Source organism: Patella vulgata, chromosome 2 (assembly GCF_932274485.2).
Source record: "Patella vulgata chromosome 2, xgPatVulg1.2, whole genome shotgun sequence".
NCBI classification, from domain to species: domain Eukaryota; kingdom Metazoa; phylum Mollusca; class Gastropoda; family Patellidae; genus Patella; species Patella vulgata.
The window spans coordinates 84,407,395-84,858,301 of NC_065880.2; the positions used below are offsets into that span (position 1 = coordinate 84,407,395).

At 35.5% G+C, this 450,907-nt stretch overlaps 11 protein-coding genes across 32 annotated transcripts; 4 read left to right on the forward strand and 7 right to left on the reverse strand.

Annotated features, from left to right (window-relative positions):
- Positions 1-362: 362 nt before the first annotated feature.
- LOC126812099 (rab11 family-interacting protein 4A) lies at positions 363-82,724 on the reverse strand. Of its 13 annotated transcripts, none has more exons than XM_050538336.2 (18): positions 82,500-82,724; positions 24,759-24,864; positions 22,190-22,293; positions 15,130-15,314; positions 14,819-14,902; positions 14,572-14,637; positions 13,446-13,475; positions 12,838-12,873; positions 12,429-12,546; positions 12,058-12,161; positions 11,388-11,478; positions 11,012-11,061; positions 10,538-10,607; positions 9,966-10,103; positions 9,408-9,545; positions 8,207-8,239; positions 6,961-7,101; positions 363-6,519 (listed from the first exon to the last, which is right to left on the reverse strand). In XM_050538336.2, the coding sequence occupies exons 1-18, from the start codon at positions 82,629-82,631 to the stop codon at positions 6,403-6,405; spliced, it is 1,743 nt and encodes a 580-aa protein (XP_050394293.1). In that variant the 5' UTR covers positions 82,632-82,724; the 3' UTR covers positions 363-6,402. The 13 variants fall into 13 exon arrangements, 12 of the variants coding, with proteins under 12 accessions (XP_050394293.1, XP_050394292.1, XP_050394296.1 ...); XM_050538335.2 differs by having other exon boundaries at positions 14,569-14,637; XR_008785938.1 differs by lacking the exons at positions 13,446-13,475; positions 82,500-82,724 and adding an exon at positions 49,185-49,203 and having other exon boundaries at positions 14,569-14,637.
- A 5,685-nt stretch (positions 82,725-88,409) lies between these two features.
- On the reverse strand, positions 88,410-100,661 carry LOC126812104 (coilin). The gene is made up of 9 exons (XM_050538350.2): positions 100,519-100,661; positions 98,617-98,751; positions 96,321-96,504; positions 94,567-95,461; positions 93,548-93,679; positions 91,108-91,155; positions 90,119-90,185; positions 89,618-89,700; positions 88,410-88,802 (listed from the first exon to the last, which is right to left on the reverse strand). The coding sequence occupies exons 2-9, from the start codon at positions 98,732-98,734 to the stop codon at positions 88,755-88,757; spliced, it is 1,575 nt and encodes a 524-aa protein (XP_050394307.1). The 5' UTR covers positions 98,735-98,751; positions 100,519-100,661; the 3' UTR covers positions 88,410-88,754.
- A 420-nt stretch (positions 100,662-101,081) lies between these two features.
- On the forward strand, positions 101,082-116,408 carry LOC126812101 (RNA polymerase I-specific transcription initiation factor RRN3). Its single transcript, XM_050538346.1, has 16 exons — positions 101,082-101,210; positions 101,682-101,733; positions 102,549-102,605; positions 103,463-103,552; positions 104,628-104,757; positions 105,577-105,700; positions 106,394-106,562; positions 107,112-107,180; positions 107,766-107,892; positions 108,598-108,728; positions 109,582-109,712; positions 110,472-110,644; positions 111,715-111,823; positions 112,917-113,066; positions 115,088-115,160; positions 115,947-116,408. Exons 2-16 carry the CDS (start codon positions 101,683-101,685, stop codon positions 116,082-116,084), a joined length of 1,722 nt encoding a protein of 573 aa, XP_050394303.1. The 5' UTR covers positions 101,082-101,210; position 101,682; the 3' UTR covers positions 116,085-116,408.
- Positions 116,409-121,291: 4,883 nt separating this feature from the next.
- Positions 121,292-136,561, reverse strand: LOC126812139 (protein N-terminal asparagine amidohydrolase). Of its 3 annotated transcripts, none has more exons than XM_050538397.2 (11): positions 136,350-136,561; positions 130,389-130,523; positions 129,293-129,395; positions 128,909-128,974; positions 127,759-127,867; positions 127,024-127,097; positions 125,588-125,641; positions 124,801-124,854; positions 123,667-123,767; positions 122,013-122,126; positions 121,292-121,478 (listed from the first exon to the last, which is right to left on the reverse strand). In XM_050538397.2, the coding sequence occupies exons 2-11, from the start codon at positions 130,470-130,472 to the stop codon at positions 121,311-121,313; spliced, it is 927 nt and encodes a 308-aa protein (XP_050394354.1). In that variant the 5' UTR covers positions 130,473-130,523; positions 136,350-136,561; the 3' UTR covers positions 121,292-121,310. The 3 variants fall into 3 exon arrangements, with proteins under 3 accessions (XP_050394354.1, XP_050394355.1, XP_050394356.1); XM_050538398.2 differs by lacking the exon at positions 136,350-136,561 and adding an exon at positions 136,075-136,150; XM_050538399.2 differs by lacking the exon at positions 136,350-136,561 and adding an exon at positions 135,925-135,944.
- Positions 136,378-141,714, forward strand: LOC126812136 (40S ribosomal protein SA). The gene is made up of 6 exons (XM_050538393.1): positions 136,378-136,476; positions 138,480-138,645; positions 139,281-139,486; positions 139,837-139,995; positions 140,566-140,694; positions 141,305-141,714. Exons 2-6 carry the CDS (start codon positions 138,513-138,515, stop codon positions 141,632-141,634), a joined length of 957 nt encoding a protein of 318 aa, XP_050394350.1. The 5' UTR covers positions 136,378-136,476; positions 138,480-138,512; the 3' UTR covers positions 141,635-141,714.
- Positions 141,715-150,529: 8,815 nt separating this feature from the next.
- Positions 150,530-272,254, reverse strand: LOC126812086 (CCR4-NOT transcription complex subunit 6-like). 6 transcript variants are annotated; one of them, XR_008786005.1, is made up of 10 exons: positions 177,802-177,920; positions 176,661-176,924; positions 174,107-176,126; positions 162,916-162,984; positions 161,782-162,094; positions 159,843-159,994; positions 159,220-159,453; positions 158,287-158,470; positions 151,727-157,253; positions 150,530-151,627 (listed from the first exon to the last, which is right to left on the reverse strand). XR_008786005.1 is itself a non-coding variant. In XM_056098686.1 (10 exons), the coding sequence occupies exons 2-10, from the start codon at positions 265,692-265,694 to the stop codon at positions 157,028-157,030; spliced, it is 1,656 nt and encodes a 551-aa protein (XP_055954661.1). In that variant the 5' UTR covers positions 265,695-265,708; positions 272,118-272,254; the 3' UTR covers positions 150,530-157,027. The 6 variants fall into 6 exon arrangements, 5 of the variants coding, with proteins under 5 accessions (XP_055954661.1, XP_055954659.1, XP_050394231.1 ...); XM_056098686.1 differs by lacking the exons at positions 174,107-176,126; positions 176,661-176,924; positions 177,802-177,920 and adding exons at positions 261,050-261,148; positions 264,189-264,452; positions 265,580-265,708; positions 272,118-272,254 and having other exon boundaries at positions 150,530-157,253; XM_056098684.1 differs by lacking the exon at positions 177,802-177,920 and adding an exon at positions 178,706-179,497 and having other exon boundaries at positions 150,530-157,253.
- Positions 272,255-272,353: 99 nt separating this feature from the next.
- Positions 272,354-285,302, forward strand: LOC126812131 (39S ribosomal protein L1, mitochondrial). Its single transcript, XM_050538389.2, has 9 exons — positions 272,354-272,492; positions 276,576-276,723; positions 278,103-278,316; positions 279,041-279,130; positions 280,332-280,403; positions 281,509-281,629; positions 282,554-282,666; positions 283,695-283,776; positions 284,135-285,302. Exons 1-9 carry the CDS (start codon positions 272,468-272,470, stop codon positions 284,281-284,283), a joined length of 1,014 nt encoding a protein of 337 aa, XP_050394346.1. The 5' UTR covers positions 272,354-272,467; the 3' UTR covers positions 284,284-285,302.
- A 2,046-nt stretch (positions 285,303-287,348) lies between these two features.
- Positions 287,349-308,264, reverse strand: LOC126812102 (glutamate dehydrogenase, mitochondrial). The gene is made up of 11 exons (XM_050538347.2): positions 307,729-308,264; positions 300,462-300,662; positions 299,611-299,697; positions 298,863-298,951; positions 297,785-297,883; positions 296,663-296,800; positions 294,861-294,998; positions 293,012-293,092; positions 292,164-292,287; positions 291,547-291,701; positions 287,349-291,148 (listed from the first exon to the last, which is right to left on the reverse strand). Exons 1-11 carry the CDS (start codon positions 308,117-308,119, stop codon positions 291,029-291,031), a joined length of 1,623 nt encoding a protein of 540 aa, XP_050394304.1. The 5' UTR covers positions 308,120-308,264; the 3' UTR covers positions 287,349-291,028.
- A 10,900-nt stretch (positions 308,265-319,164) lies between these two features.
- On the reverse strand, positions 319,165-330,964 carry LOC126812159 (uncharacterized). The gene is made up of 6 exons (XM_050538430.1): positions 330,794-330,964; positions 327,807-327,867; positions 327,158-327,226; positions 325,853-325,986; positions 324,706-324,808; positions 319,165-323,830 (listed from the first exon to the last, which is right to left on the reverse strand). Exons 1-6 carry the CDS (start codon positions 330,876-330,878, stop codon positions 323,725-323,727), a joined length of 558 nt encoding a protein of 185 aa, XP_050394387.1. The 5' UTR covers positions 330,879-330,964; the 3' UTR covers positions 319,165-323,724.
- A 482-nt stretch (positions 330,965-331,446) lies between these two features.
- Positions 331,447-410,561, forward strand: LOC126812469 (protein FAM149B1). 3 transcript variants are annotated; one of them, XM_056098964.1, is made up of 17 exons: positions 331,447-331,530; positions 335,786-335,960; positions 387,135-387,206; positions 390,696-390,834; positions 392,093-392,274; positions 394,480-394,644; positions 395,797-395,961; positions 396,540-396,672; positions 397,569-397,623; positions 398,520-398,614; positions 399,325-399,428; positions 399,867-400,020; positions 400,995-401,132; positions 401,849-401,977; positions 402,678-402,750; positions 403,549-403,674; positions 407,113-410,561. In XM_056098964.1, the coding sequence occupies exons 2-17, from the start codon at positions 335,902-335,904 to the stop codon at positions 407,181-407,183; spliced, it is 1,860 nt and encodes a 619-aa protein (XP_055954939.1). In that variant the 5' UTR covers positions 331,447-331,530; positions 335,786-335,901; the 3' UTR covers positions 407,184-410,561. The 3 variants fall into 3 exon arrangements, with proteins under 3 accessions (XP_055954939.1, XP_055954938.1, XP_050394834.2); XM_056098963.1 differs by having other exon boundaries at positions 331,480-331,736; XM_050538877.2 differs by lacking the exons at positions 331,447-331,530; positions 335,786-335,960 and adding an exon at positions 348,043-348,112.
- A 2,293-nt stretch (positions 410,562-412,854) lies between these two features.
- Positions 412,855-445,057, reverse strand: LOC126812091 (uncharacterized). The gene is made up of 22 exons (XM_056098631.1): positions 444,981-445,057; positions 444,831-444,883; positions 442,008-442,101; positions 441,234-441,311; positions 439,916-439,981; positions 438,350-438,454; positions 436,854-437,106; positions 435,594-435,770; positions 433,324-433,423; positions 431,632-431,743; positions 430,686-430,850; positions 430,202-430,284; positions 429,325-429,400; positions 428,566-428,667; positions 427,464-427,655; positions 426,921-427,041; positions 426,172-426,325; positions 424,633-424,768; positions 423,478-423,588; positions 421,846-421,958; positions 421,176-421,281; positions 412,855-420,652 (listed from the first exon to the last, which is right to left on the reverse strand). The coding sequence occupies exons 1-22, from the start codon at positions 445,017-445,019 to the stop codon at positions 420,467-420,469; spliced, it is 2,622 nt and encodes an 873-aa protein (XP_055954606.1). The 5' UTR covers positions 445,020-445,057; the 3' UTR covers positions 412,855-420,466.
- Positions 445,058-450,907: the final 5,850 nt, after the last annotated feature.

Here is a 450,907-nt window from a genome sequence, read left to right on the forward strand (position 1 = left end):
TATGATGATGAACAATAACAATAGTAGACTTGAGCCCTGGAAAAACTTAATATGCCTGTACATCTTATCAAGGCCTTCACATAATATCCTCGGTCGACGCAAATACCAAGTCTCGCACTTTGAAGCTAAAATATCTACCTGTGATAATCGAGTTGCAAAGTTCAAGGTTCGTGCAATGTCAAGGTTTCCGTGGAGGTCGTGAATATCACAACCTCTGATTGGGTGCTACTGTTCACGTGTCTGTAGATAACATAGCTATAAGTTCGGGAATTGTGAAGTAAACAAGCAACGTCCAGATGGTGTGAAACTCACAGTCGTTGCTTCAGGAACATGGGGCAGTAGAAACAAGTAAACAATAAAACTAGTATATAAATAGGTTTTTTATTTCCTACTACATATATATATATAATGTATATATGTAACGTGTTGTTTAACAAGATAATTTGTACACAATTCAGGACAAGTTTATCATTAATTGAGATTTAAACAATATCTAATTCACTCCATTCAAACTTTTTTTTTACTCAATGCATAAATAATGCTAACATTTGTCAAGATTAAATTCAACACAAGAGTTCTATTGTGCTTGAAAACGACAAGAGATTATCATAGAAATGTAGCTCCGATTGAAAATAAAAATACAGTAAAAGTTTTACATAGAATTGTTGTGTTTATATTAATGTGTTACGTTTAAATGGTATATTTGTCAGGGGCAGATGCAAAATTTTTAGAAAGGGGGGGGGGGGGCGTCCTGCCCCAACTTAGGAATGCGAAGCCCAGCCCTCGGTGAGCGGACCGACGGGCAATCAACCAAGTCACCAGTTACCAACCGTTTCGGAGCAAAATAACGATTTCCAACCTAATCAGACTTAATTCGTTTAGCAACATGAGTTTGGGGAAAAAAATTGTTCCCCAATGTACAACTGGATCCGCCCCAGTTTATTTTTAATTCTAATTTTAAATTAAAATATTTCCCCATATTTTATTAAATTACTGTAAGCACACAGTTTTACCATGTTCACAAAGCAATGGTTATAAAGATTATCAGCTGATAATGCTTATTAACCATTGCTTCAGGAATATACTAGGTTACTTGTGTGCTGATATAACAACTGACAATGGAAAAGATAAGAACGGAAAAAAATATTTCCAGACTAATGATTAAAGTTGCAATTTCATATTTTTAAGTTATATTTTTAAAATTTATTAAAATAAAGCCTTAAAATAGACGGTATCTATAAACAGTCCTACCTTGTTAAAGAATAATCCTATTAAACCTATAATTCACTATTGCCAGTTGAGAAATTGGCAAAAATATCATTTTCATCTTCAAATTCCAACGTTTGAAGATAGCTACTCCATGGTGGAGAATAGAAAACAAGGGAGGTAATTGTGTTATTATTTCCGGTGTAAATGAGTTTTAAGTGTGAGAATGACACCTATGATCGTATAATAGTGAGTTGACAACCTATTGAGTAAAAGCCATAGAAATAATTATGTTTTGACTTTTTTAGAAAATATGAAATTGTAACTTTAATACGGCTTTAAATTGATCCATAATATAATCTCTCCCCACCCTCCTCCCAACCACACTCTCTACTGTTCAAATATTATGTGGTCAAATATTTCTGAGATAAACTAAACAAACACACCAATATTAAAATAATCTAAAATAAGAATTATTTGTACAAAAAATTTCATTTTAAAAATTATTATTTTAACACTTTATAAAAATCTTTTCTGTACAGTATTTTTTTTAAATAATAATGTTTAGCGGACGGTGAAATCTTTTACATAGGCACAAAGTTTCTTTTAACAAATCTTCACAACATATAATCATCTTCATTCATCAGTAAAACTGACTTACATAATTCACTGATTTGTGATGATGATCAAAGAAAAGATAACTCCTTATAGTTTATAAAGATGCATAAAAATGATGGAATGTTCAAATGTTATGGACTTTCGTCAAATCTGGAATGGAGTTCTCATGGAATATTTTAGGACAAAATTAAGAAATTCATTCCAATTTTGAGCATATATTATTCATTTTTTTAATTTCTTGGAAACACAAAAGACTTTTCAACAAACATACGATATTTTCATAAAAATAATTTGTCCTTTTTTACTGAGATTTTTTTTCAATTTTATTCTTGAAAAATAAAATCTCAAATATTTTAAAACATTGCATCAATAATTTAAATTGAAAAAAAATCACTATTTTACAAAAAAAAACATAAAAAAATACAACATCGAAAGCAGATAAATATTATATATTCTACAACAATATACAAATAATTTACAAAAGATATTCACTTTCAGAAAGAGAGAGAGAGAAATGGGGTTTAACGTCCACTCAACACAAACTAGGTCATTTTGGGACAAACATGGTTTAATTTTATTTCAATAATTCTCTTGCGCGTAGGAGTCTTTAGCAGTGGGAGGAAACAGGAGGACCCGAAAAAACCCATGAGGTTGGACAGGCGACCCTACTCCTTGTCACGTACAACCAGGGACTCGAAACCACCCCAGTTGACTCAATGACAAGCCTTATGATACAGCGTGCACGTGCTAACCATACGGCCATCCAACCCCCCTATTCATTTTCAATAACCTGCTCAATCCAGAAAAGTTAGACCTTAAACCCCATTTCATCTCATTTCAATAGCCTGTTCATTCAAAAAAAACAATCCGTGAAGAAAAGTAGGACGTTAAACAGTTTAAACCCAATTTCATTTCATTCAAAATAAAACAAAAAAAAACACAATGACAAATTAAATGGAATAAAATTGAATTACTCATTTGTTATAGATATTGTTTGAAAACAAAAATGGAATTCATGTTTAAATGTCCCACCATATATATATAACAATCAGTAATTTTATTCCATATAAATGGTCGTATTTTAATATGCTCTTTTGCTACCCAGGTACAACCTGATTAAAAAAACAGATCCTATTTCGTTTCGTTTTTTATAGTTCAAAATTTTGTTTTATTTATCTGTACAACACTAGGGTCTGGAAGAGTTGTTATATTACCGGCATTCTGGACAGCATGAGGAATTAGTCAATGAAACCATCTGTTACAGCGACTTCTTGTTACAGTAACAATATTGTAACAAGAGCCCAAGGTTAGCGTATTATAGAGAACATTCCACCCATATAAAATAGAGCATCATAAATCTCTGTCTAAAACCTTTAAAGTGGTTGACGAAAAGAAAAACAAAGAAGCAATCAACATACTAAACTCAAAAACATTTCGTTAGTGGAGTGTCACAAAAGTGTATCTAAGAATTTCTAAAGATTAAGAAATAGAACCTTTTGCATTTCAAAATTTCCACAAATCAAGATACAACATTTGGACACATGATATCCATAACAGTTCTAATTGGCGCAGAGATACACAGCTTAGACAGAAATGTGCATATTAATTGCAAAAAAGTGTATTTGACTAATTTCCCGTGATACACCATTTTGACACTTCACCCACGATAATATGGAACACATTACTATTCAAATTAAAGTGACACTTCGTTGAAGTTCTCTCAACGTTGTATATAAAACTTCTGTATATTATATTCATCATCATTTGCCTGATAATGTCGAGAGAAACCTCAATGAAATGTCGCTTTAATTAATATGTTCCATATAGGCCTAATGTTTTTGTGTGTCAAATGACGCTCATACATGTAGAATCACAAGTTCCTATTCTAATTAAAGCGATACTTTGTTGTAGTTCTCTCAACGTTGTATATTATATCCAGCATCGTTTGCCTGAATACCTCAAGAGAACCCTCAAACAACATCGATTTAATTAAAATAGTAATTGTGTTTCATATTATGTTTTTGTGTGTCAAATGCCGCACATACATGTAGAATCACAAGTTCCTATCGTGGCTTTCCCCAAAATCAAAATAACTCATTCATGTCAAGTGAATAAATATAATATTTGCTGAATGTAGGCCTATTCACAAGTCAGGTTTCAATATCATACAAAATTACTTGACAACTAATCTTCAATATCAGATCCAAAACAATTTAAAAATCACCTCAGTATAATATCAACAAGGTATATTGATTTTAAGACTATGTTGATATCAAAATTAAAACACTTGTATAGATATACTACTTCTGAATTTTAATGACGTGCTACGTTTCAATACACATACAGATATCGTTATCAAGCAAATATTACTAAAATTCAGAAGTAGTATATCCATATAAGTGTTTTAATATCAACATAGCTATATAATAATAATATAGGTGAAATAATTATACTTAGTTGATATTTGTTTTAATTTCAGTGATATCCATTTATATATGTTGATATTAATTATCTTAGAGTCAAATATACCTTTTGAAATACAGTATTATTATTTTAAAGATATTTCTGATTTGCCATTGATATTCGAAAAGGATTTCTGATTTGTCTACTTCTAACACATCTTAGTCAATTCTTAGACACTTCAGGGAATTGCTTCATTAAGTGTGGTTTAATGTTCGAGAGCGAGACATTTAGTAATATATTACATGAGTGACGTCAGTCCTGTGTTGTTGTTTCAACATATTACACAATGTCTTAAGCTCGAGATCATTAAACAACTTAAAATACAGACACTTGCACGAGCTTAGCAATGAAATATACGTCACACGGATCCAATATTTCAACTAGTATAAATAATGATATGCTTGGCACATTAATATATTGAAACAACATGATTTTTAAGCATCCAACATTCTCAACACTCCATAAAATGGTTACTCTGGCAGTGACGTAGCAACTCACTGAAATACTAAATCTTTGCCGTCACACTAGCAGGTACCCAGGTGATGGGTCTCCAAGAATGGAATTGCCACAGCAGTCAGGGCGACTTTCGGTTGCACGGATTGTCGCACTATAGTTCAACCTGTGCTCGTGACCAGCCATACCATAAGAACACGGTCGGAATAGTTCAGACTGTAGTCCCAACCAGTCTACATCCGAAGGTCGCCCAAGTAGCCTACTGAAGGGGAGATAACTCCCAAAAAAGGCTCAGATATCATTCTAACCCACATATTATTTTGCTGTTCATTCTAGATCAAAAATGAGATCACATCAAAAATGTACAAATTCTTAAAATCCTTTTTTTCTCTGATTAAAATCAAACAAAACATTTTACATTATTGTTTTTTGAATATTTTATTTAATATTTACAAATAAATTATCACAGAGCCCTTACAAATGTACATAAATTTAGATCGGAGACAGGGTAATATCATGCATGACACCAATTCAACATTCTTGTACCCATTTTTCTCTAGTGTTTTTTGGAAATTATCAGAGGTTGGAACAAGTCAGAGGATCTGGAGTCCAAGTCACTGACTTTGGTACCCAGTCAGAGGATCTAGAATCCAAGTTAAATCCCAAATCACTGACTTCAGTACCAAGTCAGAGGATCTGGCATCCTAGTCACTGACTTCAGTACCAAGTCAGAGGATCTAGAATCCTAGTCACTGACTTAAGTACCAAGTCCTGTTCAAATTGCCAGTCTCCAATTCATGGCGAATAATTAACCAAGTGTTTACGAGAACGTAGGAATACAAGAACGACCTTTCATTAGTAGAAAGTTGATTGACATGGTGCTGATTAAATAGACATTTTGAGTATTTTTGTTTCTTAGAAATTCATATATTTTCATGATACATTTTTAATAAAGGACAACATTTATAGCACTAGTTACAAAGCTAGTTATATACTACTTTTATATCAAGGGTAGAAATAAGAGACAATAACCCATTGCACAGTGAACTCTTCCTAAATTCAAAATTTAAACCAATATAAAGTATTCATGAATATTTTGAATGAGTTCATTTTACAATAAAGGGGGGGTGTTAAAAAATGTTCCATATCACTTATTTCTACATCTTCATATAAAACACATAAATGATAATATATATATATATTTGTTATCATAATCAAACTCACATGCACATGCAATGCACACACACACACACACACAGTCATACACAACCTTAATATCACATATCCATTATAGTACAGTAAATCCGATTGGTTGATATTTATAATGTTGCAATGTTTTTTTTTATTCAAGATATGTGAATTACTTCTTTGTTGCGTGTCGGTTTCGATCATGGACGGTGCAGAATTACTTTGGTCTTCTGTATGTACCAGCATCCCATTTCCAAGATGGCGACACAGAAGTGGCAACACAATATTGAAATCAAAATCTAGATTGGAATGTCATTGTGCTATTTAGTCTTGATTCAAAGTAGACACACTCATCCAGTAAAATCACATTTTTTTCAGTAATTAATCAGTACATGTAATCACTTGATAAACTTCAACACACAATTATCCAGCACTCTTGATTTGTAATAATAAATATTAAGCGTCTATGATAAATTAATGCGCCACTTCGAGTAAGGACGGGTTTTTCTCCATTATCGTGAGGAGAATTCTGTCAACGTAAGATTTTAGACGAATGTTATCATTCTGTTCTTCTCGTAAAGCTGCCAATAACTGGAAAGATTTAAGAAAACAAGATTAAATCATTTGTCCTAGGTTAAGATGAAGATAGCATTAAATACAAATGATTTGCAATGTTCTCTTTCGAAACTGGATGGGGAAAAAGCTAAACTCAAGACCTAAACAAAAACGTAAGAAAAAACGAAACCACTTTTCCCAAGTTTATTAAGCTACTAATCAAGGGATGGGAAGCTAGATCGAAATATTTTCTAATGAAACTGCATATAGGCCACATTTGGACTAAGCCCCCCCTCCCCCCTCAAAAAGCCCCTGTTGTGCAACCATGTGTATGAGGAAATAGCGAAACTCAAGGTCTAGACACATTTACATGGTGGTACCAATGATGTATTGAGTAAATACAACCGAAGGAATGAAATATTGTGAGCTCTTTCGTCCAATCTGAAACCCATGACAACAACAAGGGAGATAACTAACCTCATCTTTTGACAAGTCTTCTAATTCTTCTGCAATACTGACACCTTCCCTCTCTTTTAACAACGATCGACCTTCTTCCATACATTGGTTTAATAACTGAGCGTTCATTTCTTCATTATTATCTTTTAAATTACGGTTTTCCTGAAATCAAAAATGTTCAAAATAAAGATTCCACACATTTATCAGGATAATGTGCAATAAGTATGATCAAGGGTTGTAATTTTTTTTTTAGGTTTTTAAGGCAAATTAAATTAATATTTATCAATTAATATTTTTAGTTATAAGATGTTAGTTGTGAAATAATGAGAATATAATTCCCCATGAAAACAAAGACTGCCCATCAGCAGCAGTGGCAAAATTCTCACAATATCCTTTGACGCAAAACTTATTCATTGATAGATTCATAGACTAATAACTTGGAATGTGAAGATGAGAGTCCGCAATTATAAATGTTTGTATTGTAACACAACATCAAGAAAAGCCAAATTAAAATATTTTAGGAATACAGGCTTTTCATTAGCCAAAAGCTAAAATTTGTACTTTTATTTTTGTGCTCAGGCAATGAACAATCAGTTTTCTCTGATTTTATGAATGAAGAGCTGGAACACTTTAGTAAATAATGCGCTATATAAGTGATTTATAATAATAGTAATAATAATAATATTCCCTATATCCTGTGAATAAAGGAGTGATATTAATATACAAGTGTTAAAGATACCGTCCCGGGAACAAACTGGGTGATTTGATGATACATTTGGACTAAAAACAGATTCAAACATATATTTGACGTCACTCGAGCAGACATCGGGTTGCCGGTTAGGGAAACCCTTAGATTTTTATCTAGTAAGATTGGATGTTTCTACTTTCCATATATACCAAAATTACCACTCCAAAATGCTTTTGTGTTTTTGTGGGAAAGTAACTTTAACATGTTAGTAAAGATCATGCAAAAAAAAAAAAAGAAAGTAGGAAAAAAATAAAATTGTTAATATTTGGATGTGAAACTGCTTAGCCAACCATGGGATATCGAAACATGTTAAAGGTCACTTTTTTTCTACAAGGAGGGAGCATTTCAAGCACATACCATGAGACAGGACTAACATATACAAGTAAAATAATAATGAACACATCAAGACAATATCTAGGTAGTTATTTCCATGACAACAAAAAAAAAAGGAAAAAAAAAAAGGAAGATAAAACAACAACCAAAAATATATGTCGATACAGATTGACGATAGATATCTACCTTTAACATGTCCTTCCACTCATCCCATAGTGACTAACAAAATGGACAGAATAATAATTACACATTTTATATATAGTGTCATGGGAGCCTACTCTAGTTAGGTTATGGACCTAAACCATAACAGCCAAACATTTTGGTCATAATGTTAGGCCGTTATGACCAAAATTGGGGCCGTTTTGACCAAACCATTCTTGGTCGTTAAGGCCGAGGGCTGTTATGACGACATCTCCTCTAGTCTACCATAGCTTAAAATGCAGATTTAAAGTATATTTCACAGTTTCCTTAAATTTATGTAAATCTTTGAAATGACATTTAGCAATTGAACACAATATAACACAACACAGTTCTATGGATAACAATCACTATATCATATACTGGTCGTACAATCACTATATTATATACACACGATGTTTCGACAAGATTTTACTGGTCGTACAATCACTATACATACACACGACAAGAATCCACTGGTCGTTATCAACTATACAAATGAAGAAATAATGCCAAGGTGTAATATATAGGTACAATTAACAACACATATCTATATAATATAGAATGTGTTATCCATAGATCTGTATTGTGTTATACTATGTAAATCTTGATTAAACCCAATTACCAGTGTTAGACAATTAGATTGAACAGAACAGTGCAGAGTTTTTTATATGTATAAAAATTAACTGGGAATATAAAAAGGGAGTAAAAATAATATATATTTGATTTCAACACATGGATAAACTATTTCTCTGTTATTTAATCATGACGTTTCGTAAAACATACAGGTTAAACTTGAAAACGTGGCCTGTATATTGTTATTAAATAACAGAAAAGTTGTTAACCATATTGTGTTTTTGTTGGTGAATTGTTAATCATACATTTCTATATATTAAATCCACTCCCTTATTCATATCCTGGAGAGAGCTGCAGCGACTTGGTGAGTAAGATGTTGGCTCGTTAACCTAGGGGATTTTCCAGTGTGGTACCCCTTTGTCAGTGACAACAGAGGACAATATGTAGTTCCCCATACATGTAACAGAACCCTTGATAGTGGAAATTCGAAGTTCACAGTGCTGCTGTCCTGGCAAAATTTCTCACATATGCTTATCTTCATTACCCCAGTTGGTGCAGAAAAGTAAATCTCATTTCAGTGGCTGAGAATTCTGAATATTTCAAGGGTTTGAAGACAAATAACTGTGATCCCTACCTCTTTTAAATGTTTAACTTCTGCTTGTAATTCTTGATATCTGGCTGGTAATTCCGACATATTATTACCCTGCGTTAATTCAGCCTCAATTTTAAATCGTCGTAATTCTTCTAATTCTTTGCCTAATTCATCTAACAACTAAAAAAATAAACAAGAGTTCAATTTAAAAAAAATATCTTCAAAGATATAAGGAACAATAAGCCTGAAACTACTGCCGTATTATTCAGTGTTGGATTCAACAAGGAATTGTGTTAAAATTTTGTATGTGCAGGACTAAAAACCTCTATGACCAGTCTGCGATCGTCTATGGTGCCGAACACACAAAAGTGAAAGCAGTTTTCGAAACTGTTGTGGGAGGTCAAAGTGCAGAAGGGTCATTAACCGGACAGCAAAGTTAACAAATAAAAAACCCAAATAAATAAAAATAACTATACATCAATATATATTTGTTCTTTTAAAGAAGGGGATAGGTGTCAACTTTTTCTCATTCTGAGAGTTGTTCCCAATTTATTTACTGTATTCAGAATTTAATATTTTAGAACATTCTATATTACTTACTTGTCCAGTTGAGTGTCGTTCCTTTTTAAATGACTCTTCCTGATTTTGTAATTCAATTCTTAATTTATCGTTGTCATCTTGAATCATCGTACATAATTCTTGTTTTTCAATATATTTCTCTTGTAATAACATCTTCTCCTACAAAAGCAAATAGTGCGTAAGAATAATCAAATTAATATGGATAAAGGAATTATTTTTTATCAGCAATATTAGATCTAATATTTCATGCAATAGAGAAAGGTTATTTCAATGGGAATCTTGTTTTCACTAGAATTCGATATGTTATTTGATGAAAAAGATAAAGATTTTGCCACAGGGAAATTTAAACTGACATGGGATCATTCGACACATGGAGTCGAATGCAGTTTGTAATCTGGTTTGGTAAATGAAGTAAAGAAATTATATAGAAATAATCTGGTGAACCCAGCATGGGATCTGATATTTGATGAAATAGATAAAGATTGTCCATGGAAAAGGCATGTTTTTACTGACACTGGACCTATCGATATTATAATCTGGTGGTTTAGTCGATGAAGTTAAGAAATGATATAGAAATGACCTGATGGACTTACCTCTTTAACTTTAGCTAATAATGACTTTAATCTTGTTATTTCATCTGTTAATGTTTCATATTCTTTTAATCTGAAAAAAGAATCATAAATATTTTATTGAGTATTTAAAATAATTTTTTGTGGAGTTTCCTGAATCAGAAATTCTATCAGGTTAGAGACCCAGACAGCCATAATAGTCTGGAGGTTAGAGAGAGAGAAAAGGGGTTTAACTAGGTCATTTCAGGATTAACATATGGCTGGATTTTATTTCAATATTTCTCTTGCGTGTCCGGCTCTTTAGCAAAATGGAGGAAACCAGAGGACCCAGCGAAAACCCACAAGGTTGGACAGGCAACCTTACTCCTTGCCGCATACAAGCTTGGAATCCAAACCACACCATTTGACTCAATGACAACCCTTATGATCAGCCACCCAACTCCTGTTAAATATCACTTATGTATGCCAATGCCTAAAATAACAATATCATTTACTTACTTTTGGGCAATTAAATCATCTTCAGCTGTTTTTTCTCTTTCATGTTTTGTCTAAAAAAAATAAAAAATAAAATAATTTATATTTTGTTTAGAGAGAGAGATGGCGTCCATGACACAAACCCAGAGTAAACCCACGTGGTTGGATAGGCGATCCTACTCCTTGTCATGTACAACCGGGGATTTGAAACCATGCCAATTGACTCAGTGACAGACCTAATGATACAGCGCGCATATTTTGTTTAGAATATCTAATCATCAAAAATAGTATTTTATTGGGTGTATTGCATATTAATGGATTGTGAATATACCACAGGGCACTCCCCACCCAACCCTAACTACATTGGGTCATGTCAAAGTGAACTGAAATATTATCGTACCACATATTCTTGGTGTTTGGTTCGCTCCTCCCTTAATCTTTGTTCTGCTACCGTCTCCATTTCGTGGATATGTTCTTCTAAACTGTGGACCCTGAAATATATTTTTTATTAGTAAAATCAGAAAAAGGGAAATTAAAATGAAAATGGGGTTTAACATCCAACAGTTCTGCTCCAACTAGGCTAATGAAGACGGATATACAACATGCCACAAAGGAAATCTTACAGCCTACAAATTTCAAATGCAAAGGATTCTTTTATGTGCCTGCCAATGTGTACAAGCGATCTTGTTTTCTGGTCCCATCTATATGACTATACGTTTTGCAGTATGAATATCATAGAACTCCAATCTCATTACTCTACATGTATGACTGGTGTAAAAATAATACCAAATATCTGTGTATGAGTTTTTTTTCTATCTGAATGTTTTTCTAGTTTTATAGACATGTTTATTTAGTTATCTCCATCTTATCAAATAAATAAACAGATAAGATATTTTCTTGTAAGATATAATATATTACACAATATTTATCATCAACTACAATAACTCCCCTGGCCGATTATATACATTTTTTCATCCCATTTGCAAGGTCCTGCATCCTACACCACGGAGAAATAGGGCCAGAAAATCCAAATGTACATTCCAGACCAAAAATAAATTTAAAGAACTTACTTCTGTATAAGTATTGTATTTTCATCTTTTAATCTGATATGTTTTGTATCTGTTTGATTCTGGTTATCACGTAATGATGTTATCTCTCTTTCCATAAACTTAACCTGTTAATATAAAAAACAATCTTTATATTAATCTTTATAAACATATAAATAAATTTTATAACATTACACAGATTGTCATAACCCTTGAGCAGCTTTTATAAAAACACATTTCATATGGAAAATAATCACTGGTGTTTATTATTGGTATCTTAATGAAGATTATATTTATCTTTCTCAATAATCTAAAAACAAAACAAGTAATATTCTGGTCAAAATTATATATATATATATACCGTCAATAATTCATACAGATCTAGAAACACTTACCCTATCATTAAGTTCCTGAAAGTTGCCATCAATATTCTCGATAATAACTTTATCTGCCGAACCAAAACTATTACTTCTGGTACTGCTGGGGGATCCAACCGCACTTCTCTGTAATTGGCTGAAGAAAGAACAAGAAATATTTCAAACACAAGTTGACAAGACATTTCAATCATCAAAGGCTTTACAATAAGTGATGATATCGTTATTTTACGAGGTCAGATAGGCCACGCCTGTTCCTTAATTTTTGAATAAAATATTGTTTAATTAAAAAAAAAAAATTCTTTATCTTGTTCATAAAAATACAGAACAGTTAAAAATTTCTCAAGGCTTAAAATAAAAAATTATTGATGGAAATAAAATTGCAGAGTTATTTTCCCAGGACCAAAGCTAAATAAAATCACTTAATTACCTGGCATAAGCGGCCGACGTAAGACGTCTGTTAGGACTGTAAGTAAGCAGAAAGAAGAGAGATTAGCAGAAATAGACAGAAAAGACACCATTAATAGAACACCACTGTGCCTTAAATTATTCCACAAAAAAAACAGAACACTTATTGATTTTATATTGCACCAGTTAATCCTTTTTTCATGCATAAATTTATATTATTTATAAAATTCCTAAGATTTTCAGTAACTGGTTTCATACAATTAGAATACACATGTCAATTTCATGCTCTAAATAATATCACAACATTAAACTAAAATAAAAATGGGGGAAAATATTTATATTCTTTCATAATTCTTTAGGTAATTCCCTGAACCAGTTAACAAAATGTTAAACTTAAATTAAGGAATATTTAAACTAAAATGTTGCAATATTGGATGAGATAATTTGTGAATCTTGCCTACACCATGGTTTTATATTCTAACTAAAATGGTGTAATATTGGATCAAATAATTTGTGATTTTTGCCTACACCATGGTTTTTATATTCTAACTAAAATGGTGTAATATTGGATCAAATAATTTGTGATTCATCCCTACACCATGGGTTTTATTCAAAAAAACCATTGCTTACAGATCCAATGATAAACGACGATGCTGAAGGCTAAATATTAAAAATAAATTCTGGATTAATTATTAGAATAGTTTATTAAAAATAATAATACACGTTTTTTAATTATTATGTTATCTACAGGCTTAATTAAAAAAGTTTTTTAAAAGTTATAACTCACTTTTTTTTTTAATTGTATTAGTTTTTTGTGTGTTTTTTTAAGAAATCTATTTCAAATTTTTTTTAGTAAATTTTTTATCAGTTTATAATTAAATATTAGATAGTAAATTACTAATAATGAAAAATATGATATGACTGGATAATGAATCCCCAAACCTATGGATGACACACACATGCAAATTGTATGATGGAAAATGTTCACCAATGAGTCCTGATGGTATGTAATGATGGTATGAATAATAATAATAAAAATAGTGTCATTTATAAAGCTATTTCATACAAAGAGTATGTTCAAAACCCTATAGTGATTCAATTTAGGCACCACTAAATATAACATCTTAAAAATGTCTTCAATGAGGATTTGAATGTCGATAAAAAGGTGTATTTTTTCAGGTGGATTGGAAGATTGTTCCATATCTCAATAAATAATTGTTTCAGATAATATGAAATTTTAAAAAGCAGATAAAGAAGGCACATTTACATCGAAAGTAAGAAACATCAAAGCTGAGCATAAGAACAGATAGAAAACTAAAAACTAACATCTATATTCAGAGAGACAAAGCTAAGCATATCTATACTACGAAAGAAAAGAACTACGAAAGCAAATACTGGTTCAAAACAAGATGAATGACTAGTTATAGTTGTTTAGCTAGAAAGCATCACTTCACAGCAGATTTTTAACATTCATAAAACCCTTTCAAAAATACAGATAGTTTCAGATTGTAAAATCTTAAGATTCGAAAATGTGTAATTAATAATTTCCAATATTAATATAGTGGTTTTCAGTTCCAGTTCAAAAATATAGTTAGTTTCACATTTCAAAATCTTTAGATTCGAAAATGTGTAATCTATAATTTCCAATATTGATAGTGGTTTTCAGTTTCAGTTTCAAAGGGATTTATAAACGCTGATATTCCACACTAGAGTCTATATATAGTAACATGCTTTATGATATATTATTAACTACCACGTTCTCTTATGTTGACGGAAATCTCCTTTACGATGATTTATATGTTTACGAGCTGTTGCTGGGGTACTGAAAGGGAGGTAACTCCACATTATATATACTATAAAAAAATCTATTTTTACTTTTATCATTTGCTTAAAATTGTCGGAATTGTAATTGTAATCATGCTAGGAGCTTGTTTAATTCATTTTGTAAATTGATTTAATTTTTTTTATATACTAAGGGAAATAACTCAATTTTAAATACTTACAGGTGACCTTGATCGGAGACATCTGCTTCAGATTCGATTTCACCAAAATCTTCAAAATTCTCTTCATCAGTTATCTCATGCCGACTGAAAATGAAGATAAAAAAATTATAAAATAAATTTGTAACAGTTGTCTATACACATGTGCAGCCTAACTATTTTAAAGTTGTTAACAATAGATGGCTTGCGAAAAAAAAACCCAAAACACCTAGTCATTCAGATGGGACCAAAAAAGAACCCCATAAAGTGTGATCCCATCTACATCAGCTAGGTTGGTTCAGAAAAGATAATTTCATTTTCAGTAAAAATCCTACCTGTTTTCATTTAATTCTGATGATTTATAACTTAATGCACTGTCTGCTTCATCATCGGAGTGGGGTGGAAAGAGTTGTCTACCTTTCCAACTATTATCACCATTGGTATATTCACTACTGTTTAAGGGTAAATCTGTGATGTCATATTCTGCGTAAGTAGAATTGCTACTATCTTGTTTGTATGACTGAAAAGAGAAATATAAATATACATTTCTAGTTTTTTTAATATTATTGACACCACAAATGGAATATATCTCCATTCAGTGTAAGGCAAGTGTGCAGGACCTAGAGTCAAGATCCAAGCCATCCCAAGTTGCAAACTATAGTACATAGTCCCAAGTCTTCAAACCCCAATTCCCCAGTTCATCAACTGACTCTGCAATTCATTATGCAAGACAAGTGAAGCCATGCTCCCTCACCATGACTCGAGTCCGTAGTTCTTTCAAGTTGTGCACCTTTCATATAGGATGTATTATATTGTTAGTTGAACAAATCATAGTTCCATAAAAATTCCTAGTTCCATACAAATCCTACCATAAAATAATTCATAACAGCATCAGTATCATCCCAAATTGAATCCGTATTTTCCATAATTTCGATTTATCCAATATTTTGTATTTCTCCACTGTTTGAGTGTGTGTGTTACCACTTACAATACCCACATCAAGACTGGCTACCTTAGTTATATACATGACTACCTTGTCAGGTAAATACAATAGTCTATTGTACATATACCACACCTATTATATAACAATATATAATATTACCTGCTGTTAATTAACATTAGGCCAAGCTCATTAATTAATAGGTTTATCAATACAATGGGTGGCATTATAGAGCATTAATCCAAGGAGCTTGACAAATTATCTTTCTTTTTTTTTTTCTTCCTAAAAATGAATTCTTCTCTATTTTCACCCCAAGTATTTTTTAATTTTTGAAATTGTTTTAAGCTTACAATTCTTCCTTTTTTTCCCCATGTATTTTACTTCAATTGAAAATTAATGTGTTTTGGCCTAACCCTTTTAAAAAGGTGTCACAAGTACAGTTTTTAAAGTGTTTTTATTGCTAATTCGGTCTAGGATTAAACTGATTTTTATCTAATTGTCTTAATTCTAATTAACAGTTATTTCTCTAATCAGATTATAAAATTAAGGTTTTCGTTATAGATGTATTCACAATTCTTTCTTTGGACTTAGAAAAAAACATTCACACTAAATCTATTAAATATCACAGTAAGAATTCTACAGGATAGTCTCCCAACAGACAAATGGCAATATATCTTTAGAGCACACCTCGCAATTTTTTCTTCAGGCCCCCCAAAAACACCCATATTAAATATCACAGATAGAATTCTCACAGTAAGAAATCTTCGAACTAGCATTATTACCCTCGAACACCAACCAAACACCAGTGAAAATTCTCAATTCATCATATTACAGCACTACATAATATTCTGGGTGTGGTCGTACATATATATACATACCAGTATTAATTAATGATCTATTTTTGATACAAAATGTCTGTATCCTTCATTTTTATGATTATTGATGACCAGTGATTAGATTCGTAATGTTCTAAATCAAATTATTATCATTCATTTTTATTTCCACAAGAGTGCTTAAAGAATTACAATAAAATAAATATTTATTTTTAAATTAACAAATTAGCAACAGTTTCTTTTTATAGCGCGAGAGAGAGAGGGAGAAATGGGGTTTAACATCAACAAACTAGGTCATTTTGGGACTAACATATGGTTCAATTTTATTTCAATAGGGGTGGAAGGAAACCGGGGGAATCAGAGAAAACCCACAAATATGGACAGATGACCCCACTCATTGTCACGTAGAACCAGGGAATCTAAACCCCCCCTTTCTTTCATTACAGGGCCAAATACTAAATACTATCTTTGGGGTATTTTTAGTTGTAATTACGATGAATGTCGATGATACATCACATACATGTCATAATAACATAACCATGGGGCTAAAGGTTTCATACATTTTATTTTTATTACAAGAGACGGATCTCCAAAGGTAAATTAGTCATCATCATTTTTATTACAGTTTTATATATTAACTTTTTAATATTTTATTTCCTGCTAGAGGCAAAGTTTTTTATGAAATTTATTGAGGTTACAGAATATTTGCATATTTTATATTTAATTCAATGTAGATGTATCTGTTTTAAACATCTAAGCAATGTATTATATATCAAAACTGATAAATAATGCAAACAGTTTTATTTTTATGTTATGCAAACTGCTTCATTTAGTGAACCCTACCCGCTTCCTAAACCGTTTTTGAGTTTTAATTTTTGCAATCATTTAATGTGCCTTGCCTAATATTTCCAGAAAAGAAGTCAATAAAATTTAGGTTTAACCTCTAGATTAGCAGGCCAACATCCTACTCACTGAACCACTGTAGCTCCTATAGAAATTTAAACTTTCTAGCCTACACGATTTATGTACAGGTAATTTAATCTGACTTGTCAAAAATATGGTCCCGTTTTGTAGATCATACAATACTTTCATTTACATAGAGATGTGACCTACTAACTTTCTACCAACAATAAAAATTTCTGAATATTTGAAATATTTGAAATTTGTGCAAATAACCCCTTTTATGATAACCATGCAATATTCATATCATCCAAAAATATAATATTCAGGACCAATCAGTTCATGCTTACTGAAATTGGTTCTTGTTTTTTGATGGTACAGTCAAAATTACGAACGGAAATGGTATGTTTTTATGGTGACTTTATTTTCTAATGTTTTAGACAAGATGTTTTGAACAGCCCCAACAATACATTTGCATGAACATTGCCTGAAGACGGCAAAAAATCCAATTTCAGTAGTACCAGTCGCTTTTAACATGAAAACTAATCTTTTTTTAAACATAAGTGACCCGAATACACAGTCATGTATTGACACAACATGGTGGAGGGTACATGTAGTTTGTACAATTTAACTTTTTCCAAGATGAAGTCTTTTATCTCTTTGTTCTATTGACTAATTCTCAATATTTCCCTAGTGACTTGGTCAAAACAGAAAACTAAGAAGCAAAGTGAGGAGATGGGAAAAAAAGTTGTCACAACTTTTATCAGAAATATTGAATATTCAAAAAATTACAAATTTATGCAAACAACCCTGTTATGATAGAACATAATCAAATATTGTCGGAATTGTTGAAATGCCTCAAGAAACGTAATTTAAAATAAAGCAAAAAAATACCAACCATTTTCATACTTGTTTGTTAAATAATACATCCTATATTTAACGCCTACCATCGACCTAATACCGACTAAATTATTTATATAAATCGACAACATCCACATTCCAATCACCGTAACTATAGTAACAACATAGAGTTAAAAAACAAAACAATCAATAAGAAAAATACTAACTTCCCAATCATCCATATTGCTTCAACTGTATTGAACAAATGAGATCGTCAACAAGTAATATGGCTGACTGTTTACGTCTGCTGCTGCTTGACGCAGTTGTCGAGTTGACCTCTCGAGGGCACAACCACAAAATAACTCAGGTGTGAAGCCTGCTACCTTTACATACATAAAATCAGCTATGGAGAGCCATTGGGAGAACAATTAAAAACCTTTGAATAAAGTTCAGCAGGGTTTCATCTGTTATTTTATAGATTTATTTTACAACCAGGCTTTATATACGACACATCAATAATCAATATTACATGTATACTCTTTGATAATAGAGAAATAATGCCAGGTAGGACTTTGTTGTTTATCATAAATTAATTAGTCTCTCAGGTGTTATATTTAAAATTAAAAATCACAATCAACTTTCCATTGCATTTAAACAATAAGTATTTGATTATATTAGGATAAAAAATTAAGTAAGTGATTTTATTTGGATCCCAATTTTATTAAATGATTTTATTTGGATCAAAATTTTATTAAAAGATTTTATTAGGATCAAAATTTAAGTAAAAGATTTTATTACGCTCAATATTTAAGTAAATGATTTTGCTTAAGTAAATGATTTTATTAGGATCATTTAAAGACCGGGAGCAGATATATTTGTATCCTGAAGCCACCATACTTGGTTCATGAACATGCCTATGAATAAATTATGTCATTACGGCCTGACAATATGCAAGATCAGACACAATACAGTTTCTAATTTTTAATATGTTTATCTGTAAATCGAAATGTATATCACTGAGATAATCCACTACTATGGTTTAATCTTATAAAGCTACCCTAAATATCAGATCCACAATATTTAGATCAAACTTGTTATCTATGCTTAGTATCTAATCCTTTCATCTAATATATCAAGGTCCACAAGGAAATCTGGATTAAAACTATGTCTATTCGAGATAATGATAATTTTATAAGACCTACTAATAATTTGGTATCAATTTTTATGTCAATTGAAACTAATAATGAAATTAAAGTACACTAAAAGAAATTAAATAGCAAATGGAAATATTGAATTATAGTTTATAAAAATCTAAAAATGCTCCAATAATGATTTACAAATCAACCCTAATTAATTAATGACTATTGTTGATGCAATACAATGACCTTCATTAAAATTTGACTACATTCATAAAACTCCAGTTACCCTTGGTTACCCACCAATCTAATGATTCCAGGTTATGAATATGTAATCAGGAATAAATAGGAACTGTGTATCAGTTTTAGATAAATTATGTAAGTGTATCTAATATTATGTAACTATGGACCCCTACTGTAGACTATTGGGTGAAGGTTCTCACAGTGGGGAGAAGCAACAGACCTGACACTTAGCCATGAATAAACAATTTGTTTTATGTAAGACGGATATTTGTTACTAAATGAGCTATGACTCTAATTAAAATAGCTCTCCTATAGTGACCCTACTTGAAAATCCCTACTCACTGATAATACAAATAATTAATGATAACCATGTTTAAACCACCCTAGTCTCTTCTTTTTAATTTTTTAATGCAACTTTTCTTAGATTTGCAATTAGAAACACAAAATCTAAATCTATAAAATGAGATTTCAACTCGAAAGTGTTGCAAAAAAGAAACTAACCTCAGACTGATTTTTCTAAATGCAACTTTCCCAGACTTTTTAATAGTAACATTTTAATATTTACTGACATGATTGTATATATACTTATTTCAAAAATCGTCACATTTTCTGCTTTTTTCCAAATCTATAAAATCAAATTCCCAAATGCAACTTTTCAAATATTTACTAGTCACATTTTAATATTTACTGGCCCGATTTTATATATACCTATTTCATAAAAGTTAATATAACGTCGAAAGAAAATCTTACCTCTTGATCCAGTAAGTATCTCATAATTAGAAAATATCCTGTGGGTTTGGAATCCAGTGAAATTATGTGTATCAATTATTCTATCTACCCACATTAAGTGACAAGTTTCTATATATTATGATATATTATGACTAATCATTAAATAGTCCCCCAATCTCCGTCATCTGGTGTATTAATACCTAACTAACTATATCAGAATATATTGACTGCTTATATAACGTTTATGACGTTAACATTTGTTTTTATGTCTCCATGGTTCGCAGATAATAAAAACGTACTTGCACTAAGTTACATCAAATAATTATCTATTTATAAATGCCAATAATTATGTAGTTCTGCATAGTAGTTTCGTCACAAGGTTATTTGCATTGATCACTAGATTTTAAAAATTTGAATAAAGATCGACATGTATATGTATGCCATTTCTTATAAAAACAGATTTTATGTTTAGCCTTTTGTAAACTTAGTTGTTTACATTTGAAAAATTTATTACTTTACTTTTAATTATTTCTTCAAAAAAGTCAATACCAAATATAATTCAATTATATTCGCTTTAATTTACGAAAGCATGTAAAATAAGATTTTCGTTCTTAACTGTTCATAGCAGAACAGTAGGACGTTATTAAACCCCATTTCATTTCATATCTGGTCAATCTAACTTTTATAAAAATCAATAAATACCAAGCATGTTTGTAGAACTATATTTTAATGGCGGAGATTTTATTAGCAAAGTTGTAAACAGGTTTGTAACAGCTGTGACGTGATTCATATTTCGTCAATAATTTTATCAATATTTAAGAAAATATTTACAATTAGTAACACATGCTTAACCCTTTTAACTGGTAGGGAGTTATGATTATGCTTTTGTTTTGAAAAATTAAGGATACGGCAAATCAAAATCAGTTATTTCATGTCTCTGTGTGTATGTACATGTAAAGACATTCAATCTAAAGAGAAGCCTTGACGTCACCTCACAAAGTAAATGAACAAATAAAAACTACTGAAAATGGGTGTGTTCGTGGCCCAACCAAAGGGGTCTAGTCGTTTTAAAAAAGGCTATCAAGACCCAAGTTACATAGACAAACTCGTAGCATGAGAATACAATAAATTTAATTCACCTTTCTTGACCTCATTGGATAAATTGCTCTTGACGTGGGATAAATTATTTATAAATGAATCATTTATTTAAGTTGTCAGTTTAAATGATTGATTGAATTATTAAATATTAATGCTTAAGACCGAATGATTAGCATGCGCATTGTATCATAAGGTCTGTCATTGAGTCAACTTACGTGGTTGATTCCCCGGTCGCCTGTCCAACCTTGTGTTTTTTTTACTTAGTTTGTGTCGACGGGATGTTAAACCCCATTTCTCCTTTTTTGGTACATGTATTGAAGAATGAACCAACACCCACAGTGCCAGTTTTAAAGAGAGAGAGGACCTAGACTTTTCCATATGAGGCCCCTCCCAATCTCCGCCCCTCACGACTACAGAAAGATGAAGGTGTGTTTTAAACACAATTTAACAAAGCTGAGGATGATGACGGATGTTTAAGACTACAGTGTGTGTAAAGGCAGTTTATGATAGCGTCAGAAATATTATAGACCACTAAGCTTCAACTATAATTGAACACCAATATAACTTTTCCCAAGACTGAATTGTGGAGCAATTATAAACCAGACAGTCAGTGTATGTATGTAGGTTGTATCCTATTTTTTCTGAGCGTATTGATTCAGTAAGTAAAAAGGTTTACCTCCACTATTGGTGAAATATGTGCTATACAGTCTGCTGGAACCAGAGTGTCTTCACTACAACCCCTTCTTAAAGAACCACTACCACCATTAAACGACGATTGTACTGCAATAAAAACAACATATTATTGAATATTTCATTCAAGATTTAAATTTGTTAACATCTCATTTACCTCCCTTGAATATTAATTTTGACTGACGTAAATTCAAGCTTTAATTTGTTTACATCTTATTTGCCTCCCTTGAATATGAATTCTGATGTATATGGAAAAATCAAATTATGTCAAATGACATGATTCAAGCTTACAGAGTAGAACTAAGAGTTCAGTTTAAAATATATCATGTTTTAGCTCTGATGTACAGCACACATCTTTAGATAATGTGTGTAAACAATGATTTTCATTTAACATTTTCACAACACAACAGCCTGTGAATGTTAAGCTGACAAGTTGTTAAGAACATGGTTATCTCCCTTTACTCATCTCATTCAACTGTTGCACTGATAGTAAATATTGACTGACAGCAGTGGTAAAATAAACACTGAACACAATTTTACTGTTAAGTCATCTATAGTTAAAAAACAATATTTCCTATTAATTCAACAGACAAATAGTGATCTACACAATATACAAGTTTATTGTCATGGTCAATTAAGTTCTCACTCAAATATTCAGAATATTCCACCGGTAAAATCAGCATTTGATGCGACCACTGCTCAGTGCTATTATCCAAAGATCAAACAATGGGATCAGAAACTATATACATGTAGATTAACTGAAATCCACACAAGAATCATCCATAAATAATTATTACCTTGAAGGATGTCATATACACTAATAATAGTAAATTTCTCAACATTTTTCCCATCTTTCAAAAACCGCAGAAACACTCTCAAAATCTTCTTGAAGAAGCGCATAACCTGACAAGCTGAACACCGACACATTTTGACATTTGGAATACTTTGGATGAACACATGGGTCTGGTATATATGACATTCAGTAGGGTGCCAGCCTCCTCCTCCATTCATTCAAAACACAGTGAGGGGCACCTGTTACTCAACTCATTAACCAATGAGAACACAACTCACTGATTATACAGACCAATGGTAGAAGAGTTTACATAACACCAGTTGTTAATTGTAATCACCTCTGTATACCAGTTGATTGTGTAAAGCTGATAGACTGTTAAGTAAAGGCTTGAGACCTCATTGTTTCTAACATGATGGCTTTTACTCTATCCTCAAAGTCTTAATCCCTGCTCTATTTTTTAATTCCCTGATTACAGGTCAATACCTGCTCGGCTTATTACAAGACAAACAATAAATTACTAAACTCAAACTTGCTCAAACTTTATGAGATTAACAGTAAATGGGGTTAAATTTTCTCCAAAATCAATTTTATTTCACAGATGTGCAGTTAAGTGCTATAATCATTCAATCCTTCTTGCCTTTGATCTTCAGTATTTTAATTTTTACGACCATTTAAAGTGTTTAAATCTCTCATAATGAAATTACAAGTTTTTATCATTGTCGAGTAAAATTTATATTAAATGTTAAAATCACTAAAGTCAATAAAAAGAAAATTCAATTTGAAAGTCTGGCCATAAGTGTAAAATTTAAAACTTCTTGTTTTTGATGATTAAACAGGCCTACACACTGTACAGACTGATTTATAACAATATTTCTGTCTTTCAAATAGTTAAAAAAAACAACACAACTGTTGAATAATAATTGATGATAGATATTGTATACAGATTATTGACTATGGAAATGTAGATAAATACTATAATATTAAATTGTATATTGCATTGTATATATTTTTTTATCCATTAATGATTGTAGCTATATTTTTGGTAAATAAAGGTTGTTGTTTAAAAAAAAAAGGCCTACAGACTGATTTAAAACAATAATTCTTTCTTTCAAATAAAAAAAAACACAATTGTTGAATAATAATTGATGTTAGTTGTATTTTAAAACCCATTAAGTTTAGAGAATAACATTGGGAAATAACATTCTATAATTATGTACATGTGGAAGCAAAAATTAAACTTTCCCACTTCTAAATAGACAATGTTTATTGCTGCTTATCCAATGTCAAACTTCGAATACATCATTATTATAAGAGCTCTTAACCAAGATAGGATTAAAAAATTAAGTGAGACTAAAAGTTGGCAAAAAGTAAATGTTTCTATTAGAAATAACAAGTTCTTTCTGCAGGTTATTTCTTGTGATGTTTACAGATGTGCACAAAAGAAACAGAACAGCTGAGAGTTGTCCCCCTTTAGTCTTCAAGATTTGAGATGTGAAGAGAAAAAAAATACATGCACAATACATGCACATGTATAATAAAGAAATGTTGTTTTTGGGGTGTCAAATGAATATCATTTGGAATGAGTTTACTTTAAAGTAATAGTGGCGAAAGAACAATCCAAGAATTATTAACCTCTATATAAGCCAAAGGCCTTTTTTGGTATCCCTAAAATAAAATATGGTTTAATAAAAAAAGGCTAAAAATGAATGAAGAAACTCCCAAGAAATTGATATATGTCATTGTATCCATAATATATTCTTACCTTGGCTTTGTAAATCTTGTATTTGTTGTACACCTTCACAAAAATCATCAAAATTTATCACACCTTTAGCATCGGGGTCGAGAAAATTTATTATACCAGTTACAGCCTGAAAAATAAATGAAACAAAATAAATTCAATGAAATCATCACTGTTAAGAAGAATCTCTCCTTTGAGCGGCATTTAGCAATTAATGCATGGAATAAACACAAAAACATAATATGGAACTTAAGAAGAATTGGTTTAAATAACATTTTATTTCTTTTATATCATGATTATTTACAATACTGATACTGTGGATCTGAAAACAAGCCATAGCTTTTATAAATTCATCTCCATGTAAATTGTACATTTCAATAACATTACTAAAATGTACAAATTTCAAAGGTATTATATCTTGCATATGCTGTTAATATACAAAAATGGTGTATCTATAATTATAAGTTTATTCTATTAGAAGAAATCAATGAATTGGGTTTCTTGAGACAACGATCTTGTCGTTAAAACATGAAAAAATATTGTTTTAATTGGAAGATAGGAAGTGTGACACAAGACTATCCTTCCAAATAATGAAGCTTTGTCTTCAATATCACCATCAGATGACAGAACACTAATGCCACAAAAAATATTTGAATTGGAATTAAATATTATTCCATGGTTAAAACTTTCAATAGGATGAAGGCTCCATCACTTACTAAAAGGATTAAAAAGGGATTATATCGTCTGAGGGATCCATAACGAATATTATTTTAGGGAGTTGGGTACATACGTCAATGTTATTTTGATGTATTTAGGATTATCTGTTAAAAGATATTATTCTAGAGATTTGAGTGTATTGTCTTGATATCACCCAAGGTGGAAGTTGATGTAAAACCATACAAGAGAACGAAAACCATACAAGAGAACGAACGAAGAATGGAGTGTATGTGTCAATATTATTTTAAATAGTGAAGATTGTAAATTGCATCATTTTTATTATATTTTTTTTTTTTTTTTGAAACAATATTTTATTTACGGGAAGGGATACCAAAACAAGCCAATCTTATCATATATGTACTTTAATACTCCATATACATGTATATTGATAATTATAATATATGTTTATATCATTTATGTATCTTGCTTTTGGGAAGTCTTTGGCTTGTTTCGGTACCCTGTGAATAAAAATATTGTTTAAATATATAAAAAAAGTGCGATTTAACCAAGGCGGTGACAACCATGTTAAGTGTGATTTAACCAAGGCGGTGACGACCAACATAAGTGTGATTTAACCAAGATGTAATCATAGACAAAGCTTAGTTTAGAGGATTATAAGTGTGTGTCACACTTTTTAACCTCAAATTATAATAATATTATTTCATCTTTTCACAACTAGCCCTTTGATCATACCAAAATATTTTTAATTAGTAATGTGTGATGATATTTTTAGTGTGAAAGACAAAGTGGGAAGAATAGTGTAGAAAGTATCTTTTAACCCTTTAGCAGACTTTCTAAAGACGATATATCACGCCCTTTTCAGACGTTTGCCACACGTTATACCTGTTTTAATCAATGCACTGTAATAATATTGTCTAGAGAACACTACATGTATTTCTACAGAATGTTTTTCTACTAAAATAAAATACCTTTAAAGGAATTAATAAGGAATAGTTTTTTGGGGTTTTTTTTCTAACAATATTTATTCAATATTTTACATATTATAAAGATACAATTTTCAATTATGGGATCTGAAAACAAACCAGAGCTTATATAAATCCACTAAGGAATAGTTCATTTCTAAAAATAAGCTTTTGATTTATTTAAAAATAAATTTCATTATCATTACATTTTACGGTAAAACAGCAGTTGATATTACATTTTTATACATGTTCTCTGTAAAGAATAAATGTCTGAAGGTACAAAATCAATCAGAAAGTTTGGTTGATGCAGGTGAAAGTATTGAAACGCAAAAACATGTGATATGAGTGTAGTCATCCGCAAATTTAATATCAGAAACTATTAATCAGCTAATATTCTCAAAATGCCAATGTCACTATATTAATTGGAGTGAAGTCATTGACTCAGTAATACTTTATCTCCTAAAAATTTAGAATATACAAAATGATTCTATATTGCATATCTATTTCTTTATTTTTTAATTAGTTTTCTTTTTTCACAAATAGACAAATAAAATTAACTGCCATTAACTGATAAATCTATATTATTCCAAAATAAGATAATTTAGCATTATTCCAAGGAAATTTGATTTTAAAGAGTGTACAAAATGGACATTAAACAAATTGTAATGAATATCCAATCTTATAAAAAAACAATAAAGAATCTATTGCCCGTACATGTAAAATATGGAGACATATTGGTGAAACAACAATATGAACATCACTGATTGAAGTATATTGACTATATGTCTATTCGACACATTGCTAATATGACCCGGGCACCATACAGTTGTAAAATATACAATAATAAAATCATTTGGTAACATATGACCAACATTGATTGAAGTATATTGACTATAGTCTATTTGACACATTGCTAAATATACAATAACAAAATCATTTGGTGAAACAGCAATATGACCATCACTGATTAAAGTATATTGAATATAGTCTATTCGACACATTGCTAATATGACCCCGGCACCAATTACCATACTGATGTACAATATACAACAATAAAATCATTGGGTGACATATGGCACTATCAGACAGACTAATCATTAAAATCACAATGTCAACAGACATATTCTTTCATACTAAACAAATCTATAGCAAATGGAACTGTTGCAAAATCATATTCAAAAAGAGAGGAGAAAATTTCAACTTCTTCTAGATCTTGTCTCAAGATATCACTACTGTGGAAGTAGATGTTTAACAACCAAAGATGACACATTTCATGGACAAGATACAGACATACTAAAGGCAATGTATAGACAAGGATGTGAATTGAAGTACCCAACATTAGGATTTTTTTTTAAATTTGATACTCAGTTGATGAGCTTAAGGTTTAATAGTCTGTAAAAATAAGAAACAAGGTTCCTTAAATTTCCCAGGCCCTTGCAACCCCCTCCCGACTCAATTCACAACTAAGTTTGAGTTTAATCTTATCTTCGAGCACCTACATGTATCATATAAACCAACACCCGAAGTGTATATTGTTTTAACACACCAATACTAATATGACTCTGTATGACATTGTTTAACATAAACTACATGATAACCATGTGGATTTCATATGACAATCAGTGGTTTATACACATATAGCACAACATTTCAACAAGTATTCTCTTATGCCACTCAAGGATTACATACATGTATAAAGATATGGATTAAATATGTATAAACCAATCAACAGATGACACATGGCACTAACAGGGATTATAGGTTTACATATACACATGGCACTAACAGGTATTATAGGGTTAAATATACTAAATAGGGTTTAACGTTCTACTGTTCAGCATCGACTGGACTAATGAAGATGGTAACCAGTAAACAATATAAGTTATACAATGTCCTGTACTATAGGTTTCAATATACAAATGGGGTTTAACATCCTACTGTTCTGCACCGACTGGGCTAATGAAATAAACAATAAATAATGTATATCTAGTTGTATTTTTATTACTTATATGTAATATACAATGTATATGGTTCTACTTTCAATTTATGACATCCTAATTACACCTTTAATTATCTGGCTATACATATGGGGTTTAACATCCTATTGTTCTGCACCGACTGGGCTAATGAAATATACAATAAATAATGTATATCTGGTTGTATTGTTATAACTTATATGGATCTACTTTCAATTTATGATATAATAATGACATCATTAATTATCTAGCTATATACATATACAAAATATTTAATCCAATCTGTAGATGAAATGGGGATTAATGTCAATTTCAAATTGACAAATGGCAGTAAATGTTTCTTAATGTTATTTGTTAATGGATTAAAGATTTAGTATAGTATGTATTGTCAGGTCCAGATTAAGCTTGATGGGGTACCTGTCTAATATGTCACTGGGTGGGGCTCTTGTGTCAACAGTGAAAAGGGAGGGGAGGTATATTCTGGCCATTGCCAGTCACACTAACACCAATACAATCCATCTGTTAATATGGTAGATAAATAAATTACATATGTATTTATGGTACAAATGTTTTTAAAAACTAATTTGGGGGCTCCTGATGGGATGGGATTCTATATTGATTATATTGTGTACATGTAACTATGCATATGTACATGTATGTAAAGGTAAGTACATTGTAAATACAAAAAATTTTAAGGATTTGAAGAAGGTGTAAATTAAAATGTCTAGAATTTGCAATCAGAAGACAATACACAAGATAATTTATAAGGCTATAGTTCTAATTGCAGTAATTACCTGTGTAAACAAGATATAATGACAATCAATTTACCTGAAATCTACAGGTGTTACATTATAATTACACCTGTCACATTTACCAGGTTCATTTTATCATTCATAAAAAATGTCCATTGTCAAACACAAACTTTGGTGGAAGGCAAACACACATGCTGCCCAACCTGGGGAAAAGCTAAGAGCCAGGCAAAGCGACAAGATTTACCCTTCAATCCAATGAGAAAAAGTTTAGTGGTCTGTATCCTAATCTTACACAGAGTTATGCTCCTTTAGTCTTCAAAAGATCTAGTTTTGAAATTTTTGAGTAAAGATTTGTCAACTAAACCAATATCCCCTTTTAAGTCTTTAAAAATATTTATCAAAATTTAAAAGCTCAACAATATTAACAATCTCTTTTATACTTGTACATAAGCATTCAAAATGGAATCCAACACCATGGCACAGGTTTTCTATTTAAAACATTGTTAATGACAATATCCTTCACCTTCAGTCAGTCTTTAATCTTGATATTCTGAGAGAGAGAAAAAGAGAGAGAGAGGGTTTAAAGTTCATTGGACACTAACTAGGTCATTTCGGAAGGTACAAGCAGGGAATAGAAACCACACCATTTGACACAATGCGAACCTTTTGATGAAATGCATACAAGTTCACCATTCAGCCACCAAAGCCCCCTCTTAAAGGACAAGAAAAAACCCTTTGAGTTCTATCCATATAAAGTGTTGAATGAGGTTGATATGCTGACATTTTTTTAGATTAGTGATGGGATAAGCACAAACTCCTACGAAATTGACAATTCTTTTATTGATCCATATCAAGACGGTCTAACAACTTAAAATCAAACACTTAAAGCAGTTAAATGTACATCTCATATTGTTAAGACTATAAAATCATTAATTAAAAGCAAGCACCTGTGATATTTTAATTAGCCAGCTCACTAATTAAAATAATTAATTGATATACAGGTGCTGGTTTCTCAGAAATTCTAACTATTATGATACACTATAAAATTTGCATGGTTTAAAAGGGCAAAGGTGGAAAAATTGCACAATGCTAAAATATGCACAAATTTCAATTAATTTACATTTAATACATCTTTAAGTTCAAACTATTTGATTTGAAAAGTTTGGAGACTAAACTATCTTTGATTGTGCATGTAAGTAAATTTAATAGTTTGTGTCACTTTCAATGCATTACCATTTCATAATAATATGCTTGCCTTGTATGATGTAGGCCACAGTGCCGCTGTCCGGGCAAAATTTCCCTCATTGGACACTGCATGGAGTATGCCCGTGTTCATTAGCCCAGTTGGAGCAGAACAGTAAGACATTAAACCCCATTTTATTTCATTTCATTTTTAGATAAATGTATAAATTCACGGACTTTATGCGTGTGTGTGTGTGTGTGTTAAATAGCTTTATTTAATGTCCGCTTTCACCGAAGTAGTATCGCAGACAAGTTTTATAAACCTCTATATTTAGCCTTCATTCTGGAATGTTGGAGATTTAATTTTAATGAAGTAGAAATCTAAAAATATTAAGTGAACAAAGCAGTTGAGAAAATACAATGAGCCGACACCCTAATTAGTAGGTAGAGAGTTAATAAGGGTCGTTATTGATATAAATCTTTTCTTAAGTTTTGAAACGAAATGAAATGGGATTTAACGTCCTACTGTTCTGTTCCAACTGGGCTAATGAAGACAGAAGTTTAGAAACAATGAAATCTTCTGGTAAATGATGCATTTAAAGTTGATTCAAACTTTTTAAGTTATTAAAGTAGTGGTGAATTTTATTTTAGCCCCCCTCCCACCCATCCCCTCCCCTAATTAGGTCAAAAGTTAATTACTTGGGTCTTTAATACCATAAATACAGGTAAGTTAAATTCTATTTACTATGTCTAGAGACAATTAAATAAAACCTGTTGACTGACTGAATATGACATCATAACAGTTGATTGAAACAGATTCAAAAGCTTTTAAGTGATAAGTAGTTGTGAATTTTTTTAATTAGCCCACCCTCTAATCAGAAGTTTAATGGTTAATTAGGGTGATTAACCCAGTCAGGTAGATGTTAATTGACGTATTAAAATAAATCCTTTATTTATCTTCATAAAAAAAAACTACTAACGTGAAGTGATGCACACAGCTTCCACTACCACCAATAATTGGATTTAAGGTCACCTCGGTGGAAGCGGACGTAAAATACAACTAACTAACAAATGTTTTCATCCAAATCAAATGTGAGATACACAAAGAGAGAGAGAGAAATGGGGTTTAGCTTCCACTCGACACAGACTAGGTCATTTCGGGACTAACATATGGTTTTAATTTTTTTTCAATATTTCACTTGCGAGTAGGGGTCTTTAGCAGTGGGAGGAAACCGGAGAACCCAGAGAAAACCCATGAGGTTGGACAGGCAACCCTACTCTTTGTCACGTACAACTGGGGATTCAAAACCACGCCAGTTGACTCAATGACAGGCTTATGATACAGCGCGCTAACCATTCAGCCATCCATGCCCCATCCTGAGATACACAAAGAGTGTAAAATTGTTTATATCTTTACAATTACATATTCCTAACATCAATTCTTTAAATGACATCTAGAAACACAATCAAGTATTCATAACAAAACACAACATAAGGTATACACATGTATATGGACAAACTACTTTTCTATTATTTAATATCAACATTTCGTAACACATACAGATTAACTTGAAAACGTGACGTGTATGTGTTACGAAATCTTGTTAATATATAACAGAGAAGTAGTTATAACCATATATTGTACCTTGTGTTGTGTTTTGTTATAAATATTCCTAACCTTTCCGAAACAATTTGAATTTAATTAAAGAAAATTGTGGATTTTATCTCAAATTTTCTTTTTTCTGGAAAATATAAACTATATTGTAGTTGCATATATACATTCAGTGTCTACATTAAAGACTAAACAATTCTTAAAGCAATCTTTACAAAAGCTTAAAGCTGGTACATTCAATTATTTATGAATTTCAGTGACTTACTGAAGATCACTTCGTTTTTTTATTCCTTTTAATTTCTCGAATTCAAAGACAACTACTTCACATAATACACTTTATAATTATTAAAGAAACTTAAAAACTTTATTATACAGAAAACGAATAACTTTCTTTGTGCAATTTAAAGGCTTTTACAGAAGAGTAAAGGGTTATAAACTCATCAACTTTTAAATCTTTTCTTAAAACTCATTTATATTTACAATCTTTTGCGTAAACAATCTGTGTTTTATAGTTTTAGTTTTATAAACAAGAATTTATATTTTAGAATAATGATATCCATTATAGTTTTTATTTATGTATTATTTTATTTGATACGATTTGACATTATTATCGTTATGTGTGTTTAATCCCTGCTACACGTATTAATATAAAATAATACTGTATCAGTTACAATTCATACCTCAACAAATTTTCTCATTCTAGAGAGAGAGATGGGGTTTAACATCCATTCAACACAAACCAGGTCATTTCGGGACTATCATATGGTTCAATTTTATTTCAATAATTTGCTTGTCACGTACAACCGGGGAATCAAAACCACGCCAGCTGACTCAATGACAGACCTTATGATACAACGCGCACACGCTAACCATTCGGCCATCCAACCCCGGCTTTAGCATTCAAATGAAAGACAATAATAGAAAATAATCTGCCTCTATTTAAAATAGGTAAAACGTAGATGACGTAAACAGAATACGCTGAAAATTTAAGTCAAATTGCTCCACTCTAAACTGAGCTATTAGCTTTTGAATTTTAGGCTAGCCTTGATCATCATTACTAAAGTCAGTACAATAAAAAAACAAGTCTCGATTATCCATTTTTACGTTTTATTATTTTTCAAAAAAATGTATTCCAATCTGCTAAATATCGCAGGCTAGCGATGGCATCGAGAGTTGGTTATGATTTAGCTCTTGCATAATGTATGTTTAACACTCCAGAAATGTTCCCTTCCATGCTTCTGTTTAGTAATGTGGTCCTAATCCGGTTCACATCTGTTATGCATAAAAAGACTAATAATTAAACCTTTTCAATTTTTTTAAAAGAAAGCAGAATATATACTTCTCAACTTTAACAAAATATGCATAGTGTTTTTGAATAAAATTGTCGATTTAGGACATAAAATGTCAGTCAACTAGCTTAGTGTTTGTTCTCAAGCGGAGCTAACTGTAGACAGGCAGCATAAGTTTAGTATGACTACATCTTTCTCAGACTTTCCAACCTCTAGGTTTTCTCCGGGTCCTCCCACTGCTAAAGACCCCTACGCACAAGTGTATTATTGAAATAAAATTGAACCATGTGTTAATCCCGAAATGACCTAGTTTGTGTCGAGTGGACGTTAAACCCCATTTCTCTCTCTTTTCTCAGACTATAGTCTAAATAATTAACTGTTATAAAATATGTTCATACTCTCTGTAATTCTGGAAATAAAATTATGTGAATTTTCTTGATTTAATGCAGAAATTAATGGCAAATTGGAAGTTCACGTCTGTGTGATCAAAAAGCGGTCAACTAATTTCCATGCTTTATGGCTCAGAGTGTAAGCCATGAGACTTTACTGTAATAAAATGTTTTAATTGTTTCTATAACTCCTGAAATAAATTTGTGAGAATTTTATCTAATTTATGCAGAATTAAATGATGGATCAAAGCAAGGAGGTGACAGGAAACAAATAAATCTTTCTTTTTAAAACATTCAATAAAATGCTCAACTTTTTTCATCACTCAAAAACAAAATTAAAAGGGCGTCCATTAAACTAGGGAGGTGAGAAGAGCAAGTGGACCCATTAACACATTAGATAATTACCCAAAACCCCCTAGAGTTAATCCCCCTTGCCCCTCTGTGACCCTTCAGGCAGAACTAAAATCCCTTAGTGTTAGTTAACTAGAGGGTTCCTCACTAGATAAACCAATAACATAAAGACTTTATTTTAAACAAAAGAAAACTTTTTAGTTTTTCACACGTTATTTCCCAATGATGAACTAAAATAATCAGTGATGCATCTCGAAGGGTGATGATTTCAACCCAGGTATCTTTTGGGCATTGTCATTTTTATTCTAAAACAATGAAAAAGTTCATTGTTTAATTTCACAGTGGAAAATTACATGTACAGGTGCAAATTTCAAACACTGACTCGTAGGCATTTTAGGCCTTAAACAACAAGTAATTTTCTACTAATGAACTGAATGAAATCAATGACATGTCTCAGGTGGATACTATCAAACAATAACATGTAGACACAATAAGCTTTTAATTGAAATTCTCATCATTTTTAACAAGTTATTTTCATTAATTAAATCAATTGATCATCTCTAGAGAATACTTTATTATTATTATGCATTTATATAGCACTACTTATATGTATATGCAAAATTAAACATTTATTAACTTCATTTATAATAACACAACTTTATGGATTTACTACTTCTTAGTTTATTACATGCAACGTTTCAATACTCTTACAGGTATCTTTATCAAGCAATGATCAATAATGAATAACAACCTTACATTTATAGTACATCCATGAGTAAAAACAATATAACAATCAAAACATAACATTAATTAAGATTTATAACAACAACTATTTCCCTTTGAATATGACTTCACTATCTCTATTAAATATACAGATTAAATAGGGGACATTTATTAACTTGTAAAAATTCTAAAACTAAAAGATAATTCCTTGTTTTCAACTGATAAACTCAATTGGATACGTTAGGGTGAGAATTTGAAACAATAAATTGTCAGCATTTTATTTTTTTTTTAAAAAACAAAAGATAATTTCATCATTTTTCTCAATAAGACATTTATAAACTAACCTGCAATAATGCATCATCAAGTTAAATAACAATTTTTCTTTTATCAATGATCCTTTGAACGAATTCCAGGCTTTTTTTTAATATTCTCTATTTGTCACAAATTACAATAAAGCTAACATGTATAAATATATATATCAAGCACAACAATTGAAATATAATGTGTTAATTTCTTTTCAAACTTTCAAAAAAAATCGGACTTAATTAAAATTAAACTGAGATCAGATCTTGCATGCACTGTACAGAGATTCTTCCACCCATTGACAGTACTTTCAGTAAGGAGTTAATTCATCACAGTCTTGGATTTTATTTAAAATTAAACTCATCATGAACCATGCAATATCAGTACTAAAGATTACGATCTAAATATGAAAGTGAAAGAGAGAGAAATGGGGTTTAACGTCCACTCCACACAAACTAGGTCATTTTGGGACTAACATATGGTTAAATTTTATTTCAATAATTCGTTTGCGAGTAGGGGTCTTTAGCGGTATGAGGAAACCATATCACTTGGAGAAAACCACGAGGTTGGACAGGCCACCCTACTCCTTGTCACATACAAGCTGGGAATCGAAACCACGCCAGTTGATTCAATGACCGACCTTATGATACAACGTGCATGTGCTAACCATTCGGGTACCCAACCCCTGATAAAATATGAAAATTACAAAGCTGATGGGTACATTCTATAAATAATTTGTTTCTGCGATGCTTCGTTTTTGAGTGAAATTGACTTCTTAACTAAAGGTTGCAAAATAGTTTGTGGTCTGATCCCAGAGAGAAGTTAGAATTGCTCCCCTTTAGTCTCCAGTCAGAAACAAACTATTAACATGTGCAAAATCAATATCAGATTATTTTTTTTTAACATTATTAGAATAATCAATTAATGAATTACAGTTTATGTATTACTAGAAAATTAGTAATTTTTAAGTAATAAATTGCTTTGTATAATAAATGAATTTATTTTTAAATAGAGTAGTCTCCCCTTAATCTCCCAGAGGTACATCTTCTGTCTTCAAGGGGTTTAACATCCATCTACTGGACCCAATCTAAGTCATATCAGGACTAAGACATGGTTCAATTTTATTTAAATATTTCACTTGCATTGGGAGGAAACTGGAAGCCCTGGAGAAAACCTGAGAGGTTGGACAGGCAGCCCTACTCCTTGTCACATACATGTACAAGCAGGGTATAACCATGCCACTTGACTCAATGACAGACCTTATGATCTAATGTGCATGAATTAAACCATTCAGCCACCCAAACCTCCTTGTCTTCAAGGTACATTCAATGAAATGTGTAAAATATCCAGGCAATATTTCACTCATGGCACACTGTATGATATATGGCAGTCTTCATTATCCCAGTTGTTGCAGAAGAGTAGGACGTTAAACCCCATTTTATTACATTTTATATGACATAACGAATGTCCCTGTTACAAAACGTGACTTATTATTATACATGTATTATATTTTGATTATAAATGGATCTGTATGTATTATGAAATGAGCCTTTAGTCATAAAATACATGTATGCATTAAAGATACATTATGTAAGATTTTGATTAAGATTCGAAAATAGATAATATAAAATGAATAATTTGAAAATTTCATTCAAATCACTATTGCAAGCGAAGATATTAGCCTTTGAAGGTTTGACAAGACGTCTAATTAATAATTTAGAAAACATATCAGGTCTATAGAAAGTCCTGCAATAGGCAGATTTAGCTCTTGCATAATGTATGTTTAATAGATTAATACACTGGTTGTATACATTGTAGATGACATAATAATAATTATAATAACTTGTATATGTATTACACTTATAATCTATTGATATGTAATAATAGATATATACCGGTTGTATACATTTTAGATGACAACTCATATATGTATATTACACTTATAATCTATTGAAATGTATAATAGTCCACTGTTTAAACTAAAACCTTACGCACTAAATGATACCAAACTTCCTACAATCTTTGTTACATTGATATTAAAATTTATAAATGCACATTATACTACATTTGTATTCAATAATAATCCATTACGGTAGGTCTTGTGTTGACTGTTCAACAAAAGGGCAGAGTAACCACTCGAGACAAACTAAGTCATTTTGGAACTAAGATATCATACAATTTTATTTCAATAAATGGCTTTTGCGTAGGGGTCTTTAGCAGTGGGAGGAAAACGGAGAACCTGGAGAAAACTCACGAGGTTGGACAGGCAACCCTACTCCTTGTCAGGTACAACCTGGGAATCGAAACCACGCCAGTTGACTCAATGCCAGATCTTATGATACAACACGCACGCGTTAACCATTCGGCCATCAGGATTTCCGACATGGTTTCCCCTTGTCAATAGTGCAGTATGGAGGACCTGACAAGGTCAGCTGTCTAGAGTAGACTGTAGCACCGCTGTCCAGGCAAAGTTTCCCACATAGCACACTGTATGGCGTATGTCCATCTTCATTAGCCGTGTTGGAGCAGAACAGTAGGACGTTAAACCACATTTCATTTCATTTCTTAGTCTTAGGATATTTCTTCAATATGAGTGAGGGGCGTTGGATGGCCGAATGGTTGACACGTGCGCACTGTATCATAAGGCTTGTCATTGAGTCAACTGGCGTGGTTTCAAATCCCCGGTTGTATGTGACAAAGAGTAGGGTCGCCGGTCTAACCTCGTGGGTTTTCTCCGGGTCCTATGGTTTCCTCCCACTGCTAAAGACCCCTACGCGCAAGCGTATTATTGAAAAAAAATTAAACCATATGGTAGTCCCGAAATGACCTAGTTTGTGTCGAGTGGACATTAAACCCCATCTCTCTCTCTCTTTCTCTCTCTCTATCAATATGAGAGAAAATTGAAGTGTAATGTACTGGAATGAAGAGACTATCTGAATAAACCAAAGATTGTCCAGGAATGTATATTGTAAATAGTTTTATTTGTAGAATTGATATTTGTGAGTATAAAGAGAAGATGTTTGTTTGTTTATTTGTCGAGCATCAAGCGTTTTATCGAGTATTTCTGTTGCCTGCAAGATGTTGATCCAACAGAAATATATTAATAGGTTGTGAAGAGTCAACTTAGAAATGTTATTTAGAAAGAGACAGTGACATAGCTTCCCTCCTAACAGAGATTTGGGGTTAAATACCCACAAACAAATATTTTGGGGTCAAATACTCATGAACAGATATCTTCATATTAAATACCCACAAACAGATATTTTAGGGTGAAATACCTACAAAACAGATATTTTGGGGTGAAATACCCACTAACAGATATTTTGGAGTGAAATACCAACTAACAGATATTTTGGGGTGAAATACCTACAAGAAAGATATTTTAGGGTGAAATACCCACAAACAGATATTTTAGGGTGAAATACCTACAAAACAGATATTTTGGGGTGAAATACCCACAAAAAGATATTTTGGGGTGACATACCCACAAACACATATTTTTGGGGTGAAATACCCACAAGGCAGATATTTTGATTGATTAGAGAAGAAATCTGAGATATATTTCAATGAAAACATTATCTCAGTCCTATTACCTATTTGCAACTGTTTAAGTGTCTGGATAGCCATGCCTATACTTACCAAAGTTATAGTGGCATGTGATTGTTCTGATTATCTAGTCTCTCATGCAAATCAACAATGAAATTCCTTAAGCAAGTTACATAACTCATTTATGAATGGCTCAGTTGATAGGTAAGTTATACAGGCTATATCCAGGCCTGGAAATAACAATTTTAATATCCTGACATGTATTAATAATGTCAATAAAAAAGACAAATCAGTGCCGGACAAAATGACAGGCACTAGAGGTTTAGTACCTGACAAAGCCTGAATCTGTGCCTGACATTGTCTGTGACAGGTGCCTTATTTCCAGGCTTGGCTATATCGTCATGTTTTGGCATTTGGTTTACATTCTTAAAGATACATTATGAAAGTGCTAAATCTGTCTATTGCAGGCCTTTAATTCAATGGCTTCAAATGTTATAAACTATTATTTAGACATTTATTACAGGTTACATGACAGGCCTATAATCAAGTCTCTAGACCATCAGATGGCAGAGATTTAAATGGATTAGAATGCCTGCAAGATTTTAAAATTTAACGATACAACATCTTCCAAACTCATTACTTCGCTCAGAATAATGTAATTTGAATGAAATTTTTAATGTATTCATTTTTCATTATCTATTTTTGAATTATTATAGCAGGAACGGTCAGCTCTTTAAACCCACTCATATTTACTGTGTTCTAGGTGTGTGGGGGTCATGGTGGTTAAGTGGGTAAGATGCTGGCTCGCTAGCCTGGAGGTCGGGTGTTCGATCCTTGCATTGGCCCGAGAAAATTCATCCAGATTTTCATGCGTAGTTCCACCTTGCCAGTGATGCAGGATGGGACAAAAAAAACAAGGTCCCGTGTACACATTGGCGTGCACGTAAAAGATCCCTTGACAGTTGGAATTCAGTATAAGAGTAGGCTGTAGTTCTGTTGTCTGGGCAAAATTTCCCTCATAACACACTGTATGGCGTATGCCCGTCTTCATTAGCCCAGTTCGGAGCAGAAGAGTAGGACGTTAAACCCCATTTCATTTCATTTCATTTCACTGTGTCCTGTGGCATCTATATGTACCCCTTTAAGTCAGTTGGTTCTGGCCCAGTTATCACCAACAGAATAAACTCAGATCTTCTCCAGAGAAATACATGACAAGGACATGTAACCCTAATCTTAATGTAAATATAATCACCGGATCAAATGCTTTCAGGTTTATTGTTTTGTGTTTGCGATTGATTTTAAAGAGTTTCAAAAATCTATAACTTAGATGATATTTTTTTTAAAAATTAACAAAAGTAAATACAAAATATTTAATACAAAAAAATAATATTTATTTAATACGAAATGCAGGTCATTATAAATACACTCTGACCTCACCGTAGCTTGCTTCACAATATAGCAATGTGTCTCATAGTTATAGCGTGAAGCCCTTTTATTGATCATGAAATGAACTCCTACATATACTTCACTGCCCCCAAATTGTCATATTCCTGAAGCAATGGCCCGAGAAATCCCTCTCTGGCCATTGCTGGATTAGCTTCCGGTACTTGAGCTTTTGAGGGAGTGTGTCTATTCTTCCCGTTCAATTAAATCTATCTGAAGTACAGCAACATGACAGCCCTTCGTTTAATCTGGGGTCTTCCCTAAAAGTTTGGACAGTGATTTAAGGTATTAAAACGGTGAAAGTGTTGTTCGTCTCTGTGTTGATAGCCTCAGTGGTCACACAATTAGTTTTTCTGCAATATTCTGCTATTCACTGGTTAATTGGGCATAATAAAATTGTGAGTCATGACGTAACATTATGTAAACATATTTGGTCCAATTTGGAGCTTTGTTTAAAGCATAACAATATTGTTATGCAGTTGGCTATTGGTTGTTAATAGGACTATTGACCAGTCATAACAGTCATAATTTGGAACAAGAATTTGCTTTCTTTACAGCAGTGAGTAGTGGGATTAGCTCTAATCAAACGAAACACTGCGAGGAGTATGCCAAATTGTCAAAAAATAAAAATTGATATTACCTGGAACTGCATGAAACTAAGAAAACTTTACACCAAGAGAAAAATATCAAGATTATCATTTTATTTAAATGCCTCAAAATTGTCAGAAAAAAAAAAAATTAATATTAACTGGAACTGCATGAAACTCTTGTTGTTTTACTTTCTCCAAAAACTGATGAATATTTTTATTAGGATGAAATACAGCTTAAAGGCACTAAATCACTAATATTTGGCACCTAGAAATTGACACAAATGGATCACAACACATATAATAATGTAATATGAATTTATATAAACTGATTTACATTCAATCGTTTCTGTTTTTATTATTATTTCATATCATACGCCAAAAGTCTCAATCGAATGGCAATCTCTAGAATCTGGTTATTCCAGTCTACACCGATAGTATTTATTATGCATGCTCTCCAGATAAGAATATGGCATCACCGCTTGACTTGACTAGTGGAATATGTCTAGCCTCCTTTTTTGAGTCCCTTGGTACAAATGGCACTGAAACGCATTATGGTACAAAATGTTTATTTGGTCTTAAATATTGGATATCAGGGGCCTGTTTCACGAAATTTGAACTAAGATAAAATCCAAATTTTAGTAATTTGATTGGATAATATTAGTGCTTAGCCAATCAAAATTGAATTATCTACTAAAATTAGATTTTATCTTTAGTTAAGATTTCAAGAAACAGGTCCCAGTAGCCCATCTTTTCCTGGTAAGATCACAACATCAATGTTGATTTAAATTGACAAATAATTTGTGTTTTCCATGTCAAAGACTTTAGATGATATTGAGTTAGAGACTTACCAGCTTTAAACCATATTTCAGGTGACATATAAAGAATCAATTTATTGAACTGTCAAAAATCAGTCATTCACCTTGATGGCTGACATTTGAACAGAATTCTGAATGTTTTATCCGAATTGTTAACTATGTCAACTGTCCAAAGAATTTTTCATTCATGTCCAACATTTCTATACAATCTGACAGCATTCTTTACAATTCTGTGGGGTGAAAAATCTGATGCTCAAACACGGAGCTGTCCTAAACAGCGATGAAGAATAACAATTCCAGCAGGCAGATCGAAAATCTGATCAAATTGTTTGGCTGTTTGTCACTTAATGTTTGTTGGGGATACAAAAAAAATGATATTTACTATAACAATTAAACTCAGTTGATAAAACTTTAAATACAGTTGAAACTGTTTATTGTAAATATTGGGTTGCAATTACAACAGTGTTTCAACATTGTCTATATTTTTTTATAAACAAAATCTATAGCTAAGGCTACATTCATACTGGTGATCAATCAAAATTTGCATTCCCAGTGACAGGATTTGAATCCATTGGGCATGGAGAAGACAGAGAAACTACACTTAGGCCTAGCATATTCTACATTTTGATACAGGCTCAGAGAATAATTATAGAAATAAAGACATTTTGGCCTCACTCCTCTGTAATCCTATACATGTATGTACCTAAACGATCAGTCCTATTGTCTCAAAGCTTCTGATTTTATCAAATTCCCGAGCAGTTCGCCCCGACCTAACACCAAACTTGATATTGTGTCCATCTAGGACCTCGTCGCTGTTCAAATTCATAGACATGCCCATTATCAATAATTATTGTTTAGAGAGAGAGAGAGAGAGAGGGAATGAATCACAAGTATTCTTTTTATTACATCTTCATATGTAAATAATATTAATTAAATCAACCTGTCTATAATATCATGTATAACGTATTGGATGTTAAATTTGTAATAAACAACAGGAACAACAACAAGTATCCTCTTTTCGTTATCAAGCAGTAGAGAGAGATAGAGAGAGGGAGACAGAGAGAGAGAGATGGGATTTAATGTCCATTCGACACAAACTAGGTCATTTCAGGGCTAACATACATGTATAGTTAAATTTTATTTCAATAATTCGCTAACCCTGGTTAGTGAGCCAGCATCTTACTCACTGAGCCACCGCGACTACCACATAGTTAATAAAACTTTTGTAGTAGAGTTACATAGAGAAACAGAAACTTGTATTTGGATTAAGGAAGCACGACCACATTAAGATCTTTACCCAAACTTTTGGATCAAGATGCTTTTTCCACTCCAAAACAAATTAGTTGAACTATCTGTGTTCAAATACACTCAAAGTATTGGTATTCGAAGTCAACTTCAGGAGCCGAATTCCCACATCTCCATAGATTTGATGTGGAAATGGACAAATCATTGTGTCAGCATCTGTGTATGAATTACATGTACATGTAGTTTATTCAGGAAACACTGATTGTGTAGGAAGTCTGTCTGTCAAAATCTAATTTGTTTTAATTAAATGATGACTTATCGTCAGTGGTATGGTTGGTCAGTCCACGTTTTGATTGTGTGTGATCATCTAGCTTGTACATTGTACCTGACATATTTATACCGTGATGATTGAGACCTGGCCCAAGTATACAAAGCATTCTCAGACTTAAGTTAAGAATTTACTCAACATTCAATCACTGTCTATTAGAAATATCTTTGATCCAGAAACACAGAGCAGCATTTCTGACATTTTTTTTTGTAATTAGAAAGCGATGATGGTGGAAAAAGGAATCACAGCATCACCAAATCAGTTACCAGTAAATATGTTCTGTTTTGGTTTTGTTTTTGATATCTGACCCCAGTTTCACAAAGCATTCTTAGACTTAAGTTAAGAATTTACTCAACTTTCAATCAGTTTATGAGAAATATCTTTGATCCACAAACACAAAACTGTTCACATAGTTTCTTATTGTCGTATTTTATACATTAAAACAACAAAAGTTTTATAAAGGGCTATATTTTAGTTAAAATAGGGCGAACAATTTTGAGTAAATTCTTAAATTAAGTCTGAGAATGCTTTGTAAACTCGGGTCCTGGTTTCAGTAGGTGGGGTGTTCAAAGCAGGGCTCTTGAGATGAAAAAATGTGCTGGGGCGGGACTTTTTTTTACGCCTCCACCCCCCAATACCTCCTTTCCAACACTAGTCATATCTAGATGATTCACTAGCAGATTATGGTAACGCGAAAACTTTTGTACATACAGTACTTATATAAGCTTCAAAGGAACAATACAGAATTCATGCATTGAGTCATCTGGCGTGGTTTTGATTCCCCGGTTGTACTTGAAAAGGAGTTGCCTGTTCAACCTCGTGAGTTTTCTCTGGTTTCCTCCCATTGCTAAAGACCCATACTTGCATGCGAATTAATGAAATAAAATTGAACCATATGTTAGTCCTGAAATGACCTAGTTTATATCGAGTGGAATTTATACCCCATTTCTCTCTCTCTCTCTCTATGTCAATAATATTCCTCAATAATTATGTGTCTTTTTTTATTTTTGATAGAAATTGAAAGCAAAATGTTACTGCTACAATTAGTTCATGACTAATCCTAATTTACCCTCTGTATAAAAAGATATTTTAAAAATTACATCCATAGCTTTATCACTCGTCAATAGGCATAGCCAACTTCCATGTATTATTAGGTCTTGTTGTTTCAGGTGTAACAAATTGCTTAAATTTACATCAAGAAAACATTAAATTAAAATGTCTGTCATTCCTGCGATGATTCACCTGTAAAATTTTAACAGGTGTGAATATGGTCATCATGTCCTCGTTGGGTATTTTAAATGTAAGCATGGCTAAATCTATTTGTTAAGGCCAGCTAAAATTTTGTCAAGGTCGCTGAGATGTACATATGGTTAGGGATGTGATTGTTGATAAGATTTCAAATCCAGATATAAAAAACAAAACAGACAGAGAGTACATTTCCCTTGTAACACGTTTCAGTGATGCCAACATTCTTTTTTCCACCATCATCGCTTTTCTAATTACACAAAAAAAATGTCAGAAATGCTGCTCTAGAATGAAAGTACATTGTGCTACGTGTACGTTTTTTTATCCGTGTACACAGGCCAATTAAATATACAAATCAGACTTATGTCGAGTTTTTAATACGATTGGACAGGTAAATGTCATCCAGTTAATTACAGGTAAGTTGAACCTGTTACAGGTGTAAAAAAAGGTATAACTAATTAATACAAACATCACGTTACTGACCAGGTCATTTTGTCAACTCCTGTTATATCAACATTTAATTTGTCCGTTATTAAATAAACAAAATAAAACCATCTCACCTCACACCTCGTGTCAATATTTATACACTTCATTCTTCCCTACTCTTTGTTCAGCAATTCAATTGAGAATGCAACAGAATTGGGATTTTAAAATGAAATGCAATGATGTTTAATGTTCTACTTTTATGCACTCAATGAAGACGTTTAAAATGACTATCCGAGAATGACAGAGAGAGAGAGAGATTGGGTTTAACATCAACTCAACACAAACTAGGTTATTTCGGGACTAATATATGGTTCAATTTTTTATTTCTATAATTTGCTTGCAAGTAGGGGTCTTTAGCAGTGGGAGGAAACCGGGGGGCCGGGAGAACACCCACGAGGTTGGAAGGCGACCCTACTCCTTGGCACGTACATGTACATGTACAAGCAGAGAATCAAAACCAAGCCACTTGACTCAATGACAGACCTTATGGTTTTATGCGCACGTGTTAAACCAGTAGACCAGTAGACCCCCCCACACACACACACACACACACACACACACACACACAAATGACTATACCTCAATGAAAACATACCACAAAAGTTCAGATAGTAATTGCTTCCAAAAACATCCACGCAGAAGTAACCATTTTATTCACTTAAATATATCTGGCATTTCCCCATTAAACTAATTGTCACTTGACATCAACTGTGTTTTGTTTAAAGTTGAGTTTTAGTTACTGGTCATTTACATAATCACGCTGGTTGGTATAGTCTAGATCACCAAGTCATCTAATAGATGTCAATATCTAATTATTTACATAATCACACTGGTTTGTATAGTCTAGATCACAAGGACATCTAATAGGTGTCAAAAGTGAAAGTAACCTATAATCAAACGTAGAGTATGAAGATGGTGTAGATTATTGGTATCGATTGCTAACCTGGAGATCTGTGTTTGATCCAGATGTTAGCGCACTAAAAATACATCCCCCTTGTCAGTGGTGCTGGATGGAGAGCCTGGCAAAGGACAACAAACATGTATAATCATTTGGATTGGACAAAAACCAAAGTCCTGTGTAGACTACACATTGACGTGCACGTAAAAGAACTCTTGAAATTGGAAATCTTAAAGTGCGGGTGGAAGTGCCACTGTCCACGCAAATTTTCCATCATATCAGACTGTAACTGTAAGACGTATGTCGGTCCACAGCAGTTGGCCATTACCCCATTTCATTTCGATAGTTATTATCTCTTTTCAGTCATCAGTTTCCCTGACTACATGCATAGTCTAGATTGCTAAGTTTCAGTCTGCAGCAAACTGAATTAGTGTTCACTACTATAAGGTGTCTTATTGATCCAGACTATGTCAATCAACCAGTAAATGTGATGATACTTGTCATTGCACGTAGGTATACACATTGTTTATATATATATATATATATCAATATTTATTCAGACTTATAACACTGATCGACTTACTTTATTGACAGTTTATATGGTAGGAAATGAAATGAAATGGGGTTTAACATCCTACTGTTCTTCTCCTATACTGGGCTGATGAAGACGGACATACGCCATACAGTGTGCTATGAGGGAAATTTTGCCCGGGCAGTGACACTATCGCATACTCTTATATCGAATTCCAACTGCCAAGGGATCTTTTATGTGCATTCCAATGTATACATGGGACCTCGATTTTTCATCTCATCCGAAGGCTTAGACAGCTGTCCTTGTCAGGTCCTCTGTTCTGCACCACTGACAAGGGGGAACCACGTTGGAAAATCCAGATGAACTTTTTCGGCTCATATGGTAGCTCTACTAATCTACAACCAATGATGGCTATAACACATGTTTCAATTTTTGTTTTTTCGGAAGGGAGCCACAGTGGCTAAGTGGGTAAGACACTGGCTCGCTAGCCTGGAGGTCGCATGTTCGATCCCTGCATTGGCCAAGAAAGTTTATCAGGATGTGGTTTCCCCTTGTTAGTAGTGCAAGACAGAGGGTCTGATAAGTACAGCTGTCTAGTCGTTCCGATGGGACAAAAAACCAAGGTCCCGTGTATACACTGGCATGCACGTAAAAGATCCCTTGGCAGTTGGAAGTTAATATAAAAGTCGGCCATAGTGCCTCATAGCACACTGTATAACTATGCCCGTCTTCATTTCCCTAGTTGGAGCAGAACAGTAGGACGTTAAATCCCATTATATTTTCCATAAAATTCAAAAATTAAAATTAGAATTCTATATAGATCCATTCCAATCAATATTGATGTTGTTTGTATCGTGAAACTATAGGATACTAATATCCAATCTTTAAGACATAATGAACATTTTATAATCAGTACTCAACATTGTTTACTCTATGGAAATATTGGTTTCAAAATGAACAAAGAACTTACATCCCAGAAAATTATGCGGAAATAAGTAATTAAAAACAGCTGGAAAACGAACATACTTGATTAGGAATTACAATAATTATTCATAAAGTGAATTTTTATTTTAAGGTTGCAAAGAACCAATCTAATTAAAACACAGATCCTATTTCGTTTCGTTTTTATTGTTCAAAATTTCGTTTTACTTGTCTTTACTACACTAGGATCTGGAAGAGGTGTTATATTACCGGCGTTTTGGTTGAAGTGAGGGATAAGCCAATGAAATGGTCTGTTACGACGACTTCTTGGCATGCCATGCACGGAACAGTGGTAAACCACTAGAAACGTCAACGCTGATTGATTAATCAATGCCTGATGTCATAGGGTCAAAAGCCGCTAGTACAACCCCTGACATGACCTTCGAGTACAACTTGTCAGATCTTCATGTAGTGTAGGCCATTGAAATACCTGTATTTTAATCAGACTTGCAAAGAACATACACCCTTTAATTTATAAAGTGAATTTCTATTTTAAGGTTGCGAAGAACATACGCCCTTTAATGTTGATTTTAGGTCAAGATGTTTAGATTATGATTAATTCAGCCTGAAGCAAGATGTCAACTACTGGTTTTACTTGTAGGACACCTGAACATCTTAATATCTGACCTCATGACCAGATCAGGTCAAAAGTCATTCATTAACTCTGATATAACTGTTTAATGACACAAAAATATACTCAGTCGATACATCAAATATGGAGAATTATACCTGTAAAATCAGGTAAAATGAACCCAAGAAACAGTCATGAGATCATGATTTTGCTTAAAACAAACTTCTGCCGTAAAGAATACTACCTCAGTGGAAAACTGCCTCTAGCTACAGTGACACTACTGCTCTTATACATTAATAATCGAAACATCCCACATTTGTCAGAGAGAGAGAGAGAGAAATGGGGTTTAACATCCATTTGACACAAACTACATCATTTTCGGACTAACATATGGTTTAATTTTATTTCAATAATTCACTAGTGCATAGGACCTGGAGAAAAATCAGGCAATATGCGACCCTACTCCTTCGTACAACTGGGGAATCAAAACCACGCCACTTGACTCAATGACAGACCTTATGATACAACGCACACGCGCTAACCATTCGCCCATCCAACACACACCCCCCCCCCCCCCCCGCACCGCAGGAACTATCAATTCCAAGGTTAAGGGCCTACATGTAAATATTTTACCTTACCACTTCCAGACATTTCTATTTCCACGTGCGCTTATCAATTAAATAAAACTCAGTTGATTTTGTTTAATAAAATTAAAGATACATTATGGAAGATTAGTCTTGATTATCCATTTTTGGATTAAATCATCAATGAGCACTGAGCAGCAAATACAATTTAAATCCAGTAAAAAATTGACACATACTGTATGTAAGATGACATTGAGAGTTGATCATGGTCTTTTCATGTTAATAAATGTCTAATCAATAATTTAGATAACATTTCAGGTCTAAAAAAAGACCAGCAATAGGCAGATTTAGCTCTTGCGTAATGTATGTTTAAGGAGATATTTTATTTGATCACCAGAAAGCTTCATATCAATATATTCACAGATCCCATAAAAATCTATCCTATAGTTTGTACTAATTACGTAGACTGTAATTGTTTATATATCCATATCAATTCACAACCTTTATATACCATAGCAACACACTCAAATTTACTACTTCTCAAACCTCAAACCTTGAGATATACTTCAACTGATCCCATAGTATCAATTAAAGGTTTTATACTTACAAATGTACGTAGCCTGAAAGTGTTTATCTATCCATGTTATTCAATTCACAACCTTTCTCGTTCTCTATTAAACATTCAGAACATAGCAAAACACTCAAATTTAATACTTTTCAAATCTCAAACCTTGAGATATACTTCAACTGATCCCATACATGTAGCATCAATTAAAGGTTTGTACTTACACAGACCGAAAGTGTTTATCAATCCATATTATTCAATTCACAACCTTTCTCGTTCTCTAATAAACATTTAGAACATATCAAAACACTCAAATCTACAACATGTACTTCTCAAACCTCAAACCTTGAGATATACATCAACTGATCCCATACATGTAGCATCAATTAAAGGTTTGTACTTACATATCCAGAAAGTGTTTATCAATCCATTTTATTCAATTCACAACCTTTCTTGTTCTCTAATAAACATTTAGAACTATGAAAACACTCAAATCTACTACATGTACTTCTCAAACCTCAAACCTCGAGATATACATCAACTGAAGTAACTATTTATAGTCTGCTAATATCATTAATTTTTCTCTATAATGTACGATGTATATATCCACAGGAAACGGAGTTTCTTCTTACAATACTTACATTTTGTCATTCAACTTTATAATATTCTATCTCCATCAAACAGCCTATCCATTTACAAACAAGACAAAAAAGTCACAGACACAATTTTATGATGTTTACATAAATGGGTGTCAATATAAAATGAATTAACTAATTTTTTTTTCGTCTTTTATATAAATATGTGTCGTTCATTTCCCAAACAAGGAGACTATCCCATAACAAATCTATTATTTATGTGACTTTAACAAGACGACTAACCTCCCCGAAAACATTCCAGTCTTTCAAACAATTTGTTAGCTGCTCAGTAAGTGTTTGCCCTGTTGACGACAATCTGTTATAGAATAAGAGATTTCAACAAACTTCATTGGTGTTTACGCAAAAGGGTGTCAATTTAAATTCTTCTTTGTCTGTGTATGGATCAAAAGAGAGAGAGAGAGAGAAATGGGGTTTAACGTCCACTCGACACGAACTAGGTCATTTCAGGACTAACACATGGTGTTTACGCAAAAGGGTGTCAATTTAAATTCTTCTTTTGTCTAGTGTATGGATCAAAAGAGAGAGAGTGAGAGAAATGTGGTTTAATGTCCACTAGACATCAGCTAGGTCATTTCGGGACTAACACATGGTGCAATTCTATTTCAATAATTCGCTTGCGCATAGGGTTCTTCGGCAAGGAGAAAAACTGGAGGTCAATCAATTGACATATTTAGACAAAGACTCAAAACTTATTTGTTCCAATTCCAATTGATGGATCTCTTAATCAAAGAGAGAGAGAGAGATAGAGAGAGAGAGAGAGAGAGAGAGAGAGAGATGGTGTTTAACATTCACTTGACACAAACTAGGTCATTTCAGGACTAACACATGGTTCAATTTTATTTTGATAATTCGCTTGCGTGTAGTGTTTTTTTTAGCAGTGGGAGGAAACCGGAGGACCTGGAGAAAACCCACAAGGGGCAGGCAACCCTACTCCCTGTCACGTACAACCAGGGACTCAAAACCACTCCCGTTGACTCAATGACACTCCAACCCCTCCATGAATCAAGAGAGAAATAATTTAAGCCTTTTCAATTTATGTAAATTTTCTTTTCAAAGTTTGAACAACACCCACCTACAACAACACTTGGATCAATTCATAGGTCAAATGGTCATATAATAATATTGTATTGAATGTGTCATAGAAATATTCCAATAAATTAAATGAATAACTATTGAGACTGACTTGTAAGTCATTAACATTAAACATTAACATTAAAGTATTTATATAGCAACTAAACAACAAATGAATAGTTTCAAAGGCGCATGTATGATTAACAGAGTGGGGTTTGGATGGCCGAATGGTTAGCATGTGCGCGATGTATCATAACGTCTGTCATTGAGTCAACTGGTGTGGTTTCGAATCCCCAGTTGTACGTGGCAAGGAGTAGGGTTGCCTGTCCAACCTCATGGGTTTTCTTCAGGTCGTCTGAGTTCCTCCCACTGCTAGAGACACCAACATGCAAGCGAATTATAGAAATAAAACTGAACTATGTGTTAGTCCCAAAATGACCTAGTTTGTGTTGAGTGGATGTTAAACCCTCCCCCTCTCTCTCAATCTCTCTCTCTTTTCTTTTGAAACTATTTGTGAATCTTTTTTGTTGTCTACAAACAATTTTTGTCTGTGTTGAATATAGGCAAAAAAAATATGAGTGTGTCCGACGGTAATTGTTTACGCATAAGTGTGCTCCAAAAGGTGAACTTTTACAACTTTAAAGTACATGGAAGAATGTACCTAATCTTTAAGTGCATATATACTCTTCAAACAAAAGTAGGGGATATTCAGAAACAATTCAAACCTGTGGAAATGCACTGCTGTTTTTATTAGAGGTAACCAGTGTATGTTAATAACAGACCAATTGCCTACACAGTTCATATAGGCGGCTAATCTGACGGCCCTATTTCACTTGCAAAGAGATACACTGTCAAAAGTGAAAATGGAGGTTTTTGATTTTTGTCTTAATAATGAGTAATTGCTCCACCAATCCTCAGACATTCAGTAATTCGTCGTGGCATGCTCCTAATCAACCGTCCAATCACGATTTTTGGCAATCTGACCCACTCCTCTTGCAGTGCCATGGCCAATTCTTGAAGAGTATATATAACGATTGAGAAACGCAACAATAACATATTACAATTTTTCTGGGAATGAATCACTGAATTTATTACACAAGCACAAGTATTCTCTTTATTACATCTTCATATGTAAATAATATTAATTAAATCAACCTGTCTATAATATCATGTATAAGGTATTGGATGTTAAATTTGTAATAAACAACGGGAACAACAACATGTATCCTCTTTTCGTTATCAAGCACACTGTGGATAAGAGGATACTTGCTGAAACGTTGTGCATACTTGTACATAATACAACCAGCCTTGAAGCACAAACGTGCTTAGAAATAAAACATCTGTGCTTCAAAAATAAAGAAAAAGCATGCTCTCAAAAATTAGTGCCCTGGAAAAGTGTAAGGTATATGTAGCGATGCCTCCTGACCCCGAATGAGTGTTCATCTTGTGGTGGTCAGTTGCACAGATCAGATCAGATCAGCTGGCGCTCCGCATCAGCTCACTAGTCATGTTTTTCAGTACGCTTGATATCCAATCCGCTGCATCCTTGACTGTCATTTCAGTGCATATTCGTATCAACATGCCCCAATTGTCTGAATTTGATGTTCAGCCAGCAGCCCATGACTGTATGAAGAAAGCAGAACGGAGAGACAACCAAGCACCCAAGACAATCAGATTTTATTTTGTACCCTTGTCACTGATATAATTTGGTATGTCATCTTCTTAGTGCTGAGTTTTCATGCGAAAAAAGCTGTGTATAGCTAAATAAACTCCTGTGTAAACTGTGCCAGAATAGTGCCATTTTTCAGCTCTGAATTTTCAAAATTTTATGGGGGAGGCCCCCCAGGACCCCCACCGGCAAACTTCACACCTCCAACGATCACTGGCAGTCAACTTCGGGGACTCAGGATCCGTGCTACAAAAATTTAACCTTATTTTAAGCCCTGACAACCAATGATTGATTCCCATCAAATTTGTGTTCTGTTAAGCATGGAGCCTTTTATAAAAACATAATTTAAAAATATTTATTATTATAAATACAACAAACTATTTATCAAATACAAAATCGTCTGCATCTTAATTTTTTTTTACTAAGAAAAAAGAATTTGCCCGATGGCAGAAATAAATCAATCTTATTGTGATCTAAGTATATTAACAGGTTCACGTTTATGTAGAGTCATCAGATGAACCTCACAATCTTATTGATTACGTACCAGTGTAATTCTTTAGACCCTGGGTTCCCATCCTCGGATGGCTGAATGGTTAGCGTGCGCGCGCTGTATCATAAAGTCTGTCATTGAGTCAACTGGCATGGTTTTGATTCCACGGTTGTACGTGACAAGGAGTAGGGTCACCTGTCCAACCTCGCGGGTTTTCTTTGGGTCCTCCGGTTTCCTCCCACTGCTAAAGACCCCTACGCGCAAGCGATTTATTGAAATAAAATTGAACCGTGCGTTAGTCCCGAAATGACCTAGTTTGTGTCGAGTGGACGTTACCCCCCCTCTCTCTCTCTCTTATTGATTACGTACTAGTGTAATTCTTTAGACCCTGGGTTCCCAACCTCGGGGTCACAAAGCACTTTTTATGGGGTTGTAGCAGACAAATCTGAAACTTTTGATAATATGCTATGTTTTCATGAAAAGCACATAAATCTTGGATCTACATTGTACACACCTCTTGCCACATTGCCAATCATCTTTAATTTCCTCTCTCACGCTCTCGATTTGTTTCCTCAGTCTTTGACTTTGTTCTTCAAGGGTTCGCAATCAGATGATGGTTTCTTGAATGGGGTCGAATGGAACTAACAAATGGTTTGGAACCATTGCTTTCGACATTTTCAGAGGTGTGTCCAGGGAGTTGGGTGGTTCCCTGCTCGCTTTGAACATATTCTTTTTCCTACATCCATCAAAATAGTGTCAAACAAAATGTGTAAAATTCGCAGGTAAACCATCAGAACTCACGCCAAATTTGACGTTGTCTCCACCTGCTGCTCAAATACTGTGCTGTAATGATGCAGGCTTCTTTCAAAACGAAAAAATAATATTTACAAGACAGATATCTACTGTCAAATGTAGTGTTTGAATTTACCACATGGCTGACAGTCACAAAGGTAAACGGTATCTGTATGACTATTAAAGATTAGCTGACATGTTTATCGATGTTTAATAATAATAATTAGCTCACTATAACCATACTGAAAATAGACTGATTTATGATAGCAAGTCAATAATCTACCTATTCACAATAAAATATGTACACCAATAAAATTAGTTAACAGACATTTTGACACTTTTGAGGGGGTTGGGACACTCGGCAAACCTCGGCAAATTCTGTTACTTTACATCTAGTATCGGTTATATGACGGTAAGTGATATGTACCTACGCCAATACAATTGCGATGCGGCACCGGTTTACATATTAGGAAAACTTGCCGCTTTTAAAAAGAAGTTATCAAAATTGTGTCGTTCGAAGCATGTGTAGTATTTTCAGTACAAAGTTGTCCTTGTTTGAAGAAAATCGGATAAACTTGAAAGAAAAACAGCTTCAGACTTTGACATATTTGTATGATAAAAACATTCTTCAAAGGCATCGTCAAGAGCAACGCCGTTGGTAATCATTGATCCAGGAACTTGAAAGTAGTTCCAATGGCGGACTTCTTCATACAGCCGAGGCTAGATGTAGGGTACTGGAATCTGCTGAGGTTTGCCGAGTGGGGGATGGGATGGCCTAGTGGTCTAGAGTGTCATGCTTCACGCTTTCCCCTTGTCAGTGATGCAGGACGGAGGGCCTGACAAGGACAGCTGTCTAGTCCTTCGGATGAGACGAAAAACCGAGGTCCCGTGTAAATATTGGAATGCACGTAAAAGATCCCTTGGCAGTTGGAATTCGATATAAGAGTAGGCGATAGTGCCGCTGCCCGGTCAAAATTTCCCTCGTAGCACACTGTATGGTGTATGCCCGTCTTCATTAGCCCAGTATAGGAGCAGAACAGTAGGACGTTAAACCCCATTTCATTTCATTTCATTTCTATTGCTGGCCGGTCAACTCTGGCTTGTGGTGAGGATTACAAAAGTTTTCTAATATCTCTGTAAAAGATGACTACCTTTAACACGTGACGTCTCAACACGCGGCGTCAATCATTGGCTCAATGGTGCGTGCATTGTTTACATAAAACGTTACTAGTTCGGGCGGAATGTAGTCTTTTACTCATATTAATACCCATTTACACTAAATAGGAAATAATTTTTACCTACAAATATGTCAAACGCCATTATTTATTTTTCTAATAATAAAATTTTTTTTTTAGAATTTAATTTGTCGGAGGACAAAAAGTTAATATTTGTGGCTCATTAAGTCACATTGATGTCATGCTTATCAGTGATTGTCGCGGCCTAGGGAATATATTCACTGCTGATCAGTGTGGGAACATAGATACAATCTTTCAGAAACACCTTACATGTATACCACTTCTTAGTTATTTGGTCAGATCATACAGCTCACAACTTCTGTCCTGCTTTCGTATTTTAATGTCCAATGTGCAGCTGTTCATTGTATATTTACGGAGCCACAGTGCCTAAGTCAGTAAGACGCTGGCTCTATAGTCTGGAAGTTGCATGTTCAATCCCTGTATTGGCCGAGAAAGTTCAGCAGGATTTTCCAACGTGGTTTCCCCTTGTCAGTGGTGCAGAGCAGAGGGCCTGACAGAGGGCCTGATGGAACAAAAAAAACATAGGTCCCGTGTATACATGGGTGTGCACGTAAAAGATCCCTTGGCAGTTGGAATTTGATATTGACAGTTGGACAAAATAGCACACTGTATGGCATATGTCCGTCTTCATTAGCCCAGTTGGAGCACAGTAGTATTAAATTAAACCCCATTTCATTTCATTTCATTTCATTTTTGTATATTCATGAAACGTAAATAATCTACAAATATAACTAGTTGATGGATATGACCATCCCCTAAAATCAATACATCAAGTCATTATTCTACTATTCCTTTACAATCTCTGGACTCGTTTAACTTGTTTCAGCACGCAACATTACAACCAAATAACTTAATATTCTTCTATTACATTCAGATTAACTCAATAAAAAACCTGTCTTCATTAGCCTAGTCATTGCAGAACAGTAGGACGTTAAACCCCATTTCATTTCATTGCTCAGTAGTAAAATATATGTGGTGACCTACGTGTAATTTGTAATAAAATGTTTAATTAATTGGTCTACCTGGTTTTAACTCTATTCATGTTGACCTGTATCTGTAATATGACTCAATACTCAACTATTTTATTCAACAGATATTTGTCACCGATACCTGGTCTGACTATATACAGTTATACTGTGTCTCTACTAGATTCCAGCTCTAGTTAAAATAGCCAAGTCTCTATTCAATATCATCCACAGTCTTCCACATTACAAACACGACTTATTGGTCAATTTAAACCAACATTGATGTGAAAAGATTGGTTTCTGATATCCAAAAATTAAGACAAAATGAACATTTCAGAATGCTATCAAGTGCCATTTGTAAATGAAGCAACTTGATGAACGAGGCTAAACACATCTATACTACCAGCGTAGACTGGAATAACAAGACACCAAAGACTGTCATTCAAGTTGGACTCTTCGCATATTAGAAATTACAGTATAAAAACAGAAACGATTGAAAGTAAATCAGTTTATATACATTCATATTACATTATTATATGTGTTGCAACCCATTTGTGTCCATTTCTATGTGCCAAGTGGGGTTGGATGGACAAATGGTTAACACAGTGTGTTACTCCCACTGCTAAAGACCCCTATGCACAAGCGAATTATTGAAATAAAATTGAATCTTTTCTTAGTCCTGAAATGACCTAGTTTGTGTCACATGGACGTTAAACCCCATATCTTTTTCTTTCATATTGTTACATAACTGTTATACATGTAAGCCTCTTCTATCCAGTGATTAGTTTTAGATCTTATTGTAGATATTGTAAATGTGTAGTAAGCACCTGATGATGTAAGTGATATATATTTATATATGGCTAGCGCATTGTATCATAAGGTCTGTCACTGAGTCAACTGGCATGGTTTCGATTCCCCTGTTGTAGGTGACAAGGAGTAGGGTCGCCTGTCCAACCTTATGGGTTTTCTCCGGGTCATCTGGTTTCCTCCCACTGCTAAAGACCCTTAGTGTTAGTCTCTCTCTCTCTCTCTCTCTCTCTGTCTCTCTCTCTCTGTGTGAACTGTGTTGAGTTTCACCAGAAAGCCTTGACATATAAGAAGCTTATTTTACTAAACAACATTAAGTAGCATTTATTGATATTAATGTTGATAAGTGCTCATGATAATAATAGCCTGGACGATCAAACAATCTGTCAGTGATAAGATATCTAATCTATCAGGATATCTATCAGGAGATTAATGTCCTACTGTTCTACAATATAAATACAATCAGGATAATAGATATACAATCTCAAATCAGATTTCACTTCTACATATCATACAATCAGATTTCACTTTCACCAATCATACAATCACACTTCACTTTCACCAATCATACAGTCATACCTGACTTTAACAAATCATACAATCATATCTGACTTCACAATCGCACTTCACTTTTATAAATAATACAATCATACCTGACTTTTATAAATCATACAATGCTTTTCAAAATATCATAGTGAATGAATCTGTTAGCCACTTGACCCCACCCAAAGGTGAAATGGGGTTTAACGTGATGTTTTTTTGTTACCAGCCAGGATAATAAAGATGGGCATACACAGTATGCTATTAGGGTAATTATGGGTACAGGAAGAATAGCCCTAGGGGACGAATAGTCCTAGGGGATGAATTGTCCCAGGTGAATTGTCTAGGGACGAGTTGTTAGGCGATGAATTGACCTCAGAGACGAATTGTACCGGATTAAATTGAACTCCGAGACGAGTTGTCCCAGGAAAAATTGTCCTCGGGGACCAATTGTCTGGGGATGAATTGTCCCAGCATGGAAATTTTGTCTGGACAACAGTGTTTTAGCCTACTCATCCTTGAATTCGAACTGTCAACATGTAAACAGGACATTGTTCTTTTTGTCCCAAACGGAGTAGGCACATTTTTTCCCATTTAACCCTTGTCCTGCACCACTGACAATGGGAAACCACCCTAAAAAATCGAGAGGAACTTGCCTGATCAATTTGGAACATGATCTTTATTTATTCCTACTGTTCTGCATCGACTGGGATAATGAAGATGGGGATCACGTGGCTAAGTGGGTAAGATGCTGGCTCGCTAGCCTGGAGGTCGGTTGTTCGATCCCTGCATTGGCCGAGAAAGTTCATTCAGATTTCCCGGCGTGGTTCCCCTTGTCAGTGATGCAGGATGGAGGGCCTGACAAGAACAGCTTTCTAGTCGTTCGGATGGGACGAAAAACCGTGGTCCCATGTACACATTGGCGCGCACGTAAAAGATCCCTTCGCAGTTGGAATTCGATGTAAGAGTAGGCCGTAGCGCCACTGCCCGGGCAAAATTTCCCTCATAGCAAACTGTATGGCGTATGCCCGTCTTCATTAGCCCAGGTTAGGAGCAGAACAGTAGGACGTTAAACCCCATTTCATTTCATTTCATTTCAAAATGAAATACAGTGTGCTATGGGAGGACTTTTTCCCGGACAGCGGCACTACAGCCTACTGTCAATTCGAATTTCAACTATCAAGGGTTCCTTTACATGCACACCAGTGAGTTCACAGGACCTTTGTTTTCCATCCTGTCCGAACATCTATACATTGTCCTTTACCAGGTCCTGTGTCCTTACACCACTGATGAGGGGGAACCACCCCAAAAAATCCCGATGAACTTTCTCGGCCAACACTGGGATCGAACACTGAACATCCAGGTATAGCGAACCAACATCTTACTTACCGAGCAATCATGGCTTCCTATAGAAGACAGAGTTTTATTACACCTCAAATGATGAAGCTGTTGGTGGGCGTATGTTACTTTCCCTGGAAAGCTATGCTTTAAATTTTAAAAAAACCCAAGATAATTCTAAACTCCTTTCAGTGTTTCGTTTGATTAGACCTTCTCCCACTCGACACTGCCGTAATGAAAGCAAATTTCTGTTCAAAATTATGACTGGTCACTAGTCCGATTAACAACCAATACCTAACTGCATAACAACATCATTTGGGTTTAAACAGAGCTCCAAATTTGTTTACATGACATTACGTCATGACTCACGAAATTTATTACCCCCAATTAACCAGTGCATAGCAGAATATTGCAGAAAAACTAATTGCGTGACAAACAAGGCTATCAAAAACGGCTACAATGTAAACAAAACTTTCACCCTTTTTAATACCTTAAATCACTGTCCAAAGTTTTAGGGAAGACCCCAGCTTAAATTAAGGGCTGTCATGTTGCTCTACATGTACTTAGGAGAGGGATTTCTCAGGCCATTGCGTCAGGAATATGGATAATTCTCCACATAACTCAGCTTGTTTTAGTTTAGCACAAAACTAACACCAATCTGTACAATCTTCCATGTTTGAAATTCCTTGAAGTTTTTGTCTTAAAATGTAAAAACTTTGAGATCTATTTGCAAACATTAGTTAAATATTGTAAATACTGTGTCTGACTTCATGGACATCGCTTAAACATACATTATGCAAGAGCAAAATCTGCCTATTTCAGGTCTTTTTTTAGCCCTGAAATGTTATCTAAATTATTACTTAGACATTCATTAACATGAAAAGACCTTAATCAACTCTCGATATTTACTGGATTAGGATCCGATTTGCTGCTCAACTCTCATTCATGATTGAATTAAGAAATGGATAATCGAGACTATGTATTTTATTGTACCGACTTTAGTAATGATGATTGAGGCTAGGCCCAAAATTTAATCGCTAAATTCTTGGTTCAGAGTGGATCAATTTGATTGAAATTTTCACCTAATTCCCTTTATATTATCTAGTTTTTAACTATTATAGTGAGAACTGCCAGCTCTTTATCTAATCTCCTATAATGTATCCTTAATCATTAACTGGCTTATTTTAATTATAGACGCCAAAACTTTCTAAATCTCAATATGATTGATTCAAATCTTTTTAAATAATTACTAACGCTAAATTTTTCTTAAATACCGAGATACCACCCAGAGCTATGTAAATTCTTGTGTTAAATAAAACTGCATCTAACTGTCAAAATGGAGATGGAGTGGAAGAAGTGGAAGGAAATTGACTCTAAATACTGTCAGATACAAACCACCCCAGCCTCATCAATAAAATCCTTTACCACTTGTTACATGTAAATATTGATTACTCCAGAACCTTGAAGAAAATTAGAGAAAAGTGATATATTAATACCCGTATGTCCCTGGATATAATGAAACTGCAGATTCTTAGATTCAAACCACTCAAAATATATGAATAGCTTTCAGTATTACAGAGAGAGAGAGAGAGAGAGAGAGAAAGAGAGGGCGGGTAACCTGGACTCTACACCAACTATGTCATTCGGCATTAACATATGGTTCAATTTCATTTCAATAATTCGCTTTTGCGTAGTGGTCTTTAGCAGTGGGAGGAAACCGGAGGACCTGGAGAAAACCCACGAGGTTGGACAGGCGACCACACACCTTGTCATGTACATGTACAACCGGGGAATCGAAACCACGCCAGTTGACTCAATGACAGATCTTATGATACAATGCGTACATGCTAACCATTCAGCCATCCAACCCCCTAGTATTATAGAAAGATTTGGCGTGCGTCACAGCTGCGCACATGATCGAGTGGTTTTGTGTGGTCTAAGAAGTCCTGGTCAGGGCGGTTTCAAGCGGTCTCAGTACTAAAGGGTTAACTGAAACCAATCGATTTTTGGAACAGAAACTGGGCCCTTATGCACGAAAACTTAAACTAAGTTACAACCGAAATTTTAAGAAATACTGCAACTTCATTGGATATATGCAAATTGATTTTACTGGTCAGCCAATCGAATTGCAGTATTTCTTAAAATTTTGATTGTATCTTAGTTCAAGTTTTCGTGAATAAGGGCCCAGGTCAGGGCGGTTTCAAGCGGTCTCAGTACTAAAGGGTTAACTGAAAGCAACCGATTTTGGAACAGAAACTGAGCCCCAACTGCTACTTATCTTTTGGGGCGACGCTCTGCGAAAAAAAACAACCTACGATCGACATGAAAACTGGTATGTTCCCTAGACAATTGTGCATCGATTAACAGACTTTGATTTTTGAAATAATGTCAAAATTCCTTGGCGGGTTGCTGGTCCATAGTACATTTGTGTTAACGTTTCTATTAGAGAATGTGCAAAATTTCAAAGGTCCACAAAACCTCTAAATTCATAACACAATGCAGATCTTTGCTTCCCCTTCACTTAACCCCTGCCAGACACACATACACTACATGTAACTTTCAAATTTTGTGGTAATTGTTTTGTAAATCCTGGGTCTATCTTTTGTTTTAAAATATTCCTAATACATAACACAACACAATTACCACAAGTTACTTTAAAAGTTTATTTCTGGCGACAGTTTCAACAAGGGCTCTCTTGTCTTTATCATGCAAAGAATGACAACCATAGTACAATGAACATACATGTATATATACACAACATGGAACAACGAGGGATAATCTTAATACATGTCTATATACACGAAATGGAACAATGGAAACATTAATATACAACAAGGGATAATCTTAATGCACGTCGCATCATTCCAATCTGGAACAACATGACCCAGGGACTCAGATTTTCAATCTGAATAAACACACATTAAGCAAGAGCTAAATCTGCCGATTTAGGCCTGAAATGTTATGTCAACTAATAATTAGAACTTATTCAACTCTCGATGGCATCGGATACTCAAGATTTTAACTAGATTAGAATGGTTTGCCAATTTTGCACAATTTGAATAAATAGTTTAAACATATATTATTCAAGAGCTAAATCTGCCTATTGCAGGTCTTTCTTTAGGCCTGAAATGTAATGTAAACTATTAATTAGACATTTATTAATAAGAAAAGACCTTAATCAACTCTCGATGTCATCTTATGTGTCGGATTTTCAACGCTCATTGATGATTTAATCCAAAAATGGATAATCAAGACTACGTTTTTTTTTTATCGTACCGACTTTAGTAATGATGATCTCGGCTAGGCCTAAAATTCGAACGCTAATACATGTATCTCGGTTTAGTGTGGAGCAATTTGACTGATATTTTCAGCATATATTATCTAGTTTTTAACTATTATAGTGAGAACTGCCAGTTTTTTATCTAATCTTCCATAATGCCCTTTTAAAATACAGATCTATATTTTGTTTCGATTTTTTATACTTTTAATGGCCTATGCTACATGAAGATCTGACCAGTTGTAGTGGAAGGTCGCATCAGAAGTCATGAGAGTGGCTTTTGACCCTACGATGTCAGACTCAGACACTTGATTAACCAATCAGCATTGTTGTTTCTAGTGGGTTACCCACAGTTCCATGCACCTCATGCCAAAAACTCGCCATAACAGACTGTTTCATTGGCTAATCCCTCACATTATCCAGAACGTGGGTTGTATATAACTCTTCTAGATCCTACAGTAGTGTAGTAAAGACAAGTAAAACAAAATTTGAACAACAAAAAACAAAACGAAATAGGATTTGTGTTTTAATAAAACGAAATTTTGAACAATAAGAAATGAAACGAATTAGGATCTGTGTTTTAATCAGATTGACTGCATGGTGTATGGTTGTCTTTGTTAAAGTTTTTACGTTTGCTAACATAGTTATAGTAATAACTTACAATATATTAGTAATGTTATTATCGGCATCTATCTCGGGGGTCATAAATGCCCGAATGGTTACCACTTGCGCGCTGTATCATAAGGTCTGTCATTGGGTCAACTGGCGTGGTTTCGATTCTCCAGTTGTACGTGACAAGGAGGTAGGGTCACCTGTCCAACCTCATGGGTTTTCTCTGGGTCTTCCGGTTTCCTCCCACTGCTAAAGACCCTACATGTACGTGCAAGCGAATTATTGAAATAAAATTGAATAATATGTTAGTCCCAAAATGACCTAGTTTGTGTCGAGTGGACATTAAACCCCATTTCTCTCTCTCTGTTCTTCATTAGTCCGAGTCTGTGCAAAACAGTAGGACATTAAACCCTATTTTATGTAGTGATTCTCAAACCAATATTGGAAATCAATAGATGTAGATATACTAATGACCTACTTCTGGATATAGATATACGCTACTATATTTACAGCCTATCTAATTATATAATACTACTATAAATCAGTCAATACGCGTAGGTAATTTATAACATACAGGTATATGGTATATGTAATAGTATAAACCATACTTAAAGGGGCATTATGGAAGATTAGCTAAAAATCTAGCAGTTTGCACTATAATACTGTAGTTTAAAACTGGATAATGTAAAGGAAATATGCTGAAAATTTCAGTCAAATTACCCCACTGTTTGAATTTTAGGCCTAGCCTCAATCATCATTAAATCATCAATGAGCATTGAGCAGCAGATCGGATTCCATCCAGTGAAAATCGAAAATGTAAGATGGCATCGAGTGTTGATTAGGATCTTTTCATGTTAATAAATGATCAATTAATAGTTTATTTAACATTTCAGGCCCAAAGAAAGACCTGCAATAGGCAGATTTAATTCTTGCAGAAGGAGTTCGGTCATCTGCATAAACTCTCAAGTTTTTTCTGAGCTACTCATTTTCACCCCCCACTGCTAAATACTCTGGATGAGCTGCTGCATGACTATATTTGAAATATGTAAAAGTCTGCTAATGGCTTATTTTTGTGCTGAATTGACGTAATACTGTGGCGCTCTCTATCTTGCTTCCTATTGAGAAAATTCTTGAAAATCACTTTCATTGTCATAAAACCCTGTGTGACATTCTAAGCTGATTCGACTAAGTATGTAAAGGATTATATATTTAATCTAAATAGACCAATCAGGGATAAGGAGAGAAAATGGTTAGGGCTTAGCGGGACTTAATATTGATGACAATAGAATTAGAATGAATACAGACTATTAAACTTGTAAAGCAGTCAAAAAATTGTTGAGAGAAAGTCGAAACAAGTGGTCATATCGTTTAAAGAAATATTTTCTTTGATCGTAATCCCGTTAAATGGTCTGTCAATATAACAATAACTATCCTAGAAAATCAACAAACAGACTGATATATCTCCGTCCTGAGTCATGTTATTATATTTCTGAGATAGATGCCGGAGAGGGAAATGGAGTTTAATAGACCTTATACAACGTGCATACGCTAACCATTCGGAAATTCACCTCCCCCCCCCCCCCAAATGAAGATGGGCAGTGTACTATGAGTATTGAGGGAAACCTCATGGGCTCATCCCTTAAAATCAAATTGTGTCCTCAAGTTTTTGTTGTAGTTTTGTGTTCTGTGTGTAGTACGGTCCTCCTGCAGTTACTATTAGAAAGCTAAAATAATTCATCATCATCAATCAGTCTTTCATCATACTAAATTTTGAATTTGAATTTGAATATTAATTTAGAAATTCTAACAGTTTAAGTGCTGGTACTTGCAATATTCTTAAATAACATTGATACTACATCTTGAATTTACAGTGAATAAACTTATTTTCCTTGGCAACTAATTTGAGAAATGTGGAGGTTTGTAAGATATAAAGAAATTTGCACATGACCATAATAGTATATTTTAACTCTGGACGTGGATGGGTTTTTTTTTAGAAATAAACAAAAAGATTGCTACTTTAAAATCGATATTAAAGTAACTTATGCCCCCATCTACCCCCCAAAGCCTTCCATAAGTCCTTTATCTTCCAGAGATCTATGCTATAAAGGGTATTGGGTTGTCTCCAGATATCTATGCTATAAGGGGGATTGGGTGGTCTAGTGGTTTAACGCATGCACTTGAAATCACAAGGACTGTCATTGAGTCAAGTGGCGTTGTTTTGATTAGCTGGTTGTACGTGACAAGGTGTAGGATCACTTGTCCATCCTCATTTGTTTTCTCTGGGTCGCCTGGCTTTCTCCCACTGCTAAAGACCCCAATGTGCAAAAATATAAAATTAAAACATATGTTAGGCCCAAAATGACCTAGTTTGTGTGGACATTAAACTCTCTCTCTCTTTCTCTCTCTCGGACATCTTTATACTAATATAAATTATGTTACCTAGAGACCTATACATCAATCAAACACATGACAGATGTCAATCATTTCATCATCTACTGTCATTTTTATTAACAATTTCAACATCTTGCAATGGATATCAATGACAGTAACCTGGACCCCAATATCATAAAATTGTAATTTTACTCAGACTTCAATAAGGCCCGTAGCTACATATAAGGGGGCCTGAGATATATTTTACAGTCCTATAAGCCCCTCCTCCTCCTCCCCAACTTCTAGTGTTTTTTCCATGCCCCCGCAACTTGCTTGTTTATTCCCCGCTCCCCTCCCCTCCAGCCACCCCTATATGTACATATAGGTTCGGAATTCAATAGCTTGCAGCCATTTCACACAATTCATGTATGTTTATAAAAAAAAATATTTAATTCAGCTTTTTCCTTCCTATTGCCATTGGCATACGTGCATTATGTCAACCCAGATAAAATTCTGTATTGATGAAATTCTATTTTAAGCATAACAAGCATCTGTTAAAAAAATAGACATGTTTACCTATAGAATAATGTTGATTATCATGAAGGTATTCAATCAATTTAATGGAATGTAACAATATATTTGTTGAATCTTTACAACTTTTACAACTTCTTTATTTTATACATTTTGTTCAAGAAGCTTTATTCTATCAAACAGTAAAACATTTATATATATTTTTGTCACTAGGGTCTGTTTTGTATTTTTACCTCCAGGGTCAGTTTTGTATTTCTGCTGCTAGAGTCAGTTTTGTATTTTTGTCACTAGAGTCAGTTTTGTATTTTTGCAACTAGAGTCTGGAGTCAGTTTTTTAAAAATCACCTAGAGTGTGTTGTGTATTATCTTATTAACACTATCATATAAACAATAAGCATATTATATAACAATGATTCCATGTCCAATGTTTGGACGTAACCACCGCTTCACTGTGTATGAATACGAGAGTTTGAGAATATAACACGTGTGACGTAAACTCTATCATTGTCTTGTCGTTCTTTTATGTTTGTTATGTTGTCAATACATAACATATTGGCGACGAGGATGGTGGTTAGTCAGTAAGTACAGCCTAAATACACCCACCGATGTTGTAATTACAACAAGTCCTGAATTTTCGACAAATTACCCGTTCTTTGTGTGTGTGCAGTCAGCAATAGTTTCGACCGCATCACCGCCATTTTGAAGCCTGTGGTATTCTGTGATTTTCAAAAAAAAAAAAAAAAAAGAATGGCTGGACAAATAGGAAATATAGAGAACTTTAATGAGAATTTAGAAACATGGGAATCGTATTCCGAGAGGTTGGAACAATATTTAGTAGTAAACCGGGTACCAGACGAACGAAAAGTATCGGCACTCATTTCTTCGGTAGGTCCGACAACATACTCGCTACTGAGAGATTTGACATGTCCAGAAAAGCCAAGTACTAAAACTTACAATGAACTAGTAAGACTTCTTAGAAATCATCATTCACCTCCCCCAAATCTTATAACAGAAAGATGTCGTTTTCACTCAAGATTTCAAGAGGAGGGAGAGAGTGTATTAGAGTTTGTTGCTGCCTTGAGAAAGTTATCGGAACATTGTAATTTTGGAGAAACCTTAAGTGAGACCATAAGGGATAGACTTGTATGTGGCCTACGTAATACACACATTCAAAAAAGATTATTGTCACACAGTGATCCAGATTTAACTTTAAATCGAACAATTGAAATTAGTGTTGCCATGGAAACTGCCGGTAAAGACACTCTTGAGTTGCAAGCTAGATATGGAAGACCAGTTAAACAACCAGAGGAGTCTAATCAAGTAAATCGGTTTAATCAATCCGATACTAGACGGAGGCATAATAATCGCTCTACTACTAGTCAGAGTTTGCAGAGCAGACGTCAATCAGATGGTCAAAGAGAAACTCAGAAGCCCTGTTCTAGATGTCTAGGTATTAACCACAGTCAGGAAAATTGTCCTTACCTGGATACTAAATGTCTAAAGTGTCATAAGAAGGGTCACTTAGCCCGGGCTTGTCGAACAGGAAAATCGTCCAAGTACAGATTTAAAAATCACAGAAGAATGAACAATTTAGGGGAAGATAATTCTGACAGCGACTATATATCAAAGTTTGAAATATATACAGTGAAGAAAACTGTTGATGATATAATATGGATGAAGCCTAAAGTAAATGATATTCAGTTACCAATGGAACTAGATACAGGCTCAGCTGTTTCGGTCATGCCTAAGAGACAATTTGAAGAAACATTTCCTTCTGTGAAATTGGAAAACGTCGACATCAGTTTTAAAACTTATTCCGGTGAGAAAATTATTCCACTTGGAGTGGCGAAGGTTACCGTCAACTATGATGATCAGTGTTTTGACAATATGAATTTGTATGTCGTACCAAAAGGTAGCTCCCCATTGTTAGGACGCGAATGGTTAAGAAAACTTACCGTAGATTGGTCAAAACTTAGTTTACCTCTTAAAAAAATCCATACTGTGGAAACTGATAAAAAGAAGGTATCAGAAGAAATTAAAGCTATGACAGAAAAATACAAAGATATTTTTGATGACAGAACTGGAACAGTTAAAGGTATTAAAGCCAAGTTAACACTGAAGGAAGGATCGACACCAGTGTTTTGTAAAGCTAGGACTGTTGCCTTTGCCTTAAAACCAAAAGTTGATGCTGAATTAGATAGACTTGAAGCGGAGGGTACAATTACTAAAGTTTCACATAGTAATTGGGCTACACCCATAGTCCCTGTATTGAAGAAATCGGGTCAGGTTCGAATTTGTGGAGATTTTCGTATTACCGTTAATCCATGCTTGCAGATAGATGAATATCCTCTCCCAAACATCGATCACATATTTGCGAATCTAGGTGAGGGACAACACTTTTCAAAAATTGACCTCCGACAGGCATATCTACACTTAGAAGTTGACGAGGACTCTAAAGAGTACATAACCATCAACACACAAAAAGGACTGTATCGATACAACAAGTTAGCGTTTGGTATCGCGTCAGCACCTGCGATATGGCAGAGAACCATAGAGCAGGTTTTACTAGGCTTACCAGGAGTTCAATGTTTGCTAGACGACATGATTATTACAGGTAAAACAGATCAAGAACATTTAGCAAATTTAGAAGGTGTTTTAAAGAGACTAAGTGAATATGGGTTAAAAATCAATTTAAAGAAATGTGATTTTTTTAAAGATAGTATCACATTTTGTGGACATATTGTTGATAAACATGGACTTCATAAACAACCAGATAAAATCGAGGCCATGATAAATGCTCCAAGACCAAAGGATGTTCCGCAATTAAGAGCATTTTTAGGACTAGTAAATTACTATCGCAAGTTTTTGCCTGATTTAGCTACAATTTTGTCCCCACTTTTCCAGTTACTCAAGAAGGACAATTATTTTAAATGGACTAAATCTTGCCAAGTCTCATTTAATAGAATTAAGGAACTTGTAAGTTCAGAATGTGTTTTGACTCATTATGATCCTAAAAAGGAAATCAAGTTAGCCTGCGATGCTAGTTCCTATGGATTAGGAGCTGTAATATCTCATGTGATGTCTGACGGAAAAGAGCGACCCATCGCTTTCGCTTCAAGAACTCTAACAAAGGCAGAGACAAATTATTCTCATATTGATAAAGAAGCTTTGGGAATTATTTGGGGTATAAAGAAATTTCATTCGTACCTCTATGGTAGATCGTTCACCTTAGTGACTGATAACCAACCTCTATCATATATTTTCAATCCCAAAAAGGGAATCTCAGTAACTGCATCAGCACGTCTGCAGAGATATGCGATTATTCTTGCTGGTTACGATTACAAAATTGAATTTAGAAAGACGTCTAAACACGCCAATGCTGATTCATTATCACGTCTTCCATTAAAGGTAGAAGAGGAGACAGTTAGTACTGATATGGGTATAAATGCTTTAAATACAGCTCAAGTTGATTCGTTACCAGTTACTACATCTTCAGTACAACAGGAAACCAGAAGAGATCCTGTGATATCAACTGTTGTCCAGTACACCAATTATGGATGGCCGACCGAGAAATTTAATCAAGAACTAAATGCGTTCTATACAAGGAGACATGAGTTAACGGTTCATCAGGAATGTCTAATGTGGGGTCTCAGAGTAGTAATTCCCGCGAAATTACGTCAAGATGTTCTCGATCAAGTTCATGAAGGACACGTAGGTGTTGTGAAAATGAAGATGTTAGCCAGAAGTTATATTTGGTGGCCTGGTATTGATGGTGATATAGAAACATTAGCAAAACAATGTACTGGATGCCAGCAATCTCAACACATGCCAAAGTCAGCGCCTATTCACCCATGGGAATGGCCTTCCAAACCTTGGGAGAGGATTCATATCGATTTTGCAGGACCGTTTTTAGGATACATGTTTTTGATTATCGTCGACTCTCACTCAAAATGGCCTGAGGTAATCAAAATGACTACTGGGAATACATCTGCATCAAGCACTGTGGAAGTTTTAAGAACTGTGTTTGCAAGAAATGGATTGCCTTCCAGAATTGTCAGTGACAATGGGCCTCAATTCATTGCATCTGAGTTTGAACTATTTTGTAAATCAAATGGAATTAAGCACATCCGTTGTTCTCCGTATCACCCAGCCAGTAATGGATTGGCTGAGCGTTTTGTTCAATCATTCAAGCAAGCCATGTATTCTAGCAGACCAGAAAAAGGAACTATCCAGAAAAAGTTATCCAAGTTTCTATTGGCTTATAGGAACACACCACATTGTACAACCAACACTTCACCAGCTAAATTGTTTATGGGACGAGAGCTCAGAACAAAATTACAACTGATTAAACCGGACTTGTCTGCCTATGTCAAGTCTAAACAAGAAGATATGTGTAGATATCGTAAAAATCCACATCGTAGTTTTGAAAACGGTCAACATGTAGCAGTACGTGACTACAGAGGTTCCAACAAATGGGTACCCGGTGTAATTCGTAATCGCACTGGTCCGGTATCTTATCAAGTTGAAACAAATGAAAATGTTATCTGGAGACGTCATACAGATCAAATTCGAGATGCTAAGTTCAATGTTCCTCCTGATGAAAACATTCCATTAGATCCAGATTATATTCCAGATCCACCAGCGCATATTGCACCCCCAAATCAACTTGCAACATCTCCAGGAACATCGCGACAGACCACACCGATAAAACCCAAAAGTCCGCCCGCTCATCGTTATCCTGCAAGAACACGTTACAAACCAGCTAAATTTGATGATTATATCTGTGACTCTAAATAAACTGTGTTCTAAATTAAGGAGGGAGAAAGTGTTGTGTATTATCTTATTAACACTATCATATAAACAATAAGCATATTATATAACAATGATTCCATGTCCAATGTTTGGACGTAACCACCGCTTCACTGTGTATGAATACGAGAGTTTGAGAATATAACACGTGTGACGTAATTTCTATCATTGTCTTGTCGTTCTTTTATGTTTGTTATGTTGTCAATACATAACAGAGTGGGTTAAACTTTGCACCAAAACAGGCCTACTGATAAATTTTAGCGGACAACAAAATGGCGAAGGAAATGAAATGAAATGGGGTTTAACGTCCTACTGTTTTGCTCCGAACTGGGCTAATGAAGACGGGCATACGCCATACAGTGTGCTATGAGGGAAATTTTGCCCGGACAGCGGCACTACGGCCTACTCTTATATCGAATTCCAACTGTCAAGGGATCTTTTACGTGCACGCCAATGAGTACACAGGACCTTGGTTTTTCGTCCCATCCGAACGACTACACAGCTGTCCTTGTCAGCCCCTCCGTCCTGCATCACTGACAAGGGAGAACCACGCCGGAAAATCGGTATGAACTTTCTCGGCCAATGCAGGGATAAATGGCGAAGGGGTTTATTACATAGTGAAGATGTACATGTAGTAATCGATGAAATTTACATTTCACATATATGTACATGTATCTTTGTAGATACTGATTGCATTTCACATATATGTACATGTATCTTTGTAGATACTGATTGCAATTTAACCATTTTTGGTATGATATTCTTGCTATAATAGTTCCAAAATACATGATTCAAAATTAATATATTGAAAATTTAATTGAAATTACTTTATTCTGAGCAAAGTTATAACTGTTTGAAGTTTTGACAAGATGTGGCATAGATTACTTGTTAAACGAGACTCAGCCTCATGTTTCCATTTTTTAATTTAATCATTAAATGGCGATCCTATATCAATCCGATTAATTCTCTACCATCCCATGGTCTAGAGAATTGATTATAGGCTTGTCATGTGAATATATATCTAAACAATAAAGACCTGCAATAGGCAGATTTAGATCTTACATGATGAATCGTTAATATATTTATTATAGAGAATAAAATATGTATTCATAGCCTCAAGGTAAATATTAATAAGAAGTGACTAAGTACATCTTCCAATGGTCCCATTAAGAATAAAAGATCAATACTCTCAAGTCACCCCGAACTAAACTAACCCAAGGTTTTACTCACATTTCAACTTCAAAATTTGCAATTTAGATCACACCAATTTCAACTTACATGCATGTTCTCCGGGAAGATCAATTAATTTGTTGGAGAAAAATAATGTCAATAAAACGGCACTTGTTTGTTCTTCTCAAAAGCTTTTACATTCACATTTATAAGGTTTTTTTTTCATTAGACTCCAGTGTCTATTTATCAAGACTCTGATAAATAAATTTGATTTGATCTTATTTTAAATCTATTATCAATATATCTCTTCTGATATGTTATAATAATAATATGTCCATTTATATAAAGTGTGTGTTAGCTCACAAGGTCTGTCATTGACTTACCTGGTGTGACAAAAATGAGAGAGAGAGAGAGAGAGAGAGAGAGAGAGAGATGGGGTTTAACCTCCACTTGACACAAACTAGGTCATTTTGGGACAAACACATGGTTCAATCCTATTTTATTAATTCGCTTGCGGGTAGGGGGTCTTTAGCAGTGGGAGGAAACCGGAGGACCCGGAGAAAACCAACAGGTACAAGCGGGGAATCGAAACCACACCACTTGACTCAATGAAGTACATGTACATGTACCTTGTGATCTGTCATTCGGCCACTCATCCCCCCTCTTTATAGAGAGAGACTTTATTTTGATTAATATGTAACACTCCATCAAGTGAACATGTATTATATATAATAATGTAGACCTATAAATTACATATAGGTCTATACTGTTGACTAACTAGATCATTTATTTCATTTAAAACAAATAAAATGGGTTTCTATAGCCTCAAGGTACATTTTTACGACAAGCAATCTAGTACATTATAATAAATACGCAATCTTTTATAATAAAATAATCATACATATATAAATTACATTTACTCATACATTTATTGTCAATACAAGTGGAAGCCACGGTGGCTAAGTTGGTAAGACGCTGGCTCGCTAGCCTGGAGGTCGCGCGTTCGATCCCTGCATTGGCCGAGAATGTTCATCAGGGTTTTCCGGCGTGGTTTCCCCTTGTCAGTGGTGGTCTGTCATTCAGTCAACTGACGTGGTTTTGATTCCTTGGTTGTATGTGACAAGGAGTAGGGTTGCCTGTCCAACCCCTCGATCTTCTCCTTTCTACCTGTTACCTCCCACTGCTAAAGACCCCTACAGAGTATGTGCAAGCGAATTATTGAAAACCATATGTTAGTCCCAAAATGACCTACTTGTGTCGAGTGGATGTTAAACACCATTACTCTCTCTCAATAAAAGTGGTTTTCATATCCACAAATTTAAAGGAGCTAAATCCCTAACATTTGGGACCTAGAAATTGACGCAAGTGGGTCGCAACTCATATAAGACTGTAATATGAATGTATTTTTCTAATCGGTGGACATAGGAATGACCAAAAACAAGAACTTTGAGGACCATGATGATCAGTAAATCAGCATAAAAATATACACAAAATTAGAAAATTCTACTCACTGAATGAAGATCTAAATAATTTTTAAACAATTTTAAACAATGGATTTGCAATTAATAAAGATGTTTGACCATAAATAGTTACTGTGAAAAATTCCTTCCTTGTTCAGTGCGATAGAAAACCAAAAGACCTGTTTATAACTGAGCGGTAGTGAACTAGTTAAAAAAAAACGTTGATTGGATAAGTGGATAAGTACAAACCAATCATAATCACCCATTTGGGGAAACCATGCACCTAACACATGCTTTTTGACCTGAGTGTACTGAAGCCAGCTGTCTTTCTCAAGCTGGAACATTGTATCCCCATAAGCTAATAGTTACAATAATGTAGTATGTACTTTATTTAAAGTGAATGGTTAAAGAGATAGACTGGCCTATTGATAAAGTTTTCTCATCCTGCATCATAAACTATTTTATTTACATTAAAATATGTTATACATTCAATGGTTTCCGTTTTTACTCTAATTTCAAATCAGTTATGTTCCGCGAAATAAGCCAGCAGTCTCAATGGAATGCAAATTTCTAGCGCCTGGTTATTCCAGTCTACATATGCCGTTTGGTTTGGTGCAATATGTCTAGCCTCGTTCCTCGAGTCTCTTGTTAGAACTGGGGCTGAAACGCATTATGGTACACGATTCGTGTACCAATGGTAAAATGTTTATTTTGTCTTAAATATTGGATATCAGAAGCCCATCTTTTTCCGGTAAGATCACAGCATCAATTTTGATTTAAATTGACAAATAATTTGTGTTTTCAATGTTGAAGATTTTGGATGATATTGAGTTAGAGACTTAGCTACTTTAAGCTATAATATGTGGACAATACTTATCTTTAAACTACACAATAGTAGAAATCCAATGGTTTTCTATGATTCTCAACAGATTTGAACAGTTTTCCAACAATGGTTTGAAACTAAACATTAAATACAGAAACTACTGCTAAAACAGCACAACTAAATGATACCCAAGTGTTTTGAGTCTGTAGATTTAGGCCATCATAACATAATACTAAAATATAGATCTATAAATTACATATTGGTCTACATGTAGGTAAAGTATATCATAAAATATATTAATATAAGTACCAACTGTCAAGTCATTGATTTCTATGTATTTATAATCCTCAAGGAGTTTTACGCTTCAACTAGTGAAATAATAATATAGATATTTGATGTCAAGGTGGCCATTATATATTTTACACATACATAGGTTTTTGTTTGTAAATGTACAATTATAAATTCTGAAAGAAAAACTTTAAAAGTTTGTTTCTGGTTCATTTGACAGGTAAATCTGTCTGAGTGCCATACAATATCTTTAAATATCAAACAAAATTGCTCATATCAAATATCATACAAGTACATGTACCTATTAGAAACACCCTATATATATTTTTCAAAAAAAGAAACGCATAGCCCATTTTTTTTTATCATTAATGGCATAGTTGTTTCCATAAATCTTACTTGTTTTTAATGTCATTATGAAGTTTGTTTCTGGTTCATTTGACAGGTAAATCTGTCTGAGTGCCATACAATATCATTACATATCAAACAAAATTGCTCATATCAAATATCATACAAGTACATGTACCTATTAGAAACACTCTATATATATTCTTCAAAAAAAGAAACGCATAGCCCATTTTTTTTATCATTAATGGGATCGTTGTTTCCATAAATCTTACATGTACTTGTTTTTAATGTCATTATGTAAGGTTAAAAGAAATTTATGATTGGTTTTAAACGTAGGGACTCTAATTGTGTCAGCCTACGGTAAACCGGATTACAAGCCAGTTGTCCCGTTAGGTCGAAACAGTCAAATCCGACTTCAGTGGGTTCAGAAACACAAGAGTATGGCCACAGCAACACTGGAGAACAAAATTACCTCATTTGAGTTGTATGGACATTAAGCTCCATATCTCTTAATTTCTAGAAAGTCATACATAGTGCATATAGCCACTAATTATTAGATACAAAATATATAATACTTTCGTTCCCAAGGAACACATGTACTATGTAGAGTTGGCTAAAAATCCTTATGCTCAAGCCAATTATTGAAATAAAACTTTACCATGTGTTAGTCCCAAAATTACCTTATTTGTGTCATGTGGACATTAAGCTCCATTCCTCTTATACATGTAGTATACTTGTTCACATACATGTAGCCATTTATTATTAGACGCAAAATATATAATATTTTTTACACAAATCCTTGAACTACAGATAATCTATGACGTACACGTACGTAAACTTATGATAAATAATTTCACTGCCATGTGAAACAGTTAAACCGGTAATACTGACATTTTCAAACAAATTTGAGATCATAGTCAATGACTAAACCCATGTTTAAACAACACAAACTTTAAAGTTCAATTCAAAGGGGAAATGACTCATACATTTTCTTTTAAATAAAATGTACCATGGTCTGCAAATCTCTATCATCTCGATGGGTGTCCAACTTCGTGGGTTCTCTCTGGGTCCTCTGGTTCCTCCCACTGCTAAAGACCCCTATGCGCAAGCAAATTATTGAAATAAAATTGAACCATATGTTAGTCACGAAATGACCTAGTTTGTGTTGAGTGGACGTTAAACCCCATTTCTCTCTCTCTCTAATCATAGTATGAAAGATTAACATGACAGTCTCTCACTTGTAAATAATTGGGATCACTCACACATATAGCTTTATTTTCACACTTGGAATAAAAACTGCCATGTGCTTCATCCCATATGTGTGAAATAACTTTATTATAATAATGTCCATTTCAGTCATCAACTTAATTGTTTTATTACCCAGTGGGGTGTTAAGTATTTCACACCTTTACCTGGTGATGATATATCAACAATATACCACAGTCATTACTCCAATCAGGAAGCTACATGTAGGTATAACTAATTAACTAATGACAATGAGGAAGCAGACATTTGACAAATCTTATTATATTTAATCTTCTCTACTTTCACTTCCATGATTGTCTGTGATATCACCTCGGTGGAAGCGGACGTAAAATACAACTAACTAACTAACTAACACTTCCATGATGGGCAGGGCTGGGGTAATGGTAATGCCCTGATGATGGGTGGGGCTGGGGTAATGGTAATGGTCCTGATGATGGGCGGGGCTGGGGTAATGGTCCTGATGATGGGTGGGGCTGGGGTAATAGTAATGGTCCTGATGATGGGCAGGGCTGGGGTAATGGTCCTGGTGATGGATGGGGCTGGGGTAATGGTCCTGATAATGGACGTGGCAGGGGTAATGGTAATGACCCTAATGATGGATGGGGCTGGAGTAATGGTAATGGCCCTGATGATGGGCGGGGCTTCGGTAATGGTAATGGCTTAGATGATGGGTAGACAAATGAAAGGGTTAGGGGGATACCTGTATTTATGTATAATACCTTTCCTCTTTTTTAATGTACATGTATAATAATAAAAGGGTTAGGGGGATACCTATACTTACATGATTAATACATGTACCTTTCCTTTTTTTTAATGGATAATAATACATGTACATGTAAGTTATTTATATAACGCTGCTCTGAGGTACTGTCCATAAATACAATTGTAAAAAATGCCATTTTAACAATGATAAAACATTAATACACCGAGCACATAAAAACATAGCCACTCCTATGACGCTTATATATACATGTACACTGTACACATATTTGTGTTCCCCATACATGTATATATAATGTACTGTAGTGTTCCCAAACAGTAACCTTCTCACAGATACATGTATTGCACCAATAAAGAATGAAATGCACCTTAAAGAAGCTAAATCACTAATATTTGGGACCTGGAAATTGACACAAATGGGTCGCAATGCATATATTAATATAATTATTATAAATGTTTATAAACTGATTTACGTTCAATCGTTTCTCATTTTACTGTAATTTCTAATCAGTTATGTTCAGCAAAATACGCCAGAAGTCTCAATCGAATGGCAATCTCTAGCACCTGGTTATTCCAGTCTACACCGATAGTACATGTATTTATTGCACATGCTTTCAAGATAAGAATATGGCGTCACTGTTTGTTTCATATGACTTGTGGAGTATGTCTAGCCTCGTTCTTCAAGTCCCTTGTTACAAATGGCGATGATTTTGTCTTAAATATTGGATATCAGAAGCCTATCTTTTGCCGGTAAGATCGAAACATCAATGTTGATTTAAATTGACAAATAATTTGTGTTTTCAATGTTGTAGACTTTGGATGATATTGACTTAGCGACTTAGCTACTTTAAATTCCATTCCACCCTAACCAAGGTCACTTTAAGACTAACATATAGTATATTTCTTATTTCAATAATTCTAGTCGTACGGATGGAACAAAAAAACGAGGTCCCGTGTACACATTGGCATGCACATAAAAGATCCCTTGACATTTGGAATTCAATATAAGAGTAGGTCGTAGTGCCGCTGTCTGGGCAAAATTTCCCTCATAGCACACTGTATGGCGTATGTCTGTCTTCATTAGCCCAGTGCGGAGCAGAATAGTAGGACGTTAAACTCCATTTCATTTCATTTCTTTTAGAAGACACAAGAGGAAACCCCTGAGTTCACAGCAGGAAAACCTACGAGGTCAGGCATGTAACTCCACTCCTTGTTATATAAACCCATTATATTGAACCCATGACTTGCATAGATAACAGGCCCTGGTTTCACAAAACATTCTTTGTGTTTCTGGATCAAAGATATTTCTCATTATAAACAGTGATTGAATGTTGAGTAAATTCTTCACTGAAGCCTGAGAATGCTTTGTGAAGCCGTGGTCAAAGCTTATGATCAACAATGCACAAAATAGACAACACAGCCATAGATAACAGAACCGCTCACACAAATTAAAATAAACCATCATGCAAATCCCAAATGAAACAAGTGAATGTGGATACAATTTGTGATAGATAAAAATTATATGATTTGTGGTTTACTAGTAAAGTTGTAAAGAACTATCCAAAATGTCATTTAAATAGCCCTTTGTACACCACCTCACATATTTCAATCAATTTGTACACCACCTCACATATTTCAATCAATTTGTAAAAGAGAATGAGAAAAGGGGTTTAACTTCCACTCAACACAAACTAGGTCATTTCAGGACTAACATATATGGGTTTACGGGGCAGGACGATTTACCCAATACTGATCACATGTCTACCAAATGTACATGTATGTACTATTACATACATTTTGTATTACCTAATTTTTGAGAAAAACTAATATAATACTTCAATTTCATAGAAAAAAATTGAGTTAGACTTTTCCAGTTTATTGTAAAAATTTGGCCAATATCAAGGACTAATTCAATTTTTGTGGGGTATACAAATGTAGATGTAATTCAACCTCTGTGTTAGTTTTTAATAATAATGAGGTAGTATTGGTATTTGGTAGTATTTAGTTAGTATTGGGTAATTGGGGCCTGTTTCACGAAATTTTAACTAAGATAAAAATCCAAATTTTAGTAAGTGGATTGGATAATATTAGACTGATTGTAGTGCTTAGCCAATCAAACGTGAAGTATCTACTAAAATTTGGATTTTATCTTTAGTTAAAATTTTGTGAAACAGGACCCTGGTCCTGTCGAATCTGATTGTATCTACGTAAGCCTGTGGGCCTTAATGGGTGTGTGGCTCTTTTTTTTTTAACCTTGAAATAGACAAAAATGGTTCTAAAAGCACATATTAATCTGAATGTATGTAAAGTGATTTATGTTCTTTTTTTGAAAATAATATTGTAATTTCTAATCAATTATATTCGGTGAAATATATGTATGTGAACAGTTCAAAGTGAACGGCAGTCGTTTGTTTACGCCTGCTTAGTGCATTCTATACGTTTTTTCAATTATAAATTTTTTTGTTTGTGAATCAGCCTTTACTAATTATGTACTTCCACATTGTGAGTGAGAGAGAGATAGAGAGAGAGTGAGAGAGAGAGAGAGAGAGAGAGGGAGAGAGAGAGAGAGAGGGTTTAACGTCCACTCAACACAAAATAGATCATTTCGGGAAACCGGAGGACCCGGAACACAGCAAGACAACAACATCAGTATTGATTGAAATTGATCAATATTGATTTCCTTTAATTGTGTGTTATCTGTTTATTTGTATTAATATTCACAGGGTGACATGACACAACACTCTATTTTCTATTTTAATTTCACTGTGTCATACATGTATACATAGTATTACTAAATATACACCATGTAGATCAAGTAGCAAGACATGTCAACCATGACAAATTGTAAATAAATAAATAGCGTGTGAAAGAGACTTTATTTCATTGGCAACTCCTTCACGGATGTACACAGAATGTTACCGAATGAACACCCTGTTGTTATTGTGTGAATGATATCAACCTTAATTATACATTTCACCATATTTAAAACTGTAAACGAAACGTTTTGTATATATATATATATATTTAGCAGTGTAAATTCTAATGTATTTGAGAGAGAGAGAGAGAGAGAGAGAGAGAGAGTTTAACCTCCTGGTGACACAAACTTGGTTATTTTGGGGCTAACATATGGTTCAATTTTATTTCAATAATTCACTTGCGTACTGGTCTTTAGCAGTTGGAGGAAGAGGAAACCGGAGGACCCAGAGAAAACCCACAAGGTTGTCATGTACAACCGGGGAATCGAAACCACACCAGTGGCAGTTGGCTCAATGACAGACCTTATGATACAGCACACACGCTAACCATTCAGCCCATCCAACCCCCGCTATATATTTAGAAACATAAATTGTAATGTATTTGAATGATAGATGAAAACATATGCCACTAAAAAAATAACATTTTTTGCACACATCAAAAGATGTTTAATAATGAAATATATTACAATCAATCCTAAATACCACATGTACATTACGTATGGTTTTATGGTCGAGAGCCAGACATTAAGTAATATATTGATACTGCATGTGGCGTTACAGGGGCGGATCCAGAGGGTGGGTTCTGGGTATCGAAACCTCCCCCTGCTCTGAGTGCTCAGCTACATAAATTTTTTTGTAAATGAACACTTTTTATCAGAAAGGTTTCTCGGCCGTGTGCTTTATCCGTTATCGTCAGATGTGGGACAGGATGGGCACTCAAAGCATGAGATAGTGATATAGACATTATGTGATATCACAATTAATGCTTTGCATCAATAAAATTGAATCACAATGTCATCGTATTAATTCATTATAAAAATTGACGTCAAACGAGGTGTTGAATTTCTCTGTTTAAAAAGCTCAATGTGTATGTATATACACCAAAATGGTGATAGAGACCATGCAGGAGGGGGGGGGAGAGATACATTGTCTCAGGAACCTGGCAAACCCCCTCCTGCAAAAATTCCTGGATCCGCCCCTGCGTTAGCTCGAGTGTTGCTTCAATATATTACGCAATGTCTTTAGCTCGAGACCATTAAACAACTTAAAATACAGACACTATCCTGCACATGCTTTTCAATGAAATACGTCACACAAGTCCAATATTTCATCTAGTATAGATAATGTGTGATTGGCACATTGCCCTTATATTATTGGAAATAATGGTACGCCAACATCAAAGGATGAAGTCACATCTGTATTTTAATCTCATATCCCCTTAACACAACTATGTTACACAGTATGTTACATGGTATGTTCTATAAGTAATAACCAATTGTCCCTGTCTCTGTTCTCTGGTTTTTTTTATAGAAAACTAGAACAGTTTGTTTTAAAATAAACCATAGGAGACATTTGATAACCTTATCAATAGAAATGATATAAAGTCATATGCTGTAAAATAAAATATAAAAATTGGGTTTTTTTTAAAAGAAAACTAGGACACTTTGTTTTCAAATAAACCACAAAGGATATTTGATAACCTTATTAATGGAAATGATATAATAAAGGCATACAGAGTATGTTGTAAAATAAATTATAAAGATTGTTTTTTGTGTGAAAAATGCAGAAAAGTGTTCATTTGTCTACGATTTATCTGTGAATGCTAACAACTACACAATTGTCTTCGGATCACACCGTAACAAAGGAATAGTTAAATTGTTTGAATATGACACAGAAAGAAGCACATCTTTAAGTTAAAAATAGATGACAAAGATGTTTGAAAATCAGAAGGACATGGAGAGTGTGTAACACTGACAGTCAGGTCACACTCATCGCATGTGGCTAATACACTTCCTTAAGATAATTTCATTAAACAGTATTGTAAACAATGAATTGATTTTGAGATTACATGACATTTTACTACATAATATACACAAATTTTCAAAAATGGTTTATCTATTCAGGGGGGTTGGATGGTCGATTGGTTAGCACCTGCGCGCTGCATGTATCATAAGGTCTGTCAATGAGTCAACTGTGTTTTCTCTGGGTCCTCCGGTTTCCTGAAACTGCTATATGTTTCAATTTTATTTCAATAATTCACTTGCACGTATAGGGGTCTTTCGCAGTGGGAGGAAACTGGCTGGCCTGGAGAAAACACCAAGATTGGACATGCGACCCTACTCCTTGTCACGTAAGACCGGGGAAGCGTAACCACGCCAGCTGACTCAATGACAGGCCTAACGATTTCCGGGAATAAAATGATATCTACTGTCCTCATATTGTTAAAATGAAAGTGTTTCAAAACACAATTTAACTGAAATACTTTAAAGAAATTTGGAAGAAGAGAACTAAATGGAACATTTTGAGAAGATTGGTTTGCGTGTTTTTGAATCTGTTTAAAACACAGATCCTATTTTGTTTTGTTTTTTATAGTTCAAAATGTTGTTTTAATTGTCTGTACTACATACGTTGTAAGGATCTGGAAGAGTTGTTATATAACCTGTGTTCCGAATGATGTGAGGGATTGGCCAATGAAATGGTCTGTTACAGTGAGGTGCACGCAACTCTGGGTAACCCACTAGATACATCAATGCTGATTGGTTAAATAAATGTCTGACGCCATCGAAAGTATATAAAAAAACGAAAAGAAATATAGATCTGTATTATAATCAGATTGTCATCCATTTAAATACTGAAATATTAATTTTGGTTCGGCCGATTAATGGCCGCATTAACTCAGCGGTTAAATGTACAAGAAGACAGAAATAGTTCAACTGAAAACTAGGAGGCAGGCAACAGGACTGACAGACGATGGCCTTCAGTCAAGTTTTAAAATCCCTTCCGAGACTTATCCTTTTGCCATCCATGCCAATATTATAAGAACAATATATAATATTCATTGGCAAGGATATGACAACTTTTGAGCCTTTAAATCCTCATTGAAAAGTTTCCCAATCCTAGGCTAATGCATATTTTTATTTACCCAATAATGTTGTCCTGCAGTACTGAGTTTAATTAAAATATGTCTATATAAAAACATATGTAAATATGAAGACTGTTATAATAGAATTATTGATTAATAATAACACTAAGACCTTATAAGGCCAATGGTTTCGTTAAAAAAGGTCAATAAACGTCTTTATTATGCTGATTATAAACGCAATGTGAATTAATTCCTTTCAGTTAGTGACTTATTAATTAATTTGAGAGTAATATTCCATAGTTCACGTGAAATATTTCGATCACGTTCGGAGATGCCGACAACGCGGTCGCAATAACGGTTGATTGCGTGTCTTTAGTAACAGAAACGGTGGTTTACTCTTTTCAAGAACGTGGTATATTGCAAGTAATGCACGATTGTTGTCGCACCATTTATCATGAACTTTATTAAAGAGTCCATGATTACATATCAACATACGAACTGACTACTGTAGAGTAATTAGTAATCCGTGATTAGCAATCAAGACTTGTCAATACCTGACAACATATTGATTAGCCCTTCCAATCACCAACATACAGTTTTCATAAAGTATTGAACACATATCTTACCTCTATGCCAGAAGCACCAAAATGTTCCACCGCTAACTTCTCAAAATGGTCCACGGCAATTAATCCATCATCATCCTCGTCACAGACATTGAAAACAGTTTTTAATTTATCCAAGAATTCTTGATCATCCATAGCAAGGAAACACCCCGATATGTACAATAATTCCCCTGTCCGTTCCACCCACCGTACTCACGACTTGTCAGCCATAATACCGTTATCAACCTGATTGCTCATAGGTAAAACAGGACGCTGGACAAGACCGCGACCCAGAAAGTAGATCTAAAAAGAATCTAAGTTAAATATTTACACGGTTTCCGTTTCATGAGTGTTTATTTCCCGTAAAAGTAACACTTTTTATTATTTGTATCGTTTTACAGGTTTATTGGGTTATTAAGAACTATTAATAAACGCGCACCTTTGTCAATTACGCTGTACCTGGCGTAGTGATATCTGTCTTACGTGTGACAGTGGGACATGTGAAAAGTGCAAGTTTGAGTTTACTGTTAAACGGGTAGGTGTCTTCACTATCATCACACGGGATTAAAAAATAGAAAAGTAAACATTGTCACAGTTTTGAACGTTTCTTAGAAAAAACTAGCTTATATTGACTCAAGTAAAATAAATAATTCACGGATACATGTATTATTAAATTTGAGTAAAGCCGAAAGTATGTTTTGTTTTGATAAAAAAAAAGAAATTTTTTTTTGTGAAAATTTAAATTCAGACAAAATTAACATAGATGATAAACGATATAGGGTTTTATAATTCAAGTTTTACTTAAGGATATCTTAAATTTGCTCTCTTACAAAGATTGCCATTAGATGATTTTTTATTTTTATTATTATTTTTTTCAATAGTTTTTCCTAAAAAAAAATATCCTTAAATTTTTTTTATCATGACAGAGAGAGAGAGATGGGGTTTAGCATCGACTGACACAAACTAGGTCATTTTGGAACTAACATATGGTTCAATTTTATTTCAATAATTCTCTTGCGTGTAGGGGTCTTTAGCAGTGGGAGGAAACAGGAGGACCCAGAGAAAACCCACGAGGTTGGACAGGGGCCACCCTACTCCTTGTCACGTACAAGCAGGGAATCGAAACCACGCCACTTGACTCAATGACAGACTTTATGATACAGCGCACACACGCTAATCATTCAGTCATCCAACTCCCCAGAATTGAGAGAGAAATGTGGTTTAAAATCCACTCTTTACTATAAATAGGTCATTTCAGAACTAACATATGTTACAGTACGGTATTTATGGTACAGTGTAGGGGTCTTTAGTAGTGGAAGAGAGAGAGAGAGAGAGAGAGATATGGGTTTTTATGTACACTTGACACATACTACTTCATTTCGGGACTAACATATGGTTCAAATCTATTTCAATAATTCCGTAGCGCCTAGGGGTCTTTAGCAGTCGAGGAAATGAAGGGCCTGAAGAAAACCCACCAAGTCGGGTAGACGACCCTATTCCTTGTCACATACAAGTTTGTGATCAAAATCACGCCACTTGACTCAGTAAAAGAGACACACAAACTAGGTCATTTCGGGACTAACATATGGTTCAATTTTATTTCATTAATTCACTTGCATGTAGGGGTCTTTAGCAGTAGTAGGAAACTGGAGGACCTGGATTAAACCCTTAAGGTTATACAGGCCACCCTACTCCTTCGTCATGTACAAGCAGGAAATCGAAACCAAGCCACTTGACTCAATGACAGACCTAATGATGCATTGCACACACGTTAACCATTTGGCCACCCCCCACTCAATAAGACCTTATGATCTACGGCCTAGGTCTATTTCTTAAGGCCACCTCCAGATTTCATCAAGGTCGCCAAGATGTAAATAAGGCTAGGGCACGTGATTGTTGGGGAGATTGTGGATGACCCTGACGAAATCTTGAGTTGGCCTTAAGAATTAGATCTAGCCAAATGTGGACCTGTTATTTTACTTGCAAAAATCTCATGGTCAAAGTCATTTTTTTAAAACTAGTCTCAGTTCTAAATAGTGAAAGAATTTAATGCCAAAATATGATATAATCATCCAACACCAAAATGTGAAGGAACAGCCCAATTATTGTAATTTTCAAATCATTATATTGAGCCATTTGCAAAGGATGGCTTGATTTGCTCAAAATGAAATGGGGTTTAACGTCCTACTGTTGTGCTCCGAACTGGGCTAATAAAGACGGGCATACGCCATACAGTGTGCTATGAGGGAAATTTTGTCCGGACAGCTGATTTGCTCAATAGGGTTACCCATCTCATCTTCATTTGTACGAGATCTCCATAGCTAAATATGATCAAATACAGAATCAACACCCAAAATACCTGGGGGGTTTTGCTTAATTGAAAGAAAAATATTTAATATTTATAACAGCTGACTTTTAATACAGTGTTTTGTTGGTATTAAAAATCTCAACAGGGCTTCTCAATATCCATTATTGAGTTATTTCCCCTTAGTCTCCATAATCACATCCCCAATTTTCCACATGGATTAAAAATGGCATAATAAATTAGCATATTAGCTTATAAAATGCACTGATTCCATCACAAAATTTGTTCATCTAATAACCATTGGCTAAAATGGGAGATAGCAGAAACCAGTGAGACGTCAGTTCAGGACTTACATACCGTTCAATTTTATTTCAATAATTCACTTGCGCATAGGGAGGAAACCGGAGGACCTGGAAAAAACACACGAGTATGGGAAGTGACACTACACCATGCCACCATTTGACTCAATAGCAGACCTTAGGATCTAAAATGCCCCCCCCCCCAACTCACAACAGCAAACACATCATGAATTGGCAATGCACTCAAATAAAAAAATTAAAATAAAAAGCTTGATCATAATATGCAAAATTTTATTACATACAAAACAGTTTCTTAAACCACAATAACATGAACAAAACAAACAAAATAAAACAATTTAAACTTCAAATTGTTTATCTGAAATTTTTACTTCCATTTATGGAAAATCATGAATTTGTATCATAAATCTTTGGATAAATTTTCAACCCACTTTTTAAAAATAAAATCCATATTTTTACAACATGGTATAGAAATCTATGAAACAAGCCAACAATGAGGTCAATGTCTCCTACCAAAATTCCAAAATAAATAGATAACATTAATTAACTGCGCATTTATCTTTTCAAAAGCACTGAGCAATCAAACTGATTATCTATACTTAGTCTAAGTATAAAATGACCACGATCAAACTCAGTCAAAGTTTTATGTACCTGGTAGTGAAACTAACACTTAAAATTCATCACTCTCCATCAGTCAGAATCAAAGTTATATTGTCCCAAAGCATCGACCAATGAAAATGCTTAGCTCTGCTTAGCTTTAGTGAAAATTGTTAATCATTGAACTCAGTCAAGACATTCACCTAATGAACATCTACATCAAGTTTAAACATTTATATCAATTAAAAGCAGAGTTGTTATGTTTTAAAGTCTTAACCAATCAAATAGCTTATCATTTAAGCCGAAAATTCTTATCATGGTACTTATGTATTGATACATGTATAATGAATCTATACTATACGTTTCATCACTATCACCAAATTAGAAATGAAATGGGGTTTGACGTCCTACTTTTCTGCTTTGACTGGGCTAATGAAGACGGCACCAAATTAGAACCAAAGTTATTGTGTTCCAAAGTCTCAATCACATTGCTTATCTCTGCTTAGCCTTAGTAGAAAGAGAGAAAAATGGGGTTTAACGTCCACTCGACACAAACTAGGTCATTTTGGGACTAACATATGGTTTAATTTTATTTACATAATTCGCTTGCGTGTAGGGGTCTTTAGCAGTGGGAGGAAACCGGAGGACCCAGAGAAAACCCACGAGGTTGGACAGGCGACCCTACTCCTTGTCACGTACAACTGGGGATTCGATAGCCATAGTGGAAAGTGTGCATGATCGAACAATGTCAAGGCATTCGGCCACTAAACACCTACACCAAGTTTTAACATTCTGCCTCAGTTATTGTGTTCCAGAGTCTCGACCAATCAGATTGAAGTCTCAACCAATCAGATTGAGGTCTCTACCAAGCTAAGCAGAAATTGCTTATCATTAGTCAAGGTATTGATGTAATGAAACTATAAGCAAAGTTCCATCATTCTCCTCAATTAAAATCAATGTTATCAAGCCTCTAAATCTTAACCAATCAAATTGCTTTACCCCCCCCCCCCCCCCGAGTAGAAAATGCTTATTATCGAACTTTATCAAGGTATTGACATAATGAAACTATACACCAAGTTTCATCACTCTCACTAAATAGAACCAAAGTTATTGTGTCCCAAAGCATCAAGGAGTTATTGAGCCCCAAAAAGTATGACAGAGTGACGGAAGTGTGACAGACACATTTTAACAGTCCCCTGATTTCTTCGAAAGGCAACGGGGACAATAATTCTACAAATTGTAGAATACATTGGTTGGATAATTTTACATATACATCATTGCGAAATATCTCAACACTGTTTCATATACATACACGCCCCCCAGGACTCAATTCTATGGAATACAATTTTTGTATATTACTGAGCAATATTTTCCACCAGTCTTCATTAAGTATTATTCCATAACAAACAGGGAGCGGTTTCACGAAATTTTAAGATAAAATCCAAATTTTAGTAATTTGATTGTATAATATTAGATTAATTATAGTGCTTAGCCAATCAAAATTGAAATATCTACTAAAATTTGGGTTTTGAGAAACAGGTCCCAGACTCAGAGTTCACAAAGTATTTTCAGACTTAAAAGAGTTTACTCAAAATTGTTTGCCTTACATCAATGAGAAAATAGGTGCAAAGTTCTGTGTTATTGGATCAAAGATATTTCTCATAAACAGTGATTGAAAGTTGAGTAAATTCTCTTGTCTTTACCAGGTATTATTCTGTAATTAACAGTAAATGTATCCCATACAATTATATAATATAGTGTATTATTCTTTAAGTGGCATTTAGTCACTGGGAAGATAAATCAACTATAAACATACAGTGGACTCTGTCACATCCGATGTCTGATCACTCCGGATTGCTGTGACATCCGACATGATTTTCATGTCCCGATTTATTTCCTTTTACTTCAGCCAAAAAAATCGCTGGTAAATCGGGATTCTGTATGTTCGGGATTCCGACATCAATCAGCCGTCCCGTCACATAATTTCCACTGAATCGACACCGTATAATCCGTACTTCAAACGGTGGGTGTGAAGCATCCAATTATCGGTGAGATTGAAACTCAATGGGTGTGAAGCCAGAAAAGATTAACAAGCAATCACCAATCAATTATCGGTGAGATTAAAACTCGCAAGCGCCGGTCTGTGTTGATTACTTTGATAATGTTATATATTCTTTGTTGATTATAATCTCTTGTAAGAGTGCGCTGGGTATTTTATTTTAGTTACTCATGTCAAATACCGCGACATTATATAAAAATTGCCGCGATTGAAGAATCATTATACATTATTGTATTCAAAATGTCTGAACGTCCTGCAAAGCGTGCCAATGCTTTGTTATTGTTAATTATTTAATGTAATAAAATTTTGAAAGTACAGAAAGGTTTCATTTTTAAAGGGAATAGCATTCTCGTGATTCGAAGCTACAAGGTTTATCATTTTTAAAGGGAATAGCATTCTGGTGATTCGAAGCTACAATATAAAAATACTTCCGGTTTTCGAAGTTACAGTATTTCCGGTTTTGGAGAAAGCTCAGTATTCCGACACGCTGTGTGATCCGAAATATTGTAACGATCCCGTACGATGTCGGATGTGACAGAGTCCACTGTACTTATGGAAAACAATTACCAATTTATTTAGGCGACGTTTCGCAGAGTATTCTCTCAACGTTTTTTCAAGCTAATGTATTGAGAGAATACTCTGCGAAACGTCGCCTAAATAAATCAGTATTTGTTTTCCAAAAGTATGTTTATAGTTTATTTATATACAGTGTATTTCCAACTAACAATACAATAGTTTGCTTCTGAGTGAAAGGTTTTGCAGGGGACAATACTCTTAAGCCTGGTCACCAGAATGTTAAATCATTCAACCACCTTTCAATACCTTACAATCCAAACTGACACGAGTTATCCACAATATATTTCTTTTCATTTCACTGATTTTTTTTTTTAGAAAAGATCGATGTTTATAACCCACATAATCATAGCTCTGGATTCACACGTTCCAATATCCACACAAGATAGTTGTATATAAAATGATATTTCTTTCTCCAGTTGTTCTTGTCAGTTCATCAATTTGGGTTCAATAAGTTCATTCCAATTTAACTCAATCTGAAAACACATGAAACAAGAAGACTATAGTCATCAAAATCACACATACTTATGGAAAAGCAGTTAATTATTTATTTGCGCAACATTTCGAACAGTATACTCTCAAAGTTATCAAGCTAATACAGAATATATATAGCTGTTCTAGTTTATTGCTCTATCCAGTTACTAAATGCCTCTAAAAGATCAACACTGTAGTCATCACAATCCCACACCCCTTTATACCAAAAACTATGCTAAATCATCAGTTATTTTATAATCTCAAACATAGTCGCAAATTAATATTTTAATATTTTCCACATTACAGACACCTGTATGTAAAATTTGCTTCCGTGCAACCCAGATTATTAAACCATAGAAAATTATATTTTATTCTTTGAGAGTGCAGTTTGGCTCCAGGCCCGAAAATACGGAGAAACTTTCTTGGTCAAAACCGGGAGTGAACCCGGGATCTACAGAGAGAGAGAGAGAAATGGGGTTTAATGTCCACTCGACACGAACTAGGTCATTTCAGGACTAACATATGGTTTAATTTTATTTCAATAATTCAGTTGCGCATAGGGGTCTTTAGCAGTGGGAGGAAACCGGAGGACCCAGAGAAAACCCACGAGGTTGGACAGGCGACCCTACTCCTTGTCACGTACAACCGGGGATTCGAAACCACGCCAGTCGACTCAATGACAAACTTTATGATACAGCGCACGCACGCTAACCATTCGGCCTTCCACCTCCCCCCCCCCCCCCAGGATCTACAGGTTAGTGAGCTAATGTCTTACTCACTGAATCACTGTGGCTTCCCTAACATTACATTTACTTACATTATACTCTTGAAGTTTAGATTCTGAATCTGTCTGTTCAGTTTCATCAGGAATATCAAATTTACCAGGTTCTGTTTTAGTTTCTGTTAAAAAAAACAAAAAATAGGTTCGAGATTTTGTCAAGATTTTAAAAGTGAAAGTAATAAATTTAATTTCAAACGGATGATAATTTTGGTCTCTACAGCATCCACAAGAATTTTCAAGTGGATCAAGGGCCACATTTCAATGTAGGCATATAAAAATGATAGAAACCGTAATACCAACATTACCTGCGATATCACCTTGTTTGAAAAAGGACATAAAGCTGTTTACACATATTATAATACCAACTGTATAGAGAGAGGGTTTAACTTCTACTGACACAAACTAGGTCATTTCAACAACCAGGGAATCGAAACCATGCCAGCTGACTCAACGACAGACCATATGATACAACGTGCACACGCTAAACATTTGACCATCCAACCCCCCAACTGTATAAAAATAAAAATATTTTCTTACTGATCTGACCAATCAAATGAAGGTTTATCATCTTTGTAGCATTATCATATGATACAACACCAGCTTCCTAAAATAAAATAGATGGAGAATTGAGATTAAACACTAATAACTTGTTAGGGATTACATGGGATTAATCCTTTTTTGTAAGTTTGTTTCCTTTTGTTCCCTTGCAAATCCAACGACTTTGTATAATGTGCAACTATCCCCAGATCCCTTCAGCGGCTTACAGAGCTATTTTGTCTTGTCTTCTAGGTCGCTGGTTCATCATTTCGTATGATGTGAACATCATGCACTTATTATTAGGTTCAATATATTTCGGGGAACTTGCTGAAAACCGACATGTCTAGGTAAACAATTCTATAATATATATGTTCTATAGTGTCCAAATCGGAGATTTCCAAACTACAGAATGACCATTCTGAACCTACTGGGCTAATGCCATACAGTGTGCTATGATGAGGGAACTTTTGTCCTGGACAGCTGCACTACGGCCTACCTTATTTAGAATTACAACTATCAAGGGTTTTTTTTTTACATACACATGCCAATGTTTACACAAGGCCTATTTTTCTTCCCATCCGAATAACTATAGAAAAGGTTTGGTTCTGGTTAAAAAAAAATAATTGAAACGAAACGGGTTTAATGTCCTCGACTGGGCTAAAGATAGGCATATGCCATGCAGTGTGCTATAAGAGATATTTTGCTCGGATAGGGGCACTACAGCCTACTCTTATATTGAATTCCAACTGCCAGGGTATCTTTTACGTGCACGCCAATGTGTACACTGGACCTTGATTTTTCATCCTATCCAGGCCTTCAGTACCACTAACAGGGATGGAACTATGCCGGAAAATCCTGATGAACTTCCTCAGCCAATGCAGGGATCAAACACAGGAACTTCAGGTTACTCACAATGCCCCCCCCCCCCCAATATATTGTTTTTATTAAAATACAGAAATGTTATTAATTTCGAGTAGTTTGTACATTACCTTGTAAGCTGATACTTCTGGAGAATAGGTTTCAGACAATTCTAAAATCTGAAATTAAATGATAAACTTAAACATACCTTATGCAAGAGCTAAATCTGATTATTGCAAGTCTTTATTTAGGCTTCAGATGTCATAGAAATTATAAATTAGATCTTTATTTACACAACAAGCACAAAATCAACTCTGTAGACCCACGGATGGCTTGGATTCGGCTTGGATTTAAACAGGATTTCGTTGATTGATTAAATTTTTAAATGGCGTCGTAAGCGGAGATTAACCGTTACGTTGACGTGATACTCCCGGAAATAATTTTAGATCGAGGCTAAATGATAGATTGTACGAAGCGAGGCCGCTGTTGAGCGAGGCCGCGTGTCAGTCAATTTGATTGAAAGTTTGATATACATGTATACGGCCTTGATATTATGTTTAGTTGTGGTTAAAATGAGAGTTTGGATGTCGGTATTATAGGCTACGCTCTTTTGTCACTTGCGTTTACAGAAAAATTATAGAAATTGATAAACATCGCAGCTAACATCACCCCAGTTGAATTGCAGCTACATTGGATCACTGTTCGGGAGTTACGCAGGCCTACCAGTTACAGTACAAGAGTACACGCAGGCTAACAAGAAGTCGGCTATACTTATGCCTCATTGATTTGGTCCCTTCCTTTCAAACTTTCCTTTCTTATCTATATATTAAAAGTCTTATTTTTAATTTGTAGTAAAAATAAATGTGATACGAATTGAAATGCAACCTCGTCTCAAACCACAGCTATTAAAAAAAGGTTACTTGATAATCGAGATTATGTAGGAGTTGACTCCCATTTCTAGTCAAAAATTACATTAGTGATAACTTGTTCAGAATAACGTAATTTGACTGAAATTTTCAATATATTCTTCTTTCATCATCTATTTTTGAACTGTTATAGCAAGAATGGCCAAATCTCTATAAAAATCTCCTATAATGTATCTTTAACTATATTACTGGACCTGGTTTCACAAAGCATTCTCAGACTAATGAATTTACTCAACTTTCAATACTTTTTGAGAAATATCTTTGTTCCAGAAACACACAAATTTGCACTTAGTTTCTTATTGATGTATTTGATACAAAAGTTTAAGGATCATATTTTGGTTAAAATATGGTGAACAATTTTGAGAAAATTCTTTGCTATTAATCCTATAATATCCTTATTTACCTGTATTTGGATACATACGTTTATGTCAATTCCCATTTCCGTATTGAAGCTTATCTATTATTAAGCATTGAACCAAAATTTGTTAAATTAATTTATACTGTAGTTTATGTTGATTAATTTTTAAAGTTACAATTTCATATTTTTAAGTTATATTTTTAAAATGTATTAAAATAAAGCCCTAAAATAGATGGTATCTATAAACAGTCCTACCTTGTTAAAGAATAATCCTACTAATCCTATAATTCACTATTGCCAGTTGAGAAATTGGCAAAAATATCATTTTCAACTTTAAATTCAAACGTTTGAAGATAGCTATTCCATGGGGGGGGGGGGGGGAAATAGAAAAACAAGGGAGGTAATTGTGTTATTATTTCTGGGGTCAAGGGATTTTTAAGAGGGAGAATAATACCTATAATCGTATAATAGTGAGTTGACAACCTATTGATTAAAAGACATAGAAATAATCATGTTTTGACTTTCTTAGAAAATATGAAATTATCGCTTTAACTAAAGTCTGAGAATGCTTTGAGAACTCAGGGCCTGATTTATTCTACTTGCTGAAAATACAGTAAATGGTGATGGTGAAGATCACCTGGTTAGTGAGAGAGAGAGAGAGAGAGAGAGAGAGAGAGAGGGTTTAACGTCCACTCGACTAGGGCATTTCGGGACTAACATATGGTTTAATTTTATTTCAATAATTCCCTTGCGCATAGGGGACTTTAGCAATGGGAGGAAACCGGAGGACCCGGAGAAAACCCACGAGGTTGGACAGACGACCCTACTCCTTGTCACGTACAACCGGGGATTTGAAACCACGCCAGTCGACACAATGACAGACTATATGATACAGCGCGCGCACGCTAACCATTCAGCCATCCAACCCCCCACCTGGTTAGTGAACTAGTGTCTTACGCACTGAGATTTAATGTTGAATCTACACAAACTAGGTCATTTCGTGACTAACACATGATTCAACTTTATTTCTTGCATGTAGGGGACTTGAGTGTAAGGGACTTTAGCAGTGGGAGGAAACCGGAGGACCTGGAGAAAACCCACGAGGTTGGATAGGCAACCCTACTCCTTCCCATGTACAACTGCGGAATCGAAACCACTCCAGTTGACTCAATGACAGACCTTATGATACGTGCACAAGCTATCTATTAGGCCACCCAAACCCCCTCCTCCCTGAAGAGGATCGAATACAGATACTTCTAATTGAAAATCATTTTAAAATGTACAAACCTTATAAGCTATTTTATCACCAGCTCTTGGTGGATCATGTAACACTGGGAATGTATTATAATCTTTAAATGGTATAGCCTCAAAATATTCACTATCTAGAGAATTCTCTCCCTTGTCAGAACAACCTGATGCCTGTATAAAAAAGTTTAAATGACAATATAAATAACATCATTTCTGGTGAACTAATTCTATTCATGACCCCTCGTCCAACCTAAAGTATGAAATGAAATGGGGTTTAACGTCCTATTGTTCTGCTCTGAACTGGGCTAATAAAGACGGGCATACACCACACAGTGAGCTATGAGGGAAATTTTGCCCGGACAGTGGCACTACGGCCTACTCTCATATCGACATATCAAATTTCAACTGTCAAGGGATCTTTTATGTGCACACCAATGTGTACACGGCATCTTTGGTTTTTTTTGTCTCACCCACGAACTAGACAGCTGTCCATGGCAGGCCCTCCGTCCTGTATCACTGACAAGGGGGGAACCACACAGGAAAATCCGGATGGATTTTCTCGGCCAATGCAGAGATCGAACACCAGAGCTAGCGAGCCAGCATCTTATCCACTTAGCCACCGTAATCCCCCCTGGGGCAATGAAGACAGGCATACGCCATGCAGAGTGCTATGAAGGAAAATTTGCCTACTCTTATGTTTCTTACTTGACCAACACCAGGATCGAACACCGGACCTCTCAGTTAACAGACCATCTTACTGAGCCACCACTACTCCCTCTTTCTTCCAGGTAAGTTGAGAACTAAAGGAAGGGAAGTGAAATGGGGTTTAACGTCCACCAAACAAATAAGGTCATTTCGGGACTAACATATGGTTCAATTTTATTTCAATAATTCGCTTGTGCGTAGGGGTCTTTAGCAATGGGAGGACCCGGAGAAAACCAGGGAATCGAAACCATAACAGTTGACTCAATGACAGACCTTATGATACTGCTAACCATTCAGCCATCCTCCCAAGTGAGAACTAAGTTAAAAAACTACTGGAATACAAAAACACAAACCTCAACAGGTATTTCTTCCACTGATTGTTTCGAATTCTCAGGTTTTTGACTCGTACTAGAATCTTTGCCCGGTTTCATTGAAACAATTCTTGAAGAGTTTGAATCATCTTTAGTTACTGTTAAACTTAAATCTTCCTCGTTTCCATTCGTTGTAGTTTGTAATCGAATCTCTTTCAGGACCTCTGTGACTTGCAGACCTCTCATTTTACGCATGCTTTTATTGCTTGCTCGGGGATACGAATTGGGGGTTTGGGAACGAGGCTTTAGAATAGAAGGCATGCGAGCACTAGATATTTCTGGGGTAATAACTCTAAATGAAGTTGACGGAACAGGGGGGGTAAGTGCACCCTCCACATTTTCATTATCAGAGTCTGATTCAAATTTGATTTTAACATTGTTAGGACGTTGATCACTCGGCAAGTTCATTTTAATATCTTTAGTCGGTTGAAGAGGTGGAGTGGGTGTTTTGGGAACAGGTGTCAAACTTTTTCTCTTTCGATTTCTTTTACGTTTCTTTTTGGTCTTTTCCGCAATTAAAATGGTTGGCATTTCACGACTTATTTCCATAACTTCTGGCTCATTGTTTGCAGACACGACATTTAAATCTGGGCTTACAGTTTTATTTCTTTTCAGTTTTTTTTTTGCTCCGATTCCACCGTTTTCTACGACACCGTCATCACTTTGCAACAAGTGAACAGTTTCTGATATATTGAAATTTACTTCCGCATGGTTGTCACCTATATTTTGGTATTCTGAAGCATCCACTGCCTTTGTTTTTACTGATTTGTCTTTTTTCCGTTTCTTTTTACGCTGATGATTCTCCAGATCGGTTTCCTCTGTATCATTAGCTGAGGCTGATGGTATTTCAGCATCGGAAGGTTTCATCCCATCAATCCTGAAAAATACATGTGGGAAAAAATCAAGAGAGAAATGGGATTCAACGTCCACTCGACACAAACTAGGTCATTTCGGGACTAACATATGGTTTAATTTTTTTATTTCAATAATTCGCTTGCGCTTAGGAGTCTTTAGCAGTGGGAGGAAACCAAAGGACCCAGAGAAAACCCATGAGGTTGGACAGGCGACAATACTCCTTGTCACGTACAACCGTGGAATCGAAACCCCGCCAGTTGACTCAATGACAGACCGCATGATACAGCACGCGCGTGCTAACCATTTGGCCATCCACACCCCCCGCCACCCCCCGGGGAAAAATCAAGCCTTGACTCTAAGATGATGGGAATAAGATATATAAAATGTTGAAATGAAGGGAAGACAGATGATGTGAGACTTTGGGCTGCTGGCTTACCAATGCTGCAAAGGACAAATATTTAGCTATGTGAACTCGTCAAATATCGAGGAGCCACGGTGACTAAGTGAGTAAGACACTGGCTCGCTAGTCTGGAGGTCGCAGGTTCGATTCCGAGAAAGTTCATCAGGATAATCTGGTGTGGTTTCCCCTTGTCAGTGGTGCAAGACTGAGGGCCTAACAAGGGACAGCGGTCTGGTCATTCGGATGGGACGAAAAACCAAGGTCCCGTGTAGACAATGGCATTGGTAGTTGGCATTCCGGCTAAATGTCCCTCATAGCACACTGTATGGCGTATGCCCGTCATCATTACCCAAGTCGGGGTAGAACAGTAGGACGTTAAACTCCATTTTATTTCTATCTAGAACATAATACACTTCATTTTCCTCCAACAAGGAGTTAGAGCAAGTAGAAGTGGAATTAAGGGGCTTTAAGAAATGCTAACCCTAGATTTGTCTGCATGACAGCGATTTTGCTGTTTATCTTTGACACTTTCTTAGAGACATTCTCGACTGTTGATTGAATTGCATTCTGGTTCATTTGTAATGAGACCATCGTACTCTGTAAAGTCATCAGTTGACATTGTAAACTATTAAACATGGACAGTATCTGCTGGTTCTTTATCGCTCCTGAAAACAAATGAAAAATGAAATGAAATGAAATGAAATGAAATGGGACTTAACATCCTACTGTTCTAACTGGGCTAATGAAGACGGACATACGCCATATAGTGTGTGCTATGAGGGAATTTTTGCCCGGACAGCGGCGCTACGGCCTACTCTTATATCAAATTCTAACTGCCAAGGGATCTTTTACATGCACGCGGGTAGCGGGACCTCGTTTTTTTGTTCCATCCGAACAACTAGACAGCTGTCCTTGTCAGGCCCTTCGTCCTGCATCACTGTGAAGACAAATGAAATGGTATGTTTACTTAGCATTTTATTGTGATTTGAATAGAGTATTAACAAATTACAAGTTAGTCATCTCTCCTGGAATTAGCAAATGATCACAATTTTCAAGGTTTTATGAATTTGAGTGCGCAAAAAAAAAAATAGCACTCACGAAAATCCCGAATTCTTTTTGTCAAATTTTTAAAGGCCAAAATCTTGTCATATAAGCTTACACTCCTAATCCACAACAATACCTGATGTGATGGCTAAATCTATTTGTTAAGGCCAGCTCAATTTTTGTCAAGGCCACTGAGATGTAAATATGGTTAGGGCAAGTGATTGTTGGCGAGATTGAAGGGTAAGCTTTGGGGCTAGGTCGACGGTTAGGGTTAGGGTTGGGATTAACGCTAGTCCTGTTTACATCTCGTGACCTTTGATGAAAAATCGAGCTGGCCTTATTATTTAGCACTAACCCTACAAGAACGTGGGTAACAAATGAAACCAAATAGAGAGGGAGGGAGAGGGAGAAAAGGGGTTTAATGTCAACTCGACACAAACTAGGTCATTTCGGGACTAACAAATGGTTCAATTTTATTTGAATAATTCGCTTGCGCTTAGCGGTCTTTAGCAGTAGGAGGAAACTGGAGGACCCGGAGAAAACCGACGAGGTTGGACAGGCGACCCTACTCCTTGTCACTTCCACACGGGATTCGAAACCACGCTAGTTGACTCAATGCAATCCAAACACCCCTCTATAATATCAATGGAAAATATACATATTTCCTTGGATTGAAAAAAGGTTTTCAAAAACCCAGACTATCTAGAAGGAATAGTGGAATATTTTTTATTTAATGAAAATTTATTTATTTTGAAGAATTTCTAGGTCAAAACAATTTGCGAGGCTTATAAGTTTTTAATTTGTTGAAACAACATATGTGATTTTCAGATCAGTGAGGTCAGTCCTCTCGACACACCCATATTGGAGTGTTTTTTAAAGTTATGCTTATTATTATGGCTCAAAACAATAATTGTTCAATTGCATAGACTTGAGAACTGGAATGTCGATCAAGTTATTGGGTTTAGAGAATTGATAGCAATTAACTTCTGCATGTGCTGCAGAATAGAGAGAGAGAGAAATGGAGTTTAACATCCACTGAACACAAACTATGTCATTTTGGGACTAACATATGGTTCAATTTTATTTCAATAATTCGCTTTGCGTATAAGTTTTTAGAAGTGGGAGGAAACTGCAGGACCTGGAGAAAACCCACGAGGTTGGACAGGCGACTACTCCTTATCACGTACAACCAGGGATTCAAAACCACGCCAGTTGACTCAATGAGACCTTATGATACAGTGTGCACGAGCTAACCATTTGGCCATAAAAACCCCCATGTACTGCAGAATAAAATGACAGCTCTCGCAAAGTTAATACCCGGTACCATAAGTGTTCTTGTTCATTTTTGCATCAATCCGATTAAAACACAGATCCTATTTCGTTTCGTTTTTTATAGTTCAAAATTTCGTTCTACTTGTCTTTACTACACTAGGATCTGGAAGACTTGTTATATAACAGGCGTTCTACTTGATGTGAGGAATTAGTCAATGAAACTGTCAGTTACGGCAAGTTCTTGGCCTTTTTATGCATGGAACTGTGGGTAAACCACTAGAAACGACAACACTGATTGATTAATTAATGTCAGAAGTCATGGGGTCAAAAGCCACTCGTTTGACCCCTGACGTGAACTCCCACTATAACTTGACAGATTTTCATGTAGTGTAGGCCATCGAAAGTATAAAAAACTGTATTTTCATTTTTGCATGAGAAGTTGTATGTTCACTATACCATACCTGAACTATGTGAATTTTTATCACTAGAGGAGTCCATCATGGGAATAGGAATAAGATTCATCTTATTAGATGACAAACCAATCGCATCAAGATCTATCATATGTCTACCATTCATCATGTCAGATTATTCACCATCTAAAATATCAATAAATTTATTAATTAAATGAAATGGGGTTATTTTGGTACCAACACATGGTTCAATTTTTATTTCAATCATTTGCTTGCGCGTAGGGGTCTTTAGCAGTGGGGGAAACCGGAGGACCCCGAGAAAGCCCACGAGGTTGGATTATTAAACATACATTATGGGAGATAAGATAATGAGATGGCAGTTCTCGCTATAATAGTTAAAAACTAGATAGTGTAAAGGTAATTTGCTGAAAATTTCAGTCAAATTGATCCACTATGAGCCGAGAACGAAGCGGGTGAAATTTTCGTATAGTCTCGGTCATCATTACTAAAATCATTAATATAAACAGCATAGTCTCGGTTATCCACTGTTTTGATTTAATTATCAATGAGCGTTAGCAGCATATAGGATTCTAATCCAGTCGATATCGAAGACTAGCCTTGACATCGAGAGTTTATTATGGTCTGGATAAGTTAATTAATGTCTAATTGATAATTTAGATAACATTTCAGGCCTAAAGAAAGACTTGTAATAAGCAGATATTGCTCTTGCATAATGCATGTTTAAACATAATTATTTGTTAGTCTGAAAGAAAGTGCTCAAACTCAAGATTGTTACGAGTTTGAGTCAATAATTTAAAATTGTGCGGAAGACATAGCGGCTCAATAACCATGCAGGAAGCCCTGGGATCGATTTCACTGTTGGTTCGGGGGTGTCAGTGAGGTGGCATGCAAGGAAAAGTGTCCCGTAACTGGATGGGACGAAAAATGATATGATCGAGTAGAATTAGGTGGCAGGTCGTTCACCTTACCCGTTGGTGCTTTAGTCATTTCAATGCTTAAACATGCATTATGCAAGAGCTAAATCTGCCCAATGCAAGTCTTTCTTTAGGCTTCAGGGGCCGGTTTCACGAAATTTTAACTAAGATAAAATCAAAGATTTTAGAAATTTGATTGGATAATATTAGATTGATTTTAGTGCTTAGCCAATCAAACTTGAAGTATCTACTAAAATTTGGATTTTATCTTTAGTTAACATTTCGAGAAACAGGGCCCAGATCTTTATTATCATCTATTTTTGAATTATTATATATATAATATAGCAAGGATGACCAAATATTAAACTCTTAACTAATGTATCTTTAAAGTGAGAATTTCATATTTTCTAAGAAAGTCAAAACATAATCATTTCTATGTCTTTTGCTCAGTAGGTTGTCAACTCACTACTGTACGATCATAGGTATCATTCCCACACTTAAAACTCATTCGCCCCAGAAATAATAACACAATGATCTCCCTTGTTTTTCTATTCCTCCCATAGAATAGCTTTCTTCAAACATTTAAATTTGAAGTTGAAAATTATATTTTTGCCAATTTCTCAACTGGTAATAGTGAATTATAGGATTATTCTTTACTAAGGTAGGACTGTTTGTAGATACCATCTATTTTAAGGCTTTTTTTTAATACATTTTAAAAACATAACTTAAAAATATGAAATTATCGCTTTAAAAGACGAATATTCTGTATACACCATCCCTAATTACGGAATTGTTTCTTTTGTCATGCATTTCTGACATCTCAACAACTGACATTCTCTGCCAAGCACAGATATTTACTCTGGAGGGGAAGTGAGAAAGGGAATTGATTTTATGTCTATGACTATCATGAGTATGACCTGAAATTTCTGCAAACATTTTTCAAGATTCAGACAAATATCTCAGAAACAAAAATTGCAATCTATTTCATTTCAATGATATCTGACAAATATGAAAATACCATGTATGGCAAAGTATTGGAAATATTAGTGGCTAATTCTCGGTCAGCTATAACAAGAAGTTTCTTCTTCTATCTCATTTTGCACGTGTTGCTGTTGTTGTCAGACCGAAAAACTAAACCAACCTTGACCTTTCTCCCGATAAAATTTAGTCACGTGACATCACATTTAAATTATTTTTATCTGAACTTTATGAATTTATAACAGTTCTCTTATGGAGGATAATTATTTTAAGCCAGCACCAATGATTCATTGATTGTCAAATTCTATATTCAAAGAGTATCACTCCATAATTTAAAAAAGACGTTTCGAGACATTAGGCTTAGTCTGTAGTCATTTTGTCCTACATTTCCGAGACTGTTAAACCAAAGGAAGTATGAATAATGTGATTTGAAAAGTTTAATTTGCTGCATTATGTCTTTTATTTGGTGGCTTGTTTATTGTGTTAATTTGCCGTTTAGTTGTCAAATAAAGCAATAATTGTCCAATTTAGAGACTGACTGGGGCGAAACGTCTTCAATGGCTGTCAGTACTGTCACTTTGTTACGAACTTGTTTTTTGAAAATGGAGTTAAACTGCACGTGGAGCGATGTTTACCATTATTATCTTACGTTTTCTTGATTGATCTGTGTGATCTAGTGATTGTTCCCGACAGAAATTAGTTTATTGAATCTATTACTTTAAATATTTCAAAGTATGTTTTTATTTTATCTCTGATTTGATAAGAAAAAAATGAGTTCAGAATGACAATTAATTGTATGTAAACAAACTTTACTCAACTGGGTGAATTACTTATTCAAATTATATTGGCATATGTTCAAACGTTATGCTATTTTATTATTAGAAATTGAAATCAATCAGTTTGTTATATGACAGGGCCAATATTCATTATGTCAGCTTATTCAATTTTTACTCTTCAATTTAAAGAAATTATTATTGTAGATTCCTGTCACTACTAGTCACACAGTGAGTAGGCCGACGCTACGCCTACGGTAACAGAATACTGAGATTATCATATTATGTGATTCCTAATCTTAACCTAATCTGTCCATGCTCTGCAGAGTAAAAGTATAAGATGCATTTTAATTTATGTTACCTGTTTGACCTTAAATGGTCAATTAATTGTCCAAATCTTAATTAACTGGTAAAAAAATGTTCATTTCAGGATGGCTTCACCAGGTGATTTAATTCGTCGAATTCTTCTTGATCTTCAAAAGGTAAGAAATGTCTGATGCCCGGGGAGATTTACAAGAAATAAATAAAATTTATTATTGAAGCTTGTTAACATTGTTCTTAATGTATTTGACTGTTACTGGACTTGTCAAATGCAGTAATTAATGGTACTTGATTGTCAGGTTACTACCAGGGTTTGACATGCAAAGTGTGTCTAGCTGTGAGAATGAAAGGAAAACATAGGTACTGACTCTTGTGTTATTGTGTGTAAAAGTATACATTTGGGCAAAATATATGTTATCAAACTCTAATTAAAATACACCCACCAACAGCAATTTCATCCGACTGGCTAATTGGTTTTTGATTTATCTATATAATGCATCTCTCATCTTGTTTATCTACTAAAAGGTTTCTAATTATTTGCTTGATAACGATACCTGTACATGTGGCTATTAAACAAAGTTAATATCCTTCCACCAATTGTACAGCACTGTAATGTTGGGTCCACAATGAAATGAAAACAAAAGCTCTTGACTCATCTTTGAAATTATCAGAAATGAAATGAAATGGGGTTTAAAGTCCTATTGGTCTGCTCTGGCTAGTGAAGATGGCATTCTCAACATAGTGTGCTATGAGGAAAATTCTGCCCTGACAGCGGCACTATGGCCTACTCTTATATCGAATTCCAACTGCCAAGGGATCTTTTATGTGTACACAGGGCCTTTTTGGTCCCATCCAAACAACTATGAAATTGTCAGTGTGCCTAAAAGATCCTCTTCTGCACTGTAATACAGAAAAGAAATAGATATACAGGTACAAGTATTTGCATTATAATCAGCTCGGTTTATTTTATTTTCAGGGGAAAAGTGAAGAATTTGATTTATTTGTTAACAGTTTGGTTGATCCTAAAACTTCGGTAATGAATGATTTTATTTCACTATGTGTGTATCTATGCAAGCCTGAAAATAAGGCACCAGTCACAGACATTGTCTGGCACAAATTCAGGCTTCGTCAGGCACAGTGTCTCTGATATGTTTAACTTTTCTTTATGTTTTCATTTTTATCATTAAAAAGTCAATCTCAAATACATTTTGGAGAATAAAACTGCTTAATTTTGTGTTAAAAATCCTTAAAACTAACTCACTCACTCAATATACATGATATGCTTTCAAACAACTTAAACTTGTCAGTCTTCATCTGGAAATGGAGACCGGTGTCCCAAACTGTATTATACGTTGTCTGGATAAAACCTGACTTTTATTTTATAAAAATGACAAGAAGGTAAATTTACGGAACAGCAATAGATTATCAGGTCACCCAACGAAAAAATTGACCTGAAATCTAAGAGTTGCGTGTTCCGTTGAGCGGTCCTGATGTTCACGTCCAAACGACTCAATATACCATTCCTCTATATTTTGGCGCTATAATTTGATACGTACACAGACTTTTAAAGGAATGGTCCCTTTATTATGTTAACTTTGGGGGGGATGGGTGGTTCTCGAAACAATCCTTCTCAAAAAATTGATGCGGGAGGGCGTTTTTTTGTTTTTATTTTGTCAAAATCTAGCTATTTTTTAATTTTTAAGAAGCACACAAAATTATTATGAATAAAAAGAACAAAAAATAAATATTTTGAAATAATGGCTGAACAATTCTGTGATTTCATCCAGATTAACTCCTGGGAAAATGTTTTCGAATTGTAAGCAAAATCGAAATGATGATCATTTACTGTAAGTATTTTCTAAACTGATGTACATATTTTTTCCATTTTAGTCAGGAACAGTGAAGAATTATTTAAAAGGATTAAAAGATTGTGTAACTTTATTTAATAAAACAAACGAATCATTATTAATAGCCATAATGGTGAGTACAATAGATTCAGAATTAAACATACATTATGCAAGAGCTAAATCTGCCTATTGCAGATCTTTCTTCATACTCCTCGCAGTGTTTCGTTTGATTAGAGCTAATCCCACTACTCACTGCTGTATAGAAGACAAATTCTTGTTCTAAATTATGACTGGTCAATAGTCCGATTAACAACCAATAGCTTACTGCGTAACAATACCAAACAGCGCTTCAAATTGGACCAAATATGTTTACATAACGTTACGTCATGACTTATGAGTTTATTTTTCCCAATTAACCAGTGCATAGCAGAATATTGCAGAAAAACTAATTGTGTGACAAACAAGGCTTTCAACTGTCAACACGATTTTTACTCTATGGATATAATGTAAACAAAATTGTTTTGAGACGAACAAAACTTTCACCGTTTTTAAAACCTTAAATCACTGTCCAAAGTTTTAGGGAAGACCCCTGATTAAACGAAGGGCTGTCATGTTGCTGTGCTTTTGGATAAATTTGATTGAACGGGAAGTATAGACACACTCCCTCAAAAGCACAAGTATCAGAAGCTAATCCAGCAATGGCCAGAGAGGGATTTCTCGGGCCATTGCTTCAGGAATATTGTCTTTCTTTAGGCCTGAAATGTTATATAAACTATTAATTAGACATTTATTAACAAAACAAGAACATAATCGACTCTCGATGGCATCGGATACTTGAGATTTTAACTACATTAGAACAGTTCACCATTTAAAAATATAATTTAAAAGTGGGAAAGGGAGACTATACCAGTGCCTGGACAAGACAGTGTCTAGACTTTCAGATGGTGCAAAAAAATCAAGGTCCTGTGTACACATTGGCGTGCTTGTAAAAGAACTCTTGAAAGTTGGAATTCGATATAAAAGCAGGCTGTCGTGCAGCTGTTTGAGAAAAATTTCCCACATAGAGAACTGTATGGCGTTAGCCCAGTCGGAGCAGAATAGTAGAACGTTAATCCCCATTTAGTAGGACGTTAAACCCCATTTTCATTTCATTTTGAGATTTCGAAACAAAGGATTTTAAACTTTCTGAACTTACTTTTTTTCTCCAGAAAATGAAGTGGTTGAATCAGAGTGAAGGTGTAATTAAAGCTTATCATGATTTACTGATTAATTTGATGTCAGCCAATACACATTATGTTAATGTCAGTTTAAACATGTTAGTTAGATATTTCTTACCAGGTAGGTGACTGATTACATATTTTAATGACATTCAAATTCAATGAATGTTTTAACGGCATTTAATGAATGTTTTACAACATTTAATGAATGTTTTATCAGCATTCAATGAATATTCTAACAACATTTAATAAATGTTTTATCAGCAATCAATGAATGTTTTAACGGTATTCAATGAATTCCAATGACATTCACAGTTAATGAATATTTTAACGACATTTAATGAATATTCTAACTACATTTAATGAATATTCTAACAGCATTCAATGAATGTTTAACAGCATTTAATAAATGTTTTATCAGCATTCAGTGAATGTTTTATCAGTATTCAGTGAATGTTTTATCAGCATTCAATGAATGTTTTAACGAAATTCAATGAATATTCTAACAACATTTAATGAATATTCTAACGGTATTCAATAAATATGAATGTTTTAACAGTATTTAAAGAATGTTTCAACAACATTCAATGAATATTCTAACAAAATTTAATGAATGTTTTAACGACATTCAATGAATGTTTTAACGATATTCAATGAATATTCTAACAACATTTAATGAATATTTCTAACCATATTATTGTGTTGATGAGCCTTTACATTCAAATCTTTTCATTTGTATATATGGCTCGGGACAGGGGGCCCGGCAAGGAAGATGTATAGTCGTTCAGATTGGGCGGAAAACCAATGTCCTGTGTGCGCATTGGCGTGCATATAAAAGATCCCGAGCAAAATTTCCCTCATTGTGTATGCCCGTCTTCATTAGACCAGTCAGAGCAGAACCGTAGGATATTTAACGCCATTTCATTTATATATATTATAGATATGAGCGAAGTAGAATTACGAAATGGTAGTTATAATGTGGATGATGAAACCCAGAAAAAACATGAAGACATGTTTAAACATATACATACAGTTTTAGAGGAAACAAGTAAAATAGTTCCATTGTAAGTAGCATTTCTCTAGATTAGTACACTGTAACCCTGGTATCATTTAATCTTGTGTATTTAGCAAATAAACAACCCAATAGATTATTGATGTATAATGATTAATTTTTGAACAGTGGTCAGGAAATTAAATACTTGTAAATTGGACACTCATTAACAAAATTTCTCTGTCTTTTTCACTCTCATTAGGTCATTTTGGTTTGATCTGTGTAAGGGATTCGATGGCGGAATGGTTAGTACATGCACGCTACACCATACGATCTGTCATTAAGTCAACTGGCATGGTTTCGAATCCTTGGTTGTACGTGACAAAGAGTAGGGTCGCCTGTCCAACCTTGTGGGTTTTCTCCGGGTCCTCTGGTTTCCTCCCAATGCTAAAGACCCCTACGCGTAAGCGAATTATTGAAATAAAATTAAACCATATGTTAGTCCCGAAATGACCTAGTTTGTGTTGAGTGTATGTTAAACCCCATTTCTCTCTCTCTCTGTCTCTCTCTCTGTCTATCTGTCTTTCTGTCTGTCAAGCCTTAAACAGACATTATACAAGAGCTAAAAACTGCCTATTTCAGGTCCTTTTTTAGGCATGAAATGTTATCTAAACTATTAATTAGACATTAATTAATATGGAAAGACCATAATCAGATTGTTATCCATGCTTATTGTTTTATTATTAACCATTTATTTATTTTTCAGGACACCGGTGCTATTAATGCCAATATTAGAGAGATGTTATCCATATCATCTGATAGATGTTTACATACAGAGTTGTTACGTAACAAACTTATTACAAATAACACGATATATACCTACAATAAGACAACAGATTCTTGACCTTATTGTTAATAAAATTATGAAATTAGATGTAAGTATTAAAGATGGGTTCAAGGTCGGCTGTATATGCCGGTCATGATTGTTTGATAAAAAAAAATGACCGAAAAATCTCCTGGGACCCATGGCTATAATCAACCTCCGCCAGAATACTGCAGATACTCGACGGTATTGTTTGATGTGTGCGTGTTAGATCATATGGTCTGTTATTGAGTCAAGTGGCGTGTTTTTAATTCCACTCTTGTACATGACAGGGAGTGGGGTCACCTGTCCAACCGTGTGCTCGTTTGATCATATGGTCTGTCATCGAGTCAAGTGGCGTGTTTTTAATTCCACTCTTGTACGTGACAGGGTGTTGGGTCGCCTGTCCAACCGTGTGCATGTTAGATCGTATGGTCTGTCATCGAGTCAAGTGGCGTGATTTTAATTCCACTCTTGTACGTGACAGGGAGTGGGGTCGCCTTTTTCCTCCGGTCCTTTGGTTTCATCCCCCATGTAAACCCCCTACTCACATACAAATTATTGAAATAAGATTAAACCATATGTTAGTCCCGAAATGACCTACTTTGCTTATGTTTTCCAGGTTTTATCACCAAGAGAGAAATTAGGTGAACTAGAAGAAAGCGATGAAGAGGAAGAATTGTTTGAAATGGTAAAATTATTTACAACTTTTATGTTACATTTTGAGTGTGTATGGGTGTATGATAATGCTAGGAGCCACGGTGGCTAAGTCAGTGATTCAGGACGGAGGGCCTGACAAGGACAGCTGTCTAGTCGTCCAGATGGGATGGAAAAACGGATATAAGAGTAGGCCATAGTGCCGCTGTTCAGACAAAATTGCCTTCATAGCACACTCTATGGCGTATACCCGTTTTCATTAGCCTAGTCGGGGCAGAACAGTAGGATGTTAAACCCCATTTCATTTCATTTCATGATAGTGCTAAAGTTTGTGTCATTATATCTTGGTGAACTTTTTTTTATAAATTATATTTATTTGACTACTAGATGAATGAGATTGGGGAGTAGGCAAAGCCTTCTCTCTGGGGTTGCCTATGCACAAGTGAATTAATGAAATAAAATTGAACCATATGTTAGTCCCGAAATGACCTAGTTTGTGTCGGTTGGTTAAACTCTCTCTCTCTCTATCTCTCTCTCTGGAGTTGAGAATTTTTTTAGTCAAGATATTTAGTTTACATAGAAATTAGGTTTCTATAAATTTGTTTTTATGTTTACACAGGATGAGGGAGGAATGAATAGTAAAGAAGAAACGAAAGAAGGAAGAATAAAATATAAAGAAGCTGATTGTTTGGATGTTATGATGAAACTATTATTTAAATATATTTATTCTGTTTGTCATCCCAATGGTAAGTTGTCTGTCTTGTCGAGCCTTATCAATAGGAATACCTTCAAATTTTCAGTGTTGAAAAGTAGGAGTTTAAACCACATTTCATTTGAAGAGCCCCTGGGAAGAATGATCTAAATCACTTTTTCAAGGAACCCCAGTTAATGGCGCAATCTGGTAGCAAATTGTATAAGCTTTCTGTGGAACAATAAATTTCAGGTAAATACGATCGGGGTCACATTGAACCAAGGCCCTTTTGAAATGGTCTCCCGGACAAATACAAGTCCATCGTATATATTTGACCTTAATTTGGCTGAAAACTGGAAGTCAGTTGTTGTACTGGTAATTATGATTCGTATTAAACATCATTTTGAATTAAACCCACTCGTTGTTCTGTTCGCGTCAAGCATTCTCGTCCAAAAGTCTGTTTTGCCTTTTAGGCGAAAAGACAAAAATGTGACTTAGATCGTTCTTCCCCTGGACTCTTCAATTCATTTACCTTCAAATTAGTAATTGAACATTAGCACAATAACAGTTAGTCCGCTGGCTGAAGAGGGGGGGGGGAATCGCCACCCGAGCTGTGAATTTATCAGACCAAGTTTTTCTATACAAGTATTCTGCATAGATACTGAATCTGGGTGGTGATCAGGCATTTGATGGGGCTTGACTGTCAAAGTTGCTTGCTATAGGTTAAATAGAATGTTTTAATAATGTGTTTTTATTACAGGTGAATTTGATTTAGAACCAAGTAAGAAGTTTTATTGGGAATTAGTTTCATTATTTGAGAAGATTATTCTACCTACACATGAATCATGTCATGTTCAATTTATCATGTTTTATCTCGCCAGTTTTAAACCGGTGAGTTTCATATCTTTTACTTCAGTCCTTTTATGTAGGGTTGCCTATCCAACCTCATGTTTTTTCTCCGGTTTCCTCCCCACTGCTAAAGATCCCTACGCCGAGACGTAAAATCCTGTTGAAACGTCTCTGTATAATAAGCCATAGTAATTGTTATTCCATTAAAAGTGTGTTATTTGATTGTAATAGACCGGCAGCCACAAGTTCTTCCAATCTGATTAAAATTCAAATCTATATTTCGTTTCGTTTTTTTATACTTTCGATGGTCTTTATTACATGAAGATCTGACCGGTCGTACTGGAATATTGGGTCAGAGGTCATACGAGTAGCCTTTTACCCTATGATGTCAGACATTTGATAAAGCAATCGGTGTTTATGTTTCTAGTGGGTTACCCACAGTTTCCTGCACCTCTCGCTAAAAACTTGCCATAACAGACAGTTTCATTGTCTAATCCCTCACATCAACCAGAACCCCAGTAATATAACAACTCTTCCAGATTCTAGTGTAGTAAAGACAAGTAAAACAAAATTGTGAACTATAAAAACGAAACGAAATAGGATCTGTCTTTTAATCAGATTGTTGAATTTGTTACAGAACCTGCTTGCGAAATAAAATATTGTGCAAACTGAGTTTCTAATAGGATTATCAGTCTCAACATACAAAATGTCGTAATTCGGAATATTCAGAATACAGATTACTCAAAACTTTTATGGTTGAAGTAATAAGAAAATAAATCGGGACATGAAAATGATGACGGATTTTACAGAATGCCGTAGTATTCTGATGTCGGAAGTGACAGAGTCCACTGTATATATATATATATAACCATGGTATATGTTGTTTATATTGTAGATACTAGCGGATGGGTTATTAGATTATTTATGGAAGTTTGTACGGAATCCCAATTCACCAATAATATTTCGACAAGCATCAGTTAGTTATATGGCTAGTTTATTAGCTAGAGCTACCTTTATACCTATACAGTAAGTTATATAACATTCCATCTCTCGATGTCACAATTTTTATCCGATTTGGATGAAAATTTAAATTTATGTTTATAACCCAAAGTTCTTGGTTCCTTTCGATATTTGCACATATCGGACCATAAATTCCTGGATTATGACCCATGATTGTACAAAAAATCACATTATTATTTTAGTTCATTCTCTGTCCATCTCTTGCAAAATGTGGGCCTATCTTGCATGGCAACAGCTTGTTTCACCATTCCATTTCAATACAGCAAGTTATCCAAAGATGACGTCTGTTTTCAATTCACCCAAAATCTCATAGTTTTGATTTTTGCCTCATGTAAAGAACTTCATTTTGATAATAAAAAGCATACCATTTATTGGGAGCCACGGGGGCTAAGTGGGTGAGGCATTGGCTCGCTAACCTGGAGGTTCCTTATTCGATCCCTGCATTGGACCGAGAAAGTTCATCCAGATTTTCCGGCGTGGTTTCCCCTTGTCAGTGGTACAGAACCGAGGACCTGACAAGGGACATTGTATAGTCGTTCAGATGGGACGATAAACTGAGGTCACGTGCACACATTAACGTGCACGTAAAAGATCCCTTGGCATTTGGAATTCAGTATAAGAGTAGGCTGTAGTGCCGCTGTCCGGGCAAAATTCCCCTTATAACACACTGTATGACGCCCGACTTCATTAGCCTGGTCAGGAGCAGAACAATTTCATTTCATACCATTTATTGACTAATTTCTATTTAAATTTTTTCTGCTTCAGCACTGTTAAGATATCTTTAGATTTGATGGTTGCTTGGTTACATGATTACCTTGACAACCTATCAGATGGTAAACAACCAGATCATTTATTACATGGAACATTCTACGCTGTCAGTCAAGCCGTATTCTATGTCTTCTGTTTTAGAAATACAGAAATATTTGAAACCTCAAAAGGTGAGCAAAAATACAAGGGCAGATTATTTATCAAAAAAACGGCGCAAGAAATATAAACTATTCTTTTCTATTTCTCCCTGCTTTAGAACAATAAACCCTAATTGTGTAGATTTTTGCGAAGCAGTGGTATTGAGCATTTTCAGTTCATTAAACACTTCCAGATTGGTCATTTGGTCCACTGGTAGTCTAATCAAAATAATTGATACAGCCTCTGTATTCGTCACCCAAATGCAGACTTATTAACCAAGGTGTCTCATGTTTGCTTCTGGTCATGTTGGAGAAAGTTCCCTGGGATTTTTGCAGCCAGGTTTTCCCTTGCCAGTGAAGAAAGATGGAGGAGCTTGGCTAGGTAAAGTGTCTAGTTGTTCTAATGATATGGAAAAATGAGGTCCCTTGACATTGAAAAAAAGAGTAGGGTTTATGCTTGTCTGGGCAAAATTTCCCTCATAGCATATCTACTGTGCTGGGGCAAGACTTTTTTGCCCGCCCCCCTTCTTTCAAACACTTAGTCATATCAAGATGATTCATTTGCACTATATATGTTCTGAGGAATCAGATATCTTTCAAGGGTTAGTGACATGGTATTAGAAAGCGATGGCACCAAAGATTCTTATGGGCCCTGGGGCAGCGCACCGGCTGCATCCCCCTCTCATGAGGCCTGCTGCATAGTATATGCCTGTCTTCATTATCATGACTAGCCTAGGAGGTCACGTGTTTGATCCCTGCATTAGCCGAGAAAGTTCATCACAATTTTCCGACCTGGTTTCCCCAAGGACAGCTGTCTAGTCATTTGGATGAGACGAAAAACCAAGGTCCCATGTATACATTGGTGTGCACATAAAAGATCCCTTGGCAATTGGAATTCGATATTAGAGTAGGCCATAGTGCAGCTGCCTGAGCAAAGTTTCCCTCATAGCACACTGTATAGTGTATGTCTGTCTTCATTAGCCAAGTCGGAGCAGTACAGTAGGACGTTAAAACCCATTTCATTTCATTATTATTAGCCCGGTTGTTGCTGAATATATGTAGTTTTACAATGATTGTGCTGATAAACTGGAGGTTTTTTTTAGGTTATAAATGGGCAGAGGCTTTAAATTTCCAGAGAATTGTAACAAGTCGATTAAATCCATTACGTTATTGTTTATCTATAGTTGTTACAACTTTCTCATCATATACTAGGTAAGTATTCTCATAGTACCTCGGGGGGAGGGGTGGGGCTTTTTAATCATATACCAGAGAGAGAGGAGAGAGAAATGGGGTTTAATGTCCGCTCGACACAAACTAGGTCATTTTGGGACTAACATATGGTTCAATTTTACTTGCATAATTCGCTTGGGCGTAGGGGCCTTTAGTAGTGGGAGGAAACAGAAGGGCCCAGAGAAAACCCACGAGGTTGGACAGGCGACCCTACTCCTTGTCACTTACAACCGGGGAATTGAAACCATGCCAGTTGACTCAATGTCAGACTTTGATGCAGCGCGCACATGCTAACCATTCAGTCATCCAACATCCAACTCCCCTAATCATATACAAGGTAAGTATTCCAAAGTACTTTGGGGGGAGGGGGGGCTTTTAATCTTACACAAGGTAGGTATTCTCATAGTACCTCGGGGGGAGGGAGGGGCACTTTAGATTGTAAGGTCTGTCATTGTGTCAAGATGTTGATGTTAGTCCCAAAATAACAAGATTATTTTATGCAAAGCAACCAAGATAACTGAAACTGGGGAATGATCCAATCTGATTGAAACACAGATCCTATTTCGTTTTGCTTTTTATGGTTCAAAATTTCGTTTTTTACTGCACTTGGATCTGAAAGAGTTGTAACATAACAGGCTTTCTGGTCGATGTGACGGATAAGTCAATGAAGCGGTCTGTTACACGGCGAGTTCTTGGGGTGCTATGCACACAACTGTGGGCAAACCACTAGAAATGTCAATGCTGATTGATTAATCAATGTCTGACATCATAGGGTGAAATGCCACTCATATGACCCCTGACACGACCTCCCACTAAAACTGGTCAGATCTTCATGTAGAAGAGGCCATCAAAACTATAAAAAAAAACAACTAAATATAGATATGTATTTTAATCAGATTGGGAATGATCATACACATACTAAAATTTAAGTCCAGCAAAATTTATCCAATTTGCTGGACCTGTGTAGGATTTAATAAAAATTTTATGGGTTCTGTTCTTTTTGGGTCACCCTGTATTATGTTCAATTGCTAAATGCCATTCAATGATTATGATAAAGAACATATTTTATTTATAGACGTTATCAGTTAGCTTTCTGTGATACAGTTATAGAGAGGAATAATCGCAGTATTATACCTGTTGTTAATAGTACAACCGGTCAAACAGAAGATGACTTCTCACTTAAATTAGCATCATTCTTTCCATTTGATCCGTACTTATTATCCAGGTAAGATAGTATACTGTTGTTTGACAGTGGGCCTGACAAGGACAGCTGTCTAGTCATTCGGATGGGACAAAAAAAGCGAGGTCCCATGTACACATCGGCGGGCACGTACAAGATCCCTTGACAGTTGGAATTCGATATAAGAGTAGGCCGTAGTGTATGGCGTATGCCCGTCTTCATTAGCCCAGTTCGGAGCAGTTCTGTTGTTTGAACGATGTTTATTTGTAGAGTTTTTATTAACAATTACACGATGTATGATAAATATGACGAATTTAATGATTCAGTTAGAAGTATAAATTTCTCCCAAATGGCATCTTTTTCTACACATCACGTAACAGCTAGAGTTAAGTCCCTTTAAACATACGGTCCACTGTGATTACGAACACACTGTTTCAAACATCTGTACAGCTTATTCCCTTTACATTATCTAGTTTTTAATTATTATAGTGAGAACTGTCAGCTCTTTATGTAATCTCCCTTAATGGGCATATCCTGCCTGGCAGCCATTGGTTTACTACAGTGCACTCTGTCACAACCGACCTCTGATCAATCCGGCACTATGTTACATCCGACACCATTTTCATGTCTCGATTTATTTCCTTATTACTTCAGCCAAAAAATCTCTGAGTAATTCGACCTCTGTACGTTCCGGATTACGACATCAATTAGCCGTCCCGTCATACGATTTCCATTGAATCGACACCGTATAATCCGGTCTTCAATCGGTGGGTGTGAAGCAAACAATTATCCGTGAGATTATAAAACTGGATAGGTTTGAAGCCACAAAAGATTAACAAGCAATCACCAATCAATTGTCTGTGAGATTAAAACTCGCTACCGTGGGTCTTTGTTGATTACTTTGATAATTTTAATCTCTTGTACGACAGTTGTGACAAATACTCAAGAATATCCACAAATTTTCCCCCGAATTCACAGTCGTAAAAATATTCCTAGCACCTGTTGGAAACATTCGTTACGCATGCCGATTGAACCTGAATAACCTATAAGTTTGGTCACCCTACGGATCTCTTCGAACCGTGTCATGACGACCTGGGGATGCTCGATTCACAGTCCGGAACGTCCCGAATTGATAGAATTGACGGAATTCAGTCCTGTTACAGTTTTGTCAGTCCCGACGACGGAGGTGGCGTATTTATATATCCAGTTGACGCATGCGTTGTGGCCCGAAGTACCCATTTTCACTCGATTGTCATTATTTTTAGGATTGAGAGAATTCAATTCCGGAACGTTCAATCGAGTACGCCCATTATCAATGAACACGTGTTAGCAAAGACAAGAGTGCGATCAACTGAAGACGGCGAAGAAGATAAATTAACGACAGACTTGACCTATTCAAAATGCCTACGCATGTTAAATGAAATAAAAATTAATGTAATAAAATTTTGAATGTACAGAAAGGTTTATCATTTTTAAAGGGAATAACATTCTGGTGATTCCAAGTTCTATGTTCGAAGCTACATTATAATAATACTTCCGGTTTTCGAAGTTACAATATTTCCGGTTTTGAGAAAACTGGGTATTCCGACACTCTGCGTAATCCGACATATTGTAACGATCGCGTACGATGTCAGATGTGTCAGAGTGCACTGTATTATAGTAAGAACTGCCAGCTCTTTATCTCATCTTCCATAATCCATATTTAAATATTGGTTGACTGTTGATCTTTGTCCGATATACAGTTTTATGCAGATTTAGATTATATCTAATGTCATGAGTATTTTTAGATGATTTATAGAGAGTATCACAGCACTTATATTATTTGATGTTTTTAGATGATTAATAGAGAGTATCACAGTATTAATATTATTTGATGTTTTTAGATGATTTATAGAGAGTATCACAGCACTAATATTATTTGATGTTTTTAGATGATTTATAGAGAGTAATACAGATTATTTTTTAAATGATTTATAGAAAGTAACACAGCATTAATATTATTTGATGTTTTTAGATGATTTATAGAGAGTAACACACCACTAATATTATTTGATGTTTTTTTTTAGATCTAGTAAATATATATGTGATATATATAGAGTATATCAAGGAGAATTACAGGAAGTTGATAATGATACTGAGGTAGGATTTATTTTAATAAATTTAAAGTAGTTCCATATTTTTAGGCTCACATTAGCAAGTAGTATTATTGTCGTCGGCCTGTCTGAAACCCACAGTTGCTGATAGATGTTCTAGAGGCAAAATTTGTACACAGTGTTTATGTTCAGGAGACGAAGAACTTACTTGATAATCAATGATTTCCAATAATTAAGAATATATTGATCCTTGATCAATTTGAAAAAAACTTGGGACGTTATAGAGGCAAAATTTGTGCACAATGTTTATGTTCACTTGATAATCAAAGATTTCCAATATTTTAGGATATATTGGCCCTTGCACAATTTGAAAAATACTTTGGACACCCTATAGGCCAATGTTATTGTCTGATTGATTTTCAGTTTTTACATCTTGTTTATGTTAATGAAACGAAGAAGCTTATTGATTATTACTGTGAGAATAATGGCGTTGACAGGCACAGGGTAATCATAATCACCTGTGGTAGTTGGTTGAGTAGGGTCACCTGTAAGAGTTGATTGAGTAGGGCCACCTGGGAAGAGTTGGTTGAGTAGGGTCACCTGTGATGGTTGAGTAGGGTCATCTGTGATAGTTGAGTAATGTCACCAGTGATAGCTGAGTAGGGTCACCTGTGAATTTTCTTCAGGTTTCCTGGCACTGGTAATTAAAGAGCTTCGCACGATAGAAATAAGGGTAGCTATATGTTAGTCCCAAAATAACCTATTTGAGTTGATGTTAAATTCCATTTCCCCTGTAAATCCCCAAAAATATATTTTTTCTGTTAATTTGCAGGATGAAGATGATTTTTTACCGGATGATCAACAACCAGTCGATATGGTGATTACCCCGTCAAGTTTCACACTCAGCAAACATATGTTATCAGAAGATTTGATGAAATATGCAACATCACCTGGTTTTAAAACAAACTGAAAAAAAAACACCTGAGATATATATATATATATATATATATACCTTGTGTGACAAGGAGTAAGGTCACCTGTCCAACCTTGTGGGTTTTCTCCGGGTGCTCCGGTTTGCTCCCACTGCTAAAGACCCGTACTCAGTAAACATATGTTGTCATAAGATTTGAAGAAATACGCAACGTCACCTGGTTTTAAAACAAACTGAATAAAACACCTGATAAATATAGTGTCACCTGTCTAACCTCATGGGTTTTCTCCGGGTCCTCCGGTTTTCTCCCACTGCTAAAGACCCCTACTCAGTAAACATATGTTATCAGAAGATCTGATGAAATACGCAAACTGAAAAAAACCACCTGATATATATATATACCTGTGTGATAAATGTATATACCTGTTGATATTTGAATCAGGGAGGGTTTCTCTCTCTCTCTCTCTCTATTTGAATCAGGGACCTCCCCTGTAGAAGGGGCATACACTATTAAATTAACCAGAAGAGTCATCTACTTACTCATACTAAACTTACGCTGTCTGTCTACAGTTAGCTTGGCTTGAGAAAAGACACTAAGCTAGTTGGCCGACATGTTAATTTCTAAATCAATGATTTAGTGGAAAACACTAAGTATATTTGAGAAATATTTATTCTTCTCACATTTAATAAAATTGAAAAGATTTAATTAGTCTTTATGAGTATGAAAGACAGTAGAACCGTATTGCAAAATAATATACTAATTTTTTGAAAATGGCAGTAGATAGTTCTCTGAGTGCAGAATGCTACTTACTAATTGCTAGTAGGTTTATAGAACATAACCCAGCTTCCAACACTCACAGACAATATAATATATTTATAAAATACTTATACAACTTGATACAGTGATAGTCCCGAAATGACCTAGTTTGTGTCGAGTGGAGGTTAAACCACATTTCTCTCTCTGAAACAGTGACTTCTTCATTTTATAGTAAGTGCAGGGAGATCACACCACACACAATTATACATGACAAACCTACGGACAGGACACAATATACCACAAACACCTCAAATAACAATTGAACATATCAGATGAAGTGAATGGAGCATAGAGGTTTTTTGAGAGATTTTTTTTTTTCGAATTGGCTGTGATTGTTAATAATCAGAAAGAAATTTAGAGTTACTGGCCCTGTCATCAAAATATTGTAAATGCTCTACAGGTCCTCTCTCCTCTCACATATAGTATTCTCTCTCTCTCTTTCACACACATATTGTCTCTCTCTCTCTCTCTCTCTCTTTCTCACACTCTCTCTCACAGACACATATAGTATTCAATAATCTGCATTTTAGGCAGGATAAAACTTTCCTATTGTTTATCACAGACCTCATTTACAGACAAACTGGTCCAAAAGTCAATATTTATATATGAATATCATTTCCAAATTAAAGATGCATTATATAAGATTTAGATAAAGAGATAGCCGTTCTTATTATAATAGTTTAAAAAATCTTCTCATTATAATACTTTAAAAATAGATAATAAAAAATGAATATATTGAAAATTTTAATCAAATTACTGGTACTTCATTCTGAGCAAAGTTATGACAATGATAATATACAGTCTCCATTATCAATATTTAAATTAAATGGTGACTGTATTTCAATCCGTTGAAAATCAGAGCCATCCGACGGTCCAGAAAGTTGATTATGGACTGGCTTTTCATGTGAATAAATGTAGCGTTGCCTGTCCAACCTCGTGGGTTTTCTCCGGGTCCTCTGGTTTCCTCACACTGCTAAAGACCCCTACGCACAAGTGAACTATTGAAATAAAATTAAACCATATGTTAGTCCCAAAATGACCTAGTCTGTGTCGAGTGGATGTTAAACCCCATTTCTCTCTCTAGATATTATGGATAAAGATATTTTCTATGGGACCAGTTTAATAGTTATAATACAATAAATGTTTATATTATAATGAATTATAGATTGTTTATTATGTTATTTTATATATGTGAGCATGTCAACCGGATTAAAATACACATCTATATTTCATTTCGTTTCTTTATACTTTCTCCCCGGGTGTACGTGGCAAGGAGTAGGGTCGCCTGTCCAACCTCGTGGGTTTTCTCCGGTTTCCTCCCACTGCTAAAGACCCCTACGCGCAAGCGAATTATGTAAATAAAATTAAACCATATGTTAGTCCCGAAATGACCTAGTTTGTGTCGAGTAGACGTTAAACCCCATTTCTCTCTCTCTCTCTTTATACTTTCAAGCGGGGGCGAATGGTCATTGATTCAACTGGCGTGGTTTCGAATCCCCTGTAGTACGTGACAAGGAGTAGGGTCGCCTGTCCAACCTTGTAGGTTTTCTCAGGGTCCTCCTGTTTCCTCCCACTGCTATGGGCAAGCAAATTATTGAAATAAAAAATTAAATCCATATGTTAGTCCTGAAATGACCTAGTTTGTGTCGAGTGGATGTTAAACCCCATTTCTCTCTCTCTCTTTTTATACTTTTGTTGGTCTACACTACAAAAAAAAATCTGACCAGTAGTACTGGAAGGACGCGTCAGGGGCCGTACGAGCGGCTTTTTGCCCTAGTGTAGTAAAGGCATTTAAAACAAAATTTTAAAAAATAAAACGAAATAAGATCTGTGTTTTAATCAGATTGTGATTATGAATTTAGTAATGTCAGTCAGTGGTGATATATATTATTTTTATAAGGAAAATAAATTCTGTGTTCATGATGGTTTGTAAAGTTTACGATGGTTATGCAGCTCAGTTGAAGTGATAAAAAAAATAAAAAAATTGTAAAATGAATGTATTTAAAAAATTTCTATTGTAATGTATATAACTATTATATGTTGTTTTTTTTGTGAATATTGTAATTAGCCAAAATTTGAAGTGAACATAAAATAACATTTTTTGTTAACTCCAGGTGTTATCTTTTGAAACCACAATTTGTCACATAATTCCCATTTTACTTCTCTAAAACTCTGATCTGATTAAAACACAGATCCTATTTCGTTTCGTTTTTTATTATTCAAAATTTTGTTTTACTTGTGTTTACTACACTAGGATCTGGAAGAGTTGTTATATAAAATGCGTTCTTGTTAATGTGAGGGATTAGCCAATGAAGCGGTCTGTTGCAGCGAGTTTTGGGCGTGTGATGCACGGAACTGTGGGTATCCTACTAGAAACATCAACGCAGATTGGTTAATCAAATGTCTGAAATCATAGGGTCAAAAGCCGCTCGTATGACCCCCCTGAAACAACCTACCACTACAACTGGTCAGATCTTCATGCCGTAGATGCAATCAAACGTATAAAAAAAAAAAAATGAAACGAAATATAGATCTGGGCCCTGTTTCTCGAAATCTTAACTAAAGCTAAAATCCAAATTTTAGTAGATACTTCAATTTTAATTGGCTAAGCACTAAAATCAATCTAATATTATCCAATCAAATTACTAAAATTTGGATTTTATCGTGAAACAGGTCCCAGTATTTTAATGAGATTGTTAAACCCCTGATTGTCAAGTTGCTTATTTTGTTGATTATAAGATTTAATTGTTATTTTATTTATGTACAGTAACTCAGTATGTCTATATTTGTATCGTTAATATCTTAAAGGGGGAAGATCAACGATTACAAGAGGATTTCCATAGATTTTAAATATGTATATTTAGAAATAATCACCCCTAAAACACAAACAAAAAGTTTCTGTAAGCTATAAAAATACTTTTGGTCAAAAGACGACACAATGACAATGGTGAGCCAATTACATCACTTCCGGTTTGGATTGAAATTAAATTTTAACCGACAAAAACTTTTTTGTTCGTGTTACAGGGGTGGTTATTTCTAAATATATATAAAATTTATGGAAACCATGTTGAAAATTGTTGGTCTTCCCTGTTGAACTAATGTCATTTAAATATGGTAATAAATTAACAGGTGTAAATAATTGAACTGTTTCACTTATCTTTAAAAAAAAAAAAACAACAACACACAATTTATATGGAAAAACAATCACTGGTTTGTACACATATAGCATGATAACGACAAGAGAACAATTGTCGAAACGTCGTGCTATATGTGTATAAACCAGTGATTGTATTCCATATAAATTGTGTTGTGTTTTTAATGTGCTCAATCACTAAATGACACTCAAATTGATGTAGGTTAATGACACTAAGTTGTGCTGGTTTCAGTAGCGGATCTAGAAGTTGAGATCCAACCTCGTGGGTTTTTTCCAGTTTCCTCCACTGCTAAAGACCCCTACACGCAAGCGATTTGTTGAAATAAAATTGATCATGAGTTAGTCCCAAAATGACCTAGTTTTTGTCAAGTGGATTTTAAACTCTCTCTCTCTCTCAGTTGAGAATAGAGTTGGGGGCGGTTAGAAATCTAGGGTTCCATCCACAATCTCGCCCCACAATAAATGTCAATAAAAGACTGGCTATAATATGAGAAAATGTTGAAAAATTGAGTCAATAACCTGGCATTTGAGGTCATTGCTGGGAGCAAATTTTTGTGGGGGGTGGGGGTCCAGAAATTTGAGTCAATGGGTCAGAATCTCGAGATCAGCATGTCAATTCCACCTGTTTTATAAGAGTTGACACTTGAATTCGTGAAAACCCTGTGAATGGACCATGGGGTTAGTGGTATAGAATTGAACAATACGACTAAGGGATGCCAAGGATGGTTTGTGTCGTCAAAGACATTCCGATTTAAAGGAGCTAAGTCGCTAATATTTGGGATCTAGAAATTCACACAAATGGGTTGCAACGCATACAATAATGTAATATGAATGTATATAAATTGATTTACATTCAATCGTTTCTGTTTTTACTGCTATTTCTAATCAGTTAGGTTCGGCGACATACACCAGTATTCTCAATTGAATTTCAATCTCTAGCTTCTGGTTATTCCAGTCTACGCTGAAAGTATTTATTGGGCATGCTCTCCAGAAAAGAATATAGCGTCACCGTTGATTATGCATAGCCTCGTTTTTCAAGTCCCTTATTACAAATAGCGCTAAAATGCATTAAGGTACACGATTCGTGTACCAATTGTAAAATGTTTATTTTGTCTTAAATATTGGATATCAGAAGCCCATCTTTTCTCGGTAAGATCACAGCATCAATGTTGATTTAAACCGACAAATAAATCGTGTTTTCAATGTCGAAGATTTTGGATGATATTGAGTTAGAGACTTAGCTACTTTAAAGTCAATCAAATTTAAAAACAAAAATTATGATAAAACTGTTCCTTTAATTAATAAGAGTCCAATCTCCATTTCTTTCCTTTTTATAACGTCGAGGACCCTTGTGGGCAAAATGTGATTTCATTGGATCAGGATAATCTCGGAGATGTAAGAAAGCTGCACGAACAGTATCTTCAAATCCTGCAGGTTCTTGTTCAGGAGATGTCGAAAGATGCTGAAATATAAACAATATTTTATTTTGCAGTTGTGCGTATAACTCTTCATAAAGTTTATCAACATGTACACCAAGTGCTCAATCTCCGCGTGCAACCTTCGACGTCACGCATGCAGACACTCCTAATTGTTGGGCTCTCGATAAGGAAAACTCTTACATTCTTGTCCTGTATGCGCTCCATGAGTGTTTTTCAGGGAATCCAGTATTTTCAAGTAAGATTAGATATTACTACTTTCCATATATACCAAAATTTCCATACTTTTATTGGAAATAACCACCCAATAAATACTTTTTTGGGGGGAATGTATCTTTAAGTCAATGTTAAAAAAAAAACCTACTGAAGCATACAAGTAACCATGTAGCACAAATACTGTTTCTATCTAAGACTAATCTTTGGTTTTCTTTTGGTCAGGAACATCCTGAGTATCAACAATGTTCATTCATCATATCCTGAGATCTGGAGATTTATTTGACAAACTTTGATGTGACATTAAATGTATGGTTTTTGAGATTTACAGTAAAGACATTGGTTACCTTTCGAATGACGTGATTGGGTAGTTGGGCATATTGGTTAGCTCGTGGATGTGGATCATAAGAGAATGGTCCGATTGTCAAGTTTCTGTTCACATGATCATAAATATTTAACATCTGGAAAGAAAAGCATACAGAATATTAAATGAATGTTTCCTGAATCTCTTTTTTATATAAATATAGGCATGAAAAGCATGGAATTATCCCCATGCAGCAGCTAAACCTTGAACTTTGCAACTTGATTATCACAGGTAGACATTGTAGCTGGAAAGCGTGAGACTTGGTATTCGCCATGATCGAGGAATCTGATAGGCTTACAAGCTGGGCTTGTACCCAATCGAAATTAGTGCCAAAATATGCAGGGTATTACGGGATAAGATGTATGTAGTTAAAGCGAGATCAAGCCTTCAATTGAAGATGTTTGACCACCCTACCCCACACACAAGATGAGAACCTAGACTACCACAGTAGCAACTCTATTGTGTCATGACTTCTAGACTACCACAGTAGCAACTCTACAGTGTCATGACTTCTAGACTACCACAGTAGCAACTCTATTGTGTCATGACTTCTAGACTACCAAAGTAGCAACTCTATAATGTCATGACTTCTAGACTACCACAGTAGCAACTCTACAGTGTCATGACTTCTAGACTACCACAGTAGCAACTCTATAATATCATGACTTCTAGACTACCACAGTAGCAACTCTATTGTGTCATGACTTCTAGACTACCAAAGTAGCGATTCTATAATGTCATGACTTCTAGACTACCACAGTAGCAACTCTTTTGTGTCATGACTTCTAGACTACCAAAGTAGCAACTCTATAATGTCATGACTTCTAGACTACCACAGTAGCAACTCTATAAATGTCATGACTTCTAGACTACCACAGTAGCAACTCTATAGTGTCATGACTTCTGGACTACCACATAATCTACATTATTGCACAGCAACTAAATAAATGGAATGGGGTTTAACATCCTACTTTTCTGCACCTACTGGGCTAATAAGAAAGAAATGGGGTTTAGCATCCGCTTGCGTCAGGGTCTTTAGATGTGTTAGGATACAGGAGGACCCGGAGAGGACCCACAAGATTGGACAGGTGACCCTACTCCCTTTCACATACAAGCGGGGAATCGAACCATGCCAATGACAGATCTTGTGATTTTATGCACAAATGTTAAACCATTCGGCCATCCAACTCTCCTACTGGGGTAATGAAGTCCTGAAAACCCTCCTACTGGGGTAATGAAGTCCTGAAAACCCTCCTACTGGGGTAATGAAGTCCTGAAAACCCTCCTACTGGGGTAATGAAGTCCTGAAAACCCTCCTACTGGGGTTGACAAAGAATTAAGTCAGTCAATCAAGGCAGATTAAGTTAAGTAGTTAATCAAGGTAGGTGTATAGATGGTATAACATGATAAATACATGTACATTGATCACTTAATTACCTAATCAATTCAGCCTATTATCAACGATAATCGGGTTGAGTGGTAGTTATACACTCAGTACACTATATTAATTTTGGAATTTTGAATATTATTCACCATGTCTGATTGGGCATATTCCTGGTGGGACAATTAAGGGTGTTTGGAAAATAGTGTCTGACATGTCCGGAATATACAGGCGAAATTACATCACTGATATATACCTGTTCTCCCCCAGTAAAATGTCGAGCTGATCTGAGTGGTTGATCTGGTCCTTTATCTGTGAATTTAGCTTTAAATATTTCACCAGTTTTAATGTTTATAGCTGTGAAGAAAACAAACATCAGTGAAAATTTCACCAGTTCATAGCTGAAGAAATAAACTGAGATAATAAGTAGCCAAAAGAATAAAAGGGGGTCCTCGATTGTCATGATTGATTAAGATATTTTTTTATGAAATGAAATGAAATGAAATGAAATGGGGTTTAACGTCCTACTGTTCTGCTCCTATACTGGGCTAATGAAGATGGGCATACGCCATACAGTGTGCTATGAGGGAAAGTTTGCCCGGGCAGCGGCACTATCGCCTACTCTTATATCGAATTCCAACTGCCAGGGGATCTTTTACGTGCATTCCAATATACACACGGGACCTCGGTTTTTCGTTTCATCCGAAGGACTAGACAGCTGTCATTGTCTGGCCCTCTGTCCTGCATCACTGACAAGGGGGAACCACGCCGGAAAATCTGGATGAACTTTCTCTGCCAATGCAGGGATCGAACACCCGACCTCCAGGCTAGCGAGCCAGCGTCTTACCCACTTAGCCACCGGGATCCCCTATTTTTTTATGCCGTCGGAACAGGCGTTGTACTCCGAAAATCTCCATTTCACTCCATTGACACTATTTTTGGAATTGAGAGAATTTAATTCCGGAACGTTCAATCGAGTATCCCCAATATGTATCAAGAAAAAAAAATAACATTGTAAACCTTTTGTACCTGGATGGACCAAAACCATCCCAAATCAAACACTGACTAACTGATCTTTCAACATAAAGATAAAGATATATTACACCTAGTCTTACCTATACCGGAAGGGAGGGGGGGGGGGATCTAATGGTTTAATGCGTTCACATGAAACCATAAGGTTTGTCAGTGTCTTTGAGTAAAGTGGCGTGGTTTTGACTCCCATTTACATGTGTCAAGGACTAGGGTAGCCTGTTCAATCTTATGAATTTTCTCTGGGTCCTTCTGTTGCTTCCCACTGCTAAAGACCACTTTGCGAAATAAAAAACTGAATCATATGTTAGTCTTGAAAAGACCTAGTTTGTGTCTCCATTTCTCTCTCTCTCTATCTTACCTATGCCATATATAATAGGAAAAGGAACACCATTCTTCATTGTTGTATTTAAATCTAAAAATAAACAAGAGGCTCATGGGCCTTAATTACATATCAGGGTATATTTATGGGCATGTAACTATATTTAGAAAATGAATGCCAACACATTAAAATCTTTGAATCAGTTAAAGAGTATTATGGGCTGTATAAAACACCGCCCTTACCAAGGGCTTAATCTATTTGTTAAGGCCAGTTCAATTTTTGTCAAGGTCGCCTAGATGTAAATAAGGTTAGGGCATGTGATTGTTGGCGAGATTGTAGATTAGGGTTAAGGTAAGCATTGGGGCTAGGTCCAGGGTTAGGATTAGCACTAGCCCTGTTTACATCTCATGACCTATGACGAAAAATTGAGCTGGCCTTATCATTTAGCACTAACTCTTACCAAGGGCAAAATCATTCAATAAATACAAGTTATTAAAGATACATTATGTAAGATTTAGATAAGGAGCTGGTAGTTCTTGTTATAATACTATGTAGTTCAAAAATAGATAATGAAAAATGAATATATTGAAAATTTCATTCAAATTACTTTATTCTCTAATTTATTATCTGTTTAATCATTAAACTCTTAAGTGGCTGTGGTGTTCTAATCTACTCATAATTGGAACCATCCGATGGCCCAGAGAGTTGAGTATGGGCTGGTCATGTTAATATATGGTTAAATAATAATTTATATAACATTTGAAGCAGGTGACTGTTCTGAACAGGTGGCCTGTACAGCAGGTTTAACTGTATTGTTATGACTTACCTGTTATACATGCTGTCATGAGGTGAATATCTTCTGGTATAATACGTAAACAATCTGCAAATACGAATAATATAGTCCAATATTCATCTTTTTCTAGTCAGTTTTCAGGAAAACAATTTCACATTTTATCTTTAGCTAGCAATTTGGTCACACGACCTAGTTTATCCACCAATTACTGAATATTTAAAATAAAATGAAATGAAATGGGATTTAACGTCCTACTATTCTGCTCCGACTGGGCATACGTCATACAGTGTACTATGAGGGAAATTTTGTCCCGACAAAGGTGTACAACCTACTTTTATATCGAATATCAACTGCCAAGGGAACACAGGACTTCGGTTTTTCGTCCCATCCGAATGACTAGAGGGATGTCCTTTCAGGGCCCACCATAAAAGTTTAAAGATGGATGTATTGTCTGGTTATTGGTATAATATCTATATTTAAAATACAGATGTGATGTCATCCTTTAATGTTGGTGTAAAGGTAATGTGCCAGACGTACATTATTGAAATACTGGACTCGTGTGACGATTTCAATGAAATGCACATGCGGGATAACGTCTGTATTTTAAGTTGTTTAATGGTCTTGAGCAAAACATTATATAATATATTGAAATACGGAATCCATATATTACTTAATGTACAATGTACAATCATGTGGTAATATAAAATCATGTACAATCATGTGGTAATATACAGAAGAACAAATATTTTTAATCGGTTAAGCCAGCGGACAGCATCTGGTAGAAATTGGTAAGGGCCCAGTGGGAATATCAATAAAGCACTGCCTAGGGAATATACAAGAGTAGTGAGTTGTCACAACAGCCAAGTCCAATTCCAGTCTCCATGATCGTAAGTCAGTTCTTGGATTGGAGATGCAGGACTTGTGTTCGCATCTATTATATTTTGCATATACTTAATATTTCAAAAAGATAAAACTAGGGGATATGTTATCCCTATTTTTGTATATAACATATTGTAGCTACTTAATATTTGTAAAGATAAAACTAGGGGATATGTTATCCCTATTATTGTATATAGCATATTGTAGCTACTTAATATTTCAAAAAGATAAAACTAGAAGATATGTTATCCCTATTTTTGTATATAACATATTGTAGCTACTTAATATTTCTAAAGATAAAACTAGGGGATATGTTATCCCTATTATTGTATATAACATATTGTAGTTACTTAATATTTCTAAAGATAAAACTAGGGGATATGTTATCACTATTATTGTATATAACATATTGTAGTTACTTAATATTTCTAAAGATAAAACTAGGGGATATGTTATTCCTATTTTTGTATAAAACTAGGGGATATGTTATTCCTATTTTTGTATAAAACTAGAAGATATGTTATCCCTATTTTGGTATAAAACTAGGGGATATATTATCACTATTTTTGTATATAACACATTGTACCTACTCAATATTTCTAAAGATAACGCTGCTGACAATTTACGATCATCTTTAAAACCACCAGCTAGATGAATTTCTAATCTGAAACAATTTTACAAACATAGGTTGCCAGGCAATAAAACATGCACCCACCACTCGACAACTAGGTCATTATTTCAATAATTTGATTGCACGTAGGGGTATTTAGCAGTGGGAGGAAACCAGAGGACCTGGGGAAAAACTCACAAAATGGACAGGCGATCCTACTCCTTGTCACATACAAGCGGAAATTGAAAACACGTCATTTGACTTAATGACAGACCTTATGATGCAATGTGCATGTGTTAACCATTCGGCCACCCAGCCTCCTCAAATGGCAAGAGTTTATATATGTGCACACTAACATGTACACATGACCTTGATTTTTCGACTAGACACTGTTCCTTGTAAGACCCTTTGTGTCCTGACAAGGGGGAAACCATGCACAAAAATCTAGGGGAGCTTCCTTGGTCAACACCGGGATCAATTTTATAGTTACATTTTGGAAGTTGATTATCGCCATGTTTGAAAATGGGGTTTTGAACATGTGTTGTTAGTTTAACAGCGAGTAAATTGACTGGTGAGACATTTCGGTCAATTGTTTTTACCAATGGGTCTTGACCAGCATATACGGCCAACCTTAAACCCATGGTCTAAGGTGCAGTGAAGTAAACGACTTTAAATTAAAACAGAACAATATACATGTACATGTTTATAGCTCTACCTTCCTTGTGAAGTGCCATGTGATAAATTCTGTACAAGATGGATCATATCTTTTAAACCCTGTGATGTACCACAACCATCAAAATGTCCAACACATGCACCTCCTGAACCTGATGAAGTAAAAATGGACACATATCAACTTAATAGTTGACAGACAAATTAGGCACTGAAACATTGCTTTACTCATGAATTTAGGGATATTTTGGATATGATTTTGTTCAAAATGAATTACATTTATTTTCTTGGTGATAGTGGTAATGCCTCTTTAAGCTTCTCTCTTGTGAGGATCCCAGACAAATGAAATGGGGTTTAACATCCTACTGTTCTGCTCCAACTGGGCTAATGAATACGGGCATATGGCATACAATGTGCTATGAGGGAAATTTTACCCGGACAGCGGCACTATGACATACTCTTATATCGAATTCCAACTGTCAAGGGATCTTTTATGTGCATGCCAATGTATACATGGGACCTCGGTTTTTCGTTCCATCCGAACGAATAGACAGCTGTCCTTGTCAGGCCCTTCGTCCTGCACCACTGACAAGGGGAATCTTCCTTGTGAGGATCCCAGACAAATGAAATGAAATGGGGTTTAACGTCCTACTGTTCTTCTCCAGTTGGGCTAAAAAAGACGGACATACACTATGAGGGAAATTTTGCACGGGCAGCGTGGGAGTGTTAATGTCTCTTTATTTAAGTTTCTTCCCTGTGAGGATCCCAGACAATCTCAACAGCTTTGACAATAACGTCAGTGGTATGTGAAGTGTGAAATTAAATGGGGTTTAACAACGTACTGTTCTTCTGCATCGACTAGGCTAATAAAGACGGCTGTGGACTGCACTATGGGGACAATTTTGCCCTGACAGCAGCACTACAGCCTACTCTTATTTCTAATTCCAACTGTCAAGGGTTCTTTTACATGCATGACAATGTATACACATGACCTTTGTTTTTTGTCTTATCCGAAAAACTATATTTTGTCCCTTGTCATACCCTCTGTCCTGCACCAATAGACAATAACCGATCATGCCAGAAAATCATGATGAACTTTATCGGCCACTACTGGGATCGAACACGGGACCTCCATGTTAGCGAGCCAATGTCTTACTCACTGAGCCACTGCGTCTCCGTGTGAAGTAGAATATTACCTGTATGTTTTATTATAACCAGGTGACAGGTTGTAGCATCTTCAGAACCTATAACTTGTATAACATCTGAAAATAGAACCAATTCTTCAATTCTTGTAATATATAGAGTCAAATTTTTGTAGTTTTTCTGGTATTAAAATTTACTGACAAATCAGTTTATCCAAAGTGCACCATCCCATTTTATACTTATACAAAGGGGAAACAGTTCAGAAAGAAGTCCATAAAAACTTTAGGCCTTAAACTAAAGTAAAATATACTTAAAGGATTATTTTAACAGATCAGATAGAAGTCCAAATTAAATCGTGGGATTAAAACTTTAGGCCTTAAACTGCAGTAAAATATACTTAATGGTTTATTTATTATCAATATCATTTTATTTAATACCATCGCTGGACGTTGTTCCTCCGAATTCTCTCTGACCAACATACAACAAGCCTTCAGGACCAACAACTCTTGTATCACCATTACATAAAACTTTAGCCGATTCCTAAAATAAAACATTGATGCTGAATATAATATGGTCCGTTGAATTGTTTGTATCGGTATATCTGGGAAGGCATAGATTAATCTGTCAATGATAGAGAGAGAGAGAGAGAGAGAGAGAGAGAGAGAGAGAGGGGGGTAACCTACACTTGACACAAACTAGGTCATTTCGGGACTAACATATGGTTTGATTTTATTTCAATAATTCGCTTGCCATGCCAGTTGACTCAATGACAGACTTTATGATACAGCGTGCACGCGTCAATCATTCGGCCATCCAACACTCCCTCAAGTGATAAGGTGATGTATTACTAAAGTCAGTATGATTAAAATATAGTCTTGGTTTTCCACTTTTGGATGAAATCATCAATGAGTGTTGAGCAGCAAATCGGATTCAAATCCAATGAAAATCCGACACATAAGATGACATCAAGTGTTGATTAAGGTCTTTTTGTGTTAATAAATGTCTAATTAATAATTTAGATAACATTTCAGGCTAAAAGAAAGACCTGCAATAGGCAGATTTAGCTCTTGCTTGCATAATGTATGTTTAATTAATCAGGTTAAAGTTGCAATTTCATATTTTTAAGTTATATTTTTAAAATTTATTAAAATAAAGCCTTAAAATAGATGGTATCTATAAACAGTACTACCTTGTTAAAGAATAATCCTATTAATCCTATAATTCACTATTGCAAGTTGAGAAATTGGCAAAAATATCATTTCAACTTCAAATTCAAACGTTTGAAGATAGCTATTCCATGGTGGGGAATAGGAAAAGAAGGGAGGTAATTGTGTTATTATTTCCGCTGTAAATTAGTTTTAAGTGTGAGAATGACACCTATGATCGTATAATAGTGAGTTGACAACCTATTGAGCAAAAGACATAGAAATAATTATGTTTTGACTTTCTTAGAAAATATGAAATTGTAACTTTAAGTAATTAGGTATCAAGACACAAAACCGGTACTATAAAATATCTCAAAATTAAACTCACCTCAAAATGTGACTGCTGTGATAAGAATTTAGAAATTGAGCTTGGAATCTTCTCTACCTTGACATCATTGATAAACAATGGCATGATGTATTTTCTTCACTTTATAGGTTTGTGAAATATTGTCAGTGAGTGACACTAGAATATAAATCCAACAAATTTCTTGTATAAAGCATGAATTATCGCAGATATAAAACAGTGGTATTATTAAACTTTTGATCCTCACAGTCTCTTAGTTGATTTGTCTATATATATCTTTCATGCTCAGACTTACTAAGTATTTACTCAAAATTGTTTGCCTTCTTTTAACTAAAATACAGCCATTTATGAAACGTTTGTTTTAATGTATCAAGTACCGTACATCAAAGTTTGGTGATTCTGGATCAAAGATATTTCTCAGAAAAAGTGATTGAAAGTTCAGTTAATTCTTAACTTAAGTCTGGGAATGCTTTGTGAACATGGGGCCATTTGAATATTTTGTTGACACGTGATATTTAATTGTGGTCGGAAACCGCCTGCTTAAATGAACACGACCCCCCAGCGATCGCCTCTTGGACGCTCCCTATACCGCCGGTTAATCTAGATCTACTACAGAAAACCGACAAGAAAAACAACCCCACTGCAGCAGTGCTTTCTCTCTAGAACACCTGGAAGACAACTGGCCGTCTGATGACTGGGACCATGTGTACACGGATGGCTCACGCAATCCTGAAAGGGGCACCAGCTCGTTTGGAATATATCTGCCAAACGGGGAACAGGGAATAAGCAGGAAACTGCCCAATAACTGTTCGGTGTACACTGCAGAACTTGTGGCCATTCGTGACGCTATATCATGGATTTCCCATCAAAAGACTAGTAAGTTCGTCATTCCAAGCGACTCTCTGAGCAGTCTGATTTCAATCCAAAATGACAACTCGGACTCAAGACCAGAAGTCATTTTGGAAATCAGGCAGCTGTACCAGAGGGTTTTAGAGAAGGTAAGCAAATTAGAACTTGTGTGGATTCCATCACATGTCAACATTAGAGGAAACGAGGAGGCAGATCGACTAGCCAATGAAGGTCTCAAGGACACAGCACCACTCCGCACCATAGACTACAGCACCACGGAAATCTACAGTATGGTCAAAAGACAGGTCAATTCAATCTGGGAATTAAATCTCGTTGAACTTGACACATACAGATTCCGGCTGGATGACAAGATATATACAAAGACAACACTCAATCACCCTAGAAGAGATATATGTAGACTTATATCGAAGCTAAGGGTGAAAGAGCGGCTGCGAGACTACAAACACCAAGTCATCATCTGTGAGTGCGGAGAAGAATGTACCACCAACCATGTCCTGGTAGACTGCGAGGTATACAAGGAGGAGAGAAGGGAACTAGTGAGAACAATGGAGACTAACAACATACCATTCAACACTAAGAATCTACTCTTCCCGAGACCAGTTCTGAAACTGCAAATCTTCGAACAAATCCACGCCCTAATGGACACAGTTGGACTAAGTAGAATAGTGAAGTAAGAGGGGGTCAAGGTTAGACGGGCCGGCATCTAAACACTAAACTACATAGGGGATTTATACCAAACTGGCAGGATAGTGGAGTAAGGGGGAGTCACGACCAGACGGACTCGGCATCTAAACACTATTCAGCCAAAAACAGACACCAAACCTACAGAGTGGGATAGTGGAGTAAGGGGAGGTCACAATAAGACGGGCTTGGCACCTAAACACAAACCCCACAAAGATGACATCTACCAAACTAGCAGGATAGTGGAGTAAGGGGGAGTTACGATCAGACGAACTCGGCACCTAAACACTATTCTGCAAATAAAACTGATACCAAGCCCAAAGAGTGGGATAGTGGAGTAAGGGGAGGCCACGATAAGACGGGCCTGGCACCTAAACACTAACCCCAAACGATGACATCTACCAATCCAGAAGCAGACGAAATCATCTACCAAGCGATATGTTTTATATTAAATAAAAGGAAGAACTTCCCACTAAACCAAATCCTTGGCCTATTGCCAAATGGAAAGATTGCAAAATCATATTCTAAAAAACAGGAATCAGCTTCGGCTCTCCTATGACTTGTCTGCGATATCACTTATGTGGAAGCAGATGTTAAACACCAAGAACTACTACTACTACCGCCTGCTTAAATAATAAGAGTTATGCCCCTTTATTTTCGGTAAAAATGTCTGACAAGAAAATTTTTGAAATCCCATCACTGGGGCCAGATATTTTAATAGTGTGTCATATTGTTGAACTGATAAGAGTACCAAGTCTTAAACTGGGTTAAAATAAACGATTATATAATATATACATGTAAATAAATGAAAGTAAATTGGTTTATTTAACATCATCAGGGTTAATGATGACTGTGTTATGATTAGTGCTGTGTATTACTACTGCAGTCACGATAATGTATTGCGATTCCTAACCCAGTCAATATTTACCAAGAAAACAAGAGGATATGTGAATAATTGATATTTTTAGTCCTGCCGATGTTTTATATCACGATATTGATGTGGATCAAAATAAGGATCAAAACAATTTAAGAGTGTTTGTATACCTATAGATAATGTGTGACATGGATAATAAGAGTGACCGGTTACCTATTGAAGCAACAAAAAAAAATCACAAAAAAAAATTGTGATACATGGATTCAGCTTCTCGCGATTCAATATGTAAATCATGAGAAGGTAAATCGCGATACACCGATTCAACGATATATCATGATAATATTGCCTGGAGAGCAACGTTTCCACCTACTGGTACTCTTTATTTAAGGGTTATTTTACATGCATTCAAAAGGAGAGAGAGAGAAATGGGGTTTAACATCCACTTGACACAAACTAGGTCATTTCGGGACTAACATATGGTTTTAACTTTATTTCAATAATTCGCTTGCGCGTAGGGGTCTTTAGCAGTGGGAGGAAACCGGAGGACCCAAAGAAAACCCACGAGGTTGGACAGGCGACCCTACTCCTTGTCACGTACAACCGGGGATTCGAAACCCCGCCAGTCAACTCAATGACAGACTTTATGATACAGTGCGCGCACGCTAACCATTTAGCCATCCAACTCCCCACATGCATTCAACGTGTATATATAGTACCTTGGTTTTGGTCCCATCCGAATGACTAGACGCTGTTCCTTGCCAGGTCATGCAGCTCCATCCTGCACAACTCATAAGGGGAAACCACTTGCTGGTCAACATTGGGACTGGACCTGGGACCTAACTATATGTATATAAAGCCTATATATACCACAATACCAGTCAGATTTGATATTTTTAGAACCAAATCATACATAGCTAACATTTGGCACCAATGATATTACTTATGAGCCAATTCTTAGCCCACATTATGTAAAACATTTGTTCCGGATTTTATGCATGTTTGGTGTTGTTAAAATGGCAAAATGTAAGAAAGGCCCCAGGCCTAATTTTCTACCCTTTTGAAATAAAGTGATTATTATTATTATTACATCACCATTATTCAAGGCAGTCAAAAAGGGACGTGGCTCATTTTTCCAGTCAGATTTTGCATCTTAATATCCAGATACTGCATGACAACATTTCAGAAATAGTTCTAAGGCAAATATTGTCCCCATTTGTGGGCATGGCAAATTGGGCAAAGTTTAAGTAGGTAGTCAGATTGGGGATTTGCCCCCATTGAAACCGGTCAGATTTGGTATTTTTTTTAACCTACTCATAAATAATTATCATTTGACACCAATTTCAATCATATTACTTATGAGGCAAATTTTGGCCTCTGTTGGCACTTTTTGGGGTAGTCAGAAACCGGTATGCGGGCTCACTTTTTCCGGTCAGATTTTTAAATTTTATACTCAGGTGTCAGTTGACACTATTTTAAAAGAAATCTGATCATGTTACTTATATGGTAAATTCTGTTCCTTTTGATCTGCCCCTCTCTGCCAAATGCCCCACCCAAACCTTGTAATTTTAAGACTGTGGTGTTTTCAAGTTGCCCTAACAATAACTGCCAATGAACATGGTAAAACTTTCTATTACTTATGACTATGTATGAGGAAGTGTTTTCGTCATTGGATCTTCTATTAGCACCAGTTACCAATAGCATCTGGCCGAAGGGAGCCACGGTGGCTAAATGGGTAAGACGCTGGCTCGTTAGGCTGGAGGCCGCGTGTTCGATTCTTGCATTGGCCGAGAAAGTTCATTTGGATTTTCCGGCATGGTTTCCCCTTGTCTGTGGAGCAGGACGGAGGGCCTGACAAGGACAGCTGTCTAGACGTTCGGATGGGACGAAAAAATGAGGTCCCGTGTATACATTGGCGTGCACGTAACAGATTCCCATGGCGGTTGGAATTTGATATAAGAGTAGGTCAGTGTATGGCGTATGCCCGTCTTCATTAGCCAAGTCAGAGTTGAAATGTAGGACGTTAAACCTCATTTCATTTCATCTGTCCGAAACCGCAGTCTCCAAATTTATTTTTAAAAATCCTTCCCGGTTGTACATATGACACATTCTGAACATCTGAGACACGCTACCTGCTGAGAAGTATCTCAGACACAGTCAATAGCCATGATATCCATATCACGTGATCTACTACTACGCATCACAGGTCATGACATTGACGTCAATGGGTCATGAGGTCAACAACTCATTACATTGTAAACAATAGGTTTATCTTCAGCATTGTGTCCTTTGCACCCATAAAGACTATATAATTCATACAGTCCCAACATGTTCTCTCTTCTTCCAATGATTTTTTACAAAAATAACATCTACAACTCATAGAATTGACGTTGTCTTCAATGACAGCGTCTGCGGATGGTTGTTCATAGAGGCTGCCATCTTGGCACTATTTTGTGCGTCAGTCGTGTCTATTTCAGATATACACAATCAATTCTGTTGATGTTTTTAGCGTTGGGATTGACTTAATAGTTAATTTATTTCAGTTCTAAAACAAATATTTTAAAGTAGCTAAGTCTCTAACTCAATATCATCCAAAATCTTCAACATTGAAAACACGATTTATTTGTCAAATTAAATCAACATTCATGTTGTGATCTTACTGGAAAAAGGGAGGCTTTTGATATCCAATATTTAAGACAAAATAAACATTTTACCAATGGTACACGAATCGTGTACCATAATGCGCTTCATCCCCAGTTGTATCAAGAGACTCGAAGCACGAGGCTAGACACATTGCACCAAATCAAACGGCATATGTAGACTGGAATAACCAGACGCTAGAAATTTGCACTCGCTTGAGACTGCTGGCTTATTTCGCCGAACATAACTGATTTGAAATTGGAGTAAAAACGGAAACCATTGAATGTAAATCAGTTTATATACATTCATATTACAGTATTATATGCGTTGCGACCCACTTTTGTCAATTTCTAGGTCCCAAATGTTAGCGATTTAGCTCCTTTAAACTTTAGAAAATAGCCAAATTCTGGCTGGGATTACTTAGCAAAATCGCCATTCACTGTATACATGCGAAAAAAAAGATAGCCACCAATTAATTTTCGTAGGTTAGTTACATACGCATATGACATTGACAAGGAGTAGTAGGGTCCCCTGTAACAACCTTGTGGGTTTTCTCTGGGTCCTCCGATTTCCTCCCACTGCTAAAGACCCCTACGTGTAAGCAAATTATTGAAATAAAATTAAACCATACGTTAGTCCCGAAATGACCTTGTTTGTGTCGAGTGGGCGTTAAACCCCATTTTTCTCTCTTTTAAAAATCTACTTTCACTTTCTGATAGACAAAGTTCTACTTTCACTTTCTTTTCTTTTCCAAAGGCTATATAATATGGTAAAAATACTTCCAAAGGCATTGTGAAACAGATCACAAACAATTTAAACAATCGGGCTTTGCCTTACAGAGCCTTGTAGCGAAAACATATTTTGAAATTAACACGAAAGACCGAAAAGACAGAAAAAAATAAAAAGTAATTATCTTTATTTACCCTCACAACAGCTTCCTTTACATGCGCATTGAAACGAAAACGCCTTGGCCAGGAAGTTGATATCCCCGATATTTGCACGTTCCACTTCCTCTTTTCTCGTTCGACTTCCATTTGGCTTCAACAAGAAGTAAGGAGCTCCCAAAATTTTCAAAGTATTTTACCATATTAGGCGAAACGATTAATAAAAATAAACTTGTAAAATCCACCGATTGTTTTCTTTCATATATGGCATTTACAATCAATAGAAATGTCCCCGTTTTGGGAAAAATACGACGATCAAAGACGAGTTGGCGGCGTGTTGACAAATTTTCCGCCATGTTGAAACACGTGTTGACAGAAAGAACAAATTATGGCTATGTTCCAATCGAGATCGAGCACCGGATCTCATGGTTAGGCAGTTCGCGGCTTACTAATCACCGTGGCATTTAAACTCAATATTTTACTCCTTATTGTAAAGCTTCTAAAAAAATAAAATATTTTATATAATCATCATGATTCGTGTTGAAATCATTTCTGTACGTTTAACTTTAGTTCAATAACCTCAACCAAATTGTTCATTTTACCGAAGTTGGTTTGGGTTTATATTAAATGGGGCACTGAAAGTGTCTGAAAATTTATTGAGCAAGGGGCACAGACGTTTCTTGATTAGTTGTGACAAATGAAATTTAAATTTAAGCAACTTTCATTGCAAAATGCATTAAAACTGCAAAATTTTCTCTAGCTCTGGGTCCTCGATAAATATGACATTTGCCCCTATACGACACCCCTACTAACAGGCGACCCCCCCCCCAATAACTGTCTGTGCTGTAATCCAATAAGGTGTGGTATATGTCACAAACTGTTGAACATGCTCACAAATTGACAGGGCTGTAATCCTATGGGATGAGTAATGTGACAAACTATTGAACACACCCACCAAACCACATTATTTACTGAGAGCCACTGTGGCTCGGTGAGTAAGATATTAGTTTGCTAACCTGGAGGTCCTGTGTTTGATCTCGAGTATTTACCCCTCGTCAGTTGTGCAGGTAGCAACTCCTATATGTGTTCACGTTGGTGTGCACAAAAAGAAATCCTGACACTTGGAATTCCAAATAGGAGTAGGCTGTAGCATTGCTGTCTGCGCAAAATTTCCTTCAAAGCATACTGCATTCCCGTCTTCATTACCCAAGGGGGTGTTGGGTGACCAAATGGTTTAACGTGTTCGCTTTAAATCATCTGTCATTGAGTCGGAAGCCATGATGTCTGCTGACAAGGAAAGTTGTCTAGTCGTTCGGATGGGACGAAAAACCGAGGTCCCGTGTACACATTGGCGTGTACGTAAAAGATCCCTTGGCAGTTGGAATTCGATATAAGAGTAGGCCGTAGTGCCGCTGTCCGGGCAAAATTTCCCTCATAGCACACTGTATGGCGTATGCCCGTCTTCATTAGCCCAGGTTAGGAGCAGAACAGTAGGACGTTGAACTCCATTTCATTTCATTTCAGTTCATTTCATTTCCATGATGTCTGAGTAAGACACTGGAGGTTACAACTTACAGTGTTGAACGAGAAAGTTCGTGATTTTCCCGCGTGGTTTCCCCATGCCCCAGTGGTGCGGAACGGAGTGCCTGACAAGAACAGCTGTCTAGTTTTTTGAATGGGACAAAAAAATGAGGTCCCGTGCACACATGGACATGCACATAAAAGATCCCTTGGCAGTTGGAATTTGATGTAAGAGTATGGCATATGCCTGTCTTCATTAGCCCAGTCGGAACAGAACAGTAGGATGTTGAATCACATTTCATTTCTGCCATTGAGTCAAGTGACGTTTTGATTATCCGTTTGTACGTGACAAAGAGTATGGTCGCCTGACTAATCTTATGGGTTTTCTCCAGCTGCTAAAGACACCCACTCGCAAGCGATTTAATGAAATAAAATTGAACCGTGTGTTGGTCCAAAAATTACCAAGTTTAGGTCGAGTGGACGTTAAACCCCATCCTTCTATCTCTTCTGATTAGCCCAGTCAGTGTAGGTGGATGTTAAAACCCCTTTTCCATTCCATTTTGTACATTTACATTAACCAAAAGGTCTCTTAAAAATTTGTCAAGTTGTTTATCTTTATGTATATTTTTGACATTTTTTTTTTTTCAGGTTGGTCGCCGTAACTCTTAGATCGACTCTACGATGTCCGGAGGTTTAGACGTATTAGCCCTCAAGGAGGAGGATGTATCCAAATTCCTTGTCTGCGGAACCCATTTAGGGGCTACAAATTGTAACCATCAAATGAAACAATATGTTTTCAAACGAAAACCAGATGGTAAGTTGACGAGGAGCAATAAAAAATACGAGATCCTGTGTTGAATTTTTCTTTTTAAATTATGAAATGTTTATTTAGTAGATCTGATTAAAATATAATGTAGAACTCTGAACTGACTTAAAACTTAATAACACGCGACACAATTATATCGAATACAAGTTACTTAAAGGGTTTATTTAGTAAATATGATTAGAATGTAATATAGAACTCTGAATTGACTTAAAACTTGAATGCAAGAATGTCTCATGTACACATAATTCATTATGCAAGAGCTAAATCTGCCTATTGCCGCCCTTGAAATCGACCTGAAATGTTATCTAGATTATTAATTAGACATTAATTAACTTAATGTATTGGAGTCAAATACATTTTGTGCTGGATGCGGTTACTGTAAAAATAGATAATCAAAACATTGTTTATTATTGTAACAACAGTATTGATGTCAATTAAGGCTAGTCTATAATTGTATCGCCTATTCCTTGGCTTAGAGAAGTAATTTGACTGAAATTTTCAAAATATTCTCTTTTCATCATCTATTTTTTAATTATTATAGGAAGAATTGTCAGCCCTTTATCTAATCTTACCTAATGCTGCTTTGATTTAAAGGTGTTAACTCCGTCCATGTTGTTTTTCAGGTGTACATATCATCAATTTAAAGAAGACATGGGATAAATTATTATTGGCTGCTCGTATTATCGCAGCTGTAGAGAATCCAGCTGATATCTCAGTACTCTCAGCTCGACCTTATGGTCAGAGAGCTATCCTGAAATTCGCCACCTACATTGGCGCTACTCCCATTGCTGGTCGATTTGTGCCTGGTACTTTCACCAATCAGATTCAGGTACGTTTTTTTATAAATATAATTTTTTGAGGCACTCATCTATTTTCTAGCCTACGGTGGTTTTGAAATGCGAATTTTGCTAGGTTTTTGTCAGCCCTCAAAGAAAGCTGGCGACTATTACAATGGGTTCGTTTGTAAAACATTTCGGTTGTAACTTAGTTTAAGTTTTCGTGAATAAGTGCCCAGAGCTATATAATCAAACAGTGGGAAACTGAAGATATAAGTGTTGACTCGCCTCAGTCCTAAAATGCACATTTATCATTTAATAATGATAAAACTGTTTTATTACTCTGCATAAACTGTTAAAGTACTGGACCATATAATATTTTATTCTTATTTCTATTTTTCAGGCTGCCTACCGAGAACCCAGATTAATTGTTGCTACTGATCCACGAACTGATCATCAACCAATCACAGAGGCTTCTTACATCAATGCCCCAATTATCTCCCTTTGTAACACAGATTCCCCTCTTCGCCATATTGATATAGCTATTCCATGTAACAATAAGGTAGGCTCATGTTATGTAACTTTACAGGGGTTAAAGGAAAAAGTTCTTGTTCTTTCATTTGCAAGCAATTTTGTTTTAGTGATTTTCCACATATTGAATGCTTAAAAACTTGTTCCAATATTCGTGATTTGCCAGTGACGAATGTTTCATTGCTAGAAGCCCCCCCCCCCCTTTAAACTACAGGGGGACATAACTCTGCATGATAGTTGAGTATCGGAATAAAACAGGCGGTTAAAAAAATCAGTACCGTGTTGACCAAACTGTGGTACGGAATTTAAAGTACCTTGCACCGAAGCGTGGCATATGTAGTCTCACTGTATATCATGGCAGCACTAGTGTTTATGTTAAGTTTTCTGATCAAAAAGGGCGAAGAAACTAGAGGGCCCAGAGAAAACTCACGAGGTAGGACAGGCAACGAGCGGGGAAACGAAACCACACCACTTGACACAATGACAGACCTTATGATCTAACGTGCGTGGATTAAACCATTTGGCCAATGGTTTTCTGTTCAATTAGAATTTGTTTATGTGCATTAGTACAGAAGAATCTTATAAAATGTTGTTTTTTCAGGGTGTTCACTCTATTGGTTTAGTCTGGTGGCTGTTGACTCGGGAAGTTCTACGTCTTCGTGGAACCATCAGCCGAGAACATCCCTGGGATATTATGGTGGATCTGTTCTTCTACAGAGATCCTGAAGAGGTATGTCATACTTAGATATCTTTGGAACCAGCGTGATTTCTGGCATGAACAAATAGTAGTAGTAGGCCGTCAGTAAAGAGGGGTGAGGGGACACACGTGATATCTGGCATGAACGACAAGCAGCAATGTATTGGGCCATCAGTACACAGGGTGATGGACCCTGTGTGAAATCTGGCATGAAGGAGACCCAGCAGTAATTGTAGACCATCAGTCCACAGGGCGATGGAACGAGCGCTATTTCTTGCATGATCGTGAAGAAGCAGTCGTCGGTACACAGGGGCGATGGAACGAGTGTGATTTCTTGAATGAACGACTGGGCCAATGAAGACAGAATTTTTAATCCAGATTCACATAATTGAATGAAAAACCAATGTCCAGAGTGCAGAGTTGTCATTGACTGTGCAGTTTAAAGTTGCTTCATGTGAGCATTATATTGTAGGTTGTTGTTCATTATCTAGACAAGTTCCCATTGTATAAATAACATGTTAGTCTTGAAGTCTCCAAATAGATTGATTACAAGAGAGGTAAGGGGGTACTCCTAATCAGCATTGGACAACGAAAAAGATTAATAACTTTCCAAACACTAATTTTGTCCAATCATTATTTTCAGATTGAGAAGGAAGAAAGAGAAGCTCTAGAGAAGGCCCAGGCTGCTAAAGATAGTGCTGAAGATCCATGGCCTGAATCAGGAACCGCTCCTCCAGCTATTGCTGCCTCTACTGAAGTTACCGATTGGGCCAGTGAAGCTATCCCTGTCACTACCAATCCTATCCAAAGCTATGCCGGCAACACCCAGGACTGGTCTGGTGCTGGTGGAGAGAAGGATTGGTCTGGTGTTACAGGAACTGGAGCCGCAGCTGCTCCAGAAAGTAAAGAATGGGCTTCTCAGGCACCTGCTGGAAAGAGTGAATGGGGTGGCGGCAGCACTGAGCAATGGTAGATAACTCTAACCAGTCTTCTAGCTCAATGACCAATAAAAGAATTGTCAAATTCAAAAGAAATAAAAGAAAAATCATCTTACATTTTGATTTGTTTTCAATTTTACTTTTGATGCAGGAAATGTTATGAAAAGACTTTGAATTATTTGTGATTTTTAGGGAGGGAATATATGTTAACACAAAAGCAGGAATAATTCTTCGGCACAATTTAAATGAAGATAAAAACGGGTGGGATATTTGCAAATTCTATTTCTACCAGTACTTTCTGTGTTAACTCCTAGAATTAAAAGAAAATCTGATTTTGCTGCTTATTCAAGTAATTTGGTATGATACAGATGCTTCACAATCAACATTTGTCAAGCTACGTAATCAAAATAATGAAAGATGAATCTCTTAATAAGGAACATCATTCCAATTTGGCAACCTCTTCAGATGATATAAACTGGTGTTACACCACCTGTAATCTGTTGTTGGATCTCTTGAGTTAACACATGCACGGTGTATCATAAGGTCTGTCATTGAGTCAACTGCAGTGGTTTCGATTCCCTGGTTGTACGTGATGAGGAGTAGGGCCGGCTGTTCAACCTTGTGGGTTTTCTCTGGGTTCTCCGGTTTCTTCCCATTGCTAAAGACCCCAACAAGCAAGCAAATTATTGAAATAAAATTGAACTATGTTAGGCCCGAAATGACCTAGTGTGTATCGAGTGGATGCTAAACTCTCCCTCCCTCCACAAGGGCAACCAGACTGTGGTTCGTGGTCAGTGTTGATCCTGCCCCTGGTCAATTCAGCAGGTTTGAACTATACAAAGCTGCATTGTCATCTAATGTATGTGTCATGTCATCATGAATTTGCTTTCGTGAAGATACGGTTAGTGCTAAAATTTAAGGCCAGCTCAATTTTTCGTCATAGGTCACAAGATGTAAACAGGGCTAGTGCTAATCCCAACCCTAGCCCCAATGCTTACCCTAACCTAGAATCTCGCCAACAATCACGTGCCCTAACCTTATTTACATCTTGGCGACCGTGACAAAAACTGAGCTGGCCATAAATAGATTTAGCCATGAAGATACTAAACCATGGCTCTGCATTTGGTTTTCCCCATTTTGAGAATGCATGAGAGGGTCCTGTTGTTTGCCAACTGTGTATAAGAAATTATACATGTAGTATGTGGAATTCATATTTTGCTTGTCCAGCACATACTGAGATACTTTTATAGCAACATGAGTAGATTGGTTGGGACACCCGTCGTACCATGTTCCTGAAGCAACGACTGCGAGTTTTACAACATCTAGACGTTGCTTGTTTACTTCAAAATTCCCGAACTTATAGCTATGTTATCTACAGTAGCGTCTAATCAGAGGTTGTGACATCGCGACCTCCATGGAAACCTTGACATTGAATGAACCTTGAACTTTGCAACTCGATTATCACAGGTAGACATTTAGTTTGAAAGCACGAGACTTGGTATTCACGACGATCGAGAAATCTGATAAGCTCACAAGTTGGGCTTGTACCCAATCGAAATTAGTGCCCCAATATGCAAGGTATTACGTGAAGGCCTTGATAAGATGTATGTAGTTAAAGCGAGATCAAGCCTTCTATTGAAGATGCCCTCGTACATGACTTGTCTACAATATCACCTTAATGGAAGCGTGGTTAAATAAAACTATTTTGTTAAATCCATTTATATAAAAAAAACTGGAGTATAAAAATGAAAATATTTTTTTTAAGTTTTTCTTTTTTTGATAATTGGTTCTGTTGGTTCACTGTCATTATTATTAGCATCAAGTTTTTCTTGAAAGTCTGGAATCAGTTTGTTACCAAGGTAATATGTCCATAAAGTTATCTCCACTTTATGTCCTGTCCAATTAAATCCCATATCTGAAAAAGAAAAACGAAAAAAAAAAATAAGAATAATTTATTCTCCATGGGCCAGTACTTTTCCACATGTGGTATTGCCAAAATTAAAATATATTGTTATTTTAACCACAGAACAGCTTCAGAGAAATGAATTAAAATGGGATTTATTTTTCTGCACCGACTGGGCTAAGATACGCCATGCAGTGTGATACACAGCTTCTTCTTATTTCGAATTCCTATTGTCAAATGTGCTTTTACAAGCATGCCATTGAAGACAGGCATACACATACAGTGTGCTATGAGGGAAATTTTGCCTAGATAGCGGCACTAAGGCCTATTTTGAATTCCAACTGTTAATAGTTCCTTTACGTGCACGCCACTGTGTACACGGAACATCGGTTTTTCATTCCATCCGAATGGCTAGATATTGTCCTTGTCAGTCCTTTCGTCCTGCACCACCAGCGTCTTACTGAACCCCTGTGGCTCCCGAGTGAAAAATAGATTTCTGGAAAAAGACAGTACCAATTAAGAGATATAGCTGAATGTGTGATCCCCTGCCGAAAGTTTACTGGCACAATTCAGGTGGTTCAGAGTTCACATATAATTCAAAAGTCAAATATATGTACTGAAATGAAATAGGGTTTAACGTCCTACTGTTGTGCTCCGACTGGGCTAATGAAGACAGGCATATGCCATACAGTGTGCTATGAAGGAAAATTTGCCTGGACAGCGGCACTACAGCCTACTCTTATATCGAATTCCAACCCCCAAGGTCTCTTTAATGTGCACTACAATGTGTGCGTGGGATCTCGGTTTTCTGTCTCGTCCAAACAACTAAAATAAAGGGTGTGTTTGTACAAAAAAAGATAGCACAAAATTATTATTATTACAGTGGACTCTGTCAATTCCGACATCATACTGGATCAATACAATATGCCGGATTACACAGCATGTTGATATACCCAATTGTCTCAATACAGGAAATATTATTGTACCTTGTACAAAAACAGATAGCACAATTATTATTACTATTTGTTTAAGAGGGATAAAGATGACTGTGAAATCCATAGCAACTGATGTAAACATGAAATGGGCATAAAATATCAATTAAAAAGCTCAATATAGAAACACACCCACACTGTCACACCATGGTGTTAATAATGAGTCAAAAAATGACAGAGAGAGAAATGGGATTTAACACCCACTCAACACAAACTATGTCATTTCGGGACTAACATGGTTTAATTTTTTATTACAGTAATTCGCGTGCGCGTAGGGGTCTTTAGTAGTGGGAAGAAACCGGAGAAAACCAATGGGGTTGGACAGGCGACCCTACTCCTTGTCATGTTCAACCGGCAAATGGAAACCACGCCAGTTGTGTCAAGAAATGATATACTGATATTACAGACATTGATTACATAACAGGAGTCTGAATTTCTATCTATACATACACCATATTGTTTATTGTCTAGCAGGGTATGGTGTATGTACAGATAGAAATTCAGACTCCTTTGATGTCGAGAGGGAAGGGAAATGGGGTTTAACGTCCACTCGACACAAACTAGGTCATTTCGGGACTAAAATGGTTTAATATTATTTCAATAATTCGCTTGCGCGTAGGGGTCATTAGCAGTGGGAGGAAACTGGAGGACCCGGAGAAAACTCACGAGGTTGGACAGACGACCCTACTCCTTGTCACGTACAACCGGGGACTCAAAACCACGGCAGTTGACCCAATGACAGATCTTATGATACAGCGCGCACATGCTAACCATTGCGCCATCCAACCTCCCATTCTGTGATGTAATCAATAAATAAATATTTCTCACATGACTGAAATGAGTTTCTTTTGATTTGCTCCACTTCATAGAAAAGTGAATCAATGAGTTACAACATAAAATAAGATTTACCTTGTTTTTGTAATTTCCTGGTAATTTTTCTGATTTTCTCGTTATATTCAAGGTAAGTCTTCAGGTTATAGTCAATGGTAGTAAACCCAGGTAGAGCTAAAACACTTTCATCTGCCATAAATGGAACGTCTTGACAACCAGCAGCCAATACAGCTGTAACACATAGTAACACATAACACATGGTAACTTCATTTAAATATTCCTGTAATTCCAGTATTTGGTGCATTTTGAAAGGTCAGGGACGGATCCAGGGGGGGGGGGGGGGGTTGAAAGCCCCCCTTGCTCATCTACATAAATTTTTTTGTAAATCAACACTTTTTATGAGAAAATTTTCTCGGCCATGTGCTTTATCCTTTATCGTCAGTTGTGGGACAGGATGGGCACTCAAAGCACGAAATAATGATATAGACATTATGTGATATCACAATTAATGCTTTGCATCCATGAAATTGAATCACAATGTCATTGTATTAATTCATAATAAAAATTGACGTCAAACGAGGTGTTGAATTTCTCTGTTTAAAAAGCCCAATGTGTACGTATATACGCCAAAATGACGATAGAGACCATGCGGGAGGAGGAGGGGGGGGGCGATATATTGTCTCAGGAACCTGGTAAACCCCCCTCCTGCAAAAATTCCTGGATCCGCCCCTGAAGGTGAAATCTTTGATAATCTGATTAAAATACAGATTTTTATTTCATTTCGTCTTTTTTAAACTTTTGATGGCCTAAACTACATGAAGATTTGACTGGCTGTAGTGGAAGGTTGTGTCAGATGTCATACGAGCGGTTTTTGACCCTATGATGTCGGCCATTTGGTTAACCAATCAGCATTGATACTTATAGTGGGTTACCCACAGTTCCGTGCATCTCACAATTAAAACTTGCCGTAGCAGACCGTTTCATTGGCTAATCCCTCAAAATAATCCAGAATGTGGTTTATATAACAACTCTTCCAGATCCTAGTGTAGTAAAGACAAGTAAAACTAAATTTTGAACTATAAAAAAACAAACGAAATAGGATCTGTGTTTTAACCAGATTGTAACTTTGAATTGTTTGACACCCGAATCTCTGATGTGAACATATTATCATTGCTCTCACATTATCTTGTATAAAATATCATATCTTTACACAAATTTTCAACAATGTTTTATTTAAAGAGCAATATATACAGGACCTCGTTTTTTTTTATCCCATCCGAAGAACTAGACAGCTGTCCTTGTCAGGCCTCCTTCCTGCACCACTGACAAGGGGAAACCATGTCGGAAAAATTTGAGCTTTGATGTGGTAGCACAATTTACCCAAATCTACCATTATTTCAACTCGTATCACAATATCACCCCATTTCTCTCTCTCTCTCTCTCTCTCTCTATATATATATTTATATATATATATAGAGAGAGAGAGAGAGAGAAATGGGGTTTAACCTCCACTCGACACAAACTAGGTCATTTTGGGTCTAACATATGGTTCAATTTTATTTAAATAATTCACTTGCACGTAGGGGTCTTTCGCAGTTGCCGGAACCCGGAGAAAACCCACAGAGTTGGAAACAAGTCTGGAAATAAGGCACCGGTAACAGAACAATGTTAGACACAAACTGAGGCTCTGTCTGGCACAATTAGGACAGCCAATGGAATTTTTATGTACCAAACCAAAAAGAACAAAATAAAAAAATAGATAAGTCTTCTTCAGTGACGATTTAAAAACTAGGTTAAACATTACCTGATGCTGTAGCTGGACCGATGGCTTTTAATACAGTCAATGCTTGTATAGCGGCTGATATATTGGGTAGTAATTTAAACGCTTTTAGACTGGCTGCCTTGACATCATCTTCACTATTACTGGATACCATCTGCTGTAGTCTTGGTCGAAACTTTCCTCTCTGTAGTACATTGGATTTAAATATGTTCTATTCATTTATTCACAAAAGCAATAAGAGAGAAGGAAATAATTCGCTTTCGTGTAGGGGTCTTAAGCAGGGGGAGGTAACCGGAGGACCAAGAGAAAACCCACGTACAAACATGGAATCGAAACCACACCTGTTGACTTAATAACAGACCTAATGATACAATGCGCACACGCTAACCATTCAACCATCCAACCGCAACCCAGCACCAGGTCAAAGACGGAAACTAAGTGCAGGAGTACAAGAGAAGGCATGCTCCCCTAATATAACGGATAAAAAGTATTTGTATCGATATTTGATAATATAGCGTTTTCAATGCCATATTGTCATATCTAATTTAAAATCGTTGTGTTTTTAAGTCAAATTGCCCCTCAAAATCTGATTTCCGAGCAAGTTTAGAAGCCATAACCAACAAAGGACATAACTCATCATGTAATAGACAAATCTATCATTATTTCAACATCACATTTGGACAAAAAACCGCTACGATTTGAAATTAAACATTACAATTTAGCATAAAGAACGGTCAGGTATAAAAGATCGTTATAATTTATTGTGATATGAGTTGAATAAATGGTAGATTTGGGTAAATTGTGCTACCACATCAAAGCTCACATTTTTCCGACATGGTTTCCCCTTGTCAATGGTGCAGGAAGGAGGCCTGACAAGGACAGCTGTCTAGTTCTTCGGATGGGATAAAAAAAACGAGGTCCTGTGTATACATTGGCATGCATGTAAAAGATCCCTTGCACACTGTGTGGCGTATGCCCGTCTTCATTAGCCCAGTCGGAGCAGAACAGTAGGACGTTAATTTAATTTCATTTCATTAGACCGACTTTTCATAGTTCACACACTAAGTATTAATTGATTGTTTCAACGTACCGTTAGTTTCCAGGTCATCAACCGACAGATTTCTGAATGACTAATATATTTCTCATCTCTTCCTGATATTAAATCTGGTAATTCATTCTGATACCTATAAATATATATAGTTTAGTGAAAACATTTATAGTTGAAACATAGTTCAGTAGGCCTAATAAGCAATAAGTGTAATTGTATTCCATAGAATTGTAATTTATGGGATGAAACGACCCATGTAAATTTGGGATGAAACAGCCCGGATGAAACATCCCAAGTGAAGTGGTCGTGGGATGAACTGACCTGCTCCCGTAATTAAACATACATTATGCAAGAGCTAAATCTGCCTATTTCAGGTCTTTCTTTAGGCCTGAAATGTTATCTAAATTATTAATTAGACTTTAATTAACCTATCCAGGCCACAATCAACTCTAGATGGCAGCACTTGCCTGCGATCTTTAGTGGATTGTAAGCCGATTTACTGCATAACTTTCCTTCTCGATTAAACAATTAAATGGATAATCGAGACTATGCTGTTTATCGTACTGACTTTAGTAAGGATGACCGAGCGAGGCTTATGGGAATTTCAGTCGCTTAGTTCTCAGTTCATACTGGATCAATTTGAATGAAATTTTCACCAAATTGCCTTTATTATCTAGTTTTTAACTATTATAGTGAGAACTGCCAACTCGTTACTGAATCTCCCATAATGTATCTTTAATAAGCAAAGTATATCATACATCATGCCTTTACTTAAGGACTCAATAGCCTTAGAACAGAGGTGGGGTAAACTATACAGTTAAGTACAGATATATTTTAATAATATTTTCATATTCATATTATTGCAACAACAATATGCATGTTCATACCATTTGTCAAGATCCAGAAGTTCTTTCTTTTTTGCCTCTTTCATTTTATCAGCTTTTGCTTGGAGAACATTTGCATACTCTCTGTAAACATTTTGCCATCCTGAATTTTCGATATTCTTGGTAAATTCCGACATATTTCAGCTATGTTTTATAACCTCTTAAAGTCCCGCCATCTATTTTGTTTACAACATGGTCACTTTCTCAACTTTTATTCAGAAGAGCAATAATAGTCTCGGTTGTCCCATTTAAAACAATTATAGTACTTGATAATCGAGGATAAATCATTATTGGATTTGTCTCCCTTTTACCGCTGTCGGAATTAACTATAACAAAAATAATACAACAATGACAAATAAGACCGTCACTTCGGTTTTTTTTATCATGTAATGGTCTTTTAGTGTAATTTTTTTTTTAACTGTAAGATTTTGAAATATGAAACAATTTGCTGATTTTTTTTTATTTCAAAACGAAAAACTGAAACGGAACTCAGAAGTACGAAATATCTTGTATTTCCCCTTCACTTGGAGAGCAAATTGGGTTTAACGTCCACTTTATTATTTCTGAACGGACCCCCAAATTAGTTCTTTAAATTTGTACAATAAATATATCAAATGTTCCAGTGTGAGTAATGGATTTACCTATATCTAAATAGATGTTTGACCAATGAGAGAGAGAGAGAGAGAAATGGGGTTTATGGTCCACTGGACACAAACTAGGTCATTTCGGGACTAACATATATGGTTCAATTTTATTTCAATAATTTGATTGAATTAGCAGTGGGAGGAAACCAGAGGACCCAGAGAAAACTCACGAGGTTGGACAGGCGACCTTAATCTTGGTCACATTTAACCAGGGAATCAAAACCACGCCAGCTGACTCAAAAGACAGACCTTATTATACAACGCACACGCACCAACCATTCGGCCATCCACCCCCCTTTAGCATGGTTGCTGAAACTGTAGGACCCAGAAGAAACCCACAAGGTTATACAGGCATTCAAGCAGTTACAAATTATAGCTCGACCAGCACCCTGGTGATCACGTGGGTAAGACGCTGGCTCGCTAGCCTGGAGGTCGGGTGTTCGATCCCTGCATTGGCCGAGAAAGTTCATCCAGATTTTCCGGCGTGGTTCCCCCTTGTCAGTGATGCAGGACGGAGGGCCTGACAAGGACAGCTGTCTAGTCCTTCGGATGACACGAAAAACCGAGGTCCCCGTGTATAAATTGGAATGCACGTAAAAGATCCCTTGGCAGTTGGAATTCGATATAAGAGTAGGTGATAGTGCTGCTGCCCGGGCAAAATTTCCTTCATAGCATACTGTATGGTGTATGCCCGTCTTCATTAGCCCAGTTCGGAGCAAAACAGTAGGACGTTAAACCCCATTTCATTTCATTTCATTTCGACCAGCACCCAGGTTCCAACTCCTTCAAGCTTAATTAGCCGAGTGTGTTAATCTGTTTAATTAAAACAACATGAAAACTGTAAAAACTATTTTTACATATCTTCCAAAGTTTATTTCTTAAATTGAAACAGACTTTATCTTGTCAAAAAATGGCATATGACACACAAAAAACAACTCTGGATGATCTAAATGTATCTCACATTCAAATAAAATGACAAACAAAACATAAAATAAATCGTCAACTGGTAGTTCAAGTCTAATATTCAATTTAGTGTCTAAAATATTTATGGAATACCCTCTTGCTATATGTTACATATTTATTTACTTGCACTGACCCAAATTATTCCGATACTGAAAATATCAATATTATCAAATTATTCCGATACTGAAAATATTATCAATATTACCAAATTATTCCGATACTGAAAATATTATCAATATTACCAAATTATTCCTATACTGAAAATATTATCAATATTACCAAATTATTCCGATACTGAAAATATTATCAATATTACCAAATTATTCTGATACTGAAAATATTTTCAATTTTACCAAACTATTCTGATACTGAAAATATTATCAGTATTATCAAATTATTCCGATACTGTAAATATCAATATTACCAAATTATTCTGATATTGAAAATATTATCAATATTACCACATGAATTTAGGCCATACCAATTTGAAAGTTAAGTTCTTTGGGAAAACCTGAAAATTTTGCTTAATATTTCTTGGTGAACAAAAGATATAAAAACAGAAAAACTTTGCTGCTCTTCTCACCAAATTTGTTAAAATTCAATGAGGCTCCTTATCAAGATCTAGAATAACTGAAACTCAAATTGGTTTGGCCTTAAATTTTGTTTGGAAAAGAAAATGTATCACAGACCTTCAAGTTAACAGTTTTATTCTACAAATTATTCAAGTTAAAATAGCCAGGAATGTCAATTTGAGTTTATTAAAATGCAGTAATCTTAAAGTTCTGAGTTTCAAAAACATGCAATAATCTTATAAAGTAAAGTTTTGAGTTTAAAAACATGCAGTAATCTTAACAGTAAGGATCTGAGTTAAAAAAACCTTACAGAATAAGGATCTTAGTTTAATCTTATACTTATAGAAAAAGGATTTGAGTTCAAAAACATGCCATAATCTTAAAGTTCTGAGTTTAAAAACATGCAGTAACCTTAAAGTTATGAGTTTAAAAACATGCAGTAACCTTAAAGTTCCGAGTTTAAAAACATGCAGTAACCTTAAAGTTCCGAGTTTAAAAGCATGCAGTAACCTTAAAGTTCCGAGTTTAAAAACATGCAGTAACCTTAAAGTTCCAAGTTTAAAAACATGCAGTAACCTTAAAGTTCCGAGTTTAAAAGCATGCAGAAATCTGAAGTTAGAATAGGGATTCAAGTTTAATCCCTTAGTGTAAGGATCCAAGTGTAACCTATTAGAATAAGGATCGGAGTTTAAAAACATGCAATAATCTTATAGAATAAGTATAGCTGAGTTTAATCCCTTAGTGTAAGGATCCAAGTGTAATCTATTAGAATAAAGAGAGAGAGAGAGAGAAATGGGGTTTAACGTCCACTCGACACAAACTAGGTCATTTCGGGACTAACATATGGTTTTTAATTTTATTTCAATAATTCGCTTGCACGTAGGGGTCATTAGCAGTGGGAGGAAACCAGAGGACCCGGAGAAAACCCACGGGGTTGGACAGGCGACCCTCTATTAGAATAAGGATCCGAGTGTAATCTATTAGAATAAGGATCCGAGTGTAATCTATTAGAGTAAGGATTTAAGTTTAATTTAAACTCTAATTTGAAATGAAAGTAATTGTGGAGGACGGGTTAACAAACAGAGGGGACAACATTATACAACCACAATTTAATGTAGGTGATTAAACCCTTTTTAGGCTATCTTGAACTGAAGAAGAATGTTAATATCACATTAAAAATGATTTAATGTTTTTTGGGGGTTTTTTTTCCTCAATATTCCATTATTGTTTATTTCGCACGATCTCATTAAAATCAGATTACAATTTTTTTTTATTCTTTACTTATACACGTCATTTTAATGATCTACCTCTTTGAGAAATAAAAGAGAACAGACATCTGATTTTAATCCGAGTATATTTTTGTATACATTTTAATCCACGTCTTGTATAATTTAATAACTTTCCGCGCCTACGCGGTAATAAAATATTTTTTGTTTCCAGTTCCTTGATTAAAATATTTTTTTGTTTCCAATTCCTTGATTAAAATATTTTTTTGACCATTTTTTGTAGTAACATGAAACCTTGAGATAAGATATATTTCGTTTTTTAACATCCCCAGCAAAAAGAGAAAAATACTGAGAAGAGTAAATTAGCGTTAAAACGGAATCACAGAAGACGTTACATAGCACATGTTAAAATAATGTTAATGCAGTTATATTTTAACTTGAGAGAGAGAGAAAAATGGGGTTTAACATCCACTCGAACACAAACTAGGTTATTTCGGGACTAATGCATGGTTCAATTTTATTTCTATATTTTTATTGCACGTAGGGATATTTAGCCATGGGAGGAAACCAGACGACCCAAAGAAAACCCACGAGGTTGGACAGGCAACCCTCCTCCTTGACACGTACAACTGGGGAATCGAAACCATGCCAGTTGACTCAATGAGAGCTTATCATATAACGTGCACATGCTAACCATTCGGCTATCCAACCTCCCCACTCAATGTACAATCTGATTAAAATACAGATCTATATTTCATTTCGTTTTTTTTTATACTTTCGATAGCCTACACTTCATGAAGATCTGACCAATTTTAGTGGAGGGTGGCCTCAAGCCAAACACTAACCGTAACAGACTCACATCCAGAACGTTGGTTATATAACAACTCTTCCAGATCCTAGTGTAGTAAAGACAGAGAGAGAGAGAGAGAGAAATGAGGTTTAATGTCCACTCGACACAACTAGGACATTTCGGGACTAACATATGGTTTAATTTTATTTCAATAATTCGCTTGCGCGTAGGAGGTCTTTAGCAGTGGGAGGAAACCGGAGGATCCGGAGAAAACCCACGAGGTTGGACAGACGACCCTACTCCTTGCCACGTACAACCGGGGATTCAAAACCACACCAGTTGACTCAATGACAGGCTTTATGATACAGCACGCTCGTGCTAACCATTCGGCCACCCAACCCCCCTGTAGTAAAGACAAATAAATCTACATTTTGAACTTTAAAAAACGAAACGAAATAGTATCTGTGTTTTAACCAAATTGCTCAACGTATCAACTAGGTCTTTCAAACAGAATCTTTTGCATTCAGACCTCTTTAGATACAGTGGTGAGTTAAAACTGACGCTTGTATATAAATTACAGATCTATCCCTCAAATCCTTTTCCGTAAATAAAATACCGTTTATATATATATATAAAAAAAAATTGTTATCATCTGTAGCTTATTCCAATCAAAACATCTGCATTATTAAAAGTCAAAGTTTAACACTCCTAGATGTTGTTAAAAATATGAATTAAACAAATATGCTGCTCATCGAGACATGATAACTTGGGATGACGATGTTGCTGCCGTAAATTAAGTGTACATATATATGGCCGTAATTTCATCAATCTAAAAATATTTAATTTTGATCTACCCCATCAATTGTTCTTTTTTTTTTTTTCTTTTTTTTTTCTGATTTAAATTTTTGTACAAATCAAAAGCTATTTTTAATTTAAATATCAAAGGTTAAATATTATATAGCACTTATTGATAAGGAAATAACAAGGGGTTTCCATGGTTACCAATTTTAGAAGAAAAAAAACAACATATCTACAATAATAAGAAAATGTTACAAACCAAATAATTTTACATTTTATTTTATTTCATCATTAATTTTATTTACATATTTTTGTATTCAATGTATATTTATTTATTCACTTAAAAACAAATAATTTATATCATTTTTTACAAGAATTCACAAAAAAAACAAACAATTTTGTTATTCATAATCTAAAAACTGGTGTCTTTCAAAGTAATCAAAACTTTCAAACATTTCATTTTCCTCATGCAAGTTGTTCAAAATAGAATATATGAAATAACTGCAATCGGAGGCTGTTCATTAAAACACTTTTCTTAATCCACTTAATTGATTCCTACGTGATCATATTAAACTACATTCCTATATCAGGGTTTATACAGATCTTTACACACAAATATCAACAAGTATGCAAAATATTTCAAATAATAAAATTCTAACTTCACACAAAAAATTAGTATCAATTAATTTAATTTTAGTTAAGTGAAAATTTATTAGAACTGTAACATGATTTATACATGCCATTTTCTGTATAAACATAAATAAGACTTTTCATTTACAAATGGCACATTTTTTAAAATTTTGAAGAAATTCTGTAGAAACCCTGAAGATTCTAAATCTACATCATATATCATTTCATGTATATCAACAAACCATTCCTACTATCAACTCCTGATACAAGACACTAACACACTCATATTTATCACCCGTGTAAAAAAAACGTACTCTCAAATTTTTTTTTTTTTATTAATCCGAAGGACTAAAGTCAAATTACCCTTTTTTCCACCGTGCGTTATTGGGGATCAAGCCCTTATCAGGACTAAGATAATATTTTCACTGGCCAAATTTAACTATATAAATAGTATAAGTGAAGTAAGGTGTTCACAATGGGGTTTAACGTCCACTCGACAAAAACTAGGTCATTTCGGGACTAACACATGGTTCAATTTTATTTTAATAATTCGCATGCGAGTAGGGGTCTTTAGCAGTGGGAGGAAACCGGAACACCAGGAGAAAACCCACGAGGTTGGACAGGCGACCCTACTCCTTGTCATATACAACCGGGGAATCAAAACCACGCCAGTTGACTCAATGACAGACCTTATGATGCAGCGCGTACGCGCTAACGATTCGGCCATCCAACCCCCCTGAATGATAGAGACTACATTGCTACTGAATATCAGTACCAGAAGTCAAAATATTCATAAAATATTCATAAAATATATTCGCCAGAGTACGTCCGTTTCACGGAATAAATATCGATGTGCCAGAGCATTGATCAACACTACCCTAAGACTTTAATAAACTAAATTCTTCCATTTAAAATCATATCGATTAAAAACAATTATTACTACAAAATTACCAAGTGAAAGATGAAATTTAAAAATGCTTCTTCCTTTTATAGTTTTGTTTAGGATGATTTTTAACATGTAGAATGAAATTTTGAAATTTACGATTTGTGACGTTGTTGAGATCAAAGTTAACAATGGTTAGCTTGAAAAATAATATGTTATATCTTCACATTAGTCTTGTGATAAAATTGTTCGGACGAATTCACCATTAACTGCCATAGACCTATCTGTCCAACAATGAACTATGTCACGGGATATAGGGGTTAACGTCCACTCGACACAAACCAGCTCATTTTGGGACTAACATATGGTTTAGTTTTATTTCAATAATTCGCTTACGCGTAGGGGTCTTTAGCAGTGGGAGGAAACCGGAGAACCCGACAAAAACCCACGAGTTTGGACACTGATAAAGAATAAAAATATTTGAATTCAAACAAGATAAAGATGTAATAATTTCAAGGCCCTTCATAATTTCATGTCTAGGCCTATCACGGTCAAGGGTAAAAACATCATAACAAAATGAACACTTGACAACATAAAGATGAGTATGTGAATGAGTTGTCAACATCTTGGTCAAAACCAAAATAAACAAAGATGGCTACTTATAATCACTATCGACATCCAAAATGTTTCAAGTTTTTCAACAAATTTTTATAAGCTTTCATAATTTGGAATTGAACTGTTTATCAAGATCAAAACAAGATTTTACCAAAAAAATACTGGCATATTTTTGACATAGAATATGATAAAGTCAACAGAATGATATTTTGTATTTAAGCCAATCAAATGCATTATCTCATGAATTCTAAGAATAAAAAAACAAAGAGGAAATTCCACAATAATGTCTTGGATAATGGAAATAATCGACATTTGATTGCTTACAATACTGATTTCCTTAAGTTTATTCACTGATTCAACAATCTAACAATAAAAATATCTTTCTTAATGCCATTATTATCAGTATAATTTTTCAAAGAAATAAAATGGCCACCAATTTAACGGCAGTGCGGCGCCATGTTTCAGCCCCTCCCCCTTCCCGACAAAAAATATTTATGATGTCATTATTTACACAATGGTTATTCCCCTTTATGACAAGACAATAAAAACGTGACAACAATCTGACTGTACAATGTGTCCATGTCAATAATGACTTCCTCTTTTAGTCACACGAGAGTTATCTTCCCATTGATGACATAACATCCACCATTATTCAAGTTACTATTGTGTTGCCCACGACAACGCTGCAGTAGTCGATGTTATTTATGTGAAAAATAATTCAAAATCTGTTGTCAAGAACCATAACTCCGTGCAACATTCAAGAAGGAAATATTGATATGTTTGGTTAAAAACAATGGGAGGTTATAGATCTTCAAAATGACGAGTTGTTTCATGAGACGTTGAATGGAGTATGGGGAGATAATCCCCGACTATCTTTTACTTTGTGCGATTGCACGAGTTGAGTTCGTCGTTCGAGGTAATGGCATCTCGAATTCTACGAAGAGTGAGAAATGATCTGATGGTATGTGTGGATGGGGACAGCCAATGATCTTGTTTTGTTTAAACCACTCGTCGTCAATAGCTCCCAGCATGCCAAGTAAATTCATGTGATCCTTTGAGTAGAAGATGTAATCTATAATACCTTTAAAATCATACCTGAAAAATAAATGATAAAAAAAAATATAGAGAGAGACAAACTAGGTCATTTCGGGACTAACATATGGTTCAATTTTGTTTCAATAGTGGGAGGAAACGGAGGACTCAGAGAAAACCCACAAGGTTGGACAGGCAACCCTACCCCTTGTCACGTACAACTGGGGAATGGAAACCACGCTACTAGACCCAATGACAGACCTAATGATACATTCGGTCATCCAACACCCCTACTTGGTATGGTAACTATATTGTACAATGTATGATCTACGTGTATGTATTAGGCCAAAAGCTGCGGTGTTGGCGGAGAAAGTTCATCGGGATCCCCCTTGTCAGCAACGCAGGACGAAGGGTCTGGCAAGGGACAATGTATTGGCGTTTGGATGGGACGTAAAACTGAGGTCGAGTGTACACAATTGCGTGCACTTAAAAAACTCTACAGTTAGTATTCAAAAGAGTAGGCGATAGTGCTGCTGTCCTGGCAAAATGTCCCTCATAGCACGCTGTAAGATGTATGCTTCCCTCCATTAGCCCAGTCGGTGCAGAACAGCAGGACGTTAAACCACAGAAATAAGAGGCAAAATTTTAAATAAGTACGACCAAATAACATTCAAATTGGTGAGGTTCTGTGATTTTTTTGCAAAGAACATTCAAATTGTTGAGGCTCTATGTGATTTTTTCTTTTTTTGCAAAGGGCCTCAGGAAGTTTTGAAATTTTAATAGTCCAGTCAATCTATGGTAAATTTAGGGCAACCTAGGGCAAATTGTAACAGTTTCGATTTTGTTTGTTGGATCATCCTCTACAACATATCCAAAGGGCCTAATTTACATAATGGTACATGCATATTGTAACAGTTTCCATGGTACCATTTTGTTCGTTCGATCATCCTCTACAATATATCCAAAGTTCTCTGATTTTGGGCTGGGGAAAGGGACAAATTAGCATAACATAACCAAAGTTCTCTGATTTTGGGCCCAAGAAACGGCCAAATTAGCATAAAGGGCCTAATTAGCATAAAGGCACATGCATACTTACGTGTAATTAGTATTGGGCATTATCTCGCTGTTATTATAGGCACGACCAAGACGGAAAGAATGAGATAGAGATTCTTTATCACGGATATTAGGGTTCAGTTTCTTCAAACAATTTTCATATCCCAATTCTTTAAAATCTATATGGTTAGCTGCCACTTTAGAATGAGTTAAATATTCAACGACACCTGAAAACAGTCATAAATAAATATATAAACATTGGTTCCACGTTAGAATAGAGCAAAAAATATACTAACATATGGTTTAATTATATTTCAATAATTCGCTTGCACGTAGGGGTCTTTAGCAGTGGGAGAAAACCGGAGGACACAGAGAAAACACACGAGGTTGGACAGGCGACCCTACTCCTTGTCACGTACAAAGGGATTCGAAACCACGCCAGTTGACTCAATGACAGGCCTTATGATACAGCGCACACATGCTAACCATTCGGCCATCCAACTCCCCGTTAGATAAAGAGCTGTGTGATCTTGATATAATAGTTCAAAAATAGATAAATAAAGTAGCTAATCAGAGAGCGAGAGAGAGATGGGGTTCAACATCCACTCCCTAAAACTAGGTCATTTTGTGATTCTATTACTCAATATTCTGCTTGCGTGTAGGAGTCTTTAGCTGTGGGAGGAAACTGGAGGACCCGGAGAAAATCCATGTGATCTGTCAGGTGACCCTACTACTCCTGGTCACGTACAACCGGGGAATCAAAACCACGCCACTTGACTCAATGACAGACCCTGTGATGCAGTCTACGATATCACTTTAGTGGAAGCAGATGTTAAACCACCAGGTAGTAGTAGCCTGTGATGAACCCAGCAGATGCTAACCATTCCGTCTTCCAACCCAACACCCTCATATGTGTGTATAAACCAATGATTGTTTTCCATATAAATTATATCGTGAACTCTAGTAGTAACCTTACCTGAGTCTGGTAGAGAGTTTAAATCACCACACAATAATAAAGGCATGGCGTTAATATCTCTCGCTGTAGCTGTGTTCGGTCGGAATTGTTGTAGTGTGTCTTCGATAATATTACGTAACTCCCACATCAACATCATTGTCTGTATTAATTTCACGTCACAATATTCAGGATCCCAATGGATGTGAGCTGTAGCGACCATGATTTGCTGACGTATTTGATTCTCTGGTGGTTTACCTGAAGAAATGAAATGAAGTTAACAACCTACTGTTTGGCTGCGACAGGGCTAATGAAGACGGGAATGCGCCATACAGCAGCATCACAGCCTACTCTCTTATCAAATTCCAAATGATTGCCTGGGGATCTTTTACGTGCACACCGATGAGTACACAGGACCTGGGTTTTTCATCCGATCGAACGACCATACATTGTGCCTTGCAAGGCCCTCTGTCCTGTACTATTGAAAACAGGGAACCACGTCGGAAAATCGTGGTTTAACTCCTATTGACACAAACTAGGTCATTTCGGGACCAACATATTTTCAATTATACCCATGGGCAAACAGGTTTTTAGTAGTGGGAGAAAACCGGAGGAACCAGCTCGAGTTGAGATTTAAATAAACCTACCATGTTCCCAGATAACTTCTTTTGTTTCTAATAAAGCTGTCAAACCAATATTATCTTTTGTCATAACACGATTCAACATGTCTGCCGAACCTTCTGCGTTCGCCATGGCAATCTGATTAAATTCAATTAACTGTTCTTTGATGAGGGTAAACCTGAAATAGACATTTATATCATGTTAACATTTATCCAGAGTTACCTTTCATTATTCAATAAAACTCAACTGAAGATATCACAGATTTTATTTCACCGAGTTAACTCTGAGAAGTTTAAGGCAGGTGTGAAAAATATGATTCAAACATTTATCTAGAGTTACCTCCCCTTATTCAATGACACATGAAAAGGACATATCTATTTATTAAGGCCAGCTCAATTTTTGTCGAGGTCGTCGAGATGTAAATAAGGTTAGAGCACATTAAGGATGGAATAGGTCAATAAAATACTGTTTATTTAGGGTTTGGTTCTTTGTTAATAGGGATGGGGGGCTGAATGGTTAACGCATGCACGTTGAATCAGACAGAAGGTATGTCATTCATTGAGTCGAGTGGAATGGGTTTCATTCCCCACTTGTACGTGACAAGGAATAGAATTGCCTGTCCAACTTCATGAGTTTCCTCCCGGTCCTCCGATTTCCTCCAACTGCTAAAGACCCCTAGGTGCAAGCGAATTATTGAAATAAAATTGAATCATATATTAGTCTCGAAATAGCCTAGTTTGTGTCAAGTGGATCTTAAACCCTATTTCTCTTTTATTGTTTTGGTGAATATATGAACAGAGCATATTTAAATTCAATGTACTACAGAGAGGAAAGTTTCGACCAAGACTACAGCAGATGGTATCCAGTAATAGTGACGATGATGTCAAAGCGTTTAAATTACTACCCAATATATGTTAGTCCCGAAATAACCTAGTTTGAGTCACGTGGAAGGCAAACCCCATTTATCTCTCTTCAATGTTATCAACCAGTTGTATGAAACTAGACTAGAGGCAATATGAATTTATTAGTTAACAGTTTTGTCGGTTAATCAGGCCTATGTATGTATACAAAATAAAAGATAAAAAATTTTATGACTATTTCAATCTTGTTTGAACAATTAAACGAGTCTATATGGAGAATAAGAGTAAATTTTTATTTTATCACTATATGGTGACAGATCCGGAAATAAAAACAGATCACTGACAGCAGTTACAACACCAGATGGACGCATTTACGACCCATGAAGTACATGTAATTACAATAATATAAACTTGTTAGGTTTTTAGTCCGTACATGAACGTAACATGTACTGTTAATCAGAAAATGTAAGCTGTTCGATGATCTTTTAGAGGCATTTAGTAACTGGATAGAGCAATACACAAGAAACCACCCAAAATTATTAGGCTTCTTCCTCTCATGTATAAATACACATCAATGGGATCATAATTTCAACTGCCAGGGCATCCATAAGATTTTGTTCCAAGAAATGAAATGGGGTTTAACGTCTTACTGTTCTGCTCCGACTGGGCTAACGAAGACGGGCATATGCCATAGTGTGCTATGAGCTAAATTGTGCCTGGGCAGCAGCACTTTGGCCTACTCTTCTATTGAATTTTCAACTGCCAAGGGATCTTTAACATGAAGCAAATTTATATAAGCTTTTAGCTTGTTTTTGTATCATATCTTTAAAACTGTAATGTATTATATATTTTATGAATAAATATTGTTTAAACCAATGTATACACAGGATTTTGTTCAAAGATCAAGGGCAATAACCTAGGAGAAATTAAATCAATGATAACATATACTTATGACTTCCTTTTAGTGTATATTATAAATAACTAGGAATTTACCTATTTTTTTATCACATGCTTGCTAAAGACGAGAGGATCATCGTCGAAACGTCGCATGTTAATAAACCAGTAATGGCTATTCCATAAATATTTTTAGTGTGGGAGTACATACTTGTTTGTTTTATAAAATATGGCACAGCCATCAACGTGTTTCTTTTCCTGCTCTGTCATTGTCTTCGCTCGTGACTTTGGCTCAAATATTCCGTCGTAACCATCCCGCTTTAACTCTGGCAGGAAGAAATTGTGGAACTGTTCCGTTTCGACTTCCTGTAAGCTGATAATATCAGCTGAATAAATTCTGATCTCTTCGATAATACCCTTTTTTCTGTATTCCCAGTTTAAAGCCCAGGAGGGACAGTACCCATACTGTTGTCTTGTACAATATTTATCACATAATACGTTATAACACATCACGGTAAATAGAGCTGAAATAAAAAATACACACAGCATTAAACATACATAATACAAGAACTAAATCTGCCTATTACAGCTCTTTCTTTAAGCCTGAAATCAGTCCTTCATGTTTATAAAATTGTGCGGGAGCCATAAAAAGCTTCCGATATCTTGAATATATGCAGTTTAAAAGTAAACAAAAACTGAAAGTAGTTTATTAATCTCAATATTTAGGAAAGCGAATAAGCTAATTTGCATAAAGACTCCTTCGAAGGAAAGCCGACGTGCGTCGAGAGGCGCAGGAGGGAAAGCTTCCCTTAAACGTGAAGGACTGCTGAAATGTTATCTAAATTATTAATTAGACATTTATTAATATGAAAAGAACATAATCAATTCTCGATGTCATCTCATGTGTCAGATTTTCACTGGATTTGAATCCGGTTCAGAGTGAAGCAAATTGACTGAAATTTTCAGCATATTCTCTTTACATTATCTAGTTTTTAACTATTATTGTGAGCACTGCCAGCTCTTTATCTAAACTTCCAATGTATCTTTCATTATATTTCTCCAGAATACACATTTATATGGTCCATGAAATGGAATGGCGTTTAATGACTTACTGTTTTGCTCGGACTGTGCTAATGAAAACAGGCATATGCCATACAGTGTGTGCTATGAGGGAAATTTTGCCCCATCAACACCATTAAGACCTATTTCAAACTGTCAATTTTTTTATATCCCATCCGAATGACTATGTTGTCCTGCACCACTGACAAAGGGAGACCATGCCGGAAAATACTGATGAACTGTCACTGGCAACTGATCAAGGGAAGATAACTGATGTATATTTTACCTGTGGGACGAGACCGGTCTGGTTCAGCTATAGCCATCCATTGTCTAGTTGGAGGTGCTGTGGCATTAACTGTAAAACACAAAATAATAAAGTCATAAATTTTTATTATCAAAAGATTTACTTTGTATGTATTGGGCAAGGTGGATTGAGGTGGGTGGGTTTAAAATGGGATGGAATGGAGTGGGGTGGAATGGGTAAGGTGGGTTGGAAATGGGATGGCATGGGACGAGGTGGGGCAGGGCAGGGTGCAATGAGTAGGGTGGGTTGGAAATGGAATGGAGTGGGGTGAGGCAGGACGGGGTGGAATGAGTAGGGTGGTTTGGAAATGTTATAATTTTTTAAAAAGTATCTCAAAACCAAACTTTTTAATCAAATATACAACTGATTCAATATGGTTCTAGCTGTGTTTGTGTCTACTGTGATTATAAATTACTTATTATTATTACCTATTTGTTTTGCATTATGTATGTTAAAATGTATTTTTTCTCCGATATCAGTTAAAACTACATGATATATAATCACCATACACAAATAAATATAAGTTCTTTGTTTTGTTTTGTATGGAATTGAAATGAAATAAAATGAAATGGAGTTTAACGTCCTACTGTTCTGCTCCTAACCTGGGCTTTTGAAGACGGGCATACACCATACAGTGTGCTATGAGGGAAATTTTGCCCGGGCAGCAGCGTTATGGCCTACTCCAATGAGTACACAGGACCTCAGTTTCTCGTCCCATCCGAACGACTAGACAGCTATTTTGTATGGAATTGTGTTGCACTGGTAATATGGATGATGTTAAATAAATGATGGATTTGTCTTGTCAATCTATTGCTGGCTACTGGTAGTGAATCTTGATGTAATCTGGGATTGTTAAAATTTTCAACAAATTCAAATTAAAGGAAATTTTGTTTATTTCTAAAGAGTAGTCAGAATTTGTTGAAAAATATCCAGACTTTTTTACCGAAAAATATAAATGACGAGGCAAAAGAGAAAGATTGCAGTCATTTTTACATCAAACTATCATCAAATGTATGAATAGCTAATATTTAATACATAATAACAATATTTTCACAATCTGTTACACATATTCCTGATATATTTGCTTTGATCTTTTAAAATCTTTTTTTTTGTTCATGAATATTTGTTGGTATCTGTATTAAGAGCGATATATTTCCTCATCTTTTTATTGTTATGAATATGTTGTTGGTATTATGTATGAGTATTAGCTGTTTCCCGGACAGCTGCAATACCGCCTACTCCTATATTTAATTCTAGATGTCAATGGTACTTTTACGTGCACACCAATGTGTCCACAGGACTTCACTATATCGTCCCATCCAAACGACTAGACAGCTGTCTTTGCCAGGCCTTCCCTCCTGCACAACTGACATTAGGGAAAACTAGAGGTAGTACAACACGACCAGTTCACTGTCGCTCCCAGCTTTTTCACGACTAGACCCTCCTTCCTGCACCACTGACAAGAGGGAACACTAGAGGTAGTATAACTCTGATATCTGAAGTGGTAGTGGAACACGACCAGTTCATTGTCCCTCCTAGCTCGAGCTGCCCGCAGGTGAAATTTCAGACTTGGTGCAGACGCCAACCGAGAACAAACTAACAAACGCCAGTCAAAGAAACAAAAAAAAAATGGGGTTTAACGTCCACTCGACACAAACTAGGTTATTTCAATAATTCGCTTGCACGTAGGGGTCTTTAGCAGTATGAGAAAACCGGAGGACCTGGAGAAAACCCACTGGTTGAACAGGCGACCCTACTCCTTGTCACGTACAACCGGAGATTTGAAACCACGCCAGTTGACTCAATGACAGGCCTGATGATAAAGCACGCGCATGCTAACCATTCGGCCATCCAACCCTCCTAAATGACAGTCACAAACATAGATATTGTTTATATATGTTATGAAGGTGTAACATGTTGAAGCATGTTATAATTTTATTGCGTTCTGATTTTCTCAAGGCAACCATCTCTGCGTAGGCATTGTATCCTTTATGTTCCCTTCCCATAATACGACAATACCACCTATAATCCCCTTTTATATTTAATCTTTTATCTATCTATATTCACCTTCCAATGTCCTTTATGTACTAAATATGTTTTAATATACATGTAATATGATATAATTCATTATATACATTAACATATTACAAGCCATAAATAATTGTCCTGATTTTTTTTTAAAATATCTAACGGTTGAATGAACACACAAATAGCACAACTAAACTACTGGACCGAATCAGTTCCCATATTCTAGATGAGATAAAGATGGAGAGAAACTGGGTTTAAAGGGTCAATACCACTCTTGTAACTGAATAATATGTCCCAATCTTTATTCTGGTCAACAAATTGTTGTATTTTACAATATTCCAGTTAATTGATAATACAAATTGTACTATTTTACAATATTCCAATTAATTGATGATACAAACACACCTAATTTAAAAATTTTGAAAAATTCAACATAACGGTTTGAAACGTCTAACGTAAACCTTTTCAAATGAAACTTTGATTTAAAAATATTTCCGAACCCTCTGGACAAGTAAAATAGGATGTAATGGATAATTTACACAACAGGTAGGACACTTAAACATCTAGTACTTAGATAGAGATATTATTTATTTTCTGGAGCTTTCAAGCCAGCAAGAGTGTTATTGTCCCAATAATATGAGAGAGAGAGAGAGAGAGAGAGAGGGAGAGAGAGAGAGAGGAGTCCACTCACACAAACTAGGTCACTTCGGGACTAACACACATGGTTTAATTTTATTGTAATAATTCGCTTGCAATAAGAAAACCCAGCCTACTCCTTGTCATGTACAACCGGGGAATTGAAACCACGCCAGTTGAATCAATGACAGACTTTATGATACAACACGCACACGTTAACCATTCGGCCATCAAATCCCCCCATGGCAATTAAAACAGAATCTTGAAAGCTAATTAAAGTTGGGAATCCTTGAAACTGGTTTCATATTCAGTCAGACTTTGCACCAATACGAGCACGATCGACGTCACAATTTAAAGATGGTTGTCGTTTTTGTTCTTAACAGAGTTAAACGTTCTTTGAATAAGGTCAAAACGTGGTTTAGTTAGGTTGTTCCGATTTATCATGTGGGAAGCTCCGTACAACTTTCTTTTTTTTTTTTGTTAAAAGTCGATCAAAAGTCAGCTTGTTTACAATTTTCGTATATATTTTATTTCTAACATCAGCTCTGTCAACTACACAATAAGTTTTATTACAATCAATCACAATATTTCCGCTATATATTGATCTTAATTTCAGAACTTAGACAGATTGTCATCCACAAAACAAATTAACTCATAAAATGCAATAAAATTGAAAATGCTCTAATTGTATCAGCAGCAAATGAATGTTGGATGCAAACACAAGAGAGAGAGAGAGAGAGAGAGAGAGATTAAGCACCACTGACATAAACTAGGTAATTTCGGGACTAACACATGGTTCAATTTTATTGCAATGATTCGCTTGCCTGTAGGGGTTTGTGTTGAGTGGACATTAAAACACATCTCTCTCTCTCTCATATGATTTGGTCCGCTTTTCTTTGCGCAAGGTTCTGAAAGAAAATGGGTTTAAGTTCTACTATTCTGCTGGGCTAATGAAGACGGGACAAGGTTGTTCTATGCAAGTTTTAAGCATAAATTATTGTTTTCTATAACAGTTCTCTACCATATAAAAAAAAAAAGATTCTTGAAATAGCCAGATACACACAGAAGATATTCTGACAAACAAAGTAATATCTAATCTTATAATCATTAACCCTTCAAAAAAGAGAGAGAGAGAAATGGGGTTTAACGTCCACTCGACACAAACTAGGTCATTTCGGGACTAACATATGGTTTAATTTTATTTCAATAATTCGCTTGCGCATAGGGGTCTTTAGCAGTGGGAGGAAACCGGAGGACTCAGAGAAAACCCACGAGATTGGACAGGCCACCCTACTCCTTGCCACGTACAACCGGGGATTCGACCCTTCAAAAAACGTCAGTTTCATCTTGAAATCGATCTGCCAGGTTTCTTACTATTTTTATATTTGGTTTTAAATAGGGAGCATGCATGTAAAAGTGTCCCTGACAGTTGGAATACGATGCATTAGAATAGGCTGTAATGCCGCTCTCTGGCTAAAATTTCCCTCATAGCAGGGAAAACGTCTTTATTAGTCCAGTTTGTGCAGAATAGTAGGACGCGATAAACCCACTTCATTTTGTTTGTAAATGAAATGGGGTTTAATGTCCTACTGTTCTGCTCCTATACTGGGCTAATGATGACAGGCATACGCCATACAGTGTGCTATGAGGGAAATTTTGCCCGGGCAGCGGCACTATCGCCTTCTCTTATATCCCATTCCAACTGCCAGGTGGTCTTTTATGTGCATTCCAATATATACACCGGACCTCAGTTTACCGTATCATCCGAAGGACTAGACAGCTGTCCTTGTCAGGCCCTCCACATTTTGTTTGTAAGTAGAACATAAAAAAAAAAAAAATTATTTTCTCACACGTATATAATATATTCACCACCCTTGTTTCATATTTTTAGTCATTTGGACAAAAAAATTGGTCATGCATGAACACAACAACTCTACATAGATACACTGGGTTGGTCAACCATAAAACATCTGATCAACATTCCTTCCACGTCTTGTTGTACAAATAATAATTTGATGTTTTCTCGACAAAGTTATCATATCAGAAAAATATTTCAAATATTTTCATGTGAAATAAATCCAACGTCAGCCAATTGCATTTTTCGGGCAATATGTAAGAGCTATTAATGTTGTAAAAATTATTTAGACATTTATTAACCTGACTAGACCATAATCAATTCTTTATACCATCAGAATGGCCGAGATTTAAATGGATTAAAAAGCGGTTGAAATTTAGCCAAGTCTCAAAATACAGAGAGAGAGAAATGGGGTTTAACATCCACTCGACACAAACTAGGTCATTTTGGGACTAACACATGGTTCAATTTTATATCTATAATTCTCTTACGCGTAGGAGTCTTTAGCAGTGGAAGGAAACCGGGGGACCCGGAGAAAACCCACAAAGTTGGATTTCGAATAACAAACACCGTAATAAACAATGTATGCCCCATCTTGTCAAAACTTCAAATAGTGATAATTTCACTCAGAATAAAGTAATTTGAATAAAATTTTCAATATATTCATTTTGCATTATCTATTTTTTTAACTATAACAAGAACGGTCAGCTTTTTATCTAAATCTTACATAATTTATCTTTAATCAAACAGCTTACTCTTATACTTTGATTACCAACTCAGGGGATCTTTAACGTGTACACTGAAATAAGTTTTTGATCCATTCTGTATGACTAGACACTATACCTTGTCAAATACACAGGAATACAAAAGCAATAAAACCATATCTTTTAAACTGAACAATACTGGCACCAGGTGGATTGTGCCTGACAAAGTGTGAATTAGTGCCTGACAAAGTGTGAATTAGTGCCTGACAATGCAACAGGTGCTTTTAATTCAAGGCCTGCTTTTGTATTCCTGTGTATTTGACAAGGTATAGTGTCTAGTCATACAGAATGGATCAAAAACTTATTTCAGTGTACACGTTAAAGATCCCCTGACACATGCTAACCATTCTACCATCCAACCTTCCCTATAGCGTAATATAAATTTTAATATTATTCTAAACTACTGATAAGTCATCATTGAGCATGATTTCAAAAATATGTCAAGTCAATTATGGTAGTATTTCTAACCACAAAGATAAGTCTGATTAACCCATTTTATTGGATAAATTCTGTAACTGGGTATCCGTGTATTAATGTGTGAAACTTCTATTGACCAATCGTTTCCATTAGAACAGCTATCTATAATTGATCTATCTATATATATAGCTACCACACAATAAAATTGTCAACTTTTGTCCTTTAACCTATTTACAATATATATATATTTACTATATTGTAAACTAAATTATTCGTTTAAAAAAAAAAACAAAACATTGTTGGCCTACAAAAAATGTGTTGTAGAGTCGCAATATTTATTACTTTGAATTACATCATCTTTTCTGATAAGCGAGTTATGTCAAAAGGAGGAATGCAGGTTAAAAAAAGGAAATGAAATCACAAAATGTCACCTTAACTTGTTAAACATACATTATGCAAGAGTTAAATCTGTCTATTGCAGGTCTTTCTTTAGGCCTGAAATGTTATCTAAATTATTAATTTGACATTAATTAACCTGTTCAGACCATAATCAACTCTAGATGGCATCGCTAGCCTGCGATCTTTAGTGGATTATGAGCCGATTTACTGCATAACTTTCCTTCACGATTTAACGATTAAATGGTTAATCGAGACTATGGTGTTTATCGTACTGACTTTAGTAATGATGATCAAGGCTAGACGGAAATTTCAATCGCTTTGTTCTCGGTTCATAGTAGATCAATTTGAATGAAATTTTCAGCAAATTGCCTTTACATTATCTAGTTTTTAACTATCATAGTGAGAACTGCCAACTCGTTATCGAATCTCCCATAATGTATCTTTAAAAAAAAAAAAAAAAAAAAAAAAATGAAATCACAAAATGTCAGCTTAACATGTGAACAGTATCCTGTAAACAATTTCTTTTATGCAATGTAATCAACTCCAATACTGTAACTTCTTGCTTTTCTCTATCAAATAAATGAAATGAAATGGGATTTAACGTCCTACTGTTCTGCTTTGACTGGGCTAATGAAGACGGGCATACGCCATACAGTGTGCTATGAGGGAAATTTTGAGTGGACAGCGGCACTACGGCCTACTCTTATATCAAATTCCAGCTGTAAAGGGATGAATGACTAGGAAACCGCAGGACCTGGATAAAACCCATGAGGTTGAACAGGCGACCCTACTCCTTATCACGTATAACCAGGGAATCGAAACTAGCCAGTTGACTCAATGATAAACCTTATGATACAACATGCACGCGCTATACCATTCGGCGATCCAATTTATACCAGTGGGGTCCCTAAAGAACCTAGTTTAATGACCAACAACCATCAGAAGAAAGGACCTTTAATAATAATACAGCGCACTTGGACCTTTAATAATAATACAGAGGACTTGGACCTTTAATAATAATACAGAGGACTTGAACCTACAGAGCAGTTGGACCTTTAATAATAATATAAAGCACTTGGACCTTTAATATTAATAGAGAGCAGCTGCTCACTACGCAGCAATTTTTAAGTATAAGGAAGTTGTGATTTACATGATGCAAGAAACTAAGAGGAATAAAAATTGAGGAAATAAGTGTTGATGATTTTAAATCATTCAACTTCCTTAATATATGATACATGAGGAACAAGATAATAACCAAATTATATCATCAATTACGCTTTATTGACCGAATTATAGACCGAATTATAAACGTTGAACCTGTACCCCTTCCATTAATAAAATCAGTTTTTACACATGAACTTCAGTCATTTAAATACCATTCGTTTTAACTTAAAGGTAAGGCATATACATGGAAACCAGTTTATCAACATTACACTCCCCTCTTTTTATGCTATTATTAAAGTCACACACCCCTCTTTTTATGCTATTATTAAAGTCACACACCTCACAACCATATATTAAATATAAGTATATGAAAAGCCAATTACATAATACACAATTGGCATGTCTGTAGTTTTGAGTGCAATGGAATGGAAGGGCGGGGGGCCAGAGTGGGTCTACCCGACAACCTAAGACTTTCTTTTAAACTACAAATTTTATCTAATCCATTTTTACAAGGGAAAAAAACTCTCGGCAGGTGGATGGCTACTCAGTAACTAATCTCTTATAAACAAAATCAAAAGAAAATAAATGGAGTTTAACCGCCCACCATTTTGCACTGGCTGGGTTAATGAAAACAGCTGTAATAAACAAAATCAAATGAAAAGAAATGGGGTTTAACAGTCCACCTTTCTGTACCTAATGAAGACAGCTTTTAACAATTCTTTAATTGTCAAAAGAATTTAACACTAAATGTATATTAAGGAATTGATAAAACAAGGATGTGTGTTAGGCCTTTACTAGCAAAAAACACTCCCTTTAACCCTATCAAGTCAAGCAAAGATGTGGTAGGCCTTTACCCCTAAACCCTATCAAGTCGAGCAAAGATGTGGTAGGCCTTTACCCCTAAACCCTATCAAACCAAGCAAAGATGTGCGGTAGGCCTTTACCCCTTAACCCTATCAACAAATCAGATATGTGGTAGGCCTTTACCCCTTAACCCTATCAACAAACCAGAGATATGAGGTAGGCCTTTATCCCTATCAATGACCAGGATAAAACAAATTAGTTGTACAAATGACTGAACAAAATCTTTGTAACGTAATTTTCTAATTTCTTTCGACATTTTAGTTTTGAATCTTTTGAATATTAAAATGTCTCCATTGTGACAGTTGTATGAATCGTGAACATGAAATCTATTACAACAATATCACGAACAATCGTATCATGTTATACAACCTATTATCATGTCTAAAAATACACACTAAAAACATAGAATGACATGAAAGTTCTAGTCCAAAAAAAAAAGAAAAAAAAAGTTGATTAATTCACAATTACTTTTTTTTTATTTAAAATATGCTTTCGACAGACCGAGTGAAATAGGTTTGTTTTCTCTCACAGATATGGAAAACAAGCAAGGTTACAAATGGGGACGTTATATGCAGTTATCTATAATCTAGAGATATTGTTTTCATCCAAAGCATTTACATTATTCTTTGAAGATGTATCTTTTTAATGTATTACTTGTATTCAGTGTAATGTATTATTAGATTTAAAGGTATAGGATTACTTTTAAATGTACATGCTGTCCTTAAAGGAGCTAAATCCCTTATATTTGGGACCAAGAAATTGACAAAAGTCTCAATCGAATAGCAATCTGTAGTGTCTGGTTATTCCAGTCTACACCGATGGTATTTATTGCACATGACTTGTGGAATATTTCTAGCCTCATTCTTCCAGTCCCTCATTACAAATGGCGTTGAAAAGCGTTATGGTACACAATAAATGGTAAGATTACAACATCAGTGTTGATTTAAATTGACAAATAATTTGTGTTTTCAATGTCAAAGACTTTGGATGAAAATGAGTTAGAGACTTGGCTACTTTAATTGATGTCTTTAAGCAATAAACTTATATGCGAGACAGTCAAAATATCAAGTCTAAAAGTAAAAAATAGCTTAGAATTTCCAAATATCGACCCAGAAAGGCTTGTGTTTTGAGGGGGAAAAAAAAGGTGAAACCTAAAATTTTACCACTGCTTAGAATTTTTGTATATCAATCCAGAAAGGCTCGTGTTTTGAGGGGGAAAAAAAGTAAAACCTAAAAGTTTGCCACAGCTTAGAATTTCCGAATATAAATCCAGAAAGGCTCATGTGAAGTAAAAAGACAAATTAACCGTAGTATAACAGTGTAAAATCATTAAATTTTTTTTTTTTGTTAACTTTTGATCATATTTATAATGTCATAGTTACATATTTTTAGCAGATATCTAGACATTTAGAATCACGATATAACCAGCTTATTGCGTGGCAGCTTATATCAATATGAGAGTTACTGCTACAGAAATATTTCATTTTACATTTAGATCATAGCTATATAGGACAACTGTACGAAGAGAATATAGTCTACATCGCAGGACAGACAAACAGGAATGGAAATTATGACCTTGATTTAATGATACCTGTCATCATGGACTGGCCTCCAGCTCTTGTAACTCGATGCAGTTAGCGCAATTAGGTCTTTGACAGATATTTCTACATCTCAAATACATGATTTGTCGATTCAAGCCAGTGTAACGAGACTATTTTCCCTGGAAACGATTTGCAATAGATATTTCTACATCTAGAATACATGACTTGTCGATTCGAGCCAGTGTAATGGGACTATTTTCCCTGGAAACGATTTGCAGATATTCACCTGCTATCATTAAACACAAAATCAAGGATCGGTAAACTTTGCAGCAAATCTGTATTGTTAAATCATATTACTGCACACGCAACAGAAACATTGGTGCAATAAATAATTTCAAAATGCCACATAAACATAAAAACAATCCAGTGTTCTATAAAGCAAGGAATGTAACCAATGTTTATACTATTTACATGCACAAGACATCACTGTCAATGCCATGACTTAAACATACATTATGCAAGAGCTAAATCTGCCTATTGCAAGTCTTTCTTTAGGCATGGAATGTTATCTCAATTATTAATAAGATATTGATTAACTTATCTAGACCATAATCAACTGTCGATGCCATCGCGAGCCTGCGATGTTTAGCGGATTGAAATACATATTGTGAAGTATGATTAAACGAAAAAATGGATAACCGAGACTTGTTTTTTATCCTAACGACTTTAGTAATGATCGAGGCTAGCCTAAAATTCAATCGCTAATATCTTGGTTCAGAGTTGAGCAATTTGAAATTTTCAGCATATTCTATTTACATTATCTATATGTTTTTAACTATAATAGCAAGAACTGTCGATTCTTTATCTAATCTCCCATAATGCCCTTCTAATAAATGATAAGGCCAGCTCAATTTTTCGTCATGGGTCACGAGATGTAAACAGGACTAGCACTAATCCCAACCCTAACCCTGTACCTATAGCCCCAATGCTTACCCTAACCCACAATCTTGCCAACAATCATGTATCCTAACCTTTTTTTACATCTCAGCGACCTTGACAAAAAATTGAGCTGGCCTTAACTAATAGATTTAGTCCACCTAAAATGGAAACTGAAAGGCACCAGAGAAATTGTACCTGACAAAGCCTGAATTAGTGTCTGACACTATTCGCGACAGATGGCATATAAAAGCACAGTTGGTACAGATTTTCAATTGATATTAAATTACTTCGTACATATTGTATTGTATGTGCTTTGTATTTATTATTTTTATTATTCAAATATAGAGAAGAGAATGGGGCTTAAAGTCCACTTGACACAAACTAGGTAATTTCGGGGCTAATATATGGTTAAATTTTATTCAATAATTTATAGGTTTTAATCTTAAATACCTGACCCTAACCCTAAAATGTAAAAGTGGGGGAAAGTAAAAGTGATGGAATATCATGATCGCAGACATAATTTGACACAGAACATATGAACACGGAGATAAAGTTACTATACTTACAGGTTTTAAGTTCATGAGGTGGAACCATAACTGTTTTTGGCAATGACATGTCACTAAGAGATGATATTTGAGACGTCAGTCCGTATGATGGCGGCATATAATACGATGGCCAGTAATATGCTGAATTCCAATGAGGGGGGACGTAAAGTGAACCATAATTTGCATAGCTATCCACACTGATGGTTGATGATGGTGTGAGATTCTGCTCGTAATAAACTGTAACCGTCACATCCATTCCCGTCAGATCCATGTACACGCTATCCGGAAAAGGATTATCGTCATAACGATTTCTTCGATGCGAGATTCCAATATCCCATAATTGTTTGACTGGTGCTTCCGTCAACTCGTCTGCCTTCTGTACACTTATAGCCACGCGATGTGGCGTCGTCTTTGGTCGTTTGGCGTTGACTTGTCTTGTTTCTTCCGACTGCTCATAGTCGGGCGTTATAGTGATATTTGTTATTTCATCTTCTTCAGATTCGTCGAGACTTTCCTCTTGGGATGTCGAAACCTCTACGTCAATTGTGGAATGGATATCGAAACTATCGGGATGTGATTGACTGGGTTTTGGATCGGAAAACAGATTATGACCAGGATAGTTATAGTACTGGTAGTTCGTCCACGCGTTCATACATTCGGAACATTGGGACGGAGCGCAATCATAACGAAACAGGGGAAATCCTGTCGTATAATTGGCCAGTCTCTCGAGCTCTTCTGGCAGGAACTGGAAAGTTGCGGAATTGTCAACGATTGGAATAATGTCTCCCGAATCGGATAAATTCTCCACACTGGAGGTTATTGAAGAATACTCACTTTCGGAATCGTCTATGGTCCCACTATCGGATTTTTCACTACTGTTGTATAAATCATTACAAATAAGGTCTATATTATCTCTATTAATAATACTACGGGAAACTGTACCATCGCTGGTTTCATTTGAGCAATTCACATTATTGAGTGGATCTGAGTTTTTCTGATACGGAGTTGCCTCCCTTGATAAGTTATAGTCTATACTGCTATTATGCTTCAAATGAGCTTTCTCTATATTGGAAATTAAGGCATTAAGATTTTTATTGTCCTTTTGCTTGGCTTTCTCTGAAAGTTTGTGAGCATTTTTAAATTCTTTGAACATAGTTTTGGCAGAATAATGATAGTATGGAGGAATGTAGCTACCATAATATTGGTCGTCATGAGCAACATGATCAATGGGAGAAGATGGCTCCGAGTCAATTTCCACACTACTCTGTCGATGTTTGATGGACGATTTTAACGTGTCCTTAAGACGAATAACTATTGGAGATTTAGTCTTGACCGGTGGCCGCTTCCATTTGCCTTTACGATTATGTTTTTGTTTTTTAGAGTTATGTCCCCTGAAATTGGTTCTTTCTTTTTCACAATTAAGACAAGCACTCATTCCTTCCAATCTTCGATTAAAACTCTCCTGGGTCACAACTTCCAAATTGGCACTAACCACATCCCGTTTGATGTGTTTGGAATCGCGTACTTTGGAATCTATCATATTTAGTTTCCCCATTTTGTAAAACACTGTTATTTAATTTAACCCAAACAAAATTAAACACACACCAGCTAGTCTGCTTTGTTTAGCAGACCACTGAATAAAATGGCTCCAAAATCCTAATAATGTGTTCCTCTCACATCTGCACCTCCTAACAAAAAGCCCGTTAAATTTAATCTAATCACCTGGTATTGTGTCTGCACCCCCTAAAAAGGCCTGCAGGCAAGTACAGATAGCAATATCCGCGCGGTAAAACTACAACTAGTTTACACACACTAGCAGAACAATGTCTTTGTTAACTCTAACGAGAGTGTGACTAGTCTGTGCACGTGTTGATGTGTGAGCGAGCCGTTAGTTGGCAGTAGTATTATAATTATTGATCTCGGGTCTTGTACGTTTTAACAATGAACTCTTCATCCACTCTACACTTGTATTGAACTAGGCCTCACTCAGATATATATATATATTACTATTGGTATATATATAATGTTGATGGAATAGTTACTAGAATATAAATATCAAGAGAAGATATTAGATACAGGGAGTCTGGTAGTAATATTACACAGTTAACCATCTTAATATCAATATAATAACATGTGTAGGTAATATTACTACATACTTTTATAGATAATATGTATACTATGTTGTGAACATCTGCAGGTGCCCTTATATTTCATTCTAACTTATCCTATACACACACTCATACATAACATAACCTTATATACCATACTTATACACAACATACTCTTATAATCCCAAGTAAAATATTTTTTGTACAATGTATAGAAGATGAACTTGCATACTATGTTGTGAACATCTGCAGGTGCCCTTATATTTTATACTTATACTATATACACACTCATACATAACCTTTATATACCATACTTATACACAACATACAATAAACATACTCATATAATCCCAAGTAAAATATTTTTTGTACAATGTATAGAAAATGAACTTGTGGCCCTGAAATCTCATCTCACCTCACCACCTGACTTTAAACTCTTATAAAATATATAGTGATTAACAACTCACCTAAATCACTCTCTATAAATACACATGCATGTGCATTCTATACAAGTCCATCCATGAGTTGTATTTTTGTTAGAGAAACACAGCGAGTTGTTTTCACCCCCAACTCACTTCTGTTTCTCCTCAAGTCACTGCCACTATTTAACCCTAACACACTGTAAAGTAGCACACCTTAATTTGGTGAATAATTTAAACACTTTACTAAAACACTAGTCATTTAAATATCACACTTCAGTTCATTTGTTATTCATACTCTTGATTTCAAATCTAGAAAGAAAGAACCATTTCACTTGTTAAAATTACGATGTACATGTATTGCATGTAGTTGAGGATAAACTATTATTATTATTATTATTATTATTATTGACTGGCTCATGTCACATTAGTCCTATACTCACAAAATCTTAAATCAAATCATAAATTCATTGAGCTTGATAACAATAATAGAATATTTGTCGGATTGTCATGCTTTTTAGAATAAAACTTGTGATTGTATCCCAGAAAAACAGTGTTCTGTTAAAAATTCTGGTTTTTACTTTTAATATTAAGTTTATGTATCCTAATATATACTCTTTTATGTCTATATTTCTTTCACTCAAGAATTCAGCAAATCTTAAGTAATTCATTTTTAACAGAAAAGTAAATTTTCACTCCAGAAGTTTTCATATATTAAATAAATATTTATATCATTAAATTTATTCCAACTTTCAGTAATTTGTTTTTACCAGAAAAGTAAATTTTCACTCCAGACGTTTTCATATATTAAATAAATATTTATATCAATAAACTTATTCCAACTTTCAGTCAATTTTTTAATCACACAAGAATAGTTTAGATAATAATTTTCCTTAAATTAACTTTCACTTAATAGGTTTTCAAATCATATTCATATAGAAATATAGAAGTTACCAACACACTCATCCAATATCCAATCAAAGTTTTTGAGAGACACGTGAATTTTAGATACATTTCTTATTCCAAACTTGAAATATATATTAAGTTTGAGTTGATTTAAAATCAGAAATATAACAACAATGTATTATTTCCACAACATAAAGTTATATTTTATAAGTAGATCCATGTTGAAGCACGATTTAACTTGTTCTTATGCAGACGTGAAAGTTAAAAACATTAATATACCTACTTGTGATCTACATCATAAAGTACTCAGCCATCAGCTATCCCTGACACTTACTACCTCTCATTGACTGAACCTAACTTATCTATAGTATATAACAAGGTGAACTCCACAAGCGAGCGTACAGTCACATCTACCAGTAAGCACACTACTACACAACACTCCCTAACAAAGGTTTACACTACATGTAGTAATCCTATTGGATAGTTTATAACCGGGATCATCAACAGCCCAGCAACAATGTAACGCAGTAATATGCCTTAATCTCTCTTACAAAATAACAAAACAAAGTTAATATAGTCTAGTAGTATTGTCCTGTGGCTATTGTTCATATCAGATAATATTAATAAGATCTATTTCTCACATTAACGATTTGGTGTTATGAAAACTTTCTTATTTCAGTAGTTAATCTATCTATTAATTCCTCTTTTTATGTTTAACTTTTTATTTTTCAGGCCTTAGGTTAATCCCTTTTTTTTTTTACATTAACCAATTAATTGATCAGCTTAAGGGGATTAACCATTTAACATAATCACTTGTGTAATTAATTGTCAAGTTCTCAACTAATGGAATTGAAATAATGTTCTGTTATTCTAATCCTGTTTTCTGAACATTAATCCGTTGGGGGTTGGGTTGTTTTTTTTTTAAAATAATCAATTTTAAGGATTATTTTGTATTTTTATTAAATCCTATTTTTAAAAAGTAATCAAATTTAAGGATTATTTTGAAGATTAAAAATACCAGGTGTTGAATTCATTTTTTTTTTATTTACAAACAGTCTTATTAAATATTAATCCCTTTTAGAAATAAATCTTTTACGTACATACTTATTTATGCTTGAGGATTAGGGATTATCCACTTATATATACATGTATATACATACATAATCCATTTTCCTTTTACTACATACCTGAAAAACATGTCATGAATTCAACCGGTCATTTAAGTCCAAACTTCAAACGGTCCAAGTGCAATTACTAAGTTTCCAAGCAACAGCACGTCAATCCATCCAAAGTTAGAATAATTTCTTTCCCAAGAGTCATCTCATTTTATTTCCAAAAATTTATCACAACACACAAAACGTGTGAACTTGTTGTCAATTAACTGGATGCGTGGTTTTCTTTTTCCATTGGTTAATATCACCATGTATTGATCTTCGAAGAACGGACGTGATTGTTGGATTTGAGAGAATTAGTCCATTCAGTTCATTGACTTCTATCAATTTGTTGGTTAACGGAAAAATTAATTGAGGTAGAACAACTACTAACACCTTCATCCGAGTCGCATGTTTTAAGTGTCTGTTCACTGATTGTATAGTAATATCGTAAAACGACCACGTGCAGATTAAATGTAGTGAACTATAGTGTTCTAATTCTGGAGATAAGCTTCTTAACTTTTCAACTGATTCATATACTGGGCATGTCACTCACGAAGCAGATATCCACGCTTTTCTTTATATATATATATATATATACACACATTGTAAAATATGTCTGACTTGTCCTTGTTTAAATGGGCTGGCTTGACAAACTACACTTTACAACCCCCAACCCAATTAATTCACAAATATACTGGTACATACATGCTTCTCTGACTTCATGGATACTAGATCATTCAACCTCCCACATACACAGTAAATTCAGAATACTACGAACAAGGCAACATTATGTATGACTAATATCTTTAAAAAAAAGTATGTTTTACTCGGTTATTTTGCCTCACTCATCAATTTGGAAAGTAGATACACTGTGAAGGCTTGTCAATGAGTCTTGAAGAAAACTATATTAATATATCTATATATTATATACGCACTCACACCTCATATTTTAATTATCCATAAATTACGTCTTTACATCAACAGGATATACTTTACGTGGGTTCAATCAGCTGCTTGTTCCGTTCATATATTCACGGTAATCACTACAATCAGATCTCATAAATCCTGACCACTTCAGAATTTAACGTATGGATGACAGAAAACTTTCTAAGAATTTCTTCAATTACATTCACTTCTTCAGTACAAGGTCACTATTGTTCTCAAAAATATTCCTTAATGAGTTATTCGGGTTAAACAGACTAAAGCAAATTCACAACGAAAACATCAGCTGTTTCTCAAATATATGAAAATTAATTAAAACTTCAATATTTATCGAAATAATCTTCTCAGACGACAAAAGTCTTAAGACGACAAATTAACGAACGGGTCACCAATGAGTTAATTGAACATCACGTTAACATTTAATTAATAATCTGATGAGACTATTCCATTGATGTTTAATGAATTACATACTCTTTATATTATACTATTATTTCAAATGAAGAGTCTATATTGATTGCAGTAGGCCAATTTAAGTAAATGAGACTGAATAAGCCAATCTTGTCCACTGACAAAGACAATGAAGGCTTGATTAGCAAGAACGTTAAACAACTTTGATCACACTTGTCAATCAATTAAAGCATCATCCACTTCAGAGTAACATTTGAGGACTTATAATTTAATTCAGAGAAATAAGTGTTCCTAAATAGAAACGGTCTTTAGTTTTGTTGAGTGTACTGTATATGTTTTTAACACTACCGTTCATATAAATTTTTAAGACTGGATACACAAGATAAAATAAATTATACTGTTTCTATAAGTTTTTAAGACTGGATACACAAGAGTTGGTTGAAAAGTTGTACTACAATGTTGACAATTTTCTATATATAAGTAATTCTCCACCATTAATAGCAGTACTATTCACTATTCGTTACTAAATACACATGCTAATGTTAGACTAGCTAATGGTTCTATATTGAAACAGACTATTACACTGTTTGCATACTGTTTATCAACGTAAATGGTCTTTTGTGAAACGGACTATAACACTGTTTACAAATTGTGTACTTTATTATATTTCATTGAACAAAAATTTCACACTATAAATGCAATTTTCTAAAAGTTACCTAGATCCCGAGAAAAGTAAACTTCAGCAATTCAAGTCCAAAATCAATTAAATAAGTTTTCTTGAGGAGTCGCAAAGGTTAATAAAGTCTCTTTGATGGCCCACAACACTAAACACACCCAGAAAGACACTATCTCTGTGTCCAGTAAAACAGAGGTTATTTGACATCCGACTTTTCTATGCCCTTTAAAAACAATGTTTTACTCGAATACACAAAACAGAGCTTTTAAACGTTACCTAACGCTTGAGAAAAACAAACGGAATTTAACGCCCTGCGAACAAAACATCCAATCTTCAAGTTCTTTTTATTCACTGACAAATATTTTCGTAAGATTTCAGTTTGTTAATTTATGTAATTTCTGTGTATACTGCGTCTCGGAGAGTCAACAGTCTTTAAACCAGATTGTGATAACTTAGCGATGATTAGATTTATCTAGCCGTCAATTTCTTCTCAAGTAATAAGCTTACGTTCAGATGCTTTAAACCTTGATTTTAAGAATATTTCGTCTAACACTCGTGGTTTATTTTCGTTCCTGCCATCTTCAAAAGATAAAATTTCTATGTCGACGTATAATCTGAATATTAACTGAACCTCACAAATTAAGTCGAACAACTATATTATTTTTAAATCTGTATTCTGATGGCAGTTTTTAATAGCCAGTGATATAAAGCTGATTAAATTTCGCTACGACCCTCAAATTTTATGAAGTAAACAATTACGAATTCATCAACCTACATAGTCCACAAGTTACTTTCAAAAGGTGACTTGTAACAGGATCTTTAATAAAGCTCAACAGGTATCATATCTCAGGTATATTAGGGTTACCTATCAAGGTGAGATGAACAATGATATATATATAACAATAGTTCACTAAGCCTGTAATAATAACCTCCTGTTATAAAAAATGGTCTCGGTATGAAGCATGTATCTATTGTGATGTTGACATGCTTTTTGATTAATATTTCAGATTCTCGGCTTTTATCATTCCCGGGGTACACCTGTAGGCCATACAATAACAACTGTTGAATAAATTACAAAAAACACTTGTACAAATCTATTTAACTGAATAATTAAGACTTGGTACACCTGGAAGGTTTGTTGTGTAAAGAATACAAGGCACAGGTTTGATTCTGATCTATCCGATTCGACTAAAAGGACACGTTTCAAGAACTGGGTAGCAATAAATAAAATGTCTAAACGAAACAGAGATAAAGATGGAACAAGTTTTAATTTCAATTCCTTAAATTCAACACTAGGCCCGTATATTATTGAAATCCATTAACTTTATATATGGGTAGTCTACATAAACACTTTGTTTTAGACCATTAGGGTCAGATGACGCCACTTTTCCACACTGGATATTAAAATCGTTCATTTGTTCCTGGAGACTCAACATCCGCTTCCACCTTGAGTGATATCGCAGATATTAAAATCGCGTTATTACACTATATATATAAATAGCCTACATAAACATTTCCGAAGCCTTGATTTAGAACATTAGTTTCGTATGATGCCACTCATCTATGCTGGGTATTAAAATCGTGTTATATATATAGCCTAGATAAAAATTTCTGGAAGCGTTGTTTTAGAACATTAGTTTCGTATGATTCCACTTATATGTGCAGGATATGAAAATCGTTAATAACTTGACAACCACTTTTATAATATGACAAGCATGTGTATCAAACAATATTTTTTTTATAAGTAAGAAAGACATCCAACCGTGTTCGTTATAAATGATGTACTTTTAGAAGTGATGTTTCCTGTGGTTAATTATGAGCTGACATCTCATCCAGCTGTGTATAAATATATTGATGTCTTTTCTCAATAGCTTTGATTAAAGGTGCGATTGAACTCGTTAGTACAGGTGTGCTGATACCTGAAGTACAGGTAAAAATCCACAAGAAACATTCACCACTGGTAAAAGTAGAAACACTATAATCCCTTTTATTTTATGATAAAAACAACCACCTAATGTCCACAGGAATATTTTTACGATGTCAGGTTGTTTTGGTTTTTTTTTTTACACAAGGTGATTACCAATCCTTAAAGTCACAGGTTACAAAAATAAAATGTTGAATGTTTTTTTGATTGTAATATGTCTTTAATTACAAATTGTTTGATATTAAACAATTGCTGTTTAAAAGTTATTATTAATAACACTACACAACTCTAGTTCCCTTAAAATCATAGGTTTCCAAAGAATTACCGGTACACTTAATCCAAACAGTTCGTTGTTGCAGGTATATTGTTCACTGATTTCTCGATGTACAAAGATTTTAAACAGGTAAAACAGTCTACACTGGAAGGTGTGAACTACTGTATTCCTTCTATCATGGTCTTCAGTGAAAGAATTAAATCTATACTGCCATTTCTACCTATATACCGTCACTTGTCATCTGAGCGACATGTCATCATGTCATCAGTAGTTGATTAAGTCACTTTCTCAATTAACACATAATCATCAAAACAAGTTTCTAGTTACATCCATTGACTAGAAGATAGATCAGGGTGTATATATTATGTGGACCTGGATCATGTCATAGTTCAAAATAAATCTATTTATAAATAATTTACATGTAATACTGGTAGTACTAGGAGATAGGTATCTACCTTTAGGCTGCAAATTAAAATCAAACATAAACCATTGATACTTTTGGCCTTTTGGTGTAAACTCTGACCCCTTAAACCCTTGTTTAATCTCCTCTTCTATCAATCTTAACACATGTCATTTATACAATTATCTAATAACTTTCATTTATCCCCTCCTCCGTACACATGTATTATTTTAATGACAAGACTGTATTTTCTTCCCTGGTTTCTTCAAGGTTAGACAGGTGCAAACTATATTTTCATTTTAATTAAACGCACAATTTACGCCTATCTTTACTCGATTTCTTTTTTTTTAAAATAACCGTCAATCTTACGAAACAGTGACGTCACACACAAATCACATTAAAAGTCCTTGATATTGTGTTAAAATTTTAAAAATCAACAATTCTTTGTCCTTTGTCATTAGTTCGATATGTTGTTGAAATTGGAAAAATCCACACCTTTTTGCACCTAACGACGCAACTTTTTGCACTTAACGAATGAATAAAGGCATAACCGAAAAACAAACAGATTTCAATGTTTAATGGTAGAAAAAAGTTGGTCTAATGAGATGGAAATAGCTGATAACTTCACATGAAAACACTTTTTTTTTAGATTTTTTATTTGCTGGTAACGGATCAACAACTACGTGTGTTGTTAATATTCTGTAGGTACACAGAAGTAAAAATCAATTTAAAATAGCTGCTAACTTCACATGAAAACACTTTTTTTTAATATTATTTGATAATGCTGGTAATGGTTGAACAAGCTATTGGTTCCAATCGATCGTTTGTTGTCGTATTGTTTAAATTCTGTAGGTATGCAGAAGTAAAAATCAGTTTAAAATAGCTGATAACTTCACATGAAAACACGTTCTGTTTTCTTTTTTTTTAAATTTTATTTGATTATGCTGGTAATGGTTGAACAACTATTGGTTCTAATCAACCGTATGTCCTTATATTGTAGGCAGAAGTTTAAAATAGTTTAAAATTGCCGATATCTTCACATGAAAACACGTTCTTTTTTTTAAAAATTTTATTTGATTATGCTGGCAATGGTTGAACAACTATTGGTTCAAATCAACCGTATGTCCTTATATTGTACGCAGAAGCAAAAATCAGTTTAAAATAGCTGATAACATCGGTGAGATTAATATGTGGCCTTGAAAGTTTTTTTTTTTTTCTAGCTGTATTATGTGGGTAATACTTGACTAACCATAGGTTAGAAGATTAAAACTACACAAATACACGTAATGTAACGGTTTAACGATGACCTTTTTTTTTTCTATCTTTTTTTTCCCCTATTCTGTTGTCTCTGTATCTTACATGTTTAACATCACACTCAAAATAAAATATTTCCAATTCTTTTCATCCTCTGCATTGATATTTTTATCAAATCTTTTCCTGCTCAGTTTTCGACAAAATCCTACACAAACCGACACTGTTATTTATAGAAAGAGTTCTAATAATACAATACCCAACAACCTTATCTCAACACTCGTCAATAATCATTCCACGAGCACCTGCAATATATATTGATCCACAATCCACTCCAGAAGAAAAGGAAAACGACCTCAACACACCCCGTTCCAATTTCCTCCCGTTTGTTACAAGAAACTAGGTAAGAAACGGAAGGAGGCCATTTCTATAAGATATGTATTATGACCTAATGTTTATTATAATTTGTGGTCATGTGATTCAGGGTTAGAGATCATCTTGTGGTCCATCTTAACATAAATTATTCGTTCTTGTGTTTGCCATGTTAACAGATGATAGCATTCAACATGCCTTTAACACCCACAATTTGTGACTAACATATATCGTGAAGATTTTTGAAAAATAATAATAATAATAATAATGAATATTGAGAGAGAGAGAGAAATGGGGTTTAACGTCCACTCGACACAAACTAGGTCATTTCGGGACTAACATATGGTTTAATTCTATTTCAATAATTCGCTTGTGCGTAGGGGTCTTTAGCAGTGGGAGAAAACCGGAGGACCCGGAGAAAACCCACGAGGTTGGACAGGCGACCCTACTCCTTGACACGTACAACCGGGGATTCGAAACCACGCCAGTTGACTCAATGACAGACTTAATGATACAACGCGTGCACGCTAACCATTCAGCCATCCAACCCCCCAATGAATATTGATATTGCACATATTCCATCCAAAAAGTAAGTTCATGGCACAGGTTTATTTAATTCAATCAGATGAGATTTTAGTTTTAATTTTAAAGTTTCGAAACATTGCTATGTTTTGAGATTCACAGGTAAACAATTCCACAGTCTTGTGGGTTTTGTCTGGGTCCTACAGTTTCCTCTCACTGCTAAAGACCCTTACGCACAAGCGAATTACTGAAATAAAATTAAATACCTGACCACTGTTCAAAAATTAATCATTATACATCAATAATCAATTAGGTTGTTTATTTTTTTAACAGTGATCAAGAAATTAGATGCTTGTAAAATGGACACTCATTATCAAAATTGAATGGTCAGCTTTAAACTAAACACAAATGTAAATTAGATGATTTTTTGGTGATTTTAAACTATTTTTAAACAAAGATTTGAAATTGAATGAATGTGAAAGAATTTAGTGCTAAATACACCAGGTTAAATGATACTCGGATTACAGTGCCACAGATCTGTGCACCTCACACCTAAAACTCGCCATAACAGAGAGTTTCATTGGATAATCCCTCACATTAACCAGAACATGGCTTATATAACAAATCATCCAGATCCTAGTGTTGTGAACACAAGTAAAACAAAATTCTGAACCGATTTACTGCATAACTTTCCTTCACGATTTAACGATTAAATGGATAATCAAGACTATGATCTTTATCGTACTGACTTTAGTAATGATGATCAAAGCTAGGCGGAAATTCGATCGCTTAGTTCTCGGTTCATAGTGGATCAATTTGAATGAAATTTTCAGCAAATTGCCTTTACATAATCAAGTTTTTAACTATTATAGTGAGGACTGCCAACTCATTATGGAATCTCCCATAATGTATCTTTAAGCTGTAAATTGGCAAACAATAAGTTTTGATGTTTGGCCAAATGTGTTAAATCTTCTAGAATATTTGACAAAGAAACCTGCTGGAGCTTATTGTTAAACCAATTACTGACGAAATAAACATCATTCCAGTCCATTATATTTTATGTTTTATTATATTACAGTTGAATATAGCTCGGAAATAAACCAGCAAATAAATCAACATATTTACAATAATATACAGGTCGTTAAATATAGGTTACGATATTTCAAGCATGAACTTCAATAATAACCACTATTCAACTAAGTCACCTTTGTAAATTGACAGTTAATAATCAGCATGCATTAAATTTAATTCACCTTTTGTAATGCAATGGAATTGTCAATCAGCATGCATTTAATTTAATTCACCTTTTGTAATGCATGGAATTGTCACCACGGTCTGTCAAGTCCTTATAATTATCTGTCTATGGTTTAAAGGAGCTAAATCGCTAATTATCTGTCTATGGTTTAAAGGAGCTAAATTGCTAACATTTGGGACGTAGAAATTGACACAAGTGAGTTGCAACTCATATAATACTGTAATATGAATGTATATAAACTGATTTACATTCAATGGTTTCCGTTTTTACTCCAATTTCAAATCAGTCATGTTCCGTGAAATAAGCCAGCAGTCTCAATCGAATGCAAATTCCTAGCGTCTGGTTATTCCAGTCTACATACACCATTTGGTTTGGTGCAATATGTCTAGCCTCGTTCCTCTTGCTAGAACTGGGGCTGAAACGCATTATGGTACATGATTCGTGTACCAATGGTAAAATATTTATTTTGACTTAAATATTGGATATCAGAAGCCCATCTTTTTCCTGTAAGATCACAGCATCAATGTTGTTTTACATTGACAAATAATTCGTGTTTTCAATGTTGAAGATTTTGGATGATATTGAGTATTAGAGACTTGGCTACTTTAATTATGGGTTACCCTAACATTGATATGAAATCTTAGAGCCTAGTCCTCTTAACTAGTAATCTAATGAGAATAAGACTGTATTGGAATAATGTGTTAATATATTATTACATGTATATATTTAAACATACATTATGCAAGAGCAAAATCTGCTTATTACAAGTCGTTCTTTAGGCCTGAAATGTTATCTAAATTATCAATTAGACATTAAGTAACTTATCCAGACCATAATAAACTCTCGATGTCAAGGCTAGCCTTCGATGTTGGCTGGATTAGATTCCTATATGCCGCTAACGGCCGTTGATAATTAAATCAGAAAAAGTGGATAATCGCGACTATGCTGTTTATATTAATGATTTTAGTAATGATGACCGAGACTATGCAAAAATTTCGCCCGCTTCTTTCTCGGCTCATAGTGGATCAATTTGACTGAAATTTTCAGCAAATTACCTTTACACTATCTAGTTTTTAAGTATTATAGGAGAACTGCCATCTCTTTATTATTATTGTTCGATTTATATAGCGCTTCATTACACATGAAGTGTTTCTAAGCACATATCACAAACATTTACTTCAAACACACAGAAACAATCAAAATCAGGAGAACATAATTAAACACAATTAAACACAATTAAACACAGCTGCCTGTTAGGCGCTATTATTCAAAGGTTTATATCCAATAAATCAACCGGCTAATCTCTATATTGAACTCAGTCGAGGTATTACCTGATGAACACCTACACCAAGTCTTTATCTTATCTCCCATAATGTATCTTTAATATATTATTACATGTATATAGTTAATATTGTAAGTCTATTTTCTATGTCTATAATCTTCTTTGTATTCGTTTAATATTTTAATCTATGTGTAAATTGTTGTGTTTATGTTAATTGTAATGTAGGTATTTAGGGGTTACACCTTCAAGAATATATATATGAAGGTGGACCCATAGAGGAAACAAGTTAGGTGGGCGGTACAGATAACAAGCTACACTTATAGTTATACCATCTCTGCAGTTATTATATACCGCTCTGGATACTATCTGTTATGATTGTTATTTACTGTATCTACATAACGATCTATAATTAGCTGAATCAAGTGTTTATAATTTATGGATAAGAGAGATAGAGAGAAATGGGGTTTAACATCCACTCGACACAAACTTGGTCATTTCGGGACTAACATATGGTTTAATTTTATTTCAATAATTTGCTTGCGCGTAGGGGGTCTTTATCAGTGGAAGGAAACCGGAGGGCCCGGAGAGAAAACCCACGAGGTGGGACAGGCGACCATACTCCTTGTCATGTACAACCGGGGATTCGAAACCACGCCAGTTCACTCAATGACAGGCCTTACGATACAGCGCGCATGTGCTAACCATTCGGCCATCCAACCCCCCCTTATGGATAAGAAGATTAGTATGATGAACTGTCAACAGTAATAAGAACCCAAGCCGGTTACAGAACAATGCTGCTCAATGGCGCAATTGTACAAGGGACCTTGGTTTTCATACCATCCGAACAACTATATGCAGTTCTTTGCCAGGCAATCTTGGGCCCGGACAGGATCTTGTCCCTCATGCCCCGACAACCCCGAATGCTGAATACCATGGGTTTTTGTGCCCCCTCTCCTCTGTGATATCGGAGCCACGGTGGCTAGGTGGTAAAGGCGCTGGCTCGCTAGCCTGGAGGTTGGGTGTTCGATCCCTGCATTTGCCGAGAACGTTTATCGGGATTTTCCGATCTGGTCTCCCCTTGTCAGTGGTGCAGAACGGAGGGCCTGACAAGGGCAGCTGTCTAGTCCTTTGGATGATATGAAAAATCGAGGTTCCGTGTATACATTGGAGTGCATGTAAAAGATCCCTTGGCAGTTGGAATTCGATATTAGAGTAGGCGATAGTGTTGCTGCCCGGGCAAACTTTCCCTCATAGCACACTGTATGGCGTATGCCCGTCTTCATTAGCCCAGTATAGGAGCAGAACATTAGGAATTTAAACCCCATTTCATTTCATTTCTCTGTGATACCATGTCTCATACAAAATTCAGTGTGTTTTATTATATGTGCTTTGATCAAAGATACTGTGTTGGCAGAAAAAGTCCTTTGTTTTGTTGGTTTGAAATTTTATAATATGCAAGGAATGTAATGTTTACATAATATGACAAAACTATTAAATTTCAAATTATTTCTAAACAACATTCCATTACAATGTTTTAAATTAACTTTCTGCGTATTCTGTAAATACGGTAAATAACAGAAGTCTTGATCATTCCAGCCCAAATTGATTCCACCTTAACACTACAATAGATATCAATCTGGACAGTATTTATTGCGGACAAAGCAGAGATCATTTGGGTTGGTACGATCCAGACTAGATACTTAACTAATAACAGGAAATAGGTAACATTTAGAATTCCAAGCTCTATTTGTAAGGTAAAGTCCTTCTAGCAGTGTTTTCAATTCAGTCATACTGGAAGTAAAATTTACTGGTTAAACATGCGAGAGCATGTTATATAAACTATGTTATATAAACTATTCGACATCAATTAACCTATCCAGACCATAATCAACTCTTGATGCCATTGTTAGCCTGCGTTATTTAGTGGATTTGAATACATTTTGTGATAGATAATTTAACGTAAAAATGGATAATCAAGACTTTGTTTATTATCGTACCAACATTAGTAATAACGATCGAGGCTAGCCTAAAATTGAATCGCTAATATCAGCATATTCTGTTTTTAAACTATTATAGTTTGTCATGTACAACCAGGTATTCGAAACCATGCCAGTTGACTCAATGACAGACCTTATGATACAGGTAACCATTCGGCCATCCACTCCCCCAGTTTGTTTTTGTGTAAATATTGTTATATATTTTGTTATATCAATTGTTTTATGATAGGGGTTTCAGGTCACATGACTTTAGCGTGAAATATAGCCCACTTCAATCTACGATTCTGAATTACTATTTTATGTAAATGCATTACTAGCAATTGTATTGCAATAGTTTAATATCAATCTCAATATCTGCAAAGATTCAGGCTAAAAAATTAACGAAATGTAAGCGAAATTACGTTTGTTTACATGATACGCTCACAGGAAAATACCGCTCTGACGTCACGCGGCCTGAGATTTTCCATTGCTACGACTCACTTCATTGGTGAATCCGCACCTTAGTTACCGGGGGATTTTGATATAGAACCAATCAAACGATAGATAACATTTTTGTGGTTATTATGGTTGTTGATACCACGTGATCGGACAAGTAGACCCGTAGAAAATGGGATTTATCTGTTATGATGACTGAAAATTGCCAAATTTCGACTAAATATAAAAAAAACTTTCTTGAGGTATCATCCAGATTTTTAAAAAAAAAATTTCTGTCATTTGAAACTTTGACCTGAAACCCCTATTTATGAGGTCCATAATAAACAGTTTCTCGCCAGGCTACTAGTTTTATTTCCTTCATGTCATCCCAAAAAATAAGAACGAGGTCATGAGGTGTCAGGCTACATCTTAATCTTTAAAGAAGCTTAAATCTTATGTCTTAGTCCAGGGAATATCAAATTTAGAACTTATTTCCGTTGACTAAGAAAATTTATATTTCAATCCAAGCATGCTCATAAAATTTGAAATTCTTTGACCAAAGCGAAAATAAAACGAGAGAGAGAGAGAGAGGGAGGAATGGGGTTTAACCTCCACTCAACACAAACTAGGTCGTTTCCGGACTAACATATGGTTCAATTTTATTTCAATAATTTGCTTGCACGTAGGGTTTTTTAGCATTGGGAGGGATCCGGAGGACCCAGAGAAAATCCACAAGGTTGGAAATAAAATAAGAGTAAAATACATTTCCAAATATAGACCGTAGCCTATTAAAGCCACTGAACGTCGTTTTCAATTTTGACAATATTTTAGTTTGCAAAAGATTTAAATCTTCAGTGGCTTTAATAAATGAAATGAAATGGGTTTTTAACGTGTTATGAGGGACATTTTGCACGGACAGCGGTGGTAAAGTCTAGTCTTATATCGAATTCCATCTGCCAAGGCATCTTATGCATGAACACCAATGTGTACATGCCCATCCAATCGACCAGACAGCTGTCCTTGTCAGGCCCTCCATCCTGCACCACACACGAGGTGGAAAGCACACCGTAAAATCCTAATGAACTTTCTCTGCCAACACCGGGAACGAACCCGCGACCTCCAGGCCAGCGAGCCAGCATTTTACTCACTGAACCACGGTGGCATCAGCTTTAATGATAATAAAATAACTTGGTCCCGAGTTCACGAAGCATTCTCAGACTTACGAATTTACTCAAAATTATTTGCCTTATTTTAACTAAAATATAGCCCTTTTGTTTTAATGTATCAAATACATCAAATAAGAAACTTTATCACCCAATAATACATTCTACAGTAGATATCGCTTGTGTGATATATTTTATAATCTACTGCGATATCTCCTTAGGAGATATCACTTTACATGAATTTGATTGGTCAGTTGAAAAGGAACAGTTCATTTCTTATTAAAAGTAACTTTTTTTTTTTTATTAAAAATGAACTATTGTTATTCAATTGACCTTGATGGAAACACTGGGTCAATATAAAGGACTTTGCAATGGTTGAATTGCTGTCAAAAAATGATGTATCACTACGCCGTAATGTTCAGTAAAAGTGAAATCTACAGCAAAGAATTATATTTATCTATTTGTGCATGCAAGAAGGGATTGGGTGATAAATAAAATCTCCTACTTGTCTTTTGATATCAAAAAAGACGTGTAGGAGATTCTCTATATGTACAAATTTTTGTGTTTCTGGATCAAAGATATTTCTCATAAACAGTGATTAAAAGTTCAGTAAATTCTTAACTTGAACAGAGTCTTAAAAATAAAAGTCTGAGTACCTATGAAATTTAAGCGCCAAAATATAGAGGAATGGTGTTTTTACCTTGTCTCAAAATTTCAGCTCAAAATATTGAGTTGTTTGGACGTGAACGTCAAAATTCCTTATCCGGACAGGTAACCCTTTTAAGATTTTGGGTCAATTTTTTCTTTGGGTGACCTGATAATCGACCCCTGTTCCTTTAGAGGTCTCTACAATGAATGACCCATGTGCTGTACTTGATAACAAAAGGTAAAGTTCATCTACACATTATTTTTATAAAATAAAAGTCTGGTTTTATCCAGACACCGCATAATACAGCTTGGTACACCTGTCTCCATTTCCAGATAAAGACTGACAAGTTTAAGTTGTTTGAAAACGTATCACAGATGTTGTGTTAGTTGCTCGGCCCTAAGGTAGAGAATATTTTAAGGGATTTTAACACAAAATTAAGCAGTTTAATTCTCCAAAATAGTCTGAAAATGATTTGTGAACTCGGGGCTTGATTTTTCTATATTAGATAAATCACTTGACATTACCAAACATTGTTCAATCTTTATCTGTCTGATACTTCAGAGTACATTGTACTTTTAAAGTGCTATATTTATCTATCTATATAAGGCTGTTGTTTTTTATATCAATATCATATATTTCTTTAAACATACATTATGCAAGAGCTAAATCTGCCTATTGCAGGTCTTTCTTTAGGCTTGAAATGTTATATAAACTATTAATTAGACATTAATTAACCTATCCAGGCCTTAATCAACTCTTGATGGCATCAGATTTCTCCAATATTAAATAGATTAGAATGGTTCAGCGATACTTTCATTTAATCAAATATGGAGGACCGAGACTTAGCTTCGATCAACCAGTACGGTGGTTGAAATTATTGCACACGTCTGTCAAACCTTCAAAGGCTAACATCTTCGCTTGCAATAGAGTAATTATTCCTTTTACATCATCTACTTTCGAACTATTATAGCAAGAATGGCTAGTTCTTTATCTAAATCTTACATAATGTATCTTTAAGTGTTATCATCTAACCCATACTACAGGCATGATTTTATGTCTTCCCAAAAAATAATTGTCGCTTAAAGATACATTCCTGCGTACAAACTGGGTGATTTGATGATATATTTCGACTAAAAACATATTCAAACTAATTAATTTATCATAATTTTGCTTCAAATCCTTCTCAAAACATTGTAATTGACAAGGAATACCCCTAGTAACGGGTGCGAAGTCAGAGGAGAATTCATTGTATACACAAGACGATGTTGTCTTTCCTTGCTGACTATTTATTAAAAATATCGAATCCTAATTAAATGCTTGGAATATCCACTGCCCGCGTCTTTTTCCGTGATTTTTATCTCAGAAAGTGTTGTACGTCTAACTCTTCATTAAGTTTATCAACATGTACATCAAGTGCTCAATCTCCACGTGCAACCTTTGACATCACATGTGCAGATATTCCTAATTGCCGGGCTGTCGATTAGGGGCACCCTTACACTTTTGTCCCGTATACGCTCCATAAGTGTTTTTCAGGGAATCCAGTATTTTTCTAGTAAGATTGGATTTTTCTACTTTCCATATATACCAAAATTGCCATACTTTTATTGGAAATAACCACCCGATAAATACTTTTCTGGGAAGGTATCTTTAACCACACCAATTTTTTATTGAAAATTCAGACGAATCACGAGAACAACGCATGAATGATTGTAATAGCAGAAATCCGCTAGGAAATGGGAAAAAAATCATGCCCGATAGAAATAAATCTGAAGGAAAAAAAAAAAGAAAAGAATTTCAACACCCTTTATAACTACATTGTGTTTACATTGTGTCTGCTCATGAATAGAACTTTATTTAACATATAACACTGAGAAACTTCATTTGAAATTCAAATACTATTTTTTAATTTGACAACATTCTTTCTCTTCAAAATTATTATGTTTAATACAGTCTATGTCAACATACTTCAATGTTCGCGATTTTTATTTCCAGCTTTATTTTCTTTCCGTTAATCTTTGTATTTGCCTGTATAAAAGTACCAGAAGCCATCTTGTTTATTTACAACTCCTGCATTCTCAACCAATGTGTTAATTCATCATTTTTGTCACTACCTTTTAACTTGTAAGATAAGAAAAACATGACAATATGAATGATACCTCATAGAAACTATTTGTTTAAGAAACATTTGTTATTTCTTTTTTTGAAATTCTATTTTTGTTACAGAGTTACTACCCTTTTATAAATTAATGAAATAACAAAATGTAGTGTATTCATGTTAACATGATTAGAGTACAAGATGACAATTAGAGTTGCCATTGTTTTTTTTTGTTTTTTAAACGTGCAGTTGATGTAGACTTAATAACCTCTTCATTTACCATCTTTGTCTTACAGCCTAGTTCAGACGCTTAAGTTGAACTGGTTTAAAAACCCTGGGGATCATTGAACCTGTTTAACTTTGTCGTCTGAATGCAAATGTGGGGCAAATAAACTAGTTTAAAAACCCCAGATCGCAACCTGTTTTCGGAAAGGCTTTTTATTTTAAACTGGTTCATCTTGGCCGTCTGAACGGGTTGGTTTAAAATCCTGGCTCCAGCGTCGAATTCCAACTGCTAAGGGATCTTTTACGTGCACGCCAATGTATACACAGACATTTTTTTTCATCCCATTTAAACGACTAGACAGCTGTCCTTGTCAGGCCCTCCGTCCTGCACCAGTGACAAGGGGGAAACCACGTCGGAAAATCCTGATGAACTTACTTGTCCAATGCAGGGATTGAACCCGCGACCTGCAGGCTAGTGTGACAGCGTCTTACCCACTTAGCCACAGTGGCTCCCCAGTCTTTCAAAGGAGTTTTAGCGACATATGCCAAGGGACGCATCAGGAATTTAACAATCAAATAAGATTCACTCTGGGGACCAGTTTGGCAAAGATTACACCAGAAGTAAATCTAATCCGACATCCAATTTTAATCCAAAAAATTTAATCAACCCAGATTTGGTAGCCATTCTGTTTTTCTAAATTAATAATAATAAAAAAAACAGGAAATGTCTATAAAAAAGACAAAGTAGGTTTTATCGGAGTCCGTTTAATTAGATTAGATTTACACCTTCCTGTCTGCAGACTCCTTTGACAGGTTTTTCATTTACTTGAAAATCAAATGAAATGAAATGACAACATTCATCTTGAAAGAATTTGATTTTATGCCTAGAGAAAAACACAAAAAACAAAGAAAAAGTGGGTTTTTTTTTTTATATAGTCTTTGCTTAAAGAAAGCGTTGCTTTCATACAATGTGAACTTTTACCACTAAGTTAACAATTGTGATCTAATATTTACGATTTGTGCTGTAAATCCAAATTAAATGTTGTTTTAATGACAGAATATTCATTAAAAGCAGGTTTGTTATTTTCTCTTACCGTCCAGGTCAAAGAAAGTTTAAAAAATAAAAAAAATTAAAAAATGAAAAGAATTAAAAATGAAGGGAGCGGACGTTTTCTGTCTTCAAAGAACTGAGAATCAAAGGGAATGAACACTCCATTTGGGTTCCCCATCCCAATAAAATTATTTACATACTAGGGTTTTCCATTTTATAATTCATCTTTTATCTACGATTTTAACATCGTCATTTATCTTCATTTACTAAATTACATGTCACTTTTCAATGGCAGAATGGGGTTTAATGCCTTGTCATTTTGAGACAAATAAGTTGTATCGGTTTCCATGGTTGCATGTGCAATATGAGACAGGTGTATGCTACCTGTGTTTACTAATACTGAACTCGGGGCATGTGTACGCTATCGGTGTAAACTTTTACTGAACTCGGGCCACGTGTACACTACTGGTGTTTACTTCTATTGAACTCGGGCCAGATGGGTGTAAACTTCTACTGAACTCGGGCCACGTGTACACTACTGGTGTTTACTTCTACTTAACTCGGGGCAGATGGGTGTAAACTTCTACTGAAGTCGGGGCAGGTATACGCTACTGATGTTTAGTTCTACTGAACTCAGGCTAGGTGTACGCTACTGGGTTATACTTCTACTAAATTGGGGCAGGTGTACACTATCGGTGTATACCTTCTACTGAACTCGAAGCGCATGTACGCTACTGGTGTTTTCTACTGAATTGGTGCAGGTGTACACTAACAGAGTTTAATTCTACTGAACTCAGGGGCAGGTGTACGCTATCAGTATACTTCTACTGAATTGGTGCAGGTGTACACTAACAGAGTTTAATTCTACAGAACTCGGGGGCAGGTGTACACTGCAAGTGTTTTCTACTGAATTGGGGCAGGTGTAAACTAACAGTGTTTAATTCTACTGAACTTGGCGTAGATGTATGCTACCAATGTTTTCTACTGAATTGGGGGTAGGTGAACACTAACAGTGTTTAATTCTACTGAACTTGGCGTAGATGTATGCTACCAATGTTTTCTACTGAATTGGGGCAGGTGAACACTAACAGTGTTTAATTCTACAGAACTTGGGGTAGATGTACGCTACCAATGTTTTCTTCTGAACTAATAACAGGTGTAAACTACTGGATGTTTATTATTTACCTATAAAAGTTTGTTTATTTGTGTAGAAATAAACAACTTAATAAGATTGATGAGGGGATATATATTAACATGTTTGTGTTGTTTTTTGTTTTTTTGACATTGAACTCAACATTGACTCCATGTAACAACATGATTCAATTAAAACCCGGTTGCGTTCAAAGTCCAGCAGAAAACATTATTATTATAGGTCTTGAGTATTTACATAGCATATAACTTTCACATAATAAATATGCCCATATATTTCTTACAGGGCAATATCTATTTGTTAAGACCAGCTCAATTTTCGTCAAGGTCGCGGAGATGTAAATAAGGTTAGGGCACGTGATTGTTGCCGAGATTGTGCGTTAGGGTTCTGGTAAGCATTAGGGGTAGGTCCAGGTTAGGGTTGGGATTAGCGCTAGCCCTGTTTACATCCCGTGACCTTTGACCAATGTTCTCCGCCCCCTGGTCTTGGGAGAATGGAGATGTTTATTCCATATTAGGGAAGGAAATTAACGCCAAGGTTAGTCTATAATGTACAGAAATAAGAGGGTTATAAAAGAGGGTGTTGAGCGAAATTGATCTGAGCTCACCCAAATATTCCGAGCAGCTATCATCTATGCTTTATTGAGAACGAAGAACATCAAGCCAACCAGTTTAAGACTAAAGTTGTACAAACCAACTAACCTGTGATTTTATTTACGATCACAAAAGAGAGAGAGAGAAATTGGGTTTAACGTCCACTTGACTCATACTAGGTCATTTCGGGACTAACATGGTTTAATTTTATTTCAATAGTTCACTTGTGCGTAGGGGTCTTTAGCAGTGGGAGGAAACAGGAGGACCCGGAGAAAACCCACGAGGTTGGACAGGCGACCCTACTCCTTGTCACGTACAACCGGGGATTCGAAACCACCCCAGTTGACTCAATGACAGGCCACATGATACAGCACACACGTGCTAACCATTCGGCCACCCAAAGGAAACACAACAAGGAAGTCCGATATTAATACCTTTTATCATCCGAAATCGAGTTCAAAATGCTTGTTTTGTTTATAACAGATAACAACTAATTTACAGGAATAAATGGAAATAGCCTGGTTTTCACTAATTATAATTTGATTTTAAACTATAATGAAACATCCTAAGCAACTGATAATACCTATTATATCATTTCTCTAAAAATAATTTTTATGGATAAAAATAAAATGGAAATAGTTCCTAATCATAACTAATTACAACTGATCATATCTATATCATCCTGGTAAAAATAAAATTTCATGGATAAAACTAACAAAGTGGCTATTGTTACGATGAGTCTGAGCAATGTTTAGAACGAATTCCAAAATGGCTGCCAATATCCCCAACACCTGCTTTGAAAAAGAAGCAGTATTTTCAACGTTTTCAGAACTAAAGGCAGCAATTAAGAGATGGGAAGGGTTAGGACTTTTTTTTACGACTATTCAGTTTTTAACTTCGCCGATGGAGGGCTGTGACAGCATCGTCGTAACAATAGCCTGAGGACTATTTTTACGACTCGTCGTAACAATAGCCACTGCCTAAAAATAAAATGGATATAGTTCAATGGGAGTGGAGTCATTATTAAAGAAATTAAATGGGATTTGACATCCTACTTTTTTGCAGCAATTTAGTAATGACAACCTTATTAAACATACATTATGCAAGAGCTAAATCTGCCTATTGCAGGTCTTTCTTTAGGCCTCAAATGTTATATAAACTTAAAATTAGAAATTAATTAACTTATCCAGACCATAATCAACTCTCAATGGCATCGCTAGGCTGCGATGTTTATTGGATTAGGTTCCGATTTGCTGTTGGAACTTCCATTCATAATTAAATCATGAAATGGATAATCGAGACTATGTTTTTTATACTACCAACTTAAGTAATGATGATCGAGGCTAGGTCGAAAACTTCAATCAATAAAATCTTGGTTCATATTGGATCAATTTGACTGAAATTTTCAGCTAATTCCCTTTACAGTACCTAGTTTTTAACTATTTTAGTGAGAACTGTCAGCTCTTTATCTAATATCTTTAAAGATCTGTGTTAAATTCCCTATATAAGAATTCCTATGCCAATTATGTTTGTTTGCATTCACCTTTGACAGATATGATACACAGATACAATAAATGTTCAACTTGTCAGATAAAATTTGATGGATGACTAAATGCAGTTTTTTGTTTGTTCAAGAGGTGAATAAACTCTCCACAGAAAACAGGACTTCAAAAACAAAGTTTGTTGACTTCAATCATGTGTTTAGCAGTTTACATACTGTTAATTAATGGAAATTCACAATAACACTAACAGTTTTTATTCTAATATTATTACAAGAACATTAAATTCCATTCAGAGTTCACTGTTGTTGGTCAATGTCTTATAGGGTCATTTAAAATCTACCTGACTGGCAACTTGCTAAGGCCTTGAAATAAATACAGTCGTCTTTGATTTTAATGGAAAATAGAATTGTCTATTGGATTTTGTAGGATTTGTTTTCAGGGGTAGTGATTTGTCTTGCCCGTATTTCAAGCTTTTAGATGAAGTCACGGTTGAGATATTATTGATTGTGTTCAGATGTCAACTGACACCAGTATAGCTATTAAAATCTGAACTAAAATCTGTAAACAAGCCGACTTTGGCTAAATCTTCCTAACAAATATAATAGAGAGAGAGAGAGAGAGAGAGAGAGAGAGAGAGAGAGAGAAGAGAGGGGGCTTAACATCAATTTGACACAAACTAGGTCATTTCAGGACTAACACATGGTTCAATTTTATTTCTATAATTCGCTTGCGCGTAGGTGTTTTTAGCAGTGGGAGGAAACCGGAGGACATGGAGAAAACCCACGAGGTTGGATAGTCAAGTACAACCAGGGAATCGAAACCATCCCAGTTGACTCAATGACAGACCTTATGATACAGTGTGAACATGCTAACCCTTCGACCATCCAACCCCCCGTACTAGGTTATTATTTCCTCCGTATAAACTATATTTCTGTCAAACTCACAGGTGTTATGTAAGGTATGCATCCTCCTCCGTGTTTACATGACTGGCATATTATGTTGTACTTTCGTACCTCTCAATGACTCAGCATTTTTTTATGTTTGATAAAAATGGATTTGGGTTTAAGGTCTAAACAACACAATAATTTACATTTTCTAGAACCCCCGATTCTTCCTTAAGGAGTTTACATCATTACATGACCGGCAGATTTTTGTACTGGGTTGAAAGTCTCAAATATATGGTTATCTTCATAGATATGGTTAGGAGAATTTTCCAAGAATTTCTTTATATTCAATTTGACAGGCCAGTACCCTAAAACGTAACTACAATGCCAGTCTGAGCAGAGCAGGACATTCAACCCCCATTTCATTTCATAACAATGACAACTTCTTCTTTGATAATCCTCAACCTGAAACTCGTACTAAACTGAGGCTGTCTACAATCAGCTCGATCCACTTGAGAACCGACACTAAGCTAGTTGACCGACATTTTAATTCCTAAATCCACAATATTAGTCGAAAAGACCAAGTCTACTTCGAGAATTTTTGCAAAGTATTTATTCTGCTTCCATTTAATAAAATTGAAATAGTTTATTTAGTCTTTGTGTGTATGGCAGATGTGAAATGGAGTAGAACCACATTACAAAACAGTATACCCGGTAAAAATTTTAGGATATGGCAGCCATTCAAGACAGAGATCTATTCTCGAAGTATGGAGTAGAGGGAACTCTGTGTGCAGAATGACTGAAACTGTAAAATCACTGACCACATCATACCTTACTAATCTACAGTGGACAGCTACCACATGTTTATTTTAAAATAAAAAAAAGAAAGAAAAAAACTTTACTTTTGTTGTCTATAATCACATCAATCTATTCAACGGACCCAATCAAGATATCAAATTAAATTCTCTGATCAAAGTATTAAATCCAATTCTTTAATCAAAATATTAAATTAAATTCTATGATCAAAATATCAAATTAAATCCTCTAATCAAAATATTAAATTCTATGATCAATATATCAAATTCAATCCTCTAATCAAAATATCAAATTAAATTTTCTAATCAAAATATTAAATTCAATCTTCTAATCAAAATATCAAATTCAATCCTCTAATCAAAATATCAAATTAAATTCTCTAATCAAAATATCAAATTCAATCATCTAATCAAAATATTAAATTAAATCCATATATGAAAAAAAAATTATCAACAAATTTTAATTTTTACAATAAAAAATCTAATCCCCAAAATATATCTATAACTATAATTCAAATATGATTGGATGTATCATGCTGATAAAACTCTTGACCCTTATTATACAGAAAGAGTTAAAAGTTTAGATTAAAAGTTTTCTAATTACGCTGGGGGGTTGTTAACTTTCTGGTCATGTCTGAGCATTTTAATATCTGTACACGACCAATCTTTATCTTTCTGACATGACATGTGACAGTGTTGTCGATAAATAGATAAACACCCAAAGGTCTATAGTCCTGAGGGTGAAAAAAAGAAGATTAAAATATCTGTAAATTTGATTAAACTTTACAACTCTCTATAATAAGAGTGGTGATAAGGCCAATCTTAGGTCAATTATTATCGAAAATAAATTTTAGTGGTCACAAACATGGCAGATTTTGAAAAATTTGTAGAGTTTGGTTTTCTACGCAATTCGACACCATCCCATTTATTTAATCCATGAATCTACCCTAAGTCCCCTTTTCCCAACAAACTTTAGTGCTTCCGGCATAAAAAAGGCAAAAGAATCATTGTAGAAACATATATATATATTGTGGATTTAGGACTTAAAATGTCGGTCAACTAGCTTAGTGTCTGTTTTCAAGTGGATCGAGCTGATTGTAGACAGACAGCCTCAGTTTAGTACGAGTTTCAGGTTGAGGATTATCAAAGAAGAAGTTGTCATTGTTATGAAATGAAATGAGGGTTGAATGTCCTGCTCTGCTCAGACTGGCATTGTAGTTACGTTTTAGGGTACTGGCCTGTCAAATTGAATATAAAGAAATTCTTGGAAAATTCTGCTAACCATATCTATGAAGATAACCATATATTTGAGACTTTCAACCCAGTACAAAAATCTGCCGGTCATGTAAAGATGTAAACTCCTTGAAAGTGAAGGAAGAATTATTAAAGGAAATGAAATAAAATGGCGTTTAAAATCCTGATGTTATTCCTAACTGGGCTAATGAAGATGGGCATAGACCATCCTAACTGGGCTAATGAAGATGGGCATAGACCATCCTAACTGGGCTAATGAAGATGGGCATAGACCATCCTAACTGGGCTAATGAAGATGGGCATAGACCATCCTTACTGGGCTAATGAAGATGGGCATAGACCATCCTAACTGGGCTAATGAAGATGGGCATAGACCATGCAATGTGCTATCAGGGAAATTTTACCCAGACAGCGACACTACGGCCTACTCTTATATCAAAGTCCAACTGTGAAGGGATCTTTAACATGCATGGCAATGTGTACACAGGTCCTCAGTTTTTTTTTTATCCCATTCGAATGACAGTTGTCCTTGTCAGGCCCTGCATCTTGCATAAATGACAAGGGGAGAACTACGCAAGAAAATCACAATGCACTTTCACGGCCAACACTGGAAGCGAACCCACGACCTCTTGGCTAGCATCTTACTCCCCAAGCTATTGTGGCTCCCGGGAGATAGAGAGAGAGAGAAATGGGGTTTAACGTCCACTCGACACAAACTAGGTCATTTCGGGACTAACATATGGTTTAATTTTATTTACATAATTCGCTTGCGCGTAGGGGTCTTTAGCAGTGGGAGGAAACCGGAGGACCCGGAGAAAACCTGTGAGGTTGGACAGACGACCCTTCTCCTTGTCATGTACAACCGGGAATTCGAAACCACGCCAGTCGACTCAATGACAGACTTTATGATACAGCGCGCGCACGCTAACCATTCAGCCATCCAACCCCACCCCCCCCACCCCCGGGAGAAAGAGAGCAATGGGGCTTAACATCTACGTATAAGGTCATTTCAGGACGAACATTTTGATATATTCTGTTTTAACAATCTGCTTGTGCACAGGTGTCTTACGCACTGAGCCATTGTGGCTCCTGGGAGAAAGGGACCAATAAGGCTCAACATTTACGTATAAGGCCATTTCAGGACGAACATTTCAATATATTCTGTTTCAACAATCGGCTTGCGCACTGGTGACTTTTAGCAGTGGAAGATAGCAACAAAAATTTACCTTTCCAATGTGAAGATCAAAATTGCAGGGTAACTATTTTGTTAATCTGATCTAGTACACGTGGGTGTAAGGTAACGGTTGAAAGCCTATCTGTAAATATTTCTGTATCTGGTAACAATTGTCTAATTTTAGTAACATAGATCTCTATTAAAGGGTGTGTATATATCTCTATTTAAACACTACATTCTATATCTATTATATGGTGAATACTATACATTGTATATTAAGGGGAAAGTCCCTGATATATTTACAAATCTATTATCCTAGTCAAATGTAACTTTACCCTATTTTTTTTTTTTTATTATTATTTTTTTTAGTAACTTTTTAGTGTAGTTACATTATACTTTGTACATGTGTTAGGATGACCCGTGCACTTTACAGAAAGTTGGTCTCGACACGGCTAAATGTGCACGCTTCAGTTGCATGTCTCGAACTGATTTCTGACTACCCCGCACTCGCTTTGAGTCGATAAATAGCCATGGCACGTGCAATTCTCTACAAATATATCAACTATTACAGCCGTAAAAAATCTATTGTTGACGATTTTGAATAGCAGTAAAATTTAGCTTCTTGGTTATTACAGCAGCTTTAGTAATTACGTTTGTTTTATTTTTTAAATTGCTTTATCATTAACTGTACCGTTAAGAGCGGCATCTTTTGGTTTAGTACAAATACTATCTCTGAATCACTTTCTTTAGCAGGAACATGATACTAGCAGTAGTTTCATTTTACTTTTACAAGTTTCTTAAAACAATTGTTGAGTTGTCTAAAGTGCTTATTTCTAAATTCAATTTCTTGTTCTAGCTTTCTGTTATGTTTCGTAAAAAAGTAGTCTTGATTATCCCGACCTGTCAATCAGACGTAGAATGGTCGATAGACTGGTTAAGCGAGACTAATTTCAAAACAAGGGCACGTAACCTATCTTTTACTCAAAAGTGTCTGGATGTTATGGACGCAACTTGGAACCAGTTTTCAGTCTATTATCTATAGATGATTAATGGTCATAGCTTATTAAGTACAACATGATAGTTTATTTAGTGACTATAATTGTGTGAAACTGATTTGAGGCTTGGCATATATATAAATATTGTGGCGTAATTGTCGAGATATTTGGAGATATTTATTTATGGTGGGTCACCCTACATGTGTGATCTTTTTACTTAATGCACTCATGTTTTTTTTAGTTTTTTTTAACCATTAGTATACAGACATTGTCAGTGACAGGTGCCTTATTTCCAGGCTTGATTGTAAAGCGCCTTTGAACACTTTTTCTCGAAATGGCACTTTAAAGATTTTTAATAATAATAATTTGTGGCTCAGAAGTACTTTATCGAAGAAATACATGCACAAACTTTCAATTTTCATAAACTCCACGCAGTCTAATATCAAGACACTCATACAAATGGAGAATGAAATTACTTACATATCTTACATAACCCCAATAAGAAGTCTAATATCAAGTCAGGCCAGGGTTAAAAATATTTCAGTTTGCCCAAACCCGACTCATGATGATTAGGTATGGGTAGGTAGGTAGGCAAATTCTTTTTTTTTTTGGGAGGACCAGACTTTGAGAATTAAGTGCAAAAACAAAAAAATATTTAAACTCTAACTTTTTTATTAGGCCTAACCAGAACAGTTGAAACAGTCACAACCATTTTGTCCGTTGTCTTCGTGTCTATTTCATCAACATTGACATCATCAAAGACGTCCCTCCATCCATGTCTTACTGTTGTTAAATCGCTGCAACTTGGTTACTTTATTTTCGGTGTGTGTAATTGTCTGCCATGACACATACCGTTCCTTAACAACAACTATCGCGATAAATAACGAGATTTTACAAAATCATGTGTCGAGTTTGGTGTTACTATGTATAGACATGACAGTGGCTGTTCAATCTCCCGACCGATTATTTCGCGTTTGGGTGTCATTGTCAAGCGTGAAAATAATACTGTTAAAAAAAAAAAAATCTTCAAAAACGGCAATAAAAGAATTTGATTCGGCAGCTTTTTTTTGGGGTCGGTCGCGTTTGGGCAAACAGACAATCTTTTAATTTTGGCCTCACTCATCCAAATAGAGAATGAAATTACTTACATAACTTACATAACCCCAATAAGCAAACGTAGTGATCATTTCTGAAGTTTTGAAGTAAAATTTCCAGATGATATTGTCAGAATTTTGGCTTTTGAATTAGCACTTTAAATCAACCTGTGCAATCTGGAACTTTCCCTTTAAAGGGGCATCATGAAAGACAAAATAAAGGGAATATGCTGAAAATTTCAGTCAAATTGCTCCAATCTGAATCAAGATATTAGCGATTGAATTTTAGACCTAGCCTCAATCATCATTACTAAAGTTTGTGCGATAAAAATTGAACACATAAGATGGCATTGAGAGTTGATTATTCAAATCCAGTAAATATTGCTGACTAGCGATGGCATCAAGGTTCGATTATGGTCTGGATATGTTAATTAATATCTAATCAATAATTTAGATAACATTTCAGGCCTAATGAAAGACCTGCAATAGGCAGATTTAGCTCTTGCATGCATGTTTATAATATAAGTGAAAAGAGTAGATATAGTTTCATCTCCATTCAGTGGGATGGCTGGCTGACAATGTGGGTTATTTTACTCGAATTTCAATTTATTATAACCAGAACAGTAATACAGTACAATTCACAATGTTATCCCTGTTATCTTTTAACATATTGAACTTCAGGCGTTTTATTTGGATTTAGTCTGCCTTTTTTTCCTCCCATAAACATTTAACTATAAGTATTGAGGGATCTAGTTGCATGGGGAGGGCAATTTCTTACCAAACTGATAAACAAACCTTATAAAAATAGATAGGACTTAAGTGATTAACCTTTTCCTTCTGTTTTTTTTTTTAAACCAGTGATTTTTGCCCAGGTGTCCATTCAGTTGTTACTCTATGTCATTTAGAGAGAGAGAGAGAGGGGGAAAGAGAGAGAAAGAAAGAGAGAGAGAGAGAGAGGGTTAAAGTCCACTCAACACAAACTAGGTCATTTTGGGACCAACATATAGTTAAATTTTATTTCAATAATTCGCTTGCGTGTACTGGTCTTTAGCAGTGGAAGGAAACCGGAGAAACTGTAGAAAATTCAATTGGATGGACAGACGACCCCACTCCTTGTCAAGTACATACCAGTTGACTCAATGACAGACCTTATGATACAATGCGCATGCGCTAACCATCGGCAATCCTCCACCACCCCCGCATATATACATATTAACAGACTATAGGGAGTCGCAGTGATTCAGCACAGGCTCGCTAGCATGGTCTCAAAATCAAAGTTCCTTGGATTTTCAGGTGCGGGACGAAAATAGTCATTTGGATGGGATGAAAAACCGATGTCATGTCCCCTGTGTACACATTGGCGTTTCACGTAAAAGAAACCGAGACAGTTTGAATTCGATATAAGAGTAGGCCAAGGTACCACTGTCCTGGCAAAATTCTCTCTTAGCACACTGTATGGTGTATGCTCGTCTTCATTTTATCCCAGTGATTGCAAAACAGTAGGATGATAAACCTCATTGCAATTGCATTGTATTAGATAACATACATGAACGGTTGTTAGAGAGTGAGTGAGAGAGAGAGAGAGAGGACAACCATGTGTGGGTGTGTTGATAGTACTTCCTTTCTCAAGTTACTATACAGTTTAACATACATCCTCTCCAGTCATTCAACAAATACTCCCCCGCAATAACTAATTCTTCCTATCCTCTTCACCAATAACTTAACAGATCAAAGTATAAGCGTTGATCCTCATTTCCTAATAAACAAATCATCAAAGCACTCCTTCTGGTCTAATTTCTTATCTTGGGTAAGAGAAGAATCACACCAGGAACACTCCCATTTCTAATCTTTCTACCATACTGCATTTCCCTTCCCCACCCAATTATCTTCACCCCACATCATATGTAGTTGTGGCTATTGATAATTAGAAATTTTCCCAGATTTATCATTTATGTGTTTCTATGGAAACAATTTGGATTTAATTTTTGGTAATATTTTATCAAGGAGAGAGAGAGAGAGAGAGAGAGAGATTGGGTTTAACATCCACTCGTCACAAACCAGGTCATTTCGGGATAAACATGGTTTTATTTTATTTCAATAATTCGCATGCGCGTAAGTGTATTCAGCAGTGGGAGGAAACAGGAGAAAACCCATGAGGATGGACTGGCGACTCTACTCCTTGCCACCTACAATTCGGGTATCCACACCCTCCCCCCCTGACAAGTTTGGAGATAAAATAATTATAATCAATTGTCTTAGTCTGTTAACCTTCTGTAACATATTGGGGGAGGGTCGGTCTGTCAATGAATTCAACTGGCGTGGTTTCGATTCACCGGTTGTACGTGACAAGGAGAAAGGTCACCTGTCCAACCTCGTGGGTTTTCTCCGGGTCCTCCGGTTGTCTCCCACAGCTTAAGACCCCTACGCGCTAGCGAAATACTGAAATAAAATTGAACCATGTGTTAGTCCCAACCTGACCTAGTTTGTGTCGAGTGAACATTAAACCCCATTTCTCCCCCTCCCTCTTTGTAACATGTTAGATTGTATCCGTGCAAAAATGTAAAAAATAATCAGGTTACAAAAAAAGAAAAAAAAAAGAAGAAAATAGCCTTGTTTTATAGAAAGGACCAGGAAGTTTGAAAACCACTGTAAAATGACACTGCTCATTGATGTCATTGGCTTCTTCTTTATTAATTTTTTAAAATTCCTCCTCAATGATCCGAGTTTCCTGTTACATCATTACAAAAGACCACATGAAATTGATTTCAAATCATACTTTTTTTTTAGAACCAACTAAGCTAATGCAGTGTACTATGGAAATGAAATGAAATGGGGTTTAACGTCCTACTGGTCTGCTCCGACTCAGCTAATGAAGACAGGCATACGGCATACAGTGTGCTATGAGGGAAATTTTGCCCAGACAGTGGCACTATGGTCTACTGCCAAGTGATCTTTTACGTGCATGCCAGTGTGTACACGGGACCTCGGTTTTTCGCCCATCCAAACGACTAGACAGCTGTCCATGTCAGGCCCTCTTTCCTGAACCACGTTGGAAAATCCTGATGAACTTTTTTGGCCAATTCAGGGATCGAACACCCGACCTCCTGGCAAAATTTCCCTCATAGCACACTGTATGGCATATGCCTGTCTTCTTTATCCCAGTCAGAGCAGAACAGCATGTACATGGGAACGACAGAAAGCTGTTCCTTGCCAGGCCGCCAATCATACCTTTCTTTCGGTCTACTATTAAGCCACGATGAAGCCACGATGGAGCCACGATGAAGCCACGATGAAGTCACGATGGAGCCACGATGGCTTATTGACCACAAAGATTATATCTAGTACTAATGACAACCTGTTTTTCTCTTTCATAACCACCGAGTCCTGAATTAATCAGCCAGTCAATAATGTAAACTTGATGATATCAAAAATCACACATGAATATTTTATTATTCAACAGCTTGGACACTCACAATAAGTTAACAAGCAAGATCTATTAACATTAAGTCCAAGCTAAAAATTATTTTAAAAAATATTTAGTATAAAGAGAGAGAGAGAGAAATGGGGTTTAACGTCCACTCGACACAAACTAGGTCATTTCGGGACTAACATATGGTTTAATTTTATTTCAATAATTCGCTTGCGCGTAGGGGTCTTTAGCAGTGGGAGGAAACCATAGGTTGGACAGGCGACCCTACTCCTTGTCACGTACAACCAGGGTTTCGAAACCACGCCAGTTGACTCAATGACAGGCTTTATGATACAGCGAGCACGTGCTAACTATTCGGCCATCCAACACCCCTTTAGTATAAAGAGAAATGGTCCCAAAACTGAGCCTGGGGGTATACACATAATGTGAAATTCATTTTCATTATCTAACAGATTGAAATGTCAACAATAAACATACTAAAATCATGCCAAAAGAAATAAAATAGGGTTTAACATCCTACTGTTTTGCGCTAACTAAAGAAAGCAAATGAAGACTGGCAACTGTTAACATGTCCATAATCTTGAACATGTTATATGAAAGGGGCACACTATAAATATGCTGTAATAATAATAATAATCCGCCGCGCAGTGTAACTTCAGGTTCTTTTAATTGCAAACCAATTAGTAAAGGACCTGATTTCATTGCTAGGCCCTATATCCTAAACTGCTAAAAAGGGGAAACTAGACCAGAAAATTACAAAACCCTCTTGATCCACCACCCGATCAAATCTGGGATATCCTGGGTGGTGAGTCACCGTTGCTTCCACGTCTGAAGAACAATTCTTGAAGTTACTTTTGGAGGGGTTGGATGGTCGAATGGTATAAAGCGTGTACTTTTGATCTCAAGGTCTGTCATCGAGACAAGTTGTGTGGTTTTGATATCCCCCATGTTTCCTCCCACAGCTATAGACCCCTACGCATAAGTGAATTATTGAAATATTTTGTGTTGAGTGAATGTTAAACCCCCATTTCTCTCTCTCGAAAGCCACGGAATAAACTGATATTTTGCCATATGGTGTATTAATGATAAGACAATATGCACAGTTTGATTAGTTTGATAAAATGTTTAACACTTGAATTTTCTCTTTATAAAGCTCTGTAACCATTTGAACTTATTTAAATTAACTAAAATAGAAACATTTATCCATGAATAAATTATTAGCTTTTAATGGGTTGAACAACTACTGATCGAGAAATAACAACTAGTTGGAATTAAAAACATCACATGTCAATGATATATATCAGCACAACCGTAAAGCTATATACACTACTTTGTTTCACAGTGAAATGGGGGTTTACCGTCCTACTCTTCTGCTCCGAACTGGGCTAATGAAATGAAATGGAGTTTAACGTCCTACTGTTCTGCTCCGAACTGGGTTAATGAAGACGGACAAAGGTATGACAACACAGACCGATTTCAACACTGGTTTAATAACATTTTTAACAGTACTTTTCGCTCATCTGGGCAGCTTTTCAAAAATTATACATATCCAAAAATATTAGCTCAATCGTAAAGCTGCACTGGATTCTTATTACATATAGATCCCAATCGCGGTCAATCCCCAACAATAATAATGTGAACATTTGTAATAGCGTTATTCCACACTGACTGTGTGCTCATAGTGCATGCAAAGAGCTCAATCAGATCCTATTTCGTTTCGTTTTTTTAGTTCAAAATTTCGTTTTACTTGCCTATACTACACTAGGATCTGGAAGAGTTGTTATATAACCCGCATTCTGGTTGATGTGAGGGATTAGTCGATAAAATGGTCTGTTACGGCGAGTTTTTATCGTAAGGTGCACAGAACTGTGGGTAACCCACTAGAAACATCCACGCTGATTGGTTAATCAAATGTCTGATGTCATAGAGTCAAAAGTCGCTCGTACGACCCCTGACACAACCTTCCTCTATAACCGGCCAGATCTTCAAGTAGTGTAGGCCATCGAAATTATAACAAAAACGAAACAGAATATAGATCTGTACTTTAAACATACGTTATGCAAGAGGTAAATCTGCCTATTGCAGGTCTTTCTTTAGGCCTGATCGAAAAGTTTTCTAAATTATTAATTAGACATTAATTAACTTATCCAGGCCATAATCAACTCTCGATGGCATCAGATTTCTCCGATATTAAATAGATTAGAACAGTTCAGCCATATTTTGATTTAAGCTAAAAATGGAGAAGCGAAAGTGCTTCGAACAACTAGTACGGTGGTTGAAATTATTGCACACGTCTTGTCAAACCTTCAAAGCCCAATATCTTCACTCGCAATAGGGTAATTTGTATGAAATTTTCAAATTATTCATTTTACATTATATATTTTTGAACTATTATAGTAAGAATGGCTAGCTCTTTATCTAAATCTTACATAATGCATCTTTAATCAGATTGGCAAAGAATTCAGTTTTCTACAATTCAAGTAATTTACAACAGTCTGGAACAGAGAAGTCTTCAGAGATGATTTTTAGAATTGATAGGGTTGGGTACTATTTCAAATAATCAATGAAAAACGATCAAGATTCAAAGAAATGCCCATATATCAACCTCCTGTATCAATTATAATGTTGTAATATGTCAAGAGTTCAAATTTATCTCCAAAAAAAGTTCAAACTGACCAGATAAAATTACTTAATGGGGAATAAAAAGTTATGAACTTAGGGCAAGACATGAATTCACCTTTCAATGACCAGTGATCTAATCAATAATTACAATTGACAAGTGGTCAAGAGGTATTAATACAGATAATCCAACAACAGTTACAACATCATCTCGCCAGAAGGGGGAATCAGACATGAGACTGAATTTTAATACACCATATAAGATAACATATCAGATGATATTTGAAACAGGAGACGTATGAAGGAGGATTAGAGCAGTGATGCATGGAATTAAGACTTCGATACAGCGATGAATGGAAATGGGATTAGACTTCGATACACAGTGAATGGAAATCAGACTAGCATTTAAAATAGCGATTAACGAAAATCAGATTAGAATTCCATGGACGCCTTTTCAAATTTTTCATTACCAATTAGTATTTTAAATTGTAATAATTGCTCTTCTGATCTATTTTAATCTATATATTATTTTACCCTGAGAGAGAGATATATGCGGTTTAACTCCATTCCTTTAGCAGTGGGAGGAAACCTGAGGGGAAAACCCATGGGGTTGGACAAACGACCTTACTAATTGTCAAGTAGAACCGGGGAATCGAAACCACACCAGTTGACTCAGTAGAAGACTTTATGATACACCGCACACGCGCTAACCATTTGGCCATCCACACCCCACCAATACATGAGAAAACTTAGTAGTTATTCAGAGAGGACAAAAAAACAAGTTTCCGTGTACGCATTGGCATGTATGTAAAAGAGCTCTTGACAGTTGCAAAAATAGCCTTTAGCGCCACTGTCTGAAGAAAAAAAATTCACTCACAGCACACAGCATGGCATATAACTGAGTAGCTGTTTTTCCATAAGTATGTGTTATAGTTTATTGCTCTATCCAGTTACTAAATGTCTCTAAAAGATTATACTCTAATTGGCCGTAATGTTTAATCCTGTGGAGTGAAGCGTTCACAGCGGAGGTTGGGATGGCCGAGTGGACTAGAGGAGAAAAGTAGGATGTTGAACCCCCCCTCATTTCATTTAGGTGAGAACAATCCGACTTATGTCGTTTTATTATCAGATAAATGACATGCTATCAATTAGATTATACTAGTAAACATCTTATTCTGATTAAATTATCATAAAAATTAGTCCTCAGCAAGTAGATAGAAGTAATAATACGAGCAATAACCCACTTCAGGGCGATTCACCTCACAGATTTGACAGGTTAAAGGTTAAATGAAGTTCTACTTCTACTTTATTGATAATTGGATCAGACTGACACTAAGACTACATGTGCAATGAATTAATATTAGGTATTCTCAAAGCTCTAATTGGCCAATAAGCTATAACACATACTTATTGAAGAACATTTACTGATTTATTTAGGCAATGTTTTGAAGGGTATTCTCTCAATGTTTTGGGCCTCAAATGAGAGAGAGAGAGATAGAGATGGGGTTTAACGTCCACTCGACACACAAACTAAGTCATTTCAGGACTAACACATGGTTCAATTTTATTTCAATAATTTGCTTGCGCGTAGGGATCTTTAGCAGTGGGAGGAAACCGGAGGACCCAGAGAAAACCCACGAGGTTGGACAGGCAACCCTACTCCTTGTCACATACAACCTGGGATTCGAAACCACGCCAGTTGACTCAATGACAGGCCTTATGATACAGTGCCCACATGCTAACCATTCGGCCATCCAACCACCCGGTTAGTATTAAACTCAGTAATTGTGTATCCATTCAATTGTACCATGTGTTAATATGTTCATGTAATTTTAGTTAGTAATATGATTAAGCAAATGCACCAAAAGTGATGCTTAGGCAGACATGTCATATTTTTGGTCCTCCAGAAAATCACATCTAACCCTTTCCTAACATAAACACCAATTAAAAGTTGGGTGTAAAAATCATGGCCAGCATATTTCAAACATGAATCGACACGAAGTGTAGATGAATCATTTCTAATTAAACATTCTTCATCATCAATGACTGCAGAATTCTCTTTAATTCTGACATTTTAATTCATTCCACAAATATTTTAAAGTGTTTACTTAAACATGCATTATGCAAGAGCTAAATATGCTATTGCAGGTCTTTCTTTAGGCCTGAAATGTTTTCTAAAGTATTAATTAAAAATTTATTAACTGATCCAGGCTTTAATTAACTCTCGATGGCATCAGATTTCTCCGATATTAAATAGATTAGAATGGTTCAGCGATACTTTGATTTAATCAAATATGGAGGACCGAGACATAGCTTCGATCAACCAGTACGGTGGTTGAAATTATTGCACACGTCTGTCAAACCTTCAAAGGCTAATATCTTCGCTTGCAATAGAGTAATTTGAATGAAATTTTCAAATTATTCATTTTACATCATCTACTTTCGAACTATTATAGCAAGATTGGCTAATTCTTTATCTAAATCTTACATAATGTAATCTTTAAACATGCATTATGCAAGAGCTAAATATGCTTATTGCAGGTCTTTTTTTTTGGCCTGAAATGTTATATAAACTATTATTTAGACATTTATTAACCAGTCAAGACCATAATCAACTCTCGGTGCCATCTTATCTGTCCAATTTTCAATGAATTTGAATCCGATCTGTTGTTCAACATCTGTTGATGATTAATCGCAAAATTGGATAATCAAGACTTTGTTCATTGGACTTTGAGGTTGGACAGGTGACCCTACTCCTTGTCACGTACAACCGAGGAATTGAAACCTTATGACAGACCTTATGATACAATGTGCATGCGTTAACCATTTGGCCATCCAATCCCCCATTACACTAACAAGCAAGACAATAAAAATGACTTATAGTTATGAAAGAATTTCAGGAGTCACTTCTCATAGCGGGTTTTCAATAATTTAGTTCACTTGGTGCTAAAAGTTGAATCTCGTTTTTGTTTTTATCTATAGAACTTTCTGGACTCATTACTTTAATTCGACGAACTTGCATTATTTCACAGAAAAAATTTCCATCTTATAACTGAATTTTAAATTACTGAAAAGAAAATTGCAGGCACATGCTTTTTGTATCATCAGAAATCAATTACCTTTTTAAAAAACTTAAATTCTAATTTCTTTCAACTCAGAAAACCACAAAAATTTCAAATTAAAAATTGGAAAAATTATAAAACAATTAAAAAGATGTGATAGAATCTTTATTTCATCCCTAGGGACTAGGGAAATTATTTCTTGTCATTTAAGTCAAGTGATGTGATGCTGATTCATGACTTGAACACAACAAGGGGGGTTGGATGGCCGAATGGTAAGCTGTGTGTGCGCTGTGTCATTGAGTCAACTGGCGTGGTTTTGGTTCCCCAGTTGTACGTGACAAGGAGTAGGATGGCCTGTCCAACCTCATGGGTTTTCTTCGGGGTTTCCTCCCACTGCTAAAGACTCTACGTGCAAGCAAATTATTGAAATAAAAGTGAACTGTATGTTGGCCCCGAAATGACTTAGTTTGTGTCGTCTCTCTTTCTCTGTGAACACAACCAGGAGTAAGGTCGCATGTCTTCCGGTTTCCTCCCACTGCCAAACACCCCTATTATAGTGCAAGCGAATTATCTAAATAAAATCGAAACTATGTTAGAACCGAAATGACTTGATTTGTGTCAAGTGGAACTGTTTTTCTCTCTCTCCTCTCCTCTATTATTTCCATTTTATTTATGTTCATTTTCGACTTTATTAGAATGATTCATTAGCAAAACATTTCAAACCCTATATTACCCAGAATAGAAAATTGTGATTTGAAACATGTAATTGAATGAATGCAGAAGGAAGAAGAACAACCCAGTCATCATATAACAATCCAGTCAATCAAACATGTTGTTACATCATCCGTAATTAATGGCTATTTATCAAGAATATGACAGAAGGTCACATTAAACAATGATTCATTAATTAATAATATAGATAATAATAAGAGTTTAGTCTGACAGTGTATCTACCATCATTATATATATACTCCCAGTTCATATTACTACATTGTATTTAATTTAATATGAGCCAGAGAGAGAGAGAGAGCGCCCTTATATAATTTCTGACTCCTTCCACCGATCTGCTCAAATTCTCCTCAAATTCTCGGGATGTTTTGAAAGATCCTATCTCTTCTTTAAAATTTGAGGGGGTTGGGGAGGGTGGGGTGGGGGTAACCTCCACTTGACACAAACTAGGTTCAATTTTATTTCAATAATTCGCTTGCACATAGGGGTCTTTAGCACTGGGAGGAAACAGAGGTACCCAGAGAAAACCCACGAGGTTGGACAGGTTACCCTACTCTTTGTCAAGTACAAGCAGGGAATCGAAATCACACCATCTGATGGCCTACTCTTATACCGAATTCCAACTGCCAAGGGATCTTTTACATGCACACAGGACCTCCAAACAACTATACATTGCCCCTTGTTAGTCCCTCTGTCCTGCGTCACTGACAATAAGGAACCACGCCGGAAAATCCTGATGAATTTTCTCACCCGACCTCCCAGTTAGCGAGCCAGCATCTTACTCACTAAGCCACTGTGGCTCTTCGCTATCTGTTATTACTGGAATCAGATCCTTGTGTTGTCAGAAGTATATTGTTATATAATAGATGAGACACAAGCTCTGATTGGCATTGGGTCTCTCCTTCAATCTATTTTTGAGTTTTAATTTCATTAGAAAACGCAAGTCATAATCACGGACCTCATTTCATAATTAATTACATTATATTTCAATTTTGTATTTTTTTTTCTAGTGTATTGATTGTATAATGTAGATCAATGTCTTAGAATAATTAATGGAGAGAGAGAGAGAGAGAGAGTTTAACCTCCACTCAACACAACTAGGTCATTTGGGGACTAACCTATGGTACAACTGTATTTTATTAATTTGCATGAGCGTAGGGATCTTTAGCAGTGGGAGGAAACCGGGGGGACCCGGAGAAACCCATGAGGTTGAACAGGTGCTAACTATTCGGCCACTCCCCCCTCTTCCAAACAATTAATGGATGAAACAGTTCGGGTTTTTTCCCCCACAGTTAAATGCAATGCTAGTAAGGACAAGAGTGTGCAAATATGAACAAATTAAGTAACTTTTACACTATTTGCGTACAATCAGGGGCCATAATTCATGCAGTTGCGGTTTAATACATGCCAATATCAAAAGGAACCCAGATCTTTGGTATATAAACCTATCTTTTAGGTTTCGTCAAAATCAGATAAAAACTGTGACCTGTAGAGTGTCGACAAACGTTATGTGAGCATTTAGACGGACAGGGACAACGACAATACGTACACATGGGCGTATAAAAAATAGAAAACACTGACTTTTTGAATTAGAAATTGAAAAAATTGAATATTGGAATCAGAAATCGAAAAATTTGAATATTTTGATACTAAAATTCAAAAACATTGAACATTTTTTTTTTAGAAAATCATAGCCCCGAATGGACAATTTAACTAGAAATTAAAAACATCAGACATTTTCAATAGAAGCAGGAGAAACAATACCCTGTTATATTATCACTTCATGTGGGTGGATTTCAGCACCATCTTATAATGAAAAACAGAGAATTAAACACAAATAATGGCTAAAACTTCCAGCATTCCACATATTGAGCTACTCTTTAAATGTCACAACTGCCAGGAATTGCAAATCTCCTGGATTTCGTAAGATTCTCATAATTATGTCTGATCGTTTTTCTTACAATGGATGACTCATTTTTCCTGTAATTGCCTAATGTTTGTTATCCTTTTCTAATGGCCATTTTTCATTTCTACCAGGTTTTCTTAAAAAAATGTATTTTGTTGAAAAATAAAAGTGTCTTAACAGGATGTTATCTCTTTGATATTTGGGTAAAAAATAAGTGTTGATTTAATTAAATTTGATATGCTGTTAGTCCAATGATCTACAGATAGAACAGATTCTGTATTCACTTATAACCTTCTGAACAAAATCTGAACACTTTGGGTAAAGTTGGATTCTGGGCAATGAAACATACGCCCATAACAGTAGCCTAACTAGTAGTCTAAGGTAGCCAAAAGACAGAGAGAGAAAAAAATGGCTGAATGGATAGTGCGTGTGTGTTGTTGTATGTTGTATCATAAGGTCTGTCATTGAGGCAACTGGCATGGTTTCGATTCCCCAGTTGTACGTGACAAGAAGTAGGGTCACCTGTCCAGCCTCATGGATTTTCTCTGGGTCCTCCCCTATGCGCAAGCAAATTATTGAAATAAAATTGAACGATATGTTAGTCCTGAAATGACCTAGTTTCTGTTGAGAGGATGTTAAATCATATTGGGAAATTTTGGGCAAATATGAATTTTTGAGATAATCTTTTTTTTAGTTTTCCATGCAAAAACCTGATAAGCCACATATTCATAAAAACATATTGAAGATTTGTAAGCTTTAATCATTTAAAATACACCATTAATCATCTGAAACAAATTATTGAGTTATCATAAGGTCCACTTGACACAGAGTATGTCATTTCGGGACAAACTTACGGTACAATTTTATTTCAATCATGCACATGTGTGTAGGGGTCTTTACAGTGGAAGGAAACAGGATGACCAGGAGAAAATCAACAAGGTTGGGTAGGCTAACCTACTCCTTGTCACGTTCAAGCTTGGGATCGAAAACCACGCCACTTGACTCAAAGGCAGACCTTATAATCTAACACGCACACATATGGGTGAAAAAATGAATCAGGTATTGAAAAAAAAAAAACGATCATAATAAATAATCTAGAAACTGCTAAAACCATTTTGCCCAACCACAATATTTTTTCAGACTTGCTACAAAAATTAAATTTTTTTAAACAAAAACATATCGATATCACTGCCAAAACCAGAACTAGCAATTTAAAACAGTTTTTAAGCTTGGGGTGAACCTAGAATTTTTCTGCAAGCTGAATAAAATTGTGATCATCATTATCTATCCTTTGTTATAAAAGAGAAAACAGATGGACGATTTCTTTAAAATTGTCCGTCCACCGGATTATCTCTAACATCGTATTGACCATATGACTGTCCGTCCACCCAATTATCTCCAACATCTCATTGACCATATGGCTGAGTTATCCACCTATTGAAAGCTGACCGCCAATTACAGGTATATCTCATCTCGTTAAAGATAAAACGAAGCTCATTAATAATTCAATCATAATATTTATGTCCAATTTATGTCCAGTTGGCAGTTTTGGATCATCAATGACCATTTTGTCCATGACATGAAAACATCAAAAGATATTAATAATAAATGTATGAATTTATAATTTGCTTTGTTTCGGTTGAGCTAAACTTTTGTGATGACTACACAATTAATCAACATAAAGGCCATGTTCCTGAAGCAACCACCGCTTATTGAAGATGCATAAAGGCTAGTTTATCATTAATTTAGCATATGTATATACAACAAAACAGAGGGAGAGAGAGAGGTCTACTCGACACAAACTAGGTAATTTCGGGACTAACATATGGTTCAATTTTATTTTAATAATTCACTTGTGCGTTGGGGTCTTTAGTAACGCAGGAAACCGGAGGACCCAGAGAAAACCCACGAGGTTGGACAGGCGACCCTACTCCTTGTCACGTACAACAGGGGAATCGAAACCCCGCCAGTAGACTCAATGACAGACCTGATGATACAGCGCGCACGTGCTAATCATTCGGCCATCCAACCCTCCAACAATCATGACCATTGAACTGGGTTGGTTATTTCTCTTATGTCATTCGGACACTTATGTTAAGCTGGTAGATCGTAAAGCTCCAGTTTGTCGTTCGAACTCAAAGGTGGTATAAATAAAACAGTTTAAAAAGCTCTGGCTTAATTAGAGTGTCTGAGCTTGTCGACATCAAATTGACACCTTTCGGGCACCTGCATTTCATTACTTTTTGTGGAAATCTGTTTTAAGTCGGACATAACATGTGTGAAATCAGGGGTCTTCTCGCTTTGCGAGGTAACCAGAGGATCTAGAGAAAACCCACAAGGTAGGAATGTCGACCCTACCCTACTCTCTCTTACAAAACCAATCCATTATAAACACCTTTTAAAATAGAACACTCAGTTCCAACACAATGTAATTTAAAAAAAAACAAAAACCACCCACCAAAATTTGATCATTTTTTCTTGTATACACATGTAGCCTTTCTAGATTGATGTTTGGAAATTCCAAGCTATGTGTGGGTGTGCCCGACCACCGAGCCAACCATCCCTAAATAGCCCCTCATCCCCTCACCAAATTTGACCATTTTACCTTTATGGATTGAGAGAGAAACGGGGTTTAACGTCCACTCGACACAAACAAGGTCATTTCGGGACTCACCTATGGTTTAATTTTATTTCAATAATTCGTTTGAGCGTAGAGTCTTTAGCAGAGAGAGGAAACCGGAGGACCCGGAGAAAACCCACGAGGTTGGACAGGCGACCCCATTCCTTGTCACGTACAACCGGAGATTCAACCTTTATGGATTAATGCTTGTAAATTTCAAGCTATGTGTTAGTGTTTGATAAAATGAGTGTATCACCGAGTAAAACTCATTCCAAACATTATTTTTTCTGACATTTTGAAATGCACTGACAGAAAACCTACACCTACATCCTAGTTTTGTTTTTTTTTCTTTGGCAAAAAAGACGAATGAGGAACCAGGAAAGAATCTTTCCGATGACAATTCTATTGCTAAACAAGAGAGAGAGAGAGAGAGCTTTCTATTGGAGACCACGACTAAATAAGGTCAATAAACGATGTCAGGTGATTAAGTATGACCGAGAAACGTGTGAAAGTATTGATCCGGAATCAGACCTCTCGTTAACAACTACAATCGTGTTTTAGGATATAATATCATCATTGTGATTCCGCGTGCAGATTTAAAGACAAGATGTACTGCTGTTACATTTACAAAAGATCACATGCAGGTCTTCATCCGTTCCGATAAAAATAGCTGACATCGAGACGGATGACAGACTGCTGGCAGCAAAATCCTACCCAATTAGGTCACTAATAGATCATATTCAATGGATATAGGTCAATGGTCATGTTCAAACACAAAAACTGTGTATAATTTCTGTCCACTTTGTACTATTGATGAGATTAAATAGAAATTCGGAAAGATTTATTATTCAGGGAATTTGGAGAGAGAGGGAGAGAGAGGGTTTAACGTCCACTGGACACAAACTAGGTCATTTTGGGATTTTTATTTCAATAATTTGCTTGCGCGTAGGGGTTTTTAGCAGTGGGAGGAAACCAGAGGACCCGGAGAAAACCCACGAGGTTGGACTGGTGACCCCATAAATCCTGTAAAATACGGCACATCAAATTAGAGACGCCTACAGTCCTTGATCTCAGTTGTCCAAAAAATATATATGCACAACAAGAACCTTTTTGAAATGAAGAAACCATCATATTACTACGACTTCATAATTATGAAGGAATAAACAATGCCTTGAGATAAAGGCGTTTCAAATTTATGTCAGACGTTAAATTAAAAAGAAAAGACAGATAAATGACAAATTTGTTCAAGATAAAAAAAAAACAAGAACCAGAGAAATTGTTGCTGACAAAGTGTTAATTTGTGTCTGACATATTTTCTATAACATCTAAAACAACTGTCAAGTATTTTCTATAAAATCTAAAACGACTGTCAAGTATTTTCTATAAAATCTAAAACAACTGTCAAGTATTTTGGAATTTCAAAAACAATTGTCAAGTATTCTCTATAAAATCTAAAACAACTGTCAACTATTTTCTATAAAATCTAAAACAACTGTCAAGTATTTTCAATAACATCTAAAACAACTGTCAAGTATTTTCTATAAAATCTAAAACGACTGTCAAATATTATCTATAAAATCTAAACCAACTGTCAAGTATTTTGGAATTTCAAAAACAATTGTCAAGTATTCTCTATAAAATCTAAAACAACTGTCAAGTATTTTCTATAAAATCTAAAAAAACTGACAAGTATTTTCTATTAAATCTAAAACGACTGTCAAGTATATTTTCTATAAAATCTAAAACCACTGTCAAGTATTCTGGAATTTCAAATTTCTAACTGTACTTTAGTTTTAAAGGAGGCAAGTCATTAACTCAATATCATCCACAGTCTTCACATGCCACAGGAGAATAATACCAGTGTAGACTGGAGTAACCAGATGTCAAAGACTTTGGACTGATTCGAAATTAAAGTAAAAACAGAAACAATTGAATGTAAATCAGTTTATATACATTCATATTAAATTATCATATGCGAACCATTTGTGTCGTTTTCCGATGTGGTTTCCTTTTGTCAGTGGTATCAGTAGGACGTTAAACCCCATTTCATTTCATTTTATGCTCGCTTCATTAGCCCAGTCTGAGCAGAACAGTAGGACGTTAAACCCCATTTCATTTCATTTCATGCTTGTCTTCATTTGCCCGTCGGAGCAGAACAGTAGGACGTTAAAACCCATTTCATTTCATTTCATTTCATGCTCGTCTTCATTTGCCCGTCGTAGCATAACAGTAGGACGTTAAACCCCATTTCATTTCATTTCATGCTCGTCTTCATTTGCCCGTCGTAGCATAACAGTAGGATTTTCAAACCCATTTCATTTCATTTCCCATTTTGTGTCCATTTCTAGCTGCCAAGAAGAATAGAGATTTAACTCCTTTAATGTCTCTGTTCGTCACTTGATGGACTTCTAAGTTCTTCCAAACTACAATATATGTGACAGAAGAAATTCAATAAACACAAATTCTTCAAATATAAACCAATATTTAATTTGTAGCCTCAAGTATTTATCGTCTGAAATCTTATCTCCAGTAGGGCAGTAGGCAGGGGGGGAAAAAAAATAAATGGTATTATCAAATTAAAAAACAAGTCCATCAGATTAAGACAAGATATGGGTTACTAACGAAAAGAGCTGAAGAAACTATTGACAAAAAAATCTTTATTTGCCAGATACTTCAAAGACATCAAAAGATGAAGCACCTGTGAGAATATGATTATCTACAACATTAAAATCTCTTTATGGCCATCAATAAATGTAACATAATTAATAAAACATTTTACAAATCTCCAATCCATGCCAATCAACTTATAGCAAATACACGAACAAGCAAATGAAATGAAATTGGCTAAACATCCTACTTTTCTGCATGAAGACAGGACAAACCTTTTGAGTCATTTTTGGAACCAGAAATTTTCAATAACAGACTCAGCGAGGCATTGCTTTACTCTGAACCAAGATATTAGCAAATAAATTTTAGGTTAGAGCCTTGATTGTCATTACTACCGTTGTTACGATAATAAACCAAGTCTCGATTATCCAGTTTTAATTTTATTTCATCCATCACAAAACGTATTTAAATCCACTAAATATCGCAGGATAACGATGGCATCAATAGCTGATTATGTTTTTGATAAGTTAATTAATGCCTAATTAATAATTCAAAGCCTAAAGAAAGACCCCTTATATGTAGATTTGGCTCTTGAATTATGCATGTTTAACTTAATTTGGGTAAATAAAGAGTTTTTTCTGTGGAATTTGCCCCTGCCATTTTATATCGATGTAAATTCACTGGACATCGTTTATTTGAGTCAGGAGGGGTGGATGGCTGAATGGTTAGCATGTGCCGCACGCGCAGTATCATAAAGTCTGTCATTGAGTCAACTGGCGTGGTTTCGATTCCCCGGTTGTACGTGACTGATTCGAGTCAAAAATGTATTTTTTTCTTTATGATTTCCTTGAATTGTTTTATTTTGTTGGACTATAAAGCGTCTTAGTTGAAAATTTAAGTCCGTTGATAAAGCAATAAGCTTCTTCACATGGTATGGGGATAAAAAAATAATATCAATATCTGTTGATGGATATATAAATATTGGAAGCAGACAACAAACTGATCTTTTTCAATCTCTAAAAAACATGGTATTGGAATATTAAAGTTCATTATCCAAAGTAGTATGATGTTTATCAGTTCTGACAAAGACGTCAATAACATCTGAAGATAGATCAGATATAAATACATGAATGACAAATGTCACGTGCACTCTTTCACCTGCAGCATAGGGGGGGTGGATGGCCGAATGGTTAGCACGTGCGCACTGTATCATTGAGTTAACTGGCGTGGTTTCGAATCCCCAGTTGTACGTGACAAGGAGTAGGGTTGCCTGTCCAACTCGTGGGTTTTCTCTGGGTCCTCTGATTTCCTCCCACTGCTAAAGACCCCTACGCGCAAGCGAATTAATGAAATAAAATTAAACCATATGTTAGTCTCGAAATGACCTAGTCTGGTTCGAGTGGATGTTAAACCCCATTTCTCTCTCTCTCCCGGCAGCATAACATTATTCAACGTCTGCTATCACAAACCAAAGTTCACATATGCTAGGCTCCCACTACCACGAATCACGCTACGACTGAAATCGTGGTTTTAATTATGGAGTAATCGTGGTGATCCTATCAGGTCTTATCATATATTTGAGGCCAGTCATAGCAATTGTGTTAATCTTATTGAAACGTATCTGCACGTACCAGATCATGGACTCAATAGGGACAATCCTATAGAAACGCATCGGGAGTCTAGCATAAACTATTTTATTATTTCAAGAGAGAGAGAGAAAGAAATAGGGTTTAACGTCCACTCCACACAAACTAGATTATTTCGCGACTAACATATGGTTTAATTTTATTTCAATAATTCGCTTACGCGTAGGGGTCTTTAGCAGTGGAAGGAAACCGGAGGACCCGGCGAAAACCCACGAGGTTGGACAGGCGACCCTACTCCTTGTCACGTACAACCGGGGATTTGAAACCACGCCAGTTGACTCAATGACAGGCCTCATGATACAGTGCGCATGTGCTAACCATTCGGCCATCCAACCCCCCTTATTATTTCAAACAAAATCAATCGCAGCTAACAGAGCTGAACATTACAATACAAACACTCTACTAAATGTAGGGCTGATTTTAGATTTGTTTTAAAACATACGATTTCACATTGCATAAGAAGAACGAAAAATGACGAGTGAAATATCATGTGGAAAAACACGACGAGATAATGAGAGGATAATGAGACTAAGAGGATTGAGACATATATAGTTTAAAAACAAAGACAATTGATGGAGAATGAACAGCAGGAATCAATAATCTGTCAAACATGTTCTCTGTCAACAAACTCAACTATCACGTTACATATAATCTGAGTCTTCCTGGAACTGGCTATTAGTGTTTCCAAGTCAGCAACCACTAGGTCACATCTTTGTCTTTTTATACTAAAGTCAACGACCACTAGGTAGTCTTTCACTTCACATCTTTTAGCCCATTCAGATGCTTAAGTTAAACTGATTTTAAAACTTTGTGGTCTGAACGCACATGTGAGGCGAATAAACCAGTTTAAAAACCCCAGGTCGCGACCTGCCTTCGAGAAGGCTTTTTATTTTAAACTGGTTCATCTTGGCCGTCTGAACGGGTTGGCTTAAAAACCCTTGCTTTGAGCATGCGCAGTATACAGTAAGTTAAATTCCTGCGAAAATATCGGGGTCAGACATTGCCATTCTTATTGAAAGCGTGCGAGAATCGAATAAAGAATATGAAGCTACCCATGCACAGTTAACTTTAACCTCCGACCGAGGTTATAGTCATGTGACCGCAACAAGATGCTGTCTTAAAAACCCCGGCGATTTTGAACTGGTTTAAAAATAAGCGTCTGAACGGTATATTTGTCTTTTTGTTCTCAAAGCATATTTAGATCTTTGTACCTCAAAGTTCTGAGTTTTCACCAACTCTTCTTTGAAGTCCTACTGCACGCCAATTTTTTCTGTCCTATTAGAAAGACTAGACACTTTTCCTTGCCAGGCTCCCTGTCCTGCACAAGAGGAAACAAAGCTGAAGAATCCCAAACCACTGCAGTTCCAAAGATATACTGAACTGGGCATTGGCACATCCAACAGATACTCACTCTTTCCCTCCACAACGGCTTCTTGCATGAAATGAAATAGGAGGCAGAGAGAAATGGGGTTTAACGTCCACTCGACACAAAATAGGTCATTTCGGGACTAACATACGGTTTAATTTTATTTCAATAATTCGCTTGCGCGTAGGGATCTTTACCAGTGGGTGGAAAACCAGAGGATCCGGAAAAAACCCACGAGGTTGGACAGGCGAACCTACTCCTTGTCACGTACAATCAGGGAATCGAAACCACACCAGTTAACTCAATGACACACCTTATGATACAGCCCGCACGTGCTAACCATTTGGCCATCCAACCCCCTTTTGCATGATTCATACTCTGAGCAGGTAATTACGTTGTTGTACTTATCTATCATATATAAGTATATATAAAGATGGTATTATTCTATACATCATATTGACAATAAATTATAATAAGAAGGCTAATTAATGATAATAGCATTACTTGTATAATAAATTCAAATACACGAACATGTTGCCTAGCGAACATATCACTAAATCGAAAAGGCTAGCACAATTAGAAACTAAATCATAATGTAATTATATTTCAACAATTCGCTTGCACGCAGACATTTTTTGAAGTGGAATAAAACTGAAGAGTGAAATTTTGCCAGAAAAGCTGCTTTTCCACCAAATCTTCATGGGTTTTGTAACATGCACGCCAAAGTTTATACAAATGGACACTTGTTTCCCCCTCCCCCTCCCCCTCCCCAAATGACAAATAAACCTTTGCCAGGCCCTTCAACTGAAAAAACCTTGAGGAATGTTTTTCTTCAACATCTCATCAAGAAACAGAGAAAAATGGGGTTTAACGTCCACTTGACACAAACTAGGTCATTTTGGGACTAATGTGGTTCAATTTTATTTCAATAATTATCAGTGCGAGGAAACCAGAGGACCCGGAGAAAACCAACGAGGTTGGACAGGCGACCCTACTCCTTGTCACGTACAACCGGGGAATTGAAACCCCACCAGTTGACTCAATGACAAACCTCGTGATACAAATCATTTGGCCATCCAACCCCGCACACCTCATCAAACTCTGGACCTTTTGATTACCGAGCCAGTTCCATACTTACCGTGCCACAGTGGTGACAGTTATATTTAAGAAAAACTACAATCAGTTGTTTCATTACGGCGCATTAGTCTATAATTTGCTTGAATAAAAACATGATGATTTGTGACCAAAACCACGGCACATGTATTACCCAGCTGCCTTGTCATGATGTGAGCAGCTGCTATGTCACGATACAACAATTGAAATAAAAAATTCATCATGTGCTCAATGAATTTTAAATCCTCTTAAAATTAATACCAGTCGTCGTAAATCCTCTTTTTGTCTGGCAAAACGAAGTAGCAAAGAAAATCATTGACGACTTTTAATCAGTAAACAAACTGTATCACGAACTGATTAAATTCAAATTGATAAACATTTCATGGTATACAACCAGGTCTCACAAATGAACAAAGTAGCAAAGAAAATCATTGATGATTTTTAATGAGTAAACGAACTGTATCACGAACTGATTAAGTTCAAATTGATAAGAAGTTCCTGGTATACAACCACAGATAAAACCACAAAATACACAATAACACCACATTAGATAATCTCAGGGTACAATATTAAAATTACTGTAATTGAGGCCCGGAATTTATAACTGAAATGAAATGGGGTTTAACGTCCTACTGTTTTGCTCCGAATCAAGCTAATGAAGACGGGCATACGCCATATAGTGTGCTATGAGGGAAATTTTGTCCAGACACCGGCACTACAGCTTGGTGCACACTACGCGACGACATTGGCGATTTCGGTCGCCGACGATGAAAAATCAAAAACTCGCCTAGTGTGCGCACTCGGTCGGTAGCGATTTTTCATCGCCAGCGACCATCGCCAATATCAGACATGTTTGATATGATCGCCTAAGTCGTCGCTTCGTCAGCAACAAATCGTGTAATGTGGTCACCTCGGCGACAAGTTAAGCGACAACCAGGGAAATAAATCCACCTATTAAACCAATCATTTTTTGTTATTCTTCTCATGTGACATAACCACACACGAGGTTCTCCGATTTTTTTTCTGTTGCATGCATAAGTGGCTCGGGTAATCTAATTAAGGCCTAACTAATTGAAATTAAATGACACTTATTAAATGTGTGAGCTGTCATATACATGGTAGGCCCAGTGGATTGTTCCGTTTGTATAGCAATATACTTAATATAGTCCCAGGATTTAAAGATGGTAATTAGGGTGACAGTCAATCGCTGTCCTGGGCTTATTGATTGTCGCATCTTGGTTGTTTGTTTGGTAATGAGAGGATTAATTATATTTAGGATACTCTAGCATATTTCTGGACTCAATTTGAGCTCGTTACATGGAATACTATAAACGTACTGCACTTGACCGGCGTTGTACTAAGACGGCGACGTCGCCGCTTGATCACCATTTACAAAACAATATTAATTGAAGTATTCAACGCGATGACGACTAAAATGCATTTAGAGGTGTCACATGACGAAGCATGTGACAGGGTTTTTCTTTTGTGATCGTCAAAGTCGTCGTGTAGTGTGCTCACTCCACTTCTGTTGCGGCGATATTTGTCGCCAAACTCGTCGCTTAAGTTGTCGCATAGTGTGCGTCAGGCTTACGGCCTACTTGTATATCGAATTCCAACTGTCAAGGGATCTTTTACATGCATGCCAATGTGTACACGGGACCTTGGTTTTTCGTCCAAACCGAACGACTAGACAGCTGTTCTTGTCAGGCACTCCGTCCTGCATCACTGACAAGGGGGAACTACGCCTGAAAATCTGGATGAACTCTCTCGGCCAATGGGAATTTAAAACTACAATCAAAACAGAACAACCCGTACTGTTGCTAAAAAGGACAACTTTTAAACCTTACTTTTGATGAAACCAAACAAAACAACTTAAACCTTAAAAGTTGGATGGAAACCAAATGGACAATTTATAAAACCTTATTGTTGATGACAAAAAGGACAAACTTAAAGTTGCAATTGCAAATTTTCAAGTTATATTTTTAAAATGTATTAAAATAAAGCCTTAAAATAGATGGTATCCATAAACAGTCCTACCTTGTTAAAGAATAATCCTATTAATCCTATAATTCGCTATTGCCAGCTGAGAAATTGGCAAAAATATCATTTTTAACTTCAAATTCCAACGTTAGAAAATGGCTGCCCCATGTTGTCAATAGCAAAACAGGGGAGGTAATTGTGTTGTTATTTCCTGTGTCATAGATTTTTAAGGGTGGGAAATAATGCCCATGATCGTATAATAGTGATTTGATAACCTATTGAGCAAAAGACATAGAAATAATTATGTTTTGACTTTCTTTGAAAATTTGAAATTCTCGCTTTAAATCTTAATGAAATGAAAAGGAGTTTAATGTCCAACTGTTGTGTACCAACTGGGCTAAATAAGTGGGGTAAACTTTAAAGAGCCATGAGCACGTTTTGTGGATATAGCGCTTTATAAATGGACCTATTATTATCATTATTATCAAAAAGTTGGTAAACTTAAACCTTAAGTTGACAAACAGGACAATTTAAACCTCACAGTTCATAACTTAAATCTTACTGATGATGAAAAACAGCACTTAAATCTTACAGTTCATGAAAAACAAAACAAATTTTGAAATGAAAGCTCTGGTCTAAACACTGACAGTGAAATCTTAAGCCTTCACATGTATATGTCAACATATTATACATCTTTCAATTTCAAATCAAATTTTGTTTTAATCCCTCAAGATATATCTTTGAACAACATTTATCAGAACAGTCCAGGTTGCTCACATTACAGGAAATGTTATCAACCAGGTTAATTAGTTAGATAGATAGAGAGAGAGAGAGAGAGAGAGAGAGAGAGAGAGAGATGGGTTTAAGTCCACTCAACACAAGCTAGGTCATTTCTGAACTAACACATGGGTCAATTTTATTTCAATAGTTCGCTTGGCACTTAGGGGTCTTTAGCAGTGGGAGGAAACCGGAGGACCCGAAGAACACCCACGAGGTTGGACAGGCGACCCTACTCCTTGTCATGTACATCCGGGGAAATCGAAACCACGCCAGTTGACTCAATGACAGATCTTATGATACAGCCCGCACATGCTAACCATTCGACTATCTATGACCAGGTAGAATTAGAGCATAGTTAAATTGAGGCCCAAGCCATTATAGATTAGCCAGAATCCTAATTAAAATAAATTTTAAACTCTGTAATTATATTAGAGAGACATTGTTTCATAAATTATTATCTATTGTAAAGTTAAGCCAGTAAGGTATTAAGGATTATATAAAGTTAGGGTAACTAAAAAACAAAGCTAAGGTATAAAAGTCCTGAAAATTGTATATTAAAGAAAAGGGCAGTTAACCACAGGCCGGCAGCAGGACATACTGAAGGACAGGTCTCTGACAAGTTATTTCTTAGATGCTGTTCCTTATTAAGTTACCTAGCCTGTGGGTCAGTATTATATGTATATATTATCATGGTTAAATATTGTTACAGAATATAAGATTATATCAAAAAAAAAAAAAAAAAATCAATTTAATATGAAGTACAATCTTCTCTCAACATGATTAATTAGATAAGAAACAGAATAATTTTTTTCAGTATTTTATAATAAGTCTTATGTGAGTTCAATGTTTATATATGAGTAGGTATCATAGCAAGGGGCATACCAGAATTAGATGAATTAGATGTACATGTATTGCCAAGTAGATGTTATTTAGTGTACAGTGATTTACATTGTTCCTTGAGTGATCTATAATGGCTGGGGCCTCAATTTAACTATGCTCTAATTCTACCTGGTCATACATCCACCCCCCCGGTTAATGAAGATATGATTCCAGGAAGTATCGTTTTTAATTCAATTTTGTCAAATCTATTATTTGATCTTGATATAAAGAAGAAAAGAGAAATTTCTTATCAAAAGATCAAATATAATCTATATAATTTTAAACGAGGAAACCAAACATAAAAATGATCACGTTTCAGATTATTTACCTTAATAAATTGAAATAAAAAGTTTAAAGTAAAGAAAAATTGTTTCAAGAAAAAATCCCTTTTCAAGTTTGTTGAGTCTTTGTTTTATAAATTTAATTAAAAAATCTCAAGACAAAAAAAAAAAAAAAAAAAAAAAATGAATCACGAAAAAAAAAAAAAAAAAAAATCCTTTGTAAGTATACTACCTGCTGATTTGAAAGATATGGTGGTATAAGGAAAACAGAAAATATTTATTAGTAACAAATAATTTATTATACAGTCAAGGAAACCATAAAAATTCAGTACTAACAATTTAAAAAATTGAAGGGAAAAAAAAAAACCCCAAACAATTGTTGTGGATGCTTTCCTGATGAAGCCATAAACAGTATATGTTTAAAGGTTGTTGTTGGTTTTTTTCTTTGTTTTGTCCTTGGGGCAACAGAAACAAAACAAACAAGTAAGAGGCTGATGTCCCCTGCCTATGAGAGAGAGAGAGAGAGACAGAGAGATTGTGTTTAACATCCACGCGACACAAACTAGGTCATTTTGGGACGAGCACATGGTTGAAGTTTATTTTAATAACATGCTTGCGCGTAGGGGTCTTTAGCAATGGAAAGAAACCGGAGGACCCGGAGAAAACCCACAAGGTTGGACAGACGACCCTACTCCTTGTCGACCCTACTCCTTGTCACATACAACCGGTGAATCGAAATCCTGCCAGTTGACTCAATGACAGATCTTATAATACAGCACGCACGTGCTAACCATCCGGCCATCAACCCCCCTGCCTAACAGGTGACAAAAATCTACTCGTACATATGGATTAAGTACACAATAACAACAGAGACAGAGAATCAATTTAAAATCAATATAATCCAACACCTATTTTATCTAACCCCTAATATAACAAAAGATGAGATATTTACATAGAAGGAAGTTCATTTATCGATAAAAGCTCAGTGAATGAACGGTCATAGATCTCTCTTTCTGGCATTAAGCCTTGGGTCGTTTTTATTGGAGAAAGTTCTAATCCCTTGCAAACTTAGATCTGAAACATCATATATAATTAAACTACGGCTATATTCAACAAAGTCTTTTTATTCAAACAATCTCTTTACAATTCATGTTAATAATTCTACTTATAAATTAATATCAACATAGCAGAAATCAGACCGCTATTAAATATTCACATAGAGATGGAAATTCATTTATCAATAAAAGCTGAGTGAATGAACGGCCGTATACCCCCGGTCTCTGGCTTTATCAATAGTTTGATGAAAGAAAATATTATGTTTAGATTTGCTGTCTATTTTAAGCGGAAATTACAATTTAAAGGAGCTAACCCTCTAAAACGTACGTCAAAATAAATGAAATTTAACGTCCTACTGTTCTGCTCCTACTGGGCTAATGAAGACGGGCATACGCCATACAGTGTACTATGAGGGAAATTTTGCCCGGGCAGCGGCAATATCGAATTCCAACTGCCAAGGGATCTTTTACGTGCATGCCAATGTATATGCGGGTCCTTGGTGTTTCGTACCATCCGAACGACTAGACAGCTGTTCTTGTCAGGCCCTCCGTTCTGCACCACTGACAAGGGGAAACCATGCCGAAAAATCCCAATGAACTTTCTCGGCAAATGCAGGGATCGAACACACGACCTCTAAGCTAGCGAGCCAGCATCTTACCCACTGTGGCTCCCAGGTCAAAATAAAGTATGGAATGAAGTTAATCTGATGTCATATAGACAACTTTTATACCATTAAATATTAATCTGAAAGATTAGAGTCCATTCATTTTTTTTCCACCTATATTAAAGATACATTATCTAAGATTTAGATAAAGAGATGGTCCGTATTGCTATACTAGTTCAAAAATAGATCATACAAAATGAATATTTTGAAAATTTCTTTCAAATCCCCGGTTGTACGTGACAAGGAGTAGAGTCGCCTGTCCAACCTCGTGGGTTTTCTCCGGGTCCTCCCACTGCTAAAGACCCCTACGTGCAAGCGAATTATTGAAATAAAATTAAACCATATGTTGGTCCCGAAATGACCTGGTTTGTGACGAGTGGACGTTAAACCCCATTCCTCTCTCTCTTGAAAGTAAAGTTTTGTCTATGGTTAAACTGTTAACAAAATCATTTATATTTTAACATTGACTGTGCAGCTTTAATTTTAAATTTAAATCTACACCAATCAATGCCTATTACTATAAAATATTCTGATAAATATGTCATGAGAAACTATTATAAATTGCAGAGATCTCTTAAGATATAACTTGGTACATGTCATTAAAATGTCAGTCGACTAACAAGATAGGCTATAAATATTCCATTTAGAAACTTATATTTAAGATATTTTTAAAAAATGCTATTGTTTTTAAACCGAAAAAGAGTAGCATTGACATGATCTAATTAAATAAGATAGGATGATAACTTTTGGGGTTAAAGCGTCCACAAGGTTAAACAAAGTAAAACAAGGGCTATAACTCTAGAAGTAATAAACGGAAATTGTTGAAATTCAATAGGCTTCTTCATTTCCCTAATTTAAATATTGCATATAAATTTCACAAAGATCGGATGTTAACTTTTGTCATTAAAGCGTTCACAAAGGTTCAACAAAGTGAAACAAGGGCCATAAATCTAGAAGTAATAAACGAAAATTGTTGAAATTCAATAGGCTTCTTCGTTTCCCTAATTCAAATATTGCATATAAATTCACAAAGATCGGATGTTAACTTTTGGCATTAGAGCGTTCAAAAGGTTCAACAAAGTGAAACAAGGGCCATAACTCTAGACTATATAAAAAGAAATTATTGAAATTAAATAGGCTTCTTCATCTTACTAATGTAAACAACATATATCAATTTTGAAACAATTGGATGATAACTTTTGGCGTTAGAGCGTTCACAAGAAATTGTGGACGATGGACGAACCGGCGGGCGTACGGACGGGGGCGACGACAATATATGTCCACATTTCTATGTGGGCGTATAAAAATGGGGTTTAACACCCTATTGTTCTGCTCCGGCTGGGCTAATGAAATTTTGCCCTGACAGTGGCTCTACAGCCTACTCTTATATCGAATTCCATCTGCCAAAAGATCTTTTACGTGCACTCCAATATGTACATGGTACCTCACTTTTTTTTTTCTCATCCAAATGACTAGACAACTATCCTTGTCAGGCCCTCCCTCCTGCACCAACGACAATGGGAAAGCACACCGGAAAATATCGAAATTTGTCGTCCAACACTGGGAGTGATTCTGCAACCTCCAGGCTAGCAAGCCAGCGTCTTATCCTCTTTAGCTACCGTGGCTCCACAAGCCAGTTTAACTATTTTGACCAGGAGTGTTGGAGTTTACTGTGGCACATACCATCATTCTTTAAGGACAATAACTTGCGGTGTTTGCCCAAAGCCAGCTTTATTAAGCTAACCCGTTTAGACAACCAAAGATAAGTCCACTTAATAAAACTTTCAAGGACAGCTCGAGATGTGGGGTTTGTAATATGATTTATTTGCTCCACCTTTGCATTCAGCTGATAAAGTTTTTATGACCAGCTGGCAAATTTTTTGAAATAAAAGACCTGGGTCAAAGTTCACAAAGCATTCTCCGACTTATGTCGATAATTTCCTCAACTTTTTATCACTGTTTATGAGAAATATCTTTGATCCATAAACACAAAACTTTGCACATAGTTTCTTATTGATGTATTTAATACATTAAAACAACAAAAGTTTTATAAAGGGCCGTATTCCAGTTAAAATAAGGCGAACATTTTTTAGTAAATTTGTAACTTAAGTCTGAGAATGTTTTGTGAGCTTGGGGACAGGTTATAAGGGGCAAGAATTAAACTGAATCGAACAGATGTTGCCAAATAAGAATGGACCGTCTGCTATCTAGTGGTCTCCCTTTAACAATTCAAATTATCCTCATTTAATTAATTCTTTAGAAAACCCAAACAAAATACTTTCAAATTTAAAGAAACTTGTTTACTTTCAAATCATACAAAGGGGATAGTCACATGTTTAACATACAAGGTAAACAAACCATTACAGGCTTATTAAACCAACAGGGGTTCCACTTCCTTACGCAGTTTTACACAACAAATGACCTTAAAACTGCAGGGATCAAAGGGTCACATGTCATAAATTATAAGGACAACTGACCAATGTAAACAAACAAGTTGTCATCTTGGTAAGAAAAACAAAACAATAAAAGCTTTATGATCTCCTAGTGAGAGGTCAGTCAATTTATTTATGTGGATGTCATGATCTGTTTGAGATGTGTCTGTTATCATTTTAAATCTGACTGGTCCATCTTCGAGTTTTAATCAACCAATGCTTCTTTTTCATCCTACTTTCACTTTGTTGCTTTAGATTAACACATTGATTAAAAAAAAAAATACAACAGAATACAACACAACAATGGTAAAACAAATATTACACAAACTGAAAAAAACTTTTTTTTCAGCAGTGGCAATACAAGACAGAAAAATGAGGTTTAATGTCCACTCAATGTAAACTAGGTATAGGTCATTTTGCGACTAACAAATGGTTCTATTTTATTTTTAAATAATTTGTTTGCATGTAGGTTTTTTTTTAGCAGTGGAAGCAAACTGGAGTACCCGGATAAAACCCACAAGGTTGGTCAGGCAACACTACAAGTGGAGGATCAAAATCACACCACTTGACTCAATAACAGTCTGTTTCTTCAGGCCCTCCAGTTTCCTCCCACAGCTAAAGACACTTACATTAGAACCATATGTTAGTCCCAAATTGACCTAGTGCGTAGAAAGTCTCTCTCTCTCTCCTCTCTCTCTCTCCTCTCTCCCTTTTCTCTCCTCTCTCTCTCTGTCATCATTTGAGAAATTCCTAAATCCCTTGCAAACTAAGATATGAAACATTATGTATAATTAAACTACAGCTATATTCACATAAGTCTGTTTATTCAAACAATCTCTTCATAATTTATTTTAATAATTCTATTTATAAATTAATATCAACATAGCAGAAACCAAGACCACTATTAAATTTTGCAATGTCTATAAATGTCTCAAGTACCATTATTTATAGAGATGTCTGTCCCAAGATTGAACCTGTATATAAGGATGAAGATCAAAGTGAACAGACCCAACTAAGCGTAATTAAAACTTCCCCTCAGGCTCTTTAATATAACTACACTTGTGACATAATTAATAAACTATCCTAGTCCCCCATCACATTCACAGACACATTATTCACAAGGTGTAATCAGGTCATCTGGGGTCACGAGAGGTCACAAAAGGTCAAAAATAAGACCTAATAAGGTAAGCGTGTTTGTTAATCAATAAATATTGGCTGTGAGGGAAATGGAGAATGATTTCTGTCCATGTTCTAGTTTAGTATGTCGAGTTCGTTTGATGGAAATCGGCTAATAATCTGTTTACTGCTATTACTAGCACGTGCCAGTCGTGTTACCTACATTTACTTTTACAATAAACTTATAAATCACTGCTGTAATTTAAATGGAATTAACAAGTCGAAATAAATTGAGTTCAATATAAGGACATTCACGAACCAATTTAATCCTACATGTAAAAATAATTACCCTGGTTTAATAGGTCATCAACTTGTGATACAGATCATTCCCAAAACATTTCTGATTATCAATTATTATGCCACTCACATATTTTAACAACATTTGTCAATATTTCGATTGAAAGTAACACTTAGTTTTAGATTGCCACTTCGTTGTGTTTTTGTTTACAGCACTGGGAATTGAGAGCCTGAATCTCGATCCAGGAGGGAGAGAGAGAGAGAGAAAGAGAGAGAGAGAGAGAGAGAGGGAGGGTAAATTCCATTCAACACAAACTAGGTCATTTCGGGACTTTTAATTTTATTTCAATAATTTGCTTGCATGTAGGGGTCTTTAGCAGTGGGAGAAAACCCACGAGGTTGGACAGGCCACCCTACTCGTTGTCACATAAAACCGGGAAATCGAATCCACGTCAGTTGACTCAATGACAGACCTTATGATACAGTGCACACGTGCTAACCATTCGACCATCCAACCCTGCATCCCTAGTAGGAATATCAGTTAAAAAAAAAATGGTACAATTCCATTCAATAAGTTGAACTGAAATTTCATCGATCTGAGCTGCTCGCCACGTAAAAAGCTCGCTGCCATTTTGTTGTACGCAAATAATTATTGATGGGCTTATTTTAAACCCAGGCTATCTAGCATTGGCATTTTGTTTATTGGTAGCGGAGAGACCTAGTGGACCTAGTTTGAATCCAAGCCGGGATATAATCAAGCGTTGATATTTTGATTTTATTTCATAATTTAATGTTAAATAATCAATCTGAGTACATATAAACATTGATTAAGCCATGAGAAATTTGATATTTTAGCGAAAAAAGCCAATGGCGCATTGCTACTTTAATGCTATTTTTCCAGTCCTTTGCAGACAGTGTGGTATTTAGGAGCATGGTGTTCATTTACATAGCTCTTTTAGACATAAACACTGAAACAAGTTTTCTTTCCAGCTTAAAGGAGCTAAATTGCTAATATATGGGAACTAGAAACTGACTGTATATAAACTGATTTACATTTAATTGTTTCCGTTTTGACTCTAATTTCAAATCAGTTATGTCCAGAGAAATACGGTAAGAGTCTTGACCAAATTACAATTTCTAGCATCTGGTTATTCTAGTCTATTGTGCATGCTCTCCAGATAAGATATGTTGTCACCGTTTGACATGAATTGATTTCTTTGTCGTGTAAAATTAAAAAAATATTTTTTAATTTTAATATTTAATGATATATAATTAAACGTTACCGATAAGAATGTAGAAACAAGAATCATTAGTTTAGAATGTTGCGGTCGTGTCTAAAATGTTCAAACTGGAATGTAGAAACAAGAATCATGAATATTGTCCCATTTGGTCTTCCATAATTGGATGGTCAGATATAGGAAAATATATATCACAAACTCTGTGTTTTTGTGCAGACATTATGAGGGACTGGTATATTCTGTCTATTATCATTTCAATTTTATTTGTTTGATAAGCCCCATGTAGGTTATTGTAGTCTCTGACATCTTTGTTGTATTTACTATATATTGTTTGTATTGTTAATGGACTGGTATATCCTGTCTATTCTTCATTTATAGTATTGTTCATTTATAGTATTGTTCAACATCCATTCGTCTTCATAGTATTATTGTCATTTCATAAAATGCTGGCCGTGAAGCCAGGACTAAAGTAGAGATTTAAGTATAATGTATGAATATGAAAATGGCTTGTAAAAAACAGAAACACACAACAGGAAAAATTAAAGCCATTAGAATTAATCATCAATGTACATATTGATAGAAAGACCCTTTAGAATTAGTTTTATATTGACATAAAGATTGTTTGAAGGATAGCATTGCTCCCAGTTATTTCCATATTGATAAAAAATTCATAAATAATTATAATCAAAGTACAGCTGTCACTAACAACTTTGTGTTTAGTGATAAAATAAAAACCAGGTAGCCGTAGGTGTTGGCTTGTTAACCTGGAGGCCCCTTGTTCGATCCAGGTGTTTGTCGAGACAGTTCCTTGTGATTTTTCGGCATGGTTCCTCTAACCTGGATGGAGGTCCTTTGTTTGATCCAGGTTATTTGCCTACAAAGTTTCTTGTGGTTCCTCCTTAGAAGTGGAGCAGGACAGAGGACCTGGCAAGGGACCATGTACAGTCGTTCAGATGGGACAAATTTTACCTGATAGCACACTGCATGCCGTCTGCCTGTCTTCATTATCCCAGTTGGTGCAGAAAAGGACTAACCTATGGTTCAAATTTATTTCAATAAATCGGTTGCGCATAGGGATCTTTAGAAGTGGGAGGAAACCGGAGGACCAGAAGAAAACCCACGAGGTTGGACAGGCGACCCTACTCCTTGTCACGTACCACCGGTTAATGACAGACACAAAGATACAACATGCACACGCTAACCACTCGACCATCCAACCCCCACAAAAAAAAGACATTAAAGCCCATTTCATTCCATTCGGGTCCTAACGACTTGACAAGCCACGACAGGCCCCCACACTGACTGACTCATGACAGTCATAAAAATACAACACACACACACGCTAACCATTCCGCCATCCAACCCCAACAAAAAAAATTTCTTGCAACTGCATTCTATTTTATTTTGTGTGTAATTATAGTGTTCTTCCTATATTCTACTTGTATAATGTATATGTTTTGTAGTTTGGGAGTGACTTATCAAACTTCCCACTTTAAAATGCTATTGCATTTCTAATGATTTTAAATTTATCCTGATATTACATGTATATATGTCTTTGTAGTTTAGGAGGGACCTATGGAAGATTAGTTTGTTTTTTTTGCAAACTAAATACGTTGCCTCATTAAATAAAGTTTTTATTATTATTATTATTCGATTCGTGTCCTAACCACTTGACAAGCCACGACAGGCCCCCACACTGATTAACAATGGATACAATAGAAAAACAGTCAACAAAACAAAATAAGAAAAACATATCTTTAATTTATAAACTTATAAATTGACAAGACACATGGTGTATTGTTTGTGGTATGACCACCGCAAAGAGGATCAGAGAACACAAAGAAAACATGAATAATGGATAAGAGTCATGAAATGAACAACAATAGGTTAAACATGTTGTTCTAGGTCTGGGGGGATTAAATGGGATTCCACACTTGTTATGGCCCATATCCCAGGAGACATTTTATAAATTCAAGTGTCTATATTATTTTTTTGCTTCATGACAGAACAAGTTTATACGCAGGGGGATCACGGTGGCTAAGTGGGTAAGGCGCTGGCTCGCTAGCCTGGAGGTCGGGTGTTCGATCCCTGCATTGGCCGAGAAAGTTCATCCAGATTTTCCGGCGTGGTTCTCCCTTGTCAGTGATGCAGGATGGAGGGGCTGACAAGGACAGCTGTCTAGTCGTTCGGATGGGACGAAAAACCGAGGTCCCGCATATACATTGGCATGCACGTAAAAGATCCCTTGGCACTTGGAATTCGATATAAGAGCAGGCCGTAGTGCCGCTGTCCAGGCAAAATTTCCCTCATAGCACACTGTATGGCGTATGCCCGTCTTCATTAGCCCAGTTTGGAGCAAAACAGTAGGACGTTAAACCCATTTCATTTCATTTCATTTATACGCAGTACACAATTTACACACTGATGATTCGCAGTGAATATTCGCTAGGCCGCGACAATCACTGATAAGGATGACATCGATGCGACTTAATGAGCCACAAATATTAACTTTTTTCCTCCAACAAATTATTTTTTTATGGATTAGAAAAATAAATAAAGACGTTTGAAGTATTTGTAGGTAAAAATTATTTCCTATTTTTTTATAGTGTAAATGGGTATTAAAATGAGTAAAAGGCGCCATTCTGCTCGAACCTGTAACGTCTTATGTAATCAATGCACGCGCCATGGAGCCAATGATTGACGCCGTGTGATATGACTTCATGTGTTGAAGGCAGTCATCTTTTACAGAGATATTAGAAGACTTTTGTAATACTCTGTAAAACAGATTGCACAATTTAATGGAAAACAATTTCTGTTTATAACTAGACGATGTTTCAACTAGGACCCACAACATGAGAGGTCTGGCCCCGGTTTCACAAAGAATTCTCAGACTTAAAACACAAGAATTTACTCAACTTTGGATCACTGTTTATGAGAAATATCTTTGATCCAGAAAAACAAAAATTTGATACTATAAAACAAACAAAAGTTTTATAAAGAAATGAAATGAAATGGGATTTAACATCCTACTGTTCTGCTCCGAACTGGACTAATGAAGACGGGCATACACCATACAGTGTGATATGAGGGAAATTTTGCGCGGACAGCGGCACTACGCCCTACTCTTATATCGAAATCCAACTGTCAAGGGATCTTTTACGTGCACGCCAATGTGTACACGGGACCTCGGTTTTTCGTCCCATTTTTATAAAGGGCTATATTATAGTCAAAATAAAAATGATGACCTGACGCGACCCCATTGGAAATAAGCGACGGATGTTATATACATCCAGCTTTATGGGCTATCCTAAGGTCTACATGTATCATACTTGTCTATTCTCGTCTAAGCACTTAGTTCTTATTTCATATTCATAGTTGTCACCTTCCCAATCATACCATGCAGCACATAGTTCTTATGTCATCTTGTAACCTTAACTTAAGAATAGATAAATAATAAATAAATAATTTTGAGTAAATTCTTAACTGAAGTCTGAGAATGTTTTGTGAAACTGGAGTCAGTTCCCCATTCTTGATGATAACTTGTTTATGTCCAGATGTCAGATGTCTTTGTCCCAAGAATCCAGTAATCAGGAACCTGGTAGATGATTTTTGGTGATTTTAAAGAATTTTTAGGATCTTTTAAACAAAGATTTGATATTGAATGATTTAATGTTAAAGAAATTAATGCTAAATACACAAGATTAAATGATACCTGGGTTGTAGTGTGAGAGAGAGAGAGAAATGGGGTTTAACGTCCACTAGACACAAACTAGGTCATTTTGGGACTAACACATGGTTTAATTTTATTTCAATCATTCGTTTGCGCGTAGGGGTCTTTAGCAGTGGGAGGAATCAGGAGGAGCCAGAGAAAACCCACGAGGTTGGACAGGCGACCCTACTCATTGTCACGTACAACCGGGGAATCGAAACCCCGCCAGTTGACTCGATTATACAGTGCGCGTGTGCTAACCATTCGGCCATCCAACCCCCCTGGGTTATAGTGGGAGGATGGTTTAACAAATGCGAATTAGATCATAACATCATAAGTAGCGTGGTTTCGATTTCTCGTTTATACGTGTCTAGCCTCATGGGTTTTTTCTGGGTCCTCTGGTTTACTCCCACAGCTATAGACCCCAACACGCAACCAAATTATTGAAAAGAAATTGAACCATGTTAGTCCCAAAATGATTTAGTTTGTGTTGAGTGGTCGTTAAACCCCCCCTCTCTCCTATTTAGTAATGCTGTTATCAATCTTTGATGCAACAGTTGGTGATGTCATTATTGATCTACTTGCTATACATCAATGCACATCAAACAAAAGAAGAAAAAAACAAGTAAAAATTTCACAAATTTTTTATTCAAATAGCAAATTTTGCAGACAGCAAATTATCCGCTACATTGATGTATAAAATTTTATCTGATATGAGCCCTACTTATTAGAGTGATGCGATTCTCAAATAAAAGTTGCTTGGTGGAGGGTTAGGGTAGTTGGATGGCCGAATGGTTAGCACATGCGCGCTGTATCATAAGGTCTGTCATTGAGTCAACTGGTGTGGTTTCGATTCCCCGGTTGTACGTGACAAGTAGTAGGGTCGCCTGTCCAACCTCGTGGGTTTTCTCTGGCTCCTCCTGATTCCTCCCACTGCTAAAGACCCCTACGCGCAAGCGAATGATTGAAATAAAATTAAACCATGTGTTAGTCCCAAAATGACCTAGTTTGTGTCTAGTGGACGTTAAACCCCATTTCTCTCTCTCTGGTAGAGGGTTATCTCAGAACAATGATGGAGTAAGTAAAGATAATATTAAAAAAAAATTAATCTTAGAAACTTGACAGAATGATTGCACCATTTTGTTTATTGGCAATCCGTTGGGAAATTAAAGTATTGATAATGCAGAAAATAAATGCTATTGTTCTGTTTTTTCTTGATCTTTCGGGAGAAATAATCGAGGAGAAGTTTTCTGCATTGTCTCAATCGGACAAGACACTCAATAACGTGAAGCTTTTAGAAGTTGTTTGATTAGTAGTTTTGTCGATATGTTTCTCCCTAGATGAAAACAAACTAACGCAAACATCATCTATTCATTAGTATGAATATAACCAAACAAATGCTTCATGTCAAAAACAAGTCTGTGTTTTCTCTTTCGATTATTTTCTGTTGTAATGGCCAGAAATTATACATATTGATTATACCGTATACAATAAACATGTTTTATATTTTACATACCGGTATATACATGTAAGTATAGTAGGCTATACCAATCAATTTGTTTTATCGCAAACACAATTACAAGCCGAGTCATTAACCCTCTTTACATTACAAATGTTAAGTGCGCAAGATTTTTTTGAAGTGTAAATGGGTCAATCACAAATATGGGCCGTAATGTAAACGCTATTGGTTTCATAAAGGTTCTCAGTACGGATTACTGCGTATGATGTTAGCACTGAGTTTGACCCTTTTCTCCCCCTGGTGACGGAAATCAACTTTACTATGAAGAGTTCCATATTTAACTTGCCAGACATGGTATCGAGAACGGTTATTGTATAGCAATGTAAACGGTGCAATTTCTTTAAATTTATTGCGGTCTAGAGCAGTTCCGAGTATAGTACACTTATCTCGGCCACCATTAAATTTCACTATTTGGTTAGGTTACCCACAAATGTAGTTCCTTCAAATACTAGATTTTCTCCATTTTCTCCCCTTTTGCACGGCCAATTTTGGCAAGGTTTTGAGGTGGAAGGATAACAGAGAGATAGAGAGAGAGAGAAATGGGGTTTAACGTCCACTCGACACAAACTAGTTCATTTTGGGACTAACGTATGGTTTAATTTTATTTCAATAATTCGCTTGCGTGTAGGGGATTTTAGCAGTGGGAGGAAACCAGAAGGCCCTGAGAAAACCCACGAGGTTGGACAGACGACCCGTCTCCTAATCACATACAACCGGGGATTCGAAACCACGCCAGTTGACTCAATGACATGCCTTATGATACAGCGTGCACATGCTAACCATTCGGCCATCCAACCCCCCGGAAGGATAACATAGTTAAGAGGTTGGTTACAGTGATATGTACGGTAGTGCAGGCACGATATATGGTTAAATTGATGTATCGCGATTCACCTTCTCACAAGACACAGAATCGATGTATCACAACTTTTTTTTTTTAAAAATTTTCGTCGCTTCAGTAAGTAACCATAGTTACACAAACACCATTAAATGTTTTGGTCGTTATTTTAATCCACATCAATATCATGATATATAAAAGTTTTATTCCTTAGACATCGACAGGACTCAAAATATCAATTATTCATTTATCCTCTGTTTTCTTGGTAAATATTGACCTGGTTATGAATCGTGATACAAACCGTATCCTAGCACCTGAATCGCAATACCTATTGTATCGTGACTGCACTGGCAATACCCAGCACTAATGTACTGCGGATAGTTAAATGTTTATAGTCTGCTACATGATCAGAAATGAAATGGGGTTTAACGTCCTACTGTTCTGCTCCTAAACTGGGCTATTGAAGATGGGCATATGCAATACAGTGTGCTATGAGGGAAATTTTGCCCGGGCAGCGGCACTACGGTCTACTCTTATAACGAATTCCAACTGCAAAGGGATCTTTTACGTGCACACCAATATGTACCAGGACCTCGGTTTTTCCGTCCCATCCGAATGACTAGACAGCTGTCCATGTCAGGCCCTTCATCCTGCATCACTGACAAGGGAGAAATCACGCCGGAAAATCTGGATGAACTTTCTCGGCCAATGCAGGGATCGAACACCTGACCTCTAGGCTAGCGAGCCAGCGTCTTATACACTTTAGCCGCGTGATCCCTGCTACATGATCAGGTTTTGTGCATCTCAAAATTTCTGTAGTCAACCTCATACAAGTTTTGGAGCAAAGCCCCTTCAATATTTTTTTTATCAAATTAGAGGGAGAGAGAGAAATGGGGTTTAACATCCACTCGATACAAACTAGTTCATTTCGGGACTAACACAAGTTCTGGAGCAAAGTCCCTTCAATATTTTTATCAAATTAGTGGGAGAGAGAAATGGGGTTTAACTAGCATCCACGCGACACAAACTTGTTCATTTCAGGACTAACACGCTGGCTCACTAGCCTGGAGGTCGCTTGTTTGATCCCTGCATTGGCCGAGAAAGTTAATCGGGATCATCCGACGTGTTTCCCCTTGTCAGTGGTGCAGGATCAAGGAAAGCATGACAACCAGAGTACAGTGAAGGTATATATATACAAAATATGGAACAATAAAAACATTAATACACGAGAGATAATCGATTTGAAACCATCAAAGGGGTTGAGAAGCTCTTAAAGTTGCAATTTCATATTTTTAAAATTTATTAAAATAAAGCCTTAAAATAGGTAATTGTGTTATTATTTCCGGTGTAAATGAGTTTTAAGTGTAAGAATGACACCTATGATCATATAATAGTGAGTTGACAACCTATTGAGCAAAAAGACATAGAAATAATTATGTTTTGACTTTCTTAGAAAATTTGAAATTTTAACTTTAAAGATGTACATTGTATATATATATCTGAGAATATTTGTTGCCAGGGCTCATACTGGCTTTCAATTTTTTTCTGCCAAAATGGATGATAATTTTTATATAAAATTTTTTTCCACCAACTGGAATAGTTTACCTTCCAAAAATGTGTGATAAAAAGGGACAACATGAAACATTTTTATATCCCAGGTAGGCCTATTATAAAACAATTACCCATAATATGATGACGCTCAAGAATCGTTGCTATTCAACTCGTTCTTACGTTTCCAGCAAGTGGCGATAAAAAAATTTGAAATAATAATATCTGATTGGCATGTTTGTATATTTTGTATGCCGTATGAAGCCACAGTAAACGGAATTCAACTATCAAAATATTTAATTCTCTTCAAATGGATCTGTCAGCCATTTTGATTACATGTATTACCATTTTTTTTAAAGACGAAACGAAACATCAAATAATCACCGCTTAGATTAATCACTAGGAGTAAATAATAACTTGAGATAGGCTTTATATATATATATATATATATATATATATATATATATATATATATATATATTATTGGCATTGACACGATGCGGATTATCAGCCAGTTGATTAATTTATAGTATGTCGCTACGTGATTGAGACACAATGTAAATGGTTAATCCAGAATAAATACGATTAGAATTTTAAGATTTATTCACGCCAGTACCGCAAAAAGTTAAAGCCATAATCACCACTTTCATATTTTTATCACTAATTATACGACTTTGGCGACCGACAGCACATGGTTCAATTTTATTTCAATATTTTGCTTGCACGTAGGGGGGAGAGAGAGAGAGAGAGAGAGAGAGAGAGATGGGGTTTAACGTCCACTTGACACAAACTAGGTCATTTCGGGACTAACACATGGTTCAATTATATTTCAATAATTCGCCTGGGTGTAGGGGTCTTTAGCAGTGGGAGGAAACCAGAGGACCCAGAGAAAACCCACTATGTTGGACAGGTACTCCTTGTCACATACAACCCCGCCAGTTGACTCAATGACAGACCGTATGATACAGCGCGCGCGTGCTAACCATTCGGCCATCCAACCCCCCTGCACGTAGGAGTCTCTTGCTGTGGGAAACCACAGGAGCCAGAGCAAACACATGAGGTTGGACCCTACTCCTCGTCACGTACAAGCAGGGAATTAAAATCACGCCACTCGACTCAATGATAGAGCTTATGATCTAACATGATAATGCAAAATGAAGATTGAAAATTTCATTCAAATTACTTTATTCTGAGCCAAGTTATCACTGTTTGTAGTTTTGACAAGATGTGTGCATTGATTGTTTATTATCTTCACTAGGTTCGCTCCTTGTGTTTGCCGAGGAAGTCCATCAGGATTTTCCGGCATGGGACGAAAAATCAAGGCCCTGTGTACACATTGGCATGCACGTAAAAAGTTCCATGGACAGTTGGAATTCGATATAAGAATAGGCTGTAGTACCACTGTCCGGGCAAAATTTTCCTCATAGCCACTCTTCATTATCCCAGCATAACAGTAGGACGTTAAACCCCATTTCATTTCATTAATTCGGTGGGGTGGGGGGGTCAGAATTCAACTCGATACTTTCCATGTCAACTTTGCAGGTGTTTGACAAGGTGACATTAAAAACCCTAAAGGTTAGATCAACATTGAATTTGCATGATGGATTAGGTTTTATTTTCCCTCCTCCCATCAGAAGACAACTCACCTCAACCATACAGGTGTTATTGCTCACAGGTGTTATTGCTCACAAGGTTAAAACAACAGTCCACATGTACTGCAGTTTTAAATCAGGCTTATATTATATCGAATAACAATTGTTTGATTTTGGTAATGAGAAACGAAATGAAATGTGGTTTAAAGCCTGTTTTCCACTAGGCGAATTTTTTCGCGAGAAGCGAATTTTTTCGAGTTCAGGCATGAGCAGTATAATTTCAGGCGGCGCCACACTTTTCGCTGGCTCTTTTCTCTGCGAAAAAGTGAGTTCGACCAGTTTGTACTTTCCAGTCGCGAAAAAAGGAGCAAGCCAATCAGAATTCTGTAAACTCTCACGTGGTAATACAACTCACGAGGCCAAGGCCACCCCATTCTCATTTCTCCCCGCAAACAAAATGGCTGAACTGAACATTTTTCTCCTAAACCAAATGATGAAGAATGGAAATTTTTTCTGTACTTCTGCAGTTAATCAATCTTACCTTTAACAAGAGTAAATATCTCAGATTAAAAGCAGCAGCCATTGTGGAAGTTAAGGAAGGAAACCTTTCGCGCCAATTCTGCTATGAAACAAAGAATGATTGAAACAATCGCTTGTGTCGTGGAAAATACAAGCGAGATTGCTCGAAATCTTTCGTGGCGAAAAAATTCACTTTACGCGAAAAAATTCGCCTAGTGGAAAACAGGCTTTATGTCCTACTATTCTGCTCCGACTGGGGAGAGAGAGAAGAGAGAGAAATGGGGTTTAACGTCCACTCGACACAAACTAGGTCTTTTCGGGACTAACACATGGCTCAATTATATTTCAATGATTCCCTTGCACGTAGGGGTCTTTAGCAGTGGGAGGAAACCAGACAACCTGGAGAAAACCCACAAGGTCATGTACAACTGGGGAATCGAAACCACACCAGTTGGTTCAATGACAGACCTTATGATACAGCGCGCCTGTGCTAACCATTCGGCCATCCATCCCCCCGTTTGGGTGTAGAAAATATAGTATATCGAATACAGTATAACTACTAGTATATTTGTCAACGAGGCTTTGTGATGTAATTTCAGAGCCGATATTATAAATCAAGCGACGTTGATAGTCTAGATTCTTAAATGAAAGTTGCTTGGTAGAGGGTTATCTCGGAATAATGATTGAGTAAGTAAAGATTTTAGGAATGCCACAGTACAGAATATTACATCACGCTAACCATTCGGCCATCCACCAACCCTGCTTTGACCAGGATTTTAGGAATGCCACAGTGAGTAGAGAATATTAAATTGTAATATTTATTCTTAACTAATTTCATTTGTCTTCGTCATATGTTGTTTGTGACAGTGACAACTGTCAATCACAGAAAGCAAACAAATACAAAAAACACTAGGTGAGAATCCGTAGATTTTTTTTATATATTTTTAAACCAAATAGCATTTTTTTTATTTTATTTGTAGACATCAAAGATTGATATATTGTAAGCATCTATCAGAAAATAAGACGTTTAATTGATAGGTTGTCATTTCAATATATCTACAATAATTCTAAATCTTTCTCTCAGAACATAATAAATATGTTTATTGTTCTGTTGAATATATCTAGAGTGAGAGGTGAGGTTTTAGTCTACTCAAATGATAGTGGGTAACTTACACTAGGGGATGAATTGTCCTAGAGTATGAGTTGTCGGGGGGGGGGGGGGGACGAATTGTCTGGTACCCACTTACACTATATGTATGAGATAGTCAGTGAAGACAGTGGATGAGGGAGAGGGATGGGGTGGGGGGGAGAGAGAGAACAGAGAAGGGAGAAAGAAAGAAGAAAGTAGAAATGTAAGGAGAAAGAGGTTTAATGTCAGTCTTATAGCAAATTCATTTGTCTATGTGTATGAGATAGTGAAGACAGTGGATGAGGGAGAGGGATGGGGGGGATGGAGGAGAGAGGACAGAGAAGGGAGAAAGACAGAAGAAGGTAAGTAGAAAGAGGTTTCATGTCACTCTTATAGCAAATTCATTTGTCTATATGTATGAGATAGTCAGTGAAGACGGTGGATGAGGGAGAGGGAAGAGGGATGAGGGAGAGGGAAGAGGGATGGGGGGGGAGGGGTATAGACAGAAAAACGGAGAAAGAAAAAAGAAAGAGGAAAGTAGAAATGTACGGAGAAAGAGGTTTAATGCCATTCTTAAAATAAAATTCATTTGTCTATATGTATGAGATAGTAAGGAGGAAGAGTGGATCAGGGGGAGAGGGATGAGGGGGGGGGGAGACAGAAAAACGGAGAAAGAAAAACAAAAGAGGAAAGTTGAAATGTACCTGAGATAGAGGTTTAATGTCACTCTCATAGCAAATTCATTTGTCCATGAGATAGTGAGGAAAAGAGAGGGACATAATGACAGAATTTAAAATTTAAAGCGAAGAAACAGTGCACCTGTTAAATAGTTTTAACTTTTATTTCCTTGACAGAACATAAAAATCAATTGTAACAAAACTTGTATATATTAACATATTCTTGTGTAATATGATTTTTATGAAAATGTATTACGGCCCAGTTCCAGACATATATTTCAGTTTTGACTGACAGGCTGTGAAATTGACACACAAAAGGTATTTAAAAGAAATTTATCTTTATAACACCAAAATGAAATGAAATAGGGTTCCACGCACTACTGGGCTAATGAAGACGTGCATACAGACAGAGTGCTATGAGGGAAATTTTGCCAGGACAGCAGCGCTATAGCCAAATTTCCAGGTTATATTCCTGCATATTAGCTGTTATTGATTTAAACATGCATTATGCAAGAGCAAAATCTGCTTATTACAAGTCTGTCTTTAGGCCTGAAATGTTATCTAAATTATTAATAAGACATTAATTAACTTATCCAGACCATAATAAACTCTCGATGTCAAGGCTAGCCTTCGATGTTGGCTGGATTAGATTCCTATATGCCGCTAATGGCCATTGATAATTAAATCAAAAAAAGTGGATAATCGAAACTATGCTGTTTATATTAATGATTTTAGTAATGATGACCGAGACTATCCAAAAATTTCACCCGCTTCTTTCTCGGCTCATAGTGGATCAATTTGACTGAAATTTTCAGCAAATTACCTTTACACTATCTAGTTTTTAACTATTATAGTGAGAACTGCCAACTCTTTATCTTATCTCCCATAATGTATCTTTAAATAATCTGTATGTGAAAATAACAAGAGAATTTCATGAGGAAATTTCCAGGCTTATATTCCTGCATATTCTGTTATTGATTTAAATAATCTGTATGTTAAAATAACAGACAGAGAATTTTTTATCTGGAAGAATTACATGTATTTTCCCCTTTATTCTCTGGGAACAAATCACATGTAATAATCAGGCTTGTCCTTTCTACTGACCTTTGTCAATCTATATTGACCTACTTAGAGAATGTAGGTCAGCCATAATAATTCAGTGAGTGAGTTCTATGAAGTCTGTTATTGTATAGTAAGATATAAAGAAATATAGTATTGTCTTTCAGATGGATCGAGAAAGAGAGAAGGAGGGAGAGAGAGAGAGAGAGAGAGAGAGAGAGAGAGAGGGTTTAAAGACCACTAAACACAGTCATTTTGGGACTAACATATGATTCAATTTTATTTTAATAATTTGCCTGCTCGTATGGGTTTTTAGCAGTGGGAACCGGGAAAAGACCAACGAGGTTGGACAGGCGACCCTACTCCTTGTCATGTACTAGCGGGGAATCAAAACCACGCCAGTTGACTCAACAACAGAACGTATGATCTGGCCCAGGGAGATTAATCAGGCCAGAAGGGGAATAGATCAAGCTAGTTGGTAAGCCTTTCCATACCGAAATTACATAGAATCTCAAATTAGCTAATATGTCACTATCTATTTAGCCCCTGACCCTAAAACATGTCAGCATCTTTTTAACCTCGGAGTCCAACACGTCAGCAATTATTTAACCTCTGGGAGGAATCTCTCTATACCATTCAAAAACACAAGTTTGAGGTTTCTCCAAGCACCAGTTTAACCTCTGGTGCAGGAACTCTTTGTAGACCTTTCAAACGCAAGATCTAGGTTTTGCCAAGTCCAAGTGAACTGTGGGCGTAAAACCCTAAAAAATTGGAATAAGAAAAAAAAAAGAAAAAAAAACCCACTAAAATTAAAAAAAAAAAAAAAGACCATTCAAACTCAATTCAATGCAAGTACAGTAATTACTTTCAACATGCACATTTACATTCACAGACTTTTGTTACAAATTTATTTTCAAATCAGGAGAAATCAGACAAAAGCTTGGCCAAATTTAGGAATTTTTTGATCTGTGAAGCAATTGTCACCGATCTCACTAAAAGCATTGTCATGTTCCCAACTATAAACAGACAAAGTTAATTAATTTCCTCTGATGTTGTTCCACCACATAATTTCTCCAAATAAAGATATCTTGTGACGAGAAAAAAAAAAACAACAAAAAAAAAAGAAACCCTCTCAAACACATTAAGAAATGAAACAAAAAGTATTTATATGTTTGACCTTATCAAATCTTGATTCGGATCAATTTGGAACTGGAGTTTATTTCGTCATGGAATATGACAGACAATGGAACCCACTTGAAGAAATCAAAATGTGTTATCAATTCTGTATTTGGAGAATAATCTAACATGCCAACCCTTTTTTTTTCCATGGAAAACAAGACAAAGAAACCTACTTGTAGAAATGAAACCAATTCGTCAACAATTTATTTCTTGGTTTATTTTTTCTTCACATTTATATCGTTCAACACAAATTACGCAAATCAAATTATAACTTTACTTGCAGATCTTTCTGTAACCAGTTCACTTTGAATTAACATTTTGATCAACATTTTGCATGACCACTGACATGCAAAATATAATTTTAAACGGCTTCTGATTTTTAAACATACATTATGCAAGAGCTAAATCTTAAATAGCACACAGAATTAGAAGCGGATATAATTTTAAATAGGTTATGACTTTGACTGTACAGCATGTTCACAAAATTTAAAACCAGTACGTCTCCCAATCCACTCGTGAGCCACGGTGGCTAAGTGGGTAGGACACTGGTTCGCTAGCCTGGAGGTTGCATGTTCGATCCCTGCATAGGCTATGAAAGTTAATCAGGGTTTTCCGACAGGGTTTCCCCTTGCCAGTGGTGCAGGACGGAGGGCCTGACAAGGACAGCTGTCTAGTCGTTTGGATGGGACGAAAAACTGAGGCCCCATATACATATTCGCTTGCACAAAAAAGATCCCTTGGCAGTTGAAATTCGCTATAATTTCCATTTTAGCACAATACATGGCATATGCCAATCTTCATTAGCCCAGTTGGAGCAGAACAGTAGTGCGTAAGCCCATTTCATTTCCCAATCCACTGCTGAGGCAAGGTCAAATTTACAAATTTTGAAAAAATAATAATACAGCAACATTTTGTGCAACGGACATTGATCTTAATATGTGTATAATTGGACTCTTGATGGGCATGTTAAAACCCTAACCATTTTATTCCATTGCAAAACCTTCGATACATCAAATAAAGTTTGTATTTACACTCATCTTTAACCAATTTTTCAGAATCATTATTCAAATAATGAAGGATATAAATGTTTTACAAATACAGCCTGTAGAAATTATAACCCGGGATGTCAACAACAATAGCCTGTAGAAATAGAAACCAAATGATATCTTACACCATCTGAGAATACATCAAGAACAGGGCAAATTTGACGGAGGTCGATTATGATCTCCGTCAAGATAGAGCACAAATTAATCCTACCTATAAAATCGAAGTTAAAGAAGCCATCCTAGATATTTTGATGAATAAAGAGAGAGAGAGAGACAGAGAGAGAGAGAGAGAGAGAGAGAGAGAGAGAGAAATGGGGTTTAACGTCCACTCGACACACACTAGGCCATTTCGGGGACTAACATATGGTTTAATCTTATTTCAAGAATTCGCTTGCAGTGGGAACAAACCGGTGGACCCGGAGAAAACCCTACTCCTTGTCACGTATAACCGGGGAATCGAAACCACGGCAGTTGACTCAATGACAGACCTTATGATACAGTGCACGCGTGCTAACCATTCGGCCATCCAACCCCCCCTTGATGAATAAAACTGGTTTATTGTATGTGAATGAGGTATTGTATGCTTGTTACATCTGTTGCACCAAGTGTCACTTTTTATTCAAGGAGCTTATAAACTGTATAGAATATGCAATACTATAAATGTTGGCTTGTGGGTGAAAGACTCAAATTAGAAGTGAAAATGAAATGAAAAGAAATGGGTTTAACATTTTACTGTTCCGACTGGGCTAATGAAGACATACGCCATACTGTGTGCTAAGAGGGACATTTTTCCTGGGCAGCAGCGCTATAGTCTACTCTTACATTGAATTACGACTGCTAAGGGATCTTTTACGTGCACACCAATGTATACACAGGACAATATATACATATGCCTCAACAATATATACATTCCCAATGAAAATACATTACAAATCATTGTACACATCTTATAGTCTCTATGATGGCCTAAATAAAATAACAAACTTTTGTAAACACTTTAATTTAGTCATGTGAGGCTATCCCAACATTTAAAAGGGGTTTACAGAATAGATGGAGAGATGTCAAACCACAAAACATCGTGGTATCTCAAAAGAACAACTGACAAATGTTTACTCGATAACAGATTCCCTCAAGCAATGTAAACATTAATATAATTTGCAACAATATTGACTTTTACACTTTCCATCTTGGAACCTGAACATGGTCATATTTTCTGAAATCTGCTATACTGAAGTAGGAATTATAACTTTCTTGGCCAACGCAGGGATCGAACATAGGACCTCCACTGAGCCAGAAATATACAATTTCAACAAATGAAATGAAATTTCTTACTTTTCTGCAAAATGAAATGAAATGAAATGGGGTTTAACGTCCTACTGTTCTGCTCCTATAATGGGGTAATGAGGGAAATTTTGACTGGGCAGCGGCACTATCGCCTACTCTTATATCGAATTCCAACTACCAAGGGATCTTTTACGTGCATTCCAATGTATACACGGGACCTCGGTTTTTCGACTCATCCGAAGGACTAGACAGCTGTCCTTGTCAGGCCCTCCGTCCTGCACCATTTGACAAGGGGGAACCACGCCGGAAAATCTGGATGAACTTTCTCGGCCAATGCAGGGATCGAATTACTTTTCTACAACACCCAGGCTAAAGATGACAAAAGTTGCCATTCTGCACACAAATTATCATCTACTTCATGCATACTTTGAGAATAGATCTCTGCCCTAAATGGCCGCCATATCCAAAAATTAGTATACTGTTTAGTAATATGGGTCTAATCCATTGTAATCGAGAGAGAAATGGGTGTTTATTGTCAACTCAACACAAACTAGGTCATTTCCGGACTAACGTATGGTTCAATTTTATTTCAATAATTCGCTTGTGCGTAGAGGTCTTTATCAATGGGAGGAAACCAGAGCACCCGGAGAAAACCCACGAGGTTGGACAGGCGACCCTACTCCTCATCACGTACAACCGGGGAATCGAAACCATGCCATCCAACCCCCCACAAATAAAACTGTTACAACACTTACATAGAAAGAGAGAGAGAGAAATGGGGTTTAACATCCACTCGACACAAACTAGGTCATTTCGGACACATGGTTCAATTTTATTTCTATAATTTGCATGCGTGTAGGGGTCTTTAGCTGTGGTAGGGAACCGGAGGACCCGGAGAAAACCCACAAGGTTGGACAGGCGGCCCTACCCCTTGTCACGTACAACCAGGGAATCGAAACATAGAAGGTAGGCTACATGTAGGCGTTAGATCACAACAATGCATAATAAATATCAGAAAACACTATAACAGGATTGTAATCTAATTTCAATTAAAAACATTATGTCAGAAAGGTTATGTATATCTAAATCATATTTTATACCAAAAAAAAAAAAATTTAATCAAAAAATGTCAATTCATATTCATGCTATCAATTTTTATATGTATTTTTAGGAAGCACTACAATATGTGCAACATATTGCAGATCATATGACACATTAGACAAAAAAAAATCTACAATGTGTCTAGAGAGTTTTTATGTTATGAACAGAATGAGTCATACACTGGGACAGAATATATATCAATATGCACTAGTTCAATTTCATCTATTGTCTGTATGAAATGAAATTGAATGAAATGGGGTTCAACGTCCTCCTGTTCTGCTCCGAACTGGGCTAATGAAGACAGGCATACGTCATACAGTGTGCTATGAGGGAAATTTTGCCCGGACAGCGGCAAACCCATCAACCCATTAAGGGATCTATCATGTGCACATGGGACCTCGGTTTTTCGTTCCTTTCTAACGACTAGACAGCTGTCCTTGTTAGGCCCTCCGTCCTGCATCACTGACAAGAGGAAACCACACCGGAAAATCTGGATGTATTTTCTCGGCCAATGCAGGGATCAAACACACGACCTCCAGGCTAGCAAGCCAGCGTCTCACCCACTTAGCCACCGTGACCCCCTATTGTCTTTATGACTCAGCAAAATAAAGCACTAGATCAATAAAATGGAAGGTCACAGATTCGATCTTGGTTTTGGGTGAGAAAGTTCCTCTGGATTTTTCAGCGTGGTTTCCCCTTGTCAGAGACACACGACAGAGGACCAGACCAGCAACAGTGTCTAATCGTTCGGAAGGATAAAATGTTATCTAATTAATTAGACATTTATTAACTTATCCAAACCGTAATCAACTCTCAATGCCATCATCAGCCTGCAATATCTAGCAAATTGGAATACATTTTTGAAAAATAATTAAATGTAAAAATAGATAATCGAGACTTTGTTTTTTATCGTACCGACAAGAAGTATAATAGATTAATTATGATCGTAGTAAAAGTACTTGACAACAGAGACTAAATCCCGATTCCCCATTTTTAAATTAATTTGTTAAAATGGTGATCGAGTTACAATCCATTTAAATCTCAGCCATCTGATGATCTAGAAAGTTTATTATAGGCTTGTCATGTGAATAAATGTCTAAAAAGGCCACTAAAAGACCCAGCAAAGGGCAGACTTCGCTATCATATAATGCATCTTTAAATATATATATATATATATATATATATATATATATATATCCTCTGGTTTTACGATCCTCCTTACATAAACATCGATTGGAAAAAATATATAAGCTATCATGAGAGAAAAATTGTTACCACAAACAAATCTTTCAAAATACCTCAAGGGAACTTCATATTTTTACAACCTATAAAATAAAATAAAATTAGATCTCTGAAGGAGTACTGACGTGTTTCGGTAGATCAGGCCACACCTTGTCACGTCAACAATCAAGTTACACTATGAATTATTGACTATAGTAAGATCCAATACCTATTAAAGTGGAAAAACATGTTATTTCAAACTTTTTGATATAAAAGATACATTATGGGAGATTAGATAAAGAACTGGCAGTTCTCACCAGGGATCTTAATCGGCTGTTTTTTGTCGGCTTTAGCCAATTGATCTTTAATCTAGCCGATTGGTAAAACAATGAACCGGCCACTAAGGTATCACAAATCAATCTACTTTCGGCCGATTTACAAAGAATTAATTATCAGGCCGATTGTTAAAACAATGAACCGGCCACTAATGGTATCATAAATCAATCGACTTTCGGCCGATTACAAAGAGTTAATTATTACTCGTCGATTAAGAAACCCATCAAAGAGTCAATCATTACAATGAATACCTTCGACTTATTTCATAAATAAACAACTTAATTGAGGTAATCATGCCAAGTACTTGAACACCTCGCAGAATGACACCAGTAAACGTAAACGAGATTTAACTGAAGATAGTGATGGTGGCGTTGACCTTGAACTTCAAGCATGCACGTCGTCAATGGAAGTTCCAAAAGCCCGAGATCCTCCCATGTGCAATATAGGTCAACCAAATTATCGGCAATAAAAGACCATATTAATCTGACGATCATACCTGCACAGCAAAGAAAGACGATGACAGAACAAAGAGTTTAATTCCCAAATCTATAGAATTAGAAATTGTTTCAAGTAGGAATATGCAATGCAATTTGCTGAAATAATATGACTATAAATGTGGATATTATAGCGATGTATGAATGCAAGTATGCAATTACTAAGGTCTTGTTTATACGGAGTTTCGGCTATTATTATCCCAAATACATTATGCAATTAGTGAATTATGCAATTACTGACGTGAATAGAGTATGCATAAACTAACATGTTTGTTGTTGAAAAGCCGACTATCCGTTAGGCCTAACCGTGGCCGGTTCATTTCAAAATGGATTAAGAACCCTGGTTCTCACTATAATAGATAAAAACTAGATAATGTAAAGGCAATTTGCTGAATGGAAGTCGAACAACTAATCGGAACCTAATACAATAAACATAGCGATGACATCGTGAGTTGAACATGTTCTGGATAAATTAATTAATGTCCAATTAATAACTTAGATCACATTTCAGGCCCAAAGGGAGAGAAAGAGAGAAATGGGGATTAACGTCCACTCGACACAAACTAGGTCATTTCGGGACTAACATATGGTTTAATTTTATTCCAATAATTCGCTTGCGCATAGGGGTCTTTAGCAGTGGGAGGAAACCGGAGGACCAGGAGAAAACCCACGAGGTTGGACAGGCGACCCTACTCCTTGTCACGTACAACCGGGGATTCGAAACCACGCCAGTCGACTCAATGACAGACTTTATGATACAGCGCGCGCACGCTAACCATTCAGTCATCCAACCCCCCAGGCCCAAAGAAAGACTTGTTTAAGCTCTTGTATAATGTATGTTTAAAGTGAACTTTTACAAATCAGATGTGGTGATACAGGTGTACTTTATATGACACATGACAAAAGTTTATTTCTGGCGACGCTCCGACGAAGGTTTTCTCGTCTTTATCAAGCAATATCTACATAATATATACATGAATTCACAAGCTGACAAGACTGCAATAAAATATACTATATGTGATATAATATTTAGATGTCAACTGATGTACATGTAATATTCAACGAATCACTCATCACTAAATGCCAAAAACCTGTCTAATAAACTTGAGGTATGTGTGACTCAAAAAAAACTACAAATTTCAGCTTTGATTCGTTTCTGTCGACAAAACACATCAATCAAGTTGAGCAATAGTTAATTAAATTTGTGAATACATACATCAAAACATATATGTCATATGTCTATTTGTCACAAGCAATTAGAATTCCTAAGGGTAAACGAGGTCAAGTGTCTCAAAGATAATGAAAGTTACTTCCCCTTAACAATAGTATTTAATGCGCATGCTCTCAAGATAAGAATATGGCGTCACCGTTTGACATGACTTGTGGAATATGTCTAGCCTCGTTCTTCAAGTCCACTGTTACAAATGGCACTGAAACACATTATGGAACAAGATTCATGTACCAATGGTACACGAATTGTAAAATGTGTATTTTGTCTTAAATATTGGATATTAGAAGCCCATCTTTTCCCAGTAAGATCACAACATCAATGCTGATTTAAATTGACAAATAATTTGTGTTTTCAATTTTGAAGACTTTGGATGATCTTGTGTTAGAGACTGATCTACTTTAACCAAATATACGATAGTCTTTTTGAGACTAAAATATTGTAAAATCTTACACACTGAGCCACCGCGGCTCCCTGATTGAAGCTTTGTCAGGCACATAATCTTTGGTGCCTGTCATTTTGTCCGGCACTGATTTGTCTTTATTATTGATATTATTAATACATGTCCGGCACTAAGTTGAAAATGTCAGGTACTATTTCATTAGTGCCTGACATTTTGTCAGCTACATCTAAAACCGTTATTTCCAGGCCTGCTCTAAAGTCTAATAATATTCGTAAACATAGAATTTCAGAACCACATTTTCCAAAGTATAAAAATAAACAACAACTCTGTAGTTGTATATACCAGTAGATATTTCCAGATTGATTAGTATTTTTTTAAAGGCTCAATACCACTCTTGTTGCAACTGAATAATATGTCCCAATCTTTATTCTAGTCAACAAATTGTACTATTTTAGAATATTTCAATTAATTGATGATACAAATTTCATCTTAACACACCTTATTTAAAACTTTTGAAAAATTCAACATAATGGTTTGAAACGTGTAACGTAAACCTTTTCAAATGAAACTTCGATTTAAAAATATTTTCGAACCATCTGGACAAGTTAATTAAGATGTAATGGATAATTTAAACAACAGGTAGGACACTTAAACATCTAGTACTTAGAGATATTATTTATTTTCTGGAGCTTTCAAGCCAGCAAGAGTGTTATTGTCCCTTTAAAACATCCAAAAATATCCAACAATTGCTAAACAATTTTTTTTTCTGATAAATGAGTACGAGAAGGCATAATGAGTAAACAGCACCAATTCTCTCTGGACCAGGTTTTGTTTACAAAGCAAACGTTATCAACGTTGTCCGATGTGACGTCACGCATAGACCTATACTGGCCTATGACCTTAGAAGTCAGTCATATTGTACAATTAAAAGAAGGCTTTCACATTAATGCACTGAAACAGATTGACAGAACCATAGAACAGTATGTCAATGTGTACAACAGTTATAAGGGAGATAACTCTACTTATTATGAAACATTTTTTTTGTTTGATTTATTATAATCAGCAAACATATCAAGTTAAACTGTAGTGAATGTCATATGTTATGGGTGAAATCTAATGAGATTCTGAATTAAAAAAAAAATATATAACTATATACCATATACAGTACCTACCTCTCAAGAACCTCACTGTTATATCACTAAGGGCAGGTAATAAAGTACAGGTACTACGAGAAAGTCCTCAGTTTTTATTTTAATTATGATTTCCCAATGGATTTTTTTTATCTCAAAATTATAAGTGAAATTGATTTATGTCAAAAATAGTCCTGCAGCTACTATACAGTTTTTATTTTAATTGTGGTTTCCCAATGGATTATTTTTATCTTATAATATTATAAGTGAAATTGATTTATGTCAAAAATAGTCCTGCAGCTACCATACAGTTTTTATTCTAATTGTGGTTATAATAGATTTTTTTTTATCTTATAAATATAAGTGAAATTGATGTACGATAAATATTAAACTGTCAAAAATAGTCCCGCAGAACTGGATTCTTTTTCTTACATGTATGTATAGAGGACAATTTTTTTTAGATTTCATCTTCCGTTGGTAAAAGATTAATGGTTGTCAGAAGAACTGAACATTGGACGTACAGAATTTGAATGTGTTACCGTTACAACTCCGCACAGAAATGTTTGAACAAATTGCACTATAATTTATCTGTCAGCTGCCTTTCTAAATGATATGATTGGATAAATATTACAATACTTCAACTTTCATCTATAATCTTCTTTTATACCATCACTATAGTTACAGGATGTAGCTGATTTTCGATGTGTTGCATGTATATATTGTTTTCTAGTTTTGCAAGTTTGAATGTATAAACCATATCCATCAGATGATTTTTCATATTTACAGCTGGGACAGGGCTATATTGGGATTTGGGTCTAGGACAGGGCTATAGTAGGGATTTGGGTCTAGGACAGGGATATAAGGCAATTTGGGTCTAGGACAGGACTGTAAGGGGATTTCCGTCTCGGAAAGGACAACAATTCATAATTTACTAACAATTAAACTTATCAAATTGACTGTAACTTAAAATCAGTTGCCATAAGTTGTGATGGGTATCTTTCATAAGACAGAGTATGCTGCATATTTCTATAACATCTGATACCACTTCTCAATTGTGAAGTTCACATTTCTAACAAACATTTGTTGACTACTTGTTAGAATTTGAAGAAAGTGATTTTAAGTTACAATCAATTCTATGAGAATTAAAGAGGCATTATCACTCTCAGTCATAAAAAAAGAATTTGAAATAAACATTGTCTCATCTGATCATGAAATATCCAAGCATTAATTAACCTTCTTAGAGTAAAGAAAGAGGCACCACTACATAGATTTCTAGTTCTAATTAAGAGTAGAAAATTACTAAAAATTTGTAAATTGAAAGCTCAAATGCGAGTACCTCAGAGATAGCTTTCAAAATTTGTTTTTAAATTTTTAAATACAATCTAATTTGAACATACCCAATGTAATTGTATAGTCAAATGACATCGAACCAAAAATTATGTTTTACAAACCCGCCAAAACGCTCGAAGTGATAACTCTCTTTAACTTTCATACTAGGACAAAATATGTCAATCTTGTGTGCGTGTTTATATATTTAATGTTAACTATGTCAATCTTGTGTGCATGTTTGTATATTCATGAAAATATGTCAATCTTGTGTGCATGTTTGTATATTTATGTAAAATATGTCAATCTTGTGTGCATGTTTGCATATTCATGTAAAATATGTAAATCTTGTGTGCATGTTTGTATATTTATGTAAAATACGTAAATCTTGTGTGCATGTTTGTATCTTTAATGTTAACTATGTAAATCGTATGTGCATGTTTGTATATTTATGTTAACTATGTAAATCTTGTGTGCATGTTTGTATATTCATGTAAATATGTAAATTTTGTGTGCATGTTTGTATATTCATGTAAAATACGTAAATCTTGTGTGCATGTTTGCATATTCATGTAAAATATGTAAATCTTGTGTGCATGTTTGTATATTTATGTAAAATACGTAAATCTTGTGTGCAGGTTTGTATATTTATGTGAAAGATGTCAATCTTGTGTGCATGTTTGTATATTTATGTAAATCTTATGTGCATGTTTGTATATTATGTAAATCTTGTGTGCATGTTTGTATATTCATGTAAAATATGTAAATCTTGTGTGCATGTTTGTATATTTATGTTAACTATGTAAATCATGTGTGCATGTTTGTATGTTGATGTTAAAATGAAAGTAGAATAAACTTACCTGGTAAGTGATCCAACATAAAACTAATCAGACGATTCGTACCATTACACTCATTGTACATATTATTGAGGTCCGGATTCAGGGGGTTTCCTTGTAGGCCTAAAAATACAAATATCATCATAAAATTGTTCTTTTTAAATGCAAAGAAGAAATACACTCACATATTCATAGCAGCCATGTCCCTCAGCAGCAGCTTATTCGAAAGGGTAGCTGAGTGGGTAAGAAGCTGGCTCGCTAGTCTGGAGGTCGCTTGTTCGATCCCTGCATTGGCCAAGAAAGTTCATTCTGATTTTCTGGCATGGTTTCCCCCTTGTCAGTGGCACAGAACTGAGGACCTGACAAAGACAGCTGTCTAGCCCTTCGGATAGGCTGAAGAATCAAATGCTTCACACCGATTCCACTAAAAAAGAGAGAGAGAGAGAGAGAGAGAGAGAGAGAGAGAAATGGGGTTTAACCTCCACTCGACACAAAATATGTAATTTCAGGACTAACATATAATTTCAATAATTTGCTTGTACCGCAGGGCTCTTAAGCAGTGGGAGGAAAAAGGAGGACCCAGAGAAAACCGGAGGAACCTGAGAAAACCCATGAGGTTGGACAGGTGACCCTACTCCTTGCCACATACAACCAGCGAATCGAAACCACGCCAGTTGACTCAATGACGGACCTTATGATACAACACGCATGCACTAACCATTCGGCCATCCATCACCCCCCCCCACACACACACACACACACCTTGAAGAAATAAGTGCTAAATATGCAAGATTAAAGATACCCAGGTTAGAGTGTTTGTTTCTATCAATCTAAATTGACTCCCCATTGACTAAATTGGATTCACCAAGCATATAATTGGAGTTATTTCCCCTTAATCACAAAATTTCAAGAAAGAGAGCAATTGTTTTATGTGAGAATTATTTATCTTGGCACTGACTGACAAGTACAAGCACTATAGCTCAGTGTAAATGTTGCATGAAAATTGTGTAAGAAAAATAAGAGTTGTGCCACTTTTTGGGGTAAGCTTACAGCCACCCACGACCATCTAATTATATTTTCATATTTAGAATCTTCCAAAAACAAAATGTACTGAAATTTGTTTCAAGAAAAACATGCACTGAATTTTTTTTCAAGAAAAACATGCACTGAATTTTTTTCCAAGAAAAACATGCACTGAAATTTTTTTCAAGACAACTAGACCCAGAAATCCAGTCTAGATATCTTTGAAGTGAAATATCCTGAATTAACAGACCAGCTCTCTAAGATCGACAAAAGATATTAAATTTAGATGAATCAATTAATAATGTTAACGATGCATTATGTAAGAACTAAATCTGTCTTTTGCAGGTCTTTTTCTGTCTTTAAATCTTACATAAATTATTATTTAGACATTTATTCACATGATAAGCCTATAATTAACTCTCTAGACCATCGGATGGCCATGGAGTTGAACACACGCGAGATTCAACATTTTAACGATAAATGGATAAACGAGACTTGGTTGACAAGTACCATTGCTTCGATAATAAATGAAATGAAATAAAATGGGGTTTAACGTCCTACTCCAAAATATCTGGGCTAATGAAGACGGGAATACGCCATACAGTGTGCTATGAGGGAAATTTTGCCCGGGCAGCAGCACTATCGCCTACTCTTATATCGAATTCCAACTGCCAAGGGATCTTTTACGTGCATTCCAATGTATACACGGGACCTCGGTTTTTCGTCTCATCCGAAGGACTAGACAGCTGTCCTTGTCAGGCCCTCTGTCCTGCATCACTGACAAGGGGGAACCACGCCGGAAAATCTGGATGAACTTTCTCGGCCAATGCAGGGATCGAACAACCGACCTCCAGACTAGTGAGCCAGCGTCTTACCCACTTAGCCACGTGATCCCTGCTACGATAATAAACAATCTACGATACATTATTAACTTTATTCAGAATAAAGTAATTTGAATGAAATTTTCAGTATATTAATTTTTCATGATCTTTTTTGGGACGTTTACAGCAAGAACGATCAGCTCTTGATCTACCTAAAATGCATCATTAAAAAAAAAATAGATAGATTGCAAGACAATGAAACATACGCCCACAGCAACCAAGTCGTCCAAGCAGTCAACAAGAGTTGTCGCATATTTTTTCTATTGTCGGTAATGAAACATTTATAATACACTAAAATCGGATTAAGAGTAACAACTCATTAGAGATACATTATGCAAGAGCTAAATCTGTCCATTGCAGGTCTTTCTTTAGGCCTGAAATGTTATATAAATTATTAATCAGACATTAATTAACTTATCCAGACAATAATCAACTCTCGGTGGCATAACTAGGCTGCGATGTTAATTGGATTAGGTTCCGATTTGTTGTTCAACTTCCATTCATAATTAAATCAAAAAATGGATAATCGAGTCTATGTTTTTTTATCTGAACGACTTTAGTAATGATGATCGAAGCTAGCCCCAATATTCAATCGCAAATTGCATTTACATTATCTAGTTTTTAACTATTATAGTGAGAACTGCCAGCTAATCTGCCATAATGTATCTTTAAGTAATTATCAGAAAATCATTAGAATTTGTTTGGCTTTTAGTTTTGCCCCATGTTAATGTTTAATATACATGTATGAAACATTTAATATCATGGATTTAGATGTTCCAGTTATCAAAATTCATTGAAAATCAATGCACTTGTTCGTCTCAAGACCTTAAACTCTGTGTATCAAGCTAAAGTCAATCGGATGATAACTTTGGTCTCTAGAGCATCCACACGATTTTTCAAAGTGATCAAGGGTCATAACTCTGGTAGTAATTATCTGAAATTATTGAAAATCACTGGGCTTCTTCGTCCCACAACCTTAAACACTGTGTATAAATTTTAAAGTCAATCGGGTATTAACTGTAGCCTCTAGAGTGACCACAAGATTTTTCAAAGTAATCAAGGGTCATGACTCTGGCAGTAATTATCTGCTGAAAATCATAACCTTAAACACTGTGTATAAATTTAAAGTCAATCAGATATTAACTTAATCCTCAGAGCATCCACGAACAATTGTGGACGCCGGCCGGCCGGCCGGGGGCGACGGCAATATACAACCACATTTCAATGTGGGGTTAAAAAAACAAAAAACACAAACTCACCTAAGCTTTGTAACTGGAATAATTTACCCAATTCATACGGCAGAACGCGAAGACTATTATAGTTTAATAATAACTCTCGCAGCTGTATCAAATCACCGATCTCGGCAGGTAAACTACGTAATTTATTATTGGATAAATCTAGGATGGTGAGATGGTATAATTTACAAATCTCCGGTGGTAGATGAGTGAGGAAGTTGTCATTCAGGTATAGAGAGCTTAAAAACTGTAATCCCCATAACTCAGGACATAAGTTCTTTACACTACCTGTAAATATACAATCAATAATATTAGATAATTATCACTACTTTCGCTTTATATCCGGACTGGAAACAATTATTTTAGTTATACCTGACAAACTGTGAACAATTTATGTAAATGGATTTAAAATAAATAACAAATAATTAATTGGTATGGGTGTTTTGACCCAGTATTTGGTATAAGGTGGGGGTTTCCCATGTTGAGCAGATCTGCAAGACAAAGCTAAAATTTAACATTTTTATTAAGAAAAAAAAATCCAAATATCAAGAGTATATTTATATAAACTGCTGGCTTGGAGAGAGAGAGAGAGAAATGGAGTTTCCACTCGACACAAACTAGGTCATTTTGGGACTAACACATGGTTCAATTTTATTTCAATAATTCACTTGTACGTAGGGGGTCTATAGCAGTGGGAGGAAACCAGAGGACCCGAAAAAACCCCACAAGGTTAGATAGGCGACTCTACTCCTTGTCACGTACAACTGGGGAATCGAAACCACGCAATGACAGACCTTATGATAAAGCGTGCACACGCATACCATTCGGCCATCCTACCAACCCCCCCCCCGTCCCACCACGGATTTAGTAGCCCATCAAAAGATTTCCACTGAAACTATAGGTGATATTGGCTTGTTTGACCATATCCTATTGTCTACAGTGCATGTAGATTCCAAATGTTGACAAATTTTCAATTCGTCACATTGTAAATACTTAGAGGGACTGACTCTGTATACAATCATTAACATGTCCATAATCTTGTTGTTTATCTATGATTACATTGTCACTTTGGAAAGTGCCCCTGAACATGTTACATGGCAGGGCACACTATAAATATGCTGTAGTAGTAGTAGTAGTAGTAGCAATAATAATAATCATTTATGGACTGATATTCGATTTGCACAATGTCAATTTCTTGGCCAACGCCGGTACTGAACCGGCAATAGGAACATGCAGTAAGATAATAACATCCATGTTGATTGAAATTGACCAATAAAGTTGTGTTTGCAATGTCGAAGACTGTGGACTTGCCTCTTTAAATTAAACTATTTTAAGGAATTAAAATCCTAGTACAATTTTCAGCCAGCATTCTTAAAAAAAAAAAATTTCAGTTTTTGTGAATAAGTGGTACTAACCTGAGATTTCGAGAGCGTACCATGATGATTTTTTACCAGCGGCTATGTCATCTGAAGACATGATAGTGTATTGACGACGATTGTGAACATTTTCGATTGTTTTTTCTTTCGGCATGATGATAAAATCTCCTGAAAAATACAAACAATAAGACATGAACATTTATAAATATTTTCTAAACAAGCGGTTGTCTTGCAAAACACCACTACATTTTGAAAAAGATGGGCGGAGTAATTTTTCGTACAATCAGGGGCCATAATCCAGGAAGTTATGGTCCGATATGCACAGGTATCGAAAGGAACACAGAACTTTGGGATTTTAACATATATTTTAAGTTTTATCAAAATTGTACGAGGCGCGGCCATTTTGTTCATAAGTTTTGGTTCGATTTACACAAAATTCGAACCCAACCATCATTAGGGTGTAACTATAATACATATGAAAGTATTTTATTTAAAATTGAATAATAATTATGACATCTAGAGGGACCACAAGCTAAAAACACAATTTTTCGTACAATCAAGGGCTATAATCCATTAAGTTACAATTTCAATATGCGCAAATATCGGAAGGAAACAAGATCTTTTACACTATTTGGGTATGAGGAGCTGCCATTTTATCAGGCAGTTTTGGTCTGATTTTTACGGAATACGAAAGGAACCAAGATGTTTGGGTTATAAACATGCATTTTAATTTCCAGCAAAATTGGATAAAAATTTGGACTGCTAGAGGGACCACAAGCTAAAAGCGTGATTTTTCATACAATCAGGGGCCATAATCCAGAAAGTTAAGGTTAAGACATACACGAATATCCAAAGGAACCAAGATCTTTGGGTTGTAAACATACATTTAAATTTTATCAAAATCGGATAAAAATTGTGAACTTTGTTTACAAGCTAAAAATGTGATCAGGATCCATAATCCATGAAGTTACGGTTCAATACATCCCAATATCGAAAGGAACTAACAAAGGAGACAACAATATACATGTACGTCCACATGAAAATGTGGTCATAAAAATTTCCCTTATAGCACACTGTATTGCATATGCTTATCTTCATTATTAGCCCAGTCGGAGCAAAACAGTAAAACCTTAAAGGGGCTAAATCGCTAATATTCTGGACCTAGAAATTGGCACAAATGGGTCGCAACACATATAATAATGTAATATGAATTTATATAAACTGTTTTACATTCAATCGTGTCCGTTTTACTGTGAATTGTCATCAGTTATGTTCGGCGAAATACGCCCGAAGTCTCAACCGCAAGTCAGTTTCTAGCGTCTGGGTATTCCAGTCAACGCCGATATTATTTATTGCGCATGCTCTCCAAATAAGAATATATCACCGTTTGACATGACTTGTGGAATAACGTCTAGCCTCATTCTTTCAGCACCTTGTTACAAATGGCGCTGAAACGCATTATGGTACACGATTCGTGTAACAATGGTAAAATGTTTATTTTATCTTAAATATTGGATATCAGAAGCCCATCTTTTCCAGGTAACATCACAACACCAATGCTGATTTAAATTGCAAAAAAATTGGTGTTTTCAATGTCGAAGATTTATGATGATATTGAGTTACGGATAAGGCTGGGAATCGATATGAAATTTCAATATCGATTATCGGCAAGAATTTGTCAGCGATTATCGATAATAATCGATTATCTTTTTTCGGAAAAATCCGAACTTTACCGACCTGTTATTTGTGTTGATCGAGTTACAGTAGTGTTATTATCCTAGTCTAATACTGTGCCGATGTACGTAAAAAAATCAATTAATGTAAAATAATTAGTTGCTAAATGTAGGATTAACTTGAGTATTATTCTAAGTTCTGTTCTTGATTCATTTGAACCTTTTTTTATCTCCGATAAATACAAAGACAATACATGGTTTCTCTTTGCAAGTGACTGGCGATCACACAGTGTTACTACTAATAGAATAAAATAAAATAGAAGGCGTCTATTGATTGGACAATAAAAAAATAATTACGGGCTTTCAAAGTAGAATTTTTATGATTGGTTAATTTAGATGAAAACCAAAGTAGATATTTTCCCTGGAAGTCAAAAACGTGTTTTGTATGGGCTGTATCTGACATGATTTAGTAATAAAAGCGGAGTTGATCATTAATAATACAATTAGTTTTATTTTGAAAGCAGACGATTTCTCTACAAATCAACCAAGAACAAAGAAGGGAGATAATTCTAATTTTACTATATATCACGTGCCATTGTGATTGTTCACAAAGTGCGTGACCTATTTTAGTTTCAACTAGTAATAACAACAAAAACAACGAAAATATTAAAATAATGTATTTAATCTTAAAGTTTAGTTTTTTACAATAATATATATTTAAAATGTGGCAGTTTGTAAGCAGAGGAGGAAAATAGTTGTGTTGACGTTGTGTATTCATTCATTCGTCTGCTAATGCCAGACTACGGCAAGTTCAGTCATGTGAAAGTGACCGTAACTTGCCGTCAGAAGGTAAATATACCGATAATCGATATTTGAATTTCAATATCGATTATCGTATCGCTAAATAACTTCTACCGATTATCGATTATATCGATATTTTTGCACAGCCTTAGTTACGGATTTAGCTACTTTAAACTCCATTTCATTTCATCCCTTTATAATCATCAATCAGATGGCAAGAGAAGAAAAAGATAAGACCATGGTTGTGTTCGTCTTTAATACATGTTTAGTCACTCTGACCGTTGTTCATGAAATGTTGATCCGATTCTATGATTAACCGTTTAACATTACAGCTCTCTATCGAAAGACCAGAGAAAATGTCAATGGACATCCTCTTATGGTATTAGACAAATTTATCTTGCCTAAAGGTGACTGAGGAAAGCAAAAATAAAATCATACACCATTTCTGATAGCAGTCCTGATAAATTACTAAATAATTAAATATTCATTTTGTGAACTAGCCAAACTTTTGACTCTTTGGATTTAAATAATGTACCATGCACATACATTTTTGGGTAAAAAAAAATAAAAGAAAAAGCTTTTATGGCAAGTTTGTGTTAAGATTACAAAACATCCCAATATACACATACATGATACTACAGTAGTAGTCACACATGTACTACTGGTTTGTTTAATGAGGGGAGGTTGGATGGCCTACTCTAATATCGAATTCCAACTGCCGAGGGATCTTTTACGTGCAATCCAATGTACATGTATACACGGGACCTCCGAACCACTGGACAGCTGTCCTTGTCAGACGCTCCGTCATGCACCACTCACAAAGGGAAACCACGTTGGAAAATCCCAATGAACTTTCTCAGCCAATGCTACCTCCAGGCAAGCGAGCCAGCGTCTTATCCACTTAGCCACCATGGCTCCGAATATAAAAACAGGCGGATATGATCTGCCCGATTGGTATTTAAATTTATTACAGACCTATAGACCCTACCCTATTTTTCCTTTGCTACAAGAAACAGAGCCCATTCTTTGCCCTATGTACATTTGGGTACTTTAATTATTTTTCAGTCACTTTACAAGTTTCAGTTCCTAATATTTGGGCATTTTAGTTCTTAACCTTTAGGTTTGGGTGTTTTGACTACTAACGTTAAAGTTTGGGTTGTTTGATTCCTAAACATTAGATTTGGGTGTTTTGGTTCTAAAACTTTGGACTTGTGTGTTTTGGTTCCTAATTGTTAGGTTTGGGTGTTTTGTGTTCTAATCTTTAGGTATGGCGGTTTTGATTTCTTATCTGTAGGTTTGGGTACTTTAGTTCCTTTATCTTCAGGTTTTAGTATTTTAGTTCCTAATATTTTGGTTTGGGAGTTACATTTCCTAAGTTTGTAAAGAGTTGATATGTTAGGTTTCCTTAAGGCTTAGGTGTTTTGGTTACGAATATAAAATCTTGGTAGGTCTGATTCCTAATATTTTGGTTTGGGAGTTACCTTTCCTTAGTTTTTAAAGAGTTGATATGTTAGGTTTCCTTAAGGCTTAGGTGTTTTGGTTACGAATATAAAATCTTGGTAGGTCTGATTCCTAATATTTTGGTTTGGGAGTTACCTTTCCTTAGTTTTTAAAGAGTTGATATGTTAGGTTTCCTTAAGGCTTAGGTGTTTTGGTTACGAATATAAAATCTTGGTAGGTCTGATTCCTAATATTTTGGTTTGGGAGTTACATTTCCTAAGTTTGTAAAGAGTTGATATGTTAGGTTTTCGTGTCCTTAAGGCTTAGGTGTTTTGGTTACGAATATAAAATCTTGGTAGGTCTGATTCCTAATATTTAGTTTTAGGGGTTTTTTGTTTTCTAATCTTTAGAAATAACGAACATGTATATACGTGCATTAGCATCTAAATAAAAATAGGGAGAGAGAGGGAAATGGGGTTCAACGTCCACTCGACAAAAAATAGGTCATTTCGGGACTAACATATGGTTTAATTTTATTTCAATAATTAGCTTGTACGTAGGGGTCTTTAGCAATGGGAGGAAACCGGAGGACCCGGAGAAAACCTAGGAGGTTGGACAGGCGACCCTACTCCTTGTCATGTACAACCAGGGAACTGAAAACATGCCAGTTGACTCAATGACAGACCTTATGATACAGCGCACACGTGCTAATCATCCGGCCATCCTACTCCCCCAAATAAAAATAACTATTACATACATGACATGTATCTATGTCAATTGTGGGTGTACATAAATTTTGTATTGTAGAGTTAACCTATTTTACAACACCTGGGCGGTAGATCAATCATTTTCTTTCTTAACTAAAGGTGTGTACATGTATATTAACATAATTGTCAATTCAGCACTTCAGTACAGTTAGATTTTTTAAATATACAGCCCCAACAGCTGAATGATAGAACATACATGCAAGTCAAATAAACACAGTTACGACACTTAAAGATACATTATGGGAGATTAGATAATGAGTTGGCAGTTCGCATGATAATAGTTAAAAAACTAGATGATGTAAAGGCAATTTGCTGAAAATTTCAGTCAAATTGATCCACTATGAACCGAGAATTAAGCGATTGAAATTTCCACCTAGCCTCGATCATCATTACTAAAGTCGTTACGATAAAAAGCAGAGTCTTGATTTTCCATGTTTAATAATTAAATTGTGATGGAAAGTTATGCAGTAAATCTGAACATAATCCACTAAAGATCACAGGCTAGCGATGCCATCGAGGGTTGATTATGGTCTGGATCAGTTAATTAATGTCTAATTAATAATTTAGATAACATTTCAGGCATAAAGAAAGATCTGCAATCGGCAGATTTAGCTCTTGCATAATGTATGTTTAAAGTAGCTAAGTCTCCAACTCAATATCATTCAAAGTCTTTGATATATAAAACACAAATTATTTGTTAATTTAAAGTTACAATTTCATATTTTTAAGTTATATTTTTAAAATTTTATTAAAATAAATCCTTAAAATAGATGTTATCTATAAACAGCCCTACCTTGTTAAAGAATAATCCTATTAATCCTATAATTCATCATTTTCAACTTCAAATTCAAACGTTTGAAGATAGCTATTCCATGGGGGGGGGGGGGGAATTAGGAAAACAAGGGAGGTAATTGTGTTATTATTTCCCGTGTCAATGATATTTAAGTATGGGAATTAATGCCTATGATCGTATAATAGTGATTTGATAACCTATTGAGCAAAATACATAGAAATAATTATGTTTTGACTTTCTTAGAAAATATGAAATTCTCGCTTTAAATCAACATTGATGTTGTGATGGTTTTGCAAAATACTAATAACTACTAATACACTAATAACTCTTTTATCATCAATGACGTCAAAATATGTTTGCTCAAGTTTCATTTTATTAGTTTAGAGTTCATACAAATAGAGGCTATACAAACTAGGATAACTTCAACCGATAAAAAACATTTGAAGTGTTGTCATGTAACGGAAACTGATGTATAATAGACAAGGAAAGTAAATTTTGTATGTCAGATTAATCTGATCCAATACTCAGGTCAATTAGCAGAATTTATAAATAGGTCATACTTGTTTACTTCACATATTACCATCATAATACTCCTCAAGGTTGTTATATGCAGTTATCAAAACCAGAGCAATTAATCCACCTAGATAATTTCACAGCGAATGTGAGTCTTCTAGAAAATCACAGGCAAAATGATATTAAGGTCATGTCTAGGAAATTAAAATTTTAGGATACAGTTAATTAATTTGTTTAAGACAACAGTCAAATTTGATTACTTAACCTCATTTTATTTTTGTTGTCATTCATTTCTGAAGACTGATATATTCTTAATAAATCCAATTGTTTTATATTTTGAAATTGGATAAACACTATTGAACATATAATCTAAAAATAAAATTTGAAAACGTGAGCATATTGTCACTAACAGATGCATTTTGCAGCATATGCAAGTTCAATTCTGAAGAATAAAAATAAGTTCATGTAAAGAATATTCCATAGGTTTTCACTTCTTCTGGGGTAGCTTTCTCGAGTTTGACAACGTTTCAGAACCTAAAACGATATAAAACAATCAAATAAAGGGAAAAATTGAAATAATTTATCATTACCTTCATCGATAACCCTTTCAAAGAAATAAATTTGGCAATATTTTCTGGCTCAGCTGTGAATGTACTTTCTGGTTCGTGAAAATGGCTGATCTAATGTGAAGGCTTGTAACAAAATACTTCGGGAAAATGCACGAGCGAAATCTATCGAATGCGTTGATTGGTTGACTTGTTTATACAAAGCTAGTTTATTTAGGCCAGTGCTATGAAAATAATCGGAAATGAGAAACTATTTTAAACAAACAATCTTCATAACAGTGTAAATGACTAATGAGTATTACTATGCTAACGGCTAATGAGTAATCAACGGAATATGGTTTACGAAAATAAAATATAAATCCGAAATTTCCAAAATGGCTGCCCTTATGCTGCAGAAGGGTTTGTGTTTTATTTCTGTTTTTCTTCGAAGAAAAGTAACATACGGACATTACAATGATCTTATTGCAGAGATCGATCTTTAGAAACGATCAATTATTTCACCTTACAAAAACCAATTCATTGTCACGCATCATTTCGTATCGAATGAATCATGAAAATATCTGTCAAGCAACTCATATCGGGCCGGCTCCTCTCTGGAATGTAGGCCTATACAAACAACAAATTGATTAGTGAAATGTCCCACTGTGTCATGGCAAAATCACACCCCAGCCACACTCACCAATCCACTAACATTGCAGTGTAACCTAAGAAATGAATATTAAAGGAGCTAAATCGCTAATATTTGGGACCTACAAATTGACACAAATGGGTCGCAACGTATATAATAATAATGTGATATGAATGTAAATAAACTGATTTACATACAATCATTTCCGTTTTTACTCTAATTTCAAAGCAGTTATGTTCGACAAAATACGCCAGAAGTGTCAGTCTCTAGCGTCTGGTTATTCCAGTCTACACCGATAGTATTTATTGCGCATGCTCTCCAGATAAGAATATGGGGTCACCGTTTGACAGGACTTGTGGAATGTGTAGAACATTGTTCTTCAAGTCGCTTGATGTTGTGAGTTTCCAATTGGTACACGAAACGTGTACCATAATTAGGGTGACCCGTGCACTCTACAGAAAGTTGGTCTCGACACGGCTAAATGTGCACGCTACAGTTGCGTGTCTCGAACTGATTTCTGAATACCCTGCACTCTCTTTGAGTCGATTAATAGCCATGGCACGTGCAATTCTCTACAAATATATCAACTATTACAGCCGTAAAAAATCTATTGTTGACGATTTTGAATAGCAGTAAAATTTAGCTTCTTGGTTATTACAGCAGCTTTAGAAATTACGTTTGTTTTAATTTTTAAATTGCTTTATCATTAACTGTACCGTTAAGAGCGGCATCTTTTGGTTTAGTACAAATATTATCTCTGAATCACTTTTTTTAGCAGGAACATGATACTAACAGTAGTTTCATTTTACTTTTACAAGTTTCTTAAAACAATTGTTGAGTTGGCTAAAGTGCTTATTTCTAAATTCAATTTCTTGTTCTAGCTTTCTGTTATGTTTCGTAAAAAAGTAGTCTTTATTATCCCGACCTGTCAATCAGACGTAGAATGGTCGATAGACTGGTTAATCGAGACTAATTTCAAAACAAGGGCATGTAACCTATCTTTTACTCAAAAGTGTCTGGATGTTATGGACGACACTTGGAACCAGTTTTCAGTCTATTATTTATAGATGATTAATGGTCATAGCTTATTAAGTACATGATCGTTTATTTAGTGACTATAATTGTGTGAAACTGATTTGAGGCTTGGCATATATATAAATATTGTGGCGTAATTGTCGAGATATTTGGAGATATTTATTTAGGGTGGGTCACCCTACCATAATGCATTTCAGCTCAATTTGTAACAAGGGAGGGGGTGGGGTTGGCCGAATGGTTAGCATGTGCGTGTTGTATCATAAAGTCTGTCATTGAGTCAAGTGGGCCATGGTTTCGATTCCCTGGTCGTACGTGACAAGGAGTAGGGTGGCCTGTCTAACCTCGTGGGTTTTCTCCAGGTCCCCCGGTTTCCTCCCACTGCTAAAGACCCTGTACGCCCAAGCGAATTATTGGAATAAAATTGAATCATATGCTAGTCCCGAAATGACCTGGTTTGTGCCGAGTGGACGTTAAACCATTTCTCTCTCTCTCTCTCTCTTTCTCTCTCTCTCTCTCTTTCTCTCTCTCTCTCAAATATTAGCGATTTAGCTCCTTTAACATTAGTCTGAAAATGACATACATAAATCAGACTTTTTGATTTACTCCCAAACTGAGCAATAAATGATTCTATAACTCTTTAGGCCTGAAATGTTTTCTAAATTAATAATTAGACATTAATTAACAGATCCAAGCCATAATCAACTCTCGATGGATTTCTGCGATATTAAATAGATTAGAACAGTTCACCCATATTTTGATTTAAGCTAAAAATAGAGGAGCGAGACTTAGCTTTGAACAACCAGTACCTTATTTGAAATTATTGCACACATCTTGTCAAATATCCAAAGGCTAATATCTTCGCTTGCAATAGAGTAATGTGATTGAAATTTTCAAATTATTCATTATACATTATCTATTTTTATGCGCCCACATGGAAATGTGGTCGTATATTGCCGTCACCCCCGTCCGTCCATCCGTCCATCGTCCACAATTTCTTGTGAACACTCTACAGGCTACATTTATCATCTGATTGTTTTGAAATTGATATATGTTGTTTGCATTAGTGAGATGAAGAAGCCTATTTTATTTCAATAACTTCCGTTAATTTCTTCTGGAGTTATGGCCCTTGTTTCACTTTGTTGCACCTTGTGAATGCTCTAACGACAAAAGTTATCAACCGATCTGTATGAAATTTATATGCATCATTTAAATTAGTAAAACGAAGAAGCCTATTGAATTTCAGCAATTTTCGTTAAATACATCTAGAGTTATGGCCCTTGTTTCACTTTGTTGAACCTTGTGAACGTTCTAATGACAACAGTTATCATCCGATCTGTTTGAAATTGATATGCATCATTTAAATTAGTGAAATGATGAAGCCCATTGAATTTCAGCAATTTCCATTTATTACGCTGTGAGTTATGGCCCTTGTTTCACTTTGTTGTACCTTGTGAATGCTCTAACGACAAAAGTCATTATCCGATCTGTGTGAAATTTATATGCATCATTTAAATTAGTAAAACGAAGAAGTCTATTTAATTTCAATAATTTCCTTTAATTACGTCTAGAGTTATGGCCCTTGTTTCACTTTGTTGAATCTTGTGAACGCTCTAATGACAACAGTTATCATCCGATCTGTTTGAAATTAATATGCATCATTTAAATTAGTGAAATGAAGAATCCTATTGAATTTCAGCAATTTCCGTTAATTACGCAGTCAGTTATGGCCCTTGTTTCACTTTGTTGTACCTTGTGAATGCTCTAACGACAAAAGTTATTATCCGATCTGTATGAAATTTATATGCATCATTTAAATTAGTAAAACAAAGAAGCCTATTGAATTTCAGCAATTTCCGTTAATTACATCTAGAGTTATGGCCCTTGTTTCACTTTGTTGAATCTTGTAAACGCTCTAATGACAACAGTTATCATCCGATCTGTTTGAAATGGATATCTGGCATTTAAATTAGTACAATGAAGAAGCCTATCAAATTTCTGCAATTTCCGTTGATTACGCTGTGAGTTATGGCCCTTGTTTCACTTTGTTGTACCTTGTGAATGCTCTAACGACAAAAATTATTATCCGATCTGTATGAAATTTATATGTATTGTTTAAATTAGTAAAAGTTTCAGCAAATTTCTGTTAATTACATCTAGAATTATGGCCCTTGTTTAACTTTGTTGAATCTTGAGAACGCTTGAACAACAAAAGTTATCACCTAATCTGTATGAAATTCATATGCATCATTTGAATTAGTAAAATGAAAAAGCCTATTGAATGTCAGCAATTTCCGTCAATTACTTTTAGAGTTATGGCCCTTGTTTTACTTTGTTGCACCTTGTGAACGTTCGAACGACAAAAGTTATCATCCGATCTGTATGAAATTTATATGCATTATTTGAATTAGTAAAACGAAAAAGCCTGTTGAATTTCGACAATTTCTGTAGAGTACTTCCAGAGTTACATCCCTTGTTTTTGTTTTTAGAACCTTGTGAACCCTCAAACGACGAAAATTATAATGTTATCTGTATGATATTGTCTATTAAATTCCCCTAATCACCTACAAAAGAATAATTATGTGACAACCCTTGTCAACTGCTCGGACGATTTAGCTGCTGTGGGCGTATGTTTTGTTGCCTGGCAACCTATCTTTGAACTATTAAAGCAAGAATGGTTAGTTCTTTATCTAAATCTTATATAATGTATCTTTAAGCATGAATGTAAACAAACCAGTAATGTAATGGATTGAATCAATAGTCCGGTCCATCTCAAAGATAAAAGTTTTAACTATTAAAAAATGATTTCATGTATTTTTCAGCCATTCGACAGTGCATGAGAGTCAGATCGTTAGAATTGATTTCTCCGGTTACTTGTCAACAAATTCGATTCAAATCTGGGAAACAAAGACTCAAGGCTCCAAGTCATGCTCAGAGTAAAGATAAATATGTTCGAAGGCAGAAAAAAGGGTAGGTAACTCTGAAAAGTATCAATACAAGTACATGTATTTATATACATTTAATTTAATGCATACCATGTTCCCCAAGCTATCCAAACATACAAATAGAGGGGTTGGATAGCCGAATGGTTAGTACTTGCGCGCTGTATCATAAGGTCTGTCAATGAGACAACTGGCGTGGTTTCGATTCCCGGTTTATATGTGACAAGGAGTAGGGGGCGCCTGTCTAACCTTGTGGGTTTTCTCTTGGTCGTCTGGTTTCCTCCCTCAGCTAAAGACCCCTCCGCGCAAGCAAATTATTGAAATAAAATTGGACCATATGTTAGTCCCGAAACGTTAAACCCCATTTCTCTCTCTCAAACATACAAATAAGTTACACCTCCTTAAATTCTTTGTGATCCCTTTTATCCAGAATGTGGTTAAACGGGTTTGCTGTTTTCTAATTATTGCCAAAAATGGATAAATAATTTATTTAGAAAATATTGCTGTTATCTAGGATTAATGATCATTTTGTATCCAAGGCATGCTTTCTATGTGTGGCCAAAACAGCTGATATCCCTAACCAGTAATACCATATGGGAGAAACTATTATCAACGAAAACATTATAAATCCTGTTGAGACAGGTGGGATACTTTAGGGGTATTCTCAGGTCATGATAAATAGTTTCTGATATAACTGGACAGTGACATGGGGAGTGTTTAGAATAGATTGTACGAAAAATTTGAGACATGAATGTTTTCATTATCAATTTGGGCGTTGTAGAATATTGTATTCGCCCACATAATAATGTTATTGTATATTGCTGCTGTCTGTATCCGCTGGTCCATTTGAGAAATGAAATGAAATGAAATGGGGTTTAATGTCCTACTGTTCTGCTCCGAACTGGGTTTTTGAAGACAGGCATATAAAATAAAACTAAGTACGAACAATCCAAACCATAATACAAAATTCGAAGTCCTAAAAAAACGGTATAGGCAAAACAGTGTAATCAGCGAATGGACTGTTCACCGTGTACAAAATACACGACAGTGTGCTATGAGGGAAATTTTGCCTGGACAGCGGCACTATGGCCTACTCTTATATCAAATTCCAACTGTCAAGGGATCTTTTACGTGCACGCCAATGTGTATACGGGACCTCGGTTTTTCATCCCATCCAAACGACTAGACAGCTGTCTGTGCCAGGCCCTCCGTCCTGCATCACTGACAAGGGGAAACCACGCCGGAAAATCTGAATGAACTTTCTCAGCCAATGCTGGGATCGAACACTTGACCTCCAGGCTAGCGAGCCAGCATCTTACCCACCTAGCCACCGTGATCCCCAGGTCCGTTTGAGAACTTTGCTTTGTGAACAATCTATTTTCAATATTCAACCATTTTTTCTTTCAGTTTCCTAGAAAAAAAAGTAGAGAAAGTGGATAAAGACTTTTTAAAAAAAGTTCCTGTTGACGATGTTTGGATAAGAAAGTATTATCCTGAACGACGCTACAGTATGGCTGATGCTATTCACAAACATCGTGAATTAGCACAACCTGAAATGTTAAACAATATGGATGGTCTTATTTACGCAGAAATGACTCTTGACATGATAACCACTAAAAAGGTTCGAATTTCTTTTGTGAATGATACTTCTTTCCTTGTAGCAATCTGTTTATTGGGTTCAAATTGATATCCTCTTCGTCTTCGAAGGAATTTATAAAAGAGCTGAAAGTCGCCACTGTACCTAGAGCAATACATTATAATACATACATACTAATTTATTTGGCTGACATTTCGAAGAGTATTCTCTCAAAGTTATGAAATGAAATGAAATGAAATGGGGTTTAACGTCCTACTGTTCTGCTCCTATACTGGGCTAATGAAGACGGACATATGCCATACTGTGTGCTATGAGGAAAATTTTGCCCGGGCAGCGGGGCTACGGCCCACTCTTATATCGAATTCCAACTGCCAAGGGATCTTTTACGTGCACGCCAATATGTACACGGGACCTCGTTTTTTCGTTCCATCCGAACGACTAGACAGCTGTCCTTGTCAGGCCCTCCGTCCTGCATCACTGACAAGGGGAAACCACGCCGGAAAATCTGGATGAACTTTCTTGGCCAATGCAGGGATCGAACACCTGACCTCCAGGCTAGCGAGCCAGCTTCTTACCCACTTAGCGATGTGATCCCTCCCAAAGTTATCAAGCTAATACAGTTTTACAATTTCCGGTGTGGTTTCCCCCTTGTCAATTTTGCAGGACGGAGGGCCTGACTTTACACTTATAAATATGATTCACAACATGTTCAAAATAGAGAATATCACTTGTTTTTCTTTGATTTCAGGCCAAATTTATTAAAGGTTTCCGAGAAACTGTGTTATTACCCCATCAATTTGACGACCAAACACAGCAAAAGGTGGCTGTATTTTGTGAAGTAAGTACACACAGCCTACTTCAAATATTCCAATGAGATGAAACTACAGAAATCAAAACACTTTTTTTTAATTTAATTTTTATAGAAATTTGGTGGTATATTGTCGTCACCTCTGTCCGTCCGCCGTTCAAAATTTCTTGTGAACACTCTACAGACTGCATTTATCATCCAATCTTTTTGAAATGTATATATGTTGTTTACATCAGTGTGACAAAGAAGTCTGTTTAATTTCAACAATTTCCATTAATTACTTCTAGAGTTATTGTCCTTGTTTCACGTTTTAGAGCCTTTGGAAAGCTATAACAACTTAATCATCTGATCTGTATTGAATTTATAAGCATTATTTAAATTAGTAAACAAAGAAGCCTATTGAATTTCCTCAATTTATGTTGAAGACTAAAAACTAAATTTATCATCCAATTTATCATCTGATCTGTATGAAATTGATAGCAGTGTCTTGTAACTGCTCCTATCAGCTACAAAATATTAAATATGCGACAACACTAGCATTGTCGAGGGTTGGACGATCTAGCTGTTGTGGGCATATGTTTTGTTGCCTGGCAAACTATCTTTTTTCATAATGAAACAAATATGTTCGAAAGTACAAAAGTAACAAAACATCTGCATTGCCAGTTACTCTAGATGGACTTCTATTACTGGACATCTTTAATTTTTTTTTTTTTTTTTTTTCTTTTTTTTTTTGGCCTGTGATATTGAGCTTCATCTGCTGATGTGACAAGTTAAATATATGGGTTTGTAAATATGTTGTCTGTGAGAGAGTGAAGCTAGTTATTATGGGAGATTAAATAAAGAGCTGGCAGCCTTCACTATAATAGTTTAAACTTGATAATGTAAAGGGAATTTGCTGAAAATTTCAGTCAAATTGATACTCTGAACTGAGAATTTAGAGATTGAATTTTTGGCCTAGCCTCGACCATCATTACTAAAGCCGGATGATAAAAAACATGGTCTTGATTATCCATTTCATGATTAAATCATGAATGAAAGTTGAGCAGCAAATCGGATCCTAATCCAGTAAATATCGCAGGCTAGCTATGACATGGAGAGTTGATTAAGGTCTTTTCATTTTAATAAACATCTTATTTATAGTTTATATAACATTTCAGGCTTAAATAAAGACCTGAAATAGGCAGATTTAACTCTTTCATAATGTATGTTTAATTGTTTTAAATTTCTTTAGACAGATTCAGATATAGCTTTAGCTAAAGAAATGGGAGCAACTTATGTTGGAGGCAGGGAATTAGTCAAAGAGGTAAACATTTCTTATTTTCTATTCAAAAGTGAGGCTAAGTCAACAGATATAGGCAAGGTTGAGATATAATTAATTTTTGTATTCGGCAGTCATTAGGTGCAGTTTAATATAAAAAAGAAAAACATTAAGACTTCAGATTTATTATTTTGACCATCATTTATATAGCCATTATTTACATACATGTAACGATCATTTAAAAACAATATCCAAACTACAAGAATAATATATTTCTTCTAGAACAAAGAAGGGGGGTGGGGGATTGCCTAATGGTTAGCTCAGGCGTGTTGTATCGTAAGGTCTGTCATTAAGTCAACTGATGGGGTTTCGATTCTCGAGTTGTACGTGACAAAGAGTAGGGTCGCCTGTGCAACCTCGAGGGTTTTCTCTGGGTCCTCCGGTTTCCTCCCACTGTTAAAGAGGCCATAGGCACAAGCGAATTATTGAAATAAAACTGAACCATATGCTAGTCTCGAAATGACCTGGTTTGTCTCGAGTGGACGTTAAAGCCCATTTCTCTCTCTCTCTAGAACAAAGTAAATAAATTTGGTTGCCCAAGTTTAGATTTTGTCGTGTGAGAGAGAGAAATGGGGTTTAACGTCCACACAAACTAGGTCATCTGAGGACTAACACATGGTTCAATTTTATTTCAACAATTCACTTGTACATAGGGGTCTTTAGCAGTGGGAGGAAACTGGAGGACGCGGAGAAAACCCACGAGGCTGGACAGGCGACCCTACTCCTTGTCGCGTACAACCAGGCAATCGAAACCACGCCAGTTGACTCAATGACAGACCTTATGATACAGCGCGTACGTGCTAACCATTCGGCTATCCAACAACTCTATTTGTACGTTTGGATAGCTTGGGGAACATGGTATGCATTAAATTAAATGTATATATACATGTAAAGAGTGAGAGAAATGGGGTTTAACGTCCACTCGACATAAACTAGGTAATTTCCAGACTAACATATGGTTCAATTTTATTTCCATAATTTGCTTGCGCATAGGGGTCTTTAGCATTGGGAGGAAACTGAAGGACCCAGAGAAAACCCTCTTCACATCTTCACATCAATGAAATAAAATGCCTATTTTGTTTGTTTGTAGATTGTAACAGGTGCGATAAACAAGGATGATATAGACCATTATTTATGTGTACCTGATATGTTAAATACTGTTATACCTATACGACCTGTAGTTAGAGAAAAGTTTCCTTTAAAAGTAAAAGGTAAGTCTATTTATATAATTTTGCTATTAAAATTATACCAACATTTTACTTTTCTCTGATATAAAGAGGGGTTGGATGGCTGAATGGTTAGCGTGTGCACCATATGTTAGTCCCGAAATGACCTAGTTTATGTTGGGTGGACTTAAACTCTCTCTCTCTCTCTCTCTCTCTCTCTCTCTTTCTTTCTCTCTCTCTTTTAGGGGTTCAAAATATGAATACATATGCACAATTATTTTGGGAGGTTTTTCTGTAGTTAAATACATTTCCCTATATGGCACTCATCCTCAATGCCCATATTGTGATTGGTCAATTTCAGATCAACCCACCAATCGAAAGCTATGAAGCAGAACATCTTTTGGTAGGCTTTGACTGACTGTCTATTCAAAATTAACATTTTATACTGTGATAGTTCCAGAACAAATTCATCTACCCACTTTGGGTGTATATTGTCGTCTACGGTTTTCGACAGATTCTTTTCCGATAGTGTGTATTGATTTTCAGTGTTCTGAGACCATTCATACCAGAGTGAACCTTATGAACGCAATAGAGGATGTACTTTTTCTCAGATGTTTTTCAAATTTGGTGGGAATCATTGGGGTGATTACTCATTAGAGGATGAACCCTATTAATTTTCAGCGCATGAGCTGCGCCTTTCTTCCCGACCCGTCTTGGAATCGGGATTTTTTTTTACAAGCAGTGCCATTATGTGTATGGGATCCTGGTTTCCTATCTGAAATGCTACATGTGTAAACATTTTGTTAAAATTCACAAACTTTGCTTTAATTTAATAAATTTGATATTTTGTAGGTAACTTTGCTTTAATTTCATAAATTTGATATTTTGTAGGTAACTTTGCTTTAATTTCATAAATTTGATATTTTGTAGGTAACTTTGCTTTAATTTCATAAATTTGATATTTTGTAGGTAATTTAAATGAAGATGTTAAAGCAATGTTAGAATTATTTTTAAAAGGTATAACCTTTAATTGTGTTAAAGAAACTGATTATATTGGTAAAATACAGGCACCCATTGGAACAGTAAGTAGATCCTTTATTTATTGTGCTTTCGATTCCCCGGTTGTACGTGACAAGGAGTAAGATCGCCTGTCCAACCTCGTGGGTTTTCTCACGGTCTTTCAATTTCCTCCCACTGCTAAAGACCCCTACGCGCAAGTGATTTATTGAAATAAAATTGAACCATATATTAGTCCCGAAATGACCTGGTGTGTGTTGAGTGGACGTTAAACCCTCTCTCTCTCTCTCCCTCTCTATCTCTCTCTCTCTCCCTCTCTCTCCCCCTCTCTCCCTCTCTCTCTCTCTCTCCCTCTCTCTCTCCCTCCCTCCCTCCCTCTCTCTCTCTCTCCCTCCCTCTCTCTCTCTCTCTCTCTCTCTCTCTCCTGTATTTATTATTTTTATAGTTCATGAAATTTATGTGAATTTTTTACATTAGTAAAGTGAGGAAAGCCTATGTAATATCAACAATTTCCATTAATTATTTCTAGAGTTGTGGCCCTTGGTTCACATTAAAGAATGTTGTTAATGCCAGAGTGACGAAAGTTATAATCCAATCCAGTTGAAATTGATATCAGTGTCTTGTAAATGCTCCTATTGCCTATGTTGCCTGGCAACCTATCTTTGGGTCAAAGAATTCAAAAGGATACTATCTCTTTTATGGGGTTAAAATATGTACATGTTTTTTTTTTTTTCTGTAGGCGGGTGCATGGCCAAATGGTTAGCGCGTGCGTGCTGTATCATAAGGTCTGTCATCGAGTCAAATGACGTGGTTTCGATTCCACGGTTGTACGTGACAAGGAGTACGGTCACCTGTCCAACCGCGTGGGTTTTCTCCAGGTCCTCCTGTTTCCTCCCACTGCTGATCAGTGCTAAAGACCCCTACGCACAAGCGAATTATTGTAATAAAATTGAACCATATGTTAGTCCCATTATGACCTAGCCTGTGTCGAGTGGACTTACCCCCCCCCCCTCTCTCTCTCTCTCTCTCTCTTTTAGGGTGTTAAAATATGAATACATGTGTACATTTTGTTTGGGGGTTTTTTTTTCTGTAGTTAAATATGAAAGATGAAGAAATAGAAGCAAATTATAAAGCGTTAATACCAGTTATATGGAAATACAAACCACAAAAAACAGGTTGGTATTAAATTTATATCACAAATTGTAGTAGAAACAGGGGGCCACGCGGGCTCAGGGAGTAAGACATCTGTCTAGTCGTTCGGAAGGGACGGAACCCAAGGTCCTATGTATACATAAGTGTGCATGTACAAGAACCGTTGATAGTTGGAAATTGATATAAGATTAGACCATTGCATCGCTGTCCAAGCAAAATTTCCCCCATATCACACTGTATGACATATTCCCGTCTTCATTAGCCCAGTTGGTGCAGAAAAGAAGGCCGTTAAACTCCATTTTATTTCATTTCATTTTATAGTAATGTCTTGCATCAGAGATAGCTTCTCTTTCAATACTTTATGATGATTTTATATTTCAGTTCACTTTGTAACGGAGTTATCTATTATCGCGCCACCTTCTGATGAACGATTTCTTCTCCAATTGGAAGATTACGTTCCTGGTCATGAGAAACAGGAAGATGAACAAGAACTGGATGATGAGGAAGACAAAATGGCTGCTACAAATTAAGGACTAAGAAGAAATGTCAGATTGTGTGTGACTGTTATATTAATGATAACACTATGGACAGGGAAGACAAATAAGATTGTTTGGACATGATCATGTAGTGATTTTAATGGATCACCAAATCACTAGTGATAAAATATCAGGTGTGTTTTCTGTGGAGTAAGTGTGGATAAGGTGATAAACACATTGCGTTGCATTTCCGGACCTCTTGAAAATTCATTTTTACCAGTACAGAAGCATTCTGCACAGTTCACACAGAGGACTATCTACTTTGAGAAAAGATCTCTGTATTGAATGGCCGCCATATTTAAAAATTTGTTTTTACCAGTACAGAACCATTCAGCACAGTTCACACCACAGAGGACTATCTACTTTGAGAAAAGATCTCTGTATTGAATGGCCGCCATATTTAAAAATTCATTTTTACCAGTAAAATTCATTTGCACAGTTCACACTACAGAGGACTATCTACTTTGAGAAAACATCTCTGCCCTGAATGGTCGCCATATTCAAAAATGGGTATATTATTTTGATATGTGGCTCTAATCCGTTTTGAATCTTTCATACAAACAATGATAAAATAAACATTTTCTATTTTATTAAATGAAAGCAAAATAAATATTTCTCCAAATTCTCGAAGTATACTTAATATATTCGACTGAAATCGTTGAGCTTCACTAGTGACATTTAATTGCTTTTCAGTGCAATAACTTTTCAAGGTTGTTCAAGCTACAATCTTTCAAGGTTGTAGAAACCTCTGAAAGTAGAAACTACACAATATGAATGTGCTTAATGGTGTAAATCAAATGGTATAAAAGGAAAATGAAATGGGGTTTAACATCCTACTGTTGCTTAGCGATATAGATCATGAACTGTAATATTAATGAAATGATAAATGTGTAGAGATGTGATATTTTTGTATATGTTACAGTCATTAAAGGAACCATTCAAATTTGAGTAAATTCTTATTTAAAAAAAAAATAATAAAGGTTTGACAGAAATGTCAGTCGATATAAAATGTATTTTTAGTCCCTTGTCAAACTATGCTTGATAAAATGTGATGCAAAGATTTAAATCAATGGAGGCAGACCACCATTAAATTTTACCCTCTCGGTACCCACAAATTGTAGTTCGTCTGTTTATCGCAATTCCCCCTCTCTCTCTTATTCCTCCCCTTTTGAATGCCCATTTTTGTTGATTTTTTGGGTCTAGAATGGACGAACGTGGTTTGAATTAACATTTCTGCCAGGTTTTGGTAAATATTCATGATTTAGAGGCAGTAGGATAACAAAGTTAACAGATTGGTTATGGTGATATGTACAGCGGATAGTTACATGTTTTTAGTATGCTACTTCAATGCTGTGTATCTTAAAATTTTGGTGCAAAGATATGACCATTTGTTTCTCTGTCTGTAGTGAAAAGCATTCAGCCCAACGAAAATTTGGGGAAAAGTTGGAGCCGGGCAAAAAGACCAGAATTAACATTGAAGTCAATGGGAAAATTAATAGTGGTCTGCCTCCCAATGTGTACATACACAGGACGTCGTTTTTACATCCCATCCAAATTACTAGACAGTACGTTGATCCCCCACAGGTACAATATTTAAGTAGAATTCACTTGTAATGACTAGAAAAAAGAGAAGCGATCTCAACTGACTCACATCCTTATGGAAAATGATATCATATTCCAATTTGTCACAGGATTTTTGTCTCATCTGAACCATTAGACAGCTGTCGGGGCCCTCCGTCCTACACTGCTGACAAGGGGATACTGTCAAATACTCAACTACTAACCCAACTTATTCATATTAAGGAATAGTGGTCTGCAGCCTTCTTGAGTTCTTTGTGTTGAGTTACTTCCCTTCATTAATAAAACGCTTTGATCCTAGATGGAATTCTGGGATGGAGTGAAATGTAAGATGGCTGATTTTAATTAGCCCCTCTGATTGTCATAAACAGTCATCAACAATCTTGGTCATCTTGTGGCCTCTACAACCCCATACCACATGGTGGAGAATCTAGAGGAACTTTCTCAGACCACACTGGGAGCAACTCCTAGATCTCCTTGCTAGCATGCCAGCGTCTTACTGAGCCACAGTGACTCCCTTGTATTCCAATTTCCAACTATCACACGCATGTACCATCTAAATGACTATGCATGAAATATCCTGAAGATTCTTCTTGGCCAACGTCTTTCAATTTCAAATTATTCTAACTGAGATGAGAGTATACTGCCCAGACGACAAGCACCCTTAAAAAGTCTTTTGAAAAATATAACATAAGACAGAGATAGAGAAACAGAAATATGGTTCAATGATTCGCTTACGTGTTGGGGTCTTTACAGGCGACCCCTACTCCTTGTCACCTACAACTGGGAATGGAAACCATGCCACTTGACTTAATGACACAGAGAGAGAAATGGGGTTTAACATCCACTCGACACAAACTAGATCATTTGGGGACTAACATATGGTTCAATTTTATTTCAATAATTCGCTTGAGCATAGTATATGGGTCTTTAGCAGTGGGATTAACCGGAAGATCTGGAGATAACCCATGATGTTGGACAGGCAACCCTACTCCTGGTAACGTACAACCGGGGAATCGAAACCACCCCATTTGACTCTATGACACGCGTACTCTCACCAATTATTCAGCCCCAACTTAATGACAGACCTTATGATACAACGCTCACCATTTATTTGGACCCCAACTCAATGACAGACCTTATGAACTAAAGCGTCGGCTTTAGACCATTCAGCCACCCTACGCCCCCCTTGTGTAAAAAAAAATAACATAAGAATGACAGACCTTATGATACAACGCGCGCACGCTCACCATTTATGCAGCCCCAAACTCAATGACAGCCCTTACATACTAAAGCCCCCTACCCCCTTGTGTAAAAAAAATAACATAAGAATGACAGACCTTATGATACAACGTGCGCACTCACCATTCGGCCCCAAACTCAATGACAGACCTTATGAAATAAAGCGTGTGCTTAAGTTCATTCAGCCCCCTACCCCACCCACCTACCCCCCTTGTGTAAAAAAATAAAATAAGAATGAATTATAAAGTATAATTATGATCTATTTTATTAATTTCTAATATATATCTTCACAGTATAATATGACGTTTCATCAGGAGGAGATATTACAGATTCTATACACGACTAAAAAGGACTGAGAAATTCACACACAACAAATCACAGGAATCAGGCCATGATAGATCAAGGAATAGAAGAGATCAAATAAAATGAAAAGGGGAGTCTCTGGCCTGCTTCTCAAAAACATGAAACTAAAATATTTTAAGGATTCTGTCTATTCATTGGCTGAGTTTATATTCTAAACCAATGAAAAGGCTGTATTATAAAATATTTAAGTTTAAGTATGAAGGCCCCGCTCTTCAAATTTTACAATATTTTCTCCGCCACATGGATTACATTACATAATTTTGTTTATATTTATAAACTTTAAACAAGAAATCCTCCATCAAATTACCCTGGGTCTTAAATTTTCACTAAGGTATGGCTGTTGTTGTAGCCGACAAGCAAGTTGATTGACCACTAAATTAACAAGTAATAATCAACCCGTTGCAATTTAGCCGAAAGTAGATTGATTTATGATACCATAGTGACCAGTTCATTGTTTTACCAATCGGCTTGAATGAACTTCAAGCGGCTAAAGCCGACAAAAAACAGCCAATTAAGATCCCTGGTCTTAATGTATTATAGTGTACTATACATCAGGAATTGTGCCATGTGGTGTGGTGAAATACTTAGATTTCTCCGCCGACGTTCCTTGCATTAATCTGGGTTTGCATGAAATCGAAATAATTTGATATGTTTCCAGTTTATGAAATTTGTTGAAGCTTTGTACAACCAAACCCAAATTAACGATAATTACTTTAATGAGCATTTTCAATAAATAAATAAAATAAATTCATAATTTATCGGATAATTTTAGTAAATAATTCTGGACGTCAATCCGAAAGAAAGCTAAGCAATTAGATACTCTATGTTTTAACAAGCGCTCAGCGAAATTAATTTGAGTAGCCTTAAAAGATGAAAGTTTTGAAGATATAAATCCTGGAATTCGAGCAGATCTTCTAAGCTAAAAGAATGTAGAATAACAATATGTAAAAATTAAGATAATCAAGATATATTAATTTCATTATTTTCAGTATATAAATTATAGAACAAGAATTCATTTATAAACAATCTGAATTATGTAATTAATTCTTTATGAGTGATATAGTTTTATTTTTCGATCTTGTTCTTGTTTTTTCGGGGCGACGCACTTCAAAACAAGTCTAAAGCTCTGCAAATTCATGAACGATCGACATAAACCTAGGTAAGCTTGTTCCAGGGTCCATTTCACATCGATTAACAGATTTTGAATATTGTTACAATTCTAAGATGGCTGCAATACTTGGTTCCTTGTCTGTTGAAGAAACTCCGGGGAATAACAAAAGCTGTTACACAAGCAACCTGATCCTTCGTCGTATACAGATATGAGATCGACCTCTGGACACCGGTATCGTTGACAAACATTACGATGTACAGATTATATGTTAAATCGCTAGGCCCCCCCCCAAACCCCCAACCCTTAAAGGGGTGCTCTCAAATATCCTCTTGCTATGCACACATCGCCTAACTAAACAGGAAACCACCTTGGCAACTGCCTTGAATAAAATTACACATTTAATTTTTAATAGTGATACACAAATGAAGTTTAAAAAAAATGAAGAAAACACAGGAGGGAAAAATAAAAAATAGCACTATAGAATGACGTTAAATATTTGTAAATAATTCAGATCCATCAAATTCTTATTGAACTAAAGATCTCTATCAACCAAGCATGACGACAATATCTTCAGGGTGTTAGAATTGTCAAACTTTATGCTTTCACAGTTTCCAGCAAGGCTTGGTACATTAATATCATTATTCAATATGAAATTACAACTGTCTGTACAAATGTCCACATGGACAACTATAACTACAGCCTGGGATCAGGGTCAGATTAAAGGGGGCCGACTTGGCTTCAATCCGGGACACCAAATTAGTTCTAAAAATAAATTTGTACCAATGTACCATACTGACATACAAATTGTATTTGTGTGAGTGTGATGGACAATGACCAGAATAATCCCCCATTTTTACTGTTGATACAAGCGAAGGGCCCCTTGCTGCGATGGTTGCTGTCATGCTTGGTGGACATAGACTTCAACTGTAACAGATGTACGATATACAGCTATATTACTTAATGTCAACTAGATCAAAAAGTAGAAAATAATTTGAAAACCAAAACATGGCCAAAGTGTCAATTAGTACATTCTGAGACATTCAAAATATCAAGCACCTGACTTGTCGAGCCCTGCAGGAACAAGAAGATATGATCTAAACCGGTGCCAGTATTTTTTCACCCAAATGTTTCTTGGTCTGGGCCCTGTTTCTCGAAATCTAACTAAAGATAAAATCCAAATTTTAGTAGATACTTCAATTTTGACTGGCTTAGTACTAAAATCAATCTAATATTATCCAATCAAATTACTAAAATTTGGATTTTATCTTAGTTAAAATTTCGTGAAACAGGCCCCAGGTACATAATTGATCAATAAAATTAATAAAGTAGTTGATAAGTAGATGATATTACTTGTTTCATAAGTTATCGTATGTGCCCGGAAAATATACACTTTCAATCAAAATTAACTATTTTTAAAAACGAAATAAACTTCAAAATGACAAAAGCCAGATAATTTTTCAGGCAAACCGTACAATTAACAAGCAAGTTAGAAGTAGAAAGTCGTTGAAGACTGATGATGTAGATTCAACATACTTTTTAAACCAAAATCAACCTGACAGAAGCCAGCTATTTTTCCAGTAAAAGGTACGATTATCAGGCAATTCACAAGTAGAAAGTCGTCGGCGACTGGTGACATACTTTTAAAACGAAATCAACATTCAGTGAAATGTACGATTAACAAGCAATTTATAGGTAGAAAGTCGTTGGAGATTGGTGACGTAGATTAGATCTAGTTACATTATAACATTAAGTAATATGGCAATAAAAGTTTCAACTGGATCTAAGCACATATCCATCATAATCTCCCATTATGTAAATACAGTCAAATATATATAAACTTCCAGCATTAAACGTAGGTTTAATTTTTACTACTTTAACTCGTACTCAATAATAAATGTTCAAGACTACTTTACAGTTAACCTCTATTTAACACTAATCAACGTTTTAATTTACTGGGGAATATTGATCAACGTTAATACCCGTAGATATTGACTCATACATATATAACTTCCATCATGTCCAAATCTATTGGATTTGAAAAATATATAAACTCTAGTTGTTTTTTAACATCAACTTTCATACAACAAATATATTATCATAAATCAAATGTTTTCCATTGGTGCAATATAAGTTAATGAGGTATTGGCTTGTGCCTATGCTTTTTAGAACATCTGATACCACTTATTATGAAATTTTCCTTTCCTCACAAGGTTTATTGCAAACTCTAAATGCTTTGTGAAGGGCTATTACGAGCTTAAGTGATGACTTATCAGGATGTTTCCTGAGGTATTGGCTTGTGTCTACATTTTCTAGAACACCCAATTCCATTTCTCATCAGGTTTCCTGAGGCCGGGGTATTGCATAGATAAAAGTGAAAGTAGTAAAAAATAAACCCAGTTCGCGAGTATCCTTCCATATTATTAAATGACATATCATTATGGCAGTTTATGTAAATGTTAAACCGGCTTCTTGATAGACACCAAAGATTTTCTCGATGGCGGTGATGTAAGCAGCCGTACGAAGATCTAAACCTAGATTATATTTCATACATGTCTTCATTATATTCTGAAATAAAAAAACAAAATAAACTTTTTCATTTATGATTGGTTTTTTTTTTGGTTTTTTTACAGAGACAGAATTGGGTTAAATATCAAGAAACACTAACTAGGTCATTTTGGGTCTTAACACGATATATTTTCATATCAACCATTCGCTTGCTCACAGGGATCTTTAGCAGTGGGAAGATACTATATAACTTTTGGAGAAAGTCCACTTTGTTATCAAACACATGGTTCAATTTTATTTCAATAATTCGCTTGCGCGTAGGGGTCTTATGCAGTGGGAGGAAACCGTATGACCTGGAGAAAACCCACGAGGTTGGACATTGAACACGGGACCTCCATGCTAGCTGGCCATTACTTTACCCGTGGCTCCCTGGATAATAAGCAAAGTCATTAACCTACCCTAGCTGATCTTTCCATGGTATATTCTAAACCAGAATGTACGATATCTTTTTCAGAGGCACCAGCAATTCTCTTCTCGAAATCTTCACTGGGTATAATAGGTATATGGGATCCATCTCGAGCAAATTTTCTTTCTAATGATTTCTGTACACTTTCTGAAATTAGAACAAACAGACTCGATCATCAACAACCTGTGTCCATTAAAACACAAAAGTCATTAAAGTTATTTCGACTCGAATCAGTCATTTTACATTGATATAAAATCCAATGAAATTAAAAAATTTATTTTTGACTTGAATAAAAGATGTCCATTCATTTTACATCGATATAAAATGGCAGGGGCAACACCAGCAAAAAAACATTCTTTATACATCCAAACTGACTTAAATATGTATTATGCAAGAGCTATATCTTACTATTGCAGATCTTTCCTTTGTCCTCAAATGTTATATAAATCATTAATTAGGCATTAAGTTATAGACCATAATCAACTCTAGACCATCGCATGATTGTGATTTTGAACGAATGGAAAGACAATAGCCGTTTAATAATTCAATTTATTATTGTAACGATGGTAGCAATGAAAATCTCTCATATTTAATATATAATAAACTTACGAAGTAAATGGTAATTAGAATCTTTCTCATATTTAAATGTGAGACGTCCGTAACTGACATGATTTAAATTCTTCAACCATTCAAAATATGATACTGTCACACCACCAGCATTTATATACAGATCCTGTTCAAATATACAAACAATTTATTATACAAATCATAAAATATACAATTTATCATATAAAATATACAAGCAATTTATCATATAAATTATAAAATATACAAACAATTTTTTATACAAATTATAAAATACACACGCAATTTATCATATAAATTATAAAATATACAAGCAATTTATTATACAAGGAAGGGCATACATCAGGTGTTTTATTTTACACAAAACTTGTTATCAGTATTAGAAGAGATTACACAGGCAACTCAGGGAGCCACATTTATTTGTACGGAAAATCATGTTTAAGCTTGTAGACCCTCTAAGGAACACAATTTCTATCCGATTTTGACAAAACTTAAAATATATGTTTACATGTATGTCCCAAAGATCCCAGTCCTTTTGATATTGGCATGTATCAAACCCTAACTTCATGGATTATGGCCCCAGATTGTACGAAAGATCATGTTTTAGCTTGTGGGCCCCCTTAGAGGTCAAAATTTCTATCTGATTTTGATGAAACTTAAAATTTATGTTTATATCCCAAAGATCTTGGTTTCTTTTGATATTGGCATGTATCGAACAGTAACTTCATAGATCTTTGCCCGATTGTACGAAAAATTACAATTTTAGCTTGTTCAACAATGAGAGGATGAGTCCTATTGATTTTGTTCTTCATCCATCTTTTGAAAAATGTGGGCGTATCTTGCTGAGTTTTATAATAAAGAGTTAAACTTACTGGTATAACTAAAACATTGTTTTGTATAAATATCTGATCAGCTTCTAATGTTGTTGGTCCATTTGCACCTTCAGCTATAATCTATAATATATAAATTAAACACAAGATACAGGACTAGCACTTAACTATCACCATCTATTGAAAAAACTATGTTATAGCCATTCCCTTATATATTACTAATTGACGTTGAATACGGCTAATTTATTCGATTTTTTTGACAATGACAATCTGTTTTTTTAACAGGCCTTCGGGGTAAATACATTTTATGAGGGAAAAAAATAAAAATTTAGAAAAAATGCATTCAAATATCAAATAATAATTCACTGAGAAAGTGAAAAACAACAAAATCTAAAAACCCTAATTTTGGAGAATTTTTTATGTTTTTCGCCTACAGGTCCCCCTTAAAGATACATTATGGAAGATTAGATAAAGAGCTGGCAGTTCTCACTATAATAAACAAACAAAACACAAGATACAGGACTAGCACAATGAAAGATTAGATAAAGACTTAAAAGAGCTGGCAGTTCTCACTAGATAATGTAAAGGGAATATACACTAAGCCAAGAAAACCTTATTCTAAAATCAGACTAGCACTTAAAGATACATTATGGAAGATTAGATAAACAGCTGGCAGTGTTCTCACTAGTTAATGTAAAGGGAATATGCTCTAATTTTCAGTCAAATTGCTTCACACTAAGCCGAGAAAACCTTATTCTAAAATCAGGACTAGCACTTAAAGATACATTATGGAAGATTAGATAAAGAGCTGGCAGTTCTCAATAGATAATGTAAAGGGAATATGCTCAAAATTTCAGTCAAACTGCTTCACTCTAAGCCGAGAAAACCCTATTCTAAAATCACTGTAGCCTCGATTATCATTGTTACAGCTACCACGATAATTAACAAAGTCTTGATTATCCATTTTTGAGGTTAATTATCAATGGGCATTGAAAAGCAGATCGGATCCAAATACAATGTAAATCGGACAAATAAGATTGCATCGCGAGTTGATTATGGTCTTTTCATGTTAATAAATGTCTAATTAATAATCTATATAACATTTCAGGCATAAAGAAAGACCTGCAATAGGCAGATTTAGCTCTTGCATAATGTATGTTTAAATATTACCATCTACTGATATAAACTATGTTACAGCCATACCCTTCTATATTAAATGGGGGGTGGGGCCGAATGATTAGATCATAAGGTCTGTAATTGTGTCACGCTAAGTGGTTTCGATCCACAGCTTGAATGTGACAAGGAGTAGGTCCACCTGTCAAAATCTTGTGGGTTTCCTCTAAGCTAAAGACCCATGCACACAAAGAGAATTATTGAAATAAAATTGAACCATATGTTAGTCCTAAAAATACCAAGTTTGCATCGAGTTGATGTTAAACCCCATTTCAGTGTTTCACTAAAACACTGTTGTTCACTGATATAACCCAGCCGGTTTTCCATATATTATACGCCTTTCAGGTATTTATTTTATAAAGAACATTACCACGACCCCAGACATTATGGCCCACTAAACAGCATGTTAAAGATCCTTTACAGTTGGAAATCACAATAAGAATAGGCAGTAGCATAGCAAACAAGCCACAATTTATCTCCTAGCACAATTGTGGTTAGTGCTAAATGATAAGGCCAGCTCAATTTTTCATCGTAAGTCACGAGAAGTAAACAGGGCTAGCGCTAATCCTAACCCTGGACCTAGCTCCAATAAGAATAGGCAGTAGTATAACAGTCAAGCCACAATTCATCTCCTGACACAATTGGATGCCGTGTTTAAGTCTTTATTTACCTGGTTGATGCAGTAAAGTAACGTTTACCCTGGAGAAAATTCTCTTACCCTAGCTTGAACTTTGCCTGCATTTTCTGCGGTTAGTTGATGTTCACTGGCAGCTGGCACAAGAATATCACATTTAGCAATCAGTAAATCATCTTCGTACGCCTGAGCTCCGGGGAATCCGACAATCGTACCATTTTCCTATAAAAATACATCACATTTTAATAACAAATCAAGGAAAATATCGGAAAGAGTAAAAATATCCATGGACAATCCTATGCACAGACCAGATCATGGCAAAATCCAACCAGATAAGCAATCATTTAGTAACTGAACTTTTTATGGAATAACAATTACTGGTTTATTAACAAGCAACGTTTCAACGATGATACTCTCATCTTTATCAAGCAAATAATAACATATATGTAAAAAAAACTTAAGCATTTGATACAAATTCCCGCCACTTTTGTTGCCAAGAAATGAAACAAAGTCTGATTATGATAATTGTCTACAATAACACATCTTCTTATAATGACTTAATATAAGTGCAGGAGAACCACACTACACACAAAACCCATAAGACAAACTACACGGACATTGCAAGAAATAAACAACAAATATCAAATCAAGTCAATGGACCAAGGGAAAAGATGCATGAGTAACTTTTCCAGCTTTTGTTTAGGGCTGTTGATACCTGATTGTTCTTCAGACAATGTGAATATCCTATACGAGGTTTCAAATTGTTGTCAAATGTCGTTGTCCGAAGGAATATACTACCAGCCATATCAAGATAATCTAATCTAAGTAAATCCTGCATTTTTGAGATGTGTTTGAAAATTAATCTCTGCTGCGATCAACGTCTAAGCTTGTCTAAATGGAAATACTAGTTTTCTCATGAATATGATCAGGTTTTGTCTTTTTCAGTCATTTTCCATAATGATTGGGATGTCAAATGCATGACTTATGGGAGTGACCTGCAACATACTAATGACAATGTATAAACGCAATGCCCTCCCCCATCTTCCCAGTAGTTTTAACAATATTAAGGACTTTTTGTCTTGAACACGAGCCATCAATTGTTTTCTCTATATGCTCCACAGAATCTCTCATGGAGCTCCAAAGAAGCCCTAACAGAGCTCTCCATAGAATCTCTCACATAGCTCTCCATAGAATCTCTCACATAGCTCTCCATAGAATCTCTCACAGAGCTCCACAGAAAGTCTCACAGAGTTCCACAGAATTTCTCACGGAGCTCCACAGAATCACTCATGGAGCTCCACAGAATCTCTCACGAAGCTCCACAGAATCTCTCATGGAGCTCCACAGAATCTCTCATGGAGCTCTTCAGAATTTCTCACGGAGCTCCACAGAATCTCTCACAGAGAACTACAGAATCTCTCACGGAGCTCCACAGAATCTCTCACGGAGCTCCACAGAATCTCTCACGGAGCTCCACAGAATCTCTCACAGAAAACTACAGAATCTCTCACGGAGCTCCACAGAATCTCTCACAGAGCTACACAGAATTTCTCATGGAGCTGGACAGAATTTCTCACAGAGCTCCGCAGAATCTCTCATGAGCTTCACAGAATCTCTCACAGAGCTCCACAGAATCTCTCACAGAGAACTACAGAATCTCTCACAGAGCTCCACAGAATCACTCACGGGGCTCCACAGACTCTTTCACAGAGCTCCACAGAATTTGTCACGGAGCTCCACAGAATCTCTCACGGAGCTCCACAGAATCTCTCACAGAGCTCCACAGAATTTCTCACGGAGCTCAACAGAATCTCTCACAGAGCTCTCCACAGAATCTCTCACAGCTCATGTATGTAATTTTGTAAAATGAGGAAAGCTGTACTCACGATTTTATAATCTTCTAATTCTCTTGGGTCGATACCCTCTGGGTTGTAGATACTGCCGGTTAATTCCTTTATACCGATACATTTAGCTCCGGCACGATGTAAATATCTCATTGAATGAAGACCTACATTACCTAATCCCTAAAAGGTAAAAAAAATTAAGGAAATGAATGAAATGTGGTTTAAAGTCTAATGAAGACCGGGGGAAAATGAAAAAAAAAAAATTAAGGATATAAAGGTTACTGAATCAGCTAATCAGTTGTTAAAAACTGAACTACAACCAGTAAATCGAACTATCCGCATTTCATAACTATGATGAAACATATTAGTTTTACCGACTTTTCATTCATACTCATTTATTCATTCTTTATCTTGTGCACTTATAGGTCAAGTAGACCACTTTCATTGAAGTTTCACCCCCCCAATAAATGTTCACCTATTATACTATAAGATAAGACAAATGTTTTATGATCTTTAACGAGAGAAAACACTGTCATAACCGCAAGTTTTTAGTTTGATATCAAGAAGAATAACAAAAAAAATTTTGTAACCAGTCAAAGAGATAGGGAAATGGGGTTTAACGTCCACTCGACACAAACTAGGTCATTTCGGGATTAACATATGGTTTAATTTTATTTCAATAATTCGCTTGCGCGTAGGGGTCTTTAGCAGTGGGAGGAAACCGGAGGACCCAGAGAAAACCCACGAGGTTGGACAGGCGACCCTACTCCTTGCCACGCCAGTCGACTCAATGACAGACTTTATGATACAGCTCGCGCACGCTAACCATTCAGTCATCCAACCCCCTGGAAATTTGGTATTTTAGCACAAATGCCAATGGCGCATTGTTACTTTAAGAACCTTAGAAATATCACTTTTTTTTATTTATATCAGATAACATATTGATTAGCAGTATCAGTGTTTTCTACCCATTTTCAATGGGATAATTTAAATGTGCCGCGGAGAGTCAGATATTTAGTAATTGCAGTGTGCGTGTTTACCACCAACTCATCTTCATCTCATCAACGTAGAAATGTGATTCATAGTGCTATGCGCATCCCAAAATAAAATGCCCGAAGAAAAGATTAACAGTTTCCGCAGGTAGAGATATAATAATCCTCTCACCTGAACAATAAATGTTTTATCACCGAAACCTGGTGTTAATCCAACCATACTCATATAGCTGGCTTCATTTACAAAATTCTGAATACCATGGAATACACCCTACAATACAAAAACATTTCAATAAATAATATTTTACATATGTAAAACAAAGAATTCCTGTACAAAGAAATCAATACATGCTAAAGAGAGAAAGAGAGAGAAATGGGGTTAAACGTCCACTCGACACAAACTAGGTCATTTTGGGACTACCACATGGTTCTGCGCATAGAGGTCTTTACCAGTGGGAGGAAACCCGGGGACCCGGAGAAAACCCACAAGGTTTGACAGGCGAGCCCACTCCTTGTCATGTACAACCGGGCAATCAAAACCATGTCAGTCGACTGAATGATAGACCTTATGATACAGAGCGTACGTGCTAATCATTCGGCCAACCAACACCCCACAAGTTAAAGACGGTCAACATAAAGGAGCTGTCACTTATTTCATAGGTTGATAAAGAAATGAAATGAAATAGGGTTTAAGGTCCTAGTTTTCTGCATCAAATGGGCTAATGAAGACGAGCTTACACCATGCTGTGTATTAGGAGAGAAATTTTGCACGGACACCAGCGCTATGGCCTACTCTTATTTCGAATTCCAACTGCCGGATAACATGATTTATCTCCCTTGTTACTTCCGGTTTATTGTTTTTGATATTGAGACATTGTTTCGTATCTATATGTATTATACCAGCGGCAAGGGGCCGCATGTTTTGTGTTGAATGAAAGTATGAAGAACCGACATGTGTCATAGTTATATTTGCATAAGAACTGGCATGTGCCAACCCAGTTATTACTGCCAATAGTGTGCCTTTACATACAGGACCTTGGTTTTTTGTCCCGTCCAAACTACAAGGCACTGTCATTGCCAGACACTTTGTCCTGCAACACATGCCAGCAAAAATCTGTTTATCAGAGAAAATTTGGGATTTTTCAGACATGTAGTAAGCTGTAAATAGCTATAATATGTTCCGTTTTTTACACATGACTTAAAATGCTATTCATATACTGAGACAAATGTCTGTAAATATTTATACTTACACGACCAGTAGCTGAAACACGACCATGTATACCACCTTGAGCTATAGGTTTACCCGTTACACAAGCTCTAGCATTAATATCATAATGACCTACAAATAATACACATATATTATACATCTACACCTATAGTACAAAATCTACGTAAGTCTATAGTACAATGATCTAAAATCCATCAAAAGAATCGACATATGTTAAATTTCATTTACATTCAATAAATGATTGTGAATGCATCTCTGGAAAGGTAAATAATTATGCTTTAGGGCAACACAAATATAGATTGTTGAAAACCTTTAACACGTCAATAGGCTACGTGTAATAACCAAAATCATTTTAATTTGCTCAAGCTACTTTTGACAGAAGGAGAGAAATGAAGGTTTAACATCTTCGGAAATAACCCTCGACGTTGGACAGGCGACCCGACTCCTTGTCACATACAAGCGAGAATCGAAACCACGTCACTTCGACTCAATGACAGACCTTACGATCTAAGTTGAATATCCAAAAGGAACATCAGTCCAAAAATGGCTCAGCTCTGTTCAGTATATATAACTTTATAAAGAATTGAAAATTTCCTCAACCATAAGCATACTCTGCAATTGATTTAAACATGACCCCCACCCCACCCTATTTTATTGCACATGTCTGCAGGGTTTCCATCAGTTAGATGGAAATGGTCCCATTACATTTGCATTAGACTGACTTTTTCGCCGGAGAACAGGTCTTAGTGTAGAAATAAAATGCCATTTACCTAAAGTTTGTGAAAAAGTGTCAGCAATCCAGCTCATTTCACGTTCTCCAGTACCCATGTCTGGAGCAGGAACATCAATACCAGCACCTAGAATTACACAAAATATATAACTAATTCAATATCAAAATATATTACTAATTCAACATCAAAATATATTACTGATTCAACATCAAAATATATTACTGATTCAACATCAAAATATATTACTAATTCAACATCAAAATATATAACTAATTCAACATCAAAATATATTACTGATTCAACATCAAAATATATTACTAATTCAACATCAAAATATATTACTGATTCAACATCAAAATATATTACTGATTCAACATCAAAATATATTACTAATTCAACAAATAATATTGGGCTTGCTTTTGTGGTGAATTATAGGAAGGTATATTTAGAAAGACAGTGGTTGTTTAGGAACGTAATTATGTTGTCTTTGATTGGCTGATGTTATATAGGGAGAGAGAGAAATGGGGTTTAACATCCACTCGACACAAACTAGGTCTTTTCGGGACTAACATATGGTTCAATTTTTTTTCAATAATTCACTGGTGCCTAGGGATCTTTAGCAGTTGGGGGAAACCGGAGGAGAAAACCCATGAAGTTGAACAGACAGCCCTATTCCTTGTCACATACAACCTGGAAATCAAAACCACACCAGTTGACTCAAAGACAGACCTTATGATACAACGCACACACACTAACCATACGGCCATCAAACCCCCTAATTTGGATTAAAATGGGTTAACCTGCAATAATACTGACAGCATATCTAAATTTTTAAAGCAGATCTACCCAATTCAATAAAAGCATTTGAAGTAACTACTGGTTTTTCATACCAATAAACCCTTTCTTGGCCAACTCTATGGCTAATCTTCGAGTAATTTTCTCCAGTTCATTTTCCGAGTAATTTCTGGGGTCAATTTTCACACCAGCTTTCGCTCCACCAAATGGTGTGTCAACTACAGCACATTTATACGTCATCAACGCAGCCAAGGCTTTTACTTCATCTACATTAACCAGGGGGCTGTATCTTATACCTGAAATAATAGTAAATAAAAAACATCTACATTAACCAGGGGCCTATATCTTATACTTGAATTGATAGTAAATAAATATATGTTAAACATGCATTATGCAAGAGCTAAATCTGCCTATTGCAGGTCTTTCTTTAGGCCTGAAATGTTTTCTAAAGTATTAATTAGACATTAATTAACTGATCCAGGCCTTAATCAACTCTTGATGGCCTCAGATTTCTCTGATATTAAATAGATTAGAATGGTTCAGCGATACTTTGATTTAATCAAATATGGAGGAGCAAGACTTAGCTTCGATCAACCAGTACGGTGGTTGAAATTATTGCACACGTCTGTCAAACCTTCAAAGGCTAATATCTTCGCTTGCAATAGAGTAATTTGAATGAAATTTTCAAATTATTCATTTTACATCATTTACTTTTGAACTATTGTAGCAAGAATGGCTAGTTCTTTATCTAAATCTTACATAATGTATCTTTAATTGTTGTACATGTGTAACTCATCAAGGGCAAAGACTGACCTTGACCTCATATAGGTGTTTACTTCTTTAACAAAACTCAAATGCTGTAACTGTATCAATGTTAGCCTAGTGGACCAGCCCTGTTAATTTCAATACAATCAATAGTAAAGTGTCCCCCAAAAAGGTTACTGTAAATTTTTGATTTGTTTAACTAGAGTTTTATAATATGGGTTTTTAAAAAAACACCAGATCTAATAAATTATTATTTCTATGCACAATGTAAATGAAATAGGGTCTAACGTCCTACTGTTCTGCTCCTACTGGGCTAATGAAGAAGGGCATACGCCATGCAGTGTGATATGAGGTAAATTTTGCCAGGACAGCAGCACTCCAGCCTACTCTTATATCGATTTCCAACTGTCAAGAGTTCTTTTAAATGCACAGTGCCTACCAATGTGTACACGGTACCTCGGTTTTCATACCATCCGAATTTGCAACATATAATTGATTACAGACTTTGCGTTCAATAATTTGATTGGTTAGTAAACAATGCATATAAATGTTATAACAAAATTAGCTTGAAACATTCCCTTGAACTTTCTATACGTGTAGATGATGCCTTGAGTTCACAAACCATTCTCAGACTTAGGTGAAGAATTTACTTAAAATTGTTCGCCTTATTTTAACTAAAATATAGCTCTTTATAAAACTTTTGTTGTTTTAATGTATCAAATACATCAACAAGAAACTGTGTGCAAATTTTCGCATTTCTGGATCAAAGATTTTTCTCATAAACTGTGATTAGAACTTGAGTTAATTCTTAATGTAAGTCTAAGAATGCTTTGTGAACTCGGTGGGCCATATATAATAAAACCCTGGTTGTGTATTGTATTGTAGGGTATTATAATCTAGTGAGTGAGTAAAAGGTTTTACTACGACCTATTCAAAATGAAAAGTAAATAATCAATTCAGATCTTTCTCACTTAATAATACGTGTACATGGTTATTGATTCTAGTGTATCGTGTTGACCTCATTTATACCCATAACATTAAAAGTCACATTTTATGGAAAGGGTGAGCACCCAATAATATATGTACATGTATAAGGTTATTGACTCTAACTAATGTATCTTACTTACACATGTATTAATCTCACTTATACCCACAACATTTAAAGTCATATTTTATGGGGAGACTGAGCACTCAATAATACATGTATAAGGTTATTGATTCTAGTGTAACTTGTTAACCTCATTTATACCCATAACATTAAAAGTCACATTTTATGGAAAGGGTGAACACTCAATAATACATGTATAAGGTTATTGATTCTAGTGTATCTGGTTGACCTGATTTACACCCATAACATTAAAAGTCACGTTTTATGGGGAGCGTTAGCACCCAATAATACAATGACATGTACATGTACAAGGTTACAGATTCAAGTGTATCTTGTTTACCTCATTTACACTCATAACATTAAAAGTCAAATTTTATGGAAAGACTGAGCACCCAATAATAAATGTATATGGTTATAGATTCTAGTGTATATTGTTGACCTCCTTTTCACCCATAACATATTAAAAGTAGCCACATTTTTGGGGAGACTGACATATGTTCCCCTCCGTTCACTTTATCAATAGGAAGTGACACCATGTAATAACACCATTTAAAGAGAGAGAGAAATTGGGTTCAATGTCAAGAGAGAAGAGAACAATGGGGTTTAATGTCCACTCGACACAAACCAGGTCATTTTGGGACTAACTTATGGTTCAATTTTTACTTCAATAATTCGCTTGATCGTAGGGGTCTTTAGCAGTGGGAGGAGACCGGTAACACCTTTTAAGCAATTCTTACAAATACAACTGAACTTAAATGGACGAACAGTATAAACTGCAATAAAAAGCGGTCAAACCTTCGAGACATTTTAAGATTCCTTGCCACACGTTTACTGGTCATTTCGGGACTAACTTATGGTTCAATTTTTACTTCAATAATTTGCTTACGAGTAATGGTCTTTAGCAGTGTTAGGAGACTGGTAACACCATTTAAGCAATTCTTACAAATACAACTGAACTTAAATGGACGAACAGTATAAACTGCAATAAAAAGCGGTCAAACCTTCGAGACATTTTAAGATTCCTTGCCACACGTTTACTGGTCATTTCGGGACTAACTTATGGTTCAATTTTTACTTCAATAATTTGCTAACGCGTAATGGTCTTTAGCAGTGTTAGGAGACTGGTAACACCATTTAAGCAATTCTTACAAATACAACTGAACTTAAATAGACAAACAGTATAAACTGCAATAAAAAGTGGTCAAACCTTGGAGACATTTTAAGATTCCTTGCCACATGTTTACTGTTTATGACAGGGCATAGGGATTCCAATCAGATTAAAATACAGATCTATATTTCGTTTTGTTTTTTATACTTTCGATGGCCTACACTACATGAAGCTCTGACAAGTTGTACTAGAATGTCCTGTCAGGGGTCGTACAAGGGCTTTTGACCCTATGACGTCAGACATTGATTAATCAATCAGCGTTGATGTTTCTATTGGTTTTCCCACAGTTCAGTGCTTGGAAGGCCAAGAAAGCATCGTAACAGACCGTTTCATTGGCTTATCCCTCACTTCAACCAAAATGCTGGTAATATAACAACTCTTCTAGATCCTAGTGTAGTAAAAACAAATAAAATGAAATTTTGAACTATAAAAAAAAATGAAATGAAATAGGTTCTGTGTTTTAATAAGATTGTAGGGATTCAAATTAAAGTACATGTATATTCAAACACTGAGCAAAATACCACACACAAAAAACCCTGAACATGGTTTGTTTCGGTACTTACATGTATTCCATAATGATACATTTAAAATTTATGAATACCCTTTGTTTAAACAGAAATTAAATACTTTCCTGTGTAGGCCTATGCCAAGTACATCTACATTGCTTATACTTAAATATACATGTACATGTATTCACTCCATAATTATACATTTAAAACTTATGAATACCCTTTGTTTAAAAAGAAACTGAATATTTTCCTGTGAATGCCAATTACATGTAAATTAAAATATCTTTATATACATGTAGTATAATTTGAGTTTTCCGGTGCATTTGCATGTAACTTTATTCAAAATCAATGACTTGTGTGTACCCTGATAACTCACAATCTCAGATCATAGCAATAGAAATTTAATTACAATTATGTTATTTCTAGTTATGAATGGATGATTGAACTGATAATTGCTTAATTGACAAGGTTATCAGTATCATACATGTAGTGAACTAGATTAGAGACATCATATAATTACTGTAGCTTTTGCTTCTTATTCATGTTCCAATACATGTATTGTTATGTTCATTGAATTAGGGATCCTTTGTATGTTTTGTTGGGTTTCTGTACAGTTTTTTTGACAGTGCCTGGATGCATTTAACATCTCATTCTGTAAGTTAAGTTTCGGTACACTTTTTTATGCAGACTAAACGATTTTTTGTGCGCTTTTGTACTAACTGATACATGTACATGGACTGGTTGCCTTTCTATAAAAGTCTTAATATACATGTCTTTTAAAGTGGGGGTCTATTTTCATGTCTGAAAATCAAGGTGGCATAAATTTGCTGATAAACTATGGACACTGAACAGTGAAAACAAAAAAGTTTCACAAATCACAAGACGTGTTTGAGTGTAGTGTTGGATTGAGTTGATTGAAGTACAATGTACATGTACTATCAAATTACATTTTTCATTGTAAGGACTTTAGGGGTGAGTTGATCTGTTTACTAATTTTAGCTTCGTAGTAAACAAATATGTCCACAAAATCCGTTATACACGACATGTATCTCAGTATTATTGGCTTTATCTACATACAGTAAAAAGGTCTTCATAGTCTCTTCATATGTACATGCACATCTATTGTGAATAAAATTAATGAGGAATAGAGTTCCCTTTTTTAATTAATCAAATTATCAATTTCATATTTTACCAGAATCCAACTGGGGTTGCATTATAAAACTGTTCAAATATGGGCACACATAAATATTTAAATTCAAATAATTTTATATGACTATTTTAGTAAGCTTATTCTTTATTCAATTTGAGTTAAAAGTTAAAACTAATGGAATTTAATCAGTTTTTGATCTCCAGTTAGACAGAAGAACATACCAAATCTAGTATATTCATTCAATGAAATCATGAAAGCAATTAATATTGGAAAAGAATAAACAGATATGTTGACCTGAAAAATTCTCAATTTCGAGAAATTTGAAAATGCACCAAAAAGAATCCAAAAAATCAATCATGTATATATATGTAATCTCAAGAGAGAGTCCACTGGACACAAACTAGGTCATTTCAGGACTAATATACGGTTCAATTTACTTCAATAATTCGCTTGAAAACCCACGAGGTTGGACAGGCTGGGGAATCGAAACCAAGCCAGTTGACTCCTTGACAGACCTGATGATACAATGAACATGAACACGCTAACAATTCAGCCATCCAACCCCCCCCCCAATTCCAGAACTAGGATTGGCATAAATATAGATCCATTGATAACCACCTACTGGGTTACATATCAATCAAGGAGACGCTACAAGTTGTGGCCTACAACACAAATGTGTAATTCTCATAATACAGTAGGCTACTAGCACTTGCGTCAATCATATGTCAGCCTATATTGTATCATAAATTAATCTAATAATATCACCCCATGTGGTCTAACCAATTTCAAATTATTTATCATATTTTCTCAGTTTTTGCACCAAGTTTACACAGAGAGTCTAAAAACAAGATCTATATGTATGCAGTAGGCTAATAGTTTGACCTCTAGCTCTCTTATAGTTTATATTGGTTATGTTACATGTACGTACTACTAGAGAACTACATGTATACTAGAGTAAGCATATACATATGTATATATATAGCCAGTACTGACTAGACAAGTAGAATATGGATGTTGTGCCTCCTAAATAAAGATCACCATTCACCATAGTTCCTTTAAGAACAGTCTCTAATCGGATCTTGTCCGTTAACCGTTCCTATCCATCCCTATATTGCTGCAATAGAAAAATACTGCTCTTCCCCAAGTATATTTTGGAATCCTTAACTTGGCGAACAAAGAAACATCACAGAGAAAAATAGAAGGTAAGGATTCCAAAATAGTCTTTGAACAGAGTGGCATTTTCATATTGCAGTGCAGCTATAAAGGAACAGTCAGAGAACAGGATCCTAAGGGAACTACATTCACAAGTACCATACTGTAGTGCAGGCAGGCTAAATACGTTTGATTATCATGTAGCATACATGTATCTACTAATCGATAAGCTTACTCTACAAACGTCTGATTGTTCATGAAATGAAATGGGGTATAACATCCTACTGTTCTGCTCCAACTGGGCTAATGAAGAGGAGCATACGCCACAGTGTGCCATGAGAGATATTTTGTCCAGGCAGCGGTACTACAGCCTACTCTCATATCAAATTCCAATTTCCATGAGATCTTTAACGTGCATGCTAACGCCAAAGACTAGACAGCTGTCCTTGTCAGCCCTCCGCCCAGCACCACTGACAAGGGGAAACCATGTCGCAAAATTCTGATGAACATTTTTTTGGTTAACACCGGGATCAAACCCGCGATCCCCCAGCCAGCGAGTCAGCATCTTACTCACTTAGCCTTTCATTTTCATATTAGTGGAGATGTCTTAAACAGATTTCAATAGTACATGTACCGATGAGTTGAACCGTCTTAATCACATACATCTGCTCTTGATAGTTATAGATTATAAGTGCTGAAACTTTGACAGATTACTAGCAAGATATCATTTAGAGAGTAATCAAAGCAAATTACCAAAACATCAACATCAAAAGATCAACTTAGCGGAAAATAAATAAATCCTGGTAGACAGATGTAAGTTGTTTTCGAAACAACATCATATGATATAGCCTAAAAATTTTACAATGATGTACCTCTAAACCTCATTTTTAGTACAGTCCTTTGACAGTATCATAAAGCATTCAGCATTAAGGTACTGTAGACTAGTAAGGGTTTCATTTATTTTATTAATTACCAATTTGAGGTTGGCTTATTTTATTTTTTTGAGCAATAAACAACAATAAAAAAATCTCCTTGCCTACATTTTGATTTGAAAATGGGTGACTTATGGTATTCATGTAATTTAAAATACAAAGTTCATGCCAAGAACTTTTTAAAATTATTATCACTGATCTGCCATCCACCGTTTACTCCAGTTCCGATGCCAATTCACTTAAGTCGCGTGAAAGACCTGACTGGCGACTTTACTTGAAACATCTATCAAGACTTTGCAAATTTGTTGAGTCGGCCCTACTAGACCTAGCTCCGTGAACAATGTCAAATGTATTTTGGACCAATGTCAAATGTGTGCTGGACCAATTGCAAATGTGCGCTGGGCCAATGTCAACACTCAAATGCGCGCTGGACAAATGTCACTCACAGTCAACGATTATGAATCTGATATTAGCATTATTGGCACTGTCACGACTACAGTATCGGTATAAACTTTGACATGTGACATTCACAGAAAATCTGATGGGTTATGATTTTAGTTTTTCTTTGATTACATTACCTCCTTTACAGGGAGTTCTATGTTGACTGTGTTGAGCTCTGTAAGCTTCAATCATTTCATATTCACCATTATCTCGTTGAATTGGAAAATTTATGGCAAGAATGTGATTATTTGGTTTAATAATTCTTAAAATTCCTTGCACTTTCTTCTTTTTTTCTTCCAATGTGCCTTTTCCCTTTATCTCTTGGAGTAATCGGTCTTCGATATGGGCTGCTGCTTTGTCGAAAAACAGTTCCACCATTTGGAAAAATCCCTTGCCTTCTTTTCCTTCCGAACCCGATGAAAGTTGTCTGGTTGACGGTTCAGTACATACCACAGCCGCAGCAGCGTTATTCAAAAGCGCCTGGTTTCCCACCTTTTGGGCCAGGTCCCTTGTAGCTGCACGAAGCATATTTGCTAGGTGTTAAATTTCAGCTACTCTCAATGTTAGACAATTCCAATGGTACTGACTGAAAGTCAAAAATCTGACATACAGGTAACCCTAACACCAGTAGCAATTCCAATGACGAGAAGCCTATGACGAATAAAACGGATGTGGCCGATTCCAGCTCTCTGATTAGTTCATTTTTGTCCTTGACCTAACCTTCTGGAAAGAGGTGTGTCAAGCACGTGGTTGGGATTATCCAATCATAACGATTGTAAATAGTTGTGGCACAAAGCCATAACATCGGCCGACAAAAACACATGTTTTTACGAACAAGTGCAGATATTTTCACAAAAGAGTAACCGCTATTTCAGACAATATCCCCATATTACATTAACCAAGTTATAATTGAATACCAAGTAATATCTAACCTAATTTTAAATTGTTGATATATTATATATTATTGTTATCGGAAATATTCTCAATCTGTAAAAATCTGAATGATAATATTGATAATGCCATAATGGCATCATTTATATGATCCAGTAATTGGACACATTAAAATAAACACATTTCTATCGAAATAATAACTGTATTTTAATTGGAGCCACTTGCTTGAAAAAGACCAATCGAGGGTAGTTGTAGTTCGAAACGGTAGAGCTCCGATTAAAATCCAGTTGTTTTCCATAAAACTGTGTTAGATATACTGTTTAGAGGTCACAGCTCACCTGGTAACAAAATACGCGTACGATAACCGTGTCATTACAACGGGAATATCAACAAGGAGATGAAATAATATAAACCTTTGGTTTGTTTTGAACTCTCACACCGTTGACAGTGTTTAAAATGCACGTACGCTCGGCTAAAATGAATCTTATTTGAACAAAGTATTATTGTTTAAATCCACCAGGAAATTTAATCATATATACTTATAAGATAAGATTTTTATTGTATCTTAACACCCATTCCAGACCGCATACAATTCATATAATTAAAATGACAAATAAGAATACGAAACATGAACTACAGGTTCGTGTTAAAAGTGAGAATAAATATATCAGAGACATTATTTCAAAATGTATAGATGTTAAAAAAATAAAAATAAAACGTGAATTTTGCCTTGTATAATACCTTGTTAGGGCGAGGCTTGATTTCTATGTTGAAATACTTTATATACATAATGGCATGCACTCATAAGATAAGATAAGATGTTTATTGCATCAAAACGTCCATTATGGACAGCATGCACGTATACAATGAAACGTCCTGATGGGACCCACGATCCTTTGTGGAATATTAAATTAAAATATGTCGCGAATACAACTATTCTTAAGCTTTCTTTTACCGGGAAAGATTTTTTATCCCAAAACTACTAATTTTAAATAATGAAATGAAATGGGGTTTAACGTCCTGTGTACTTCTCTGCACCGAATCAGCGGATCACGTGGCTAAGTGGGTAAGACGCTGGCTCGCTAGCCTGGAGGTCGGGTGTTCGATCCCTGCATTGGCCGAGAAAGTTCATCCAGATTTTCCGACGTGGTCCCCCCCTTGTCAGTGATGCAGAACGGAGGGACTGACAAGGACAGTTATCTAGTCCTTCGGATGAGACGAAAAACCGAGGTCCCGTGTATACATTGGAATGCACGTTAAAGATCCCTTGGCAGTTGGAATTCGATATAAGAGTAGGCGATAGTGCCGCTGCCCGGGCAAAATTTCCCTCATAGCACACTGTATGGCGTATGCCCGTCTTCATTAGCCCAGCATAGGAGCAGAACAGTAGGACGTTAAACCCCATTTCATTTCATTTCACTGCACCGAATCACCTAATGAAGACGGAAAAATTGGCATAAATTTTTGGCACAAATTTTTTCAGGGGAGGGGCTATGCTTGTTCTTTTAAATTATGTATAGAGTACGTACTGTTTCTTGAAAAGATTATGACATCGTGTTTCTCTGCCGAAAACAACCGATTGTTCTAGATCTGCTTACCGGTACTATCAGTTCAGAGAATCGAAATTTTAATATTCGGCTGATCGACCTTCAAGTTTTTTTTTTGTTTTTTTTTTCTTGTACGTGTTTGTCGACGTTATTTATTTTGAAATGACAGCAGGATAGAATAGATATTGCGATATAAGAGGTTACTGGGAGCATAATCTATTATAATGACACTTGTCAGCAATTTTATGTGCAGATTGTTTGATTTTTATGCGATATATCTTTATGTCAACATGATCCCTTGATAACCGAATTAAATAGTAAAGTCAATTTAAAAATAAAACAAAAAAAAACACTTTATTCTACGATGCTGTGTCCAGAGAAGGACTACATATTCAGTTTTGGAAGACCATTAGGCCTATATATAATACAGACTATAAACAATATTCCAATATGTCTGAATGGTAATTTACAATAAATGCAAGTCAGAAAAATATGGAGTTTTGTTATCGATCTTTATGTATAAGTCTACATAAAGTGCTAGAAATTCGCCATTACCGCTTTGGCGACCTTTACTGCTCGATAAAAAAAAATCAATTTGAATGTAATATATGCGGTTAGATCGGGAGTGTTCAAATTAGATTTTATGTAAAATGTGAAAATATTAGCCGAGATATAGATTTCTTGGGATTCATTATGAATCACACACATAATAATTAATAGCCTATGTTATGTATTTATCTATATATATAGGATATCTATGAATAACCTGATTATTAAATTATGCTTCATCACTTCAACGGACCGAGTTTCAAAATAGATCAAAATGACATCATACATGTTATTCTTTTAAATTCTCGTACTCGTCAGGCAAATGGGTTGAACTAGACCACACCCGACCCGTTTTCTGACTTTTTACGGCTATGTGAACAGTTTCCGGACATTTGAAATTTTTGCGATCATCGAGTATTACCTTCTTAGCCAAATATATCTGACAGTCCGGCCAAGGATTTAAAAGTAAATTAGTCAATTATATTATTGTCATACTTGATAACACTATTATTATTTGTTATAATCCGGTTATCTTATCATTACATGTATTATAACATCTAATCCAGAATGTTCTTACATATAGGCCAGAAATTTATATAAATCTAGGCCCGTAGTTAGCCGGAGGGGCGGGAAGGGGGGAGGGAGGCAATATCGCAAATTCAGCCTCATTTTCATAGTTCATATAGTGCAAACTCTATTTTCCCAAATTTTCTGGGGGAGAGCACCCTAAACCCATCTCCGAAGGGAGACGCGTCCACGGTGTAGGTACATCGGCGCCCCAGATGCCCCATCAGCGCCCCCAGAAGCCCTTGCCCCCCCCCTCCCGCCATGGGCTACGGGCCTGATATTCATATATGTGACAGTCAATGTCTACAATCAGGCAATGTGTACAATGCCTGAAATATACCAGTCAATGTGTACATTGCCGGGTTAGGGTTAGGGTTAGGTTTAGGGTTAGGGTTGGGGTGGGGGTAGCGTTAGGGTTACAAAGGCATTGTAAACATTGCCTGATTGTAGACATTGACTGTAACATATATATTCTACATATAGCATGATAAACCGTAGTAGAATTTTATATCTCTATAGTTTGCTGGCAATATGTTGACAGATTGAAATTCATTATCTGAGAAATAAGCGAACGTAGTGATCTTCACGGACTATGATTATGATTATTACGAGAATAAATTATTCACTAATACACCTGTTGGGTTGGGTGGCTGAATGGTTTAACGCGTGCTCTTTAGATCATAAGGTCTGTCATTGAGTCGAGTGTCGTGGTTTCGTTTCCCCGCTTGTAAGTCTTTATTCATATTCCATGTCTATATTTATATTCCATTTCTTTATTCCATGTCTTTATTTTTATTTCATGTCTATATGACATGTCTACTGTTTATATCCATGTCCATATATATATTCCATGTCTATTCCATTTGTACATTTATATTTATATTTCATATATTTATATTATATTCCATGTATATTATATGGATGTTCTTGTTATTAATGTATGTATAGTATGTGTTTATATTGGATGCTGTCTTTAATGAGCGTTTTGGTACAGTAAATCTGGTCTGTGGGGTCGATTTGGATGTTGAAAAGAAACGACATGTACTCGTTCAACTATATATATAAAGGATATAATGACCGAGAAGTTATGATGACGATATTCATCCTATTGATGATGAAATCAAGTGTACCATATAACATGACTGAGAACTAGGTCACACCATACAGTGTAGATCGTTCATTGATGATGAAATGCTATATGTTGAGGGTTGCATCATTATTGTTGATAGTAAAACGAATGTAATTGCTCTACATTTATTTTGGTGTGGTGATTGTACTAAGGTATATTGGTCGACATTATAAACGAGAGAGAGAGATAGGGTTTAACGTCCCCTCGATATAATTAACTAGGTCATTTCGGGACTAACAAATGGTTTTAATTTTATTTCAATAATTCGCTTACGCGTAGGGGTCTTAATTAGCAGTGGGAGGACCCAAAGAAAACCCACGAGGTTGGACAGGTGACCTTGTCACGTACAACCCGGGATTCGAAACCACGCCAGTTGACTCAATGACAGCGCGTACGTGCTAACCATTCGCCCCCCCCCACCCCTACCCCTTATAAAAGACAAGTGTCGACAAAACACGGAGATAGATTTCTTGATATTATCTCGTCAAAGCGATACCAAGAAATCTATCTGTCTCCGTGTAATGTGGTTTACTATAAGGAAGCGGATACACGTATATCAAACGCACCCACCTACTTATGTACATACGATAAATTTCAAATGATTTTCTTTTTTGCGTTTTTTAAAGATATTTTCTTCTATGAATTCAACCCAAAGAAGAATATGGATATTAAAAGTTTCGTGACAATGAGTAAGGGTCGCCTGTCCAACCTCGTGGTTTTCTCCGGGTCCTCCGGTTTCCCCCACTGCTAAAGACCCCTACGCGCAATCGAATTATTGAAATAAAATTGAACCACGTGTTAGTCCCGAAATGACCTAGTATGTGTCGAGTGGACGTTACCCCCCCCCTCTCTCTCTCTCTCTCTCTCTAAACGTGTATGCAGCAATGTCAACTAAATTTACTTTATTGACGAGTGTTGATATTTTTTGATATCAAAAAAGACGAGTAGGAGATTTTATTTATCACCAAATCCTTTCTTACATGCACAAAATAATAAATATAAATCTTTGCTATAGATTTCACTCTTACTGAACCTGATTACGCTGTATCATAAAGTCTGTCATTGAGTCAACTGGCGTAGTTTCGATTCCCCGGTTGTACGTGACAAGGAGTAGGGTCGCCTGTCCAACGTCGTGGGTTTTCTCCGGGTCCTCCGGTTTCCTCCCACTGCTAAAGACCCATACGCGCAAGCGAATTATTGAAATACAATTAAACCATATGTTACTCCCGAAATGACCTAGTTTGTGTCGAGTGGACGTTAAACCCCATTTCTCTCTCTCTCTCTCTCTGAACCTGATTACGTTACGGCGGATAGTGACACATTGTTTTTTGATAGCAATTGCAAAGTCCTTTATATTGACCCAGTGTTTCCTTCAAGGTGAATTAAATAAAAATAGTTCATTTTTAATAAAAAAAAAAGAAAAAAGAAGTCACTTTTAATAAAAAAAAAAATGAACTGTTCTTTGAAAATGAAATGAACTATTCCTTTTTTTTTAACTGACCAATCAAATTCTTGTAAACCGATATCTCCTAAGTAGATTATGACATTTATAACACAAACGATATCTACTGTAGAATGTATTATTGGGTAATAAAATTATATTCTAAGTAGCAAAAGAAACGTCAGGTTGGTATGTTACTCTGAATAGACGCATTGCATAAAACTTGCCAAATGTTTTTATTGTATATTTGTGACCACATCTCCATCTTTACCTGAGCTATAAGGCTCCTTCCCAAACACAGAATTGAACCCAGGAAAAGTTCTCAAAAACCCAACCTGACTTCTGAGATGGTATGTGTTCTCCGTGATTTTCATGTAACTCATGCTACACGTGCTGTTCACCAGCTCTATACAATGCAAACTCCATACCTGGTTTAATCATTCACACTACGTCAGCAGCATGCCATGACTCACGACAGCCCAGAGGAACCAGGCGCTTGGAAGACTCGACGCTAGCCACACTGCCCAAGCCGTTGTCAATCACTTCTAGGTCAATGTTCGGACCATTTACAGGCTTCAGCGACGCTTTTGGGCCACCAACACCACCGATGATCGCCCCCGAAGTGGTAGACCAAGGGTTACCACAAGGCGACAAGACCGCCATGTTGTGCGACAGCACGTGCAGAATCCCTTCACACAAATATCTGAGACAACACGTCAGACAGTGGTAACACACGAAGACCCATCAGTATCGATACAGTGCATCGACGTCTCACCAGAGAGAACATCCATTGCCGTAGACATTACCGTGGACCGATCCTCACCCCTCGCCATCGACGTGAACGTCTACAGTTTGCCCGACAACACCAGAACTGACGACACAGGCAATGGGGAACTGTTCTGTTCAAAGATGTGAGTCGGTATTGCGTATCAACTGCAGATGGCAGGACCAAAATATGCCGTCGACGTGGCCAGCGTTATTCTACCTATGTGTCACGGAACGAGACGCGTGGGGAGGTCCAAGCATAATGGTTTGGGGTGGAATCGGCCTGAACCATGCAGAGAGTAGGTCCTGTGGTGTTCCTAAATATTGGTCCAGGGAAAGGAGGCGGCATCACAGCAGTGCGCTACATCGATCAAGCTCTCGGATCCCACGTCATATCACATTTCGCATGCCATCGTAACAACATTTTCCAGCAAGACACCTCCCGTGCCCACACCGCCAGAGTTACTCGGGACTTTCTACAACGTTATGCACTGGCCAGCCCTTAGTCCGGACTTAAACCCGATTGAACATCTTTGGGATGAAATTCAGAGGAGACGTAATAACCTCGTACCGAGAGCAAACACAGCCGATGGATTGCGCCAGGCTTTTCTGAGAGTATGGTTCCAGGTGCCAATGGCGTTCATCAATCGTCTGGTCCACTTCATGTACAGACGCTGTGCTGCTGTTATTGACACTCGCGGAGGGCACACCAGATACTAATGTATAGACTGTGTACAGAATCTAAACCTTCTCGTAATGTCTTGGAATTATGATGAATTAATCACTACTGTGTCAACATACTATTCACAAAAAATTGCTTTGATCCATTTAGTAATTCGTTTTCTAGAATGATTTAATTAAAATGCCTCTCTGATTTTGAAATCGTACTGACGTTTTGGGGTTTTTTTTGCCGTTTAGTATATAATATAATGATAATATTAATAAAATGTACATTTATACCGCGCACAGTTCCCAGCATGCATGCCCAGGGCGCTACGAAGTCTAGGTGTAATATTATGTCGAAAAATTAGTTTTTAATTAGATTTTGACAGTTGTAGACTGGTCGCTAGTTGAATGCCCAAGGGGAAGTCCAGTGAAAAAGCACAGTGTGAACAAACATGTGCATCCCAGGGGCTAAGTGAGAGGGACGCAATGACGCGCTTTGCTTCACGGGTTTGAGTTTTTGCGCCCGCTTTTGTTTTTGCGCCCCATCGCAAACTGGCCCGTAACTAAAAAATTGTCGACCATAAAAAATAGATTTACATTATCCGTCAATTTTACAGCATCCCTGAGAAAACTACCCCCACCCCACCCCGGTTGCTCTGAGCTAGTTACGGCCCTGCTCGCAAAAAAATCACGCGGTTTCAATGCGGTTTTCAACATTATAATCATAATCATAACGCTTAACCAGTGTCAAACATATAGCGTGTACCGTGGGTCAGATGTGCTACAAAACAACTCGAGCATGTACCACACAGCCCAATATTACTCGGCGGCACTGGGAGTGACCCTCCCCCTTCCCCGCACACACATATAAATATTATTGTTTGTGGGGCCGGGCGGGATCTCTTTCCTCATGGAAAATCATGGGTCACATGCTCCTGATGTATCCAAATAATTTGAGTTTATATTTTGGAACTAGAAGATGGTATTCTTGAAGAGAACGGATTACATATACACATTTAGGAGAATATGGTGATAAAAGATCTGCTAGGCAAGGAGGTTCTGTACCATTTAATTCTTGATTCAATGGTTATATAAGTCAATGTTGTATGTACCACTAGAGCTCCTGATGAGTCGATCTGCAGTATTTTGAACATTCGGGAGTTTTGAAGGTTTCGGTTTATGCCAGATAAAAGGCTATTGCAATAGTCTAGTCTTGACAGAACGAGAGACCAGACAAGATTATGAGCTGCGTCTTTATATAATGAGGTGACGGGAATTTCTTATAGACTGAAGGTGGAAGAAGTCGGTTTTACAGATTTGATACTCCATAGACAGTTCCGGGTCGAGATTTTTAACTTTGTTGACTGGTTTAATTTCAGAGTCGGCTAATTTCAAAGTTGATATATCAGATTTGGATAGTAAATGCTTTATTCCATTCATGATTGCTTCAGTTTTGCCATCATTTAGTTTCAACATATTTGTGGACATCCAGGACTTAATCTGGTTGCATTTTGATGTACGTTGAAGAGCTTGGCCAAAGTCAGATGGATAAAAACTGTCGATAATTTGAGTGTCGTCTGTATGAGAATGATATAGTATTCTCTGTTGGCTTATAACATGTGATATACTAGTTGTGTAGTGAATAAACAGAACGGGTCCTAGTATCGAGCCTTGGGGGAACTCCCCACTGTAGTTCAGCTGTATCTCCGATGACAATTAATTGATTTCGGTTATTTAGGTATGAGGCGAGATATTTTAAACAAGGGCCTTGAATACCATGAGACTATTAAAAAAAATGGCCATGGCTAATGGTTTTAAATGCCACGGATAAATTCTGTAACACCAGAGGCCACCTTTCCGCAATCGACAACCCATCCATCGTAAGTCACTAACCACCCCAAGTAATGCTGTAAACTTTCAGCGCCGATAGTAGTGGTATTGTCTAAGGTGACATTAGAAATGTGTAATTCAGTTCAAATCATTTCGAAATTGTAAACGAATAATTTGTTAAACGGGTTAGCAATGTCTTGAGCATTTTCAATTCCTGGTAACTTACTGTTGCATTTCTTACAAATCAATGAGTGTATAAATCCATGAAGTTTCTAGGATCGTTTCTGCATTCTTCATGTTTCAGCAAGCAATAATCACGTTTTGCTTGATTCTTTTATTCCTGGCATCGCAAAATATCTAACGATGAACTGTCTCACTGGACATCGACAAAATACCACGGAGCATTTAATCTAACAGTTACAGCAGATTTTTAGGTGTAGGAGCATGCCGCTTAGAGCCGGATTAAAGGGCGAGGGTTGACTGGCCTGCAGTTAGGGGCCCCCAAATTAATTCTGTTATGTCGTATATTATTATGTATGTGTCAAATAAATCTATAAATTTACCATACTGACATACAAATTACATTTGTTTGAGCGTGACGGACAATGACCAGAGTATCCCCCTTTTTTCTTTGTTGTTACGGCGGCCCCATGCAAGCTTAACCCGCCCCTGCGTGCCGTTTAAGAAGATAAGAAAGGGTATCATTATTTAACTGCGTAAGATCGTTTACCCAGGAGATCTGCTCAAAACCCAATTTAGATATAATTCAAATCTGAACGAAATAACTCGACATCAATCCCCATCAATTTTCTACAAAAGCTATGTCTGGTAATTTTTTATCTGTAACAAATATGTCATTAATTAGAGTGAAATCTTCGTGTCTTTCAACCCCGTCAAGAATATTATCAGATTTATGTGTAGATCTCAATGGCAGCATTGGTATCAGTCGAATGATATCTCACACGATCAACATACATTTCGTTTGATGACGGGCCAATAATAATGTGTGATTGTCGGGATTTAAAGATATTATAGTTAGATGGGTACATAGAATGGTTCAAACGACCGACATTTAGTTCTGGATTATATCCGAACACCAGGATCATATTGAATTGAGGTTGATGATGGTCTAGCGAGATTCACACTATGTTTAATGAAGAACGGACTATATTCTGATCAAAACGATTCCGAGGTATTCATATGATCTGGTGATTGATGTGGGTGGGAAATGGGTTTAAAGAATAATTAAATTAGTAGAGGTCCACAATGGAAAGTGACAAAGTATAAATGTATGTAGACTTTACATCGGCACCAATCTCCCAAACAGAGTTGTCTTCCCTTGTAAGTTCATCAGGATTTCCCCTTGTCAGTGGTTCAGGACGGAGGGCTAGCAAGGGACAACAAATATTTTATTCTGGTATTTCTGAACAGGGATGGAGGACAAATACTAGTCTTATGTTTCAATTCCCCGCTTGTACGTGACAAGGAGTGTGATGCCTGTCTAATCTTGTGGGGTTTTTTTTTTGGGATCCTCGATTTACTACCACAGCTAAAGATTCTTACAGCATGTGAATTATTTAAATAAAAAAAATTGAACCATGTTAGTCCCAAATTACCTAGTTTGTGTCGAGTGAACATTAACCCCGAAATTGATACCCTAGACTTTTTATTGTTCTTGCAGACCATACAAAAAACCCCCCAAAGAAATTATCTTCACTGTATAAATATATTCATTTATTCAAACTGTTTTATAACACATGAGAAATCACAACTTAACAATTTTAATTTTTAAATAATAAAATAGAATATATGGTGAATAGATATCATGCTTATATTAATACATGCTTTGTAACCATGGTAACCATGTCTTATGTAACAATGACTGGTGTAATCCAATCTGACTAAAACACAGATCCTGTTTCGTTTCGTTTTTTTATAGTTCATAACACTATGATCTGGAAAACTTGTTATACCACCCGCATTCTGGTTGATTTGAGGGATTAGCCCATAAAACGGTCTGTTACGTCAAGTTTGTGGCGTGTGATGCACGGAACACCGATTGATTAATCAATGTCTGACATCATAAGGTCAAAAGTCGCTCATATGACCCCCGATACGACCTTCAACTACAACTGGTCAGATTTTCATGTAGTGTAGGCCATCGAAAGTATAAAAAAACGAAACGAAATATAGATCTGTATTTTAATCAGATTGGGAGAAATCATGGCTTATGTAACAATATTCGGAACAATCCTGACTAGTGTAACAACTAGTGTAACCATAGCTACAGCTAACATGATTACTTTAATATTGACTGAAGCAATCACAACCACGATGTTTTAATATAGAAATTATACTCTTCTCACATATGAAGAAATTCATGAACATTTCAAGGCAGTGGTTCAATTTGAGGCTTATTCAAGTTGGAAGCTAAAATTTGGGTACTTATCAAGGATGCACAAACCCAGTAAATCAAAGTGTCAGGGCAAAATGATTAGTATTTTCAATTCAATTAAGGCTTATTCAAGTTGGAAGCTAAAATTCAGGTACTTTTCAAGGATGCAAAAACCCAGTAAATCAAAGTGTCAGGGCAAAATGATTAGTATTTTCATTGTTTAGGTTTAATAATAAAAAAAGACCCCCCCCCCTTCATGATATTGTAATATTGAAGAAAAAAGGCTCAGTCATGCTATAAATATAAATAAACATACATTAAGAGTGGGAAATACTGGTACCTACAATGTTTTCATTATCAAGGATTTGACAGAACAGTAGGACGTTAAAACCCCTTTCATTTACTTCTGTGGTTATTTCGTGTTTGACATGTTTTATGAATGATGACTGATTGGAATAATATAAAATCACAACAGAATATAATTGATGAGTCAACACAATAGCAATAATATGAATATTAGTAATGCCATGTGTATTGAATACAAATAATGCCATATGTATTAACTACAAATAATGGCATAATGCATACATAATATACATTTCAAATAATGCCTTGTGAATTAAATACAAACAATACTATTGTGTATCAAATAAGGCCATTAGGTATCAATACAAACAATGCCATTATGTATTAAATGCAAAAAATGTCATTACGTATTAAATGTAAAAAAAAGTCATTACGTATCAAATACAAAAAATTGTCATTATGTATTAAATACAGACAATGTCATTATTTATTAATACAAATATGCGATTATGTATCAATACAATGCCATTATGTATTAAATACAAACAATGCCATTTTGTATTAAGTAATACCATGTGTATATTAATACAAATAATGCCATTATGTATCAAATACAAACAATGTCATTATGTATTAAATATAAACAATGCCATTCAAACAATGTCATTATGTATTAAATATAAACAATGCCATTATGTATTAAATACAAACAATACCATTATGTATTAAATACAAATGCAGCTGATATTGTTAAAGAAATGTTGTATATTGTAGTATTCAGAATATAATACAAGGGATATGACTGACAAGTCATCTGTTTGAGATTCCCTATACAATTGAGACATGTTACTGAGAAAATTGAGGCTTTTACCAAATTAAAGATGCATTATATAAGAGCTAAATCTGCTTATTGCAGTTCCTTATTTTGGCTTCAAATATTATATAAATTATTATGTAGACATCTAAAATTAACATGACAAGTTTATAATCAACTCTCTAGACCATCGGATGGTGGAGATTTAAATGGATTAAAACATAATCGCAATTTAATTTAAATAAACAATCTATGCCAAATCTTGTCAAAACTTCAAACTGTGATAACATCGCTCAGAATAAAATAATTTGAATAAAATTTTCAATATATTCATTTTGCATTATCTATTTTTGAACTAATACAGCAAGAACAACCACGCCCCGAGTTCACAAAGCATTTTAACTAAAATATAGCCCTTTATAATGCTTTTGTTGTTTTAATGTATCAAATACATCAATAAGAAACTATGTGCAAAGTTTTGTATTTCTGAATCAAATACATTTCTTATAAATGGTGATTGAAAAAGTTGAGTAAAGTCTGAGAAGGCTTCGTCAACTCGGGGCCTGCTCTTTATCTAATTCTTACATAATGCGTCTTTAAAACAAATTACCGACATGACATCTCGGTGAGATCGACTACTTAGGTAAGGTTTTCGTTGTTCACCCGAGTCACTCGAGTCGACACCAGACCGTTCGCGTTTTGAATCGAGTTGGTCACATGACTGACTCGAGTCGCATCACGTGACTAACCTGTTTACTCCCCGTTGAGCGGAGAGTAAAAGGGTTTGTCACGTGACAAAATGGCGTCCTATACGCAAAAAAGCCTGTCTCTCGATTACATACTGACGTCGTAGCTGTTTTGATGTCATGTGACTACTCAGACCGTTCGGGATGTTTCACCCTGGTAAACTCGGCAATGGAGTCGACTCGAGTGACGCGAGTAAACGACGAAAACCTTACCAAAGAAACTATTGTCTAAGTGGCATTTGTTAACTGGATGAGAATAACACATTACACAATTCTTTGCTTGATAAAGACGGGAGAACCCTCGTAGAAACGTCGCTGAAATAGAGTCTTCAAGTAACTTGTATTCCATATAATTGTGTCATGTGTTACTTAGAAACTTGTGATATTTCACAGAGATTGAAATTTAAAGATTTTTCACATGGATGTATCCTACAAAATATGATATGCCACCTGGATATTTGAGATATCTCACCTAGGCTTTTGAGATATGTTACCTAGAAACTTGTGATATTTCACAGAGATCAAAATTTAAAGGTTTTTCACATGGATGTATCTTACAAATCTGATATGCCACCTGGATATTTGAGATATTTCACCTACGCTTTTGATATGCCACCTAGAAACTAGTGATATTTCACCCAGAGCTTGAAATTTTAAGATTTTATATTTCACTTAGGTTTTTGAGATAATTCACTTAGGTTTTTGAGATAATTCTCCTAGGCTTTTGAGATAATTTGCCTAGGCCTTTGAGATATGTCACCTAGAAATATGAGATATGCCACCTCAAAATACATATATACACACCATTAATTATAATTTTATATATACACTGGTATATAAGTAATAAAATATTAAAATTCATTCATTTATTTGAAATGGGAGCTATTAACTTTACAGAATAATTTCAAGGGTCATTTCATTTGTTCTACAGTGTAAACAATAATTTCAAGGGTCATTCCATTTGTCGTACAGTGTAAACAATAATTTCAAGGTTCATTCCATTTGTTCTACAGTGTAAACAATAAGTTATGATAACTAAAGAAAAGACCAATATGAAAATAAAACCTCTTGGATGCTGTTTGTGGGGAAATAAACATAAATTAAGATTTTATAAAGTAGAAAATAACAGATCTTTAAACAAATATAATAATAATCTCACAACAATGTTTGAAGCACTTTAACAACTTCTCAAAAATATATAAATAAATATAATTCACACATATTTTATCTCTCAACAAAACTTCAATTTTTTAAAAATCTTTTGCATTTTGCAGTAAGTTTTTTTTTTATGGTTACTGATATCAAGTTACAATTAACTTCTAGGTCATCTGTCGTTACCCCAATAATTTATTTTTACCTGACAATATGGTTCTTTTCTAATTCGATTTGTTTCTAAACTATATATATATCAATTTGATCATCTCTGGTAATTCCAATGCCTCTTTTTTTTTTTTTTTACATGACAATACGCTTTTTTTCCAAATTTGTATCATTTTTAAAATATATATATGTATATTAATTGGGTCATCTCTGGCAAACCCAATGCCTTATTTTTACACGACAATATGGTTCTTTTCGAACTCTTAAATATATATAAATATTATCATTAAATCATCTATGGGGATCCCAATACTTTATATTCATTTGGCAATATGGTTCTTTACTATAAATCTAATATACAACTCAGCAAAAAAAAATCAGGGAAAATTGTTCTAAGGAATTTATAATAATTGAATTTTGGCTATTGTATACGGATATGTTTTGGATTATTTCAAATTTGGGTAATTTCCATGACTCCGCAATTTAAATTTTCATAAAAATGTAATTTTGGATTTTTCGGAGTGGCTTTGTATTGGTTATTTGATAAATTATTAACATTAGCACAGAATTCAATAGTCTTTAGCACACTTTAGCTTGTCATCCTAATATGAACAAAGGGGCACAACTCCAAATAACATTTATTCAGATATATAGAATCAATGAAGATTCTTAATTGGCCTGCATTAAGTGGTACAGTCCAACAGATTATTGGTAATAAGAACATGAGCGGTTGGTGAAAAATAACTGTCTTATTAAACTAAAGGCACAACACATTCACTTCAAGGAAGAATAACTCCTAGCTATGATTTCAGGCTTATTTACATAATAGTATTAATACTATTTTAAAGCACAGATATAGCAATTTGTATATTTACAAAGTGGAGAGAGTAGTATCCTTCAAGTGGTTGCTGCGATGAGGTTGCTGGAATTATGACGCTGCTCACATGTTTTTCAAATAATAAAAGACACAGCTCTAAAGAGTTGAGGGAGACAACTCTAAGGCACTACAAGATAGGTTTTGAATGCTTACAAAGATCTTTCTGTCATCACACATTCAAGTTAAAACAAGTTGGGATAAAACCCACGCCTCGGGCAATTCCAATTAATTGTGCAGATCTTAGAGTAAAGGTCATAAAAAGCTTCAAATAATACAAGGGCAGACAACTCTCAGACCTCTAGAATTTCGGGTTGTTCGTCTATGCATAATGGCATGTTTAATGAGGCTGTCGGATTTACAATACTGTCTTCAAGATCGTCATGTATTTCTTCAAATCTAGAAAACAAATAATAGGGAGAATAAAACCCAAAAGTAAGGGAAATTTTAAATTAGATCTAGTTGAAAATTAGGTAACAGACGAACAACTATGCAACACTTTCTTTCTCAGCCAATGTCAGGCAATGCTAGTTTTACAACTGACAAATGGGATTATCTGCCCTTGCTGGTTTTAACCCTGCTGGTTATATCACTGACAATTGGGAATGTATCACTGACAAATGGGAATATCAGCCTCTGCTAGTTCTACCACTGACAAATGTGATTGTCAGTCACTACTAGTTCTACCACTGACAAATGGGTTTCTCAACCAGTGTTGGTTTTACCACTGTCATGTGGAAACGTCAGCTGAGGCTGTTTTTTTCTCTTCTGACAAATGGGAATATCAGCCCCTTGCTGGTTTTATCACTAAGAAAGTGGGATTGTCAGCCACTGCTGGTTTTACCACAATTAAATGGGAATGTACACTGCCAAGTGGGAATGTCAGCCACTGCTGATTTTACCACTGTCAAATGGGAATTTACCACTACCAAGTAGGAATGTCAGTCACTTCTGATTTTACCACTGTCAAATGGGAATTTACCACTGCCAAGTAGGAATGTCAGTCACTGCTGGTTTTACCACTGTCAAATGGGAATTTATCACTACCAAGTAGGAATGTCAGCCACTTCTGGTTTTAACACTGTCAAATGGGAATTTACCATTACCAAGTGGGAATGTCAGCCACTTCTGATTTTACCACTGTTAAGTGGGAATGTCAGTCACTGCTGGCTTTAACACTGACAAATGGGAATATAGGCCAATCCTGGTTTTACCACTGAAAAATGTCGACAAATATTGAAAAATCTATGATTCCTATATTTTTTAGAACATACCTGTCATAAGTGGCTTTATTTTCTAGTTGTTTTATTCTTTCCTCTCTTCTAGTTTTAAAAGTTTTAAACATATAAAATATACCACAAATAGCTACCATTATACCTGTAAATAACAAAATATAATAAAACAGGTGTAGGATTACACCAATCTGATTAAAATCCGGGGTCCGGTTTCACGTAATTTTAACTAAAGATAAAATCCAAATTTTAGTAGATACTTCAATTTTGATTGGCTAAGCGCTAAAATCAATCTAATATTATCCAATCAAATTACTAAAATTTAGATTTTATCTTAGTTAAAATTTAGTGAAACAGGCCCCAGACCTATATTTCGTTTTATTTTTATACTTTCGATAGCCTCTACTACATGAAGATCTGACCAGTTGTAGTGGGAGGTCACATCAGGGGTCATACGAGCGGCTGTTGATCCTATGACGTCAGACAATTGACTTACTAAGTCCACTTGACACAAATCAGGTCATTTTGGGACTAACCTATGGTTCAATATTATTTCAATAATTTGCTTGTGCATTGGGGTTTTTAGCAGTGAGAGTAAACTGGAGGACCCAAACAAAAACCCACGAGGTTGGACATGCGATCCTACCCCTTGTCACGAACAACCTGGGTTAGAAACCACACCAGCTGACTCAATGACAGAGCTTGTGATACAATGCGCTTGCTCTAATGATTCAGCCATCCTATTGCCCGGTCGAACAGTAGGATATATTTATATAATAAAAAAAACAAATGGGGTTTAATGTCCTACTGTTTTGCTTCGACCGGGCTAATGAAGACGTGCATACGCCATACAGTGTGTTATGAGGGAAATTTTGCCCGCACAGCGACACTACGGCCTACTCTTATGTCGAAATTCCAACGGTCAAGGGATATTTTACGTGCACGCCAATGTGTACACGGGACCTCGGTTTTTCGTCCCATCCGAACGACTCAACAGCTGTCCTTGTCCGACCCTCCGTCCTGCATCACTGACAAGGTGGAACCACGTCGGAAAATCTGGATGAACTTTCTCGGCCAATGCAGGGATCGAACACCTGACCTCCAGTCTAGCGAGCCAGCGTCTTACCCACTTAGCCACCAAGACCCCGCATTTATATAATAACAGCATATCCTGAATATAATGACTCACCTGATACTACTCCTAATAAAACATGACTAGCATCAACAAAACAAGGTACAGCTAATAAACAATAAAATATTCCTTTCTTCCAATCATCTAAAGAACATAATAACTCATACAACTTTAAACATTTAGAATCTTCTCTGAAAATAAACAAAACAACATCCATTAAAGATATCTAGAAAATATTTGGGTAATTTTTACAAAGAGAGAGAGAGAGATAAATGGTGTTTAAAGTCCATTCCACACCAACCAGGTCTTTTCAAGAATTCGCTTGCGAGTAGAGATCTTCAGCTGTGGGAGGAAACCAGCGGTCCCGGAGAAAACCCACAAGGTTCGACAGGCGACCCTACTCCTTGTCACGTATCACTGAGGAATCAAAACCACACCAGTTGACTCAATGACAGACCTTATGATACAGTGCGCACACGCTAACCATTCGGCCATACCCCCACCCAAAGTTTTACAATCTGCCAACCAATCAGACCACAAACTAGGGTCAGAGTATAGTACCGGTATAAGAAATAAATTGCTCCCAATATGAGTGCTGGCACGATATATTGTTGAATCGATGTATCGCGATTCACCTTCGCACGATTCGCATACTGGATCGCGCGACACTGAATCAATGTATCACGATGCTTTTCTCATGTTGGTTTTTTTTTGCTCCCAATATGAGTGCAGGCACGATGTATCGCGATTCTTTTTTCATGTTATTTTTTTTTTTTTTTTGTAGTTACAGTAAGTAACCTGTAACTTGTAATTATCCATGTCACACATTATCCAACTAAGTGCCAGTCATGTATTAATATCAATAAAAAAAGACAAATCAGTGCCGGACAAAATTACAGGCACCAAAGGTTTATTGCCTGACAAAGCCTGAATCTGTGCCTGATAATTTCTGTGACAGGTGCCTTATTTCCAGATTTGACTTCTGCACATTACACTGCGTGTGCAGACTTGTAAAAGGGACAGAGAGAAATGGGTTTAACGTCCACTCGACCTAAACCCTGTCATTTCTGGACTACAAGTAACCTATGGTTCAACTTTATTTAATAATTTGCTCTTTAGCAGTGTGAGGTAACAAGAGGACCTGGAGAAAACCATCAAGGTTGGACAGGCGACTCTACTCCTTGTCACATTTAAGCGGGGAACTAAAACCATGCAATTTGACTCAATGACAGACCTTGTGATTTCACACACACGGGTTAAACCACTAGACCATCCAATCCATCCCCAGTTTTTAAAAGGTTTGCTGAGTCAATCTGATGCAAGTCATATGCATGCCTAGAACACAAAATAAATAGAACTTACAAACAAAAATCTGTGCAAAATTCAAAAACAAACAATGATTCTAACACTGATATAATTGTTGCAGCTACTCTGAAAAATCAAAGAACATTATTTTTACGATCAATAAATTTTATATAAATTTAATATAATTTGTCAAAAGTTCACAGACTAAAATAAATTTTATATAAATTCACTCTGACCGATTCCAAAGAATTTGTAAAAAGTTCATGGACTAAAATAAATTTTATATAAATTCAATCTGACCGATTCCAAAGAATTTGTCAAAAGTTCACAGACTAAAATAAATTTTATATAAATTCAATCTGACCGATTCCAAAGAATTTGTCAAAAGTTCACAGACTAAAATAAATTTTATATAAATTTAATCTGACCGATTCCAAAGAATTTGTCAAAATTTCACAGACTGTTGATTGCAGAAATTAAGTATGGTACTAAAAATTGTATCAGAAATTATATAAGTTTCTACGATCATTAAATTTTATATAAATTTAATCTAAATCATTCCAAAGAATTTGACAAAAGTTCACAGACTATTTTTATTGCAGAAATTAAGTCCTAAAAATTGTATCAGAATACTATAATATGAGGTTCATAATTCAGAATAATGATTTTAAAAGACAGAAATAAATGATTAAATTGTTATACTTACAATAAATAAATGCCTAAAACATGTTTATAATACACAGCTTCTGCGCCACTTCCCCATAAACCTGTTGAATATACGTGTATACTATGTTTAGGAGCTGTTGAATATATGTGTATGTATACTATGTTTGGGGGCTGTTGAATATACGTGTATGTATGTTTTGGGGTAAAATGAAGTAAAATGATGAAACACAAATACACCTTTCGTCATCGTTTATGACAAAACCGATTTAATTCATTAGTTTCTGAAAGAGAGAGAGAAATGGGGTTTAACATTGGGGTCTTTAGCTGTGGAAGGAAACCGGAGAAAACCCACGAGGTTAGAGAGGTGACCCTACTCCTTGTCACGTACAACTATGGAATCAAAACCATGCCAGTTGACTCAATGACAGACCTTGTTAGTTCTTGAAGGACTGAATAAATTAATTGCCACTTGAGTCTTGTGAATGATGTTTTGATTAATATTTAAAAAGTAGGAACTAAAAGAATTAGAGAGCAAATAATCTGAAACAAATGATTATTGCTTTTTTGTGAGGAGGTATAGTAAACAAAGAAAAAAATCCACCTTGGGCAATTTTCTTATGGACGATTTAGTTTTGGTATCCATCCTCAATATGAATGATGCGTGTAAAATCGCCTTATTTAAGTTACTCTCAACTTTGTGCCACCTAAATGCATTATCAAATTGTAAGTAACCATAAACACGAAATCAAATGGGGTTTAATGTCTTACTGTTTTGCTCCGAACTGGGCTAACGAAGACGGGCATACGCCACACAGTGTGCTATGACCGAAATTTTGCCAGGACAGCGGCACTATGGCCTACTCTTATATCGAATTCCAACTGTCAAGGGATCTTTTATGTACATGTCAATGTGTACATGGGACCTAGGTTTTTCATAACCATCCGAACGACTAGACATCTGTCCTTGTCATACCCTCCGTCCTGCTTCACTGACAAGGGGGAAACATGCCAGAAAATCTAGACGAAATTTCCTGGCCAATGCAGGGATCAAACACCCGACCTCCAGGCTAGCGAAACAGTATCTTACCCACCGTGACTCCCAAAACCATAAAAACACTCAACACCATAATTTTTAATATTATTTACATTCACCATATTCATCTGACTTGGAAGAAGGAACTGCCATTGAACGGCATGCTGGCACAGATGTGTGATGGATCAGTCTTTGTTGACTTTGCGTTAGAGTTTCGGGACGGTATTGTTGAAACAAATGTGGCGTTGATTAGAAACTTAAGGTACCAGTTAAAAGAGAGAAATGGGGTTTAACGTCCACTCGACACAAACAAGGTCATTTCGGGACTAACATATTGTTCTATTTTATTTCAATAATTCGCTTGTGCGTAGGGGTCTTTAGCAGTGGGAGGAAACTGGAGGACCTGGAGAAAACCCACAAGGTTCGAGGTACCGGTTAAATGTTGGAAAGGTTTGTTGGAGACTCCATTAAAGAGGAGAGCAAGGTTATAAATATTAAGGGCACGGTTAGTGAGTGTCATGATGATGACTTTTGGGGTCTGAGACTGGTAATGATTTGTAATGGAGATACATGTAGTGTTTGGTTTAGTTTCCTGTAGCCTGAATTTGTGCTAGAGAATTTACTCAAATCCGACCATATTGATTTTATCGATGATCTAACAGCGGAAAACCATTGTGATGCACAAATATATTCACACCCTCAGTATGCCGAAAAATGTGAATAAGAGTGAGAAAAGTGGATTTTAGAAGATGGATTGGTACCAAAGGCACAATGTAACTTTTTTTTGCCCAATGCCAATTTAGGTGGATTTTTATCCTTGAGTTGTTATCAAATAGAACTTTCATAAAACAATAATCATTTGTTTTGGAATTTTTTCCACTGCTCATGTGAAGCTGTCGTTCAGCTCTTAACGTACACTTGCCCTGTACATTCAGGGACCTGTTTACCTAAATTTTGTTTCGTCTTATATGGCTGAGTTACGTAAATTTGAGCGTTACCCTACATGTAGATTCCAATGGCTTCTGCCAAGCTGTTTAGCAGAAGGGGACATATTTGTAACAACAGCATGTTGTGTCGGACATACTGACTCTAGCAAGGTCTTATTTTCTCACTAAAATGTTCCTTTACATTGTAGAGGTGGTCACAGTGACTGACACGCGACTGTTTGGCAGTAAAAAGTTGCTCAGTACAATTTACGGGGAACTGCAAAATTTTCGACAAGGATTCAAGGTAGGTTCCTGAACGCACAGGGCGAGTGTAATGTGACCTACGTTCAGAGTTGAACTAGTGAATCTGAAGTTCTCCGACATCACAATTCTTACATGTACATCTGGTTTTTTTGAGGAGTAGGAGAATCAAGTCTTTGTCACTTGATTGTGATTCTGTCACTTCGAAGCATTCTTGACTGACATTCATAGTACTACCCCTATCTCCCTGTAGTCAAAAAAGACCCAAGTCAGAAGTTCAAGTTGGCCTGCAACCACACGTGTTTGCAATTCTTATTCTTAGCCACTGACACTTTCTGTAAATGTGTAATTTTATAATAAATTACTATTTTTTAAGCCGTGCAGATGCAGGTCTCATATTAATAATTTGTGAAAATATCAATTCAAGGACAGTAGACTACCCCGTAATTAAAGTTGGGGTCAAGAGCAAAGAAACTAAGAAAGGTCGATAAGGACACCGACATGTTTGTTTAGGCTATCATTTGTTTCCAGTCGACAGAACAAAACCAGGTGAAAATGGCCATTCCTACGAAATTGTGTTAATCGATTGGATAATTGCCTACTCAATCCGCTCGGTGACATATAATCATATATAGATGAGCGGTAATAATCCAAGAGATTAAGATAAGCGTGCACGACAAACGTCAAGTACAACAATAACAAACATAAACCACGCTATGTTTTGGCTGTCTGCCAATTTTTTTTAACACAGAAGACATGGCGTGATCCATTCATCATTTTTTAATTTGTTTACATTCTGAAACTCACCCAGAGCGGTTAGCAGGCCCCAAATCCGACAGACCCATACCAAAAAGGTCCAACAACAGCCGTTTCCTCTGAAACCAAATCCCATGCCTTTCGCAAATAGGAGAATATTTACTGTTCTATGGCGCGAACCAGGAGCATTTCTATCAGCATGAACCAGTTGCAACAAATTGAACCGGAAATAGTAAATATTGACAAATAAAGCAATCTGATTGGATAGAAATTAGGCCATTGACCTTTGCCTCGAGATTTGACCCTTATTTACACGCATGCTGGTGCACTATACAGTTCGTGCGACAGGTGTTTTTATTGACTTTTACGAAACAAAATGAAATCACAAATCACTGGGCTGATATAAAATGCATTATATTTATTATTCAATCTGTGTAGGCCTACCATTAAGTCCCAAAAAGTTTTACATTTGCAATTTTGTATTAAAAAGAAAGGTGATAAAACTTATTTTTATTCAGTATATCTGATACAGCTTGGTTTGATAAATTTGAACACGTTGCTGAATTGATATTCCGAATTTCAAATTCAGAGATCTTTGAAAGTTTGGAATAAAAACCCTGGTAACTAAGCAATTTGTTTCACTTTTTCAATGCTACAAAGTAAGCTTCTTGCGCATGCGCAGGAGTAAAACTATTGCATTGTGGTGTAGATATAGGTCCACCATGTTGTTTGTATTGGTTTCCATTGATTGAGGTGTAATGAATGTTCAAAACAAACCAATTAACCTGGTAATTAGTTAATTAACGCGTTAGTTTGCTGTTCCCACTTATAATGGCACCAACAACAGGAATCATAATATGTCAGTCATGATTATGCAACGAATCATCTTTTAGGAGTGTGCTCTTTGGAAATAAATATTTATTTATCATTTTTGACAGACACCGATTCGAATCAAATTCAAGTTACTCTGTCGTACTCCAAAAACTATATGCTGGTCAGTCATTTCAAATAATATTACTAATAATATAATTTGCTAAAAACATCGATCTATCTGATGTGTCGTTTATAGCTACTGTGTGAACCATCGTAAATTTTAAACGGATTTCTTCGATTATGAACAAACTACTTAACTTTGGTTATTATAAACTTACCTGTGTGTTTGTAATGAACTCCCGTTCGATAAAATCAATTGCACAACTAATTATCACAACGATGAGAACAAGTTCTCTCTTGAAAAATTTGAAAATTTACTTGTAATTTCGACAGAGTCGATGTCAACAATGTCTTCGTGACGTATTGGTCGATTCCAATATACCTGTTGCGGGGGTTGGTTAACATTGAAAGATAGTTTGACAGCGCGATCATTTTGATCGTATATGGGTTTGGGCGACGAAAAATATCAATTGAAGGCAATTACATAGGAGATTTATATGGAAACCATTGATCGCCAGTCTATCAAATTTTCTTCACAATTAAAATATCACTGATTGCACGGATACTCGTAAAAATAAAGTCATGTATAAACTATAAATATCCTATCTTCTTTATGTTATAAATAATTTAACAAGGATCATGAAGCTTACCTCCGAATTCTCTGAGTGTATTTTTAATTTTATACGCATTCTTTCGATCGAATAATAACCGCTTCAGTAACATCTTTAAGCATGTTGCGGCAGCCCTCAGCGTGCCTATTGGGTGCCCGGGTGGGTATATAATGCTACTAAGCCCGTATGACCCCGTAAGAAGCGGAATATTAATTCTCGATTCGACAGTTTTGACCGAAGTGTGATAAAGCCCGTAAAACGAATGTATAGTTGTGTTTGTGCGGCATGCGTGTTCAAAAGTAAATTATCCCATCCGAGTCGCTAATCAAATAATTAGAACAAAATATTTCAAAAAGTAAAGCTATAAAATTTGCAGAGATTTTACTAGAATGTAAAAGACGGTAACTAAATACAGGAATGCGGGTAGTTATGTGTGCGAACGCTCAAACTCAATGCCAATTGTCGTAGGTACCCAGACCACTCGGACCAAAGACTACTCGGACTAAGACCAGTCGGACTAAGACCAGTCGGACCAAAACAAGACCAGTCGGACCAATTAAATTATATTATAAGGCTAGACAATATGCTATTTATTTATTATTAAATCACAATACAAAGAAGCAAATAATTCTTATACGGAATTCTTATATTTAGAGTTGTTTAGTTCAATTTTGTGTACGGAAAATAAATCAATGATTAGTTTTAAAATTAATTAATAATGGTGCCAAAAAAAAATATCAATCTAGTTTTTCTTATTTACTCCTGCAATGAGACTCGGTATGTCCAGACTTTTGACAGTTTCTGCATATACGGGTATACTGTTCTTGTCTGATAGCCTAATTGTACTTTTTCCACATTCGCGGTATCCCCAGTGGTTTCATTCCGTTCTACCCAACTAACCCCTGGGTTACTATATATGGGGGGGGGGGGTGAGACACGTTTTCAAGTTATCCGCCCTTGATGCGTTAATATAAACAGCACATAATAATACGAAGACCGGACGTTTATATGTCCCTTTTTAAACGTGACTACAAGTGTGGTTCTCGATATTTTGCGATTTGGGATACAATTATCAATTTATTCAAACAACACATTATTATTAGTTCGAGTAGTCATATTAAAACACACACAATTATCAATTTACTCCAATAACACTTTATTATTGGTTCGAGTAGTCATATACAATTATCAATTTATTCAAACAACACATTATTATTAGTTTGAGTAGTCATATTAAAACACACACAATTATCAATTTATTCCAATAACACTTTATTATTGGTTCGAGTAGTCATATTAAAATGAACACAATTATCAATTTATTAAAATAACACTTTATTATTGGTTCGAGTAATCATATTAAAACAAACACAATTATCAATTTATTAAAACAACACTTTATTATTGGTCCGAGTCGTCTTTCTGTTGGGTCCGAATAGTCTTTTTGTATGGTCCGAGTAGTCTATTTGTTTGGGCTGAGTGGTCTATCAGTTGGTCCGACTGGTCTTGAACCGAGTGGTCTTTGGCTGGTCCGAGTGGTCATGGATTCTTGTCGTAATTGTACTTGAATTTCCTATGCTGTCACCCCTAATACGAAATGATATCTTCCGCAGAGCGACGTAACCATCTTCCATATTGGTATTTTTCTTTGGGAAAAGTTTGTGATATTTCAATTTTTCAAGAGAGAACTTGTTTTCATCGTTGTGATAATTAGTTGTGCAATGGATTTTATCGAACGGGAGTTGATTACAAACACACAGGTAAGTTTATAATAACCAAAGTTAAGTAGTTTGTTCATAATTGAAGAAATCCGTTTAAAATTTACCAAGACTCAGACAGTAAGATTGGAATCCTTAACTTTTATAAACTTATTTCCAAGCTGTGTATGGCTCTTGGAAATGAAATCCTACACAACATTAAATTATGCTTAACTCATTGAAGTCATAAGAACTATTATATCTCTAGCACTGTCTCAAATGATGTCCATTTACTTAGTCAAATTGTTAAAGTTTTTGAACAATATATATGGGGAACCATGACACCTAACGATTCTACTAGCATTAATCAGCATATCATTTACACGCGCTAGTTTCAGGTGGGCTGTGGTTACAAATTTGGTCATTGCATATAGGAATTTTGACAAAGACAACTCTGAAATGGCAATGTATGTAGATAGTGTTATCATTACTATAGTATGATACTATAGGCCTTGATTGTGTTGGAATGGCTAGTGACCAAGCCTGGATATAAGGCACCTGTCAATGTCATAGACATTGTCAAACATATCACACGATGTATATATATATATATTACACATGCCAGTCTGCAGAGTATGACCAATTTCGACGAGATCTCATGCGTGCAGTGAAAATCCTTACTAAATTCCGGCGTGCAACCTAACACTTCAACGTGATAAATCCACGAGTGATAAATTATGCTATTTCTGCCTTTAGCCACACATGGCAACTCGATTGGGACAATTTGACTCGCACAGTGAGTCACTTCACTAATTACCGTTATGGTAGTTGTCTCCCTTATTATCAAATGCGGATTGACAATGGATTAGGCCTACATGGAAAAAATGACAAATAGTACTGATTAAAATAAAGTCGCTCTGTGCAAGGTAAAAATGTCGTGCCAAACTGGCGTGCAAATCTAAAGAAAATTTGTGTGTACCAATCTCTGAAAAAAAATTACTTGTGCGTGCACAGGACATACACTGCAGACTGGTACACATATGGTACCGGTATAAATCTTGTACGAGAATTTGTCTGACAGATGCCTTATGTCCAGGCTTGCTAATGATTCTTATTAGTATTATACACCCTCTGCCTCCCATGAATCAATAAGACAAAAATTAGTTAATAATACTCCTCGCAGTGTTTCGTATGCTTCAACATAAACTCACTCAACACTGCTGGACTGACAATTTGAAAAAAAATCTGTTAAAAACTCTAACCTCTATCACTCTGATTTGTTCCTGTAGTGACTGAACACAGTGCTTCACACTAAATTTGAAAAAAATCTGTTAAAAACTGTAGCCTCTGCTAGGTTCACAAGGTTTTCGGCAAAGCGGGCATTACTCCAGAATGGAAAATAACAGAACACCGAATATCTATCTATAGGGTTTGCTTTCTCTTGACCACAAAGTTTCACACCAAATTTTCAAAAGAATCCATTAAAAGCTGTAGCCTCTCTTCTTATCGTGTTCACAAGGTTTTCAGCAATGGGGGTTAAAAAGTACGGAAGAGTGCAAAACGTTAAAAGAATGCTAGGGCTCGTTCTCTCAGGACCTACTTTGAAAAGAAAAGATTAAAAATCTATAGAGTATCTAGAAAAAATGTAATCCCCATTCAGGCAGTGTTGTTTATAGAAAAAGAACATAATTTATGTACATTTTGATCCACCGAAGGATATTGGAAATTTGATTTGAATTCATTTTTCTCACATTAATATGAAATGCACCATATAAACAAAATTTATTACTTTTTTTTTCCAGACAAAAAGATGAAAATCTGAGATAAAAATTGTTAAATATTATGTTTGACATGATATATTTGACTCAAATTATGGCTGAAATAATGTTAAACCAGGAACAAGTTGATCCAGTTTAAAATGATGACAAGCAGAGGCTATAAACGTAATCCGGTTCCCTTGGAACTTCCTGTTAATGTGTAAGTAAAAGTTTACTCTATTATTTTATTAATAGCAAATATCCAACATATATATATAGTAACAGACATCACAATTTGATTAAAACACAGATCCTATTTCATTTCATCAGGATTTTCCAACGTGGGTTCCCCTTGTCAGTGGTGCAGAACGGAGGGCCTGACAAGGACAGCTGTCTAGTCCTTCGGATGAGATGAAAAACCGTAGCCCCGTGTATACATTGGAATGCATGTAAAAGATCCCTTGAATTTTGAAATTCGATATAAGAGTATTTGATAGTGCCGCTGCCCGGGCAAAAGTTCCCTCATAGCACACTGTATGCCGTCTTCATTAGCCCAGTATAGGAGCAGAACAGTAGGACGTTAAACCCCATTTCATTTTGTTCTTTATTGTTCAAAATTTTGTTTTACTTGTCTTTACTACACTAGGATCTGGAAGAGTTGTTATATTACCTGCATTTTGGCTGAAGTGAGGCATAACCCAATGAAACGGTCTGTTACGGCAACGTCTTGGAGTGCCATGCACAGAACTGTGGGTATACCACTAGAAATGGCTGCGCTGATTGATTAATTAATGTCTGACGTCAATAGGGTCGAAAGCCGCTCGTAAGACCCCTGACACGAACTACCAGTACAACTTGTCAGATCTTCATGTAGTGTAGGCCATTGAAAGTATAAAAAAAATTAAACGAAATATAGATCTGTATTTTAAAAAGATTGTAGACATCACTACATACAGTATCCATATTTGGAACACACTAAATAAGGGTGTCTTGAATCTCAGTTGAATGATGACAGTAGATTATTACAACTGGTATACCGGTAAGATTTTTAACAGTTTAAAGCTAAACCAGGGCATTCAATTCAAATATGGGTTGGATGCCCGAATGGTTAGCATGTGTGCGCTGTATCATATGGTCTGTCATTGAGTCAACTGGCGTGGTTTCGATTCCCCAGTTGTATGTGACAAGGAGTAGGGTTTCTTGTCCAACCTTGTGGGTTTTCTCCAGGTTCTCTGGTTTCCTCCCACTGCTAAAAACCCCTACGCGCATGTGTATTATTGAAATGAAATTGAACCATATGTTAGTCCCGAAATGACCTGGTTTGTGTAGAGTGGATGTTGAACCCCCTCACTCTCTCTCTGTCTCTCCCTCTCTCTCAATTCAAATGGTCCAAAACTTCAATCAAGAACTTTTATTTTTGCATTACATTAAAATAAATCCAAAAAGAAAAAGATGATTATTTATCACACTCCTATGTGAAGACAGCATACAAATACATTTATATTACAATATACTTCCATATATAAAAAGTTAAAGATGACTACTCTTAGGTATTAAACACACAAAAATATAAAATTATCCAAATGTTGTTTACCTGAAGACTGCTTAATAAAATAAGCGAAAGTGCTAGTAATCGACAATAATGTAGTTCTTTTTTCAAAAACTTTTATATTTTTGTGTACTTCCATATAAGATCTTGGTGCACTTTTTTTATATATATATATATATATAAACGGTGACATTTAACATAAAATGGAGTATTCTTGTTGAAACATAGCTCAGTGATAAACAGTTATCATCACCTCAATGTTAAAGACTAGAGAAGCCTAGTTGAAATGTCGCTCAGTAATAAACAGTAATTGTATTCCATAGAATTGTGACCTGTATATTCCAGTTCAATTACTAAATGCCACAATTTATGACCTCAGTAATAAACAGTAATTGTATTCCATAGAATTGTGACCAGTGTATTTCCAACTCATTTACTAAATGCCATTGAAACAACAAAAGGTTGCTTTTTTTTTCAGGAAATATTTTCATGGAGTTATCTCCCTTCCATTTATAAATATGGCATAGAATTTATATGATACGCCCGATCACTCCTAGTCTATTGTGTTGAAATGAATGTAGATTTGAGCACAAAATCAGTGCTGGGTCCAAAATGTATCCAATTTGGTGTTCATGTTGAAAAGATATTGCATTATATGTTAATATTTAATTAGAGTATTTTTAAACATTGTCAAGAACAAATTATTACACTCAAGTTATCTGTAACAGACATCGTCGAACGCAAATTATCACATATTATATTATTATAAAAATGTTGTGTGATAGTTTGTGCCTGACAATGTCGTCTGTGACACCTGTGCCTTTTGTGTTGGCTTACAGGTTTGATTACCAGGCTTGTTGCCATTGACATAAACATAATAATAATATGCCATTTTTCAAAATAAAAACAGTCAATGGCAGGTGCAAATTCAGACTTCCAGGCATAATTCCTCTGACACCCGTAATTTTCATATCTGGTACAGATTGGTCATCGTTGTGTTTTTATTGGTCTTTGTAATAAATGTCCAATACATGTTATAAATGTAGGGTACAACTTCAATTGGTCCTGACATTTTGTCTGTAATTAAAATGGTTATTAAAGAAAGGCATTTCTTAATACTTAACAATTCATAGTAAGTGTTGGAGGACATACAAACAATGACACAAGACAAATCTACGGACAGGACACAATATACAGACAATCACGAACAGCAAACACACATGTCACAGTCATTGAGTTTAAGGTGAGCGATCGCTCTCGAGCACCTGCCACGCACCACACATCAGGGGTTTATTATCATTTATGAAACCAGGGCAGGAATGACTCCCTATTCCCTTACATGCAGTTATTGATCTTCAGAACCCTTTCCCATACACACAATCACTCTCCTTAATATCAGATCACTCTCCTTAATTTCTAAATCACACTTCTTATCAAAACTGGGATATCTTTTTTAGTGGAGCGATTTTTTCAATTTTTTGAATAAGGGGAGCTTTTTTCGACTCTCCTCTAAAATACAAACAACAACGACTGACATCAGATCAAGTAAATAGATCCAGGGGTAGTCGTAAGTTTATAGAATTCTGGCCCTTATATTTGACTACTCCACCCCTATCTTACCTTTATACAGGTAAACATGTGTATACATAATGATCAACAATAGAACATTGTTATATTATTAATCGTAACTATTCTAATTTAGAAACACGGTAAGCCGATATATCTGTAATAAAATCATAAGCTTATTGTCAACACAATATGGGGAAAAATGTCCTATTGAATTTTGATCTATTATTTGGGGATTGGGAGTCATCGATGCGCAAAGATCATAATGCTATATCAACTAACGTTACCTGTGTAATATTCTTCACTAAAATAGTCCGGAATGTAAATACACACCCTCATTCATGCACAATCACACAGTACAATATTGTAGATTTTTATAGTTTGATTAAATCTGGAGTTCGTAAAATCTATTCAAGAGTACTTATTACAATGGTTTTACTATTTCCAAATAAACAAATGATTTCTGTTGAAGATCAACCATGTTGTCAGCCATGTAAGAATGATCTATCTACCATTGAAGTTTGACATTTGACATCAAATTTTTTTGTGCGGTTTTATTATTTTTGTTTTATTTCAAGTTATTCTTGTATATTGTGCTGCTCAAGTTCTTGGAGTGTTATGATAATAAAATTTGTTGTGAGCCATGTTGAAATCAAATTTTGTTATTTTATTTCAAGTCATTCTCATATATTGTGCTGTTTGAGTTCTTGGAGTGTTATAATAAACGCTTTTGGTGAGTTATGATAATAAAGTTGGTTGTGAGCCATGTAAGAATTTCTACCTTTGAGCCATGTTGTGAGCCATGTTGAAATCAAATTTTGTTATTTTATTTCAAGTCATTCTCATATATTGTGCTGTTTGAGTTCTTGGAGTGTTATAATAAACGCTTTTGGTGAGTTATGATAATAAAGTTGGTTGTGAGCCATGTAAGAATTTCTACCTTTGACAGTTGAAATCAAATTTTGTTATTTTACTTCAATTCATTCTTGTATATTGTGCTGTTAAAGTTCTTGGAGTGTTATGGTAATAAACAAAAGTTTTTGAGAGTTATGATAATAAAATTTGTAAGAATTATCTACCTTTGACAGTTGACATCAAAATTTTTTTGTATGTATTTTTATTCAAGTTATCCTCGTATATTGTGCTGTTCTTGGAGTGTTATGATAATACAACTAAGAGTGTTTGAAGTGTTTCCATAATAAACAAATTATTTGTTTTTTATTTATGTGAATAGTTCATTGAGTTCAACAGAAAAAAGTTCAACAGAATTGATTTTAATTTTATCTAGAATTATCTCTTAGGAATGAATGATAATATGACTTTAATCTTTAATTTTTCTTCTTTTTTTTAAGTGGTATTAAAATTATACAACCAAATAATTTGCTGTAATATAATCTGCTATATTATTAGAGTGCAATTTTAAAAAGCAGAGATTAATATAAGTGATTTACAAATAGTTTTGGACTTTATTTCGTTTGTCATACTTGATCTAAAATGAAACTGAAAAGGTGTTTAAGACATAGATGAAAGAAGAAGTCTTCTTCATTGAAGAAAATAATATTGTAGGCAATGGCTTGGTTAGTTGAAGCAACTTTTTCATTCATTTATTTCGTTATTTTTTTTTTTTAAGACTGAGTCAGTGTCAACAAAACCTATATAAATCCTATTAAAGATACATTATGGATGATTAGATAAAGAGCTGACAGTTGTCACTATAATAGTTAAAAACTAGATAATGTAAAGGGAATATGCTGAAAATTTCAATCAAATTGTTTGACTCTTAAGCCGATCTGTGATTCTCCGATACGGATGGATAACATTTCAGGCCTAAAGAAAGACCTGCAAATGCAATAGGCAGATTTAGCTCTTGCATAATGTATGTTTAATATGATATGACACATAGAATATAATATCAGGTTAATTTATAAATTATTTATTAGGGCAGCTTTTGACTTTTCTTCAAGTTTGTCATCGAGTCTAGTGGTGTTATATCAATTGCCCACATGTACGAGAAAAGGAGTAGGATCATCTGTCCAACCTTGTGTGTTTTCTCCAGGTCCTCCGGTTTCCTCCCTCCTATGACTAAGCGAATTATTGAAATAAAATGGAACCATATTTTTTTTCCAAAATTACGTAGTTTGTGTTGTGGGGGGGTTGGATGGCCAAATGGTTAGCACGTGAGCCCGCTGTATCATAAGGCCTGTCATTGAGTCAACTGCTGTGGTTTCGATTCCCCTTGTACGTGACAAGGAGTAGGGTTGCCTGTACAACCTTGTGGGTTTTCTCCGAGTCCTCCGGTTTTCTCACACTGCTAAAGACCCCTACGCGCAAGCGAATTATTGAAATAAAATTAAACCATATGTTAGTCCCGAAATGACCTAGTCTCTGTCGAGTGGACGTTAAACCCCATTTCTCTCTCTCTCTCTCTCTCTCTCTCTCTCTCTTGTGTCGTGGACGTTAAACCCATCTCTCTCTCTTTTTAATTAGATTGCTCATGGCTGTGTATTATTTGTTCTGTCTGTGATTGGTTGTGCAGTTTTCCGGTATGGTCAACAAGTAGCATTTGTTGGAATGATAAAGTGTTAAACATTCAAGAGCTAAATCTGCCAATTGCAGGTCTTTCTTTAGGCCTGAAATGTTATCGGAATTATTGATTAGACATTAATTAACTTATCCAGACCATAATCAACTCTCGATGGCATCGCTAGCCTGTGATATTTATTGGATTATGATCCCATTTGCTGCTCGACTTCCATTCATAATTTAATCATGAAATGGATAATCAAGACTATACATTTTATCGTACCGACTTTAGTAATGATGATAGAGGCTAGGCCGAAATTTCAATCGCTTAATTCTCGGTTCATAGTGGATCAATTTGACTGAAATTTTCAGTAAATTGCCTTTACATTAACTATTATATTGAGAACTGCCAACTCTTTATCTTATCTCCAATAATGTATCTTTAAGTATGATAATAAACAGTTGCTTGAATACGTGTAAATCTAACCCTTCACAAATAAACTTGGTGCATTAATAATTGTTTTGTCCCTTTTGTTAAAGGAATTATTAACTGCTTATAATAGTGTTTGGTTACATGATTTTGTGAAAGAGTTTGCATACTTAATGAAAAGCTATAGATTTTAACAGCAATTTAGTGTTAGTTTTCATTTTTTTTTTTGCAAACATATTTTAGCAATCTGACATTTCAATATTTACAATCCATACAAATCCTAAGATTTTATTACTTAATGAATTTTTTAAAATACTCCTTACAAAAGATTTTTATAAGTATGCTAAGTTTGATCACGCAGGCTTCTATGAAACCCATCTAAAAGAATTCATTTGAGAATGGACGGACTGTGATTAATACGATATGCAAATAAAGAATTTAATAACATTGAAGTATTTTTAAAAGCATGTTATGATATTAGGATCGTGTTTTCGTGATAGCCATTCAATAAAATAAGTGTCAATATTTGTTTGGTATTGAATAGACGGGAGGCAATTACGTAAAACACGTCAAAATTTACTTTATTGGCCCTGACAATCTTTGGTTGGTAGGTAATATACAGGTTCATATAAGTTGAAATGATTTGATATTAAATCATTTGGTAATATATATACAGATAGAGATAATAACTCTTCAAAACATTCAAGAGACAATTAGCTCAGATTTTTTAATATCTTCATTTTCTTTTCTATATGAGTGGGGGGGGGTGGGGTGGATGGCTGAATGGTTAGCACGTGCGCGCTGTATCATATGGTCTATCATTGAGTCAACTGGCGTGGTTTCGATTCCCCGGTTGTACATGACAAGGAGTAGGGTCGCCTGTCCAACCTCGTGGGTTTTCTGCAGGTCCTCTGGTTTCCTCCAACTGCTGAAGACCCTGAAGCACAAGCGAATTATTGAAATAAAATTGAACAATGTGTAAGTCCCGAAGTGCCCTAGTTTGTGTCCAGTGGACGTTCAACCCCATCTCTCTCTCTCCATTTAAAGATTCCACTTTCCCAATATAATAGTTTGCAAGGGTTTTAAAATCCCTTAAATGTCGATCAGGGGGGTTGGATGGCCGAATGGTTAGCACATGCCCGCTGTATCATAAAGTCTGTCATTGAATCAACTGGTGTGTTTCGATTCCCCAGTTAAACATGACAAAGAGTAGGACTGCCTGTCCAACCTTGTAGGCTTTCTCTAGGTCCTCCGGTTTCCTACCACTGCTAAAGACTCCTACACGCAAGCTAATTATTGAAATAATATCGAACCATATGTTAGTCCAGAATAGACCTAGTTTGAGTCAAGTGGACGTTAAACCCCATTTCTCTCTCATTCACAATATATGTTAGTCCAGAATTGACCTAGTTTGTGTCAAGTGGACGTTAAACCCCATTTCTCTCTCATTCACAATATAATAGTTTGTAAGGGTTTTAAAATCCCTTAAATGTCGATCAATCGCTTTAATACGAACTTAATAAACATAGTACTTCAAACTAATATTGGTTACCAAGTACTATATGACTAAGTTCTACAAGTGTCTATTAAAGTGCCCATACATTGTACATGTAATATTATACATGTAACTCTTCAGACAATTTAAAGTGACTATGTAGTAACTCATTGGGCAATTTAAAGTGGCCATAAAATAACTCATTGAGCAATTTAAAGTGACTATATATAATAACTCATTGGGTAATTTAAAGTGACTATGTAGTAACTCATTGGGTAATTTAAAGTGACTATATATAATAACACATTGAGGAATTTAGACTGACTATATAATAACTCATTGAGCAATTTAAAGTGACTATGTAACAACTGATTGGCCAATTTAAAGGGACCATGTAATAACTCTTCCCCATCAGTCAATTTAAAGTGACCATGAAATAAATTCTCATCAGACAATTAAAAGTTACCATGTTAGATTTTGTCCATAATTCCATATCAAAGTATATGTAACATGTTAAATACCTATTATTTCATGTGATTAAAGTGCAGGGGGACATTACAAGAAATAAACAATAAATATCAAATCAAGTGATTGAATCCTTGTGCCAGATAAGTGTCTACTGCGCTGTAATGCCCAGGCCTGTAATGATAAAGGCTTCAATCAAAATGAAAAATTAAACAATTAATGATTTACATGAAAGACGTAATAGAAATAATGTGACGTCATCATCTCCTGAATGTCGAAAGACATAGACAGAATTTTACATTTAAACTGATCTGTTAAAGGACATATGGCTCTAATCTTTTAAACCTTAAAATATGCGAAATTGGGTCTGAAAGCACATATTAATGTAATGGCAGTGTATATTTTGCCGTCCGACGGTTCTTTACTTTATTTACTATTTAGCCGTCACTTCCATTTGACATGCGCAGTTGTATGATTTCTGGACTGAGCTGTTTTCGCTTTGGCAATGATACCGGCTCTTTCAACTCGTGGGCTATTTTACCGTCTGATATTAACCCATAATCCAACCCAAAACCACCAGACAGTTCTATTCGTCCTTTGTCTATAACATTGCTTCTTTCTCCGTTTCTTATAAGGAAGCAAATAGCCATACTTGAATTTCTGAGGTAGAAACTGGAGAATTATTTTTAAAAGAAAATAAGATAATAAATGTAAATTGTAGAAAAGCATTTAGAATATTCTATTTTGGTCGAGGGCGCATTTCTGCGGATTTTGGTTTTTAATTTAAGTACTTAGACTGTCAGTGGTTTATGTTTTTCCCGTAAAATCGTGCTTCTGTGCCGAACTTGAAAGACGAGTTGTTTTTAATGTTCCAAAATGGTGGAGTATATCAGTAATCGACAACTGCGCATGTCAAACGGAAGTGACGGCTAAATAGTAAATAAAGTAAAGAACCGTCGGACGGCAAAATATACACTTCGTAATGTAATATGAATGTATATAAAGTGATTTATATTCATTTTTAAGAAAAAAAAATATTGTAATTTCTAATCAATTATGTTCGGTGAAATACGCAAACATTCCCAAATAAATGTTCACCTGTTACATCTACACGTTTTTTAATTATTATTTTGTTGTTTGTGAATCAGCCATTAATATTAACTTCAGTACTGTTTAGTAGGATATGTTTGTCGTTTGTCTTTGTTCATTACAAATGGCGCCCGAAACCGTAGAGTACTTGACTCGTGTACTGATTTTAAAATGTTCATTGTGTTTTAAAATAAATATTGGATATTATTATTAGGATCCCATATTTTCACTGCAAGATAACAGCATCAATATTGATTGAAATGGACCAATATTGAATTCCATTTCATCTTTTTAATTTCAAATTTTATGGAAAACATCAAGTTAGAGATTTAGCTCTTTTAAATTTAGTTCGGTTGGATGGCCGAATGGTTAGCGCGTGCACGTTGTATCATAAAGGGTGTCATTGAGCCAACTGGCGTGTGGATTCTGCCCTTATACATAACAAGGAGTAGGGTCGTCTGACGTTGAACCCCCTCTCTCTCTCTCTCTATCTCTCTCTCCGTCTCCCTTTAAATGTATGTCTATTTATTTGATATTTACTTAAAAGACTAACCTTGAACTCTCTCTCTCTCTCTCGCTCTCTCTCTCTCTCTCCTCGTCTCCCTTTAAATGTATGTCTATTTATTTGATATTTACTTAAAAGACTAATTATCTTGTCTCGTGTTTTTAGCTTCCATTATTTATTTATACTGGTTTTTATCTTCTGAGTCTAGATAAAATCAATATCACACTGAATGTCTAATGCAGTAAGAAACCCGTAAAAAAGTATACTATAAATGATTCAATCAATTCTTGATAGGTTTAAAATTAAATCTATTAGTTTACCATTTGACTCAGGAAAGGGTTAAACTTGCTTCAGAGTTATTTCTAAAGAGCTTTAAAATCAAATCTTTTAAATTCAGGTGAGCTCAGACTTATCAGTTGATTGAGAAATTATCTGTCACTAGGGAGATTTCTGCCTGTCGGGAGGAAAAGATAATTTTGATTTGTCGTGATTTGAATATATACAGTTAAATTGTGGATGTTTATGGTAGATTGTAGGCAAATTTACGTCATATCTACTAATCTGGAGCGGATATGAGTTTTATGTTTTCAAATCATTTGGAACTTTCACTGATCACTTAAAGGATTTTTGATCCCCTGCAAACTATGTGTTTAAATCCTATGAAAATCTAAACCATCCGATGATCTAGAGAGTTGTTTATGGGCGTGGCATGTGAATAAATGCCTAATTAATTATTTATGTAACATTTGAGGCCAAATGTAAAATCTGCATTAGGTAGAATTAGCTCTTACATATATACTAATGTCCAAAAGAAAGTATACACTGTTCATTTCGTCCTGCTTCAAACAAAGTCGTTTTTCCATTGTATGCGGTATTTGGGTACGATGTCCATTTGTTTTGCCGTTTATTTGCTTAGAAATATTGAGTTTGGACGCACGAAACATGTTCACTATAGTTTTATCACATTTTGTTGATTTAAACAAAACTTATAGTCATATCTTTAGTGTGTATAGTCTACTTTCTTTTGGACATTAATATACAATGTATCTTTAAACTTAAATAGTCAATTTGAGTATATTTTAGCATGGATAAGGCTGTGATAAATTAGATATTGTTTAAAAAATGCACGGTCAGTGGCTTTAAGAAATGCTTGTGGGCAATCTGTCTTTTGAGCAGGTCAGTGTTTGAGTTTATATTTTTCCTATAGCTTTGTGAGTCCTTAAAGGACAGTATTGGTGTCAGCCATTATCGCATAAGTGATAGAACTGGTTAAACACGTTCCAAATATAATTTTAACACACAGGTTATTGCTCCGATAGATGTGTAACAAAGATTTCAAGAAACGGAAGTGACGAAAGCAAAAATAAGACATAAGTTATCCTTCTATATAACTGACTTAAGCAATGAGCGATAACTGATATCAGCAGTGAGCACAGAAATTCGCCCTTGTATCTTTTTCTTGAAATCTTTGCTACGCATCTATGGTAGCAATGATCTCTGTGTTAAAATTATAGTTGGAACGAGTTAAACCAGTTCTATAACATATGTGATAATGACTGACACCAATATTGTCCTTTACGTTATTTGAATAAGATATTATTAATATGTGATTGTGTTTATTTTGGTTGGTTAGATTGTTAATGCCTCTTTAATGAGTTTAGATGATTTATTCTAGGACAGTTCTTCATGAATATAATATTAATATATGGTTTATTGAGATAAAATAGTTGGCTTAATAAGAGAAAGCGAATTGTGCATTTCGTTCATCTTGACTAGTGTTTTGTTTTGATATTTAGTAACGATGACTGGAACACCTTATACCAGTTTATCATTGACACATTCTGCAAGTCAGCAAGTTTAGATATGATTATAATTGAGAAGTTTGATGCATTTTATGATTCCGTTCACCATTCAGATTACCGATAGCCATATTACATGTGTCGTGAACTTGTAGGTTAGAGATCTGGCAAATCATAGTCGTAGAAAAAATTGAAGAGAATCTATATTAGATTGTTTATTTGAATATTTATCTATAAAAGTTAAATGATATTATATTTGAATGAACCTTTTAACCTACAGAAAAAAAAAGAGAAATTATGATAGCAACAAAGAATGATATAATCTTTAGTTAGATAATAACGAGAGTAGCTACAGGACGATCATGCTTTAAACAAACTCGCAAACAGATGTGTGACAGTGAAAATTCTAAATTAAGAGGAAAATTCGTGGAGAATTAACAAACATTATTGAATTTATTCTCAAGCTTAAAAAAAAGAACACAGCTTTCACTTGGGATTTAGTAAAGACTGATGTACAAGTGATGTTATTTTAGTTTGTTCAATTTGTTGGATTGGGATAATTTGTGGTCATATATTGAATTCATTCTCAAGCTTAAAAAGTTTTTACTAAAAACTGTTGTATGTATGTATACAATAACTTTGGAATATATGTACTGGTAGTCAATTTACAATTGATGTTATTTTAGTTTGTTCAGTTTGATGGATTTGGATTAATATGTGATCATATATTTTGTATGATATTTATACACAGTGAAATTTTTGAGCTATTGATGTTGCTGTGATTTTATCATCAGACAATCTGATTCTCCTGTGTTAAAATTTCAAAATGTTACATTTGGAAGTTATTGGAAACTCTCCAAGATTTCTATTTCCATCAAAAACACTGAGTTACGTTGAGAAGGGATCGTCACGGTTATCAGAGAAACTATTACAGATTGAGACAGAAACAAGGTAAGTTTTTTTTAAATGCCCACATTTTTATGTGTTTAAGGTCATGAGATGAAGAAGCCTCTTGATTATCAATGATTTCCAATGATTACTGCCTGTGTTTTGGCATCTTGTTATAGTATGTCCAATCTGATTTAAATACAGATCTATATTTCGTTTCGGTTTTTTATAATTTTGATGGCCTACACTACATGAAGATCTGACCGGTTGTAGCGATAGGTCGCGTCAAAGGTCATATTAGCGGCTTTTGACCCAATGACGTAAGGCATTTGATTAACCAATCAGTATTGATGTTATAGTTGATTACCCACAGTTCCGTGCAAAACATGGCTAAAGCTCGCAGTAACAGACCGTTTCATTGGCTAATAGCTCACATCATTCAGAAGGTGTCAATGATAAGAACGCTTCCAGATCCTAGTGTAGTAAAGACAAGTAAAATAAAATTTTGAAATATAAAAAATAAAACGAAAAAGGATCTGTGTTTTAATCAGATTGTGATATGTCTAGGGTTGAACTTAAAAATATCTTTGTTTCACCAAACCCGACCCTTAATCGAGGAGAAAGGTCGGAAGGTCGTTTTTTTTTTTCCAGATTTTTTTGTTGTTTTTTTAAGTCAGAGAAATCAATACAGAAAACTTATTAGCTGTATACTACAGATTACAAAACTATACAGTTATATGGGACAACAATCACTGGTTTATTATACACAAGCACGACGTTTCGATAAGTATTCTCTTATCGTTATCAAGCACAATGACATTTAGTAAACTTGAGGGTCTATATATATGTACATCACACGGTGCTTTTCAGGTCTTTGATGTTAAATATGTCTGTTAATTGGTTGAACTCTTCTAATGATTAGTAATAAGAATGGTTTCGCATTGTACATATATATAGACCCTCAAGTTTACTAAATGTCATTGTGCTTGATAACGATAAGAGAATACTTATCGAAACGTCGTGCTTGTGTATAATAAACCAGTGATTGTTGTCCCATATAACTGTATAGTTTTGTTATGTTTCCAATTGCTAAATGCCACTAAAGGATTATACTACAGATTCATTAATTTTGTTTAATGAATTTTGGATCTGACATAAAAAGTAACGAACTTAAAGTTTTTATTAAACTTAAGAGCTAATTTGACAGCTTGATAATTTTCCGGGTGCAAACATTCGTCTTCTTTATTGGCAAACAAATCAATGACATCAGGATTTTTCATAATGCACGACTCACACACGATTTGCCACAAACTTGAAGTGTGAAACTCCTTCAACACGTTGTGCCTTCATTTTTCTCGAAAACGGATATTGAAAATATCGTCATGTTTAAAATGACAACCCACAGACAAAGAGGCAGAATCATTTTGTGGGAATGGACATGCTTTCGTCTGCAACCATTTTGTTGAGAACCGACACCTATGACGCTTTCGTCTTGATCAACCAGTTTCAATAATGAATCAAACCATAGCCATAGTAAAGGGAAATAACTCTCGTGATATATTTCAGGTTGACACACAAAATAAAATAAAAAGTTCACAAAAAAGTGCAATAAAATAATTTTAAGTCGGGGGTGGTTTTAGTTAGTCGGTCGCGTTAGGCGAAATAGAGATATTTTTAAGGTCAGCTTAGTCTGACAAAAGGTTAAAATTTTCACACATGTCCAAACAGGCCTGACATTTTGTCAGGTACAACTCATGACATTTCTTGAAACCAAACATAACTAATGCATCTTTATGGTTTGTATGCTACTTTCATAATCTGAAATCCCCAGACTATATATTATCAGAAAAATAAAGTAGACATTATGTGAATTACCCCCCAACAGATGCACCTCTTTCTTAAATGCTTTACCAAGGAAATATTGTGACTCAAAAGTAAATCGACAAGACAGTATTATTGGAAGCACCAGTTTTTATACGCCCACATTTTCATGTCCGTCCATCCGTCCACAATTTGTTTGTGGACACTCTACAGGTCACAATTTTTATTTGATTTTGACAAAACTTAAAATATAGCTCTATCTCCCAACGATCTTGGTTCCTGTCGATATTGGCATATATCGGACCATAACGTCATGGATTATGGCCCCTGATTTTACACGTTTTTAGCTTGTGGACACTCTAAAGGTCACAATTTTCATTTGAAATTGATGAAACATATAATACATGTTTATAACCCAAAGATCTTGGTTCGTTTCGATATTTGCGCATATCGAATCGTAACTTTCAGAATTATGGCCCCTGATTGTACGAAAAAATTTGTTTTTAGCTTGTGATCCCTCTAGAGGTCACAATTATAATCCGATTTAAAAATATGTTTTAATATATCACTGTTACACTGTAATGACGCTTGAGTTCAAATTTCGTGAAAATCGGACGAAATGTGCCAGACAAAATGGCCGCCCCTTTTACGCAAATAGTGTGAAAATATGGTAAATGAAGGTTTTGGACTCTCTAGAGGTCATAACTTTGATCCAATTTTGATGAAACTTGAAATATATCCTTATAATCCAAAGATCTTGGTTCCTGTCGATATTCGCCTATATCGGATTGTAACTTCCTGAATTATGGCCCTTTATTGTATGAAAATAGCTTTTTTGTTTAGCTTGTTCTCTATCCATCTCTTGCAAAATGTGGGCGTATCCTGCCTGGCAGCCGCTGGTTGTATTTGGGATGCTGGATTAGAAAATGGAATTTGTCTACGGCACATGATTAATAAATGTTGTTATCTCCCCTTAAATATCTTGAAATTTTCACACATTTTACCAGCAACAATTAATTATAAATTCAGGGAAGAATGCTGATGGCGGTAGATTGACAGTTCTTTTTCGTCTGTATTTCGTATTTTTGTTTCAGATAATTTCATTAAAATTTGTACTGTATTAATTTGTTGTCTCGCTAAAAAATCATTCCGGATGAGGCCCTTTTCTAGTTTTTCCTCAAAGGTATACCAAACTTGTTTCTTTTGCTCTGTTTCTATCAACAGTTGTATTTAGATTCAGGCAATATATTCTTGAAAATGATAGCATAATATATTGCTCAATTTCACTACAGAAATGTCACCCAAGAGAAGCAGATGAAGTCATCTGTTAAAATTTATGGTTTAAATCCCATTGTTTTCTTCTTAAAAATAGATAACAAAATGACCCTCTGGACTCTGGAGCCAGCCGACCATCAGTGTTGGGTATGGCGACGTTGGTCAAGAGAAAGGACTTTCGATATGATTCACATCGCAATAAATATTCAGGTCATAACTTTAACAGAAAAGAAAGACGTAAATACTAGCTAGATACATGAATGGGGATAATATTTTTTGGTGTTAGTAGAACTAGAATATTTTGTTTACATTGTGTCAGGATTGTTTTCTGTTCAATATGAGGGTGGTTGGATGACCGAATGGTTAGTGAGTGCGCGCTGTATCATAAGGTCTGTCATTGAGTCAACGGGCGTGGTTTCGATTCCCCAGTTGTTCGTGACAAGGAGTAGGATCGCCGTCCAAACTCGAGGGTTTTTTCTGGGTCACTACACTAGGATCTGGAAGAGTTGTTATATTACTGGCTTTTTGGTTGAAGTGAGGGATAAGCAAATGAAACGGTCTGTTATGGCTACTTCTTGCACGGAATTGTGGGTAAACCACTAGAAACGTCAACGCTGATCGATTAATCAATGTTTGACGTCATAGAGTCAAAAGCTGCTTGTATGACCACTGACACGACCTTCCAGTACAATTTCTCAGATCTTCATGTAGTGTAGGCCATCAAAAATATAAGAAAAAAACCGAAATGAAATATAAATCTGTATTTTAATCAGATTGGTTCCTATTCGATATAGGAATGGTGAATGATGAAAAATTGTACCAATGGTAAAATGTTTATTTTGTCTTAAATATTGGATATCAAAAGCCCATCTTTTTCCGGTAAGATCACAACATGAATGTTGATTTAATTTGACAAATAATTTGTGTTTTCGATGTTGAAGATTTTGGATGATATTAAGTTAGAGACTTAGCTACTTTAAGTATAGATCAGGTCCAGCACTAATTACAAACACTCAAGTTACCCACATCAATTTTTATTTAAAACTCTTCACTACACGCAAAACATCAATGATCAATCCCAAAGGGCTATCAAATGGAATATATAAGAATTATGCCAGTGGGTGTGTCTAGGTAAAATTAGATCTAATTACTAGAATGAAAGGAAATGGCTTTAAATCAATCACCTTTGTTTACATGTGTTTATATCTATTTCCATGGTAACCTGTAAGTAGTAGACACATTATGATGCTTAATAGAATTGATATGATCTGTAAATTATTGACATTTTTTTTTTATCCGTAATAGTTTTTATGTCGAGGAAAGATGAGGACATATGTATTGATTGATTATCATTTTCAAAAGGTGTCTCAGTTTCATGTAATTAGATCTCATATTTGAATTTTGAACATATGAATGTATTTAAACATACATTATGCAAGACCTAAATCTGCCAATTGCAGGTCATTCTTTAGGCCTGAAATGTTATCTAAATTATTAATTAGTGGATTATGAGCCGATTTACTGCATATTTACTGGATTAGAAAGAACCCACTCTGGTGCTTCTGATTAAATAAAAAATGGATAATCGAGACTACATATTTTTTTATCGTACCAACTTTAGTAATGATGATCGAGGCTAGGCCGTAAATGCAATTGCTAAAATCTCGGTTCAGAGTGGATCAATTTAACTATTATAGTGAGAACTACCAGCTCTTTATCTATTCTTCCATAACGTATCTTTAAATCAAAGTTCAAAAACTGATCCATTGGCTGGTCAAGAGTAAAGGGACTGGTGAAGAATTGTTCACCCCTCCTCACACCTTTTTGTTTGCCAAGTTATAGTCATCATGGTAGTCAAGTACTTACAGAATAGGACAATTGACTAAAATCTCATGTTGTATTTTTTGAGTCCACTTCCCACTTGTCAGATATGGTTCTGAGTATTCTGACGAGAAGAATTTACCAGTTAGTTCAGATGTTCGACCTCCAAATATGTAGTTCTCCCACGTAAGCTTACATATTTATGTATATGAACCCTAGTGCCTGCGGCGCTGATAAGTTTTACCGGGTTGTTCGGATGTTGTACCAGAAAACATGGTGCTGCCATGTTCATATAAGATACACTATTGATCATTAAACATACATTATGAAAGAGGTAAATCTGCTTATTGCAGGTCTTTCTTTAAAGCGGAAATTGCACATTTTTAAGTTATATTTTTAAAATTTATTAAAATAAAGCCTGAAAATAGATGGTATCCATAAACAGTCCTAACTTGTTAAAGAATAATCCTATTAATCCTATAATTCACTATTGCCAGCTGAGAAATTGGCAAAAATATCATTTTCCTCTTCATTTTCAAACGTTTCAATAAGCTACTCCATGGTGGAGAATAGAAAACAAGGGAGGTAATTGTGTTATTATTTCCTGTGTAAATGAGTTTAAAGTGTGAGAATTACACCTATGATCGTATAATTGTGAGTTGACAACCTATTGAGCAAAAGACGTTTTGACTTTCTTAGAAAATTTGAAATTCTCGCTTTAAGCTCGAAATATTATCTAAATTATTAATTAGACATTAATTAACTTATCCAAACCATAATCAACTATCAAGATCATCGATAGTTTACGATAATTAGTGGATTACAATCTGACCTGCTGCTAAACGCTCATTAATGATTGAATCCAAAAATGGATAATTAAGACTATGTTTTTTATTGTACCGCCTTTAGTAATGATGATCGAGGCTAGGCCTTAAATTCAAAAGCTAATATCTAGGTTCAGCGTGGATTGATTTGACTGCAATTTTCAGGAAGTTCCTTTTACGTTATCTAGTTTTTAACTATTATAGCGAGAACTGCCAGATCTTTATCTAATCTCCCATAATGTATCTTTAACAATAGCAATCAATGAGAATCTATAAAATAATAAACAAATAAATAAAATATCGAATTGTGGAATAAAATAAAAAAATATTCTTAAATGTCAGGAATAACTTTATAGCGGATGTCCGGATCTCATATTGATAAACCTGAAATTCTTTTTTTGTCTATTATCAAGGACATTAAAAAAAATGTTGACAATAGACCAGGAATACTTGAGTTTCAAACATTGATTTTACATCAAAATATTTATTTTGAATTCAATGTGTAATATTTTATGACTTAATGTTGATTGATGTGTGTCAGCTTCTCAAAATAAATTTGATTTTTATTATTATTTGTGTTCAAACGATTAAATTGGCATAGGGTAGTCCTGCTGGGACCCAATAAAGGGGGATGAGTTTCTCATGTAAATTACTCATATTGTTAACGGTCCCATCACATTCTGTGTAATGAATTTAAATATACCCCCAAATGCTTGCAGGAGTTTGGGAGGGGCGGCCCTTACCCTACCTCCACCAAATATAGGCAACATAAGAACAACAAGTGGAAGAAAGTGCAACTGAGTACCTAATACATTTGTTCTGACACTCAGTGGGTGGGGGGTGGATGGCAGAATGGCTTGGCGTTGTTTCGATTCCCCAACCTTGCGGTGTTTCTCTCTCTTTATCAGAAATAAAACCTACCTGTCTGAAGCATAAGGCCTGTCATTGAGTCAACTGGCATGGTTTCGAATCCTCGGTTGTACGTGACAAGGAATAGGGTCGCCTGTTCAACCTCGTGGGTTTTCTCTGGGTCCTCCGGTTTCCTCCCACTGGTAAAGACCCCTACACGTAAGCGAATTATTTAAATAAAAAATTAAACCATATGTTAGTCCCAAAATGACCTAGTTTGTGTCGAGTGAATGTTAAACCTCATTTATCTCTTTCACCAGTCTGAAGATAGACTCTCCCTATTCAATTAGCTGCCATGTGAAATACAACACATCTTAGACATTATCATTGTTATTAACAAGTGGCGGAAGTAATATTGGTGCTATTTTTATCTCCATTTTTCTATTTTTATCTCATTAAACCTTTTGACTATTTTGAATCCACAACTTGCCTCCTTCATAATTAAAAGATATTCTTGTATAAATACAATAGAAACAAAGATATTTATTGTGTTAATTGTCACAGGAATATATTTTTATTAAATAGACTGTGTTGTTGGCTAAGGGAATGATGCATGTTCTATAAAATTTCTTTTCTTTTTGGCTAAACAATAGCAGATTGTTCAAAGTGAACATTTTAAAATGTCATATTGGAAACTCTGATCAATCTTAGTAATATATACCTTATTCATTTTTTTTATCGAAGATTCATTTAAATCTGACGAAATCCATCACTTTGTATTATTATTGACAACCACAAAACATGTGAAAATATTTATCCGTATCCATAGTAACATCATCATGTTATTGTGGTGTTTTTATGATGAAACATGTAATCTAAATAAGGAGATAGTGGTGTGATGATAGATAAACGCCTAGAAACCCATCGCCTCATTACACCCTCAGGCTAAGAACCATGCAGTACAATTGGCAAGTTCTATTTTGAGTGAAGCTTGTGGTTTTTTGGTTGGATACAATACATATATTATTGATATATATGTAATTGTTCTGTGCAGATAAAATAATATTCCATCTAATCCATTTTATTCATGTTCATTAGTCCATTTGGTGCTACCTCATGGGTTTTCTCGAGGTCCTCTGGTTTCCTCCCACTGCTAAAGATTTCTACGCATATTGAAACCAAATTGAACCATGTGTTCGTCCCGAAATGACCTGGTTTGTGTTGAGTTGACTTAAACCCCATCTCTCTCTCTCTCTCTCACTCTCTTTCACTCTCTCTCACTCTCACTCTCTCTCAGTTCATCAAAATGACATGTTCATTCAGTGAGCCATACAGAGAAGAGACCTTAAACACACAGGGTACTAAATTAATTGAAGAGACAATTCTTTTGGGATTCTGACAAGGACAGCTGTCTAGTCGTTCGGATGGGATGAAAAACTGAGGTCCCGTGTACACATTGGCGTGCACGTAAAAGATCCCTTGACAGTTAGAATTCGATATAAGAGTAGGCCATAGTGCCGCTGTCCAGGCAAAATTTCGCTTATAGCAAACTGTATGACGGATGCCCGTCTTCATTAGCCCAGTTCGGAGCAGAACAGTAGGACGTTAAACCCCATTTCATTTCATTTCATTTCTTTTGGGATTACTTTAAAAAAAAAAATACAACTCGCAAACAGTCATTGTTTTTTTAATGTGAATTCATAAGGCTTGGTATTGAGTGAAGTGGCGTGGTTTCGATTCCCCACTTTATACGTGACAAGGAATAGTGACACCTGTCCAACCTCTTGGGTTTTTTTCCCTTGTCTTCTGGTTTCCTCCACTGCTCAAGACCCCTATGCGTAAGCGATTATTATTGAGATAAAATTGAACCATATTTTAGTCCCAAAATGACCTATTTTGTGTCAAGGACGTTAAACCCCATTTCTCTCTATATATATTTTTACAAATACTTTACTAATTGTCTTTTTTTTATCCTGGGGGGGTTGTATGGCTGAATGGTTAGCGTGTGTGCGCTCTATCATAAAGTCTGTCATTGAGTCGACTGGCGTGGTTTCGAATCCCCGGTTGTACGTGGCAAGGAGTAGGGTTGCCTGTCCAACCTCATGGGTTTTCTCCGGGTCCTCCGATTTCCTCCCACTGCTAAAGACCCCTACGCGCAAGCGAATTATGTAAATAAAATTAAACCATATGTTAGTCCCGAAATGACCTAGTTTGTGTCGAGTGGACGTTAAACCCCATTTCTCTCTCTCTCACTTTGCTAATTGTCTTTTTTTCTATCCTTCTGATGTTAATAATACAGAAGAGTATTGATTTATTACCACGTATTTTCTGGAAGGTCACCTGTCATCAACGTACTTCTCCTCTGCCATTCTATAAGAAGATAAGATTTATAAATAATATCTGATCTTTTCTTTGAACATTTCTTGGATAACAGTCCTACAAGAATTCTGATTGTTGGAGCCACGGTGGCCCAGTGAGTAATGTGCCGGCTCGCTAACTAGGACGTCCTTGAGTTCAAACTCAAGTGTTGGCCAGAGAAAGATTTTCCAGTCGGTTTTCGGCCTTGTCAGTTGTGCATGACATGGGGATCGGACGAAAAACTGAGGATCTGTGTAAAAATCTATAGAACATATAAAAGGTCCCTTGGTATTTGGAATTTTTGAAATAAAACTATTCCCACAGCACTATCATTTGCGCGTGGTTCCGATTTCCCGGTTGTACGTGACAAGGAGTAGGGTCGCCTGTCCAACCTCGTGCGTTTTCTCTGGGTCCTCCAGTTTCCTCCCACTGCTAAAGACCCCTACGCGCAAGCGAATTATTGAAATAAAATTGAACTATGTGTTAGTCCCAAAATCACCTAGTTTGTGTCGAGTGGACATTTAACTCTCTCTCTCTCTCTCTCTCTCTCTCTGATTAATAGTATTGGACTTTAACCTCAATTTTTTTTTCGTGAATCAAGATTTATCTAAACTCATGGAGGTCTTTTATGCTATCACGGGGGCCCCCTTTGTTTTGTACATGTATTTATAGAGAAAATTTATGGGATGCCAATTAGGCCAAAAATAGATGATAGTTTGAGTCAATATGAGCACTGATAAGAGTGATTTTTTTATTGGTATAATTTATATAAAAAGGAGAGCAGGGATTAGTAATGAATAATAGACCTGTGATTTATGACATTTGTGTTGTTGAGAAACGAACATATTGAAATGATAAAAAGACAGTAATGTATATTTTATGGCCCTTTAGGTTAATTCAAGTTTGGCAAAAAAAGATAAGTTTATTTTGACTAAATTTGACATGTATTTTTTCTGATGTTTATAATAGTATACTTTAGGATATTATGTTGATATTATTTATATTCCATGTTATGGAATTATATAATATATATTTTATATTGAATGATATAATTTATATTTATATTCAATGATATAATTTATATTCAATGATATAATTTATATTTTATATAATTTATATTTTATATTGAATGATATATTTTATATTGAATGATATAATTTATATTTTATATTGAATGATATAATTTATATTTTATATTGAATGATATAATTTATATTTTATATTGAATGATATAATTTATATTGAATGATATAATTTATATTGAATGATATATTTTATATTGAATGATATAATTCATATTGAATGATATAATTTATATTTTATATTGAATGATATAATTTATATTGAATGATATATTGAATGATATAATTTATATTGAATGATATAATTTATATTTTATATTGAATGATATAATTTTATATTGAATGATATAATTTATATTGAATTATATAATTTATTTTTTATATTGAATTATATAATTTTGTATTGAATTATATAATTTATATTGAATTATATAATTTATATTTTATATTGAATGATATATTTTATATTGAATTATATAATTTATATTTTATATGGAATGATATAATTTATATAATTTATATTTTATATTGAATGATATATTTTATATTGAATGATATATTTTATATTGAATGATATAATTTATATTTTATATTGAATGATATAATTTATATTTTATATTGAATGATATAATTTATATTGAATGATATAATTTATATTGAATGATATATTTTATATTGAATGATATAATTCATATTGAATGATATAATTTATATTTTATATTGGATGATATAATTTATATTGAATGATATATTGAATGATATAATTTATATTGAATGATATAATTTATATTTTATATTGAATGATATAATTTTATATTGAATGATATAATTTATATTGAATTATATAATTTATTTTTTATATTGAATTATATAATTTTGTATTGAATTATATAATTTATATTGAATTATATAATTTATATTTTATATTGAATGATATATTTTATATTGAATTATATAATTTATATTTTATATGGAATGATATAATTTATATTTTATATGGAATGATATAATTTATATTTTATATTGAATGATTGAATGATGTAATTCATATTTTATATTGAATTACATGTATATAATTTATATTTTATGTTGGATGATATTTATATGAAGTAATTTATATTTTATTTTGATGCAAATTCAAGTTTAATACAGAGGAATGGTGGTATTAGAACTTTATCTAATTTTTTTATTTGTGTCGGCAACGGTCGTTTGATGTTTTCATAAAGCCAATAGATGAAACAATTAATCCGTAACTAGGTATTATAAATCAATCTACTTTTCAGCGCAGGAGAGCTAATTATCACTTGTACTAAAAAAAAGATACCTATCAACATATTTGGAACAAAATGAGCTGTGTTTATTGACAAATCTGTATTTGATTTTTATTTATCTTTATCTTTATCAGGATTTGAATTATTTCTTTTTAATGATATCATTATCTGATTAAACAACAAGATAGTTCTTTACAGATCCAGAAAACTGAACATTTAGTTTCTCCTATTGTTGACAATGGGATATATGCTAGTCTTTAATGTTTAAAGCAGATTTTCTTAATGTCCATTAGGCTTTGGGCAAATTTTTATTGTTTATCAATAAGATGATTTAGTTAGTAATTTATTTGTTGGAAACAGTTTTATTATACGCCTACAATTTTATTTGGACTGTATATTGTTGTGAAATGAAATGGGGGGGGGGGGGTAACGTCCTACGGTTCTGCTATAACTGGACTAATGAGGATTGGCATTTACATGTATACAGTGTGCTTATAGTCACTACTCTTATAACGAAATCCTGTTTAAATCCAAGCTGAATCCAAGCCATCCGTGGGTCTACAGAGTTTATTTTGTGCTTGTTGTGTAAATAAAGATCTAATTTATAACTTCTATGACATCTGAAGCCTAAATAAAGACTTGCAATAATCAGTTTTAGCTCTTGCATAATGTATGTTTAGAGTTATTGTTCTGGATGTATCAAGTTTCATAAAGATATCTTGAACAGTGGATGAGATATACTCCAGAAACAAAATCATGATTTAAGGGCGGACAGAGCCCATTTCAATATCCTATCCTAGCATTGTTAAGCATGGGATAAAAAACATTTAATGTTGTAAACACTTCAGTGTTTTGAATGTCCATGAGGAGATCAGTACTTAAATAATTCAAAATTTGAAGTACCATCATGTAAAGGTAGAGATTATAAAATTATCGACAAGTATGTTCAATTTTATTAAATCAAGTCTTAAATTATAGAGTCTATTCAAATTATCCAACTTGCTGTATATGATGGTTTATTGATTATAAACAGCAAACTGAATTTTTTATTTTACGTATCTTGTACATAAAAGGCCTTGAATTAATAATTTTTAGATGTACCTGACAAAATGACTACCGGTAATGTACAGCTGCCTGACATTTTGAACTGTGTGCCATACATCTATAAATATCATTAAAAACACAGAAATAACGACGAATTGACTGGCACCAGCAGGGTTGTGCCTGACAAAGCTTGAATTTGTGTCTGACAATATTGACAGATGTCTTATTTCCTTGGTTGCTCGCTGTACGTGACAGGGAGTAGGGTCACCTGTCCAACCTCGTGGGTTTTCTCCGGTTTCCTCTCACTGCTAAAGACCCCTACGAGCAAGCGAATTATTGAAATAAAATTGAACCATATGTTAGTCCCGAAATGATCTAGTTTGTGTGGAGTGTACCTCTCTCTCTCTCTCTCTCTCTCTCTCTCTGGTTCCTGTAAGTTGTGTATTGTACCATACTGCTATGAGAATGTGTAGAAGACATCAAAGGGTATTGGCATTAATTTATAATCCTAATGACGTCATGACGTCATTCTGTTACAGTTTATCACTATATTATCCATATTAGAACATTGTGTTATAAATAACCACAATACTATAAATAAACCTGTTACTAGAACTAGAAATAGAAATTTACACATTCAATTGATTGGACAATAAGAGAAAAATTTAACTACAGTAGTTCTTTTCAAAACGGTCTCTGAATGGACAAATTCTTCTTTGTTCACTGAAAGAAATCATTTCTCTCCTAATCTGACATAAATATGTTAATATTTTGTGGCCGCAATTGTTAACAGATCATCTTAAGACTTAGCACACTTAATGCCTCTACCCTAAGGATGGCACATTGATTTTATACTACTCGACCCCTAGGGGCAGTGTCATACCCATTTCTTTTGTGTATCGCACACAGGCTGCTATTCAGAATTAATCATGATCAGTCACTTTAATAACAGGATTGTACCTATTTATATTGGTCCATGCACAACACCTGTGGGCAGTGCCTCACTTACTATTTAGCCTGACCCACACACCCACTTTTTTATGTCTCGTCCATGGACATTAAAACATATGATTTCACTGAAAGCAGGTTGTGAACGTATCATGAAACAATATAATACATACTATTTTTTAAAAAAAATCCTTATACAGCATTTAGTAACTGAACATCTGATATCAAACACAAATTTATATGGAAAATAATCACTGGGTTTGTTTCACACTACGTTTCAACAAGTTACTTACTTGAGAACGACAAGAGGAACATTTTTACTTACTTGAGAACGACAAGAGGAACATTACTTACTTGAGAATGACAAGAGGAACTTGTTGAAATGTAGTGTGAAATAAACCCAGTGATTGTTTTCCATATAAATTTGTGTTCCATATAAATTTGTGTTTTATATCATACTATTTTTATCGACATTAAAAACAAAAGTACGAAAAGTTATTGAATTTGGTCAATCAATCGATTGAGATGTAAAATAAATATGGTCAGTGTGAAATACAATATAAACTATATTTGACAAGCCTCTGGGATATAATCATATCGACCCACCACCAGGTGTAAATAGTGGACATAACGGACACATACCAACTAAATATTTTATGAAAATATTGACTGTACATGATGAAGTCAATGCCCTGTTATAAAACCCAAAATGTATTCAGTCAGTAACCTCTAACTTTTATACTTTATTTATTGTTTTGATCCAACTATTCGAAATGGTCAAATGGCTAAATCTATTTGTGAAGGCCAGCTCAATTTTTGTCAAGGTCGCTGAGATGTAAATAAAGTTATGGCACATGATTGTTGGAGAGATTGTAGGTTAGGGTTAGGGTAAGCATTGGGGCTAGGTCCAGGGTTAGGGTTCGGGTTGGGATTAGCACTAGCCCTGTTTACATCTTGTGACCTATGATGAAAAATTGAGCTGGCCTTATCATTTGGCACTAACGATGGTTGAACAGTATTCAGACACTAGGCCTGTAATGAGTTTACCATATGGTGGTGGGTAGCCGAGGGATCAGAGACGTTTCTTGGCAGATCTTTTGGTCTGTAATAGCTCAGAAAGTTCCTCAGGAATTTCCAGCCTGGTTTTCTCTTGTCAGTGATGCAGAATGGAGAGCATAGCAAGGAAAAAATTTTGTATATATAGTCACATGCACATGAAAGAACCCTTGACAGTTGGAAAATTGATGAAGATTTTCAAGTTTGGTTTCTTCTTATCAGTGGTACAGTACTCTGATATAACGAGGGGGGGAGGTCTGTCATTAAGTCAACTTGAGTGATTTCGATTTCCCGGTTGTACATGCATGACAAAGAAATTATTGAAATAAAATTAAACCATATGTTAGTCCCGAAATGACCTATTTTGTGTTGAGTGGACGTTAAACCCCATTTCTCTCTCTCTCTCTCTCTCTCTCTCTCTCTCTCTTACTATCTGAGAAATATAATAAATGAGCATCATATTTGTTGACACCAACCAGGCTAATGAAGGCAAATCAGTTTGTCACGTAGATCTAATTTTTTTTTCGATGAAGGATATATTATTGATATTTTCTGCTGGTATAAAAACAAGGAATTGGAAAAATGTATATATTCAAATCATTAAAAATTCTTAACAACTTTTGTCTCTTTACCAACGATAAAAAAAAAAACTAGTTCGATGTTGATGGATATTGATATTTTCTGGATGGGTTCCCCACTAAAGTATTTATTGGGTGGTTATTTCCAATAAAAGTATGGCAATTTTGGTATATATAGTAGAAACATCCAATTTTAGCTTACTAGAAAAATACTGGATTCCCTGAAACACGGCCATGGAGCGCATAGAGGACAAAAATGTAAAGGTTTCCCTAACTGGCAACCCGATTAGAGATATCTGCTGAAGAGAGGTCAAAGATTGCATGCGAAGATTGTCTAATCTCCAAGCGCTGGTGAGCGCTTATGGTGACTGAGCTTGCAAAAAGCGAGTGACTTGAACGCACAACAGTTTCTGAGATAAAGGAATGCGGAAAAAGGCGTTGACAGTGGATAATCCGAGAATTTAATTAGGCTCCGATTTTTTTAATGAATGATCGGCAATTAAAGACAACAGCATCTTGTATATGAATTCTCCTTCAGCTTCGCACCCGTTGCTAGGTACCGCATCAGCTAAGTCACGTGACACAAAAATCACTTCTTTTAATAGATTTTTTTTTATAGCGTGGGTATTTCCTCACAAGTACAATGTTTTGAGAAGGATTTGAAGCAGAATTTTGATAGATTAATTAGTTTGAATATGTTTTCAGTCCAAATATATCATCAAATCATACAGTTTGTACGCGGGAAGGTATCTTTAAAGGCATAAGTTATTGATTCAAACATTGACTGAAATTGACTGACAATAAATATTATATAATATTCTTCAGATGTTGGGATTAATTTTTACAGTTGACCATGTAAATTAATTGCAATTAAAATGTTTTTAGGATATTAAAGGTGCATTATCTCGATGTAATAGTTTAAAAATAGATAATGATAATGAATATATTGAAAATTACTTCATTCTGAGCGGAGTTCTGAATGTTTGAAGAATAGCAGAGTCCCAATTTTCAGTCCTGCTGTTAATTTAATAAACAAATCTCGATTTTACATTATATTATTAAATGGCGGACCTGATGTTCTAGAGAGTAGGTTATTGGCTTGGCTTGTGAATAAATGTCTCATTAATGATTTATATAACAAAAGAAATATCTGCAATAGTCATATATTTACTTGGGGAGTTGGATGGTTGAATGGTTAGCATGTGCGCTCTGTATCATAAAGTCTGTCATTGTTGAGTTAACTGGCGTGGTTTCGATTCCCCGGTTGTATGTGACAAGGAGTAGGGTCGCCTGTCCAACCTCGTGGGTTTTCTCCGGGCCCTCCAGCCGGTTTCTTCCCACTGCTAAAGATCCACCGTGCAAGCGAATTATGGAAATAAAATTGAACCATATGTTAGTCCCAAAATGACCTAGTTTGTGTTGAGTGGCCGTTAAACCCTCCCTCTCTCTTTCTCTCTCTTTCTCTCTCTCTCTCTCTTATATTTAGCTCTTACATAATGCGTCTTTAAAGAAATGTTGAAGAACTTTATGAGGTAATCGATAATCTTATAATAATTACACAATGATTTGGTTGGATTATTATATGTATACATATGACCCTGTTTGCTTCAATATATTTAATAGGATTGTCTGAAGCTACTGTTTGAAGTTTATTAATAACCACATTTTAAAGGAATTTTTTTTTTTTATTTATTCATAAAACCATATAATCTCTGCAATATAAAGATCAAAATAATTTCGTGAGTAAATTAATTTATTGTTTGGGATTTTCACTTAAGTTAAAATTGGCCTACAATATACACACACACCAAAAAGAATTACATATTTTTATGTTTTATTTTTTAAAGAAACTTATTTTGTAACTTGTTTTGAATTTGTTGATTTGCCTGTTCAACCTTGTGGGTTTTCTGTGGGTCCTCTGGTTTCCTGAGACCGCTAAAGACCCCTACGCGCAAGCAAATTATTGAAATAAAATTGAACCATGTGTTAGTCCCAAAATGACCTACTTTGTGTCGAGTGGATGTTAAACCCAATTTCTCTCTCTCTCTCTCTCTCTCTCTCGAATTTGTTGATAAAACTAAGCTAATATTTAATGAAAATAAATTGTTAAAGATACATGGTGTAAGATTTAGATAAAGACCTAGCCATTCTTGCTACAATAGTTTGAAAATAGATAATGTAAAAAGAATAATTTGAAAATTTCATTCAAATTTCTCTATTGAAGGTTTGACAAGACGTGTGCAATAATTTCATCCACCTTACTGGTTGTTCGAAGCTAAGTCTCGCTCCTCCATTTTTAGCTTAAATCAAAATATGGCTGAACTGTTCTAATCTATTTAATATTGGAGAAATCTGATGCCATCGAGAGTTAATTATGGCCTGGATAAGTTGATTAATATCTAATTAATAATTTAAGAAAACATTTCAGGCCTAAAGAAAGACCTGCAAATTAGGCAGATTTAGCTCTTGCATTATGTGTGTCTAATGAATTGATATAAAATGAAATTAAAAAAAAAAAAACTATCCAAAAGAAATCCCTTTTAAGTTTTGATATGGTATCTTGAATTGATGGATGAACAGTTAAGAATAATTAGCTAACATAAAATTGGTAATAACAACTATTTATTTATTTATATAGATGTAGATAAAGAAAATCAATTACTATTTAATTAAATTCCTGTCAACTTGATGAATGGAAAGTTAACATCATATTGACAGGACGAAACATGTTTACATATTTTGTCTCTATGTTCACATAATTATCAAAGATGAAAATATTGACAGTAGCGTAGAGATAACAAACTCCCTCATTGGCTAGATCTACTTCTGCTTTCGCCAGGTCTCGCATGGTCGCTTGTAAACGGTCTAGTATTGTTTCCAACGAACGGAGATTGAAGTGGCCTATACAAGTGTTAAGATAATACAGTCCATCAGTTTGACTATCGAGTAAAGGATTATTTTTAAGAGTGTTGAAAAGAGAGATTAGTGTAGGATTATGTTCAGTGTTTCGTGTAATACAGACGTCTTAATTTATCGTGATTTTTCTCAGTACTGTTAATACTAGTGGTTTATTATGGAGGCTAAGTATTGACTAAATACCTCCATTGATTGGCTCACTATAAAAACAAAACCATTTACACGATAAAAACAAAAGCTTTTAGTTCTTAATGTTACGAGATAACAGATGCATTTTAAACCATTGTTTATAAATTTTAAAAGTTGTTTAGTGTCACTTAAATAGTAGAGTACTAAATGGTTATGAAGAATTGCAAATTTCACTTACATTCTGTTTTTGCATGGATTTAAAAGATCTAGGGCGAGACACAACCCCCGTAACCAGTAGAAGTCAGACAAAGTCCATAGGTGTGATCAAGAGATTTATTAAATGTTTCAGACACGAGGAGTAATTCTACTGCTGTTATTTAAAAGATCTGTTAGCACAAACATTTGTCTAGGACAAAGTCCATAAGTGTGATCAAGAGATTTATTAAATGTTTCAGACACAAGGAGTCCTTCTACTGCTTTTATTTAAAAGATTTGTTTGCACAAACATTTGTCTTGGACTTGTACCGTTCTCTATGAACATTGGAAGTGTTCAATTAACTATTTGAATGGAATGTTCACCATAATTTGGATGATATCAAAATTTAAAAGCTCTGTTAGTACAAACAGTTGTTGTGTGGTATTTGTGGAATGGTTTTTCTGGTTATAAGGAATATATGTCATTGAACGTGATTATTTATTGTTATAGTCCTTTATCTGTTACAGAGCAGAACAGTAGGATGTTAAATTAAAACCTATTTCATTTCTTGATCTGTTAACATTTTTTACTGTTCCATCAATCTGAAGGTGGCAAAATATTGTATCGTAAAAATCGTAAGGAGTAATTATAGATAAAATACAGTTGATTTAAAACAAATAGAAAGACGCAAATCATTATTTTGTGGGGTTTCTTGGCTGTCCCATTAAAAGTCAAGAGAATGTTGGTGCTATCTGTTCAAACACAAAACGACCAGAAATGTGAAAAAGATTTATAAATTGTAGTTATCTGAATGGTTTTCCATTAAGAATCAAGTGTATGTTCGTGCTGTCTGGATGATCAGTTCAATTTATTTCACGATGATATGAGGATGAAGTACCATCGTTTAAATGAAGAAGAAACATGATTGTTTAGAATGTTGATATATGGTACATGTAATAAGGAATATTAATGATACCTCATATTATTTTATTTATATATAATGATTTTTGCACCACTGGTCTGCAATTAGTATCGCGTGTCATGGCACTGATGCCAGCTCAGAGATAAATTCACTTTTTATGGTATGATGTGTCATAAGGTATGATGGATTGTGAAGCAGTGACAGGATCAGGATACAACATGTTGGATGAGAAATGATGGGATCTATTTTGTTTGGCTAGATAATTGGGATAATATCGAGCAGCTCAATTACGGTAGTAGAAAAATATAAACTGGTAGGAGATAACAGAAATTGTACGATTTGAAACGTTCAGGAACAGACTAGATGAAAATTAATGGCTATAAGTATTCACCAGAAAAATACAAGACTTGATAATAAGAAAAAATAGTATGGTTTTAAAATAAAAAAAAATTATTTGAAAACTATTAGCTTCATTAGGAGCGATCGAAGCAGTTTTAAAAATTCAGATACAATGTGGAACTTTTATTCAACGAAAATTGTCAATTTGTTCTTCTCTTCTGGAAAGTTATCTCAGGAATTTATGTGTGATTACATTTTACTTTAATGCTACAACAGTTGATGTGTTAATGATTAGGAAATTAATAATTAAAACAACATATTAAAAGCTCTGACAGTGTGATGTGATTGAATGATCCCAGGTTACTAGAATCAAAAATTCAATATTTTGTTAATTAATATCTACTTGGTCGTGAATACGGGTTCAGTGTATCCTACCTTATTAATCCAGGCAGCCTTTTTTTAGTTTAATCGCAAAAGAATCGAAGTCAAGCTGTCAAATATTGATGAACTCTTTTAAGATGTGTGCCTTTTTGTCAGATTTTATCAAAATATGATTTTGCATGCACCGTTTACTGGAGTGTTATGTAGGACCAATCAATCACTGGTGCATCTCGGATAATTTTGTCAGAAATAGGGAGTAATCTGGGTTTTTTATTTAATACAATATTAATTAAAGTTGACCAAATAAGAAAATTATATTTTTTAAAAGGTGTTTGATATCAGTGGTGGCTTAAAATAGATGATTTTATTTGAAGTGTCTCTCACTAAAAAAAAACCCCCAGTAAATTGTATACCATAGAATTGTTTGCGATGTTTTAATATTTTAATCTGAGTTAATTCTGGAAGAGGATTATTAACGGAATCAAATGTGTTTGCCTGCCAACATGACATACACACTAGAAGACATCCATTTTGTTGGACATTCTGATGTGCGGCAACTAACTTTAGACTGGGTTCGTAATCAACAGACTTTAACAAAGGCTTCCAGATCCTTAACTTTACAATTACCTTCCTCTACTGGACATAAAAGAAAATTATCTGGATCATCAGGGTCTACTTTGTATAAACCAGTGACTATTTTCTCTTCCACATCGTTAGATGAAGAAGGTACCGAAGATTTATTAATTGTCCGAGGGTAAGATAAACAATTTGTTTTTTACGAATTATAATAATATATCTGAATGAAAGGAATTAAAATATATATGACCAATGTCTAGGTCATATGTTATTTTATTATTTTTCAATTCTGTTTTAAATTTCAAATCTATATTTTAATTTTCATTAATGCTTGGTTAGTCATTAGAAGCAGGCAGCAATAAACCTGTCAGTCAAATTATGACAGGCTGGCAACTAAAGTGGTTGATCTGTTAAGTCTCATCTAACTATTGTTTTAAATGCCTTAATTCTTAATCCTTCAATAATTATATGTTTATGCCAACACTTTCTAAGTAGCTGATTTGTATAAATAGACAAATGTATGTTAGATGAGGATATTAGTTGGAGAGACCAGCTTAGGGAACATACTATTTGGAGGGCCGATATATAGGGAATTATAAGTTGTTAAATTGTTGCTGTTAATTATTTGCTGCTGAAATAAAGTGTTGAAGATCCATTCCAAGAATCTGTATTCATTTCTGATACTTAAAGAACACCCGTCGACGAGCTACATTCCCTGAAAGTCGAACGGTGTTATATATCTGAAAGATAGGAATTATAATAATATATCTCAAAGATAGGAATTATAATAATATATCTCAAAGATAGGAATTATAATAATATATCTCAAAGATAGGAATTATAATAATATATCTCAAAGATAGGAATTATAATAATATATCTCAAAAATAGGAATAGGAATTATAATAATATATCTCAAAAATAGGAATTATAATAATATATCTCAAAGATAGGAATTATAATAATATATCTCAAAAATAGGAATTATAATAATATATCTCAAAGATAGGAATTATAATAATATATCTCAAAGATAGGAATTATAATAATATATCTCAAAGATAGGAATTGCTGGGAAAAATTTTATTTGCTTTTCCTTTGTCAGTGGTGCAGGATGGAAAGCCATGACAAGGATAGCTGTCAGTCGTTCGGATGGGACGAAAAGCCAAGGTCCGTTGTATAGATTGGCATGCATGTAAAAGATCCCTTGGCAGTTGGAATTCGATATAAGAGTAGGCCATAGTGCCACTGCCTGGGCAAAATTTCCGTATTTATTTTCAGCTTAGTCTACAATTTTATTTATCAGAGTTGTAGGAAATGCTATATTTTAAGTTGAGAATAAGTTTTAAAATTGAAATAGATTGCTTAAGCAGTCATGAGGTATCTTCTCAGATGACGTTGCACTTAAAATATTAACTCAATACTCAAAATGACAAAGCACAAATTTCAAAACATGTATGTACGAGCGTACATAGAAATTTTATAAAACTCATCCTTTACAAGATTTGTTTGTTGTTTGTAAAAGTTAAAACACTATATTGGTAGTTATATCATTAACAAATAAACATGTAGTACCCTAAAAATACTTCATTCCATATCAGAAATATTTTTCATAGAAATTGATTGGTGTGGTACTATTAGGGCGAGATTTGTGCAATAATAATATTATGGCTTTGACTAATTATTGTTAACAGATTCATATAGACAAGCAAAACAGCACAGAATTGTGATATTATGATACATGAATTGAATTGAACTTTAGGTTAATAATTAATATACATATTAATGTCTATGCCACTTGTTGGTATTCAGAGTATGAAGCATGTCCATTCCATATTTATTTGTACGCGCAAGAGAATTATTGAAATAAAATTACCATATGTTCGTCCCGAAATGACCAAGTTTGTGTCGAGTTGATGTTAAACCCCATTTCTCTCTTTATATTTATTTGGCTTATTCTGGACGTCATTAGGCTTAGTAACCAATCCTCATAATTAATTACGTAATATTTGACCAATTAAATAATAGACACATTGAACCTTCTTAAGCACGACTGAGAAAGTTCATCCAGATTTTCCCGCGTGGTTCCCCCTTGTCAGTGATGCAGGACGGAGGGCCTGATAAGGACAGCTGTCTAGTCGTTCGGTTGGGACGAAACCGAGGTCCTGTGTACACATTGGCGTGCACATAAAAGATCCCTGACAGTTGGAATTCGATATAAGAATAGGCTGTAGTGCCGCTGTCCTGGCAAAATTTCCCTCATATCACACTGTATGGCATATGCCTGTCTTTATTAGTCTAGTTTGGAGCAGAACAGTAGGACGTTAAACTCCATTTCATTTTATTTGTTAAGCACATCATTTAATCAAGGTTTATTCCAAATGAGAAAGATTTCCGTGTCTATGATTTATTTGAATATGTGATTGGTCAAAAGAATCCTCTGAAATAAAATGAAGTAAAAGGATCTGAAAAGTCGATGAACAGTACTTATAACATGTACTGGTATATATTATAAACATGGGGTGAAAAGGTCGTCAGGAATAACATTGTGGAGGATTCCTTAAAAGATACTGTGAAAGGGTCCATAAAACACAGTGTCTATGATTCTCCTAAAATGGTGAATGGTGAACGGCCAAAAAAAATAGGAATAATGCGACTTGATGATCAGGATTCCTTTATTCCCTGTGTATTTTTATTCAGCTTTAAAAGTTAGAAATGATGCAGGAAAACAAAATTATAACTCTTTAAAGTATGTGCATAACAGTTTTTATCACCTTTCAGTACTTACAAATGTCATTTCTCTAATGTAAAAATAGATATGTACGTAGATTAGCATTCCCAGTAATAACATATGTGATAAATAATTTAGTTATCTTACTTTAGTTGCGTTGTTTTATATCTACTGTGGGAATTGATTTTTGTAAACATCAATCTTTATGCAACAGTAAATTATTTTTTTATTTGTAATAAATTGGTTTTATATAGGCCATCGTCATAACAGCTAAACATAACAATGATGAGAGAAATTAACTCACTCATGCATCACTGACTTAATGCATTTTACAAGTACTTGATAGCAGTTGCATTTGTAGTCCTCATTATGAGATGGGACAAAAAACAGGGGTCCTGTGTTCACATTGACGTGCATGTAAAAGGGAGAGAGAGAGAAGTGGGGTTTAATGTCCACTCGACACAAACTAGGTCATTTCGGGACTAACATGGTTTAATTTTATTTCAATAATTCGCTTGTGTGTAGGGGTCTTTAGTAGTGGGAGGAAACTGGAGGACCTGGAGAAAACCCATGAGGTTGGACAGGCGACCCTATTCCTTGTCACGTACAACCGGGGATTCGATGCATGTAAAATATTCCTTGGCAATTGGAATTTGATGTAAGAGTAGGCTGTAGCGCCGCTCTCCGGTAGCACACTGTATAGCGTATGCCCGTGTTCATTGGCCCAGTTCGGAGCAGAACAGTAGGGCATATAAACCCCGTTTCATTTTGTGTGTGTTGCAGTTCTTCTGCACTTACTATTAAGTATTTGCCATCAAAAAGTTTTTCTGGGAAAAAATTCTGATTAATTTAGTGTCAAGTACTTCAACCGTAAATTGTTCTTTTTCAGCTATTATTGATGCGATAACAGTAAAAAAAACGAATATGAACATTGTTTTGTTGTCATAACATTAAACATTGTATCGAAAGATTAGTTACCATATTTGCTAATCATTGAAACATGTTTTATAGTTGTCGTACCACTTGTCTTTTTTATCTCAAATCATTATTTACAAAGTAATAATTCTTATTCATTGACTCTTTCTTACTCAATTTTAAAGGAGCTGCTTTGGGTCAAACCTGGCCTGGGAATAATGTTTTTTTTTTGTTGGTGTGTAACAAAGCCTGATTTTGTGCCTGTCTGGTAATGTCTGTGAGTGTGACCGCTGCCTTATTTCCAGGCTTGTCATCAGTGAAAACTCTCTTTGGAATATAAAAATACAGAAATAAGATAAATCATTGCTGGACAAAATGTTGGGCACCAGAGGGATGGTGTTAACAAAAGTCTGATTTTGTGCAGAGAGAGAGAGAGAGAGAGAGAGAGAGAGAGAGAGATGGAGTTTAAGTCCACTTGACACAAACTAGGTCATTTTGGGACTAACATATGGTTCAATTTTATTTCAATAATTCGCTTGCGTGTAGGGGTCTTTAGCAGTGGGAAGAAACCGGAGGACCCGGAGAAAACCCACGAGGTTGGACAGGCGACCCTATTCCTTGTCACGTACAACCAGGGAATTGAAACCACACTAGTTGACTCAATGACAGACCTTATGATGCAGCACACATGCGCTAACCATTCGGCCATCCAACCCCCCACTGATTTTGTGCAATTTCTGTACCTGGTGCCTTATATTCCCAGGCTTGCATCAAACAGTCATCAGTGTTAAACAGAAACACAATTTTAACTAGAAACTGATTTTCCATTACTTTATATCTACAAGAAAATTAATGTTTTTAACAAATATTCAAGTTCTATTTGGTATTGAGTAGAATTAATCTACTACATAGAAACTTTTAAATGAAGAGGATATAAATTATTATTTGCACATGGTGACACTTTGAATAGAAGAGGGAAGGGTTGGTAAGATCTCTATCTAAAGGTCAGGCACGGTTTGTTTAAATTGTGTCCATATATCAGAAATATATGAGCTTTTGGTAACTTGTATCGCCTAAACATATACTCGCCTTGATCCAAAGTACACAAAACTTTATTGAACGTTTACCTATAGCGATTTTAACTTACTGTCAATTGATAAAATTCTTATTCAAAGATTTGTCAAACAATCGTTAATTTTCAATCCTATGACAAACTATTAATTAAGGAGGTTTTTATCAAAGTTAGTTGGGGATCAATCCATTGACAATCTTTTAATTAAAAACGTTTTATCAAGATGTTAAAAGACTGTTTGATGTGAATTTCGTCGTATCGAAGGTTCAGTTTGTTTGCGTAGGTCAGATCTGAAGTGGGTGATAAACAGTTGGTCACTACTTACTAAATGTTCTGATTAGAAACATTTAACAGTTTGAACAGGAGTGTTTATTGGTTGGTTGGAAGGTGTGGACATAACAATGAATGTTGCTAAGTTTCAGAAGTTCAATTTTCTATCATGATGGTTCATGTTCTTGTTGCTATGGTTTTGGATTGTCAACACAACCAACACAGAACATTAATGAAAATATAAGAATATTTATATATATGGATAAAGGATAAAGCTTATGTAAAGCGAAATCCTTCTAAAACCCCACTCAGGGGGTTGGATAGCCGGATGGTTAGCGCGAGCACGTATCATAAGGCCTGTCATTGAGAGTCGACTGGCGTGGCTTCGATTCCCCAGTTGCCTGTCTAACTTCGTGGGTTTTCTCCACATCCTCCGGTTTCCTCCCACTGCTAAAGACCCCTACGTGCAAGCCAATTATTGAAATAAAATTGAACCATATGTTAGTCCCGAAATTACTTAGTTTTTGTTGAGTGGACCTTACACCCCTTTTTTCTCTCTATTTCTAAAATCTCACCATATTTGAGTTCACTCACATAACTGTCCAGCCTGGTGGGTTTTCTCTGGGTCCTCTGGTTTCCTCCCACGCACAAGTGAATTATTGAAATAAAATTAAACCATATGTTATTCCCGAAATAACCTAGTCTGTGTCGAGTGGACGTTAAACCCCATTTCTCTCTCTCTCTCTCTCACACACACAAGCCAACAAATATTTACTCATTAATGTATCCGGCATGTGCTTTTTTTATAATTAAGTTTATATATTGAAAGTGAATCTTTCTCACATTTGAGTTCACTCACATAATTAGCTATATTACATTAGGCTGATATGTGTACAAAGTTTTAAAAAGATATCTTGAATGGTCCATGAGATATCCCTCATAAAAAAAACCCTGGGTAGATGGACAAAAGAAAAGGGGGAACAGACCACATTTCTATATCTCTACGGCCTTAACTTTGTTCAGCATGTGATAAAAACAGTCAGACATATTGTTCATAAACATCTACAATTGAATCGTCCCACAGGAGATTACTAGCCAATAAATAAGAGATTATTTTATTTTTTTTATGAGTTACAAGAAAAATGAGCCATCTTTGTATGACCGATGTCTAGGTCATATGTTGTTTTGTTATTTTATTATTTGTCAATTCTGTTTTAAATTTCAAGTATATATTTTAATTTTCATTAATGCTTGGTTAGTCATACAGCAATTAACCTGTCAGTCAAATTATGACATGCTGGCAACTAAGTGGTTGATCTGTTAAGTCTCTTCTTACTATTGTTTTAAATGCCTTAGGTCTTAATCCTTTGATAATTATATGTTTATGTCAACACTTTCCAAGTAACTAATTTTTATAAATAGACAAATGTATGTAAGAAGATATTCATTAGTTGGAGAGACCAGCTTAGGGAACCTATACTAGTTGGAGGGCCGATATATAGGAAATTATAAGTTGTTAAATTGTCGCTGTTAATTATTTGCTGCTGAAATAAAGTGTTGAAGATCCATTCCAAGAATCTGTATTCATTTCTGATACTTAAAGAACACCCGTCGACTAGCTACATTCCCTGAAAGTCGAACGGTGTTATTTGTATGATTTATGATGTAATAAGGTGTTGAGGTTTTAGCTTTGTAATGATCTGTTATAAATACAGATTAGAGCAGAGAAACAACAATGGCTAGTAACTTCAATAGTAACATGTGACCAATCTGGTTAAAACACAGATCCTGTTTCGTTTCGTTTTTATAGTCCAAAATTTCGTTTTACTTGTCTTTACTACACTTGGATCTGGAAGAGTTGTTATTTAACTCGTGTTCTGAACAGTGTCAGGGATAAGCCAATGAAACGGTCTGTTACGGCATGGAACTGTGGGTAATCCGCTAGTAACGTCAATGCTGATTGGTTAATCAAATGTCTGACGTCATAGGGTCATAAGTCGGTCTTTTGACCCCTGACGTGACCTATGGCTATAACTTGTCAGATCTTCATGTAGTGTTGGCCATCGAAAGTATAAAAAAACGAAACGAAATATAGATCTGTATTTTAATCAGATTGAACATGTGACAAGACAAATAGAGAAGTTTCACACTGTTATAAGTTGTTTAATCATTAGCACTTTAATAAGACTTTATAAAGGGTTAAAGGGACTATCTCGATTTGAACAGAGTCCCAAAAATAAAAGTCAGAGTACAAATGAAATTTAAGTGCCAAAATATAGATGAATGGTGTATTTACCCTGTCTCAATATTTCAGCTAAAAATATTCAGTAGTTTGGACGTGAACGTCAAACTGCTTATCTGGACAAAGTATTCCTTTTAAGATTTTGGGACAAATTTTTCATTGGGTGACCTGATAATCGATTCCTGTTCATTTAGAGGTCTATACAGTGAATGACACATGTGCTGTACTTGATAACGAAAGGTAAATTTCACCAACACATTTTTTTTTTTTATAAGTAAGTCTAGTTTTTATCCAGACACCGCATAATACAGCTTGGGACACCGGTTTCCATTTCCAGATTAAGACTGACGGGTTTAAGTTGTTTGAAAACGTATCACATATATTGAGTAAGTTGCTCGGCCCTAAGGTAATGGATTTTAAGGGATTTTAACACAAAATTAAACAGTTTTATTCTCCAAAATATTATTGGGATTGGCCATTTAATTCTGTTCAAATTTTAATTAATTTTCTGTCAGGCAAAAGACAACCGAAGTGGTTATTTCTTTAATAAAATTTAATTATTTTGTTGATTACGGAAGTGATGTCATCAGGAAGAGTCTTCGTTGTATAAATGGAACTGATATGCTGGATTTATTGGCATGTAATACGTATAACAAGGTTATGGATCCTCTAGAGGCCGCAATATTTGTCTGAATTATACTGGATATATATTGCTCAATGATGGTACATGAGCGTTATAAATTAGGAATTACAGGAAAGATATTCTCATTTCAGATCTTTGATTGAACATGCACATCATTAACAGGTTTAAACTCTGATCAACTGGTTCATTATGTAAAGAGAAAGGTCCTGCTGTTATTTTTGTTTAAAGATTAGGAGTGGGTGGCTTTTAAGGAGCCTGCTGGTAATGCATGCTAACTTTCCATTATACAAAAAGAGGTAAACGAAGGCTTTGTCTTAAGCTCTTGCTGATCTGAATGCACCTACAATTATGTATTTTACACCATTTGATTGGTGCGGTTCATATGACACACACACATTATACTACCTTCTTCATTGGAAAGATTTGTTTTTAGAAAATGTTTCAAACACCTTACAGTTGAACTGTTATTGTTATATGAGGTTTAGTAATGATAAAAATTGGAAGTAGTACTTTATTCTTTGAGAAGTTTGGTTTTTAGAATACTGGTATTTTGTAATTGTATTTGAGATGTGACAGTGATACTTAGTGATCAGGTGTTGCCATAAAAATACAGAAACTAGTGTACTAAAAAATATCTTCAAGACCATTATAAGTTCACAACTGCGAGGATAAAAATAATTTAAATATTTTGGATATAAGGACGTGAAGTAAGAATGGCTACCAAGAAAATAATTATGTCTGACTGAAACTGTGAAAGAGATAAAAATACAGGTGTTAAATAGAGGATATCCTAATTTATTAGTTTATAACAGTTTTTAGGATATAGATTATCAGTAGATATATTATTAAAGGTGTTGGATGGGTTAGACAAGGGTGGCTACTTAGACAGTTGTTGTTTAGTTGTTGTGATAATGTTTGATCAAGTTATTACACCTGTATAGAGAGTTAATCAACCCAAAGATCACTGACTTAAAATTAACACTCAACTATTGTGTGGATGAACTGGACTTAATACTATAATACGTGTACAGTTGATTCAAGAAAGTTCTTGTGGAAGTCATATATATATACCTGTACATTTATAAATTGGAAACTTTCCATGGAGCTTTCTTTTAATGTTTAAAACAATTTAATTAGACATGTATTGAAGAATATGACCATGCAATTCTTGTGCTAATGCTTTGTTCAATGGATATTCAAAAGATTACAAAATTTCCTTTTGGACTATGTCTATTTTCTGATTTTCATTTTTGATCTGTTGAGAGTTTTCACAATTTACCTGGACATTGAAGAGCATGACCAAAGTCCTTAGTTATAGAAATGATTTAGCCAAGGTGTATGTTTGTCTGGATAGACAACTAAGTGAACATTGTCTCTAGTGTTTGGTATGGTAAAATTAAATTTTACGTCAGATAATTGATGTGTATACACATGTTTATATATAATTATAACCTGTCAGTTATATGAACTGTTGGAACAGATGAAGCATTATCTGTGACAACCTTTTCTTACTGGTGACCTATTGAACTTTTTTTGTGTCTTTTGACATTTATGGATAGTGGTTGATCATTACATGAAGATGGTCTTATTGAATGATTTTATTAAATATCAAGGATATTCTCTAAATGTTCTTGAATAGTGACAGAGGGCAGTGTTATTATTACATTTTCTTAAATATCGAGGACATTTTGTAAATGTTCCTGAATAGTGACAGATTTGCAGTAACCTCTAGATAGGGGTGTTATTATATTTACATGAAGAAGATCTCATTGTGTGATTTTCTTTACTAAACTAAGGGAATATACAAAGTGTTCTTGAATTGCAACAAATTTAATTTTTTTGCAGTAAGGTAATAATATCGTGTCATTGGAACAATATGCAACTGTATTAGTTACATTTATTTATGTTTTGCGCTAAATATATTATTAAAAAAGAAATTGACAGTGCAGCAACTTGGAACAATGTATTTACAATATCATACACAGTCTTGGCCAGGGGTACCGGGCATAGGACTAAATATGTTGCAATCGCAAGATGTTTTTGGATTATTTGAGTCATCAACCTTAAACCCTTATGATCGAGGTCAAGTCGACTTACCATCGATAAAACAAATAAATTTTACAAAAAAGAAGGAATTACCTCCCATCATATGTTTCAGTGCCAAGATGCATGACAGGTTTGTTTAAGTTTTTGAAATTAAATTAAAAAATGAAATGGGGTTTAGTGCCCTACTTTTCTATACTAACCATTGAAGAATTGAAAAAGACCCATGTTTCCTGCCACTGCTCAAGACCCCTACGTACAACTTGAACCATATGTTAGTTTGTGTCGAGCGGATGTTAAACCCCATTTCTCTCTCCTCATGTTAGACGTAGGATAAGTGGCATACATTAAGATCATAGTGTCTGTCATTAATGTAAGTCATATAGCTAGATCCCATCTTTGTATGTGACGAAGTGGGGTCACCTCATGGGTTTTTCCAGATTCTACTGTTTACTCCCCACTGCTAAAGTTTACTGTAGATAATATTTGTGTTTCACTACATTCGCTGAGAAACCTCAAGAGTATTGTTCTTTTTTCCAACATATCTAGGATGTGTCAAAGCATATTTGTCTTCTTGTCTATTGACGTGACAGGGCTCAGTTAGTAAAGAAAGGTACTGGCTCACTAACCAGGAGGTCACTGGTTTGCTTCAAGTGTTGTCGAAGAAAGTTCCTCAAAGAATTTAACATTAAAAAATACAATAGATATTGTCAAATACATAGTTTTTATATGAAAAACACATTAAAATATATATACTGGTAAATAAAAATTTGGATAATAGTAAAAATTGTCATATTGTTTGGGGATGAAAAATAATAGAAGAGTTACATCTGAAGTAATTTATTTTACACTTTGATATTGGCAGATTCATGTAGCCCAAATTGAGGGATGTTGACAGATTCATGTAGCCATACTTGAGAGATGTTGACAGATGCATGTAGATCCACTTGATGGAAATATATTTCATATCTACTGCACTATGTTTCATTCTTTAGTGTTTTTGTTAATATCCATCTATCATGTTTTGTTCAATGAATCTGAAAAACGGATCCATCGATAAATGTAGAAAGGATTTTACATCAACCAGATTTTTATAGTTTATTTGTTTATCATCTGTTTTATTCAATGGAGTGATATTTCTGTCAATAATATTCATGTTCTGTCGAGTAGGTGAGTGAATGAATCTAATATTCAAATCGTGTTCAAATGGACAAAAAATCGTTTTTCCTAGATTTGTAAAAACAATAAATTCCTGTGGTGTGAATTTGTTGGAATATATTATGTACTTGAGTAATTAATTTCAGTGTGCTTGAATGAATGTAATATTTAAATCGTGTTCAAATAGCCAAACACAGTTTTTCCTATATTTGTAAAAAATAAATTTCTGTGCTGTCATTTAGTTGGAATCTGCTATGTAGCCTAAGTACTTGAGTAATTATTACAGTGTGCTTTATATCGGTTAAAGGGTGGGTGACTGTGATGCCAAATGCTTGCACTCTATATAGATACAAGCGGTGTTCTCATATCCACTACCAATTGGATTTATATTTACTCCAAGCCTATTAATATAGAGAAAGAAATTCATGGCCACAGGGGGGGTTGGATGGCTGAATGGTTAGCGTGCGCGCGCTGTATCATAAAGTCTGTCATTGAGTCGACTGGCGTGGTTACGAATCCCCGGTTGTACGTGACAAGGAGTAGGGTCGCCTGTCCAACCTCGTGGGTTTTCTCCGGGTCCTCCGGTTTCCCCCCACTGCTAAAGACCCCTATGCGCAAGCGAATTATTGAAATAAAATTAAAACCATATGTTAGTCCCGAAATGACCTAGTTTTGTGTCGAGTGGACGTTAAACCCCATTTCTCTCTTTCTCTCTCTCATGGCCACAGGTTGCAAATCGAAAGATTGCAAAGTCATATGGTAAAAAACAGGAGTAAGTCTCTACTTCTTGTAGTTCTTGGATGGCCGAATGGTTAGCATGTGCGTGCTTTATCATACGGTCTGTCATTGAGTCAACTGGCGTGATTTCGATTCCCCGGATGTACGTGAGAAGGAGTAGGATAGCCTGTCCAACCTTGTGGGTTTTCTCCGGGACCTCCATTTTCCTCCCACTGCTAAAGACACATACGCGCAAGAGAATTATTGAAAAATAATTGAACCATATGTTAGTCTCGAAATGACCTAGTTTGTGTTGAGATTAACCTTCTCTCTCTCTTCTCTCTCTCTCTCATTGCATTGATTGACATGATAGCTTGCATCTCTGTACATCTCATCCACAGTCCACACAGTATTAACATGTGGTTACCATGGTTAATTTAACAACAACAAAAAATAATAATAATGCCCATAATAATAATTTCCTTATTTAAAGCTTAAAACTCTAAATATGGGGGAGGAGGAGAGAAATTATGCCATTTCGGGACTAACATGTGGTTCTTTATAAGCAGTGCCACTATAGTAAAAAAATTGACCAGTGGCTTTTTTTGACTTGCTATTAGCATGGTTCATATTAAATTTAAAGAAAATCCATGCATTCATAACTGAGAAAATTTGACTTTTATTGTCATCGGCACCCTTTATTATCATGCTTTTGGGCCACGTTTGGAACGTAGTTGGTAAATAAAATTCGTATTTTTTTGGTGATTAATATGTAGTTTACCACCCAAAATAACAAAAAATGTCATATCTTATCAACAAAATTACAGTGCTAGCTTTAAAATGTGCATTTTAGACTGCTCAACGCCCTTAATGACTAGTTAATGTATAATGTAATGATGAATTTGAAGAGTGGCTGACCCTAAACATCACGTCTATGCTCATCTGCTGCTAAGTGACATGATGACATTATGCGAAACATAAAGCAACAACCACCATGAACAAACCTATACACTTATTACAGGCTGAGACAAACATTATTGATGACCATTATTCACAAAACCTTTCTGACATCTTTTCATGTGATTGAATTGGAAATAGGCTTTTAGTTTTGCATGGAGTAATTTAATTTGATGTTGGTTTATTTGATAAGATCTGTGGCTCGTAACAATATAAAACGTTTTAATATTATTGAGGCGTGGTGTACGAGGCATATTTGATAATGAATGAATATAATAATGTTAAGAGATCTGCATTAAGCATATTTACCCAGGCAGCATTTTGGTTACACAATTTCCGTTTTAAATGTGTTTTATTGTCGTGAAATCTTTGATTGCCTAGTGTACTAGATTTTATCACCGGTGTGAAATGATATTAAAACATGCACACAATGGTGGGTTGAATTATCGCAGAAGTAAAATATTGATATTAAAGCATGTTTTTTGTGATGATGTTCCGTAGTTTACATAGTTACATCAATAAATTTATAAATATTTATATTTCAAGTACCACCATGTATACCAGAGAGAGAGAAAGATGGGGTTTAATGTCCACTCAACACAAACTAGCTCATTTCAGGACTAACATATAGTTCAATTTTATTTCAATTTTATTTCTTGTCCGTCATCATTAGCCCAGTCAGAGCAGAACAGTTAAACCCATTTCATTTCATTTCATTTCAAAATTTCTTGTGGAGGCTCTAGAGACTATACAGTTGTCATCTGATTGTTTTGACATTTCTACACAGTCTTTAAAGGGCCAATCCCGATAATATGTTGGAGAATAAAACTGCTTACCTAAGGGCCGAGCAACTAACTCAATATTTGTGATACGTTTTCAAACAACTTAAACCCGTCAGTCTTCATCTGGAAGAAGGGACCTGTGTCCCAAGCTGTATCATGTGCTATCTGGATAAAACCAGACTTTTATTTTATAAAAATAATGTGTAGGTGAAATTTACCTTTCGTTATATCAAGTACAGCACATGGGTCATTCACTGTATAGATCTCTAAAGGAACGGGAATCGATTATCAGGTCACCAAACGAAAACATTCACCCAAAATCCTAAAAGGGTTAAGTGTGCGGATAAGCAGTTTCGACGTTCACATCCAAGCGACTCAATATTTTGAGCAGAAATTTTAAGACAAGGTAACTACACCATTCCTCTATATTTTGGCGGTTAAATTTCATACGTACTCAGACTTATTTTTGAGATTCTGTTCAAACCGTGATAGTCCCTTTAACTTTAAGTTCTGATAAATGGAACAGCTGAATTCATATATTGTATAATAGGATGTATTATATATTGTATAAATGAGTTGACACCAGTTGTAAGACCGCCCATGTCGACTCCAACTAATTGCCGCGAGTTGCAGTGAGCTTGCAAAACGTTGAACATGTGTAACTGACTGCAACTAGTTGCTTTGAGTTGTAAGAGGCGCTCAGGTTGACCTTTTTCAGTTGCATTCAGTTGCTCCCAGTTGCCAAAACGCCAGTTGCTTTCACTTTCAGTTGCAAGGTCGACATAACCCCCCCTTTTGTCAGTGAGAATTGGTAAATGTGATTGAAATAAGAGGCGTGGTTTATAGCAGGTGTCAGGTGTAAGGCAATATTAAATTGATTATAGATGACATATCACGTATCTAATGATAACTTTGTTACCTGTTGTTAGTTATTAATTATAAAACAGGTGTCATTATTTATCTTGCGTATATATAAACATCTTCAAGGTCTTCAATCAACTTCTCATACCTGTCTCTAACACACCTGGGGTTTCAATAATATCATACTAGATAACAAATATGTAATTGAAACGGGGGTTGGGTGGCTGATTGGTTAGCGTGTGCACGTTGTATCATAAGGTCTGTCGAGTCAACTGTCATTGATTCCTCATTGTGACAATGAGTAGGGTACCTGTCCAACCTCGTGGGTTTTCTCCGGGTTCCCCGGTTTCCTCCCACTGCTAAAGACCCCTACGCGCAAGCAAATTATTGAAATAAAATCGAACCATATGTTAGTCTCGAAATGACCTAGTTTGTGTTGAGTGGAGGTTAAACCCCATTTCTCTCTCATGTCCAGGTTTACTAAAAAATTTCCCTCGTAGACTGCCCGTAGTATCACGTGCGGCAGGGTTGTGAGCCAGGCTTAAACCAGATGAGCAGCTATATAAAGATGTCAGATATTCACCAGTAGGAATTAAACCATGAATCTTTATCTTTTGTGAAGATCTTCATTAAATTTAAATGTACTAATTAACCTATCAAGTCCACACTGTGTTAGAAAAAATCAAAGCAAATTATAATCAAGCCAAATAAAAAAAAGAGAAAAATTAATCAGACATTACTTTAATGGATTTTTTTCGTTACTCGGGGGAAATTAAGCCATAACCCCGTATTTATACTGGATACATCAACATATTTTCTCGTTATTTAGTGTAGAAGTGTCAAGAAGTGTGTGTAAATAATTAATAACATGCAAAGGTCACTATGTGAACAAATAATGCGTTTGTAGTAACTAAGAAAATAATTGAATTGCACAAAAGATAGAGTAATAGAATTCAGTTGGTTATTTCCAGGATTAATTCTTTACAAGGCGGCATAAACCTGGGAATAGGCACCAGTCCCAGACAATGCCAGACACAAATGTAAGGAAAATAATTGAGTTGCACAAAAAGAAAGGTTCTTGGAATTCAGTTTGTCAGTTCCAGGCAAAATTCTTCACTAGGCGACACAAGCCTTGAAATGGGCACATGTCCAGACAATGTCAGACACAAATTAAGAAAATAATTGAATTGCCCAGAAAGAAAGGTTCAAGGAATTCAGATTCCCAGTTCCAGGCAACATGCTTCACTAGCCACATTTGTATATTTCTTTGTTGTCGATATTTTTAATACATATATCTGACACTCCTACAAATATAATGATCAGTAACAACTTCAATGGTTAATGGCATTTTGTCAGTTTATATCTGTATTTCCAGGACTGACCACGCATAAAAATTTGGGGTACTGCTATTTAAAGCGAGAATTTCAAATTTTCTAAGAAAGTCATTTCTATGTCTTTTGATCAATAGGTTATCAAATCACTATTATACGATCATGGGCATTATTTCCCACCCTTAAAGATCTATGACACAGGAAATAACAACACAATTACCTCCCCTGTTTTGCTATTGACAACATGGGGCAGCCATTTTCCAACGTTGGAATTTGAAGTTAAAAATTATATTTTTGCCAATTTCTCAGCTGGCAATAGCGAATTATAGGATTAATAGGATTATTCTTTAACAAAGTAGGACTGTTTATGGATACCATCTATTTTAAGGCTTTATTTTAATACATTTTAAAAATATAACTTGAAAATTTGCAATTGCAACTTTAAATATCAATGGGATTATGCACTGTCAATTAAAGGATGCATGTATTGGAATGGAGTCATAGCCTATAGGTAAAGGCCTCCCCCTAATTAAAGGTGTGCTACTATCTTAGGTGGGGGTGGATGTCCGATTGGTTAGAGCGTGCACGTTGAATAATAAGGTCTATCATTAAGTCAACTGGTGTGGTTTCGATTCCCCGGTTGTACGTGACAAGGAATAGGGTCGCCTGTCCAACCTCGAGGGTTTTCTCCAGGTCCTCCTGTTTCCTCCCACTGCTAAAGACCCCTACGTGCAAGCAAATTATTGAAATAAAATTGAACCATATGTTAGTCCCAAAATGACCTAGTTAGTGTGAAGTGGTTGTTAAACATCTCTCTCTCTCTCTGTCTCTCTCTCTCTCTCTCAGTATATATGCAGATTGGAGAAGCTATCTGTGTATGTGATATTTCTAAATTGCTCTCTCTCTCTCTCTCTCTCTCCCTCTCCCTCCCCAGCTTTCTGATTCTCAGTATATATCATTGGTGAAGTGTCAAAAGGGTGTATCTAAGAATTTCTAAAGATTAAGAAATAGAACCTTTTGCATTTCAAAATTTCCACAAATCAAGATACAACATTTGGACACATGATACCCAGAACAGGTCTAATTGGCGTAGAGATACACAGCTTAGACAGAAATGTGCATATTAAATGGGAGAGTTTAAAAATGCAAAAAATTCTATTTGACTAATTTCCCGAGATACACCCTTTTGACACTTCACCAAGCTGCAAACAATGCTATCTCTGTATGTGATGTTTCTAGATTGATTGAATGTTGATGAAGGGACTAAACGAATCTCTTATAATCTGACATAAAATCAAATAGACTTACGAGTTCTAGTGATAAAGATCATCGTCAGTCTTATAGTAGTATTATAGTATTAATATTAGTACTATTGACAATAACCTTCTGACCATCACACTACTACATGGTATTAATGTTAGTACTATTGACAATAGCCTTCTGACCATCACACTACTACATGCCATTAGTATTAGTACTATTTGCTATTTGTTGACCATATTTGTACAGAGATGTGGTCGATGTGGATGACCTTATCTAACTAAGAAGTAGCTTGTAACAAATCGTTAATTCTATCAAGCTGCTTATTTTGTGGGATCTATTTCTCTATTCGTTTTTATATGCTCATATTGTGATATGAAAATCTATAATGATACATCCCATAAACTAATCATTTAACTAGTCCAACGATTTACTGTCACGCTGTTCATCCATCAAAAATTCTTGTGGACAGGTGTACATCATTTCTAATAAGGAGCCACAGTGGATAAGTGGGTAAGACGCTGGCTCCCTAGCCTGGAGGTCGGGTGTTCGATCCCTGCATTGGCCAAGAAAGTTCATCAGGGTTTTCCGACTTGGTTTCCCCTTTGTCAGTGTTGCAGAACGAGGGACCTGACAAGGACAGCTGTCTAGTTGTTCGGATAGGACGAAAAACCAAGGTCCTTTGTCATTAGCATGCATGTAAAAGATCCCTTGGTAGTTGGAAATCGATACAAAATTTCTCTCATAGCACTGTATGGCGTATGCCATCTTCATTAGCCCAGTTGGAGTAGGACGCTAAACCCCATTTCATTTTCATTTCTAATAAATACTTCTAAAGTTATTGTTATTTATGTTTGAACTTTTTGTAGAAGTTTGTAAAAACACAAATCTTAATTGCACTTGTGACATTTGTAAGCTTGATGAATATTATATTTGTGGCATGGATTGCTTTACCAGATGATGTGAGTTATTAGCCGATGGAACAGTCTGTTAAGGCGAGTTTTTGGCATGTGATGGACGGAACTGTGGGTAACCCACTAGAAACATTAACGCTGATTGGTCAAAAGCCACTTGTATGACCTCTGACGCGACCTTCCACTACAACCAGTCAGATCTTTGTGTAGTAGAGGCCATCGAAAGTATAAAAAAACGAAACGAAATATAGATCTGTATTTTAATCAGATACATAAACCTGTAATGGTAAATCTCTTTGATCTTTGGGGTATATTCTATGCCCGGAATAACTTGAGGTCTGAAAGTCAGGGTGGCTTTGGATATATACAGGGGAATATGGGGTTATTCTTCTGAAAGTTTTCTTTAAACCTGTTTTGCTTATGGGAATTCTGGGATATTCTCATTTTGCGTACATGTAAAAACATAGACGGTTTATAAGCAAGATAAAGTCCTTGACTTCGGTTTTGCTGAGGGGGGGAAAGACTTTAGAAAAACCCTTGACAGAAAAACCCTGGCCTTTCGGCCTCGGTTTTTTCTTTTTCTCAGGTTATTTTTTTCAGTCTTTCTTTCCCCAGCATAATCTCAGTCTCATGCTTTATCCTACACCGAGACCAACCACAAAGGTATTTTGTTTACATCTCTGCACTTAATGACTGTAGAAATCCCAGGGTACAGTGGAGATCACAGAAACTATAGAGGAATCAAGAATGTTGTTTTCCATTAATTGTTATGAAATATTAATTTTATTTTCTGTCTATTTCAGGCGAAGTCTACAGTCTAAGCCTGATGATCATCCCAAGCCATTATTACACAGTGTTCATCACCATAGTTACAGGTTAGTTAAAATTTTTTTTTTTTGTCCCCCGCCTTTCGAAGAAAGCAGGGGACTATTAAAATGGGTTCGTCCGCCTGTCTGTCCGTCCGTCTGTCCGTCCGTCTGTCTGTCCGTCACACTTTTTGGGACACAATAACTCTCTTCCTAATTGAGCTAGAATGTTCAAACTTGGTGTATGTGTTTATTAGGTCAATGCCTTGATGGAGTTCAAAGATGAGCATTTTCCGCTTAGGGTAAGCAGAGATAAGCAATTTGATTGGTTGATGCTTTGGGACACGATAACTCTCTTCCTAATTGGGCTAGAATGTTCAAACTTGGTGTATGTGTTGATTAGGTCAATGCCTTGATGGAGTTCGAAGATGAGCATTTTCCGCTTAGGGTAAGCAGAGATAAGCAATTTGATTGGTTGATGCTTTGGGACACGATAACTTTTAATTGAGCTAGAATGTTCAAACTTGGTGTATGTGTTTATTAGGTCAATGCCTTGATGGAGTTCGAAGATGAGCATTTTCCGCTTAGGGTAAGCAGAGATAAGCAATTTGATTGGTTGATACTTTGGGGCACGATAACTCTCTTCCTAATTGAGCTAGAATGTTCAAACTTGATGTATGTGTTGATTAGGTCAATGCCTTGATGGAGTTCGAAGATGAGCATTTTCCGCTTAGGGTAAGCAGAGATAAGCAATTTGATTGGTTGATGCTTTGGGACACGATAACTTTAGTTCTAATTAAGTGAGATTGATGAAACTTGGTGTATAGTTTCATTACAGTAATACCTTGACTAAGTTTGATAATGAGCATTTTCTGCTCAGGGTAAGCAGCAATTTGATTGGTTGATACTTTGGGGCACGATAACTCTCTTCCTAATTGAGCTAGAATGTTCAAACTTGGTGTATGTGTTGATTAGGTCAATGCCTTGATGGAGTTCGAAGATGAGCATTTTCCGCTTAGGGTAAGCAGAGATAAGCAATTTGATTGGTTGATGCTTTGGGACACGATAACTTTAGTTCTAATTAAGTGAGATTGATGAAACTTGGTGTATAGTTTCATTACAGTAATACCTTGACTAAGTTTGATAATGAGCATTTTCTGCTCAGGGTAAGCAGAGCGATACGCAATTTGATTGGTCGAGACTTTGGAAAACAATAACTCTCCTACTTTGATTGTTAGACTATAAGTAAAGATATACTGTTTGATTGTTCAATACTTTGTAAAAGATAATTTGTGATAAATTTATATGTGTCCTCTAATTATTTTCCTATTTCGGCGGGGGACATCAGCCTCACTGTTGGCTTGTTTTTCCACAGAAAGATTCAAGGCTCATTCTGGTAGAATCTATCTGGGATCACGTGGCTAAGTGGGAAAGACGCTGCCTGGAGGTCGGGTGTTTGATCCCTGCATTGGCTGAGAAAGTTCATCCCTTGTCAGTGATGCAGGACAGAGCCTGACAAGGACAGCTGTCTAGTCCTTCGGATAAGACGGAAAACCGACAATACATGTTTACATTGGAATGCACGTAAAAGATCCATTGGCAATTTGAATTTGATATGAGAGAAGGCGATAGTGCCGCTGCCCAGGCAAAATTTCCCTCATAGCACACTGTATGGTGTATGCCCGTCTTCATTAGCCCAGTATAGGAGCAGAACAATAGGACGTTAAACCCCATTTCATTTCATTTCATTTGATTTATCTTGGTAACTGTTTTTAAAACGATAAACCACTGGCGATAGGATAAGATGTTTTGCCACTGTACTTGATGATATCTGGGAGTCACAGCGGCTAAGTGGGTAAAATGTGGGTCGCTAGTTTGGAGGTCGCGTGTTCAATTCTTGTATTGGCCGAGTAAGTGCATCAGGATTTTCTGGCATGATTTCCCTTTGTCAGTGGTGCAGGATGGAGGGCCTGACAAGGACAGCTGTCTAGTCGTTCGGATGGGACTAAAAACAGGTTTGGTGTATACATTGGCGTACATGTTAAAGATCCCTTGGCAGTTAGAATTTAATATAAGAATAGGCCATAGTGCAGCTGCCTGGGCAAAATTTCCCCCATAGCACACTGTATGTCATATGCCCGTCTTCATTAGCTCAGTCCAAGCTGAACAGTAGGACGTTACACGGTAACCCGGGTATCATTTAATTTTATGTATCTAGGACTAATTTCTTTCACATTCGTTTAATATCAAATCACTCAAAATCATCTAATTTGTACTTGTGTCCACTCGACACAAACCAGCTCCATTCTCTCAAAATTACCAAAGGACAGTGTTGAGTGTTGACATAATTAAACCCTTTCCATTCCTTAACAATACCTGACAATACATTAACCCAGTTCCATTCCTTTTCAATAACTGTCTCATCATAACCTCATTCCATTTCTTTACAATACCTGGCAGTACATTAAACCTCATTCCATTCCTTTACAATACCTGACAATACATTAACCTCATTCCATTCCTTTACAATAATTAACCCCTCATTCCATTCCTTAACAATACCTGGCAATACATTAACCCCACATTCAATTCCTTTACAATACCTGACAGTAAACCTGTTCCATTTCTTTACGTCAATACCTGGCAATTCATTAACACCTCATTCCATTCCTTTACAATACCCGACAGTTCATTAACCCCTCATTCCAATCCTTATTAACAATACCTGGCAATACATTAACCCCACATTCAATCCCTTTCCAATACCTGACAGTACATTAACCCCACATTCTATTAAACCAGTCCCATTCCTTTACAATACCTGTCTCACATCTACATGGTACTAATAAAAGTTTATATACCTTTAAAGTAATCAATACATCTACACAAATAAACATATTATTTATTTATATCATCTGCTGTTTTCATCTCATATATTCCCACCTGTACTGTCCATATACATGATTGACTTTAAACCATAGCTTCATTATATAAACTCTGTAAATTATTCTGAACTCGGAGAAGATTATGGATTAAGCAGTTGATGGACAAAAATACTCCCCATAATTGATAATTTAAAACATATTGTATTTAAACATTTTTTGGATTTAACTGAAAAATTAATTTGTATTCATTTATTTTTTCGTCTTAAGATAGGTATCTTTATATGAATATTCAACAAGCATTTTTCTTTTATTCTGAGTCTGAGTAGGAGGTTGGATGGCCGAATGGTTAGCGTGTGCGCTTTGTATCATAAGACCTGTCATTGAGTCAACTGGCGGGGTTTCGATTCCCCGGTTGTACGTGACAAGGAGTAGGGTCGCCTGTCCAACCTCGTGGGTTTTCACCGGGTCCTCCGGTTTCCTCCCACTGCTTAAGACCCCTACCCGCAAACGATTTATGGAAATAAAATTGAACCATGTGTTAGTCCCGAAATGACTTAGTTTGCGTCGAGTGGACGTTAAACCCCATTTTGTTTAGGTTAGTTGTTTGTTTATAATTTTTCATGGATTTTGCGTACTTGTTTTCAGCTTTTGATGCAATTTGTTTTAATTTTAGTTCAAACAGCACGCCATTACACAGTGGTAGATCTTCCCCAACACCATCAGATAATACTCTAACTGCTGGACGGGGTGGTTACACGGGTAATTCAACAGAGAGAAGTATTTATAGTCTGGGCTCAGCTTCCTCTTTAGATGTAAGTTTTTTTATATTAAAAAATATTGTAATATAATTAGGGAGTTGGGGTGGTCTAGTGGTTTAACGCTTTGGTGTGAAATCACAAGGTCTGTCATTGAGTTAAGGGGCATGATTTCATTTCCCGCTTGTACGTTGACAAGTAGTTTGGTCACCTGTCAAACATTGTGGGTGTTCTCCTGTTCGGGTGGTACTAAAAACCGAGGTTCCATGTACACATTGGCATGCATGTAAAAGATCCCTTGGCAGTTGGAATTCCATACAAGAGTCAGCCATGGTGCTGCTGCCCGGGCAAAATTTCCCTCATAGCACACTGCATGGCATATGCCTGTCTTCATTAGCCCAGTTGGACAGAACAGTGGTACATTAAACCTTGTTTCATTTTTATATGCCCACATTGAAATGTGGTCATATATTGTTGTTGCCCCTGTCCGGAGGTCCGGCGGTCCGGCGTCCACAATTGCTTGTGGACGCTCTATAGGCTAAAATTAATATCCGATTGACTTTAAATTTATACACGGTGTTTAAGGTCATGAGACGAAGAAGCCTATTGATTTTCGATAATTACTGTCGGAGTTATGGCCCTTGATCACTTGGAAAAATCTTGTGGACGCTCTAGTGGCTAAAGTTAATATTCGATTGACTTTAAATTTATACACAGTGTTTAAGGTCTTGAGACGAACAAGTATATTGATTTTCAATGAATCTTTATGACTTGAACAGCTAAATCCACGATGTTAAAAGTTTTGTATACTAAACATTAGCATGGGGCAGAACTTTATAAAAACCAAACAAATTCTAATGGTTTTCTGATAATTACTTAATGAGTTGTTACTCTTAATCAGATTTTAATGTATTATCAATATTTCATTACCGAAAAAAGTAAAAATATGCAACAACTCTTGTTGACTGCCCGGACAATTTAGCTGCTGTGGGCGTATGTTTTGTTGCCTGGCAACCTATCCTATTTCATTTCATGGCTTCTTCTATGATAGGGGGGTTGGATGGCTGAATGTTTAGCACATGTACGCTGTATCATAAGGGCTGCCATTGAGTCAGCTGGTATGGTTTCGAATCCCCAGTTGTATGTGACAAGGAGTAGGGTCGCCTGTCCCACCTCATGGGTTTTCTCCGGGTCCTCCGGTTTCCTCCCACTGCTAAAGACCCCTACATGCAAGCGAATTATTGAAATAAAATTGAACCATATGTTAGTCTCAAAATTGAGTGGACGTTAAACCCCATCTCTCTCTCTCTTCTAGGATATCGATCGCCAAGCATCATCAAAAGTAACAGAAAATTTTGATTATATCCAGTCGGTGCTATTTAAAGATGAGAATGAAGATGATTGGTCAAGATCGAAAAGTTCACCAGTTACCAAAGGAACACAGTTTAATACACAGAGAGAGTGCCAGGAATGGGCGTCACAATTTCCACATATCAGGTAACGTTAATAAGACCATTGACCTAACTAATGTGTATGACTTTACATTTGTTGTTTATCTTCCGTATTCAAAGTCCTTTAAATTGGGGGGGTTGGATGGCTTGATGGTTAGCCCATGCATGCTGTATCATTAAGTCTGTCATTGAGTCAACTGGCATGGTTTCGAATCCGCGGTTGTACGTGACAAGGAGTAGGGTCGCCTGTCCAACCTCGTGGGTTTTCTCCGGGTCCTCCGGTTTCCTCCCATTGCTAAGCAAGCAAATTATGGAAATAAAATAGAACCATATGTTAGTCCCGAAATGACCTAGTTTGTGTTGAGTGGACTTTTAACCCCATTTCTCTCTCTCTCATCCACAGATTTGTCTTCTAGGTTTCTGTTTTTTTATGAGGGGGTTGTATCATAGGGTCTGTCATTGAGTCAACTGCTCGTTATGCCCCATCTTGCACACTTTGCAGCATCTCCTGCACTTACTGCTTGATGTGCAGTATCTCCTGTACTTACTGCTAGGTTTGCAGTATCTCCTGCCCTTGCTTCTAGGTATGCAGCATCTCCTGCACTTGCTGCTAGGTGTGCGGCATTTTCCTGCACTTACTGCCCAGTGTTCATTATCCCAGCACTTGCTGCTAGGTGTGCGGCATCTCCCGCACTTACTGCTAAGTATGCAGCATCTCCTGCACTTACTGTTAGGGAATAGATTCTATCTACATGGTAATTTCTACAATGAGAAATTAACGATAATGGTACTTGATAAATAACACCACCTTTATCTGATTTTCATAAAGATAGAGTAAAATGATAGTAGTAATTGGTTGACCACCTTAAAGCTTTGATGAGCCATTTCCTTTAATTATATGAAACATGAAACCTTTCTTTTGAATGGGATGTCTTTACTAAATCGCCAATTTTTTTCTATCTAAAGGAAAATTAATAGACTTTTTGGATTGCCTATAAGACTATTATTGTTATTCTTAGTCTATTATATATGTAGCCATAGAACTCGAATACTAACAGGATGCCCACTGTGTGACCTATAACGATAATGACACAGTTGTGTAATTACTATTATAACCTTATTTTATATAATCAAATTAATTTAAGTGCTTCATGTGTGCTGTGAGAAAAAAAAAGAAGGTTAGATGATCCACTGATAATTAAACTGCGATGCACTTAAATTAATTTGATTGTTGAAAATAAAGTTATATTAATAACTGTGTCATCACCATTATACTTCAATATTAAACTGTGACTGAGTGAGTGAGATTATCAAATTACTGGTCTGAATCCGATTCAGGGGCAAATAACTCGTCTTAAAACGATACTTTATCAGTACTTTTAATACTAAAGGTGAGCCACTAAGCCACGGACAAAATGTGGGGTCATACATTTAGTCAACCAATCACAAGACTCACTAATTCTCACTAGACAATCGAGTCTATATATTATATGACATCATTTTTTTAATCATCAGGGGGGTCTGGATGGCCGAATGGTTAGCGTGTGCGTGTTGTATCATAAGGTCTGTCATTGAGTCAACTGGCTTGGTTTTGATTCCCAGGTTGTACGTGATAAGAAGTAGGGTAGCCTGTCCAACCTTGTGGGTTTTCTGTGTCCTCCGGTTTCCTCCCACTGCTAAAGACCCCATCGCGCAAGCGATTTATTGAAATAAAATTGAACCATATGTTAGTCCTGAAATGACCTAGTTTGTGTTGGAAGGAACGTTAAACCCCATTTCTCTCTCTTTTTTAACTGTCCTCATAGACTCGATTGACTAACTAGTCTAGTGATGATCAAAGCATTTCAAAAAGTTTTTGCATTCTTGTCTATTAGTGTTTAACGTCTGCTTCCACTGAAGGTGATATTGCAGATATATTGACTTATTTTAGTATGCTCAGCGCATGCAGCAGTCTTTCCTGTTAGGGGGAAACCAGAGTAAAACCCCAGAGGTTGAGAAGGTGCCCCTATATCCAAGCCACATACGCTCACACCAGCGATCGAAACGACGACCACTAGACCATCCCAACCCCCCTAAATTTTTGCAGTCTGTATCATATGATTTGATTGTTAAGTTGAGCTGGAATCGACCAATCACAAACTGTGCATGACTTAAATTGCCCTATAAAGAAATATCTTTATATTTATTAAAAACAAAACAAATTATGGTCGCTATTATATAAATTAAGTTTTTTTATGTTCTTGTATTTTAGGATATTGGGGTCACAAATCGAAGGCCCGGATTTACAGTTACATCAGACTAAGGAACTTGGTTTTCAGTGTATTGAACGAGAAGATTCTCCTACCTCCATGCACCTCGATATCTATGATGTTCATGACCCTGACAACAATGACAACATCGATTCCCATGTAACCAAGTAAGATAAACAACGGCCATTTGTAATTTTAATGCGAGTATCAATTAATGACGCAGGCTTGCTAACAAGAAGATCTCGTGTTTGCTCCCGGTGCAATCTGATTTAAATACAAATCTTTTTTTTTTTATATAATTTCGATGGCCTCTACTACATGGATATCTGACCGGTTGTAGTCGACGTTTGTGTCAGAGGTCATACTAGCGGCTTTTGACCCTATCATGTCAGACATGAGAATTGATGTTTCTAGTGGGTTACCCACAGTTCTGTGCATCTTACGCCAAAACTTGCCATAACAAACCGTTTCATTAGCTAATCCCTGATATCATCCACAACGCGGGTTATATAACAACTCTTCCAGATCGTAGTGTAGTAAAGACAAGTAAAACGAAATTTTAAACTATAAAAACGAAACGGAATAGGATCTGTGTTTTAACCAGACTGCTCCTGGTGTTGTCTGAGAAAGTTCCTTAGTATTTTCTGACATGGGTTCAGTTTGTCAGTCCTGTTCAAGACGGACAGTCTGACTGTCTCGTGTTTGCTCTCGGTGTTGTCCGAAAAAGTTCCTCAGTAATGAAAACTGAGGTCATGTGTACTCTTTGGCGTGCACGTAAAAGAGCCCTAGAATTCAAAACAAGAGTAACAAAATTTACCTCATAGCACACTGTATGCCCATACCCGTCTTTATTAGCCCAGTCAGTGCAGAAAAGTAGGAAGTTAAACCCCATTTTATTTTATTTTATTAACTGCTATCTATGATTGCCACAGATCTCTAAATGATTGTAAAAAATTGTTAGTAATGCACAAGGCTGATCACCATGTGTATTGGGGACATGTTTAGATGCTACTATAGCAGTACAAGCGATTGTTGCACGCAGAAGGTAGATTTATAAAAGAAACAGTTAAATGTCCAAAGTCTTATAAAGGCAAAAATGGATAATCAAGACTTTGTTAATCATCTTGACAGCGGTAACAATGACAATCAAGGCTACAAAGATTTAAAAATAAGGTATTCTCAGCTTGGAGTGAAGCAATTTGACTGAAATTTTCAGCATATTCCCTTTACATTATCTAGTTTTAATTATCATTACGAGAACTGCCAGCCCTTTATCTAATCTTCTGTAATGTATCTTTGAGAATATTGACTTGTTCTAGTTTTGATGAATTAATCCGTGGAAATGGAATTTTACCAAAACATCCTCCTACTGAAGCCACTGCTTTTACTAACATGGACGCCGACACAGATAATGGGTTTGAATTTTTACGGGAAGAAATATTTGCTCAAGATGGTCTGTATGAAGAAATTATTGCCATAGATAGGTAAGTCATTGGTGTGTTCACAGTAATTTTGTCCGAGGGGCAGTTCAGGGGGGTTGGATGGCCGAAGGTTAGCGTGTGTGTGTTGCATCATAAAGTCAGTCTTTAAGTTGACTGGCGTGGTTTCGATTCCCCGGTTGTACTTGACAAGAAAAGGGTCGCCTGTCCAACCTTGTGGGTTTTCTCCATGTTCTCTGGTTTCCTCCCACTGCTAAAGATCCCTAGCGAAATAAAATTGAACCATATGCTAGTACCGAAATGACCTAGTTTGTGTCAAGTGGACGTTATGTACATCCAGTAATTAATGAGACTATTTTAATTTTTAATTTTTCTAAAAAAAAAAAGGATGTCATGCAGCCCTTAACTGACAAGGGATTGACGGAGAACCCAAATATTTGGCCTTAAGCAACTTGTTTTTTATATCATCTTTTGTTTTGGGTTTCAGAGCTGAATTTTTAATTTTTCTAAAAAAAAAAGGATGTCATGCAGCCCTTGTTTAACTGACAAGGAATCAACGGAGAACCCTAATATTTGGCCTTAAACAACTTGTTTTTCGTATCATGTTTTGTTTTGGGTTTCAGAGCTGAAGATAATGTTGAGCCTAAAGTGAAGATGCTGCCCCCTTCAAGGCGTGTTGGTTATCCCCCCATAACACCCAATGCCTGCATCACCAACAGCGTTATGAGTCGACTTTTTGACGATTTATGGAAAATTGTAGGTGGCTTTCTGTATTAATGACTGTACTGGCTTTTATATGAATGTTTGCTCATGGTCTTAAATTGTAAATCAAACTATATTATTTATATTTACTTTCCATTCAACATGATGATAGTTCTTGGGAGCCACGGTGGCCAAGAAAGTTCATCAGGATTTTCTGATGTGGTTTCCCCTTGACAGTGGTGCAGGATGGAGGGCCTGACAAGGATAGCTGTCTAGTTGTTCGCATGGGAAGAAAAACTGAGGTCCCGTGTACACATTGGCGTGCATGTAAAATGTCCCTCGGCAGTTGGAATTTGATATAAGAGTAGGCTGTAGCACTGCTGCTACCTGAGCAAAATTTTCCTCATAGCACAGCACACTACATGGCATATGTCCGTCTTCATTAGCCCAATCAGAGCAGAACAGTAGGACATTGAACCCCATTTCATTTCTTCAAAACATGAAGCCATAGCATACAAATTCTGCTTTAAACTGATGCTGGATCTTCAGGGATGATCTTTTCTCAGTCTTGCCTTTTGGAAAAAAACCCCCTAGAAATCCCATAAAAATCGCATGGGGAATTGATCCAGGGGTTGCACATAGGATTGGCACCCATGGAATGTGCATAAATTCATAGATTTTCAAAACTAGCTGCAACTACTGCTGCCTAGACAACCTCAAGCCATTCAAGCCTAGAACAAGTATATTGGTCTTTAAGTTAAATAGTTCTCATCTGTTCATTCCACTTCAATGGCAGTTTGAGGCACAGTTAACTTTACTATTCTGCTTTACATGGATTAATAATAAATACCAACGATAGTAAGATTGGTTATATCATATACTTGTTGAAAGTTTATCAGTATTGAGACTTGTTTTGTGTGAATAATGACAAATGTCGGATTTATTTTCAGGTAATTGAGTGGATTTGGCCAGTAATTCAAAAGGAATATCCATTTGTAACTGATGGTAAGTTGTTTTTATTTTCTTTAACAGGAATAAAATGGATTTATACAATCTAGATTTACAGGCAGGAATTTTCCTTTTTTCCAATAATAAATTTATCATCCTGGTAATTAATCTCAACATTCTACACACAGAAAACTGTTTACTTTGAGATCTCTGACCTGAATGGGGGGGGGAGGAGAGTTGGTTGGCTGAATGGTTAGTGCGAGCGTGCTGTATCATAAGGACTGTCATTGGCTGGGTTTTGATTCCCCGGTTGTACGTGACAAGGATTAGGGTCGCCTGTCCAACCTCATTGGTTTTCTCTGGGTCCTGTGGTTTCCTCCGACTGCTAAAGACCCCTACGCACAAGTGAATTATTGAAATATAATTGAACCATATTTTATTCCCAAAATGACCTAGTTTGTGTCCAGTGGACGTTAAACCCCATTTCTCTCTCTGTGTCCTGAATGGTTGCCATATTCAAAAATTACTATACTATTTTGTAATGCGTTCTAATCCATTTTATATTTTTCATACACACAAAGACTAAATAAACATTAGCTTCGTGTCTGTACTCAAGGGGAACTAACTGTAGACAGACAACTTCGTATGATATCTCAAAAATAAAAAAAATATGTACTATTTTATTGTAAAGACTTGTTACTATGCAAAGTAGTTCAAGGAATAAAGAGACCTTGATGTAGAATGGGCTGGCTTGTACATAAGAAAGGCAGCCACAGTGGCTCAGTGAGTAATGTACTTGCTAGGTGATAAGGAAGACCGTGGAATTGACCGACAGGTAGTTTCTTCATCCAGTCAATTTCGCTGCTAGTCCTCAGATATAAATGAAATAAGAATGAATACAAGACAATTCACTCATGATTTATTTGAATGTTAGATATTTTAATTTATTTCAGATGTGATGCAGCAAAATTTAGACGCAAATCCCTCGTCACCAAATCATAATAACCAATCTCCTGCCTCCAGACAACCCTCGTTTATTGTTAATAAGGTTAGCTTTATGTGTAGTTTGATCCAGGTATATATACATCATGGTTGTTGTTGATTACATCTATCATTAGATCGAAGAAGGAGACGGGTGTCTGCGACTGGAGGCGTTTACTCGTGGTTCTCTCTCTCGAACTCGTGAAGACTATCTGGTTGATCCTGCCAGTGATCATATGAACAGAACACAGTTTTTATGGGATACAATCACTAGTTTATTCTAAAAGCACGACATTTCGACAAGTATCCTCTTATTGTTATCAAGCACAAAATGTGCTTGATAACGATAAGAGGATGCTTGTCAAAACATCGTGCTTTTAGAATAAACTAGTGATTGTATCCCATAAAAACTGTGTTCTGTTAATGTGTTCCCCGATCGCTAAACGCCACTTAAAGAATAAGTGATCATATGCTTGTCTCAAAGCTTGAGCCATGCAAGTCTCAAGTTCAGGCTTGTTCCTTTTTGTGAGCGAGCTGGAAACTGCGAACAACTCATAATCATCTTTTTTCTGTTTTAGTTTTTAATTTTATAAAGGTACAAGGTATAACTTTTATGGATACAGAATTACTGAATGTATCACTAGGCAATGTTTTGATTAGAATGTTCTCATCTTTATCGTTGTATAGAAATAACAGAAAAGTGTTCCTTGTTCAATTACTAATTAATATCTATCATAGAATTTATAAAAAATGGTTTTTTTTTTTTATAATTTGTAGCCAATCCTGGGAGGTCGAGCGGTAACACATGTTGGTAGTATGTTTGACTCTCAAAAATCGTTTGAGGGAATTTTACAGATCTCTAGTATGCCTATGTATGCCAGGTAAGTAATTTTACAGGTCTCTAGTATGCCTTTTCCGACGTCGGTTTCCCCTTGTCAGTGGTGCAGGACGGAGTGCCTGACAAGGACAGTTGTCTAGTCATTCGGATGCGTTGACTGAATAAGTAAATATCTCAACCAACCATGCAGCCGAAACCTTTTAATTGCGTCACGATTCTACTCACACCACCTCCATTGTCGGGACTGACAGATCTGTGACAGAACTGAATTCCGCCTGACTCGATCACAATTCTGTCAATTCGGGACATTCTGGACTGTGAATCGAGCATCCCCAAAGCCTTTTATTAATCAAGGGAAGTAACTCAACACAAAGCACTAAAGAAGGTTTCAGACCACTATTCCTTAATATGACACTATTGTTGGTTTTAAATAGGAATTTATTGTTTAGAAATTCAATGTTATTTATTTATTTTTTAACAGGGATTCTTTAGATAGTGCAGCCATAGTGGACAAGAGACCAGGATCTAGCATTGTAACACGTCAACGACCAATGAGTCGTAACTTCTCAAATCCTAGATCCATGGTTAAACGTAATCAACAGTTACCTCCCCTCTATAGTAGTGATCGAACTAAGGTAAGTACAATTCACATTAAGTCTTGAACATGTCGAGTAGGAATATTTGCATACAGTAAACTTCTCATAAGTCGGATCTAAGTGGACTGACCAATTTTATCCGAGTTAAGCGAAGATCCGAGTAATCCAAAGACCGAAATTCAGTCTTTGCTCAATTAGAAATAAACTGCAAGAGCTGGATAATAATTCGTTCAAAGGCACATTTCAAGATTTTGTTTGTATATGCGAGTAGATAACTTCCATTTTGGTGCGAGTAGATTACTTCCGTTTTGTTGCCATCTTTGAAAAATGTCCTAACTTTTCCCGGAAAGTGTCTCGTACAGCAGACAGCGAGTTTCAAATTTTCTGGGAAAATTCTATTATTGTGTCACATCAAATAGGCTGATTTGGGTCAAAATGATAGGGGAAAGTATTTTGGGGTTCTGTGCATGGAATACCTAACCGCGTTTTACACCATTGGGACAAAACTGCCTTAGTCAAATTCTGAACATACTGCCGATCCGACTTGGGCAAGGAAAAAATCTGGAATTAGATCAAATGGACCGAACAATTTTGATCCGAGTTGAGCAAAGATCCAACTTAGGAAATGGGTGCCATCATCTGTGAATCCCAACATTGTGAAGCCTTACTCTTTGTTTAATTAGGGCTGAAAATACCTGATTTAAAGATATATAGTGAGTATCATATTCAAAATAACTTTAATCTCGCCTTATTAAGAATCCTCCTTAGAGTAGGGGTTGGGGTTTTTTTTCGCATGAGTTGGGTAAACTTTTTAAGAACCGATAAAAAATTTTGTACAATTCATAAATTGATGTCTGTACGTCGGCAATTTATTGGCAGATTGGTCTAAAATTTTGAATACCATTTAATTTAAACATGCAGGATAGATTTATAGTCAAATCAATTGAAGTCAAAAATTATTATTTTTTTACTAGTGGTGTTATAGCTTTAATTATTTTTGATTATTTTTGCAGGAAGAAGAATCGTCAATGGATGCGTTACATGTTCATGTGAGAAAATTAGTACCTCATAATACTGGTGAGAGTATTTCTCCGCCACCATCATCGGCCATGTATCAACGTAATAATGCTCTACCTCCACTTCACATGGAGGTAAGTTCTATACACACCTGGTGGGGGGTTAGATCATAAGGTCTGTCATTGAATCAAAGGGGCATGGAAGTAATTTCTATGGTCAGTTGCGTATTTGTATCATAAAGTCTGTCATTGAGTCAACTGGTGTGGTTTCAATTCCTGGTTGTACGTGACAAGAAAATAAGGCCGTAGAGCAGGCCGTAGTGTCGCTGTCCTGTCAAATTTATTAGCCCAGTTGGTGCAAAACAGTTGGACGTTAATCCATATTTCATGTCATTTCAGTAAAAAACAGGTGAAACACACCATGGGTCTGATTGATGAACCATATAAAATTACACACTGTGGTGTCTTATCCCACGCTTTAAAGGGTGTAGCGGGAGGTTGATTTCCTGGTTCTACGTGACCTGTCCAACCTCGTGGGTTTTCTCTGGGTCCTCCGGTTTCCTCCCACTGTTAAAGACCCCTACAAGCAAGCGAATTATTGAAATAAATTTAAACCATATGTTAGTCCTGAAATGACCTTGTTTGTGTCGAGTGGATGTTAAACCCCATCTCTCTCTCTTTCTCGCTCTCTCTCTCTCTCCCTATGTACAAGCAAATTATTGAAATAAAATTGAACCATATGTTAGTCAAACCCATCTCTCTCTCTCTTTCTCTCTCTCTCTCTTAAACCCAAATTCTTAGTTTCATATTTTTTAGAAAAAGTAAAATATAATGATTGTTTTATATTGTAGAAAAGTAAAACGTACTATAATCGTGCTAGTAGTGCTATACATGTAGATAATAAAGATGGAAGAAATAATTTCTACACCAATCGTGCTAATTTACATGTTGAAAGACCAAGTACCACCAACGAGATGAGGGTAAGTTCATTTCATTAAATATCTTATATGTTGATTCCCGCATTTTAGATCATGGTTCCCACATTTTAGATCATGATTTCTGCATTATAGATCATGCTTCCCTCATTTAAGATCATGCTTCTCTTATTATAGATCATGCTTCCCTCATTTGAGATCATTCTTCCCTCATTTGAGATCATTCTTCCCTCATTTTAGATCATGCTTCTCTGATTTTAGATCCTGCTTCCCTCATTTTAGATCTTGCTTCCCTCCTTATACATCATGGTAACCACATTTTAGATCATGCTTCCCTCATTTTAGATTACTCTTCCCTCATTTGAGATCATTCTTCCCTCATTTTAGATCCTGCTTCTCTGATTTTAGATCCTGCTTCCCTCATTTTAGATCTTGCTTCCCTCCTTATATATCATGGTAACCACATTTTAGATCATGCTTCCCTCATTTTAGATTACTCTTCCCTCATTTTAGATCGTGCTTCTCTGATTTTAGATCATGCCTCTCTCATTTTAGATCATTCTTCCCTCATTTTAGATCGTGCTTCCCTCATTTTAGATCGTGCTTCCCTCATTTAGATCATACTTCCCTCATTTAGATCATACTTCCCTCATTTTAGATCGTGCTTCCCTCATTTTAGTTTGCACTTCTTTCATTTTCAGTTATGATTCTTATGAAATTATGGCTTTATTCTTATTTTTTTCAGTCTGATAATTTATCGATAGCAAATTTACGTCGATCTTCAACTCCCCTTGGTCAGAATAGATCTCATTTAATAGGTGAGTTAATGTAATTATACAAATAAAATAATAAGGTTATATAAGATTATAATCTGGATCTAGTTTCTACTAAACAGGAAACGGGACTTTCTCTTAGAACTGAACCCACATGACCAATTCCCTGCTGTTGCGATTAATGTTGAAAAGCTTAGTTTGTGTGAAATTAGTCGGCCAATGATAACAATGGCTCATGATTACTATCTAAATGTAGCACTGGTTAAAGAGATGATGGTGCTAATATACGTTTTGATCCATGAATAAAAGTCTTATAATGTTATATAGTTGTACGGATGAGACGAAAAATTTGATGTCCTGTGTACTCATTCGCATGCCTGTAAAAGAACCCTTGGCAGCTGGAATTTGATTATAAGAGTAGAACGTTGTGCCGCTATCCGGTCAAAATTCCCCTCATAGCACACTGTATGACATATGCCCTTCTTCATTGGCCCAGGGGGGTACGATGGCTGAATGGTTAGCACATGCGCGCTGTATCATAAGGCCTGTCATTGAGTTAACTGGCGTAGTTTTGAATCCCCGGTTGTACGTGACAAGGAATAGGGTCGTCTGTCTAACCCCGTGGGTTTTCCCCAGGTCCTCCGGTTTCCAACCACTGCTAAAGACCCCTATGCGCAAGCGAATTACTGAAATAAAATTAAACCATATGTTAGTCCCGAAATGACCTAGTTTGTGTTGAGTGGACGTTAAACCCCATTTCTCCTCTCATTAGCCCAGTCGGAGAGAACAGTTCGGCATTAAACCCTATCTCATTTCATTTATAATATTATATGTTTGTTGCAGGTAATAAAATGTTTATAAATGGAAGTGGTTTACAGCCGTCCAGTGATTATCCACATCTACAGCCCGATATATTGGAGGATCACGAGGGTTCCATAGAGGAGGGGATACAACATAATAATCATTGGCGTAAGTAGCGACAAGTTAATCTTTCCTAATCAGTTTATTTTTTATAAACAATATTTTATTTCATTTGAAATTGGATTAGGGAACAGGCTAGGCCTATGTTGATTCCTCTCCAGGAAGTAAGTAGTTACAGTTTCTGTATCATTATTTCAGGATGGGTTTCTGTTAAAGAGGTATTATCACTGTCTCCAAGAAAATAACTAGAGATAATTTTGGAATGATATCATATTTAATATGATGTTAAGCCAAATAACTGAAAATCTCAGTACTAATTAACCTACTTGCAAAGATGTGTTTAAAAACGCCTTGGAAACCACTAAATAAAGCAGACTCTCGTGAATAGTTTAAAAGTATATCTCATATTTCGCATACAAATAAATTTTCTGCCCTGTAAAGATCTCAAAAGCTGTAATGCCTCTTTAAACTAAATATATGGCGATGAATTTATATAAGCTATGGCTTGTTTTCAGATCCACAATATCAGTATTGTAAATAATCATGTTATAATAAAAATAAAATATTGTTTAAACCAGACTAAAATGTATTTACCTGAAAGTGGTGTATAGATATATAATAATCTGTCTATACCGACATGTAATTTACCTGCATCTCACATGTCAACACTCGCAAAAAGTAATTTATTTCTATTCTATGTAAACTAGTAATTCATTTCTATTCTATGTAAACTGGTAATTTATTTCTGTTCTATTTACACTAGTAATTTATTTCTATTCTATTTTCACTAGTAATTCATTTCTTTATTATAACTATTCTATTTACATTAGTAATTCATTTCTTTATAGGACTTTATTTATTTATTCCATAGGATAATGCTCAATTGTTAGTTCTGAACATGTCAAAAGTGTAACACTTGTTGATTAATTTGCATGGGACAAAAAAAAAACCCAACAACGCGATATTAAAAGTTAATGGAAAAGCCATTCAAGCATTTTATCAAACCATCAATAAACTTTTGACTCGAATGTCACTTTGAGTCATTACTCAGAAATTTTTCAGTACCATCTGAATTTTAGGACCGTCAATTGAGCATCTCGCCATATTCTCTGCTATATTTATATTATATATTCTAGTAAAATCTATCTGTAATCTGTTCACCTTCAGTTATGACTAGTTTTAATTTCTCCTTTATATATATGTCTAAATATTCTTATTTTTATCACTAAACTTTACAGGAACTTTTTCTTGGGAGAACTATTGAAACTGGGTAATTTTGACAACTTTTACAGAGTTCTAGCACACGACTTGAAAAAGTTTTTTGCACGTTAGCAGATTTTCTGTTAGTCAGAATAAAATCAAGCATTGTCTTTGGAAAATTGGGTGTCAAAATCTTTTCAGTTTAACACACAATCTGCTAATATAACAACGAAATGAAAGACTTGACCATTTAAGGCGTGATTACTTGATAAGTAGCTTAAAATCAAATCTCGGAGTAAATTAGGACAGTTTTAAGAAACTGTCTTCATTGCATAATTTAAAATCTGTCATTTAGAGGATTATTAAACACTAACAAACTACAATATTGTGAAATTTGAATGGCTAAAAGCTATATCAGTCCAAAGTGGTTCCTTTTCATTTAGTATTTACTATTTACAAAGACATGAATTGAAATTGTCAATATTTGAGGGGGGTGAATGGCTGAATGGTTAGCGCGTCTTTGAGTCAACTGGCATGGTTTCGATTCCCTGGTTGTACGTGACAAGGAGTAGGGTTGCCTGTCCAACCTCGAGGGTTTTCTCCAGGTCCTCTGGTTTCCTCCCACTGATAAAGACCCCTACGCGCAAGCAAATTATTGAAGTAAAATTGAACCATATATTAGTCCCAAAATAGTTTGAGTCGAGTGGACATTAAACCCCATTTCTCTCTTTCTCTGGGTCGTCTGGTTTCCTTCCACTGCTAAAGACAGCTACACGCAAGCACATTATTGAAGTAAAATTGAACCATATATTAGTCCCAAAATGACCTGGTTTGTGTTGAGTGGACATTAACCCCCTCCCTCTCTCTCTCTCTGTCAATATTTGGCATCCACTGTCCACAATATAGTCAATACGAACCAGAGCCACATATCTTTTTTGGTGTGCCGCGATTTAATCCTTTTGAATCCAAGCCAGAGCCAGGATATATTCCGATATCTTTACTGACAAGTTATGCCAATATGACCAGCTCTTGAAACCAGCCAACCTGTAATCGAGATTTGATTTTAAGTTTTCAAGGATATCGTCAAAAGGGTCTTTGGTCGAATCTTATGTTATATATTTTATGCACTTTGTTGATTTTTGGTGATAGTTGAAATTGCAGTGACACTTTTTTGAAAATGTTAAAAATCACATAAATGATTATTTAATATTTTGGTCAAAAATATCCGAAAATGTTTGTTGTCTTTTGTGCATATTTTGATATTTTGTCCATCAGCAGATAGTCACGATGTGTAGGTTCTGTTTTTAGTATGTTCAAAAGTTGACTTTTAAAAGTAAGATGACCTAATCTTCCTGACGGTCAAACATCAAAATAGCCATAAAAAATGCAGCGAAAGAATCAAACTTTTCAGATTAATATAAATGACAGAGATGAACAGTATAAGATAAAATGTAATTAATCAATTGCTCGTCTGTATGGGCTGATTACTACTCGTACATAGATAGGAGGGTGGATGGCCGAATGATTTAACCAGTGCATGCTAGATCATCAGGGCTGTCATTGAGTCAAATGGCATGGTTTCAATTCCCCACTTGTACGTGAAAGGAGTATGGTGGCCTGTCCAAATTCATGGGATTTCTCTGATTTCCTCCCGCTGCTAAAGACCACTATGTGCAAGTGAATTATTGAAATAAAATTGAACCAAATGATGATATCACCTACTAGCTCGTATCAAGTGGATGTTAAACCCCATTTCTCTTTCTCTCAAGGTAGTTGATTTTTTTTAGCTCCTTTTGGGAGCCTTGACGAAAAGGTTACAGACCTATTTCTCCCTTTTCAGTACTCAATGGTGAAGGACCTAAAAGAAAGCTTGACAGTAAGGTGGAAACAGCACTGTCCGAGCAAAATTTGTTTCATGATACACTGCATGGCGTATGCCTGTTTTCCATAGACGTATTGGTGCAGCAGTGTAGGACATTAACTCCCTTTTATTTCTATTTAGAACCTGACAAACCTTGGGGCCCTTATTCACGAAAACTTAAACTAAGATACAATCGAAATTTTAAGAAATACTGCAATTCGATTGGCTGACCAGTAAAATTAATTTGCATATATCCAATTTGCATATTGGTCAGCCAATCGAATTGCAGTATTTCTTAAAATTTCGATTGTATCTTAGTTTAAGTTTTCGTGAATAAGGGCCCTGATTTATAGTGAACAGTCATACTCTTTAACATCCTATACTAGTGCATGACTTACATTTTTTTTCTCTTGTTTTTCTTACAGCCACAAGTAATTTATCAAACAACAATCGAATACGTCGACAGCGGCCAAGATATTTAGTAGATGCCAAATGATTATACCAACGTTGATCCTGAGTAAAATAACGTACCATATCAACATGTGATCTTTTACGTAAACATACAGTTTCGCCTCAAAATGCATTTGAACATAAAAAATGAGAATGTAATATCTGACGACTTCTGTACGATCAAAGATCTATGGAAAATGATAGTGAAATTGTATTTGATTTTCTGTAAAGGGGACGGGGATAACCCAAATTACTATAATTAGAATCTTGTTACTAAATATAGCTTAGGAAATCCCTGAGACATTGCCATAAACGATTAATAGGTTAGTTAAACTCAGGAACAAAATTCTGCAGTTGGGGTGTGGAAAATTTGTGCTTAGCATAAATTCATAAATCAGGATGTCTGGAAAATTTAGACTATGATTCCAATAAAAGCAGTGATTATCCAGTACTGTTGTTATCTGTCTCAGACAACTGTGCTGAAATAAAATGTGATATGACTAAATGAATAGCCTATAATTGACATAATGCTTGTATAACGCAAGATGAAGGTTTGAGACTCATTTAGAATCGATTTGTAAGACTTGTGTAACTAAATATAGATTGATACTCTGTGAACCAGGAAAAAAAACTGGAGCTATTGGACATCAACACATCCATATGTTTTTGTGAAAACTTTTTATGCTAAACCACAGAAAAGTCTGTTGATTGTGAGTGTAAACAAAGTGTGAGTTGATACATTTTTATGGAATCAACGGAACGGAAACTCGGAGATTCAGATCTCCTCATTGCTGTGATGGTTGTAGTCTTGTAGAAACAATGAATAGAGCATTCAGACATTGAAAGTTGAGTGAATGCCATGTTTTTGTTTTGATTTCAGGATTTTGCTCCTTCCTTTTTCTCGAGTTCTGGAATCATGGATTTTACATGAATTTTGTTACGAGTAAAATACTAAAATTTGGTGCAAACGACATTGAACAAGTGCTACGTTTTGATTGACTTTTTCTGAATTTTACGACATTAGGGTATTAGAAATACGTTGATATTGTCAAGATTATTCTCTCCATGTCTTTTAATTGGTCGAGATCAGTTATCTAGATTACTTTTATTAAAGGACATTGGTGAACTTGATATACTGCACCAGTTACTCAGATCACATGACCAGATCAACCAATTACAAGAGAAACATAGGTTAAAGTGAAATAAAATAAATATCGCATAAGTCGGATCTCTAAGTGGACTGGCCAATTTTATCCAAGTTAAGCAAAGATCCGAGTTAGCCGAAGACCGAAATTCAGTCTTTGCTTGATTAGAAATAAACTGCAAGAGCCGGATAATAATTGATTCAAAGGCACATTTCAAACTTTTGTTCGTGTGTGCGAGTAGATAACTTCCGTTTTTGTCGCCATCTTTGAAAAATGTCCTAAATTTTCCCGGAAAGTGTCTCGTACAGCAGACAGCGAGTTTCAAATTTTCCAGGAAAATTCTATTATTGCGTCGCGTCAAATCGGCTGATTGGAGTCAAAATGATAGGGGAAAGTATTTTGGGGCTCTGTGCATGGAATACCTAACCGCGTTTTAGACCATCGGTACGAAACTGGCTTAGTCAATTTCTGAACATACTGCCGATCCGACTTAAGCAAAGGACAAAGCCGGAATTAGATCAAATGGACCGAACATTTTGATCCGAGTTGAACAAAGCTCCGTGCAGAAATTTAATAAGAAAAACATGCAGGATCAAAGGGTCCAAACGATTTGATTGAAGATCCGGCTTATATCCATCCGACTTATGCAAGGTTTACTGTATTGGTTGAATTATTATTCTGGTTATATTTGACCTCAAGGAGCCATTTTGCTCCATTATTTATAATTCAGGTTACCTGGATTCCAGCCTCCTCGAGCTAAGTCTCGGTTGTTATATTCAGGTTTTTCCATTCTTGCCTATTAAATAGTATATAATGTTATAATTATTTCAATTATAAAAATATCGTCATTAGGAATGTAAACACATTCTGTGTACATAGGTTGTTTTTTTTTTTAAATGCCCACATTTTATATGGGAGTTCAGGCTCGTCATTCTATCTGTCCAACGATCTTGTTAAAGTTACAATTTCATATTTTTAAGTTATATTTTTAAAATGTATTAAAATAAAGCCCTAAAATAGATGGTATCTATAAACAGTCCTGAGAAATTGGCAAAAATATCATTTTCAACTTCAAATTCAAACGTTTGAAGATAGCTATTCCATGGTGGGGGAATAGGAAAACAGGGGAGGTAATTGGGAGGTAATTATGTGATTATTTCCGGTGTGAAGATTTGTAAATGTGAGAAAGATAACCTATGATTGTATAATAGTGAGTTGACAACCTATTGATCAAAAGACATAGAAATAATTATGTTTTGACTTTTCTTAGAAAATATGAAATTGTAACTTTAATGTAAAAACTTGCTGGGATTGTTCAGTTTAGGGGTTGTGTGGCCGAATGGTTTAATGCGTGTGCATTAGATCATAAGGTCCGTCATTAAGTTAAATAGGCGTGGTTTCGATTCCCTGCTTGTACATGACATGGAGCAAGGTCGTCTGTTCAACTTTAGGATTTTCCCCTGGTTTCCTCTTTAACTGAAATAAAATTGAATCATATGTTAGTGCCAAAATGACCTAGTTTGTGTGAAGTGGACATTAAACCCCATTTCTCTCTCTCTTTAACATAAATAAGAATGACTTTTACTTCTCAAAAAAAAAAAAACTGCTGGTGGGTGTAGATAAGTTACCTGGTATTTCTATTCCTAATGAACAGGAAAAACAATCTTATCTAATTATATATAAACTCACATTAAAACAGTTACTAAATGATTTGTCCAGTCAAATCTTGTGCAAAAACAGACTTATTAGCTACAATTAAAGTCCCGGAATACCAGAATAAAGGTTAAATTATAGGCGTTTTTATCAACTACTGATTAGTCAGTCATTTGTATTCAATCAATTTTTCATCTTTAATGTCCCATGTAATTCAAATTGATTACCCTAATCAACAAATTTATCGACACCGATTTCTGAAGCGATTACCACAAATCACCTTTAGTTGCGATTTGATCTCGTGGTCACATATTTTTTTCTGCTATGTCCAGCCACAGGAATGTTTACAGCTATTCGGCGTATTTAACGAAGATACTTTGAAATCAACTATATCGCCACATGAAATCTCAACTAAAAACAAATCAATTTGGCAAGTCGATAAAAACGCCTGTAGTAGAGTTAAAGACTGTACACAAATCAAACTTTTTGGGGGTCCAATTATTATTGAAATTTATCAATTTCTAACATAATATCTGGCCATTTTTAATTTACATTAACCTTTCAACTTTACATCTGTGGAGCTCAATGAAGTATTGGCCTTATTTGGGGGAAATATTCAATTTATTTTTGGTGGGTGGGGGGGGGGAGGGGTCAACAAATATTCTTTAACATTTTATAGGTAACGTAAATAAGTTTTACTGTTTTTATTTTAATGAATAAATAAATTAGAATGTATATTTAGGGTAATTTATTTATGTATGTATATACAAGATATATTAAATATATCCATGTAAATATTAACTTACCTACATTATAGAAATATCAAATAATTCAAAAATTGTTATTTTTTGTTTTTTATATGTTAAAATACACATTCAGGGGTTAGCGCCTGCGCATTGCATCATAAGATCTGTCATCGATTCCCTGGTTATACGTGACAAGGAGTAGGGTCGCCTGTCCAACCTCATGGGATTTCTCCTGGTCAATTTTGACCAAAATGTCAGTTAGAACCCTGTAATTCTCAGGTCGAGACGTGTTAAATCCCCATTTTCAATCTATTTACACTGTTCGTGGGATTGAGAGATTTCCACTGCTCGGGGGTTGGATGGGTTAGCGCGTGTGCTTGTTGTATCACAAGGTCTGTCATTGAGTCAACTGGCGTAGTTTTGTATGTGAAAAGGAGTAGGGTTGCCTGTCCAACCTCGTGGGTTTTCTCTGGGTCCTCCGGTTTCCTTCCACTGCTAAAGACCCCTACGTGCAAGTGAATTATTGTAATAAAATTGAACCATATGTTAGTTCCTAAATGACCTAGTTTGTGTTGAGTGGATGTTAAACCCCATTTCTCTCTCTCTTTTTTCCCACTCCACCATTGTATTTCTGATTGATATTTTGAAATACTCGGGCTCAGAAATAACGGTTTTAGATGTACCTGACAAAATGTCAGGCACTAATGAATAGTACTTGACATTTTCAACTTAGTGCCGGCCATGTATTAATAATATCAACAAGCCAACAGTGAGGCTGATGTCCCCCGCCGAAATAGGAAAATAATTAGAGGACACATATAAATTTATCACAAATTATCTTTTACAAAGTATTGAACAATCAAACAGTATATCTTTACTTATAGTCTAACAATCAAAGTAGGAGAGTTATTGTTTTCCAAAGTCTCGACCAATCAAATTGCGTATCGCTCTGCTTACCCTGAGCAGAAAATGCTCATTATCAAACTTAGTCAAGGTATTACTGTAATGAAACTATACACCAAGTTTCATCAATCTCACTTAATTAGAACTAAAGTTATCGTGTCCCAAAGCATCAACCAATCAAATTGCTTATCTCTGCTTACCCTAAGTGGAAAATGCTCATCTTCGAACTCCATCAAGGCATTGACCTAATCAACACATACACCAAGTTTGAACATTCTAGCTCAATTAGGAAGAGAGTTATCGTGCCCCAAAGTATCAACCAATCAAATTGCTGCTTACCCTAAGCAGAAAATGCTCATTATCAAACTTAGTCAAGGTATTACTGTAATGAAACTATACACCAAGTTTCATCAATCTCACTTAATTAGAACTAAAGTTATCGTGTCCCAAAGCATCAACCAATCAAATTGCTTATCTCTGCTTACCCTAAGCGGAAAATGCTCATCTTCGAACTCCATCAAGGCATTGACCTAATCAACACATACACCAAGTTTGAACATTCTAGCTCAATTAGGAAGAGAGTTATCGTGCCCCAAAGTATCAACCAATCAAATTGCTTATCTCTGCTTACCCTAAGCGGAAAATGCTCATCTTCGAACTCCATCAAGGCATTGACCTAATAAACACATACACCAAGTTTGAACATTCTAGCTCAATTAAAAGTTATCGTGTCCCAAAGCATCAACCAATCAAATTGCTTATCTCTGCTTACCCTAAGCGGAAAATGCTCATCTTCGAACTCCATCAAGGCATTGACCTAATCAACACATACACCAAGTTTGAACATTCTAGCCCAATTAGGAAGAGAGTTATCGTGTCCCAAAGCATCAACCAATCAAATTGCTTATCTCTGCTTACCCTAAGCGGAAAATGCTCATCTTCGAACTCCATCAAGGCATTGACCTAATAAACACATACACCAAGTTTGAACATTCTAGCTCAATTAGGAAGAGAGTTATTGTGTCCCAAAAAGTGTGACGGACAGACGGACAGACAGACGGACGAACCCATTTTAATAGTCCCCTGCTTTCTTCGAAAGGCGGGGGACAATAAAAAAGACAAATCGGTGTCGGACAAAATGACAGTGACAGGCACCAGAGGTTTTATGCTTGACATTGTCTGTGACAGGTGCCTTATTTCCAGGCTTGGAAATACTATGCATTTGAGGAGTTGGGAGTGGCTTTAAAATTGAGAACACATAAATAATTCATTTAATTTTATCATCTTTATTTCAAAATGCACAGATAAACTGTGTCGCAGAAATAATTCTTACTTCTATTACAACCATCTTACTTTTTATGTGAAATTTATGCAGGAGTAACAACAATACTATATAAGGTCATTTGCCAGTCTTGTGGTCTACGTAGTTTGACTGCTGACAAATCAAAAAACATGGGATAAGTAGGCCTACTTTTCACAGAGCAATAGAAAAAATTAATCATGATTATGTGACAAAGTAATGGCTATGATGAGCTGTTAATGTTTCTTTAAGAATATCACCAGAAGTTAAATCTCTCAAAATTGATTACCAGTAGTCTATATTGCCGTATAACTTTTAATTCAGGTCTCGACCCACTATTGATCAGATTGGTATTAAAGGAGATGGTCCACTTATTTAGCTATTGTAAGAATATAGAAACAGGAGGACTATTTCCTTTAAGAGATTTGAGTTTTCACCTCAATTTCATGCATATATATGTTTCTTGAATTCCTAAATTTCAATCTGGTATACGTTCAATGCAACTCCATCATCTTTTTAAAGCCTGATGCATTTTATAACCTAACAATGAATGATCATTTTAACTGATGTCATATAACACTATTTAGAATCATAATGCTAAAACAGATTGCAAACATTTTATTGGCTCAGCCACATCCAAATATACTACATGTTCTCAAATAAAATATTTAATCTTACTAAAATACAAAATAAAGGATGAAAATAAACATGTATCGGGTTATGAATGAATGCTCCTATCAATATCTTGTGCTCCTAAATGTATCAGGTTATGAATTAATGCTCCTATCAATATCTTGTGCTCCTAAATGAGATCTATTTTATTAATATATTATAAACAAATAAAGTAGGTGCCTTGGTTCTCTAACACTCGCGCTACCCTTGGTAAGGATGGAGCAATTATTTTGTTTTCCCCAATTCCTTTTTTTCATATTTGTTTTATATTCTATATTTAATATTTTACCATCTTCATTAACATCTCACAAGTTTTATCTTTGTGTCATGGTCTCACTTGTGTACTCTGAGCAACCAATCAAAACGCAGGTCTTCCAATTACACCCAGACAATGTCCACTGATCTATTTAGTAATTTATACTACGCATAACCAGGCCCATCATCGCAGCAGCTTTCAATATGTGTCAGATCATATGTAGTCAAGAAACATACAAAGGGTAGCCACTCGCTTGAAAACCAAGGAGAAAGACAAACTACAGTTATTTGGGAAAACCAAAGGACAAACTACAATTATTTGGGTAAACCAAGGAGGACAAACTACATTTATTCGGGACAACCAAGGAGAAGGATAAAATTCATTTATTCGGGACAACCAAGGAGAAGGACAAACTACATTTATTCGGGAAAATCAAGGACGACAAAATACAGATAATGGGGGAAAAATCAAAAACATTTTTTCTTCACCAACAATTATAATAAATAAGTAAAAGTTTCTACAAAATCAGTTTTCTTTCTCTGTTACCAATGACTGTGATCCAGAAAACAATAAGTCTCTTCATTGGGTAATATTTATTATTATTACAATAGCAAAAATAATTTCATTTCTCCACTTCTCTTTAATTCAGTTTTTAATATTATGATTAAAAAAATCTTTTTACAGAACAGGAAACAATCTTAGAGAGCTACTGAGCGTCAGAAATTACCAGGAGAGTATGACGATATCTTGCAAGAATTGAACGTTAAAAAGACTAGGAAGTTAAAATTAAGTGTCTATCTCTACATCGGACTCCATTGATCCTATTCTCCACTTCTTTTTAAATCCAATTTTAATATCATGATTAAAATAATCTTTTTACAGAATTTACCAGGAGATGATGGCAACACATTACAAGAGTTGAACGTTAAATTTGTTTGTAATTAAGTGTTTATCCCCACTCCTGAATCCATGGATCCTATTTCATCATCAAAACAGATAGAGACATGAACACATTTTCTCTAATGCCCTGGGGACTCTAAGATTCTAACAATTAATGGAGACTAGCCGATTTATTTACCGTTGAACATTGACTTTAAAAAAAAATTAAAAAAACCTAAATGGGAGCTCTTCTATTGTTTGTAATAAATTATAATGTATTAGAAGTAAATCTGAGTTAGAAACCACCTGTGTCAAGAGTATAGATATATAATAGATAAAATATATAAATATTGAAACAATGATATATTTGCCAAAAGTTATATTACACTATAATACATTATACAATATTATACTACCATATTTAACCAAATAAACACCAGCTTATTTAACGCCTGTGAAGGACAGGATGCAAATCTCGTTTAATTACAAGACAAAATATTTGACAACTTTTAATAATAGCCTTCAAGATGTTAAGACATCTTTTAATGTTAGCCTTTAAGATGTTAGGACAACTTCTACTGTTAGCCTTCAAAATGTTAGGACATCTTTTAATGTTATCCTTAAAGATGTTAGGACAACTTCTAATGTTAGCCTTCAAGATGTTAGTTAGGACATCTTTTAATGTTAGCCTTAAAGATGTTAGGACACCTTTTAATGTTAGCCTTAAAGATGTTAGGACACCTTTTAATGTTAGCCTTCAAGATGTTAGGACACCTTTTAATGTTAGCCTTAAAGATGTTAGGACATCTTTTAATGTTAGCCTTAAAGATATTATTGCAACTTTTAATGTTAGCTTTCAAGATGTTATGACACCTTTTAATGTTAGCCCTCAAAATGTTAGGACATCTTTTAATGTTAGCCTTAAAGATGTTAGGACAACTTCTAATGTTAGCCTTCAAGACGTTAGTTAGGACATCTTTTAATGTTAGCCTTAAAGATGTTAGTAAGGACATCTTTTAATGTTAGCCTTAAAGCTGTTAGGACATAATTTAATGTTAGCCTTAAAGATGTTAGGACATCATTTAATGTTAGCCTTCAAGATGTTAGTTAGGACATCTTTTAATGTTAGCCTTAAAGATGTTAGGACACCTTTTAATGTTAGCCTTAAAGATGTTAGGACACCTTTTAATGTTAGCCTTCAAGATGTTAGGACACCTTTTAATGTTAGCCTTAAAGATGTTAGGACATCTTTTAATGTTAGCCTTAAAGATATTATTGCAACATTTAATGTTAGCTTTCAAGATGTTATGACACCTTTTAATGTTAGCCCTCAAAATGTTAGGACATCTTTTAATGTTAGCCTTAAAGATGTTAGGACAACTTCTAATGTTAGCCTTCAAGACGTTAGTTAGGACATCTTTTAATGTTAGCCTTAAAGATGTTAGTAAGGACATCTTTTAATGTTAGCCTTAAAGCTGTTAGGACATCATTTAATGTTAGCCTTAAAGATGTTAGGACATCATTTAATGTTAGCCTTAAAGATGTTAGTTAGGACATCTTTTAATGTTAGCCTTAAAGATGTTAGGACAACTTCTAATGTTAGCCTTCAAGACGTTAGTTAGGACATCTTTTAATGTTAGCCTTAAAGATGTTAGTAAGGACATCTTTTAATGTTAGCCTTAAAGCTGTTAGGACATCATTTAATGTTAGCCTTAAAGATGTTAGGACATCATTTAATGTTAGCCTTAAAGATGTTAGTTAGTACATCTTGTAATGTTAGCCTTAAAGATGTTAGGATAACTTCTAATGTTAGCCTTCAAGATGTTAGTTAGGACATCTTTTAATGTTAGCCTTAAAGATGTTAGACCAGAAAGTTACAAATGTTCACCTTAACCCATGCAATCTGTGTCATGAGTAAATGAAATGAAATGGGGTTCTGCTCTGACTGGTCTAATGAAGACCATACAGTCTACTATGAGGGAAAATGATCAGGCTTTGCCATAATCAGCAATTTGTATTTTCCCAAAATTCAAAATTTGAATATAGGGAAAATATAGAGCTAGAGTTTATTTGGTTGAATATGTAAAACAGATATTAAATATTTTATAGATATATATATATTTTTAAGGAGGGGCAGTATTTTACAAAGGGCAGTGCATTAGGAGGGAGGGTGTGTGTGTGTCTTTGGGTAGGTACATGAATGTGACGAAGTTCATAATTTATATTTATATCCATTGAAATAGGTCATATTAACAGCTTAAATCAAATAATCCAAAGTTAAAATCAATTTGGATTTTCAAAAAATGGATCTAAGAAGTTTATAGACCTAATATAGAATTGAATATATATTTCTAAGTGAAAATATGATATATCTTAATTTGAAATAAAAACAATTACAAGAACTTATGAATAAGTTAAAGATGATCGCATAAAAAGTTAAACTTGTAATAACGGCCAAAATCCATCCCAGATTTCTCATCGGCCATTTAAAATCAAGTTAGCAGGACCTGTAAGTCTGGTTAAACAAGACTACAAGGAAATTATATATCTAAGCCTGTAATTCAAGACTACTATTTACATATGTAAATCAATATGTGGATATTAAAACAATGATGTAAACATTTCATTTAATATTAAATTTTAACACAAGGGAATCTTGGATGATAGGCTTAGAGATGACCCCAGTAATGTTGAAAAAAAAAAAAACCTCTATCTTAATGTGCGCATTCTGTAATTATATTACATCAATTTGCATAAATTAATTATGCTGTACAAATATTTACATAGCTTGTATCAGGGCTGCTAATATTATATCAGGGCTGAAAGATATTATATGTACTACTGTCAGATGATACACAGATACTGTACTATTAGACAAGGATAAAGTGCATGTTATAGTCAAAGAGCTTCAGGCAGAAATTAAAGGTATGATGTGGTCAAAGTGCTACAAACAGGGATGATATATTGTACTGACAGAGGGCTACAGACAGTGGTGATAGATATTGTACTGTCAGAGAGTTATAGACAGTGGTGATAGACAAGAGAGTTATAGACAGTGGTGATAGATATTGTACTGTCAGAGAGTTATAGACAGGGGTGATAGATATTGTACTGTCAGAGAACTACAGACAGGGGTGATAGATATTGTACTGTCAGAGAACTACAGACAGGGGTGATAGATATTGTACTGTCAGAGAGTTATAGACAGTGGTGATAGATATTGTACTGTCAGAGAGCTACAGACAGGGGTGATAGATATTGTATTGTCAGAGTTATAGACAGGGGTGATAGATAAAGTGGTATGATTTTCATAATTCCATCACAGTTTTTCAACTGCATAAATAAATACTTCATCTAACACTGTAACCCAGGTATCATTTAATCTTGTGTATTTAGCATTAATTTTTCACATTCATTCAACATCAAATGGGGATTAACGTCCTACTGTTCTGCTCCAACTGGGCTAATGAAGACGGCATACCCCATACAGTGTGCTATGAGGGAAATTTTGTTCGGACAGCGGCGCTACGGACTACTCTTATATATCTGAAATAACTCGACAGCTGGGGAAACCACGCTGGACAAACCTTGATGAACTTTCTCAGCCAACATCGGGAGAAAACACAAGACCTCCAGGCTAGCGAGCCAGCGTCTTATCCACCATGGTTACCCAGTTTAAAGCTGTCCGATTAATTTTGATAATGATTGTCCAGTTTACAAACATTTAATTTCCTGAACAATGTTCAAAAATAAATCATTATACATCAATAATCAATTGGGTTGTTTATTTATTAACAGTGATGGAGAAATTACACACTTTGGACAGTCGCTATCAAAATTGAATGGTCAGCTTTAAACTGGACACAATTACAAATTAGATAATTTTGGATGAATTGAAGTGATTTTTAGAAATTTTCAAACAAAGATTTGATATTAAATGAATGTGAAAGAAATTAATGCCAAATACACAAGATTAAATGATATCCAGGTTACAGTGTATATTGTATCCAGGACAAATGAAAACTTTTTAGAACCTCATTGCCTGGAACTAAAAATGCAAGAAATACTAGACACGATATGACAAATAAATGCAAACAGATTATTATTAAATAAAATGGTATTAAAACAAATTATATCATAAAACATTCATAATTCCTATCAATAAACATACGATAATTTAAACATGAAATTATGAGGAATTAAATTACCCATACCAATTTCAAAATACTTACAATAATTAATACATCTTCAAATTAAAATTACAAAAATACAAAACACCAATAAGGAATTTTATAAACAATCATCTTCGTATACCAGGGCTTTCAATTCACAACTTTACCAGATGTTCAATTTTTGACCAGTTTTATTTACTTCAAATTAACAAGTTAGAAATCTATGAGTGGTGAGTAGCCGTCCCAGATTTCTCTAATGAAGCGATTAGTTTCGTTCAGTTTGAACTCATCAGGCTTAAGAGAGATTGTGCGGATGTTCCTTTTATTGTTGTCGGGTACCGGAGCATAAAATGAGTCTTGGGTGGACCGGCCAAGTGCTGTATCAAGATATTTTGTCCATTTTACACATAAAAATTAAGAGATTATCTGTATTTTTTGTGTTTTAATTTTAAATTCTTTGAAATTTGAATTTTCTGACATATAAATTGAGCAACTGGTAAATTCTTCATCTGGTCAATTTGACAGTCAATCAGTCAAGTCTGGTGAATACCAACAAGATTTGTACAAAATCATGTTCTTTCCCTTTTTATTCTCCATCATCAAAGACTTTAGAATATTAGTATTATACCGTCATATCAAGGCTTCAGGTAATATCTAATCTTTTATGACCATATCAAGACTTCAGGTAATATCTAATATTAGTATCATATGACCATATCAAAGACTTCAGGTAATATCTAATATTAGTATTATACAACCATATCAAAGACTCCAGGTAATATCTAATATTAGTACCATACGACCCTAACCATACCATAGACTTTAGGTAATATCTAAAATTAGTATTATATGACCAGATCAAAGACTTTAGGTAATATCTAATATCAGTATTATATGACCATATCAAGACTTCAGGTAATATCTAATATTATACGACCATATCAAAGACTTCAGATAATATCAAATATTACCCGACCATATCAAAGACTTCAGATAATATCTAATATTACCCGACCATATCAAAGACTTCAGGAAATATCTAATATTACACGACCATATCAAAGACTTCAGGTAATATCTAATATTATTATTATACGACCATATCAAGACTTCAGGAAATATCTAATATTAGATTCTAATATTAGTATTATACGACCAAATTAATATAATATTATTCAAATTATCACGCAACTTGTTTATTATAATATATATGTTGTGTGATAAATTGCATCTGACAAAATCTGTGACAGGTTTCTTATGTCCAGGGCTTGTTTATAATCAAGAATTAATTCCTTTTAACTAAACAAATAATATAAATAAAAAATTTATTATAAACAACATTACTTTCACTTTGGATTTTTTGACTACTTAAAATAAACAAGATTAAATCTTTTAATTCAGTGACTAATTAACAACTTCTGTTATTTTCATGTCAATTTTATGCCTAGTTTGAGGCGAATCTGTCAGTGTAATTGTATGTGTAGCGAAAACTTCCAGGCTTATAATAAATACATATACAAACAAAATACTGGTAAGTTCAAGTCTACATCTTTCAAACCCTGTACAGCGTGAGATAATACAACTTGGGATATGCTTAGTGTCGCTAAGAAGAGAAGAAAAAATTCAACGCCCGATTGACGTCATAATCTGCCGCTAATGCCACTCTGACAAGTTCGTCTCTGGGTACGGAGTCACCTATTATGTCTCGTAACGCTGATAAACAGGTTTCTAACCGTGTTGCATCTTCCATAAAAGGTAAATCTTCTGATGAGGAAGATGTCTCGTCAGGCTGAAAAAAAACCCCAGGAAATTATTCATACGAAAATAATTGTCATTAAATTTATGCAGAAAATTGAATCTATCAGTACTTATTGAATTGTATACCCTAAACCAAATAGTTCACTTGGTAACCATTCATTTTATGTACAAGCACCCCCTCCCCTGCTTCCTTGGAATAAATTTCCAATAGATATTAGAACATGCACCTCAATGTTTACCTTCAAAAAACTCTCTAAAAAACACATCTTTTAAAAGATTTAAAGTTCAAATTAGAGTTAAAACTTATTATAACTTACCAGAGTACAGCCTAGATCTATATCTATATTAAAACTTACCAGAGTACAGCCTAGATTTATATTATAACTTACCAGAGTACAGCCTAGATCTATATCATAACTTACCAGAGTACAACCTAAATCTATACTGTAACCTACCAGAGTACAGCCTAGATCTATATCATAACTTACCAGAGTACAGCCTAGATCTATATTATAACTTACCAGAGTACAGCCTAGATCTATATTATAACTTACCAGAGTACAGCCTAGATCTATATTTGTTGGCAATTCATCTGTTTCACTAAAACTTGATCGTGAACTGTTGTTATCACGGTGACTACCTGGACTTCTTCCATCTAAACTATAATCAAAATCAACATTTAGAACCTGTTAAAACTCTTCAAGATTAACATCTACTCGACAGAAACCAGGTTATTTCGGGATTAACATATGGTTTAATTTTATTTCAATAATTTGATGGTGCGGAGGGGTCTTTAGCAGTGGGAGGACAGGGGACCCTGTCATGTACAACTGGGGAATTGAAACCGCACCTGTTGACTCAATGACAGACCTTATGATACAACACGTACACGCTAACCATTCGGCCATCCAACTCCACCCCCCCTCACATATGTTTAATATCAAATCTTTGTTTACAAATTAGATGATTTATAGTGATTTTAAATGATTTTTAGAAATTTGTAAACAAAGATTTGATATTGAATGAATGTGAAAGAAATTAGTACTTAATACACAAAATTAAATGATGACAAACCAGAGATCTCCCACATGTACCTGAAGGGAATCTAATTTAAATATATGCTTGATAATGACAAGAGAAGCCTAGTCGAAATGTCGCTCAGTAATAAGCTGTAATTGTATTCCATAGAATCGTGACCTGCATAGTGAAGAAATTTAATCTCACCCATGCCATGTAATATAATCTCCTATCTCAATCTGTAAATGATCTGGTAATTCACAGAATTCTTCATTATTAGCTATCTCAGGATGTTCGACTATATAATTTAATGTATACTCCTGGAAGGAAAAGAAACAAGTTGCTAGGCAACACCCACAGCAGCTAAGACGGCAAAGCTGTCCACATGAGTTGTTGCATATTTTTCCTTGTGTTGGTAATGAAAGCATTTATAAGATATTAAAAAAATAATCGGATTAAAATACAGATCTATGTTTTGTTTCATTTTTTTTTATACTTTTGACTGTGTATAAATTTATGGTCAATAGGATGATCACTTTGATCTCTGGAGTGTCCACAAGTCATCATGATCGTAAAAACTCTGTATAAACTTTAAGCCAATCAGTTATTAATTTTAGCCTCTAGAGCTTTAATTGTGGATGATGCATGGACCGGGTCAGAGACAATATACAACCATATATCAATGTGGGCATATAAAAATAATGCATATTTAATTAATGCTAGTCTAATTGGCATTGTCTAGCAGCATCAGCACTTTTATCTATTGTCAAGCATGATGTTAGATAAGTTAAAAGTTCAAAAAATGTTCCCTTGAAAGATATCAAATATTTTTGGTATCACAAATGTCAAGAAAATACATCTTTAGTTTTAAGATTTTATTTCTTATCCCAGAAGGTTCTTTTTGACCCATGCTGGGAGTCGGCTAGTACCCTGACCACTCGTCTACTACGACCATAGTTACTTATTAAACCAGACAAACGTCCATCCATCCCTTATTCTTATAAACATGTCAATAACTCCTATAGAAATAGGGTTTAACGTCCCCTTGACACAAACAAGGTCAAACAGGGTTCAATTTGGGGTCTTTAGCAGTGGGAGGAAACCGGAGGACCTGGAGAAAACCCTCAAGGTTGGACATGCGACCCTACTCCTTGACACGTACAACCAGGGAATATAAGACATATAGAAATAGATTTACTAATTCTGAATATTATTAACATGCTACGTTTCAATACATTTACAGGTATCATTATCAAGCAAATAATGATGGCACCAAATTTTTGTTAAAAAATCATTTTTTGCTTGATAACGATACAAATGAAATGAAATGAAATGGGGTTTAACGTCCTACTGTTCTGCTCCTATACTGGGCTAATGAAGACGGGCATACGCCATACAGTGTGATATGAGGGAAATTTTGCCCGGGCAGCGGCACTATCACCTACTCTTATATCAAATTCCAACTGCCAAGGGATCTTTTACGTGCATTCCAATGTATACACGGGACACTTTTTTTTTTGTATCACCCGAAGGACCAGACAGCTGTCCTTGTCAGGCCCTCCGTCCTGCATCACTGACAAGGGGGGACCACACCAGAAAATCTGGATGAACTTTCTCGACCAATGCAGGGATCAAACACACAACCTCCAGGCTAGCGAGCCAGCATCTTACCCACTGAGCCACGTGATCCCCCTGATAACGATACCTGTATGTGTATTGAAATGTAGCGTGCCATTAAAATTCAGAATTAGTACATCCAAACACATGTTTTATTTATTATGTCAATAACTGTGTAAAAATACATATTTAAAACAAAAAAGAAAACAAGTATGTATTTACCCTGAGATATTTTGCGTGAAGTTGATCAGAGAGACTAAATAAACAAAGAGCATTGTCTATGTCTATATGAGGTTTTAATAAATGTTCACAAATAACTTTAAGACTATCCATCTGAAAAGAAAACCCACACAACAATGATTAATAAATTATGTAATAAATCGCAAGTAAAATAAAAGAACAATATTCAAATATCAGTCCTTCATGTTTAAGAGGAGCTTTCGCTCCTGCTCCTCTCGACGCACGTCAGCTTTCCTTCGAAGGAGTCATTAAGGACTCCTGCAAATTAGCTAAATCGCTCTCCTAAATATTGAGATTAATAAACTACTTTCAGTTTTTGTTTACTTTTAAACTGCATATATTCAAAGTATCAGGAGCTTTTTATGGCTCCAGCACAATTTTATAAACATGAAGGACTGGAATATCAAAGTAATGAAATAAATTTGATGGGTTTTATCGTCATATTTTACAACACCGACAGGACTAATAAAGGCTGAGAGAAATTTAGTAACTGATTAGAGCAGTAAACTATAACACATTCTTATTGAAGAACAATTACTGATTTATTTAGGCCATGTTTCGAAGAGTAATCTCTCAATGTTATCAATGCCTGAATCTATGATCAACTCTAACTACAGTTTAACTTTATGCAAATGATATACATGAGATGATGATATATCAGGAAACTTGATACTGCTATATACTTGCAGAGAGAGAGAGAGAGAGAGAGAGAGAGACACAGAGAGAGAGTTTAAAGTCCATTCAACAACCATTTTCCTTTGAATATGACTTCACTATCTCTCCTACTTATAATAGATTAAAAGGGGGGGGGGGACAGAAATGGGGTTAAACATCCACTCAACACAAACTAGGTCATTTAGGGACTAACATATGGTTCAATCTTATTTCAATAATTTGCTTGCGCGTAGGGGTATTTAGCAGTGGGAGGAATCCAAAGGACCCAGAGAAAACCCACGAGGTTGGACAGGCGATCCTACTCGTTGTCATCAACCCCCGGGGAATCGAAACCACGTCAGCTGACTCAATGACAGACCGTATGATACAACACGCACCCGCTAACTATTTTCAATGGCCATGCAATCTTTATAAACATGCACAACTAATATATTGTCAGGTTACTATTAGACTAACACCTACCTCATATCTATCACAGAGCGTTAACATATCAGCGAGTTGTTCAGCTGTTGTATCGTGTGTATCTAAAGTACCACTATATATATACATTAAAAACAGTTGAAATAACTCAGGATTCGTATCATGAACCACTATTTTTCTGAAAGTAAAAGATCAGTCCATAATTCATTTTAATGTTTCACTGAAAGTATAATGGGGTTTAATGTCCTACTGTTCTGCATAGACTGAAATGGGGTTTAACGCTCAACACAAACTAGGTCATTTTGGAACTAACATATGGTCTGATTTTATCTTAATAATTTGCTTGGGTGTAGGGGTCTTTAGCAGTGGGAGGAAACCAAAGGACCCGGAGAAAACCCATGAGGTTGGATAGGCGACCCTACTTCTTGTCGCGTTGAACCGAAACCATGCCAGACCTTCTCATACAACGTGCATGTGCTAACCATTCGGCCATCCACACCCCCCTGAGGTAATGAAGACAGGCATACGCCATGCAAGGGTTCTTTTACGCCAAGGCTCTACACAGCATTTTGAACTTACTTGTGCAAACATATGTAAATTTTCAAAACCACTCGCCAAATAAAATTTTCAGTTGCTAAGTCTGAAGATTAGAATAATTTGTCGTATGATATAGCTAAATTATATTGTGAACATACATAACTCTTCAACTTGTCGTCCTAAATAATAATAAAAGATGTTTTAAACATTTTTTTTTGACTGGGACTCACTGCGAGACGAAGACAGCGAAGCTTGTAATTTTGCTTGTTTGGGTGGTGTAGCGTCAGTAGCATGACTATCATCATTTTTCCCCAACTGAGACTCACTGCGAGACGAAGTTACTTTACTGGTAAAGTAAGACGATATAGGTTTGATTCGTCTGCTAGCCATGCTGTCAGCTGTCTCGTAAACTTCTGATAAATACAGCGCATGCGCAATGAGAATTTCCTCGCAGAGGACAACGAGTTTGACCCAATTTCAAACAAGGAAAGAAACAAGAGTGACAGTTGACCAGGATCATTGCCGATTACGTTATCTTTACGGAGAAAAGTTCAGATAGCTATAGTGTTAATTGGGGACTTCAAGATATTTGTTAACTCGCCAGAAACCTAGCATTTATAAATATCTGGTTGCCATTGTCAAAATTCATTTGCGAGTGTTTCAGTCGCATTGTAGAGCCTTATACGCGCACCTCAATGTGTACACTGGACCTTGGTTTTTTCGCCCCATATGAGAGAGAGAGAGAGAGAAATAAGGTTTAATGTCCACTCGACACAAACTAGGTCATTTCGGGACTAACATATGGTTTTTAATTTTATTTCATTAATTCGTTGCGCATAGGGGTCTTTAGCAGTGGGAGGAAACCGGAGGACCCGGAAAAAAACGGGGAATCGAAACCAGTCGACTCAATGACAGACTTTATGGTACAGCGCGCACATGCTAACATTTCAGGCATCCAATCCCAATGCCCCATATGAATGCCAGTAAAAGATAATATTGTAATTAATTTGTATTTTTCACTCAGAAATATATAAGATAACTTACTTATTAATAGATTCTCTCATGCCACTGAGTAAGGCTCGACGGAACCAATCACATCTAGCAGACACAATCACACAATGAGCGTGTATTTCATACACATCATGATTTTCACTATGTTCTAATTTAGTATGATCTATTACAATATCTCCAACAGGCTCTACAAAATAATTAATACATTCATTTATGTAACTTTTGCCAAGAATAGAGAGAGAAAAATGGGGTTTAACGTCCACTCGACACAAACTAGGTCATTTCAGGACTAATATGGTTCCACTTTATTTCAATAATTCACTTGTGCGTAGGGGTCTTTAGCAGTGTGAGGGAACCTGCGAACCCTCTGAGAAAACCAACGAGGTTGGACAGGCGACCCTGCTCCTTGTCACATACAACCGGGGAATCAAAAACACATCACTTAACTCACGCCAGTTGACTCAATGACAGACCTAATGATACAACGCGCATGCGTCAACCATCCACCCCCCACACACTTGTTTCTTGTACAATTGCTCATCGATTGACAGGCTTCCACCACAATTCCAAGATGGCCGTGAGGATATGAAGCTCGGTTTCTGGTAAATGGTAGGTCAATTGACTTTATGAAATCACAAAGACTTTTTTCACACATTATATAATTCAAAACAGGGATTTTCTATCATAATTCCTATTCCCTAACAGGATATAAAATATTTATCTTTCAGTTCTTAAACAGTGCTTTGCTTATTCATCTATAAACTATAAACTACTATATCTACCTTGAACTATTTGAAAGATCATATCTGTTGTTGTACCAGATTTGAGCAGTTGTTTTGATTTAGTAGCTAATGTACTGTCTCTTGGTTGTGGTGATACACATAATGATTCAATACAACTTAGCTAAAATATACAAATTAATCAGGTCTCTGTCAAACCAAATATAAAATCATAAAATAAATAAAGAGAGAGAGAGAGAGAGAGTTTAACCTCCACTCCACACAAACTAGGTCATTTCGGGACTAACATATGGTTCAATTTTATTTCCATAATTCGCTTGCACCTAGGGGTCTTTTGCAGTGGGAGGAAACCGGAGGACCCAGAGAAAACCCACGAGGTTGGACAGATGATCCAACTCCTTGCCACAAAAAACGGAAATACATTGCCCAAAAAATGGACAGTTCACCGAATCTGGGCTGCAGCCCCAGCAATCCCCCATCCCCCCAGCCCCCCTGGCTCCTACACCTATGGCTGGCCGTTCTTATTATAATTATTCAACTTTAAACCCTACAAACCTTTGACCTAATAACTTTATTATTTCTTACCTGTGAATATTTTGTATGATTTTGATTGGTTTTCGAGCAAGCTGCAGCACCTTCTGTAGAGGAATCTGTTGCCGTGAGACCAAGGGCTGCTAACGAGTTAGTAAACTGATCACGATTAACAATATCACAGGCCTGGTTAATCAAAGGTTGAAGTGTAGACTTGTTTGCTAAGACTTTTGCTAAACCCCATGCCTAAAAAATATGAAAGGTAATTAGACAAGTCTTAAAGAGGCATTATGGGAAATTAGATAACGATTTGACTGTTCTCGCTATAATAGTTAAAAAAAAAAGATAACGTAAATAGAATATGTTGAAAATTTCAGTCAAATTGCTCCACTCTGAACCGAGATATTAGCTTTAGAATTTTAAGCCTAGCCTCGATCATCATTACTAAAGTTGGTACAATAAAAAACATAGTTTGGATTATCCACGTTTGGATTAAATCATAAATAAGCGTTGTGCACCAGATCGGATTCAAATCCAGTGAAAATCTGACACATAAGCTGACATCGAGAGTTGATTATGGTCTGGATAAGTTAATTAATGTTTAACTAATAATTTAGATAACATTTCAGGCCTAAATAAAGACCTGCAATAGGCAGATTTAGCTCTTGCATAATGCATGTTTAAATTTTCAGTGTTTCTTAGTTATGTGTTAAATTTTGAATGGCATGGAATCAGGTAGGGTATTCAGAGTGCTTGTTTCTTCTGTGAATGAAATATTGATAAATTAAATAAAATTTAATTCATGTCTGTCGAGTAGAATTTTGCCTATGCAGCATCAAAACCTGTGCAGTGTGTGTACGCAACATGTTTTTTTTATATCATCTACATAAGATGACAAACTTGTAATTGTACAACATTCTAGTGCACTTTTACGACAAACAAATAATTTAATTTAGTTTTTTAAATTTCCACCAAACTCATCTTTTTCACTTAAATTTTTTTTAATTTAATTTTTCAAATTTTCAACTGATTAAAATTTAATAATTCTTTTTTAAATTTCCACCCAAGTAAAAATTTCTTGTTTTTAATGAAAATTGACCAGGTTAAATGGAGCCTAGTTTTAAGGCGTATTATAATAGAAGAGATATATATTCACCGTTTTAGATGTAGCTAATTTAAAGAGGTATTTCCACTCTCTCCACGGTAATTTATCAACTAATCTCTGTAATTCTTCTAATCTTATTAAAAACATTGGAATCTGAAATATATTTTCACATATAAAAAAACAATTCTGTAAATTATAGAATTAAATGAAAGACTTTTCGTAACCGTTACCCAGTTAGTGTCGACTGATATTATGGACATAATATGGTGAGTATGTAAACGTTTAAACTGTGACGTTAAACTTAAAGATAGCCAGCAGGTTGGACAAGCAACCCTACTTCTTGTCGCATACATGTACAAGTGTGGATAGATAGAGAAATGGGGTTTAACGGCCATTTCCGGACCAAGGGGTCTTTAGCAGTGGGAGGAAACTGGAGCACAGGCAAACCTACTCCTTTTCATGTTCAAGCGGGAAATCAAAACCATGCCACTTGACTCAATGACAGACCTTATGATATGAAATGAAATGGGGTTTAACGTCCTACTGTTCTGCTCCACTCCGATTTGGCTAATGAAGACGGGTAAATGCCACACAGTGTATGCAATGAGGGAAATTTTGCCCTACTCTTATATCAAATTCCAAGAGATCTTTTCCATCCCATCCAAACGACTAGACAAGGGGAAACCACATTGGAAAACAGGCCATCCCCCCCCCCACCCTACAAGCGTGAGATTAAAACCACACCAATTGACTCCATGACAGACCTTATGATCGTAAATTATTGAACTTGATTAAGACTACAGTACTCACTTCATCAATAAGCTGTTCAAGGTTTTTAGAAACTGATCGTATTTTTTCAGATTGAGTCATGTTACCAAAATTCTCTCTGAAAATATATTAATTAAAAACAAAACTGAAAACTTAGGTTTGCAATCTAAAACTGAATTATTAAAAGTTGGTAACACAATTTGTAACATGGACGGGAAATCTTCCTTTGTTCTTTTCGTTGAATAAGCAGAATGTTTTCCCTCTAGTAGATTGAGTGGAGCTTAACCGTGCAATAACTAGACATGTTCAATGTTATTGCACACTTTTGCTGGTTTACACTAGTTTTAGTAGAAATCATACAGAGAAGTGGGGTGGGGTTTCTGTGCAATAACAACAAGCATGTTTACTGCCTCTGGTTAAATCTGTTAACTCATGAAAGTCGTGCTATAAATATAACTTAGAAAGCAATCTTAAAGAATTGTAATTGAAAGAAAGAAAAAGTTTGTTATTTCAAAATTTTCAGAAAGAATATTTATTATCATCAGAGGCTGATTTGATTTGCCACTTCTAGAAGCAGTAATAGCTCTTTCAGAAGTCTCTTCTAGACATGTGAATCTAATGAACTGCAGAAACATGTATGGCCGATAGAGAGAGAGAAAGAGATGGGGTTTAACGTCCACTTGACACAAACTAGGTCATTTCGGGACTAACATATGGTTCAATTTTATTTCAATAATTCGCTTACGCATAGGGGTCTTTAGCAGTTGGAGGAAACTGGAGGACCAGGAGAAAACCCACAAGGTTGGATAGGCGACCCTACTCCTTGTCACGTACAACCGGGGACGACAAGTGCAAATCTACTGCAAGTATAATAGGTGTGAAAATACTAATAGGGATTTCAAATGTTTTAACAACTTACTTTTTCTGCATTAAATGAGCAAAACTTGTACTAGCTCTGTCATGAAAGTCTTTTAATTTCTTTAATTCTTTTACATGTAATGCCTGTAAAAAATATAATAATAATAATATATGTAACAAAAAAGTGGCATAACTCTAAAAATATTAATCCGATTTTGACGAAAAGAAACAGGGATCCTCATCTTGTCATAATACAGTTTCACATAGTTTCAGAACATCTAATAGAAACTGTAGCCTCTGTTCCCCTGAAAAAGAAGTGGGGACAGTCTGGCAAAAAAGTGGTATAACTCTAAAAATATTAATTCAATTTTGACAAAAAGAAATGGGGATCCTCATCTTGTCATAATATAAGTTGCCTGAAAGTTTCAGAACAATCTGACAAAAACTGTAGCCTTTAGAGCGCTGACAAGAAAGTGTGGATGGACCGATTACAACCATATTAACAGACCAGACTAATGCCAAGATGGACTAAAAATATAACTTACATTTCTGAGTTTTTTGCCTAACACATCTCTAACATGATGTTTCTTAGATTTTTCTGGTTTATCTCCCTTGTCTTTATCACCATGGTTACTGTTGCTAATTACTTGTTCTAAAGCTGCTTTTGTTTCTATGGCAACACGTGTCAACCTGTCTACAACGGTTTCTAACTGAAAATTTATTGAGAGAAAAAATCATATTAGTATGAGATTGCAAAATCTTCCATCCCATGGAATAAACTCAAATTACATCGTTCAATTTTATTTCAATAATTCGCTTGCGCATAGGTGTCTTTAGCAGTGGGAGGAAACCGGACACAGACTACCCTACTCATTCTCATGTACAACCGGGGAATCGAAACCACGCCAGTTGACTCAATGACAGACCCTATGTGCGCACATGCTAACCATTCAGCCATCCAACCCCCTTCATTCCAATACGTTAAACACGGAACTAAGATTGTGTCCCTAGCAATGACAGTTTCTTTCACTTGTTTCAGTTGCACATTCGTCCAGATATATTCGTCCAGAAGTAAACAGACTACGAATGTGTTTCAACATCCTACTGTTCTGCTCCAACATAGGCTAATGAAGACGGGCATACTCCATACGGTGTGCTACGGGGGAACTTTTGCCCGGGCAGCGGCACTATGGCCTACTCTTATATTGAATTCCAACCATCAAGGGATCTATTACGTGCACACCAATGTACAACGATACCTCGGTTTTTCGTATCATCTGAACAAATAGACAGCTGTCCTTGTCAGGCCTTCCGTCCTGCACCATTGACAGGGGGAAACCACGTTCGAAAGTCCCGATGAACTTTCTCGGCCAATGCAGGGATCAAACACCCAACCTCCAGGCTAGCAAACCAGCGTCTTACCCACTTACATCTCAAGTAAACATCCTGTTATATCGAATGTCAACAGGCGTATAAAAAAACAGAACTTACTTCTGGAACTAAGACATCAGATATTTCTGTACGTCGTGGTGCCGATATACTATAGGAATGATGTTTACAGATCTCTAGAAATCTATGGAGTTGACACATAAATACCGGGATTCTATAAACATAAAAAAATTCATACACGACACTATACACCAGTGATTCTCAACCAGAGATCTTCCTAAGTGTGCCGTCAAATTTTTAACGGCACACTAAGATTATGCGAAAAACCATGTGATCCCAATTGAGTATTCACTGGTGTCTACTGAAAAGCTGTGTTTTTCTTTATTTAGTTTGAGTCATTCTATGTATCTATGACTAGTCTCTGTCTACGGTTATATGCCATCTGACTTTACATGTTTTTATTTTGCAAAATTCAAATATTTTTCATATATATTTAGCCGGGTGTATCGCTATTTTTTCATGTGTTCCAAGGTGTGCCGAAGTTTATGAACCACTGCTATACACCAAGGGTGGCCAACCTTTAATATACCATGTGTCAATTTGTTGACAAAAGAATTCAGATGGGTCATACATCTCTTGTACCTCAGTCTACTTCTTGTAAAAATATGTTTATAGACATACGAGCATAATATACCATGCGTCAATTTGTTCATTTGTATCCCTGGCAACTTATTATAAAATTATTTTTATATTATAGACACATGGCACCTCACGTTCGCACAAGTATTAAACAAGTATTGAACCGTTACACGATGATAGCAGAACAAAAGTCTGTCTTTCCTAGTTTCATTTATTAAGTATAGTTTTAACTGAAAACAGATTGTGTGAAATAAGGTAACATTCGCTAAAAAAAAATATGTGAACGAAATAATAAAATTGCTTAACATAATGAGTAGGCTGACTGCGTTGGGCCCCTCCTTTATTATTATCAAAGGGATACAATGCACCACCTCTCAATACAATGGTCATACCTGCTGTACTCGATAAGGCTTCAGAAAAAAACGGGGTCCAGCACAGGACTTTCACTTCTAATTTTATTTTTGTTTTAAACAAAATGAAATGGGGTTTAATGTCCTACTGTTCTGTTCAGACTGGGCTAATGAAAATGGGCATACGCCATACCGTGTGCTTTGGGTGAAATTTTGATGAACTTTCCCGGCCAATGAAGAGATCGACCACAGGACCTCCAGGTCTTACTCACTGAGCCACCATGACTCCTTTTGTAAACAATATTTATTCACAGAAACTGGATTGGAGAACAGGCAGAAGCCTATAGAAACCCCTTCTTTGATAGACGTCTATTGATCAAAAAGATTCCTGGATTAGAGAGAGAGAGAGAGAGAAATGGGGTTTAACGTCCACTCGACACAAACTAGGTCATTTCGGGACTAACATATGGTTTCATTTTATTTCAATAATTTGCTTGCGCATAGGGGTCTTTAGCAGTGGGAGGAAACCGGAGGACCCGGAGAAAACCCACGAGGTTGGACAGGCGACCCTACTCCTTGTCACGTACAACCGGGGATTCGAAACCACGCCAGTCGACTCAATGACAGACTTTATGATACAGCGCGCGCACGCTAACCATTCAGCCATCCAACCCCCCCGATTCCTGGATTAAACCTTGATACTTTGACAAATTAGTTGTCAGTATACAGAAGTTAAAATTCCTAATGTAGAGTACCTTATAAAATACGGAAGGTCAATAAAAAATATGTAAAAAACCTAACTAACCTTGATTTAGCATATTTCATGATCTCATGTCTTTCTTCTCGTGATAATTCACCCTTCCGTCTTGAGAACAGATCACATAACATTATTAATTTAGCACACGCTGAAAAAAACACAGAACACACAATCAATAAATATACTTTTTAAAGCAGCAAATCAGCATTTCTTTTTTAATTCACATGAAAATATACACCATTCATCAAACAGTCATAACTTCACTCAGAATAAAGTAATTTGACTGAAATTTTCAATATATTCCTTTTTCATTATCTATTTTAGAACTATACTATTCAAAAAAAGTAGGGGATATTTGATTTTTAAGTGTTATTAAAGTCACCTAATGAAACTGACGAAGAAACAAATGACAAAATGAAATGAAGTTCACATTCATCGATTTATTCCAAATGATCGTTAGACTAAGTAAGGCACAGACTGACCATTATAAGGGTAAAATGATACCCGGGGTCAAACAGCAAAGTTACCACAGCATCACAACCAAGTCAGTAACGGGTAAATCCTCCTCTGTTTGCCAAACAAGCATTGATCCGACATGGCATACTCCTAATGAGACGTCTAAGGTCATTTTGGTCCAGATTGTCCCATTCCTGTTGCAACGCAGCAGCAAGTTCTTGGACATTGGCAGGACGTTGTTGACGTTGACGTAACCTCTGTCCAAGCATGTCCCAGACATGCTCGATGGTGGAGAGGTCGGGACTCAGTGCTGGCCAAGGTAATGTGGTGATGTTCTGTTGTTGGAGGTAACCTGTAACGATCCTGGCTCTGTGACATCTTGCGTTGTCATCCTGGAAGATGAAACGGCGGCCATGACGTCGTGCGAACGGCACAACATGGACTGCCAAGATGTTGTCCCGGTAGTACTGGCCTGTAACACGCCCTGCAACAACATGTAAAGCCGTTCTTCCAGCAACAGTGATGCCTCCCCACACCATAACAGAACCACCCCCAAATCGATCATGTCTGATGACGTTAACGTCTTGGAAGCGCTCGTTTCGACGACGCCACACCCTCCTACGTCTGTCCAAAAAATCAACAGTGAACCTTGACTCATCTGAAAACATCACATTGCTCCAGCGTCGATTATCCCAGTGTTGACGATCCCTACACCAACGACGTCTTGCCTGAATGTGATGATCTCTCAAACAAGGGATCACGCGAGGACGTCGGGCGCGAAGGTGACCCCTATGCAGTCGATTCCGAATCGTCTGGCCACTCACTCTCACACCAGTGTCTGTTTGAAGACGAGCGCTGATCTGATTTGCTGTGATGACACGATTTCTCAAGGCCAAGGAACGGATAAATCGATCCTGGGCTTGAGTTGTCGCCCTTGGTCGATCTGAGCGTGGTCTGTCCTGTACAGATTGTGTATCACGGTATCTGGACCATAGCCTGCTTATGACAGACTGAGAAACATTCATCGTCCGCGCCACAACCGCCTGTGTTGTGCCGATCTGTAGCATGCCAAGGGCACGTAACCTTTCATTTTGGGTAAGCCGACGCATATCAAAATTTGTTTTCTGGTCACTAAAACAATTAAACTGATGTTTCCACCCTGGAATTCAATGCCACAATGACTGTAACATTCAAAGTCAGAGTCGTGCAAATTTTGGGTTGGACCCCCATGATGATCCCAAGCATCACCTGCATTCCATGCGGTAGCTATTGGTGCGTTTGGGCGTCACATGTAACTGGAATGTTTCTTCTATTAGGTTCTATAGTGACTTTTTTCGTAGTCATTTGCATATTTTAGTATTATGCCCCCAAAATCAAATATCCCCTACTTTTTTTGAATAGTATATTATAGCGAGAACTGTATTATATCTTTAAGAAAACAAAACAAAAATATCAACAGTGGTTTGGACTCAATCAGATTTAAAAGAGAGATAGAGAGAGATTGGGTTTAACTTCCACTCGACACCATTATTTCAATAATTCGCTTGCGCGTGGGGGTCTTTAGCAGTGGGAGGAAACCGGAGGACCCCGTGAAAACCAACGAGGTTGGGCAGGCAACCATACCCCTTGTCATGTACAACCGGGGAATCGAAACCCACCAGTTGACTCAATGACAGACCGTATGATACAGTGCGCACGTGCTAACCATTCAGCCATCAAACCCCCCAGTTTGAGAGGGACTCCAAGGAAAATGCCAATAACTAATAGTCTAAAATCTATAGGCATGAAATGGCTCACTACCATAACTCCACGAATATCTATATCTTTTGAAAATGGCGTTCAAAATTAATTGTTTAACTTACCAACGGAAGTTTCTCGTAAACCTAATCTAACTGTATAACATAATTTAGCTGGATCTAACATGAGACCTTCTTCTACTATAGGTTCTCCTTCAGAATTAACTCCACTAGATTTACCGGTAAATAATTCAATAATTCTATCAGCACAAGCATGCATATCTGTTATTAAACTTATTATCTCTGAAAAACAAAAAAAAAAAAACAAATAAAAAAAACCCAATAATTCTATCAGTATAAGCATGCATATCTGTTATTAAACTTATTATCTCTGTAAAAAAACCACAATAATTCTATCAGCACAAGCATGCATATCCGTTATTAAACTTGTTATCTCTAAAAAAAAAAAACCCAAAAAAACAAAAACCTATTAGATATAAGAGTAGCCATTAAGAGCTGGTTATCCATGGTATCAGTGACTAGTTTCGTTTGTATTAAACTCTTCAGACTGATTGACCTCACATGACCGGCTTTTATTTATACTATTTCTAAACCCTGAAGGTTTTACCATGGTCATAAATTGACAGGGTTACTGGGGTTGACACCCAACCGTTTTTTACTTTTGCTATCATACTTTTGAATAACCAATCTAATTAACATGGAATCCGATCACCAGGGGCCTGTTTCACAAAATTTTTAACTAAGATAAAATCCAAATTTTAGTAATTTGATTGGATAATATTAAATTGATTTTAGTGCCTAGCCAATCAAAATTGAAGTATCTACTAAAATTTTGATTTTATCTTTTGTTAAGATTTCGTGAAACAGGCCCCAGGACATCACACACAACTTAAACTCTCTGTATGACCTGGTGACCAGAGTTTAATTCTATCAGTAGACCAGTAACGAAAGCGATAAACAATTTCTCACAGTATTTTTGGGGTTTTCTGACGTATATGAAAGGTAATAATAATCACACATAGCCTATATGACCTTACTCGTAAATAAAACAATAAATATGGATATAAAATACAAGAAATAGGTTAATAAAAAACAAAACAATAAACTAAATAATTAATCCACAACATAAACCCTTGGCTGACGTTGGAGAACGCTGCACATTTTAGCACATATGACGCATATGTGGATTATGGGTTAGGGTTAGGACCTGCAGTTTTCGTCAAAGTCTTGAGATGTAAACAGGGCTAATGCTAACCCTTACCCTAACCCAAAATCCACATATGATGTCATATGTGCAGGACAGTCTCTGATGTACCGATCTCCTCGAAAACCTGTGAAATGTTTCAAATCTTTCCTTGTACTTACGTTGCTTGAGGGCTGTATTTTTTAAATATGTTTCACAAAGCTCTGAAAACTTTGAAAATCCTGGCATTTTTCCTACAGATTTAATACAATTTTTCACAGTATCTTCGGATAAGTTTCTAGGTAAACACTCAGCGTATAGATAATGTAAAGTTGTTTCCAACACATCCTCTCGTAACCCCGACAAAGGTGGTGGTTGTCGACTCCAGTCCATCTCAACTGCACTGAGGTTTAATATGGTACTGTGAACTTTAAACTGTAAAATAGAGAGACACAAATGGGGTTTAACATCCACTTGACACAAACTACGTCATCTCAGGAATAACATATGGTTCAATTTTATTCAATAAGTGGCTTATATGTAGGGGTCTTTAGCAGTGGGAGGAAATCGGAGGACCCAGAGAAAACCCACCAGGATGGACAGGCGACCCTATTCCTTGTCAAATGCCAGCGGGGAATCCAAACCATGCCACTTTACTCAACGTCTTGTCATCACAATATTTTGGTGAGAGAGAGAGAGAGAGAGAGAGAGAGATGGGGGTCTACGGTCACTGGACACAAACTATGTCATTTTGGGACTAAATTATGGTTCAATTTTATTTCAATAATTGGCTTACACGTAGGGGTCTTTAGCTGTGGGAGGGAACCAGAGGAACCAAAAAGAAACCCACGAGGCTGGACAGGCGACTCTAATCCTTGTCAAATGCCAGCGGGGAATCCAAACCATGCCACTTTACTCAAGGTCTCCCCATCACAATATTTTGGTGAGAGAGAGAAAGAGAGAGAAAACCCACGAGGTTGGACAGACGACCCTTCCCTGTCAAATGCCAGCAGCGAATCGAAACCATGCCACTTGACTCGATGACAGATGTTATGATCTAATACGCGAGCATTCAACCATTCGGTCACATATTTCTAAACAATTTAACTGGGTGAACCTAGGTTTTTCATCCCATCCATACAATTAGGCAAAATTTTCCTTGTCAACCAATCTGATAAAATCTGTCTACACCAACTGGCCTAATGAAGTCGGGCATATGCTCTATACCATGTGTTATTACTAGTATTGGGGAAATTTTGTCCGAACAGCGACACTACGGCCTACTCCTATATCAAAGTCCAACTGCCAGGGGTTCTTTTACGTGCACCCCAATGTGTACACAGGACCTCGGTTTTCGTCCCATCTGAACGACTATACATTGTCCCTTGCCAGGCACTCTTACCTGCAACACCTGGATCGAACATGGGAAATCCAGATTAGCAAGCCCACGTCTCACTTACTAAGCCACCACGGCTCCCCATATCTGCTATTCTTGAGTAGGAACCGACCAGCAGAACATTCTTATCGAGCGCCTATATCACTGAACTATGGCGGCACCAAGATTCATTAATATCTAATAAATCATAATGATTCGAATGCTTCTGTACACAGCACAACTGGCCAAAATCTCAAATAATTTCAGTTTGTAGTATTTTTCAACTTAGATAAATATACAAACCTCCTTGCCACTCTCTGATTTAATAACCATATCTGAGAAATAACCATCTTCTAAAGCACCAAGAAATGAGAACGGTATGTCATCTTTATGATCATAAGTTGAAACCTGAAATATTGAGAGAGAGAAATGGGGTTTAACGTCCATTAGTAGGAATTAGGTTGTTTTGGGACTAAGACATGGTTGCCCGTAGAGGTCTTTAGGAGTGGGAGGAAACAGGAGGACATGGAGAAAACCCAGGAGGTTGGACATTTTTTTTTACCCTACTCCACGTACAAGCATGGAATTAAAACCATGCCACTTGACAGACCATGATTTAAAACACAAGCATTAAACTATTCAGCCACCGATCCAACTCCCACCTGAAATATTAAACACAGATAACAGTTCACTTATTGATAGCTACAGAGACATATTTTATAGGGGGAAGCTTGGTAGTTCAGGGGTTGTCAAGGAATTCAAGCAGCCAGGGGTTCCAAATAGGAGTCAATTTTGACGTGATGTCTGGGGGATTACAGAGAACTTTATAGAATCAAACACACGGAGACAAGATTTCTCATTATTTACAACAATGTGAGAAAGAGAGAGAAACTTGTCACAAACTAGGTCATTTTGGGACTAACATATGGTTTAATTTTATTTCAATAATTCACTTGCGCGTAGGGGTCTTTAGCAGTGGGAGGAAACCGGAGAACCTGGAGAAAACCCACAAGGTTGGACAGACGGCCCTACTCCTTGTCATGTACAACAGGGGAATCGAAACCACGCTAGTTGACTCAATGACAGACTTTATGATATAGCGCGCATGTGCTAACCATTCACCATCCAATCCCCTTACATCAATACATGTATAGAATTAGGATAAGTGTGGAGTGAAGCTAATGCTTTGCATGTGTTTTGATATCATTTTGATAACGAAGGAGAAAAAAAATAAGCTTGGCAAGAGCAGGGGAAGGTCCCTGCCCCCTCAATCTGGACCCAAGCCCAATTCTTGTCTCAGGTTAAGCCATCTGTTGCTTTAGATTTTGTGTAATGTATCAAAACTATGACGCGTTTCCTATTGGATTGATATGACCAATTACAAGATTCTACAAATTAATCAAGGGCAATAATTCTTGAAAATATTGTCTTCAATCACCGAAATTCAACAGGCTGCCTTCCCTAACTCATGTCAATGACATATACAAATTTTAAAAAATACAGGAATGATGAAAATTGTCTGCAGTGTGGTCATAAGACATTGTGGTCTACGGAAAGGGGTGACAACAATATACAACGACATCTAAAAATATAAAGTCATTAAAACAATGGCTAAATCTATTTGTTAAGGCCAGCTCAATTTTCGTCAAGGTCACTGAGATGTAAATAGGGTTAGGGCGCGTGATTGTTGGCAAGATTGTAGGCTTAAGATTGTTGGCGAGATTATAGGTTACGGTTAGGCTAAGTATTGGGGGTAGGTCAAGGGTTAGGGTTAGGGTTGGGATTAGCTCTAACCTTGTTTACATCTCGTGACCTTTGACCAAACCTGAAGTTGGCCTTATCAAATAGATGTAACCATGACTACTGTACCTTTTGACACTGTAACATACAACATCTTTCATATGTTAATAACATTAAATCTTCAGCTACTTCAATCTATACAAAAATATAACAAACAAAAAAAACATTTATAGATAAACTTATATTACTACTGGGCACAAGGCCAAAAAATATTTTTTGCCTGCTTTGAATATCAATTTCATGTTGTCATCCCTCAGGGTAAAATAAAATAACAGCTTATGTTTCAAGCCATAAAATTCTATTTTGAGACTCTATATAAAGATGGTTGCAAAGTGTAGAATAGTGCCTGGTGGAATTTAACAGGGTACTTTCCTTTTCACCGTGACCAGCTAAAGGAAACAATCTTCTCACCCCGGCTTCCAATTAGTGAACTGACTCGATTTTCATCATTTTCAAAATACTAAACCAAAATTCAGCAAAACTGCAATGAAATGGGGTTTAACATCCTAACGTTTCGCACCGAATGGGCTAATGAAGATGGGCATACGCCATACAGTTTGCTGTGATGGAAAATTTGCCCGGACAGTAGCACTACAGCCTACTCTTATATCGAATTCCAACTTTTAAAGGATCTTTTACATGCACACCAATGTGTACATGGAACCTCAGTTTTTCTTTCCAGCCGAACAACTAGACACTTTCCTTTGTCAAGCCCTCTGTACGTCCTGCACCACCTACACAGGGACATAATGTTGGTAAATCATGAGGAACTTTCTCAGTCAACACCGGGACCGAACCTGTGACATCCTAGTCACTGAGTCACTACGGCCCCCTCACTGTATAAATATTGATAGTCTCTATCATCCAGAAAAATATTCTACGAATATTAATCTGGATGCGTTGTCAACATTTGAGAATAATAGGTCATTGGCTAGATTATCCGGTCTTTTACATTATCATAAACAAAGTCTAAGAGAGGTAACTAAAATAAGATGTTAACACCCATTAAATTAATTCAAGAATGCCATTTCAGAAAATCCATTTGATTGCATTGCCAGTTCAATATCCAACACTCCTAATTTTTTTTTATTGTAAAATTTCTCTCTCCATGGACAATGTCTATGTTCTTTAATTAATCCTAATTCGTCATCATGATTCATGTTTGTTTATATCAATGCATGAAGGCAAGGGTAGGGGAGCAACTCTTACTTGACTTGGCCAAAGATACTGGATAATCAACCACATAAAAAACCAAACTTCCAGTTACGCATGGGCAACGTTGAAGACAAGGAGCTTCTGGGTGACCGAGACTAAAATAGTGATAGTTATTATAGTGGACTTTAAGATTCTAATTATTAAAAGATATTTGCTGCATATCAATAATTACCTTAAATTCTATCACATGACCAGCAAATGTTCCAATAAATTTTAAACATGCTCGATTACTTCCCTTTTCCGGTGTTACCTGCAAGGACAAAACACCAAGTAGATTGAGTACATTCTTGAGTTAAGTCCGAGAACGTTTTGTGAAACAGGGGCCTGAATATAAATGGCAGGATATATATAGAAAAAAATACAAATAAAGACAAGAAAATGAAATGAGGTTTAATGTCCTACTCCGACAGGGCTAATGAAGACAGGCATAAGCCATACAGTGGGGGATATAAGGGGAATTTGTCCGGATTGCGGCGCTAAGGCCCACTCTTATATTGAATTCCAACTGCTAGGGGATCTGTTATGTGCATGCCAATGTGTACACAGGACCTTGTTTTTTGTCACATCTGACAATGAAAACCATGCAGGAAAATCCAGATGAATTTTCTCGGCCAACACCGGGAGCAAACTGTGACCTCCAGACTATGGGGTTTAAGACCAGTCGACAAAAACTAGGTCATTTCAGGACTAACATCATATGGTTCAATTTTATTTCAATAATTTGCTTGTGCGTAGGGGTCTTTAGCAGTGGGAGGAAACCCGAGGACCCGGAGAAATCCCCAAGAGCGTGGACAGTCGACCCTATTCCTTGTCACGTACAACCGGGGAATCGAAACCACGCCAATTGACTCAATGACAGTTCATTTGGACATCCACCCCCCCCCCCATTACAATACCAAGGTTTGAATTCAAGAATTATATATTATATATGAATGCTACACAGTACCTCATAGGTTTCACAGTTAAAGAAAGGCATATGTTCAGCATCTTCTGATATTTTCCATGACACATCACCATTCTCATCTAGATGAAATTCAGTTCTTAAAAAGGAAGAATATATCATTATGCGATTATTTTAATGAAAGGAAATGAAATGATGATCAACAGTAAATTTTCGTTGGGCCGCTACTGTAACTGAGAGGGGTGACATCGAGCGAGTTAATTACCTCTCAATATTAACTGTTTTTCTTCTGCAAATTAAATTCTAAAACAATTGTTTGAAGCATATCTGAATAAAAACAGGCTCATGTCCCCCATCGAAATTCCAAAATAAATAGATGACACATATTAATTAATAGCACATTTACTTTTTTTCAAAAGTATCAAGCAATCAAGCTGATTATCAACTATAGACCAAGTTTCATCATTCTCTATCAGATATAATCAAGATTATCTTGTCCCAAAGCATCAACCAATGAAATTGCTTAGCTCTGCTTAGCTTTAGTTCGAAATGTTAATCATTGAACTCAGTCAAGACATTCACCTAATGAACATTTACATCAAGTTTAAACATTCTACCTCACTCAATTAAAAGCAGGGTTGTTACGTTTCAAAGTCTTGACCAATCAAATTACTTATCGCTTCATACCCTAAGCAGAAAATTCTCATCATTGAACTTAGCCTAAGCAGAAAATTCTGATTATTGAACTTAGTCAAGGTAGTGATATAATGAATCTATACCAGGAGTTTCATCTTCTCACTTAATTAAAACCATGAGTGAACCCGAGACCCTAAGGCAAGCGATCTAGCATCTTAATCACTGAGCCATAGTGACTCCATTTAAGATGGTGAAATGAAATGAAATGGGATTTAACGTCCTACTGTTCTGCTCCGAACTGGGCTAATGAAGACGGGCATACGCCATACAGTGTGCTATGAGGGAAATTTTGCCCGGACAGCGGCACTACGTTCTACTCTTATATCAAATTCCAACTGCCAATGCATGGAATCGAACACCCGACCTTCAGGCTAGCGAGCCAGCGTCTTACTCACTGACCCACAGTGACTCCATTAATTTAAGATGGTATTGGTAGTGTGACATCAGTAGGAACCAATATAAACCAATAATGGCTAAAACTTGATTGATTTAAATAATGTTTTGACCAAAAAGGATTTTTTAAAAATAAATGTCCTAAGAGTAGCCAATTGAGTCTCTAACTTAATACATGTATCATCCAAGGTCTTCGACATTGAAAACACAAATTATTTGTCAGTTTAAATCAACAATGATTTTGTGATCTTACCGAGAAAAGACATTTTATCATTGGTACATGAATCGTGTTCCATAATGCGTTTCAGTGCCATTTGTAATAAGGGACTTGAAGAACAAGGCTTTTCCACAAGTCATGTCAAACGGTGACATCATATTCTTATCTGGAGAGCATGTGCATTTAATACTATCGGTGTAGACTCGAATAACAAGACTCTAGAAGTTGCCATTCGATTGAGACTTCTGGCATATTTCGACGAACATAACTGATTTGAAATTTTAGAGTAGAAATGGAAACAATTGAATGTAAATCAGTTTATATACATTCATATTACATGCCTTGCGACCCATTTGTGTCAATTTCTAGGTCAGAAATATTAGTGATTTAGCACCTTTAAGATTGGATTGGGTATGACGTTAGTCTATATCTGACCTCTATTCTGGCACATTTGGGCTATAACTACAAAACAATTCAAGACATGTCAAGCCAGCTGACTCCATCCTTTCCAAGTGAATTACCTCATGTCTTTTGAGTAAATGTTAACAGGTGCTCAAATTCAGAGGTTCGCAATTACCTGTTGTGTTAGCCTAGTCAATTTCTGGTATACAGACAACTCATCCCAAAGACAACTCATCCCATGACAACTCATCCCAATATAAGACAACTCATCCCAAGATAGAAGACAACTCCTCCCAACTTTAAAACATGGGTCGAGATATAAGACAACTCATCCCAGCAAATATAAGTGCTAGTTTTATTTGTTTTAATACAATTGCTTTCTTTGTTATAAAAATGTGTTATCTTTATAAAATTGATATTGTTGTTTTAATAAAATAGATATTGTTGTTTTAAATTTCAAGTTTTTTTTAAGTTTTGGGCTCTCCGTATAGTTATCATAGCGTACATGTTTCAATTCCTTCTTTGAACCATACATGCAACTTAAAATGTTGGACCCAGTCGTGCTGATTGTTTCCATATCATTGTCTGATAGAAATTCATCAGAATATGACCTTATATCCTTATCTTTATGTATGAGTTTCAGTATAGCTAATATCTTGCGATGAGTTGTCTTCTTACTTGGGATGAGTTGTCTTATATTGGGATGAGTTGTCTTGAGATGAGTTCATGTCTTTGGGATGAGTTGTCAGGTATTCGATCTGACATATCATATATAGTACCATAAAATCTTATCAGCTAGCTAGGCCTAATTTAATGCATAATAAGATATTATTGAGTATTGACATTGATTTTTTTTTAATGTGACATCACATTATTTCTCACTCTCAGCAGCCTATGACTAGGAGTTGGATGATGGTGACTGACTAGGCCTAGTCTGTAGGCCTACTCTCTAAGGATTATGTAACAAATGAATCTCATATATTGCGAATTTTGTCCAAAACAACCAAAGGAAATTTATTGCAAAGATATCTAATTTGAGTCAGGTGGTGGACATGATAGTATCAAAAACGTGACACAAAGAGATACAGTCACGGAAGTCGAGATTTAGAACGTTTGTTAGTTGTTTTTTTTTATTTTTACAAAAATCGATGAAATCCTACCCCTCAACTCCCGTCGTTTCCACGACTCCAGCCAAAGAAACACACTCAACAATCTGAAAAAATAACAAACAAAATGTTTAAAATCCCAAATAACTTTTCATTTAAATAAAATACTGATTTTTGTAAGTGCATAATGTCATCTAATTCTACCTTCCAAGTTCCATAATACAGCGATTCTTCAGCCGCCATGTTGGTGTTTACATTATTCGCGCATGCGCTGGGGTACATCAAGTTACGATGCATGTCTAAAAATAGACATTACCAAATAAAATGGAAAAGGCTTGAAAACCACCAGCACATTTCCGACAATATTTTACAAATGACGTGTTATATGCCTCGAACGTTGACTCATCTGTTTGCTGTGATAATTTCAGCTAAATGCATAACACGATGTGATGAAAATACTAGATTCAATCTATACCATGCACGTACTACGCGACCACCAACCAACTGACCAAGTCCAACCATTTAATTTATACTTAGGCTATCTTATAGAAGTTTTAATATACTGCACTGGTTTAATAACGAAATGTTTTTTTTCTGCATCAATTGGGCTATTGAAGACGGACATATTCGGGGAATTTTATTTGGACGATGGTGTGTTCCCGCCTATGTGTAATGTATACTCTCATCGAATTCCGACTGTCATGATCGTCCCATCCGAAAAACTATAGACTCTTTAATTAATTTCCGCAGGGTCGCCGAGAAACTTGTGATTTCAGGATCATATCTGGACCCGAATGAAATAACAATATGCGTAAAACAAAGTGTTGTTTCTCAGTTTGGAGGGGGGGGGGGGGCACACACCTTTTTTGGGAAAAAAAATCTCAGAAAGATATGATTTGTTGTTTTTGTACGCCCAAATTTTAATGTGGGCGTATATTGTCATCGCCCCTGTCCGTCCACAATTTGTTTGTGGACACTCTACAGGTCACAATTTTTATTCGATTTTGACGAAACTTAAAATATAGGTCTATCTTCCAAAGATCTCGGTTCCTTTCGATATCGGACCATACCTTCATGGATTATGGCCCCTGATTGTACGAAAAATCACGTTTTTAGCTTGTGGACACAATTTTCATCTGATTTTGATGAAACTTGAAATGCTTGGTTCCTTTCGATATTTGCGCATATCGGATTGTAACTTCATGAATATGGTCCTTGATTGTACGAAAAATCGCGTTTTTGGCTTGTGGTCCCTCTAAAGATCACAATTATTAATCAATTTGAAAAAAAAAAGATCAATATATCACCGTTACACTCTAATGAAAATCGGACCAAAACTTCGGACAAAATGGCCGCCCCTCGTACGCAAATAGTATAAATATATGGTATTTCAAAGGTCCTAATTTTGATCCGATTTTGATGAAACTTGAAATACATGTTTATAACCCGAAGATCTCGATTCCTTTCGATATTTAAGCATATAGGATCATAACTTCCCGAATTATGGTCCTTGATTGTTCGAAAAATCACGTTTTTAGCTTGTGGTCCCTCCCTTTAGAGGTAACAATTTTGATCCGATTTAAAAAACAAGTTTGAATATATTGCAGTTACATCCTAATGATGGCTGAGTACGAATTTCGTGAATATCGGACCAAAACTGTCGGACAAAATGGCCGCCCCTCGTACGCAAATGGTGTAAATAAGGTATATCAAGGTTGTGGACCCTCTAGAGGTCATAACCTTTATCCGATTTTGATGAAAGTTGAAATACCTGTTTATAACCCAATGATCTTGTTTTCTGTTGATATTCATGCATATCGGATCATAACTTCTTGAATTATGGTCCTTTATTGTACGAAAAATCTCTTTTTGTTTAGCTTGTTCTCTATTCATCTCTTGCAAAATGTGGGCGTATCTTGCCTGACAGCAGCTGGTTCTGTTAGGGTTTCGCCTGTAGTACTTATTCGTGAGAGAAAAGCGAGATTTCAAGACGTATAGTTTAATTTTGTTCAAATTAGTTCTACACTAGTAAATACACAACACAGTTTACACATTAAGAGAAATACACTAAAAAAGTAATTATGGATATGAAATTCACTGAACATAATAATGCAGGTATTGTCACTGGCATAAATAAATACTGTGTCCTTCACATCATAATTGTCCTTGTTTAATTTGTTTTTCTCGGTGAATTCATGTAGGAAAGTTCACCTTTACTGTTTAGTTCAGTTTGTTTATGATTTTTACACGAGGAAGTTTTCTAGAAAAGCACCGGAAGTTGTAATACTAAAAGGGAGATAAACTGTGGATAATTTGTGGATCAAGACCACAGCGATAATCAATAAGCTACAAGGCCTTAAAGAGAGTAAACAAGAACATCGCCACCCCCTGACAGAGTCAAACAAGTAGTTAAACTGAAATAGGACTATAAAGATTAATTAAGATTAAGGAATATTTGATATTCAAATGTTCTTTGAAGTATCAGAGAATTCGAGTCTTTAGATGTTTTCTTCTAACAAACAGATCTTTGCAGCGGGACGGATGTAAATTCCATGGGCTGTTCCGACTTTCACAGTTCGTATACGACCATCCTCTCCTGGGTAAACAGCGGTGATACGACCAAGTGGCCAACTACCACGAGGTTGGTTGTCTTCGACCATAAGAACCAAATCATTAACATGTAGGTTTGGTTTTTCCTTTGTCCATCGATGGCGTAAGGTAAGATTTGGTAGGTATTCCTTAAGGAAACGCTTTGCTACATGGTTAGCAAGCACCTGTACTTGTTTCCAGCGTTTTCTGCTGTTGATTTCTTTGTCGTGTACAACAGCTGGTGAGAAGGTTGTTTCTGCTCTTCCGATCAAGAAATGATTTGGCGTGAGAGCTGTAAAGTCATTAGGATCGGAACTGTTATGCGTCAAAGGACGGCTATTCAGCACAGCTTCTACTTCGATAAGTGATGTTCGAAGTACAGACTCTGAAACATTGAGGTTACCAATAACTGCTTGGAGAGCTGTTTTGGTTGAGCGTACAAGTCTTTCCCAGGCACCTCCAAAATGTGGACTTAATGGAGGGTTGAAATGCCATTCGATCCCTATTGGTGCTAGAAAATTGGTGACTTGTTGTTTGTTCAATTCGTTTAAGGCTAACTTCAGTTCATTGTTCGCCCCGACAAAGTTTGTGCCATTGTCACTGTAAATATGTTTAGGGTGTCCACGGCGACCAATGAAATTACGTAGAACTAAGATGAAATCATCTGTTTCAAGGGAGTCTGCAACTTCAAGATGAACTGCTCGGTAGGTCATACATGTAAAGATGCATCCCCAGCGTTTGACATTACTGTGACGAACTTTAACGAGCATCGGACCAAAATAATCAATACCAGTATGATGGAATGGACCAGTCATACAATCGATTCTGCAGCTGGGAAGATCAGCCATTCTTGGTACCATCGGTGAGCTGCGTCGACGCTTGCAGTAGAAACAGTTGTTGATTACAGTTTTGGTAGCACGTCGAGCAGATATAGGCCAATATTGCTGTCTCGTATGAGCTATTACGTGTTCTACTCCACCATGGGCAGTTTTGATATGAGCGTCATGGAGCAGTAGATTGGTGACATTGTGTCCATGAGGTAAAATTAGCTGATGCTTTGTTTCGAGTGGTTCTTTCGATCTGGATAGTCTACCACCAACTCGTAGATGAGTTCCATCATAGAGAGGAGTTAATGGTAGTAAAGAACTATTGTGTGGAAGTTCTTGATGATCGTCAAGACATGCGATCTCTTTAGGAAATTCGTCTTCTTGAGCTTGTCGAATCCAGCATCGTGAAGCGTGTTCATATTCCTTTGGTAGTAGATTGTCGTTTCTTATGGGAATAAGATTCAATCGTTTGATGGGAACAAGAAAATTCCGGATAGCTCGAAGTAGCCATGCTGTTCTTCGAGTGAGTTTTATCCACGTTGAGAAATTTTTAGCTTCTAATATATTTCCAACTTGAACTATAGGAAGAGTGTCCTTTGGAAGATTATTCTCTTTGGTGGTTGTAAACATGACTGAAGATCCTTTGATCTCAGGATCATTAACAGTGATTTCATCATGTTGTGTTTGTTGACTTGGCCAAAACCTTTCACGACGATGAAGATAATCTGGTCCGTTGAACCAAGGATGGTCCAACTGTAGTTTCGATGCAGGTAACCCACGAGAACAGAAATCTGCAGGATTATCCTTTGAGGGTACAAAACGCCATTGGTAATTTTCAGTTGACTCCTGAATCTCTGCTATCCTATTTGAGACAAATGGTTTGAAACGCCTCGTATGGTTGTTGAGGTATTGAAGTACTCTTGAGGAATCAGTCCAGAATATGACCTTTGTAAGTGGTAAAAACAATACATCCTTCAGCAAACACCAAAGTCGCACTGCAAGAACTGCCGCTTGAAGTTCGAGTCTGGGAATTGATAATGCAGGTTTGATTGGTGCTACTCTAGTTTTAGATGCCCAGAATGAGCAGATTATGTCTCCGGACATATTTGAGTATCGTAAATATGCCACACTTCCGAAGGCCTTTTCTGAGGCATCTGCATATATGTGCATTTCAACCAAGCGGACGTCTGAAGAGAAATTAAGATGGTGACGGTTTAACTTGAATGATGAAAGATGTTGCAGTTCACGTACCCACGAACTCCATTTGTCATCAATATCTGGAGGAAGTGGATCATCCCAGTCATTATTAGATCTCCAAATATCTTGTATGATGATTTTAGCTCTTAGTGTGAATGGGGAGAGATATCCACATGGGTCGAAGATTGAGCTAACGATGCTAACAATCCCTCTTTTGGTAGTGGGTGTAACCTTTGGTTGTGGATTAAAGATGAAGATGTCTTGTGACACATCCCATTTTAGGCCAAGGGCTCGTTGTAAGGGTATGTCATCTAAATCAAGATTAAGGGTAGTGATTGCTCGTTCCGATTCAGGAATGGAGTCGAGTACATCGGTCGAACTAGACATCCACTTGTGGAGGTGGAATCCGCCAAGTTTCAGTAGCTCAGTTACTTCCTGGTAGATGCGAATAGCTTCTTCGGTCGTTTCTACTGACTTTAGTAGGTCGTCTACATAGAAGTCTTGAAGAGTAGTGTCAATAGCTTGCTTACTAAATTTATGTTTATTATCAGTAGTAGTTCGTCTCGTAGCATAATTCGCACAGGCTGGTGAATCGGCTGCTCCGAATATATGCACATTCATTTTGTAAGCATCAGGTGGACCAGGTTTTGATATATCAGTCTTCCACAGGAACCGAAGAGATTGGGCATCTTTGTCAGGAACTAATACTTGATAGAACATCGCCTCAACGTCACCAACGATGGCGACACTATATAACCTGAACCTTTGTAGAACTCCAAAGAGGTTGTTAAGGAGATCCGGTCCGGACATGAGGTTATCATTAAGTGATGTCCCGTTGTAAGTAGCAGATGCATCGAAGACTGGGCGTACTTTGCCTGGTTTATTTGGGTTGATGACACCGTGATGAGGTATATACCAAGTGAGAGGAGAGGTAATAGATACATCTTCATTGGTAAGCTTCTGTGCGTATCCATTTTCTACATAACTGTTTAAGGTCTTGCTGTACAAATTGTTTAGGTTATCATCACGAGCTAGACGCTTTGCTAATAACTGAAAACGTCTTTCTGCCATTGGGTAGTTGTTCGGAAGTTTAGTTTTAGGGTTTTTCCATAGCATGGGAACTTCATAATGACCGTTGACTATACGTGTATTCTGATCCATCAAAAGAGATGCCTTCCGATCTTCAGACGATAAAGCAATTTTATCATTGTGGGAAATACCAAAGGACTCTGTTCTCCAGAAGTGAGTCATCTGCTCGTCCAGACTGCAACTGCGAGTTATGAGGTTAACGTTCACTGTTGGATCTGTAGGACTATCCCCGGCCACCCCCATGAGAGACCATCCCAAGGTAGTGCGAATGGCTATAGGTTGATCAGTGTCCCCGGATCTAGATTCGAGTTGAAGATGAGCTTCTGGGATATTGGCTCCTATTAGTAGTTTTACTTCTTCTTGCATGACATTCAAAAGTCCAAGTCCGGTGAGATGTTTCCACTCCGGATTAATTATCTGTGGTGAGCA

Coding starts and splice junctions, on each gene's coding strand:
- LOC126812139 (XM_050538397.2), bottom strand. CDS start 130,472: ATGCCATTGTTTATCAATGATGTCAAGGTAGAGAAGATTCCAAGCTCA. Junction 129,396..130,388: donor CACAGCAGTCACATTTTGAG/GTGAGTTTAATT, acceptor GTTTTATTTTAG/GAATCGGCTAAAGTTTTATG. Junction 123,768..124,800: donor TCCTATTATATATGGCATAG/GTAAGATAGAGA, acceptor TTTTCTTCACAG/CTATAAACATTAAAACTGGT.
- LOC126812091 (XM_056098631.1), bottom strand. CDS start 445,019: ATGGCGGCTGAAGAATCGCTGTATTATGGAACTTGGAAG. Junction 430,285..430,685: donor TAGGCAAAAAACTCAGAAAT/GTAAGTTATATT, acceptor TATTTTTTACAG/GCATTACATGTAAAAGAATT. Junction 421,959..423,477: donor TTCACGCAAAATATCTCAGG/GTAAATACATAC, acceptor TTTTCCTTCCAG/GAGTATACATTAAATTATAT.
- LOC126812131 (XM_050538389.2), top strand. CDS start 272,468: ATGGCTGCCCTTATGCTGCAGAAGG. Junction 278,317..279,040: donor ACATGATAACCACTAAAAAG/GTTCGAATTTCT, acceptor CTTTGATTTCAG/GCCAAATTTATTAAAGGTTT. Junction 282,667..283,694: donor TACAGGCACCCATTGGAACA/GTAAGTAGATCC, acceptor TTTTTTCTGTAG/TTAAATATGAAAGATGAAGA.
- LOC126812104 (XM_050538350.2), bottom strand. CDS start 98,734: ATGATGAATGGTAGACATATGATAGATCTTGATGCGATTGGTTTGTCA. Junction 91,156..93,547: donor GTGATAAAATAGCTTATAAG/GTTTGTACATTT, acceptor ATTTAATTTCAG/ATTTTAGAATTGTCTGAAAC. Junction 89,701..90,118: donor TCATTTGATTGGTCAGATCA/GTAAGAAAATAT, acceptor TTTTTTTAACAG/AAACTAAAACAGAACCTGGT.
- LOC126812469 (XM_056098964.1), top strand. CDS start 335,902: ATGATGACAAGCAGAGGCTATAAACGTAATCCGGTTCCCTTGGAACTT. Junction 399,429..399,866: donor AGTATGCCTATGTATGCCAG/GTAAGTAATTTT, acceptor ATTTTTTAACAG/GGATTCTTTAGATAGTGCAG. Junction 400,021..400,994: donor ATAGTAGTGATCGAACTAAG/GTAAGTACAATT, acceptor TTATTTTTGCAG/GAAGAAGAATCGTCAATGGA.
- LOC126812102 (XM_050538347.2), bottom strand. CDS start 308,119: ATGCTTCGTGCAGCTACAAGGGACCTGGCCCAAAAGGTGGGAAACCAG. Junction 299,698..300,461: donor GGCCAAGAAAGGGTTTATTG/GTATGAAAAACC, acceptor GTGTAATTCTAG/GTGCTGGTATTGATGTTCCT. Junction 297,884..298,862: donor GTGTTTCAGCTACTGGTCGT/GTAAGTATAAAT, acceptor TTTGTATTGTAG/GGTGTATTCCATGGTATTCA.
- LOC126812159 (XM_050538430.1), bottom strand. CDS start 330,878: ATGGGATTTGGTTTCAGAGGAAACGGCTGTTGTTGGACCTTTTTGGTA. Junction 327,868..330,793: donor GGGCCTGCTAACCGCTCTGG/GTGAGTTTCAGA, acceptor TATATTCAACAG/GTTTATGGGGAAGTGGCGCA. Junction 323,831..324,705: donor AATAAAGCCACTTATGACAG/GTATGTTCTAAA, acceptor TTTGTTTTCTAG/ATTTGAAGAAATACATGACG.
- LOC126812099 (XM_050538335.2), bottom strand. CDS start 82,631: ATGGATGATCAAGAATTCTTGGATAAATTAAAAACTGTTTTCAATGTC. Junction 22,294..24,758: donor ACAAGATTTACAAAGCCAAG/GTAAGAATATAT, acceptor TTTTTATTGCAG/TACAATCGTCGTTTAATGGT. Junction 8,240..9,407: donor AAGTTAAACATTTAAAAGAG/GTAGGGATCACA, acceptor CCATTTTGTTAG/TCACTATGGGATGAGTGGAA.
- LOC126812086 (XM_056098684.1), bottom strand. CDS start 175,640: ATGGGGAAACTAAATATGATAGATTCCAAAGTACGCGATTCCAAACAC. Junction 162,095..162,915: donor AGACCGGTCTCGTCCCACAG/GTAAAATATACA, acceptor TTTTTATTTCAG/CTCTATTTACCGTGATGTGT. Junction 159,454..159,842: donor AGAAGTTATCTGGGAACATG/GTAGGTTTATTT, acceptor TCATTTCTTCAG/GTAAACCACCAGAGAATCAA.
- LOC126812136 (XM_050538393.1), top strand. CDS start 138,513: ATGTCCGGAGGTTTAGACGTATTAGCCCTCAAGGAGGAGGATGTATCC. Junction 138,646..139,280: donor TTTCAAACGAAAACCAGATG/GTAAGTTGACGA, acceptor GTTGTTTTTCAG/GTGTACATATCATCAATTTA. Junction 140,695..141,304: donor TCTACAGAGATCCTGAAGAG/GTATGTCATACT, acceptor CATTATTTTCAG/ATTGAGAAGGAAGAAAGAGA.
- LOC126812101 (XM_050538346.1), top strand. CDS start 101,683: ATGGCTTCACCAGGTGATTTAATTCGTCGAATTCTTCTTGATCTTCAA. Junction 106,563..107,111: donor ATAAAATTATGAAATTAGAT/GTAAGTATTAAA, acceptor TATGTTTTCCAG/GTTTTATCACCAAGAGAGAA. Junction 107,893..108,597: donor TTCTGTTTGTCATCCCAATG/GTAAGTTGTCTG, acceptor TTTTTATTACAG/GTGAATTTGATTTAGAACCA.